We start from the raw sequence: 576,716 nt of genomic DNA, 5'->3' as shown, positions 1-576,716 counted from the left end.
GACAATATGACCTGTATAGTTACACAGGGTTCCACATTTAGAAGGGCCCCATGCTTGGTTTCATTCTCTGATGTCACTCCCTTGAAACTCTTCATAATTTTTGAACAAGCAGCCATGCATTTTTATTTTACACTGGACCCTACAAGCTATATAACCAACCAGCCCTAGATAAGATTTATTGAGCTGAACATGGAATGTGGATGAGGAAGCATTATACCAAGCAGACTGTACCTTGTCATCTCTGCAGGAATTGTGTACCCCAGAGGTGTGGTAGTCATTAGAGCTGTTCACCAAATATTTTGGGTTCCCCTTCCAGATACAGATAAGTTTGAACTAAAACTTGTTTTATTCTCTGAAATGAAGAAGAAATGATTATGTCACCTCTAAGCAAAAAGTTTCAAAGCCAGTGCTCCATTTGCCACATTCTCTTTCTCCTGCCTTGGCAGTCAAAAGACAGAGCCCCTGGACAACCTGTAATCAAAATGTTCTGTGAGCAAGAAATGGACCCTGGTGATTTTAAGCCACTGAGATTGTAGGGCTCTTTTGTCCTCTAACTTAGCCCATCCTGATGGGTACACAGGGTTATCAACTCAGATTCCAGAGCATTCTTTGAGATGCTTAGACACTCATGCAGGAAGCTGTGAAGAAGCAGCAAAGCAAATGGCAATATCAGCTCTGGGAATGGGGAAGAAGGCTTCTACACAAAGATACAAGGGCGTTAGAAGAAGCCTAGTGACTATTGTATAACTTGTTTAGTCTAATTATTCACCACTGAACCACAGAAAATATGGCATTAGCAAGGTGCACTTGCAGTGGTCTTAACAGCAAATAAATCTGTATCAGGGAAAAAACATTGATTAAGTTTGTATATCCTTCCATCCCTGCCATTTTGTTTCTCAAATACTCAGCAAGCATAAATTGCTTCTTGTTAGAGATAAAAAGGGGGGCAAGATAAAAATGATAGTAAAGACCCCAAGAAACATTATCAGTTCTCCGGAGGTTGACTAGTGAAGTTCAGCAGACATGCAATATTTTAATAAAATATTTGGTAAGCTTGGGAGATGTAACAGCTTAAAATAAAAATTCAACCTATCTTATAATTGTCTCTCTCATAAGCAAGAAATCAAGGTCAATGTGAATTTACAGTAGCCCCTGGAACAGCTCTGTTAAGAAGGATCTCATCCTGCCTGCAAGTTGGAACAGCTGCTGTGTTCTTTTATTCATGACCAAATGTTTCCAGAATGATTAAACTGGCATTGTAAATGTGCAGTCTATATCAGCTGAGTGACAAGGATTAAGTGAGATTCAGATTAAAATGCTAAGTGAGTTTATACCAAGATCAAGCCAGATATATAGTTAACACTAAGAAAATACATGCCAAAGAAGAAGTATAAAACAACCACCTAGAGGAAACCTCAGAATAACAAATTGTACCAGACAATGTCTTGAATGGCAAGTAAGTTAGTAGGGGCTGAATTATACTTTTGAAAGCACAATCGCTGGGCAATATTTTGAAAAAAAGCACAAAGCCAAACAAACAGCTTGGCCATCATATATATGCAGAGGAGGTTTTGTTCGAAAAGAAGGTTGCAATTAGAATGTCCATTTTATTGATACAATAAATGTTGATAGAGAAATTTCAGGACAAAATATAAGTTGGAAACCAAAAATTACCATAAGAACTGCTAGATTTATGACTGAAAAAAAATACGAAAATGCTTTGAGTCATGTAGAGCTTCCCCCCTCCCCCAAAAAAATCCACAATTGAAAGCCAAAATGAATGAAAATGTATTATTTATGAAACAGTAGTTTAGACAAATAGTTACATTTGTTGCAACAAGTAGAATTTTTAAAAGCACCATTAGAAAAGAAATCTGAGCCAGGCTCGGTAGCTCATGCCTGTAATCCCAGCACTTTGGGAGGCCAAGGCAGGTGGATCACCTGAGGTCAGGAGTTTGAGACCAGCCTGGCCAACATGGTAAAACCCTGTTTTTACTAAAAATACAAAAATTAGCCAGGCATGGTGGAGGGCACCTGTAATCCCAGCTACTTGGGAGGCTGAGGCAGGAGAATCACTTGAACCTGGGAGGCGGAGGTTGCAGTGAGCCGAGATAGTGCCACTGCACTCCAGCCTGGGCAACAGAGTGAGACTCCCTCTCAAAAAAGAAAAGAAAAGAAATCTGTAATCACTATATGAGTAATGTATTAAAATCTTGTGGTGTAATTAAATAGAAATAAAATCACATAGCCTTTGATGATGACAGTGATCTGAGACACTGATTAATAAATACAATATTTGAATTGACACCCTCAAGCCTCACTGTCGATGGTCTTCCAATCTTCTATAAATCAGCTCACATTCCACAGGACTTAACCCCATTGATCTGCCGTTCTTTGCTGAAACTTGTGTTTTTGGATTTGCAAAGGGAACAGAAAGGGAACAATAGCTTTACATCCTTAGAATTCCCAGTAGTGGCCTTTTGCCTGGTAAATTTCCCAGTTGGCTTCATGGAAACACTCCTTTCCAGACCCATTAGACACTCCAAGTTTGTCCTCCTATAGGGAAGACTTAATACCTTCACTCCTAAAGCTCTGATTGAGGTCAATAGAATGATGATAACATTTTTATTTTCAGTGCCAAATAAGTATGAGGAAGAATCCAGGCTAAAGTGAGTGAGAGGCCATAGTACAGCACAGTGATTAAGAACACAGGCTCAAAGACCAGGCACAGTGGCTCACGCCTGTAAGCCCAGAACTTTGGGAGGCCAAGGCGGACAGATCACCTGAGGTTGGGAGTTTGGGACCAGCCTGACCAACATCAAGAAACAGCACCTCTTTAGTATTTAGTATTTAGTATTTAGTATTTAGTAAATACAAAATTAGCCAGGCGTGGTGGTGCATGCCTGCATTCCCAGCCACTCAGGAGGTTGAGGCAGGAGAATCGCTTGAACCTGGGAGGTGGAGGTTGTGGTGAGCCGAGATGGTGCCATTGCACTCCAGCTTGGGCAACAAGAGCAAAACTCCATCTCAAACAAACAAACAAACAAACATGGGCTCTGAATCCATCCAGCCGGCAATCTCAAATCTGCCTACAGCTCTCATTTTCACATCTGTAGCTTGTGGATGGTAATACTACATGACACATCATGAACCAAATAATCCTTGTTCACCACTTACAAAGTATCTTGCACATAGAAAGTTAGCAATATATGATTGCCATTATGATTATAGTAAATTCTCTCTCTTCTGGGAAAAATTTAGAGACACCCTTAACCTCTTGACTCTGTTCACCCTCTTATAAGAGTCACAGATTTCTGCTTGTGTGCTACAGATACTGATGCTATCAAGGAGGTGAACAGATGTGGTGTCCCAAAATTGGACAGGAAAATAAAATACAGACTGTTGAAGAAAGGTCAGGAAGAGGCAGCTGCCCAGGAAGAGTAAGTAGAAAACAACATTCAAGGTCCAACCCCTGATGAGGTGCTAAGTGACGGGTGGGAGCAATTCCTGCTGTAATCCAGTTAACACTTAGCACCTAATTATCACTTCTCAGTGGAGTCCAGACTAGATAATTGTGAACTGCAACCTCCGAGCTGCACGGGAAATGCATGATGCTACTAAACCATGGATTCAATCATTTAGCAGGTGCTGCTATCTAGAAGTAAGTAGAAAGACATGTAGACTATTACTCTGGTTAACCAGTGAAGGGTCATCTTTTTTTCTGGATCTGGCCTGCAGTTCAGTGGATTTTAGCCCAACAAGATGTGAATGACTTAATCCAAGATTTCCTTCTATATTCCCTCTTGTACTAGCAGTCATGGACTCTAGAAAATTCAATGTGAGATTCCAAACCTCAAGTTCCCTTCATATAGGGTGCAAAGCAATGCTAGCGATTCATCACTTTTGTTTTTGCTTTTGTTTTTCAGGAGAGATGACAAATTTCCTCATCTTTCCAGTCTTCCAAAATACATTTTCTTAATATCTAAATGGGGTGACTGTCTGGGATAGAATAATAACTATAACATAGGTCCCAGGCCTGAGAAGCTCATAGTCTAATATAAGAGACTAATGGAGAAGCTAGAGATTTTCAATAGAAAATCTCTATTTATGTAACAAAGTCGTGGGGGGAGGTGGAAGGTTGTAGTAGCACACAAAACAGGGCAACTAAATCTGCCTAAAAACGGCTTGGAAGGCTTTTCACAGAAGGAATGACATGTATGTTACATCTCAAAGATAAATAAAAGAAAAAAAGAGGAAAGGCATTCTGGGCAGATAGAATAATAGAAAAAGGCTTAGCATATTTGAGCAAAATAAGAAGTTTGTCATCATGTATGCTGTGGAGTAGGGGACATGGTATTGGAAAGACAGGCAGAGAATATAGTGTAAAACATAACACGAGGAATATTATAAAATAAACCTAGGAGTTTGGATTTAATCTTATAGGTAATGGGAACCAGTAGTGTTTTGTTTTGTTGCATTTTTAAGACAGGATAGTGATACAGATTTTCATTTTTGAATGATCATTTCAAAAATTAAAGATGTAGAGAAATGTATCAAGATGAAAGAGAATAGAGATAAGAAAAAGTGGGTGTAAGTAATGTGATGGAAGGGAAGAGAGTAGAGATGATAAAGACCAGACAGAACATTGTCACAATGGTCTGGGAGGAAAGTGCTGGGATTGTGGATCAGGACAAAGACAGTGGAGATAGAAGACAGGTCAATTTTAAAAGACTTTTTGGGGCTGGGCGCGGTGGCTCATGCCTGTAATCCCACCACTTTGGGAGGCCTAAGTAAGTGGATTATCTGAGCTCAGAAGTTTGAGACCAGCCTGGGCAATATGACAAACCCCCTACTAAAAAATACAAAATATTAGCCGGGCAATGGTGGCGCGTGCCTGTAATCCCAGCCACTGGGGAGGCTGAGGCATGAGAATCCCTTGAGCCAGGGAGGCAGAGGCTGCAGTGAGCTGAGATGGCACCACTGCATTGCAGCCTGGGAGACAGAGCAAGACTCTGTCTCCAAAAATAAAATAAAATAAAATAAAAAAGACTTTTCAGAGATATAAACGAAAGATGCTTGGGAGGAGAACAAGAGTGGAATTAAGAACACGTTTGCAATAAAGAGTGGGGTAAAAGTCATGTTGTGGAGTAGGAAAGAGGTGGAAATAGAAGCCTCTCTCAAGCAGTAGTGAATGAAGGCTCTTTCCTCATCCCTGGTATAGAGATGATACCAATCTTCAGCACTACTGCATGGAAATCCAGTCATGGAATAAAATGAAGCTAACTGGATTACCTCGGGTCTGCATTCACTAGCTTGGCCTCGTTTGAACCACTTCAGTCAACCAGCCCCAGACCAAAAGCTTTAAACTCAAACTCATTTTCCAGGAGCACACTATTCTCAAGCAAAACCAAAAAAGCTGTTCCTTCAAATAGCCCTGATTTAACCTCAATTCCCCAGAAAGCCGAGCCAAGGACAAAGACATATGTGCAAGAAATTGATAGAGTGGAATTCCAGGAGCAAGAGAGTAAAGCAGGGAAGAGTCAACACAAATACACATCAGCTACTGCCACCGACAGCTGGTTGCTCAGTCATCCAAGCATTGTGCCTAAATACTACACTGATTAAGAGCTTTTTTGTCTCTCTGGTTCACACCCTCGCCATTATTTCTTTTGACCTGTTACAATAGCTTAGTAACTAACAGTATACAAAATACATTAGGAATATGCAAAGTACTATAAAAAATTACCTGTTACTTATACTCAGATTATCACACCTTAGAGCAGGTCTTATTCTCCAGATTCAATAGAGTTGTTCTAGTTGTAGGTGGCTGTCCCTTCCTTCTTATATAGACCTCTTTTACTTTTGCATTGTACTGAGTTGAACAACGTCACACCCCAAAATTTTTGTCCCCTACACTCAACTCCTCCTGCAGAACATCAGAATGTGGCCTTATTTAGAAATAGGGTCTTTACAGATGCAATTAGTTAAGATGAGGTCATAGTGGATTAGGCTGGTGTCTTCATAAATCCAATGACTGGTGTCTTCATAAGAGAAAGGAGAAGGAGATTCAGAACACAGAGGAGGGAAGAAGGTGATGTAAAAATAGAGGCAGAGATTTCAGTGATATATCCACAAGCCAAGGAACACTAAGGATTGCCAGCAACCACCAGAAGCTGGGAGAGAAGCATAAGATGGTTTCTCCCTCAGAGCCTCCAGAAGGATCAATCCTGCCAACATTTTGATTCAGACTTCTGGTCTCCAGAACTGTGAGAGAGTAAGTTTCTGTTATAAGCCACTGAGTTTGTGATACCTGCTTATGGCAGCCCTAGAAAGTGAACACAAGCATTGCCCTCACTGACAATTCCTTGATCAGGATATTTGAATACCTGGGTTCCTCTGCTGGATCTGCCAAATGACACCTCAAATTCCACATACTCAACCAGCTACACTGACCAAACACCACATCTGCATCCTCCAAAATAGATTAACCTGTAAAACTGAACTGAATGTTTTTACGATATAATTACTCTAACCTTCAGAAAAGTTGAGGATGGATTCACAGACAATGTATAACATATACACATAAAATAATTTAGTTTGTAGGTATTTTAGAAAAAGAAAGGTTGGGAAGCCAAAGCGGGCAGATCCCTTGAGGGCAGGGGTTTTTGAGACCAGTCTGGCCAACATGGCAAAACCCCATCTCTACCAAAAATACAAAAATTAGCCGGGCACGGTGGCACATGCCTGTAATCCTAGATACTCAGGAGGCTGAGGCAAGAGAATCACTTGAACCCAGGAGGCAGGGGTTGCAGTGAGCTGAGGTCGTGCCACTGCACTCCAGCCTGGGTGGCAAGAGAGCAAGACTCTGTCAAAAAAAAAAAAAAAAGCCATTCATCTTCAGTGCTCCCAAACTAAGGGCAAGGAATTTAGCTCTATATTGTAAAAGTTCTCAATTCACACTAGTGTCCCAGAAAAGAGAGGAGAAATTAGGGTAGTGTATGAGAAAAATGAAAAGGAAGAAAAGAAGAAAAAGAGAGGAATAAAGAAACACTCTACTTCATTATTACCAAGACATATATTCTTTCACAAATTACTCTCTAGAATTGGGATGAATCGTAAGGTCTTGTGATCATGAGGTGGATGTTATGCCACACTTTTATAAAACCTTCTTTTGACAATTTCTGGAAAGTTCAAGAAAACAACAGCATCAGAGCACACTGGAATTGATGAAATATGAGTAACAAAAATTAAGGGAGACAGTTTGAAGTGGTTCCATATGCTTTAGAAAAGTACTTTCATAAAAGATGAGTTGCTGTTCGCACATTGAGTTCCCTGGGGTTTAAGGGATAGTAAGTAACACCCTAGTCGCCTGCTTAATGTAGAAACTGTCTTTTACACCCTAGAATATGCATTCTATTGTCAACCATTGCAAGATTTTTTATAAGAAGCACTTTTAAAAAATTTTTTACAGTTTTGCAAAGTATGAAGAAATGACTTAGAATGATAAATTTGAAAAAAGAAGGGTCTTTAAATGTTAAATTCTTGATTTTACAGGCTCATAAAATTGAAAGACAAAGAGATAGGTGACCTGTGCAAAGTTGTAGTTAGAAGTATACCGAGAACTCAGTATTCCAGACAGCATGTAGCATTTTCTTTTTTTTATCATTTCAATTTTTATTTTAGATTCAGGGGGTACATGTGCAAGTTTGGGGTATGAATGATCCCATCACCCAGATACTAAGCACAGTACACAATAGGTACTTTTTCAGTCCTTAAATGCCTCCCTCTCTCCTGCCTCTAATGGTTGCCAGTGTCTATTGTTTCCATATTTATGTGCACGTGTAGCCAATGCTGAGCTCCCACTTATAAGTGAGAGCATGTGAGGGCTGGGTGCGGTGGCTCACACCTGTAATCCCAACATTCTAGGAGTGTGGGGGGATCACTTGAGGTCAGGAGTTCGAGACCAGCCTGGCCAACATAGTGAAACCCCGTCTGAGCATGGCGGCACATGCCTGTAGTCCCGGCTACTTGGGAGGCTAAGGTGAGAGTATCACTTGAACCCTGGAGGCAGAGGTTGCAGTGAGCCGAGATCACACCACCGCACTACCAGCCTGGGTGTCACAGCAAGGCTATGTCTCAAAAATAATAATAAGTGAGAACATGTGGTATTTGGTTTTCTGTTCCTGCATTAATTCAATTAGGATAATGGCCTCCAGCTGCATCTATGTTGCTGCAAAAGACATGATTTTGTTCTTTTTTGTGGCTGCATTGTATTCCATGGTATATATGTACTACATTTTCTTAAATACAATCCACCAGTGATAAGCACCTGGGTTGATTCTATGTCTTTGCTGTTGAGAATAGTGCTGTGATACACACATGAGTGCAAATGTCATTTTGGTAGAATAATTTATTTTCTTTTGAGTATATACCCAGTAATAGGACTGCTGGACCAAATGATAGATCTGTTTTAAGTTCCTTGAGAAACCTCCAAACTGCTTTCCACAGTGGCTGAACTAATTTCCATTTCCACCAACAGTGTATAAGCATTCCCTTTTCTCCACAGCCTTGCCAGCATCTGTTATTTTTTAACTTTTTAGTAATAGCCATTCTGATTAGTGTGAGATGGTGTCTCATGATTTTGACTTGCATTTCTCTGATAATTAGGGATGTTGAGCATTTTGTCACATATTTGTTGGCTTCTTCTATGTCTTTTTTCTTTTTTTTTTTTTTGAGACAGAGTCTTGCTCTGTCACCCAGGCTGGAATGCAATGGCATGATCTTGGCTCACTGCAACCTCCGCCTCCCAGGTTCAAGCGATTCTCATGCCTCAGCCTCCCAAGTAGCTGGGATTACAGGCACCTGCCACCATGCCCAGCTAATTTTTTGTATTTTTAGTAGAGATGGGGTTTTTCCATGTTAGCCAGGCTGGTCTCGAACTCCTGACCTCAGGTGATCCACCCACCTCGGCCTCCCGAAGTGCTGGGATTACAGATATGAGCCACCGTGCCTGGCCTGCCTTCTTTTGATAAATGTCTGTTCATGTCTTTGCCTACATTTTAATGGGATTGTTTGTTTTTTCCTTTTTCAACTGTTTAAGTTCCTTATAGATTTTGGATATTAAATCTTTGTCAGATGCATAGTTGGTGAATATTTTCTCTCATTCTGTAGGCTGTTTACTCTGATGATAGTTTCTTTTGCTGTGCAGAAGCTCTTTAATTTAATTAGGTCCCACTTGTCAATTTTTGTTTTTGTTTCAATTGTTTTGAGAACTTAGTCATGAATTGTTTGCCAAGGCCAGTGTCCAGAATAGTGTTTTCTAGAGTTTCTTCTAGGATTCTTATAGTTTGAGGTCTTACATTTAAATCTCTTATCCATCTCCAGTTAATTTTTGTATATGGTGAAAGGTAGGGGTCCAGTTTCATTCTTTTGCGTATAGCTAACCAGCTATCCCAGCACTATTTATTGAATAGGAAGTCCTTCCCCTATTACTTATTTTTGTTGACTTTGTCAAAAATCAGATGGCTGCAGGTATGCAGCTTTATTTCTGGGTTCTCTACTCTGTTCCATAGGTCTATGTGTCTGTTTTTGTACCAGTACCATGCTGTTTTGGTTACTATAGCCCTGTAGTATAGTTTGAAGTCAGCTAATGTGATACCTCTGACTTTATTCTTTTTGCTTAGGATTGCTTTGGTTATTCTGGCTCTATTTTGATTCTACATGAATTTTAGAATAGTTTTTTCTAATTCTATGAAAAATGACACTGGTAGTTTGATAGAATCATGCTCAATATATAGGTTGCTTTGGGCAGTATGGCCATTTTAACAATACTGATTCTTCTAATTCATGAGTATGGAATGTTTTTCTATTCGTTTGTACCATCTATGATTTCTTTTAGCATGTTTTGTAGTTCTCTTTGTAGAGATCTTCCACCTCCTCAGGTAGATGTATTCCTAGGTATTTTATTTCTTTGTGGCCCTTTCTCAAAAACAAACAAACAAACAAAAAGCTGTGTGGCCCTGTCTGTGGCCCTGTCTCAAAGCTTTGTGGCCCTGTCTCAAAAACAAATAAGCAAACAAAAAGCTACCTTAAGAGTTATGGAAAGTCTTTCTGAAGAATGTTCCCAAATTATTCCTGTTTTAGACACAAGCATTGATGATCTATATTAATGCAAGTGTAATATAGAATGGAGAATTTTTACAAATGGTGTCATTACCAGCCATTAATGCCATAGCTTTAATTTGTTCATTAAATTTAGTAGCCAGTTACCTAACAGGTCATCAAACAAGGGACACAGAAGAGGCAAGTATTGATAATGAAAGGCCTATAACACAGGTGTGCTCAGAAAAGGCAAGCACGGGTAGGCAAGCTCAAGGAACGCTGTCAGGAAAACATGAGAAGCAAAAAGAAAAACATTGCTAGAAGAGCTCAAGGAAGAATTTTTCCTTATTTAGCAACTTGGGCTGAGACCTGACCTCTGAAATAATAAGTCTTCATTTATCTCTCCTCTACACACACACACACACACACACACACACACACGCACAGAGCACTCCTATAATTTTAGCTCCACATTCAGGAAAGAAGTAATATTCCATTCCATGATGACCATTATAGCTATTGCTATGTGGTTAATGAGTTAATAAATTCAAAGCACATAGATGTGGGCCAGACACATGGTAAGTACTATGTAAATGTTAGCAATTACTATCATTATGTCCATCCATTTTTTTTCCCACAAAACATTACTGGGACTCTCTTAAATGCCTAGCACTGAGAAATCTAATACGATTCCTAATTTTGAGGATTTTGGTTAAAAACAGGTGGCGATGTTCAAATCTATTAACCTTATGAATTAAGTGTTTTTATTCCCATTATATTCATGAAGAATTCAAGATTCAAAGAAGTGACTTGCAAATACACCACTGATAATTAATGAAGTTTGGACTTCAAACCAGGCTGTCTAAATGGAAATCGGAGCTAAAGCTTGGAATGTAGGAGGCACGATTGCCATAGCTGTAGCAGACCAATGATTCCATGATTTGGAAAAGGAGGCAAAAGAGCAAGATATAACTAATTCTGCCTGAGAAAACTGGTAAAAGCTTAGAGAGAAGGTGACACTTAAGCAGAGAAGATTCCAAAAAAAAAGAGAGGGCAGGGAGGTAAGAGGGTATGTCAGCCTAAGGCTCAATGCCTTGTTTTGCTATGGGGTCAAATGAACTCTGATAGCTATTTAAACCCAGTAGCTTTCCTCTCCTTATTTGGGATAGTTGGTCTATTCATTCAACGAGTATTTATTAAGCAACTGCTTTTTATAAGACCATATTAAGCACTGATATAGATAAAAAGAAAATCCCAAAATAGATTCCACCCCCAAGGATCTTCCTGAAGGAAGGAGCTGACTAGGTTAGCTCCTTTCTTAGTCCTCAGTTCTTGCAATTTGTATGTAGTTCTCCTTTCACCCTGGCATGGAGAGCAGGTATAAAATAGAGCGTTGCAATGGGCTGAATGTTTATGTACTTCTAAACTGCGTACGTTTCAATCCCAACACCCAGAGACTTGTATTAGAAGGTGAGACCTTTGGGAGGTAATTAGATTGTAAAGGTAGAGCCTTCATGAATGGGATTAGTGCTCTTATAAGAAGACTTATAAGCTCTTATAAGAGAACTTGCTTCCTTTTTCTCTCTTTCCACCATATGAGGAAACAAGGGCAAATCTACAACTTAGAAGAAGTTCTTCACCAGAACCCAACCATGCCAGCACCCTGATCTCTGACTTCCAGACTCCAAAACTGTAAGAAATAAATGTTTGTTGTTTTAAGTCACCCAGTCTATGGTAATTTGTTATAGCAGCTAGGACACACTAAAACAAGCATAGTGCCTGTTACCCTAGGAATGACTATCTGATATTCCATAATACAGGTGACAAAAGATAGTATTATTTCCAGAAGAAGCAAAAATGTATTCAGTGCCCAAAAATGACAAATTTCAAAAAGAATTAGGACTCTAGTTTAATCTAGACAAGAAATATGAAATGTGGTCCAAAAATGAGTTGGAAGACAGCAGGATATTTCCATAGATAGCATTTATCTTGAGAAAATTCTGAGCTGGAAATATGAAGAGGTAAGCTCATGGCATATGCAGGGTAGCAGAGTCAGAACTTGAATCCAGTTGAATTCAGTAAGGCAAATGTCAGTAAGCCCTCTCCTTTGAACTTGGCAAACATGGTGAGAACCTCTCTTTGGTTCTGTGGAGAGAAGGAAAGTGACTGAAAAATCTAAGTTGTTATTAATGCTTCTTAAAACCTATTACATTTTTTATGATTTTGTGGAACAGTGTAATTAAACCACATGCAGCATGCTTTACTTGCCTCAGGGAAAGCTCACTGGAGAAACAAGATACGGTTCCTCCCTTGCAGCTTCCACTGTCAAGGTTAACAGAAAAAAAATCTAAATAAGTATTACTGTTCCTAGCAACAGCAATAATAATAACAGTGGCAAACAATTAAGAACCACCTTTTATGTGCCAGGTGCTTTATCTTTGTTTTCCCTGATCCTTTCACACATTATCTGAAGTAGACATTATCCCCATTTTGCACGTAAGTTGGCCAATACTCAGGGAAATTTAGAAACTTTCCCAAAACGACACAGCCAGGAAGTGGCACAGCTAGGACTCAAATCTAGATTAACTCCAAGGTCTACAGTAAAATAATGCTCAGTGTACACAAAAAAGAAGTAATATCAGACCTTGTAATGCTGCACAAAATAGCAATACAGGAGACCTGAATTCAAATCTTGGTTGTGCTACTTGCTAACTCTGTGAGCCTACAGCTAGTTGCCAAACACATGACCGTTAGGTACAAGATTACAGTTAATGAGAGAATTGTATAAGGTGCTGTAAATGTGCTAAAACCAATACCTAGCACATAACAGATTCTCATTTAAAGCTAGTCAAACCTAAATAACCAAGTATATTTCATTTTAAGGAATCCCAGAATAATATGCTGAAATCAGAATTTACCAAACATGCTTCTATTTCCATTTCCAAACGAAAGAATTCCCGTATTATACCATCAATAGAAAAGTATTCCCAATGTGTGTAAAAGATCATTTGATTTACAAACATTAACTTTATACAGGTTCTCAGGCACACTGATTTCATCAAGCAAGGTATACCTGAGGTCCAGTGACTAAGACACTACATTCCTCCTGCATCTTCGATTTTTAAAAACTGCTTCCAAATCATTAGAAACTACATACAATTTAGTCACTCTATTCTTTATTCTTCAAGTCAATGGCGACTTACAAATGGTGAAGGGAACTAAAATGTACTGTGTGCCCATCATGTGCCAGTTTTCTTACATAAATCCTACCAGGTAGGTTTACTTACAGGGTTCACAAACACTATACTCTTGATAATTTCAGACCCTGGAATGGAATTATCAAGATATCATCAGTCATTCTAACTCCTAGAGGAGTGATTAATCTATCTGCAAGGATTTCTCTCATCTGTAATTACAGTGTCCATATATCCTGGGCTTCTCAGTTCATTTCAAATATTCTCTCTTGTCGCCAGACCATGTCTCCCAATTTTGAGGACGGATGATAGACTCTTGGCATCTTTAATTTAGAGTGAATTTAAAGCATATATTTCTCAGAAAGAAGGAGAGAGGGCGGGAGGAAGGAAGAAAGGAATAGGAGGAAGGAAGGAAAGAAGGAAGGAAGGAAGGAAGGAAGGAAGGAAGGAAGGAAGGAAGGGAGGGAGGAAAGGGGTAAGTGGGGGCCAGAGAGAGAGAGACAAAGAGAGAAAGCAAGCCCTTCCTCCTCACCCACACATGGGCCACATGAAGCAGTGGCACATTTATCCAGGAAATTGATGCAGTAGCCATAACGGATTCATTTACAAGGGGAAACTATAGCCCTCAAAGAGGCAAAAAGTATGAATACATCAAGCTTAGCTGTAAAGCCTCATCCATTTGCAGGTCTATCTGCCTTACCCCCTGTCCTTTTATGTTATTCATGGTCATTTGTAGAACTAATCAACTGCCAGATGAGGTGTGAATTTGGTGGGCTTAAAAAAAAATTTTTTTTTTTTTGCTTGTATTTGGCAAGACTGCCTTTCCTCTCCTGACAAATTAATTACCTGTGAATACCTCCCAGCAGCCCCAGATTTTCTTAGATGAAAGAACAGTGGGTATATGTGCTCACTTTTTCAAAATGTGAGCATAATAAATGAAGTGATCAAAACACAGGGCTCTGACCTGGAGCCAAGGACAGAGAGCCTGCTGTACGTTCTTCACAATGTTGTTTTCAACAGCATCAAGTTCCACAGATCACAGTTTCCAGGGCTGCCAGCAGAATGGATTTAATATCCCCACGTGGGAAGAAGAAAAAGCCACAGGGGTGAAGGAGCTATTAGAAAGACAGAGGCCTTAAAAAGTTCTCCTGGAGAGCTTCTTAAAGGCAGGGGAGAAGGGACAGCATTGAAACACTGGGGTCCCACTGCCATGGGGAAGCTCCCCTACCTTTGGAGGCAACAGGACTGGAGGAAAATGGGTTGCTGGACCTGCACAGGGTGCTAGTGCTGGTTCTGGCTACAGCAACTTTCAGTGATCTATTAGCACTTAGGGCTACAGTTTTCCTTACATTTGCAGGAGTTTGCTTTCCAGGTTACCTTGCAATTTCTTCTTAATTGTTCCACCTGGATCTGAGCCTCCAGCTGGTTTTAAGTGTCTCAAGGGCAGGAACCAAGATTGCCATTTCATTTATAACTTTCTACAGTGCTTAGTAGCAAAATAACATTTGTATAATGCTCTACAGTTTGCAGATTGCTTCCTGGGCATTAGCTCGTTTGTTCTTCACCATAACCCTGAGAAGTGGGAACTATTATTATCTTTATTTTGCATAATCAGAATTCAGTGCACATGTGAAGGCTGCTTTATCTCTAGATGATTAGTCCATTTCATTAAAAGGCTAACATGGTTTTCTTAATGCCCTGGGCACTTACAACACATACAGAAGAAAGGAAAATATGCACAACTTTGTGAAAGGCGAACTCTATACAAGTTACTGGCTTGGAGAATTTTGAGTATAGGTTTTAGTTTAGAAAACCTCCCAGGAATATATAAAGATGTGACAAAAAATGGGACTCAATGAGCCAAGCCTTCGTCTTCAAGTCCGTCCATCTGAGAGGCTTGCAGAAAGCCCTGGGAGATGAGCTCCTTAACTGTTAGCACAAGTTTTCCAATCCTCGTAGACATCAAGTAGTGCTGGGCAGGGTGTGAGAGCCCCAGCATCAGAAAGTGGTTGGCTTGCAGGTCGTTGGGTAGTGAGAATTTACTGACAACAGTATAGGTTTGAAAAGGTAAGTTTTGTTAGATAGAAAGAATGCTACAGAAGAATGCAGCAGGTGCCTCAGCAAGACAGAACTGAGTGTGCCACCGTGGATTTTTCCTTATGGGTATTCATGGATCTTAACGTGGGAGCTGAAGGGTAATTTGGACCATATTAGCCATGTAGGTCATGATAAATGATTACATTTGTAGAAATTTTGGTGCGTTGATGTTAGCAAGGGTTGCACAATGAGTTTTGACATGCACGCCTTCCAGAGATGTGTAAAAAATATAGTTACTTATAAATTTGGGGGAAAGAAGCCTGGTATCAGATGCTGTCTTTAGGTAAGAGGGAAGTCTAATTACTTCTGAATTCCTCAGGTAAGGAGTTTTTCCTCTGGATGGCCTGCTTGATGGTCACCGGGTGATCTTTTCTCTCCTCAGTACTGTCTATAGCTGAATAAGTAACACATCTCATACATGTATGCTCATACTTTTGTGAATGATTAAATCTCATTTAATTTAAGCATGACTTTATTCACAGTAGACTTTTTCTTCATTATATGTGTTCTCAAACAACAAGTGCTGGAAGAATAACTGCTTTCACGTGAGAACCATTCCATTTGGAAGGGGTCCACATATGGTAAGGTAGGTGGTCTGGCTGCCTGAGAGCCATTGTGAGATCTGGAAAGGAAGCCTGGGTTCCCGAGCTGCAGATGATGCTCAGGAAGTGGTGAGTGGGTCAAATGTCATATTGAGCAGAGTAGGTACCACAGCATTGCCCTACTCCTAAGTGATGTTTAAACGCCTTACTCAAGTTTCTTCAGATCTCATCAATGCTGTGTTCTAAGGAGACTTAATCCAAGAAAAGGGGGTCACTTAAGGAGAGAAATAGTAAACAGGGAGGAGAGCTCATCACCATCACTATCATCTTCACTTGTCTCAACAGATCCAGTTTGGAACTCCAGAAAATACTCTGGCAGAAATAAAACATCTATTCTTGTCGTCCTTATCAACAGCATCTTTATCATCATCGCTTCTCCCATAATAAATCTATGCAGTCAATACAATTTCAATCAAAGTCTGATGAGTTTCTTCATGGAATATCCAAACTGATTCTAGAATTTATTTGGGAGAGCAAATGGGCAAGAATAGCTAAGAAAATTTTATGAAAGAACAGAATTGGGACCAGCCCTCCTAGGCGTTAAGATATAGTAAAAGCTATAGCAATTATATGGCATCAGTGTAGGAGTAAATAGGTTATTTAAAAATAATCAAAAACTGAAACAGATCCATGTTTGTGTGGGAACTTAATATTCAATAAAGTTAACACTTTATGAAGAAAGAACAGATTAGTAAGTAAGTGATACTGGGAATAATAGACTTCCTTTTGAAACAAAAGAAAATTTGTTAATATAAAGATTCCATAGATTAAACACAAAGCGTTAAAAGAAAATATTGGAGAATGTATCTATGACTTTGAGGGTAGGAAAAGTTCTCCTTAAACAAGATGTAAAAACACACAAAAAAGTCCTTAAAAGAATAATAAATTTAGCTACCTCACCATTTAAAATTTCTGTTTGTCAAAAGATACCACAAGCAGAGTTAAAACACAGGCAAAAATAGAAAATATTTGCATCATATAGAACAAATAATTAGTATCCGATATCAATAAGAAAACATCAAACTGGTGGAAAAACAGGCAACATGTATTTCCAGGCAATTCACAATAAAGGAAATATAAACAGCAAATAAACATGTAAACGTTTACTCAACCTCACTGATCATGAGCATGTTAAAACCATAAATAATACACCTTTTCTTTTTTCACACACAAGATTATTAGACATTTAAAAAGGGCCGACAAATTTGACAAGAGTATAAAGAAAATATTACTCTCAACTGCTGTTGGTTGAAATGCAAACTGGAATTGCCACTTTGGTGGTCATAGTGCAGAAGAAGTTGAAGCTAAAAATGTGTACCCCTTTTGATCCTGTGCATTTACTTCTTGATGGCTTCCCTCGAGAAATTCTTGCACAAGTGAGCTGTAAAGAGTTTGTTGCAGCATTGTTTGTGCAAGGAAAAAACTAGGATTAACCAAAATGTCCATCGTTAGAGAAATGGTTTTTAAAAATATAATGAACACACCCTAGGGGACTCTGCAGTAGTTAAAGATAATAAGTTTTCTATACCTATTAGCCTGGGTTGATCTCAAAAACATACCAATTGAAGAAAAAAAGCTGTAGAACACTATATATTACCTCTAGGGAGAAAAAAATACATGTCTATGCCTAGCAAGATCAGGAAATGTATGCCAAAACATAGCAAGAGTAATAGAGGGGTAGGGGACTAAGAATGAAATTGAGGAGAATAAGTGGCTGAGGGGCACTTTGGCCTCATCTATCTGTAATGTTTCCATTTTTAACAGGGATATTGTATTTTTGTTTAATTAAAATTTAATTTTAGCCAGGCATGGTACCTCACGTCTGTAATCCCAGCACTTTGGGAGGCCAAGGCAGGTGGATCACCTGAGGCTGTGAGTTCGAGACCAGCCTTACCAACATGGAGAAACCCTATCTGTACTAAAAATACAAAAAATTAGCTGGGTGTAGTGGCACATGCATGTAATCCCGGCTACTCAGGAGGCTGAGGAAGGAGAATCTCTTGAACCCGGGAGGCGGAGGTTGTGGTGAGCTGAGATCGTGCCATTGCACTCCAACCTGGGCAACAAGAGCAAAACTCCATCTCAAAAAAAAAAAGAAAAGAAAAAAATTAATTAATTTTAAACCAAAACTGTTACTTGCTATTTATTGAAAATGTATGTATTAGACACTATGCAGAGTGCTTTATAGGCATTTATTTCATCTGAAACTGAAAACAAGTCTCCATGTATTTTTACTTTTCCCATTTTATAGATAAGAAAGCTGAGCCTAAGAGATGATAAGTTACGAGTCTGCCTGGTTTCACCGTCTACAGTTTGCTGCCTTGCTTAGAGATGGCCTGTCTCCTTGACCATGTATGAATCTTTCTCTAGTGCAGATATCAGGAATCTGAATTTCTGGGGCATAACGTATGCACAGATGCAGCTTCAACAGTTTCATCATATCATCCCCTTCAGAGCTGCTGTGACAGTTTACACCAGATTAACTCTCGGTTTCCAGAAAAAGAGGAAACTCTGGCCTAGAAACTGGAAGCACCAGAACCAGTCCCAGTTTCCCAGTTCACAGTCTCACCCACTTCCCTCCACATATTCTCCATAACAAGACTACATTCCAGTCCTACACTAAGGTTTCACAAATGCTGGAGTCGATGGGGCAATGGTTAACATTCATTAAGTGAGAGTCAAAGGCCAAGCAGTGTTAATCTTCCATTGAATGGGCCCCGCAGCTACTGGCAGTGGGTTTTAATTGGGTTTTCTATTAAAGCAATTTTCTCCTCAGTGATTTATCATAAAGAAATGACACAATTAAGTCTCATTTGGAAACATTAATGAATTATTTAGCATGGACCAAGCAAAAAGAAAACATGACCTCCATTAGCCTCATCTGAGGTGAAGGAAGACAATCCTGAAGAAACAGACTAATAAGAATGTAGGAAATGGGAGCATGAAGAGTTACATATCAAAACAGCTTTCTACATCATCTCCCTCATTCTACTCGACCTCCCATCCCAATTTATTAAATAACAATTCACAAGACAAATCTTTGTAAAATTGTATCTTGATCTATTTTGTGCCTGTTTTTCACTAACCCAGCTAATAAGGATGGTCCCTTAGTCTGTTATTCAACTCTCATCTTCTCTGGTTCCTCCCTTTCTGGCTTTTATCTTTATTCTCCCACAGAAACAGGATGTGGCTAAATCCCTAAGCTCACAAATGTCTTCTTAAGGATCCTCTCCTCATTCATCCTAAGCATCCTATTATCTCTGCACAGATGGAGACTTAGAAGGAAAACTAGGCTTGGTTTGTCCTCACACCAACAACAGCCGAGATAATGTCCAGATCTAAAATCGCAGCACATTCCTGATAGATTTTAGCTAAGCTCAGCAGTAGCTTCCATCATAAACATATTTTACTTCTGCCTGTGTGATGAAGATAAAAATGTCACAATTCACAGCAGCCATTTCTGACTCCAACAGTATGAAGGGATGTTTCTCCATACACTCAGCTTTCTAAAGTCTGCTGCTAAACTGGCTCTCCAGATAATGTGTGTGTGTGCGTGTGCACATGTGTATCTGCACAAACACACACACACATAAACTAATTTGCAGCATTTGCCAATTTCTGTGGTGTAAATATTCCCACTGTGGCTAACCTCAAGCTCCAGTGGGCCCCAGATTCCTGAATATCTAACAACCAATTCTTCAGAGCCAGCACCAGCAGATTACAGTCTTACAGAAGATTCCAGAGTCTTACTGAAGACCCTGATTGGATTCTTTGCATATGGATTGCATATGGAAAGTAAGCCCCAAAGGCAGAAAAACAAACAGCAACAGAACTGCCTACCTGTTAACTGAAATTGGCTGTGAGCTCGAGGAACTAAAGCAGCCAATAGAAGAGTTTGGGGAGGGGAGAACAGCAATGAGAAATTGCTATAACAGTCCCCTCTAAGGACTTTAAAAATCAGCATATTTTAATTTGATTTAAATGATTTGCAATGTTGTAATACAAATTGCCCCTGTAAATTGGAGCCTTCGGGGAAAGTCAGGCCCCTCTCAACCCTGTGCAGATAAGTATTCTTGAGAGTAAGAACATATCAGGCGGTTTCTAGCATGGAATAATGTAATAAGGAAAAGAACAACACACACCCAGTGCTGAGGCTGAGATAATCCCACTAAACTGAACTTAGTAGAAGCAGAGAAACAGCTAATGAAGGAAAACAGCACATCTCACCACCACATTTACCTAAAAGTGCTGCACAGAGACTTTTAGGTAAATGTCCCTCACTGCCAGAGGATTAAAGGTTCCAGCGAATTCCATTTGACTCTCATAAGCCAGGGTGATCTCAGCAGAATCTGCATTACAGAGTCAAAGTATATTACTTTCTCCCATGTTCTATCTTTATTGCGACATGTCTTAGACACCAAAAATAATGAGGCAGACTGGAAGAGTCAAAACTCCCATTGTCAGCCAGACATAAAGCTAGCAGAAAATAAACTTGGATGTGAGCAAAGCATTTAGTCAACAGGTCAGTGGGCATAGTCACGCTAGATCTGGAGTCTAGGAGGCAGGCACTAGTGAGCGAGGAATAGGGGAGAAACACTTTCCAAATGGCCAAGTTAAGGTGCTTTGTCCAGAGAGTCATTACAGTCAAGTTGGACAAAAGTTCAGTGAGCCAAAGACAGATAAGCTCCACTTCCATAACCAGGGGTTCAGCAGAAGCAGGAGAGAGGCAGTAATCCCAACAGATAATCCAAGAGCCAGAAGGGCAGCTTTCTCCAGATGGCACTTGGGGACCTTGATTGCTGATCATAAAGACACCAGTGGAATGGTCTCTGCCCTGGTGTGGAGCCCCCAGCCATGTGGGTGAGCAAATGTCAGCCTGTGGCTGCCGGCTGCTAGGAAGAGGGAGACCCACTGCCCATGGCTGCAGCTGACAGCCTCCTCAGGTGATGTTAATGGTCTCTCAGCTCTGCACTCAGGTAGGTTTCAACACTGTAGGCTGCCAACTTTCTTAATTAAACTACAGGTGGACAACAAGTAGTCATCTTTTGTCATTTTTTTCCATTCTGTGGGACACCAGCTCTCCAGGAGAAGCCCTTGCCTGTTGAATGGGTTGAATTCATCCCCATGTAATGAGTTCTAACTGTGTGACTACCTTTCAGCTTTGGAAACCATAGAGGAAAACACAGTACAACAGCTCTGATTGAAGCCACAGTAATATTTTAATAGACAATTTGATGATCAGCAAAAGAAAAATTAGGCAGCATTAGCAAACACAAATGTCCAAGGGCCCCAGTAACAGCAGCCATACTATAGACCAGCAATATCGAAGAATATCACCTATGACTCTATAGAGTCTTATTTGCCCCCTTTGCACAGAGAAGAATGAACTCATGGGCGAAAGACTTATGAGAGAACTGATGATCTTTAAACATTTGCACATTTTTTCATAGGAATAAATCCTTTTGGTTTTAAGCATCACGCCGCTCAGAAAAGGAGGAGCTTGGCAATTAGCATGCTGCCTGCACACTAAGAAAATCTCACACAGTCAGATACACCCTGGAATTCATCCTAGTGATTTTATTAAGTCTCACTCAGCTCTAAATTACTGATTCAGAGCTCAGAAATGGCACCACAGGAGGCTGAAAGAAGTCATTTAGATTCCCAACGTTTCTGCGTCCTTCTGAGTCGTCTGGCCAACACGCCATTGCCGAGGAAGTTAGGCAAGAATCTAAAGTACCTCACCATCTCTCAAAGCCACCACTTTTCTCCATCCGGCTGGTGGTCCCTAGCTCTGGGCCCCCATCCCTTTCAGGGGGTCTTTCTAAATCCAGTCTCACCCCTTCCCAAGTTCTACATAGCATCCCAGAGTGATCTTTCTAAAGAACAGGTCTGATTATGTTGTTGCTCTATTTAAAACCATACAATAGTTTCCCATTGCTCTTAAAACGAAGGACAAACTCGGTAATATAATTTAGAAGACCCAGCATAGTTTGCCCCTCCCTTCCTCGTTGGCTTCCTCCCTCCCCACTGTCCTCACCACAACGCCTCACGCCCTCCTGCTCCAGAAATACTGAACTCCAGAGTCTGGAGCAACGAACTCTCTCCCATTCCTGGACCTTCACATCTGCTGGTCCCTCTGGCTAGAACAGTGATCCCCTTGTGCCTTTGACTAATTAAGTCTGATTCACTCCTCCAGGTTGGATGAAGTTTATTCTGGAAAGTTTGTCTTGACTCCAAGCCCTGAGTGTAGGACTCAAAGCTCTGGCCAACATCTGCCACCACCCTTATCACAACCTCATCTGTCGCCACTACTGGCTCATCCAGCAGCCACGCCACACTGCTCTGTGAGTTCTGTGAGGTCAGGCACTGTGCTTGTCTGGTTCACAGATCTATCTCCAGCCCCTCGCATAAAGCCTGCTAGACAGAAAAAGCACTAAGGGTTCATGCAAACATTATTGTCTGTCTTTACCATACTTGGGATAAAGCACCATGAAGCATGTTCTACTTTCTCAATGACTCTTGCTTTGTTTTATACGTTTAGCAATATTGATTGCATATTTTCTGACAACTCAGTGAAGAAAAATATTAACAATCCATAGATAAATGGCTGAAAGAGATAGGAAACAGTAATTTACAAAAGAAATTAAGAAGCCAAAAAAAGCACTCAGTCTTACCAACAATTAAAAAAATACAAATTAAACACAAAATATGAACTTTTTCCATAAGTTTGTCAAATGCTTTTAAAGATTATTAATAGCTGTGTTGGCAAGAATGTATGGTACTCACATAGTAAAGTAGTATAAACTGGAACAATTTTTTAGAAGACAGTTTGACAGCATCTATCAACATATAAAACATAAATGCTCTTCGTATTAGTCAGGGTTCCCTAGAGGTACAGAACTAATAGGATAGGTGTATATAAATGAAAGGGAGTTTATTCAGGAGAATTGACTCACAGGATCACAAGGTGAAGAATCCGATGATAGGCCATCTACAAGCTGAGGAGCAAGGAAGCCAGTGGTGGACCAGTCCAAGTCTCAAAACCTCAAAAGTAGGGAAGCCAACAGTGCAGCCTCCAATCTGTGGCCAAAGGCCCGAGAGCCCCTGGCAAACCACTGATGTAAGTCCAACAGTCCAAAAGCTGAAGAACTAAGAGTCTGATGTTCGAGGGCAGGAATCACCCAGCACGGGAGAAAGATGAAGGCCAGAAGACTCAGCAAGCCTAGTCTTTCCACATTTTTCTGCCTGCTTTATCCTAGCCATGCTGGCAGCTGATTAGATGGTGCCCACCCAGATTGAGGGTGGGTCGGCCTCTTCCAGTCCACTGACTCAAATGTTAATCCCCTTTGGCAACACCCTCACAGACACACGCAGGAATAATACTTTGCGTCCTTGAATCCTATCAAATTGACACTCAATACTAACCATGATACCCTTCAACCTACAACCCCACTTTTAAGAGTCTCATGCTCTACCAACTGAACTAGCCGGGCACCTACAACCCCACTTTTATACCATGGAAAAACTAACACAAACTGACATGGATACATATGCAAGAATTTCCGTTAAAGCACTGTTTACAGTAGTGAACAATTAGAAGGAATATAAATGCCCATGAATAGGAGACTGATTAAATATATAATGCTAAATCATATAATAATATACAATGCAATTGTTAAAAAGAACAATGTGGTCTTAAAGTGGCAAAGAAAGGGCTATATGTGGAAAGTTGTCCATGATTAGTAACTAAATGAAAAAAAAAAAAGACAGAAAGAATATATATTAAATATTGCCATTTTTAGTTTAGAGCAAAGCAAGCAGGAGCGAATCCGTGCCCTGAGTAACAGTCCCTGATTCACTAGACTTTCAGAGAGTAAACAGATGATGCATTTGAGCACAGTAGGAACTCCAATGCTGTTTGAATGTTAATTTCAGAAGGGCTAATGTAAACACCCAGCAAGGAGGACAAATTCTTAGCAGGAATCCTGGGTATTGAGGCAAGGCCGTATGCCAGTAACCCATTAAGATATAAATGACAGCAATAGTTATTTGCTTAGCACTTCAGAGTTTATGAAGTACTTTCATAGATATTCTCTCATTTAATTTAATACTCTCAACAATTTCTTGAGATTAGTATCCTTATATTGTGATCAGGAAATCTTCAGATAATTTAAAGGAATAAACTCTGCCACCTCTACAAAGGCAGAGATCAAGTCTGATCAATTTCCCCACAATATTCCAGGCTCCAGTGCACTATCAAAAAAAAAAAAAAGTGCTCAAAATGTATTTGGTGAGTGAGTGAATGTAAGCAAATTTGCCCCAGCTCTTCCATTTCTAGAGGGGGCCTGTTTCCATTCAACACGACCACTGCCAGGAGATAGGCAGGCAGCAAGTGACCATATGAAACAAGATGTCGAGAATAAAAACCAATATGTGCAGTGGCCTCAGCCCCATCTCCCAGAATAGTGAAAGCCAAACTCTCCAGGGCAGAAACAATGGCAGCTCTAACAGGTGCCTCTGCAGTGCAGACTAACCAGGGGCGACAGATGCCAGCAGTGCAGTCCAGGAGAGTACCTGGGGCACTGGCATTTCTGTGAGTTCCAGCTCCCCCACACTCCTGAGATGTCTCTTGCATCAGAATGTGGTGGAATGGTACACAGACCTGACCTAACGTCTTTTTTCTGCCCCTTACTACTTTCGTGGACTAGGGCGAATCATATAACTTCTCTGAGCCTCCAGTTCCTTTCCTATAAAGTAGAGATGATCATAGTTGCTACCTAGCAGGGATATAAAGGATTAAATAAGATAATGTAGGTAAAGGACTTAGCAGAGCATCTGATACCTGGTGAGCACTCAATAGTTTGCTATTCATTTCTAATTATGACATGGTAGGCTAATAATAAAAAGTATGGCTACAGAAAATCTTCAGAGAACATATTAAGCAAAGATGTATGTTTGTAAATGCATGCATATTCATATGTGCATGTCTGCACGTGTATTTAAGAGCAAGGAGTCTGGGTCCTGAGCGGGTGTGATTTAACATTTTCATAATAGAAAAGAGGTTGTTTTGGGAAGCTCTCTGGAGAGTGGGATTCTCCAACTATGTTACTGTCCATTTGGAAAATCATTAACACAATTAATTCTCAGGCCCAAACTAAAGGCTGAAGTCTCCCTAGATATTTCTCCCCTGTCTGGGCAGCCTTTGTAATATCACTTCACACACCTGGGCACAATTGAGATCCTGTAAGAAGAAGGCATTCGAATTGGAAGCATGCTGTTTCATCATTCGGCCCCCCAAGTAGTGATGTTTTGCTGCTTGATTATTGTTAAAACTGAAAGTGATGCCACAACTTGCTGTGCATTTGTGTCCCAATCATATTTATGTATCAAGAGTCTCTATTCCAACATGGTACCAAGGTGTTATTCCTGCAAATTGAAGATGCCTCCTTTAGCAATTTTGCTCAGTCTATAAACATTGAAGAAATAAAAAGAAATCACTTTTCTATTAGCACTGATCTCCTACCTGAAATTGTTCACATCCCTGCTGTTAATAGAGCAGCACCAATCACTAGAACTCATCACTAGAACTCAGCTGTGCTTTTCCCACTGACAATGTTGCCAAAATCCTCTGAACAGGCTATGCAGAGGGTCAGAGCCTGGGCTGGGCTATCTTTCTCACTGGAACCACCTGACACAGATCTTAAGAAATGTGATTGAGGGGCCCAGGAGACAAAGAGGAAGGCCCAATTCCACACCAAAACCCACCCAAAAGAATAGGAAAATCGAGTATTTCCCCAAGCAAAATTGCCTGTGTACTTTGTGTCTTTACAGAAGAGAGAAAAGAGCAGTGTGGTATACTCCTCACCCACGTGCCAAAATCCTGGTGAGCTGGCATAGGGGTGGCCTGCACTGCTCAGTGGAGGCTTATTCTCCCTTTCCAGGGATAGCACAGCTTGGATGTGGGGTCAGGTGCTCATTGGCCTATTTTAAGGACACCAGAGACCCAGAGTCAGAATGCACAGCAGGAATACAGAAAGCCTGATAGGTAGGATGCAAGAAGGGAGGGAAAATTGGTTTTGAGTGTTACCTAGGTAAAAGGAAACCTGGGTAGCCCATTCCAGTGGTCCCTAAATGAACTGTCTACTAAACAGGAGTGTCCCAGCAAAATTTCTGAAGGCTCAACATGAATGTTTCTGTTCAGTTCCACCAATATATGTAGATCGTGGTCCTAAATGCTGAGTATATGAACATGACTATGAAAATGAATACAGCACAGTTCTGGCCCGTGAGGAGCTCACAAGCTAACATCAGAAGTAGAAAAATTAACACCTCCTCTTAATATGCTGTAGTAAATTCAAGATCAGTCAAGGCTCAAGTGTCATGAAAGCTCAGAAGGGCTCTTTAACCCATGCTGCGGTCCAGGGAGGCCATAAAGAAAGATAGCCCTGCAGTTTCTTGCCCATCATTCCCAAAAGTTTAAACTCTGTGAAGGTCCACCTGCATACCTGCTGCTCACCTGATTCAGGCTGGGCTCCAGAAGCCAAGCTGTGTAAAAAACAGCTGCCGATCTGGACTCTTAGGAACATGGAATGGGAGAGAAGTGGGCACACAAAAGACTCTCCAGCAGCCCAGGGTGGCCAGTACCTACAAGAGGGATCCTGTTCTCAAGCCTGGGTTCTCTGAGGCTGGAGATGGAATGGACAGAGGAGAAGTTTACTCTGCTTATTACCTGGATGCCTTTAACTCTATTTTCTGTCCCAAAGACTGTAAAACTCCTATATAGATGTCAGAAGCCCAGAGCTTGAGTGGTTTGCAAAATGAACTTTCACTCACCCCTATGGAGAGGACATCAGCTTCCAGCCTAGTTCTTAAGCTACATCGCTTACTGGAAGTAAGAGAATTGAATCAATTAATGTGCACAGCAACAGTATAAAAAAAGGGTACATTTCTGCAAACCATCATCAGAACAGCATAAGCATTTAGTTTTTTCATTTTGATGGATACTTTAATTATGCTGCATCCATAAAATGGAATCATATATAGCCATCAAAAATCAGATTTTCAAAAAATGATGACAAACTATGATGTTTGCTCTTATGACTTGAATGGTGTCCCCCAAAAAAGATATGTTGACATCCTAACCACCAAAAAGTATGAATGTGACCTTCTTTGGAAATAGGGTCATGGCTGATGTGATTGAGTGAAAATGACATCAATTAGGGTAGGCCCTGGTCCAATATGACAAACATCCTTATAAGAAAAACCTGTGAAAACAGAGACACACACAGGGAGGCGCCATGTGACAACAGAGGCAGAGACTGGGGGAAGGCAGTTGCACGCCTACTGTTAAGGGGGAAGAAAGGAGGACATAAAATTCTTTTTTGCTGACAAGGGAATTAATGTTTTCACTGTATGTTTACTGGCCCTCTTAATTTCTTTCGTGTGAATTATTTGTTCACCTACTTGCAGGAAAGATTATTCTTGAGGCTGAGGATTACTCCGCACTCCAGTTCGGGGATCTGGATGCTCCAAGATGACTCTTGGCCACACTGAGTCTCTTCTGCTCTTCTGAGAATAGAAGCCCAGTGCTCTGAGACTTAAATTTTGAGCCCATTTATTGTCCCTTACTTCCTTTTCAAAGTTTTGTCTAGCCTCTCACCTGAGCTTTCTTTTTCACTTAGAATAGATATAATGCAAAATTATTTTTGCTGAAATTATTTCCAATGTTTAGGACACATTTCCTGTTCCAAGAGTGTAGAATTAGTAGAAGTACAATAGCTTAGCAACATCAAACATTGCATACATTTCCTGATTTGGCTGTTACTGTGATCAAGTTCTTGGCAGAGCATCTTCCGAACTGAAAATGGGCCCAGCTCACCCAAGCCCTCCACCCTCAAAACCCCAACCCTGTGAAGTGAGAATACACAGGTATGAGAATCCCAGCCACACTGGCTTCCCCTTCTCTCCTCCTGCAGCCCTCACCTCCATCTGCAGCAAGCCGCAGTCTCTTCCTTCCTTCACAGGGAACTGGTCACAGGGCTGTTGATGACAGAGTAGGGTAGAACACTCAGACGTCAGTTGCTTACTGAGTAACTTCAAACTATAGACCTTTCTGATATGTAGGGATTCTTAAATATAATCTTCACTCACTTTAATTTTTCACAAGTATCCTATTATCTGCTTTAATTTCAAACTAATTATTCTCACATTGGGAATACTCAAATTACTTATCAAGCATACACTCTGATTCTATTTTAACCCTTCTCACTTTGAGCTGTTTATGTACTTGCATGAATTTCCACACTAGATAATGAGCTCTTAAAATCATGGTCATGACTTACTTATTTTTGTATTATCACAGCTTGTATATTACATAGCATATGCTCAATATAGTCAATTTTTTTAAAAAAATAGATTATTGGAAGTTTAATCTGAACCTTCCTACCCAAGAGTGATACAGGATAGAGGAACGTATGGAGAGGGATACGGGAATTATCAGCATACCCTGTAGGGTTTGGTAGTTGGGGCAGTTTAGGGACTATCTGCCAAATGAGATGACCTTTGAATTGGGACTTGGAAGATGACTATAATTTCACCAAACAGACAAGAAGAAATAACATAGAAACCAGCCTCAGATCGTGTGGCTGGAACATACAGACGGGAGAGGACCCAGTGGAAACATGCAAAAAGTTGTAAAAAGTTTTTCCAGCTTGTCCCTTTACCAACAATGATCACAATCATTTTATTGTGAGTTGACCTTTACTTCATATTCAATAAGTCTTTCTGTCATTCAGCAAACATATATTGAGGATCTACATAATTTAAGCCACCTTGTTAGAATTCAGCGTCTGCCTCAGTCACATCCCTACAATGGGATGTGCTTTGGAAATGTTATTTAGATGTTTTATGTCATTTGTCTTAGTTCTAATCTCATAGGACAAACTAGAAATTGCACCTTTAATTCCTTAATGTCTTCCCACAAAATCTGCATAAATGTTTTCTAGATACTGTTGTTTAATAAATGCTTTTGGAATTAAACTAATATAAAGTGGAAGGATAGTGGAAGAAAGAAAGCTAAAAGGGAAAAAGGGGTAAAAGAAGGAAAGCTAGAGTTTCCTTTTCTTGCACTGATGTGCAAGAAAATAAATAATTAGAATTAAGAAGAAAGGGGCCGGGCGCGGTGGCTCACGCCTGTAATCCCAGCATTTTGGGAGGCCGAGGCAGGCAGATCACCTGAAGTCAGGAGCTCAAGACCAGCCTGGCCAACGTGGTGAAACCCTGTCTCTACTAAAAATACAAAAATTAGCTGGGCATGGTGGCAGGTGCCTGTAATCCCAGCTCCTAGGGGGAGGCTGAGGCATGAGAATTGCTTGAACCCAGGAGGTGGACGTTACAGTGAGCCAAGATTGCACCACGGCACTCCAGCCTGAGTGACAGAGCTAAATTCTGTCTCCAAAAAAAAAAAAAAAAAGAAAAGAAAAAGAAAAAAAGGGGGGGGGTGGGGAATTGATTTGATGATGTTAAATAAAAGAATCTTAGGGCTAGAAGAAATGAATCTTAAGTTTAGATGGATCTCTAGAGGCCACCACTAAGGGACATCCGAATTAGGAAGAAGGATAGGCAGGATGTTAATATTTCCTCCAATGCTAAGATTCCAGGTTACATACAGCAATATACTTTGACTCATATTTGATGTTAGAACTATTTAAATACTCCCAGAGATGCGGCCCTTATGCCCGTGTTCTGAGCCATCTGGCAAAAGGTGTGATAGTAGCTATAGCAGCTGAACTAACTCTACAGTATTGGGCATATGGATACTTGATGAACTTTTAGTGAATTAGACTGATAAATTTCAACACATAAAAAATCACGACACTCTTTTCTCTTATTTCTAGAATGCAGTATCTTGGATATATGAAATCAGAGGACCCTGCCTAGTTAGCATTTTTTTTTTTTTTGAGACAAAGTCACGCTCTGTCACCCAGTCTGGAGTGCAATGGTGCAATCTCGGCTCACTGCAACCTCCGCTTCCCAGGTTCAAGTGATTTTTCTGCCTGAGCCTCCCGAGTAGCTGGGACTATAGGTATGTGCCACCACACCTGGCTAACTTTTTTTTATTTTTATTTTTAGTAAAGTTGAGGGTTTCATCATATTGGCCAGGCTGGTCTAGAACTCCTGACGTCGTGATCCACCCACCTTGGCCTCCGAAAGTGCTGGGATTATAGGCATGAGCCACTGCGCCCAGCCCCAGCTAGCATTATCTAGCCACGTTCATTATACCTGATGAGCCAAATTAACAGCACTGCTCCTAACTTGTGTCAATCAAACTGCTCTTCAAATTTCTTCTGGTAGAAGAAACATTCATTCAAAGTTCCACTTCTCCACTGTGGTCTTGGTGGTCATATGGGCATCATAACAGTGACACATTCCTCTCCTGTACTGTTTTAATTACATCAAGCTTGAGTGGACTTTGGGCAAAAGATGACTAATGACACCCCGTTTTCTCTCAGCGTGGCACAAATGAATCAGACACCACACCAGGAAGCAGTGAAAATAGAATTAGACTATGAATCAGGAGACGTGGGTCTTAGTTAAGTTTTGTCTGTAACTGGTGATGGAATCTTGCAAAGGTCTCTCTAGGCACCAATGATTACCTCCTCTTCAAAATATGTCCCCATTAAACTTTAACATTCTCTGACTCTTGACTATTCCCCCAGAATCTACTTGAATTGCTACTTACTATAAAATAAGTTTTATATTTTCATTATCTAAATATTTTGAGGAACAAGCATTTGGATGCTTGGTTTAAAAGAAAGAAAGAAAGTTACCCAGCTTGTGCATAAGATTTGTCTCCACGGCAGCAGTTTAGAATAGGGGAAGCCTTTGGCATTGATTCCTCTAGAAATTAGAGAAGTTACTTTATACAAGGTCTACCATTTAGTTCGCTGGACTTTTTTAGGGCTTCTATATGCAATTGACAAAATTGGAGCCAAAAGAAGCTGAAAAAAAGACAAGCTGAGAAAAGCACATTAAGTTGTTTTAAGTTGTAAAAATATTTCTTCTCCAAGAGCTCAAAGAATTCATTCATTAAACTATCAGGTTTTACTACAAGATAGAACTCAAAATGAAAGAAATCCATAGTCACTTGCCCCCCAAGATGTAGGGACGTGATCAAACTTTTAGAGCTACCCGTTAATCTTGTAAAGTAGAATAATTGTGCTAATATTTGTACTGGTGGTATTTATATTTGCCACAAATAAATAAAGAGAGAGTGAGAAGTTGGCTATCTTTAACCCAGAAGTTCTTCTCCGGTCCTGTCACCTCTGTTGTCATTCTTCTCAATTTTTCTCAATGCTCTTAGGCACTTTATTCACAAACAAATATGAAGAATCATTGGGGTGGGCACAATGGCTCACGCCTGTAATCCCAGCACTTTGGGAGGCTGAGGCGGGTGGATCATCTGAGGTCAGGAGTTCAAGACCAGCCTGGCCAACATGGCAAAACCCCGTCTCTACTAAAAATACAAAAAAAATTAGCTGGGTGTGGTGGTGGGCACCTGTAGTCCCAGCTACTTGGGAGACTGAGGCAGGAGAATGGCGTGAACACAGGAGGCGGAGCTTGCAGTGAGCCGAGATCACGCCACTGCACTCCAGACTGGGCGAGAGAGCGAGACTCTTGTCTCCAAAAAAAAAAAAAGAATTAACCCCCTCATGAAGAGTTCAACAGGGCTAAAAGCTACCCACTTGAGTGAGGATACTCTGGAGTATTTCAGAAATTAAGCAGAAGCTAGGGAAGGGTTTTCTTGAGCAATGGGCTTCCCTAGACCTCCTGAAATCACAGTATTCCAGCGAGTCAGCCAGTTTTGTGTCCTGCCACACAAAATCCCATCCAATGGGTGTGATACCAACCAGACATTATTTGATGGCTCACCAGGAACTTTTGACATGAACAAAATTCTCTATAACTAAGTTCAGGCCCTGCCAACCTTTCTTATAGTTCAAAATTGAACACCTAAGTCTGCAATAGTTTTAGGAGCTACATAAGTCTGTAAAAGTGAGCTGGAGAACTACGTGCCTTGCCCAGGTTATCCTTCATGATAAATCAAAAAATTACCTGATGAGCAAAAGATTAGAACAAAGGGAATCAACACTTACCCACCATTCTACCAAGCAATGGTGTTGAATAAAATCACAAGAGCACCTCTTCTAAGAGTGGAACTGGAGATAATCTAACACATTCTAAATCTTTGATTCTGTCTACATTTCTACTACTCACCCCGATACAATCCCAGAGCTGGGACTTCAGTAATGGTGGAAGTGAGTTAGGCCAGTGATCGAAGGCTAATCCAGGTTCAAGAATGAGCAAAGGATGCAGAATCAGTTCAGCTGTCGCAACTTCATTTAACCTTCAATCAGTGAATGGACCATGCAGCAGATGTGCATGAGATCAAACACAGTGGTAATGTACATGTTGATTTTCACCCTTATTGCTCCAGAGGCCTACCCAAAGTCTGATGGCCTCAGCAGCCAGTGGAAAGCAAGGAATTCACCAAGGCAGAGGAGCTGAAAACTGCAGGCATGCTGCCATGTATACCATGGTGAGCTTGGCAAGGGTAGAGAGGCCAGGTCAGCATTCAAGCCCTTATCATCATAAGATGAAGTCCTTGCCTCATCACGGTGACATTCTTCTACTTTTTACCTATTCCTCCATCATCGAGACTTCAGTGCAACAGGCCTAGCTACAACCTAGCCCAGAAGGCAAATGAATGGGTTTTAGCTTTTTGAGAAACAACCAAAAATTCTTGACTCTATTTGAGAGATATTCTGGCCCTGCTTTTATTGAATAATATCCACATACTTCTATGCCTAATCAACATATGTGTATATTTTTTGCCTTAAACAATAATATTATTCTGATACTTAAGCCATATTATGATGAATTCTCTGTTGGGACCACAAAGCGCACCTGAAGCCAAGGCCTGTGTTTAATACCCACAATCTTAGTGTTCAATAAGATCACACACACACACATACACATACACAAACACACACTCCAGTCCATTCTCACATGATTCTAACTGGTTATAAAAGATTCACCCTCCAGACACTAGCCATGATCCAAGATGATAATCTTGACACACCATGTCTCCATTTTCATGAAGAACACAAAGCTTTAAAAGGCAGTTGTCATTGTAATCATCAAGCATTTACTGAGCATGTGCCAGGAACAAAAACTAGAGACATTTGAGAAGCTTCAAACCTGATTGACATACATAGGACACACAGAGAAAGGAAAAAACAAAGCCCGGAAGTAAAGATGCACAGGATTCTAGAGCTATGGGGGTCCACAGTGTGCATTCCTTTGGTCCTTTCAGACTTTCCTTTCTATAGTCATGAGTTTTAAAATATCACTTATATTTCAAAATCCAGTTTATTTATTCAAAATCCTTTTCTCAAGGCTTTCCCAGATCAATGTCATTTCCACCAAAACTGAGAGTAATTTCTCAGTTCTTTCAACCCCATCAGCAGCTTACCTGCTTCTTTCTCAGGATACTTTCTACCTCATATCAATCATTTATGTATGTCTTATTTACAAGGCTAGATTTGATTAGAAACCTCTGGTGGACAGAATCTATGTATCTGTGAATCTCAACATTACCTAGCACAGAGTCTTGACCATCACAGGTAATCAATAGTTGAGGGTTTGATTTCTTATTATAACCTACTCATTTGACGGTTGAAGGAACTAAGAACTGGAGACACCATTGAGAATCTTGTCAGTAAGTCAAACCAATAAGGCTGACATTCAACCAGGATGCTACAGTGTGACCTTCCAGGGTGCCAGACTACACATCCATGTCAGTTGGTAAGTAGCTGCTGATCTCAAATGTCGCCCTGCTGTCTGAGCTGTGCCAGGCCTTCCCTTGGAACCCCCTAGGTCCCCATCTAGCAACTATGAAAGTGATAACCAACACAGCAGGGGACTTCTAAGACCCTGCATCAGTTCTGCAGCGAACATCAATTTTGATTGTTCTACGCTCCTGCTGAACCAGGTATCCAGTATTTTGAATATCAACCCCCATCCCCACCTTCACCCCTGCTGCATACAATAGTTAATTGCAAGGTTCTGACAGAAAAAAGTTGTCTCATTACTCTTCCCAATATAGTGATGCTAATTTATCATGTGATAAAGTGAATTCTATAAAAAAGAGTTCATCATAATGAGTTATCAGTGACCAAACTTCTTAAGAGAAATGGAACTAGAACTCAGCATTAAAGAGTAAGCAGGAGTTGAATACACAGAATTACGGGAGTGGATTCCAAGCAGGAAAATATAGTCACATAAATGCTTGGAAGCAGATATTCATTTGATACATTAAGGGTTGGCGGCAGAATTTACAGAGCCTGGTGCAAAAGAAATGTGCAGAGCCACTTGCCTGAAAAGAAGGAAAAAGTCATTGTCCTTTCCTCTGTAATCTCTCTCCCAGCCCAACAAAGTGGGTTTTTTTGTTTATTTGTTTGTTTTTTTCTATTTAATGTTGTGCTCCCATTTCAAAGGCAGCAGCAGGTGGACCACATGTAAACTGAGGCTCCAATCCCCAGCACATGGATCTATTTCCATCAGACTTCATTTACAAAATGCAAATTCAAGGAGAAAATTATTAAGAATTTCAAGACAGCAACCACACAACATTAAGCCCCAAGTGTGGGCCAGCTTCTCAGCACAGAGCCCCGTACAACTGGGCTAATTGCATGTCTCTGAAGCTGATGTATCTGGAAGGCAAAAAGCAACAGAATTAGATGAAAGTCGGGGAGGGGGGTAATGTAGGGAGGTAAGATGAGGTCAGAGAAAAGAGGTGTAATCTGTGTAGACAGCCACAAGCCATACCATGCAGCACCCAGAATAATTTCTATGTTTCACAAATTAGTTATTTGGGGACTCCAAACAGAAATAAGCAATAGATGAAGTTTATCTACCTCTTCAGGATCCTCCCCTCAACTTGATTCTCAAAAACATTATGGAAATGGACCATTCTGAGATGCTAGGCAGCTTTTCAGACTCTGGACCTGTTTTTCCTCTCTAGCCCAATCCTGTTTCCTCTGTCATCCTCAGAATCACTCTGTTGCAAGAAAGAATCTTGTTGACTAATTCACTAATAACAAGTACAACCAATACATTTTACCTTTCAAAGAGAAACTTGTAAAGAGGAACTATTTCACATGCCAGATATTTTCTTGTAGCAGTGTATTTACAAGATCAGCAAAAGGTCCCATTGATAGTAGTGGAGAAGGGAATACAGAAGAGCATGTACATTTGCGTGGAGACCGTGCCCGGTACTCCCTCCAATCAGCTACTCCACCTTGACAAGTCTAAGAGCTGCCACCACTCCAGCCTGCTGCACCCTCTGTACATACTAATCTGCAGAGCAAATATTCCCTGCAAAGGGGAAGTCTGGGCCTCAGAACTGGCCAAACAGAATTTCTCAGCCACGGTATTTCAAAAAATTTGAAATTGGATCTTGATCACTGAGAACCTGTCATCATAATTAAGCAGAAAAAAGCAGACAGACATCTGTTCTGTCCGGGAACACAGAAAGCATACTAATTACAAGCTTCTGCCTGATGTGGAACACTGCGGTCTCGGCTTAGACAGGCTGCACGGCCAGATGGGCAGAGGCTGACCAGGCTGCAGTCATCAGAGGAGCAATAAAGGTCACTACGATATGGCTGGAGGCTCTGCCTTTCATCAGCTGAATGAAGGAACTGAATGGAGTTCCTTCTTGACCACTGTCCCATCTTCCTCTTATACACCCTGGATTCTAGGAATGAACCTGGGAGCTGAGCTTCCAAGCTGAATCTTGTACTTTTCATGCCCTAAAGTTGTCATAATATGCTTTTCCCGCCTCCTTCTATCCAAATCTTACCCACCTATCACGGACTGTCTCTAGATCCACATTATTCATTTGCTAATTTATTCATTTACCAAAAATAAGTACTTAATTTGTACAAAGCAATGTGCTAGTCACTGCATGGAATACTAGGTAAATTGTGGGCAAATCTTTTCTTTGTGACGCTTATAAGCCTAACAGCGGAGAGTAAATAGATACAAAAATAATTCCAATATAAAGTAAAAGAAAAAGAATACCTGTTAGTACCCTAACACAGGTAAAACTAGATGCTTAGGAGTACAAAACCAAGAACAATGAATTGTACTGAAGCACATCAAAGGCTTTATTGAAAAGGTGACAGTTGTGCTAGGACTTGAAGAACAGGTAGCACATGAGGACACAGATATGCAGGAAGAAACAAAAAGAACCACTGAAGTAAATAGAAGGGTTAAAAAGCTGCAAAGTGTGTGTGAAGAACACCAAATACTTTCAGTGTGATGAGATACAAGGTTAGAAAAGCAGCCTGACAGCCAGGCGTGGTGGCTCACGTCTGTAATCCCAGCACTTTGGGAGGCCGAGGCAGGCAGATCACCTGAGGTCGGGAGTTTGAGACCAGCCTGAACAACATGGAGAAGCCTCATCTCTACTAAAAATACAAAATTAGCAGGGCATGGTGGCACATGCCTGTAATCCCAGCTATTTGGGAGGCTGAGGCAGGAGAATCACTTGAACCCGGGAGGAGGAGGTTGCAGTGAGCTGAGATCACACCATTGCACTCCAGCCTGGGCAACAAGAGCACAAGAGCGAGACTCTGTCACAAAAGAAAGAATGAAAGAAAGAAAGAAAGAAAGAAAGAAAGAAAGAAAGAAAGAAAGAGAAAAAGAAAGAAAGAAAGAAAGAAAGAAAGAAAGAAAGAAAGAAAGAAAGAAAGAAAGAAAGAAAGAAAGAGGGGGAATGAAGGAAGGAAGGAAGGAGGGAGGGAGGGAGGAAAGGAGGGAGGGAGGGAGGGAGGGAAGGAAGGAAGGAAGGAAGGAAGAAAGAAAAAAGAAAGAAAGAAAAGCAGTCTGACTAATCACAGCATCCCTTCTGGAAAACAACCCAGGAGGAAACTACAGCCTCTCCTGACCCCTCTTCTCTGTGACTTTCATATGCTTCTGTTTGTCCCTCGCCATTTGTGCTCTAAATGGCAGACATTCAACAAATGTGTGTTGAATAATAAATTAATAAGCTATTCACTGCTAAGTGTTTCCATATACTATAACCCAGGGAAATTGTATGGTGTGTTCTAAGTCAACACAGTTGCTTCAAAGTAATCATCTTTGCTCCTTGATATTTGCAAAACTGATAAATAGAAACTATGATTTGTGAAAAGCAAAATAATGGTGATAATTCACATGTTAAAGGCATCCTGAGGTGTGTGAACCATGTTTTATTTTATCTCACCAGTTACTTCGTTGAAAGTGAGCCAAAAGCAGATGTACTGGTGGAATTTAGAAGACCTGTGCTACTCCCAGTTTCCTTGACAGGCATTTCCACATTATTGGAAACTTCAGCAGAGGGGCCAGAGATGGCACAAGTTGGAACCGAATCTGGCAAAAGAAGAGATAGAGCAAATGATAAGTGCCTGGGAAACTTAGAATTCTTGAGACTCCAAGCTGAAAATACTCAGCGGCTTTTGAAAGGTTTAGCTAAATCATAGTAAAATTAAAATAGCAATAATAATATAATAATAATATCTAGAATTTATTGAGTATTTACTATGTACCAGATATTGTGATAAATGCCTTATCAATATAATTTCATTTAATTCTTTTAACTACCCTATGAAGTAAGTATTATTATAAATGCTTAATAGATGAGGAAAGTGGGGCATAGAGTGGTGAGGCAACTCCAACCGTAAGTCTTAATTAGACTACCCTCTGAATGAACGGATGCATTACCAGTAGAGACCAGGACACTTAGCAGACACCAACGAGGCAGACATTTCCCTTCCCGGAGCCTAATCTCTGATAGAAGAGCAGCTCAGAGCCCCTGGAGTTTTACATATGTGCTGATTCTTACAGACTTTCAAGGATGCAAAAACATACATGGCCACATTTAAGTGTTCAGTGGATCCACACACTGCAAGCTAACAAGCAATATGTTAAAATTCACAAAAGGTGTAGTTTTATGCAGACTGGGAAGGGAGAAAGAAACAAGTGGCACCTGTAGATTTAAGCTGTGTTGAAGAGGGCTGGGCTAGAGTTGTGGACGCAAGGAAGAAACAAGACAAAGCCTTCCCTCTCCTTGGTGGCCCCCTAAGCATTTGCTCAACAATTTGCTTTGGTCTGCCCACTGTTTAACAAGACAGAGGTGTTTCTTAGTGTTTTTTAGGCTTTTTCCTGAAACCTATGTGGAAGTGAGGAAATAATGGGCAAAATATCACTTATATCCTTAACCCTTTCCAGGAGATCTTGCAGATTGCAGATTTAGTAGCTATATGACCTTCGACAAGTAACTGTGAGTCTGTATCACCGTGGGTGCCTGTCACTTTTCTGTACCTCAGCTTCTTCATCTGTAAAATCTGGATCAGAGAATGCCCACCACATAGGGTTGCTGTGAGGATTAAATGATATAATATACATATAATTAATATATATGTAATGTACTTAACATAATGCCTGGCATATAGTCAGCACTATGTAAATGTTAGGTATTATTATTATGTGTAGTATAGCCATGCAAATGTTAACTATTTTAGTAATTATTCTTATTAAATGCCATTTACGAGAGATCTGCAGAAAGTCTCCTGAAGCAGAGGTTATTGTATTCATACACTAACTTGCCCACACCTGTGCACATTTTCTAAGCTATTGCATTTATGCATTTGTGCTTTTTTCTTGAATGTCATAATTTAATTTATTTTCTTCATCTTTCTTTCATCAAACCCATTTGGACTTCCTGACGGTAGAGTAAGGGAAAGAGTGAGGATTGAAACTACCCAATACTCAAAGAGGTGAGAAGGTTCTTCATCTGGGCAGTGCTCTGCCAGCAAAGAGAAGCTCCTCACCTTGTGTCTCATCAGGGACAGAAAACATCTCTAATAGGGTGGCAGTGGAAGAAACACACATCACGACCATCTGCCTCTTCACTCATTTTAAAAATGTCTACAGTCATGCGCTGCCCAGTGATGTTGGAGTCAACGACAGATTCTATGTATGACGGTGGTTCCATAAGGTATTTTCACTGTACCTTTTCTAAGTTTAGTCACACAAATTCTTACTATTGTGTTCCAATTGCCAACAGTATTCAGTAGGGTAACATGCTGTACAGGTCTGTAGCCTGGAAGCAATAGGCTCTACTGTATAGCTAGGTGTGTAGTAGGCTGAACCGCCTTGGTTTGGGAAAGTACATGCTATGATGTTAGCAGGACGAAATCGCCTAACCACATATTTCTCAGAGTATCACATCCCCATCATAATGCGACGCATAATTGTATATTGAACCGGCCTTCTACGACCAAAATATGGTCTGGGCAGAAAAAAGCTTTGAAGAAGCACAAACGCAGAAAAGGTGCCGGTCCTGGGGAGCCTCAGCAGGGCCCGGTGACCAGCCTTCCAGAGGCCCTGACAGCTGCCCTAGCAGAAGCACCAGCCTCGCGGTGCAGGCAGGAACAGGCCTGCGCGCCAGACCGCTCGGCCCCGCCCACTCGTCGCTCTCGGAAAGCTGGAACCCCGCCCCTTTGGAGGGGGAGGCGGTGGCGGCGACGACGGCGGCGGCGGCGGCGGCGGCTGCGCGGGCCTCGGGTGCGCGGGCACGCGGGACTCCCAGCTGTCAATCAGGCGCGGGTTGAGCTCTACCAGGCGGAGCGGCGGCGGCGGCGGCGATGGGACCCCAGCGAGAGATCTGCAGCTAGGCTGGCTGCATTTGCTCCACGGGTCAGGGGATCGGAGGGGGTAGGTAAAGCCACGCGGAGTCCAGGGGTGGCGGCTTTCTATTTTCCAAATGTCTTTCTCCAGTTCTCCTTCTCCTCCCTTTCTTTCCTTCCTCCTTCTTCATGCATAAATGTTCTCTCCCTCCCTCCTTTATTCACGTTTATTATATGTGCACCAATCTCCACAAAAAACATGCTTATTAAAATCAGTGAAAACATACAAATTAGGAAGAGCTAGCTCCATGCTTTGGTGGTTTGTGTTATGTAAGAATTTGGGGGGGGGGGGGGTGGCCACGAGGGGCGTACAGCTAAAAACTTAAAGAGTTTCCTTTCCATAAGAAAAGTTGTGTATTAGGAAAGAGTCAAATATATGTATTTAGAGTTTGCAAAGTTGGTTTGATTTATTTTTCAGGCTGAATTGAGCCCCCACTGGCCCTCCCCACTCCTGTGCCACGTCTGAAGATGTTTCAGTGTTTTGGTGTGATCTCAGGACCTACTTCTTTGTGTTGTTAAACAGGAACATTAGGGTGGGGGTCAGAGTCTGGAGGCCACAAAGAAAACAGAGCTGAAATTTAACAGCTAATGTTTGCTTGATTGGTTCCTGGCGCTGTAACAGAAATGTTTTCAGGACCTTGGAGAGCTCCTTGGGCTCCACATCAGGCCAGCCTTTGGTGAAGGGCATGTGGGGAATCTTCAGAGAAAATGGAGAAGGTGACAGATAAAAAGAAGAGAAATGTAATTCAGAGAGGCAGAGAGAGACAGGAAAGAAAGAGATACAGATGGGGGTGGAGGGCAGGTGTTGGGGGAGGGAGGAAGAGGAGAATGTAGTGAATTTAGTGACCTATGATTGGCTTGTTTTCGTTTGCTTATCCAGATCCAGGAGGCTAATATAATTTGCTTCTTTCCCCCAAATCTGCCCACACACCACTCACAAAATTTGGGGGAAAGTAAATGGGTCTTGACAATTTGGCTTTGGTCCATATAGGCTGACCCTAGAAATGCTGAAAACAGTTTATCAGGCCTCAGCTAGGCTTACTCACCTCAAGTCTTCAGGTTCTCCTGCAAACAAATGGGGACCTGTTCATCAGAAAGAACTCTTAATGATCCCTTAAAAAATATGGTCCCAGTTATTATCTTATTTCACATAACTAGAGTAATGTAGGAAACCAACAGCCTTATAGTTGGCAATGGCTTTTTAATCAAATTTTGCATGGGCACCTGCTTTTCTTAGGCAGCTGGAAAGCAAAATGATCATGATAGGAAGAAAACAGATATAGAAGTAAAACTCAGCCTAATAAGTAAATCATCCAAAGAATCTTACAAAGTGTAAAATGCATGTAAACATACCAGAAAATATAGTGATTATAGGACTCATATATTTTACATTATAAGACCAAGCACCAGAAAAGATCAATTCTGAAGTATCTAGGAAGCAAGGAACTTTTTTAAATTTAGAATTTGTAAAATAGAAATGGATCAGTCTATTTGGTATTATTAACAACATAGAATATAGTTATATAAAAATGAGAATAGCACATGTATAGTGTGTTATAATTTACAAAGCCCTTTTATGTCATCTCATTCCCTTTATAAATTATTACGAGAACCCATTGAAAAGTTCTAAAATATAGTTTAGACTTTTGTTTTTTAGAAAGCTATCTCAATTCTTAAACACGAAGTTCCTTGTCAATGCTTTTGTCAACATTAAAATGATTCTTTATAAGTTATATGAATGACTTATGAAATTTAGATTTTGATCTGGATTACATTCTGCAGAGACTTTTTTTTTAAATAGGATCGAAGAATGCACCATTAAAAGGAAAGATCAAGGAGTAAATCAGAAGAAGAAGAAAAAGAGGACTTCAAAGGTAGGACTCAAACCGTATCACATGTAGATTCATAAGCACCCTGTGTATGCAGGTAGATAAAGAAGAGATTAAAAGAGAATATGGGTTCTTTTCTCATTTTAGCTTTGGATTTTATGTATCTTTCTAAAAAATAAATCTTGAAGAATTAAAGTAAATGATAACAAGATAATCTTACATTGTTACTCCTTTTTAAAAATTATAAAAGTGGTTACATGTCCACTGACTTTGAAGGTATTTTAATAACTCAATATAGAGCCACAATCTCTACCACTGTTTCAGAAAAATAAAATATCTCTGAAATAATCCATTAGTAGGAACATGGTTCAGGTTTTAAGACCATGCTTATATAATTTCAGAATGCCTGATTTAAAAGTGAAAAAGCTGCTAGCAGGCTTTCATGCCTTCCTGTATCCCCTATGAGTCTGACTGAATCTTTTAAGGAACTGGCCTTTTGGCTTGGTGTTGTATAAGTGGTCTAAATTGTCTATGTGCCTATACTTTGTCTTTTGCAGCACTGGCCCTGTGGAAAAGTGGCTATAATGGGAACCTCAGTCTCATTATCTCAGAATCATTTTATGGGAGAGAAAAGCAGCATGAAAAATTGAATGATATTTCAAAGAAAATAAATAGAACAGGGCCTGTGCCTGGCCTCACAACTGACTCACACATAGTGTCACAGGAAAACACTCATATTTGTTGCCTCTCTTCTCTCAAGGAGACCATGAAGACAAAGAACATAATGTCTGTAATGTTCTTAGAGTTTCATGAGGCATAAAGATTTATTTCTGCTTCAAGGCTATGAACATTTATAAAGGAAAATAAAAAGCAACTGCATATATTAGACTGGAATTTAAATTTCCAACACATTGATACTACAGTCTATTGGCGCACATAGTGATATCACAATAGCACATGCATGAGCTTGTTTCCCTAATATGGGAATTATTCAAGGAATTCTCAGCATTTGTACTCCCTTTACCTCTTGATGATGCCCATTTTGTTATGTTTATTGCTTCATGAGTGTGTCTCCTTGTAACCCAAGGGTCCATTGAGGGCAGACCTGGCCCCACTCATCTTCATAACTATTATCTGTCTCACAGGTGCCTCGCACGTAGTGCTTTAAAAACACTGAAGGAAGGGGAGGATGAAAAATGGAGGACTACTCAGGCCTTCATCCACACCAACCCATGTAGAACTCTGCAGGAAGTTTCAAAGTACTGGAGATTAAAGTGGTCAACAGTACAGAAAATGTCCCTGCCCACATGTAGCTTACACTCTATCATGTATATGGTTTATCAGACCATAAGTAAATAAACCACACATAGAATATAAGATAGTAACAAGTGCTAGGAAGAGAAACAAACCTAGACAAGGGGATAGAAAGTAATGGAACGCTGATATTTAGATATATTGATTATAGAAAGCCTCTCAGAAGAATTTGGTAGGGAGTGGCAGCATAATTTTTTCCCTCCTCTGGTCTCTGGGTTATGATAGATGTGCTGAGTTGGTAAGAGCTGAATATTCATTTAATGTATAACAGTGCATGCAACTGAGACAGTTGCTATGGACAGATTATAAAAAGAAGAAATCCATGGATGGATCCTCATTTATCAGCAAGTAGAGCATCCTTCAGAGAGAATAAAAACAACTCTCTCTTCATAGATAACCAAACAATCACACACAAAAGTTGCTTGTGCCCCATCATCATGGCCATGCTGGCAGGGAGGATGCAACAGGCTCCATCAGAGTGTTTACAGAATGAAGACTAATGTGGATTGAATTAAATATAATACTAAAGAGTGTGTTTACTCATCCCCTCTATCCATGTACCTCCTGTGATATTAAAGCTTTCTGTGAATAAAAAAGGCTCCCTAAAATATGTTCATTAACAACAGTCACAGATTTAACCTTTTTATTGTTGCTACTACAGCTCTTGAAATATAGACATCAGAATTCTTATGAAACCTTGATCTTTAAGTAAATAATAACCCAAAGTAAAAAGCCCTTGCATGTAGCTTCTGTTTCTGTCTCAATTCTAGTTTGTTGTATATAGTTTAACAACTGCCCAGTCTTTAAAGTGACTTCATGAAGTGACCTCACATGTCTTTTTTATGATACCAGAAGTGTCCATCAATCAAATAAGATTCCAAATAACTATAACATGGGGACAAAAAGTTACTGACTTCCCTAGGAGATGTGTAACTCTCTGTTGAGATTTTGTAGGTCCAAATCCATCACTCTAACATGTTATATTTTAAAATTCATGTTCTTCCTAGTCATTCTCCTCTAGGAGTGAATTCCACATAGTTATATGTTTGGGAAGATGTGTGATACCTGCTAGACCCTTGGGGATCCTATTTTAGGCAACGTACGTGATACTGAAGTAACTTGTTAAACAACATACAAACATTTAGTCTACCTAGTAGCAAGTAACTAACCTAACTAGTTATATGCCCTTTTTAAAGGGAAGCTGCATACATACTAATATAAAGTAAAAATTTGAGCTGTCAATGAGGATATGGAAGGATATAGGAAATCAGTAAACCTAGTTGTTCGTTCAATAAAAAAAGATAGAGTCATCCTGTACAGACAAACAAAAAATCCTGAACAGCTACAACTGGAAGGAATTAGAGATTAATCTGGTCCAACCCTCTTACTTTAAGGATGATGAAACCATAGCCCAGAGAGGCTAATGAGCTTGTCTGGAATCTCCTGACCAGTAAGTTGCAAATCAAAAAATGGCAGTAGAGTCCATTCTCTGCCCTGTGTAGGTAGCACAAAACAGACCATGTTCTTGTTCATGTTTTATGCCCCTGGAGGAGAAAGTATGGCGCTTTGGAATTCCTTTTCTGGAATGTAGCTAACATAGCTAAAATTCCATGGCTTCAAGTAGAGCCTTCAATCACTCAGGCTCAAAAACATTTGTTTTATGACACTTTCTATCTCTTTTATGATTTTACCCATATTGTTTTTAACAAAGTTGGACAACTGGGTCTCATAAAGCAGAAACATTTAACCTAGTGTGCTGGTAGCAAACTGTGCAGGGAATGGCTATAATATATCACACGGTCCTTCTCTGCATCAAAGCTCAATCCTGGGAAAGAACTTCAGCATCTAAGGAAACATAACTCTTACTGTTGCTATGAGGGATTTTTTTTTTAATCCTATCATATCTATTTTTGTCCCTTTTTCATGTTAAAGTCTCTGATGCTTGATTGAAAATCTGAAAATATATATTTAGAGGAGGTGGTTCTGACTATGCAAGTATATGATTCAGTCCATACTCCTGCTTCTTGTGTTAATTGTCATCTTTCATCTGTTCCCTGACTCATGGTGTAACCTTTAGCAGATGATTTTTCCATGCCTCAGTTTCCTAGTTGACAAAGCAGTTAGCAATACCAATCCCATCTCCCCTGGACTGAAATTTGCATTAGAATGCCTTAAAGGAAAATGCCTTTAAAATTATGCCACTTATATACCAATGGTAATAGGCTCTTGTTAATCATCTTCATTGTATAAGCATTAAATAGAAGGTACTGAAGAGATCATCCTAATGCTTAAAATATTAAAACTAGGTTAATATTCTTTTGATCTGCCAGATTTTGCTGCTCTAGTCAGGCAAAGAACATTCTAAAAATCTTGACTTTTTATCAAATCATATCTTTCTAAATGTTTTAAAGCAAATGTGTTCGTGTGTGGGGGGGTGCAGGTGTGGGTGTTTATGTGTAGACTCTTGCCTCCCTGCACTCTTTCCCTAGGTGATTTCTTTAGATGGTAGCTATACCTGAAACAGAAAAAAAGCACAGGAGCTAACAGTTGGTTTTAATTGACCAACAGCTAAAAAGATGAGGTTATTGGTCATCATTAATAGCACCATTTTTCTAAGACCAGGGCCATGTTTTCCTCAATTTGACTACATTCTTAACCGAAACTCATTTGTAGCTAAGGGCACATATTTAAGATGTTCTAATGGGTTTACTTTGTGCCCACGGCACAAGGAATTGCTGACTATCCCTGGTTCCAACTTTGATTTTAGCCCCGTAATTCTATCCAATCAAACTAAGTGGCCACATATAGGCACTTGATGGGACTGTAGATCGATATTTTTCTTTTGTAGATAAACATTACTAGCTGGTTGCTTGATAAGTAATTGGAAACATTTAATATGCCTCTGTTGGCCTGGATTACAGCACAAGCTCTGAGAAAACCTGGCTTAATAGAAAAATAACCTTCTATGTTGTCCCTCACTTTGTCACATATAGACTATGTCCACATAACTAAAACTATCTATGGGATAATTTTTTTGGAAGAAGTCTGATTTATTTGAAAACACAAAAATAACCACCTTCATTTATACTCAAACAATAGCGTGGCAGCTATATTGTTGACTAAAGAGTTCTTTCAGAATTTTATATTTATTATTTCCACTTTTTAATATCATACTTTAAGTTCTGGGATACATGTGCAGAATGTGCAGGCTTGTTACATAGGTAAACATGTGTCATGGTGATGTGTTGCATCACCCATCAACCCATCACCTAGGTTTTAAGGCCCACATGCATTAGGTATTTGTCCTAATGCTCTCCCTCCCCTTGCTCCCCACCCCCTGACAGGTGTGTGATGTTCCCCTCCCTGTGTCAATGTGTTCTCATCTATCTACAGGATAATTTAAAAATCCAAACATGTATTTCACATTTCCAGCTATACATTTATTTGCTTATGTGGAGATCAGAAATTAAGATGATAACTGACAATTCCCTTATTCAACAAAATTACTGTCATTCAGTAATTCTTTTTTTTAACCATGATTAGTAACAAAATCCATATAAATGCCTCTCTCTAAGGGTATCAATTAGGTCAAAAAAAGTAGAAATTTCCATCTTAAAAAGGCAGAGCCCCAAACAGCCTGCCCAGGACATAGTTTTATTTAACAGTTCTCTGAGTTCTTACGTACACTAGACACTTCATGGAAAATAATAAAAGGCTGTGTCCACTCTCCACATTATACTCTAGCCACCCACATGGACAGATGTATCCACAAATAATGGCTAAAATATATGGTGTTAGAGTTAGTGAGGTGTAAATTATTGGCCAAGCCATTTGTGATTAATAAAGCATGAGGCATAAGTTGCTCAGCAGCTTTTTAATAAAGCTTCATACAACTTGACAATTAGTTAAAATGTCAGAGGAAGATACATGAGATCAGAAGGCAAAATTTCGAACTAGTAAGAGTAATGCGGTGTAGAATCCACAAGGAAACATAGTTAAAAATCTGAGAGGACAGTTTAAGACAAACTCCATCTTCAGCAAATGAGAACGCCTGCCCAATACTTTAACATGTAAGTGCAAAGACAACTAGATTCTAAGAGATTAAAGATTTCTTGTCAAGGCAATAAAACTCTCCGCTTCTTTGTTGCCATTTCTTGTGTGCTTCATGCTTAAATGTGTACCTAATTTATGTGAGTTGTGCTGTTGTATCTCATTTCATTTATGGAGATGCAGTTCTAGTCATCGAGTGTTTAGGTAATCTTGCATTCAGCAAAAAAGAACAGCTTATAAGAAAGACGGGTTTGTTGTTGTTGTTGTTTAAGACGGAGTCTCGCTCTGTCACCCAGGCTGGAGTGCAGTGGTGCGATCTCAGCTCACTGCAAGCCCCGCCTCCCGCATTCACACCATTCTCCTGCCTCAGCCTCCCAAGTAGCTGGGACTACAGGCGCCCACCACCACATCCAGCTAATTGTGTGTGTGTGTGTGTGTGTGTGTGTGTGTTTAGTAGAGATGGGGTTTCACTGTGTTAGCCAGGATGGTCTCCATCTCCTCACCTCGTGATCCGCCCTCCTCGCCCTCCCAAAGTGCTGGGATTACAGGCGTGAACCACCGCGCCCCGCCAAGAAAGACGGGTCTTTAAAAGTACCTTTTCTGTAATGAAAAGAGCACTGTTCAACTAGGCATACATTACTCAGTCTGGTTCTTACCTTTCATATGTCTTTTGATCCTGTGGCCAAAGCCTGTGGCATTAATCCATGTGGATGTTGTCATTCCAGCTGGGAAGGATGAGTTCTTGCAGCAACGTCTGTGGGTCCAGGCAGGCACAGGCTGCAGCTGAGGGCGGGTACCAGCGCTATGGAGTCCGGTCCTACCTGCACCAGTTTTATGAGGACTGTACAGCCTCAATCTGGGAATATGAGGATGATTTCCAGATCCAAAGATCACCTAACAGGTGGAGCTCAGTATTCTGGAAGGTAAGGAAGGAGCATGTGTTTAACTTAGGGAATGGAAAAATTATTGGACATGGTTAATACTGCAGCTGTGGAGGATGGAGAGGTTTAGTACTCGCTGTGTGTGCATCACTCTTGGTGATACTAAATGCATTTTTCTTACCTTAGGAAAAAAGAATCTAAACCTTGGGCCAAAGAAAGCCTCTAAACACAGCACAATTATTGATGAGCAGGTTAAACATAAATAGGTGCAATTGCCACATGAATTATTATTATTGCTACTATTAATAATGTGCCATTAAATTCGCTAATTGAAGCCATCCATAGGCAAAACGTTATATTCTTTCAGCCTTCCTTACAGGCATGGTAAGTATCATTTTGACAAGTTGCAACAATTATTAAAAAGAAATCGTTAGGTATTTAGAGAGAGTTAATGATGAAATGTAGTACAGTGGTCAGTATACCAGCTCCATCTCTACCAAGTGTGTGATCATGAGGCTTTCTGACCCCAGCTTCCTCAAATGAAGGAATCTCATTAGACAATGTATTTAGTCCCTCAACAGATAATTAGTGAGCATCTACTCTGTGCCAGAGGGTTCAAAGTGCTGGAGGTTAAAGTGGTAAACAGGAAAAGAAAAAGTGACTTCCCTCATGGAGCTTACAATCTATCATGGGAAACAGGCTGTAAACAAAGAAACCACATGATAGAATGTTAGGTAGTGATAGTGCTATGGATGACAGGGGGTGATGGAGACTGGTATATGGATATGCTGATGGTAGAAGGCTTTCAGAGGAGATGCCATCTCAAGGAATACCAGGATGAGTTGAGGGAACAGACCTGACTGAAGGTCATCCTAGACTGGGAAAATAGTAAGTCCCAAAATCTCTGAAATGGGAACAAGTTTGGTGTGTTCGAAAATGATCCAGAGGTCTCCAATCTGGTTGGAGTGGGGTGAGAAAAGGGACAGGCAATGAATTAAGAAAAATAACAAGGCACAGATGATTTATGTAGAGCCTTGTACACCATAGTGAGGTCTTGGGTTTTTACCTCGAGAGACATGGGAAGCCACTGGAAGAGGTTGATTAATTTAGAGGGTGTTAAAGTACCCAGGCAAAAGATGCTGGTGGCGTTAGTGGAGATAGTGAAAAGTAGTCAGATTTAGGTAAAGGTTATGCCTATTAGACAAACGAGTAGTGATCTCTAGTGACAATTTAAATATATCAATCTACAGCTCATAGATTGGGAGTCATTGACACATAGAATCTATACAAGGCACTGGACTTCTGAGATTATCCAGGAAAAGAGTGTGGACATAGAAGAGAAGAGGGCATTGGGACATTCCAACATGTAGAAACTAAGAAGAAGAAGAGGCTTCAGGGATACTGAGAAGATGAACCTTAGATAATGCCTAAGGTCTTCCTTAATCTTTGTTGCTGCATTGTCCATGCAGCAAAAGATCCCAGAATTTTTTGACGTGGACATTGACATAAACTTGCAATTTATTGGCCATGTAGTGTAACAGGAGGCGGTATAGCATAATAATTATAAACATAGATTCTAACCTCAGACTACATGAACTCAAATCCCAGCTCTTTTGTTTAATCATTCTGTAACCCTGGGCAAATTAATTGGCCTTATGGGGCCTCTAATGGTGATACTTATAGCACCTACCACATAAAAGATATGAGAATTAAATGAGATAATATTTACAAAGAGCTTAACACTGTCTTGGTATGTACTTAATAAGCATTAGCTATATTAGCTACTATTACTGGTTGCTGTATGAAGCACTGAGTTCTTAGATGAAAAAAAGTTGAAATATAGTTAATAAATAAAGTATTAGGTAACACAGTTGTTAACATGGATAACCCAAGACCTGTGTTAATTCAACATCATATTGTTGTCACATACTTTGCATCAGAACTGGTCAAGTCAGCATCCTTGCCCTGTAGAAATCTCACCTCTGATGAATCCTTACTGGCTTTAGCCAATGAAATGCACAGCCAAGCTTGGCACATCTTGTATTTACCCAGATATGTGGGTGGTTGTTTCCCTATTTGTCAAAAAAAAAAAAAAAAAGCATTTGCCTGACAGATCTGTTGTGCCAAGAGCCTAAAATGCCACTGACACACAGAATATTGTAAGTGTTCATGGAACTCCAAAGCACTGGTCATGTGATTTGGAAGCTGTAAACCCATCAAATAAAACATGGTTATGGGTTTAAAACAAAGAACTCACAGTGAATTACCAACCCCAGAATTCATATTTCATTTTTTTTCTCCCTTCTATTTTGCACAAACAAGATCCAAAAATATTTATTTACTATTGTGCTGGAGTCCTAGATGTATATCTTAACCACAGAACACAAGAAGCCTAGTGTCAACCTGACTGACCTAGGAATTCACTGTCTTAGAGACCTCATCTCCGTCAAGGGATAAACCAACTGTTCCTGGGTTTCCTCCTAGGGAATATGAGTGAATTCATGCCAGCAGATTTATGAAGTGCTTTGTACCAACACAGGAAAAGGCACTAGCTATGCTCATGTTTCTGTTATGATTCTTTTTCATGTTTTTTTCTTTCATTCAAATTGCATCTGTAGGTGGTTCAAATTGCTGGCTTCTCCTTTCCCTGCTTCCACTGTAGTGTTGCAAGAGTCATGTTGGCCTCTCACTGGGGGCTGTGCTCACAGTGCTTTGATAGGACTCTGCTCTTGAGGCAGCTTTACAGCAGTGGGGAACGTGGCAAGACTTAATGAGAAAAGAGATTGGAATCAAATGGGTCTGAGTTAGATTCTTTAGTGCATGCATCTGCATAACATCTATTTCACAGTATCATTCTTCCTCTCTTTCTTCAAATGTGTAGCTGTCCAACATGCACCAGGCTCTGGGATTCTGATGTGAATAAGATCTTTTTCAGAGGTGAGCAAATATTCTTCAAATAAGAAGATCTTTTCTTCGCCTCTGAATAAGATATAGCCCTTGACCTGAAGGAGTTCACAGTCAAACAGGGGACGTGGCTACGTACACAAATTGTTATAATGCAATATGCTAAGTGCTCCCCTTAAAGCAGGCACAATACTTACTGGGAACACAGAGGGGCAGGGTGGAGTGGGTATCTGATGCAGCCTAGGGGAGAAATGGCTCCAAGAGGAGGTCACGTGAGCAAGCAGGAACAGGGCATCCCAGTAGAGAGAAAAGTATTGCAAAAGCTAAGAGTCGGATCACGAGGTCAGGAGATCGAGACCACGATGAAACCCCGTCTCTACTAAAAATACAAAAAAAAAAAAATTAGCCGGGCGTGGTGGCGGGCGCCTGTAGTCCCAGCTACTTGGAGAGGCTGAGGCAGGAGAATGGCGTGAACCCGGGAGGCAGAGCTTGCAGTGAGCCAAGATGCGCCACTGCACTCCAGCCTGGGCGACAGAGCGAGACTCCGTCTCAAAAAAAAAAAAAAAAAAAAAAAAAGCTAAGAGTCATGGGAGAGTACAGCATGTTCAGGAGACTGCAAAGAGTTCCCTGTGGCTGGGGCAAATATTCAAAAGTTGAAGAAGAAGAGTCAGGAGTTGAACCTGGGAATGCATACAAGAGCCAGCTCACAGAAGATTCTGAAAGGCCATGTAATAGAAATTTCTCCATAACATTTCGGCTTGAATACAGTGAGGGGGCAAGATATTGAATCTAGGCTTTCCTAGTTGGGATGTCATAATCAGGTATAAACACACACACACACGCACGTACACACACATACACAGAGTGCCACACACTTTCTCTGTGATTCAGAGGTCCTAGGTTGCTGCATGACTGCCTCAGCCACTTCTAATCTATCCCAATGCCTGCAGCTGATGCCATCTATAAAAATTGATGTAACATAGTCCCATCACCCATTGCTGCTGCCCCAAAATCAATCAGGCTATGGTGGAATTTTTTTTGGTATCTTTGCCTTTGACCTTGACTAAGGCTGTTGCCACTTGATTGTCCATGCAGCAAGCAGCGTCATACGCAGGTGTCAAACCAATGGGAGCAATCTTCTCACCCCCAGTCATTCCCTCCTCACCTCAGGGTTACCTTCTTGCCTTCTCCTCGACCTCTCTCAGAAACCTGTATCAGCCTATGTCAGAGGTTAATATGTCATGGAGGCATTTGATGGTGATGTGCAGGTGCGAGGCCTGACCGCCTCCTCCACAGCCTTCCTAACTGTGAAAGTGACTCCGGTCCCTCTCTTTCCTCTCAAGACCCAGGTTAAGTTCCTCCTATCTGTCCTGACCTCTCCAGTCCCCCCTCTTAAGCTAAGTCAGAGTTTAAATTTAAGTCCTTGTTTTTTCCTTCAAAGTTCTGCTAGATTTTGGGAAGTTAGTTTTATCCTAGAGATGAGAGGAGCTGTGGAAGACTCTGCTTTTTAAATCGCAAATAAATATTTTATATATTCATCATGTACAACATGTTGTTTTGAAATACACATATATTGTGGCACGACTACATCAAACTAACATGTGCATTACCTCACATCCTTTTTTGTGGTAAGAACACTTGAAATCTATTCTTTCAGCAATTTTCAAGAACACAATACAGTGTTATGGACTATAGTCACTATGTTATACAATAGGTCTCTTGAATATATTCCTCTTAGCTGAAATTTTGTATCTTTTAAGCAAAATCTTCCCAATCCCCTCTCCCACTCCCTCCCAGTTCCTCTCTACTTCTATGATTTCAACTCTATTAGATTCCACATATAAGGGAGATCATGTGATATTTGTCTTTCTGTGCCTGGCTTATTTCACTTGACATAATGTCCTGTGGAAGACTACTAAGAAGAGAAGCCATGTGGTATAATTTCTGTTTATAGAAGATTTCTCAGATTGCTTTTGAAGGATGGAGCAATGGAGATCATCAGGACACTGTTGCAATGATCCAGGCAAGATATAATAATGGCCTGCACCATTAGAGTGGCTGCAGTGGACGAGACAGAAAAGATTCAAGAGATTTTTATGAGATAGAGTGACTAAGATTTAATATCCACCACTATGACTGTGAGGAACAATTTCACGAATGGGTGGATGGGGAGAACACAAATAGAGAAATGGGGAAGGAAGTTGCAGAGCACCATTTTTACTCTTTTGGGTTTGAGGAGTGTTTGGGACATTTTTCTGTAGATTTTCCTGTTGGTTGTCAGAAATACGGTCTAGAGCTCAAGACAGAGATCCAGGCTGGAGTTGGAGGTTTGGAAGTCATTGGTAACAGGTGGGAGTTGAAACTGTAGCTTCCGATTAAATGCTAAAGAGAACATAGTGAATAAGAATAGATGGAGGTCAAGGACAGACTCCTGAACCAGACGTGGTGGTGTGTGCCTGTAATCCCAGAGGACTCAGGAGCCTGAGGAGGGAGGATTGCTTCAGGCCAAGAGTTCAAGGCTGCAATGAGCCATGATTGCACCATTGCACTCCAGCCTGAATGACAGAGAATGACCCTGTCTCTAAGAAAGGTGGGGAAGGGTGGAATCCTGTGGAACACCAATAATTTACGAAGAACATCCAGCAAAGCAGGTTGAGAGTGAGTTGTTTGGAGCAGAGATACACAGAGGAGACAGTGTGCCAGAGATAACTACGGGAAAGGGTTTCAAGAAAGTATAAGTGTTTAATATCAATGAATGTAGAACATTTAAGTGAGCTAAAAAAAGAAATTAGATTTGACATTAGATTTGACAATTAAGAGGTCCTTTGTAACCTCGGAGAAGCAGGTTTAAGGAAATCATGGAGGAATAAGCGTGGCTGTCAAAGGTAGAAAGGACATCAAGGAGTAGGAAGAGAGGGACGCAGAGCTGGAGAATTGCATTCGAAGATGGAGGCAGTTGAATGTGTTTATGCGCTGGAGGAAGTTAGGTGGAAGAGCTGATGTGATTTCACTGCCCAGGTGAAAGGGTCTAAGAAGATTGTGAGGTCAGCCTGTGGAAGGACCTCGATCATCGCCAGGCGTTGGTTCTTGCTTCATAAAGCTCAGTGTCAAGCTGAAGCAAGCAGGGGCAGATGAGCTAGTCTGCCCCCGCTGCTGGCAGACATCACGGCTCAGAGCTCATGTCCTGCTCTGGAGAGGTCAGCACAGCCCTGAGGGCGGATGCAGAAGAAAAAACCCATCTTCGCTCTTGATGTGCTTCCCCTAAATAACCTCTAACCCAGATGGTGCCTTGCACATGCAGCTCCATCCAGCATTCCCCGCACGCCAGGCCGTTCTTCCCAGCCATGCAGGTTCGCGCTTCCAACAGTCATTCCTGCCTCCTCTCTGCCAGAACAGCTGCGCTGCGACTGCTGCCAGCTCTGTCTATTGGAGTAAACTGCATTTTCAGGCCTCATCAGCTCACTGGGAAACAATGAAAGGACGTTGGTCAAAATAACAGCAGTCTCTGGCCTGTAGCCCCCACCAGCAGAATTTCTGGCATACAAGTAAGTTCTCCTTCCTCTCCAATTTTCCTTTCCAGCAGCAGGAACTGGGTTTTCACACATCCTCCCACAGCCAAGAGTGGAATCGGAAGTCACAGCACAAAAACTGTCCTCGCTGCTGTTTCGGGAGTTTGTCACCACCTGGAGAGGCCCTTCTCTGTCACCACTGGGATTGGCCTTACCACCCCAAGGCCCCAGGCTGCTCTGCTGAGCCTGGGGACCCTCCCAACGCATTCCAACTCTTCTGTGTGACCCTAAACAAGGCTGCTTTGCTTCCTCAGAATCTTAAACAACCTCTGCATTGCAATTTTTTGACCCTTTCCATTTGGGAGCCCTCTTTCTGTTAGACCTGGGACCAATTTGACTTGGAACTGTGTCCAGAGACAATTTTTATGATACTGTATGGAATCGCTCCCTCAATTTTTATCCTTTCCAGTACTCTGCATGGTACCAAGACTAAGCTGATGAGTCCCAACTGCTCTCCTCACCTCCCATATCCTACTCATGACAGACTCCTTCATACCTATCATCCCACGCTGTCCCTCCCATGCTTTAACATGTCTGGAATTCCCCAGTGGGTGCATCTCTCCGAGATTTTCATTAAAGACTGGCATTGATAACACCTTCAGAAGCCTTGAAGTCAGTTGTTCACTGTGCTGTCTTCCCCACTACAGAGGGCAAGCCTCTCTCTGATTCTCTGATGTCCATAGAAAAGGGGAGAAGGCTCAGAAAGGCCAGCCATGTTCCAGTTCTTCAACTGAACATGAATTCCGCCATCTGAAAGCCATGGTTTGCCTTTTAGCTTCTGAGTGATAGTCCAGGAGTGGATTTTCATGGAAAACACTGCTCAGCTGAGGAGCAGACTACTCTGAGAATCAATCACGTGGCTCTGCATTCAGCAGTCTGATGGTTTAAGTTAGGCAGGCAGGACGGTTTATTGAGTGTCAAGCTGGAATAAGAGCTGTGGGGAGGCAAGACACACACTGGTCTCACTTGCTCTTCAGAATCTCAGAAACTAAGACAACTTTTGGCTACTCTCAATTTTTGAGAATTAATGCCAATTCTTCAGCAGGGAGGTAGTTTAGTGACATAGGAAGCATGTCACCATGGATAGTTAAATCAATTTTGCTTCTACATTCAGAATTTTCTGATATGAGTCATCTTCTAAAAGTTATAAATAATGGTTAGTTTTGGAAGGTAAATGTACATGCCACCATTTTTAGAAAAATGTAGAAAGCAATCCAAAATGTTATATTTTACAGCCCAGTTTTTCCTGTAGTACTTATGTCTTATATAAAACAGCTTTTTTTTTCCAGAAGACATCCTATTGACTCTGTTTTTCAGTTTCCTTACACTATGAGATACTGGAAATTTGTTCATATATGGTGGCTAAAACTCCTTTGAGGTTCAAATAAAAATAATAGAAATATACAAAATAGTAATGGTGAAGTATTATGGGGCAGAAGAAAAGTCATGGGTAGCAGGAATCACACAGATCTGGGTTAGAACTAGTCACACCACCTGCTATTTTTGGGACCATCAGTTATGCTTTTTTTCCTTCTCTTTTTCTCCTGAGACAGAGTCTCACTCTTGTTGCCCAGGCTGGAGTATAACGGCACGATCTCGGTTCACTGCAACCTCCATCCCCCTAGGTTCAAGTGATTCTCCTGCCTCAGACTCCCAAGTAGCTGGGATTACAGGCATGTGCCACCATGCCCGGCTAATTTTGTATTTTTAGTAGAGACGGGGTTTGAACATGTTGGTCAGGCTGGTCTTGTGTCCAGAATTGGCTCCTTCTGGTGGATTCTTGGTCTCTCTGACTTCAGGAATGAGGCCACAGACCCTGGCAGTGAGTGTTACAGCTCATAAAAGTAGTGCGGACCCAAAGAGTGAGCAGCAGCAAAACATACTGTGAAGAGCGAAAGAACAAAGCTTTCACAAGGTGGAAAGGGACCAAAGCAGACTGCAGCTACTGGTGCAGGGTGGCCAGCTTTTATATCCTTATTTGGCCCTGCCCACATCCTGCTGATTGGTCCATTTTACAGAGTGCTGATTCGTCCATTTTTACAGACTGCGATTGGTGCATTTACAAATCTTAGCTAGATACAGAGCGCTGATTGGTGTGCTTTTTACAGAGTGCTGATTGGTGAGTTTACAAACCTTTAGCTAAACACAGAGCACTGATTGGTGCATTTTTACAGAGTGCTGATTGGTGAGTTTACAAACCTTTAGCTAGACACAGAGCACTGATTGGTGTGTTTACAATCTTTTGGCTAGACAGAAACGTTCTCCAAGTCCCCACCTGACCCAGAAGCCCAGCCGGCTTCACCTCTCAGTCTCAAACTCCTGACCTCAGATGATCCGCCCACCTTGGCCTCCCAAAGTGCTAAGATTACAGGCATGAGCCACCATGCCCGGCTAAACTATGCTTCTTTAACCTTATAATCCTCAGTTTCTTATAGGTGAAATGGGAATTAAAATACCTACTTCTCATAAGATGCTTGTGAGAATTAAAAGAAAAACACATCTAGCATTAGCCCAGGCCATAATAGATGTTCAATAATACCAGTTATCCTTTTCCCCTTTTTGTTAGGGTGACAGATTTGTGGATACGTTTTCCTTCTATTAGCCAAGCCTCCTTTATTAGTGTATTATCTCAAAAATTTAAATATTAAAGATTAAATTATATTTTGTATCCGGTTATTTTCCTAACCTTGTTATTCTAACTAAAAGCAATTAAGAACAGGAGGAAAGGAAAAATTACTTTAAAAAGTAATAGTGTTAGCTATTCCTTATTCCAAGTGCTGAGCAACTGTAATACTGTTACCAGTGTAACATAACAATTTTTCAAGGGGTGTCTTTCCAAATAAGAAGAATAGCTACTTATTACAATTTATAATTTTGCCAGATGCAATGTATAACTTTGCCAGATACAAGGCTAACTGCTTTTATGCATAGTCTCATTTAGTCCTCACAAGTCCTCTGTGAGGTAGGCATTATGAGCATTTGTCATTTTATAGATGGGGAAATTAATGACAAGAGCTTTTAAGTAACTTTCCTTCTATGATTCAAGTGCTAGGTGGTGATGGTAGAATCCAAGCATGAGTCTATTTATTCCAAACCTGTGAGCGTCGACCACCAAATGGTACATCATTTCCATCTTTAGTATGTTACTTTTCATTAGAACTTGAGCTAATGCAGTTTAACCTCCATCTGCTATTCTGAACACTTCCTAGCACCTGCACAAGTACACCCCAAATAGCTACATGTGAAAGGAGAAAGAACATTGGCCTGGGGATCAGCTCTGTGGCTTCTAACCCTGCCTCTGCAGCTTGATAGCTGTCCATCTTTGGTCCATGACTTACCCTCTCTGAGGCTACATTTCTTTACCTGTAAACTGGCAATTAAGTTTCCTTCTCTGCTTATTTGGAAAAGAGGTGAGTAGTTACAAAGACTGTCCATGTCCTCCAGCCAAAACCACCAAGAACACACCTATATGTTGAACAAGTTGGATGTATTACTCATTACAGTGAGAAAGAATGTCACCATAGGGGACTGTGGGGCATTGCAGTATGAGAGTGTGAAAAGTATAATATTATAGGATGTGGGCTCTGGTTGAGTGATTTTGGGGAGGGTCTAATGAAGCAAGAGTTCACTCTGGATTGTTAGGGACAATTGTATGATTGGATATCTTAATATATCTTATGTATAGAGAGGACAGACTAGAGTGAGACGAAAGCCATCATGAGTAAAGAAGTAGCCGTCATTCATATTAGCCAGGAGCGGGGGTCATGTGGTATTTTGTGGTTTTTACAAGGACCTTGTTTTTGTCTGTGCTTAGACAAAGTTATGAAGGCGCACTGTTTTGTCTCACTTCATCATGGTCACAGAATGAGCATGTGTTAATGTTCTGTGAGATGGTGCCTGGCAGAACAGCATGGCCTTGCTGTGAGCTCCTAGTCAGCTTCTAACAATATCGAGGCCTAGGGGACAGAGTAAGGCCAGCTCCTGGATATCAGGGCTACTTTTCTGTTCCTCAAGACCACATGAGACAATGTAAGCAAAAGAAGGTTTTGTCAACTGCAAAGCATTGTGCAAATTAAAGATATTTATATATATATATTACATATCTACTTTTAGATCTATGATATATATTATATATATCTTTAGGTATATAATATATATTATATATTATATATATCTTTAGGTATATAATATATATTATATATTATATATATCTTTAGGTATATAATATATATTATATACTATATATCTTTAGATATGTTATAATATATATTATATACTATATATATCTTTAAATATATTATAATATATATTATATACTATATATCTTTAGATATATTATAATATATATATCTTTAGACATATATAAAATATATATCTTCGGACATATATATTATGTATATCTTTAGGTATATTGTATATTATATATATTTTTAGATATATTATATATATGATATATACACATATCTCAAGGCTGAGTGCTGGAGTTTTTGGTTGGCATTAAAATTAGAAACATCATCTTTCACCTTTTTCAACAGAAAATTAAGTAAGTGCTTCCTGCAAATTTGGGGTAACTGGGAATATTCACTTCTCTCAAGAAACAAGACAAGTGCTGCCCTTGAGGACTCAGGGGAGAGCCGAAGCACCTTCCTCACTCTATCTTGCTTCTGTCGTTATCTACCTGTAGGTCGGACTCATCTCAGGTACAGTCTTTGTGATCCTCGGATTGACTGTTCTGGCAGTGGGCTTTCTTGTACCCCCCAAAATCGAAGCATTTGGCGAAGCCGATTTTGTGGTGGTCGACACGCATGCTGTCCAGTTTAACAGTGCTCTGGACATGTACAAGCTGGCAGGAGCTGTTCTCTTCTGCATTGGAGGCACATCCATGGCAGGGTGCCTGCTGATGTCGGTGTTCGTAAAGAGCTACTCCAAAGAAGAAAAATTCCTCCAGCAGAAGTTTAAAGAACGAATTGCAGACATCAAAGCCCACACCCAGCCAGTTACAAAAGCTCCAGGGCCAGGGGAAACAAAGATTCCAGTCACTTTGTCCAGGGTTCAAAATGTCCAGCCTCTCTTGGCAACCTGAAACCTTTCCCACCCCAGTTCTTCTTGTCTGATTTATGCCCATGGTTAAAAGGAGCAGGCCGGTTTTCGAGATAAAGAAGATTTGGCATTGACTGCCCCAGGGCTGTGTTCAGCTGTGGGCAGCATAGTGGGTGGACTCACACTTGCTCAGTTCAGGCAGCTCTGCTGGAGGTCGGTGCCATGCCTAAGCCTGTGCACACGCATCCAGCTGCTTAAGACGGGTGCTTCCTTGTACCCGGCCACCAGAAGCCCCCTGGAACTCCTCTTTCATAGTTCGTGACTGTGTGTTATTTTCCGTGTTATTTGAAAGTGCCGAACAGTTTAGACCAGCTCACCAGTGGCTAGTGGTCCATTTTATTTTCTAATATTGGTTTATCTAATCTTTTCTGCGTGGTGCTGTCTTCCATTCCTGTCTCACTATGTGTAAGATTTTGTCATATGTGTTCACAGAAACATGGAATTCTCTGATTTTGATCTGAACCTGAGTTTTAACTATATCTTGACATGACGTTCCTGACATTGGATGCAAAGTTATCAGCATTCACAAATCTTTTTGTTTTCTCCATTTTTTTTCCCTTTGAGATGAAGTGCTGTTCTTTTGCCTAGGTTGGAGTACAGTGATGAAATCATAGCGCACTGCAGCCTTGAACTCCTGGGCTCAAGCGATCCTCCCACCTCAGCCTCCCAAGTAGCTGGGACTACAGGCACCTGCCACCACCCTCAGCTTTTTTTTTAAATTTTTTAGAGGCAGGATCTTGCTATCCATTTTTTTTAAAAAAGCTAAAATTGCCAACTTTAGAATCTTGACAAAAAATTAATTTTAGGAGAGTCTACGCAGTGTTCAAAAGTACTGAATTAGAAACCAGGAAATTTTAGTTCCTTCTACTACCTGTGTGATCTTGGGGAAATTACATAACCTCTCAGTCCTAATTTTCCCCTTCTGTATAATGGGAGTCCTGGATCACAAAATTTCTGGGCTCTCATTACCCAAACATCCGAGATTCCATTTTTGCCATGTGTCATCGAGTCTGTCCCCAACAGATGCTTGTGATGTTTTTGTGGCTCTCACCATGGTGGGATTCTTTCAGAATTAGACTCCTGGAAAGTCACTGAGTCAGCAGCCTTCACACTACCTACCCTTAAATATCCAGCCCTAGCAATTTATACAATTCTGTCATATTTTTATAAAAACAAAAGTAATCCATCCTCAAATAAGGAACCCCTTGGTAGATATTAACCTTAAAAAGGGTTTTCATTCTCAAACAAGATGCTTCGTTCTCCAACAAGATGTTCATCTCGTCACTTGCACTTTTGTTTTAATGTATGGATACAGATTAGACTGAGAAAAATGGAAAACGTGACCTTGGTATTTTCTTAAAATTGTGCCACCTTAGAGCCCCCCAATTTTTTTTTTCCTTCACTGGATAAATAAAATATGTGAACAAGCGGAACCTGAATTGCATTGTCATTCCTTCAGTGTGGTTATTTTCTCTCCAACATATAATTTTCCATTCTGAGACTGAATAAGCTCTGATGTTACCCCGGCTAAATGGAAGAATAAATGAAGCAATTAGTACTCTTTGTGCACAGTGTTTATTTTGCACAGTCCAGCATAAAACACAGGGCAAATCAGTATCCTCAGCAAGGATCATTGGCCAGATTTTGGAGAAATCGTTCCAGTTTCCTCAGGTTCTCTATCTTCCTGTGGAAATACCATTTTAACTGTATTCTTTAAAGACTTATGCAAGCCCCCAAGCGTCTGTTCAAGGCAACATTGTTTGAAGCTTTCCATGCTTGCTTCTGTCTTGCGTACCAATGAATCTCTGGGGACAAGACTTGACTTGTAAAAGCCTCCAGAATGAAAAATGATGCCTGGTGGGAACTTCTAGGTACAGACATAATAGTGACTATTTAAAAAGCAGCTCTATTCCTCAGATGAAGGCCTAAAAGAAGCTGAGGTGGATAAAGTAGGAGCTGGGTTTGAAAACAATTCAGCATGCCCTGTCTTTCCTGTTCAGCCCAGGTTTCATGGAAGTGGGTACTTGTAAGGACCCTCCCATCCCACGAGGCAAGGATTGGGAGTTATTGTGGTAGAGCAGAGAAAGGTGGCTGGATTGGATTAGGAAAGACAGTTTGACCTTTGGAAAGAACGCAGGCTATAGATAATCAGAGGCTGGGAAGCAGTGGACTATGCATTTTTTAAAGATATTTTCTGGCCTGGGTTGTGCAGACATCTCAATTGTATAGCAAACAAGAATGACCTTAGAGCCTTGATCCCAGCCTCATTGCTTGCACTAAACCAGACCTTCCCTTCAGTATTGAAACTTCTAAAACAAAGAGAAACTACATACCTAGAGCACTGAGATGGCAACTGGAGAAACTTAGAAATGGTTTCTGGCCCAGAGGTCAGGTACACACAGGCACTTGGATAGAAACCTTAGATAATATGGGCCCACCCCAGGCAGATGTTTCCCCTCCCCTTTGTCAACACTCGTCGGCATTTGCTTAGGCACTTCCAGTGATCCCATGCCTACTGTCCCACAGGTGAGCTGCTATATCTGATAATGGCTCTGTATGGTTAGAAAACCCATCCTCATGTCTTCCCAAACTCTGCGTTGCTAAACCTTCCACACATTGGATAAGATTTCATAATTCAAAGTTACCTTGAAGTCTAACCCTCTTACATATGACCAATGAGCTCTTGCTTTCAATCTTATCACCTCCCTGTTTGTCTTCTTCAGAGAGTTATTTCTATAAGTTCTTAATGTTCCCAACTTAGTTCATGCCACCTATTAAAAGGGGTCCCCGGTGGTTTTAGAAATTATATATGTTAGAGATTCCCTAACTCCATTAATAGTGTTACTATGTGAACAGGACCTCAAGCCAGAATACAATAACAGAGGGCTGTGTAAGCAACTCCTTTGTGGGCTCTCAAGGCCTCCTGGGATCTGTTAGCTCCTTTCTGGTTTTATTATGGTTTTATTCCACTCATATGCAACCACTCTCCCCTCTCTAAATGTGCCTGCACTTTCATGCCCCTATCCATTCACTCACAATGCTTATTTTCCCAAGAATAACCACCTGCCTATTCTCTGGTTATGAACTCATAATTCAAGGCCACATCAAGAAATAGCAGCAATAATAATAACAACTAACATGTATTCCATGGGAGGGATCATTGAAGCCTTTTATATGTATCAATTCATTTAATTTTCAAAAACCCTATGAGGTCAGGACTAATATCATATACCCATTTTACAGGAAATGAAATAGGCAAAGAGCATAACTCATCCAAGAATAATCAGTAACTGACATACACAAGATTTAAATTCAAACAGCCTGGCTCCAGAGGCTGTATGTTCCACCAATATGCCAATATGTTCTTCTGCCTCTAGAAATGCCACCTTTTCTCTGCAGCTTCTCCTTGATCCCTCTCTCTCTCTCTCTCTCTCTCACACACACACACACACACACTCAGACTTAATGTCTCTTCCTCAATAAATTCAGCACTTTGTACAAACACATTCTATCCCACTTATCCCTCTTTATTATAGTGATTTGTTTACACATCTATTCCTTCCATTAGAAGCTATTAGCTGCTTGGGTACAGAGAGCATATCTTAATAAGTGGTGAACCCTCAGAATCAAATACATAAAATCTACGTGTTACTATTATATGGTTATTTAAAACAATTATTGCATTTTTATTCAGAGCCAAGCAATGTGCTGGTACTATAAAGGGATGATGAACAGGGGCACTAATGTTTTTGCATACCATGTGTGTGTGTGTGTGTGTGTGTAAGAAAAAAGAAAGGATTTTCTAGGGAGGACTAAGCTTAGAGTATGAATATGGGTTCCCCAAAGCAAAGCTTCCTTCAATGTAACATTTGAGTGGGAGAAGCCCAGTGGATGACTAGCTCACCATTTCTATATCTAAAAGCAAAATCTTCCAGCCAACAAGTCTTGCCCGCTGATGCAGAGCTACAAGTCATACTTCTCATTCCAGCAGGAGACCAATGGAACAGCTAAACCCAGCTAGTCAAGAGCAGAATGAATTGTTTCCAGCAGTCCTGAATAAACAACTTGTCTTTCATCCTTACATATGAAAGTACAACCTGAGTCATCAGACATCTGTGGAAAACCAGCACCTTGAAGGAGGTGGTACATACATAGGGAATAATAGACTCAGTGGGAAACATAAGGACTTCAGAAATCACAGAACTCTAAAAAGAATCTAATCAGTCTTCAAGAATAAATTAAAGCCATAAGATAAAAATACTATGAAAAAGAACATAAAGTAGTTCAAAATAACAAATACCTAAAAGAATAAGTTGAAAGCATTTCCTGAAAAGCAAAATTATCCCTCATTTTAAAAATGAAAAATATGAGACAATTGGTAAAGACATACAAATTCAATTAAGGAGAAAAAGATAACAAAACAATAATAGACAATAAATTATCAGTAAAATAATAGAAAAAAAAATTTCCAAAGCTATAGGATACAAAAATCTTCAGACTGAAAATGCCTGCTGAAGACTGGGTGCAATGACTCACACCTGTAATCCCAGCACTTTGGGAGGCTGAGGTGGGCAGATTACTTGAGGTCAGGAGTTCGAGACTAGCCTAGCCAACACGGTGAAACCATCTCTACAAAAAATACAAAAATTAGCCAGGCATGGTGGCATGAGTCTGTAATCCCAGCTGCCCGGGAGGCTGAGGCAGTAGAATCGCTTGGACCCAGGAGTGGAGATTGCAGCGAGCAGAGTTTGCCCCACTACACTACAGCCTGATTGACAGAGTAAGACTCTGTCAAAAAAAAAAAAAAAAAGAAAAAGAAAGAGAAAAAGAAAAAGAGAGAGAGAGAGAAAGGAAGAAAGAAAAAACAGAAAGAAAGAGAAAGAATGAATGAAAGAGAGAGAAAGAAAGAAAAAGAAGCATGCTGCATATTCAGCAATATGCATGGTTAAAAAGAAAAGTCAGGCATGTTTTTGTGAAATTTTTGGACACAAAAGATAAAAGGATCCAAGAAGCATCCCAGAGAACAGCAGCCCACCTACAAAATGATAAAAGTCAGACTGGGGAAAGTGCAGGTATGATCTCTGCAAAAGATAGTAAGCGAGGTAACTGAGTCTACAGAAAATAGATGTTCTTCATATCGACAAGAAAGGAGCAAAGCAATAGAAACCCTAGGAAGAAAATTTTTTAATAAACTGCACAAAGAAATGATGGTTGTGACATGATAGGGAAGAATTGATAGAGCATAAGAAAAGTGAAGCCACTGGAAACTTGACCTTCCCACTAGACACAGATTCTATTTCTGTAGAACAAAAGCTGGGACTATTGAACCCACAGAGAAAAAAACAGAATCTTGTCACCTCAATTGTTTTGCAGTGATGATCATTACAAAGTCAAAGTAATGCAAGCTCTTGTTTTCAACTTTCAGAATCAAACTATAGCCAAAAGTCTAAATTATGATTGTAAAATGAACTGTATGTGTGATAAATCTGATGATATGAAAATGAAGGTAGGGATAGCAAAATTCAGAAAGCAAAATAAAACAGAAATAAGAGGAGATAAAAGTAGGGAACTAATAGCCTCATCTGGTTTAGTGAAGAGTCAAGAGTAACTGTCTTAGTCTATTTGGGCTGCAATAACAAAATACCATAGATTGGGTGGCTTATGAACAACAGACATTTGTTTCTCACAGTTCTGGAGGCTGGGAAGTCCAAGATACGTCAAGAGCAGATTCAGTGTCTGGTGAGAGCTGCTCTCTGCCACATCCATGGTGCTTTCTGGCTGTGTCCTCACTTGGTGGAAGGGGGAACATCTGGTTTCTTTAGCCTCCTATAAGGGCACAAATCTCATTCATAAGGGCTCCATCCTCATGCCCCAGTCACCTCTCAAAGGCCTCACCTCCTAATACTGTCACAGTAGGGGTTAGGTCTCAACGTGTGAATTTTGTGGGTATACAAACTGTATACCAATCTGTAGCAGTAGCTGGCTAAAGCTTATAGAAATAAATAACGACTTAAGTTTATAATTTACAACTGTAAAGATAACTCAATGAAAGAATTAAAACATAACAAATAATGGAAAGAGGAAAGAGAATCAAATGAGAGGTATGGAAAGTAAATTTAACCCCCATCTTTAATTGTAAGAAATTAGGCTGGGTGCAGTGGCTTACGCCTATAATCTCAGCACTTTGGAAGGTCAAGGCAGGTTTATCACTTGAGCTCAAGGGTTTGGGGACAGCCTGGGCAACATGGAAAAATCCTGTCTCTACTTAAAAAAAAAAAATACAAAAATTAGCTGGATGTGGTGGTACATGCCTGTGGTTCCAGCTACTCGGGAGGCTGAGGCAGGAGGATCACTTGAGCCAGGTTGAGGCTGCAGTGAGCCGAGGTCACACCACTGCACTCCAGCCTGGGCGATAGAGCCAGACCCTGTCTCAAGAAAAGATAAATTATTATCTCCATTAATAAATCAAGAAATAGTAAATATAGTATTTGAAGTTATGGAAGAAGCCACTAGAAGAATTTCAAACAGTAAATGTTAAAAGAGGTTGCCTCTGAGGGGCTGGGGGAAGCCAGGGATAAGCAAGATGATTTTTACTCGTAGTGAAGACTTAAGACAGTCCTGGTCACAGCCCCGGTCCCTGTAGTTCTTATATAGACTTTAAACTAATTTCTATTGTGTTAGATGCTACAAAAAAGAGGACACAAGCATTAACAGATCCTTAAAACAAAATGATTGATTCTAGTTTAAGGTTCTGGGAAAGCCTCAAAGGAAGTGATATTTAATTTTTGTCTTGAAATATAAGTAGAAGTTAACCAGAGTGATCTTGCCTTCACGAGGGATTTGTTCTTTTTTCTGGGAGGTTGCAAATCAGAGGGAGTGGATGATGAGAAGAAAGAGAGAAGAGCTTTCCAGGCAGAGACAACAGCATGTGCAAACACACAGAACAAAGACTGAGTGAGGCACGTTGAAAAATTGTAAGAAGCCCATCCTAGCTGAAGCAGCCCATGAGCCCTGGGGTGAGCGTCTAGAGATGGCAAGGCCAACAAGCCCGGTCACCAAGCTGCACACCTCCAGGAGGCACCATTTACAGTGACTGCAATGTAAACAACACCTCCTAGAGCTCTGTAGCAGGACTGTACTGGGGGAGCAGTCTGAGCAGTCGCAGAGGGTTAGGTTTGCTACAGAAGGCCAAGATCGGACCAGAGGTGATGGGAGACTTGAGGATCGAAGACAAGAGCTGAGAGCAGCCAGCATGGGGAGAGCAGCAGAGACTGAATCAGAAATGAATGCAAACAGGGCAGAGGAGGGTCCCTGTTCTGTGCCCCAACCCTTAAGGCGTGTTAGCTTTCTCTCCAAGTCCCTGTCTCTACAACATCACCAACTTCAGAATCAGAGGAATCGTTTCCTTTGCCTTCTGAGAAATGGAAAATGTCAACAAGAAATGTTGGGCTTTTGTCACAATGGGACCTTTAACAAATGTTACCCTGTATCTTGCCCCTATGCCAGTTTTCTATCTGCTCTAGGAAAAAAGGTGAAGTGGGAGAGCCTACCGTCTGTATGTTGCTAGTCAGCCTCTTCAGAGTACTGAATGATGAAACAGAACTCAGAAGTGGAACAATGCAGAGAAAATAACTGAAATAGCTAAGATGTGTTGAGAGCTTCCTCTTTGCCAAGTAATGTGACAAATATTATGCATTTTTGCATTTAATATCATTTATCCTTGAAAGGATTGTAAGGATGACTACAGTTACTTTCTCCATTTTACAGATAAGGAAATCTGGGCTCAGAGAGATGAAGTGAGTCACCCAAGGTGGTCATTGCAGCCAGAAAGTAATTCAACTAGTGTTTAAACCCAGGTAGCCTGACTCAAAGCCTTCCCTCCCTGTGAACAGATTCTGTCAGAAAGAATGAGAAAGTAGCTGCAACTCATCTCTGTTTAATATGTCCCAGATTTAACATATCTTTTAGCACAAGGCTCTGCATGGGCAAGAAATATTATATATATTTTATAGATATAATAATATGTATTTATTTAATATATATTTATTATATATGCAATAAAACCACTACATGGGAATTCGGTCCAAACCATTGCAGGCAAATAAAGATTCCACTGAACTGGAGCGCTGAGCTAATAAAAGATTGGTCCAGAATGCTATTTTTGTCTTCCCAGAAATTTTATAACAACAAATCTGTAATCTGTAAGCTCCTTGAAGGTTGGTACCATGTCTTACTCATATTTCTCCCCAACACATAGCACAGTATCTAATTCACAGGAGAAGCTCAATGAATGTTTGCTGAATTGAGGTGTTTGAGTTGAAGAAACTGCAATAATTGTTCTTAGTAAACAGACCTCCTTGTGACCTGCACCAATCCATATGATACTGGTAAGAATCATATTTCTCATGCAGCATGTGAGTGTCTTGCATGCTTTGACCTGTCTTAGAATGCATTCACTGAAATTCCTAGAAGGTGTATGGTGTTAATCTCCCACAAGAGATGTGTGCATTTTTATTTATTTTTTGAGATAGAATCTTGCTCTGTTCCCCAGGCTGCAATGCAGTGGCATGATCTTGGCTCACTGCAACCTCCACCTCCCGGGCTCAAGCAATTCTCCTGTCTCAGCCTCCTGAGTAACTGAGACTACAGGCATTCACCACCAAGCCCGGCTAATTTTCGTATTTTTAGTAGAGACAGAGTTTCACCATATTGGTAATGCTGGTCTCAAACTCCTGACCTCAGGCGATCCACCCACCTTGGCCTCCCAAAGTGCTGGGATTATAGGCGTGAGACACCGCGCCCAGCCGATGTGTGCATTTTTAACTATGTGAGTACAGCTCAACTCTGATTGAGGGAGGCAGGATAGCCTAGTGGTTAAGCATGCAAGCTCCAGAGTCAGACTACGCATTCAAGTTTTGGCTCTATCATTTTGCAGACTTGCAAAGGTAAGGCATTGGCCAAATCACTACAACTCTCTGGGCCTCAGTTTCCTCATCTATCAAGAAGTACCTACTGTGGTTGCTGTTGAGGATTAAATGAGTTAACACAGCTAAAGCAATCAGAGCAGTGACTTACACAGAGCTAGCACTTAATAAATGCTAATTGTCACTATTTGGGGCAAGGCCCATTTAAATCACACCTGTTTAAGTCTCCAATAGAAGCATAAGTCTCCCAATTTGCCTGTGAACACATTTGCTTTCACCTCTACAGTCACCCCTACTGTCGGATCTGAAGTGATTTGGAACTCACCAGACAGGGCACTGACCTTTTCAACATCAAGTTTAATTAAGCCTAGTGAATAGCTAAAGTGTGATGTTTCATGTCTTTCCATGTAGTTCAGTGAGAAAGATTTATTAACTCATTAAAATGTCGTGCTAGTTATTTTCAGCCTTTCAGAATGACTGTGACTTCCAGCCAGCTATTTATCCCAGAAAAGACCCAGAATAGAATCTGACTTTATGAACTTCCTAGACCTGAATCTATGTCACCGGATCATGTTGCTCCAACATTAGGGATCAAAAGCTTCAACGAATATGGTGGCTGATTTAGACTCACCTGCCTCGGGTGACATTCAAAAGGCTGCTGATGTGTCACGGTGAGGCTGCGCCAGGCTGGCACCAGAGCTTGCTTCTTCCTTCCATGGAGTGGAGCTGGCTGGAGAGGCTGGGCAATCCAGGTCCGAGGAGCTGAGTCTCTGCCGTGTATTGACTGTCTTGTTTCCTGTCCCCCACCTGCCTCACCCTAACTCTTCATTCAAGTTGCAAATGTATATTCTCCTCCGAGGAGGCTTGCTTTTGAGGAAGACAGTACAAATTCCAGAAATTCCCTTCTCACTCCCATCCTAGAAAATATGCCTACCCTAGAGTGTAATAATCTGCACTTTTATTTTTGCTTACTCTTTCTAGTGTTTTCTGGTTAAATTAGAAGCAGTAGAACATAGTGACATAGTGGCTAATAACATGAGCTGAGAAAGGGTGAGTCCAGACTTTTCAATTTACTAGTTGTGTCACTTTAAACAAATTATTTACTCCATGCCTTACACACTTCATCAATAAAATGGAAGTAATGGTACCTTCCTCATACGGCTCTAGTGAATTTTTTTTCTTAATCCATGTGAGGGCTTTAGAAGTATATCTATCAAGTAAAGAATCACATTCATACTGATATTTTTGTTCTTGCAACTATTTATTGTTCTTGCAGCTAGCTGTTGTCCTCATCGTTTTTGTTACAGCCTTCCTAGTGGGCAGGGACTCAGTCACTCACTCCTAGTGCCAAGCAGAGATTCATACTTAATAATGTTCCTTTGATAATGGCTAATAATGGGAATAAGAATGAGGGAAGAAGATGCCAAATAAGATCTAGGTTTTTAATAAATTAAGGGAGGCAAAAATGATTTCCCTAGCAGCCAGATTTCTAAATGCATTTCCCCCATCATCTCCAGCTTCCTATTCGTTAATACAATTTCCTGCTTTCGAATATTGAGCACCAAACAGGAAATTAGTTTGAGGATGATGGTCTCCAGCCAAAGAAAGGAAAGTAATTTCCATGGCAAGTAACCAGACACTTTTTCTAGGATATCCTCGGAAACTGGATGTAACCAGCATGGACCTCAAAGTAATCTCAGTGGACCTTAAAGTTTCACTCCTAGAAATGGAGGGCAAAATTGCACTTCCTCATCTGAATAACCCAAATGATCATCCAAATTTTATTTTCTACCCAGAGACTGCTTGTCAGAAATTCAAATGCAGAAGGACGTGACACTGCAGCTGGTGGAAAATGGGTGGCTTTCTGGTGGTGACCCCCTCTTTGTGTCAGGGTCACTTGTGCACAGGAACAGCAAAGCCAGGATATGGAGACTGCATTAAGCCTGGTTTACTGTCTGGCAGCTGGAGGCATGATGCTCTACATGGCAGAGGGCCCAATAAACCTTTTATTGATGATGAAGATAATGTATAGATCCTCACACTAACATGATGCCCGAACAGGTATCTGGTTGCCCACTAGTATTTTACCAGAAGCCTAACACCTTGAGCACTTCATGGATGACGACAATCACAGATAGAAACTTTCCAATATACCATTCACATCATCTGTGGCTATTCTATGTGGGCTGCATGGGATGGAATAAGCCATAGTTAAAGCTCTAGGGTAGCCACGAAGACAAATTCCCCCAAAATTTTACATGTAAGCAGTTTTTATGTTCAGTGCTGTGAAGCTTACCAAAGCTAATGTCAAGATGATTACACAGCACGTAGAATGGGCTTGCTCCATCCTACTCTCATACACACGCATACGCCATCATCAATGCCAATACCATCTCCCCTTTCTTTCTAAGGGACATCCTAAAAATTAATTAGCAGATTTAGTTTAAAAAAAGTTATAAACCTAGCAGGTCAAGGTAATATAAGTACAGCAAGACTGAAAACAGAGCTCTGGGTGGTATTTTTGTTAATAACAAAAAAGAACCAAGAAAGAAAGTGTTCTGGCTCTAAAGTGGGTAGTAGAGAAACAGAAAGAAGCCAGGGAAGGTTGCCAGGAGTTTCAAAAGAAGATGCCAAAAAATCAAGCAAGAAAAAAAACAAGCTAATAATTATAATATCTCACAGCTGCTGAATGCTTACTTTGTGCTGAGTGCTGTACATACATTCTGCCTTAAATCCTCACAGGTTGACAAAGTAGCATATTATTATTACTTCTCTTTTATGTAAGGAAGAAAACTGCAGCTCAGAGAGGTTGGAAAAATTGCCTAAGTCACACAACAAGTGTCAAAGCCAAAACTAAAACCAAGTATCCCTGATGCTGCCTGTGTACTTAAGTACTAGAGACAAGGGAAGTGACCCGAGATTGAAGAGGAAGAGAGTCAAGGAGGCAGCAGGAGCTGGCAAAGCCAGAGTGGTCTGTGAATGAGGGATTCTGACTCAGGGAAGCTCATAAAGTCAAGCTTGGCCGGGCATGGTGGCTCACGCCTGTAATCTCAGCACTTTGGGAGGCCAAGGCGGGTGGATCACGAGGTCAGGAGTTTGAGACCAGCCTGGCCAACATAATGAAACCTCGTCTCCATTAAAAATACAAAAATTAGCCAGGCATGGTGGTGGGCACCTGTAATCCCAGCTACACAGGAGACTGAGGCAGGAGAATTGCTTGAACCTGGGAGGTGGAGGTTGCAGTGAGCCGAGATTGCACCACTGCACTCCAGCCTGGGCGACAGAGCGAGACTCGTCTCAAAAAAAAAAAAAAAAAAAAAAGTCAACCTCACCCTTGTCTGCTCATGGCATGTATACTAGTTGAGTGTTCTTAGAAAGGAGGTGCCTAATACTTAATCAGAGATGGCATGTCCAAATCCTACCCACACACCTAGTCTCAGTTCAAATGCTACTTCTTCCACAACGTCTTTGCTGATTTCTCAAATGGAGATGGAAATGATCCCTCTCCTTCTACTGAACGTCTTCATCTTTATTTCTCTAATGCCCTTTAGCACTTTCTATCTTATAAGATAGTTATTTAAATCCATGTCATCCATTTCAACAAATATTGGTCACCCACCATTAGATAGGAAAATGAACTTGTTAATATCCAATGGATATGAAATTATAGTGATAGATGGCTCACTCTCCTCTAAAGATGTGAGCTCCTCTTTCATTAAGATTTGGGGGCTGGGTGCAGCGGCTCACACCTGTAATCCCAACACTTTGAGAGGCCGAAGCAGGCAGATCACATGAGGCCAGGAGTTCAAGACTGGCCTGGCCAATACAGAGAAGCTCCGTCTCTATTAAAAATACAAAAATTAACTGGGTTTGGTGATGGATGATGTCTATAATCTCAGCTACTCAGGCGGCTGAGGCAGGAGAATCACTTGAACCCGGGAGGTGGAGGTTGCAGTGAGCCAAGATCACGCCGCTACAGTCCAGCCTGGTGACAGAGAAAGACTCTCTCCAAAAAAAAAAAAAAAAAAAAAAAAAAGGAGACTTGGGAAGGTGTCTGCCAAGCTCAGGTCTGCATTTTTCAGTCTCTCTTTCATCTAGCTGGAGCCAGGTGGCTGAGGTCTGGCCAACCTTATGTAGGCAGAAATAATTATACACCTCACCCACGCCTGGCCTTTAGGAAGCTCCCGTGATTCTGGTCTCCCTCTTTTGCCATCTTCCGGCTGGATGTCAACAGGCTGGGCAACCGGGGAGCCATGAGTAAAGTGCCATTGCCCCTGTCAGCCTGGTTCCCTAAATAATTGTGTGGCAATACAGTTCCCCATCCCTTGCCTCACACTTTAACTTTATGTGAACACTTGTTTATATTTATATAAATTATATTTTGTTAAACCACTGAAATGTTACAGTCATCTGTTAAAATAAACAAGAGGTGTAAGATTCGGCCACTACTGTGGTAAATTCAGGAGGTATCAGGTCTGTACAGAAGCCCTGAGGCCTAGGGCTTTGATAGTTAACACACACAGGAGGGATGGAGCTCCAGCCTTATGCCCATGCAAGGCAGAGGGGTGGAAAAAAAAAAAAACAAAAGACATGACCGCACAATGGAGATGGACCTTATAAGAATATACATGTGACTGGTTGTGGTGGTTCATGCCTGTAATTCCAGCACTTTGGGAGGGTGGATCACTTGAGGCCAGGGGTTCGAGACCAGCCTGGCCAGCATGGTGAAACCCCATCTCTACTAAAAATATAAAAATTAAATTGATATGGTGGCACAAGCCTGTAATCCCAGATACTCAGGAGGCTGAGGCAGGAGAATCGCTTGAACCTGGGAGGCAAAAGTTGTAGTGAGCCAAGATCATGCCACTGCACTCCAGCCTGGGCAACAGAGTAAGACTCTGTCTCAAAAAAAAAAAAAAAAAAAAAAAAAAAAAAAATGCATGCCTAATTGAAACCCTGGCAGTATGGAAAATACAGGAAAGTTCACAATGTTAACAACTATTTTAAAATTATATGAAAACTACTGGGATGAAGTTCTATAAATATAAGTAATATGGAAAACCTGATGCCAATTAATTTTTGTAGAATACTTGAGAAAATTCAAAACATGAACAAAATGCTATATGATTCATAAATGTACTGTGTTTATCAATGGCTCATTATTAAAGAGGGTCTCTGGACTATGGACTTTCACTGCTTTTGCAAGAGAACACTGAGGTGGGAATTCTGTACATGAGCAATAGTACAGGAGTTTAACAGGTAGTGTTGTTGTGTTGAATCACTGTGTGAATTTAAATGTACTTCGAGATGAATTTTTGGTCTTGTCGCCTAGGCTGGAGTGCAATGGCATGATCTCAGCTCACTGCAACCTCTGCCTCCCAGGTTCAAGTGATTATCCTGCCTCAGCCTCCCGAGTAGCTGGGATTACAGGCGCTCACCAGCACGCCCGGCTAATTTTTTGTATTTTTAGTAGAGATGCAGTTTCACCATGTTCGTCAGGCTGTTCTCGAACTCCTGAGCTCAGGTGATCCACCCATCTCGGCCTCACAAAGTGCTGAGATTACAGACACGAGCCACTGTGCCTGGCCTTAAATGTACTTCTTATATATAGGTAGGCTTAATTTTTACATAGTTAATTTTTCTGTGATTAATAGACCACTGAAAAAAATGAGTCTTTGTTAATTGTTGGGATTTTTTTTACTCACCTTTGTGACAGGTTCCAGATATCCTCACCCATTTTATATATTCCATCTGTTATTATAACAAAAACTTCTCAATTTGGGTGTATAAAACTTTCTTTGCTAATAAAGAGTTGGTGTCAGCCGGGCGCGGTGGCTCACACCTATAATCCCAGCACTTTGGGAGGTCGAGGTGGGTGGATCACCTGAGGTCAGGAGTTCAAGACCAACATGGTGAAACCCTGTCTCTACTAAAAATAAAAATAAATAAAAAATTTAAAAAACTAGCCGAGCGTGGTGGTGAGCGCCTGTTATCCCAGCTCCTCAGGAGGCTGAGGCAGAAGAATTACTTGAACTCAGGAGACAGAGGTTGCAGTAAGCCACTGCAACTCCAGCCTCAGCAACAGAGTGAGATTAGGCAGGAGAAGGAAATAAAGGGTATTCAATTAGGAAAAGAGGAAGTCAAATTGTCCCTGTTTGCAGATGACATGATTGTATATCTAGAAAACCCCATTGTCTCAGCCCAAAATCTCCTTAAGCTGATAAGCAACTTCAGCAAAGTCTCAGGATACAAAATCAACATACAAAAATCACAAGCATTCTTATACACCAATAACAGACAAACAGAGAGCCAAATCATGAGTGAACTCCCATTCACAATTGCTTCAAAGGGAATAAAATACCTAGGAATCCAACTTACAAGGGATGTGAAGGACCTCTTCAAGGACAACTACAAACCACTGCTCAATGAAATAAAAGAGGATACAAACAAATGGAAGAACATTCCATGCTCATGGGTAGGAAGAATCAATATCGTGAAAATGGCCATACTGCCCAAGGTAATTTATAGATTCAATGCCATCCCCATCAAGCTACCAATGACTTTCTTCACAGAATTGGAAAAATCTACTTTAAAGTTCATATGGAACCAAAAAAGAGCCTGCATCGCCAAGTCAATCCTAAGCCAAAAGAACAAAGCTGGAGGCATCATGCTACCTGACTTCAAACTATACTACAAGGCTACAGTAACCAAAACAGCATGGTACTGATACCAAAACAGAGATATAGACCAATGGAACAGAACAGAGCCCTCAGAAATAATGCCACATACCTACAACTATCTGATCTTTGACAAACCTGACAAAAACAAGCAATGGGGAAAGGATTCCCTATTTATAAATGGTGCTGGCAAAACTGGCTAGCCATATATAGAAAGCTGAAACTGGATGCCTTCCTTACACCTTATACAAAAATTAATTCAAGATGGATTAAAGACTTAAATGTCAGACCTAAAACCATAAAATCCCTAGAAGAAAACCTAGGCAATACCATTCAGGACATAGGCATGGGCAAGGACTTCATGTCTAAAACACCAAAAGCAATGGCAACAAAAGCCAAAATTGACAAATGGGATCTAATTAAACTAAAGAGCTTCTGCACAGCAAAAGAAACTACCATCACAGTGAACAGGGAACCTACAGAATAGGATAAAATTTTTGCAACCTACTCATCTGACAAAGGGCTAATATCCAGAATCTACAATGAACTCAAACAAATTTACAAGAAAAAAACAAACAACCCCATCAAAAAGTGGGCGAAGGATATGAACAGACACTTCTCAAAAGAAGACATTTATGCAGCCAAAAGACACATGAAAAAATGCTCATCATCACTGGCCATCAGAGAAATGCAAATCAAAACCACAATGAGATATCATCTCACACCAGTTAGAATGGCGATCATTAAAAAGTCAGGAAACAACAGGTGCTGGAGAGGATGTGGAGAAATAGGAACACTTTTACACTGTTGATGGGATTGTAAACTAGTTCAACCATTGTGGAAGTCAGTGTGGCGATTCCTCAGGGATCTAGACCTAGAAATATCATTTGACCCAGCCATCCCATTACTGGGTATATATCCAAAGGATTATAAATCACGCTTCTATAAAGACACATGCACACGTTTATTGTGGCACTATTCACAATAGTAAAGACTTGGAACCAACTGAAATGTCCAACAATGATAGACTGGATTAAGAAAATGTGGCACATATACACCATGGAATACTATGCAGCCATAAAAAATGATGAGTTCATGTCCTTCGTAGGGACATGGATGAAACTGGAAACCATCATTCTCAGCAAACTATCGCAAGGACAAAAAACCAAACACCACATGTTCTCACTCGTAGGTGGGAATTGAACAATGAGAACACATGGACACAGGAAGGGGAACATCACACATCAGGGACTGTTGTGGGGTGGGGGGTGAGGGGAGGGGGGAGGGATAGCATTAGCAGATATACCTAATGTAAATGACGAGTTAATGGGTGCAGCACACCAACATGGCACATGTATACATGTGTAACAAACTTGCAAGTTGTTCACATGTACCCTAAAACTTAAAGTATAATAATAATAAAATAAAATAAAATAAAATAAAAAGAGTTGGTATCAATTTTTTTTTTTTTTTTTTTTTGAGATGGAGTTTCACTCTGTTGCCCAGGCTGGAGTGCAGTGGCGCAATCTCGGCTCACTGCAAGCTCCGTCTCCTAGGTTCTCGCCATTCTCCTTCCTCAGCCTCCTGAGTAGCTGGGACTACAGGCGCCCGCCACCACGCCCGGCTAATTTTTTGTATTTTTAGTAGAGACAGGGTTTCACCGTGTTAGCCAGGATGGTCTCAATCTCCTGACCTCGTGATCCGCCCACCTTGGCCTCTCAAAGTGCTGGGATTACAGGCGTCAGCCACTGCGCCCCGCCTGGTGTCAATTTTTAAGTACGTAAAGTTTCTCATGAAGTATAGTTTCATGTGAATTATTACTTTCATGTGTTGCCCTTTACTCTGTCATTATTTCTGGCTGTTATTTGATATTTTACTTTGAATTAAGGACTGAGAGCTGTGATAGGAGAATATGTTGTGTCTAATCTGAGGAAGAAAGCATACACTCTCGCCATCAAATGTAATGCTAGTTGTGCATTTTTAATAAATACCTTAACATAGGTTTTTTAAAGTGAGAAAAAAAAGAATATGAGACCCCCCTCCCTAACATAGGTTCCCTCATGCAACAGTTTATGAATGGGGAATTAGAAACAGCCTACTCTCCTAGGCTCCTAGAAATAGCATGGAAACAAGACTTCTTGCTATCCACCCTAGCCTCTTGCTAGTTACCAAAAAAAACTATATAAAGTCAAATCCAATTCTATAACATGCAGGTCTCAAATATATACTACCCAAGTAGTTTGGGACTCCAAAATCAAAAGAATAGACATAATATTGTTCTAAGAACCATGAAAGCTCTAGGACATTGGCAAAAGGAAATGTGAAACCTCTCCAGAAAGACTTCTACAACCCAGAGTATAAACGTGTCATGCAAGCAAAGAATCCAAAGATAAGCTCACAATAAAAATGTGCAGGCCATACAAAGAAAGGAACCCTGATGAGAGAAGCTCAGCAGACACAACAGATGGGAAAATAGGCACCCAAGGAAACAAAAATAATTTGTAAAATTGTGGGTATCCATAACTGAATATTTATATTTAAATATGTTCACAATTATTAAAATTGTAAAAGAAGGAATAGAAAATGTAATAAAAGAAAAAGATCTCTGAACAGGCAAAAAGAAGACCAAATTTGAGAGAACCAAATAGAGCTTCTGAAAATGAAAACCATAGCCATTAATCTTAAAAACAAAATGAAAGGAAAAAAATAGCAGATTGGATGCAGCTAAAGATTGATTTACGGAACTGAAGAAAGTTCTGAAATAATTACCCATAACCCAGAATAAAGATATAAATAAAAATATAAAAGAAAGACTGAGACCTGGAAAAAGAATCAAATATGCTCTATGTATCTAGAAAGAGTTGAAGGAGAGAAAAATTGAAATAAGGTTGAGGTAATACTTCAAATGATAATATCTGAGAATTTTCCAAAATTAGGAGAGAGAATAAAACTATGAAAAATAGCAAAATAAAATAGGATGAAGTTGAAATATATGTAAATTGAATTAACTTCCTATATAAAAGACAATGATTCATAGATTCGATTTTTTAAATCCAGTTATTTGCCATTTACAAGAGATATTCTTATAATGGCACAGAAAGGTTGAAAGAGAATAAAAAAAGTGATGGCTATTCTCACTAACCAAAAAGCGCCGTCACAGTAGTAGTGACATCCAAAGAAAAAACATAGCCCTTTAGCAAGACCATGAATTTGTCTAGCCCATTGAAATGCAAACTGCTTCTGATTCTCCTTCCTAACACGAATTGAGAACGCCTATGCCAGATCAATAGCTGTATAAAACGAACAGAGGCTGTGTTCATCTTTTCTAATAAAGATACTGCATCTGACACAAGCTTTTGTAATTGAGGCTACTACTTTTTAAGTGATGGTAGTACATTATCATCACCATGGTCCATTCAGTTTTTGCTGCAGCTTGACTAGTAAATTAAAAGGGATGTAAGAGGGACTACTACCTTTGCATCCTTTAAATATTTGAAGATAGCACTAATACCTCCCATTCCCTCAATATGTGATATTTTATTTTACTGGCCTGGGAGGGGGCATTTCAGGAGCTTCTACTCAGCCTTTTCTGCTGTAATACCTCTTATTCTATGATTCATAGGTCTTTCCAGTAGAAGACAGCTTAAAATTATAAAACAGAAGAAAACCTATAGTTCATAGGGACTAGTGTGTGAATCTGTCAACAGCTAAAAATGGTGATTCTGATTATACATTTGGGACTGAAGAAATATGACCACTTGTTGGGTCTGTGAATGCAGAGGACCCACTGCACTATGGCCTTTGGTAAGGACTCTATTATCTCTCATATGTCCTACTGTAATAGAGGAGACCAGGTGTTACTTTGGGTCTCCAATAATCAATGTCAACTTGGAATCCAACAGTGCTCAAAAAAACTGTGCATTTCCCTTTTGTCAATGTATAGATTATCCAAGGAATTGGCTTGTAGGTCACTTTGGGGAAGGACTTGGGGAATTACTAAACTGCTCATGCCAGGGTGTTTCTGAGTCCTCTTCATGAGGACCCAGCTTCTTCAGCTGATGGGTTCTGACTAAAAAATAGCTCACGATGAAACCCAGCCAAAGGACTTTCACTGTTTATTGGAACAGCTGACCTCAGCCTTCTGCTCAACCATTCTTTACTCCACTTGATAAAATACATTAAGCACACCCTTGATAGCTGCCCATACATCTTTGCCTTTAGAAACACCATATCCTGTTGACCATCTTTACAGATCCTGAAAGTCAAAGCCTTCTGGCTGTCATTCCAATATTGCTGTCCATAATAATAATGCCCACCTTGCTTCTGATGCTTAAGTGCTATTCTGGGAGCCCCGTTATCTTTATTGCTGCTAGGGAACCCAGTTTTCCAATGGCATCTCCTACTTTCCACCCTTGCCTACAAAGTATAGCCACTACTGAGCTTCTCTAAAATGCTGGTGTTCACCAGCACACTGATCACCTTGACAAATGTGCCTGCAAGCTCTCCTAACATTCTGTTTTATATAGGAGACTCGTTCTGGCATGCTCATATCAATGTGCCTTTTGATCTGTTCCTCCATAGTCTGCCATCACAGTCTGGAATCTCTACTTCATTGAATTGGAACCTGTGCTTTTTGCAATCCTCCAAGAGTCATGCCAGCAGCACATGAGGTGTCTTTCAGGACGCTTGCTGGGGGGGTTAAATCTTGTGTCACCAGGGCATGGCTCCAAATTTACAAACTCTTCCTCATCCAGTTATATATTCTTCCCCTAGTTGATCCAACTGCCTAAGAATTAACTCTAGGCATGCCACCCTGCCTCTTGCAGGAGAGTAAGCATTGTCTAGCAAGTGGGGCCTGCTCACATTTGAGGCCTCTGCATATACTTCAGGTAGTGAGGGACCTCTACCTTCCAACAAAGGAGAACAGGTCATTTCTGCATATGCAAAAGGTTCAGAGGAAACTGGAGGAGGTTCAAAGTTTTCAAGTGCATGTACCCTGATTGTCCCACACCAAGTCCTGGAGTTCTAATCCTTCCCCATTAAGGCTTGACATTGGGGGAACTTGCATAGGCTGAGAATTCAGTATCTCTTATTAAGTCCTAGTTCTGATCTTCAGCTCTATCTGCTTTTGAATGTGAGAGAAAGGTATTCTTTTAAGTGTTACCAGTGAAGTCCTCTGAATTTCACACTTGGCTTTGAATTGTTGATTAATAGATTTGAGTCTGTCATTTCTTTTTCAATTCTTAAAGTGTGCTTAGTGAAAGCAACCTAATTCCATAATCTGCCTTAGAGTTACTATTTCTCCACATACCTCCTGTGAAAGAAAAATAAAATCTCAGGACCCCAAACTCACTATGCCAAAGAGAAAGTTAGGCTTGGGAACTGAGTCTCACCAAAACAAAACAAAACAAAAAAAACTTTCCTTTTGTTCCCAGATAGCTGTAATTTCACATGCTTACTTTATCTTATGTAAAATATAGATTTCCTGAGTGAGACAAATGCCTAATTGACTTTTTCCCCTCCTCTCTTTTTAATCGCAAGCAAAATGTAGATTCACTGAGTGCTACTCAAAGGCTCACAAGACTGTAATCACTTGCCTTATGCTTACCCTCCCTCCCTTTTTTCTTCCCCTCCTGCTTGCTCTTTCCTCTTAAATACTGAAATTTGCAAAATCCTTTATAGAAAAAGCACCAGTCACAGTAACTTTTGTTTCTATTCCCAGGCACGTCCCCAACCTTAGCAAAATAAACCTCTAATCGACTGAGATCTGTCTCAGTCCCTTTTCAGTTTACACTCCAAACTCCACAGGCATTGCACTAGCTAGTGCATCCCTTTCAACCTATATACTGTCCCAGTTTGCCACAGATGAAAATCTTCGCAATCACACTGCTACAACCTGCCACAGACTATCAAAACTCGATTTACCTCCAGTAATGAGATATCCATTGCTGTCAGGCCAGCAAGTTATCCATTCCCAGAATTCCATCCTGAAAATCTATTTCCAAAGCCTAAGCTATTCTGATACCCTGTCTTAGGTTGGGCCCCCTAGATGCAGAATCTGAGATGGGGATTCTTCTATGATTTATTGAAGGATGGTTCATAAGAGGAGTGGGAGAAGCAGGACAGGGTGGAGGGAAAAGTACAGCAACACGTGGCCCAAGATGCAGATCAAAAGTATTGCAAGATATAGTCAAAAAGTACCTGCAGCCTGATCCCACCTTGAGGCAAACGAATGCAGAATGTGCAACTCTGATGCACACACTGCATCAGAGTTAGTCCCACCTTGAGGCAAAAGGGTGACATCTTTCCTTTTAGGTCTGTTGTTGACTGCAAGCTATTAATGCAAGAAGGGAACCTCGTGGCCAAGGCAGCTTCTGTTCAACTGCGGGCAATTCTCTGAAGCAAGTAAACAGTCACTCAAGGGCGATGAAAAAGCATCCCTAGGTGGTTGTGACCATCTTGGTCAGCTATGTGCCACTTGCCAGTGCAAGGACTTGTCATAGTTACAGTGACTGTGCTAAAGTTAAAGAACACCCATAGCATTTGACAGGTGGGTGCACCAGCTGAGTGAAATGGGATCTGGGTAGAGCACTCACAGCACACATTTACCCATGAATGAACGAACAAACAGAAAATTACAAAACTTATTTAAAGCCAAATGACCATAAAAAATAATTTACATCAAAATCTGAGGTTATAGCTAATATGACACACACTAGTAAATTTATAGCCTCAAAAGCACGTTAGAAATGAATAAAGCCAAAATGTAATTAGAAAGGCATTCAACTTAAGGAATTATAGAAAACTCACAGAAAGCAGAAGAAAGGAAATATTTGTGATAAGAGCAATAAGGAAATAGAAAAAAATAAACAGTACAGAGGATCAAAAATGTGTTGCTTTAAAAAACATTAATAAAAACAAACATCTGGCAATATTGAACAAGAAATAGAAAAGCAGATGTAAACAATATTGGAAATGGAAAAAGAGAACATTATTACATTTAGGCAAGAGTTTTTAAAAGTTCTAAAAATACTATAAATAACTTGGCAAATAAATTTGAAAATATGAAAGAAATTAACAATTTTTTAAAGAAATATAGATTGCCAATTCAATAAACAGAAAACCTGAATATACAGGTAACCAGAAAAGAAATTCAATTTTAAAAAAGAAAAACTTTAATCATACACACACACACACACAATACCAAGCTGTGGCAGTTTTATAAGTAATGAAACACTCAAGAAAGAGATGATCCAAACCTACAAACGTTTTAGTGAGTAGGAAAGAAGGGAAAGCCCTCTTCCTTATTTTATGAAGCTAACACAACCTTACTACTATAACCAGAAAAGAGGATGTATGAAAACAATCAAAATAGATCAATTCTACTTACAAACAGGTATGAAAATTCTAATTAGCAAACCAAATCCAGAAACGTAAAAATTGTATATATAACCAACTATTGTCTTAAGAATGTGAGAACAGTTTAACATTACAGAAAAAAGTAATGTAATTTACAATATTTAAAAAACTAAAGGAGAAACATAAGAATCTTAATGGATGCAGAGATTTATAAAATTCATAGTTCATAAACTCAGAGTTTTCAAATAAAATAACTCTTAGAAAACTAGGAGTAAACTGATATAAGGCATCTACCAGAAACATAAGCAAACATCACACTTAATATTAAATACTAGAAGCATTCCCTTAATGTTAAGACAAAAATATCTGCCATTGCTGCTTCCATCCAATATGTGCTAGTGGTTATAGCTTGTTCAATAAGAAAAAAAGTAGTAATTTTAAGGATTGAAACAGGAAAAAACAAATGTTACTTTTGCAGATAATATTACAGTCTTCATTAAAGTCCTACAGAAACTACAAACCACTTCTAAGAAGTAGTTCAGGGCTGGGCGCAGTGGCTCACGCCTGTAATCCCAGCACTTTGGGAGGCCGAGACAGGCGGATCACAAGGTCAAGAGATAGAAACCATCCTGGCCAACATGGCGAAACCCCGTCTCTACTAAAAATACAAAAATCAGCCGGGCGTGGTGGCGGGCGCCTGTAGTTCCAGCAACTCAGGAGGCTGAGGCAGGAGAATTGCTTGAACCTGGGAGGCAGAGGTGGCAGTGGGCCGAGATCGCACCACTGCACTCCAGCCTGGTGACAAAGGAAGACACCATCTCAAAAAAAAAAAAAAAAAAAAAAGTTCAGTAAGGTACTGAATACAAGATTCACTTATAGAAATCAACATGTTGAACAGATATTTTCAAGAGACAAGAATATTTGAGTTGGAAGTAACTATGGGATATCCAATTGAATGTTGTATACATGTATCTGTAGCTCCCAGGGAGAAGCCTGAACTGGAGTTACAGATTTGGAAGTCGAAAGCACATAGGTAGCTGTTAAGATCATGACTGTGAATGAGATTGCTCAGGGAGATCTTAGGGATTGAAAGAATTAAGAGAAGCCACTAAATTAGCAGCCAGAAATTAAAAGAGAACCAAGACAATCCTAATAGTTATCCGTAGCCAAAAAGAACAAATATACTGTAACCGATGGGAGTTGCCTCACTAGCTTTGAACTTAATGTGTATTTGTCTTTGCATTTTTAAAATGATTTCTGTTACTACTAAAGCAATGAATTTGTTAAATCAACCAAAAGTCAAGTAAGTGTAGGACATCCTATATCATTTCTCTTTTTAATGAAGGATTGAATTTGATCATGAGGGCATTTGAGAATCCTATACAAGGATTTAATAGACTAGAGTCCCACTAGGGGGAGAAAACACACTTGGAGAGCTGCAGGAAAGCTATTTTCATAAATAAGTATTTTACAACAAATGCATGCTAGCAATTTTGCAATACCGTGTAGAAATTACATTGTTGGTGGTAGAAAGTTTCTAATGTCAATTAACCATGTAGTCTAAAGAGATTTGACTCTGGCAATTTAGATGCCTCATTTGTTGCGGAGGCTTTTTTTTTTTTTTTGCTTGTATGGAATAACAAAGATAAACTGATCATGTACACAAGAAATATATTAATGTATTCAGTCATGGGATTCAAGCACACATTTGTTATTATATATCAATAAAGCAAAATGCTTGTGCTTAACTGCTTTGGTTTCCCAAACAGACATAGAGAAAACAGCAAAACTATTTAATTCAAAAATAGAATGAAAGCAGTGAATATCCACAAACTAAAGCAGAATGTTTTTGGAAAATTGTAAATTGATTCCTATAGATATATGTACACAAAATGCATGTAATATGTGTAATCTATTCTGTTTTAAAATACACCTTTATAATAAAAATTCTGGACCTATATTTCTGTAAAACTATTTCATAAAAGAAATAATGGTGACTTTTGAATATACCTAAAATTTTTATCAAATAAACATCATGTATGTGAAATTGTAAAATTTCTTTACATAATGAAGCTGAATATCCATGCCAAACAGAAACAGACATATCTTTTAATGTGCTGAATTTCTACATGATTTTAAGTCAAAAATGTTTCTAGTGTTTGTGAAAAAAATGCCATAAAAAGGATTAATACATGAAATATTAGCAACACAACATCCTAAACAAGCAATAAACCATCTAAACACATTTTGATTATACAAAACGTAGGTCTACCTGCTCAAAAGATAAACTTCAGCATTTTAGAGCGTGCACTGATACAGAAAAACCTAAATGCTCATAATTTGATCAAAATACAAATAATTTTCCTTAAAGAGACATTCTAAACATAATAAATTATATAAAAACAATGAGCTCAATTTTTTTTTTTTTTTTTTTTTTTGAGTCTTGATCAGTCACCCAGGATGGAGTGCAGTGGCGTGATCTCGGCTCACTGCAAGCTCCCCTTCCCAGGTTCACGCCATTTTCCTGCCTCAGCCTCCTGAGTAGCCGGGACTATAGGTACGTGCCACCACGCCTGGCTAATTTTTTTGTATTTGTAGTAGAGACGGGGTTTCACCATGTTAGCCAGGATGGTCTCGATCTCCTGACCTCATGATCCACCCGCCTCAGCCTCCCAAAGTGCTGGGATTACAGGTGTGAACCACCGTGCCCGGCCTTCAATTTAATCTTTACTTACATCAACAATCACTCATTATCATTGTACCCATTAAAGATTTAAGACACAAGAAAAAACACTGAAGCAAAAGACAAAACAGGCTTTCTCGAAAATTCTAAGAATGACTACAATCCTTCCCTCTTTCCAAAAGTCATTGCATTAGTGACAATAAACGAAACACAAACTATATGGTTCAAGCTGATGAAACTACAGAGAATTCATTTGGTCCCATTCTTAGAGTAAAGCTGAAGTCGTTGTTGGTGTTAAGTCAATGGAGCTCCATTGGTTACCTCCTGGTTTTATAAATGTCTTATGCTAATCCAGACATTTTTAAAAAATTTCCTAACTCCCCATCTCCTACAGGATGTTATGCCTCTTCAAAAAACAGTATCTTTTTCCTTATCAACATAAGGGAACACTCTTGTATTCCCCATTCATGTCATTCTAACTTCATGGGAGGAAATATACAAATTTCACGTAGGGAGAAGAAAAATCAGTCCCATCTAAATGCCCCGATATGTTTTAAAAAGGAAAAATCTTATGGTATTTACAAAAATGGTATTTAATGACAAAGAACTGTATGTGTTCATCATCTTAGAGTAACAGACTAAACTTTTAAAAATGGTTTCATTCCTGAAGGATAAGAATGCCAAAATGCTTCTGCACTGAACCTGAACATTATATAAACTAATGGACCAACAAGTCGGTCTTTCATTCTATTTGTGATACACCTGGCTAACTGGTATGAAAGAGAGCCCTGACACATCTATGTGAATCACACATGCACACACACGGTCACAAACAGTAATAACAGTCTGTATTGGTATAAAAGAATCTACACCTGAAATGTATTGTGCTTAAGGTTAATGGAAAAGAACCATGCTCTGTAGTTACTTCAGGAAAACAAGATATATATGTCTTGGTTTATGTAATATATCACATTTTAAAAACTGGATTTGTTTCAAAACCTCCCTAGAATACATTTTTCATTGACATGCTGGTTTCTTTCTTATTTGGAGAAGAACTTTAAATCTCTTCAAGTCTTAGGAAATCAAGATTTAAAGCACCATAATATATATCATTTCTTACCATTTCCTCTCACGTTTTAACTCATCACTTCTCTCAACTTCACCCAAAAGAGCCTTGTTTTATTAATAACGCTGTGCCCCAGGAGGCCTGTTTAATGTTTTAAAGTGTGTGAGTGCATCTGTATAAGTATTTGATACATATCTATGTCCACATGCTATATTTCTGTTCAGATTGGCCACAGTTTCCATGTGATGCTTTCTGTCCATCAATTAATCTACTTTTTAAACTTTGCTTTTGCTGTTTGTTGAACAAAAAATGAAAGAAAGCTTCCTGTTTTCTTGCGGCCACTAATTTAAATGCACAGATTTTTTCTAGGTGAATGAACTTTATCCTTTGTGTATAAGGTAGGTCATTCAATGACAATGTTGAAGGTGTTAGTTTATGAGCTATAAATTAGAAGAGTTAGCGTGAATAATACCACATTAATATGGGTTCACAACTGTGAGCCTAGAGATATCTGACTCTGAACCACATATGTATGGGACGGTTCTGTCTTCACACACCACATAGCAAGAAGTCACACCTTTACAATAAAACAGGAGGCATGATAGCATCACACTTTTCCTAGGAGTGTGGCATCCTAACATTCCCCAAAAAACATATAGAAAAAAAAGTCTTAAAAAATAAAGTCATCCTAAGGTCATAGAGAAGAATAACAAGTAAAAAGTTATTTTATGGTCATAGTATCATATTTTATAACTATAAGTCAGTGGGCACTCAGTAGCTATTTTAACAGAAGCTAACCCAAGTAAAACATCCTTAGCCTCAAAACGACTCGTCAAAATCTTATTTGCTCTGTAAAACTCTTAATGCCACAATTTTACTAACAAACCCTTTGTTTACAAGTGTCTTAAAATCCAGATCAGTTTAACAAAGTAGTTTCATAAAATTAAAACTATAAAAACTATGTATATAGCATCACAAAGAATTAACATCTTAGAGCATTATATTGGTTATCACATAAAAGCGTCATAAGTTTTTCGTAGCACCCTCTCTAGAAAACAGTACATGAAGCCTAACCAAGATCTTGTCTGTCCACTCACATAAATGGTCCCAGGTCTGTCAATGAGTCTCATTTAATTTGGGGAGCTAGTCTGCCACAGAGAGCACCATTCCCCACAGAGAAAATTGCCACATTTGTGAGGTGAATTAACTTTTAGCATTTATGTTAAAGTCATCTCTGAAGTGACATCTACAATTTTAATTCCCAGTGAATGACTTTTTCCTTGGCTAGGCACCTTTTTTTGGTAACATGTTTGCAAAGTGTCTTAAAGTGATAAGTTGTTATTCATTCCCTCAAAGTAGGTCACAATTGTACCTTGTCAACAGGTGGTAAAATATGCACACACAAGGGATGAATATGTCCCCATTTTTAAGTTTTCTTGGTACAGTTATTGTGGCCTATTACCTCCTTGAAGTATATTTAAAATACCAAATGTTATTATTCGTGTGAAATATCAATGTTGTGCTTCATTAAAATGATGCTTAATGTGTTTCCTAAAACCTAAGCTTCATAATATAATGAATAAAAGGACAGGAAAAAAAGAGAAATATTTTTATTAGAGGAGGAAAAGAGAAAGAGAGAAACTCTCCATTGAAGAAAGAGAATCACCTAGGATAATTAGTTGTAATTTCTTACATTTAATCAGTTATTTTTATAAACTATTTGAAATCATTAACTGCAGACCCAGTAATAATGCACAAATTTAATATTAAAAGACCAACTGGGGCAGGGTGCAGTGGCTTGTGCCTGTAATCCCAGCATTTTGGGATGCCAAGGCGGGCAGATCACCTGAGGTCAGGAGTTTGAGACCAGCCTGGCCAACATGGTGAAACACCCGTCTCTACTAAAAATTCGAAAATTAGCCAGGCATGGTGGCAGATGCCTGTAATCCCAGCTGCTCGGGAGGCTCAGGCGCTTGAACCCAGGAGGCAGAGGTTGCAGTAAATCAAGATCACGCCACTGCACCCAGCCTGGGCGACAAGAGCGAGACTTCATCTCAAAAAATAAATAAATAATAAATAATAATAAAAAAGATCAATTTGTCTATTTGCCCAGCAACCCAAGATTGTTGTTTATAGCCCACAGTGCTTTCTATCATCCCATTTGCAAGAGTAAGTCTAGTAGAAAGCACAATTTAGATTTTACACCAGAAACCTAGTACCCTGTTTATAATTCATGCTCCCAGATCACTATATCCTTGTGTCATTATCTTTTCCAAATACTGTTACATTATCATCTCTGTTTACACTTCCGATCTGTGGAAAATACCAAAATCGTATTAAGAAAAAACACATCTATTTTCTATAGCATTATTGAGTGCTTTATATAACTGCCAACTCTTTATTCCAAACGAAACCTGGAAGAGAAAAAATTTTTTAAACTTATAATTGTGATTTTTAGAGAAGCACTAGAAGTTAAAATTTCAAGCTTACAACTTCCACATAGTTAAAAATATATCCTTTAAGAAAAATATTATTTCTATATTTATGGAAGAATATCTCTTAAGAATTCAAAAAAAGGATGAAATTATGTTTTTATGTTTTTCCCATATATACCTCACAAGGCAACTATAAATCAATTTGATCAGTCCACGAAGTTGTGATTCAGGAATTGGTTTCATTATAATAACTTCTGAAGTTTTCTTCAACAATTTCTGTCAGATGCCTTCTAATTATAAAGAAATCTGCTTGAAATTCTAAATATATCATGCTAGGAAAAATAAATATTTGCTGATATCCCCAGGGCAAAAATATAATAAAGCAGTCCTAATAGAAATAAGGCAAAAAACAGGTTAAATTGAACAGTCACAAACTCTTCATATAGTCTACTTTTTTCTTCCTAATACACTGTTTCATTTTTGTTAAAAACTATTTGAAAATAATTTAATCTTTGGAATCGCCAGTATCAGGTTCTCTAATTTAATAACATAAGGGAGAAGTGAGAGATATTAATGGTAAAGATAGACTGGATCAGTGAAAATCCATAGGATTTCCATTCTCTGCAAACCACAGGTGCTCTTTTACAATTCCTTCCTGTGCGCGCGCCATTGCCGCCACAAGCATGCAAGCCTGAAAGCATTTAAGGGAGGGCGTGGCGATACTAGTCACTAACACTGAACCAATGCTTCCTCCCACCGAAATGAACACCTCGCACTATCTTTGTAGTTCATTTAAGGTGGATTTTGGCTAAGGGGAAGAAAGAAAGGCATGTTAACAAGTCATGGACACATTTTGATCTACTGCCATCTCCAAATTATGTCTGAAAGTAAATCGCAATTTGTTCATTCAGCAGTTTATTGCTTTAAGAAAATAGTACATGCTTTCCTATTACCAGTTCTTTAAAATTCTATGTCTTCCTAGAGAAAAATTCTTTAGAATAAACTGCCTTCTAAACTTATAACAAAGCGTACAATAAGAGTGATCCTATTTTTCATCCTTTACAAATACAAGTGGCAAATTGTCTTCCAGTGCAAATTCTCCTCTGTCGCTCTTATTTAATATTTCTATACGACTTTCTAAAACACATGCAATAAAAATAATTATCCTTTAGTAGCCATTTAGAGTTATCCGGTCTTTCCACTAGGCTTCTAATGTTAAAATTCAGTAGGTAATATTCGACCATAGTGTCACATTATATTCAGCAATAACTATGTGCTTATCTTTCAAGTATTATAACCCTTCATTTTTCTTGTGATCCATATACTCTCTTTTTAAAAATCTTCTAAGCCACGGCAGCATAGTCCTTGTTTTGTTGGTTGTTTTCATTTTCTTCCGGACTAGTAATTTTTACTTCTGGCCTTGGTGGTCTTTGAGGGTTTACATCAGCCTAGAAGAAAATAGATCAAGACAAAGATATTTGGCTGTTTCGTTCACAAAGGTAATGACATTTATAAAGAAAAAATTACTCAAGATTCTATTTAATTATGTAAATATTTAAGTAAAAAGAGTTCCTGGGGTTCCCTTTGTCTTTTTGTCTATCATTACCCAGTGAACATACTGTTTTCTCAACACTTGTACAAAAGTCCTTTTGGGGTTCATAATCTACTAGTGCTTTAAAGGCACTGACTCATTTTGTATGCTGCAGGCTTTTTCTCGTTTTTTATTTATTTCTCTTTGAGCTTTTCTTCAATATCGTTATACTTTTCAGTTTAGCATTTTCAGAGACAAAAGAAGAAAAACTTCAGGAACATTCTCCTAATTTTAGTTTCCTCCTAGAATTCACAAATTCATTGTGAATATGGATTGTGAATATGGTACCAAGTACCATCAAGTAGCAAGTAGATAAGAACAAGACAGAAAATCAAAATGTGGAGGTGGCATTTCTCCAAAAGCAACTATTGCTCCTGCCACTTGGGTTTCTCCTGTTAATAATGACATTGTCTCATGTACAACTCACCTTTCCCCGACTACCCTGAAAACTGAGTGGGTGAGATTAGAACTAGCTGGTTTGCAAATTCTGCTCTATGAAATCCTAGAGGCTCCACAGCCCCCATGAGGGCACCCAGTCTGGGGGAGAGAGTAGCTCCAGGTTCCCCAAGCCACACAGGCCATGACTGATGCTTTGAAAAGGAAATTATATATATATATATATATATATAAATATATATATGTATTTTATTTTTATATATTTATATATATAAATATATATATATCTGGTGCTGTGTCTTATTTCACGTTGTTCCTTTGTGAAATGTCTCAAATGGTATCTTGAATATAGTACAAGTTCAATCTCAATAAATGTCAATTGTTTCTTGTAAATTCTCTGTATTTCCTGGTGTTTTCCTACAATCATATCTCGCTTTGTACAAGAATTGTTACATGGAACAAAATGTTACACAGTGAACAGAATTTCTAGTCATTTTATTAGTAGATGGTCCTTCTGTAAAAGTTAATTATTCATTTTTAACTTATAATTCACATAAATTTGGTTTTTCATATATTTTGGTATGCTTAAAATATACCTATACCAATATGTTAGGGAGAACAAGATAAAATATATCACTGTTACAAGAAAGAGATGAGTCAAATAAGATTAAATCTTTGTGAGTGACTGCTCTGTTACTAATCCCTAATTAGGCTGGGCATGATGGCACATGTCTGTAATCTCATCACTTTGAGAGGTCAAGAGGATCGCTTGAGCCCAGGAGTTCAAAACCAGCCTGTGCAACATAGGGAGGGAGACTTCCTCCATATTAAAAATATATATATATATAGCCTGGCATGGTGGCAACCTGTGGTCCCAGCTATCACAGGAGGATGAAGTGGGAGGATCACTTGAGCCCGGGAGGTCAAAGCTGCAGTGAGCTGTGATCACGCCACTGAACTCTAGCCTAGGTAACAGAGTGAGGCCTTGTCTTAAAAAAAAAAAAAAAAAAAAAGTTCCTAATTAGATGTTGTCTCAAAAAAATCACAAACTAGGCACTTCCTTATTTGAATTCCCAAGAATTTAGATTTACCCTCATTTCATATCACAGGCCATTGCCAAATTATGTAACCTTGATCTTGATGGATGCCCAATTCCTATCAAAAGCCTATTTTTCCCCTTTAAAAAAGTATTCATTTGTCATAATTGGCAAATTAAAAATTGTATGTTTATGGTGTACAAAATGATGTTTTGAAATATCTATCCATTGTGGAATGGCTTGAGTTAATTAACGTACACCTTACCTCACATACTTATCTTTTGTTGTGAGAACACTTCAAATCTACTCTCTTAGTGATTTTCAAGTGTACAATATACAGTTATTATACTTTAGACACCTTATTGTACAATAGATCTCTTGAACTGATTCCTCCTTTCTAACAGAAATTTTGTATCATTTGACCAACATCTCTCCAACCCTGTACTCAGTCCCTGGTAACCACCATTCTACCTTCTACTTCTATGAGTTTAACTTTTTTTAGATTACACATGTAAGTGAGATCATACGGTATTTGTCTTTCTTTGGTTGGCTAATTTCACTTAATGTAATATCCTCCAGGTTTATCCACGTCATTGCAAATCACAGGATTATTTTTTAAAGTTATATTTATGGAAGACAGAAGGACAGGCAATCCATTCATTTCCATAAAATCTATTTATGTCATATGTTGAATTAAGCTAGACCACTGGAAAAAATCATTATTGGATCTTACTATCTAGTCCCACATAGAATTACACTTTGATTTCATTTTGTAAGCTTTCATCAAAAGCTACTACAACAAAGAGTTGTATGAAACTTACTATTACAGTTACCATATAAATGACACTGAGGACTATGTAGAACTACATATGGGGAATTTCTTATAGAATGGCACTGTGATTATATCACCTTGAGAAAAGATAAAATGAGAGACATGCTGAGCATTTTCATTTAGATGTTAAGAACATTTTGAATAAGTCATATAGTGGATTGCAGATAACTTTGTACTGTTATTGAAACCTGGCCACCAGAACATTTTGCATTTTGCCACTGCTAAACTTGCTTTCTCTAAGCAAGATAAATCAGATGGATCAATAATAATCAAGTAGACCTCATTCATCATAGTGGGTATTAGGAACGAGTAGTCCAAGGCCCACTTCAGCAGTTACAGCCTTGAGGGAGGTGGACCTTGATCTGATGGATAGACAGGAAGGGATGGGATAAGCAGATGGTGAGAATGTTACAGAGAACATCCTGCCTCTTATGCTGTGAGACTCAACTTGAGCCTGGCAGCAACGGGATCATATTGTCCTGTGGAAGAATGCCAGGACTGATGAGTATCCAGCTCCAGAGTCAGACGTGGAAGAACAGGCTAGGAAATGAGAGGTTTCACCACATATTACTTTTTCTTTTCTTTTCTTTTCTTTTCACCACATATTTCTTTATCCTTTCTGTATAATAAATAGAACTGTATACTACCAAGTACCTAATGTGTTGAATGCTTAATTTGATTAATCTATTTAAAGTAGAAAAAAGCAAACTAACTTCAGTACTTCTAGAGATCAAAGAAGTCACTCATAATAGAGAAAGTATTCCTTATTTCATGACTAGGTCTCACTGGTCTTGATATTTTTTTATGGTTTCTACCGTCTCTGGTCTTAACTTATTCTTACTTTTTTATATTTCTTTCTTTGATTATGTATGTTCTTAGAAGGCTCTGTACATTTTCTTGTAAAATGAGGCAGGAGGTAGATAGATGGATGGATGAATGGCTAAATGTATGAATGGCGGAAGGGCAGACACAAACTGTCAGATAGGTCAATGGCAGTAGTTGTTAAATGGTTGAAATAACTAGTAAATAAAGGGATTAAATGGTATTGGATCTTTCCTACTCAACCATAAGTGGTTTCAGTACAAGTCCTAAACACTTGATTAATTCTCTGAATGCACGCATGTACACACACACGTATTCATGCATTCACATAAGCAAGCAAAAGCAATAGAAATACCTCATCTTGTCCACTGCCAGCTTCTTGAGACTTTCTTTCCTTGTCTAGGACCAGTTGAAGCTCATTATTAACCTGGTCCAGCTCCTCACCATTCTCCTCATCGGTGCCTCCATGTACACGAGCAGGGCCTGCCTGCTCCTCACTGTGATCCAGAATCTCCTCGACTTGCTCAGGGGCATCTGTAGCCTCCCTACCTCCTTCCTCTTCAAGGTCACCATTCTTTCCTGAAAAGTCTTCTTTCTGTTCTGCATCCTTGTTTGCCTTCTCTCCATCTTCTTCCTCGTCTACTATTTCTGCTGGCCTCTGATGGACCAAAAGGAATAATCGATAAAAGTAAGAAGCATAACAGAAAATTTCCACTGCACATCATAGTAATGTAATACTTATATTACAGTCAAGTAAAACATTCTTACATTTGCATAGTACTTTACAGTATAGAATGTGTTTATGTTTACTGAGTACCTACCACATGCCACATGTTACAAGTATTCCCTCATTTAATCCTCACAACAATCCTTTGAGATTAGTATCATTCCCATTTTGCAGATGAGAAAACTAAACAGGAGAGTCCAAGATCCCACAGAAAGAGCCAGAGTTTGAACTAAGCCTGTGACTCCAGAACCAGTGATCGTAACCCCCATGACAGATAGAAAGCCAAACCGCAAGGTCCTTGGCCAGTGTCTAGTGAAGTACCTGGCCCAGAGGAGGAGGTTTAAAAAAAAAAAGAAGTCTTTGTGGAAAGATTATCATCCTCAGGGCTAAGGATGAGGGCAATGGCACCAGGCTGTGAATTCATGTTTTCTGACGTGGAATGTAGATAGCTTTCTCCACAACGTCTAAGGAAGCTGACAGCTTATCTCTAAATACAATAACTGATTTTCCCGCAGATCTAAGGTCAAGAAACCATATGTCCTCTCTATAAGAATAATAAATGCTGAGGGCCGGGCACGGTGGCTCACGCCTGTAATCCCGGCACTTTGGGAGGCTGAGGCGGGTGAATCAGGAGGTCAGGAGATCGAGACCATCCTGGCTAACACTGTAAAACCCCGTCTCTACTAAAAATACAAAAAATTAGCCGGGTGTGTTGGTGGGCGCCTGTAGTCCCAGCCACTTGGGAGGCTGAGGCGGGAGAATGGCGTGAACCCGGGAGGCGGAGCTTGCAGTGAGCCCAGATAGCACTACTGCACTCCAGCCTGGGCGACAGAGCGAGACTCCATCTCAGAAAAAAAAAAAAAAGGTAGTTGGAGAAGGGAACAGGAGGCCAGCTTTCAGGGCCAAGACTCTGGAGAAAAACCCAGGTTCCAGTCCTGAACAGGCACTTACTGGCTGTTACCTAACTTTGGTGAATTTCAGATTTGCCATTTGTAAAATGAGAATGTAACAAAACTTCCATGAAGATTAGAGAAAAGTTACATAAAGTGTCATAGTTTCTGGCACATCGCAGACCCTAAAAAACATGGAAATCCCTTCCCATCTGTTACAATACATTCTCTCCTGGAGCCACCGTATTTCTTCAATGCTATCAATAAAATAACAGGGTTTTTTTTTAATGGTAGGGTAGAAGGATTTATTTGGTGTTAAGATCTCATTATTGCCTTTTTGTAGCTACCTGACATTGGACAGGTCACTTAATTCTCCTTCCCTGTGAAATGAGAGTTTGGAACCCAATTAGCCCTGACCCCCCCTTCCAACTCTAGAAGCCCATCTCTTCTAACTGACCAAACAATTGACCACTTTTGTGTCATTATAAAAGTTAACATAACGCTTTCAGTTTTGGAAGTAAGGAAGGAAATGAAGGGGAGTAGACTAAAAGTTCAGAATAAAATTCCACATATTATTTTGAAGAAGAGTTGGGACTAGTAGTAATTCTTATCTTCTGTCAAAAATAAAACCTCAGATTTAATTATATGATACCGAATATGTATTTTTTAAATGAAGGAAAAAGCTAGCTGTTCTTAGATATTAAAAAAACCACAATGTTTGTCATTATGCAGATTAAACGACACCGTGAGCCTAGGCTGTTTAAATTTTATTCGGATGCTTAAGGTCAAACAGTGGAGAGTCTTAACTATCCTTTAGCATGTCGTCAGGGTAGGTCCCTCACAAAGGCAGAATGATGCACAGAAACTCAGGTCCAGGGGGGTATGGATCTGCCACCTGGTGCTAAAAGGCAAAAGATTTATGAACATAACTCACAATGCTTGGTAAGAAGTTTGTGGTGTTTAATGTATGTGACCTAAATGACTGAAAGTGAGAAAAGTCTCCAATCTCTAACAAAGAGAATAACATTTCCAATCTGCCCACCAGACCCGTCTCACCCTCTCCCCAAAGAGAACAAGCTAAGCAAGGCACTGAGACACACACACTTGAAGTGATAAGGAGAGAAGGGTTTGGCAAGGGAAAGATGTGCGTTGTCATTATAAAAACAGAACGGAGGAGAATACATCACACATGAAAATGACTTCCATTTCTATACACTAACGATGAACAATCTGGAAAGAGATTACAGAGACAATTTCATTTACAATAGCATCAAAAGGAATACTTAGGAATTAGCCAGTGAGGTGAAAAACTTGTGCAATGAAAAATACAAAACATTGCCAAAAGAAAATTTAAAAGACATAAATAAATGGAAACATGTCACACGTTAATGTATTAGAATACTTAATATTGTTAAGAGGTCAATATTATCCAAAGTGATCTACAGATTCAATGCAATCCCTGTCGTTTTTTGCAGAAATAGAAAAACCCATCCTATAAGTCATATGGAATCTCAAGGGACCCTGAGTAGCCAAAACAATTTTGAAAGAGGACAAAGTTGGAGAATTCCCACTTCTTTATTTTTTTTTTTATTAGCCTACAGTATCAGTTTTCTTTTTTTTTTTTTTTTTTTAATTATTATTATACTTTAGGTTTTAGGGTACATGTGCACAATGTGCAGGTTTGTTACATATGTATCCATGTGCCATGTTGATTTCCTGCACTTCTTTATTTCAAAGCTTACTGCAAAGCTACAATAACCAAAACCAGAGTGGTCCTGGAATTAAGACAGACGTATAGACCAATGGAACAGAACAGAGAGTCCAGAAATAAACCTTCACATATACGGTCAAATGGTTCCGACAAGGGTGCCAAGACCATTCAGTAGGGAAAGGACAGTCTTTCAACAAATTGTGCTGGGAAAACTGGATATCTACATGCAAAAGAATGAAGTTGTATCCTTACCTAACATATGTACAAAAAATAACTCCAAACGAATGAAAGACCTAAATGTAAAACTGAAAACTATAAAACTCTTAGAGGAAAACATAGGGCAAAAACTTTTTGGCATTGGAGTTGGTGGTGATTTCTTATACATGACACCAAAGACACAGGCAACAACAACAACAAAAATACATAAATAGGACTTCATAAAAATTTTAAAATTTTGTACATCAAAAGACAATACAAACAGAGTAAAAAGGCAACCCATAGAATGGGAGGAAATATTTGCAAATCATTTATCTGATAAAGGCTTGATATCCAGAATATATAGAGAACACCTAAAACTCAACAACAAAAAGTCTCATTCGAAAATGTGCAACGTACTTGAATAGACATTTCTGCAAAGAAGATATACAAATGGCCAATAATCACATGAAAAGATCCTCAACATTACTAATAATTAGGGAAATACAAATTAAAACTGCAATAAGATACTACCTAACACCCATTATGATGACAAAAAAAAAAAAAAAAAAAAAAAAGAAAAGAAGAAAACAAGCATTGACAAGGATGTGGAGCAACTGGAACTCCCGAGCATTTTTGGTGAGGATGCAAAATGCTACAGCCACCTGAAAAACAGTATGGTGGTTCCTCAAAAAGTTCAAAATAGAATTACCATATGATCTAGCAACTCCACATCTGGGTAAATACCCAAAAGAACTGAAAGCAGGGACTTGAAGAGATATTTGTACACCCAAGTTTATAGGAGAATTATTCACAATAGCTTAAAATGTGGAAGCAACCCAAATGTTCATCAAAAGATGAGTGGATAATCAAAATGTAGTAGATCCATACAATGGAATATTATTCAGCCTTACAAAGAAAGAAAATTCTGATACAAAGTGGGTGAAATTATGCTAAGTGAAATAAGCCAGTCACACAAAAAGACAAATACTGTGTGATTCTACCTACGTGAGGTACATAGAGTAGTCAGAATCATAGAGACAGAGAGTAGAATGGTGGTTGCCAGGTTGACAGAGGGAGAAATGGGGAGTTCTTGTTTAATGGGTATGGAGTTTCAGTTTTGCAAGATGAAAAGAGGTTTGGAGCTGGTTGGTGGTGGTAGTTACACAACATTATGAATGTGTTTCATACCACTGAACTATATGTACACTTAAAACTGGTGAAGATGGTAAATATTGTGTCTACACAATACACAGTCTACTACAACTCTGTGTCTACAGTGTTTGCAGGTAGTGACAGGTGAGAAAGGAGGGGCAAATGGAAGTGCAAAGGCTGAGCACCGCTCTGTGCCAAGCATCACACACAGCATTTCATGCAACTCTCACAATAGCCCTATGAGTTGTTTCTTATACCCGTTAGACAAAGAGAGTAAATGAGAAATCGCATCACACTTCCCACATCACAGGGCAAGTGACCAAGTAGGGCTAGGGTGTAAACCAAAGGCAGTCTTGCCCCAAGGTCCTAGTATCTTTCCTTAAATTAATAACCAAACAAGTCGCTACTATAAGAACACTCACGTGTACTTTCAATGGCCAGAACATATGAGGTCTGCAGTAGGCAACATTACTTTTACTGTTTAAAGAATTACTGACCTGAGGCTGGGCATGGTGGCTCACGCTTGTAATCCTAGCACATTGGAGGCTGAGGCGGGAGGATTGCCTGAGCTCGGGAGTTCAAGACCACCCTGGGGACAACATGATGAAACCCCGTCTCTACTAAAATACAAAAAATTAGCCGGGCTTGGTGGTGCATGTCTGTAATCCTAGCTACTCAGGAGGCTGAGGCAGAATTGCTTGAACCCAGGAAGTGGAGGTTGCAGTGAGCCGAGATTGCACCACTGAACTCCAGCCTGGGCCACAGAGAGAGACTCTGTCTCAAAAAAAAAAAAAAAAAAAAAAAGAATTACTGACCTGAAAACAAAATATTTTGGGAATTTCTATCATTGACTTTTGGTGTGATCTAGGAAGGAAACATTATTACAAGAATTATCTAGCAGAGTACCTGAAGCAGTAGATAACAAAACTCCCAAAATACTACAGTACTAATGGCCAAAAGGAACAGATTTCTTTTTAAATTACCTCTGAAAACTGGATAATTATAAATCACTCTCCTAGAAATGGTTTTCATCCTCACTGTGCCTAAACTTGCCCTATTATTCGGAACAACTTTTTTTTTAGTTTTAAAGAGAAGTTGTGTAGCATTTAATAAAATAACAGAAAACTCATAATTTACTATAACTGTTTAGGAATCTGGATATTGTCCTCACCTCTCTGCAAACATATTACCAATGCTTGCTGAAGTATGTTAAGGCAATCACACCTAAGTAAGAAAATGTCTATTTTCCTCTCCTGACATCTGGATTTATACCTAAAAATTGCAAAATAATAACATATTAGTCTTTAGTTTTATATTTTTCAGCCTTACCTGTTTCTTTATCTAGAATTCCCAAACATACATATATTTTTTTTCTCCTTTTAATGCAAAGGGCTGGTATATACCCTAATTTCTTTTTAGGGAAGAAGACAACTGGCCCTAAACTCAGGCCCTGTCTCATAGTCATTATTACCACCAGTACTAACAAGCAGTATTACACTTTCATCCCATTATTCCTATTAGACTTTCCCAGCACAGCTATTTTAGTAGTCATCAAATGAAGCCACATCTGGTTAGCTCAACTTTAAGAAATGCAAGATTATGGTGTTGAAATACCAATTTGATCAATTTAAATAAGATGGTAACATTAGTTAAAAGGCTTATAAACCTTTAAAATATCCTGAGTCTGGAACAAAATTTATTATTACAACGACACTACAATTCAGGGCAAAAAAAAAAAATGCTGCTATGACAGATCTGTAATGAATAAATGAAAAGCAATGTGCTTTTTGGTGTAATCTCCTTTGAAGCAGACATTAAATTATTAAAGATGTTTCCAGCGTATACATCAATCAAATCATCCCCAGAAGGAACACTGGGTTTTACACCCATCCATACACACACACACACACACACACACACACATACACACAGATAAAATCTATACCATGGTGAGAGTCTGCAAAGAAGGAAAAGGGCACTCCCTCTACATAACTATTCTTTAGGATAAAAAAGAAATACGAGAGGCAAAGGAGGAACAAGTTGCACCCTTCCTCCATCCCCTTCACTCCTCTCTCACTGTGCTGTAGCAAAACTACTGAAGAGGGATCTGGTACCCTTCACACAAACTCTGAGCTATCACCAGCCCTGGGAACTTTAAGTCCATTAAGACTGTTGGGTCTGATTCACATGGACTAATCATCCTCACTCTCAGTTATGTTTATTCTTTGCTTCCAAGTTCCTTGGCATCCGTTTTTCACAACAAATTTACCATCCAATAGCTTTTTGTTGTTTCCAAACTGCTATCTATTAATACTTGCGAAAGTAATACGAATGTACAAACAAGAGATACTAAACAAGGATAATTTCCATAAATTAGTATACGCACTTAAGCAACAAATGACTGTATCTTCCATTGGAATGACAGGTTGGCAGTAGCCAGTTATGGATGTAATAAGTAATGCCAAACATTTAGGTAGCATATTGTGCTTCTTAGAGCACTTTCACATGCAGTTTCTCATTTTATCTTCCCAATCTGTGGGCAGATGTGATTATTTCCATTGTATAGAATGGGAAATTGAGCCAGAGACATAAAGCAAGTTGCCAAGGGTTACATGGCCAGTAGATGAAAATATCTTTCATCAGCATCACAAACACACATACCTGCACGCACATGCGTGCATGTGTGCACACACACACAACTTCTTATTGAAGAACAGTGGTCCTCAGTAGCTGAACAACTGGTCACCATGGTAACGAGGCACCTGGCTAAGGCCAACCTCTAATCTATAACCAATGGATAATGAGGCAGAGGGGCTGCTGGGCTGAGCTGGGAGCCATGTCTCTGCTTTTCTCCCCACTCTGCTCATCACTGATCATGTTTCTTACAGACAAAAACTTCAAAAGCTGACTCTGCTCCCTGAATATTATCCTTTCCATCTGTTAAGCAGCATCAAATCAGAGAAAAACTCCATCTTCTCACTTTTTGGGGCTGAATTGTGCCCTCCCTCACAATTATTATGTTGAAGTCTTAACCCCAGTACCTCATAAAGTGACTGTATTTGGATGCGATTTAAGTTAAAATTAGGTCATGAGGGTGGCCCTAATCCAGTCTGACTCATGTCAAGCCAAGAGAGGCCTGAGAACAAACCAACCCTGCCAACATCTTGATCTCAGACTTTGGGCCTCCAGAGCTGTGAGAAAATAAATGTCTGCTGTTTAAGTCCCCTAGTCTGCAGTGTTTTGTTACGACAGCCCTAGTAAACTAATACACTAATACCTTCCCTCCCCAGCCCCACACATGCTCATATTAATATTCTTTCACCTCCCTTCCCAACACCCTCACTCTCCCATCCCTCCTCTCCTTTCTTAAAAAAATAGGGAAGTTAGGTTCCTCAACAATGGAAAGAGGGCTGGCTGGATGTGGCAGGGAAAGAAGGCCAAACCCAGACCTTCCCAGACAGAAGTTTGGAGTGGGGAAGAGTCCTCTGTGGAAGAAACTGAAAAAAGCCCTGGGCCACTGGCTGTGCCATCCTATTACTCATGCTGTTCCTTACACCTTCATCCAGGATGCCCTTCCTTCCCCATGGGTAGAACCACCTTCTCCAGAAAGCCTTCCTGCTCCCTCAGGTGGCCGTCACTCCTCACCTGTGCCCTCCTACTACTTTGCTAAGATACCTCTAGCACATTCTAACCACAGTGTGCAGTTATTCTCTATTTGTGTGCAAAAAAATAGTGAACATAAATTGCTATTGAGTAGATACCCCCAAAATATTTGGAATGATTATAGAATAACGGGGAAATATCAGCCCTGGCACTATGAAGGTCTTCTGGAAGTTTCCTGAAGTAAGGACTTTTTGTTATTCATCTTTGTTCCTATCACCACTGACTTTGGATATTCGTCTTGAATAAGACACAAATGTGCCTCCCACAGATAAAAGCCTCATATGTGCCTTCAGGAAGGCACTGATGACAAGGCTCACATTTATCCAGAGCTTGCCAGGTACCTGGTGCTATGGCCTAAGCACGTCATATGCATAATCATATTTACACTAACCTCAAAACAATTATTTAAGAAAAACACGATGACGATCCTAATTTGCAGATAAGGAAACTGAAGCATAGGGAATTAGGTAAACTTGTCCAAAATTCTCCAAGTAGTGACAAAAGGACTTGAATTCTTTGACCATTGAATTGTAATAACTATTTTCCTAAGATAAAGTACAGAGCAAAGACATACTAATGTTAAATTCAATGTATGTTCAAGAGTTACTTCCAGCCTAGTGGCTCCAAGACCAGTGCCTCACTGTCACCTGGGGATCTTGTCAAATGCAAAGTGTGAGTCACAAGTTCGGAGCCTCTGCCTCTCTCTCAGCTCCCGTGATGCTGACAATGCTGGTCCCCAGTAGGGCTGTAAATCACATATAACACAATATGCTCGTGAATATGCCACTTAAAAAATCATTTTTGGTTAACAGTTCTCACTGTAATAGTGCCCTGAAATCATGCCTCTTTAAATGAAGGTGGCATATTTATCTTAAAAGTTACCAATTTACTGAAAGTTGGAAGACAATGGAAGGACTGTTGACAGAATGATTTCTGGCCATAAAGACAGTTCTACAAGATTTATTCTAATTACATCACCATGCCACTGTTTATTAAGAGTCAATGTTATGAAAAGAAACCCATCACCGCAAAAGCAATAAATCAGAAAGTCTTCTTATATTTTTATGCTCTACGCTCGGTCTTCATCCCCCTGACATTTACATCAATTTTCAGTCAATTTTGTGATGAAAATTTTTAAGAGAACCTGTTTTCAGATAGAAATTGTTTCTCTAAGGAGTACATACACCTTGAAATTTCAGGACTAGCTCATGCCTATGAGTAATTGTGTAATGCTGTACTCTTTATAAAGCACAATTCTTCTGTTTCGCTGGAGTCAAAAAAGGGTATTCATTATACTCTATCTTAAATCCCCATTAAACTGATGTACATAATGGTATAAACAATGATCACAGAAGTCATTTAAACCTAGATGATTCCAGCCTCACAGCCTCTCTGGCATGCATCCAGAATGCAACTAGATTAATGGGCATGTTACACATATTAAAAATACATGTACAATTACAGACAATATGTACCCTTAAACAGAGAGGTTTTTATAAGACAGGACTTCTACCATTAAAAAACACATTATTTATTATAAGTAATTGCTCTTAATATTTCTTATTAGAAAAGCAGTATCAGCTTTTCTCCTTGATACCAGCGTTGGCATTTTGAGTGTATTTTGCCTGAGTTTGCCTCCATGTGTATCTTGCTATTTATTTTGTAACTGACATTCTGAGAAAATGGTTGATTTGTATGGGAAGACAGAAAAGGTCTGGTAGTTATTACCTCTGGCTACATCCTAGCAGGGACGGGGCTCAGGGGAAATCGTTAAGTATTCAGGTTTTCCAGAGAATATGCATGCAGTTACTAAGGTTAACTCAGGATTCCTGAGTGGTAAGGGGAAAGAAGATGGAATATTAAAATTATATGGAAATAAGCCACAAAATATTGAAAGCATCAATTACCTGGAAGGTATTTCCACAGGCGGATGGGGCTGCCCAAATGACTTACACTTTAAACTCATATCACACCTCTGACAGTAACAGCAGCAACAAAAATTAAAAACGGGGAAAGCCATCTACAGAGAGACCATAGCTCATGTCCAGCCCACTTTAGCAGTAAATGTGATATTTCTTATATTTACATCAGAATTCCTGAGGAATATTATTTTAATGTTTAAGGCCTATACTATTATAAACAACAGCACAAGTTAGAATTTTTTAGTCAAGATATCCTATCTCACCACCCAACCCTCCTCCTCATTGCCAAACATTAGTTCTCTCTCCCTAAAATAACCTAGACCTAGAAATTGGAGATCAATAAAAATGAAAAGACTACCTTAGATGTCCATTTTTTCCATGTAACATTTATGAAGTTTCAAATTTGGGAAAGTGTGTGGATTTGTTATAGGTTTTGGGGTAGAAGATATTTCTGTGGATTTTATGGCAGCATTCAGACATAGATGTTGAAAATACAGAAGTTACCGTACTTGTTTTTATTATTTCTGTTCCCATGGAAACTAAAATCATCTCCTATCCAAGTTGAATGAGGTGTTTTGAAATAATCAGTTTCAATTTTTTATGATAGCAAAGTACCACTTCTTGCTTTCAGCTTTCAGAGGCTTACTTTCACAGAAAAAAAAAAAAAAAAAGGTTTAGATGTGATTTGAAGTCACAAAGACCTACAAAAAGGGTGGTTATATTCAGAGATGTGACCCTGTAAGTACAGAAGAAGAGTGAAGCTGTGGCCAGTCACCTGGAAGCTGTCTCACCCGGGTCCCTTTAAGCCCCACCAGTTCCTGTGACACCCATATGAGAATATGTGATAAACTGAAAACATACTTAGATGGCATGAACATATTTAATCATCATTAGAAAAAAATTCTCATTGTTCAATTCCCACCTATGAGTGAGAACATACGATGTTTGGTTTTTTATCCTTGTGGGGTGGGGGGAGAGCGGAGGGATAGCATTAGGAGATATACCTAATGTAAATGATAAGTTAATGGGTGCAGCACACCAACATGGCACATGTATACATATGTAACAAACCTTCATGTTGTGCACATGTACTGTAGAACTTAAAGTATAATAAAAATATATAAAAAAAAATTCCCCGTTAAATTTTCTCAAGTTAGAAGTAAATGTTGATTTTCTTTCATTTATATCAGAAATCCCTGAGGGCTACATTTTAATGTTTAACACCATTTCTATCATTTAAATACAAATCCTCAAACATGATGCCACAAAAAGCCTTACTGACGATGCATAGATAAATTAGGAAATCTGATCATTCTCATTCTAACCCTTCCAGCCGTGAGCAATGCTTATTAATGCCTAATGTAAATATGGTTCAGTAAGAGTATATGACTTGAAAATAATGATAAATATACCATTTACACATAATCCCTTTTAGTTCAAAGACAGCAGTGAAGGTTGAGTGGCCCTCAGAATATGTTGCCATTTATGGGCTAATTAGAAGCCCCAAATCTTCTCACTTCTCTTCCTTAAGATGTACAGAGAGAGGACCAAACTGGAAGACAGGACCCCGGTGCTAATTCTACTACCAACGGATCATGTCTCTGAGGGAAAATGGCTTTCTCCACTGTGGGGTTTTGTTTCTTCAATGGCAAAATAAGAAGCTTAGGTCGGGTTCCCTTCTGGTTCTAAATATTTTATAATTGTTTAGTAAATGCATTTCATTGAAGTCGATTTGGGGAACCAGTCACAGAAAACAGCCTCCTTTATCTTTCTGTATATTTTATCGTATATGGAAAAGCAAGACAAAAAGCTCTTCATCTTACTTAACTTTCACAAGAGGAGCTGCAGGTAGCTGCTGATTCTCCATTAGTTGCAGGTAGAGTCAATGATGAAACCAAGTCAGAACATGGAGAATAAAACTAGTGCAATGGGCATATTTGGTTTTTAAACCTATTTCTGGTTACAGCCTCTAAGCTGCGAATTCTTTAAAATGGCATTATATTATGTATGTGTAGACCAATAGTCACAAGCTCAAATGATCCCAGGGGCAGGTCAAAAAATATAAATTTATAATTGAAAACAGATGATAGGCATAGGGAGTGCTGCAGCCTGTGGAAGTCTGAAGAACACATGGCCTACTAAAGAGATGTAGATGTTGTTAGCCCTGTGCCAGCCAAAGAAGATTCCCTCATAGAAAATCTGCTCACAGGCTACCATCCCTATTGTGGATTCTAGGAAAACAGCTCTGATGGATCATTATGAAAGTGGTTTCTGGTTAAACACAGCAGATTGAACAAATGTGAGTTTTTTCTTAGCTCCCTTCTGACGCCCCTCTGAAGCATCAGTTAAGACAACTTTAAAAGGATGAACCCACAAGGACACAGAAGACTGGAAAGGGAATATCAACCACAAAATTTGGGAAAGAGTAAAGCAAATGGATGTGGGGCAAATGGATGGATGACAGCAGACCTGAGGAAGCTAAAATGTGAGACTGCAGGAAGGGAAGCCAAGAAGCAAGCCTTTGCGTGCTTAAAAACCTAAAGAAGGCTTGGGGATGGAGGCACCATCTGCCTCTGAAATAAGGGGCATAGATAACTGTGGCTAAAAACAGGTGGATTGTCTCAGAGTCTTTAAAAGAAGCAAATAGATTCCCTGAGATCACCTCCCTTGAGAAATATGGGAGGTTTATTATTTGGAGATGTTGAACCTTAGGGAAACTGGACTCAAAGTACAGCCCGGAACAAGGGGACTATACTGAAACTGAGAATAAATCTCTTGATCCATGCCTCTTTCTCACAGTCAGATCCCAAAATGTTGACAGCTAGGTTCTTATCAACAAGGCAAAAGATTGAAAGATTCCTCTCAAAGGATACAGACCCCAAAAGAGCAATACTTAGAGATACCAAAACTTGGAGGAGGCCTGCCAATGAAATGGCCAAAACCAATCACCCTACAGGACACTCCCCTACCTATGCACACAGTGTGTCCTTAATACCTCACTCTCAAATCTAACCAGACAGCCAAGAAAAGACTCTGACGTGGATATAGAGATCAAAACATAGAGACAAAGAAACCAAAAAAGAAACTCGGAAGAAAAAAACATAGTGCAGGAAAGGAAAGTGTAGAATAATAGAACATCAATCCTCAGAGAGAAAAGGGACGATATCACATTTATAAAACAAGAATAGGATGCTAAAAAAAGGAACATTCAGAGAATGTGAAAGAGCTCTTAGATGTTAAAAATAAAATGACTAGGAAATAATCAAAGGAAGATAAAAGTTGAGGCTTTTATTTTTTTTAAGTGAGAAAGTTAAAAATCCACAAAGATGAAAAGTAGGAGAGACAATTAGATAATCACTCAGGGACGTCCTATATTCAAATACCTGGACTTCTGGAAAGAGTAGGGAAATGAAGAGAAGAAAATTATCAAAGAAACTTTTTTTTTCCAAAACTGAAAACACATATTTTAAGAATTAAAAAGCCCCTTGTGTACCCAGTCCAATAAGCAAAAAGGCCCATACCAAGACACATAATTGGAAATTTCCAGAACACCAGGAACAAAGAAAATAGTCTAAAAGCCTTCAGAGAAAGGAAAAAGGGTTATGTTTAAAGAAACAGAATGCCATCAAACTTCTCAACTACCATTCTGAACGGAAAGGAAAACTGAAGAATCCCCTCACAATTCTGAGAGAAATTATATCAAACCTAGAATTGTATACCTCGCCATACTTACAGTCAAGTTTGATTAGAGAAAAAAAAAAAAGATACTTTCAGACATGCAAAGTCTCAGAAAAATGTGTGCCCCATGAAGCTTTTCTCTGGAGGCAACTAGACGTAAGTTCCACAAAAAATGAAGGTGTAACCAAGATAGAGGAAGACATAGAATCCAAAAAAAAAATAAGAGAACCATCCACCAAGGAAGCCAAGGAAATTCTCAAAATAATGGTGAAGAAAAATACCAGGATAACTCTGAAAAGCAGATCTAAAGAACAACTTACCAGCTTGAGGCAGCTGACTGGAGGGATTGAGAAAAAAATAAAATGAAGATTTCAGTATCATGTAATATATATGAATATATCAAGAGGACAGTAAGTTCTTGCAGAGTTTGGAGTTGGCTTAGTAACAGGTACATAGAAAACAAAGCAAGTGAAAAAATAGGCAATTATTAACCTAGGCAAGAGGGAAAAAAGGTTACCCAAGAAAGGAAATGTAACTAGAGTACACTAAATGGTTCAACTAAGAATAATACTTACATAGTAGAAATAATGTACAGATATTAACTTAACCAAAAGTATTACAAAATTATAGTGGAAAGAAAAAAGAAAGGGAAAGGTATCTATATGTGTTTGTATGTATGTGGCCCTATTTTTGATAGGGGGAACGAGTTTGGGAAAAAATCTAAATAATCATCTTCCATAGTAATTACATAAAAAGTTAATAAATCAAGATAAACACAAAGCAAGATAAATCCAGAAAGTTAATAAAGCAAAACAAATAAAATCAAGGTTTATCAAATTTGAGATGCCACCCAATTAAAGGGATCTCCATTCTTTTATGTCATCTAAAAATAAAAGAATTTTTTTAATTAAAAAGTTTAATTAAAATAATTTTTTAAATAATTTTAAATTAAACTATGAGATGCCATCACTGGTAAGAACCAAGCACCTCAGAGGTATTAAAATGGGGGAGGGGATAAGGAATATAGCAGTACTCCATGAGAAATAGCTAAACTAGTTCAAATCAGGTAACTGTATGAAACAGGAATTGTGGTGAGGAGGTGTGTGGCAAATGGCTGTTATTTTGTTATAATCTTTATTGAACTGACTTTTAAAAACATGTATAATTCTGATTAAAAATAAATTTTAAATAAATAAGAAAATAGTATATATCACAACCTCCAATTTAAAAAAATTATTTTACTATTTTAATGTTCATGATGTTGGGTTAAATGCTATTTAATGAAACTACTTAGCATAAAAACGTTTTTCAATTCTCATTATTTTATTAGTCAAAATCAACTACAAATGGGAAAAGCAATAAAACAAACCAAAATCACTCCAAAGTTACTATCTCCATCTTCCACTCGGTTCTGTCAAATTAAACAAACTCCAAAAATGCAATTGTGTATTTGGTTATTTCATAGTTATTGGTCTGTGTTTCTGAGATGGTGAATTCTCTTGCCTGATCCTTAATTACTAGGGGCTGTTTACTTAACTAAAATGGAGCAGACTCATTTCTTACTTCCTTAGCTTGGAAAAGCACCATCATATAAATGGGGCGTATTGACACAGTGTCATCAGTGCCACAGCAATCACAGGCATCTGCTAATCAGGCACTTGTTCCACTGCTGATGGCCAACCCCAGATTGACTTGGAACATGCATACACAAAACAGGTTAGTTTTGAAAGAGTATCTTAGGCATATTAGACCTAAACTCACCTCTGAGAAAAGACGTTTGTTCTGGCCTCCCTAAATGCATGCATGAATGTGAACACTCTTCTGTTTTTCCATGGGTTTGGAAGTACTACCAGGTCCATCATCATTAATTTGTCTCTAACTAATGAAAAGAGTCTGGACCTTGGGGCAGAGCTCAGACTCTTTCTTAGCTGGAATTAGTCCACAATGCGTAACATACACATGCAAATACACCTGTATGTGCACACACAAACACGCATGCTAGATGGTACCAGGAGAGGCTATCAAGGACTATGAAAGGTCTGAAGTTGTACCCTGCTAGCAAGAGACAAGTTAGCATGCCACAGTTTCATGGGTGCTGGCAGGAAACATGAGACTACTGAGTCAGTGACAAAGGACTTTATTGCTCACACAATAGCAGTAGCCAAAATAGCATTTGCACCCAAGTCCCAATTCCCATAATGAGAAGGGGGCTAGGTATGCACACATTAGTTTGCATTTTAGGAGAAGAACCTCAAGCTTAGGGAACCCAAACTTTTTTTTCAAATATTGTTATTATAGTAAAATATACATTACATAAAATTTACCATTTTAACCACTCTTAAGTGTACAAGTCAATTGAATTAAGTCTTTTACAATGGGCAGTAAACTTGCCTGACCTATGCACCATAGGGAGACATTGTCTTTATTATACTGGACAATAAAGAAACCTGGCCTTTGCCCCAGAACAGAGTTTCCCAGTCTCAGCTCTATTGACATTCTGGGCTGCAGAATTTTTTGTTGTGAAGACTGTCATGTGCATTACAAGATAATTAGGAGCAGCCCTGGCCACCACCCTCTAGATGCCCATAGCACTCCCCCAGTTATTACACCAAAAGTGGTCCCAGAAATCGCCATATATCCCTTTGGAGGCAAAATCACAAGTTGAGAATGATTGTTCCGGAAGAAATGACTCTGTCTTCCAAGGCCATTCACTATACAAACATCCCTGAAGAGATGATCCAGAACAAAGGCCAGCAGTGCCTCTGCTCACAAGATGGGCAGAATCACAACAGACCCATGGAGAATTGCCTCCCAATGAAAGCTTTGACACTGACTTCTAAAACTTAATCAGCTTCTCAGGAATGGATAAATAACTTGGCCAATTTGCACATGATACTTACATATAGACATACACACACACACAGGCACATACAACTTCCTTCTTCATGGCCCTCTGACTAAAATTATAACACAGATCATTTAGATGACAGGAAAACAGTCCAAAGACATTAACTAGCTAATGGCCTTAGACAGAGTGTATTTAAGTATCTTTTCTAGCTAAGACAAGTAGTATACCATGACTGTATTTCCTTTCTTAATTAGTATTTTTTTTTCCTTTCTGGGTTAATAATTGGCTTGCTTTTTTTTTTTTATGCAATACTCTCTCCTCAGATCACTCGTCTACCTTTAAGTTGGATAGACTGAATTTAAGTCCCAGTTCCTCTAATTAACGTGGTACAGCCTTGAGCAAGTAATTTCACCTCATGAGCTCACTTCCTTTGTGTATTTATAGATAGGCAGATAGGTAAGTAGGTAGATAGAATAAGACTGATTAAGACTTATCCGGTTTCTTTTTTGAGACGGAGTCTCACTGTGTCACCCAGGCTAGAGTGAGGTGGCACGATCTCTGCTCACTGCAACCTCCGCATCCCAGATTCAAGCAGTTCTCATGCCTCAGCCTCCTGATTACCTAGAATTACAGGTGCCCATCACCACACCTGGTTAATTTTTTGTATTTTCAGTAGAGACCAGGTTTCACCGTGTTGGCCAGGCTGGTCTTGAACACTCCTGACTTTAGGTTATCCAGACCACCTCAGCCTCCCAGAATGCTGGGATTACAGGCATGAGCTACCACACCCAGCTCCAATAAGACCTATCTTACAGGGTTGTTTTCACAATTAAATGAGAGAAATAAAAATCCCTAGTCCAGTGCCTGGCACTCAGTAGGTACTTAATCAATGGTAGCTACTGTTTAATGCAGATCACCATCGTGGGCTGTTGCAGAGTTGGTCTTACTATAATGAAACTAATGGGCTTTCAACAAATTTCTCCACACTTTTAGTTTTCCATATTTATAGTATAGCTGCTTAGGATGTAAACGTCAGCAGACCATAGAGAATGGCTGTAACCTGACTTCATAAGCACCTCGTATCGAACAAATAAACTAGACAATCCCGATGTTATGACCAAGAGAGTTCAAGAAGAAAGTAATTCTAATCTTTGGTTACCTGGCTTTAGCTTCTTCAAGCACATACCAATTTGTTGATATCGTCCAGCTTTTACCAATCTGTTTCTCAGTATCTCCTGCATACCTGCATTTTGATAAGCTAGCACTTACAAGTTAAATAAGAAATCAAGCCTTGCAGACATGCATCTAAGGCTATTCGAGCTTATAAGATAACAATTTTCCCTCCCAACTCCCCTTCCTGAAGATCATCAAACGTCAAAGTAAAGAAATATCTCTCACAGATTTGCAAGTTGTTAAATAAGTGATTAACAGAGAGATTTCTCTTTTGCTAATAAGGCTATGATTTTCTCTTAATATTTGACATTTTGACTTTGGAATATAAATTAGTCTTGGTTTCTGCAGCTATCAGGTGTTGTATATACATGATGATCACTATTCTTTGTCTTAAAATATACTATTTAATTATGGCTTCACAGAAGACTTAAAGTTTCACTTTCCCTCAGGAAGAAATACCTATAACTGGAGTTTATGAAAAATTATTAGTTATAGCTAATCCTGGATAATAAATTGGATTTTTGAAATCTGCGTGATTTTTACCACGTTAGGCTTTTCATCAGGAAGGCAACACTTGCAGAAAATGCCTGTGGAATCATCAAGCAGCAATTTCACTGCTGCACTGTTAAGGCAAATACAATTGAGAAGATCATCTGTGGAATTTGTCAGATGGTGAAATCTGCTTTTAGAAAAAAAATATCATACAGTAGTTGGAGGACAAGTGGCAGTTCCTAGTGACTTCTCCCCTTTCCCGAGTCTGGGATCATCATTTCCCCCTCCTCACCTAAACTCCAATCCTCCACTTAGAATTGTAAGGAAGCTTGATGTATTATATTAAAAAGCATAGATGACTTTTATTTCTTCCATCATTTAGAGAAAATTAACACTACTTAGCCCCTTCTATTAGCACATGTGAGTATGTATATACTCACATACACAACCAAATCCTAGAAGTACAGTGTTCTACTGGCCTAAGAAAGAAAATCAATACACACATAGCAAATATTTGACTTACATTTATACAGGCAATTCCTTTATGAAAAACAAATTCCAACCAAAACAATTTCAAGGACCCTAAAGGCAAGAATATAATGGCATTTAAAAAAAAAATGCTTTTCTGAAGATGGCCAAATAGGAACAGCTCCGGTTTGCAGCTCCCAGTGAGATCAACACAGAAAGCCAGTGATTTCTGCATTCCCAACTGAGGTACCCTGCTCATCTCATTGGGACTGGTTAGACAGTGGGCACAGCCCACAGAAGGTGAGCTGAAGCAAGGTGGGGCGCTGCCTCACTCGGGAAGCACAAGGGGTTGGGGAACTCCCTCCCCTAGCCAAGGGAAGCCCTGAGGGACTGTGCCATGAGGAATGGTGCATTCCAGTCCAGATGCTACATTTTTCCCACAGTCTTTGCAACCCGCAGACCAGGAGATTCCCTCTGGTGCCTACAACACCAAGGCCCTGGGTTTCAAGCACAAAACTGGGCAGCCATTTGGGCAGACACCAAGCTAGCTGCAGTTTTTTTTAATACCCCAGTGGTGCCTGGAACGCCAGCGAGTATGAACTGTCCACTCGCCTGGAAATGGGGCTAAAGCCAGGGAGCCAAGTGGTCTAGCTCAGTGGATCCCACCCCCATGGAGCCCAGCAAGATAAGATCTACTGGCTTGAAATTCTCACTGCCAGCACAGCAGTCTGAAGTCAACCTGGGACACTCAAGCTTGGTGGGGGGAGGGACGTCCGCCATTACTAAGGCTCGAGTAGGTGGTTTTTCCCTCACAGTGTAAACAAAGCCACGGGGAAGTTCGAACTGGGTGGAGCCCACTGCAGCTCCTCAAAGCCACTGTAGCCAGACTGTCTCTCTAGATTCCTCCTCTCTGGGCAGGGCATCTCGGAAAGAGAGGCAGCAGCCCCAGTCAGGGACTTATAGAAAAAACTAGCATCTCCCTGGGACAGAGCACCTGGGGAAAGCAGTGGATGTGGGCACAACTTCAGCAGACTTAAACATTCCTGCTTGCTGGCTCTGAAGAGAGCAGTGGATCTCCCAGAACAGTGCTCAAGCTCTGCTAAGGGACAGACTGCCTCCTGAAGTGGGTCCCTGACCCCCATGCCTCCTGACTGGGAGACAACTCACAGCAGGGGTTGACAGACACCTCACACGGGAGAGCTCTGGCTGGCATCTGGCGGTTGCCCCTCTGGGACAAAGCTTCCAGAGGAAGGAACAGGCAGCAATCTTTGCTATTCTGCAGCCTCTGCTGGTGATACCCAGGCAAACAGAGTCTGGGGTGGACCTCCAGCAATCTCCAGCACACCTGCAGCAGAGAGGCCTGCTAGAAGGAAAACTAACAAACAGAAAGTAATAAGGTCAACATCAACAAAAAGGACATCCACACAAAAACCCCATCAGAAGGTCAGCAACACCAAAGACCAAAGGTAGATAAATCCACAAAGTTGACAATAAACCAGCAAAAAAGGCTGAAAATTCCAAAAGCCAGAAAGCCTTTTCTCCTCCAAAGGATCACAACTCCTCACCAGCAAGGGAACAAAACTGGACAGAGAATGAGTTTGATGAACTGACAGAAGTAGGCTTCAGAAGGTGGGTAATAACAAACTTCCCCGAGCTAAAGGAGCGCGTTCTAACCCAATGCAAGGAAGCTAAGAACCTTGAAAAAAGGTTAGAGGAATTGCTAACTAGAATAACCAGTTTAGAGAAGAACATAAATGACCTGACGGAGCTGAAAAATGCAGCAAAAGAACTTCGTGAAACATACACAAGTATCAATAGCTGAATTGATCGAGTGGAAGAAAAGGATATCAGAGATTGAAGATCAACTTATTGAAATAAAGTGTGAAGACAAGATTAGAGAAAAAATAATGAAAAGGAACAAAGCCTCCAGAAATATGGGACTATGTGGAAAAGACCAAACCTACAATTGATTGGGGTCCCTAAAAGTGACAGGGAGAATGAAACCAAGTTAGAAAACAGTCTTCAGGATATTGTCCAGGAAAACCTCCCCAACCTAGCAAGACAGGCCAACATTCAAATTCAGGAAATACAGAGAACGCCACAAAGCTACTCCTCGAGAAGAGCAAACCCAAGACACATAAATCGTCAGATTCACCAAGGTTGAAATGAAGGAAAAAATGTTAACGGCAGCCAGAGAGAAAGGTGGAGTGATCCACAATGGGAAGCCCATCAGACCAGCAGTGGATCTCTCTGCAGAAACCCTACAAGCCAAAAGAGAGTGGGGGCCAATATTCAACATTCTTAAAGAATTTTCAACCCAGATTTTCATATCCAGCCAAACTAAGATTCATAAGCGAAGGAGAAATAAAATCCTTTACAGGCAAGTAAATGCTGAGAGGTTTTGTCACCACCAGGCCTGCCTTACAAGAGCTCCTGAAGGAAGCACTAAATATGGGAAAGAAAAACCAGTACCAGCCACTGAAAAACATATCAAATTGTAAAGACCATCGACACTAAGAAGAAACTGCATCAACTAATGGGCAAAATAACCAGCTAGCATCATAATGACAGGATCAAATTCACACATAACAATATTAACCTTAAATGCAAATGGGCTAAATGCCCCAATTAAAAGACACAGACTGCCAATCGGATAAAGAGTCAAGACCCATCAATGTGCTGTATTCAGGAGACTCATGTGCAAAGACATACATAGGCTCAAAACAAAGGGATGGAGGAATACTTACCAAGCAAGCAGAAAGCAAAAAAAAAAAAAAAAAAAGCAGGGGTTGCAATCCTAGTCTCTGCTAAAATAGACTTTAAGCCAACAAAGAAGAGAAAAGACAAAGAAGGCCATTACATAATGGCAAAGGGATCAATTCAACAAGAAGAGCTAACTATCCTAAATACATATGCACCTAATACAGGAGCACTAAGATTCATAAAGCAAGTTCTTAGAGACCTACAAAAGGACTTAGACTCCCACACAAAAATAGTGGGAGACTTTAACACCCCACTATCAATATAAGACAGATCAATGAGACAGAAAATTAACAAGGATATTCAGGACTTGAACTCAGCTCTGAACCAACTGGACCTAATAGACATCAACAGAACCCACCACCCCAAATCAACAGAATATCCATTCTTCTCAGCACCACATCACACTTATTCTAAAATTGACCACTTAATTGGAAGTAAAACACTCCTCAGCAAATGCAAAAGAACGGAAATCTTAATAAACAGTCTCTCACCCACAGTACAATCAAATTAGAACTCAGAATTAAGAAATTCATGACAAACCACACAACTACATGGAAACTGAACAACCTGCTCCTGAATGACTACTGGGTACATAACGAAATGAAGGCAGAAATAAATAAGCAATTTGAAACCAATGAGAACAAAGACACAATGTACCAGAATCTCTGAGACACTTCTAAAGCAGTGTTTAGAGGGAAATTTATAGCACTAAATGCCCACAAGAGAAAGCAGGAAAGATCTAAAATCGACATCCTAACATCACAAAAGAACTAGAGAAGCAAGAGCAAACAAATTCAAAAGCTAGTAGAAGAAATAACTAAGATCAGAGCAGAACTGAAGGAGATAGAGACACAAAAACCCTTCAAAAAATCAATGCATCCAGGAGCTGGTTTTTTGAAAAGATTAACAAAATAGACCACTAGCCAGACTAATAAAGAAGAGAGAAGAATCAAATAGACGCAATAAAAATTGATAATAGGGAGATAACCACTGATCCCACAGAAATACAAACTACCATCGAGAATACTATAAACACCTCTATGCAAATAAACTAGAAAATCTAGAAGAAATGGATAAATTCCTGGACACATACACCCTCCCAAGACTAAACCAGGAAGAAGTCGAATCCCTGAACAGACTGATAACCAATTCTGAAATTGAGGCAGTAATAGCCTACCAACCAAAAAAAGCCCAGAACCAGACAGATTCACAGCTGAATTCTACCAGACGTACAAAGAGGAGCTGGTACCATTCCTTCTGAAACTATTCCAAACAATAGAAAAAAAGGGACTCTTCCCTAATTCACTTTATGAGGCCAGCATCATCCTGATACCAAAACCTGGCAGAGACACAACAGAAAAAGAACATTTCAGGCCAATGTGCTTGATGAACATTGATGCCAAAATCCTCAATAAAATACTGGCAAACTGAATCCAGCAGCACATCAAAAAGCTTATCAGCCACGATCAAGTTGGCTTCATCCCTGGGATGCAAGCCTGGTTCAACATACACAAACCAATAAATGTAATCCATCACGTAAACAGAACCAATGACAAAAACCACATGATTATCTCAATAGATGCAGAAAAGGCCTTCGATAAAATTCAGCAACCCTTCATGCTAAAAAATTCTCAATAAACGAGGTATTGATGGAATATATCTCAAAATAATAAGAGCTATTTATGACAAACCCACAGCCAATATCACACTGAATGGGCAAAAGCTGGAAGCATTCCCTTTGAAAACCGGCACAAGTCAAGGATGCCCTCTCTCATCACTCCTATTTAACATACTATTAGAAGTTCTGGCCAGGGCAATCAGGCAAGAGAAAGAAAGGGTATTCAAATAGAAATAGGAAGAGACGAAGTCAAATTGTCTCTCTTTGTGGATGACATGATTGTACATTTAGAAAACCCCATGATCTCAGCCCAAAATCTCCTTAAGCTGATAAGTAACTTGAACAAGGTCTCAGGATACAAAATTAGTGTGCAAAAATCAGAAGCATTCCTGTACACCAGTAATAGACAAACAGAGAGCCAAATCATGAGTGAACTCCCATTCACAATTGCTACAAAGAGAATAAAATACCTAGGAATACAACTTACACGGGATGTGAAGGACCTCTTCAAGGGGAAGGACAAACCACTGCCCAAGGAAATAAGAGAGGACACAAACAAATGCAAAAACATTCCATTCTTGTGGATAGAAGAATCGATATTGTGAAAATGGCCATACTGCCCAAAGTAAGGTATAGATTCAATGCTATCCCCATCAAGCTACCATTGACTTTCTTCACAGAATTGGAAAAAACTACTTTAAAGCTCATATGGGACCAAAAAAGAGCCCATAAAGCCAAGACAATTCCAAGCAAAAAGAACAAAGCTGGAGGCATCATGCTACCTAACTTCAAACTATACTACAAGGCTACAGTAACCAAAACAGCATGATACTGGCACCAAAACAGATATATAGACCAATTGACCAGAACAGAGTCCTCAGAAATAACATCACACATCTACAACCATCTGATCTTTGACAAACCTGACAAAAAAAGCAATGGGGAAAGGATTCCCTATGTAATAACTGATGCTGGGAAAACTGGCTAGCCACATGCAGAAAACTGGAACTGGACCCCTTTCTTACATCTTATACAAAAATTAACTCAAGATGGATTAAAGACCTAAACGTAAGACCTAAAACCATAAAAACCCTAGAAGAAAACCTAGACAATACTATTCAGCACATAGGCATGGGGAAAGACTTCATATGAATAAAACACCAAAAGCAATGGCAACAAAAGCCAAAATCGACAAATGGGATCTAATTAAACTAAAGAGCTTCTGCACAGCAAAAGAAACTAACATCAGAGTCAACAGGCGACCTACAGAATGGGAGAAGATTTTTGCAATCTATTCATCTGACAGGGCTAATAATCCAGAATCTACAAGGAACTTAAAAAAATTTACAAGAAAAAAACAAACCCCATCAAAAAGTGGGCAAAGGATATGAGCAGAAACTACTCAAAAGAAGACATTTATGCTGCCAACAAACATATGAAAAAAAGCTCATCATCACTGGTCATTAGAGAAATGTAAATCAAAACTACAATGAGATACCAACTCATGCCACTTAGAATGGCGATCATTAATAAGTCAGGAAACAACAGATGTTGGAGAGGATGTGGAGAAATAGGAACACTTTTACACTGTTGGTGGGAGTGTAAATTAGTTCAACATTGTGGAAGACAGTGTGGCGATACCTCAAGGATATAGAACCAGAAATACCATTTGACCCAGCAATCTCATTACTGGGTATATACCCGAAGGATAGTAAATCAATCTACTATAAAGACACATGCACACTTATGTGTACTGCAGCACTATTCACAATAGCAAAGACTTGGAACCAACCCAAATGCCCATCAATGATAGACTGGATAAAGAAAATATGGAACTTATATACACCATGGAATCCTATGCAGCCATAAAAAAGGATGAGTTCATGTCTTTTGCAGGGACATGAATGAAGCTGGAAACCATCATTCTCAGCAAACTAACACAGGAACAGAAAACCAAACACTGCACATTCTCACTCATAAGTGGGAGTTGAACAATGAAAACACATGGACACAGGGAGGCCAACATCATACACTGGGGCCTGTTGGGGGCTGGGGGGCTCGGGGAGGGACAGCATTAGGAGAAATGCCTAATGTAAATGACAGGTTAATGGGTGCAGCAAACCACCATGGCACACGTATACCTATGTAACAAACCTGCACGTTCTGCACATGTATGCCAGAACTTAAACTATAATTTTAAAAAATGCTTTTCTAAGTGGGCAAGGACTTTTTTTCCAGATGAAAATCCCAAACCAAAACTCTTTTTTGTATCAAACTTTATCACTCTTTATCTCATACCTAATCCCATCCCATCTTGCTCTTTAATGCTCTTTATTAGGGATATACCATTTTCTGTATTTAAAGAGACTTGGTCTAAACGGCTATTCTTCACAGGAATACTAGGAGAAAGAATGGGTGTTTTGTTATGTTTTTAAAGTTGATTAGCCACATAGTACCTTAGAGGGTTTAATTCATACAGGTATGAGAACAATATGTAGGAGACAACACAAAACTTGAAAAAAAAAAAAACAGTATAATTGGCTTATACATATTTTTTAAGGCATGGAGATTACCTGATCCACTGGAACCTCAACCTGAGTATCTTCATCTTCTTGGACTTCTGCTGCCCCCCGTGTTTCAGACCTCTCTGCTCCAGCTTTGAAAATGCCTTCATCTATTGAGACAAACACACAGTGAAAATCAAAATCCAATTGTGACATCATGTGGCTGAATGCTGAAATTACAATCAAATGTTTATTTTTAACAGACATTTGGGTTCCCTTTTTAGTTGATAGTATTTTTGTGCACCCCCCGCCCCCGACCACCATGCCACCCCCAGTTGTTCCACATTTTCATTGAGAAAACAATCAGTGGTCAAAACAAGGCTGACCCAGCAGGGTAAAGCTCTGTCGAAGCTCCTGTTCACCCTTTGGCTACTGATGTACTAATGTAGCCCTTTGAACAGGCATTGAGATGAGAAGAAATTCACAACTATCATCCCAGTTCTCCCTCCTATCCACAAAACAGTGAAAATGCTTGGTGCTTCAGCAAAAGAAACTATCATCAGAGTGAACAGGCAACCTACACAATGGGAGAAAATTTTTGCAACCTACTCATCTGACAAAGGGCTAATATCCAGAATCTACAATGAACTCAAACAAATTTACAAGAAAAAAACAAACAACCCCATCAAAAAGTGGGCAGAGGACATGAACAGACACTTCTCAAAAGAAGACATTTATGCAGCCAAAAAACACATGAAGAAATGCTCCTCATCACTGGCCATCAGAGAAATGCAAATCAAAACCACAGTGAGATACCATCTCACACCAGTTAGAATGGCCATCATTAAAAAATCAGGAAACAACAGGTGCTGGAGAGGATGTGGAGAAATAGGAACACTTTTACACTGTTGGTGGGACTGTAAACTAGTTCAACCGTTGTGGAAGTCAGTGTGGCGATTCCTCAGGGATCTAGAACTAGAAATACCATTTGACCCAGCCATCCCATTACTGGGTATATACCCAAAGGACTATAAATCATGCTGCTATAAAGACACATGCACATGTATGTTTATTGCGGCACTATTCACAATAGCAAAGAGTTGGAACCAACCCAAATGTCCAACAACGATAGACTGGATTAAGAAAATGTGGCACATATACACCATGGAATACTATGCAGCCATAAAAAATGATGAGTTCGTGTCCTTTGTAGGGACATGGATGAAACTGGAAAACATCATTCTCAGTAAACTATTGCAAGGACAAAAAACCAAACACCGCATGTTCTCACTCATAGGTGGGAATTGAACAATGAGAACTCATGGACACAGGAAGGGGAACATCACACTCCGGGGACTGTTGTGGGGTGGGGGGAGGGGGGAGGGACAGCATTAGGAGATACACCTAATGCTAAATGACGAGTTAATGGGTGCAGGAAATCAACATGGCACATGGATACATATGTAACAAACCTGCACATTGTGCACATGTACCCTAAAACCCTAAAGTATAATAAATATATTAAAAAAAAAAAAAAAGAAAATGCTTGGTGCTTTAAAATACTACTTTTAGAAATTTACCTTTCCCAAGAGGATGCTATGCATTCAATATAACGTATTGGAATAATTCTCTCTATTCAGAGCATTGTAAAAAATGTTTTTACTGCAGCCGAATCATAGAGTTGACTTTCCATATCTCACCAAAAAATCAATATCATTTATTTTGCAGATCTCCACAAGATTTTCACAACCTATGACTTTAAATCCTTAACTATAAAATGTAAACTCAATCTCTGACTTTAGGTTAAGCTCCTTCAACTTGCTTTCCTCTGGAAAGCAATAATAGCTGTTTTTCATATTTGAAGTAGTTTTAATGTCTCCCTTCAGCCTTCTCTTCTTCAGGCCAAGTAATCAAAGAATCGCAGAACCATTTGTCATTCTGTCTATCTACTTGCCTCAAGACAGGTTTAGTGCTTTGGCCATTCTCACAGATGTTTTCTCTGCCCAATTTTTAAGTCTCTCCAGGGATGGAGATTTTACCTCCTTCTCTGGTAATCTATTACAATATTTGATTACCCCTACAGTCTAGAAAATATATTTTTATCTTTTGTCTTAAAACCCCCTTTATTTCTCTAATGGAAGCTTGTTTCCCAGAGCATATTTAACCTATTTTATATAATAATCTTTCGTATTGCTAAAGCTATGAAGTCACTCTTAATTAAATGTAAAATGTATTTTTACACTTGTTGAGGACCAATTATATGCAAGGCATGATGTGAACCCAGGAGACAGCCTAAGATATGAATGAGATGTGGACTGTTCTCTCGAGTTGCTTCCAGTCCAATGAGGAGACAGAGATAAACATACCTCCAATAAGGTGAATGATGAGGAAGGGCGATGACAGAGTATTATGGAAGCTGAAAATATACAGCCCAGTGAGGAAGGAATGAAGGAAAGAAGGAAGGAAGGAAAGACGAAGGGAGGGAAAGAGTGAAGAAAAATAGGTATGTTTGACATTCATTTCTACCTTCTGAAATTACCTTGAAAAACAACCATCATAGTCAGATGCTAAACTCAGTAGACTACAGTTATGACCTATGAACATGACTTTTTGGATGACATTTTGTGTCCAAATGTTGCACTTGTTTATGAAGAGACTACAAAGGGAGGCCTATAGATACCAAAGGAATACAGTCTTAATACTCACATTCAATGAAATGTTTAACTGTATCCAAGCGGAGCTATGAATGGTTTGCGGATGTGTTTTAGAATAAGCATTTTACCAGAAAAGAAGAATACAATCGATAACAACAAATAAAATAAAATTGAAAAGGCACTGGAATGGAAAATGACAACCATAAGGATATAAACAGCAAAGAGACAAATCAGCAAAGCTCAACGCTGTGCACAGTGACACAAAGAGAGAATACAAATACTTTTTTTAAATGGTTGCCTCAGGTGTGGGGGGGAGGATGCGTTTTTCAGTGAACCAAAATGTTTAAGCCATTGCCATTAACAGCACAGAGCAAGAAATGAAGATCAGAAAGGAATTCGTAAGAATAAACAGTGATCAAAAAAAGGCAGAACAGCTAGAAAGGCCTTTGTGATAGGCCTACTAGAATTTTCATTTTTACCATAAATGTTATATAAAATTAAAGGCAGAATATTAATTTTTAGAGAAAAAATATTTTAAATAGCATTTTTGATTATAAATTGTTTATATGCATTTTAGAAAACTTGGAAGATGAAAATATAAATATGTTTAATCTCATGACCCAGAGACAGCCATCACTAATATTTTCACAACTCTTTCCTTCCCTCCCTCACTCCATCTCTCTTTCTCTGTCTCTCTCTCACACACACACACACATACACACACGCACACACACGCACACTCATAAAACTGGGATCTTATTGTACATATAATTTTAAAAATCATTTCTTACTTTAAAACCGTATCATGAGCACTTCTCATGCCACCAAATGTTACTTGAAAACATAATAAATAGCTGCATGTTGTGGTACCATGCTTTAATTAATGGACAATAATGAAGAATGCAAAATAGAAATTTTTAATGAATAGATACTATTCATCAGATTGATGGGTAAATAGCCACTAAGATCTACTGCATAATAGTCACTCTGGAAAATGTGAAAGGGCTACTGGTGAGGGTTTACTATCCCATGGAGAAAGACCATCGCAGAGACATGCGCTGCTTACTCTTCCACATTCATACCCTGTAGCTCCTTTCCTATCTTAGCAGTTTGTTTTCCAAGAATAAGCATGGTACACTGCACACAATAAGTCCTCAGTTAATATTTATTCGATGTAAGACAAAAGACAAGTCCCGGTTTAATCTCTTCCTCACACGTTGATTCCCCTCCTGCTGTATGCACCCCTTACACCCATGTGTCCTCACCCACCCTGCTCAGTATTAAACTCTCTCTTCCAAAAGTATCTCATGGGCATCCTGATTTTGATACAATTAATTCAAAAGAATCCCCAGCCTCTTCTTTGAATGCTTCTTCTACTTCATTTTAAAGGAAATCTCACCAACCCTGTATGTCACCATCTGAGTAACTTCAACACCATGTAATGAGCCACTCTGCACCCTTGAATACCCTGACTCTTCAACTCCATTGACATCCACTCAATTTCACCTTGATTTAGATCATTTTCATCAAATGGAGTGATTTCAGTCACAGCCTATGTGCAATTAGGACCAAAGAACCTGCAGGTCACGGACCTGCTATGCTTTTTCATGTCTCACCCTATGCCCTCCATGTCTAGTTTGCCACTTCTACCCTGTCCCTAGGTGGTGGCCCATCAGGAGACTTACTCATGGCTCAAATCTTACTCAGCTGTCAATGTCTTCATGAAAATCTCCTCCGATCTTATCCTGTAACCCCACAACAAAACAGAATCAACAGCTCCCTCCTCTGTGCTACCTTTTTTTTTTTTTTTTTTTTTCGCTCTGTTGCCCAGGCTGGAGTGCAGTGGTGCAATCTCGGCTCACTGCAAGCTCCACCTCCCAGGTTCACACCATTCTCCTGCCTCAGCCTTCCAAGTAGCTGGGATTACAGGCATATGCCACCACACCTGGTTAATTTTGTATTTTTAGTAGAGACAAGGGTTTCTCCATGGTGGTTAGGCTGGTCTCGAACTCCAGCTTCAGGTGATCCACCTGCCTCAGCCTCCCAAACTGCTGGGATTACAGGCATGAGCCACCATGCTCAGCCCCTCTGCACTACTTTTTCCTCCCACATACTGCGTTCATTCATGATCACACTTTAATCAATTTCTTTTACCAATTCTGCCCCCTTCCCTGCTAGACCACAAGCTCCTTTAGGCATAGACCACAATTTTTGTCCTGTGCCTAGCACAATGTCAGCCTCACAACAGGTTTTGACATGTTCTCTAAACTGAACTAACAATACAAAGCATTATATAAACACCAAATTTTTGGCATTGTCTGCAAGTATTATTTGTAATAGAATCTGTATGTATATACACTTCATCCAGGGCCAAGATCCGTGGGCCAATGTGAATGTTTAAAAGTAAATTAGGCCTTAAATCAGAAAATTAAAATCATTTGATGCCAAAGAATTGCCAACAAGGCCAAAATGCAATGGAAAAGAATCCGAATGATATAAGAATATGTTTCCCTTCTGTCAATGACATCGTAAAAAGCAACTGAAGACACATTTCATGGACGAAGTCAAAGATAAAACATTGAAAATTTAAAACACCTGCTTGCAAGTATGGCTTCCATGAGAAATTTGCAAAAGTATTACCTTTTTTATCAAGGGCAACATTATTTGAGCACTTCAAAACCTTACCATATTCCCTTTATTACTACTAATTTAAACTTGCACAGTAAATTTGTGGCTTTAGACAATGACAGCGTTATTATGTGCCATGGTTGTCTAGTTATTGCTACAGCAACATCAGCTATTCTAACCACGACTCATGAAGGGTGAGTGGCACCTAGGGCTGAGGTGTTTTGTCCCCAATGAGACACAGAAGCAGTTTTAGTGTCACGTAAGATTTTCATAAAAACAGGAACTTAGTGTTACTACATACTAATGTCAACAGGTAAGTGATCCTTTTTGCCACACACTGCCCACCTGTGAACTTTTTAGTGTGCCAATAATAGTTCTGCACACATTCAAGAGTTCTGAGTCCCCTTTTACTGAGCATTAGTATAATGTTCAACTGCTCATGAAATGTCTTGAGTTTTAGCAATTTTGCTTCCTCTAAAACTAATTGGACACAGCAAGTATAGTAACAGAATGCCTGTGTATCATATAAAAGTAACTTTTCTCTAGGTAGAAAAAGGGGGCTCTTGGGAAAAGTAATAATGGGATGGCGCATCATCTTGGAATGCAGAGCACCTGGTGCTTAGCTGTCTAGAGTCACGGTCTCATCCTCACCCCCACACTTTCCCCAGCTCTTTCTAATCTATCTTCTATAACAGCATCCCAAAGAGATTATTCTTGTCAAAATTATCAATGACCATCATTACGACAATATTTATTATCTCATTTACTTGATCTTTTAGCAGCTTTTAATGCAGCGATATCAGGGTGTGTGTGTGTGTGTGTGCGTGTGTGTGTGTGTCTGTCTGTCTGTCTTCACTCTCCTGGTTTTATCAGAAGCTTCTCCTCAGTCTCCTTGGCCAATCCATCCTCCTCTGTTCAACTTCTAAGTATTGGCCCATCTCAGAGCTGCATTGTGGATCAGCTTCTCTATCTACACACTTTCTAGATTAATCTCATTTGAGTACCATCAATGTGCCAATGATTCTCTAATACGTATCTTCAGCCTCAACCTCTTTATAGATCCCAAAACATATATATCTATCTAACTGCCTAACTTGACACTTCACCTTGGATGTCCAATAGGCACCTCAACCTTAACATGGTCAAAACAGAACTCTGGTTGGTTCCCCACCCTAAACTGCTCATCCCCCAGATTCCCCAACCCAGGAAATGGCACCACTTCTCAATCCCAAAATCTGGGAATTATCTTTATTTCCTTCCTGGCCTCAGTTTCTGTATCCATTCCATTGTCAATCTTCTCAATTCAATCTCCTTTTAAAATGTATCTCAAATATATTCATTTATTTCTATCTCCACTCCCAACTTGGTCTCATCACCATTATCTGTTGGATGGGCTGTTAAAACAGCTACAAACTAGTGTCCCTCTTCTTCCACTCTTGCTATCTCATAATCATCCTCCATACAATAGCCAAGTGCTCTTAATAGATTATTTAAAAAGTGTTTAATTCCACAGCTTAGAAACTCTCCAACATTGTTCCATTACATATACAATCCAAGTTCCTTACCAGGACTCACAGAGATGTGATCTGGCACTTAACTCCTCCCTCAAACTGCATTTTGTATCTTTTTCCTTGCACATTAAACTCAAGCTCCACTGACCTTCATTCTGTTCCTCACTAGAAAACTCTTTCCTACCTCATGGCTTTGTTCTTCACAGACTTTCTGCCTAAAAAGTTCTTTCCCCATTTTCACACTGTCAGTCAGATCTCAGGAAACCCTCCTTGTTCCAATTCCAGTAGCCACTCATTCATTCATAGTGCCCTGGTTTAATTCTCTGCCTTGCACTAACTGTGTTTGTCAGTTTCCACCAAAGTGTAAGCTCCAAGATATCAGGCAGTTTGTCCATATTTTTCACTTTTCCATCCCCGGCACTAAAACATATTTGCTGTATTAAAGTAGAATGTAAAGAGCCAACAACTTAGCCACTAGTCCAGTGCATTAATTCTTCATGTTCTTACAGGGTTTTGCCCCAATCTGGCCACACTTGGCAGTATAGCATTTGGATGGAGAGTAGAGAGGAGAACAAAGGAAACTGAAGAGAAAGAAGACAGACTGAGGTACAACCTACACAGGGATCAACAAATTACGTTACTGGTGGTAGGTAGAATAATGCCCCCACCCCGCCACCAAGATGTCCACATCCTGATTGTAAAAACTGTGAGCATGTTACATAACATGGCAAAGAGGCATTACGGTTGCAGAGGGAATTAAGGTTGCCAAGCAGCTGACCTTGAGATGGGAAGAGAATCCTGGGTTATTCATATGAACTCAATATAATCACAAGGGTCCTTGTGAGTGAAAAAGAGGAAGGAGGCCCAGAGTGGGACTGATACAGTGGAAATAAGACTTGAGCCGCCCTTGCTGGCTTTGAAGATGGAAAGGCCACAAGCCAAAGAATGCAGGCAGCCTGTAGAAACTGGAAAAACCATGGATATGAATTCTTGCCTAAGAGCCTCCGGAAGGAACACAGCCCTGATGACAGCTTGGTTTTAACCCAGTAAGGCCCATTTTGGAATTCTGACATCCAGAACTGTAAGATAATAAATCTGTGTTGTTTTAAGGCACTATGTTTGTGGTCATTTGTCACAACAGCCATAGGAAAATGATATAACATGTGTCTAGAAATTATGTACTAGAGCAGGGGTCCCCCAACTCCCAGGGGCACGGACTGGAAGTGGTCTGTGGCCTGTTAGGAACTGGGCTGTACAGCAGGAGGTGAGTGGCTGGTGAGCGAGAATTGCCACCTGAGCTCCACCCTCCCATCAGATCAGCAGCAGCATTAGATTCTCATAGGAGCACAAACCCTATTGTGAACTGCACATGCAAGGGATCTAGGTTGCACACTCCTTACGAGAGTCTAATACCTCATTATCTGAGGTGGAACAGTTTCATCCTGGAACCATCCCCCCAACACCCCTGAATAAACTGTCTTCCACAAAACTGGTCCCTGGTGCCAGAAATGTTGGGAACCGCTGTTCTGGAGAGAGCATCTGCAGTGGCCACCACAGATCCACTTTCTGAGTCCTGTAGATACCTGCTGGGCAAAAACAGGCCTTTCAGATACCCTCTGCTCCTCCTGCCAAAAAGACAATGGTCAGAAAACCCTCCCTTGAGCCTCCTGCCTTTGGTTTTCTTTCCCTAACTGTAAATACTTCTCTTTCTCATTCTCCTACAAGGTGCAAAACACCACCACCAATCCCAGACACCCACACACCTTCCAGAGAAAAGGGATTCTACTTTTTTTAAGTCTTATCCTGCCCTAAAAACGTTTGTAGTAAAAGCCATTTGCTAACAAACTAAAAAGCAAGGATAAATTTGATACACAATACAACTCTCATTCAATTACTATGTGAAGGATCAAATTCAATGCTTGAATGTACACTACACCCAAATTCAGCTCTCATCTTTTTTTCGTTGAACGTGAACAGACATTTTAGTGTACATTACATGGTAAAGCCATAACAAACAATCCAGTAAAAATAAAAATGCTCGTCAATTATTTTTCACTTATCCCTTATGAATTTTATTGCTTACAAAATGAAAGCAGAGCTGCTGAGGTAGGGAAGTCATATCATCACTGTATTGTTCATAATAAATAGGAATCTGCTTCCCCTACTGAAACATGAAATAAATGCTTGTGTGTTTTTAGCTTTTCTGCAACTAGGACAGCTGAAATGAAAGCATTTCCTTGTTTCAATTTATCAGTACTTCAGTTTAAGAATATTACAATTGTTTAATATTCTCAAATTTTAAAAGTTACCCAATAATTAATGATACTTTCAAGTGGTTAAAGATAACCAGAATTTAAGCCTACCATTCTTGCTTTCTCACCAAAATTACTAAAGATTCTTAAATGGTATTGTAATCCATATTTTAATATGTTTAGTGTTTGAAACTGATTGAGATTTATGAGGATGAATAAGAAGAAAACTAATATCAAAATGCCCGGTTCTAAATACTTTATAAAAATCTTAGTTATCTATTAACTAGAAGCTCTTTTACTACGATTTATCACTAAGACTGCCTATAATAACAAAAATGTTGAATGAACTTTAAAACAAAGTGTTAATTTTTAAAAGTAGCTCATTAAAACCAGCATGGTACTGGCCAAAAATGCTGGGAACAAGGAGTTTATGACATTCAATATATAAAATAATATCCTAAGAAGAAAAAAAAGTCGATCTGTTTATAAGGCAATACTCTTTATGTGTCACCTCAGTCACCAGAGGCAGAATTAAAATTAAAATTGGTAAGAAGGTGATATAAAAATAATTTTCATTAGCTTAGTGTTAATGTGAACTACATTCACATGTGAAATACACTGAATTTTTATACAACTTTTTACAGATATAGATTGTCATCACAGCATCTTGTTAAAAATTAAAGAAAGCATTTCCAGAAAAGTGACCCAGTAGGATAGTGTCTTTATGAAGCTTAGCAAGTAATGAGGTAGAGAGGAAGGGCAGGTTCACCTGTAATAACACTTCCTTATGAAAGAGTATTAGCCAACTCTCCTGGGATCCCTGTCACAACTTATATAATAGCCCTCTTTGCAGCCCTCTTTGCACCACCTTTCTGAATTAAATATAAAAAATATCATCATAAGGAAGACTGAAAAACTAATCAAATGAGAGCTAATGTTCTGAGTGCCTCTAATTGAATACAATGATACAACCCAAATGTCCAAATTTTTTTAATCACTAATCTCCTCCACATGTCTTATTATGTCCCACCAACTCAAATGGAAACTCCCTACAGAAACAAGAATATCACAAGTCATATCTTTCTTAGGCAATTTTTAATATTATATAAAAATAATTTTATCCACACATTTATCTGGGCTAAGTTTTCTTAACTGCAGTTTGAAATATCTGGCTTCTTTCTATTCTCCAACTGCCATTTCAGGGTATTAAATCTCATCTGTTATGCAATTGATGTATACATTTGACTATTAACTATTCGCATAGAATTGATTTTAATCACCACAGTTATTTAACCTTAACTTTAAATAGGTGTAGCAAAATATTCTAAGTATAGACAGAAAACAAAAATAGGATTATTATCATTGATTTCCCAGATCACAGGTAATTTTGTTCTTATTCCTACACTTCTATTATTTTTAGATACAGATATTTCAGATTTTCATGAAAATCAGAAATATTCAGAGTACAAAGAATAAAGCACATTATTTACAATATGTATAATTAATGCTTATTTCCTAACCTATATAAATTTTGATACGATTTCTAAAGTCTATATCCGATACGTGGGACTGAAAATAATTAAGTACCTCTGAGTAGGTTTACCTAAACCAACAAGTATATATAGCTTTAATTCTGCATTTCTAATTTTGCATCCTTATAAAAATTACACTGCAAATTAGTTTTAGTTCGTCAGAATAATTGAATTGTTCCTTTTTCCACCCCAGTGACTTGGAGTTACTTATTTGGCCTAAAATTCACAATTTCTGTTCTTAATTCTGGTTGGTCCAACTTCCTCCAAATGACCTTGTATCAGAAGAGTTAGCCATACTTCCATACTCTAGATTTATCATCATAACAAATGAAGTATCTGCCTGTAACAAAAACACATAGTACTGTTTTAAATTCCTTTAAAATTCTGTGTTCACTACTTTCTTATTATGCAACATTTACTGAGCTTCCTCATGCTCACACATGTGCTGGACACCAGCCACAGAAAGATGAACAAGGCACTGACCTCAGGATACATATTATCTACTGGGGGAGTTACATGGAAAAATCAGCTGCACAGAATAAGCATAGCATGCAAGTCTACGTAAGCTGTTAAGACAGTGCATAAAGTAGGAAAGAAAAAAATGGGGAGAGGAGAATAGTCAAAGGCGGCTGTGAGAGACAGAAGCTGCAAATCAAAAGACAAGACAAATTAGTCATTAAGGAGCAGAGGAAGGCATTCTGGACAGAAAAATCAGCATATGCAAAGGCTTGGAGGCATTGCAGGTTGTATTCCAAGAACTGCAGGCAGATCCCTGTGGCTGCAGCAAGGCTGTAGGGCTAAGGAGTGGCTGGGTATAAGGCTATCTGATGTGACCGAGAATTTGAATTTGACCATGAAGATAATGAAGAGCAACTGAGGGACTTTAAGCATGGAGTGGGGTGCACAGGGCTAAGGGAGCATCCTGGAAATAGAGTTGCCTGGACAGAAGCAGGTGAGGATTCATGACAGGCTGTGTGGAGGGGGAGATCATGGAAAGTATTATCACCCACGGCCACCTAGGACTGATATTGCTGAGGTGGAGATATCACGGCAGAGTGAGACCAGACAAGACTGTAGAAAAGAATGCCTGAAACTGGGTCAGACTGAAGCCACCAAAGGCAATACATATTAAAATTGGAGATCAGTGAGGCTGGTAGCCAGGAGATTTCAAAGCAATGAAATGGGAAACAAAGCATGCCATGATGGGTCCGGACGTTCCGAAGCACAGGAGTCTGCATCAGCACCAGTCCCAGCTGAGGGGGCGGCACTGCTTGGTGCAATCCCAGCACTGCTCTGCACACCACAGGTCCTGGATGAAGGCAATGCCAGAAGGATTAACAGAATGCAACAAGAGACACTGAGTACTCGTATTGGCAGGACTGCATGACTGCCAGGATGTGGGAGTTGAGGGAAATAGAAGAGCTGAAGAAGGACTCTCAGGTTTATGGCTTGGTTGTCTATATGGTTAACAGTGTTATTCATCAAGACTGCCCAGACGAAAGAGGAAAGGGGATGGGGATGGTTAGAAAGGAGGTGATGGGGTCTGATTTTGATAAATTGGTTTGAGCCCCGTTAAGCATACTGATAGAAATGTCCAGCAAGTGACTAGAAATACAAGTCTGTTAATTAGAATAAAGTTCCAAGATAAAGATGGAGACTTGGGAACAGTCAGAATACCATTGATAAAGTCATGGGTTTCAGAACTTGGGATGAAAGTAGAAAATGGTTAGGGACAGAGTTCTAGGAAACAACATACAAGGGATGGGCAGAAGAGAAACTCACAAAGATCGAAAAGAAATAGTAAAAGGTAACGGGAAAAAAAAGAGTAGGCTGTGAAGGAAGATGCGAGAAAGTGGAACTCAACACCAAAGGAATAATCAGTATTAAAGTGTCCTACCATTTGGGGATCCCCTTGATCTGGCCACCTAAGTAATAGTAATTATAGTACAGTATGAAAATCAGATTACACTGGGGTGTGGTATAAAAAAAGAGGTGAAGTAGTGAAGACAAGCAGTACAGACAACTCTTTCAAGATGATTGGCTGTGAAGTAACGAGAGACCACAGTCCTGTCAACCTAACTCAGAGGCCTGAGGCCATCAAGACAGTCAGGGATGAAAGGGGATTAAATCCCATCTCTTCTGACTCCTGCCTTTATCACAGATGTCAGCACCATAAAGCTTTTGCTAAACCTCTGTCTCTAATGCACAAGCATGTCTCGTGAAATGCAAACATTTTTACAGAAACTTAAACAATTCCCATTCACTCATGGCCAAGTTAAACCGATAGAGATCATCTTCATTTGACAATATCAATGTAACTAGAATTGTACTTCATGAATATACCATTCTTGCTATGCAGATACTATAGAGTTGGAACCTTAGCTAAAATACCAAAACAAATTACAACATAGGAATCCATTGCAGGAGGTCAGGGGCTGCGAGGAAGCAGAAGAAAGTGAGAAACCTGCAGAGCAGCACACATCCAAGCAACAAGATACCTTCTACTTGCACACCTGAATGAAAGCATTCCATTTACTATAATCACTAACAATCATTTCAGACAGAGACATAAAAAACTCCTTAGCTTCAGAAGGCTTCCTAAAACTTCATACAAAGAATCTTAAAAAAAAAATAGCAAAAGAGAAATCAGGATTGTCAATTTTCTAAATCTATCTTCAGTTGATAAACCTAAGATAGAAGACTGAAATCATTCTCTATTTATTTCCAAATTATATATAAATATATACTTAAAGGATTAAATACCTAGCTCAAATATGAAAATCAAAATGGACTGGATATGTGTTTTCAAAAGTTATTGATCCCAATTATTACTGAGTAACATCTTTAATAATCCAAGGCTCCAACATTCACTTTCAACTACTAGCAATATGTTTCTACTGTAAGTATAAAGCAAGTATCAACCACTTTCAAAGCCAATCAAACTCTCAGACAAGTGCGAGTGATTCTGTAAACTGTGGTTCTCACTCAAGGTAAAGTGGTTTATGGTGTAAATGTGCAAATCAGTGCAAAGCAGTCATCCTGAATAAAGGGATTGGATTATTTTTCACCTAATCTAATTGGCACAGGTAATAGGCCTGAATTGCTCATTAAATCTGAGTGAGGGTGTTTTCAATTTAACTGTTCTAGAATTTTACAGATTAGTACGCTTTGACTTGCTTTAAACAGTCAAAGTGAGATCTCTTGAATCTTAGCATTTAAGGTGTTTATATCTGCTCCATAGTAATGTTTGAAGAGGATGATAAATTTTTATCAGAGTCGATACCTTGCTCAAGATATAATAACTTTAACTGGTGGTTAATCTTCCATCTTAACATAAAATAGAAGTTATAATGTACTCAGTTTAGCATATCTGTTTTGACTATGCATAAAGTCTGCAATTCAAGGAACTGCTGCCAATAAAAGGCAGATAAAAACAAATTTTCCGTAAGATACATTTCCCTGCAATATCTATCATGTTCCAAATTTTATTTAAACAGCATAAGATAAGCCCATTTAAGCAATTCTACTGGACTCCATTTTAAGATGATGACCTAACACAAGTATGCCCATATATCAGCAACTGACACAAACACAACTTTTGTACTAGATACAAAAAGACTATATGTTAATTTAGCGCCCAATTTGAGAGAATCAAACATGAAATATCAAATCAATGGGAAAAGAGATCTCAGTAGCCTCAAATGATAGGAGATATTCAAATGAGCCATAAAATAGTACTATTTATTATAAACTTATCAAGGAAGAAGATTCAAAATAGATCAAAACAAACCAGCCAGCATTTTTTTCACTTGGATTAAGGTTGCTCCAACAACAGATATTGACTGAGCATCCACCAGATTCTGTGTTCTTTTCTTTTCATGTCATGACTTGTAGATTTGTTCTCTGTTTATAATAAAAATGTATGTATGCTGTATTTTAGAGAAGATAAAATACATACCATTTTATCTGTCAGTTTTTTTTGTTTTTTTTTTTCTGATACAGGGTCTCACTCTGTCACCAGGGCTTGAGTGCAGTGGCACAATCATAGCTCACTGCAGTCTTGACCTCCTGCCTCCATCCTCCCACCTCAGCCTCCTGAACAGCTGGGACTACAGGTATGCATCATCACACCTGACTAATTTCTTTTGCTTTTTGTAGAGATGAGGTCTCCCTACATTGCCCAGGCTGGTCTTGAACTCCTGGGCTCAAGTAATCCACCTACCTCAACCTCCCAAAGTGCCAGGATTACAGGCCTGAGCTACTACATCTGGCCTATTTTAAAAATAAACCTTTCGGGAAAAAAAAAGATAGAAAATATTCCTCTCAAGCATTTTAACCTATGATTGGGGTTCATCAAATAATTTCATTTGAAAAGGAATAACTCTGGCTTCTTAAGTTCAACAGATGGTATCTTCCACATAGCCTTGCTTCTTTCTTAACTGATAATTATGAAATACTAATTATCTACTTGTTTTAATCTGGGAGGAGGAACAGAAATAAAAGTAGTCTTTTATTGGATTTCTTATTGAACTATAATTTTTAAAATATTTCCATTGTATTAAGTGCAGTTGAATTAACTTTCATTTTGTTATTATATTTTATATACTTCCAGACACAAGAAAACACAGATGTTGGTAAACTTAAGAAAATATCTGTTTTAGGATAAGTGGGAATGCTGATATCGTCAAGAAACATTTTTTTCTTCAACATTTACCTACAGCAAGATATAAATAATAATGATGATGATGATTAATACTCACAGGATATTTATTGTATAATAAACACCGCTCTAAGCGTATTACATGTATTTGATAATTTAGTTCCCATAACAACTTTATGAAGTAATTACTAGAACCTGCATTTTACATGAGAAACGGAGATATTCTCAAGTTCACAGGCAGCCAGTGGTGGAAGCAGGACTCTAATACAGCAGCCTGACACAGAGTCCATGCATTTCATGAATTTACCAGTGTTTTCTAGTCTGCCAACCATGACCCAGTAGTAGATGGTAACATCAATTTAATGGGGCGCAACTAGTGGGGTTATTTTTAATAAAATAGAAGACAACAGAAAATCAAATGCAGTACCGGGGTTGGCTGTGTGGGTATGCGACCCGTGCAGTCACACAGGGCCCTGCTCTAAAGGGCCCTACCCATTGATTTAATGCTCCACACTATCGCCAACCGCATTAAAAATTCTTAATCATTTTATCCTTGAACTTGTGCTTTGTAAGTGAATTTCAATGAAAAACTGGAGCAGGCTCATGAGAAGACAGGGGTGCAATATGTGTGTGTTTGTGGTTACCAAGCGTGTTAGGTCAGCATCTGAACAAGGGGTGAAGGAGTACACAGGGTGCTCACAGCCCCTAGAGGCCACACTTTGTATCAAAACCAGAACTTGCTTCCGAGGAGGAAAGGAGGCAATGGCATTCTAAGAAATAAAAATGACCAAGGATAATTCTGTCCTGTTCTTTCTTAATTATATCAGCCAACCTCTTACACTGAAAATGACAAAATAGAAGAAAAGTGAAATCTAAGGCAACACATCATTCCTTTTCTTCAGTCCTTGCTCAACAGTAAGCTAAGGTAAAGAGGGTTGGTAGAATGTATACATATCAAGAAGTAAAATAAAAACAGTTGAGTTAGATTTGTACAGTATTTCCATTCTTCTAATAAGAAAAAGATGCATATGCAGGTACAAAGTAAGAAATACCAATCGTGTAATTTCATTAATTTCATGCTCTTATGTTTTGCACTTAAAATTGGCATTGCACAATGAAAATAGTAAAATTAGTATTAATAATGGACATTTTTAATTTTTATTTACTCAGAGTGACAGTAAGTAGCAAACAAATTAACAACAACAACAACAAAACAAAACCATGACAGGTCAAGAAGGGGAGAAGAAATGGAAAAAGACATATTTAAGTACTTTTAGCAGCATTCTTCCCTACTTTTTGAACACGAGGTCCTGCATCTTCATTTTGCTCTGGACCCCACAAATTATGTAGTCAGCCCTGGAAGGGTAACTATCATTTCACAAAATTTTTATTTCATGAAACAAATACAGTATATGTGAGTATCCTGGATCAAGATGTAAATTTTTATCATATTATGAGTCACAGTCAGAAAGCTGAAAAACCACTTCACTACTACATTAGTCTGTTTTCATACTGCTGTAAAGAACTACCTGAGACTAGGTAATTTATAAAGAAGAAAAAAGGTTTAAAATTTACTCAGAGGTCTGCACAGCCGGGGAAGCCTCAGAAAACTTACAATCATGGCAGAAAGCGAAGGGAAGCAAGTCACATCTTATATGGCGGCAGGAGAGAGACAGCGAAAGAGCGAGACAGTGAGCAAGCATGCGAGAGCGCATGCAGGGAAAACGGTCACTTTTTTTTTTTTTGAGACGGAGTCTCGCTCTGTCACCCAGGCTGGAGTGCAGTGGCGCAATCTCTGCTCACTGCAAGCTCCGTCTCTCGGGTTCACGCCATTCTCCTGCCTCAGCCTCCCGAGTAGCTGGGACTACAGGCGCCCGCCACCACGCCCGGCTGATTTTTTTGTATTTTTTAGTAGAGACGGGGTTTCACTGCGTTAGCCAGGATGGTCTCGATCTCCTGACCTTGTGATCCGCCCGCCTCAGCCTCCCAAAGTGCTGGGATTACAGGCGTGAGCCACCGCACCCGGCCGAAATGGTCACTTTTAAATGATAAGATCGCATTAGAACTCCCTCACTAACTGCCCCCATTATCCTGTCACCTCGTGGGGATGACAATTTGAGAAGAGATTTGGGTGGGGACACAGAGCCAAGCCATATCAGCTACACTGGAGAAAACAAAAGGGGTACAGACCTTCTCTCTTCATCATCCTAAAGGATAATTCACTTAAGATGGCACCTTGATTACCTGAGTTTTAGCTCCTTGTTACATTCTGTGTCATATCTAAACTCCTCTGCCCAACTTCTAAGACGGTCAGAATTTGGCCTCACTTCAGGCTTAACAACACGTCCCATGGCTCTGCAACTAGACCCCTCAACCCCCAAGGGACTCGTGATGTCTGCTCACTTAACTGTCCTCCTCTTCTCTGTCCCCAGAGCTCCTTCTCACCTCTGCACTCCTACAATCTCCTCACAGCCACGTTTTTCCCTTCAAGACACAACGTGATGGCCACCTCCCTAGAAGTCTTCCACATCTCTGAAGTTTTTACACTTACTCTCTGTACCCTAACAGTACCACATGACAGACAATTTAGATGTTGCTACAGAGAGGAGATGACACTGTTTCATATCCGCTTCCCCCAAAGCTCATCACACACAACATGGTCAGGTTACATACAGCACTCCATATGGAGCTAGGACAGGGAAAGCAACCTAGTTTTTTGTTTTTAGGATGTCTGCTATGTGCTAAGTCCTTGCCTCACAATTACCCTGTGAAATAGATATTTTTAGCCTACTTTATGGATAAGGAACTTGAAGTTTAAATAACATGTCTGGCCGGGCGCGGTGGCTCACGCTTGTAATCCCAGCACTTTGGGAGGCCGAGGCGGGCGGATCACGAGGTCAGGAGATCCAGACCACGGTGAAACCCTGTCTCTACTAAAAATACAAAAAAATTATCCAGGCGTGGTGGCGGACGCCTGTAGTCCCAGCTACTCGGAGAGGCTGAGGCAGGAGAATGGCGTGAACCCGGGAGGCGGAGCTTGCAGTGAGCCAAGATCGTGCCACTGCACTCCAGCCTGGGCAACAGAGCGAGACTCCGTCTCAAAAAAAATAAATAAATAAAATAACATGCCTAAAGTGGCATAGGCAGGAAGTGTTTGAGCCAGGACCAAGGCCCAAGTTTCTCCCTCCATGATGCCTTTTATTACGCCCATCATTATCTACAGAACCTTGGAGGAAGCATTACCACTATTAAGGCACTCAACTGCTAAGTACACCGATTAGACCAAATCTGAACAAATGTTTAAAGAGCCATAGGGGAAAGCTATGTTACTTTGAATTTTTAGGCTGCTTCTGAAGTCATGGATGAGAACAAGCAAATTCAAAAGTTAAAAATGGAAATAGTAGGTCTGGGTGGGGAGGTGGCAGGGGCAAATGAGGGTGAGTAACTTTGAGCTCATCTGGGGAAAAGGTGAGAAAAAGACGAGAATATTCTTTACAATAAATCACAATTGTAGGGCAGTGTACAAATTAAACTTTGGAGGAACAAGAGAGAAGAAAGCCATCAATTTACAAAGGGCAACTCAGGCACAGAATATAAGGTGTGATGAGTTTGAGTCTAGTGTGTGCCTTGAAGAGACTTTGGAGAAAGAAAAAAGCTTCATGTTTTTTGCTTAATGAATGAATGAACAGTCAAGAACTTTACCTGTGAGCTTTTCTTTAAAAACTGCAAACTATTATTGAATGTTCTAACAATCTTTTAGGATAATTTTTTTCCAGATGAAATCAAATTATATTCTTTCTTCCTAACTTAGGGTTTAGCTGTTGGAATCCTTCCGTAAAAGGCATAATTGACAAAATAACCACAGGTTTAATAACTGATTATATCAGAAATCTCAGTGGAAATAAAAATACTCATGTGGGATATGGGTATAACATGCACTAATACACAGTATGAGAACATCTGTAACTTTTTTTTTTATTCTTACCTCAAAAGTTAAAAGCAAGAGGTTTAATTTCAGGGTAAAGAAAGTCTGAAAAACCATCTGTTTTCCTTAGATGTTCCTAAAGCTTATGTATATTATTTTTCATTAAAATGAAAGTTAAAAATGAGAACACACTAAAAAGTTCAGCTACAGATATAACAATAGCGTATCCATAAGGCAATAGAATATGCTACAATACAAAATAAAAACAAGAATTGAATAACTGTTTAAACAGCGAAGTTACAAAGTTCTATTATTAAAGCCATTATTATTTTCAATCATATTTGCTTATTTGAATATGTTTTCCTTTTTTAAGCAGTATATTTCCTTTTTCAGCAAATAGCTGAACTTTTAAGAAAAAAGGACTGATTAAAACATATACTCTTGTATGGGTATGTGTGTATAAAAAACCTGATTTTCTCCTTTCCAAAAAGTCAGTGGCCAAATGAATTTAGCACACAATAATGAATTCCACAGCTGGGTTTAAATGGAACATGGCAAACCTCTATCAGAAAACTTTTGGAAAAAGCTATTAACATGAAGCTCATAATATCATCAAAACTGTGCCTACCTGAATTGACTTCATTATGAATACAATTCTAAGAATATTCACACAGTCCAATTTTACATTTAAATGTATGACACATTGTTCTTAAGTACATTTTAAGCTGCACGTTTTAGAACTAGATGATGAAACCACATGCAATTTTATGGTGTGGTCACAAAGGACACCTAGGAGAGGCTGACATTTCTGTACATGAGCGAGTGAGGCTAACTCTATGCAAACACAAAGAGCACTTTGTGGTTCCTGCTTGAAACGGCATCCAGAAAGTCATATTTTGTGTATCGAGCACACTCTCTCACTTTCCCAGTTTATTTATTTTGTGAGACTCATACAGGTTGCAACAATTTAACTGTGGAAAGGCCTTTGAATTGTTGGAGGTGGTACACACTAGCAAATGAATAACTGAATGAATGCATAAATGATAGATAATCCCCAAAAGAAAATTCTACATTAAGTAAACAATCCATGTAAATTTTTTTGCACATCCGACTTACCTCTTTGAATTTCTTAGCTTATCAAAATAAGCCATAAATGGCATTGAATAAGGATCATGCCAACCAGTCTCTTTATAAATTATCACGCGTCTGAGGATCTGCAGCTAACAACAGTTGCCACACTTGCCAGTGTAACCACCAAAATAGTACTTACAAAGAAAAGTACAATTGATGTAGAGAGCAGATGGCTATGGCCACTACATATTTGAAAGGGCTTAAGAGTTCAAACTGTTCTTAAACTTCATTGTGCTGAGCTTTCCCATCAATGGAAAATAAAAGTGAGAGTTGCTATTTCTAATGACCTTGACCTCATCCTTGGTCTTTCTCTTAACACTGAGGATTGTGACAATCTGGATCAACTGCAGATGCCCACCAGGCACACAGATTCCCACCAACCCTCTCAACACAGAAAAAAAAAAAAAGGAAGATTCAGGAAAGTTTTCTCCCTGACAGTCAGAGGTGGTGTAAAACTGGCATCACCAGAGTTCACTGGGAATGAGCTCTCTATCCAGCTTTGCAGTTTATAAACACTTTCATCAGTTCATTTGTTCACTCATCCATTCATTCATTCATCCATTCACCTGTTCATTCTCTGAGCACCAACTCTGTACCAACCACTGCCACTGTTCCTTAGACTCTAAAGATACAAAGGACCAGAGCCCTGTGCTTCAAAAGGAAATGGCTATGTTTGCGACGGGGCACACTATGTGTTCTCATGGTCTAATAGACATCTGCCTGGGGTACAATGGTGCACAGAGGACAGAGCTGTTAAACACCTAAGGTGAAGAGCTTACTAATATGATCTGCTCAGTGCTCTTTAACTGAAGCACTTGGTGAGCGTGTGTGTGAATGTGAGTGTGTACATGCATGTATATGTACACACACATACGTGGTGTACACTGGTGCTCAAAACTGGGGTGGCAGAAGCCAGAAGGTAAAAGGCTTTGTAAGCCCCCTCTCAGAAATGTTGCCCAAGGATGAGAGGGCACCACTAGAGAAGATGAGCTCACAATGACCTTCAAGTATTTCTTTCTCCAGGAAGCCCACCCTGGCCTCCCAGTCTGGTCTCAGCTACCAGTTCCCTCTTCTGTGATCCCACAGCATGCTGGATCTGCCTCTATCATAGGTAGCACTTACCACCCAGACTGTACAGACTGATTAACTCCTCTGTGAATGCCCTGACTCACTTGAATTCTAAATATTACTTTAAAAGAGCTTTAAAGAGGAAGTTTTCAGGGAAGGGACCATGTCTTATTCATCTTTATATCCTTAGCATCTAACAGAGTTAGGCAATCAATTTAAAAAATAATAAATGTGTGGGTGCGTGTTTCCATTAGATTGGTGCTTTAGAAATACTCCTCTTGGAGCCACGTAAGAGCTGGCACCAAGAGCAATGAGAATGAAGACGTTTAAGTCTACTCCCAAGTCCCCTCCTCCAATTTGGGGGTCCCTCCCGTACCCAGATTTTTATAAATGGTTGTTAGGTCTAAGTCCCAGAAAAAAACGTGAAAATGCATAACTGCTGTGGGACTCTGGGTGCTTTTTATAAATTTCAAGAATGGAACTAAAGGTACCATTTCAATTAGATATACGATGATAATGAAGCTGTCAGTAAGTAACTCCTGAGCACCTGCAACATATTCAACAATTTGTTAGGTGCAACCAATCCAGGAGAAACAGTAGACACAAATAAACACATCTTCTCCTGACCAGAAAAACATGCAGTTAAACTTGATACACACACACACACACACACACACACAAATATGTGTGCATATCTACATATACATACTGAATATAGATACGAAGATAGATAGAAAGCTCACAAAAGAACACTAAAAACTGAATATTAGCCTGTGACTACAAATCAGTCAACTATGCTCAATATACTAACCAGCTCCCCTTCCTAAGCAGTCCTCAACACCAGGCAGTCAGATTGGTTTAACTCTTCACTTAAATGGTACGAAATTTCTTTTTTTTTTTAATTGTACTTTAAGCTTTAAGGTACATGTGCACAACGTGCAGGTTAGTTACATATGTACACATGTGCCATGTTGGTGTGCTGCACCCATTAACTCGTCATTTAACATTAGGTATATCTCCTAATGCTATCCCTCCCCCCTCCCCCTACCCCATAATAGGCCCCAGTGTGTGATGTTCCTCTTCCCGTGTCCATGTGTTCTCATTGTTCAATTCCCACCTATGAGTGAGAACATGAAGTGTTTGGTTTTTTGTCCTTGTGATAGTTTGCTGAGAATGATGGTTTCCAGCTTCATCCATGTCCCTACAAAGAACCTGAACTCATCATTTTTTATGGCTGCATAGTATTCCATGGTGTATATGTGCCACATTTTCTTAATCCAGTCTAACATCATTGGACATTTGGCTTGGTTCCAAGTCTTTGCTATTGTGAATAGTGCTGCAATAAACATACGTGTGCATGTGTCTTTATAGCAGCATGATTTATAATCTTTTGGGTATATACCCAGTAATGGGATGGCTGGGTCAAATGGTATTTCTAGTTCTAGATCCCTGAGGAATCACCACACTGACTTCCACAATGGTTGAACTAATTGACAGTCCCACCAACAGTGTAAAAGTGTTCCTATTTCTCCACATCCTCTCCAGCACCTGTTGTTTCCTGACTTTTTAATGATCACCATTCTAACTGGTGTGAGATGGTATCTCATTGTGGTTTTGATTTGCATTTCTCTGATGGCCAGCGATGATGGTACAAAATTTCTAATGTTAGCAAGCCTATGATTAACTTATATTTTATATATTACATTAAAAAAACTCTTAGAAAGTTTTCACACACACACACAGACAAACACAAATATAATGTCCTGAGACTATAGCTCTTTCATAGGTCTGAAACTATTTTTTGTTTTTTTAACTTGACTACCTAATTCAGCCTAAATGAATTATTCCCAAAAAAATCATAGCAATTAATTTCTTATTTTAAAAATCATTTGCTTCCATTAATATCAGAACAGTAAAAACAGTCAGCATATTATAACAGAATCTAATACAGCAATTATTCACTACTATACACCATTGTGAAACATTTACATCTAATATTTTAGCCTACAAGCCTGTCTCCTACCACTTTCTCTTGCTTATGTCCTTATCAAAAATCAGTCAACAAATATTTATTCCTTACTATATGTGTGATCAGCATTATGTAAGGATAAAAGAAGTTGAAAACATAATACTTGCCCACAGTGGATATATATTTTAATTGGAAATAAACATCCATTGATTAATTGGAAATAAACATCCATTGATTCATAAACCTATGAATTCAGAAACCTATGCCTCAAATCTCTAAGATTCGGGTATTGTGGTAACATTTTAGATACAAAGATTAACAAAAGACAGTCCCTGGCCTCAAATAGATCATCTTCACAATACATAATAATTTACATAATAGATGCCATAATAAAGGTGTGTACAAAGTGCTAATAGTACCAGAAGAAAAGAATGATTATTTCTGACTAAGGGCTCAATGAAGATTTCCCAGAGAAGCTGAAATCTGACCAGGCTCCTACAAGGCTTTCACAAGCTGCGTGATCACTACTATGGCTGGACCATCCCCTATGTGAGCATGAGGGGTGAAAACTAGAGCAGACTATGGCAAGACTTGCATGCAGAAGAGACAGGCTCCACTCTTGTGAACAAGAAGCCACCAAAGTTTCTAAGAATGATAGGACTGTGATCCTGTGTTTCAGAACAATAATTTGTGACAGTGTCAAGAACAAATTAAAGGAGAACAAAAGTGGAGGCAGACAACCCCTTAAGCAGGAATGCTCGTGGGCGGAGAGAATATGATCTAGGGTAATGGCAGCGGAGTCAAGAGGTAGGAACTGATTCCACAGCTATGTTGGAAATAGACCGAACAGTATCCTGTGGGAGGTAGCAAGGAAGAAACACAAGCCAAAAGGAGACTCCGAGGTTTCTCACTTAGGCATCTGAGTAGAATATACAGGGAGGATATAATTAACAATGATCCACAAAGAATGAATTTGATTTAAAATCTCTTAAGTTTGAAAATCCTGTGACATCAGTTCACATACTCGGGAGGCAGCCAGGATGTCAGACTGGTGTTCTGGGAGATAAGGAGTGTAGAGATACCAAAGAGAAAGTGCTTGCGATACAAGTCTTAGAACACGACACAAAGATACGCAGAGAAGGGGATTGATCTTTCTTCTCAGACGAAGAACAAAAAGATGGAAAAGCAGCAGACAGGAGTATGACAAAAACTAAAGGAAGGGCATTTGAGAAGATGGCAGTGTACCCACAAAATATCAGCATCATGTGCTGAGTTAATTAGGCATTAAATAACAGAGGTGCCTTTCTGAGAACTTCTGGATGAGATGCCAGTTTTGTGACTCAGTAAGTAAATGTGAAAGGTTAAGATCAGAGAGGGTGAAAATTACAAAGTCTTCCCAGGGAATTTGTACTCCCGCTGGGCTTTTCTACGTGGTCTGTAGAAAAGAGAGATGGGAGAACAGGACATTCCAGGTAGGAATTAGAAATAAGAACAAAGCACTGAAGAAGCAGACATTATCAAGAAATCTAACTAAAGAGACCCATCTTCTGAGATGAATGTCGAGGAGCGAGAGACGAAGCCAGACCAGTCAAGAGAGTTATACTGTGGAGCATCTTGAGGGTTAATCAGAGACCCTGGACATATCTAAGCCAGGCCACAGCCATGCCACAGCCATGCCCACAGGTCCTATCTGCCAGGCGTTCCCTGCTCTTAGAAATAACCGACCACAACAGCCCCAAATTCTTCTTGGCAACTCTTTCCACACTAGCCCCTGACCTGCTAACTGGCTGAGAATGACAGAATCCACCTGCTGGTTCTGCTAGCAGCACATGATGCAAATAACAACCATCTGCCCGTTTATCAGCTGACCCTGCCTGACCAATGTTCACAACTGACTGTCCCCCGATTAATCTGGTAAACGGAAGCGGGCAGGTCAAAGATGTCCAGGGGCTTACCTCTCAGAACATTCCGATTAACCTATCAGGACAGGAAGGAAGAGATTAAAGACCTGAACTTTCCCACTGATTTCAAGTTGCTCGAAGATGGTGATTCTCCTACTTGCTGGTTCTATCTTAAAAGCCTGCCACTTCCTTCCTTCTCTTCTGTGGTTTGTGCAAAATTACTCTTATTTTAATTCATAGGTGGAATGTTGGCAAGCTTCAATAATCTTCTTTCACAATTTCTACCAAACACACATAGCAGCAGATGAGGTGTGAATTATCAGTATCTTAAATAACTGAAGCTAATGAACAAAAAGAGTTTAGCTCTTAAACAATTAGGTATAAATCAGCTCTGGCTTCTTTTCGGAATCTGGAAGGTTCTTCTTACTGCAGACAAGAGCAAAAGGTTACAGCAAATTTGTAGAAATGTCTCCACCCAGCTTGGAGAAATTTACTCATTGGCTTTTTAAATGAAGGCATTTTTTACAGCATTAATTGGAGATTTTAAGCAGCAGGTGTTCGGATTTCATTTTATTTTGTAAAGTTAAGTCTAAGAGTTGTCAAATGGCCTGGGTAGAAGTGAATTATTTTGAGTTTTTTCTCAAGCTCTCTGAAATGAAGCTTTTACTGCCTGCCGAGTAATGGCCTTCTTTTGCCATGTAAATGTGGGATCAATCTAGTTTTAAACAGAAAGATTTTTCTAATGCATTTTTGGTATTTTTCAAGCTGTGATACAGCTGATAGGAGTTCTGATAAAATGTGAATTACAGGAAATTCATATTTATAAGCGTTTCCAAGTCATTTTAGAGCAGTGACTTTTCAACATCTGCTAATGAAGAATCCTGAAAGCAGCACTGTGTACTAACTTCGAATATTTCCTACCTCTGTTTCTTTCCTTAACCCAGGCTCTGATGGAATAATCACGTCTTGGTTCTTGGAATCCTGAGTCTCGTTTCGCGAGCTCGTGGACACTGTCCACGAAGAGGATGTGACTCAGAGTGGAGACGGTGGCAGCGGAGGAGAGGTGGGAGTCATAGGTCATAGGGGGCTGGTTGCCTAGTAGTTCTAGTTCTGTTGTGGCTACTACTAGATTTCACAGTCATACACTTCTAAAGTGCTTTGTGATTCTGTTTTTGGCTTTTAATTTTCCCCCAGAGAATACCAGAAATCATAGCACTGCTAAGTAGATGCGCTGTGAAAACACATAGACAGGTCTCCCCTTGCTCTTTCTATATTGGTTTCCCACAGCTACTGTTATAAGTTACCACAGACTTGGTGGCTGAAAACAACACACATTTATTGTCTTACAGTTCTAGAGGCCAGAGTCTGAGGCACATCTCACTGGGCTAAAATCAAGGTGTTGGCAGGACTATGTTCCTTCTGGAGGCTCTAGGGCAGAATCTGTGTCCTTGTCTTTTCATGTAGTAGAAGCCGCCTTCACTCCTTGGCTCATGGCCCCCATCCATCCTTAAAGCCGGCCATGGCTCATGGTCGAGTCTTTTTTACATGATCTCTCTGCTTCTAACTTTTCTACCTCCCTGTCTCACATTTAAAGGACCTTATGATTACATTGGACCCACCACAGTAATTCAGGATCATCTCCCTATTCCAAGGTCAGCTGATTAGCAACCTTAATTCCCCCTTGCCATGTAACATTTATCCACAGATCCTGGTTTGAGTGAGAATCTTTGGGAGCCGTTATTTTGCTTGGCAAATTCCCATGAAAACTTTCAGGAAAAAAAAAAGTGCAAAAGATTTTCATGGTAGTAGATATTATCAAAGTAAACTAGCCAGTCAAAAAAAAAGCAGGTTTCATCTGAGGGAGCTGCCCCTTCAGAATGCTCAAATTCTAATATGACTTTTTAAAAATCCTCAACACTTATGATCCTGTCTTCGCTGAGCCCATAAGTGGAGATACACTGTAAATGTTTCATGCTTACATTACTTTATACTCACTTCCTTCAGCACCAAACAGGAAGGATGAGTTCCATGTCCACACTTAGATCGGACTGATGTCAGGAGCGTAGAAGTCAGAGGGTGCCTATCCCAAACTCCCACCACTGGCCCCACCACTTCCCCTTTGAGACACCCATGGTTTGGCCACTGGCTTCCCTCTGACCCACCCAGCCTGCTCTTGGCCACACAGTCCTTCCCAGGACCACAACATGTTCAGAAATCCTCTCCCAACCTCTAAGTCCCAAACATAAACAGCTCTTGCCAGAGTTTTCTAAGGGATTTTACCATTAGGAAAACTTAAAAAATAAAGTTTTTAAAAATCTTATGTTAATTCAACAACGTTTACTGAGCATCATGTTAGAGACACTTTTCTAAGCACTGGGAATTCAGAAGTGAACAAAACAAGCCAAAATTACTGGTTTCATATGACTTACATTTGTGAAGGAGGAGGCCAATGGAGAGAGACAAGAAACAGGAATATTATTATCACGTAAGTGCCAATGAAGTGCTAGAAAGAGGGTCTAATTCTCAATAAATAGTAATTGAAAAAAACAACCCTTAAATAAAGACTCGAGGGCCAGGTGTGGTGGCTCAAGCCTATAATCCCAGCATTTTGGGAGGTTGAGGTGGGTGAATCACTTGAGCACAGGAGTTCAAGACCAGCCTGGGCAACATAGTGAGATCCTGCCGCTACAAAAAATAATTAGCTGGGTGTGGTGGCGCATACCTCTGGTCCCAGCTACTTGATAGACTGAGGTGCAAGGATTGCTTGAGCCCGGGAGTTCAAGTCTGCAGTGAGCTAGGATTGTGCCACTGTACTCTAGCCTGGGCAATAAAGCAATACCCTGTCTCAAAACAAAACAAAACAAAAACTCGAAAAGCTTGAGGATTGGGTATCAGAGGGGAGACTGTTCCAGACAGAGGGAATGCCAGTGCAAAGGCCATGAGGTAGAAGAAAACACAGAAAAATTACCAAGTATTAGGAATTTACAGCTTTTTCACTAAAAGAACTAGCCCTGGAATTCATTTAAATGCAAAAGTACTAGCTCCTGACCCTTTTAAAAATTCTCTTCTACCACTATCTTCATTTTCTATCTTAAGGCTCTACCTAGCCCATTTAAATCACCAAAGAGTCTGCAAAGGCCATGCTCCACTCAGTAACAATAAGGGACAAAGCAGAGTCCTAAGAGAAACTGGAAGAAGTCATCACTGAAGGTCAAAAATGCACAGAAAAGGGGGCTCATGAAAGGCCCACGTTGTCTGCCCCGTGACCTGCCTTCCATCCAGGCAGAATTCCAAACGCAGAAATGGGAGCGATGAGAAGAGACATGCTGGGTGCCAGGTCCCTTTCCTCCAATATTCCCTTCTCAGCATGGCTGTTGTCAGACCTTTCCTTATTTCTACATCTATTTCCAGGTTTGCTGTGTGTCTCCCTCAAGAGAATGTTCACTCCCTGAGAGCAAAGATCTTGCCTGCCCTACTCACCCCCATCACTAAGAGGACTCTGGCCCCATCTAGGCCCTGGGTACCATTATATGCAGGATGTGCTTTCTGAGACCCAGGCCAGGAGCTCTGGTTGCAGGAGACCCATGAAGAAGGAAAAGGTATCAGGCCAGAAGCTGACTCTTTCTCTGGAAAAATTACTGCAATTTCTACATATAAAAAGTTTGCTTTTAAAAGGACATACACCTGTTTCTGGACACGGTCCTTTCCAGCCAGCTCAGACCTGGTCGTGTTGGGACAAAGAACAACCCTCCCCTCCCCGATCCTCCACCACTATCACCACGTGCCTGCCTTTTGTCAATACTTGGGAAACCTTTATCTGAAGGGAGTGCTATCCTCCTCACTCAAAGGGAAAATGGTGAAGAGGGGGAGGGAAGGAATGGCAGGAGGCATTAGAAAAACAGAACTGTAACTATTTATGTGATGAAAAGGTTGTTCTCAGGATGCTGTGCAGAGACACGATGTGATGGAACTATTCCCATCACATTAATAATAATAATAAAAAGGCCTTCACCTCCCATGACAAGAAGCTGCAAATCTAAATAATTTTATCTTCTCCTCTGAATATTTCCCAGGATACAACAGTAGCTCTCAGGCAGAGAGGAATTATTCACTGAGCACATTAAAATACTCCCTTTCAAAAATGACTTCAAGATAATATTTGTTGCATGACTTTAGTAATTGCATACACACACACACACACACACACAACGAAAATGCTCAATTTTGTTGATGGAGTAGTTTAAACTTTATACAGCAATTTAATTGAATATAACAGATATAAAAAGATATATGGTTATGCCATGTCTGAAATATCAGTAACATCCATGCACTCAAGCAGTGTGTTTAAAGATTTATTCACATAAAGTGCCATAAAATCGAAGTACCACATTTCAATTAACCAGGCACGGAAATATTTTAACTATAGCATAATAAATACTAGTTCACTAAGTTTTCAAACACCTAAGGAATGAAAGTTTATACATCCCCTACAAACAGAAGGACATTCTCTCGTTTAAATGAGCACACTGCTGTCACTGTGTTTCAGAACTTTGTCTTACTTGCAAGTTCGCAAAGTCAACTCAATCAGCATGTTCAGGCACTAAACAAACTCACCAATACTAAAGTGTAAGCCAGGAGGCCATCAAAATTAATTAGATCATTATATTTTAGAGCCTCAGAGGACTTGAGAAAGTAAATGGTTCAACCCTTTCATTTTACAATTGAGAACAGAATTGTTGAACAATTTGCCCAAGGCATGACTAGACCCGTATTTCTCACTTACATCTGCCATGCTCTTTAATTTACAATAGGCTATATCTGGTTGATAGACAAAATATTATTTCGATGGGTTGAACAAGGGAAATCAAATTTATAACATTGCTTTAGTGAACATGGAACTCTCTATAGCTTGATACAGCACCTTACAGAAGGTCAGTGCTCAATAAATAATGGATAAAGGTGAGTGAATGAATTAATGAACGAATGGGGTTCTTGAAAAAAAAAAATACTTGCTTCATGTTGTACTTCCTTCTGGCCATAGGAAAAGCTAGCCAACTTTCCTTTCCTTATCTTCCTAGGAACAACCTGGCAAAAAAAACAACTTGGGTAAAAACATCTTTCCTTTTCTGAAGCATGATAGACAATGGCCATTTAGGGCAGCACTCAATGGTTTTCCCAGTGCTGAGTTCTTTGTTTTCTATGTTTAATATGTTTTCAAGGGGACACAAACTCTGTAAGTGAGGTGTCCTATCTGATGACAATGGTGATCAGACTTAATCACAAAGTTCTAATAAAATAGTCTGCCCTCTTCCAAACAATATGTAATTTTTAAGTTTAGGTATACTGTTATGTTCATTTCCAGAATAGTCCTACTGGCTTCACAAGTAGCTCAACACAAAATCAAAGGAGGCTCTGTTTCTTGGACGTTTGTCTGATTATAAATAAATAATCTATACTTCTTACCTGTGGCCTCTGTCCATTCATATTATGTGGTGTGGTTACTTTTTATTGCTTGAATCACTACTGTTTCATCAAAATGCCAAACACTTATCATCTGTACTATTCTTGTTGATACTTTACCCCTTGATGTATTTTAATGTTACCTATTTTGTATACATTATCTTCATCCCCCAATGAGATTATAAATTGCTTAGTGTCAGAAGCAATTTCTTAAAATATCACAGTGAATAGTCAATAAATCCATGTTATTTTAACCCAGGTTTAATTGTTTGACGCTACTGGGAAAAAATAGCCATGTAAAAGTGTTCTCCAGTGAGGCAGTTTAATTAGAAATTCGCTCCTTTTAAAATTGTCTGTATGCATTTAGGAAAGAACACAGTAATGGAAAGGAGCCAACAAGAAGTTCAGTTAGAAACTCTTAATGATAAAATAATTTATTTATATAATTGCTAGTTTGATAGATGAAGAAAACATCAAACATATAGAATATTTGCATTTTAATATAATGGCTAGCAGACTCACTAGTCTGCATATCTTTGTATATAGGATGGTGAAATTTAGTTAGGGAGATGTGATGATTATGTGCATTTAAGTAAGTTCATTCAATCATTATTTTACTCAACAAACATTTACTGAGTATCTGCTAAATGCCAGCTTAAATGCAAATTATACCAAAATGAGTGAGCTGTGGACCCTCCCTTTAACTAGCTCATCATCTTGTCAGAGATGCATGTAAAATGCAGATAGAGTTATGCACAATGGCATAAAGATAAACACTAATAAGCCAGACTTGTAAGGAAGCAGGAGGCCAACTATAGAAGACGTTTCAAAGAATATCCTAGGGAAAGGTCGAACCTAAGCTGACTCTTAAAAACAAGTAAGCTTTGACAAAAAGAAGTTGGTTGGCCAAATGAGGAAGGAGAATTTTAAAGGAGACCATAAAAAAAAAAAATCACATGGGGTACAGAGGAAATTATAAGCCATTGAATGTCGTGAGTGATCAAGCCCAGCTTTGGAAGTGTTGGAATATGATACAAAAGAGTCAGAACATAAACTTGAGTGCAAAGTTGAAGATACTGGGTTTTGTCCCGTGGGCAACAGGAAGCCAATGGCGGGTTTGCAGCATGTGAACCACACAGTCAGATTTTGTTTAGACAGATAACATTGGGAACAAGTGCGGAACAAAACTCAGAAGGAAAAGACCAGAAGAAAGGACACCTGTTAGGAGGTTATTGCTGCCTGTGGAGAAAAAAAGAAGAACCTAAACGAGGGCAGTGGTAGAGAGGTGGAAATCAGAGAAGTTTCCAAATATTTAGTAAGTAAAATCACAGGACTTGGTGAAAAATTGCAAGTATGTACTAAAAGGAAGGGGAACATTAAGATTGTGCCTAGATTTCAGGCATAAGTAGATAGTGATATCAAGCAATACAGACAGTTTTAGAGTAGAAGACAGTTTAGTTTTAGGGATGTTGGGTGCAAGGTCTTTGGACCCCAAAACATGTACACCACTGTCTAAGTGTCAATTTTAAGAAGGGCCTCTCTCACGGACCCCTATTTATTTCAATAAGCTTATAAAAATAATTAGATACCACATAGATAGCACACTTGCCAAACACCCAGATTATGGGAGGATAGAAATGATAACAAATAAATACTTAATAACAAAATCAAGGCCCAAAATGATCCTGACAAACTGAAATATGGATCAACAAAATTAAATTTAATAGGAAAATATTAAAAATTCTGCATTATGGGATAAAACAATATGATTTGATAGTGGTCATGTAGAAATAAATGAGAATTTTAGTAGCACTTAATTTAGCTATATTACATCTGAAAACTTGAATTTTATTCATAAAAATGTGTAATACATTTTTAGCAATACATCTTTCAGATTGAGGGGGGCCACAGAATGCTGAATTCTCTCAAAATGTTTCAGCAGTCATCACAGTGAATGGGGGAGATAAGACATGGACAGACGGGCCTTATTCCTTGTCCTGCAAACTCCCTGCAAGCAGGAAAGATCCTCTTTTACTTATTATACAAAGTGGACTTTGCATAAAATTTCCTTCAAGGAAAGGGTTCCATAGATGTAAAAGTTCTCAACAAAATACTAGCAAACCAAATCCAGCAGCACATCAAAAGGTTAATTCACCATGATCAAGTAGGCTTTATTCCTGGGCTGCAAATTTGATTCAACATACACAAATCAATAAATATGATGTACCACATAAACAGAATTAAGAACAAAAAACCATATGATCATCTCAGATAAAATAAAAGCTTTTGATCAAAATCCAACATCCCTTCATAATAAAGTCTCAAAAAACTAGGCATCAAAGAAACATACCTCAAAATAACTAGCAGCATTTATGACAATCCCACAAGCCAACATCATACTGAACAGGCAAAAGCTGGAAGCATTCCCCTTGAGAAATGGAACAAGACAAGCCTACCTACTCTCACCACTACAAAAGCACTGTACAAAAATCAGTAGCATTTCTACACACCAATAATGTACAAGCTGAGAGCCAAATCAAGAACATAATCCCATTTACAACAGCCATATGCAAAAATAAAACACCTAAGAATACATATAACCAAGAAGGTGAAAGATTTCTACAAGGAGAACTACACTGCTGAAAGAAATCATAGATGACACAAATGGAAAAACATTCCATGCTCATGAATTGGAAGAGCCAATATCATTAAAATGGTCACACTGCCCAAAGCAATTTACAGACTCAATGCTATTTCTGTCTGACATCATTTTTCATAGAATTAGGAAAAAAAATTCTAAAATTCATATGAACCAAAATGGAACCCAAATAGCCAAAGCAATCCTAAGAAAAAGAATGAATCTGAAGGGGTCGCACTACCTGACTTTAAACTATACTACAAGGCTAAAGTAACCCAAACAGCATGGCACTGATACAAAAACAGACCAATCGAACAGATAACCTAAAAATAAAGCTGCACACCTATAGCCATCTGATCTTTGACAAAATCAGCAAAAATAAGCAATGGGGAAAGAACTCCCTATTCAATACATGGTGCTGGGAAAGCTGGCTTTTACCATATACAAGAATTAACCCAAAATGATTAAAGATTTAAATGTAAAATCTCAAACTGCAAGAATCCTAGAAGATGACCTAGGAAACAGTATTCTGTATGTTGGCCTTGGCAAAGAATTTGTGGCTAAATCCTCAAAAGCAATTGAAACATAAACAAAACTTGACAAGTGGGACCTAATTAAACTAAAGAGCTTCTGCACACCAAAAGAAACTATCAACAGAGTAAACAGACCAGCTACAGAATAGAAGAAAATATCTGCAAACTATGCATCCAAATGAAAGCGTAACATCTAGAATTATAAGGAACTTAAATCAACAAGAAAGAAACAAACAACCCCATTAAGAAGTGGACAAAAGGCCAAGTGCAGTGGTTCACGCCTGTAATCCCAGCACTTTGGGAGGCCGAGGCGGGGGGATCATCTGAGGTCAGGAGCTCGAGACCAGCCTGCCCAATATGGTAAAACCCCATCTCTACTAAAAATATAAAAATTAGCTGGGCATGGTGGCAGGCACCTGTAATCTGGCTACTTGGGAGGCTGAGGCATGAGAATCGCTTGAACCCGGGAGGCAGAAGTTGCAATGAGCCAAGATTGCACAATTGCACTCCAGCCTGGGCTACAAGAGCAAAACTCTGACTCAAAAAAAAAAAAAAAAAGGTGGACAATGGACATGAATAGACACTCACCAAAAGAAACTATATAAGCAGCCAATATGCATATGAAAAATACCCATCATCACTAATCATTAGAGAAATGCCATCAAAACCACAATGAGATAACTGTCTCACTCTAGTCAGAATGGCTATTATGAAAAGGTAAAAAAAATCAGGCACTAATTGACAGCAGAGGGTGGAAGGAGGGACAGAATCAGAAAATAATACCTGTTGGGTACTATGCTTATTACCTAGGTGATGAAATAATCTGTACACCAAACCCCCGTGACACTTGGTTTACCGACATAACAAACGTGCATATGTACCCTTGAACCTAAAAATTATAACTTAAAAAATGCAAAATAAATTGCAAAAACAAGTCAAAAAATAACACATGTTGTGAGGCTGTGGAAAAAAAGGGAATGTTTATATGCTGTTGGTGGGAATGTAAATTAGTTCAGCAACTTTGGAAAGTAGTTGGGAGATTTCTCAAAGGACTAAAAATAGAACTATAATTCAAGCCAGTAATCCCATTACTGGGTATATATCCAAAGGAAAATAAATCCTTCTATCAAAAAGCCATATGTACTTGTATGTTCATCGCAGGACTATTCACAGTAGCAAAGACACGGAATCAACCTAGGTGTCTATCAATGGGTGGATTGGGTAAAGAAAATGTAGTACATATAACCCCTGGAATACAATGCAGCCATAAAAAAAAAAATGAAATCATGTCCTCTGCAGTAACATGGATGCAGCTGGAAGCCATTATCCTAAGCAAACTGATACCGAAACAGAAAACCATAAACCACTTATTCTCATATATAAGTGGCAGCTGAACATTGAGTATGCATAACCATAAAGATGGGAACAACAGACACTGAGGACTGTAAGAGAAGAGAAGGAGGGAGGAGAGCAAGGGTTGAAAAACTACCTATTGGGTATATACTTACTACCCGCATGATGATTCAGATATACCCCAAACCATAGCATCAACACAATATACCCCTGTAATAAAACTGCACATGTGCCCCTGAATCTAAAATAAAAGGTTTTTTTTTTTTTTTTTAAAGAAAGAAAGGAAGGGGAAGGGGAAAGGGAGGGGAAGGGGAAGGGGGGGAAGGAAGGAAGGAAGGAAGGAAGGAAGGAAGGAAGGAAGGAAGGAAGGAAGGAAGGAAGGGAGGGAGGGAGGGAGGGAGGGAGGGAAGGAGTTCCACTTCTAAAACCACTGATTGTGATCCTGGGGTGTAATCATCCCTGCACAAGTCAAACCACATCTTGGACACTTGTGTTTGGTTCCAGACATCTCACATCATTATTATTTTTTGAGATGGAGTCCTGCTCTGTCACCCAGGCTAGAGTGCAGTGGCATGATCTTGGCTCACTGCAACCTCCGCCTCCAGGGTTCAAGCGATTATCATGCCTCGGCCTCCCAAGTAGCTAGAATTACAGGTGTGCGCCACCATGCCCAGCTAATTTTTGTATTTTTAGTAGAGATGGGGTTTCACCATGTTGGCCAGGCTGGTCTCGAACTCCTGACCTCAGATGATCCACCCGCTTCAGCCTCCCAAAGTGCTGGAATCACAGGCGCGAGCCACCGCACCAGGCCCGAACACCCGAAAGTTTATACTTAGGCTATAACCAGGAGTGCGGGATCCAGAAATCCTTCTCGCAGAGCAATGGCTGAAAGAATCAGGATGCTTTCACTGGAGAAGGACCAAAATGAGCATCAATCTCTGTCTTCAAATATCTAAAGGGTTATCAGATGGAAGAGACATGTCCTCCACGCAGTTCTGCAGATAGCCCCATCAGGAGTAAAGGGTGAAGATTACATGGAATAGATTATAGGGCAACACAAGAAGGGGCTGGTTCATTTTCAGAGCAATAGAAAGGGCTCTCCTGTGAGAACATGAGCTGCCTGAAGGTGTGCAAGCAACTCTGCCTGCTATAGGAGAGAGTATTAGCTTTAAAAGCTTTGTTGTGCAATTCTAGAATATATGACATGCATAATCTAACAATATTGTCACTCAGTGCCTTATCTGTGGTAGGTCGCCATACTTCCCAAAATTTATTCATTCAACAAGTGTCAAGCATTCATATCATAAGAGTATTTTCAAACATGAATAAGGCATAGTCCTAGTCCTCAAGCACCTCACAGTCCAGTCAGGGAGGCGCATTTGTAACACATTATTAGAGTATGTGTGATAAGTACAATGGAGGCAAGGGCAAACTTCGGTATGAACCCAGAGGAAGAACACCAGGAGTGGCATTCCCTTTGGACCAAAAGGAAGAAGGACAGGATACCATCCTCCTCCTGCTGGACCCAAGGTCCTCATAGAAACACACTTCTTTCTGGCATCATTATCTTTTTTTCCATCAAAGGTGGACCACCTAGATCAGAGCCTCTTCTCATTTTACTTTATATGTCTGATTCACTCTGTGACAGGCACAAACTGGGATAGCTGACTGGCTCAAAGCCAGTTCTCTTTCTTCTAGTAACAAGCACTGCCCCTGTAACACTGAGGCAGGCATGTGACCCAGCTAATCAGGAATGATTTCCCTGCCACATTAAGTCCAGGGGTGGGCACATGATACTAAGCTGGATCAGTCAGAATCCTTTCCTGTGATTTTTTTCAATCTAAAGCTAAAAGGGAAAAGTTATCTTCACTCTCATGTTCCCAGGCTAAAAGGGAATAATCCAGGAGCTGCCTACAGCTATGTTCCTCTCAAACGAGGGAAGTTTATGTAAATAAAGGAGAATGAAGCCAAGGGTCTAGAAGAATTAGAGCTGGACAACGCAAAAAGAATTTTGTGGGTGTCTGTCCCTCATTCCAGTTTTTGAAGACTCTGGCTTTGATCTGGTTTTTGACACTCTTTCTTCAATTCTGTAAATTATCTTTTTCAATATTGAAAATCAGTTGGAAGAAAACATACATATAATAATATCATTCTGTAAAACAAAACTTGGAAAATATCACACCAATCCAAGCTGGTGTGAGATGTACAAAGATAAAAGAAATTATATGTTTCCATTTGCTCAACTAAGAGCCAGCAAGGAGGCAGGCAATGTAATATAGTTAAAATACACATAAAACTCACATCTAGCATTATCTGTAAGGTTAAAAGTAAATATATTTTGGAACCAATGAACACTGAGATTAACCAATTAGAATATCATAAACAAGTAGTGTAGCTATTGACTCTACAATAGGTACCAGCTGAAAATCAGCCCTGATTATTTATTAGATTAGTTTAATTTACCCTAAAAATTAATCATCCTTGAATCCTCGGTGGCTTTAAAGAGGTACATCAGAAAGGAGGAAGAGGCTGGAGTAGTAATTGAACACTGAGTTTATTCCAGTTTTTCTGATTACAAGCATCATGCAATTTATCTCCTGCTAATTGAACTGCAGAGTTTTTAAACTAAAATTGAAATTGGTAGACTATTACAAAACTATTTGGTCAACAAGGTAAGAATAGGTCTATTCAGCCATACTGCTTTTTAAAGCTGTTTCCACCAGTTAATTTACTTTATGGGCCTAGGTGGTAGAAAATCATTAATGTTATTATTTTGATTACTAGGCATTTTAGAATACATGATTTATAGACTAGTGGACTAGTCAATTTCAAAATCAAAGTAATACAAAAGGGTTAATCAGTGCTCTGTCATCACAGACTGGATTGATAGTACACATTTAATAGCATCACACTGTGGTCAGAAACAAGAGGTAGCACACACAGAGAAGTAACAGATAAAGCTGGGTAAGACAGCAAATCAATCCCTTAGATGGCTGAGAGTTTAGGCTATCATAACACTCTGCTGCCCAAAAGCAGTGGGGGCAACTGCGTTTCAATTAAAAGAATGGGAAGAAAATTGAATATTATAACAAGATAATGGGCTCCTGGCTTGTGCACAACTATTTGTGTAAAGTCAGAATGTCTGTTCACAAAGGGTCTGATACTGATATTAAGGCAACCAGGAACAATGGAAGTAATTTTGTGCAGGCTTCCTCGGGTAAAGTCATTTTTTGCTGGTTGTAGGATTCAAGAATTTGTCATTCCCTGCAGTAGAGTACAGGCGGAAGTTTTACCTTTGTCTTATAAAGCCCATGACCTTCAGCCATCTGGGGTTAGATATAGAGCTTCATTACAGCTACGCACAATGTACTATTAACCTAGATAAACATGTAAAGGAAAAACAATGGCCTTCGTGTTTTACTCTGTAGTTCTCTACAGGCATTTTCAAAACTGTGACCAAAAAGGCTAGAAAGAATGGTGAGTTTTATACATTTACGTTGCTGCATTTTCTACGTGGAGCCTCCAGGAGCAGAGGACATTTTACACAAATATATTTCACATAATCACACACTCCTAAAACATGACTGTGTTTCAAGATTAGGTCTCTTTTGCATGCCACAGTAAAAGGTCCAATCACTCATTTTCCTAGTATTGTTACAGGAAGGTTTTAACAAAGAACTAAAAATTAAAATATGTGAAGAAAAAATAAGCAGTGACTCATTTTTTAAATATATATATCCTCTAGAATTTTAAGATCATTTCTAAAATATTCTCCAACTACACCAAAAACTCTAAGGTGAAAAAAAGCACTATTTTTCCATATTCATGAAAAGTTCACTAGAGAGAATATTCTAATGGCTTTTGGCAGTGTTTTTAAAGACTGACAAAGCATTTAGAAAGTAATCTCAAAAGATCTTATTTAGACAAGCCATCTTCCCCAAAGTCCTTCAAACCTGTGATGGTTTACTTTATGTCTTTCCATATTTTAATTGTTTATCCCTAAAGATAGTAGAATATATGAATAGAATATGTGAGTGTACTTCATATTTTGCTGGCTTTTCAAATGGAAAATACAATTTTCTCAAAAAGGAATCAGGCCAGGTGTTGTGGCTCATGCCTGTAATTCCAGCACTTTGGGAGGCTGAGGTGGAAGGATCACTTGAGCCCAGGAGTTTGAGACCAGCCTGGGCAACATAGCAAGACCCCATCTCTACAGATTTTTTTAAAACATTAGCCTGGTGTGGTGGTGCATGCCTGCAGTCCCAGCTACCTGGGAGGCAGAGGCAGAAGAATCACTTGAGCCACGAAGTTGAGACTGCCGTGAGCTATGATTTCACCACCGCACTCCAGCCTAGGTGACAGAGTAAGACCCTCTCTCAAAAAGTAGTCATAATAAATCATCGAAATAGTAAATTAATTGTTTATTACTTAGTGGCACCTGCATTATCTAAGAAATAAAATCCAATCTCCCTAGACAGGTCATCAGGGCCCTTTGAGCTCTACGTTTGGCCCCCTTTGACAGCCTCATGTCATTTCAGCCCATCACCTGCACTGACTGGCCAGCCCTCCACTCACTACACCCGCTCATGCCTCCAGCCTAGGTGCATGCAGGTTCCCTGCCTGAAACATCTTCCCTCTGTCTACCTGGAAAAGGTTTATTTCAGCATTCACTCCACTGTCACCTTCTCTGTGAAGTCTTCCCCCCACCTCTCCGTGTCCTCCCACCCCACCCGCCTCCAGCCTCTGTGAGAGTATTTACCACAGCACAGATGCCCATATCTAATTCTTCACAGGAGACTGTGAGCTTCCCGAGGACAGACTGTCACAGAGCACGGTATAGGTAGGTAGTCAATAAATGCTGAATGAAGACAGGAAGAAAGATGGTTGGGCATGGTGGCTCATGCCTGTAATTCCAGCACCTTGGGAGGCCAAAGAGGGCGGATCACTTCAGGCCAGGAGTTCGAGAACAGCCTGGCCAACATAGCAAAACCCCGTCTCTACTAGAAATACAAAAACTAGCCAGGTGTGGTGGCACGCACCTGTAATCCCAGCTACTCAGGATGCTGAGGCAAGAGAATTGCTTGAAACCAAGAGGCAAAAGTTGCAGTGAGCCGAGATTGTGCCGAAAGAAAAGAAGACATGAACAAAGGAAAAAAGGAAGGAATATATTCCCCTGAGAAGGCACTGGAGACTGCCAGTCAAGACAGCTTGGGAGTCCACCCTCTGAGGTATCTCCTCTGTCCAAACGCAGCAGTGAGACACAAAACAGAAGAGAAAAATTTAAAGGACATTGCCAGACTCTAACAAGCTAAACCTGTCAGTAATCAAAAGCAGAACAGAGAAACAAAATGGTGATCAGAGCTGAAACCCTGGGCTTACAAGCATGTTGTCTGGAAAAGGCAAAGATGCAGGAAACCCCTGACCTGCAGGTAACAGGATCTTACCACCACATGGGATGGATGCCAAAGCCAGGCTGGACATAAGGCTGCACACCTCTGGACAGTCACAGCACATTTAATCTGGGCTCTGCCACCTGCTAGCCATGTGATTCTGGGTAAAGTACCACATCTGCCTGTGCCTCATTTGGAAGATGAGGCTCAAAAGAGTCTTACCTCATGGGGTCATTAGGACTCAGTGATTTAATGTGTTTAAAATGCTCGGAATAACACCTGCCATCTTATGAGTGTTGGCTATTGTTGTTATCATTATGGTTATCATTTGTAATAGAATAACAAAACCCCTCTTACCTATTGCTTCAGGATGGCAGCTTATACGGAGCTGAGGGGCTAGTTTGGAAGGAAGGCCCAGACATGACCTGTGCTCACAAGTTGAATTAAATTGTCCCTGGCTACACGGCTGATTGTGCCAAGCTTTGGAAATTCTATGGGGCAGGATCCCCATACTCTAAGTGTGGTTCTAGCCTTCAGGATCAGATAAGCAGACAGAGGCAACCCCAAACCACAGGAATGGGAATGGGGGTTGAGTGAACTGGGAAGAGAGATAGGGAGAGAGATGTACAAACATGAGGGTCTACAGATAAAACTCATTATGTCTCTTTACCATCTGATCTGCTTCATGATTTTGGTTAATATTTCCTGCTAGGCCCAATGCCTGTTTTTCATTTCAGAACTTAAATCTTCAATGCACATTAATAAGGTTTATTAAGCAGCATCCAGGTAAAGACTACTCACCTCCTAACCAACATACACACTATCACCCAAAAGATCTCTAAACAGACAAGCAGTTTCTGTGTTAGAAGCAAACAGTTGCCATAAACAGAAAATTCGCAATCTAGAAGGTAAAATCCAGAAGACTTCAAAATAAATAGACCATGTGGCGACTAATACTTAAAAATCTACTTCTGCTCCTAACATTTCTAAAGGAAAGTTAAGAAATAGTGACCTTCCAGATTTGCTTCTAACAGTTCAAATGAAAATATGACTATAAAATGATGTGGAACCAAGACGCCTAATCAAAAGGTTTTTCTTCAAAAAAGTTTGTGATTCATTTCAAAACAAATCAGGGATGGTGGGAAAAGGACAGAAAACGTACCTACTGCAAAATTACCTGAGATGGGTAGAAACCACCCTGACCTTTCAACCACAAGGGAAGCTCACACAGCTGCCTCTGGGGCCTAAGACTCTCCTTCGTTTGATCTGGCTGGGTAAATGTCACCATGTTCAGTGAAAAAAACAAATTCTGCATCTGGAGGGCAAGGGCAGAATCGCCCTTGGGCAAGAACATGCAGTTGGTCTCCGCCACCTCCCAGACCTGCTCTCTGCTTTCTCCTACTTTTCCTCTCCATTCCCCATCTTAAAGGCCACTGCCCTTTGTCTGCCTCCCCTGGGGCCTGTCAGCTCCCCCGGGGTGCCCAAGCCTGACTTTCCCTGGCAGTGGTCTGTGTTCCACAACATTCTTTCCTCCACATGAAAACTCTGACAAAATCCCTCAATGCAAATCTTATGTAGCTGAAATGTAAAGTAGCATAATGGACTGAGGTGACACAGACCCTCTCCTGCTACAAATACCCAGAAATGCAAACAAAATGTGAACTCAAGAGTTTTATGCGGCTGGACATGGTGGCTCACATCTGTAATCCCAGCACACTGGGAGGCCGAGGTGGGCAGATCACTCAAGGCCAGGAGTTCGAGACCAGCCTGACCAACATGGTGAAACCCTGACTCTACTAAAAATACAAAAATTAGCTGGGTATGGTGGTTGCTCCTGTAATCCCAGCTACTCAGGTGGCTGAGGCATGAGAATCACTTGAACCCGGGAGATGGAGGTTGCAGTGAGCTGAGTTCATGCCACTGCACTCCAGCCTCGGTGACAGAGGGAGACTCCATCTCAAAAAGTTTTATTCATAGCTGAGCTCAATAGAAAGGGCAATCTCAGTGCTTCAAGGGGAAATGGACAGAAATTTAGGTTCGAGGGGCTGGGAGCTAGGATTTTAAGGTCCACAATTGGAGTGTTGGAACCCAGATCCCAGCATAAAACCGGGACCATTCCAGGGATTCCAGATGCCTGAAAAATGCCAGCTGTCCACTAGACCAGAAAGTAGCAAGAAAGCTTGGCATCTCTCTGGAGTCTCTGAGAAATCAAAACTTCAACCACGTACCGTGAGAAAGGCTGTAAGATCTGTTTATACTAGTCAAGTGGTCAAGAAAACTCCCGCCAAGACATTAACCATAAAACTGGTCCCAAGCCAGGAAAGTTCCCATGGCCTCACCTGAAGCAAATGAAAAATACTCTGAAGGGATGTTACCTTATCCTAGACACACAAGACTGTCTTAGCAAAACAAACAAGACTTTCAGTTGAAGATTAGATTTACATATGATGTGTAGACACAACAAAGAGAATTAGCATTTAGAGAACAGTAGAAAGAACGATTTTAAAAGAGATTACTAAAAAGTGCATTAAAATGATTAGAGAGATCAAAGAGAACAGAAACAATACTGAAAGAAAACAACAGTATAAACAAAAACTGGCAAATTTGAAAAAGGGTCAACTAGAACTACTAGAAATGAAAAATATTGTCATTGAAATTAAAAATTCAATGGAAGGACTAAATACTAAATGGACAGATTAAATAGCTAATCCCAGCTGAAGAGAATATTTATTAGTGATCTGAGAGGATAGATTTTTTTTTTTTTTTTTTTTTTTTTTTTTTTGGGACAGAGCCTCGCTCTGTCGCCCAGGCTGGAGTGCAGTGGCACACTGCAACCTACACCTCCTGGGTTCAAGGGATTACAGGTATAAGCCACCGTGCCCGGCCTGGAGGATAGATTTAAGGAAATCACCAAAAAGCGACAGACAAAAGAGGTAAAAACAAACAAACAAACGTGAGAGATCAAATCCCAACAAGCCAAATTCTAAGAAAGCAAGCTGAATATTTTTCCATAAGATAGGTATAAATCATGAAATGATATACTATGTTTACTCTTCGAGGGTTATTTTTATTTTTAAAAAATGTCTATTATTCCAGATGACTAGATCTTTACTGGTAAAATTTTAGAGAAAATAAAATAAATTCCCCAATCCATTTAAATTGTACGCCATCTTAGACGGTATTCACTTAATGAACCTCATTGTAAGATCTGTTTCAGATAATGACAAGTCTTTTTTTTTTTTTTTTTGAGATGGAGTCTCACTCTGGCGAGTTCAGTGGCATGATCTCAGCTCACTACAACCACTGCCTCCCAGGTTCAAGCGATTCTCCTGCCTCAGCCTCCCAAGTAGTTAGGATTACAGGCGTCAGCCACTACGTCCAGCTAATTTTTGTATTTTTAGTAGAGACAGGGTTTCACCATGTTGGCCAGGTTGGTCTCGAACTCCTGACCTCAGGTGATCTGCCCGCCTCAACCTCCCAAAGTGCTAGGATTACAGGCGTGAGCCACCGCGCCTGGCCCTGATAAGGACATGTCTTAACTTGGTAAATGGGAAAGACAGAGGGTTGTTTTAATTAACTCTTGTGTTTCTAATATCCACATACGAGCTTCCTCTTGTTTTGCTTCATGAAGCATATATAACTAAGTAACGAAGAATTGTTGTGAAATGAGTCCCATTTTCTCACTAATTTTCATTGTAAAATCCGAAGTGTATACCCACAGAAAAAGGTAACCCCAAAAGAGATGAAAACATCCTGTAGAGCAGTTTGCTAAGACTCAGGCTGGTCTTAACGTATGTAAAGGAGTCATCTACAGCTATGTTTTGAGGAATCCCCAAAGACCACATGAAAAATCTCCAGCCAGTACCCACCACTTGGAATTCCACTAAAGTTATCCAACCAAAGGATTGCTTGAGCCCAGGAGTTTGAGGCTGCAGTGTAGCGGTTAAGGTAGTTTGATTTAAGCATCTTGGGGACTGAGCTGTGATCATGCTACTGCACTTCAGCCTCAGTGACAGAGCAAGACCTTGTTTTCTTGGATGTATATACATATTTATCTATAATACATACATATACATGTATGTATGTATTATAGATATGTATATATAATATACAGCAAATACCCATAACTTGGGGGAAGAATTAAAAGACATTATTATTTGGAACTTAGTGCAACTGAACTTACTGTAGGCTTTTCAACATGTAATTGTATTGGGAGGGTAAGGAACAAGAAATGGTTTGAGGGCCCTAGTCGTCTAGAGATGGAATACACTGAAGATGGGGTAGGCTAAGAAGGGAAGAACATATTAAGAATAAGAAATACTCCAAACAAACTTTCTGAATAAAACACCATTCAGTCACTCACAGATATATGCCGAGCTCCTTTCAATTCAAATAAGGATTTGGTTATATATCTTTATCACGCACATGAAGAAATGTTGAAAGGGGAGCAGTTTGGAATGTAGATACAGCAACAGACCATGGAGGCAGAGCACTCTATTTTAAAACTATGTTTCTTCATAGCTGTGTACTCTTAAAAATGTTCTTGGCCCGGTGTGGTGGCTCACGCCTGTAATTCCAGCACTTTGGGAGGCTGAGGCGGGTGGATCACCTGAGGTCAGGAGTTCAAGATCAGCCTGGCCAACATGGTGAAACCCTGTCTCTACTAAAAATACAAAAAATTAGCTGGGCGTGGTGGCGGGTGCCTGTAATCCCAGCTTCTCAGGAGGCTGAGGCAGGAGAATCACTTGAACCCAGGAGGCAGAAGTTGCAGTGAGCCGAAATTGCACCATTGCACTCCAGCCTAGGCAACAAGAGCAAAACTCCGTCTCAAAAATATTAAAAAACAAAAACAAGAAAAGAATGTTCTAACGTTCTTTCACTGCTCTTCAGCTCAGTTTCTGCATCTGTAGATTGGAATAAAATACCTAAAATTGTTGTGGGCATTAAATGAAAATATGCTGTGAAGTTCTTAGTAGACAACCACCACCAAGCAGCTGCTCAACAAATGTAGCCACCATTGTTACCACAGGACACCATACGGTGCAGTGCGGGGGAGCAGTTGTTTCAAACACTAACTTCTTCACCTACCAGATCTAGACCTTCACATACAAGGTACATGGTCTGAACCTCTTCAAGCCCCAATTCCTTATCCATAAAACTGAGATAGTAGCTGCTTCATGGCACTGTTATGAAAATTAAATTATACAACATGCACAAAGAACTCAATATACTGCCTGGCACACAGGATGCTCTTAGTCAATGGTAGTATTAGTGTTAGTATCATTAGTATCATTTATGGGGCACAATTTCCTGAAAACCAGTTTTGCTGGCAGGATATATGTGGTTAAGCAAAGGTAAGACCTTTGGAATAGTAAGATACTAAGAGGTGAATTTAATTTGTAATTCCCTCGAGGGCAGAAACATCTGTTTACTACATGCCAGGTACTCCACCTATTAATTGATGACTTACCCAGATGAAAAAATGCACTAACCTACCTCACATAAAACACACAACAAATAAAAATGACTATAAACATTTTCAAAAGATTAACTCCTGCATAAATATTAAATTAAAAAGGGAGCTCAATAGGGAATCACTAATAAGATGTTTGAAAATATAAAGCATCTGTTTTCACATTATGCCAATTAACCTAATGCCCTTATTCCTTTAAAACCATAACTACCAATTACCAGTGCCCCATCCATCCAGTGAGCAGCTTTAGTTTCTTTTTTGCATTTAATAATTTTAGGTATTTGTTTTCTAAATGAAATACAAAGTGTCAAGTGAGGTGACCATAATTTCCAAGGTTCTTTCTACTTTGATTTCTGTTATTCTTATTTAATATATTAAAACTCTTAAAAATAAGCCGCTCATTCCAAAGTGACTCACTTAATACCTGATGACTCCCTAAACAAAGGAATTAGCAGAGTGAAAGGCTCTGCTTTATAATTCTAGTTTAAAAGTTAATGTGAGCTGATTGTTTTCAATACTTCCATAATTAAAAATATACTACAATCATAGCTCTGTGGAGATGGTTTTGACTTGCTGAAACCCATTTAACTAGTATTAATTGCTAAAATTCTATTTGGGGATCTGATAGTTTGAGTCCCATGTAAGAAGACAAGTCTCTATTCACTGATCCCTTTTTTAAATTCAATTGAAAAATTCAATGCACTTTCTCTTCTAACATTTTGAAATAGCAAAGCCCCAGCTTTGCTCACAGCTGTGCTGCTATGATATACAGTAATGTAGCCTTTGATAATTTCAGAAGTTTCAAGATAAGGCAGAGATGCATTGGTTGCACAAAATTCCTATATTTAGGTTTCTGTCTCCTTATACTCTTATGTGTATTTTATCTAAGCCTAATCCAACCGAAAGTGTTAAATTAAAAAATAAAAACACTAAGAAAAGGGGAGTAAAGACAGATTTAGTTGTAATCATTGTGAATTATTTTGAAAACCACATCTCCTAACTGCATTTCTCAGGAATATCATACCCTCAGCACTGTGTTTGGGGGTAGTAGATATTCTACAAAGACTTGTCGAGTGAGTGTGGTCCCTCCCTGACTCCATTCCTCTTTATAATAGCCATATTGAAGTAGCAATATTATTTGAGTTGTAAATTTAAAGTTAAAGCTTTTCTTCACTGTTTCAGAAAGGAATCACTGATTGTGGTCTAATAGAATGAAATATATTGCTCACTTTAAGAATGGCTGCCAGGTAGCAATGACTGAACATAGTAATGGACTCATCAATTAGGCACTGATGAGAGCAGTATGCGCTTTAAGCACAATTGCAATTTGAGAGGTTTAATTAGTAGGCTCAAGTCCTTTTTGATTTTTTACCCCAGTCCTGGCAGCCTCCCTCCCCCATCCTCTGACCCTTCTCATCACCTCTCACTGGACTGAGTCAGAGGTAGGCAGTGAGTGGTAGAAGACAATCGGCAAGAGCCTCCAGGCAAGCTGGAATCTATTAAGCCAGAGGTGAGTACAAATCGGTAGCCTAAAAGCACCAGGCTAAAATCAAATGTCAACACCAGGTTCCAGGGCCAAAGGAGAAGAGAATGGGGCCAAAAATAAGCAGAAGGTGGCCTGGGTGCTCTGCCTGTCATAGGCCCTCATCTGTGGCCAGTAATCACGGCTGGCTAAAACAGAGCACTAGGGTGGGCTTGCTGTGCTTAAACGACAAGGATCCTACAGAGATAAAAATTTTGCCAATATTATACACTTCTTCCTTATGGCAATGAAAAATATGTTCTGAACATACATATATTCTATGCATTCAATTTCTAAAAGCATGTTGTCCCTTCTAGTGCTATAAGGCAAAAGTTACTGACGGTAACATTATAATATACACAATCTGCATACACAAATATATTTATAAAATATGTGAACAATTCTAAAAGACAGACTGCTTTAGAAGAACAGAAATAATACAAATTATTCTGCAAAGTGTCATTTTCCAACTTATATCCTAATCCTTACACCTACCTTATTAATTCACGAAAAAAAAAAAAAAAAACAGAAAATATAAATCATACCCCTAAAGCACTCCTACACCAGCCACCAAAATTACATAGCATGATGATGCATAATTATGGCACTTTCAAACAGCATTTGAGAGTGTGTCACAAGCGATGAAAAATGTAATTTATTTCTACTGACAGATATTAATTGCTCTGTGTTACAAAATTTTTGAACCATTACTGATAAGCAAAAATGGTAACATAAATGCCTTGAAAACAACTGCAAGGAAAGAGGTATAGTCTAATCATAAAACCTCCCATAGCATAAGGAAAGGCAATTTCTCAAATAGGACATCTATTATTAAAATTTGTAAATTGTTGCTATGACACAGTAGGAAGAAGCTTAGATGTGAAGTCACTTCCCGCAGGTCTAAAGTGTTATTAATCTCCAATAGCACTGGCTAATTGGAGTTTAGAATTCTCTCCTGTTTCCTAGCAAATCGCCTTGGTTGAGGCAAAACTGGACAGTTTCAGGGAAACCTTCAAAACAGGAGGATACATGAAGAATAGCTTACTCCTTTAAAAGTGAACCCCAAACGGCGCAAATGAATTTCACTTGCGGTTTGAGAGCTTGCTGTGCTTTTCCTTGTTAGTGCCATTATTATTGTTAATCAATTTTGGTTTGTTACTTTAGAGATCGTAAGTTTGGACAGCAATGTTAGGTTACATTGGCTTCCACAGCTGGTATGGTTAGCCCTAATTCCTCACAAACCTCCTGAAATTCTGCTATCTCGGAGAGAACTCTGGGGGAGCCCTTCCATCCACCATCTTGACACCTCCTGACACCTGTGCTCTTTTCAGTCGCAGAGTCTGCCTAAGCTAAATCTCACCTCTGCAGCGTGGCTTCAGCTCTCTGGTCTTGGGCACATTCTAACACCTGGGTCTGAATTCTGCTCTGCCTCCCTATGTCTCTATTTCTATCCACAGCACTGCTGGTCTCTTAAAAACCTAGGCTGGATTCCTTAAGCATTATAAGTAAATCAACTCCCTTCTCCTAAGATTCTGTATGCATCTGTTATCTTTCTATGCACATTATAATCTCAAATCACATAATTTTTCTAGGATTTTACTGGACTCTTTCCAATTATATTCTGTATACAACCATCAGATAATTTTCCCAAAAATGTTACATTCACCACATCAAATCCCTGTGCACATATTCATCATCTCCAATGCCTTGCCTCTGTAGCTGCAGAACGATGTCTAAATGTAATAGCTTGGCATTTAAGGCTCTTTATGACCTAGTCCCAGCCTACCTCTATGGACCAGGCCACTGCAACTTTGCACACTAATATCGTCCTCTCCAGCCAAAGTAATTTATGAAATACAAACACAAAGTAGTTAAGCTTTCGTGCCTCTGGATTTTTATTCTGGCAAATTCCCTATTTCCCATCTTTTGATTTCAGACCAAATACCAAGTTCCCTACGAAGCCATTCCAGCCCCTAGTGACTGTCCCTTCTTCTACCCTACAACACACATAGTTCATATTATATACTTCCTTGTACTACTGTTAAATCTGTATATTTAACTATACTATAATTTCCAGCCAGATCACAAGCCCCTTGAGTGAACAATGTCAGGTATTTCTAAAATCCCACAACATGCGCTAAGGAATGCCTGCTGATGGAGCTATCTGATTGGCTCCTTTAATAAATAAGGTCTAAAGGACACAAAGAAGACCATGCTGACCTGCTGAGCAAAGCCACAGAACAAAAGGGAAAAAGGGCAATGACTGAAACCAGAATTTTAAGGGGAAGACAGCCTAATGAAATCATGTGAAAACATGTATGGATCAAAAAGAAGCTAGATCAAAAGAAGCAGCTCTGGCAAAAGCAAGCAAGAGGGCAAAGAGATTTAATGAGCAAGAAAGTAGAAAGAGGATGGTGTGGGGAGGATGAGCCTAGAGCCATCTCAAAGCCAAAGTACAAAATCAAAGAAATCTGACCTAATTGACAAATACACTGACACAGCACTCAGCAGTGATAACACAAAAACATTCTTCAAGTACCTCTGGAATTGTTACCAAATTTCACCCTATGCTGAGCCATAATGCAAGTCTCAACAATACAAAGAGATTAAAATTATTTATGTTCTCTCACCACAGTGGAATTAAGCTAGAAATCAACAACAAAAGGAACACCAGAAAATGTCAAACTGTTTTGAAATTAAGTAAGGCCATTCTAACTAACCCGGGATCAAAGAAAAAAAATGGCATGGGAAATTTCAAAACATTTTACATAAGTAATGAAAATAAGACAAATCAAAACATGTTGGATACAGCTAAAGCTGTGATAAGAGGGAAATTCATGGGCTTAAATATAATATTAGGAAAAAAACAAGGGCTAAAGATTGATGCTCTATCCATTTCCAGAAGATACAAAAAGAGTAAGTTAAACTCAAAGAAAGCTGAAGAAAGGAAATAAATATAAGGGTAGAGATTAAATGAAAAATAAAACAAATGTACAATAGAGAAAAATCTAAGTCAAAAACTAAACTGATTATAAAAAAAGAAAGCATAAAATACTAATGTGAGAATAAAAATAGTATATTATTATAGATCCTACAGGCATTTTCTTTTAAAAGAAGATATAAGGAATACCTTTACATAAATAAATTTTAAAATTTAAGTGAAATGAACTTTACAAACATAATGTATCAAAACTGATGCTGGAAAAAATGTAAATACAGTCATGGATCACTTAACAGGGATCTGATCTGAGAAATGCATTGTTAGGCAATTTCATTGTTGTGTCATTATCAGAGTGCACTTACACAAACCTAGAAGGAATAGCCTATTACACACCTAGGGAATCTGGTATAGCCTATTGCTCCTACACTACAAACCTATACAGCATGCTACTATACTGAGTACTGTAGGCAACTCTAACACAATGGTAACTACTTGTGCTTCTAAACATAGAAAAAATACAATAAAAAAACATGGTATAAAAGATTTAAAATGGTTATCTATATAGAGCATTTACCATGAATGGAGCTTGCAGAACTGGAAGTTGCTCTGGGTGAGTCAGTGAGTCGGTGATGAGTGAAGGTGAAGTCCTAGGACATTACTGTACACTATGGTAGACTTTATAAATGCTGTATACTTAGGCTACACTAAATTTATTAAAATCACTTGTTTCTTCAATCATAAATTAACCTTAGCTTACTGTAACTTTATATTAAAACTTTTTAATTTTTTAACTTCACTGTTTCGTAACAAAGCACAAACACATTGTACAGCTGTATCTTTTCATTATATTCTTATTATATAAGCTTTTTCTACTTAAGTTTTGTTTAATTTTTAAACCTTTTTGTTAAAAACTAAGACACAAACACACACATTAGCCAAGGCCTACACAAGGGCTGGATCATCAACATCACTGTCCCAGTAGAAGGTCTTCAGGGGCAATAATGCAACTGGAGCCATCATCTCCTATGATAATAATGCCCTTTTTTGGATACCTCCTGAAACACCTACCTGAGACTGTTCTACCTATAACTTTCATAAGTAGGAATACAGTCTAAAATAACAATAAAAATATAGCATAGTAAATAAACAAGTAATAGAGTTATCTATTTAATTATCAAGTATTATGTACTATTCTTAATTATTTGTGCTTTTATATGACTGGCAGCACAATAAATTTGCTTATTGTTTATACAAGCGTCACCACAAACACATGGCTAATGATTAATGCATTGTGCTATGACATTATGATGGCTACAACATCACTAGGCCATAGAAAGTTTTCATCTCCATTGTAATCTTATTGGGCCACTGTCATATATGTGATCATTAACCAAAAGATTGTTATGTAGCACATGGCTGCATAGTACATCCTGAACTTAACAATGATTTATAATTTTTTTACAATGATGTGAAAGTGATAGGCATTCAGTGCACTCCTCAGCTTAAGATAGGCTAAGTCAGACCTGAAATTAAAACCATCACATAACAAAAACTCCAGGTCTAAATGGCTACATCAGTCAGATATCAAAAAAATAAAACATCACAGCAAATTTATTCCAGAAATGCAAGGTTAGTTTGATATCCCAAAAATCAATGTAATTCACATTATAAAAAAATAATTTTGATGGATACAGAAAGGGAATTAATGCTCAATGTTTTAAAGATTGATCTATAGATTTAATTCAGTCCCAATCATAATCCCAGCAAGTGTTTTGGGGGAAATTGGGAAATTAGGAAGTTGATTCTAAAATGTATATGAAATAAAAAGGACCTAGAATAAAGAAAGAAATCTTAAAGAAGAACCGAATATGCTGAAGGATTTGTATCACCTGGTATCAAGACATAAGGATGATAAAGCTAAAATAATTAAGGCAGTGCAGCACAAAGATAGACAACAGACCAAGGGAACAGTATAAAGAGAACAGAAACAGATTCACATATACATAAATATCTAAGTTAAGACGAAGGTGACACCACAATGCAGAGGGAGAATTGTGGCATTTTCAACAAATTGTACATCAACTAGATATTCACATGGAGAAAAACTAATCTTGACCCCTACTTCACACCATGCATAAAAACCAATTCCAGACAGATTGTAGCTTTAAAAGTAGAAGGTAAAATAAGTTTAATCCGAGTCATAGCACTGAAAAAAAGGAAAACAAGCTTCCAGAAGAAAACATATGGAAAACACTAATCCTGAAGGAAAAGTTAATAAATTATACTTTGTTAAGTTTAAAGACTTCCGTCCTACACAAAAAAGTCATTCAGAAAGTGATAAGACAAGCCACAGAATGGGAAGAGATATTTTTGATACATGTATTCAATAAAGGAATCACAAATAAAGAACTCTTACAAATCAACATGAAAAAGGCAGACAATACAACAACAGAAAAATGCACATGAGACTTGAATAGGAGCTTTACTAAAAAGCATCTCAGAATGGCCAAAAGACATATGAAAAAGTATTCAAATTCTCATTGTTCATCAGGAAATGGAAATTAAAACCACAGTGAGATGCCACTACTCACCTGCTAGAATGAGTGTTGGTGAGGCTGTGCAGAAACTTGAATTTTCATACATGGCTTTCAGGAGTGTGAACTAGTATGACCTCTTTGGAACAGTGTTTGTCAGTATCTACTAAAGATGAAATATGCAAATCATGTGGCCCAGCAATTCAACAGAAATACACATGCTGACTAAAGGAAAATAGAAAAAACGTTTATAGTGGCACTGCTCAATCAAGCGCCAAACTGGAAACAACACAAAACTCCATCAACTTGGGACTGCACAAAGTAGGGTACAGTCACACACGGAATCCCATGCTGCTATAAGAATAACAAACTATTGTTATGGTCAACAAAGTAGAAGAATAACTTTCAGTAAAAGAAACCAAGCATAAAAGGTTACAACATATTATGTGGTTTTATTTTTAAAAGTTTAAAACAAGAAAAACTAGTTTATGAAGATAGAAGTCAGAATCAAGGTTTTCTTCCTGGGGTGATACCTAGACTAAAGATGCAGAGGGAGGGGCTTCTCCGATGCTGGACATGTTGTATTTTTTATCTGACTGTTGATTACATTAGGCCTATTTCACCTGTGGACATTCATAAAAATACTTATGATTTAAGCACTCTTTTGTATGTACATTATATATCAATAAAAAGCTTATTTTTATGTTATTTTCTTAAAAATTTTAATTTTCTTTTTCTAATTTTATTCTTTACAGAAGTAGTCAAGTTAAAAAGCTTATTTTTTAAATGTGCCCCTGTTACATGTGTGTGTGTCTGTGTAAACAGCTGGATGCTCAGATGAGAAGACTCTCCAAATGCTGGGTATTTCTGCTAGTTGGAGCCAAAGAGAATACAGCACATGAAAAAAAATAAACATGTAAAAGAAGAAAGATTCATCAGAAAGCTAACAACTGTCCCTTTATAAAAACGTGTTTGGGAGGCCACTATTTAAAGTTATGCCCCATCATATAATGTGAGAAATTACAAATGTAAATAACCTTTAGTCCAAAGTGGCTTTTAAATCCTCTAATAATGGAAAATCCGATATCATGTAGACAGCACTACACAAAGAATAATTTTACATTATAAACTGAGGAAAATTCATCAACTCAGTTTGCTTTTAACAGCTTCCATTTTTTACTGGTATCTTCCTAAGGCTGTTATCTTGGCAGCACAGTGCACCAGTTCTGGGGCCACTCAACCACGTTGACTTTTTAATAAAATTATAACAAGATTAATTTTTCAGTTTTCTCTACACAGAGCCATATATTGCACCTAAGCGCTAATATTGATTTCTTAAGTCAAACAAATGGTCTTTTCTCTAACCTATTACTTCTCCTTGCATTTAAATAAAATACCTCTGCTTACATAGATATATATCTACTTTGCCTCAACATTGTGGCGGAGGCCCTGTTAATCTCTGTGCCACTGGAAAATATTTGATTAGCAAATCTGATTTAATCAAGTTAACCTTGATTAAGAAGTATCATAAATAACTGCAATGCCTAACCTTCAAATAAAAACATGGCAAAAAGTATACTATTTGTGAAAAAATTGTCATTCTCTCATCAAGCTCTTCAGAGAGCTTTGTGTTATAAATCAAGCCAGATGATGGGCTCACAAAGATGAAAAAGACAGTAAGCAGGAGTCTTGGCTCTCAAGGAGTTCACGGACCAGTGGAGAGAAAGGGCATGAAAACAACCTGTTCAATTACAACGTGATACACCTGCTGTAAAGTTGTGTCCCACTAGGAGGTAGAGCAAAGAAAAAGCTCAACTCTGGGAGTCTCAGAACAGATCTTATAGAAGCGATGATGCCACCATTAGTCTTTTTTTTTTTTTTTTTTTTTTTTTTTTTTTTTTGAGACAGAGTCTGGCTCTGTCGCCCAGGCTGGAGTGCAGCGGCGCGATCTTGGCTCACTGCAAGCTCCGCCTCCCGGGTTCACGCCATTCTCCTGCCTCAGCCTCTCCGAGTAGCTGGGACTACAGGCGCCCGCCACTGCGCCCGGCTAATTTTTTGTATTTTTAGTAGAGACGGGGTTTCACCATGGTCTCGATCTCCTGACCTTGTGATCCACCCGCCTCGGCCTCCCAAAGTGCTGGGATTACAAGCGTGAGCCACCGCGCCCAGCCCACCATTAGTCTTAAAGAGAATAAAGTTATGGGTATTCTAGACAGTTACAAAGAGACATACAAAAGACACGTGATTAAGAAACACTAAAATGTTTTGTATGCCAGATGTTCACGTAGGGAGGCTTGTGGAAGAAGCCTGAAGTTGGGGGGGAAAAAAAAGGCCATGAAAGTGACAAGCTTCTAAAGAAATTTCATCAGAAAAGTTTTGTGTTTTTAGAGCACTCTGGCAGAACTGTGATGTACAGATAGGGAGGGAGCTTGGAGGCCATCTGGAAAAAAGGCTGCAGTAGTCTGCATTAAAAATAAGGAGCTTAAATCAGGGATGGTCAGGAAGGACCAGATTCAAGAGACTGAGAAAGCAGAATCAATGAAAATTAGCTCTGAGTGTGAAGAATAAGGCATGGAAAAATTTAGGATGACTCTAAAGTTAACTGGATTAAAATGGTATAAGAGGAGACACGGAGGGGATTAGAAAGGAATAAGGCAGGGACTGCTAACGTCCTGAAGTAGTGTGTCCAGAGTGGGTTCGTGGTCTCGCTGACATCAAGAATGAAGCCACGGACCTTCACGGTCAGTGTTACAGCTCATAAAGGTGGTGCGGACCCAAAGAGGGAGCAGCAGCAAGATTTATTGTGAAGAGCAAAAGAAGAACCCTTCCACAGCATGGAAGTGGACCCAAGAGGGTTGCTGCTGCTGGCTAGGGGAGGGTGGCCAGCTTTTATTCCCTTATTTGTCCCTGCCCACATCCTGCTGATTGGTCCATTTTACAGAGCACTGATTGGTCCATTTTACAAACCTGATTGGTCTATTTTACAAACCCTAGCTAGCCACAGAGAGCTGATTGGTGCATTTTTACAGAGTGCTGATTGGCACGTTTTACAAACCTCTGGCTAGCCACAGAGCACTGATTGGTGCATTTTACAATCCTAGCTACAGAGTGCTGATTGGTGCATTTTACAATCCTCTTGTAAGACAGAAAAGTTCTCCAAGTCCCCACCGGACCCAGAAGTCCAGCTGGCTTCACCTCTCAGTAGCACCACAATATGGAAACCACTGTCAACAAATACGAACCTCAGAGAGCCAATCTTTCAAGTTGAATCCTGAGTCACTCACTGGGTCTAAATTTAAAATAGAGCCAAGTAGCCATTTGTTGACTAGATGTCACACACATAACTCTGAGCCCTCAGCAAATCCACATTTCTGTTCAACTTTGGGACTCTCAGAGTCACCTGAACCAACCAATCAGAGCTCACCTGCCTCAACCAATCAGGGCTCAGCTGTACCAATCAATGGGAGCTAAGCAAGTTTGAATCCTTCATTTGCATAAATGAACCTGGGCAGGAACTTGCGCTATAAAACCTGAACCCTCCCTTTGTTCCCTAGAACACATCTTCATTGTGCACTAAAGGCTGCATCTCCTTGGTTTGCAGACTGTTCACAGAAAGAGTCTTTCCTTGAAATTCCTTTTCAGAGAACTTTTGTTCATACTATGAACTATCCTCTTCCCCCTTTCCACTAACATGAGTCACACTCAGATTTCTAGCTGGGTGATATCCTAAGATACGGGATATGTGGGAAAAAAAAAAAAAAAAAAAAAACAGCATGTAGGGGGAATCCAAAGCTCAGAGAATTTTTTAATTTGTGCATGTAGGATGTACATGACAAATCAAGGTAAAAATTTCAAGTAGTCAGAAATATGGGCCTTAATGTAAGAAGAAATTTGTTTCCAGGCTCAGATCTATAAAGAGGCTGTTGAGAATGTGTCACGGGCCTTTTAGTGAGGGATACATAATAACGAAAAATGAAAGCTTTGTTGTTTAGTAAGTGATGATCTTTAAACAGTGATATTCACAGTCACCATTATGATTTTTAGAAGAGTGCATGGCCACTTTTAAGCTAATGTGAAAAAGTATATGAAAATAACATTATAAAGTTAAACTAGCAAGGAAAACCCTTCCCAACATCAAAAAGAAAACAAAAACAGCAATTCTCTATTGTCCAAAAAGCGAATTTCTGAACAATCTCTCCCCTTCCCTGTTCATATTAAATTAAATTGCTTTTCCAATTTGAAGGGTTAATTAACATTTAACTACTCTTGGTTTAAAATGCGTTAGAGATTTAAATGCTGAAACTGGTCTTGGTGTTATTTTCTTCTCTTTTTCAAAATTCTATGCCTAGAACTTTCTCTCTCAAATAAATATGAATTCCCAGTCTCAGCAGTCAGATTTAACCTCTCTCCCCTGTGCTCTCAAAGCCTTGCTTGGTTACTCTATTCTGCTACTTTTAATATCCTACACCTTGACTTAGAAACACTTCTGAGTCTCCAACTCAGTAAGTTTCATGAGAAGAAAACAAACCACAGTGTTTTCCCATTTTTATGCCTCTCCTCTCAGTACTCACCATGTTGACAATAAAATTCAGTGGAGCTTAGGAGTAAAGAGAGTAACCTAGAGGCTAACTGGTGTTAAAGAGAATTGACGCTTAAGATTATTTTCAGTTTTTTAAATTTTTAGTAGAATAAGAAATGATTCTGTCTGCCCAACTAATTTTTTTCTTCCCTCTCTCCTTCTACTCCTTTCTAATCCTACTGATCTTCTTTTACCTTTTTCATCATCTTCCAAGAAACTTCAGCTTTGGCTTCAGACCAGAGTGGCAGCTGAGTCTTGGGAGGGGGAGGACACAAAGCTATAAGGCGCAGCTAACTAGGAAAGCATGAATTATTAATGGATTGCCGGTTCCCACCTCTCATCTCTAGGCTCTCTCATTTCTGGTACTAAAGTTCCTCATCTCTGACTTGGAGACCAGTCCAAACTAATTCATATCTCCTTACACAGATACTGCCTCTTTTGGCACTTCCTATTTTACAAAAGTGTTTTCTCAGTCATATTCATTAATGTTCCATTATTATAAAAAGGCTAAATAACCATCATCATGCTTCTAAATTATAACCTCGGGGTGAATGTAGGAATAAAGTCTAAAGAGAATTTGATTATTCTCCCAACTAATTTCTAAAAATTAAACGGGCAGCTTGCCTCACAGTTGAACAGCTGCCTTATATCCATCTAGCTACTAAAGCAGCTTTATTTCTCTGTCCCTTCTGTCTGAGGCTTGCTCAGAAAATAAAAATTTCTAAGAGGTGAACTCATCCATCTAAAAGTTATAGAGTGCTATACTAATTAGGTCTGGAACTCTGTTTTAGTTAGCAAACCTTACCGAATTGAAAATATAGGCTGGGCGCGGTGGCTCACGCTTGTAATCCCAGCACTTTGGGAGGCCGAGGCGGGTGGATCACGAGGTCAGGAGATCGAGACCACGGTGAAACCCCGTCTCTACTAAAAATACAAAAAATTAGCCGGGCGTGGTGGCGGGCACCTGTAGTCCCAGCTACTCAGAGAGGCTGAGGCAGGAGAATGGCGTGAACCTGGGAGGCGGAGCTTGCAGTGAGCCGAGATTGGGCCACTGTACTCCAGCCTGGGCGACAGAGCAAGACTCTGCCTCAAAAAAAAAAAAAAAAAAAAAAAGAAAATATAATAAATCTCAACCATGTTGGGACAAAAAGTGCCAGAGAAAACATGGAGACCATTTGTCAATGATGGTGCTCATTGGTTCAGGTTTTTGTCCTGGGAGGCTACTCTTCTTGACTCCCAGAACAATGACAGCCCACACTGCTTATTCTAAAATTGGACTGAATTATTGAGAACTCTGGTACCAATGTGGGGTAAATGACAGAATTCTTTTATTTAAGAGAAACAGTCATTGTTCCCTTTTGCTCCTAATACATTCTTTGTCTAGTCTGACATGGGAACTGTCTATGCTTTTAATTGGATCTTTTAAACAATTCTGCAGTTACAGAAGAATAGTAATTCATTTTAAAATTGCAAAATTTTCACCTCATACAAAAAGAACAATTTCAGAATTCTCAGCTAACATCTTCTCCCTATCCTTCATTAAATACATTTTAAATCAATTTTCTTGCTTTTTTTTTTTTTTGGTGTTCAACTACTCTGCAGAATGTCTCTACCTTTGTTTTTGATCTGAGATGTCAGTGCTTTTTTTATTGCTATTAATGTTATGCACACAAGGTTTGTAACCTCTTAGCCCAAGCCAAAGTTCTATGGCAGCTTTGGTGGACAGTTCTCATATGGTTTGAGGTCTTTCTACCTCAAGTTCCTGAGTTTCTCTGCCTGAATCTCTTCTCTGGCCAGAGAAGCATGTTCAGCCTGAGTATGGGATGGGCTGGAGTGCCAGCGAGGTAATTCTCCAAGTAAAACCCTCAAGCAACAAAGGGCGGTAATTGGCAGACAGACATCCCAGTTTCCTTGATCCTGCATGGGACAATTCTAAGGTGTGTTTCATGAGTTTTGAGAGGGTCCCAGCAGGACTGAGTGCAGTTGCCCACAGGAGTAACTTTTTCAATAATACCCCTCCTTATTGACTTTTCTCATCCTTATGTCTTACCTGCCCCTGCTTTCCGAGGTCAATTCCCAAATGAATTACTTGCACCCAAGTCCTTTTCTCAGCTCATCATCTACTAAGCATAGCTTTTGGTGAAACCCAAATTAAGATAAACAGGCATCCGATATCTTAACAGCTGCAATGAATATAAATAATCAATGAAGTAGCCCATTCAAAATTCCAGTTGAAAAGTATCTCCAACCAAAAATTCTATGTCAGGAAACGAGGCGGAGCAAGATAGCCAAATAAAACCCTCCAGCAATCATTGTCCACCCCCCAACAGGAACGCCAAATTGAACAGCTATCCACACGAGAAAGCCCCTTCATAAAAAACAAATATCAGGTAAGCAATCACAGTGCCTGGTTTTAACAGCATATCAAGGAGAAAGGCACTGAAGATGGTAGGAAAGACAGTCTTGAATTGCCTACACCATCCCATCCCCATCCCCCAGCAGCAGCCTCGTGACACCGAGAGAGAATCTGTGTGCCTGGGGGAGGGAGAGCACAGTAATTGTGAGACTTTGCATTGTAACTCACTGCTGCCCTGTCACAGCAGAAAGCAACATGGGAAAGAATTCAGCCAGTGCCCATGGAGGGAAGATTTAGACCAGCCCCAGCCAGAGGGGAACTGTCCCATCCTAGCAGTCAGAGCCTGAGTTCAAACTAGCCCCATCACTGAGGGCTAAAGTGCTAGAGCGCTTAAATAAACTTGATAAACTCAAATAAACTTGAAAGGCAGTCTAGGCCACAAAGACTGCAACTCCTGGGAAAGACCTGGTGCTGTGCTGGCCTTGGAGCCAGTGGACTTGGGGTGCACACAAACTAGTGAGACATCAGCCAGGGTTGCTAAGGGAGTGCTTGTGCCACCCCTCCCCCAACCCCAAGCAGTATAGCTTACAGCTTTGGGAGAGATTCCTTCTTTCTGCTAGAGGAGAGGAGGGGGAGGAGTAAAGAAGACTGTCTTGCAACTTGTACACCAGCTCAGCCACGATAGGATAGGGTGCCAGGCAGAGCCCTGATGCACTCATCCTGGCCCTAGCTCCCAGATGACATTTCCAGACACACCCAGGGCCAGAAGGGAACCCACCTTGAGCCAGCAGGGAGAAAAGCTTATTGCCTTGAAGGGAAGGACATGGGTCTGGCTGGGTTCACCATCTGCTGACTGAAGAGCCCCTGGGCCTTGGGTGAACATCAGCAGTAGCCAGGCAGTGGTTACTGTGGGCCTTAGGAAAGACCCAGTGTTGTCCTGGCTTTAGGTCTGATCCAGTGCAGTCCCAGTGGTGGTGGCGACATGGGCTCTTGTGTCACCCCTCCCCCAGGATCCAGGCAGCTCAGTATGCAGAGAGAGACTCCATTTGTTTGCAGGAAGGTAAGAGAAGGGAAAAAGAGTCTCTGCCTGGTAATCCAGGGAATTCTCTTGGATCTTACCCCAGATCACCAAGACAGTGCTTCCACGCATCTGCAAGAGTCACAGCATTACTGGGCTTGAGGTGCCCCCTAATGCAGATACAGCCCCAGTAACCAAAGACTTAGATTACAACACGCAATACACTTGGAATACCTAGAAAGCCTTCTCAAGAAAGATGGGTACAAACAAGCCAAGACTGTGAAGACTACAACAAATATCTAACAGTTCAAGGCCCAGACATCAACAAACATCCAAAGCACCAAGACCATCCCGAGATACATGACCTCACCAAATAAACTAAATAAGGCACCAGGGACAATCCCAGAGTGATACAGATACTTGACCTTTCAGAGAATTCAAAATAGCTGTTTTGAGCAAGCCCAATGAAATTCAAGATAACAGAGGAGGAAGTCAGAATCCTATGAGATAAATTTAACAAGATTGAATTTTTTTTTAAATCAAGCATAAATTCTAGAGTTGAAAAATTCATTTGACATACTGAAGAATGCATCAAAGTCGCTCAATAGCAGAACTGATCAAGCAGAAAAAAATAATTAGCTTGAAGACAAGTTACTTGAAAATATACCCTCAGAGGAGACAAAACAAAGAATTTAAAAAGAATGAAGCAAATTTACAAGAACTAGACAATAGCTGCTAAAGGGCAAATCTAAGAGTTATTGGCCTTAAAGAAAAGGGAGAGAGAGAAACAGGAGTAGAAAGTTTACTCAAAGACTAATAACAGAGAAATTCCCAAACTTAGAGAAAGATATCAATATTCACGTACAAGAGGGTTATAGAACACCAAGCAGATTTAACCCAAATAAGACAACCTCAAGACATTTAATAATCAAATTCCCAAAGGTCAAGGATAAAGAAAATGTCCTAAAAGCAGCAAGAGAAAAGAAACAGCATACAAAGCAGCTCAAATACATCTGGTAGCAGATTTCTCACTGCCAACCTGACAGACCAAGAGAGAGTGGCATGACATATTTAAAGTGAAGAAAAAAAAACTTTTATCCTAGAAAAGTATGTCCAGCAAAAGTATATTTCAAATATGGAGAAATGCTTTCCCAGACAAACAAAAGCTGAGGGATGTTATCAATACCAGACCTATCTTACAAGAAATGCTAAACGTAGTTCTTTAATCAGAAAGAAAAGGACATTAATAAGCATTAAGAAATCACCTGAAGGTACAAAATTCGCTGGTAATAGTAAGTAGGCAAACACAGAATATTATACCACTGTAATTGTGATGTATAAACTAGTAATATCTTCAGTTGAAATACTAAAACGTGAACCTATCAAAAGTAACTACAAAAACTTTCCAAGACAGACAGTATAACAAACTATAAATAGAAATAACATGTTTAAAAGTGGGATGAGGTTAAACTGTAGAGTTTTTATTAATTTTCTCTTTCCTCATTTGTTAGTTTTTGCAATTAGTGCTAAGCTGTCATTTGTTTAAAATAATTGGTTTTATAAGATAGTATTTGCAAGCCTTATGGTAACCTCAAGTCAAAAAAACCTACAAGAGATATACAAAAAACAAAAAGCAATAAATTAAAACATACCACCAGAGAAAATTGTCTTCACTAAAAGGAAGACAGAAAAGAAGATCCAAAACAACCAGAAAACAACAAAATGGCAAGAGTAAGCCCTTATGTATCAATAATAAGATTAAATGTAAACAGACTAAACTCTACTATCAATAGACAAAGAGTGGCCGAATGATTAAAAAAAAAAAAAGAGACCTGACAATCTGTTACCTACAAGAAACACACTTCACCTATAAAGACACACACAAACTGAAAATAAAGGGATACAAAAAGATATTCCATGCAGATGGAAACCATAAAAGAGCAAAAACAGCTATGCTTATATCAGACAAAATAGAATTCAAGACAAAAACTCTAAAGAGAGGCCAAGTGTGATGGCTCACACCTGTAATCCCAGCACTTTGGGGGACCAAGGTGGGCAGATCACTTGAGCCCAGGAGTTCAAGACCAGCCTGGGCAACATAGTGAAACCTCATCTCTACAAAAAAGAAAAAATAAAACTATAAAGGGAGACAGAGAAGGTCATTATATAATGATAAAGGGGTTAATTCAGCAAGAGGATGTAAGAATTGAAAATACATACTCATCCAATATTGAAGCACCCAGATATAAAAAGCAAATATTATTAAAGAGAGCAATAGACCCCAATACAGTAAAAGCTGAAGACTTCAACACCCCCACTTTCATTATTGGACATATCCAGGCAGAAAATCAACAAAGAAACAGTGGACTCATTATGCACAATAGACTAAATGGACCTAATAGACATATACAGCTTTATCCAACAGCTGCAGAACACACATTCTTCTCACCACATGGATCATTCTCAAGGATAGATCATACGTTAGGTCACAAAACAAGTTTTAAAAAACGTCAAAAAAAATTGAACACATATCAAGTATCTTCTCTGACACAATGAAATAAAACTAGAAATCAGTAACAAGAACTCTGGAAACGGTACAAGTATATGGAAACTAAATAATATGCTCCTAAATGACCAATGGGCCAATGGGTAAATTAAAAAGAAAATTAAGGAATTTCTGGAAACAAATGAAAATGGAAACACAACGTAAAATGTATGGGATATAGCAAAGGCAGTACTAAGAGGAAAGTTGATAGATGTAAGTGCCTACATCAAAAAAGTAAAAAAAAAAAAAAAAAAAAAAAAAAAATTCATATACCACAATGATGTATCTTAACTAGAAAAGCAAGAGCAAACCCAATCCAAAATTAAAAGAAATAACAGAGCAGAAATAAATGAAATTGAAACAAAAAATACAAAAGATCAAAGAAATAAATAGTTTAAAAAAGAAATAAAATTGACAAATTTTTAGCCAGACTAATAAAAAAAGACCAATGCAACAGAACAGAGAGCCCAGAAATAAATCCATACACCTACAATAAATTCATTTTTGACAAAGGTGACAAGAACATACACTGGGGAAAGGACAGTCTCTTCAATAAATGGTGCTGGGAAAACTGGATATCCATATGCAAAAGAATGAAGTTGGACCCCGATATCTCACCATATACAAAAATCAAATAAAAATGGATTAAGGATTTAAATTTAAAACCTCAAACTATGAAGCTACTACAAGAAAACATTGGGGAAACTCCCCAGGACATTGGTCTGGGCAAAGATTTCTTGAGTAATACCCCATAAGCACAGGCTTATGGGATCACATAAAGTTAAAAAGCTTCTACACAGCAAAGGAAACAATCAAAGTGAAGAGACTACCCACAGAATAGAAGAAAATATTTGCGAACTACCCATCTGACAAGGAATTAATAATCAGAATATATAAGGAGCTCAAACAACTCAATAGGGAAAAAAATCTAATACTCCAATTTAAAAATGGGCAAAACATCTGAATAGACATCTCTCAAAAGACCACATACAACTAGCAAACAAGTACATAAAAAGATGCTCAACATTATTGATCATTAGAGAAATGCAAATGAACACAACAATTGAGACATCATCTCAGCCCAGTTATTTTATTCAAAAGACAGACAATAAGAGATGCTGGCAAAGATGTAGAGAAAAGGGAATACCTGTATACTGTTGATGGGAATGTAAATTAGCATAGCAGAACAGTATGGAGGTTCCTCAAAAAACTAAAAATAGAACTACCATATGATCCAGTAATCCCACTGCTACGGATATACCCAAAAGGAAAGAAATCAGTGTATCAAAGAGATATCTGCACTCCCATGTTTATTGCAGCACTATTCACAATAGCCATGATTTGGGAGAAACCTACGTGCTCATCAACAGATGAATAAATAAAGAAAATGTGGTATAGACACACATGGAGTATTATCAACCCATTAAAAAAAAGAATGAGATACTATCATTTCCATCAACATGAATGGAACTGGAGGTCATTATGTTAAGTGAAATAATCCAGGCACAAAAACAAACTTTGCATGTTCTCATTCATTTGTGGAAGCTAAAAAGTGAAACAAACTCATGAAGATACAGAGTAGAATGGTGGTTACCAGAGGCTGGGAAGGGTAGTGAGGGTGAGGAGTGGAGATGGTTAATGGGTACAAAAATACAGTTAGATACAATGAATAAGAGCTTGTGTTTGTCAACACAACAGGTGATTATGGCAAACAATAATTGTACATTATTAAATAACTAAAAGGGTGTAATTGGAGTGTTTGTAACAAAAAGAAATGATAAATGCTTGAGGTCATGGATACCCCATTTACTCTAATGTGATTATTATGAATTATATGCCTGTATCAAATATCTCATGTATCCCATAAATATATATACCTACTATGTGCCCATAAAAATTAAAAATAAAGCAAAACAAAAATTCTATGTCCATCCAAACTGAAAGTTAAATGTGAAAGTATGAAAATATTTTCAGACTCGCTGGGTCTCAAAAAATAATGACCATTTCTCTAGCCATTCTCCAGAAATTACTGGTGGATGTGTCCTGCCAAAATGGAGCCAACCAAGAAATAAGTATACAAAAGCCCCTGGAAATGGGATCTCCACAGAAAAGACACAAAAGCAATTTTCATAATGACAGTAAAGGAAAATGCAAGATAGCATCTGTGCCACAAGCCAAGAGAACAACCTTTGCAGGCTGGAACCAAAGGTCTGAGGGCTCCACAAGGGAACCCTTGCACTGCACACTTAAACTGCTCAGTCTGGTCCCTGGCACAGAGTAAGCACCCAGAAAATGTCCACTGTCCATGCTAGCTACTGATCTGATCAGAATCACACAAATAGATGTCTCAGTTAATTTTCATCAGAAACTCCCCAAGCCCTACAATGATCAGGTAATGTGTGGAAGCTGTTTGCGTATTTGAGTACCCCAATGCTTCTCGAGTTGTGCTCTAAAGAACAATAATCCCACCAGATGCTCCTCAATAATAGGGATCCAAAGCAAGGAAAAGCATGGAAGACGTCCATACTAAAGGCTCTGAGAAATCCTATAGCAGAGAAAATGACTTAACTTTGTATCATCCAACATTTCCCAAATTTGTAGTTGAACATGAAACTCATTACCAGAAGCATATATTAAAAGTACATGAAATTGGCCAGGCGCAGTGACTCACGCCTGTAATTTCGGCACTTTGGGAGGCTGAGGCCGGTGGATCAGCCGAGATCAGAAGTTCAAGACCAGCCTGGCCAACATGGTGAAGTCCCGTCTCTACTAAAAATACAAAAATTAGCTGGATGTAGTGGCTCATGCCTGTAATCCCAGCTACTCAGGAAGCTGAGGCACGAGAATTGCTTGAACCTGGGAGGCAGAGGTTGCAGTAAGCTGAGATCATGCCATTGCACTATAGCCTGGGTGACAGAGTCAGACTCTGTCTCAAAAGAAACAAACAAACATACAAAAAGTGCATGAAACTGCTGCTCCATGGAACCCAATTTAGGAAATGACAGTAAACGCCCTGGGTAAGAGCCTTCAGCTTAACACTATCCAGAAGCTCTTGTCGCCCAGGCCGGAGTACAGTGGTACAATCTCAGCTCACTGCAACCCCTGCCTCCTGGATTCAAGCAATTCTCATGCCTTAGCCTCCCAAGTCACTGAGACTACAGGCATGCAACACTATGCCCGGCTAATTTTTGTATTTTTAGTAGAGACAGGGTTTCACCATGTTGGGTGGCTGGTCTTGAACTCCCGACCTCAGGCGATCCACCCACCTCGGCCTCCCAAAGTGCTGGGATTACAGGCATGAGCCACTGCACCAGGCCACTTTATTATGTAATTTTAAAGGAAATAAAATCTTGCCCAGATTCCAAGAAACAATTTGGTATTATCATCCAATTGTATCAAATAAGAATAAATGGGTAGCTTGAAACCTACAAAGCTCAAAGGTATTTTACAGATATTTTATCTTTATCTTTATCTCCACTGTGATAGCACACTGCATGGTGATTTGCAATAAAGGTTATATCTTATTTTGAGAACAACTAGGGCAATAGAGAAGAATAAAAATAGAGTTCATATACAAAATAGGCCACAGTCTACAAAGGAGTCCCAGGGTATCACATAAGTGAGGAAATACTCCTTCCCTGTCTTGTAATGCCAAGCAGTATTTAGTAATTGTCCCAGACACTGGACTAAATATATTTAAGTAGAAATGGCCTATGTTCTTTAGTAGTGTGCTGGTACTTTCTATAAGGACAAAATTAATACAGAGGTCTAAGAAATGACTCGATACCCAGAAGGAAAAAATGTCAATGCTTACAACATAATTTGGCATTTAGGGATAGTGAATAAAGTCTGGTCATCGAAAGGGAAAAGGTAAATTGCATCTATTTAACCAAGGAAAATTTATTGATAAAGATATAATTATGACTATTGGAATAAAATGTGTAATTACTGAGCAATTAGAACAAAGAAGAGAAAATGAAATACTCTGGTGACTAGCAAGGGGTGGGGTACATGGTAGGGACTCAATAAATGTTCACTGAAAAATGAAAGTAGTGACCTAGGAAAGGGGATGGGGCTCCTAAGTCTAGAAAGTCATGAAACATGGAGAAGGAAATTCAGACACAGAGAAAGGCTTGGGTTGCAGAGCTTAAGTCCTAGAATGTTTAAGTAACTGTTTTAAAAAATGGGATTTGATCACTTGATACATAAACTAGAGGTCAGCCCCCAAAATATCTACCTTCTTCAAGGTCCCCAAACCCTAGAAAAGGGGTCTAAATGCTGAAGGCAGTCCCCAGCTAAGATGTGTGAAAGTAGAGAAGACCCATTATTACATCAGACTGCTAAAGAGAAAAACTGCTTGTTAGTAATGACTAACTCCGACCACCTAGAAAATAGAAGGGATGAAAATCAATCATCCCCATTTAAAAAGTTAATATGAAATACTGGACAGTAGAAGAAGAGACAAACAGGAACTCCCTAAAATCTCCCAGCTAAGCTTCAGGGTCTGCTGTGATACATCAACATTCTTATCACTGAAGGAAGACAGGTCAAAACACACACACGAGAGGTTCCCTCACTTGTCCCTCCACCTCCCCTTTCAAACAGTCACACAGGCACATCCACCTCTGGTAACCAGCAGCTATGTGTCAGTCTGGCAATTTCCAGAAATCACTAACCACTGATAGATCTTTGACTCTGGGTAAACTGGTTTCTCCTCTTTTCCCCCTCACTCACTAAACTAGGAAAATGCTGTTTATCCATTCTAAGTATTTGTAAATGAAGCTTATAAAATATCAGATTAAAATGCACCATCAAGATGTTCTAAAGCTTGGTTATCAGGAGTGTACCATTACTCAATGCTTACAGTTTACAGCCCTTAATTTCAATTGTCACCACAATATAGGTGTAATTGACCTACATGCACACACACACACACACACACACATATCAACAAACACTGACCCCGTGCTGACTACCCTGTGCAGAATGCTCTGAACGTTTATCTGTGTCCTTTACCTGTGACCTATGGTCCATGATCTGCTGATACTCTAAAGGACCACGCCCTTTCCAGGTTTTATATCACCCCAGGCCTGACAAGGAAAACAAGGAGTTGAAGAGGGAGAAAGGGTAATAAACTCCATGGCTATGTCTTCCTCCTCCCTCCACCCTGTCACCCTCTATGATAGGCATCTCACCAACATTCATGACATCAGACACCTCCCTAACCAAGCCTCCATGTGGGCCCTTCCTCAGATTCCAGGATGAAATGCTCAGAGTGACCCAATTTCAGCTTCTTTCAGAAAAGCAGATAAATCATGCTTCAGTCTTTGGTATGCCAGAAACTCCCCACTGGGGCGGATGCATATTTTATCTGTAGTAAGCTACAGAAAGGTTCAGACCTGGCAGGGAGCAGTAGATTACACCTGTAATCCCAGCACATTGGGAGGCCAAGACGGGCGGATCACTTGAGCTTAGGAGTTTGAGACCAGCCTGAGCAACATGGTGAAACCCCGTCTCTACAAAAATATAAAAATTAGCCTTATGTGGTGGCACCTGCCTGTAGACCCAGCTGCCTGGGAGGCTGAGGTGGGAGGATCACTTGAGCCCAGGAGGTCAAGGCTGCAGTGAGCCAAGATGGTGCCACTGCACTCCAGCCTGGGTGACGGAGTGAGACCCTCCCTCAAAAAAAAAAAAAGAGAAAGAAAGAAAAAACAAAAAAAAGAAAAAGAAAAAAAGAAAGGTTCAACATGACTTTGGAGGCAGCAGAAGTAAGGAAAGGCCGTGAAACTTGTCAGAGCCCCTGGTATGGCAAGAAGGAAAAGAGGCCCTTACAAGTAAGGCAAAAAGGGAGGCAGGCAAGCCAAACTCTGGAGCTGGGGAAGAAATAAAGATGTGACAATCCTAAACTAATCCTCCTGCAGAGGATCACCCTAATAGAAGAACCTCTGCCGACACCTCAGTGTCCCCACCCTAGTAACTCCAGGTCTGGCTCCTCCAGCTCTGCATTCCTCTCAAACCCAGATGGATCCCTGGCCTCAAGGCTCTGGCCTACACCAGATGCAGGGCAGTTCTGCATCCTACGACAGCAGGGTAACATGAGTTCTTGGCATTCTAAAATGGAACTCCTCATTTGTTTTCCCACTGGAAACACCATTGCACACAGTGGGCAACCTACACAGCATCAGCAGCACAATGCAATAATTAAGATGAAGTATGGCTCACGTAGAATTTTATGGGGTGCTTGTATGGAAAATGTGATCTGAGTATCAAAATACCTACTTAAAATGAATTTCTGGAATGAAATCTTCTAAAGGTTTGAAAATACTTCTGTAATTCAACACCTCACAAACTTTTCCTTTTGAAAACAAAAAGCATCTTCACACTCAACTCTGGGCTACATGAAAAAATACCCCCCAAAAGAATTTACTGCAGAAGTCTCAAGCCTATATCAGCTATAAAAGAATGCTTCCCTCATGGCACCTCTCTATATAGTGAACAAAGTGTTTAAGAGGGCAGGATATGAAAAGAATCCTTTTCTAAAAAGGCTAGTATTTTACTCCACTCAAATTGAGCCATACATCTTACTAGTATTCAGTCGGCTTTTAATTTTTCAGTCTTTCAGTACTAAAGTAGATAGCAAAGTACACATTTTGAAACTTTTATTAATAGAGTTTGAATTCACAATAAACCTCAAGAAAATTACTAAGACCTCTCGCTGTACTAGAAATTTGTGGCACAATATATCATTCCAATAAGTGGATCATGAAGGTGTGAAAAAAATGCTGATCTTAAGAATTTTTAACATACTAGTACTTGATGTAATAAAATCTGACCCATATATCCCACAGTACACATTGCCATTGAGATGGGAAGTTGTGATCCACCAAGGGATGGAAAACCTGTATTTCCCTATCATTGATTCCAGAATTTACAAGGAACTCAAAGAATTCAACAACAAAAAATAATGAGAGCCCCATTAAAAAGTGGGCAAAGGAGATAAATAGACATTTTTCTAAAGAAGACATACAAATGGCCAGCAAGCATTTGAAAAAATGCTCAACGTCACTAATCATCACAGAAATTCAAATTAAAACCACAGTGAGACATCACCCTACACCAGTCAGAATGGCTATTCTGAAAAAGTCAAAAAACAACACATGTTAGCAAGGATGCAGAGAAAGGGGAACACCGATGCACCATGGGTGGGAATGTACATTAGTACAGTCTCTATGGAAAACAGCATGGAGATTCCTCAAAGAACTGAAAATAGAAATTTCATTCTATCCAACAATTTCATTACTGGATATCAAAAGAAAACAAATCATTATACCAAAAAGACACCTGTACTTAGGCTGGGCACGGTGGCTCACGCTTGTAATCTCAGCACTTTGGGAGGCCGAGGCGGGCGGATCACAAGGTCAGGAGATCGAGACCACGGTGAAACCCCGTCTCTACTAAAAAATACAAAAAAAATTAGCCGAGCGTGGTGGCGGGTGCCTGTAGTCCCAGCTACTCGGGAGGCTGAGGCAGGAGAATGGCGTAAACCCGGGAGGCGGAGCTTGCAGTGAGCCGAGATGGCACCACTGCACTCCAGCCTGGGCGACAGAGCGAGACTCTGTCACAAAAAAAAAAAAAAAAAAGACACCTGCACTTGTATTTTTATCACAGCACTATTCACAATAGCAAAGATATGGAATCAACCTAAGTGTCCATCAATGGATAATTGGAAAAAGAAAATGTGTGTATACAGACATACACACACACAGTTTTGTGGGTATGTGTATATAGATGTAGATATACACATACATATAAACACACACAGTAAAATACTATTCAGTCAGAAAAATGAAACCATGTCTTTTGCAGCAATCTGGATGGGACTAGAGGCCATTATCCTAACAAATAACTCAGAAATGTAAAGTCAAATGGCACATGTTCTCACATATTAGTGAGAGCTGAATAATGCATACACATGACAGAGAGTAGAATGATAGACACTGGAGACTCAGAAAGGTGGAAGAGTGGGAGCAGGAAGAGGGATGAGAAATTACTTCATGGGGACAATTTACATTATTCAAGTTATGGTTACATTAAAAGCCCAGATTTCACCATGACACAATACATCCATGTAACAAAATTACACTTGTGTCCCTTAAATTTACACGAATTACGAAAAAAAGAAAACCTGTATTCCCGGTATAGGGTGAATGTGGTGGCAACAGACACCAATGAATCATAAATCTTCCCTTAGCTTATTAAATAAAACTAGTGTGCCACTTGGTGATGTCACCTTGGTGCCTTCTTACATACTTGCTTCCCAGATTTGATACCTCTTAGGAGGTAACACGTGAGAGAGCACATTTTCCTCATGTGCTTCCGGTTTTGTGTTCAGAGTCTCTTGTCACTGGGAACCATGCAAGTGTCTGGGTTGATTCATGGCTGAACCAAAGAAGCTCAAGTTTCAATGCCTCATAACTCTGAGGATGAATTGCAGTAACGCTTCATGCTTGGGGCGATGCAGGCAAACCATGTGCAGGTTGTAGCTATTAAGAAATTCAAGAGCATGACTGCTCAAGGGCACTCACCCAACAAGGTCATAATATTCAGACATCCTTCTGCTGGCACCACACCTGCTCCCAATCAGTCATCAGGAGTCTAAAAATCACAAGTTTCACGGAAACTATCACAGAACCACACTGGGAACAAACCAGGATTTGCATCAAGAAGAATACTGGCCCATGTGTGGGCACACAGGCGTGCCCACTCACCCAAAGTGGAAAGACAGCCATATCCATCAAAAGAATACAAGTCTTATTTTTGCCTTTTTAATACTTTGCCTTGAAAACGTACTTACAATTATCAAAACAATGTAAGTCAAAGAGACCAGGCTATTTTCTCTGCAGCCTTTTCAGTATTCCTACAGAGACCTAAATTCACTATACTTCTTGTGTTCACAAGGGTTCTAAAAGCACTATATTTTTTCATGTACCAAATATTAATAATACCAATTGATATGATCAGTCATCCAAAATGCTATTTCAAAACAATCATCATTACTGTTTTGGTCATAGTGGAGACTGTAGCTAGTTGCCAGCCTCTAAAGCATATCTCAAGGCACTGCAACTCAAGTGGAAAGTGTAACAAAAACATGTGCTGGCCAGTTAAGCTGGTATTTAAATGCAACACTAAAAATGCATTTCACACCCAACTTCATCAATCACCAACCAATCCTACTTTGCATCTTGGCTACCAAAAGAAAATGGGATTTGTTTCCCTAAAGAAATATGTCACTGCTCTGCTTGAATTATTAAGCTTTACTATTACAGACAGAAACAGAGTCAAAAAAAAAAAAGAAAAAAGGAAACAAAATTAGACCCAGGTTGCCATCTACAGACTGACAGAAGCATTGCACATTCATATAGCATTTGGTAACTGAATCAGTAAATATCAGCAATTTTTAAAAAAATGAAAAAATATGTGACTACAATTTTAATTATTAAAAAATCAAGATAACCTATGAAGTCTCTTTTTTCTAATTCAAATGAAAATACTACATAGGTAAAGAACACTAGATCAAACATTTGCACAAGTTAACATATGCTAGAAAATAATCATAGCTATTCACCCTAACCCTAAAATTTATCACTTTGAAATAAAACTAAACAGTTTATTTAATATCAAATTTAAAATGCATTGTAAGTAGAAAAAGCCATGTGAATTTTATCTCTAAACCCAAATTTTTGCATTTTTTTACATTATTATGAGTTCTTACACCCTTCACTTTCATTTTGCTTCAAATTCTTATTGCTTTTACCTTTCTAAAGAATAAGAGCCCTCTTGAAACATGAGTATTCAAAAGCACATACTTGGTTCTAATTACTAAAATAGATGACATTAAAGTAAAAAGCAACTTTAATAATAAATGAATATGAAGGCTGAATTAAAGAAAGAGAAAGGGAGAGGGACTTTTGATATTATAATCTGGAAGATTTCTATAGTCAAAGACATCTGCAGGGAGATCCATTAAGAACCAAATTGCTCAATTTTCAGTAGTGTGGACTTAAGCTAATATGCTTAGTTATCAAGTGACGGTTTAATCTAGTGAACTGCACAAAATCCTTTTTCATTTTTCCTGGAAAAAATTGTCTTTGGAAGCCAAGATTCATTTTCCAGGTTATATGTTCTTTCTATCCAAATGAAAAGATACAAAATGCTTGTAGATCAGTGGTACAAGCCTGTTAGTGGAGGAAAAAAAAAAATCATTCCCTAAAACCTTCCTTTAAAAGACACCAGCAGCATTTCCTGTAACAATGAGATCCAGCAATTTAAACACCTGTAATCTACACATTATCAAACCACATTGGAAAATACAGACTTAAAATGGGCTATTATCTAAAATAACTGCAAAATTCTCTAAAGAAAAAAATAAAAGAACAGGAAGGCTTACACCTTTTCTTTTTAAAATACTATTTGCTTCAATAATAAACACTTTTTTTTATCTTCATGCCCACCAACACAAATGTTGTTAAAAACTACTGTGAATTTCTACAAAAGCAAAAATGTCAATAATTCAATTTTTTTTTTTTCAGGCAGGGTCTCATTTTGTCACCCAGGCTGGAGTGCAGTGGCACGATCATGGCTCACTGCAGCCTCAGCCGCCTGGGCTCAAGTGTTCCTCTCACTTTAGCCTCTCAAGTAGCTAGGACTACAGGTGCAAGCCACTACGCACCACTAATTTTTTTATTTGTTTTGCAGAAACAGGTTTTGGCTATGTTGCCCAGGCTGGTCTCAAACTCAAGCAATCCAACTACCCGCCTTGGCCTCTCAAAGTGCTGGGATTACAAGCATGAGCCACGGCACCGGCCAATAATTCAACTTTTTAATGAAGGTTACTTTCCCATGAACAAGGGATATGTTAATACAGCCTCTTGAGTTCTCAAGTTTTTACAAATGAGATAACCTGAAAAGATGATCATTCTCTTTCTTCCAGGCGACAACTACTTAAAGACGTTTTAAAAATACACTGGAAGTAAGGGTTGGGATTTCCATAGGCTAACAAGAACCTCACAGAAAAGAAACAAATAACATAAAGGCCTTTTAACAAAAAAAAAAAAAAAAAAAAAAAAAAAATGAAAAGTTTAAGGAGGGTCTTGTTTCATAATGGGTATTAAAGTATTACAGAATTAACTATTTTTAAACTTCCATCATTCACTCACTCAACATAATTATTAAGTGTCTCAGACCTGTGCCAGTTATTGGAAATAAGAAAAAACTAGTAGGACGTAGTCCAAGGCTTTGGGGGCTTCACAATCTAATATCTATTAATTTTTTAAAGCCTCTCTTATTCTTAGTGCTCAAGGTAGGGTATGTTCTTCAGGGCTAATTTCTTTTCTTTGATTCTTGTCACATAATAGGCACTTGGTAAATATTTGCTGACTGTATTTCACCCTAGCATCCTTGTTTTCTACTCACGGGAAAGGACCGTACAAATTTCAAGGTAATCAAAACTTTAAAAAGAAATCTTAATAAGAACCCACATTTTTCAGATAGATAATGGAGCTAAAGAAAAAAAAAAATAGTTAAATGAGTTGCCCAAGGTCAAAGGCAGAGCTGGGACGAGAATCTAGGACTCATAACTTCCAGCTAGTCTCGATCATTTAGGTCTTTGATGATTTAGACCCCTCCACTTCTCTGTGGAACTGGTTCACCCATTTCGCCTGTTCTTTTAACCTAGCCTCACGCATCTTTGTTCTGACTCTTTAACCATTTGTGCAGCTTCCTCTAAACCCTCACAGGAGTTCAAACTGTCTCCTCAGCTGTGAAGCTCATATTAGCTCTAATTCTAATGTAACTCTTCATATCGACTTTGAAATAAGCTGGAGCTCCCAGGTGGAAGGTAAGGCTTTGCCCATTAATCTGAAACCTGATCCCATCAGTACTCTTCCTGGCACCCCTCACCGTCCCACGGGTGGGGTGGGGTGGGGAGGGGTGTGTGAGGGGATCTCAGGGCAAGAGAAGCAGGAGTCATTCCACTGGTCTGCTTCCCAGCCAGCTATTCCAAACCCCAGTGTCACTCCACTCTGAGAACACACTGGGAATAAAACCAAAACTCGCCCCTCTTACAAAAACCTAACATCAAAGTTAACAATTTTCATTGCATACTTCCTTAGTCTACCACACTTTTATCTCATACCAATGAAATCTTGGACTAATGCAATTTTTTAGTTTATTTTATACCATCTCTCACCTGCTAGTGCAAGATGAAACTACATCTAGTTTTGCTGAATAGGTTATTGTTTACTGATAAAATGTTATGTCTATTTAGTATTCTCTTGGTTATCGGTATAATTAACAAAATGACTTTTCAGGAAAGATGATCTTTGACTAATAAATCATAATGAACGTGGGCAAGGGTTATAGACACACAAATAAGAGACCAATATCATAGTAGTTGTAGGCAAAAATAGTAATCAAGCAATATCAGTGGGAGCAGAGGATGAAAAAAATGTACTTTTAAAATAAGACTACCACAAGATATATTTGATCTCAAAACAAGTGTCCTCATGGCACAACATCTAATTAAAAATAAAAACCGAGCATAAAAATAGCAGCATCTCTCATATACAAATACAATGTTCTTTGAAAACTCTCATATATGAAAATAAGGAATATCTTCTGTGGGCCCAGAGAAACAATGGATCTATTTAAGAATTAAAATTATATCACAGGCTTAAGATAATAATAACACACTTACCACTGTTTGAAATGGTTCCTTGTGAATTCTTTAATTTTACATTTTGTTTCACTTTCATCAGTTTTTCTGAATTCACGTCTCCTTTTTTCCCTTTCCTCTTCGGGGGCTGAGGAGATGAGTTGTCACTGGGTCCAACTGTTGACTTAGATTGGCGATCATTTCCCTAAATGGCAAAGTATTAGACCCTTATTATTAGCTAATGAACTCTCAAAAAGATTCCCAGTAAATACATGTCATTAACTACTGGTAAGCAGGGCAGGGGCAGGGAGGTGTATTGTCCTGGTTCTGCAATTGTCCATCTTTATACAGTAACTCCAAATGTATCTTCCTGGAGGCAAAAGGGTCTAGGAGAGGAAGGAGGACAAAAATAATAGCTAACAATCATTGGGTTCTTAATATGTACCAGGTATTCTATAAAATTGTATTCACTCAATCCTCATGCTAGCCCTAGTTACTAGCTCACTAGCCTCATGCTGGTGAGATAGACACTACTGTTACCACATCACTGTATAGATGAGCAAGTGGAGTTTAGAGGATAAATCTTGTGTAAGGTCCTGTAGCCAGTCAGGGGCAGAGCAGCTGCCTCCAAAACCACTGTAAATCCACTGCCTTCACAGTCCTTTCACTCCTGCACCTTTCTGCAGAATCAGCCAGTGTCTATTGGATGAGAAATGGTGACTTCCCCCAGAGTGATCAATTAATCTACAAATACTTTCTTAACAAGTTGTCGCTATGGGTGTATAGATGCCATCCTACAAGCAGCCATACACTGTGCTTGTAGAAATTCTCCAATATTAACGAGTCTGTTGGTGACCACCATGGTGTCTAAGAATCGCAAATCCAGAGCAACACACAGACTCAAGAGGCTCAGGACCACATGTCCCCACTTGTTCCCGAGGGAGCTGCGCAGCTGCTTGCCCCTACTCCCAACAAGGCAGCCAGGGTGATCACACCTTCCATGGTCATCTCTGGTCCCCATGTGTCTCTCACAATGAAGACCCTGTGGCTGCCAAAAGTGGGCTCCTCCACACAAGAGGGAGGTTGAGTTTCGGTGGCTCTTATCACTGGCCCAATACAACTCCTGGGGAGCAACATAGCAGCCACTGCAGTGGGGGCTACTGCAACGAACAGCTGTGCTGATACTGAGCCACTGCTTGGCCACTGCTACAGCAAGAAACTCCCTCTTGCCAGGAATGGTAGCTCCAGCCTGTAGTCCCAGCTACCTAGGAGGCAGAGGTGGGAGGATCGCTTGAGGTCAGGAGTTTGAGGCCAGCCTAAGCATCGTAGCAGAACCCTCCATCTCTAAAATTAAAAATTAAAAAAATCAGCCTGGCGTGCCGGTGCATGCCTGTAGCCCCAGCTACTCAAGAGGCTGACACAGGAGGATCACTTGAACCCGTGAGTTCGAGATTGCAGTGTGCTGTGATCACGCCACTGTACTCCAGCCTGGGCAACAGAGTGAGACCCCATCTCTAACAAAAAGAAAAGAAAAGAAAAGAACAAGAAACTCCCTTACTAAGGCAGCCTTGGCTCTCAGATGCTCAGGTGCTAAACTTACCTGAGAGTATATGGTGAGAGGCTGTAGGTAGCGGAAAGAATGCAAGTTTTAGAAACCCCAAATACATGGCTGAGAGCTGCTGCTCTGCCACTGAACACGGGGACCATGGGCTAACTAACGCTTAACTTCTCTAAGCCTCAGTTTCCTCATTGTTTGAGTGGAGTGAATGTACTTGCGTTTAGGTCTAGCACGAGGATGCAATGATAAGGCTTATGCAGTGACTAGTACAGTGCGTGATGTATGGTGTTTGTTTAATAAGTATCAGAATGCTTTCTTCAAGAGCAGAGAGTTAATCTTTTTCTTAAAAATCATTTCAAACCCATACCATATTGAGTGTAATCTTTATGCAACATCTGTACTATGCTTGTGTCTGAAAGTAAATGTAGTAGTATTAAATAAACAAATCTGCCTAGAAAACTACTATAACTGTTCATTTTAAACATTTATATATTCAGTCATCCAGAAGCACTTAAATGGATTTAGCCATCATCCAATTAGGAATAGAAAAATTCACAGCCTTACAAATGAATTTATTTATGCTATTTTGTCATAGCCTACAAGTAAATGAATTATGCATAGGTTTATTAACAGTATGAAAACTTGTCCAAATCTATAACACTTTTTGTGTAATTTAATTTCCTATTCCAACTGCAATTTAAACATACAGTTTCCATTTAATAATTATGGTAACTGCAACCAGAGGTTTCTTTTTTCTTTTCTTTTCTTTGAGGATTCTTTCTTGAGAATCTTAAGCTCTGCTATAAACTGTCTGGCAGAAGAAATAGATATACGATTATAGTAGAGGTTCCAAAACCATCAGCCAAGTCCAATAGTCCCTTTTATTCTCAATGGAGTCTTTCATCCCAAGATTTTAAAATTTTATTTTTTTTAGATGGAGTCTCACTGTGTCACCCAGGCTGGAGTGAAGTGGTGCGATCTCGGCTCACTGCAACCTCTGCCTCCTAGGTTCAAGAGATTCTCCTACCTCAGCCTCCCAAGCAGCTGGGATTATAGGTGCACACCACCATGCCCAGCTAAATTTTTTTTGTATTTTTAGTAGAGACAGGGTTTCACCATGTTGACCAGGCTGGTCTTGAACTCCTGACCTCAGGTGATCCGCCCGCCTCAGCCTCCCATAGTGCTGGGATTTACATGTGTGAGCCACTGCACCTGGTCGGTTTTAAAAATTTAAAATCTTTAGATGAGAAGATCAAACTTTCACACGCCGTTAGCAAGCTTGCTAGAATGTTCTGAGATGCTGTTGAACTTGCAAGGACTGGAATGGAACCCAATGAATGAGAAACCCTGTAGCTCAGTGGAATCCTTTCTGCAGTTCTCTGGGGAAAGCATTACTCACAAAGGGGCACGACAAGGGAGATGCAGAAGCCCCACTCTGGAGTGCGTGTCTTTCTAAGTCACCTCTCTTGTTTATGAATAGACAGGAAAGTTCTGATTTATCAAATTTCTGATAAAGACACTCGAAAAAGGCTAATGTTGGAGCATTAAGACTAATTGATTCAAATCACTACATAATGCATAGATTTGGCAGCTGACACTCATGCATTCAATTATTGAGTAATAACTAATTTCCAGGAACTTTGTGAGTAAAAAGTAAACTAAACTAAGACAGGAAAGAATTGCTTTGTAATTAGAAAATTTAAAATAATTGAAATGCTTTTCTTTTCTTTTTAAGATGGGCTCTTGCTATGTTCCCCAGGCTGGCCTCAAACTCCTGGACTCAAGCAATCCTCCTACCTCAGCCTCCTCAATAGCTGGGTTTACAAGCGTGTGTCACTGCACCCAGCTAAATGCTTTTTAAAAAAAAAAAAAAAAAAAGGAGGGTGGTGGGGGAGAAGAGAAAAAAGTTGATTCATCTGAAGCGTTATGTGAAAATACATAATACACTATATAATGTATAAATTATATACACATATAATTCATATATTTCTTTTACACAATTACAAAAATTATACACAGTTAGAGAGGGGAAAGGACAAAGGGAGAGAGGGAGCTTTTTCTTTCTGTAAGGCTTCCACATGTGACTTGTAACTCAAATACATAGACAGTCATTGCTATTTGCAGAGCATAAGAGATAGGGGAGGTTTGCTATCTCACACAGCTATCCCAGTAATAAAACGATATCACTGGGTGTCCCTTATGTGCTACATACACATTAACACAAACACCAAATTTATAGTTAAGGATTATTATCACCATTTTATAGATAAATTAACTTTCTAAGGGTCTGATTTTTCTACTACATTGAAACTTTCTAATGTCCAAAACACTAAAAACTCCTTAGTATATAGTATGGTTCCCTAAAGCAGCCATCCCAGAAGTAACAAATTATGGCTTTATCTCAAAGTAGAAGAAATCAACAAGCAGCCTAATTTGACTGGGTGTCCTATGCAAAAACTAGACCCCCTGAGATACTCCAACCACTGTCCTGCCCTTTTTCTCACATGCATATCGGTATGTCCAAAAGGAATACCAAACCTCTGGCTCAAACAAAAAGCCTAAAACAGACTCCAATCATCCCTCACTCTACCAAGATTGGGACATTTTTTGTTTTTGTTTTTTGAGACTGTCACTCTATCACCCAGGCTAGAGTGCAGTGGTGCTATCTCGGCTCACTGCAACCTCTGCCTCCCTCATTCAAGCGATTCTCGTGCCTCAGCCTCCCGAGTAGCTGGGATTACAGGCGCCCGCCACCACGCCTGGCTAATTTTTGTATTTTTAGTAGAGACGGGGTTTCACCATGTTGGCCAGGCTGCTCTCAAACTCCTGACCTCAAATGATCCTCCCCACTTGGCATCCTAAAGTGCTGGGATTACAGGCATGAGCCACCACACCTGGCCAAGATTGGGATATTTCTTAAACAGTTCCCTAGGCTCTTTCCAACTAGATCCAATCAACTCAGGTTTTTTTCATTAGCATAAAAACTCATTTCCAGTCCCCAGGAAAATGTGCCAAAAACATACAGACCAAAAAACATCAAATTTAAAATAATTTTGTGAGAGGTTTGCCTCAGTGAGCAGCCTTCCCGATGTGTGTATTTCATGGGTGCACCCAGAGACATTATAAGCTGGGGGGGGTGGTGGGTGGGGACTACATGGTGACTCCACCTGACATTCCACTCATCTGCATATCTGGTAATGACAAGAGTAAGAAGCCCTTTTACCTGTACCAGCCTCAGTTTCCCCCATGGCAAAATGGAGTTTTGGAGTATGAGGAATTTATCTTAATATGTTTATAACTTGCTTCACAGTGACATTGTGATACTTGAATAATGAAATTTTTTTATCAAAACCATAGAAATCATAATATTTGATCCCGTAAACTACTGACCATAAGATGTATAAGCCAAATGGTAATAAGGACAACAAAAGATCATTTAGTCGTTGGCTCTCACTTTCAAACACTTTCCTGATTTTTTCATCTTTTCCAGTAGAGGGTGCTGTGATTCCACACGGTGTCACCTTGCCACTAGAAAACAGCCTTCTGCAGATGGGTTTATTCTTCAAGCTCAGGGAATTTAAGATAATTTATTTACATCTTCCTTTTGTTTTTAAGGCTAGAATCACAACTTAAAATTTTTCTCAACATGCTAATTTCTGTGACTCCCGCAGCACGGAGGCTGTAGAAGGAATGACTTCTGGTCTGTCTTGCTTTGCACAAGGCATTCCCCTGGCTCCCTGACCAACTCAGTTACGCACCAGCAGGGGTCCCTGTGTAGACTATGGCAGCTGCTTTCTCTCTTTCTCTCTCATGTTCTACCAGTCCCTCATCCACACTCCCTTCTATATGCAAAAGAGCAATTCCTAGAAAGCCATGTAGGGAAAAATAAACTTCTAAAACTTAGTTCTGTGTCCCCTCTGATTTGCATCATGACTTTAGGGTGCTTTGCCCATGGATTTTGCAGTGGTTCCTAAAGCCAGAAACTAAGCTATCCACACACAGTCCCCTTCACTCACACCCCTCCTCTCAGTGCCAGGCAGCTAATGATCTATAAAATGCACGCATTCTCCAGGGAACCAATTCATTAAAGGAAAGGAGTAAATTGATCCTGTTAAAAATCAAGCTTGTGACTTTGGATTTACTGGCATAGGAAGTTCTGTGTGGCTCAGTGCCAAACATTCACACTGCCTAAGCCGAGTTAGTGAGAACCTACCAGGCACCGGGTACTGTGCCAGGGGTTATTCTCCTCTACTCAAATGTAACCTCCTGAAAGAGGTCTTTCCAACCACCCAGCTGAAACAGCACCCTCTCTCACTTCCTCTTCCCATGTCTTCGTGTATTTTTATTCATGTTTATCCCTGGTGTATATCACATGTATTTGGCATTTGTTTCTGGAATGTAACCTCCATGCATTTAGTACTTTAGAATCTCTGGGCCCTGAAGTACCAGAACAGTCCCAGGACATCATATGAACTCAATAAATAGTTGTTGGATCAACGAATCAATCAATGACAATATACTCAAAGAAGAGTTATGATAGATGTCCGCCCCCACTGCAGCCACCTAGCGGACTCACCTATATCACATACCTGTAAGTGTCCCACTGCCTCCTGCTTCTATTCTTGCCCCAAACCATTTCTCTATAGATACCACAGCCAGAATGAGCACTTAAAAATGTAAAGCAGGCCAGGCGTGGTGGCTCATGCCTGTCATCCCAACACTTTGAGAGGCCGAGGCAGGTGGATCATGAGGTCAGGAGTTCAAGACCAGCCTTGCCAACATGATGAGACCCCGTCTCTACTAAAAAAAAAAATACAAAAATTAGCCAGGCATGGTGGCACATGCCTGTAATCCCAGCTACTCAGGAGGCTGAGGCAGGGAATTGCTTGAACCCAGGAGGCAGAGGTTGCAGTGAGCCAAGATCATGCCACTGCACTCCAGCCTGGGCAACAGAGTGAGACTCCGTCTCAAAAAAAAATAAATAAGGATTTAAAGCAAATTATATCATTCCCTCCCTATAACCCTCAAATGGCACCCCATCAAGAAATAAAATCCAAACTCTTTGCATGCCTGCATGATTGAGCCCTGCCTGCCTCTCCAATTTCATTCTCAGCCTTCTTTCTGCCCTCCTCACATGCCAGGCTCTTTAGCCAGGGCCTGTGTGACTTTGTTTCCTCTGCCTTGGATGCTTTTCTTCCCCTGCCTCATCCCTGGCACAACTGGCTCCGTTACATATCATTAAGGTCTTGGTTTCAGACAATTTTCTATAAATCAATGCCCTGCCACATTTTATTTTCCCCATAGCACTTATCACCATCTGAAACTATTTGTACATTTGTTTACTAGTTGATCGTCTGTCTACTCCCATTCATCCCATCCATAAACCGCCCCCCCCCCCGCCCCGACACACACACACACACACTAGAATGAAAGCACCATAAGTCCAGGTCCTCATCTATCTACCACTATATGCTCAGTGCCTGCAGTAGTTCCTGGCACTTTGTAGGAGCTCAGTGAATATGTTTGGAATGGATGACGGATGGAGTGGATGAATACAGGGTGCTATGGGAACACTGTGGAAAGAGAGACAAACTCTGCTATCATTTTATTTTTCTAAGTCATAGCATGGAACTACGTTTGACAACTTTGCTTTCTATGGGATGCAAATATACCTTATAACTCTGAGTCTTTGCTTAACGTCACTTCCTCCATGAGGCCTCTCCTGACACACCTATCTAAATGTGTTTTTCTTTTATTGTCTCTCATATTACTCTGCACTTTTCTTTCATTTTTATCATACTTCATAAGTATCCATTGATTAATGGAATTGTGTTTCACCTTTGTCTCAAGTAGACCATGAGTATCAGAGACAGCATCAGATCTTTGTGCTTATTGCTGTATCCCTGGGGCTTACTACTGTGCCGTACACCTGGAAAATTCAATCATCAGATGAATTGATTTGATGACCTTGATGTATCACAGTATTCACAGCACAGTCTAAAAAACTTACAAATGAGCAAGAAATAAAAATTGCATGTGTGTATCTGCACATGCATTTTAAAGCAGGAAATATTCTACACATTTTTAATGAAAATTTTAGTTTTTCAAATTTCGGAATACTAAACATATCATTCCAAAGTTCAGTCACTGTGAATACAAAGAGTTGGGTCATGATTTTGGTCCTGACATCAACTTTCCCTGTGACTTGGGATCAATTTATTCAATTACAATGGGTCTCTGTTAAACCATCATTCCTCTAGCTGCAGTGTGAGAATTAATAAGCTACTATCTATACAGTACACAGAAGGGATTCTGCTACAAAGTCCTAAAGAAAAACAAAAAAAGCAAAGTACGATTTCCAATCCCTAAATTCATGAGTTGTATTAGCTTTATAGTTGCTCTGATATCGTTTTCACCTACTGAAATATTCTTCTCACTCCTCTTTTACCCCACACCTGTGAAGTTAGGTTGCCTCAAGCCTGGGCCCTCTGTAGTTCTCACTGCACCATCTTCCTGTAGGATCCCCTCATCCATTCTCTCACTTGGCAGCAGCAGTGAGACCTGCTCTGCGCAAGCTGTGCTGGGTGATGAAGTACCACAGTGACGCTATGTCCACTATTCAACTAGGATCATCACATGGCTGGTCAAATCTACAACTCAGGCCAGGTGCGGTGGCTAACACTTTGGGAGGCCAAGACAGGCTGATGGCTTGAGCCCAGGACTTTGAGAACAGCCTGGGCAACAAGGTGAAACTCTGTCTCTGCAAAAAAACACAAAAATTAGCCAGGCATGGTGGCACATGCCTCGAGTCCCAGCTACTCAGGAGACTGAGGTGAGAGGATCGCTTGAGCCTGGGAGGTCAAGGCTACAGTAAACCATGATCATGCCACTGTACACCATGCTGGGTGACAGAGTGAGACCCTATCTCCAAAAAAAAAAAAAAAAAAAAAACACCACAACCTGCAACTTCAGTCCTGATGTCCTTGGCAGCCCTCAGCTCTGCCATTTACAACTGCTTGTAGCACACTTTCAACTAAGTTTCCAGATGATACTTCCAACTCAACGTGTTTGAAATTACGTAGGTCATTCTTTGCTCTGGCTGCCCTCTTCTTGGCCATAGAGCTACCATTTTCTCAAATTCCAAGCTTAAAAACCTCAGTTATCTTTGGCCCCAAACTCTCCATTAACCCCTTGTATCCAATCATCACACAAATCCTTTGTTCCTTGGTTTCTTCCAGAACAATCATCACTTCCTGCTGCCTCTACCACCTCCCCAGTCTAGGCTCCTTTCCCCTCACACGAAGAGAGTTGCAACTGCCTCATAACCATCGACTTACCTATGGCTTCTCACCACATGAACTCTTCCTCCGTGTAAAAGATCTGATGCTCCCAAAATGGACTCAGATTAATATTCTCACCTCTCAGAAGCCCTTGTGGGCTGCCCTCTATTCAAGGACAAAGACTAGACTTTTCATTCTGCTATTCAAGGTCATGTAATAACTGCCACCACCTACCATGTCAGGCACATCAGCCCCCACACCAAAAAGGACCGTCTGTTCCAGTCAGCCTAAGGGACTCATTGTCCAGGGACTCGGGAGCAGGAGCTCTGAGGTGGCTGTGTGGATGCAATTCCTCCCCTGCCATTTGCTCAGTAGGAGCCTTTGTTTGTATTGTATTGTATGTTATTTTGTTTCATTTTTTTTGAGACAGGGTCTCACTCTGTTGCCCAGACTGAAGTGCAGTGGGGCGATCTCTGCTCACTGCAACCTCCGCCTTCAATGGGAGCCTTTGAACCTGTCACTTCTACTCTGTGTACTTCCTTTTTCCATTCATTTTTAAGTGTAGATGACAAAGATGCCTCTCTTGTGGGGTGAGGTTAAATAACTCACTACTGTAAAGAGCTTGGCATAGTGTTGAGCCCTCAAGTGCCCGGTAAATGTCAGCCAGCGTGACTGCTTCTTCGCATGCCCACATCTGCCCCGTTCCTCTCACCCTCCCTTGGATCTGAAGGTCCTCTCCCCTCATCTACCTTTTTCCGAATTTTAAACAGTTTCAAAGGCAGAGCTCAAATTCAACTTCCTCTGTGGACTACTGCCATTGTACATTCATTCCTTCCCTCCCTCTCATGGTCACCAATCTCTAGATATTTGATATTTAGCATTAGCTTCTTTGTTGCCTTTTTGAGCTATCTTCTTTATTTCAAGTAGATTGTAAGTTGCTTGAGGGCAAGAGCTCTATTGATTTTTATTTTATTTTTGTCATAAATAGTACAAGAGTATCAGCTATTGAGTTTTTAATATCTGTGATGCTGAGTTTGGCACTACTTATGTACACAAAATTATTTTTCTTTCTTTCAAGAATTCCACACGATATAACCAAACAAAAGGGGGATCTAAATCATTAGGAGACAATATCATTGCCTAGAAATCATTTACACTACAAAATACCAAAATAAGAATGTTGCTTAATTAATTCAGGGTGTGGGTGGAAGATGTCAAATCAGTTCTGATCACAACTTGTCGGGCAATTCAACCAAAAGGGAAGAAAGAACCTTCAGCCAGGAAGAACTGCCAAGGCAATGCTCTGGCGTGACATGGAGCTCACCCCATCAGGGAGCGCAGACTGAAAATACAAGGTTAGGAAATTACCTACTAAATGCTGTCATTGCTCCCACAGAGTAGGTATTTAATACATGTTTGCTGAATTAACAAACAATGAATAAACAATAAATGGAAAAGATTCAGATGGCAAACTAAATACCTGGAACAATTCTCAATCTTTTCAAGGAATATTAATGAGGATTACCACTTTTCTCACCAAAACTTCCCTTTTAGTCTTCGTTAAAGACAGAAACCAAGACTGGATGATCACTGATGTGACCTACAATGGTTCTTATAGTTTTATGTATTATTGCAAAGATTTTAAGTGCAATATAAATTATGTCAGGTATATATACAAGGAAAAAATTTTAAAATACATATTCTAAGAAATGTTAGCTCTGTTAAGTTACCATAAGTGTAACATTAAAGTTCTAGTGCTGTTTCACATAATTGGTTATACACCACGAAGCGGCTAAGTTTTATCTCTTGGAACTTAATTGAAACCCAAAGGACAGTCTCTTTGTATCATATAAAAAATACAGAACATTAACGAGGAAAGCATCTGATACTTACACTCCCTTTAGACTTTCCGGATCTTACAATAGGAGGTAGTGAAGAAGCTTTCTGACTGTGGAAACAAGTTGCAATTTAGAAATCTGAATGTTGTTTACAAATAATGTACAATGCAAGATAATTATCATCCCCACCTGGAAGTCAACTGTTTACTGCTGTGTTTCACAAAAGGTAAGTAACATACACTTTAACATATACTTTCCCAATTTCACAAAGATCATAAAATTTCCAAATTCCATCCCAAAAGATTTGTAATGTTTTCCTGTATACTATTTTAATCAATGCTTACAAATAAACTTTTAGTATTACCTGAAATTTGTATAGCATTTTTATACAGATCCCAAAGTGTTCTATTTGCATTTCAAAAAATCATTTCCAAATGTGAATAATGATTTTTCTAGACTGAGTTAAAAACAAATTTCCTTTGTTTCTATGATGTGTCCTATGTCTACCTCTGATAGAAGAGCAGAGGTAAAACACTGGCATTTGCATTCAGGTAGTTTTTAAACAAGTTGTCCTCACCAAAAAATTAAAAATTCTTTTAGGCTGTAAGAATAAGTCGTTTTGTTGATATCTGTATTATTAGGAAAAGACCCATCTTGAAACCCAACTGAATCTCTCCAAAAATAGAAGGACACATATATAAAAAAAATTCTTATTAATTGTCTGAGAAAGGCCAACGTGAGTTACAGTTTTCTTATTACCATCAAGTACACACTGTTGTTCACAGCAGGTTAACCTAGGGTTGCTTAGCAAAGATGGCTAAAGGATTTGATTTCATGGATGGGTAAGGTTGGTTAGCAGTAAGTCAGCTGGTAAATAATTCAAAAGTGCTAGAAAACCGTATGCTCTTGCATAGTTCAAAAACCACCCCTGAAATTCCATTTCATCTATTACTTATTTAGAAGCTCTTGGCCAGCCTCTCCATTAAGTTACACAAATTGTGAATTAATTGCAAACACACTGGTGATATTCTGCTTTACTTCTGCAGATGACAACCACAAAAAAAATTGGTTTGCAATGACAAGGTGGCCACAGAATCTCTGGGAAAAGCAACAGAGATGGATCCCCGGGCACCATGAGCAAGCCGAGAGGTCCTGCAGCAGGGGCCAGAGCTCTTCTTGAGTGACTCCCCAGTGTATCTCCTCGGCTGAAATAAAGCATCTTTCACAAATATATGACATTTCATGGAGAAAAACTGTTTACGGTATATTGTAATTAAAAGTATAATCCTTAAAATCTTACATGCATTAACTGTATACCCATCCTCTCTTTTTGCATAAGTGGGATTATGTTGATTTTATATTTTACAGTTATTATTAAAACAAGTATAAAATATTATGGATTTTTTAACACTCTTGGATGTTGCTATCCAAACCAACTGAAAAGTTATTTGGTCTAGCAACTATTAAGACACAAAAACTTCTAATAATGTTTGCTGTAGAGAAGCTCATTGCCCTGTATCTTCTTCACGATAATAAATTTTTGTTACTATAAATTTTTGTTACTATAAATTTCATGCACACTAAAAAAAAACTATGTAGTCTTTCATAACTTCCCAGAAATTATATTTTTGTGCAATAGCTCTCAGTCTCCCATCATGGCAATAAAAACAAGGATCAATGTATACCATATATGCTTTCCATTCTAAGTGATAAATAAGATTATCGATTACATAAAATATAATGGTGGTCAGCAAAAGACCCAGTGCTATTTCAAGTGATAACTAAAGCATGAGGAGTGGTAAGGATTAAGACTTACCCAAAAGGCCTTCTTACTGTTGACTTGTCAAAAAGTAACTCACTGTAAGGCAGTTTCTTAAACTTATCTCTGCCAACAGCCACATAAAACTGCCCATTCTCCAATTCTGCTCCACTCTCAACAAGTTTTCCTTCTAAAGTATAAAGCCTGTCAAAAATACGAACACCAACAATTAGAATTTTAACCAACATTTAAAGAACTGCTTAATATTACAAAGTATTCTGGACGTCAAAAAAATTAAAATTACATAGTAAATAAAAACATTCTGTGCTTAATTTAGTTCATTTGTTACTATTCTCATTGCATTACAGATGCCTCAAAGTCATTAGACTCCACTAAATGTTAATGTTATAATGCAGATACAATGACTATCTTGCTGTACACGGTTTCATCCCAGTGAGCCTGATGATCTGGCATAAGCATCCCTATTGCTGCCATATTAAAATTTTAGAGGAGGAAAAATTAACTTGTACAGATCACAGTGCTTTAAATAAAGCTCTGTTTCCATTGAAGATTGATTACTCTATTTATATTTTGTTAATACTTTTAAATTTTATTTTCTTAGCATATTCATCAGGCTGGTAAGCTTCTGACCACATTCTGTGTAAGAACAGCCCACAACCAAAGTATTACATACAAACACACAGAGAACCGGGTCAGGAACAATGGGGTGACAGGGCAGGAGGTAAAAGAACCCATTGCCAGTGTTAATGATGCAGAACTGCATAGCATTCGTGCTTCTTTTTTTGCCATCCCTACTAAGCAAAAAAAGACTGAGCATTATATCTGCCCAGAATCGAGCAGTTTCACAATAACCTTCCTTTACTTTAAAACTGCTGCTATGAACTACAATTAATATGTTACTTATTAAAAGAACAGTCATAATTTTACCAGATGATTTTAAATGTCCACAGAATTTTTTTTTAAAGAACAGGAAAATAAGTATTAGAAAACTAAACCAGAAAGACAGTGCATATTTTTTAAGGTTATAAGCAAGAGCTATTAATAAATGGAAGGATTTCAGTATCATCAAAAAGCTTTGTCTTCCTATACTACATAATAAGATTAAATGTCATTTACAGACGCAAAAAAAAAAAAAAAAAAAAAAAAAAAAAAAACCCATTGACCTGTCAGCTTGTTTCCTGATCACATAAATGGCCATATCTTACAGAACCATGAAATACAATGAAAATAGCCACCAACATTCCTGAAATGTATTTGTGTTTTTAGTTAGTATACAGCTGGTAAAGTCTCTTTCTTTATAACATTGTACCTCTACTCCTAACAAGTCTAAATATCAACACTTAACCCAGAATTCTATGTTTTCTGCCTTAACTTAGGCTGGACATGGTGGCCCATGCCTATAGTTCCAGCTACTTGGAAGGCTGAGGCAAGAGGATCGCTTGAGCCCAGGAGTTCAAGACCAGCCTGGGCAACATAGTAAGACGCTATCTCAAAAAACCTTGACCAGGGTTTCTGAATACTGGCATTATTGACATTTTGGACCAGATAATTCTTTGTTGGAAAGGTAAGTAGGCTGCCCTGTACATTGTAAGATGTTCATTAGCAGCACCTTTGGCCTCCACCCACTGAATAGTAGCAGTAGCCACCCCATCCCCAGTTGGGACTACCAAAAATGGTTTCAGGGACTGCCAAATGTCCCCAAGGGGCAAAATCATACCTGCTTGAGAGCCAATGGCCTAGAGCCAAGCAATATTTTTCTACTTTTCTTCAAAATAGTTATATCTCAATCAGTAGTAATTTCATAGCTAGAAATTAAAAGCCAGCATAGCTGTGGACTCTGGAAACAGCCAAGATTTGACTTGTTTCCTCTGCAGGTAGATAAAACATAGTGAATAAATTATTTTTGTTAATAGAGACAAGGTTTTGCTATGTTGCCCAGGCTGGTCTCAAACTCCTGAACTCAAGTGATCCTCCCGCCTCGGCCTCCCAAAGTGCTGGGATTACAGGCATAAGCCACCACACCTGGCCCAGCACCGAATAAATTCTAATTCATGATTTTAGCCTTCTTTTATATAACTGTTGTTGATCTACTTTCTTCTTTTGCTACAAACACAAGAAACATAAAAAGCAAGTTCAACAAATTTTTATGGGATGATTTTTATATATGAATATACTAATGCATAGGGAAGGGTCAATCATAAGATTTATTAATGTTAAAGGAAAATGGTCATGTGCCAAGAGAGCAGCAACCAAATCTCTCATACCTGCCATTACATTAAGAATTACATTTCACCCGTCCTAAATATATATGCACCCAACACAGGAGCACCCAGATTCATAAAGCAAGTTCTTAGAAATCCACAAAGAGACTTAGACTCCCACACAACTGTAGTGGGAAACTTCAACACTCCACTGACAGTATTAGATCACAAAGGCAGAAAATTAGCAAAGATATTCAGGACCTGAAATAAACCTTGGACCAAATGGATGTGATAAACCTCTATAGAACTCTCCATCCCAAAACAGAATATACATTTTTCTTATTGCCACATGGCACATGCCCTAAAATTAACCACAAAACCAAACATAAAACGATCCTCAGAAAATGCAAAAGAATAGAAATCATACCAAACACCCTCTCAGATCGCAGCACAATAAAAATAGAAATCAAGACTTTAAAAATTGCTCAAAACCATGCAATTATATGGAAATTAAACAACTTGCTCCTGAATGACTTTGGGGTAAATAATAAAATTAAGGCAGAAATCAAGTTCTTTGAAACTGAGAGCAAAAATACAACATACCAGAATCTCTGAGACACAGCTAAGTCTGTATTAGGAGGAAAATTTATAGCACTAAATGCCCACATCGAAAAGTTGGCTGGGCATGGTGGCTCATGCCTGTAATCCCAGCACTTGGGAGGCTGAGCCAGGCAGATTGCCTGAGCTCAGGAGTTTGAGACTAGCCTGGGCAACATAGTGAAACCCTGTCTCCATAAAAAATACAAAAAAATTAGCTGGGTATGATGGCACACTCCTGTAGTTCCAGCTGCTTGGCTTTGGTGGGAGAATAGCTTGAGCCCAGGAGGTTGAGGCTGCAGTGAACAGAGATCATGCCACTGCACTTTAGCCTGGGCAATAGAGTGAGACCCTGTCTCCAAAAAAAAAAAAAAAAAGTTAAAAAGATCTCAAATGAACAACCTAACAACACAACTAAAAGAACTAAAGAAGCAAGAACAAACCAACTCCAGAGCTGGTGGAAGACAAGAAATAACCAAAATCAGATGTGAACTGAAGGAGACTGAGATGGAAAAAAACTATGCAAAAGGATCCAGGAGTTGATTTTTTTTAAAAAAATTAATAAGATACATAGGCCACTGGCTGAATTAATAAAGGAGAAAAGAGAGAAGATCCAAACAAACACAATTAAGAACGACAAATGGGATGTTACCACTGACCTTACAGAAATAAAAATAACCATCAGAAACTACTATGAACACCTCTATGCACACAGTAGAAAACATGAAAGGGATGGATAAATTCCTGGACACATACACCCTCCCAAGACTGAACCAGGAAGAAATTTATTCCCTGAATAGCCCAATAATGAACTCTAAAATTGAATCCGTAATGAATAGCCTACCAATCAAAAAAAGCCTAGGACCAGACTCACAGCCGAATTCTACCAGACGTACAAAGTGGTACCATTTCTAGTGAAACTATTACAAAAAATTGAGGAGGAGGAACTCCTCCCCAGCTTGTTCTATGAGGCCAGCATCATCCTGATACCCAAACCTGGCAGAGACACAACAAAAAAGAAAGCTTCAGGCCAAGTTTGTTGTCCTTGATGAACATCAATACAAAAGTCCTCAACAAAATACTTGCAAACTGAAACCAGCAGTACATCAAAAAGCTAATCCACCATGATCAAATAGGCTTTATCCCTGGGATGCAAGGTTGGTTCAACATATGCAAATCAGTAAATGTGATTCACCACATAAACAGAACTTAAGAAAAAACCATACGATTATCTCAATAGATGCAGAAAAGGCTTTCAATAAAATTCAACATCCCTTCAAGTTAAAAACTCTCAATAAACTAAGTATCAAAGGAACATAAGATAATAAGAGCCATCTATGAGAAATCGACAGCCAACATCACACTGAATGGGCAAAAACTGGAAGCATTCCCCTTGAAAACCAGTAGAAGAAAGGGATGCCCTCTCTTGCCACTCCTATTCAACATAGTATATTGGAAGCCCTTCCTAGGGCAGTCAGGCAAGACAAAAAATAAAGGGCATCCAAATAGGAAGAGAAGAAGTCCAAACTATCCCTATTTGGAGATGACATGATTCTCTATCTAGAAAACCTCACAGTCTCAGCCCAAAAGCCCCTTCAGCTGAGAAATAACTTCAGAAAAGTTTCAGGACACAAAATCAATGTACAAAAATCAGTAGCATTCCTATATTCCAACAACATCCAAGCTGAATGCCAAATCAGGAGCACATTCTCATTCATAATTGGCACAAAAAAATAAAATATCTAGGACTATAGCTAACCAGGCAGGTAAAAGATCTCTACAATGAGAACGACAAAACACTGCCTAAAGAAATCAGAGATGACACAAACAAACGGAAAAACAGCCCATGCTCATGGATAGGAAGAATCAGCATCATGAAAATGGCCATACTGCCCAAAGCAATTTACAGATTCAATATTACTCCTATCAAACGACCAATAATGTTCTTCACAGAACTAGAAAAAACTATTTTAAAATTTAAATGGAACCAAAAAAGAACCCAAATAGCCAACACAATCCTAAGCAAAAAGAACAAAGCTGGAGCCATCCTGTTACCCAACTTCAAACTATATTACATGGATTCAGTAACCAAAACAGCAGGGTACTGGGACCAAAACAGACATGTAGACCAATGGAACCGAAGAGAAATCCCAGAAAAAAAATGGTACACCTACTTCCATCTGTTCTTCGACAAAACTAACAAAAACAAGCAATGGGGAAAAGACTCCCCATTCAATAAATGGTGCTGGGATAACTGGCTAGCCAGATACAGATGATTGAAATTGAACTCCTTCCTTACACCATATATGAAAATCAACTCAAGATGGATTAAAGACTTAAATGTAAAACCCAAAACTATAAAAGCCCTGGAAGACAACCTAGGCAATACCATTTTGGATAAAGGAACTGGTAAAGATTTCATGACAAAGACACCAAAAGCAATCAAAACAAAAGCAAAAATTTACAATTGGGAAACTTAAGAGCTTCTGCACATCAAAAGAAACTATCAACAGAGTAAACAGATAAACTAGAGAATGGGAGAAATTTTTGCAAACTATGCATCTGACAAAGGTCTAATATCCAGCATCTATAAGGAATCGAAACGAACTTACAAGAAAAAAAAAACAACCCCATTAAAAAGTGGGCAAAGGACATGAACATTTTTCAAAAGAAAACATACTTGCAGCCAACAAGCATATGAGAAAGAGCTCAATATCACTTATCACTAGAGAAATGCAAACCAAAATCACAATGATACACCATCTCATGCCAGTCAAAATGGTTATTATTAAAAAGTCAAAAAATAATAGATGCTGGCAAAGCTGCAGAGAAAAGAGAATGCTTATACACTACTGGCAGAGTGTAAACTAGTTCAATCATTGTGGAAAGCAGTGTGGCAATTCCTCAGAGAGCTAAAAACAGAACTACCATTTGACCCAGCAATCCCATTACTGGGTATATACCCAAAAGAATATAAATCATTCTACCATAAAGACCCATGCACACATATGTACATTGCAGCACTATTCACAATAGCAAAGAAAAGGAGTCAGACTAAATGTCCATCAATGGTAGACTGGATAAAGAAAAAGTGGTATATATACACCATGGAATACTATGCAGCCATAAAAAGGAGTGAATCATGTCCTTTGCAGGAACATGGAAAGAGCTGGAGGCCATCATCCTTTACAAACTAACACAGGAACAGAAAACCTACCACCACGTCCTCACTTACAAGGGGGAGATAAATGATGAGGACACATGCGCACAAAGAAAGGAAGAACAGGCACTGGGGCCTACTTGAGGGTAGAGGGTGGGAGGAGAGAGAGGAACAGTAAAAGTAACTATTGGGTACTAGGCTTAGTACCTGGGTGACAAAATAATCTGTACAACAAACCACCGTGACACAAGTTTACCTATGTAACAAACCTGCACATGTATCCGTGAACCTAAAATACAAGTTTAAAAAAAAAAGAAGTTTCTCTAAGTATTCAAGTGTTTGAGCAACATAACTATATTTTCATTTCTATATTTTTACTTGAATATATTTTATTTCTGTGTAAATTTTTTCATATTAATATATGTATGAATACATATATCTAGCTATGAAATTACCTGTATATATCTTTGTGTCCTTTATATTACTTATTGGGTAGGTTTGCATTTATGTATATGTCAAATGTCAAAACTATATATGTAAAAAAAATTATAATTATTGAGACCTGCCTTTACTTCTGACACCAAAATAAAATCCAACAAAATCAAAGGTTTAAATAAAATTTTAAAATGCAAGGAGAAAACATAAGAGAATATTCTTATAATCTTGGAGTAAGGACGATCTAAGCAGGTCATAAAACATAGTGATTACAAAGATTGAAAATTAGACTGCATTAAAATTTAAGATATTTGTATGAAAAAAGAAATGTAAAGAAAATGCAAACTGAAAGTGTACTTAAAACTCACATCAGAAAAGGCCAATTTCCCCAACATGTCTAGAGCAGTGGTCCCCAACCTTTTTAGCACCAGGAACTGGTTTTGTGGAAGATAATTTCTCCACAGACAGAGTGAGGGACGGGACGGTTATGAGATGACATTGTTCCACGTCAGATCATCAGGAATTAGATTCTCATAAGGAACACACAACCTAGATACCTCGCATGCACAGTTCACAATAGGCTTCATGCTCCTATGAGAATCTAATGCTGCTGCTGATCTGACAGGGGGTGGAGCACGGGCAGTGATGCTCACCTGCCACTCACCTCCTGCTGTGCAGTCGGGTTCCTAACAGGCCATGGAACGGTACCAGTCCATGGCCTGGGGGTTGGGGACCCCTGGAGAGTGCCTATAAACCAGTAAGATAAATGTGCAAGGGCCATGACAGACAGTTCAGATACAATGGATAGAAATATGTGGCATTTACTTACGGAGTACCTTGGTCATTTAGAACACAGGCTCTGGAGCCAGAATGCCTACTAGGCTTGAATCCCAGCCCTGCTACTCAGTATCTCCAGAACCCTGGGCAAATAATTTTCCTGCTCTATGTCTCACATCTCATGTCTATGAAAAGAGAATAGAAACACTACCTACCTCATAGGGTCACTGAGTTAATAAAGTACTGAGAATAATGCCTGACACATAAGAAATAGTCAATAGATGATGTTGTATATTAAATAAATAAAAATCCAAAAACAGTGAAATACTATTTTCACTCAACATGAGTGAAAAGACTGTTAGTTTTATTAGACAGGTAACAGCATGACAAACAGGCCCGCTCATAGACTTCCGGTGAAAATACAAATTAGGATAAACTCTTTGGAAGGCAATTGGCAGTATCTATCAAAATGTTAAAGGCATTTGAAACTTAATACAACAATTCAACTTCTAGACTTTTATATCCTGATAAACTTTGCTTATACAAAAAGACATATACCTGTAATAGCAAAAGATTAGAAATGATCTAAATATCCATCAAACCCAAAGGAAAATAAATCATTCTACTAACAAGAAGCATGCACTGGTATGTTCATTGCCGTGCTATTCACAATAGCAAAGATGTGGAATCAATCTAGGTGCCCATCAATGGTGGGCTGGATAAAGAAAATATGGTGTATATACACCATGGAATGCTACGCAGCCATAAAAGTACTGAAATCCTGTCCTTTGCAGCAACATGGATGCAGCTGGAGACCATAATACTAAGCAAATTAATGCGGGAACAGAAAACCAAATACTACATATTCTCACTATTAAGTGGGAGCTTAAATATTGGGTACAGATGGACAAAAAGATAGGAACAATAGACACTGTTGACTACTAGAGAGGGAAGGGAAATACAGTGAAAAACTACTTATTGGGTACTATGCTCACTTCCTGGGTGATGAGATCTGTACCCGAAATGTCAGCATCATGCAATATACCCATGTAACAAATCTGCACGTGTATTCCCTGAATCTAAAATAAAAAATGAAATGATAAAAAAGAAGTAACTGGTCTAATAAATTAAGTTGGGAACACTCATTCTATTTTATAAAATGAGATGTTGCCCAACTAAAAATTTTTTAATAAAAAAATTAGGATTTGGAATACTTTGTGTTAAAATAGAATACTTTGGGCCAGGTGCAGTGGCTCACACCTGTAATCCCAGCACTTTGGGAGGCTGAGGCGGGTGGATTGCTTGAGGTCAGGAGTTCGAAACCAGCCTGGCCAACGTGGTGAAACCCAGTCTCTATGAAAAAAAAAATGTTTTAATTAGATGGGCATGGTGGCAGGTGCCTCTAATCCCAGCTATTTGAGAGGCTGAGGCAGGAGAATCACTTGAACCCAGGAGGTGGAGTTTGCAGTGAGCCAAGATCCCACCATTGCACTCCAGCCTGGGCAACAAGAGTGAAACTCCATCTCAAAAAATAAAAATAAATAAAATGCTTTGTAGTCATTAAAAATAATAAAATAGAGGTATCTGTGCTGATAAGAATAATCTCTAAGATTATAGGAAAAAATCAAGGGGGTGTTTGTATACATGTATTTATTTATACTTATGTATGTATTTCCATTTATGTTTTTAAAAAGTGGTCCAGGTACAGTGGCTCACACCTGTAATCCCAGCACTTTGGGAGGCCAAGGCGGGTGGATTGCTTGACCCCAGGAGTTCAAGACCAGCTTGGGCAACATGACGAAATCTAATCTCTACAAAAAAGAAAAAAAAAAACAAAAGCTAAATGTGGTGGTGCATGCTACTTGGGAGGTTGAGGTAAGAGTATCACTTGAGTCTGGGCAATTGAGGCTGCAGTGAGCTGAGATCACACCATTGCACTCCAGCCTGGGTGACATAGTGAGACCCTGTCTCAAAAAAATAAAATTAAAAATGTATGTGCTTGCATATGCATAGAATATTTCCGAGATGATGCTGAAAAGTACTAGGGAGAAGGACTGGGCGTGCCTAGGGTAGGAGAAATGCTCTTTACTTATATCGTATTTGAATTTTTTGCCACATGTAAAGTATTCCTTTCAATTAAAACACCTAATTATATTTAAAATCTCAATAACTATGAGACTGTAGATATTAATATATGTAAATATACAAACATTAATCTGCATACACATTTACCTGAAAGACACAATATGCAATCATTTGAGAACTATTTTATCGTGTGTGCATGAAAACACAAAAACTTCAAAGAGTGTACTCTACTAAAGCAGTATATACACATACATACTTTTAATATGTTGTGTACATGTATATGTTATTTGTAACCCTCCCATCTGAGGGAAAATAAATGTCAGCCTCCATCAGGGGATAATTTCATAGGCTTCACAATTTAAATCTATGATGTTAATCTCCACTTAAATTTCGGAACCTGATAAAAATGCTTTTGATTTCTTAGATTTAGACAACCGCACTAAATTATTCTTTCTATGCCTCCTCTTCAAATGCACTAATACTTCCTGATATCTGATTTTTACCCTAGGCAAATAGTTTAAACTATCAAATAATCATAAATGCCTCCTTTAAAAAAAAAAAGGACAATTAAGAGTTAAGAGGCTGGCTCTTTCAAAAAATCCTTCTCAACTAAAGTTATGCTTGCCTAGTCACTCTAAATCAAAGAATAAAAATTGTTAATATTTGTAGATGTGCTACTATGTGCCAGTGACTGTTTTAAGCTCTGTATGTGGATAACCTCATTTTAAACAACCCTATGAGGTATATCTCCATTCTACAGATAAAGAAACTGAGGCATACGGGGCCTGACTGGGGAGTCAAAATTCAAATCTACAGACCAGTGACTCCGGAGCCTCGTGAGAATATCTTCAACAATTCAGAAACTCCTCCATCTACAAGATTGTTTTGACACACCTGTGAACAGCCCCGCTCCTCAGAGTGATTTTTTCCGTGACCATTTGTAGTACGTGATCCCACTGATTCAAGGCTTTTCTGGGGATAAGGAGGCGAGAAGCTGGGTTTATGTGGTCTCCATTTGCAATCAAGCTGGAAAACAGAGGCAAACCTGAAACAGTTATGCCTTGAAAACTACAACACAAATTCCAAACCAAAAGGAAACCACCAAGCCGATTTTAACTTGAAGTATAAAGGGTTTCAACTTACAAGATAGCGCAGGGATCCTGAAGTGGTTTTCTAAAGCGAGCTGACACATTGATCCTGCTATGGATTACTGGTTTTACCTTTTAAAGCAAAGAAAAAAATATATAAATCACTAAGCTTAGATTAGCTTTTTTTTTTTCTATGAGGAAAATCTACAGGTTTCTAGGGAATTGCCTGAGACTTGCTGTGCCTTTGTTAAAACCTTGCTTTTCTCAGCATTTCTATAAACTCTGAGCTCACCCTTTAACAATATTATAAGCCCTTAACAAAGCTCTCAAGAAAAGAAAAATTTCCCTTAAGCCCTGGGCACACTGCTCTGTGAAAAACAAAAACCCAGAAATCATGGACTATTAAGACAATTTTTAAACAATGCATTCTGAAAAACAACAATAAAATAATCCTATAAAATCTTGACCTCTGAAGTGCTGTGCCTGCAGCCCAACATACTGTATTCCATTATCTTTCCTTTCCCATTCCCATGCAACTGCTTTCTGATCCTTGGCCCCCACCAAGTACCTGACCCCACCCTTTTCTCTTAAGACTGACACAAGCAATTTTTCCGAGGTTTCACTTTCTCCCCATTCCCCATTGAATCAGGTACACTCACGCCAGTACCCTCAATTCCCGCAGCCCTTGCAACTGGGTAGATCTTATCACCTTTGCCTCTCTTTTTGCTTCCAGGGTCCCAGCTGCTATTAGAGAGAACCACGGGGCCCCACGAGCAGCCCTCACCTGAGACCAGCTTTCGGCATCAAGCCATCACCTGGACCTCAGTATAGCTTGCTCAGCCAGCCCTCCACTCCTCCCACAGTTCTTTTTTCCATTTCCCATAGTGGATAGTCCAAATCCTCACCTCACCCCTCACCTAACCCCTAAAATCCCACTCCAGGCACACACACTCTCAGCAGGTCATTTCATTCCAAATGTCAAGAAACAGAAGCCAGTAGACACGAAGCCTCTCAACCTTCCTTTCCTCCGCAACTCACCTCATCTATATCCTCACCATTTTTCTCCTTTTCTGCCTGTCTCAGAAGAAGGAACTGTATGCCTTTACGAAGCTAACCCCACAGCTTGATTTTGTCCCCAGCTGTCTCTGCTTGTTCATTCATTTAAGACCTGTATCTCCACCTGGTGTCTTTAATTTCACCCCGCCGACCTTATGGCCCCTCTCAAGTACAGCTGCCATCTCTCTCTTCATTATTCCTATTCCAACTTTCTCCCACCCTATCCTCTCCTCAGGCTTCTGCCATCTGGTGTCCACCTTTAACACTGGAAGATAAATCCCAACTTTCAAGTATGGCCTGCAAGAATTCCCAGGACCAAGTGCCACTTACTTGGTGCCCTCATCTCCTACCAACACTCCTTCCACACAGACTCCTCGTCACGCACTGTAGTCGAACCTGCTCCCTTCCATTCCCAAAACATCCCCTGCATCCACGCCTTACCTTTGCCCCTCTGGCTAAAACGCCCTCCTCATTTCCCCACCTGCTGGAATTCCATCTGCTCTTCAAGGCCCAGCTCAGTTATCACCAATCATTCCCTGTTCATTCTTCTCGTGCTTTCTGTCTCAAACTGCTACAGCAACTATAGTATTGATTCTTGCACTTTGAGTTTTAGGTGATTTTACCCCATGATTTGAAAGGAAAACTTACAAACAATACTAATTTATAAAAATAGGTAACAGTTGTGCTATATTTCATGGCAAGCACTGTACTAATTTATATGCATTATATCTTTTAATCATCAAAACAATGTCATGAAGTAGTATTACTATAGTCCCAATTTACTAAAGAAACTGGAGCTTGATTAATTAATTGGCCTAAAATCACACATAATAAGTGGTAGAGTTTTAGTGAGCCTATATCTATGAACCCCTACTATTTGCTACGCACTTTGCTAGTTATCTTAAAAATCAAATAGTAGCCCTAGATCATTTATGGGGTTCCATTCTTGGTAGAATTATGCCATCTCTGAGAGAAACAAGAATGAATATTTTTTCTGTGACTCTCCAGTGCCTAAAACAGTGCTTGGCAATGCCTATGAGTTGCACAATAAATGTTTGTTAAAATGTCATACTCTAGAGTACAATTTTTAAAATTTAATCATAGTAACTTTTTTTCATTTTAAGCACACAGGTTCTTAGCCCTACACTAACACTAGCATCATACTAAGTGATGCTGACTTTTTAAAAAACGTTTAACAGAGCTGGGTGTGTTGGCTCACACCTGTAATCCCAACACTTTGGGAGGCTGAGGCAGGCGGATCTCCTAAGGTCAGGGGTTGGAAACCAGCCTGGCCAACATGGTGAAACCCTGTCTCTACTGAAAATACAAAAATTAGCTGAGTGTGGTGGTGTGCACCTATAGTCCCAGCTACTCAGGAGGCTGAAGCATGAGAATTGCTTGAAACAGGGAGGCAGAGGTTGCAGTGATCTGAGATGACACCGTTGCACTCCAGCCTGGGCAACAAAGCGAGACTGTGTCTCAAAAGAAAAAATAAAATAAAATGTTTAGCAGGCAATGCATGCACCTGAACAAAACTCAAGTGGTTAAAGGGGGTGTATAGTAAAAAGGAAGTGTCCTTCCCACTCCTATGCCCTAATCACCAAGCTGCAACCAGAGTTAGAAATATTCCTTCAAAGATAGTCTGTACATACACATGCATATTATCTTATGTAGATAGCATATACATACAATTTTTAAACGCAGTGATGGCCTGCTTTACCCATTCTTCAGCACCTTGCTTTTTTAATTTAATAATTTATCATGGAGATTGTTTCAAATTGGTACTTACGAGTGAGGGTTATATCATTTTTTTCCCCTTTTAGAGACAGGGTGTTGCTCTGTCACCCAGGCTAGAGTACAGTGGTGCAATCAGAGCTCACCGTAACCTCAAACTCCTGGGCTTAAGCATTCCTCCTTAGTGCCTTACCTAGCAATGCACTAAGCACATGTAGAGGATGCTCTGCTGTTATCTCTTCAATGTGTGATTCTCTAACCATACCCATTCTTGATGGTTTAAAATCTTGTTGGGTTATTGAATTAAAGGCAAAAGTTAATATGTTATATAAATAAATAACTTTAAAAATCTTGTTGCATTGTCTAAAACGTGCTATTTTGCTTTAGAGCACAGATAGCTATAAACAATATATTGAAATTCATAAAAATACATGATTGTTGAAATAATTATGTAATTTGATTCTGAGTATGTAAATTATTACTTGAATTCAATCAAACCATCTGTTTTAAATAATAATTTTCCTCATTCAGCGTGGCAAAAATATTCCCCAAATGTTCATGATTAACCAGTTGAATTGAAAACTAATCTTAAAGTTATATTTCCTTGAGTTACTATAATTAAAATAACTAAATTATTGTTTTCAGATACACTAAAAATCTGAAAAACTACTCAAAGTAGTATACCTGAATTGTAAAAGAAACAAAAAGATAATTATAAAAAATGATTCATACTTTTTAAAAACAACACCAGTTTTTACATAAAATGCACTTTTAGCAGGCATTTTAAGTAATAAACCACACATAAAAAAATTAAACCAAATCAATTGGGTATAAGAGGAACTTCTCCAGAGCCCTAATCGGGGATAAAGGGTTGGTCAATTGGTGGTACTCCAGGGACATGATGGCTTTAGATGATGGGGAACATAATGATAAATTAGAATTTTTAAATCAATTTTCTTATTAGCCCATACACTTCCCTTTGCACTTTAAAAATAAACGCTACTTCAGGCCAGACGCGGTGGCTTACACCTATAATCCCAGCACTTTGGGAGGCCAAGGCAGGTGGATCACCTGAGGTCAGGAATTCGAGACCAGCCATGGCCAACATGGTGAAAACCCATCTCTACTAAAAATACAAAAATTAGTTGGGCGTGGTGGTGTGCACCTGTAATTCCAGCTACTTGGAAGCTGAGGGATGAGAATCGCTTGAACCCAGAAGGCAGTGGTTGCAGTGAGCCAATATTGTGCCACTGCACTTCAGCCTGGGCAACAAGAGCAAAACTCTGTCTCAAAAAAAAAGAAAGGAAAGAAAAGAAATGTTACTTGAAATATGAGGGTAATATTAAGTATCAACACTCCTAGTTACGAATAGATGGACACCTAGAGATGGAGTATGAGGTATTCTCACTCGGACCCCCGTGTACCCAGGGTTGGGGTTCACTGGTGAGCAGGCTGACCAGCGTGTAATCTGTGACTATGAAACCAATCAAATGATAAGTTATCACTGCAAAATTCAAACTTTCACTTTGTACTTTGACTTTGTCATTTGGTGAGGGAATCAACACCAAGCAAAAGCAGGACACACTGATGACTGACCTCTTGCCTTGATTCTGCACTGGGCTCAACATTGTCTTGAAAAACTAAATTTATCTGGATATTGAGAAGTAGGTTAGCCAAGTGAATTAGAGAAAGGAGTCATTCTGGAGCACGCTGAAGAGGCTGACAAAACCCCATTTATAACCCCTGAGTGGGGATTAGATAGATAGATAGATAGATAGATAGATAGATAGATAGATAGATAGATAGACAGACAGACAGACAAAATATTTCTTGGAAATATTTCCAAAGTCAAAGGTGGCAAAAGTAACTTAACCATTCTTACCCTGCTGGAATGGGATGAGCTAGGAGTCTAGTGCAGAATTTGGATACAAATCACATGCTGTTTCCAATATATCACTCTGTCTCTGACATCTTATTTAGATTAGATTGTGTTTATGTCACAGATGACCATAAAAAATAAAATGCTTCATGTGATCCCAGTAAGTTTACGTACGTAATTTAAGTCAAGTTCACAAATTCCGTAACAGTAGGTCAATATCACAGCTGGGTCAACATTCAAGTTAAAAGCTGGACGAATCTGTTTGCTATGAAAAATAAAATCAATAAAATCAAAATTGTTCCTTTAAAAACATATATTTGGAATAATAAGATCAAGGTTGATAAAAGGAGTAACTGACTAAAGGTCTGGAATTCTGAATTTTGACACTGATTGCCTAAACCTTTCTACATGAACCAATTCAACACTTCGCACCTCAATTTCTAGACCTATAAAAGTAAGAATAATCCTGCTAAACTAGCCCAAAGGGATGCTCCATGAACTAATTAATTAAGTGGCAATATCACTCCCTGGGGCTGTAAACTGAATGTTTCTGAGAATCCCTCTGCCTCAAATCTCAGCACTCACCACATCTTGAAAACCTGGTCCAAAATAAAACAAACTCTGTCTAAGGAGGTGAGGAAAGGATGCTGTTAAATGATACTATCACAGAATTGTAATGACCACAAACCTCTTGGAAGAACTGATTATAGAATTTAAAAGCTCAATTTTGAATAACTTTAAAAAATACATATCAGATTTTTGTGACTGTCCATGACATAGACTTAGGCATTTTTAAAGTTTTAAATATTTTTTATGTAGTGAAATTTCTTATTTGCAAAATATAAGCCAACCTACACAAAGAAGCTTCAACTCTATTTTCTTTATCGTATGGATTTAAGGAAAAGTAAGTTCTCAAAATGGTAATTTTAGAGGAAACTGTTACTTAACAAACAGCACACAGCATCAAAGAGAACAAAATCCTTTACAAAATAATGAATCAGTTTTCACCACTTTTTGATAAATGAGAAGAGCCAAGGGCTAGTAAAAGACACCAGACTAGAAAACAATTTATCTAGGAGTCAATATACCAGCTACGTCCAAATTATAGATTGTTCTGAAAAAGATTTTTTAAAGAATCATTCTTTTTTCTTTTCAGTATCACTATTTTTTAAATGGGAGAAAGACTGGCTAAGATGTCTGATGAGATCTACTAGACTGAACGGGCCCTATTTTTGAGGGGATGTGTCATAACTGATATTGGGAAGTGCCAATGTCACTTTGTTAGGATGCAAAGAAGTCTAGATGAACTAAATTCCAGAGAGTGATGAACCCTTTCTAAGGGAGAAGAAATCTTCAGCTGCTTTCATCCCCAGGGACACAAAAGGCAGAGGAATAAACCTCCATAGACAGTCAGCCTGTGTTCGTCAGCATGACCAAGGAAACCCAGACGTAGAGCAAGTCCACACCACCCACGAATTCTTCCCCACGGGGCCTTCTTCAAGTGCACAAAAGTGTAACAAAAGCCAAGAGCAGGGCAAAAGAGCAGAGAAAGAAATCCCATAGTGTGGAAAGCTGTGTAACAGACAGAATCTCCAGTGGTGTAAATAGCTAATCGCTGGACTAACTGTAGAGACAGATTTCTAAATCTCAACAATATTAACTCCCAAGTCCTGTTGCACAGAGAGCAAGCCCTGACTTCACCCTCAGAGTGTTTGAAGCCACTACTAAACTAAATCTACCTAAAACTGCAGCCCAGCCTTTTCCCAGCTCAACTATGGATTATACTATAAGATCAGCTCCTTTCCCTAGCAGCCCAATAGAAGAAGGGGACATGCTTTTTCCTGGGGATAATTATCACTTACTTTAAATTTCTGTACGTTTTATACAGAATTTCATACAAAATGACTAGTACACAACAAAAACTACAAAACATGTAAATAAAGTAGGAAACATGACGACCCATTATCAAGAGACATAAAGTCAAACCCAGAGATGATCATGATATTGAAATTAGCAAATAAGGATTTTAATATAAATGTTACAAATATGTTAAAAATTTCAGTAGAAAAGGTGGAAAAATGATAAAATAAGAGGAATTTTAGCCCAGAAATTGAAACTCTAAAGCAACAAATGAAAATTCTAGAACTAAAAAACAGAATATCTGTAATGAAGAATTCATTCCATGCGCTTTAGCAGATTAGACACAATAGAGCGTGCCGAGAAAACATCTTCCAAAAAGGAAGTTCAAACAAAGACCTTTTTTAGACAGACAAAAGCCAAGATAATTGACTGTTGCCAGACCACGCTACCAAAAAATCGCAAAGGAAGTTCTTCAGACAAGGAAAATAATACAAGATACAAACCTAGATCTGCACAGAAGAATAAAAGGACATTGAATGGAAATATGTAATTTTTAAAACTTAAAAAATTAATCCACGCTTGTAATCCCAGCACTTGGAGAGGCCAAGGTGGGTAGATCACAAGGTCAGGAGTTCAAGACCAGCCTGGCCAACATGGTGAAACCCTGTCTGTATTAAAAATACAAAAAATTAGCCAGATGTTGTGGTGGGCACCTGTAATCCCAGCTACTTGGGAGGCTGAGGCAGGAGAATCACTTGAACTCAGAGGGCAGAGGTTGCAGTGAGACAATATCGCACCATTGCACTCCAGCCCAGGCAACAGTGCAAGACTCCATCTCAAAAAGAAAAAAAAAAATTAGTCCTAAAGACTAGTTTAAAACAAAAATAATAATGATGATTCATGAGATTGGTAACATATATAAAAGTAAAATATTTAATAGGAACACAAAGGTATCATTAAAGATGAATGGAATTATACTGCTGTACAGAACTGGCATAATATTGTTTGAAGGCAGACTAAAATAAGTTAAGGATGTATACTGTGAGCACTAGAGTACCTACGGAAAACAAAATCCCAAAGAGGCATAGCTAAAAAGCCAACAGAGAGATAAAATGAAATAATTGTTTAAATGTTTGATGAATCTATTAATAAAAAAGACAAGAAAAAACAAAAACAAATATTAGATGGAACAAACAAACAAATAACATGATAAACTCGATTCTAATCATGCCAGTAATTCAGTAAATTCAAATGAACTAAAAACTCCAACTAAAGGACAGAGACAGGCAGCCTGGAAAAAGGAACAAGATCTCACTATATACTGTTTATAAGAGACACACTTTAAATATAAAGACGTGAGTAGCCCAGGCATGGTGGCCCATGCCCATAATCCCAGCACTTTGGCAGGCTGAAATGGGAGGATTGCTTGAGCCCAGGAGTTCAGGACCAGCTTGGGCAACATAGAGAGACCCTGTCTATTAAAAAAAATAATAATTTAAAAAAAGACAAGAACAAGATATGGGTAGGTTAAAACTATGGAAAAAGATATAACAGATAAATATTAATCAAGTAAATTCAGATGTTTTTGGTCAATGCAAAATTACAAAAGAAACATAATATCCATTTTCTTGATTAATTTTCATAGTGGATTTATATTAAAGTGTTTTTTAAAGAAATATACTTTTTATACTTGGCTATATCTTAAAGAACATTATATCCCATATAATATCTGACATGCTAAAATATCTTTTTCTAGTATTGTGCTCTTTTGGATGTAAGAAAATTGAGCTCCAAAAAATTAAGCTCCAGAAAATTAAATAAGTATTGTTAATCTGAAATAGTACAGCTCTCAGGTATTTTGGGTATATAATCTTCTATGGTATCAAAGGAAAATACTAACAGGGAATGCGTAACTGGGTACTCCATCACAGTTCAGCAATATGTTGTCTCTGAAGCCCATCCTTTTGTGACCATTCTCAGTTTCCTATACCAACAACTCCTCCTCCTTGGCTCACATTAAATGTTGGTATTTTCCCCCCAGAATTCCATCTCTACCTTCCTGGCTTTTAACCCAAACACTCTCTTGGTCAAATTTATCACATGCCATGTTGTTTATGACCAACATCATTTTGCCAGTGACAACCAAATCCCTACCTCTAGTCCAGATTTTTCTCCTGACACCAAATCTGTATACCCAGCTGGATATGTCTAATGCTTTTCATTAAAACTAAGATTTGTAAAAGTCTGTCTATACCTAAACAGTCATCAATTCAGCAGAGTCACTAAAACATAAGAAATTTGTTTTGCATTATTCAATTTTCATAAATCACCTGCATTTTTTTTCAAAGCAGTTGCAAGAAAATGTTACCACAGGACACACCATTACCACTGATGAAATCCCAGAGCTCTCCCCACTCAAAATTATTTTATCTGTCCCCTTCTTACCTGCCCCCACAGCCCAAGGCCAGGTCCTCACAAATCCTCTAAGAGCTACACCTAGCATGGTCTAACCAGGATTCCTGCCTCTAGCATCTTTCCTCTCTCATCCAACTCTGTGTGAATTCATCTTCCTGAAGCACAGACCCAAACATGTGATGTCTCTATGCAAACACCTATAAAAGCTGCCACTGGCTTCAGATGATGTCCTTGTGTCTTGGACTGGACTTGATTATTTGGATCATATTTGAGCTGAACCCATCCTACCACACTGTAACCTTATTTCTCCTATTACCACACTTACCATTCACTTGGCTGGATAATTTCTCTCTTCCAAAATGCAAATCATTTTGTCTGAACTTTTCATGCAATACTTTTCATACAATACTTTTTATAAATTTAACATATTCCCCAATGGCATCAATATTTATGTAGACTGTATATTTATTTGTTTTCTTAGTAAACAGCCTTATCTATAACCAAAAAACCTATTCTTGGTGCTTTGAATACAGAATTTGCTCAGTACATACTTTAATTAAACAACAATTAGGACACCAATTTTTGAGCATATATTATGCCCAGAACTGCATCAAATACTTTCCATATGTTACTTTGACTTTTCACAATATCATTCTAAGGTAGTTATTTTCTAATAAGTTTACAGTTGTAAAACACATCAGAATTTATAAAAGGTTTTCATTTATACTCACATTTGTTCCTCAAAATAACCTTATGAGGTTACTATTACTCTAATTGTATAGATGGGAAAAGATGAGCCTCCCCATCTCTCAAGGTCATGCAGTAAGCAAAGAAGCAGTCACATGAATCCACTTCTGACTTCCAAACCAGAGTTCTTCCTACTGTGCCTTGCAGCACATATGTTCTCAAGTTCACCCAAGTCTGTCTCCCCTTGACTACTATCAAATATTCTTCACATTACGCTAACAGTAAAATTTATGTACAACCTTATGTCAGGCCTCTGAGCCCAAGCTAAGCCATCATATCCCCTGTGACCTGCACGTATGCATTCAGATGGCCTGAAGCAACTGAAGAACCACAAAAGAAGTGAAAATAGCCAGTTCCTGCCTTAACTGATGACATTCCACCATTGTGATTTGTTCCTGCCCCACCCTAGCTGATCAATTGACCCTGTGACATTCCTTCTCCTGGACAATGAATCTCAGGACCTCCCCACCAAGCACCTTGTGACCCCCACCCCTGCCTGCAAGAGAACAACCCCCCTTAACTGCAATCTTCCACTACCTACCTAAATCCTATAAAACTGTCCCACCCCATCTCCCTTTGCTGACTCCTTTTTCGGACTCAGTCTGCCTGCACCAGGTGATTAAAAAGCTTTATTGCTCACACAAACCCTGTTTGGTGGTCTCTTCACATGGACGCGCATAACACCTCAGTGGAATGAAAGTTAAAATCTGTTAATCCCAGTAACTTCTAGAAATTCCAGAATCCAGGGATGGTGGCGAAATCAGGCCAGCCACAGAAATATTTTGGAAAGAATCTCTTTACCAGCATTGTTATATAATAATAATTTTTTTTAATTCCAATTGCACTAACCAGTGAGAACTTAGTTAGAGAAGGTGTCTTTAATTATAATGAACAAGCTGTCTGGAACATTCCCAGAAGGGTCCAATTAGTTTCTATGAGCTGATGAAACCACTCATCTCTACCTGGGTCCTATTGGTCCCCATGTTGCTGTACCCAGTACACAGGCTGATTTCCAAAGGAAAGGTTAGGGCTCATCTGTCAAGTGTGGATTATCATTCCTTATTCAGATGGCTATTTTCCTCCCAATAATGGATACCATAGCGTCGGTTTGCATACTTTGCCTTTTGTACTGTGATCTAAATGAATACGCCCATTCACTGAGACAGGAAAACAATTCAAACCAAATTAAAAAACAAACAGATGATACGCTATTCCAAACAAAGCAAAGTAAAATATTTCTTTTTTACCTAAAAATGACCCAGAAGATAAGATACCCATCATAAGTAATACCTTCTTTGGAAAACTCTTCAATGTAAGTATATATTAAATAAATGTTTATATTCCTAAGTCTTCTCAGCAAATTTTGATGCTTCAAATCAGTTTTCATACCACAAATTTTTAAGCTATTGAAATTCTGGTTTGATTTTTCTCTTTATTGTTTTCTGTGGAATATATCACCACAGAAATATTTCCACAGATGATCTTAAGCATTCTGAATATATAATGTTAAGCCTCAAGTGTACTAACTTATTCTAAGAAATAATTATTTGCAATGGGCACTTAACTTATAAGAAAATAAATGTTACTTGAATACTTGTTAAGGTATTCACAAGTAAATGCTCATGGGCTTCCCTAATGCTATGCTTAAGAGAATAATATGGCCCCCATAAAGTTAAAAAATAACCAATTAACTCAAGAGAATTCTCAGAAGTTACAGGAACTGCCACTAAGCAAGCACTGGGGAAAAAAAAATAAAAGTATTTGGGAATTGTTTGTCTTTTCTTTTGTATTCTTTCTTAACTCACTACACCATACTTAGATTTCATCATTGCCATTTTTTGTTTTTGTTTTATTTTCCCAAATGGGATTTCAGTTATCAAACATATCTAGGCAGTGGAATGTAAATTTTCCACTAGGAATGCAGAGCAGCTGACAGTGTGTACATAATAATGCAAGATAAAAGTGAGCAATGCTGAGTATGCAGCGGGCAGCCCATGTGGGCGGGTGCAGCTTCCACCTGCAAGTAAATAATTTAGACCCCCAGGATTCCCACTGGAGAATGTGCCAACTGTACATGATCTACATTCAGTCCTTCAGAAATGCTATGAAAGCTGTGAACCCACCAACAGATGGCAAGAAAAGGGAAGCTAACATTTTTAGCAAATATTAGTTTTTCACCCACAATGTGCTGGCTTTGTGATCTCTTCAGAGGATTCAGCAGAGGAGGACAGACGGGGTCCCCACTCTCACTGAGCTTACAGAGATGACAGACAGTAAAGGGGTAAAGGGAAGAATAAGGTGGTGCAGTTTATTCAGGAGCACTGGACTGGGAGTCAGCTCCTAGCCCTAGAAGCGCAGCTCCTCACTGAGTTTCCGGAGGCAGTCACTTCACCAATCTGGGCGACTTGCATAGTCAGCGACAGGATGAGGGCATTGCATTTCAGCAATCTCTCCAAGTTCTCACATTCTCCAAAATACTAAAGTGTTATTAAAATACAAGTTATTTCGAACAAAAATAGAGCTTTTAAAATTCAACTATTATAAATATGAGCCAGGCATGGTGGCTCATGCCTGTAATCCCAGCACCTTGGGAGGCCAAGGCAAGAGAATCACTTGAAGCTCAGAGTTCAAGACCAGTCTGGGCAACATAGTGAGACCTTGTTTCTACAAAAAGGCTTAAAATTAGCTCGATGCAGTGGCTCATTCCTATAATCCCAGCTACTCAGGAGGCTGAGGTGGGAGGATTACCTTAGCCTAGACGTTCAGGGTTGAAATGAGCTGTGATCATGCTACTCTACACATTCCAGTCTCGGCAACAGAGCAAGACCTTGTCTCAAAAAAAACAAAAACAAAAACAAAAAACACTAAAATTAAAACTAAAAACATGACCCTACTAACCCTAAATGTCAAACAATTGCTAAGGCAATAGGAACCTCTAGAATGGAACAAATCATCATTATGAATATCAATGGAATCCAATATAGGAATCTTCTCATAACTGTTAAAAAAAATGAACATTTACTAGATCAGCTAGGTTTTTAATATAATCATCTATAAACTTCAGTTTCAATTGCTTACTAGATGCTACATTTCACAAGGCAAATGTGATAGTAATTAAATTTGAATAAGTGTCAGTGTTAGAAAAAAGTCCGGAAGATCAGAAACCCTTCCTAACTGGTCACAACTATTCAGCAACAGACCAATGATGCTGCTAACTCTCATTGTTCTAGGTGGTTTCAAGGTAGAGAAATGTGTCCTGTCCTTAACCAAAACTGATATATTAGTGCTAAGCGCTTGAGACCTTTCAAAAGAAATATGTTTTTCTTGGAATAGGACTAAAAGCTAAATTTAAGAATCTGAGCATGTTTCCCACTCAAATTAATCCCACCTCAGCAGTTCATGTCCGTTTTTCCCATTGCTATAATAGCTATACCTCTCTGATAGATATACAAATGGAATATACTTTGATTTAAAGAAACACACTTTAAGGGCAAGGTTCCAGGATGGAAAATGATATCAATCTTTGCTTTTTTTTTTTTTTTTTTTTTTTTCAAATAACCAGCCCCATAAATAGTCCCAGATAACGCATGTTTCTGTAGCTCCTTAGCGAAGCATTGCGCCTTAAGGAACCTCCTAGAATCAAGTTGTCCACACCAGGCACCAGCCTTTACTGCAGTGGTTGAGGACAGCTGAAGAACCCCAATGCAGAGAAGAAAGCCTTCCATACATGGTACTCCCCTTCCAAAGGAAGAGACAGGCCCTAAGAGGAACCTCACATTCTGAAATCAGAAGCTGTCTACAGTAAATCCTCTATGTACCTCCTAATTTATTTACTATCCGCAGAGAGGGCTCATTCATTCAATGACATCTATCGGTCATCTACTGTGTGACAGGCACTGGACTAAGTGTTGAGTATTTGTTGGTAAATAAAATAGTCAAGACCCCTGCCTTCATGAAGCCCACAAAATAACAGAGAGGGTTAGTGATACACAAAAAATAAGAAATCAAACCAAAAAATACGTAATCACAAATTATGAAAAGTGCCCTGAAGAAAATTAGCTAGTCATGAGATAAGACAGAGATGTCCAAAACCTCTAAAGAGAGAAAACTGGGCATGCCTTGGGAGCAAAAAGGAGGCTGGAGTAGTGGAGTGCAGTAGGGAGGAGGAGAGAAGGACAGGCTGGCGGGCACAATGCAGGACCTCCTACACCAAAGAAAGAAGGCTGAGTTTCAGCCTAGGCATAATTAGACTCCACTGCAGATTTTTATAAACATCACCGCAGCTGCCACATGGAGAAGAGACTGCAGAAAGCAAGACTGGAAGCAAGGAGACCAAAAAGGAGGCTGGTGAGTTATCCAAGTCAGAGATGGTGGTAGCTTTTCCTAGGGGATGACTGAGGAAAAAAGGAAAAGTGGGTGAAGACTAGATACATGTTTGCAGTAGCAGCTGGAACTTGCTGAAAGAAGTTTGTGGCTAGTAAGCGAAGGAGACCTGGAGCAGTCAGGTGGACAGTGATGCTGTCTACTGCGACAGAGAACATTTGCACTTGCTGTGGATCCAGAGTTCAGCCTCGGACATTACATCCAAGATGCCTATGCGACCTCTAAATAGAGGTGACATTCATGCAGGCAGGCTGGGGCTCCATGAAGTCAGGGCTAGAGACACAAATGTGGGAGTAATCAGCATACTGATCATATTTAAAGCCATGAAAATGAAAGTGCTCTGCAAGGAAGAGAGTAGAAAGCAAAGAAAACGGTTCAGGACCAAGCTTAGGGGTTGGATAATGGAGGAGAAAAAAATTCCAGGGGACTCAGGAGAAAAGTGGACAGGGAGGTAGGAGAGTGCAATGGTAAGGGGTAAACCAAGAGAGCAAAACATTTCAGAAGCTAAGAGAGGAGGATCAGCCGTATGGACTGCCACTAATGGAAATATGAAGATAAACGAGTAAGAAACAAATGCCTAAATATTGCCAAATTCAGAGTGCCTTATGAAAACCTAAAGTTTTACATATTCTTCAGGTTATTCAAAAATCATTTGTCCAATGCTAAGAAATTTGAGGCAAAACTACCTTACTGATAACATTTTAAATTAATATATTTTTTCAAAACTCTGTAGAATTAGGTATTCAGAGGCACAAAATGTGTTATATCCTTTGACAGTAAATGTCTGCCTGATTTATCCTGAAAAATAATTAAGATGTGGAAAAAAGCTATATACCTAAAGATGATGATTCAAACAATGGAAATTTTCGAAATACAATTGTATTAAGTAACTTACGACATCAGCTCAATAAAACAGTATATATTGCCATCAAAAATGATGACAAAGACGATGCAAGTATGAAAAATATAAGGAAAACAATGTAAGAGAAAAATAATGAAAAAAGCTTTGTATAAAATATTCCATGATTACAACTCTGTATATACGTGTGTATATATATATATATATAGAGAGAGAGAGAGAGAGAGAGAGAGAGAGAGAGAGAGAGACAAATTTGACTTCGTAAAAATAAAAACTTATTTTTCCATGGCAAAAACACTACATATATGCACACATACATGCATCCATCTGTATTTACAGATGTATGTATGGAGAAAAAATGGAAGATAATTTTAAAATATGAAACCCAATTGTTTGAATGTTAGGGACAATATATTTTTCATTTTTTAAAAACTATACTTATTCTAAACTACAATTTTGATAATTTTTAAACCATAATTTTAAAAATTAATTTCAGCAGGGTGGTACTTGTGCATAGACAAATAGACCAGAGGAATAGACTAGAAAGCCCAGAAATAGACCAGAGGAAGTACATATGGAAATTTAGTATATGATGAAGTTGGCATTTCAAATCACTGGAGCAAAGATAAACTTTCAATAAATGGCTTTGGGACAGCGGGGTAGCCTAGGCATCTCTGGAAAAAGATAAAATTTGATCCATATCTTATACTATAGACAAGAATGAACTCCAAATGGAACAGTAATATAAAAGTACAAAATGAAATCATACAAGTACTAAAAGAAAACATGGGTGAGTTCCTCTTTAGCCTTGGTATAGGCGAAGGCTTTCTAATTATGACTCCAAATCCAGAGGCAATAAGCTGGATAAATTTGACTAACACAAAAACAAAAAATCATTTTTCCATGACAAAAAAAGCACCATAAGCAAAGTCATAAGACAATTGACAAACTCCTTCCTTCCTTCCTTCCTTCCTTCCTTCCTTCCTTCCTTTCTTCTTTTCCCTCTCTGGCCCAGGCTGCAATCTACTCGGCTTGCTGCTGCCCACGCCGCGGACTGCCTGGGACTGCCGGCGCGCGCCACCGCCTGCCTTTTCTCCTTTCGCTGCAGGCACGCGTTCGCCATCTTGGCCACGCTGGTCGCCAGCTCCTGACGCCGAGTGCTCTGCCCACCTCAGCCTCCCGAGGTACTGGGACTGCAGACGGAGTCTCGCTCACCCAGTGCTCGGTGTTGCCCGGGCTGGAGTGCGGTGGCGTGGTCTGGCCTCGCGGCAGCCCCCACCCCCCAACTGCCTACCTTGGCCTACCAGGGTGCTGGGATTGCAGCCCCTGCCCGGCCGCCGCCCCATCTGGGAGGTGGGAAGCGCCTCTGCCCGGCCGCCCCGTCTGGGAAGTGAGGAGCGCCTCTGCCCGGCCACCCACCGTCTGGGAAGTGAGGAGCGCCTCTGCCCGGCCACCCACCGCCTGGGAAGTGAGGAGCGCCTCTGCCCGGCCACCCACCGTCTGGGAAGTGAGGAGAGCCTCTGCCCGGCCACCCACCGTCTGGGAACTGAGGAGCGCCTCTGCCCGGCCACCCCGTCTGGGAAGTGAGGAGCGCCTCTGCCCGGCCGCCCCGTCTGGGAAGTGAGGAGTGCCTCTGCCCGGCCACCCATCGTCTGGGAGGTGAGGAGCGCCTCTGCCCGGCCGCCCCGTCCGGGAAGAAGTGAGGAGCGCCTCTGCCCGGCCTCCCATCATCTGGGAGGTGAGGAGCGCCACTGCCCGGCCACCCCGTCCGGGAAGAAGTGAGGAGCGCCTCTGCCCGGGCGCCCCGTCCGGGAAGAAGTGAGGAGCGCCTCTGCCCCGCCGCCCCATCCGGGAAGAAGTGAGGAGCGCCTCTGCCCGGCCGCCCCATCTGGGAGGTGAGGAGCGCCTCTGCCCGGCCACCCATCGTCTGGGAAGTGAGGAGCGCCTCTGCCCGGCTGCCCCGTCTGGGAAGTGAGGAGTGCCTCTGCCCGGCCACCCATCGTCTGGGAAGTGAGCAGCGCCTCTGCCCGGCCACCCATCGTCTGGGAGGTGAGGAGCGCCTCTGCCCGGCCACCCCGTCCGGGAAGAAGTGAGGAGCGCCTCTGCCCGGCCGCCCCATCCGGGAAGAAGTGAGGAGCGCCTCTGCCCGGGCGCCCCATCTGGGAAGAAGTGAGGAGCGCCTCTGCCCGGCCGCCCCGTCCGGGAAGAAGTGAGGAGCGCCTCTGCCCGGCCGCCTCGTCTGGGAGGTGAGGAGCGCCTCTGCCCGGCCACCCATCGTCTGGGAGGTGAGGAGCGCCTCTGCCCGGCCACCCATCGTCTGGGAGGTGAGGAGCGCCTCTGCCCGGCCACCCATCGTCTGGGAGGTGAAGAGCGCCTCTGCCCGGCCACCCATCGTCTGGGAAGTGAGGAGCGCCTCTGCCCGGCCACCCACCGTCTGGGAACTGAGGAGCGCCTCTGCCCGGCCACCCCGTCTGGGAAGTGAGGAGCGCCTCTGCCCGGCCGTCCCGTCTGGGAAGTGAGGAGCGCCTCTGCCCGGCCACCCATCGTCTGGGAGGTGAAGAGCGCCTCTGCCCGGCCGCCCCGTCCGGGAAGAAGTGAGGAGCGCCTCTGCCCGGCCGCCCCGTCCGGGAAGAAGTGAGGAGCGCCTCTGCCCGGCCGCCCCGTCCGGGAAGAAGTGAGGAGCGACTCTGCCCGGGCGCCCCGTCCGGGAAGAAGTGAGGAGCGCCTCTGCCCGGCCACCTATCGTCTGGGAAGAAGTGAGGAGCGTCTCTGCCTGGCCGCCCCGTCTGGAAAGTGAGGAGCTCCTCTGCCCGGCCGCCCCGTGTCTGGGTAGAAGTGAGGAGCTCCTCTGCCTGGCCGCTCCGTCTGGGAGGTCTACCACGGAGGCCAAAAGCAATGTGGGGGCTGGACGTGGTGGCTCACGCCTGTGGTCCCGGCACTCTGGGGGGTGAGGCGGGTTGATCACTTCGGGCTAGGAGTTCAAGACCAGTCTGGCCAACTTGGCGAAACATGAAGAATACAACAGACAAACCAACCAACCAACTCAGTGACGACAATTGACAAACTAGGAGAAAATATTAACAACCTATATCAGAGATAAAGCATAAATATCCTTAACGTAAAAAGAACTCTTTACACAAATAAAAAAAAAACTCTTTAAACTCTGATAGAAAAAATGAAAGGACAAGAACAGGCAATTCATGTTTTTTAAAAAAAAATCTAAAAATTGATCTTTACACATATAAAAAATGTTCGAACTTATAACTAGAGAAATGCAAATTAGAACAACACCAAGATACCATTTCTCACCTACTAGAAGGCAAACGATGAAAAAGTAAGGCAACATATTTGTTTTTTAAGAAAGTAGAAACAGACACTCCCATATACTGATGACGGGAACACGAACTGGCACAAAGCTTCCAGAGGGGAATTTAGCAATGTCTAACAAAACTACATATTCCCCCATCTTTTGGCCCAGCAATGCCACTCCTATAAATCTACTCTAAATATATACCTCCAACAAATAAGACAAAAATACATATTCACAGTTTTATTCATTGTAGTATTATTTATAATTCCAAAATATTAGAAACAACCTAAATGCCCATACATAGGAGAGTGCTTAAATATAGCACATCCATGCGCTGGAGGGCTCTGAAGTTGCAGTAAGGAGTGAGAAAGATCTTTACGTACCAATATGGAGAGGTTTCCAAGACATACTGGGTTTTTTGTTGTTGTTGTTAGTTTTTTTAGTTGTTTTTTGCATAAATTTAAGTGGTACAAGTGCATTTTTGTTACATGGATATATTGCATAGTGGTGAAGTTTGGACTTTTAGTGTATCCATAACTGGAATAATGTACATTGTATCCACTAAGTAATTTCTCATCACTCATCCCCTTCTGCTGTAGCATCCTTCTGAGTCTCTAATGTCTATCATTCCACATTCTATGTCCATTTGTACACATTATTTAGCTCCCATTTATAAGTGGGAATATGTACTTCCTACGTCTTCCTGTGTCTGAGTAGTTCTACACTTAAGATAATGGCCTCCAGTTCCATCCATGTTGCTGCAAAACACATAATTTCATTATTTTTAACAGCTGAATAATATTCCATTGTGTGTGTGTGTGTGTGTGTGTGTGTGTGTGTGTGTGTGTATTATATCACATTTTCTGTATCCAGTTATCTGTTGCTGGACACTTAGGTTGAGTCCATATCTCTGCTATTGTGAATAGTGCTGAGATAAACATATGAGTGCAGGTATCTTGTTTGATGTAATGATTTATTTTCCTCTGGGTAGATACCCAGTAGTGGGATTGCCAGACTGAATGGTAGTTCAACTTTTAGTTCTTTGAGAAATCTCCATTATTTTCCACAGCAGTTGTACTCATTTACATTCCCACCAACAGTGTATAAGTATTTCTTTTTCTCTGCATCCTTGCCAACATTCGTTGTTTTTTGACTTTTTAATAACAGCCATTCTGACTGGTATAAGATGATATCTCACTGTATTTTAAATTTGCATTTCTCTGATGATTAATGATGTTGGGCAGTTTTTCATATGCTTTTTGGCCATTTGTATGTCTTCTTTTGAAAAAGGACTATTCATGAATTTTTCCACATTTTAATGATATTATTTGTGGGTTTTTTTTTCTTTTTTGAGTTGTTTGAGTCCTTTTAAATTTGGATATCAGTCGCCTGTGGGACGCATAGTTTGCAAATATTTTCTCCCATTCTGCAGGGTGTCTGTTTACTCTGTTGATTATTTCTTTTGCTGTGTAGAAGCTTTTTAATTTAATTAAGTCCCATTTGTCTACTTTTGTTTTGTTTCGTTTGTCTTTTTCTCTGGTGCTTGATTCAGAATATTTTTGTTTTTCTTGCTTGTGCTTTTGAGGTCTTAGTCACGAATTCTTCGCCTAGACCAATGTCCAGGAGAGATTTTCCCAGGACATTTTGTTAAGTGAAATACAGTAAAGTGCCAAAGACTATCTACAGTATGCTACCCTTCATATAGGTAAGAAGGGTATTTTGAAAATGTATACATGTATCTGCTCATTTGTGCAAAAGGATAGGATAAGGACAGGAAGGATAAACTAGAATCTAAGGAGAATGGTTTCCTACAGAGAATGGACAGGAAATAAGTAGAAGTAAAGGGTAGTGTGTGGGTAGGAACTGAATAGCAGAAATGGAGGGAGAGGAGCAACCCTTCTCTCAGTATATATTTTGTATAGCTTATGACTTTTAGGACCATGGCAAATAATTAAAACCAACCAAAATATAGGAGGAACACAAAATAGAAAGATACAGTAACAAATGAATCTGACCATGTTACAAATCAGTAAATGGACGGAGAAGGAAGAAACTAACCCAAAGAGCTTGGGAAAATAGTATTCTTACTGTATACTGAAGTCTAAGGACAAAAAGAGCTGTACACACATACTGTACTTTAGTCAATCAAATACTTCTCATAAGAGAATAGGTTAGCAATCCTAAAACTATTTTGAATCTGCATTAAAAGTAAACCAATACATAAATGTAATGTGGATAATGAGAGTAGGATTTCCCACTATTACAGAAAGAAGTTACTTATAAGGAACTGAGGCAGACTAGAATAAACCCCGTGGTGCTGGAGTAGAACTGGAGGTATCAGTACAAACTCAATTGTTTGGTTTTTGTTTGTTTGTTTTGGGGGGCGGGTGGGGTTTGAGACAGAGTCTCACTGTCGCCCAGGCTGGAATGCAGTGGTGCAATCTTGGCTCACTGCAACCTCTGCCTCCCAGGTTCAAGCAATTCTCCTGCCTCAGCTTCCCAAGTAGCTGGGATTACAGGCACCTGCCACCACAACTGGCTAATTTTTGTATTTTTAGTAGAGACGGGGTTCCACCATGTTGGCCAGGCTGGCCTCAAAATTCTGACTTCAAGTGATCCGCCCACCTCGGCATCCCAAAGTGCTGGCATTACAGGCATGAGCCACCCCACTTGGCTACAAACAGTGTTTAAAATATCTATTTGCATATAGACATGCATAATAGGTACAGAATAGATACAGAAATAACTATATTTGTATGTATGTATAATTATAGATATACATTTATTTTCTAGTTCTGTCTACTGAGAGGGCCTAAAAGCATTGAAACCTCAGTAGCAAGGAGCACCCCAATGCCCAGATGCTGGTTTCTAAATACCATTCTCTAGTAAAAGGGACTAGAGATCCTTGGAGAAACAATTTATTCCAGGGCCAGAGAAGGAAAAATATAAGACAAGCCTGGAACATCTTGTGGTGCTGGAAAGTAATTAAATGCAAAAAAAAAAAAAAAAAAAAAAGCAGGGCCATACTGGAAAGACACAAAAGCCAACTTGAAAGAGTCCTCAGTGGCCAAATCAAGAATAATTTAAGCAACAAAACGAATGATATTATTAGATTTTAACACCTAAAATAAATATCTAAGAATCCATACTGATGCAAATAAATGATTGAATAAATACATTAAAAAATAAATGAGAACAATTCTTCTGTATAGTAGAATTCCAATTAATATGTAGAAGGAATAATGAAAATAGAAAATCACCTTTTGGTAAACACCATAGTAAGAGTTAGTACCGAAAAGAACCATCAACGGATGCTAAAATTTGTGGGTGAAACTCTGAATATTAAGAAACAGTATATTTGCATGGTCTCAAACTATCTCCCCCACAAAATGGTAACTAATTACAAAGGAAAAAATAATAGTAACTTTACAGTGGGGAAACCTGGCAGACATCACCGTAACCAACTGATCAAAGTCAATCTCACCAGTAATATGACATGTCAGCATCATGTACTGCAAGGACAAATACAAATTAAAAATAAGAGGTTTAATTCTAAAAATAAGAGATCTCCCTCCCCTCCTTTTTATCAGAGCATTTGCTTTAGAATACTAGAGTCTAAGTACTTTGTCCTCTCTGTGAAATCTGTATAATTATTTTAAACACTACTTAGGCCTTTTATCGACTTTATGACCCAGAAATGTCCCACTCAAGAACCTAGCAGTCACCTCTTTGAAATGCAAAAAGCAAAAGAGATATCACTGCTATTTCCCAGTCTCTGTGGGAGGATCCTAACTTTGCTGGGTAGGAGCCAAACTTCCTGCCATAAAGACATGAGATGTTTGTTTTTCCTTTGGATAAAAACAAATTAGCTAATACAAATGGTTACCCCAAATACCGGGTAAAATTAGGATGAATTAATTACGTGTGACAAATGATGCTGTCAAGTCCTCTTACTTGAAGACTAGTTTTGTTCATCTTGAAAACGTGTATGTAATAGGTACTTGGCTATCTAAAAGGGTGAGATTTCTTTTTGTCTTTGCAATTGTTTCATGGATTGCCTGTGATGGGTGTCATATTCTGATTTAACGCTTGTGTAATGATAACACTTTTCTTTCTCTACTACCTTTTGTGGAGAGAATTTCTGCATTGGGAAAAGACTTTTTTTCAATTATGTTTCTTCAACAGTGTCTTCTAATACAATGCACTGAACAGGGAACATCATTTCCTGGTATTCTTGCTCCCTGAAGATTAAGCTCTGATTTTTTATCTTGCCCAAATTCCTATTTAAGGGGTCTGGGGAGTCATGCCCTACAAATCATAAATTCTTATCAGATGGGTTTTATTCGACCCTGCATATCGTGACTTACTTTCCAATCTGATTCTGGCATAACAAGGAAGAAAATAAAAATGTTTTACCCTAAAATATATTTCCTTGCTGTACCTTGAAATTGCCCTGCAAAGTCTCTTGTGGGAAAAATCCACATTCTGTAGGAATCTCCTTTCCCCTTTGTTTTCCTTCCTTTTTTCTTTTTCCAGATCCAGGAGATAATCAACTAAGTGCCAGGTACCCTTTTAAGTCCATTAAGAAATAATTTACAACCCGCTCTCTCTGAAGTCTGCTATCTGAGAGCTCCCTCTGCACATAAAACTTGGTCCCCACAATCCTTTGTCTTTAACCTGAACATTCCTTTCTATCGATCCCAGGTCTTTGGACAAACTCAACCAATTGTCAACCAGGAAATGTTTAAATTTATCTATAGCCTGGAAGCCCCCACTTTGAGTTGTTCTGCCTTTCTGAACCAAACAAATGTATTTCTTTAAAGGTATTTGATTGATGTCTCATGCCTTCCTAAAATATATAAAACCAAGCTATACCCCGACCACCTTGGGCACAAGTTCTCAAGATCTCCTGAGGGCTGTGTCACAGGCCATGGTCACTCATATTTGGATCAGAATTAACCTCTTAAAATATTTTGCAGAGTTTGACTCTTTTTGTTGACATCTCCGAAAATGAATCATTTCAACCTGAATACGGGAAAACACCAGATATGTCCTAAATTAAAGGACCTTCTACAAAATAACTGACTTGCCAGATATGGTAGCTCACACCTATAATCCTAACACTTTGGGAGGCCGAGGGAGGAGGATCACTGGAGCCCAGGACACCAAGGCTGTAGAGGGCCAAGATGATGCCACTGCACTCCAGCCTCCAGAGCAAGACTCTGCCTCAATTTAAAAATAAAAATAACTGACTTTCAAAATTGTCAAGGTCATGAAAGACTGAGGAACAGTCACAGGGTAGTTGGTAGTTTGGTAGTTTTCTACCAAAACAACCGAGTTTTGGCAGAAACTAAGGAGATAGGAACACCAAACAAAATGTGGGATTTTAGATTGGATCCTGGACAAGGAAAAAAATATCAGTGGGAAAACTGACAAAATTCTAGTAAGATCTGTAGATTAGGTAATTGTATCAATTTTAATGTTCTAGTGTTGATAACTATGCTGTGGCTATGTAGGACATTAACAAAGGAACTGGGTGAAGTAAGGTATACAAAGAATTCTTCTGCAAGTTTGGCAACTTTTTTCTAAAATCATTTCAAAATAAAAAGTTAAATGAATATAATGCTTAATACACCTTAATGTAAATAAAAGATCTAGTACATAAGAGGCCTCTGTCTTCATCTCTCTCCTTGTCTTCTCCCAATAATCAAGCACAACTATGTACTTACAGTGTGATAAAAACTACCACCTGAGGCAACCAGCAACAGTCTCCATCTGTAACTAGACTACATTTAAGCACTTAAGCATAAACTTCTGCATTTGATTACATTGGGTTTTGTTTTAGTTTCAAAGAAATTTGATCCTCTATTGCTTTGTGAAGCAAGTTGAAAAGAACAACAACAAAAGTACTCAAACTAAATTTAACACCAAAGTGATTATTTATCATACCACTAAAACAGAAGAGAAAGTACAGTTAGCCCCTGAAATCAGTCATGGGTTTTGTCACTAATATTCAGAGGGGGGTCTTTTTTCACATACCAAGCTTATTAGCTCAGAACAGTGAGAAACAACGGCTTGTAGTTAACCAGTGAACCAAGCTTAATTGGAAAAATATTTGCATTCCCTAAGGGTAGAGCTAGGTCAAAAGAACCTCACTTCTACATCAAAACTGCACCATCCAGGAGGTCAAAGCACCTGATGTAGACACAGAAGAATGCTCAAGGCTCAGTGAGTTTTTTCCTCAAAAAGTGTAAGAAGCTCTCAAAAAGTAACAGTTTAAAACTGTCAATGGCCCCAGTGGCCACCCCCTTACCTAATCAGCCCACCGTAAGCTAATCTCTATCCTACTGGAATGAAACACATTCACCTAAGAAAGGAAAACGAATGAGAGTGAAACTGTTTTAAGAAAAACACATAAAGAAATAAAATCTGTATTTGGTCCATCAAGATTTGCAGAAGCAAAAGCAAAAGTTGTTTACGATACTGTGTGTGTCTCACTTGTTAATATTTGTTAGCAAGAAAATCAAAGTCTGTCCCATCAAAGTTTGTCCCATCTTTTTCATATTTTGCCTCGTCTACCTGGATTGTTTGGGTGAAGGTAGCTCATCAAAGAGCTATGACACTTTGGGGCCAGGCACAGTGGCTCACACCTGTAATCCCAACACTTTGGGAGGCCAAAGCTGTTGGCTGGCTTGAGGATAAGAGTTCAAAAACAGCCTGAGTAATATAGTAGACCCTATCTCTACAAAAAAGTTAAAAATGTAAGCAGGCATGGTGGCTCATGCCTATAGTTCTAGCTACTTGGGAGGGTGAGGTGGGAGGAAAACTTGAACCCAGCTGTTAAAGGCCACAGTAAGCTATGATTGTGCCACTGTACTCCAGCATGGATGACAGAGCAAGAGCTTGTTTAAAAAAAAAAGGAGAAGAAAGAAAGAAAAGAGAGAGAGAGAGAGAGCTATGACACTTTGGCATCTCAAATAGTTCAACTACATCAAAGACAACACAAGAAGTAGAAGAAAGGATTTCACATTAAATGCAATGAAGAGTAAGGTCATGTTCGTCTTACTATCAGCCTGCCTATCACAGAGAATGCCTTGGAATCAGAGGTTCCCTGAAGAGGCCGTCTCCTCTTAGAATAATTCAAAACCAGAATCTCCAGAGCCCTGTGGTCAAAACTCAAACGTCCCATCCAGGAGTGAGAGAGCACGATATCTACTTCCTCACACTTCTCCTCGGTTCTCAAATAAAAGCACTCACTTACATTTGCCATCTTTATTCTGTGAACCGTTTTTGTTACCGCAAATAAGCAAATCATGAGGTCCTCTGGGTGAAAGGAAAATCAGCATGGAATATAAGTTACTGTGCCATCTAGAGAAAATGCGAGAGGCTTGAAGCCTCAATCAACTGTCTTCCTTAAAGAATAACCTAGATCTTGGCTCCCACTGGCAAAGACAAGTGGGGGTTATTGTCTTCTCTAAGAAACTAAACATCCCTCACATGCTTGAAGCTGTCACAAGGGAGACCTGATAGCCCCATTTCTGTGAGGTTGTTCCTCAAAGAAGAATCAAAGATTTCAGTCACATTAGCATCATCATGTTCTCTTAGTCCAGAATTTTTCAGCAAACATATTCCACAAAATTTTCTGCAAGTTCAAGGTACATATAGCAGGTGCAGTGGATTTTTGTTATGTTTTAATATAACATACTAGAGAAAATCCAGAACATTCTTCTCACTCTTCTTCATCACATTCACATCTCAGCCTATGGAGCAGAGTTTATTCCTTAGTACAATATCAAGGCCTGTTTTAAAAATATATATATTATACATGTGAATGAGAAATGAGTCACATTTATTTTACCATGTCTCTGGTTTTTAAATAAAATTAAAAGGTTGGGAAACCGTTTTTCAATGTCACAGCCTCTCTATTCTTACTACCATATTTACTTGCTATTATTTCAGTTCTTCCTTCCCCACACCCATGTTGAATCCCAGACCACAAACTACTGTAATTTTTCTTTACTATCAACATATGTAGGAATACAGAATTAAAATTATTGATCAAGTTTCATGCAAAGTTCCAAAACCAAAGAAAGAGAGGAAGAAAGAAAACAGAGGAAGAGAGGAAAAAAGAGAGAAAGAAAGGGAGAAAAATAAAAAGAAGGAAAGAAAGAGAGGAAGGAAAGAAAGGGAGGAAGCAAGGAAGGAAGAAAGGAAGGAAGGGAGGGAGGGAGGGAGGAAATCAGACCTTTTCATTTTGTTGGGATACTTACCACCTCTGTTTTTGACTCAAGTTAATGTTAAATGTTAAAAAGAGCCTCAATTTTTAGAATACACCAACCAATAGAAGGACCCCCCCACCCCCCAGAGCTCCCTGGATAGTAGAAAATTAGTCAAAAATTTTAAATTTACTATAGATGATCCATAAAATTAAAAATCACACAAAGCATGTTAAGAGCTGGGTGACATATATATTAACTATAAAGAGAGCAGGTATAGAAAGGAAATCAACATTTATCTAAGCAGAAGAAAAAAACACCATCATTTGTATCAATAAAAAGCACGTATGATGACCGGGCATGGAGGCTCACGCCTATAATCCCAGCACTTTGGGAGGCCGAGGCATGTGGATTGCTTAAGTCTAAGAGTTCAAGACCAGCCTGGGCAACAATGGCAAAAACCCGTCTCTACTAAAAATGCAAAAAATTGGCCATCTACTAGGGTGGCTGAAGCAGAAGGATTCCTTGAGCCCAGGAGATCGAGGCTGAAGTGAGCCTTGATCATGCTACTGCACTCCAGCCTGGGTGACAGAGCAAGACCCTGTCTCAAAAAAAAAAAAAAATGCATAAAAATTTTCATTTACATCCTCATTTAACCCATACCATACTGTATTCTACTTGCAGTATTTGCTAACTACTCCCCAGATAGATGGGCTCACTTTGAGCCCAAGGATTGTGTTCTATCATAATCACATTCCTTCAGCACAGCTCAGCACCTGGCAAATTGGAGGCAACAAATGTCTATGGATCCCTCTGTAACCATGAACAAGTCAGTCAGGGTACCTGCACTGTCAAAACTTACAATTAACTGGGTAGTATGTATTTGATGAGGGGAACTGAATTACAGGGAAACCTAGGTTAGGCCAAGTGTTGCTTTCGCCACCAATTCACAGTTTAAAAAAACTGAGGCCACGGGCCACTCAGCTTAGGACTTTTGACTATAAACCCTGAGATCTTTCTCCTTTACATAAGCATTCTATTTTCATTGCTGTTGACACTTTGTTAATCCTGCTTACTTAAAACTAATTTCTGCTAATAGCTTCAGGGTCTTTAGCAACTGTCAGCATGTAATGTGTCTGCATTTCATATATATAATTAGTTTTCATGGCAACAGTCCACTTTTAGTCAATCAACATTGTACACTTATTTATTTATTTATTTATTTATTGACTGATACGGAGTTTTGCTCTTGTTGCCCAAGCTGGAGTACAATGACCCGATCTTGGCTCACTGCAACCTCCGCCTCCCGGGTTCAAGCAATTCTCCTGCCTCAGCCTCCAGAGTAGCTGGGATTATAGTTGCCCGCCACCACACCCAGCTAATTTTTGTATTTTCAGTAGAGACGGGGTTTCACCATGTCGGCCAGGCTGGTCTCGAACTCCTCACCTCAGGTGATCCACTCGCCTCAGCCTCCCAAAGTGCTGGGATTACAAGTGTGAGCCACCGCGCCGGCAATATTATAAACTTATAATGAATTTATGGAGTGTTACTAGTAAACAAAATGAATATTCTTTAAATAAAAAAAAATTTCTAAAAGCCTCTCAAATGTGCTTGTCTTTCTCCTTGCATTTGTTAGTCTGCTTAATATATATTTAGCTTGATGCACTCTTTGATGCCCAACGTGTGTTACTCTTTGACAGATGGCAGAGACGGTAATCACAAAGAAATGAGATTCACGCTATTCCATTTGCATGGATGAAAATACAGACACTTTCTACGTGAAGTAGAAATCCTCTGACAATTAACAAGAAGAGTTTCTGTGTCAGAAGATATCTAATAAATGTTATTTGCTCAAGAACCAAAGAGAAAGACTTTCTTCAAGGGCATACATCTCCTCTGTATATACAGAAACTTGGTAAGCCCTATTGCTCAGGTCACAGAGTAATTCTAAATCCCTTGCCTACTGGCACTGAGTTGTTCACAACTGAGGATTTTAAAGTGGATTCCCTTGTGTAGATTTACATTTGTGATTATTAGATCTCTGGGTAATAAGGAGTTTAGATTTCTGTAAAGTACTCTATAAGGAATATCAAACTGGCTGTGCTTTGGACATCTGAATATGCAAGGCTTATAAGTTCAACTAATTGAGGCTGTAACTTGTAACTGAATATCTTCGGGCACAGGGGGAGTTTGTATAGTTTGAATGTCCCAAGAGTTGAGAATCCCTGCTTTTGGGACTTGTTATAGCCAGATCCCCCTTCTGTCAAGTTTGAGGGCCAAACCCAGGCCCATGGCCAATCATGCCGCAGAGGTATATTGATCAAACTAGTAGCCAACACAGCTTCTAAATTTTATGCTTCTATGTCCCTACTCCTGGCCTTTTAACCCACCCTTAATGTCCACTGAACTACTGATTTTTCAAAAACCAGCTCCTCTTCTGAAGTGTCCTCTCCTTGATTCCCTTATCATGCAATACTAATTGCATGCCCCTTGAAATGCTTATCAACATTGGGCTTAGACACTGTAGAGCAATTACTACAGGTTACTACAGTTATTTGTACGCATATCTACGCTTGCTGGACAACAAGCTCTTCCCTGGAAAGCAGGAGCCACATAGTTCTCATTTTTCATCAACATCATGTATCCGATACATGATAGATGTTTACTTAATATTTCTTGATAACCACAGCTCTAAGATAAACATTAGTTTTTTCCAGTCTCCACAGAGGAAATTGTATTGTAGGTCCCAGCATTAGGATTTAAACTTAAGGCTATTTGTTTCCAAAATTCACGTCTTTTCCACCATGCCATGCCATCTCTCAGTGATAAACAACGCAAAACAGAAGGATTTAGGTAAAAAATGATGAACCCTCCCTACTGATGGAAGCACATAAATGAAAGTTTGGGAGATGATTCAGGCTAAAGAAGCTTAATCACCCAAAATGTAGGCGGTAAATGTAATCAAAGAGGTATGCACAAAAAAATAACACAACTGAAGGAGAATATTAACCCTCATTCCCTTTGCACAGAAGACAGACTTCCTGGAAAGACTTTATCATTTGTTTTCCTGAGTATATAAGTATCAATATTAAGAAGAAAAACAAGCTGAATTAAATCTCTCTTTTCAACTTAGGTTTATTGAAAGAGTAGTTGAAAAATATACCATTGCTATCCTATTTCATTTCAACTCCTCATTTTCACCCTGCAATCCCAAAATTATAACGGTATGGTAAGAAACAATGGTAATAACTTGGAACTTAAGATATAATGCAGACAGGCAACTTGGCAACAACTTAACATTAGCCATCCAATGTTCCAAACAGAATGGGGAATTGGAGTTAGAACCAAGCTACCCATTTCCATGATTCATCTAAGTTTTGCAACAAGAGGCCTAGCTTGCTTTGTGCCTTAGTTACATTCAATACAAATAATTCAAGGAATCCATGAGATGACACAAAATCCATCCCAAGTGAAACATTCTTTCCTGCACTATCTTCTATTCTATCAGCATTTATTTTTATAATACCAAAATGAAGACATGAATGAATTAAAAAGGGGGGCAGGCAGGGAGAGGCTTGTGTTCAAATGTCCATACTGTGTTTCCTTTTAATTGTAATACTTGCGTAATATGAAATACTGGAGGAAAAACACATTTATTTAAGAAAGCAAGTCTCTTACACTTTCTTAGATACAAAGAAAAAATTAGCTACTTTACCCCTCAAATGAAAAAAGAATGATACTCCATCCAGTGTTAGTCCCAACTGAAGTCTTCAGTGAACCCATTATCAGGGACTACTGTGGAATTATTATTATTTTTTAAATTCCACTAAATGTGTGTCAGAATTACTGTACCCCAATTAGCAATAACCAAAATGTAGCAGTCAGTTTTGTTTGCAAGGGCTGTCTAGTCAATTCCTGGCTGATCCCTCCTGGTATTGCCTTCATTATGAGCACTCAGAAGAATAACTATTTGGAAGGCTTGTTGTGGCAATTACATTTCCAAGTTACCAACTAACAAACAACCCCAGGCTGAATGTAACTTCTACACGTACTGTTCCAAAGACTCTGAAACCTACCATATGTATCAAAAGATAAATTTCAATCTTCACACCCAGGGGAGTACAATAATAAACGAAAGTAAAGGGTCAGGTCACATTGTACAAACATATTGGTTGGGCAACTTTGCTCTAAAAAGTCATTTTGTCTAGCTTCAAAAAGGAAGGAATTTGGCCTCTACAACTATCAGAAAACCTTTTAAAATGGACCACCACAAAGAACACTTGAAAGAATTTTTCTCTTGTAAATTTGCTTTGCTAGTGTGCAAGGCAGGCTATCTTTGCCATTCAATACTCTTTCATCTCTTTCGAGATTAGTGTGTTCAGACAGGATCCCACAGCTCAAGTGGGACAGAGAGAACTTGCAAAGGAAAGAGTGGGCAGCCATAGCAACTGAGGGATGGAGAAACAGGATCCACGGGGAATGATGTTTGAAACTGAAATTATTCTATCTGAATAAGAGAAGGCTAGGTAGGCTGTGGTTTAATCATATTTTTCAATACTGCGATGAACCGTTACCCAGCAGAGTAGTGCCAAAAAGGCTTAAATTGCAGTTTTAGAAACTAGGCATTTTTATCGTTTATAGATGAATTATAATAAAAAGCAACTGGGATATTTACTTTAAAACTACAATATTTGAGGAGAAAAAGAATACTGAAATACAAAGAAGGCAAAAAAATGAAGCCTCCTTCCCTGTTCCTTCCAGGATGATAAAGATACATATTTGCTTTCTTTTGTTTCCAGCTCTTCCTGATATCTTCCTTCTTTTACTCAAACAGCTAATGAAATATCGCCCCTTCTATAAAATCTTTCTTATCTAACTGGAAGACGGGAAGAGAATTCCCTCTGGTAACAGCATATAATTCCCATAGCTCTCTCCACTCGACCCTTTAAAGTGCATTGAGCCATTGCTTACACAGTGTTAATAAATCAAAGTTAATTCCTCATTTGAAGTTTTTTAAGTTGTCTATATATACCTTTTTTTTTTTTTTTTTTAATTCAAAGACAGAGTCTTGCTCTGTCACCCAAGCTAGAGTTCAGTGGCACAATCACAACTCACTGCAACCTCGATCTCTTGGCCTTAAGCGATCTTCATGCCTTCGCCTCCTGAGTAGCTAGGACAGGAATAGATGATATGGACTAGAATGGATGGTATATTATATATAAAATGGTAATATTTTAAATCTAATGCTTTGCTTGATATGATTACTAAAGCACAAAAGTTATTGAATAATTATATTTAGAATTAACCTTTATTATATCTAAATATATATTTGAATCTCAGCAGAAATATTTGGATATACTCAGAAATATCTAAATGCTTTTAAGTATTTTTTATAATTATATAAAGTAACTTCTTTTAGATTATCTGCACGTGAGTATACAGATTTATCAGACTAAATTGTACATGTAATAATATATTTCTACTCAATTCCGATGACAGATTATATTTCAGGAGATCAAACTAAGTAGCTTCTTCATATTCTTTTTCCAATATTGGTAATCCTCCACAGGAAAAAATTTCCAAAAGAAAGTGTTGCTTCCTCAGCAACCAGAAAACCAAGAAGGAGAAATTATTTATAGATTGGAAAAAACATGTTGCACAACTATTTTTTAAGTGTATTTAATTCTGAAAGCAATTAGGTGAAAAATCAGTTCTTCATTTCAGGAGGCTAAAAAAATAAGAGATTTGGAAAGGAAGAGATCCTGTGTGAAATTCACAAAGTAACCATCAAATACAGTGACATCTAAAGGCATGCAGTAGCTACATATCTAAATGAATTGTAATTGAAATACATTCCCAGTGTGGGAGCCTGTATTTTCCAAAAATGGCCACAGCAATATTTCTGGCTCACATTCTTTTTTATAATCTTGCCACTTCCCATCAAGAGATGGAATCTAATTCCCCTCCCCGAAAACCTGGATAGGACTTCGGACTGCCTGAAAGAAGAGAATGCAATAGGAGTGATGCTGCATGATGTCCAAGTATCTTTTCCTCGCTGTCTCCGTCTTTTTTCCTGCTCCCAGCTTAGAACTCCACCACCATTCTGTAAGGAAGGAAAATCTAGCCCACAAGAAGAGACCACATGGAAAAGGCAGGTGAAGAGGAGGAACCAGGGCCCAATGACAGCCAACATTAGTCACCACTCATGCATGTGTAACAGCCCTCAGATGGTTCCAGCCTACAGATTTGAGATCTCCAGCTAAGGCTCCAGACATCGTGAAGCAAAGAAAAGGCATCTCTGCTGCACCCTCCCTGAATTCCTGACACACGGGAATCCAGGCGCAGAAAAAGTCATAATTTTAGGCCACTAAGTTTTGGGGTGATTTATTATGTAGTCTTAATAACTGGAACAGTTTGTGGTTTTTTTTAAAAAAAACTAAGCAACTTAAAACATAAAAGAACAGTAGTATTTAAAGCAAAAACTCATTACAACCATTTTCATATACCAGGAAAACAGCATGATTACTATGCATTAAATACACAAACACACGCACACATATTTCTGTGCACAAGACACTGCGTTTGATGCTGGGCTGGTACAAAAATGAGTATAAACAGGCATGATATCTAACCTCTTGGAGTTTATAATCTAGGAGGAGAGTTAGACTTCAGCTACACAACCCCACAAAGGTAAAATTCAGCTGTAACAAGTGCTGCAAAGGAGAAAGGCCTGATGTATATCAATAATGGGGAACTGACCTAGTTAGGAAAATCAGACAAGACTTCCCTGGGGAAATGACACTGGTGCTAGGATAAATATGAGCAAAAAAGGCAAAAAGAAGAATGAGGGAGAATGTTCCAAATTCAAGAGAACAGCCATGTGCAAAGGCCCTGAGATAAGAGGTAGCACAGGTATGCTGTGGACGGAAGAAAGGCCAGAAGTCATGCCGTGTCCCTTCCATTGCATTTTATTCTTCCAAGTAGTCCCAAGTCCCATCCAGGTTCCTAGAGAGAAAAAACAGACTCCACTTCTTGAAAGACGGTGGCACGTTCAGAGAAAAGAGAGCAAAAGGCAGTGTTAGATGTGTGGATCCTGAAAGGCATGAAGACCCCAGAACACACATAGTATCTTTCAGACTTTTGTTGACCAGAACTCAAAGTAAGAAATACGTCTTAATGTTGTAATCCAATTCACACACACACACATGCAACCAAAATCACAGTTTCACAAAACAGTACTTATCTTTGCTATCTCTAGTGCAGTCTGATATCTTCTATTTTATGTTTGCATACATTTGTCGCAACTACCTAAATTGATTTTCAACGTACTGAAGGTTCATGACCTGAAGTCCAAAAATCATTGATGTAAAGTCTTGCAGGCTAAGTTTAAGGCATTTTTCTTTATGCTAAGAGTAATGCGAAGTCACTGATGAGTTTTAAACTCAGTGGTAACAGGATCAGATTAGTGTTTCCATATTCTGGATGAAATAAAATATAAAACAGAATGCAAAAGCAGAATGGGTGCAAGGAGACAGAGTAGAAGACTATTGAGGCAAATCAGGCAAGGTGTGCAGTAGCTTGGGTTATAGGGTAGAGGTGGTAGAAGTGGAGAGAAGTGGGTGAATTTCAGAAGCAGGAGTTATAACTGATGGGCATGATTAATTAAGCAGTGAGAATAAGGAAGGTTTATGACTCTCAAAACTGGAATGGATAGTGGGAAGTGAAGAGAGGAGAAGGAACATAGGAGGAAAGTCAAGGATAGAGCAGGGAAGATAGCCCTTGCAAACCAAACCGGCTTCTAGTTTGTAGTTATTGCTCATTGGAGTACAGTAATTCTGAAGCATGATTAGTGGAATTTGTTTTTAAATAATTCCGTAGTCCCTGTAATGTCTTCACTGGAAACTAGCTGGAACTAACATTGGACAAAGTCTCATTCTCTGCTGAAGGTTGTACATAGAGAGTCCAATGAAAAAACCAAAGGTATTGTTCTTTTATCATGGGTATACTTACTGGAAATGCTGGACACAATATTTTATCCTGGATAGCTCTGAATTTTTGCTTAGCTAGTTGACGAAAACCAGGATTTGTGGCGGCCCTCATTAAATAAGATTAAGATGCCAAATTTTCTTCAAGGTAACTCAGAGCAGAGGTTGGCAAACTATGACCTATGGGCCAAATTCTGTCTATCTTCTGATTTCCAATAAAGTTTTATTAGAACACAGCCACACCCATTCAGTGACAAATCATCAATAGCTGCTTTCATGTTACCACAGCAGAGTTGAGTAGTTACCACAGTGACCATATGGCCTGCAAAGACTAAGTTATTTAGTATCTGTTTACAGTAAACATGTAACTTAGAGAAAGGGATCCAAAGACTAAAGGAAACAGAAATTGTGGAGTAGCTTTGTTGTGAGCACTCCACCCACTAATCTTCTATCTATGTAACTCAAGTGAGGATCCCAAACACGCTCCCTTCAACAAGCCCTTGAGAAACACACTGCTGAAGAAGGTCGCTCCAGCAACTCTAATAAGCGCTCTAGTTGTTGCTCTCCCTAGACCAGACACGCTGGTGGAAGATGCTGCATTTGAAATGGGCTTTCTGGTTTCAGTGACATATCAGGATCCTGGGTGGCAAAAGAAGAAAAGCAGCACTTACTCCCCAGAGACAAGGCAGGCAGAGCAGTCACAAGAGGGCGGCAGAGCAAACACGGTAACCACAATCAATGGGTTTTATGATGGTGACTAAACGATCATGAGATTCCCAAGATTAAAAGACTTGTACAACCCTCCACTTGATTTGTGTAACAAAAAATAGCTAGATCATGTAAATAGTGGCCTGATGTAAACTATCAGTCATCTCAACCCCACAGTCAATTACCAGACCTGACAGCCCCCAAAACTGAAGGGAAGGCCTGGCACTTGGCCGAAGGGTCCTACAATAATATCACAAGTAACTGCTTTGAGTCTTCCTCAGAGTCTTTTCAAAGTGCACAAAGCCATTCACCAGGCAAATGTGCCCTGTGAGAAGTGAGATAGGATGCGGTAACTAATGAGACTTCAGGTTGCCTCCTCCTGAAGAGGAGGAGTATATTTTCAACAACATTAGAATCAGCAGCATTAATTTTGGCAGAAACAAAAGATGTGTGGTTATTGGACCATCAAAGGATGCATAGTAAGCATTTGTCATATTTCAGCTTTCCAGCATCTGAATGTATTTTCTATTAGAATACAATTCCTACCATATGAGTGTGGCAGGGAAGCAGATCTCACCACCACCCACAGAAGGCAAAAAGGCCAGATGTTCACTTTGTCAGCCTATTGCAGCCAAGCCCACTATATTTGTCTGTTTTCATACTGCCATAAAGATACTACCCAAAATTAGGTAATTTGTAAACAAAGGAGGTTTAATTAACTCACAGTTCTGCATGGCTGGGAGGACTCAGGAAACTTACAATCATGGCAGAAGGGGAAGCAGGCAATGACCTTCCTCACATGGTGGCAGGAGAGAGTTAGCAAGAGCAAGGAAAACTGCCTTATAAAACCATTAGATCTCGTGAGAACGTATTCACTATGAGTAGAACAGCATGGGGGAAACTGCCCCCATGATCCAATCACCGCCCAGCTGGTCCCACCCTCCACATGTGAGGATTATGGGGATTACAACGAGATTTGGGTGCGGACACAGAGCCAAACCATATCACCCAGCTGGGCCCAGTGGTCCCACCCAGGCTTTTATGCCAGTACTGATGGCCCAACAAAGCAAAGAAGGTATAACCATGCCATCAACAGCAACCAAATCCAGGTTCTAGAAGAAGTATTTACAATACCCACTGTCAAAAGTTGGGGGCAGTAGTCTAAAAATCTGAATGTCTCCACTGTTCAATGGTGGTGGCAGGACTGTCTTTACTGGCTTGGTCCTGGTGACTTAGTGTTACCTGGGTTCTGGCTGTCTTGATTTCTTGGCTGCTCATTCTCTCAATTTAGTTCTCCAGCCCTCTCAGAGATTTTGAAGGATATTTAACATATTTTCAAAAATTCTTTTTCTGCTAAAATGAAGCAGAGACTTCTTTTTTTTTCCACTTATTGCAAGGAAAAGTCTTGGCTAATTCACATGTGTATTTTACTCTCTCTGTATCTCTGTCTTTGTGAAATTATGCAAACCCTAAATATTTGAAGAACAATTCCAAGATCCAGTCACACATAGAAGTATATTATGTGCTATTTTATTTGCTGAAATATTTTCCTTTTCATATATTTATGTAATAATGATCTCAACTATTTATCAAACATCCACTCTATGATTACTTCTTTCAGAAGTAATGATAAGTATCACATAACATCTGTAGAGGGATTTGTAGCTGACCAAGCATTTACATTTACATTTAATGTGCATTTGCATTTTCTCCTTTTAGTCACAGCCTGATAAAGCAGCCAATATAATATCAGTGATCCCTGCCTTCTTTTTTTTTTAATTTTTTTTTCCAAATACTCAGTCTTCAAGAAGTAAACCCTGTCTTATTTCACTTATGAGCTATTCAATTAATGTGGCCCTTTGTAACATCAGCAACAACATGGCATAATTTCCATTTACTGAATTCTAAATATGTATTAGGTACAGTGCTAGGAGCTAAACACATACCTATATGTTTCTAATCCTCGCAATAATTTTTAAAAGATAGTAGTATTATTTTCACATTTTAGATAAGGAACATGAGGCTCATAGAGATCAAAGAACTGACACCTTGAGATCTTGGGGAGAAAAGTAGCTTGTCTCCAACACATGATGCTCTTCCCTATTATCTTCCTCCAATCCTTCAAGTTGCATTTTTTGCTTAGTAACTTGGTAAATGATTTTTGCTTAGTAACTTGGTAAATGTTACTCGAAACATCTGGAAGAAAATAGCTAAAGAAACCAAATGGCTCTTTGACAGCAGCACAGTAAAAACTTTTTAAAAATACATTCAGAACTTAAAGTATAATAAAAATAAATAAATAATGCATTCAGTGATTCTCAGCTCTATATATCTGTCTCTAATCTCTTCACACTCTGTAGTAAATTTTCATGTAAAAATATTTCTGGTTTCCTATGGGAGCCTTTTTATAAGCAGATATGCCAAAGCCTTTTCAAGCACTGTATTGGAAACATTCAACATAAATATCCTGTCCTATAGGGAATATTCGCAAAGGCAAAAAAAAATGTCAATTGAGAATACAACTAAAATAATTCCAGGCAATATTTTGTGACTAATAATGACTTGTTAAAGAAGAGTATTAACAGTCGGGCATGGTGGCTCACACCTGTAATCCCAGCACTTTGGGAGGCCGAGGTGGGCGGATCACTTGAGGTCAGGCATTCAAAACCAACGTGGCCAACGTGGTAAAACCCCATCTCTACCAAAAAAATATAAAAAAATTAGCTGGGTGTGGTGATGCGTGCCTGTAATCCCAGCTACTTGGGAGGCTGAGGCAGGAGAATCACTTGAACCTGAGAGATGGAGGTTGCAGTGAGCTGAGATCACGCCACTGTACTCCAGCCTGGGCCATAGAGCAAGACTCTGTCTCAAAAAAAAAAAAAAAAGACTATTAAGGAAATTGAAAGAATATTTTATCCCTTTTCTGGATTTAATTATTTAGTCTTTCTTATATATTTTATCCTTCCTATCATCATTAAATCAAGGTATGAAAAAATTTTAAAACCCTTCACTCCCACAAACATCCTTTCAAGCGCAAAAAGAGACTGAATGATCATCTTTTAATTAAATTGCATTAATTCTTAGGAAATGCTTCCTTCTGCATTAACACACAATATATGAACACACAGTCCCTCATCTGTGAGCTCTTGAGAAACATGTCTTAATTATCAATTTCCTCCCATGTAAAATCAAAATAATAACAATCCCTACTTCATAAGGTTGTTGTGAGGATTAAATTAGATCATCTTTGTAAAGTACTTAGAACAACACTAAACACGTATCGAAGAAATACATGTACACAGGCACGCGCATGCACACACACAGTGAGTTCCAGTTTTGTGCATCTTCTAACATTTAGGCTGGCTCAATATTCAAAAGTTAATACTTCAAATATCTCTGCCTGTCACCGCCATTAAAAAAAAAAAAAAAAACAACTGTATCCCCTGTCTTCATGAAAGGGAATGCCATCTATCCAGTAGCCCAGGCCAGAAACTCAAAAATCATCCAGCTAATCTTTCTTCATTACCCCACATCCACTCAACTGCTAAGCTCTGTTTCTCAAATCTAATCCTTCCACCATCTCCACAGCCTCTCCCATCATGAGTGGCACATTTACCTCCAACACATGGTCGCCTGGCCCCCAACCTTGCTGTAGCAATAAGAGTCATTGCGTCAATTCCCTGATGAAATCCCTTCAATAGCTTTTGGTTGGTTTTATTTATTTATTTTGAGACAGAATTTGACTCCTGTCACCCAGGCTGGAGTGCAATGGTGTGATCCCAGCTCACTGCAAACCTCTGCTTCCCGCGTGCAAATGATTCTCCTGACTCAGCCTCCCAAGTAGCTGGGATTACAGGCACACACCACCACGCCCAGCTAATTTTTGTATTTTTAATAGAGGGGGTTTCACCATGTTGGCCAGGCTGGTCTCAAACTCTTGACCTCAGGCGATCCACCCACCTCAGCCTCCCAAAGTGCTGGGATTACAGGCATGAGCCACCACGCCCAGCAGCTTTCGGTTGGTTTTAGGAGAAAGATAAATTCCTTTTTAAAACCCTTGATGTTGGTACCTCTCTACCTCCCATGCCTTGTCTCTCACATAGTTCCATCCCCAACCTTCTATCCCAACCTCTTCCCGTGAGTCAGCCAAACAGCATGTGTATGTTTCTCAAATGTGCTCTGTGCTCTCTCATCTGCAGACGTTCACACATGCCATCTCCTTTCCTGCGATGCACTTCCTCCTTCTGTTTGCCTGGTGAACATACTCATTCCCTTTAGGTCACAACGTATATATCATTTCTTCCAGGAAGCTTCTGAGGATTCTCCTGGCTTATGGTAGCCGTCCCTCCAGCAGCCTGTGCCACCTGTATCCTCCCACACAGCACACTTAGGATGGCTTGTGTATGGCCCCATCTTCTCCACTACACAGCCAGCTTCAGGAAAGCTTGCCTTGTCTGATCTATTCACCATTGCAAATCCAGCTAACATAATGCCTGGCACATAAACTGGTGCTCAAGTCATTTTTTTGATGAAAGAATTTGTGATGTTAATTTTTTTACCACCAAAACGTAAGAGCCATAAATTTGTGACTAGTGTCATTCCCTCGGGCTCCAAACCTTCCCACATGAAAGAAGGCTTAAAATAATAGCAGAGACCATAGATCAATTCATCTGCAGACTTCTGTTCTCCAACTGCTGCCAACAAAACCATCTTTGTAATCCTCTAGGATCACTTAGATGGAGTACTAGGAGAGTGCCATTATGATTTTATAATTCTGTCTGTGTACTCAGAGTAATTACATGGTGCCTGGGACACAGTAGCTAAACTAACATTGCTACAGGTTAAAATGTGGACATCTAACCAAGACTGTTGATGAATGAATATATTTATAATAAGCGTTGGACGGGTCTTTTGACACCAAATTTGATGCACACAACTCCACTAACTTGATGCTATAAGATAGAGAGAGCAAAGGGAATTCCTAAAGAGATGGAGAATTATCATTTGAATATGATTATACATAAGGAAATGAATTGGTGAAGCGGCAGAGAGGAATAGAGTTTTGGAATAAATAGGAGTCAGTCACTAAGTAAAAATGCTGAAAATTCCCAGTAGACAATCACATTGCTGGGACTGCATTATATACATGCTCATGTAGAGATGAACATGTAGACAAACGTGCCCTGTGCTCTCTCATCTGCAGACGTTCACACATGCCATCTCCTTTCCCGCGATGCACTTCCTCCTTCTGTTTGCCTGGTGAACATACTCATTCCCTTTAGGTCACAATGTATGTATCATTCCTTCCAGGAAGCTTCTGAGGATTCCCCTGGCTTATGGTAGCCTAATAGGTGAGGAAAGTCAAAGTTAATCAATATTATTGATAAAATTTAATTAAAATAGAAATAACACAAGGGAATAGCAATCTGATTAGAAGAAGTACCAGCTAGCGGAAGGGCAATTTAATTCAATTTTCATATACTGTTTGACTAAATTAAATATTAGTCAATTGAGCCTTCATGCAAAACAAGCTATGCATTTGCAAAAGCCATACTAAAAAATGTATTTGCTATAGTAAAAATATTTTTAGTTGACACTTCTTTTTTTAATCCAGCTTTTAAAAACTAGCATGGAAGATCTAAAACTAGCTAATGCAAAATTTGTAATACTGGAAATCTAGTTATCCACTCATTTCTAGGAAAACAAGCCATGAATATGGAGTTTGATCACTTAGAATATAATTAACAAAATGCAACTTGAATGATATTAGATGACTTATTTTCTAAAAAAAAATTTTTTTTTTGAGACAATGTCTCACTCTGTCACCCAGACTGGAGTGCAGTGGCAGGATCTCGGCTCACCGCAACCTCCACCTCCCCAGCTCAAGCGATTCTCCTACCTCAGCCTCCCGAGTAGCTGGGATTACAGGCACATACCATTATGCCTGGCTAATTTTTGCATTTTTAGTAGAGATAGGGTTTCACCATGTTGGCCAGGCTTGTCTCAAACTCCTGACCTCAAACGATCCACCTGCCTTGGCCTCCCAAAGTGCTGGGATTACAGGCGTGAGCCACGGAACCTGGCCATTATCTAAAAATTTCTAAAAGTTGGCAGCCCAGTTACATATAGCTATATAATTTGAAATAGCAAAGATGGCCATAGAGGTTCACAGATCTTTGAAACACAAAAATACTTACTGCTAGAAAGGGGGAAAAAAATACAAAGCAGCAGAGATTGCCATTTGAAATTTCCTAGAGAGAACAGTTCCAGGTTAAACATTAGACACTGCAAATATAACAAGTCAATTTATTTGTCTCTCTCCCACAGTCCTTCACCACTTAAAGTTCTACCCCCAGCTAACAGGTGGGCTGAAATCGACTTTATTTCAACAAACCAAACATCCAAACTATGTAATCATGGGATGACATCTGAGTTTGATCTGGCTGGCTGCTTATAAAGGAGTCTTTCACAATGATACACGGGAATTTTCATTGTTGACCAAGCTAGACACTAGGGCATACTGCCTGCATACTTCCTGCTGAAATCAGCCAAGTGCAAATACAGACCTACCTTTTTTTTAAAAAAAAAAAAAAGCCTCCATCCATCTGTTTTGAACTATACTGAAACTTATTTTATTTTACACATAAAGATAGGACTATTAGCCTCCTACTTTTGAGACATGGACTTTTTAGTTGTTTTCTGAGTTCGGTGATAGATGTAGGCAGAATTACATATATACTTTCCCACAAACCTTAACCAGTACCACATTTGAGAGGGCAGCTGGTTCTTTAAGGAACAGTCTGGGGCCAGGGACCTAGTAGATCTAAGAGTGGGATTCAAGCCCAAGTCCTTGGCCTCATTAGCACAGTGTTCTCACCAAACTACCCCTCCAGGAAAAGTCCAAAGATTTATCTCTGCTCTGGGCTACTCTAGATCTTTGAAACAAAGTTTCCCAGAATCCAAAAATACTTCCCTAAGAATCAGACATGTAAGAGGGCGCACACATGCGTGCACACGTACACACACACACACAAACACACAGAGAATTTGTTCTACATTAAAGAGAAATAAAATTTAAAGTGTTTAACCCAACAAGTTTCTATATCCTAATCAAATGTGAAAGCATCCTCACAGATGACTTCATATACTGGTTTCTTATTACTAACTCCTTTGGGCCTTACTTCCCTTATTCCTTTAATGCATTTTTGCTGGACATACAATTAGTGGGGGAAAACCGAAACATCTCTTTAGATGGTTGCTATGTCTGTCCAGGGTGCTATGCTACCTTCAGTTCTAAATATGAAAACCATACGGCAAAACAGGAATATTCCTCAAACCCTTTACTTTCACAGTGTTGCTTCAAATTATGTTACTTTTTTTAAAAACAATTCTGACTGTAAGTCAGAAAATCACAGCATCCCATGTTTATTTGCATGGAAGAACTCTCTGAAACAAGAAATCATGACAGTATGTGTCAAAACGGACTGCTGCCAGTCACTCCGGCAGTCTTCTCACACCACCCACTTCTCCATGGAGTGTGGCAGCTGGGCAGTGCTCCTTCTGGGCTTCCACAGGAAGGCTCTGACCCCGAAAACCTTAGATTAGAGCGCATTTTGAAATTTAAATAAACCTCAGTTCACCTCTGCCATCTTGGCATACAACTGAAATGTGCAAGTCAGAAGAATGCATTTCTATTTAAAATAGATAGAAAAAAGGTATCACTCTTTCTCTTTCAGTAAGTTTTTAGTAGTCTCCAATTAAAAAAAGGGGGGGGTTTCTTTCAAACCAACTCAAATTCACCAATCTTCACATAATACCTTAATTTTTTTTACCCCCATTTTTTTACCCAGCTATGATGTAGAGGGCTGATTACCATATTCTTTGTAAGTATTGAAGCCAATTATTAATTAGATCTAAATAAATACTTTTCTTCCCTTGGATTAATAATCTCTGATATTACTTTCCAATATTTTTACTCTTTTTCATGTATCTTACCTTTCAAAACTCTTTACAGAGTCCTCCTACAATTACCTTGTTGTCACTTGTTGTCATTTCTGATTGGCATGTGAGTCTTTTTATAGTCCTAGAATGTAGTCCACTGCCTGGCTCTTAGTAAATATTCTTTTTTTTTTTTTTTTTTTTTTTTTGAGACAGTCTTGCTCTGTCGCCCAGGCTGCAGTGGTGCGATCTCGGTTCACTGCAAGCTCCACCTCCCGGGTTCACGCCATTCTCCTGCCTCAGCCTCCCGAGTAGCAGAGACTACAGGCATCTGCCACCACACCTGGCTAATTTTTTGTATTTTTTTTAGTAGAGACGGGTTTCACCGTGTTAGCCAGGATGGTCTTGATCTCCTGACTTTGTGATCCACCCACCTCAGCCTCATAAAATGCTGGGATTACAAGCATGAGCCACCGTGCCCGTCCTAAATATTCTTGAGGAAATGTAAAATCATGCATAAGCAGCATTCAATAAAAAGTTGAATAGAATTTATTTGTCTTCCCTGGCTAGACATTGCTATTGATTTAGACACATTTTTCTATTATTTATACCATATGGAAATATACTTTATACCATATGGAAATCAGAGGAAAGAAGAGTTCCTCTGATTTCACCAGAAAACTCAATAAGCTCATTCTAATAATTATCCTGAAATATAAATCTAAACATTGATTTTCTCACAAGTGCACAAGTATCTAAACTGCCATCAACCAAAAGCTTGATATACCTTGGCAGAACTTCAGATCATGCACTGTACTACACAGTCCTAAAATTTCGCCTTCTATATTTCTCAATCCCATGCAATATAAGAACAACAAGCTCCTCTCAGTTCAATAGGTGTTGCTGTTCAATTGCCAAAATGATCTTATTTTGGTCAGAATTTAAAAGAAAATCTGTATTGAGAATAGTTTGATATTTCAACTAAGTGATATTTTTATTTATTTTTAATTGACAAAAATTGTATGTAGTTATGGAGTACAACATAATTTTTTGATATATGGGCACAGTGTGGGATGATTAAATCAAGCTAGTTAACATATCGATCACCTCACATATTTATCACTTTTTGTAGTAGGAACATTTAAAAACTCATTTAGCAATTTTCAAATACACATTATTATTAATTACAATCAACATGCTATGCAATAGATCTCCAGAACATATCCCTCCTGTCAAACTGAAGCTTTGTACCGTTTCACAAACATCTCCCCATTCCTCACCCTGTCCTCATCCCAAGCCCCAGTAACCACCATTCTTTTTTCTTCTATGAATTTGACTTTTTAGATTCCACATGTGAGCTTCATTGCTATTCAGCCATAAAAACAAAAGAAATTCTGTCATTTTCAAAAACATGGATGACCCTGGAGAACATTATGCTAAGTGAAATAAGTCAGGCAGAGAAAAAACAAGTGGTATTTTACACATATTTAGTAATTTAACATTTTATTACTTTTCCTATTTTTTTCTGAGGTTATTTTCTAAACATTTATTAACTTTATCTTTGCTTAGAACAGCTTATCACTATAAATAAAAAACTATACATGCTCTATTATGCATATCTGCTAATTTCACAGTTATTAAGCTTCCTAACACCATGCCTAAATGCCAAAGAGAGGATGCAAGATATTTGGAACAAATGCCATGATACATGTTAAAGGCTAAAGTAAAACCACCAATCTTTTAGCTTTTGATCAGAGCTGATTGAGAGTTACTGATGAATATTTTTCATTAGACTGATGTTTCACTGGTTGACAGATACACTTCTGTCTTTCTTACTCTTGTTCAAACACACATACACGCATCCATACACATTCATACAGACAGCTCAATGCTAACAAAAGGGTAAAACAAGAAAGTGTGAAAGAAAAATGAAATATAGCAGTTGTTCTTTAGCAGAAAACCTTGGTAAGGTCATGAATGCTTTGGAATCACCATGGTCACTGATGTGAACAGGCTTTCCTTAAAGGAATGCTTCTTACACAGCAGTTATATCAGAGTGGTGGGGGAAAGATATAAAATAAAAGTTTGGGAGGGGCTTCAATATTGTTGGACGGATTTGCAAAAGTGTGTTTTATTTTCTTTGATTCTTTAATAAATTAGTAAACCTGACTAACATAATCTGGAAAGTTTTCCTCAAGTTAACATAATCTGGAAAGTTTTCCTCAAGTTAAAGAAAGAAATATTTAGATTACCTCTTTAGCAGTTCGCTCTTTGAAGCCTCTTGGGTCTCAGAATTCCCAAGCTAAAGGTTAGTGAGTTAAACCACATAATCACCAAGCCTTCCTGCAATAAGGTTAATAATTAATGCCTGGAATCCCAATTCATATCTAGAATCAATTTAATGTCTAGAATCCCATTCCCAACCAAAGCCTTTAAGTAGGAAATCCTATAGTATGTTTCATTAGAGATTATGCCTAATGATTAAACTGAAATGTGAAGTTTTAATAATGATATTCAAAATCTTAAGGACATTCACCTGAGTAACTGACCTGAAGTACAACCAGGGTTCCCACAAACTTTTCAGCAAGGCAAAGTTTTGCAGTTTCAAACACTCTCTTCCTTTCTCTCTTCCTCTCCTGGTACTCCTAAAATTCTCCATCCCACTAAGAAGAAACAAGTTTGATCCACATTCTCCCTGAGAGAATATACCTATCTCAATGTATTCAAGAGAATTCAGAAGGATGGCTTATCCAAGAAGAAGGCTGCCACTCTCTGGGAATATTTTCACTGTGGTCTTACTTTTGAGGCAGCATTTCTCTGAAGTACAGATAGCACACTTATTCACCAACAGATCCCTTTGAATCAGGTGAGCTTGACCTTCTGCTCTCCCTTCTTGCTTATATTTCTCTTGTGACCGGTTATTGAGGGTTATTGATGGATATCAATAGCAGATGAGGAAAAACTGGTAAAAGAAGAGGAAACCCAAAACAGACTACCAATTTTTTTCAATATAAATGTGGAGAAGAGAGTAAAAATTATCTTTACTGCAATACCGGGCATGGTGGCTCACGCCTGTAATCCCAGCACTTTGGGAGGCCGAGCAGGGGGATCACTTGAGGTCAGGAGTTTGAGACCAGCCTGGCCAACATGGTGAAACCCCCATCTCAGCTAATAATACAAAAATTAGCCAGGCATGGTGGCACACAGTTGTAGTCCCAGCTCCTCAGGAGGCTGAGGCATAAGAATTGCTTGAACTTGGGAGTGGGGGCTGCAGTGAACAGAGATCACTCGAGAGAGACTCTGCCTCAAAAAAAAAAAAAATTCTTTACTGCTGACCCTAAGAACATGGATTTACAGAAACAAAAGTGAACTTCCAACTTGTTCTGTATTAGAAATTAATGAGAATGTGGAGTAGGGGTAGTATAGAAAAGAGACAGGAGGAGGGAAAAAAGAAAGAAGTCACCAAGAAGCATGGCCACAGGCTGGAGCCTGAATCGGCACATAAGGCCAAGGCATTTTTAAGAAAGCGGAAGTATAACATAATGTAGAGTTGTTGACACTTCTACATGACTTAGAATATCCACTCCAGTTCTACAAACCATTGATAAATTTCACCACACACAGGCTGGGCGTGGTGGCTCACGCCTGTACTCCCAGCACTTTGGGAGGCTAAGGTGGGTGGATCACCTGAGGTCAGGAGTTTGAGACCAGCCTAGCCAACATGACAAACCTCCATCTCTACTAAATGTACAAATTTAGCTGGGTGTGGTGGCAGGTGCCTGTAGTCCCAGCTACTGGCGGCTAAGGCATGGAGAATTGCTTGAACCCGGGAGGTAGAGGTTGCAGTGACCCAAGATCACACCATTGCACTCCAGCTTGGGTGACAGAGTGAGACTCCATCTCAAAAAAAAAAAAAAAAAAAATCACCGCACACAAACTTGTATGGGTGAGGTATTCTTGTGGACATCAATGAAAGAATTTCATCTCTGGGTTGAAGAGGTCTTAAATAGACACAAACTGTAAGAGAAGAAGAGAATCCATAACTCAACCAATACTTCAGAAGCAGAAACTCAGAAGAAGATGTGGGCATGAGATAATAATACCTGTGGAGGCCAGGCGCGGTGGCTCACGCCTGTAATCCCAGGACTTTGGGAGGCCGAGGCGGGTGGATCACGAGGTCAGGAGATCGAGACCAAGGTGAAACCCCGTCTCTACTAAAAATACAAAAAAATTAGCCTGGCGCGGTGGCGGACACCTATAGTCCCAGCTACTCCGGAGGCTGAGGCAGGAGAATGGCGTGAACCCGGGAGGCGGAGCTTGCAGTGAGCCGAGATTGCGCCACTGCACTCCAGCCTGGGTGACAGAGCAAGACTCCATCTCAAAAAAGTAATAATAATAATACCTGTGGAATTCACATATATCTTGGGAAGAAAAAGGCTAAGCAATGGAGATTCAAGCCTACTTATCCTGATCATAAGAGAGGGACAACCCCAGCTATTATTCAGGTTACAATGAGTAGATTAGGTGTTTATAACTTTAGGAAAATAGAAAAATACTTTCCAGGAATTAGGTGTTTATTACTCTTCAAAAATTAATCCCATTATCCTCTGACTCATTATCAATAATAAAGTTCAAAAGCTGTTTAGCCCCCTAAATACAGCTCTTGAATCAAAGAAATCTGCCTTACACCAGGTTCTGCAACAAAGACCAACACTGGTAGTGTTAAAATCAAGAGATACCACACCAGGAAGGCTCAAGATTAGTAAGCTCCGTGGACGGAAACCAGAAGCTTAGTTCCCAGCTAATGACCACAATGCCTAGCACATAACAGGCACACAATAATTATAGTCAGCCCTCCATATGGATGAGTTCTGCACCCACAGATTCAACCAACCACAGGTCAAGAAAGAAAGAAAAAGAAAAAAACTCAACATTTAAAAATGACATACAAAATACAGTATAACAACTATTTACATAGCATTTACATTACACTAGATATTACTAGTAATCTAGAGATGATTTAAAGTATACGGGGGGATGTGCATAGGCTATATGCAAATATGATGACATTTTATATAAAGACTTGAGCATCCTTGGATTTTGCTATCCTCAGAGGGTACTGGAAACAATCCCTGGGACTGAGTATACTGAAGGATAACTCTACTTGTTGCATGAATAGCATTCATTCAGTATAGCTGCAAATTATCCTACAGGGGCAATAAATGTATCAAACAAAGATTTAACTACAACTAATTTTACCCCTGAAACAAAATCTAAATAGGTGGTGGAAAAAAAGGCTTTTAAATTACTTGAGACATCCTATCCATTATGTGAAAATCAGAATAACCAGGCATGTGCAAGGCAAATGGACATCTACTTAAATTGTCCCAAAAGGAAGATCAAAACCATGGCAAATTTAAACAATTCCCAGGCTTCAGTGTGGTGGGTACGATACAGGATTAGCAGACCTCCTAGAGACTACAATCTAACAGACAACTCTGATGTATATGTTAAAGCCTAATCAGAAGTCTAACAGGAACAAGCCTGCAGTCTGACAAAATCAGATGTGTGGACTTGCTGTAGCAAGTGCCAGCACTTAAAGAATCCATAAAATGACAGTGACAAAGAGGCAGGAGGGTTTGTAGGTTTGTAGAGTTTGGAATCTCACTGAAGGATCCTGAGGAGCTAAGGGAAACAGAGATCAGTTCTAGATTGGTTTCTGTTTATAAATTGAAATTAAAAGAATCAGGGATTAACCAGGGGTTGTATGAGGTAAGAGAAGTTTAGCTAATAAAGATCTCCGTAAAAGATGGGAATAGCAAAGCAAGTCTGAGAGCATCAGCAGTAAGAAAGCAGTCATCACTCAAAAGGGGACCCTTGTGGCATTTTACAGCCCTGTGCCACCATGGGAGAAACAATGTTTCCTGTTAATTTTATAGTTGGCTTTAAATGTGTCTATCCTCTAAGCCTGGTTAATAGCAAGGCGACCTTTTCCTCTTTTCCATGCAAGCTGATTTTCACTCTTTCTGCTAGAGACTGATTTTGACTCTTTTACAGATATAATTATTAAATAATGCCCCCTTAATCAAGTTGTAGAAGGAGATCAAAACTTTGGTCTAAGAGAATCAGGCTAAAAAACAAAAGGGTCTATTATATTTTAAACGATTTCAAACTGGTTGACCCACAACCCTAATCCAATCTGCACTTCCTCAGTCCTCTGAGCACACCTCTAGCACAGCCACCTGCCACTAGATAATCATAGCTGGTTTACTTCTCTGTCTCTTCTCCTACACGCTGAACTCCCAAAGAGCAAAAGCAGTGAAGTATCCATTTTATGCCTAGTGCCTAGCACAATTCCCAGCCCATCGTAAGTGCTCTGAATTCAAGCTGCCTGCTCTTCCCCTCTGTATATAATGTGTACCAAAGCCCCTTACACAGTAAAACAGATTTGTACTCTAAATATCTATTTAAGAATATCATTAATTCCACCTTGAATGGTTATGGAAAAAAAAGAATGTCGTTATTTGAAGGACGCACTACACGGATGAGACATGAGGTACAGGAACGAGCAGTGAGATCTACCATGCCAGGTCAAAGCAGAAGGACGCTTCCATTTGAAGCATCCACAAATGGCTTTGCTGCAACATGATAAAGCCAGAAGCACTTGAACTAAATGGCTCAATGCAAACTATATCTACTAAATCGAATCACTTATGATGTAGTACTAGAGATGCTCATCTGTCTTTTCAGCAAGACTGTAAATTCCTGGAGGTGAGAGGTCATGCATGTCTTGTTCATTTTGCTCACTCTGCCCACTGCATTGTATAGGCATTCAGTAACATGGAAGCAAAGAGGACAAGGTAGGGAAACAAGAAGAGAGGAAGCAGAAATCACATTCAGTAAAGCAGAAGGGTACGGGCAAGAGTAAGTGCTGGTAAAGGCATCACACATGCAGAATCAGAGGTCTCCACTGCATGAGGACAGAGGACTCCCACAGGCTGCTTAAGGTAAAGAGGAAAGAAAGGAGCTGGTAAATCAACTTAAGACTTAGAAGATATAATGAGATGTGAAACTGGACTGAGAGGTGGGAGAGGAGGAAGCAAAGAGAGGCCTGGGAAGTCATAAATACAAGGAGATGAGTTACCAAGGTCAGAAGCTAAGAAAACAGTCTTCATTAAACCACCACTGACACAGGGAAAGTGGGAAGAAAAGTGAAAATATAGCTATGCAAAATGACTCAGAAGCAGAAAAAAAGAGTACAAGGGCAGTCTAGGAGATCTGTTTATTTACATATTAGTAAAAGCAGGACCTGGGTGTAGAGAGTCAGGGATAGGCTGCTCTGAGCCCATATGGTGCCCTGACTCCAAGGTGGGTGCAAACAACCACAGAATCACCTTATTCCTCTTTCTTTTATTCTTCTGTCTCTTTATTCCCCCCCCTCCACCCCATAACTTTCTGCTGTGCAAAGTGTTCACCAAATAGGAACCTATGCTTCTTTTGGGTTAGGTCCATTACAGTTCTGCCTTTCCCCAAACCCATGATGAGGCCATAAAGAGGAAGAGGAATAGCATTGGCTGTCCTTTAAGTGTCTCTTCAAAGATGAGCCTCATGGAACAAGCAAGCAGTGACACAAACCACAAAAGAATTTCCAATGTCAAGGTGACACGCACATTCTAGTTAGCATGACCTGCAGTCAATAAGCAGGTGCCATCTTGTCTAAATTATTAACTACGTAAGAGCAACAGATAGTACCCATGGTCTTGGGTGAGCTACTCTGGAAAAAGAGAAGGAATAACTCCCAGCACTCACTGAAAGGGTGTCCCAGCCACAGTGGGTAGGACCCAGTGCCACACACTCTGCATGACCCCATTGAAATATAAAGGTCTTTCCATGTAAAATGTACTCGGAATAATTAGAATTAGTATGTTTTAGGCAACCAGAAAAACTGAATTGTGTATACTGGGGTGGTGGATTTTATTATGCAGGCCCACCACTGAAAACCCAAAATTACCTTAGATTTGAAGGAAATGCCCCCCATTTTGGTGAATAAGTTATTTTACTCATCCCTCATAATAACACATTTTTGAATTTTTTTGTGCTACTACGGCACTGAAACTCCTCCTTGAAACAACTCAACCCTCCAATTTCATGAAGTATTCATGTTCTAAATCCACTTCAGAAATAATTCTCTATTGATCTCCCTTTATATATCATCATATTCCAAAGAATGCTCATCCTCAATAGCGCTTAACAAGATGTGCAATCTTTTCTCAACACATTAATGTTGAAAGGAAATACCCACCTAAGATTTTTAAAGATCTATAATTTTTGTGAAATGTCAGTGTTCTACCAAGTCTGTTCTCAAATTTTGAGCATAGATCATCCTCCAACTTATCAACTTGTTGAACTCTAAAAGTTTGACTATAAATCAGTTGTGGGAAAGAGAAAGATAGTTTCCCATACTAAAAATCACACAGTATAATTAGGTTCTCACTGCAGCTTGCAAAACTCTTTTCCACTTGTGCTCTACCTAAAACAGCCGTAAAAATACTGTAAAATCCAGAGTCAAAGTGATATTTCCAGAAGAAAAATGCTTTCACTGTTCCCTTTTGAGATGCCAAGAACCCAAAAAACTTCCTTTCTGGCAATGAAAGTAGGGGCTGCCTTTGCTCAAAGCAGACTTCGGAGGGTGAAGGTCATGGTGCGAACTTTGGGGAGGAAAGTATCTCCAGACTGGACATGTGAAGTGAGGGAAGTGAATACACTGCTTGTCCAGACCTGGAGGAAATTTCAGGACAGAAGCGCACAGTGGGAGAGAGGACTCTAGCGAACAAGTGGGAAAGCTGGGCATGAGTGTGTGGAAGACGCGGGAAAGAGCATGGACAAGCAGTTTCTCATCACCTTTTCCCATCTCCTTTGTATTTCACAATTTCTTCTACTTCTCTCTTTTCATCTCCTTTAGAAGGGTTTATGGGTAAGGACTGAGAGGAAGTAAAAGGCCACAGCAGGGCAGCAAGAGGAAAGGAGCAAATGGGAGGAAGTCACCAGTAGGAAGCAGGATGAAAGAGATGCAGTATTTTATTTGGAGACAAGGGGTAGGTTTTTGACACGTAAGGTGTGCATCCATAAATAAGGATCTTGTATGTTGGCTCATGTGTAAGTGCAAAGTAAAGAGAAACAATGGCTACCGTCCCCAAAGTGGAAGAACAATAAGCAAATTAAATGAACTGGAGTTTCTATGAATGCTTCTGTTATTAAAAATACTATTTTAAGGCTGGGCGCGGTGGCTCATGCCTGTAATTCCAGCACTTTGGGAGGCCAAGGCAGGCGGATCATGAGGTCAGGAGTTCGAGACCAGCCTGACCAACATGCTGAAACCCCGTCTCTACTAAAAACAAAAAAATTAGCCAGGTGTGGTGGCACGCACCTGTAATCCCAGCTACTCACGAGGCTGAGGCAGGAGAATCACTTGAATCCAGGAGGGGGAGGTTGCAGTGAGCAGAGATCAAGCCACTGCACTCCAGCCTGGGTGACAGAGGGAGACCCTTTCTCAAAAAAAAAAAAAAATTTTAAGAAAAAAGTATATTCGATACATCTATTGCACACCTGTTGTCTTTTACTAGGGATAATGTCTTCAGCAAAGAAACTGGAATCCGGAGTAAATATACTGTGCTCACATTTTTTGGGAATTCACACATCTCAAATTCTATTGCAGAAGTCCAGGTTTCATCACCAATTTCATGCAAGGTAGCATACTTTAAACAGGTGTGTATCACTTCATCAGAATCACATCCAGAACAAATTCACAAAACTGTCCTTTATTACTACTCTACTTGAGACAGATATCAACTGGTGATCATTCTTTAGCTATATTGTAAGCACAACCTGAAAATTGTATACCTTTGTCGACTTTAAGCTACAAAGCCTATCACTCTCATGACTAATCAATTTGATGCACTGAAAATTAAAAATACAAACCAAAATATTAATTATGTTAAATGATGTCTAGGAAGGGTACCTCTTTCTACAGATTATTTGAATAATGAATTTAACCTCATATTCTTCAAATACTGTACAATTAGAGTTTTTTTCTTATGCAATATTTTTTCTAGAGGGGCCTATTCGGTCCTATTAGGCACAAACATGTTGTGAGAGGAAATGGTGAGTGTTGAGGAGAGTCCCTCTGGGGCTCTGGACTACAAGTAAGAAAAACTACTTGCCTGTTGGCCATTTCTTCATCGGCAGAACTTACCCACTGGAAGCACTTGTTTATTTGGGGTCTGAATGGGAAGAGTAGCTGTCTGGGCTGGTGAACAGAGGCCTGTTCTGGATCTAACTATAATTTTCCCTGTCTCAGGCTGTGGCCCCAACTTTGTTTTTAATCTATTTTTTCATTCACAAACTAAAGAATACATCCTACAGAATACCTAAAACTCCACCAGGGTTTCAGAAGCTATGTGGAATGCAGTATTCTGAATATTTCACAAGCTCTTTTTCCAACCTTCACATAAGCTTCCACGAACTATGCTTAACTTGTACTTTGATAGAAGCTAAAACACAGGTGTTTTCCTGACGTCACAAAGTGTCCAACATGACATCTACTCATCTCCTTTGAAAGCCTCAGGGGCAGTCAGGGTGACCCTGGCTGTATCAAACACTGAGTTATCAGAGGGACATTAGGATGAGGATGTAGCTTTGGTAAAGATTTATTTAACAATGCTCAGAATCTTCTCACTTGACAGGGAAACTTCCCATGGATTTGAATCAGAGAACATGTAGCTAGAAAAGAGAAAAACATGTTTTGTCTAATCTTGACATATCCTGCACATCTTAGAACACCTACTATGTCTTTTCATTTCTGACAATGATTCAAAGAAAGAATTATCTTTGCCTTAAAACATACAATGTTCCATTTCTTTACAGTAGAGAACTCATCAACGTAGAATGCCATACAAATCTCTAAGACACACCATAAGAAACAAATGGCACCATTATTTATTTGAATCTTCAAAATAATATTTGCATTACCTCTGTATTAACAACTTTCATTGGTCTTTTCTTGATTTCTCCTATGTCCAAGTAACTGAGGAAAAAACAAACAAACAATAAGAGTTGCTTTTACAGACTTTTAAGTCAGTAATTTGTTTTTAATGGATGAAACTGGAAAACATCATTCTCAGTAAACTATCGCAAGGACAAAAAACCAAACAGCGCATGTTCTCACTCATAGGTGGGAATTGAACAATGAGAACTCATGGACACAGGAAGGGGAACATCATGCTCTGGGAACTGTTGTGGGGTGGGGGGAGGGGGGAGGGACAGCATTAGGAGATACACCTAATGCTAAATGACGAGTTAATGGGTGCAGGAAATCAACATGGCACATGGATACATATGTAACAAACCTGCACATTGTGCACATGTACCCTAAAACCCTAAAGTATAAAAAAAAAAAAAAAAAATCATAAAAAAAAGCAACTCATAGGAAATTCTCAACCTTAAAGCAAAAACAAATAGCTACTAATTAAAAGCAATTACAATAGTAAAAACTGTTTGCAGTGTCACCAACCAGAGCTGTCACATGTCTACCCTAAACTTCAAGAGAAGGAAAGTCTTAGAAATACATACGTCTATTAGGGAACATTTTTCCCTCTTAATAGTTAGCTGCTTACTATATACACTATATTCTTACAGAATTGATTTTTTTAAAAGAGTGGTTTATGTGCAAAGCTGCTTAACTGTTCCATTAAATACAGGCTTTAGGTCAAAGGAAGTACTGATAGCATGCATTAGGGTAACAACTGGGAAAGGCTGAGAAATTATTTTCTTTCTGAGAGCACCTTAATTATACAAAAACACTCAGTCATGTGGGATGACTTTGGTAATTGGTTCAGCTAAGAAACAGATAGGTGAACTAGTTAACCTCTGGAGACCCCTATTATTCCATTACTATTTGCTCTAGATATTAACAGTGATCATTCTTTAGCTGTTACATAAGCACAACCTGGAAAGTGTATACCTTTGTCAACTTCACGTATAATATCACTGCGATGTGGTTCCAGTTTTAAATGGTCCCTAAACTGTGCTTCATATATAAAATGTGCTAAACATTTTAATATTAAAAAGCATAAATCTAACATATAATTTATAATGATAGATCGATCCTTTATCCCAACTACTATAATTGCCAACTTGTCCCAAAAAAGCTTATGTTAGAATTAATTTTGGCTATTGAAGTGTTTTTATTGTTGCTGTTTGCCTTTTTGGATAAAATACTTTAGTTAATTGATATCTCTGGAAATTGTCATACAATACCCCTATATAAAAGTAGTCATATTTTTAAAACAGTGCAAACACTCCGTCTTAGCAATAAAATGGGTCTTTTGTGGACCTGCAGGGGCTGAGTTTTGAAATAATACCAAAATATTCTGTCATGTGCAGGAAAGTGGTTTCAAATCTACAAGATTAATGCTGTAGAGTCAACTTCCAACAATGCACAGGGAAAGTTTTGGGGAAAATAATCTCTAGAATTCTCTACTGTAAAATAAAGGTTGTGAATGTATAGTCTCACATTTGAAATAAATAAGGGTTTAATAGCTACCTGATGTTTAGTTATCGTTTCAAAAATATTAGAAAAATCTAAGTGAAAGCAATTCAAGCAGCGATTCAATCAGTTCCATTTGAAAAAGATGTTGCATCACACTCCGGGGACTGTTGTGGGGTGGGGGGAGGGGGGAGGGACAGCATTAGGAGATATACCTAATGCTAAATGACGAGTTAATGGGTGCAGCAAAACAACATGGCACATGGATACATATGTAACAAACCTGCACATTGTGCACATGTACCCTAAAACCTAAAGTATAATAATTAAAAAAAAAAAAAGATGTTGCTGTCTTTCCCAACATTTAGGGTCTAAATGAAAGCCCACGAATTGTCCTCAATATCATTAGGGCTTTCTTTTGTTCTGACAGTTTCTCCATTCTTTACATAAACTTACAAGTGCTAAGTTTCAAATATATTGAACATTCAAGTATTCTTGGCTTCTATCATTATAACCATAGATACTACTTCTTTAACACAAATAAAATAGTCATCTGTCAGCATGGAAACCTAACCGTGGACACTGTTATAACAAATTCAGTTTTTTGTGTATGAACTGAAAGCAAAAGTAACGTGCAAATCTCTTGGAGAGATTTGAGTACACTTTCTACTTGGTGTGGAACTGTATCTTTTTTTTTAATCTTGTGAGTTGGTAGGATCAAATAAACAAAAGAACATGAATTATAAAAGTGAGTCTACAATTTTCAGCCGTTCAGAGATTCTGAACCAGACTTTCATTTCCATGAAATTGCTTTATATGGAAATATTTAATAAAAAATAAAGTATGTAACAAAAGGAACTGGTCCTAGAGGTGTTCTACATTTATGCAACACTTTGGTGTTTACAAAACACACTCACATCTATAGCATTTCCTTTTTATCACAGCCCTGTGTGGTACAAATGGTTATGTACCTTTTCTGTATTAAAAACTGACTAGCTGAGTCAAGTGACTTGTCCAAGGACACAGAGCTGATCAGCAACGCAGTCTTCGGTCTCCTGATTTTAAGTTTCTTTTAAGCATGCAGTTTCATTTAGCCCTTTTTTACGAAGTTTAACAAAGCATGCTTAAGAAGCTTCAGGGGAGGGAAAAATAAATCCAAATATATCCCTCACTTTCCATGAAAAGAATGTCTGACATAACAAAAAGTATAATAGAATACCTAGAACTCAATTTAAACAAATATAGGAGAAGAAGGATTACATTCAAGAATTTTAGTGATATTTTGAAAAATATGTCTATGTAGTTAAAAACTTTATTTGAATTTTAATTATTAAGAATCCAATAATGCTTATGAATTCATAAGCTTAGATTTATGGTCAAGGCTTTTTGCTATCCTGGGGCCCAAGATGAATTTCAATTAAAATGTTCTATTAAACTATGGAATACAGGGTTACCATATGATCCAGCAATTTCACTCTTAGGTATACACCAAAGAGAAATGAAAACTTGCACACAAATGTTCATAGATGCATTATTCATAATAGCTAAAATGTGAAATAACCCAAATATACATCAACTGATTAATGGATAAGCATGGATATAAAAGGTAGTATACCCAAATCATGGAATGTTATTCAACAATAAAAAGAATGAAGTACTGATGCATGCTACAACATGGATGAACCTTGAAAATATTACAGTAAGTGAAATAAGCCAGACATAAAGACCATATGTCGTATGATTCCATTTATATGATATGTCCAGAATAGACAAATCCATAGATTCAGAAAATAGATTAGTGGCTTCCAGATGACAGGGGAAAGAGGAAACTGGGAGGTACAAATGTTTTGGCGGGAGGGGTGGAAATGAACTACAATTAGTTGGTGGTGATGGTTGCACAACTCTGAATACACTGAAAGCCAATGAAATGGTTGGACTTTATGCTATGAGAAATCTATCTCAATAAAGCTGTAAAAAAAAATGGAATGTAAAATTCTACCTGCCCTATAATGCCCACCCAACCAACTCTCAACTCACAATTCCCACATAACTTTATTTTTCTAATTGCACATATCCCTTTGTACCTTGCATTAAAATTGTTAGTGTGCAGGTAGTCCAGTTAGACTGAAAGCTCCTAAAGACAAGGAATCATGCCGTGCTCATCTTTGTTCCCTGAATTGACGGTTTCTTAATTCACTGAACACTCACTATGAGTGAGCTCAAGAGCTGGGAATAAGGACCCCTGCCCTTGAAGGTCTAATCACGTTGCTGGAGACAGACAGTGGACAAACACAGTCAGCCAGTAAACTCTTCCTGCATTATGCTAAAAGCATAAACATGCAGGGGGTGGGAGCAGGGTCACAAAAGTGAGTGCAGTCAATTCTACTTGGAATGAAAGGTTGAAATAATTTAAACAGTATGGGAAATGCAGAGCAGTTTTCTCCTCTGGTGACAAGACAGTGTCCAACACTTGGAAGTGATTTTTAAGAATGTTTATTTAAATTAAAAGGATAGAGTTCCAAGGAAAAAAAATAAGGAAAAGGAAGAAAAACTGAACAAAAAATGCAGAAGTATCAGTTTGGTCACTAATCTTTGCAAGGATACTTTTTTTTTCTTTAAGATTCCTGTTGTTTATACACAGATTTTAAGTTTACTCCTACTGCTACCCAAGTGAAATTCCTTCTCCAGTCACAGTGTCAACCTCTGCCCCCCAACTGCAACGAGAGTTTTGAGGGGCATCAATCACATCAATTGAGAAGTCACAGCCCCTCAACCACTGAGGTGTGGTGGGGTAGGGAATCTGCATTTCCTCATATCAGCCCCACACTATAGGGCACCTGAAATGGGTGGGCGGTGGGGGACACCGACTCACTTGAGTTTCTTGAAGGCTTCCTGGCCTCCAGCCACGTAGTTGCCCCCGCTCTGGATCTGGTCGAGCTTCCGGATGCGGTGGCCAGTCCGCGGGGTGTAGATGTTCCTGACGGCCCCAAAGGGTGCCTGAATGCCGCCGGTCACCTCCTGCAGGAAGACATCGAAGCTGGACACCTTCTTCTCATGGATGATGACGCGGCGCCCCGCGTAGAAGGGGTCCCCGTTGCGGTACACAAGCACGCTCTTCACGACGGGCTGAGACAGGTGGCTGGACCTGGCGCTGCTGCCGCTCATCTTCCCCGCTGGCCGCCGCCTCAGCTCGCTGCTTCGCGTCGGGAGGCACCTCCGCTGTCCCAGCGGCCTCACCGCACCCAGGGCGCGGGATCGCCTCCTGAAACGAACGAGAAACTGACGAATCCACAGGTGAAAGAGAAGTAACGGCCGTGCGCCTGGCGTCCACCCCGAGGAGACACTAGGAGCTGCAGGACTCAGAGTAGACGTTCAAGTTTTTCACCGTGGCTTGCACAGCCAATCAGGGCCCGCAGTGCGCACACCACACCTGGTTCACCTGCTACGGGCAGAATCAAGGTGGACCGCTTCGGAGCAGGAGCAGGAACCGCGCCGGGCCTTCGAAGAGGCACGCCGCCGAGTGAGGTCAGGAGAAAGGAGGACACACACACGCACACACACACACAAATATGGTGAAACCCAATTTCTTACGTCATATCTGTGCTACCCTTTCCAAACAGCCTAATTTTTCTTTTCTCTCTTCTTGCACCCTTACCCCTCAATCTCCTGCTTGCTCCCAAATTAAAGCAATTAAGTTCCTGGCTGTAGTTGCCCAGGTTTTTCTTTGCTGGAAGATAAATGTGCAAAGCCAGGCGCGGTGGCTTACGCCTGCAAATTCCAGTACTTTGAGGGGCCCAGGCGGGAGGATTGCCTAAGACCAGGAGTTCTAGACCAGCCTGGGAAACACAGGGAAACCCCCGTCTCTATAACGCGCCTGTGATCGCCTGAGGCAAGGAGTTTGAGACCAGCCTGATCCGATCTCTATAATTAAAAAAAAAAAAAAAAAAGTAGGTGGGCAGGGTATTCGCCTGTGGACCCAGCTATCTCGGAGGCTGAGGCGGGAGGGTCGCTTGAGCCCAGGAGGTCGAGGCTACAGTAACCTATGATTTTGCCACTGCACTCCAGCCTGGGCGACACAGCAAGACCGTGTCTTAGAAAATAAAATATATATATATTATATATATTATAGATATGCTTTATATATATATATATCGAGAGAGAAAAAGAGAGTCCGGGTACCGTGACTCATGCCTGTAACCCCAGCACTTTGGGAAACTGAGGCAGGAGGCTCACTTGAGCCCGGGAGTTTGAGACCAACCTGAGCAACACAGCAAGACCCCATCCCGGAAGGACGGAAGGAAGGAAGGAAGGGAAAAATAAATTTAAGTGAATGAATGAATGAATGAGAAACAGCGAACACTCGCGTGTCTAGGACCCCTAACTCCCTCCCCGATGATCAGCGCCGCCTGGCGGCGAAGCTCGGGTGAGCATCACGTGAAGACAGCAGTCAGCGCGCAAGCGGGGCCCTGGTTGGAGAGGCGGGCCCAGGAGGTGCCCTCCGCAGTAGTACCTACCGACACTCGCGTGCTGGAGAGGGGAGGGGAGCTCGGGCGCCGGCCGTGCGGGGGCGGGGCGATGCGGCTCGGGTGGCACAGCGGTGAACTCTGCGGCGGCCGCGCGCCGCTCACGCTGTTACTACAGGTGCTGTTACCTCTGCGGGCCTCTCTCACCCAGGGGGAACGGAGTTGTTATTTCCCGCAGTTGCCGTAGCAACCGCAGCCTCGCGCGGGGAGCGAGTCAGTGAACCAAGCCTGGCTTGCGCCTGGCTCCCTGGGATATGCTGGCTGCGTAGGGCAGAGGCGGAAGAACAGGGGTTTGGAGGAAGACAGAGAGAAAAACAGGTGACATTATCATGCGCTCATTCAATAAATGGACGCCTGCTGTGTGCAAGGCCCTGTGCTAGTTGGGGCCACGGCGGTGAAAAGGAAAACCTACAAAATTTTGAGTGCCTACCCTGTGACAACCTTTACGCCAGGGAAAGGCATTTTCACTGCCGCAAGAAGGCTAAACGTCTGACTGGCTGTCCAAGAGCCCACATCTGTGCTATTTGTGTAGATTGTTAGCTCTGTCTGAGGAATAACAGGGAGAGGAGTTGTGAGAATAGTAACAGCCCCAGTAAAGAGTCGCTTTGTCCAGTCCAGTCTGGGACATACATATTGTGGCACCAGGAAAATGTTTAAAGAGTTGAAATCTTGCAGCTCATCTCTGCCAGTGTTCCCTTCATTCCTCCTAAGACTTTCTACCATGTGTCATGTCCAAATTACTGGGTGTTCCTAACTCATCATGTATGAATAAAAAGGATAACTGCCATTAATTGAACACTATAACCATGGACCAGGCATTATGTAAGGCACTTTATGTAGATTATCTAATTTAATATTCACAATAACCTTCAGAGGTAAATATTATTCTCTCCTCAGATGAGGAAACTGAAGGGTAGAGAAATCAAAGAAATCTACTTCAGGTCACACACACAGGAGTTCAAACCCATTCACAGCTTCTAAGGATTAGAAAACGAAAGAGAGAGAGAGAGAGTCCAAACCCAGTTCTGTCTTATTCCACAAGCTCCATAACCACTGTCATACCACTGTGAAAGATGAATATGTGGGACATTGCAGTCTGGAGAGAAACATTTTTTTTCCTTCGAGATTTCTGTTCTGAAGAAATATTTTTATTAAAGCCATGTAATACATTAATGCTTTGAAAGTTAACAGTTTTCAAATGCAGGAACAAAAAACTAAATACCCACACGTTGTCATGTATAAGTAGGAGCTACATGAGGAGAACTCACGGACACAAAAAAGGGAACAACAGACACTGGGGTCTACTTGAGGGTGGAGCATGGGAGGAGGGAGAGGAGCAGAAAAAATAACTATTGAGTATTGGGCTTAGTACCTGGGCGATGAAATAATCTGTACAACAAATCCCCATGACACGGTTTACCTATGTAATAAACCTGCACATGTACTCCTGAACCTAAAATAAAAGTTAAAAAAAAAAAGTTAACAAGTTTCAAAAGAAGGCCAAAGAGAACAATACAGGGAGGAAATAGACAAGGGAAATTTTGTGAACTGGTTGTGGAGAATGCACAGGTTGAGGGACGGATGGGGAAAATATCTGTGAAATATGCTATCACATAGGTGAGTAAGACAGAATACTTGTTATGTGGAATGGAAGGCAATCAATTAAGTAGCCCCCCTCCCCAAACAACCTAAAATTCCCTATCATCTATATTAGCCCAGTGTAAAATGAAAACGTGTGGCCTCTTATTCAAAAATTAAGAATTTTATGATAGCAACAGCAGAGCATTAAACCAATCATGGGGTCCTTCTTGATGTAGGAACCTGTCGCCAGCCCATGAAGCTGCCTGCATCAAGTCTATGCCTCCCACTGTGGTCTCTTCAGCCCGGATTTGTCTCCTGAGCTTAGATTCATTTATCCAGATGTCTCTTGGATATGATGTGGTGATAAGTGTTTGACTGCTGGCTTTTAGGAGGGAAGAGAAGGCCTTGATTCATAGCTTTTGCCAATCTCTGTAGTTTACTCCAAATATGGCCAATTTCCAGATACCAATCTAACATCACTGAAGCCAAGAAATGTGCAGTAGCAAGTCATTGTATGGTATTTCCACCATGCAGGCACAGCAGACTTAAGTAACTTTAAGAGCATAGATAGTAGTAAAATGTAGATGGAGACGAGTTTTGAGTATTTATTATCTTTGTTTTCAATGTAATTTATGTAATTGATATTTATACAATTATTTTTATTTTATCGTATATTTATAAAATTACTTTTTAACAATGCCCATGTTTACAACTCCTGAGAATTTAACAATTGCCTCACACGCCAGAACAAGGCAGTTCCGAGCACACAATTCTCCGGACAGCTTCTCTAGACCATCTAAAAGGCAGCCTAGACTCAAAATGTTCACGTGATCTCAAGTTTTCCTCAAAATCACTTTTCCTATGTTTCCTGTCTCCACAAATGGACCCTCATCTACTCATTTGCTCAAAGCTAGAACATAGACATTTCTCTTCTTCATAGAACACATTTAACTGTGGCAGAGGAACAACAACAAAAGCAGTCAGATATTTGCAATCTCTCTCCCTGCTCCTGTTGCTTGCTGAATTGGTTTCGGAGCTCTTCTCTCTTGTGCAAAGTCTGAGCACTGAGCAAAGTGAGATGGCTTTAAGAAGCCAGAAAGGTTAGATAAACCCTGATCACGAAGAGCTGAAGTAGAATGAGGAGCGGAATGCTGAGGAATGAGGAGCTTCAGATGGATGCAAGGGAATGTTTGAGAACACACATAGGAAAGGAGGGGAGAGTTTTGTATTGTAGCTTCTTCCTAAGTATGTGAAAGGCATTGAGAATGAGATGGCCAAAGATTGTTAAAGAAGTTTTGCTGTGCATTAAAAATAATACCACCAGCAGGGTCCAGTGGCTCAAGCCTGTAATCCCAGCACTTTGAGAGGCTGAGGCAGGTGGATCACTTGAGCCCAGCAGTTCAAGACCAGCCTGGCCAACATGGCAAAACCCCAACTCTAAAAAAATAAAAAACAAAAAAAAATTATCTGGGCATAGTGGCATGCACCTGTAGTCCCAGCTACTCAGGAGACTGAGGTGGGAGAATCACAAGAGCCTGGGAAGTTGAGGCTGCAGTCAGCCATGATCATGCCGTTACGCTCCAGCCTGGGTAACAGAATGAGACCTTGTCTCAAAAAATCAGAAAGAAAAATAATAATGCCAACAAGGCATTTGCTGTTTCCTCAAGAGCCTAAATCTCTGAAATGCTTTCAATTATATATTTCTGCTTAAACAATATTTATTTTGATGTAATACTGTGCTAAAACCAGACCACATTTCACCCTAGGTTTATAAGGGCTCTTCAACTAATCACCGAGTTCTATCAATTCTATCTCTCAAATATTTCTTAAATCCATCCACCTATCTCCAAACCCATTTCCACATTTTGAATATTTTGAATTCAAGGCATCATCATCCCCTAAGAGGTAACCCTGTCTCCAGTTTGCTTCCCTATTATCCATTCTCTACAGAACAGTCATCCTGAAAGGTTGCTGAAAACACAGATCCAGGCCGGGCGCGGTGGCTCACGCTTGTAATCCCAGCACTTTGGGAGGCCGAGGCGGGCGGATCACGAGGTCAGGAGATCGAGACCACGGTGAAACCCCGTCTCTACTAAAAATACAAAAAATTAGCCAGGCGTGGTGGCGGGCGCCTGTAGTCCCAGCTACTCGGAGAGGCTGAGGCAGGCGAATGGCATGAACCCAGGAGGCGGAGTTTGCAGTGAGCCGAGATTGTGCCACTGCACTCCAGCCTGGGTGACAGAGCAAGACTCCGTCTCAAAAAAAAAAAAAAAAAAACACAGATCCATTTCACTTTCCAGCTTAAAGTTCTTCAAATCCTTATCATTTCTCTTACAGTGAAATCCAATATCATGAACTTTGATTACAAAGCCATAAATATACTACTCTTTTGCTTTAGTTTCCATCTCTTCTCACACAAATCTTCCTATGGCTCTCCAAAGTGAAGACTTGTACCATCGCTTCCTTGAAAATCCCTTTGAATGTACTTTATGGCCCCTTATCCCCCCATTCCTATTTATTTGGCTCCCTCCAACTCCCTCTATAGATCAAGTCCCAACTTAAGTGTCAGTTCCCCAGGAAATCTTCTCTACCCCACTCCCCAGATCAGGATAAACCCCCAACATATTATATATTTTTTCTCTATAGGTTTTATCAATTATAAGTATAAATTTTTAAATGTTTATTTATTTATTTTTAAAAGATGGGATCTATGTTGCCCAGGCTGGAGAGCAGTGGTTACTCATAGGCATGAGCATAACATACTGCAGCCTTGACCTCATAGGCTCAGGTGATCCTCCCACCTCAGCCTCCCAGGTAGGTAGGACTACCGGTACAAGTCACCATGCCTGGCTACGTAATTACAAATCTTCATATAATTATATGTTTAATTGTAAAGCTTTATATAATTACATGTTTAATCTTTGTAGAGTTAAATGTTTATATGTATAAATTCCCTAAGGAAAAGGATTGTGTTCATTTTATTCATCAATGTCTTACTAGTACCTAGCACAGAGGCTGGAACATAGTAATTACTAAATAATTATTTCATGAATGAATAAATAAAATGAAAATATATTAAGTTTAAGAATTAACTTAAAACTTCAAAAAATTGGAAAATGCTCCTGTAGAAGGAAACATATTTTCAGATCAGCAAAAAAAAAAAAAGTACAGTCCTTGACAACTGAAGAAATTCTAAGACTAATTGCTTAGCTTCCATGGAAAATGCACAGCCACATGCAGAGGTGTGCACCTACACAGGAAATCAAGCTCTCTTACCCAGTATTGAGTTTTAATATCCTTTCAAGGCAATAGAGATATGTATGAAATGTGGGACATATTCTGCTAGTTTTTCCTTAAAAAGTGTCACCTTTACAACTGGTTTTCACATCTTAGCCTCAAAAGAACAGGAACTTGAGGGCCTTGAGACTGTTTCTGGGACCTACACATGGATAATAGTGACTCTCGGATAAGCCTCTTGTCAGGTGAATTCAATTAGTTCTGGTAATGGCTAACGTCTCCTTCAAATCCATGTGCTAGGTGGCCTACCCCAGTTGGCTATATTAACTGGCTAACTCATTGGCCAATATTGACTATAAGGGGTATCATCCTTAACTCCTATCCAGAACCAAATCCTGTAGCTTCCATTTGCCTAACACCCCTTAATCCTTCCTCTACTGCTCATCCTCATTGCCTCACCTAGGTTTAGAGCTTTGTTTGTTTGTTTTGGAACAGAGATTTGCTCTTGTCACCCAGGTTGGAGTGCAATGACATGATCTCGGCTTACTGCAACCTCTGCCTCTCGGGTTCAAGCAGTTCTCCTGCCTCAGCTTCCTGAGTAGCTGGGATTACAGGTGCCTGGCACCATGTCAATCTAATTTTTGTATTTTTAGTAGAGACAGGTTTTCACCATGTTGGCCAAGCTGGTCTCAAACTCCTGACCTCAGGTGATCCACTTGCCTCAGCCTCCCAAAATGCTGGGATTACAGGATGAGCCACCGCATCCAGCCTAAAAATGCTTGTTCTATACATTGCCATATAACTAAGGAGTTAAGAATAATAAAAAGGCTTGCTTCAACAGCATATATACTAAAACTGGAATGACACAGATAAGATTAGCGTAAGTTCCTGTGTAAGGATGACATGCAAATAAATGAAGCATTCCATATTTTTTTCCAAAAGAAAAAAAAGAAAAGAATAAGAAAAAGTAATAGATCGTTGTTGTTGTTGTTTTGAGACAGAGAGTCTCACTCTGTCACCCAGGCTGGAGTGCAGTGGTGCGATCTCGGCTCACTGCAACCTCCACCTCCTGGGTTCAAGCGATTCTTCCACCTCAGCCTCCCAAGTAGCTGGGATGACAGGTTCACGCCACTATGCCAGGCTAATTTTTGTATTTTTAGTAGAGACGGGCTTTCACCATGTTGGCCAGGCTGGTCTCAAACTCCTGACCTCAGGTGATCCTCCCACTTCAGCCTCCCAAAGTGCTTGGATTATAGGTGTAAGCCACTTCTCCCAGCCAGAAGTAATCATTTACTACTCTCTTTATTTCCACTTAGAATGTGAGATGAGTAGAAACAATCTCCTAAAACCAGAAACATTAAACCCTTTTTATATAAAATCATAAGTGGATCCTGAAGAAAACTATAAAGTGAATTCTGAAGAAAACCATAGTTGTTTATCTTCAAATTCTACATAAACCAAATACCGTATTTCTCCAAGTTACAATTTTATTTGTCTGAAAAACATATACGATTTTATGTTGACAGATTTGATAGCAGTGAGAAAACTTGCAGTTTACTAGAATGAGACCTGCAAACCCACCATAAAGTAGCAAGTTTAGAGGCCGAGGTGAAGGAAAGTTGGGAAAACTCAAACCGAGAGCTTCTATTTTCTCTGTGCTATAGAAGAAAGTATCTTCCATGGATCTTCTAGCAGTTAGAATCATGGTAAGCATAAGTGTTTAACAAATGTTTGTTAAATGAATTAATCTGAGCATGAAGGGCTGTGCGGACATGAAGGAAGAAGGGATGCACCTTGAGGAGTGTTGAACAGCTGCTGTGATGTGCCCAGTGTTATATTAGAAACCATTATGGAGTATATATGCTCATATGTGGTTTCTGCCCTTAGTGCTTTTTAAAGAGAATATTGGTAGACTTTCATTCCTAACAACATGGTGAGCTAAATATCTTGGATCATTCTCCTTCTAAAGCAATCCAAAATGCTGGATCTTTTTTTATAATATCTAAATCTTTTTTTTTCTTTAGAAACAGGGCCTCCCTCTGTCACCCAGGTTGTGGCATGATCATAGCTCACTGCAACTTCTAGGCTCAAGCAATCCTCCTGCTCCAGCCTCCTTAGTAGCCAGGATTACAGGTGTGCACCACTACAACTAGCTAATTTTTTTAAATGTTGTAGAGGGACGGGGTCTCTCTGTGTTGCCCAGGCTGGTCTTGAACTCCTGGTTTCAAGTAATCCTCCCATCTTGGCCTCTCAAAGTGCTGGAATTACAGCCATGAGACACCATGCCTGGCTAAATGTCTGAACCTTTTTAAATGCATTGCCAGTTCGGCAAGAATGAAAAGAATTCAGAAAAGCCAAAACTTGAGTGATAACAGAAACCCTGCGAAGTAAGCAAGCACTAAAATCAGCTTTAAGTATACCTGCCCATGCCCTGGTGACCTGGAACTGTTATTTTGATGGCTACACAGGGACAGAGACACAAGAGATAGGCCTAGGGCCTCCCAAGGTGAAGATTCAGAGAGAAGTTCCCCATGCAAATATGGAACCTCAAAGAGTTAGACCATAAATGTAATGGTGAATAAGAAATTAGCCCTCTTTGCAGAGCAATTACAGCAAGAAGATATGCTTATTCTCCCATTTGTGCTAAAGGCCGAGGTGGGAGGAAGGGATGACAGAATTTCATCCTGATGCTTCATAATTACATCAGTTGACCCTAGATAGCTATGGAACCTAATTAACTCTGTCTTTGTGATCTACAAAATGTGAGGCAAAGAATTAAATGTAAAGTGATCCTGGATTGGAATTGTTCTCAGATGGCTGACAGAAACCAACACAAATTCTCTCTGGAGGAACAGCTTCTACTCAATTTACAGATAATCCCCGTATATAATGTTCCAAGAAACATGAATATACAGTCAAAAAACCTAAAACTTATAAGAAAACAAAAGATAAATGGGAATCTGAAGGAACAACAGACAGAAGAATCAGACCTACAAAAATTTCAGATACGGGAATTATCACAGGCAGAATGTAAAATAATTATGTTTACTATATTTAAAGAAAAAAATGATTGAAAGTATAAGAACAAAAGACTTTTAACATGACCAAAGGTTTTTTTAAAAAATTGTGAAGCAGAATCTCTAGAATTGAAAAACATAATTAAAATTTAAAACTCAATGAAGAGTTTAAATAGCAGATTAGTCACATCCAAAGAGAGAATTATGAAACTAAAACAGTATATTCAAATAAGTTATCCTTGCATCTAATTTCTGGACTTCAGTTTAAAAAAAAGAAAAAAATAACAAATAAGTTATCCAGAAGACAGGACAGAGAGAGAATAGATGAAAAATATGAAAGAAGGGTTAGAAGCTAAAGTAAGACTATTTACTATATCTTTAATCAAAATTCCAAAAGGAGACACAAAGAGAATGAAGCAGAGGCATTAAGTGAAGTTTTCTATAATTGTTGAAAGGTTCAAATATTCATATTCAGGGAGTCAAATGAATCTTAAGAAGAAAAAAAACAAATAATAACCACCTTAGGATATCGCAGTGATTCTGCGATACAAAATATGCACATAACAAAAAATCAAAAGAAGTTAATGGGAAAACACGTATTACCTACAGAGAAAAGACAATTCAATTAATGACTGATTTCTCAAAAGGAACATTACAAACCAGAAAACAGTGGAATAAGGTCTTCAATGTGTTTTGAAAATAGTTGTCAGTATGGAATTTGTGCCTGGCAAAATTATCTTTCTCAAGAATGAGTACAAAATGAGATCATTTACCACCAACAGAAGTTCATTAAAGGAAATTTTAAGAACTTGGCTCAGATAGAAAAAAAAAAAAGACCTTGAATGATAGTCTGAGAGGCAAGAAGGAATAGTGAATGAAGACACTGGTAACTATGTGATAAATATTTTAAATGACTGCAGGAAACAATAACGACACTGTCTGATTGTGGAATGTATGATTCATATAGAACTAGAATACTAGAAAATAATAGAATATAAGCCAGGAGTGGCTGTAATCCCAAGACTTTGGGAGGCTGAGGCAGGAGGATCACTTGAAGTCAGGAGTTCAAGACAAGCTTGGCCAACATGGTGAAACTCTGTCTCTACTAAAAATACAAAAAATAGCTGGGTGCAGTGGCACGTGCCTGTAATCTCAGCTACTCAGTAGGCTGAGGCAGGAGAATTGCTTGAACCCGGGAGGTGGAGGTTGCAGTGAGCCAAGATCATGCCACTGCACTCCAGCCTGGGCAAAAGGGTAAGACTCTGTCTCAAAAAAAAAAAAAAAGAGAATAACAGAAATAAATGGGGAAAAGAGTAATCAAAATGTAAGCATTATAAGGCCCTTTTGTTTGTTTTTATGGAGTAAGATAAATATAATAACTTGTGATATTGTTACGTATGCATGTTAAAATGTATAGGGTAACCATTGTTTTAAAAATAGACATTCTGAGCCCGGGCTCAGTAGCTTATGCCTGTAATCCCAGCACTTTGGGAGGCTGAGGTGGGTGGATCACCTGAGGTCAGGAGTTCAAGATGAGCCTGGCCAACATGGTGAAACCCCGTCTTTACTAAAAGTACAAAAAATTAGTGATGCATGGTGGTGCACACCTATAATCCCAGCTACTCAGGAGGCCGAGGCAAGAGAATCGCTTGAACCCGGGAGGCGGAGGTTGCAGTGAGCCGAGATCACGCCACTGCACTCAGCCTGGGTGACAGGGCGGGACTCTGTCTCAAAAAAAAAAAAAACAGACATACTGAGTGTAACTGCCAAACTGATAGATCAGGGAAAATGAAATAAAGAAAAAGAGTATTCATCTAAAAGAAAGAGTTTTTAAACAGCATGACACAAAGAAAGCACAAAATTATGTGATAAAAATCTAATTAGGGCTAGGAGCAGTGGCTCATGCCTATAATTCCAGCACTTTGGGAGGCTGAGGCGGGAAGATCACTTATGCTTAGGAGTTTGAGACTAGCCTGGGCAACGTGGCAAGACTATGTCTCTACCAAAATTACAAAAAAAATAGCCGGGCATGGTGGTGCATGCCTGTGGTCCCAGCTACTCAGGAGGCTGAGGTGGGAGGATCTCTTGAGCGGGGGACTGGGGGAGGCTGCAGTGAGCTGAGATCACACCACTGCCCTGCAGCCTGAGTGACAGAGCAAGACCCTTTCTCAAAAAGAAAAAAAAAATCTAATTAGGTCATTAATCACAATAAATAAATGGGTTAAATGCATCAAGTGAAAGAAAAAGGTTGTCATACATGGAAGGAAAACCCCAGCTCTGTGCTGTTTACAAGGGACACACCAAATACTAATGGATATAGAGGCTACTGTATCACATCCACTAGCATGGCTATAATAGTTTAAAAGAAGAAAAAAATAAGTCTTGGTGGGAATGTGGAGAAATTTGAACCCTCATACATTACTGGTGGGAATGTAAAATGGCGCAGCCTCTTTGGAAACAGTTGGCAACTCCTCAAAAAGAGATAGGATATCATATAACCAGCTATTCCATTCCTAAGCATACACCCAAGAGAATTAAAAACATATGTTCACATACAGGCCAGGCACAGTGGCACATGCCTGTAATCCCAGCATTTTGGGAGGCCAAGGCAGGAGGATCACTTGAGGTCAGGAGTCCAAGACCAGCCTGGCCAACATCGTGAAACCCCATCTCTACAAAAAATACAAAAAAATTAGCCAGGCGTGGTGGCACACACCTGTAGTTCCAGCTACTTGAGGGGCTGAGGCAAGAGGATTGCTCGGGCCTGGAAGATCAAGGCTGTAGCAAGCCATTTTTATGCCACTGCACTCTAGCCCCTGTGACAAAGAGAGACCCTGTCTCAAAAAAATAAAAATAAAAACATATGTTCACATACAAAAAAATTGTGTATAACATGTTAAAAAACATGTTGACATATGTTATACATGAATGTTCACAGAAGCATTATTCATAATAGCCAAAAAGTAGAAACAACTCATGTGTCCATCAATTGATGAATTGAGCACAAAATGTGGTAGAGCACAAAATGTGGTAAATCCATGCCATGGAATATTATTGAGCCATAAAGAATGACATACTGATACATCATGGATGAACCTTGAAAACATTAAGCTAAATGAAAGAAACCAGAAATGAAAGGTCGCATATTGAATGATTTCATTTCTATGAAATGTCCAGACTAAGTACATCTACAGAGACAGCAAGTAGATTCATGGTTACCAGACGGTGAGGGACGGGGAAATTAGAAGGTACAGAATTTCTTTTTGGTACAATGGAAATATTCTGGAATTAGATAATAATGATGATCTTAATATTGTGACCATATGAAAAACTACTGAATTGTACATTTACAATTAAAGTGGTGAATCAAAAAATAAAGGTACACCAAAGCAAAGGGATGGAAAAGTATATATCATGTATGCCACATAAATGTTAACCAAGAGAAAAACTGAGATTGCTTTATTAACAGCACACAGAGACTTTAAGGCAAAAGAGACCATTGACAGTAAAAAAGAACTTAGCTGGGCATGGCGGCTCACACCTGTAATCTCAACTACCTAAAACTTCAATTCACCAGGAAGATACAACAATTTAACATGTATAGTCATTGAAGACCCATAGATCCCAAATAAAGTAAATTTGACAGAACTACAAGGACAAATTGATGAATCTGCCATCAGATGGTAATTTATAACACACATCTTTCAAAGATTGACAGAAGCTGCAGGAGAAGAAAAGTAAGGAAAATGAGTATTTGAACAGTACATTTAACAACATTGATCTAATGCAGGGGTCAGCAAACTTTTTCAGTAAGAGGCCGGACTGTAAATATTTTAGATTTTGTGAGCCATTTTGCTGCCATTGTAGCAAAAAAAAATGCCATAAACTACACATAAATTGCCATGGTTGTGTGTTAATAAAACTTTACTGAGAAACACAGGCAGTGGGCCACATTTGGCCTGCCAGCCAAAGTTTGCCAACTTCTGATAATATATAGATCTAGAAAGGCTAAAAAACAAGCAAACAAAAACTTCCACCTTAAGAAGTTAGAAAAACAACAGCAAAATAAACTTAAGGAAATTGAAGGAAAGATTTTTTTTAAAGAAGCAACAATTAATGACATAGGAAAAAATTATACCACAGAGATGATCAACAAGCCAAAAGTTGGATCTTCAATAAGACATAAAATTAACAAAATTCTGTTGAGATTAATCGAATGACAGCATAAAGGAACAATGGCAAAAATGGAAAAGATGAAACATATGACAGATGCTTTAGACTTCCAAAAGACGCTGTCTCTGGCCAGGCGCGGTGGCTCACACCTATAATCCCAGAAATTTGGGAGGCCAAGGTGGGTGGATCACTTGAGATCAGCAGTTCCAGTCAAGCCTGGCCAAAATGGCGAAACCCCGTCTCTACTAAAAATACAAAAATTATCCAGACCTGGTGGTACATGCCTGTAATCCCAGCTACTTGGGAGGCTGAGGTGGGGGAATCGCTTGAACCCAGGAGGCGGAGTTTGCAGTGAGCCAAGATCACACCGCTGCACTCCAGCCTGGGTGACAGAGCAAGACTCCATCTCAAAAAATAAATAAATAAATAAATAAATAAATAAATAAATAAATAAATAAAAGACCCTGGGTCTAAAAACAAACAAACAAACAAAAAACAATTAACAGCACCCAATAGCTTCACTGGTGAGTTCTGCCAAACATTTAAGGAACCGTAATTTCAATCTAACACTAACTCTTTCAGAAGCTATCATAATTTGTATACAAAGATCTGGCAAGAACAATAGAAGAAAATTACATAAATGCAAAAAATTTAAACTAAAATTTAGCAAATGAAATTCAAGATGATATATCATAACTAAGTCAGATTATACCAGGAATGCAAAGTTTGTCCAAAATTTTAAAAATGAATTAATTTAATTCCCCAAGTTGTAGATTAAGGAAGAAAAATAAAATGATCATTTCAAAAGTTGTAGATCAAATTCAGCATCCATTTAGGATAAAATCTCTTAGCAAACTAGGAATCGAATAGAAATATCTTGACATAACAAAGGACATCCATCCCCCAAAAAAGGAGTTCCCACAAATGACAAAACATTGAAGGCATTCTTTTTGAGACAGAGAATAGGTGAAGTTGCCTGCTAGGCCGCTTCTCTTCAAAATTCTTCTATAGTTCCTAGCCGTTGCAGTAAGGCAAAGACAAGAAATAAAATGCATATGGGTTGGAAAGAAGAAATAAAATCACCCCGTTCCCAAATAGTCTGAATATATACATAGAAAATCCAAAAGAATCTATGGATGAATTATTAGAATTAATAAGAATTTATAAAATTTCCGGACATTAAATGAATACAATGATCTATTGCACTTGTATACATTATTAGCAAGAAACAGAAAATAAACTTCTGAAAAAATATCACTTCCTGAGTCATATTAGTAAATTACATATTTGGAGAAGTTCTAATTGTATTGGTTTTTAAAAGTAATTGGTATAATGTGTAAAACATCCTCTTAGTTTCTTTTGAATACCTGCAGCATCTTCAGTTACCTCCCCCTTTCCAAGTTCTGATTTAATTCCATTTCTCCTTTTTGTGATGGGACAGCCAAAGACCAACAATAGCCAAGAAATCCCTGAAAAGAAGAAAAACATGGTAGGATATTTCTCACAAGATATAAGAACTGATTATAAGACCATAATACTTAAAATAGCATACTTTTGTTGTAGGCCTAGACAATTGGACCAATGGAACAGAATAGAAAGCAAAGAGACCTCAAAACAGAACTTTTAAGAGGTTTGGCTTACATTTGGACATTTGATCTATGACAGAGGTAATAATCCATTACTGGGGACTATACAGTAAATGATCCTGAGACAACTGGCTGTTCATATGGACAAAATGAAATTTGATCTCATACAAGACTCACAAAAATCAATTCATGGTAGATTAAACCTAAATGCAGGAGGCAAAACTTTAGAGCTTTTGGAAGGCGATATACGACAGTATGGCATCATGACCTCAAGGTTGAAAGACTTTCTTAAATAATGCACAAGAAAGCACAAAACATAAAGGAAAAGGTTTACATCTCTTGCTTAACTAAAATTAGGAACTTCTGTTCAAAGAAGGAAGCCATACATAGAGAAGGAAAAAAAAAAACCCTACAAACTGGGAGGTGATATTAGCAAATTGTACAACCAATTAAGGACTATTACTGAGAATATATAAAGAACTAGGCTGGGGCTGGGCGTGATGGCTCGCGCCTGTAATCCCAGCACTATGGGAGGCCGAGGTGGGTGGATCACCTGAGGTTAGGAGTTCAAGACCAGTCTAGCCAACATAGTGAAACCCTGTCTCTACTAAAAATACAAAAAATTAGCCGAGTGTGGTGGTGTGTGCCTGCAATCCCACCTACTCAGGAGGCTGAGGCAGGAGAATCGTGTGAACCCAGGAGGTGGAGGTTGCAGTGAGCCGAGATCGCACCATTGCACTCCAGCCCAGGCGATGGTGTAACACTCCATCTCAAAAAAAAGAACTAGGCTGGATGCAGTGGCTCACGCCTGTAATCCCAGCACTTTGGGAAGCCAAGGCAGGTGGATCATTTGAGCTCAGGAGTTCAACAGCAGTCTGGGCAACAAGGTGAAACTCTGTCTCTACAAAAAAAATTAGGCGGGTGTGGTGGCACATGCCTGTAGTCCAGGCTACTTGGGAGGCTGAGGTGGGAGGCTCACTTGAGACTGGAAGGCAGAGGTTGCAGTGAGCCGAGACTGCCACTGCACTCCAGCCTGAGTGACAGAGTGAGACCTCATCTGAAAAAAAAAAAAAAGAAAAGAAAAGAAAAAAACATTTGAATAGGGTTTCAACAAAAGAAGTAAACTAACCAATAAACATATAAAAAGATGTTCACTTCATTAGAAATCAGAGAAATTCAAACTGAAACCTCCAATATTTGCCACAGGATTGACAAAAATTAAGAAATAACAAACCAAGTTCATCAAGAATGCAGAAAAACAGGAACTCTCATCTACCACTGGTGAGACTATAAATAGGGACAACCACATTGGAAATTATTTGGCATATCCTACAAAGCTGAGTATGTGTGCACCTTCAATCCCAACAATTCTTCTACTTTGTACCTATCCTAGGGAAACTCCTGCACATGTGCATCAGGAGACATCTACAATAATGTTTGTAGAAGCATTCACATAATGGAAAAAAACAATCCTGATGTGGCACCACCATAGAATGGATTAATAAATAATGATACACTAATGCAATGGAATACCATGCAGCAGTGAAAATGAACTCAGCAGCGTGCATCAACATGGAAGACTCTTACAAACACAATGTTGAGCCAATTAAGCAAGACACAGAAGAGTTCACATACTATAATCCCACTAGTATAAAATTCAAATGCACACAGAACTAAATAAGTCACTGTTTATGGATCCAAAGTGGTGAGTAAGGGACAGTGATAGATACGCATTCAGGATAGTGGTGACCCATCAGGATGGAGAATGGGGAATAAAGGGGGTGGGACCTACCGGGAGCACACTGGGATGTTGTAGGAAAATGGTAATCGCTCATTCTTGAGCCAGGGGGAGTGGTATGTCTTTGTATTATTGTCAATGCTTTATGCTGTTCACATACGTTTACAAATATTCCTGTTACGTATTATTTAGTAACAATTTTTTTCTTGAAAAAGAAGATGAATAAGCTAATTCTCATTTAGAAGGAAGAAAGGGGGAGGGAGGAAAAAGGGAAGGACCGAGGAAGAAAGGGAGAAGAGTGCATAAATTGGAATCTAGATGCTTGTTGGTATCCAGCAAAGAAGAGATTAATGGGAACAATAACAACAATTGGAAAGGCAGCCAGGAGAGGTGGCTCGCACCTGTAATCCCAGCACTTTGGGAGGCTGAAGCAGGTGGATCAATCACTTGAGGTCAGGAGTTCAAGACCAGCCTGGCCAATATGGCAAAACCCCATCTCTACTAAAAGCAAAAATACAAAAACATTAGCCGGGCGTGGTGGCTCACATCTGTAATCCCAGCTTCTTGGGATGCTGAGGCATGAGAATTGCTTGAAGCTGGGAGGTGGAGGTTGCAGTGAACCGAGATCAGGCCACTGCACTCCAGCCTGGGTGACACAGCAAGACTCCATCTCAAAAAAAAAAAAAAAAAATGGAAGGGCCCCTCAGAGGAGGTGGGGTCTGGAGCTGGGCCTTAAGAGTTGACTGGATGTGAGACAGTGATGAGAGGAAGAGGAAATAAAAGGAGTCCTAGTGAGAGAAAGATGAGCAAAGACAATACAGAGGGATAAGCATGGGAAAATCCAGCAGGCAAATAGCGGGTCTCTGACCAAGATGCAGCTCAGGGACAGTGAGGAGGCCTGTGGCTGCAGTGGGGAGCCCAGGGTGAAGGACAGCAACACACATATGGCTCAGCCCCGTCAGGAGGATGCTGAAAGCCAGAATCCTCAGTGAGGCTGCCTGTGAGGAGCCCCAGCTTGTGGTGACCAGTGTCCCCTCTGAGGAATGAGAGGGAGACCGTGACCCCACAGGGGTGCTGGAGCCACCTGAGTTCCTTAGCTGTCTTGGGAATCCAAGTCTTACCCTCCTACTCTATCAGAAACGCCCTGTGGTGAAAAGAGAAGTCCCTACTCTTCATCTGCTGTTGCTTAATTCTGTGGAATCTAGACTTCCTTGTGAATAAAGAGAATGCAGGCTTCCTACCGCCCTCTCCCCGGCTGTGATTCTGCACCTGCCCTGAGATTTCCCTGGAGCTCCCCTCCCTGTGGAATGAGGTGAAAAACCCTGAAAACCATATGCCCAGAGGGCCCCTTAGAGTGTGCAGTGGCTTGGGGATGCAGCTGTGTCCCGAGAGGGATCTGTTGCTGAGAGCCTATGAGGCCGGGTCACTCATATGGGGTGCTGCTCAGGATGGGCCCCAATGTCACATCTGGGTAAGTGGAACAAGCCAATCATGGTGGGTTCTGTGTAACCCCCCCTTACACACTTAGGGGCAAGGAAAGCTTTCAGTGGTTAGATTAGGAGATAGATAGATAGATGATAGATTAGATAGATAGATAGATAGATAGATAGATAGATAGATAGATGATAGATAAATAGATAGATAGTCATAAATATTGTTATTCTCTCTGCATAGAAGGCTGAAATGCCAGGTTTTTATATAATTGGACCCGTCTTGTTATTCAGATCTCAGCTGAATATTTACCTCATGAGAAAGACCTTCCCTCACCACTCCATAGAAATTAGCCCCTGGTCACTGTCTGTCACAGCTCTCTGTTGTAGGTGCTGGTTATAGCACTCACCACTCTACAATGTTCAAGACAGTAGGAGGTTGTCTATTTTGTCACTGTTCTATCTGAAGGGATTAGAACAGTGCCTGGCATATAAGTGGTACTTGATGAATACATTAATATTGTTTATGAGTGTAAAAGGAGAGAGATGAAAAGGGAGAGTAAGACAGAGGAAGAAGGAAGGGAGGGAGAGGAGGGAGGGAGGGAGAGAAGGAGGGAGGGAGGCATCCTAGCTGGAGTCTCAGCTGTATCTCTCACCAGGATTCACAGATCTATGAGCATGCCTGACAGACCGTTAGGTGGACCCATCAGAAATGTATTTTTATGAGAAACTAAGGCATCTCCTGAAAAAAAAAAAAAAAAAAAAAAACAGATCCTGAGGTAAAAGGAAGTAGAGAAGTAAGTAAAATTGGTCCCAGTCGCAAAGCCTAGGTCATGGGAGACGGGCTTAAATGTGATGTAAGCCCAGTTTCGGTCTCCTTGAACTCACGGAGAATGGATGTGGCTACAAGTAAAACCTGAAATATGTATTCAATATAAATTCCATGAAGCGCTGAACACAAACAGCTCTTCTTTTGTACTGTATGTAAAATATAACATGGAAGAGGGAGGGGGAGGTGAGAGTCATTCTGGTGCAGGGAGCAGAGTCATCTTGGCAGGGCTCCCTGAGCCCCTGAGGACTCTAGCATAACCAAGGCAGTGGTGCTGGCAGGAGACAGCGTCGTCCCATAGCGGTAACAGTGCCCAGGGGCCAGCACTCGGCTGCACGAGCAGTAGAGGCAGAAGCAGGAAATAGCACCAAAGAGTGCTAGAGTGCAGAATGAGGAACATGGAGAAGCAGTACAGACTTAAGAGCTCCTTCCCTGGGACATCCTAGAAATAACTGGGGAAATTTGGACGGAGAAGTCTATGGGATGCACATGTACTTTTCATATGGAAGCAAGAACCTGGCAAGCTATGCTTATTAATTTTCACCCATTTTACCTCCAGTATGAAAATATAGGGGTTTGAGACATGAAAGTGAGGAAGACAGGTATATGCAAAAAAAAAAAAAAAAAAAAGATTCTAATAATGCTAGAAAAAAAACAGGAAACGATTTTAAATATCAATGTTTTTTTTTAATTAAAAAAAAAACAAACTCTGCATTAGAGAGTTTTACCCAGAAATGCTGAGATGCAACCACATACCTACTTTACAATTTCCTTCCTAAACACGCCACCTTGGAGATCCCATTCTGAGGGATCTGAATAATGAGATTCTTCAACCAAAAGCCACTTGTAAACTACAAAAATCCTCGGAGAGATTCACCAATGCCCCAGGCCTTCTGGAGGCATTTAACTAGCCATCTGGAGGATTCTCCTGTCTCTAGACAATTATTTCACAGCAAGGAAGAAAAAATTGCCTGAGGTCTTCAACCACAGCCAAATTCATGGGAGTCAACAAGTGTGTCAGATGGACTATGCAGCTGCCACAGTCGGCTGGGAACAAAACTTTCCTCTTGAAAGGACTGCTCTTTTCCTATGCCAGGTAGCATGTAGATGTGACCAAAAATATATATTCCAGAGCCAGAGTTCTTTTTTCAGGCCTTTTTTCAGTGTCACCTCTGAAACTGACTTGCTCAATATTTATTGGTAATATTAGACTTTTACTATGAGAGAGAAATTAAGAGAAAAAGCTGACTAGAGATTCATTACATTTCAAAACAAATACACATTCCAACCCATTCATCAAACTATTTAAGCCTTTTAACTAAGTAAACATTTGTATCTATTTCATAAAGATGGTCTCAAAATTGATTTTAGATTACTTCACCAAAAATGTCATTATACTTCAAAAAAGATTGGTTGTGTTCTTTTATTTTTACATGATACTCAAAACCTGATTTTGAATCTTGGCTTCGTCACTTAAGCTGTATCACCAATAGAAAAGTTACTTAATTTTTGTAAGCCTTAGTGTCCTTATCTATAAAACTGGCATATAGGATTAAAAGAATGTATAGTACATAGGCCGGGCACAATGACTTACACCTGTAATCCCAGCACTTTGGGAGGCCAAGGCGGGGAGGTGGATCACCTGAGGTCAGGAGTTCGAGACCAGCATGGCCAGTATGGTGAAACCCTGTCTCTCCTAAAAATACAAAAAATCGGCTAGGCATGGTGGCAGGTGCCTGTAATCCCAGCTACTCAGGAGGCTGAGGCAGGAGAATTGCTTGAACCCGGGAGGCAGAGGTTACAGTGAGCCGAGATCGCACCACAGCACTCCGGCCTGGGTAAAAAGAGCAAAACTCCATCTCAAAAAAAAGGTATAGTGCTTAGAGAAGTGCCCAGCACATTGTATGCACCAAAAAGTGTTATCTCTTACTTTTTAAGGTAAATCTTTCTTCTTTCTTGTCCAAATGGTATGGTAAATTCTAAATATTATGTATACAGAAATTGAGCAGACCCAGTAAAAATACAGCAGAGCAGGAAGAAAAAAGACCCTGCTCGGAGTTTAGTCAGTGCCTTACTACCTGAAACGGGCACTGTGGGTGCTCTGTCCAGATCCACTGGCTTCCCTTCGGCACTTGTGTGTGTTTCCCCTCCGGCTTCTGTGTGCCATGCCTGTGACTCTTCTTTGCATACTGTCTTCAGACTACTGGAGCAGCATCATCCAAACTGGCAGAGAGCAGAGAGTGTCTGATGATTTCTGTCCCTCCCCACCACTCTCCCTACCACCACCCCACTCCTACCTCTGTCCCTTCTGCTGGGACCGACCATTGTGAGAGTATGAAAGCCCAGCACCCTTGTTTTAGGTCAGATTAATTCGGAGGCATGATACATACTTCAGAGCTCCCATGTGGAAAAAAGTTGAAGCTGCACTCAGTGGGATGTTGCCTTACCTGATGTCTTACCAATTACTCAGGACACACTTGCAGAATAAATTACTGTGTACAAATCCTTGCCTCAGGATCTGCTTCTGGGAAACTCAACCCAAGACCTACAAGTGAAATTACTCAAAGAAAAGTTTCAATATTACATCTACTTTCAGCTGTCCTGCAGGCATATAAAGTCAGCCTAGCAGCTTTTAATTCCTTCCACTGAGGCAGAAATCATTTTAAAAACCAACCTTGCTACAGGGCACAGTGGTGCATTCCTGTAGTCTCAGCTACCTGAGGCTGAGGTGGGAGGATTGCTTGAGCCCAGGAGTTCAAGGCTGCAGTGAACTATGAGTGTGCCACCACACTCCAGCCTGGGCAACAAAGGAGACCCTGTCTCATTTGGAAAAAAAAAAAAAAGAAAAAGCCAATCTAGCCATATGTAGAAAGCTGAAACTGGATCACTTCCTTACACCTTACACAAAAATTAACTCAAGATGGATTAAAGACTTAAATGTAAGACCTAAAACCATAAAAACCCTAGAAGAAAACCTAGACAATACCATTCAGGACATAGGCATGGGCAAAGACTTCATGACTAAAAAACCAAAAGCAATGGCAACAAAAGCCAAAATAGAAATCTAATTAAAGAGCTTCTGCACAGCAAAAGAAGCTATCAAAAGAGTGAACCAGGCAACCTACAGAATGGGAGAAAATTTTTGCAATCTATCCATCTGACAAAGGGCTAATATCCAGAATCTACAAAAAACTTAAACAAATTTACAAGAAAAAAACAAACAACCCCATCAAAAAGCGGGCAAAGATATGAACAGACACTTCTCAAAAAAAGACATGTATGCAGCCAACAGACATATGAAAAAATGCTCACCATCACTGGTCATCAGAGAAACGCAAATCAAAACCACAGTGAGATACCATCTCACACCAGCTAGAATGGCAATCATTAAAAAGTCAGGAACAACAGATGCTGGAGAGGATGTGGAGAAATAGGAAGGCTTTTACACTGTTGGTGGGAATGTAAATTAGTTCAACCATTGTGGAAGACAGTGTGGTGATTCCTCAAAGATCTAGAACTAGAAATACCATTTGACCCAGCGATCCCATTACTGGGTATATACCCAAAGGACTATAAATCATGTTACTATAAAGACACATGCACATGTATGTTTATTGGGCCACTATTCACAATAGCAAAGACTTGGAACCAGCCCAAATGTCCATCAGTGATAGACTGGATAAAGAAAACGTGGCACATACACACCATGGAATACTATGTAGCCATAAAAAAGGATGAGTTCATGTCCTTTACAGGGACATGGATGAAGCTGGAAACCATCATTTTCATCAAAATATCGCAAGGACAAAAAACCAAACACCACATGTTCTCACTCATAAGTAGGAGCTGAACAACGAGAACACATGGACACAGGGAAGGGAACATTACACACTGGGGCCTGTTGGGGGGTGGGGGGCTGGGGGAGGGATAGCATTAGGAGAAATACCTAATAGAAATGACGGGTTGACGGGTGCAGCAAACCAACATGGCACATGTATACCTATGTAACAAACCTGCACACTGTGCAAATGTATACTAGAACTTAAAGCATAATAATAATAATGAAAGTCAATCAAGGTTAGGATGTCAACATATGAATGTTGTCGGGAGACACAAATTAGCCTATAATATCCATTATTTGTAATGCCAGAAGTGCCATTTCTAACCAATCACCACCCCCCTTTATTTTGCATATTGTTTGTTCTAAAAAGTGCCTCGCGCCGGGCACGGTGGCTCACGCCTGTAATCCCAGCACTTTGGGAGGCCGAGGCGGGTGGATCACGAGGTCAGGAGATCAAGACCATCCTGGCTAACACGGTGAAACCCCGTCTCTACTAAAAATACAAAAAATTAGCCGGGTGAGGTGGCGGGCACCTGTAGTCCCCAGCTACGCGGGAGGCTGAGGCAGGAGAATGGCGTGAACCCTGGGGGGCGGAGCCTTCAGTGAGCCGTGATCGCGCCACTGCACTCCAGCCTGGGTGAAAGAGCGAGACTCCGTCTCAAAAAAAAAAAAAAAAAAAAAAAAAAAAAAAAAAAAAAAAAAAGTGCCTCGTTTACATATATTAGTTATGCCCATTTACTTCCTTTGTTTGAAAGTGGATAGACCAATAGGTCTTAAAGTGGACTGAAGATGAGTTGAAAGCCAGTGGCGAATGAAGAAATGTCTAACCATCAAAGTATCAAGGAAGGAGCCTTTACGCGAGAGTTCCATCGCATGAGCTACCAGAGGAGGATGTGGCAGAAGTTGGCACTACAATGATCATCAACTCATTCACCCTTTGATGTGTTTCAGTGTATCTATTGGCAATATACATAATTTTTATCATAGATTTGTTCTTATACACGCTAGTTTCTGGAAGCTGAAGAATAAAGTAATGCACTACAGTTACAGAAAATCAGAACCCCCGGGAGAACTGATCAATTATGAGGAGTGAGGATCAAACCAAAGAGATGGGCTTTGGCTTATTTTTGCCTCAGCTTTATTAAGGTATAATTGACAAATAAAAATTGTAGTCAGGATGCAGTAGCTCACACCTGTAATCCCAGAACTTTGAGAGGCCCAGGGCTTGAGCCCAGGAATTCAAGGCCAGCTTGGACAACACAGTGTGACCCCATCTCTACAAAAATTAAAAAGTTAACCAGGTGTGGTGGTGCATGCCTCTAGTCCCAAGCTGCTTGGGAGGCTGAGGTGGGAGGATCACTTGAGTCCAAGGCTGAGGCTGCAGCGAGCTGTGATCACACCACTGCACTGCAGCCTGGGTGACAGAGTGAAGTCTTGTCTCAAAAAAAAAGAAAAAAAGAATTAGAAAAACACGTTAAAAAATTGTATGCATTTAAGGTATACAACATGATGATATGATATACATATACATTATGAAATAAGCACAATCAAGTTAATTAGCACATCTCTCATCTCACATAATTAACATTTGTATGTGTGGTGAGAACACTTAATATCTATTGTCTTCACAAATTTCAAGTAGTATATCAGATAATATTATTAACCATAGTCACCACAATGTACCTTAGATCCCCAGAACTCACTCATCTGTTAACTGAAAAAGCCAGACACAGTGAGATCAATACTGTAAGATCTCCCTCATATGTAGAATCTTTAAAAAGAGAGAGGAGAGAGAGAGAGACAGAGACAGAGACAGAGATTGGCTTTTTAAATGGTTTCTGCCTCGTTGGGAGGCTTAAGATGCTGCTAAGCTGGCCTGGCTGCAGAACAGCAGAAGTAGACGCACTATTGAAACTTTTCTTTGAATAATTCTAATTGTGGCAAAATTTACTCTCTCACCAGGAGTTTGTTGTGATTCTTTACACAGATTCTTAGAGTCTTTACACAGAAAAGATAGTTAAAAGCTGGGTGCCATGGCTCATGCCTGTAATCCCAGCACTTTGGGAGGCTGAGGCAGGAGCAACACTTCAACCCAGGAGTTACAGACCAGCCTGGGCAAGACGATAAGATGTCATCACTATTGCAAAAGAAAAGGAATGGGAGGGGAGGGGATGGGAGGGGAGGGGGGGGAAAGGAGGGGAGGGGAGGGGAGGGGAGGGGAGGGGAGGAGAGGGGAGGGGAGGGAAGGGAAGGGAAGGGAAGGGAAGGGAAGGGAAAAAGGAAAAGAAAGGCTATTTAAATAAAGCAATTTCTCCTCCATGGTGATTTCACAGTCCAGCCATGGGGAGAAAAAAACTTTCATAAAACTGGGCAACCTAAGCTCAAAATCCTTTCAATACTCCAGACAATTCTCCATGTCCTTCACTTACAATTAAATTATTTTTGTCACTCAACGGGAGGAAGACCCTCTTAGATTAGGAGTTAATCAAATTGTTGCTCATTTTCTTCTGCTTGACTCTACAAACTCCAGCAAATACCTCAGGAATGATATCAAGTGCTAGTTACTGCATCAAAGTAAGTTTTGTTTTTCTGTTTCTCAGCTCTCAATTATTTATATGCGTAATCATTAAGTAAACAGGTATAAAAATCTCCTGTACATTAGTCAGAAGCAATGTTTAAAAAAATCAATAAAGCCAAAATATATTAGGCAGTCAATGCCTTTTTTCCCCCTAAAGAATTCAAGTCTATGATTTGGCTTGCTGCCCATACAAATTATTGTCAGATTTCATTAAAGCAAAAATTTTAGTAGTGTACATCTGAGGTTGCGGGTTTTTTGTTGTTACTCTTGCTAAATTGTGCTAATCCTTCTGTAATTTAAGGTTTGAGCAATAGAACAATGAAATGAAACTGGATTCACCCTGCTTCAAATTTTCCAGGGGCTTCTTTCATATTTTCACACTACCGACAGGCTAAATTTCTCCACTGACCTTAATTCTACACAACCTCAGAACAAAATGTTCTTTTCTTTTTTTTTTTCACTTCAAAAGACTCTCACTATCCTTTAATACCAACAATTGTGTTTAGATGGCCAAGTGTCTGACTCCATCTCATCAAAAGGCTGCTGCTGGTATAGTCCAGTTTGGACTATCAGTTTTTTAGTCAGTAACTTTCATAGATTTTTTTTTAGTTCATGGACAGTTACTGAGGTCAAACAGTAGTATCTCTTAGTACTCAGAGGTTTTTGTTTTATTATAGGGTAAAATGTCTTAAGTCACCGTTAATTATAATAAATAGCAGACTCATGAAAGAAAACTACCCCCTAGGCTGGCCGTGGTGGGTCATGCCTGTAATCCCAGTACTTTGGGAGGCCAAGGCGGTGGCATCACCTGAGGTCGGGAGTTCAAGACCAACCTGACCAACATGGAGAAACCCCGTCTCTACTAAAAATACAAAATTACCTGGGCGTGGTGGCACATGCCTGTAATCCCAGCTACTCAGGAGGCTGAGGCAGGAGAATTGCTTGAACCTGGGAGGCGGAGGTTGTGGTGAGCCAAGATCGCACCATTGCACTCCAGCCTGGGCAACAAGAGTGAAACTCTGTCTCAAAAAAAAAAAGAAAGAAAGAAAGAAAACTACCCCCTGCTGCAAAAAACTAAGAGAGAAGTTAACCATTACAAAGTAACAATTGTGCAGGAAATTCTGTCACTGATACAGAAGTTATTGGTTAACTGGAGTCCAGTTTCTGGAATTAATGGAAAGGGCTACTTTAATGAACTATGATGTTCTGATGTCAAAGGTTGAAAATTTTAATTAAAAAATTTTTAGGCCGGGCGCGGTGGCTCAAGCCTGTAATCCCAGCACTTTGGGAGGCCGAGGCGGGCGGATCACGAGGTCAGGAGATCGAGACCATCCTGGCTAACACGGTGAAACCCCGTCTCTACTAAAAATACAAAAAAAAAATTAGCCGGGTGTGTTGGCGGGCGCCTGTAGTCCCAGCTACTCGGGAGGCTGAGGCAGGAGAATGGCGTGAACCCGGGAGCCGGAGCTTGCAGTGAGCCGAGATCGCGCCACTGCACTCCAGCCTGGGCAACAGAGCGAGACTCCGTCTCAAAAAAAAAAAAAAAAAAAAAAAAAAAAAAAAAATTTTTATCAGTTGATAAGACTGTGAGCAGCAGAGGAGGTAGTATTATTAAAGATAGACATCCTAATATTTTCTACTCACATATATTGGGTTCCACCTTACTCAAAAACTACAGAAGATTCAGTAATTGCCCAATATACCATTTTTCAACCCCTCAGTTTTGGAATCTTTTTGATCATTACCCAGTGACATTTTCAGACAATACAATGAAACCATACTGCATGTAGATTTTAAAAGCACATTTTGAAGCATCTTTATGAATGAATAAAAGTTTTAAGAACATTTAACTTAAAAATGCAGTAAAATGTTACTCAGCACACCCTGAACCCTGCCTAAATGTAATTTTCCAACCATGAGCAACTCAATTTTAATCTGAGGGAGACAAATGGCAAAACTAATATCAGGAAGTTATTCAAACCAGAGGAGGAGAAGAGAAAGGAAGAAAACAAATCACACTTCATTTATTCCAAGATGCACTTTTTAAATTATTATTATACTTTAAGTTCTGGGGTACATGTGCAGAACATGCAGTTTTGTTACATAGGTATGTGCATCCCATGGTGGTTTGCTGCACCCATTAACCCGTCACTTACATTAGGTATTTCTCCTAATGCCATCCCTCCTCTACACTCCCACCCCCTGACAGGCCCCAGTGTGTGATGTTCCCCTCCCTGTGTCCATGTGTTCTCGTTGTTCAACTCCCACTTATAAGTGAGAACATGCGGTGTTTGGTTTTCTGTTCTTGTGATAGTTTGCTGAGAACGATGGTTTCCAGCTTCATCCATGTCCCTGCAAAGGACATGAACTCATCTTTTTTATGGCTGCATAGTATTCCACGGTGTATATGTGCCACATTTTCTTTATCCAGTCTATCAATGATGGACGTTTGGGTTGGTTCCAAGTCTTTGCTATTGTAAATAGTGCCACAGTAAACATACGTGCGCATGTGTCTTTATAGTAGAATGATTTATAATCCTGTGGATATATATCTAGTAATGAGATTGCTGGGTCAAATGTATTTCTAGTTCTAGATCCTTGAGGAAATGCCACACCGTCTTCCACAATGGTTGAACTAATTTACACGCCCACCAGCAGTGTAAAAACATTGCTATTTTTCCACATCCTTTCTAGCACCAAGATGCACATTTTTTTCCACATCTTTAAATCTCTGAAACAAGGATGCGCCTTACAGTCAATGAACTCTTACAATTAATTGTCCTGGCCAGGTGGTGGACACGGCATAGGCGCATTGCATGAGCAAATCAGAACTTGATCATACTGTTCACATTGTCATCACTTTAGCTGAGATGTGTGCATGGTTATTATCTCAGATGTTAAGTTTAACTGACTTTTACAATGATTTTTGTTGTTGTTGTTGTTTTGTTTTTTTTTTTTTTTTTGCTTTTTTTTTTTTTAGCAGTAGCAAAGTTTACTGTGAAGAGCGAAAAGACAAAGCTTCCCCATGGCGCAGAAGGGGACCCAAGCAGGTTACCTGATATTTTTTAAGATTACAACATGATTTAGCATTGAAATGAAGTTTTAGAAATGCCTTAACTAAAATTTTGCTTGCATTTCTCTGTTAATGTAAGAGAATGTTATATTATAAAAATATACATCCAAAAAAGAGAAATAAGAAAAAAAATCTATGTATAAGTAAGTCTAAAAGAATACTTGGCCAGGTGCAGTGGTTCATGCCTATAAATCCAACACTTTGGGGAGGCTGATGTGAGAAGCTTGCTTGAGGCCAAGAGTTTGTGGCCAGCCGGAGTAACACATTGAGACCCATCTCTACAAAAAATTTAAAAATTAGCCAAGCGTGATGCTGTGTACCTGCAGCCCTAGCTACTTGAGAGGCTGAGGTGAAAGATCAATTGAGCCCAGGAGTTCAAAGTTACAGTGAACTATGATTGCACAACTGCACTCCAGCCAGGCTGACAAAGTAAAACCCTGTCTCTTTAAAAAAAAAGAATACTATCAGTAAGTATAAAATTTTTGAAAATCTATGTCATAAGAAGGCACTGTGTCATTTAATCAGAAAATTTTTTCTTTGTTAAGGGTACATTAAAAAATGGCACATCTTGTAATCACAGTTACCTTAGACTATAGGGAGTCATCCCAGCCTGTAGATCATAAATCTCTCCTACAGAATTACATATACAACTGGATTCTGCCACCACTTGGCCTTTCCTAAAAAGTCTATGCTCAGCCAGGTTAGTGCTCATGCCTGTAATCCCAGCCCTTTAAGAGGTCGAGGCAGGCAGATCATTTGAGGGCAGGAGTTCGAGACCAGCCTAGCTAACATGGTGAGACCCCATCTCTGCTAAAATAAAAAATTTGCTGGGCAGGGTGGTGCGCGCCTATTATCCCAGCTACTTGGGAGGCTGGGGCAGGAGAATTGCTTGAACCTGGGAGGTGGAGGTTGCAGTGAGCTGAGATTGTGCCACTGCACTCCAGCCTGGGCAACAGAGCAAGACTCCATCTCAAAAAAAAAAAAGAGTCTAGTTGCCATCAACATTTCTTCACCTTCAAAATCAGAAAGTTTCCCAGTAGAGGAAGAAACAAAGCTGGTAGCTGTCTTCTTAGGATCTAGCGATCTTCCTTTACAGATGCTTTTCAATTTACAATGGGGTTATGTCCTGATAAACTTATTGTAAATGCAAAATATTCTAAGTGAAAATGCACTTAATACACCTAACCTAGCAAACATCACAGCTTAGCCTAGCTTGAACATGTTCGGAAGATTTACATTAGTCTACAATTGGGCAAAATCATCTCACACAAAGTTTATTTATAATAAAGTGTCGAATACCTCATGTAATTTATTGAATACTGTACTGAAAGAGAAAAACAGAATGGTCGTATAGGTACTCTTTTTCTTTTCTTTTCTTGTTTTGAGATGGAGTCTTGCTCTGAAGCCCAGGCTGGAGTGCAGTGGCGCAATCTCAGCTCACTGCAACTTCTTCCTCCCGGGTTCAAGCGATTCTCCTGCCTCAGCCTCCCATGTAGCTGGGATTACAGGTGTCCACCATCATGCCCAGCTAATTTTTTTTATTTCGTAGAGACGGTGTTTCACCATGTATGCCAGGCTAGTCTTGAACACCTGACCTCAGGTGATCCACCCACCTTGCCCTCCCAAAGTGCTGGGATTGCAGGCATGAGCCACCTTGCCTGGCCGTCCTATGGGTACCCGAAGTATGGTATCTACTGAATGCGTGTTGCTTTCACAGCATCATATGTCGAATTGCTGTAAGCTGGGGACCATCTGCACTCTCATCAACCACTTCGATTGTAAGATATTATGGAAACTAAAACTGAGTTTATCTGACATGAGAACTAATTCTAGGGTATTCACCAATAAGAAATTACATTTATAAACATAGCCCGGATCACCAAAGAATCACTATTTACTGTTGCAAAAAAGAATAATACAGTTTAGAAACATTCCCAATCAGAAGGGTTGAAAGAAACATGGGCTTCAGGTTAGCCGATGAACAGTTAGCTAGACTATTCATCAACTAAACCTGAAACCCATGCCCTGCACTTGCTGGCTCCCTGAAGTTCTGCCATCTCGTATCAAAATTTGGATACTTCGAGACCCTCCCTTAGACATAGCTTTATATTAAAATGTACATTTAGCAACACCATTTAAAAGAAATTTTTAAAAATTAAAAGGTGCAGATACCTCTCTATCAGTTTTAGAACTTCACTGCCGGCCAGGCACAGTGTCTTACGCCTGTAATCCCAGCACTTTAGGAGGCTGAGGCAGTCAGATCACCTGACTTCAAGAGTTCAAGACCAGCCTGGCTAACATAGTGAAACCTCGTCTCTTCTAAAAATACAAAAATTAGCTGGGCATGGTGGCAGGCGCTTGTAATCCCAGCTACTCAGGAGGCTGAGGCAGGAGAATTGCTTGAACCCGGGAGGCAGAGGTTGCAGTGAGCCGGGATCATGCCATTGCACTCCAGCCTGAGTGACAGAGCAAGACTCCATCTCAAAACAAAAACAAAAAACAAATACACATACACACACACACACACACACACACTTCACTGCCATGTCTGGTAAACTACATAAAGTCAGAATCTTTTCCAACCTTCCCAGAAAAGTGAAATCAAATTCTTCTCAAATCATTCTAGATGAGACATGTCTGGGCCTGGCTTCACATTGACCATGTAGGCAGAAGGCAGCAGAAAGTACAGAGGCATATCCTGTAGTGAACCAGGTTTCTAAATAGATAAAATGGTGAAATTTAATAAATTGTACACCATGTCTTACAAAGTTTTACTCTACTTAATTCTAGCTCCCCCAACTAAATTATGTTAAAGTCATTTCTCATGAAATTTGCTCTATCATTCTTGGCTGTTATCCAGAGCCAATTCAAGCATATTACAATATGAAGTGTGTGTACATTTATTTTTTAACACAGACAAATGTACACTTGCTAAGATCCACTATCTTTACAAGCCAGAATCTCAAACATTTTGACAGAAGTTAAATGCTTATAAAAAGAAAAATATTGGCTGGATGTGGTGGCTCATGCCTGTAATCCCGGCACTTTGTGAGGCTGAGGTGGGTGTATCACCTGAAGTCAGGAGCTAAAGGCCAGCCTGGCCAACATGGTGAAACCCCGTCTCTACTAAAAATACAAAAAATTAACCGGGCATGGTGGTGGGCACCTGTAATCCCAGCTACTCTGCAGGCTGAGGCAGGAGAATTGCTTGAACCTGGGAGGCAGAGGTTGCAGTGAGCCGAGATTGCACCACTGCACTCCAGCCTGGGTGACCAGAGAGAAACTCCGTCTCAAAAAGAAAAGAAAAAAGAAAAAGAAAAAAATCCTACCTTACATTCAACACCTTCTCAATATACCCATCAATCTCATATAAAGGTAGAGGCTGCACCAATTAATCTCATATAAAGGTAGAGGCTGCACCAATTATCAATTGTCACCATATGCCACGCATTTTCTTAAAAGTAGAGAATGTTAGTTTTAATACTTTTATTCTGAGAAATTATTTTAAAATAGCTATGTGATGCAGCAATCTTTCACCTTGAGGTACTATCTTACACTACTGATTTCAAAAATGATAACTAAAAAAAAGAAATTCAGTGTCAGGCAGCATGAGCTTAGATGATAAGAAAGGAGATGTGTTCAGAGTACTGATGTATAATCTAGTTATATTTCCGATTTCTAGATAGGAATTAACTCTCTCTGACAATTGTATATTAAAATACAAGCACGTATTAAAAGAGTTAAGAATAGCCGGGCGCGGTGGCTCACACCTGTAATCCCAGCACTTTGGGAGGCCGAAGCGGACGGATCACAAGGTCAGGAGATCGAGACCATCCTGGCTAACACGGTGAAACCCCGTCTCTACTAAAAATACAAAAATTAGCCGGGCCTGGCGGCGTGCGCCTGCAGTCCCAGCTACTCAGTAGGCTGAGGCAGGAGAATGGCGTGAACCTGGGAGGCGGAGCTTGCGGTGAGCTGAGATCACGCCACTGCACTCCAGCCTGGGTGACAGGGCGAGACTCCGTCTCAAAAAAAAAAAAACAAAAGTTAAGCATAAACAAGCAAGCTTAGGAATAGTGCTCCCTCCTGTGGCCAAACTCCTTGAAAATCGTGGGAAAAGGCATCTCCTGGAATCCTCAGATGGGTCATGGACACAGACCTCAGAGAAGCCCACCTGCCATTGTAGGAGCTGTTTTTAAAAAGGAAAATGGGCCAGGGGGCTCATGCCTGTAGTCCCAGCACTTTGAGAGGCCTAGGTGAGCGGATCACAAGGTCAGGAGTTCGAGACCAGCCTAGCCGACATGGTGAAACGCCATCTCTACTAATAATACAAAAATTAGCCAGGCATGGTGGCGGGTGCCTGTAATCCCAGCTGCTCAGGAAGCTGAGGCAGGAGAATCACTTGAGCGCGGGAGGTGGAGGTTGCAGTAAGCCGAGATCACACCATTGCACTCAAGCCTGGGCGACAGAGCAAGACTCCACCTCAAAAAAAAAAAAAAAAAAAAAAAAAAGGCTCACAAGGCTGTGATTTCATTTTGTGGTGTGGTAATGGACACAATAAAACAGAACACATTTTAAGTCATAAAAGCATAAAGAAAAATAAATTTAACTTAGTGCTGGAGTCTACTAACCGTTTTGGAAATTTTAATATCTACCATACGTGAAGAAGATGTCTATGAACATTTAAAGGGATATATCTTCTAAAAGAAAAGAAACGGTTTTGGGGAGGCCAGGTGCTGTGGTTCACACCTGTAATCCTGGCACTCTGGGAGGCTGAGGTGGGCAGAATATTTGAGGTTAGGGGTTGGAGACCAGCCTGACCAACATGGTGAAACCCATCTCTACTAAAAATACAAAAAATTAGGCAGGTGTGGTGGCACACACCTGTAATCTCAGCTACTCAGGAGGCTGAGGCATGAGAATCGCTTGAACCCAGGAGGCAGAGGTTGCAGTGAGATGAGATTGCACCACTTCACTCTAGCCTGAGTGGCAGAGTGAGACTCCATCTAAAAATTAAAAAAAGAAAAAGAAAAAAAGGAAATGGAATGGTCTTGGGGTTTGTGGATCCTACTCTTTATTATAAAACACAGTGGTTCTCAACCAGAACCACTCCGAAGATAATAGCAATGTCTAGAGACATTTCTGGTTGTCACAACTCGGGAGGGGTGCTACTGGGACCTAGTGAGTAAAGGTCAGAAATATTGTTAAACATCCTGCAATGCACAGATCACCTCTCGCCCCCACAAAGAATTATCTCGACCAAAATGTCAATAGAACTGAGGTTGAGAAATCCTGATATAAGAATATTCTACAATCATTTTCATGTGCAATCTATAAGCCATAAACTTTATAAATAATATTTATTAAATTCAAAGCCAAATACATTTTCACAAAAACTCCAGCAATAAAATCAGAAATTCAGGAAGTATGATTCTCATGAACTCAGTCTCATGTCTGATTACATTCTTTTAGGCTATTTTGTCTGATAATATGATATACTCACAATGTTTAGCCATTGTCTTTCAAAGTAGAAAATACAGTCCACATGAGGTGGCTCACGCCTATAATCCCAGCACTTTGGGAGGCCGAGGTGGGTGGATCACCTGAAGTCAGGAGTTCGAGACCAGCCTGGCCAATATGGCAAAACCCTGTCTCTACTAAAAACCCAAAAATTAGCCAGATGTGGTGGTGCACAACTGTAATTCCAGTACTCAGGAGGCTGAGCCAGGAGAATCACTTGAACCTGGGAGGCGTAGGTTGCAGTGAGTGGAGATTGCACCATTGCACTCCAGCCTGGGCAACAAGAGTAAAACTCCATCTCAAAAAAAAAAAAAAAAAATAGAAAATACATTTGAGTGTTTTGGTCAATAGGAAGCATGAGATATAAATTCATATATGTATTATTGTCCCGTGGAGAAATGCTAAGAGAGTAAAATTGTTTAAATTAACTCCAGGTGGGTCTAAATGTTTTCATTAGAAAACATGCCTGCTAGCAAAAGGTGCTTTGAGAGCAGGAGAAAAGAGAGAACAGATTAACAGAGGCATTGTCATCCCTCCAGCAACCAAGGAAAAGCAATTATTTTAGGACTGAGATCCCCAGCCTGGGATCCTTGTATCCTTAGGCTCTGTGAAAATAAGAAGAGTCTGAAAGCTATTTTCACCATGTCAAAAATCATCTAATAACAATGGAACACTTATCTACAATAAAATAGATTAAGCTTACTAAAATGAAAAACTCAATGTGTAGACACTTACTACATGGAAGTTCATTTCACCTAATGTAACGTGGCTGAAATTTCTATACCCTCTACAAAACAATAATACAAACAGTTCTTTAGGTTTAAACAAAAAGTTGCAAACTATTGGCCTGAAGAAACCAAGCCATTAAGGTGAATAAGTGTGGAAAAGTAAAACCATAACACAATATTGCATCGGCTTTGTTTCTCCAGTTTGCTACTTGCAATCTTCATACAGTGCTTGGTATATGATTACAAATGCAAATATTCTGGCTTAAGCCAGAACTTTAAAAAGGACTAGAACCTCCTCCAAGTTCAGAATGGTGGTGATGGCAGTCAGAAAGCCCCAAGGGAAACAGTAGAGGGACCGTGAGACCAGACTTCTAAAACCTTGACAGAGAACCATCCTTCCACATCAAAGCTGAGGATCTGCATTGGTTTTTGTGAAGGAGGCCCATGGATTGTTCCATTATGGAACTTAATGAAAATTAGAGTGATAGTAACTTCTAACCCCTTTATTACAACCAACCTAACCATCACTACTCCACCAACAGAGCCAAAAGCAGTGTGGTCTCGGGGTAACTTTACTATTTTATTTGCGCTTACCACCAATTAGGTAGTACAGATGGTCTCTGACTTATGGTGGTTTGACTGATGATTTTGCAACTTTATGATGCCGCCAAAGTGATACACAACCAGTAGAAATCATCCTTTGCATTTTGAATGTTGGTCTTTTCCTGGGCTTGTGATATGCTGTACAATATTCTCTCGTGATGGTGGGCAGCAGAAATGAGTAGATCTCCCAGTCAGCCAGGTGATCACCAGGATAAGCGCCCAATACTCTACAGTGTACTGTGTTGTCCAGTGATTGTGTCCAACCCTGGGCTAATGCATGGGTTCTGAGAATGTTTAAGGTAGGCTAGGCTAAGCTATGATGTTTGGTAGATTAGATATATTAAACGCATTTTTGACTTATTATGTATATAGATATATCTACAGTGGCCAGGCGCAGTGGCTCATGCATGTAATCCCAACACTTTGGGAGGCTGAGGCAGGTGGATCACCTGAGCTCAGGAATTTGAGACCAGTCTGGGCAACAGGATGAAACCTTGTCTCTACTAAAAATACAAAATATTAGCTGGGTGTGGTGGCACACGCCTGTAATCCCAGCTACTTGGGAGGCTGAGGCACAAGAATCACTTGAACCTGGGAGGTGGAGGTTGCAGTGAGCTGAGATCATGCTACTGTACTCCAGCCAGGGTGACATAGTGAGACTTTGTCTCAAAAAAAAACAAAACAAAAGATATATCTATAGATAGATATAGATATGTAGATATAGCTATAGATAGACATATAGAGATAGAGATAGAGATCGATAGACATATCTAAATGTGTGTATATGTATCTATCTATCTATCTATCTATATATGCACTTTTTGGGGTTTTTTTGAGATAGGACCTCGCTCTGTCACCCAGGCTGGAGTGCTGTGGTGCAATCTTGGCTCACTGCATCCTCGGCTTCCTGGCCTCAGGGGATCCTCCCTCCTTAACCTCTTAAGTAGCTGAGACTACAGGCATGCCACCACGCTCAGTAAATTTTATTTTTTTATTTTTTGAGAAAGGGTCTCACTATGTTGCCCAGGCTGCTCTCAGACTCCTGGTCTCAAGTAATCCTCCCACCTCAGCCTTCCAAAGTGCTGGAATTACAGGCATAAGCCACCATGCCGGGCCAGATATTTTCAATTTACTATGGGTTTATCTGGATGTAACTCCATCACAAATTGAGGAGCACCTGGACATACTAAGAGGTAACAAAGGGCCTGCGCTCCTCAATCTCCTTTGATGGCTCCTCCTCCACCTCCGTGGTGTTGTTTGGTGTGCCTTGGGGACTGTCCTGGGCCCTTTTCTCCTCTCTCTCCCTAGGGAATCTCCTGCATTCCCATGGCCTCCCTTATTATCTACATGCCAAAACTCCTATATTTCTATATCTAGCCTAGACTTACTTTCTTCCCAGGTCTAGACCAATGTACCCAACTGTTGTTTTTTTGTTTTGTTTTGTTTTTGTTTTTGTTTTTAATTTGCTTGTTTGTTTGAGATGGAGTCTTTGTTGCCCAGGCTGGAGTGTAGTGGCATTATCTCAGCTCACTGCAACCTCTGCCTTCCGGGTTCAAGCAATTCTCCTGCCTCAGCCTCCCAAGTAGCTGGGATTGCAGGTGCCTGCCACCATGCCCAGATAATTTTTGCATTTTTTGTAGAGACAGGGTTTCCCCATGTTGGCCACACTGGTCTCAAACTGCTGACCTCAACTGATCCACCCGCCTCGGCCTCTCAAAGTGCTAGGATTACAGATGTGAGCCACCATGCCCAGCCCAGCTGTTTGTTCTGTTGGATATTTATGTGGCAATGTTGAACTCACCATGCTCAAAATGGAACTCCCAATCTAAACCATCACTTCCTCCAGGGTTCCCTGATTCAGCACACAGCATCATAATTCAGCATCTTGCTCCTGCTACAATGATATGATAGGTTTCATCTTTATTTTCTCTAATGAACTGAATTGTGTTCTCCTAAAATCCATATGGTGAAACCCTAACCCCCAGTATCTCAGAATGTAACTGAATTTGGAGATAAGGCCTTTAAAGAGGTAAAGGCCTTATCTCCAAATGGGGTTAACTTTATTAGGGTGGGCAAAATGACTCTATTAGGGTGAGCCCTAATCCAATCTAACCGGTGTCCTTAAAAGAAGAGGAGATTAGGACATGAAGAGATACCAGGGATGTATGCACAGAGAAAAACATGTGAGGACACAGAGAGAATATTGACATCTACAAGCTAAGGAGAGGTGTCTCAAAAGAAACCAACCCTTGATTTGGTAACCTTGATCTTGGATTACTAACTCCCAGAGCTGTGAGAAAATTAATTTATGTTTTTTATACCACCCAGTCTGTGATATTTTGTTATGGCAGCCCTAGCAACCTAATACATCTTCCTCTTATTAATCACAAAGTCCTACCCACTCTACTTCCTAAATATCTCTTTAGTCTAACTTCACCATATCCATTGCACCTGCCCTATCCCAAGTGCCTGTCAAATATTTTATGGATGCCTGATATATGCAGCCTTTCAAAGATCTCTCTGCTTTCACTCTCACCTCTCTACAATCCAGCCTCCAAAAGGAGGCCAGAGCAATCATTTAAAAATGAATGTAGAATCTTTGTCCCTGGTTTAAAACCCTTCAAGAGTTTCCCATGTGTCAAAGAATGAAATCAAATCTCCTTGCCATGGCTGACAAAGCATGAGATCAGCATGACCTAGTCCCTGCCTACCCCTCTGGCCTTATCTAGAATCACTCCAGCTCCTCACCCACCTTGCTCCAGGCACAACTACCTCCAAAAGCACTAGTCTGCCCACACATTTTTCCCCCTGGCTGGAAATTTTTCTTAGTTCCTCCTCTTCATCTGGCTCAGTGTGCCTCACACTATGGATTAGGTTCCTCTCCAGAACTGTTTCATCTCAGAAATGTTACAGTATGAATATCCTACTCTGACCATAGCCTCGTTAAGGCTTTACACCCACGATGATTATATTCTCCCAGCAGACTCCTCCTGGCTGCTCTTCCTTCTCTATGCAATCAAGATTGTGTAACTGATCATCTGAAACCACTATGACTAGGACTTGGAACACACAGGACTCATGGGGTGTAATCATAGAAGCCACTTTATTTTTGTCACTTGCAGTCCCTTTAATCTTGCTGAGTGGGGCTAGTCTTCCTGCTTCTTGATAACTTGGGCAGGTTCCATGACTTTTCTGGTCCTTCAGTCCTGTGTTCTACTCTAGTAACTAAGTTACTCAACTCACTAACTTAAAACGTCCAGTCCATACGGTAATTTCAATTCAGTAATTTACAGTGTAAGACCTAATATACTAATCAACACTTCAATCCTCATTCAAAGAAAGACTTGGCCCCTCTTTCCTTGTTGGGCTTGGAGAAATTTTGGTGTAGATAGATATCCTGTGCCACCTCCCCCATCCCTTGCTGCCACCTTTCTTACTCCATGGCTGCTGTTTCGGACTCTGCTGGGGTAGTAAGGCAAAGTAAGATGAACCAGAAGCTTTCATTGGAAGAAGGCATCATGCCCTCCAGGCGGGGCAGACATATTTTATTTTATTCTATTTTGTTTTTGAGACAGTTTCCCTCTTGTCACCCAGGCTGGAGTGCAATGGCAGGATCTTGGCTCACTGCAACCTCCACCTCCCGGGTTCAAGCAATTTCCCTGCCTCAGCCTCCCAAGTAGCTGGGATTACAGGCATGCACCACCACACCCAGCTAATTTTGTATTTTTAGTAGAGAGGGGATTTCACCATGTTGCCCAGGCTGGTCTCGAACTCTTGACCTCAGGTGATACACCCAACTCGGCCTCCCAAAGTGCTGGGATTACAGACGTGAGCCACCGCGCCCAGCTGGGGCAGGTTTTAAAGTGGACTCTCCTTGTGCACAGGTTCACATTGTAAGGGGTTCTCCAGAGGACTTCTCTTCCGTCCCCACCCCAGGCCCATCTGGTTGCCATTCCCTTGATAAGGGCAGTGCCCCTTCGGATCACTTTGAGTTCTGCCCCTTCTTGCCTCTAAGGCCAGATTCCTCTCTCCCTGATGTGCTGCTCTTTGGGGAAGGATTCTTTTTAAAACAATCCCAGGCTGATATTCTTGTCACATCTGCACTTCAGGTTTTATGCACCTTTAGAGAAAATACAGTTACTTTCCTGATGCAAAGCATCTATTGCTTGCTCAGGTGTGAGTCTATAAACTCTTCAAGCTACTAGAGTGGGTCTTAAGAAGCTCCTGTCACTGGGCTTGAAGTTAGCGGGCAAGCACCTCCTTCTACACCTTTTCCTGACAGTGGAGAATGGGGAAGTGGGGATCAAGAAACATAGCTTTTTAGCTCAATGTGCAATGAAGCCAAGAAGGTAAGGAAGGAGATTAAGAAATGTTGAGGCTAGATTGTTATTATACAGATGCAGGCATCTTCTGGGATTCTGTTACGGCTTTGGATAAAAGGGAAGACAGTGATCCAGGTGTGATAGCCTGATGGGTTCTTCCTGCCTGCTGCAGAGCCATAATCAATTCACTGAGACTGAGGCATTGCAGTAAAACAAGAGTTTAATTGATGCAAGGTCAGCCACACCAGAGATGAGGTTATTACTTGAACCAGTCTCCCTGAAGTCTCAGAGGCTAGGGTTTTTATGGACAATTTGGTGGGCAGGGGGCTAAGGAACAGGTGCTGCTTATTGGTTGGGGATGAAATCACAGGGGCTGGAAAAGGCTGGAAAATGGTCCTCATGCACTGAGCTCTCCTCTAGGTGGGACCACAGGACAGGCTGAGTCATAAGTCATGAATTTGGTTAGGGTCAGTCTGATAAACATCTCAAAGGACCAATCTTAGGTTCTACAATGATGATGTTATCTATATAGGAGCGATTGAGAAGGCACAAACGTTGTGATCTCTGGCCACGTGACTCCTGAACAGTAAGGGATTATAGAAAATATGCCCACATTTTAGCAGAACTCAGACTCCTTCCATAATCCTAATCTTGGGCCTTTCACTAGTCTCATGAAGGTGGTTTCAGCGCCGAAACAAGCAGGAAGGGGGTAGTTTTAGGGTGGGACTATTATCCTTGCTTCAAAGTTAAGCTATAAACCAAATTCCTCCATGGTTAGTTTGGCCTATACCTAAGAACAACCAAAGACAGCTTGGAGGTCAGAAGCAAGATGGAGTCAACTATGTCAGATATCTCTTACTGTGATAATCTTTGCAAAGTGGTTTCACAGGTCCCTTTTCCTGCCACTCTATTAAAAGCTGTTCCTATGATAAGATCACCAATAAGTTCCACAGTGTCATGTCCAATATAGACAATTCTCATTTCTTATCTTACCCATCAGAAGATTTTGACATAACTTATCACTTCTTCATTCACGAAACAGTAGGGACCAAAAGAAACTTCCCCTTCAACCACTGAAAGTTTGCTAAAAAAATCAACCCACAAAAGGCAGATTGATTGGAGACAAGGCAAATTGTATAAATGTGTACACAGGGAGAATCACAGGGTGATTACACAACCTCCAACAGAGTTAAGAAGCTTATATACCACCCTGGCAAAACAGGCTAGGGGAGGGAGTAGAAGAGGAATTCTATTGAGGGGATTACTAGGGAGAATGAATGCATCAGGGAACAGATATGAACATGAACATGTCACAGGGAGTGTTCAAGCATGGTTACATTCTTGGTTTTTCAGGGAGGAGAAGAGGCAGTCATTCCTTTTAATGGGTCTGGATCTTAGGTTAAAAAAAACGTGAACTTCATCTTTGGAAGACTCAGTTGGCAGAGGGTGGTGTCAGAGAGACCTTGAGGCTTCTTCAGTTTAACATGTCAAAACATATTCTGGGGTAGCAGTTTCTGAACCCCAACTAAATAACTTTCTTTACTTGGCTTCTAGGATTCCACCCTCTGATTCTATTTCTCTTTCTTTGTCACTCCTCATACTCTTCTGCTGGATCTATCTCATCTTCTTAACAATTCAATATGAGAGGATCTAGAGCTCAATTTTCTTTTTTTTTTTTTTTTTTGAGACGGAGTCTCGCTCTGTCGCCCAGGCTGGAGTGCAGTGGCGCAATCTCGGCTCACTGCAAGCTCCACCTCCCAGGTTCACGCCATTCTCCTGCCTCAGACTCTCCGAGTAGCTGGGACTACAGGCGCCCGCCACCATGCCCGGCTAATTTTTTGTATTTTTTTTTAGTAGAGACGGGGTTTCACCGTGGTCTCCATCTCCTGACCTCGTGATCCGCCCGCCTCAGCCTCCCAAAGTGCTGGGATTACAAGCGTGAGCCACCGCGCCCGGCCTAGAGCTCAATTTTATGATGACTTTTCCTCTCACTTCTTGGGAGAATTTTTTTTTTTTTTTTTGAGATGGAGTTTTGCTTTCCCCCAGGCTAGAGTGAAGTGGGGCAATCTTGGCCCACTGCAACCTCTGCCCCCCGGGTTCAAGCGATTCTCCTGCCTCAGCCTCCCGAGTAGCCAGGATTATAGGCGCCTGCCACCATACCCCACTAATTTTTGTATTTTTAGTAGAGACAGGGTTTCGCCATGTTAGCCAGGCTGGTTTCAAACTCCAGACCTCAGGTGATCCACCAGCCTTGGCCTCCTAAAGTGCTGGAATTACAGGGGTGAATCACTGTGCTCGGCCTTCTTGGGAGATCTCATCCAATCTTGTGGCTTTAAATATTCTATACAGTCTCAAATGTAACTATCTACCTCCAACACCTTCCCTGAATTCCAGACTGCTTACTTGACATCTACACTCAGATATCTGCCTAGGAAATCTCTCGAATTTAACTTTCAAAACTAAATGCCATGCCATAGTTTTTTATTGTTCTTGTTGTTGTTGTTGAGGTGGAGTTTCACTCTTGTTGCCCAGGCTGGAGTGCAATAGTGCGATCTTGGCTCACCGCACCCTCCACCTCTGGGTTCAAGTGATTCTCCTGCCTCAGCCTCCTCAGTAGCTGGGATTACAGCATGCGCCACCATAGCCAGCTAATTTCGTATTTTTAGTAGAGACAGGGTTTCTCCATGTTAGTCAGGCTGGTCTCGAACTCCTGACCTCAGGTGATCCGTACGCCTTGGCTTCCCAAAGTGCTGGGATTACAGGTGTGAGCCACAGTTTTCAATTAAAAACTGCTCCTTTCCGGCCAGGCATGGTGGCCCACGCCTGTAATCCCAGCATTTTGGGAGGCCAAGGCAAGTGGATCACAAGGTCAGGAGATCGAGACCATCCTGGCTAACACGGTGAAACCCTGTCTCTACTAAAAATACAAAAAATTAGCTGGGCGTGGTGGCAGGCGCCTGTAGTCCCAGCTACTCGGGAGGCTGAGGCAGGAGAATGGCGTGAACCCGGGAGGCGGAGCTTGCAGTGAGCAGAGATCGCGCCACTTCACTCCAGCCTGGGTGACAGAGCGAGACTCTGTCACAAAAAACAAAAAACAAAACAAACAAACAAAAAAAACTGCTCCTTTCCAAAATTCCCTATCTCAGTAAATAGCACCACCATGGCCCTACTGTTCGGGCTACACATTTTGGAGCAACATCTATGCCTCTCTTTCTCTTATATCCCATCTGCAAATGTTGTCAACTCAGCCTTCAATATATGGTACCAAGCCCAACCCACCTTCCCCTCTCCACCATCCCCACCTTAGCCCAAACCATCATCACCATCTCTCTGCTTTCAATTGCCTCTCTGTAGTCTCTTTCCCACACAGCCAGAGTGACCCATTTAAACATAAATCAGATTGTTACCTCTGCTCATTACCGCTCTGCTCGATGATGCTCCAATGGTTCCCACCCTTCTCAGACAAATCCTTGCCACGAACTACAAGGTCGTACGTCTGGACAGCTTCCAGAGTTTTCCTTAGACTTTGCAAAAGTTATCTTAGAGCTGTCTCATTGTGCTGGGTGCAAATTTTTTGTTTTAAAGAGACAGTTACCACATATTTTCTCAAAGAAGCATCTCTGAAGGCATGTAATATGTTTGAAATATTTATCTCATCATTAAAGCTTTAGTAAAATGAAAAATCTACCAGCCAAGTTCTCTATACTCAGGGATTTTCCAGACTTCAACTCCCTGGAAGCAATGATTAAAGTCTTTCTTTGCCTTCAATTATCTGAAGGGGTGGGTTGCCCCTCCACACCTGTGGGCGTTTCTCGTCAGGTGGAACGAGAGACTTGGAAAAGAAAGAGACACAGAGACAAAGTATAGAGAAAGAAAAATGGGCCCAGGGAACAGGCACTCAGCATACGGAGGACCCGCGCCGGCACTGGCCTCTGAGTTCCCTTAGTATTTATTGATCATTATCGGGCGTTTCCCAGGGAGGGGGATGTAGCAGGACAACACGATATAATAGTGGAGAGAAGGTCAGGCAGGTAAACACGTGAACAAATGTCTCTGCATCATAAACAAGGTAAAGAAAAAAGTGCTGTACTTTTGATGTGCACATACATAAACATCTCAATGCCTTAAAGAGCAGTATTGCTGCCAGCATGTCCCACCTCCAGCCCTAAGGCGGTTTTCCCCTATCTCAGTAGATGGAATATACAATCGGGCTTTACGCCCAGGGACGAGCAGGAGACCGATGGCTTCTTCTTATCTCAACTGCAAAGAGGCGTTCCTTCCTCTTTTACTAATCCTCCTCAGCACAGACCCTTTACAGGTGTCAGGCTGGGGGATGGTCAGGTCTTTCCCTTCCCACGACGCCATATTTCAGACTGTCACATGGGGAGAAACCTTGGACAATACCTGGCTTTCCTAGGCAGAGGTCCCTGCGGCCTTCCACAGTGTTTTGTGTCCCTGGGTACTTGAGATTAGGGAGTGGTGATGACTCTTAACAAGCGTGCTGCCTTCAAGCATTTGTTTAACAAAGCACATCGTGCAAAGCCCTTAATCCATTTAACCTTGAGTTGACACAGCACATGTTTCAGGGAGCACAGGGTTGGGGGTAGGGTTACAGATTAACAGCATCTCAAGGCAGAAGAATTTTTCTTAGTACAGAACAAAATGGAGTCTCTTATGTCTACTTCTTTCTACACAGACACAGTAACAATCTGATCTCTCTTTTCCCCACATTATCAAGTCAAACATCCTCTCTTCTGTGAAGGCTTCTCTTTGTGCACTGCCCTCCTACTCCATCCCCAGTCCCAGTACCCTGCAGAATAAAATGTTTCTATCCGTGTCTCCTTAGCTTTGTGTCCATACATAGATATTGAAAGGAAATCTGTGGAACTTGTGTCTGCCTTGTATTACTACTGTGGAAGGGACAATAAATTTATTAACTCATATTTTTAAAATATGCATACATTTGTATTTAACATAAGACTAACTTTTTTCATATTTTAAAGACTGAAATTGAGATATGTCTTTCAATCTATACGTTTAGAAAGCATAGCTTATCTGATTTTTTTTCTTGCTGGTACATAAAATAACGGTACCTTAAAATTGATGCTATCTTACATTTTATTAAATATGGAATATAAATCTTATGTGTCTGTGCTCCTCATTCTTTATAGCAAAAGTTTAATACATGACATCATTCCATATGACGGTTATTTTTGCCACTATTGGGGCTCAAAGAGTAATACCCCAAAACATGATGTTTTGGCATGCTGAGTCTTTGGGGTTTGTTTGTTTGTTTGTTTGTTTTAAGATGGAGTCTCATGCCGGGCGCGGTGGCTCACGCTTGTAATCCCAGCACTTTGGGAGGCCGAGGCGGGCGGATCACGAGGTCAGGAGATCGAGACCACAGTGAAACCCCGTCTCTACCAAAAATACAAAAAATTAGCCGGGCGTGGTGGCGGGCGCCTGTAGTCCCAGCTACTCGGAGAGGCTGAGGCAGGAGAATGGCGTGAACCTGGGAGGTGGAGCTTGCAGTGAGCCGAGATTGCGCCACTGCACTCCAGCCTGGGCGACAGAGCAAGACTCCATCTCAAAAAAAAAAAAAAAAAAGATGGAGTCTCACTCTGTCATACAGGCTGGAATGCAATGGCATGATCTGGACTCGCTGCAACCTCCACCTCCCGGATTCCAGCATTTCTTATGCCTCAGCCTTACAAGTAGCTGGGATTACAGGCACCTGCAACCACACCCGGCTAATTTTTGTATTTTTAGTAGAGACGGGTTTCGCCATGTTGACCAGGCTGGTTCTTAACTCCTAACCTCAAGTGGTCCACAACCTTGGCCTCCCAAAGTGCTGGGATTACAGGCATGAGGCACCACGCTGGGTGGCATGTTGAGTCTTTGAATGAAAGGAAATTAAAAGGGTCTCAGAAAGAAGCCTAAAATCAAGGCCTCTCTCTCTCACCTTCCCCCTGCCTTTTGTATCTCTGATACTCTTACTTTTTCCAAGCACCTGAAGGGGATCTCTTTTCCTGCACAGCTAGATAAGGAATTTCCTTATCTGACAGAGAAAACTTCTTTTCCAAAGAAATGCAATTGTCTTAAAATCCCTTCCTTAGGAATCGCATTAAATAATCAGAAGAGATTAATCACCTAGAGAAGAGAAAAAAACTGAAAGTCATAGCCACACTCGGACTTTTCAGATACTTCTGAGGGTAGCTGCAAGAGATTACCTGGGAGACTTTACCCGTATAACAGGACAATTTTTGTTCAGAGTGAAGTTTCACAACTTGTCTACAAGCTATTGTTTGTACTTCTGTCCCACTGAATGTCCAGGGAGAATCATTTGCAAAACTTTCAGGCCCATTCATACCTATCTCCCTCTACTCAACAAAGAAGGGTATACAAGCATCTGGACCTCATTGAGTTATTGAGTAATCACTCTTCTGTGATTTTTCCCTATGCACGTTAAGCAAATTTTGTATGCCTTTTTCTCCTACTAATCTGTCTACTCTTAGTTCATTCCAGCAACCTTCAGAGGGCAAAAGTAGGAGCTTTCCCTCTTGCTCCCTACACCACGTTAAATTTAAATATAAATTAAATGATTTGGGAATGGGTAACCTGCTCATTTCCAAACTGCAATTTTCATAGGTATGAAAATTATCCACAAACTGCAAAACCATGACACTCCAAGGGCCCAAGAACCTAGGTTGGACAGCTCACTTAGCGCAGGTAAACGTGCTCCACCCATCTCCCAGCCCGCCTGCCCCTTCACTTAGGTACAGGTACAGGTATAGATACAAGTACAGGTACAGGTACAGGTAGGCACGCAAATGTCTATTGGCTACGGACTTAAGAGGCACGCCCACAGGTACCTTCCGAGCATGCGTGGGGAAGTAGCACGCAGGCGCGCCACGCCCCGCGCATGCCTGGTGCAAAGAGTCCGCAGGTCGGGCGGTAGCGTCGGGCCGGTGCTGCGGCCTGAGCAGCCAGCGTCCGGCATGAAGGTCTGGGATCTGTCTGCTGCCTGCTCCTCGCTCCAGCACCATGGAATGCCTGCGCAGTTTGCCCTGCCTCCTGCCCCGCGCGATGAGACTTCCCCGGCGGACGCTGTGTGCCCTGGCCTTGGACTTGACCTCTGCGACTCGTCCCGTTGCTGCCTGCGGCCGCCGAGGCAACCTGGTTGGAAGGAGCCGGGCGGCGCAGCTCTGCGGGCCCGGCCGGCTCCGCGTGGCAGGTACTGCCCATCCCCGGCAACAGCTTTGGGACGCTGGTCTTGCAATAATAACCTTAGGCTGCTGCCCCAGCCGTCCGGCGCGGCGCGCCTGTTGCTCCGCGTCCTCCGCAGGCCTCGGCCTCCCGCGTGTCCTGTGAGCTTGCACAGGCCCGCAGGCCGAGCTGCGTCCCACACTCTCAGAATGCGACCTTGCTATGTGCACTGTGCCCTGCTGGGGTCTCAGCGGCCAACCCTCTGCCTTCTCCCCCACCGCCCTTGCTGCAGATTATGTAACCATAGGAACAACCTAGGAATCGTTTACAGACGCTGATCACGTTAGTTAACATCCGCTTAAGTGCTCTTGTAAGAGGTTTTTTTTGTGTTGTTTTTGAGACGGGGTCTTACTGTGTTGCCCAGGCTGGGCTCAAACTCCTTACCTCAAGCCATCCTAACGCATTAGCCTCGCAAAGCGCTGGGATTACAGGCGTGAGCCACAACACCTGGCCGAGAGGTGTTTTTAAACAAGGATTTCATCTGTTCCTTAGTCATAAGTATAAATTAATACTTCCCTGTTTTCTGTTTCTTCGTTATGGACACATTTATACAGTTGTCCAGTTGCACAGAGATTGGGGACGCACCTAGAAGTGAGGCTAAAGACTGAGTTGCTTCTGAGAACGACTTACTTTCAACTACAGTATTCTATAAGTAAACCGCCAGGGAGATCGGATTGAGAAAAAAAAAATCTTATTTGCTGTTTATTTTTTCACCAAATGTTGAAGCATGGTGAAAAGTTAAGATTTTCACAAATGTGAGTGCAAATATTTGAGGAGTAAAAGGTATTGAATGACTTTATCAAGAATATAGCAGTGTCCTCAAATATGTTTTCTCAATTGTGCTCTCATAAAGCCTCCCAAAGTAACTCCTCGTCACCACCTCGTTCTCCACTTATTGGAGAGGCTTTCTAAGTTGGGTTACATGCTCTGCACCCTCCATTGATAATGGCTTGGGAATCCAGTTTGAGCAAGTTGGAGGTAACTTTTAGGACAAGCATTGACGTTCACATTCTCAATCCCGGTTACGCTCTAATTTGTGGCATTAAAACATTGAAAGGCATTTGTAATCAGCAAATGCCTTTTACCTTTATTCATCTTACCCTTATAGTGATAATTTGTATTTTGTAAAAGGGAAATTAAACTTCAGATATTAACAAATTACAAGAATCGTTACGTGTATGTAGTGGAAAAAAGATCAGAAATAGGATTTTTTACTACAGTCTCTGGAATCAGTGTAATTACTTTGGAAGCATAAAACAGTGTCCTCTGTCAGTCATTAAATGTACTTGATTATACTTCACCGCTCACTTCGACTCAGTCTAATCACATGTTTTAAACAGACAATTTTCAAATAAAGATTTGTCCTCATTTCAGCTCAGTGGGGCTATTTCATAAGTATTCACTATAAAGAATATCTGTAGAAAAGAAGTAAAATCCATAGGTTTCATAATTTATGAGCCAGTCAAATAATTCTGATACTGGAATGCTTGAAAGATCAGGTGGTACTTAGGACCTATGTTTTCTAAAATGTATCTACTACCAAATGTGCATGAAGAGTCTTTTAAATTATGCGAAAAGGAAGACCAGACATTTTCTTAAATCTCAGAACACCATCCAACTCTGAGATATCAGTAATAATTAGAAAGGTAAAAGGGTGATTGGAATCCATCAGTTATTTTAATGCCTCACCTAAGCCATTACTTTTAAAAACCATTCCCTGCCAAACCTAAGATAATCACTAACAAATGTTAAAATTAAGAAGAGTATTTCTTCTTTTCTTATAGGAAAAAGACTTAAAAGTAATAAAATACTCTGAAGGCCTCCACATACTTTGAGATTTGTATTTTAGCACTATGTGAAAACCAATCATATGACCACAGGAATTCTCTTATTCTTCAGGTGAAGTGCACCGGTTTAGAACTTCTGATGTCTCTCAAGCCACTTTAGCCAGTGTAGCCCCAGTATTTACTGTGGTGAGTATGTACAGTACATTGGAAACCGTACAGAAAGTGCTTCCCATACTTAACTCATTGGACTGTTAGCCAAGATACTACTTATTTTGAGCTTTATAATCATTATAGCTACATGTCGTGGCTGTTGTGCCTGGCCAGTGACCTGAGTGCCTGCTAGATTTGCTTAACAATGATCTTGAACCTTTCCTAACGACTGCAGCTCCCCTTTTAATAATACCAGAACAGGTCAATCACAATTCGGAGCCATAAAGAGGCTTGAACCTGTGTTCTGCAAGATGATGCGCAGGCAGAAGCATCTTGAAGGCAGCGGAGTGTAGTATTTAAAAGTGCACGCTTTGATGGCCGGGCGCGGTGGCTCACGCTTGTAATCCCAGCACTTTGGGAGGCCGAGGCGGGCGGATCACGAGGTCAGGAGATCGAGACCACGGTGAAACCCCGTCTCTACTAAAAAATACAAAAAATTAGCCGGGCGCGGTGGCGGGCGCCTGTAGTCCCAGCTACTCGGAGGCTGAGGCAGGAGAATGGCGTGAACCCGGGAGGCGGAGCTTGCAGTGAGCCGAGATTGCGCCACTGCACTCCAGCCCGGGCGACAGAGCGAGACTCTGTCTCAAAAAAAAAAAAAAAAAAAAAAAAAAAAAAAAGTGCACGCTTTGAAAGGTCATGATCTCTAACTTTTCTCTGAAATGGTTCGGGGGTGGGGGTGAGGGGGGAAATGAATGAATAAGATAATGTATCACACACACGTATTTTTAGAGAAAGAGAAAGAAGGCCGTTGGGGCAAAATGTTAACAACGGTGACTCTAGGTGAAAGCTCTATGGGAATTGGTTGTAATATTCTTGCAACTTCTTTGTAGGCTTTTATTTTTTTCAAAAAAAAAAAAAAAAGGCTTGATAAAAAGGTGTCCCGGCTGGGCGCGGTGGTTCATGCCTATAATCCTAACTAACACTTTGGGAGGCCAAGGTGGGCGGATCACGGGGTCAGGAGATTGAGACCATCCTGGCTAACACGGTGAAACCCCGTCTCTACTAAAAATGCAAAAAATTAGCAGGGCCTGGTGGCGGGCGCCTGTAGTCCCAGCTACTTGGGAGGCTGAGGCAGGAGAATGGCGTGAACCCAGGAGGCAGAGCTTGCAGTGAGCCTAGATCATGCCACTGCACTCCAGCCTGGGGGACAGAGTGAGACTCCATCTCAAAAAAAAAAAGTTGTGCCTATTCTGAGCCAGACTTCCTAAATTCCAATCTCACTCTGCCTCTTATTGACTAGGTGGCCTTGGACAAGTTACGATAACATCTTTGTGCCTTAGTTTTCTCATCTGAAAACTGAGCATAACCTACTGTATAGAATTGTTATGAGGATTAAATTAACCCATATATAGAAAGCCCTTAAACTAGTGCCTCACATACAGTAAGCCTCAAATATATTTCATTAGGATTATTTAGGCTTGTTAACATAAGAGCTTTTCTTTATAAACTATACAAAACTAAACCCTCAGACTTGCATTTAAAAGTTACCACTGTTATTCATTGTTCTGGAAGAGTTGGTCAATTTAGTTAAGAATACAAAATCAGGGCCAGGCACGGTGGCTCACGCCTGTAATCCCAGCACTTTGGGAGGCTGAGGCGGGCGGATCATTTGAGGTCAGGAGTTTGAGACCAGCCTGACCAACATGGTGAAACCCCGTCTCTACTAAAAAACAAAAAAATTAGCCGGGTGTGGTGGTGCACCCCTATAGTCCCAGCTACTCAGGAGGCTGAGGCAGGACAATTGCTTGAACCTGGGAGGTGGAGGTTGCAGTGAGCCAAGATCGCACCACTGCACTCCAGCCTGGGCAGCAGAGCAAGACTCTGTCTTAAAAAAATAATACAAAGTCAAACGTCAAATATTGGAAGTTAGTTCTTTGCAGGTGAAATAATTGCAAAGAACACTTAAGAAATTCATAAAGCTATGGAATCTGAGAAAAAAAAAGAAATTTAATTTATGCTGTTTGAAATAGTTTAGAAAGTGAGCTGGTTACAAAGTAAATATTTTTTTCTTTATAATTTGTATGATTAAAAAATTTTTTTTAAGTTCCATTAAAGAAAAAAAGGGTACATATAAATATTGAGATGCAGAAATATTCAGCATATGTCGCTAATTTGGAAGGAAGGAGACTCCAAAGCAGTATGTGTAACATTAGTATGTTTTATTAGGAAAATGTTTGGAAGAATATTCAGTGAAATATTGACATGGTTTTCTCTAAAATTTGTCATTTCAGGTGATTAATATAGTTTTATTTTACATATATTTATTTTCAAATTTTCTGCAGTGGGTTTATGTATTTTTGAAATATAAGGATGAAAGCTAGACTATTACACAAATATAAAGCTCTCTTTGATAGAAATTTTCCTTTAGTGTTCTATGGAACTTATATATTCATATTAATTTTATTTTTGCTGATGAGAAGCAAGATAAAATATATATGTTGTGTTTTTATTGTGTGATTAACACAGCATGGTAATAACCCAAGACCTATATTGTACTTACAACTATATGTTAGAGTGTCTTTCTGAAATGTGTCTGTCATAGTAAGTAGTACAGCTCAGCACACAGTGATTCATTAAATGTTTCACAGCTTCAAACTTGACTATGGATAAACATCACTGAAAAATACTCCCCTACTTTACAGGAAATAGGTGCATTTTCTGTATCAGATCCTCTCTTCAAACTATCAGAAGAGGTTCTGTAAATCTTTACTGATTCTGCAACACCCACCAAAGAGACTTTAGCCTCATGTAGACATTTAGATTCACAAGGCAGGCCATACTTGGTCCCAGTCTACTCAGAAGGATAAGGGACAGGAGAAACAACAGGGTAGTGTTAGGTGCTTCCTCTTCAAAAGAAGTCTTTGCAGCCATCCAGAGGCTTCTCTGGTCCTCTGAGTGATCGCTCAGTGACAAGGAGATAAGATTCTCAAAGGTGGATGTGAGATTCATCTTGGCTCGAATCCCCATGCCCCGTAGTGACAGTATCCCTTATTCTGGCGGGGAACATGGCCACAAGAGCCACCACAATCAGGAAAGGGCAAACAGAGCTATTGCTTTTCACCTGATAACTGTAATTTGTTCGTCTTCCCAGTCCAGTGCAGTCTACCAGTCAATGGTCATTTTTACCATAAGGATTGTTACCTAGTAACAACACAACTGATACTCCTTTATCAACTTTCTAGAGGAACCAAGATAGAAAGTTAAACCCAGGTCTGATTTTTCCTAGCAAAGGAAAAAAGGATTTTTTAAAAACCCTTAACTCATAACTGGATTTAATCTAAAGAAGGTCAGTAATGGTTTATATTTGCATTTCAACATTTTGGGGATATTACTCACAATACCATAAATTCTTAACTAAATTAGCAATACCATAAGTAGCATTCTAATTTGAAAGAAAATAATAATTTGTTTTATTCTCTATTTTCAGACAAAATTTGACAAACAGGGAAACGTTACTTCTTTTGGTGAGTGATTAGCATTCTAAATCATTTTTTTAAACATTTAATGAGTGAATCTGATAGAAATCAAGAAATTGTAGTATTTTGAGTAGAATATTCTTTGCATATACAGGTGTGTTGAAAGAGATCTTTCTTCAGCATTTGTCCATCAGTTTTTTTTTTTTTTTTGAGCTAGAGTCTCGCTCTGTCACCCAGTCTGGAGTGCAGTGGCATGATCTCAGCTCACTGCAACCTCCGCCTCCCGGGTTCAAGCAATTCTCTGCCTCAGCCTCCCGAGTAGCTGGGATTACAAGCACCTACCACCACACCCAGCTAATTTTTGTATTTTTAGTAGAGACGGAGTTTCACCATCTTGGCCAGGCTGGTCTTGAACTCCTGACCTCGTGATCCACCCGCCTCGGCCTCCCAAAGTGCTGGGATTACAGGTGTGAGCCACCGCGCCCAGCTTGTCCATCAGTCTTAATTGGAGCTGGCAATACTAGACTGTGTGTATTCTCCCAGAATTGTTTTCTTCTAGCAGAAGCCACTTTTCGCTCTAACAGGCTATTGAAGGAATATTTGGGAGAGCAGAGGCTGGTGTAGAACTGGAGCCCAGAGACACACTCTTTTTCTCTTTTGTCTCTCTTGTTGGCGTCCCTTTCACTGCCCTCATTCATTCTCCTGAAGCATGTTTAAGGCAGAGTCACATAATACCACTGACATTGCAGTGGGTGACAAAAGATGAACAGGGACATGTCACTGCATGGCAGCCACATGGAACTCTGCTGCTGATGGCTCTCTGTGGACAGCTACTTTAAAAAGTGAGGCTAGGCATTACTTTACAGTGTGACTTCAGATGTGAGTTTCAGATCTCCCCTGAGAACGAATCGGTCTCAGGTAATAAATTCAGTTTTTCTCATTTTTGTATTAGTCCAAGAACAAAGAAAATCAAGCTTATCTGTTCACATATATAAAATACTGAATACTGAAGATGATGTTGTAGTAAAAATAGAAAATGTAGTTGTGTACAGTTTAAGAGAGATAACCTGTCTCTAGAGCTGGACATTTATAGGTTCTAATGATGCATAGTTGTGGTTTCTATATTAGTCTCAAGGGTCTTCTAAGTAGTGAGAAATTTATGAGGTATAGGTAGGAAAATCATTAGTTTGTATTTAGCCCAAGTATGTTTTCTAGGTAAAAATGGATATTAAAAAGACTTATTTTAGTTTTCGTTTCTGGTAGTAACCAGAAATTGTCTTGATGGTGGTGGGAGGACTGCTCTGATGGAAAAATCTAAGCCATTTAATGTATTTGGTTTAGCTCTCTCTGTTTATTTCTTTTATAGAAAGGAAGAAAACTGAATTATACCAAGAGTTAGGTCTTCAAGCCAGAGATTTGAGATTTCAGCATGTAATGAGTATCACAGTCAGAAACAATAGGATTATCATGAGAATGGAGGTAAAATATTTTATTTTCATCTATGTTTCTCCAATACAATCTTATAAAAGTTACCTTCTATCTTGATTAGTATCTAGGTTAAAAGTAATTTTGGAATAAAAATAGCTACATGAAACATAGGATGTTTTATAGCTTAATATGCTATTATGAGTAGAACTCATTTTACATGGATTATATGCACATGTTCAATAGGCATAACACTGCTGTGTTTTAAGTTGGAAAAGCTCTGACTGTGGTGTTCATTCTAACTGTTGGGATTTACTCTCTAGTTCTGGAAACTATAAGACAATCCTGATTTATAATAGATACATTTCCAATTGTGTACAGTTACTTGTAATTATAGTATAACCCGAGCTACCAAAAATGTATTCTGGCTTTCTAAATAGCACAGGAATAGACATTAAATTTTATAGCCTTAATTTTTTTTGAGATGGAGTTTTGCTCTTGTTGCCCAGGCTGGCACGATCATGGCTCACTGCAGCCTCCACCTCCCGGGTTCAAGCAATTCTCCTGCCTCAGCCTTCTGAGTAGCTGGGATTACAGGCATGAGCCACCACACCCGGCTAATTTTGTATTTTTAGTAGACACAGGGTTTCTCCATGTTGGTCAGGCTGGTCTCAAACTCCCGACCTCAGGTGATCCACCTGCCTCTGCCTCCCAAAGTGCTGGGATTACAGGCATGAGCCACCGCGCCTGGCCAGTTTAAATTTTTTTAATGGAAAACTTTCTGAAATATATTGTATTTTCCCTTACCTATTCAGAGCACGCCAAATATAATTTGACTTTCTTTAGTGATTGAGAGTTAATGTGGATATCAGTTATTTTGGTGGGCTGATGTTTAGGTTCAAAAATAGATGAATGGTATTGGCCCTGTAGTGGGTATGAGACTTTCTTTCTTCAGAGTCTTCGATGGCACATTTTTGTTCATTTTTCTAGAATTAATCAAAATAATAAAAAATGGGCCAGGAGTGGTAGCATGTGCCTTTAGTCCCAGCTACTCAGGAGGCTGAAGTGGGAGGGTCACCGGAGACCAGGAGTTTGTGACCAGCCTGAGCAATATAGCAAGATCCCATCTCTAAAAATAAATAAGTAAATAAAAAATACTTTATCAAAAATGGAGCAGTCTTCTCCCATGTGATTTTCTCCAGAAATATTCTTTACTCTTGGAATCAGTAGCTAGCATTCTTCAAAACAGTGTCTCTTTCATGGAGAGACAGACAGGTATGTGAAAAAGCAAATTCAGCAGAATGATAATCGTGTAATCTAACTGGTGGGTATATGGTGTTCACTGCAATCTTTCAACTTTTCTGTATAAAAATTTTCATGAGGCTGGGTGTGGTGGCTCACATCTGTAATCCCAGCACTTTGGGAGGCCGAGAGGGGTGGATCACCTGAGGTCGGGAGTTCGAGACCAGCCTGAACAACATGGTGAAACCCCGTCTCTACTAAAAAATACAAAAATTAGCCAGACATGGTGGTGGACACCTGTAATGCCAGCTACTCAGGAGGCTGAGGTAGGAGAATAGCTTGAACCCTGAAGGTGGAGGTTGCAGTGAGCCAAGATTGCACCATTGCACTCCAGCCTGGGTGACAGAGCAAGACTTCCATCTCAAAAAAAAAAAAAAAAAAAATTCATGATAGAATGTTGGAAAAATGTAAAAACAGAAAATTATCTCTAATTTCTGTATCACTGATAAAGTGGCTACCTTTATCTACTTTTAACATACAAGATACCAGTCTTTTTAGAAAAAATTCTAATTTCATACTGTTCTAAATTAGAGTAGTAAGGCTATGTTTCATCTTAATTTCAGATTTTGTTTATATGCTTTAGTGCTGTTTTAAAAAGGAAAATTCCATTTGTGCCAAACTAATTATGATTAAACTAAATCTTTTCTAAAAGTCTACTCAATACCTGACTTTTAGGAAGACTTTATCTTGTTCCCTTTATTTTCTTCTTTTTCAAAAAAGAAAGACAGAGTCTCGCTCTGTTGCCAGGCTGGAGTGCAGTGGCGCGATCTTGGCTCACTGCAACCTCCGCCTCCCAGGTTCAAGCAATTCTCCTGCCTCAGCCTCTGAAGTAGCTGGGACTGCAGGTGTGGGCCACCACACCCAGCCAATTTTTGTATTTTTAGTAGAGACGGGATTTCACCATGTTGGCCAGGATGGTCTCGATCTCTTGACCTCAAGATCCACCTTCCTCAGCCTCCAAAAGTACTGGGATTACAGGCGTGAGCCACCATGCCCGGCTTTCTGGGTTTTTTGGGTTTTTTTTTCCATGATTACCCCGGAAGTCTTAGTAAATATATAATTTATGTGAATAATTCCAATTTTATTGAGAGTGAGTTAGCAGTATCAAGACATATATTTTTTAAGTTTCCTTTCTTTTGAAAAAAAAATACCTTGATTTTTTTGAAAAACAAAATGAACACTGATTTGGTTTAGTCTTAATCCAAAATTGGTAAAGTATTAAACCAAAGTTTATGAATGTTCTTTTTTCCTACAGCTCTACAATTTGCATATATATGTATATACATGCATGTGTGTATATACGACCACATATTTATGTGTTTTGGGTTTTTTTTTTTTTTTTAACAGTATTTGAAAGCTGTGATAACTCCAGAGTGTCTTCTGATACTAGATTATCGTAATTTAAACTTAGAGCAATGGCTGTTCCGGGAACTCCCTTCACAGTTGTCTGGAGAGGGTCAACTCGTTACATACCCTTTACCTTTTGAGTTTAGAGCTATAGAAGCACTCCTGCAATATTGGGTAAGTCTGTTTTTATTTAGCTTCTTGGGCTTATTCTGATTTTGAAATGTCATTGAGTGGGAAGACAAGTTGGGGTATTGTTTCAATGGCATGTCCCCTGACCACATGCTGCCCCGAAACAAGTCATCTCTAAGGATCCTACATGGAGATATCACTTAATTCTTAAATTTTATGACCCAGTCAAATAGAACTAAAGACTCTATGTATATTATAAAAATGCTTTACATGTGATAAATATTTTATTAAATCATTTCATCAAGTCATTTTTGATTTGTTTGTACAGTCCTTTGTTTGAGCCAGGTAAATGATGCATCTTTTTGAGACCTAGATTGACATAGGAATCACACACAGTTCTTCCAGTGACTCCTCCTTTAAATTAAAGAGTCCTTAGATGTCTGAGACTCCTGTCAGGCTCTGAACAAGGGTGGTTCTCTGCTTTCCTGACCCCACAAATCTTTCATTATCTTTTCTTCCTCCTGTTAAGTCAGGATGGTACTGTTCAGGAACTGGCTACATGCAAGAGTTGGTGCTGGGAGCATAGTAACCAGAGTGGGAGGAGGAGAGGAGGGTAGAGAGTTCATGAGGTGCATTGGGTTGGGTGAACCTGGCACACTTCTCTTTTGTCTGCCTTGCTCTGAAAGAATAGATGGCTACACTTCCTGCTCGGGGTAATTAATGAGCACCAGCCAGTGAGATGATACGTAGTGGGAGCCCAGTTACCGAGCAGGGGGAAAGCAGAAGAGAGAAAGAAGATGTAAACAGTGGTAAGTCATGGGCTCCACAGGCTGGGTAAGCTCTCAGGAGCTCATGCTGTTAGGAGAAAGGCAGGGATCTTAAAGGGGGCAGAAGGGAAGGAGAGGGGCTAGGCTGGCATGGGTCTCCTGCCTAGAGATTGGCTGTGGGGAGAATAGAGAGGCAGTTCAGGATGTCTGCTGGGATACACATTCTTCTTCCTTTAAATGAGGTCCCAGAAAGATTTCCTTATGAAACAACACTACATAGAAGCAAGACCAGCCACCTCTCAAAAGGGGTAAGTTTTCGAACAAGGGAAAGCTTCCCAAACCCATCTAAGGGACCAAGACATACCATGAGTAGATATGCCTCACAAATACCCTATCTGTGACCCTCAGCAGCCTCCCCAACCACTACCAAAGTCCACACCTTGCTGAGCAGAGGGTTTGATATCTCTTAGATTAAAAAATGTGGTCTGCCTGTTTGGCTGTCCAGTCTTCCCTCCCACCCAAGGACTTTTTAACCCGGAAGCAGTTCCTCTGGAGATGAAATAAACAACATGTCTGCAGAGGCACTGTGACTCTGGACTTGTTTCCAAATAAAAAAGTCTTAGTTTCACAGTAATTGTGCTTCTGAGATAAAGACCATACGCTGTAATTTACGTCATCAGTTTTACCTTTGATTTAGTTAGTATATGCTATTTGCCAACTGGTTTGGAAGTGTTTCAGTATTTTAACAACTATATAGCAGGATTAGTGCATACCTGCTGAATATCAAATATCAAACCATACTTGTGTTAACCTAAATAGTATATTTTTGACTTTACTCTGATATGTTTATGTTTTAAAGCTCAAGTTTTTATTTTCAAAGAGCTTTGTAGGAATTTTGAACCATATTCTGTTTACAGAGAACATAGGTATTACTGAAAGCTTGTGTTTTAATAATAGAATAGCAGATTTTATTTTACTTGATCCCTCATTACTTCATAATGAATGTCTATAGGAGAAAGACTCTTATGAGAGTTAGCTCCTTGTCAACCAAATCTGTGCCTAAATATAACATCATACATGGTTCTTTGAACCCAGAAGATCTAGTTTTTGAATCATCTAGAATTGACTATGTTCTGAAATGTTACCAGCATTTCAAGCTACTACAGATTTCTGTATTTAATCAGAGGATTCACTGATCCTGAATATTCTAAAAAGATTGTTTTAATTCTTATGAAAGGTCATGTTGTTATCTAGATCAACACTCTTCAGGGGAAACTTAGCATTTTGCAGCCACTGATCCTTGAGACCTTGGATGCTTTGGTGGACCCCAAACATTCTTCTGTAGACAGAAGCAAACTACACATTTTACTACAGAATGGCAAAAGGTAAATATGGATGATGTATCACATTGGGAGTTGAAGACAAATATCTTAAAGTCAGTTATTAACATAAAGTATGAAAGTAGCCTAGGTGGGAAGTTGAGCTAAAAGGGGCACACAATCTACTGTTTGTTGAAAAGATACTTTGCATGAAATGTCATGTAAGGCTGTTTTCTGTGTGTGATCTCATCTCATCACCGATTCAATAGTTGATATTGTCTTCATTTTGAAGATGAGAAAACTGAGGTTTGAGTAACTTGCCTAAATTAATATGGCTAGTAAATGGCAGATCTAAATCCAAATTCAAAGTCCATATTGTTCTTTTTCTTTAAAATCATAATGCATTCCAGAATTTAATAACAATATTATATATGTATCATAAATAGAATAAACATGCTCTCAGGAGTTATACTCCCAAAATCCCTTCAAGAATTAACATTTAAAATTCCTGAATCGGTAGTTTCTCGTCCAAAAATGTTGGAGTGTTTTTATCAGTTAAGAGTAACTAGTCTGTTCTATATTATCACTGCCATGTTAAGAATAAAACTAATTGCCAAACCAAAAATCTTAAATTCACAAGCGGTTTATGTTTCTGAGATAAATAATATATGATGAAATTTATGTCACTGATAATCTTACCAATTAATTTAGATATGGTTTGGGTTTTTTGTGGGTTTTTTTGAGACAGGGTTTCACTCCGTTGCCCAGGCTGGAGTGCAGTGGTGCAGTCTCAGCTCACTGCAGCCTTAACTTTCAGCCATCCTCCCACCTCCACCACCCAAGTAGCTGGGACTGCAGGCACATGCCACCATGCCCAGCTAATTTTCTAAATTTTTTTGTAGAGACAAGATCTCACTATGTTGTCCAGGAGGGTCTCAAACTCCTGAGCTCAAGCAGTCCTCCTGCCTTGGCCTCCTAAAGTGCTAGGATTACAGGCGTGACACCACGCCTGGCCAAACTGATTCTTAATTTGCCTGGTAATACTTAACCTTTTTTTTTTTAATAAGTCATTGTTTAGCATGAATGTGTAAGATAATATATTTGATAAGATACTCTAAAGACACTTATCATGAAATGTTCTTATAAGTTTATTGATCATTTTTGTGTATCTATTATAGTCTATCAGAGTTAGAAACAGATATTAAAATTTTCAAAGAGTCAATTTTGGAGATCTTGGATGAGGAAGAGTTGCTAGAAGAGCTCTGTGTATCAAAATGGAGTGACCCGCAAGTCTTGTAAGTATATAATTATACTTTGTTATTTATTTCCTTAGAGTAAATCTTTTGCCTGTTCCACTTCAAGGTGATTTTTCATACAGTATGTAACATTTTTCTGGACTACAGAATATAGAGATTTTTCATCCCCAGTTTCCCTTTTTTCCTGTGCAGTATCGTATCTAATTCAATGTAATTATATGAGTATGCATACCGCATACCCAACACTGCTGACATGTGGTGAATATAAACACACAGTTACCTTTATATTCAAGGGACTGACCACCAGATTGGCATATACATCTACCAAAATAACTTACCTAGGAAGCAGAGTGGGAGAGAAATTTACATGGAGGAGGGAAAAGATGGGGTAAATACACGAGTAACGCATTAACATGAATTATGTAAGTTCAGTCTAATGAAAATGTTTATCTTATAAACCTTTTATCTTCTATTAGTTTAGAAATTGTTTATGCTTCTGGTGCACACTCCAGCTAAATGTTTACTTTTAAATACCCAAATATTTTGTTATTGTCTTTCTAGAGCAGTATCAGAAATTAATACACCTTTATAATGAGTTTAGTTTCCACAGTCTGTACAGATTTTCTTACAGCACTTTGAAAAACTGGTTATTTATATCCTGATAAGGAAATAATAAGATAAAGGGGGCTATATAACATTTGGTAGATAGCTGATAGGTATGGTAGCAGAAACTTTTGTTTGCTTTGCTTAGGCCAATCTGTCAATCTGTCTCTAATATGCTTTATGATACAAGTACCTCTTCAGAGTACTTCATTCCCCCTTACCCTTCTTGGTAGGGTAGGGGAGCAAAGTTATTATTGATATCATTCAAAAACATTTTCTTTATATGAAATCACATTATGTACACACCTCAAAAGGAAATGGTCTTGACATTTTTAGTTGTGGATTTTGTTTTACCTGATAGTGGTATTGGCTTTGCACTAATTCATCTGCATTCACATATCTGGATTTTCCTGTAACTGGCAGCATGTATCTGCATAAAAATCTCTTGGACTGGGGCCATGTAATACAGTGACACCAACTAGTCTACATAAGGATGGAACCTCTGTCCTCAACTTATCTGTAAAGTGTTTAGGATCAGTTGACATAGCTACTCACAGATTGGCCACAACAATAGAAAAAGACAAAAGCAGCCGGGCGCTGTAGCTCATGCCTGTAATCCCAGCACTTTGGGAGGCCGAGGCGGGCAGATCACAAGGTCAGGAGTTCGAGACCAGCCTGTCCAATATGGTGAAACCCCGTCTGCACTAAAAATACAAAAATTAGCTGGGCGTGGTGGCAGACGCCTGTAGTCCCAGCTACTGGGGAGGCTGAGGCAGGAGAATCACTTGAACCCGGGAGGCGGAGGTTGCAGTGAGCCGAGATCGCGCCACTACACTCCAGCCTGGGAGCAGAGCAAAACTCCATCTCAAAAAAAAAAAAAAAAGAAAAGAAAAGAAAAGACAAAGGCTAGCTTTTCCACTGGTAGCTGAATGCTATATACTAATTTAGGAAGTTTTTGTGACTAAGTGTATGATACACATGTTGGGGGTATGTTAATTATTTTCTCTTCTAATTGAAGTGAAAAGAGCAGTGCTGGGATTGACCATGCAGAAGAGATGGAGTTGCTGTTGGAAAACTACTACCGATTGGCTGACGATCTCTCCAATGCAGCTCGTGAGCTTAGGGTGCTGATTGATGATTCACAAAGTATTATTTTCATCAATCTGGACAGGTAAGAAAGCATTATATAAAACTAAGTTTTTTAAATAAAATAATTATAAGATAAAGTTTTTAAGGAAATACCATTTTGTGAGGAATTATGCCATCATTATCATCTGTACTACATTAAAGTTTTTTTGTTTTTTTTTTTTTTTGATGTGTAGGTTTCATCCATGTGGTCTGTATAGATTTGATGAATGTGCTGTATATAGTTAGTGGGCCCTTCTAATCTGAATAGGTGTTCTCCTCTCCAGCCACCGTAACGTGATGATGAGGTTGAATCTACAGCTGACCATGGGAACCTTCTCTCTTTCGCTCTTTGGACTAATGGGAGTTGCTTTTGGAATGAATTTGGAATCTTCCCTTGAAGAGGTGAGAATATATTATTATCTCTAAAACTTGGGGGGTTTTGGCTGGGCGTGGTGGCTCATGCCTGTAATCCCAGCACTTTGGGAGGCTGAGGCGGGTGGATCACCTGAGGTCAGGAGTTTGAGACCAACCTGGCCAACATGGCGAAACCCTGTCTCTACTAAAATACAAAAATTAGCCAGGCGCAGTGGCAGGCACCTGTAGTCCCAGCTACTTGGGAGGCTGAGGCAGGAGAATTGCTTGAACCCAGGAGGCGGAGGTTGCAGTGAGCTGAGATCGCGCCGTTGCACTCCAGCCTGGGAGACAGAGTGAGACTCTTGTCTCAAAAAAAAAAAAAAAAATTGGGTTTTGAAGATCGATTTGTTTAATGGATTTAAAAAATAAAGGCCGGGAACCATGGCTCACGCCTGTAATCCCAGCACTTCGGGAGGCTGAGGCAGGTGGATCACGAGGTCAGGAGATCGAGGCCATCCTGGCTAACACGGTGAAACCCCGTCTCTACTAAAAATACAAAAAATTAGCCAGGCTTGGTGGCAGGTGCATGTACTCGGGAGGCTGAAGCAGGAGAATGGCGTCAACCTGGGAGGCGGAGCTTGCAGTGAGCCAAGATTGCACCACTGTACTCCAGCCTGGGCGACAGGACAGGGTGAGGCTGTGTCTCAAAAAACAATAAATAAAAAGTCTAACCTGTATACTACCATGGTGAAATAAAATATATAATGTAACTCGCAATTCAGGCAGTACTGGTGGACCATGTTATAACCTAGATAAATATAGCCTAGGTTACTTTGTTTCCCAAAACATATAATTACAAATGGGAAAGGTCTGATAAAAGTGTCTCTGTGAAGCAGTGTTAATGAAGAGTTTTTATTTTTTAATTCTTACATGTCTGGCAATGTACCAGGCAGTTTGCATACTTTATTTGGCTCAATCACTGCAACTCTGAAAATAGGAGGAGACTGAGGAGAAGACTGAGGCTCGGAACATTTAACTTGCCCACAGGCTTAGGGCTGGAAAGTAACAGAATTAGGACTTGAACCCAAAGACTTGCACTTTCTACTGCTCTACTGCCTTTCCATATTAAGATAACACTTAACAAGTGGTCTTTATAAGATGTATTACGACACCCTTCTGCATACAACTATTCAATGGCTTTTGATTAGCCTTAGGATAAAAATCCTGTCCTGTGGGGCTTTTCCTGGCCTGCTGCACCGACTTGTCCATCTTGTGGGTAGCCACTCGTCACTACCTCTCTCAGTGTCCTTCCCAGACATGCTGCTTCCACTCCTCTCCCCTCAGATCCCTGCTTTTTTGCTTAGTTAATTCCTCCTTAACTTTCAAGTTTCAAAGTAATTGTCCCTTCACTGAATGCACCGACAACCTGGCCCAGTAGTTACACCCTTTGTCGTCTGCACCCAAATACTCCTACAGTTCCATCTGCTACATTCCTTAAATCTGCAATCCCTTGTTCAAAGCCTGCAAAAGAGCATGAGCTCCTTGAAGCAAAGACAGTATTAGTCATTTTTAATGTAAAAGAAAAAGAAATACATGTGTTCATTCATCTCACAAATATGTTTTTTATTGCCTATTACATACCAAGCACTGCTTTAGGCCCATTTAGCAGTGAGTCTGCCCTTGCGTAGGTTATATTGTAGTGGAGGAGAGAGTTCATAAACAAACAAAGTATGTTAAGTGCCAAGTGCCTCAGAGAAAAATAAAGCCAGAAAAGTGGATAGAGAATGTTAGGCAGTAGGATGGGTGGCATTTTAGAGATGGGGTGGTCAAGGAAGATGTAAGGCGGTAACATCCTGGTGGAGGCAGGAAGATCTAGGGGAGAGAGTTCTAAGTAGAGGGAACCACAGATGTAAAGACTGAGGCAGGAACGATCTGAGCTTGTTCATGAAACAGCAAGAAGGTTGGAATGGTTAGAAGGGTATGAGTCAGGTGGAGTGGTGGAAAATGAGGTCCCAGATACAGATAAGTATGATCATGTCAGTTACATAGAGCATTGTAGGGGTTTGGATTTTTAAGTGGGATAGGAACCCACTGGAGGTTTGAACTCAAATCTAGATCATTGGAAAGTTCGGAAGCAAGCAGAGTATCTTGTGCAACATAATCCAACCATTGACATTCTCAAAAGATACATCCAAAGGCCTTTATGGATTCCCTAAGTGTGACTACAGGACTTTCTGTACAAGTCCCTGCCTTTTCTCCAAATACAGAACCATGTTTATGTACATACACTCAATCTACAGGCTAACTCCATTTTATACATGGATATTTTTCTCTCACTTAATTGCCAACTTTTCAAAACAATGGAAGATTTTTCAAATTCCTTTCTTACAGTTTTAGTATGTGCAGTCCTAGGTACAGCAGAGCCCATTTGTAATGAGATGTGAGTGGTGGGTGGTAGTGAGCTATGCTTGCTCAGCAGTAGGCTGAACAAGATTCAAATTAATGCCTTATCAGAATTACAAATTACACATCTTTGTAGGTGTCCTGAAGAATAGTTGAAACATTAAATCCATGGATGCCAAATGTCTTTATTTCGATATAGTTAAAATTAATATTTACTATGGTGAATCTGAGATAGGAAAAATATTTTAAGATAATTTCAGACTTCTGGAAAAGTTCCAATAGTCAAAGAATTTCCATATATTCTTAAACCAGATTCCAAATATCAACATTTTATCACATTTGCTTTATCATTTCTTTGCTAGACATACTTTATTTTCTAAATTATTTGAGACTAAGAACAAATGTGATGTTCCTTTACTCCTAAATGTCTTAATATGTATTTCCTAAAACATGGACATTCTCTTACACAACCACAGTGCACCTATCAAAATCAGGAAGTTAATACTGAAATTATTTTCCAATCTACAGACCCTACTCAGATTTTGCCATTTGTCTCAGTAGTGCTTTTTATCACAAAGAAAAATCTTAGAGCACATATTGCATATAGGGCTGGGGGTTGTGGTTCACGAAGCCTGTAATCCCAGCACTTTGGGAGGCCAAGGTGAGCAGATCACTTTAGGTCAGGAGTTCGAGACCAGCCTGACCAACATGGTAAAACCCCATCTCTACTAAAAATATAAAAATTAGCTGGGCATGGTGCCACACACCTGTAATCCCAGCTACTTGGGAGGCCGAGGCACAAGAATTGCTTGAATCAGGTGGACGGAGGTTGCAGTGAGCCAAGATTGTGCCACTGGACTCCATCCTGGGTGAAGAGCAAGACTCCATCATCTCAACAACAACAAAAAAAGGAGGCGGATTTCTGCTCAATAAGTGACATGCATTTCCATCAGTGATAGCTGATCAGTTGTGTAACAGGTTTATCTTTGAGGAAGTGAGCTCTCAGTCATTGCAGCCAATGATAACCAACTAACAGCATAGCTATAAATGGGATTCCTTCCTTGTGAGAGATGAAATTCTGTGATTCTGTACATTAACTAAAAACAGTGTGCTGCAAAATATTACCAATCTGAAAATGACAGTGAGGAAGAATGTTTTTCTAAGTCTGAGGTTCCCAAACTTTCTTGGGTCACAATGCCCTTAGTGTCTTAGTATTTTTTCACAGTATCCATAGACAAAAAATTTCTTTTATTATGTTACAGATTCTTTTATGTTATTTCCCTTGCAACTTTAAAATATTCTGAGGTGCTATGGTGCCCAGGGCACGTCAGCTCACAGTGTGAGAACTGTGGATATAAGCAAAGACCTTAAATTGCATGTCCTCTAGCATCATGACTAATAAGATTTGTATGCATGTGGCCGGGCGCGGTGGCTCACGCCTGTAATCCCAGCACTTTGGGAGGCCAAGGCGGGCGGATCACGAGGTCAGGAGATCGAGACCATCCTGGCTAACACGGTGAAACCCCGTCTCTACTAAAAATACAAAAAAAAAATTAGCCGGGCAAGGTGGCAGGCGCCTGTAGTCCCAGCTACTCGGGAGGCTGAGGCAGGAGAATGGCGTGAACCCCCGGAGGGCGCAGCCTGCGGTGAGCCGAGATCGCACCACTGCACTCCAGCCTGGGCGACAGCAAGACTCTGTCTCCAAAAAACAGGAAAAAAAAAGATTTGTATGCATGTAAACAAAGGCTGGAAAGAAACACAAAGTAAAAGCAGTACATTTGGCATATAGAGGATTTTAAAATATTTAAAACCTTTTAAATTATGTTCTTCTCTTGATTTATTCTGTGGGTGCTGTCAAGGCACTTGTTTTTCTTAGTTCCTTTCTACAGTATAGAGCTGTACAAATAACATAAGGCTTTCAAACTCTGGGGCAGTAACAGTTCCAGGAATCTTCTCTCTAAGGAACCTGGTGTTTTGTGATTGAAATGAACTGTGTGTTCTCTTTTAGGACCATAGAATTTTTTGGCTGATTACAGGAATTATGTTCATGGGAAGTGGCCTCATCTGGAGGCGTCTGCTTTCATTCCTTGGACGACAGCTAGAAGCTCCATTGCCTCCTATGGTATGAGGGATATGGTTCACGGCGGTATTGCGGAAGGGTTACGGTCATGGGCCCTAAAGCCAGACAGAGCGCCTGGGATTAAGTTGTCACAGGCACTATGGCCCTTGCGAGTTGCTTTCTCAAACCTCCCTCAGTTTCCCTGTCAATTAATTCGGTATTACCTGCTTCATAGGGTTATGGGAAGAATTAAATGAGATAATATGTGTAAAGCACTTACTAGCACACTACCTAACACAATAAGTTGGAAATATAATTTGTGTAGACTCTGACAACATACATTTAAACAGATGTTAGTAATTCTGTTATAAGGTTTTGTCATAACCAAATGGAAATGTAGGAAACATTTATAATGTTCTCATAAAAAAAGATAGAAAATTCACCTCCATTTTCTTTGTACTTGAAGATGACACCATTGGAATAAATATTTAAGACACTGATATTGCTTATAGTCCTTTCTTCATTGAGTAGTTACATAATATATCATTTTACTAGTGGCTTTTCTTTTAAAAAAGATACTAAAATTAACACTTCTGCTTTATTTAGATGGCCTCTTCACCTAAAAAGACTCTTCTGGCAGATAGAAGCATGGAATTGAAAAACAGCCTCAGACTGGACGGACTTGGATCAGGAAGGAGCATCCTAACAAACCGTTAGGAACAGCCCCGTGGATACTGAAGTTTTTCTTACGGTAGTCACAGAAACTTCTGATACTTTTTATTATTTTCTTGTATAGAGTCAGACACTTGAAAAAAATTAATGTTTGAAGACAAAAATATTTTGGCAGTCATAATACCAGAACTGGATTGCATTTCCAGAATTCTGAGTTAAAGAAACAAAGTATTTGCTTTGTAAAAGGCCAAAATTCTATTTCCTACAGACTTTAAATGCTGTTTTTATAGATGTGATATGAGGCAACACAAGCACAGACAGTTGTATAGATTTTAATTTATACATATCAATCAAGAAAAGTGCAATTTCATGCTGAATGAAGCGTAGGAACTTGACAAGCCCATAGGTAGCTATAGTTCTTTGCCAGTGTAGGGAATTATGTTCATGTGAATTTCCTGATTCTCAGGTGACTAAAAAGCTAGCATTCTATGTATTAACCTTACAACAGACTCTGGAAGTTTGAGCTTTAAAAACCAAACTTTGACATAACCTTATTTTCTTGTATTTGTCCCCTTTTTTTATAAAAGGTGAATAAAAAGAAATAATTTAATATCACCATTGTATGGATTCCTAATCAAGATTTCACGTGCTCCACCCCTGAGACTAGTTTTCTTTGCTCTCTGTAATTAGAGCCTTTGGAAGTAAAGTTGAAAGGAAGTATTTCCATTCTGTTACTGTTTTGTAGCACTTTGTCCATTTCTTGATTTTTAAAGTAGATTTTTAGATACCACCCCTGCCCTGCCCCAAAAAGAAAAATGTTTATTGTCCTGCTAATCTGTATGCCTACACCTCAGAAGCTGACAGATGAGCTTCGTAAAACATGAGGGTGAATAAATGTTAGAACTGTGATATCTTCTCATTTCCACAGATATTTGGGTTTAAAACAAATGGCTAATATTTGTAAGCCTGAAAGCTGCCATCCTCTTTAATATCCTACCTACCTTTTAAAATATTTTCTGGAGGTTAAGTACAGTTATGCACTAGAACATTAGTTAAGCCTCCCAAAGTAGTGTGCATGGAAGATTCTAGAGCGTCCAGCTCTTGCACTACAAATGTAATAACAGAATAAATACACTTACCCTGATGATATTGAGGGTACATGATTAGCCTAACGTGATGTCATATGAGGAAGTTTAAGAGTCCATTTTTCAGGTGGTTTGGTGATAGGAATAAAAATGTTACTCCCGTTGCCGATTTGGAAGAAAACAGATGAAGTTTAAGTAAGGTTTCGCCACTCCTGTGTGTGGTCCTGGGAAGCCATTAGAGGGAAGCTGGAGAACAGAATGGCAAAGAACAGGCTGGGCTAGACTCGAGCACGCAGCGGCCCCTGTGCACCACACTGTGGGTCAGGAGCACGCGTCCTGGTGTGCTTGTCGGAATGTGAACATACAGCACCCTCTAGCGTTATGAATCTCTTAGGATTTTTAAGATTATATTTGATAATACTTAGATTTCACAGGGCACACTTTTGGCACACCTCAGAGCACACTGCTGCTATTGTGGGTCGTATCACTGTAAAATACATAATAAGTACTACTTAACTGTGACATGAAGAATTGGAATCCCAGAGGGCAACATTTGATTTGACTAAGATCAGGCATAAGATAGAATTTTGGTCATTTTTCCTTGCAGTTTTATTGACTTGGGTAAAATAATTTTTTGGTGAATCATGTCAATAAAAGGAAAAATAATGTAACTACCTCATAAGTCTGATAAAGGGAAGTTGCTAGTGTTTTATAGAATTCCTGAAGGTGGTTAAATCAAGTATGATTTCAAAGTATCAACTAGTTCCACTTTTGTGATTGCAGGATGCTTCTTAAAGTTCTCATAAATAATAAATCAGCTTATGCCAAAAATATATGAAGTTCCTTGGTTTTGAATTTTGAACTAAAATGGACTGAGCACATTAATTACTGTTTGAAAATAGGTACCAAACACTGGGTTATGTGAGTGAGCAAGCAATCATATCACCTGTTGAACACGTCAAGTGTCGAACACGTCAAGGTGTGATACTGTCTTTGGAAGGCTCCTAAACAAATGTGAGCACAATTATTAACACCTTATTCTTCATGAACACAGACTGTTAAGCAGCACTAACCAATTTTATATTAAAAAGCTATTTATTTTGGTGAGTTATTCCAAGAGTTGTATACAGCTTTATGTTTTGGAATTGCAATATGAAAGTTGCACTTTGGATTTGACTCTCATGACTTTACTAATATCCACAGAGGTGAGCTAATGGATGGTACATGGAGTAGGGACTGCAGAGACCCCAGTTTTGTCCCCACTCCATCTTCAAATAACTTTGGTCTCTTAGGTCTGTGATACAAAGGCATAAAACAATTCCTATCTTGAAGCCTTGAGAAGAGCTGTTACATATACGCAGATAGTAGCAAGACAGAAAATGCAAAGATGTAAATGTCTTCTGATATCTTGAAATAAAGATAAATTTGAGTTAAACTTGTATAAACAGATTTCTGTTAATGAGAAATTACAACCCTACAAGGTTAAGGTCTTTACATTTTAGTTATTAAGCAGAATCAATGCTTAAAGCTATAGTTTATACTTAGTGGAATGAAAATTTAATCCACATATCAGGATACTATATTAGACTGTCATGCATTAATTTTTTCCTGTATGCCAGGTTTTTTACATATTTGCCATATCAGTTGACCTTTTACAATAGGAGTATAATTTACATTGTTTTTGACAGTGGGGTTAGTATGGTTAAATGTCCTATAAACTTGAAGCTTCCATTTTTGTGGGTCTTAACCTCCACCTGTTGCTTGCTATTGGGTGTATTCAGGCATTGAGAAAAATATAAATCGTGAGGTAAATAATGGTCATGTTTAAACACAGGCCTTAACATTTAGTGAAGCATAAAATCACTGACACTTTACATAAATGCATCCGTCTAATGAAAAGACCCAGTACTGAGAAAAACATCCCTTTACTGAAGTGTCAGATGTCAGAGTCTGCTCTACCAAACTGCTCAACTCATAAGTGAATACAACTAAGTAATTTCTGGTCCCCTAAAAATAACCACCCTTTTAATTAAAAGTAATTCTTCAGATAGGTTGGGCTACCAATAATTGTACCTAAACGAAACCGAATGGCGCTTCCTTGTGCTTTTGCTGTGCCATAGGTTACTATGCAGCTAGCAGATGTACCTCTTCCAGAAAAATGAGGTCATCCGGGGAGTGACCCAGAGATGCTCTCTAGGGATGTGCCTGTTGATGTTCTTGTTAACTTTCTACTCTTCAGCTGGATTCCTCTTCCTGTCCCCTTTTCACCAATCTCTACTCTGCCTTGAGAGAAGCTGAGAAGAGAAGGGCTCTTCTCATTTATTTTCTCCTGCTTTTAGTATCATCTCACCCGTGGCAGAAGAAAGAGGTTCTTCCCAATTTAACACAAAATAAACTAGTTACTGTTTACAGATAATGCCCGCTAATGTTTACTGAAACTGAAACCCTATGATACATTCCTTTCCCTTAAATGTGCCACACAGCAGGACTGACAAATGAAATCCATCCTACGAAAAACAGCCCAGGAACAAGCGAGGCTAAGGCCTGCTTTCCTCTCCGGCCCTTACAGTAGCCTGTGGCTGAGGCCGCATCTTTTCCTTCTAGTTCTTTTGGCACGAGTTGTAACCTAATGCGACAAAGGTCTCTCATGAGATGGCTTAAAACTAGCAGTGTAGCTAGGCTCTTTAGGTGTTAGAACAGCCAACTCTACAAAAGCACTGGAAGGCACAGAAGGGTGATAGCCTTACTTTTTATATTTGTGCTTCACTATATAAACATTGAAAAGGTATTAATCCTCATTAAGAAAGGATTATCGGCCAGGTCCTGTGGCTCACGCATCTAATCCCAGCACTTTGGGAGGTCAAGGTGGACGGATCACCTGAATTCAGGAGTTCGAGACCAGCCTGGCCAACGTGGTGAAACCCCGTCTCTACTAAAAATAAAAAAATTAGCCAGGCCTAGTATTGTGCACCTGTAGTCCCAGCTGCTTGGGAGGCTGAGACAGGAAAATCACTTGAACCTGGGAGGCGGAGGCTGCAGTGAGCTGATATCGTATCACTACAGTCCAGCCTGGGCAACAGAGCAAGACTCCGTCTCAAAAAAAAAAAAAAAAAAGACTATCAATCCTTAGCAAACTAACACATGACACAGGAACAGAAAACCAAATACAGCATGTTCTCACTTACAAGTGGGTGCTAAGTTATAAGAACTTATGAACACAAAGAAAACAACAGACACTGGGGTCTACTTGAGGGGGGAAGGTGGGGGGAGTGGGAGGAGCAGAAAAGATAAACCTTCACATGTACCCCTGAACCTAACATAAAAGTTAAAAAGGACTAAGTCACAAGTGATTTGGAATGTGAGGTTATCCCTCACCCCCATGCTTTTCTCTGTACTATTTTCCCTCCCTCAGTTTTTTTTTTTTTCTGTATACTATGCTTTCTATTATACTTTGATTGGCATGGGCCACCAATCTGTTACTTTTAAGTTCAATTTTTTTAAGTTCAGGGGTACACGCGCAGGAAGTGCAGGTTTGTTACATACATAAAGGTGTGTCATGGGGGTTTGTTACACAGATTATTTCATCACCCTAAGTATCCATTAGTTATTTTTCCTGATCTCTCCCTCCTCCCACCTTCTGCCCTCATAGGCCCCACTGTGTTGCTTCCCTCTATGTGTCCACGTGTTCTCATTTAGCTCCCACTAACAAGGGAGAACATGCAGTATTTGGTTTTCTGTTCCTGCATTAGTTTATGAAGGATAATGGCCTCCAGCTCCATCCATGTCCCTGCAAAGGGCATGATCTTGTTCTTTCTTTATGGCTGCACAATTCTTTTTTTTAAAAAGGATGTTTTTAGGAGGAATTGTGTACAGAGACTGTTCTAACAGATAACCACAGAGGGATCTTTCCAGCCACTGGAAAGACATTCAAGAGGAAGAGGAATTAGGTTGTACAGCAGGTCTGACTACAGGCAGTAAGTTAGGAAAGAAGAAAGGTTTAGATGCAAAGGGAGCGAGGAAGTAAACTGGAGAAGGAGACATGAAGTAGCAGAGTGTCTGCTATTTCACATATTCCTGGTGCAGTCATATATTTACTGTATCAGATTTCCAGAGGGTGTGGCTGTTAGTGTGTGTCTCTACTCCCAGGAGCCCCATGTCTATTAGGATCTACCACAGCTCCACTGGATGTGCCACTTTGTCCATCAAAATGCTCACCATGGATGTGATTCCGCATGAGAGAGGTGGGCAGAGTGGGGAAATGCAGTGAAATCTTCAATCTGAGCCAAGGCTATAGACGTGAAGTGCCCCGGAGAGTCGGGCTCCCAAAGAACTTCTTCCAGCAGCAATGACGACCTGGTTCTGTAAGGGACACAAGACAGACAGAATTCATGGCTCATTCATAACATCTGTTGAGTTCCTACTGTAGTCCAGGCATTGTGCTATGCTCTAGAAATATAAAGATGAATAAGACACTGGCCAGATCCCCTGGCTTGAACTCAAATGCCACTTTCCCTTTGTTTACAGACCGCTTTCTCGCATCTGTAGGTTCTGAAAACCGCAGCTAAGGACGCTCACCCCAATCCCTATTCTGGCACATAAATCATAAAGGAAAAGTATGGCAGTGCGTGCTTAGTTCTGGTACAATGTGGAAAACGTATTTTGAATAATAAGGACTTCCCCCAGAAGCTGGCTTTGTCAATGTGTTTAGTGCACCTCCCACCCACCCTGCTGCTTAAAACATTTTAGGACCCATCTTTCAGAATTGCCTTCAAAACCTGCTACAAGTTTTTAAAACATTTTCTTTTTTGAAACAGGGTCTTGCCCTGTCACCCAGGCTGGAGTGCAGTGACGCGATCTCGGCTCACTGCAACTTCTGCTTCCTAGGTTCAAGCGATTCTCATGCCTCAGCCTTCCGAGTAGCGGGGATTACAGGCATGTGCCACCATGTCTGGCTAATTTTTGTATTTTTAGTAGAGACCAGGTCTTGCCATGTTGGCCAGGCTGGTCTCAAACTCCCGACCTCAAGTGATCCACTGCCTCGGCTTCCCAAAGTGCTGAAATTACAGACGTGAGCCACCATGCCTGGTCTTTAAACATTTTCAGTGGTGGCAAATCTTCATACTCCGAGGTTGGATTTGATTTGTGGAAACTGACAAAAGTTATTCTGAACCAAAGCTGGCACATGAGGTACGGGTGATCAAACTGGCTGACAGTATTTTGGTCAGAGCAGGGTATGATTTTGAAAACTACTGATGAAATCTAGAAATAACAATAGTTAAAATTTGTTCAGGTTTTATCACGGGTCAGACACTATGCTTAGCCCTGTGCTTATCTTATCCCTTAATACCCAGTGTCAATTAATAGGGAAAATCTACACTTAAGAAAACAGAATCAAATGGTAATTTATTCTCTCTCTCTTTCGCAATTTATGGAATTACTCATTTAATAAATTTGCCTGGCCTCTGGCTTCTCTCTGTTTTGTCAGAGTCTAGTCATCTTTCCAGATGCAGCTCCGGGCCCATGATCTCGGCAGGCCCTTCCCTGACTCCACCAGCAGAGACTTCCCCTGCAGTTGCTGTCTGACCTCGTTTGGCTCTTGGTCATCATATACCAACCTGGATGGTCTTGTGGGCCTGCTGTATTTTCCCACCTAGACTACAAGCACCTGGGGCTGGGACCATGTCTCAGGTTTGTCTATCTCACAGGTGCTTGACACAACACTGCTCACTACACACTCAGTTACTGCTCTGCTGAGGCTCCTGAGCTGATGGAAGGCAACCCCATGAGAAGTTTCAGAAATATACAGACAGTGAGAGCACTACTTAAGTAGATGCTGGATCCTAATTCTAGTTTGTTATGACTAATTTTATTACTGAATGCTCTTATGCCACAGAAAGGAAGGAATCTTCAGAACATAACTTGTACCCAAATCTCAGAAAAAGGCCACACTGATCATCCTCTGATTGTCTGATTGTCTGATTGTCCATTTTTGAAACATAACATCTGATTTATCTTTACACCCAGAGCGTTCAATGCCCCCAAGCTCAGGTATGTGCTGGAAAAGTGAAGTAATTTTAAGACTAACAGGTGAACAATAATTAGGAAGGTACATTTGCAGTGTTTTACAAAAGGAATAAAATATAAGTTACTTTTAGATAATCTACATATACCACTACTCTCAATTGATGGAAGTTATAGTTGATATATGTATAGTTTTATATAATACATGAGTTCTTCTAATGCCTAATTTTTGAAACGAATAAAATTTTAGATATAAGCCAAGCTTGTGATATAAAGGATCCCTGTGATCAGACCTTCCGAGAATCTTCCTATAAAGTTAATAACCATATTTTTGTTGTGTGGTTAATCCTACATTTTTAGACCTGCCTGTAAATGAGTCACTTAAATTATTGGCCACTAAAGGGCAGTTTCACCGCAATTTTTCCTAATCCTCTTCCTCCTCCCACCTTCCGCCCTGGTCCACAGGAACCTGGTCCACAGCACTTAACAAGTCTTACAGACCTGGATATATATATATATAAAAATATATATAAATATATATAAAATATATAAATATATATATAAAAATATATAAAATATATATATATATATATAAAAATCTATGAAGGCTTCTGCAGCCCTTCAACCCACTGTTAAGACTTATTCTTGACTACTCATTAGCATTTAATCCTATACTAATTTGCATTGTATTTGACTTTCCATGGAAAATAGGAACTTTCCATGTTCTTATTTTCAAGAACAGGGACTTTGCCTTCTCTTTGTTTTTATTTCTTAAAGCCTATACAGTATCATAACCTAAAACAAATGGATGAATGCAATCAGTGGTTTACGGGTATATTTTAAGGTTAAACTTTTTTTTTTTTTTTTTTTTTTTTTTTGAGACAGAATCTTGCTCCATTGCCCAGGCTGGAGTGCAGTGGCACCATCTAGGCTCACTGCAACCTCTGCCTCCCAGGTTCAAGTGATTCTCCTGCCTCAGTCTCCCGAATAGCTGAGACTATAGGCATGCGCCACCACGCCCGGCTATTTTTTGTATTTTTAGTAGAGCCGGGGTTTCACCACATTGGCCAGGCTGGTCTCGAACTCCCGACCTCAAACGATCCACCCACTCAGCTTCCCAAAGTGCTGGGATTACAGGTGTGAGCCATCACGCCCAGCCAAGGTTAAACTTTTTAATCTGCCATATCGAAATTTAAAATGTGTACACTTTTAGATCTAGCAATCCTACTTTTAAGATTCTCACCTGTGGGGATATTTGCTCAATTACAAAAAGCTACAGATAGGTACAAGAATGCTCACTATGGCATTGTCTGTAATAGCCAAAAAAATGGGGGGCCAAGATGGGTGGATCTCTTGAGCCCAGGAGTTCTAGATCAGCCTGGGCAACATGGTGAACCTCTTGTCTCCTAAAAATACAAAAAACTAGTGTGGAATGGTGTCACACACCTGTGGTCTCAGCTACTCAGGAGGCTGAGGTTGGAAGATCACTTGAGTCCGGGAGACAAAGGTTGCAGTGAGCCGAGACCATGCCATTGCACTCCAGCCTAGGTGACAAGAGCCAGACTCTGTCTTAAAAAATATATATATACATATGTGTGTGTGTGTGTGTGTGTGTGTGTGTGTGTGTGTGTGCGCGCGCATGCGTGTGTGTGTGTCTCTCTAAAGTCATAGAAAAACTCTGGGCCAGGTGCAGTGGTGCATGCTTATAATCCCAGCACTTTGGAAGGCAGAGGCAGGCAGATCATTTGAGGCCAAGAGTTTGAGACCAGCCTTGACAACATGGCAAAACCCCATCTCTACAAAAAATTTTTAAAAATTAGCTGGGCCTGGTGGTGGGCACCTGTAATCCCAGCTACTTGGGAGGCTGAGGCAGGAAAATCACTTGAACCTGGGAGGTGGAGGTTGCAGTGAGCTGAATTTGCACCACTGCACTCCAGCATAGGAGACAGCAAGGTTCTGTATAAAAATAATACATAAGTAAAGAAAAAACTCTGAAAGTCTGGAAGAAAATAGCAAAATATTAATAATGGTTATTTTCTAGGGCAAGGGCCAGCAAACGATTTTGGGGAACAGGCCAGATAATAATACTTTAGGCTTTGTGGGGCATCAGTCTCCAAGGCAACCAGTCAGTTCTGCCATTGCAGCGCGACAGCAGCCACGGGCAGTCCACAGCAGACAAGCCCAGCTATGTTCCACTACAACTGTGTGGGCGCTGAAACTGCACCATTGTTTAAACTTCATATGTTACAAAACATTCTGTTTTGATTTCTTTTCAGCCATCTCAACATGAGCTGACATGTTTAGTTCATGGCTTTATGGCTTTACAAAATTAGGTGGCAGACAACTTGGCCCCAACCCCTGCTGTAGAGGATAAAATAGGAAGAGTAAAAAGGGAAACTTTCCACCAAGGAAGTGATGGGATTATATGTGAATGTTACTTTCTTCTTGTGTGTTCTTCTCCTTTTCAAATAAAAATAAAATCTGAAATAAACCTAAAAGTGAGACCACCAAATCCCACCCTTAGTACTAACATAAACATCAATGAAGTGCAGTCCTTGGGCTCACCTTTGCCTTGGACCTCACGGTGATCAGGGAGCTCCCAAACCTTGAGCTGGCCTGTAAAACATGCCGTCTGTTAATGGGCTTTGGAGAACACAGTGTAATACTTTATCCATTTAAAATAAGCCAAGGAGCATTGTTTTGGTAATTTTTCTTTCTTCATTCTTTCAAGGGATACTTACTTCAGGAGAAATCAATACATATTGGGCCTGAAGAAAAAAATTGAGGAGAGAGACAATGTTATTACTGTTTGTGTGGCTTTTTAAAATCAATTTTAATTATACCTTTATACCCTCATTTCTACATTTTTTTTTTTTTTTGAGAAGGAGACTTGCTCTGTCACCCAGGCTGGAGTGCAGTGGTGTGATCTCAGCTCACTGCAACTTCTGCCTCCCAGGTTCAAGCAAGTCTCCCGCCTCAGCCTCACGAGTTGATGGAATTACAGGCGCCCACCACACCCGGCTAATTTTTTTGTATTTTTAGTAGAGAGGGGGTTTCGCCATGTTGGCCAGGCTGGTCTCGAACTCCTCACCTCAGGTGATCCGCCCACCTCGGCCTCCCGAAGTGCTGGGATTACAGGCATGAGCCACCACACCCAGCCTCATTTCTACATTTCTTGATTAGCCTTACAAATGTGCATGCCCTTTGACCCCAGAAATTCTACTTATAGAAATACAGGTCAGAAAAATAACCAGATGTACAAAAACGTTTATGTGACTATTTACCATATTATTTAAAACAATGAAAATTGGAAATGGCATAATTGACTAACAATAGTTACTTAAATAATGGGTAAATAAAACTATGGTTTATCTGTAGATAAAATACTCATCAGCCGGTAAATATCATATTATATAAGAATATCAGAATAGCATAAGAAAATGTTCTCGGTATATTGTTAGATAGAAAGAAAAATCAAGTTATGGCCCGGCACAGTGGCTTATACCTATAATCCCAGCACTTTGGGAGACCGAGGCAGGCGGATCACTGGAGGTCAGGGGTTGGCCAACGTAGTGAAACCCCGTCTCTACTAAAAATACAAAAATTAGCTGGGTATGGTGGTGTGCACCTGTAGTCCCAGCTACTTAGGAAGCTGAGGCAGAAGAATCGCTTGAACCTGGGAGGCGGAGGTTGTACTGAGCCGAGATCATGCCACTGCACTCCAGCCTGAATAACAGAGTGAGACTTCGTTTAAAAAAAAAAATAAGTTACAAAATTATGCACAAATTATGCACAATAGGATCACAATTGTTAGCCAAAATATGCACACACACACAGTGTAATACTTAAGGGTAGGCTTTAGAATCAGATCTTGGTTCAAATCCCTGTTGTGCCATGTCCTTCCTGGCAGTGTAACCTTGAATAAACTTCCTCTCTGATCTTTAATTTTTTTATTTTAAGACAGGGTCTTGGGCGGATCACAAGGTCAGGAGATCGAGACCATCCTGGCTAACACAGTGAAACCCCATCTCTACTAAAAATACAAAAAAATTAGCCAGGTGTGGTGGCGGGTGCCTGTAGTCCCAGCTACTTGGGAGGCTGAGGCAGGAGAATGGCGTGATCCGAGATTGCGCCACTGCACTCCAGCCTGGGCGACAGAGTGAGACTCCATCTCAAAAACAAAAATAAAAAGAAAAGACAGGGTCTCCCTATGTTGCCCAAGCTGGTCCTGAACTCCTGGGCTCAAGGGATCCTCCTGCCTCAGCCTCCCAAAGTGCTGGGATTACAGGTGTAAGCCACCACACTCAGCTGAGATCTTTAATTTTTTAAATCTGTAAATGGGCATAATATTAATTTCATTTTTTTTTTTGAGACAGAGTCTTGCTCTGTTGCCCAGGTTGGAGTGCAGTGGCGCGATCTCGACTCACTGCAAGCTCCGCCTCCCGGGTTCATGCCATTCTCCTGCCTCAGCCTCCCAAGTAGCTGAGACTACAGGCGCCCGCCACCAAGCCCTGCTAATTTTTTGTATTTTTAGTAGAGACAGGGTTTCACCGTGTTAGCTAGGATGGTCTCAATCTCCTGACCTCGTGATCTGCCCGCCTCAGCCTCCCAAAGTGCTGGGATTACAGGCGTGAGCCACCGGGCCTGGCCAATTTCATAGCTTTTATGGGGATTAAATGATACATAGTTCTTAGCATATGCATACTAAATGCACAATAAATGGTAGTAATTAAATTCATAGGAAAAATAGCAGCAGGATCCGCTCTAAAGGTAAATAGGTATTAGCTCTGCAGAGTGGAATTTTAGGTAGATAATTTTTAATTCTCTTTGTACATTTTTGTATTTTCTAAAATTTTCATAGTAAACTTTCACTAATTTTGCAATTTAAAAAATAATTTTAAATTTTTTAAAATAGGTGGGGTACAGTGGCTCATGCCTGTAATCCCAGCACTTTGGGCTGTAATCCCAGCCTGGCCAACATGGTGAAACCCTGTCTCTACTAAAAATACAAAAAATTAGCCGGGCATAGTGGCGCATGCCTGTAGTCCCAGCTATTCGGGAGGCTGAAGCAGGAAAACGGCTTGAACCTGGGAGGAGGAGGTTGCAGTGAGCCGAGACCGTGCCACTGCACTCCAGCCTGGGCAACAGAGCCAGACTCTGTCTCAAAAAAAAAAAGAAAAGTTAAATAATGGCCAAATGTTTTAGGCCCAGGAAATGTAACTTAAAGATACTCACCCAAAAAAGGGATAAAGAACGAAATGAAACAAAAAGCAACAGAGAGGACGTTTTAATGAAACTCCAGTGGCTGGCCGGGCATGGTGGCTCATGCCTGTAATCCCAGCACTTTGGGAGGCCTGGTGGAAGGACTGCTTGAGCCCAAGAGTTCAATACCAGCCTGGGCAACATAGTGAGGCCCCATCTCTACAAAAAATAAAAAGATTAGCCAGGTGTGGTGGCACATGCCTGTAGTCCTAGCTACTCGGGAGGCTGAGACAAGAGAATCACCTGAGCCCAGGAGTTTGATGCTGCAGTGGGCCATGATCATACCACTGCACTCCAGCCTGGGCAATGGAACAGGAACCCGTCTCTATTTTAAAAAGAGAAACTCCAATGGCCATGGCCTGTTTTCTTTCTTCTGTGCTGTGGGTGCCTAACCAAGCAGTGGCAGGCTGTGTGACCAGGGACCTACATAACACCAAGTCCAGTGGGACTTTAGCTCTGGGCACAAATGTTGCAGAACTGTAAGAACAGCAGGCAGCTGCGGCCCACAAAACATGGGCAGATGATGGTGTCCTGACCCCAGGATGTATGAATTCAGGTAAGCATTTTATTGTGGATAACAAGGAATCAGCAATTAGTGATCCTTTCCCAATAAGGTACAGAATTTTGTAGAACACTTTACCTTTTCTTCTGGACATGGAGTTATCCATGATTTGCATTTGCCAGTCATGTCACCAAAGGTGGTCTCTTTGCCATTATATACATAAACTCGGCCATCTTCTCCCCCAATCAGTCCAGAGGTTACATCTGCTATCCTCAGGGGGGCTGCCATGATGATTTCATCTGAAAACAATAAAAACCGACAGAAGGAAGTATTTGACTCCTCACTGTCATCTTTTCCTTCTTCCACTACTGGATCCTAACCCAACCTCCTGCAAATATCAGTGTCTCCTTTAGTCTGCCGTGATTTCATCCTGGCAAAGGCAAAGGCTTTTGTTTCCTACTTCATTCTACAACAGCAATTACTACAGGTGATTCTCGTATTACCACCTTCAAGAAGTGCAACTCCCTCTCTGGTCTTGCCTGATTCAAGATCTGTCTAAAGGTCCTTGGGCCACTGGGCTGTCAATTATAAGGGCAGAGCCCAGATAATCCAATTAGGGGACCCACCCACTGGGCAAAGGGACTCAATTCTTGTCAAAGGGTCCTGTTCCTTTCTTACCTAAGCCATCATCATCCAGGTCACTCAAATGCAGAACGCCACCAAATCGGGAGAAGCGGCGATCTCCGCTGAAGGTGCTGAGCAGCAGAGGCTGCACGTCAGATGTGAGCGCGTACATCCGAGTGGCTCCGCCTTGGTGCAGGGTCACGGTCAGGAATGCCATCTTAGACACGTCATCTGAAATGAACCACAGTTCCTGCTGGCCTCACAAAAATGAAGGCATTACAGAACACGGAATAGCATCCCATCCTCAAGTGACACTGATCACTCGGGATCCTACAGGATGGTTGGTTTCGATGCTGGTCATCTCCAGCAGTCAGGAGGTACAACCAGCTTGGGCACTAAGGCACAAACACCAGACAGCTTCAGTGATTTCCCTTCAGGCAGGTATTCTTTTTTCCAGTCTTATCCCCATAATACAGTCTCCACACAACCACCTTTTTATTTTCTCATATCACAAACTGCCTAGGTCACCCCCATGACTGACACATCCAAATGCAAGTGGACTCTAGATGGAGTCCAAACTCTTCACAAGGCCTTACAGAATCTGACTCCCACTTGGGGATCTAGCGCCATTAACCCTTTCACCCACACTTCACCATAATGTACCTAAACCACAGCCCAATCTATGTCTTAAATTTGGGCTTTTGGACATGATGTGCTCTCTGCCTGGAATAGAGGCATATGCTCCTCGTGCTCCCCTGTCCACATCCCTCTACTGGCTACTCCTGCTCACCCTGCAGAATTTGGCTCAGGTGTCCCCTCCTCTGGGAAGCCTTTCCTAATCTCCCTGGTCTACAGCAGAGGCCACTTCCATGTGCTCCCATACATAATAACACTGAGTCCAGTGGGACTTTAGCTCTGGGCACAACTACAACAAGTGCAGACAGCTGGGGCCCACAAAACATGGGCAAGCGATTATGTACTGACCCCAGGACCTCTGAGTTCAGGTAAGCATTTTACAGTGGACATGAGCTGTGCCCAGTGCCTTCTGAATACCCATGGCAGGGCAGCATCGCTCTGCATTCACTTCTGTGTCTCCTGCATCAGGCGTCTATTCCACAAGCAATGGGGTCACGTCTCTGTCTCTCTATCCACTGTACCTAGCATGGTGCTTGGTTCTGTACAAGTATTTAATAAAGTGTTTTTTGAATTAATGAATTTTGAACAAACTCAAAGCTAGTTGTTGGAATTTCGCTGTAAACTTTATTATTTGGAACACAGCTTTGACTTCAGAAATATAAACGGCACCTGTGGGTTGGTTGGTGGGGCTGGTGGCCCTCTGAGAAGTTTGCCGTACACTGGCAAAGTGTCAGTGCGTGGATACAATCTTACGTCAGCGTCCACTGAGTTTTGTGTGTAAAACTGAGCTGACTAATTTGACCTGTTTTTTCGGACAAACTTATGCCTTGTTTAAGGGAAACTGTCCACTAGAAGCCACTGAGGGCCCAAAGTAGAGTCAGCAACAATAGTCAGATATAACAGCTAGAAAAGAGTAGGAATAAGAAACAGTATTTTAAAAGCTCAGCAATCTGGAGTTTTCTGATACAGGGTAAACAGCCTGACCTAACACAATGTCTCCTAAGAGAACAATGTGCCAGTACAATAGTTAATATTCAGAGCGAAAGCCCAAAATATCAAGAAAAGTGGAAATGAGAGAAAATCCTTTTTTTTTTTTTTAAATTGAGATGGAGTCTCGCTCTGTCGCCCAGGCTGGAGTGCAGTGGCACGATCTTGGCTCACTGCAACCTCCGCCTCTGGGGTTCCAGCAATTCTCCTGCCTCAGCCTCCCAAGTAGCTGGGACTACAGGCGTGTGCCACCACGCCCGGCTAATTTTTTGTATTTTTAGTAGAGACGGGGTTTCACTGTGTTAGCCAGGATGGTCTTGATCTCCTGACCTCATGATCCGCCTGCCTCAGTCTCCCAAAAGTGCTGGGATTACAGGTGCAAGCCATCACGCCCGGCTACATTCCCTTTCTTTTCGTGCCTCCTAAAGGAACCATGAGCTCCCTGGAGTGCCCAGAAATATGGTAACACTTCCAGCTCTCTGTCTACTCCCTGCTTCAGTCCTTCCATGGCAAGAGGGTACCTGAGGCTTCTCCCTCTGGCTCTGCCACCCACAGGATGAACACTAGCCCCACTGCATGTGGAAGAATCTCAGAGAAGTCACCCCAAGGTCTAGCTTTTGGAGCAAGAATTAGAAAGCCTGAATAGGGCTGCCCATTGAGACTGTGTTCTCTAATCCAACTATGTCAGCTCTTCAAAAGTACATATTTTGATATCCCTCTGAATGATTCATGAATCTATTTCAGAAATGATTTGAAATGCACAAGGATGAGGAAGAATTATAATTAATCAATACTCCCAAATCTCTAACATGCATCACAGTCTGTTAAAGAAGAGAAGTATATAATTTAAAATAATTTCATCGAAGTGTTTTTTTAGTTCTTCAGAATTAAAACAGAAGAATCTAGACACTTGGAAATTTCAGTCATTCAAAACACCTCATCTTCTCAATCATGCAAATTAAACAATGGATTATCATACACATTTAGACAAGGAGAAAAAACTCACGGTAATGTTGTAGGCATTTCTGTATTATTTCAGTACTGAAAATAATTTTGAAGAACTTTGGCTTTTAAAAGGGCTACATGCAGAGGCCTTTATGAATTCTCAAATTCAAGAATGCTACTATAACATAGAATTCCTTCTGTAATGCTTATACCTTCTAGTTAACATAGAATTCCTTCTGTAATGCTTAAACCCTCTAATTAAGTACCATTATCTTTTAGACCTCCACATTACCTTCATTTCTGCCACCAGCACTAGTCCCTAGCGTTGTGTTTGGGATGCGGGGGTGGTGGGTATTTTTTAAACACGCACACATGTTTTACTTCTCATGTGGAACTTTTCATCCAGTGGAGGGAGCAGAAAACAAAAGAGCTATTGTGAAACACAGGTGCATCGCACCAACTCTACTCTCTTGAAAACCACAGGAAAGAGGATATCGTCTTGTAATGTGGTTCATATTTGTGTCTCAGAAAAACTATAAACCTGCCAGGCATGGTGGCTCATGCCTATAATCCCAGCACTTTGGGAGGCTGAGGCAGGAGGATCACTTGAGCTCATGAGTTCAAGACCAGCCTGGGTAATGCAGTCAGACCCCATCACTACAAAAAGTAGGGTGTGGTGGCATGTGCCTGTAGTCTGAGCTACTCAAGAGGCTGAGGTGGGAGGATCGCTTGACCTCAGGAGTTCAAGGTTACAGTGAGCTGTGATCACACCATTGAACTCCAGCCTGGGCAATAGAGCAAGACCCTATGGCTTAAAAAGAAAAAGAAAAATTATCAATTATAAGTTACTTAATGTCACCAGCTTTCAGGATTACTGCAAAATAGTTAAAACTATGAAGATGTCAAGAAGTTCTTTTCTATTTAATCATTATCAAATGTGTGAAAAATACTCAAAAAAAAAATAAGAAGCATAATCCAGGTGTGGTGGCAAATGCCTGTGGTCCCAGCTACTTGTGAACCTGAGACTGGAGGATCACTTGAGCCCAGAAGTTCATAGCCAGCCTGGACAACATAGCAAGACTCCATCTATTAAAAAAAAGCATAAAGAAGAAAATGTATATGCTATATATATTTCTTTCTGGAAAGTGAGATAGGTAGGTAGGTAGGCAGACATTTATAAACACACATTTTAAACAAAACGGAGATTTTGTGGATTATAAAATTTTAAATCTGATTCTTTTCACACTTAGGCTATTTCTAGCTTTTTACTACTATAAATAACACAGCCATCCCTCAGTATCCACGAGGAATTGGTTCCAGGGCCTCTCACAGATACCAAAATCCACGGATGTTCAAGTCCCTGATATAAAATGGTGTAGTGACTGGGTGCAGTGGCTCATGCCTGTAATCCCAGCACTTTGGGAGGCCAAGGCAGGCGGATCACCTGAGATCAGGAGTTTGAGACCAGCCTGGCCAACATGGTGAAACCCCATCTGTACTAAAAATACAAAAAAAAATAGCTGGTCATGGTGGTGCGTGCCTATAGTCCCAGCTACTCAGGAGACTGAGGCAGGAGAACTGCTTGAACCTGGGAGGCAGAGGCTGCAGTGAGCTTGAGATCACACCACTACACTCCAGCCTGGGCAAGAGAGCTCTGTCTCAAAAAAAAAAAAAAAAAAAAAAAGTATATCAAAAATCTCAAATTTAGATTAATCTGTGCCTTACAGCTGTGATTCCCAAACTGCACACTGAAGTGCTTCAGTGAACTCGCAAAGATGCTGTAGATATTTTGACATTTCAAAGATAACAGTGACATCTGATGCCACATGAACTACTAGGTGGAGGCCGGTCACAGTTACGACATGAGAGCCCTGCATTCCTTTCAGTGATGCCACATCTTTGCAAAGCTGTGTATTCAGGGATGGTTGTGATAAAATGCAGGTACTATGCAAAAATTGCTGTGGATTAGGAAATGAGGGAAGTTGTGTCTAACCTGATTCCAAGACTTGAAAAGCTGTACAGTGCCGAGAGAAGCTAAGTGGTTAGGACATAAATGCAGGGCATGTGCCCATGTGGTCACACAGGCACTGCATTTCAAAAGGACCTATGCCTGTCTTCATGTTGTCCTGTCTCTGACTTGAAATTGTCAACAATGTTTTAACAAGGGACCCTGCATTTTTATTTGGAACTGGGCCCCACAAACTGTGTGGGTGAAATACAAGTAAAACACGAGTAAAAATGGGAAAATCTGAACAATGTGGGTGAAATATATCAATAACAATAACCTCATTGTGACATTAATTTATATTTATATATAATATATAGTTATATATACATTCATATATTATATATACATATAGACACATACATTATATATAATATATACATATTATATACATTTATATATTAGTATACTTTATATACCTGTTATAAATTAGCATATTATATACATACATAAAAGTTATAATTAAACTTATTTTCTATTTATTTATTTTTTTAAAAATGGGGTCTCACTCTGTTGCCCAGGCTACAGTGCAGTGGTACGATCATAGCTCACTGCAGCCTTGAACTCCTGGGCTCAAGTGATCTTCCCACCTCAGCCTCCTGAGTAGATGGAACTACATGTGCCCATCACCATGCCTAGCTTTTTTTTTTCTGTAGAGATGGGGTCTCCCTATATTGTCCAGGCTAGCCTCAAATTCTTGGGCTCAAGCAATCTTCCCACCTTAGTCTCCTGAGTAGCTAGGACCAGAGGTGCATGCCACCACATCCAGCTAATTTTTTTTTTTGAGATGGAGTCTCACTCTGTCACCCAGGCTGGAGTGCAGTGGTGCAATCTCAGCTCACTGCAAGCTCTGGCTCCGGGGTTCAAGCCATTCTCCTGCCTCAGCCTCCTAAGTAGCTGGGACTACAGGTACCCACCACCACGCCCAGCTAATTTTTTGTGTTTTTAGTAGAGATGGGGTTTCACCATGTTAGCCAGGATGGTCTCGATCACCTAACCTCATGATCCACCTGCCTCAGCCTCCCAAAGTGCTAGGATTACAGGCATAAGCTACCGTGCCTGGCCCAATTTTTAAAATTTTTTGTAGAGACAGGGTCTCACTGTGTTGCCCAGGCTGGTCTTGAACTCTTGGGCTCCAGTGATCCTCCTGCCTTAGCCTCCCAAAGTGCTGCGATTGCAGGCATGACCCACCATGCCTGACCTTCTATTTTATATTGTACTTTATCATAGGAAAAAAAATTATCAAGAGAGTAAGGGCACCAAAACCAAGAAAGTTTGAGAAACTCTAATTCACAACACTTGGGCAGAAAGAGTGGTGAAGAAAATAAAGTTAATAATGTGTGTTGCAAGAGCTTAGAAATCATTCCCTAGACTCTGAAAAGCAAAAAAGATTCTGTGGCTGACCGCTATGGTTACTACTTGAGACTGTCATTACAGCAATTGCTCCTGTTACTGCTTGAGACCGTCATTACAAGACTGAACGAAGGAGGATGAACATAGAAATGAAAACTTAAAGCAAAAGAAACTGTTTTAAAGGAAGGGGAACTGAGGAAGAAGAGAGCTCCCTGCTTCTAGTGAGCAAAGGCAGCTAGCTCCCGAGCTCCCACAGCCCTTCCCATTTATTGGTTAGCAAGAGCAGGGAGGAGGAGGTAACGATTGGTCAGCTGCTTAATTGATCACAGGTTCATATTATTATTAACAGGCTTCAGATGTGCCTAATCGCAAGAACCACTGCATTTGTGGCGTGACTGCCCTCAGCTTTCCTTCTGGGTGGCAGACGCAGTTTGTCAGTTTGCCAACATTCTGCATTTATGAGAAACAGTTTTGCTGCTTACTCAAATAGCCTCCAGTGGTATACTGAGTTATCATGACCCTCATTCTTTTGGCCTCCAACATGATTCCAAAGCCAAGTCAGCACTTTTTTTTTGTTATAATGCTGTGTCTTCAATTTAATGAAAAATTTAGCCATTCCTTTGCCTAATCCACTTTTTTTTTTTTTTTTTTTGAGACTGAGTCTCACTCTGTCACCCAGGCTGGAGTGCTGTGGCGTCATCTTGGCTCACTGCAACCTCTGCCTCCAGGGTTCAAGCAATTGTGGCTCAGGCTCCGGAGCAGCTGGGATTACGGGCGCATGCCACTATGCCTGGCTAATTTTTGTATTTTCAGTAGAGACGGGGTTTCACCATGTTGGCCAGGCTGGTCTCTAACTCCTGACCTCAACTGATCCACCCACCTCTGCCTCCCAAAGTGCTAGGATTACAGGCGTGAGCCACTGCACCCCGCCTGCCTGACCCACTTCTGCTTATTATTCAAATCTTTCCCATATTGCATGAAACAACAATCTTTCTGAAAAACAGTTTGATGATATATAACAAGAGCTTTTATAAAGATTAGAACCACTACTCCAGGAATTCCATCTCCAGGAATCTATCCAAAAAACGAATCAGAAAGCCAGTCAAAGATTAGGTACATGAGGGTTCAATAATTCCTTATTCACAATCGTGTAAAACTGGAAACAAGCCTACAATTCCAGCAACAGGATGATGCTAGTAAATGTTGGCATTAAAAAAATGCAATGCAGATATCAAAAATCATGTTTTAGAAGAATATTTACTATCATGAGAATGTGCTTAAGATATAAAATAAGTCAAAAAATTAGGCATGACAATATCATATATAGTATAAGCTTCAGTTTTTAAATATCTGGGTAAGGGGTGATTTTTTTTTTCTTCTACATATTTCCTTGTATTTTCACAAGTTTCCACAATAAGCATAATTCACCTTTATAATCTGGGAGGAAACAGTTCTTGTTGTTGTTTTTTTTTAAAGACTATCTTTCCCATAAAGTAAACAAAATAATGGTTTAGTAAAATATATCTTTAGGGCTGGGCGCAGTAGCTCATGCCTGTAATCCCAGCACTTTGGGAGACCGAGGTGGGAGGATTACTTGAGCCCAGGAGTTAGAGACCAGCCTGGCCAACATGTTGAGACCCTGTCTCTACAAAACATAAAAAATTAGATAATGTGGTGGCTGACTGCCTGTAGTCGCAGCTACTCAGGAGGCTGAGGTGCAAAGATCACTTTGCTCAGGAGGTCAAGGCTGCCATAAACCATCATCACACCGCTGCACTCCAGCCTGGGTGACACAGCAAGGCTGTCTCAAAAAAGAAAAATAAAAGATAGGTCCTCATAGTGGACCTATTCCTAGTGAACTGACTTATACAATTTTTCTCTAGCTCCAAGTTCCATGGGATAGGGGCTTTAAAAATACACTAAGTTACTTTCATATGTCATTTTCAACAAACCTTTGAAACGGAGATTTTATTTTATCTTATTTTATTTTTGAGATGAAGTCTTGCTCTGTTGCCCAGGCTGGAGTGCAGTGGTGTGATCTTGGCTTACTGCAACTTCTGCCTCCCAGATTCAAGCGATTCTCCTGCCTCAGCCTCTCAAGTAGCTGGGATTACAGGTGTGCACCACCACACCTGGCTAATGTTTGTATTTTTAGTAGAGGCAAAGTTTCACCATGTTGGCCAGGCTGGTCTCCAACTCCTGACCTCAAGTGATCCTCTCACCTTGGCCTCCCAAAGTGCTGGGATTACAGGTGTGAGCCACCGCACCCGGCCTGAAATAGATATTTATAATTTCAGTTTTGTAGATGGTGATACAAAAGTTCTGAGAGGTTAAGTAACTTCCCCAAAGTTACATAGAATGCTATTAATGAAAAAAGGAAATATTGAAACCTAGATCTGTTCAGCTCCAGATCTCATCACTTTCCTCCAATACGACGTGTACAAGGAGCCACATGACTGAAAGGAAGCAAAGTTTCACGGTGCGTGACCTACCATGCGTCGGGGCTCCAACCAGCAGCACTTGTGTCAGAGTCCCACTCATCAGTACATGGCCACTGGACAGGGAAGTACCCAGTTTCCCCATTGCCTGTGATATACAATAAATCAATATTGCATAGGTGAGAAAGCTTCCTTGGAGTGTCCATTCTCCCGTGGGGGGAGGGCTTGTCATACCTTGTCTCCAGAAATGGTAAACCAGCTTTGGCCGTTTGGTGGGAAGTAGCCATACACCCTCCCAAGGCTCTTTTTCTCATCTCGGATGTGTAACAAATGGCCCAGCCTAGAATGAAGCACACTGGGCTTAGCTGCCAGGGCACAAGACTGACAGCTGGTCAGGTACTCAGGTGCAAGGAAAGGAAATGCACCTCCCCCCATCCAGGCCTCCCAGCAGGCTGTCTCTGTGACCCTAGGCCTGGAAGTGTGGGGACTATTGGAGTTAATCGCAACATCCAGGCTCTCCAGGTGCCACACCCACCATCCTGCCTCCCAACTGAAAGGCCTCCCAGCAGGCTCTCTGGGATAGAGATACAGGGGTACCTACTATTATGGGCTCAGTGGTGGTCCCCCCATCCCTACACTGAAGTCCTAACCCCCAGCATCTTTGAATGTGACTATCTGAAGACAGTCTTTAGAGAGGTGATTAAGTTAAGATGAGGTCATTTGAGTGGATCCTGATCCAATACTACTGGTGTCTTTCAAAGAAGAGGAGAGGCAGGAGGATCACTTGAGGGCCAGTTTGAGACGAGCCTGGGCAACACTGCAAAAACCCATCCCTACAAACGTGTTTAAATTAAAAAATATATATATTAGCTAGGCATGGGCACACACGACTTGTAGTCCCAGCTATTCAGGAGGCTGAGGCAGGAGGATCCCTTGAGCCTATGAGTTCAAGGCTGCAGTGAGTTACCACTGCCCTCTGCTCTTTGCAACAGAGTGAACCCTCACCCCCTCCTCCCAAAAGAAAAAGCAGAAGTGAGGAATGGGGCACAGACACACACACAGGGAAGACAGCCATCTGCAAGCCAGGGAGAGAGGCCTCAGGAGAAACCAACCTTCTGACCTCAAACTTCATCTTGAACTTCTAGCTTCCAGAACTGTGAGAAAATAATACACTTGTCTATTGCATTTTTAAATTTCTAAGGAGGAGAATTTGCAACCTTGCCCAGAGCCTTGACTTTTCCTTCAAAAGTCAAGCATTTCCTAGCCCTTTTCCCTAAGCCTCACGCTCAGTGCACTCCACAGCAGCAGGTACCTGCCCCTATGTTCATGGTTCCCAGGCCCCAGCATCAGCCTCACCTGCTGGCATTCTTCCAGGTCGGGCTCCCAACCAACAGCAAGGTTCTGTTGTCCACAGTGACACCGTGAAGGGAATATCCAAACCAGGAGAAGTCTTCCTCGCCTCTCACCGTCCAGTTGGCTGCCTCCACGTTCAGTTTTTCTGAAGAAGACAACTCGTCCTTTTTACTAATACTTTAAGTGAGAGGACAACTGGGATGAAAAGAAAGGGTCCTTTTCGTAGCCTAATAGAAGTGGGTTCATTTTGCTGAGTTTTTGCCAGAGGTCTTATATGTCCCCATGCTGATCCCAGGACCCCAATGTCATTGAATCTCACAATTCATACGAGAAATACATTTCTAGAGCTCACTTCTGTGGAGCAGAGGATGCTATTTAAAAACGCTCTGGGCCAGGTGCGGTGGCTCACACCTGTAATCCCAGCACTTTGGGACGCCGACGTGGGTGGATCACCGGAAGTCAGGAGTTCAAGACCAGCCTGACCAATATGATGAAACCCTGTCTCTACTAAAAATACAAAAATTAGCCAGGCATGGTGGCATGCGCCTGTAGTCCCCACCTGTGGTCCCAGCTACTCAGGAGGCTGAGACAGAATTGCTTGAACCTGGGAGGTGGAGGTTGCAGTGAGCCAAGATTATGCTACTGCACTCCAGCCTGGGTGACACAGGGAGACTCTGCCTCAAAAACAACAACAACAACAACAACAACAGCAACAACAACAACGGCTATGGACAGTCGAGAGCACCACTGAGATGCCTTTCGTGCAAAGCCTCCTCAGTGTTTCTATTTTACATGGAGACACTATGGGAATAGTCTATTTGCCCTGTCTGGCTCTTTACCTAGAAATTGAGGGTCACCTTTTGTATTTTCAGTGAATCTATGCACATCACTTGCCAGAACATCTTTAAGAGTAAAGACTGTTAGAAAATGTTGGTGAAATGATATGGAATAAGGAAAAGGGACATAAACCCCTATGCAGGATAAGTTATCGTAGACACACAGAGCAGCCATGGCCTCCACCCATTCCCCCTCAGGCACTACCTTTGTCGCTCAGGCTGGGGCCAGAATAAAACGCAGCCACAATTCCCTTCTGCTTCCCTCCACCTGGTGCAAAAGGGGAGCCAATGACCAGATCGGGCTCACTGTCTCCATTCACATCTGCAGCCAAGAGACTCCAGCCCAAGTTACAGTAGATGTCCTTAAGAAGAAACCAGGAAAGCACATTTTACCCAGCCCTGGTGGCAGTTAGGATACAGCGAGTTCTAGGTTTCTGCACCTGGCTAAAGTGGTAAACATACCTGGCAAGAGATGGTGATGTTAGGGGAAGAAGACACTCTTCCTTGTTTGGAACCAAAGTAGACATACACGGCACCCTAGATAAGGACAAACAGCAGACAGACATGAGCCTCTGGTGGTGACCCAAGAACCTTAAATAACAGCAAGACAAAAAGGACTGACTCTGGGTCCAGGTAGGGTGGCTGATGCCTATAATCCTAGTGATTCGGGAGGCCCAAGTGGGAACATTGCTTGAGGCCAGGAGTTCAAGACCAGCCTGGACAACATAGTGAGATCCTGTGTCCACGAAAAAAATCTTTTTAATTAAAGTGAGACTTTGTCGAATTATCACCACTCCCAATGATTGGGAGCTTAATGACAGACAGAAATCCATCCTATGCATTGCTGCTGGGCTGAAAGGAATTTTTTTAAAGTCTGTCACTTCCATCAGACCATGAGTCCGCAATGCAGAAATGATGTCATTTATATCTTTGCCTCCTTGATGTTTTACTCAAGATCCTCCACACACAATTGTGCAGTGTGCTTGCAGAATGACTTACTCAACTCCTTGCCCACTTCAAGGATCAGCACAGTTTCAGGCTCTTCCATGAAGCCCCCGGGCCACAGCCTGTTGTACCCATGGCACATCTGAATGCCGACATACCACATCGGTACCACTCGTCTGCCTGAGGATACACGCTGTGCTATTTTATTCTGTTACCAATCAGTTCCTCTTATAACTTGCCTGTCTCCATCCCCATTCATTCTACAAGCACTTCTTTTCCATCATAAGCCAGGTACTAGGTACACAATGACAAATAAGACCAATCTCTTTCCTCCTGAAAGGCTGGCACGCAGGTCATTATGACACCTAGGGAAGAGGGGGATATAACAGGTACAAGCACAGGATGCTATGTGGGGACAAAGAAGTATCAGCCTCGCCCAGGAGTTACGTAATAGTTTCTGCAAGAAGTGACACATCACTCCTAAAGAAAGACAGGGGAGAAAAAGCTTTTCAAGCAGAGGAAACTGTATGAGCAAAGGTTGCAAAGTGAGACAGCCTGGTGAGTTTAGGACGTGACAGATCGCTGGCGTGTCTATAAATGGAATGTGAGGAGGAAGGGGCAAGAGGTGAGCCTGCGGAGGGCAGCCGGCAAGGGAGGGCCCTCGACCTCCACCAGTCACACATGGCACCCGGATGCATGGTCCCTGCTATGGTAAGAAGCATCTGTGGGAAGCAAGCCCTGTGGGCCAGGGTCCAGGATCTCTGCCTCAGTAAGAAAGGAGGCAACAGGCAGGGATCCAGGATTTGAGGAGAGGTCCAGGGAAGTCACCTCGCTGTTGTGATAACCAGAAACTACAGATGAGCTGGGATTTCTGTCTCCCTTCACTGGCATTCAGGATGGTGGGGGACGAAAAAAAAGGCAAAGTATCTGGTGGAATTGGGAAACCATAAGGCCAAAATAAGGCCAGGGAGGCAGCAGCAGGTGCTACAAGGTAACTGAAGGTCACGGCAAGAATCCCATAGGGGCCTGAGATTATCTGCTCACAAATGCTCTGTCTCACACACTGGCTGTCTGCTTTGCTCCAGGGGCTCACCCCAGTGTTGGCCTCCCTCAGAGTCCCCTCCCTGCCACCCCGTTCTCCTCCAACCCTACCCCAGCAGCAGCCTTACTTTGTAGGTGAGCTGCTCGGAGCCCACCGAGGGAGCTCCCACGGCCAGGTCAGGCACACCGTCCATGTTAAAGTCCAACACAGCCAAGGCCGAGCCAAACCGACCTGAGGGCTGAAGAGGCACAAGTTTACTTTCCCTGGGCTGAGCCACGGCCTCGGAAGGAGCACTCCTGACTCCCAGGGAGTAGAGAGGCCTGGGACCACCCCCGCCCCCCGCCACCCAAAAGCCGAAGGTGCAGCAAGCTGTAACATATCTGCAACACATCAGTTAGGGAGCTCTGCCCTAAGTATATTTTCAGCATATCTGTCTGCCTTGAGGGGAAGCAGAGATGCCAGAAAGTAGAGGGTCGGTTCTTATGAGTTCTAGATTTGTAGAAAATAGCCTCGTGTATGTTCTGACCCACATTAAGCACAAAACTTATCTTCGAAAGTATCTAAAATAGGCCGGGCACGGTGGCTCATGCTTGTAATCCCAGCACTTTGGGAAGCCAAGGCAGGTGGATCACCTGAGGTCAGGAGTTCGAGACTAGCCTGGCCAACATAGTGAAACCCCATCTGTACTAAAAATACAAAAATTAGCCTGGTATGGTGGCACATGCCTGTAATCCCAGCTACTCTGGAGGCTGAGGCAGGAGAATCACTTGAACCCGGGAGGCAGAGGTCGCAGTGAGCCAAGATCGTGCCACTGCACTCCAGCCTGGGCAACAGAGCAAGACTCCATCTCAAAAAAACAAAACAACAACAACAAAAAGAAAGTTTCTAAAATAATAATCATATAACATCAGCACCAATAGCTAACATTTGTTGAATACTCAGGATGTTCTAGAGCCATGCTGACCAAGGTGGTAGCCCCTAGCCAAATAGGGCTGTTAAATTTAAATTTAAAGTAATTAACATTAAATAGAATCAAAAATTCAGTTTCTGCCCTGGCGCAGTGGCTTATGCCTATAATCCCAGCACTTTGGGAGGCCGAGGCCAGCAGATCACCTGAGGAGTTTGAGACCAGCCTGGCCAACATGGCGAAACCACATGTCTACTAAAAATACAAAAATTAGCCAGGTGTGGTGGCACATGCCTGTAATACCAGCTACTCGGGAGGCTGAGGCAGGAGAATCGCCTGGGAGGTGGAGGTTGCAGTGAGCCGAGATCATGCCACTGCACTGCAGCCTGGGCAACAAAAGCAAAACTCCATCTCAAAACAAACAAACAGAATAAATAAATAAAATTCAGTTTCTCAGTTGCAGTAGCCACATTTCAAATGTTCAAAGCCTGTGTTTTATGTCTCCCGCACTGGACAGCACAGCTGCAGAACATTCCTATCAGTGCAGAAAGTCCTGCAGGATGATGCTGCTGTAGACATTGTTCTAAGCACTTTAAATGGATTAAGGTAGGAACTGTTAGCATCCTCACGTTAACAGTTCACAGATGGAAAACTCAGTCTCTTCAGAGACTTTTTTTTTCCAAAGTGGACTTTCTAGATCTTTCTTATCCTACTGTCTGGAATCAGCCTAGACGTGAAAGTAATTCATTGGGTTTTCCAATTCCTTTTTTTGTTTGTTTGTTTTTGAGATGGAGTTTCGCTCTTGTTGCCCAGGCTAGAGTGCAATGGCGTGATCTTGGCTCACCGCAACCTCCGCCTCCTGGGTTCAAGCGATTCTCCTGCCTCAGCCTCCGGAGTAGCTGGGATTACAGGCATATGCCACCACGTCTGGCTAATTTTGTATTTTTAGTAGAGACGGGGTTTCACCACGTTGGTCAGGCTGGTCTCAATCTCTTGACCTCAGGATCTGCCCACCTTGGCCTCCCAAGGTGCTGGGATCACAGGCATGAGCCAGCACGCCCGGCCAGGTTCTCCAATTCTTTCACAACTTACGAAACAATGAATGGCCTTTCACACAGTGGTGCTTGCCACATAACACACATGCGGAAGGACCCACGTCCATTATTTATTAGGTAATCTCTCCACACCCGTGTGCAGTGGCCTCTATATGCACTGCCCCTTTCTATAAGGCAGAAACTTGATAAACAAGATAAGGTTGCCTGGGGACACAAAACACTCTAGGGCAGGGTGGGAACCAATAACTCAGGGCTCTGCCAGCTGAGGACTCGTTCATTTTATCACTATCAGCTGCACCATCCAGCCCTCCTACGGGCCAGCCAGTCATTCCGAGAGGAGCACAGAATTTTAGAGCAGGCCAGGCCTTGAGTTACCTATCATAAACCTTCATTGTATCAATGAGGACACGGAGATGCTCATTGCAGTCAGGGCCTGAGGGCAGGATTCCCATCCTTCATCCATGCCTTTATCTTGCCATCTTTGAAATTATCAAAGGTCACTAGGGGAGGAGGGCAAGGAGCCACTTCCTTTCTCACCCAAGTGGTCTTTGAGAGAGTTTAGCAGCCACAGGAAGCAGCTGCCTCTCTTATTCCCTATCTATATGTGCCCAAAGGTTTACACTTTACACAACAGGGAAAGGCTTTGTAGAGAAGTAAGAAGCAACAGGATTAGATAGATTTATTTTGGAAATTTTTCATGTGGTGTCAGAAGGCTCTGAAAAATGCTGTCCAAATGTGACCTTACACACTGGCCAGTCACCTTATTTGTACATGTTGGATTCAGAGCTCCTTTCATCAGAGCCTCAACTAGATCATAAATCATTGTACTTCTTATTTTTGAAAGCGTGTTCATGTCTGGGCGTGGTGGCTCACACCTATAATCCCAGCACTTTGGGAGGCTGAGGCAGATGGATCACCTGAGGTCAAGTTCGAGACCAGCCTTACCAATATGGTGAAACCCCGTCTCTACTAAAAATACAAAAATTAGCTGGGCATGGCAGTGCATGCCTGTAGTCCTAGTTACTTGTGACGCTGAGATGGCAGAATAACTTAAACCCAGAAGGCAGAGGTTGCAGTGAGCCAAGATCATGCCACTGCACTCCAGTCTGGGCAACAGAGTGACAGTCTATCTCAAAAAAAAAAAAAAAAAAAAAAAAAAAAAAAAAAGCAAGCATGTTCAGGTGTGCCATCTTATTTTCTCTTCACAGGATTAACTTCACAGCGAAAGGGTAAGTGGCTTGCCCGGAACAAGAACCACGACGATCTGACCGGAAGTCTAGGGTTCCTCCCACTAGCACTTGACAGAGAATGCAGTGCCAGGCCAGTGTCACCAAAAGCCCCACACTCGTTGGTGACTAGTAGCAGGGCTCTGTCTACCCCGCCCCCCCGCCCCCCCATTGCTGTTACAAAAACTAAAGCCTCTGATGTTAGAAAAACTTTCCAGGACCCTAGTGCTCTCAGGAGGAATTAATGCTTGGACTCCAAGAGGAATGTTTGTAGTCACTGCGGGTTTTTTCAGGTGATGAATAACCACTTAGGACAAAAGAAGGAAATCTAAAGAAAGTCTGGCGTTTAGTTAAGTGATGTACCAGTGTTGTTTTTATTCTTAATTTTTGACAAGTATGCCATAATTATGTAAGATGTTAACGTAGGGGAAAATGAGTAAACAGTACACGGGAACTCTTTGTACTGTCTTTATACCTTTTCTGTGAATCTAAAATTCTGGACGGGTGCAGTGGCTCACGCCTGTAATCCCAGCACTTTGGGAGGCCAAGGCAGGTAGATTACCTGAGGTCAGGAGTTTGAGACCAGCCTGGCCAACATGGCAAAACTGCGTCTCTACTAAAAATAAAAAAATTAGCCGGGCGTGGTGGTGTGCACCTGTAGTATCAGCTACTCGGGAGGCTGAGGCAGGAGAATTACTTGAACCCGGGAGGCAGAGGTTGCAGTGAGCAGAGATTGCGCCACTGCACGCCAGCCTGGGTGACAGAGCAAGAGACTCCATCTCAAATAAATAAATTAATTAAAATAAAATACAAAGTTTTATAAATACATACATTTCATATGGGGGTGTGTGTATAAAGAGGTTTTATATTATCAATTATATTATCTAGAAATCACATCCCAACTGGCTACTCAAAGCAGTTCTTAATAGCATGTGTGTTTTTGGAAGGTATTAGACTAATGATAGAATCAAATAAATGATGTAAACATGCTTTTAAAAATAAAAAGTGCTTCACAAATGTACACCCACCAGCTGTTTGTTAATTATTCTTGTTATTAGTTACTCATCCTGGAGAATCTGCCACAAAATGCAAGCAGTAGCTACTGGCCACTAGAAGAGAAAGGATGACATGGTGTCTCACCTGGAAGCCTTCAAGGATCCTGTGCGCCTCTTTGTCCAGGTCCAGGTCAACGGGCGGCAGGCCCAGGTCATTGCCGTAGATGAGGTACACGCGCCCAATGTGGATGTGGCCGGGACGGCTATAGCCTGGTGCGCCCACCACGAGGTCACCATGCCCATCCTGGTTGAGGTCAGCTGAGGTCATTGCCCTTAGGGAAGTGAAGGGACCCACCTTAGGGAAGTGAAGGGGCCCACCATGGTATGCACTGAGCACTAGGGTTAAAGCTGTCGTCTGCTTCTTTCCTTTCTAGAGCCCAGTCCATTAACTTTCTCTCACTGACTTTTCCACCCTGCGTGACTGTTGTGAATATTCTCTTCTCAGGTTGTATTGTTACTGTGATTCAGTCTCATTCTTCAAGGGGAAAAATAAAATAAAAATGGACAAATCAAGGCCTCTAAGCATTTCTGGACTACATAACCTGAAAGGATGAAAAGTATACTCATGAAGCTTCTTGTCTTATACACAAAACCCAGGCTTGCCTGAGAGTAGAGACGAAATTCATGTCCAGCCAAGCCCCTCCAGCCAATGGCACAGGCCACTTTCTGATCTGCTCAACTCATTTCAATGTGTTACCTGATCAAAGACAAGCTTGTGTGAAATAGACTATGTTTCTACCATAGCCACACAGGCACCTGGTAGTGGGCCAAATCAAGTGTCCAACATATTTAGTAGACGCTCCTAGATGAGATGCCAAGAGCCACCAGTTATAGAGCTGGATAAACCGAGTCAAAGGTTCAAGTGTCACTACTGGGGCTGGAAAGACCAAAAGTCATTTGTTTATTCTAGTTCTTATTGCCACATAAAGAACAAATGGCAGGCCGGGCATGGTGGCTCACGCCTGTAATCCCAGCACTTTGGGAGGCCAAGGCGGGTGGATCACCTGAGGTCAGGAGTTCGAGACCAGCCTGGCCAAGATGGTGAAACCCTGTCTCTACTAAAAATACAAAAATTAGCTGGGTATGGTGGCAGACGCCTATAATCCAGCTACTCTGGAGGCTGAGGCAGGAGAAACGCTTGAACCCAGGAGGCAGAGGTTGCAGTGAGCCGAAATCAGAACAAACGGCAGAACAAAGCAAAAAGGCCAAGAGCAGTTGTTTAAGGCTGTGATACCTGGTGGGAGGGACAGACACTCCAGTGGATCTGCTGCTGTTCTCTGCACTTTGGAGGCTCAATGCTGGCCAGTAATGGCCCTAGGGATGCCCCTGTGGCTGGCTGTGCTTGTGTAGCTACAAGCCCAGCAGGAGGCCTTTTGGATCTTTCAGTGAGGTGGCCAAGAAGAGCCATTACACACAAGTGAACGATCAGTAAAGACAGAATTCACCTCCCCATCTCCTGCACTAGAGCTGAATGCACACAGGCCTTGAAAGGAAGGACTGTCAGGAAACTGTGCCAAGGAAATGCAATGCCCTTTGGAATTAAGGAGTATGATTTTTTTAAAAAGCCTTCATCCAAACTTCCAGAAAATAGTCACTTTGATATACTTGGGCTTAGTTTTGTATGTTGTTGTTGTTTTGTTTTGTTTTTATTTATTTTGGGGGCTTAGTTTTGGTTGAATTTTAAAATCAGAGGAATTCCTAACATTCTCTTTATAAAATTGTCATGGTATACCAGCTTTTACCATGTGAAGTTACAATATTTAAATCACTATAACAGCTATCTGCTTATATCCTTCTGATGTTACTAGATTACAAAAGAAATCTGTAAGAATATATCTCCAAGAACATCAGAGCATTACAAAAATTCCATGAAATAATCCTTTATTGTTGTGATTATTTAGTAAACTGAAAGTTCCTTGTATGTAAACATATTTGACCAAGTGTAAGGAGATCATTTCATTGTTACAATAACTTAATCACTAAATTAATGCTTTTGGCCAGGTGCAGTGGCTCATGCTTGTAATCCCAGCACTTTGGGGGGCTGAGGCAGGTGGATCGCTTGAGCCCAGGAGTTTGAGACCAGCCTGGGCAACACAGCAAGACCCCATCTGTGGTACAGAAAAAAAGTTTTTAAATCAAATAAATTAATGCTTTTGTTGATGATGAATTGATTGACAAACAAGGTGCTAACAAGTACCATTTAAAACAGTTGCAGAGGGCTGGGCACAGTGGCTCATGCCTGTAATCACAGGACTTTTGGAGGCCGAGGCGGGAAGATCACTTGAGTCCAGAAGTTTGAGATCAGCCTGGTCAACATGGTGAAACCTTGTCTCTACTAAAAATATAAAAATTAGCCAGGCATGGTGGCGCACACCTGTAACCCCAGCTACTGGGAAGCTGAGGCAGAGAATTACTTGAACCTGGGAGGCAGAGGTTGCAGTGAGCCAAGATCAAGCCACTGCACTCCAGATTAGGTGACAAATTGAGACTCTGTCTCAAAAATAAAATAAAATGAAATAAAAAACAGTTGCAGAATGACTGAATAAAATTATACTGAAGAAAACATTCACAAGTTAGATAAACTTATACATACCAGCCAAGCCTCGCATAAGGAAATGACAAGAAGTAAGATGCTAAGGGGCTGGAGATGTGCTTTTGTGACAACTGAGAGCCACCTATGAACATTGTCCTTATGTTCCTTTCCAAAGCCTTGTAGATAAAAGACATGGAATCCTGAAATAAAAGAATCATTATAGATGGTAAAGACACATAGCATAATCAACAAAGCTACTGTTTCCTGTCCAAAGTATTGGACTTCTGTAAAGGAAATGAGGTTTTAGAAGTGCTAAACAATAAAATAAAACATTAGTTCCTATCAGCAAGTAAGATCACTTAGGACAGGCAATTAGGATAGTGAAATCATACCCCCAACTTATGCTGAGGGATGGTAGAGTTACAGCCCGAGAGGCTGGGACCAGCATGGGTAGAAAGAGTTATCGCTCTGTCGCCAGGCTGGAGTGCAGTGGCATGATCTCAACTCACTGCAACCTCCGCCTCCTGGGTTCAAGCAATTCTCCTGCCTCAGCCTTCCTAGTAGCTGGGATTACAGGTGCTCGCCACCACACCCAGCTAATTTTTGTATTTTAGTAGAGATGGGGTCTCACCATGTTGGCCAGGCTGGTCTCGAATTCCTGACCTTAAGCAATCCACCTGCCTCGGCTCCCCCAAAGTGCTGGGATTACAGGCTTGAGCCACCATGCCCCGTGGACTAAAATTTTTTAAAAGACAAGTCTATCCAGGTGCAGTGGCTCACACCTGTAATCCCAGCACTTTAGGAGCCTGAGACAGGAGGATCGCTTGAGCCCAGGAGTCTGAGACCAGCCTGGACAACATGGAGAAACCCCATCTCAACAAAAAATACAAAAAATTAGCTGAGTGTGGTGGAGTGTGCCTGTAATCCCTGCTACTTGGGAGGCTGAAATGGGAGGATCGCCTGCACCCAGGAGGTTGAGTATGCAGTGAGCTGAGATCTCACCACTGCACTCCAGCCTGAGCAACACAATGAGACCCTGTCTCAACAACAACAACAACAAAAAGAAAAAGTCCTTTCAATCTAGAACTTTAATTGTATTTGTATATGTGTGTATATATACATATATTTTAACAAACAAACAAACTGGAACAAGACCAGGATGCCAAAGATATCCTCCAGACCGGCCAGGCACAGTGGCTCACACCTATAATCCTAGCACTTTGGGAGGTTGAGGCGGGCGGATCACAAGGTCAGGAGTTCGAGACCAGCCTGGCCAATATAGTGAAACCCCGTCTCTCCTAAAAATACAAAAATTAGCTGGGAGTGGTGGTGGGTACCTGCAGTCCCAGCTACTCAGGAGGCTGAGGCAGGAAAATCGCTTGAACCTGGGAGATGGAGGTTGCAGTGAGCTGAGATTGTGCCGCTGCACACTAGCCTGGGTGACAGAGCAAGACTCCGTCTCAAAAAAAAAAAAAAAAAAAAAAGAGACATCCTCCAAACCACACCCAAGTTGAGATGTGGCTGTATTTGCTGCCAAGCAGGCATGAGAGGTCACATGCAGAGTGCTAGGAGCCGTATGCCAGAGAATTTGGGGGACAACAAGCTCCTCAGCTTGGGATGCTGAATCGTTCTTAATGTGGTTACTGCAGAGACAAAAAACACAAACTAGAGTGGCCCTGAACAAGCTGGCCAGATACTAGATCCATCCAAGTTAAGGGACACAACTCTAAATCTGCCCAAGGGTGACATGAGACCAAATAAGACTTCCTAGGTCTGCTCCAAAGCAGAGAACAATTGGCTCAGAGAATGAAGGCAGCCCAGATGGCTCAGGCTCTGGGAAAGCACAGGGTCTGAGGATCTTTCAGGCCTTCTGCTTTGCCCATTCTAATCTCACTGGCAGGCCATAGATTGCTTCATCCTAAAGCCTAGCTCTGACTTGCTCATTCATCCAGGAAGCAATTAATCAGCTCCTACCATATGCCAGGCACCACGACCGACACTGGGAACATAAAGTCCCTCCTTAGACAATTCATTATTTTGCAAAGGAGAAAATCCAAATATGGCAAGACAAAATGACATGTGCTTTGATAGAGGTTCCCCTCCCCAGGCAGGACCGGCTACATAATTCAAGGAGGCTAAGGCAAAATTAAAACATGCAGCCTTTTGTTAAAAAATTGTTAAAGCCAGGTGCGGTGGCTCACACCTGTAATCCCAGCACTTTGGGAGGCCCAGGTGGGTGGATTACCTAAGGTCAGGAGTTCAAGACCAGCCTGGCCAACACGGCGAAACCCCATCTCTACTAAAAATACAAAAAGTAGCCGGGCATGGTGGCGGGTGCCTGTAATCCCAGATACTCAGGAGGCTGAGGCAGGGAATTGCTTGAACCCAGGAGGCAGAGGTTACAGTGAGCTGAGATGGTACCACTGCACTCTAGCTCAGGCGACAGAACAAGACTCCATCTCACAAAAAAAAAAAATTGTTAAGAATTTTAAGGCAGTGACAGCAGAGCACTAAACCTAAACCAGGTCCTTCCACAATTCCCAGAGACCCCATTCACAAAGTTGTCTAAACCCTTCTGACATTAAGAGCCCACTACAATCCAATGCCTACTTAGCTTCCTAAGCCTCTCAGAGTAACTCATATTCCTTGTCCTGTGTTCCAGGCAAATACGACTACTCAGATTTCCCAACACCTGAAACTTTCCCAACCCACTAACAAAAATGTACTCTCACTGATGAAATACTATCTACTGTCCAATGCCTAGCTTGAATGTCCCCTCCTCCAAGAAGCCTTCTCTGTCTGATAGCCTCCAAGGTGAAGCTTTTCTCCCTGCTATTTTTTTTTTTTTTTTTTTTTTGAGACAGGGTGTCACTCTAGCACCCAGGCTGGAGTGCAGTGGTGCACCCTCAGCTCACTGCAACCTCTGCCTTCCAGGATCAAGCAATCCTCCCACCTCAGCCTCCCGAATAGCTGGGACTACAAGTGCACACCACCATGCCCAGCTAATTTTTTGTTATTTTTTTGTAGAGACAGGGTCTCATTATGTTACCCAGGCTAGTCTCAAACTCCTGAGCTCAAGCAATCCACCTGCCTCAGCCACTTAAAGTGCTGGGATTACAGGCGTGAGCCACAACACCCATTCTCCCTGCTATCTAATGATGCCCTTACCTCACCATGGTATGTGTTGCAGTCTACTCACATAATGGTTATTTTTGTATTTGTCACTCCTTTCAGACTGAAATTTTTTAAGGGTCAGAGTTCATTTGTCTTTCATTTTATATCCCCCAGTAGAGTGTCTTCACTTAATAGATAACTTCACTGGGGCTATGCACAGTGAGCCTTCAACATTGTGAACGCCTTTGGGACTAAGTCCAAAGAAGGACTGGCCTGGGTGCCCAGGGTCATCTTGACTTGACAGAGACCACTGAGGTGCAGACTCAGGGCATCTCCAGAACAAACCACATATGGATGCCAAGAGTATTTGCTGGCCTGGCACATGCTTAGGCCCAGGCTGGAGTGCACTGGCATGATCATAGCTCACTGTAGCCTCGAATTCCTGGGCTCGAGCAATCCTCCTGCCTTAGCCTCCCAAGTAGCTGTGACAACAGGCACAGCCATCACACCCAGTTAATTTATTTATTTTTTATAGAGACAAGGTCTTGCTATGTTGCCCAGACAGGTCTCAAACTCCTGGACTCAAGGGATCCTCTCAACTCAGCCTCCCAGTCACCACATCCCACCACAGGTAAATTTCAATGGACAAATAAGTACCCAGGGACTCAGCGAAACAAGATATCTCAAGAAGCAGCATTCCTCTTTCTCAACTTACAGCAGAAAACTCTTACCGGGGTCCAGGAATTTACACTAAAGAACACTCCTCTTTCAGTATAGTTTATATTCCTGTCAACACTTTCAGTTAGGGATGTAGTCAAATTTCTGTGAAAATCGTTTTTCTGCATTTTCGAGCTGTTGAAGAGAAAGAGGAATAAACTGGTTACGACTGAGAAAACAACCCCCTGTAAAACTGAGTTGAAGAATATAGTCATGTTTATCACAGGTTAAAAGACTACAAAATTTTAACGTCAGAAGGCTGAAGGAGCAACACAGAAAACAAAGTTTTAGAAAAATCTTCATTTCACAAAAATCTTTTAGTAAACACATTTCTAAGGCTTAAAAGCCTATCCTTATAAAACATATTTCCTATAATATCAGAGCTCTATGGTAGGAGTAAAAGGCTTCAATTCTTTCCAGATTATGAAAAAATTTAGAAACAGGTATCAGCTGGTGGGGAAACTGGTATGCAGGCATACTTTTTTTTTTTTTGAGATAGAGTCTTGCTCTGTCACCCAGGCTGGACTGCAGTGGCACGATCTCGGCTCATTGCAACCTTCGCCTCCTGGGTTCAAGCAATTCTCTTGTCTCAGCCTCCTGAGTAGCCTGGAACTACAGGCATGCACCACCACACTCAGCTAATTTTTTTGTATTTTTAGTAGAGATGGGGTTTCACTATGTTGGCCAGGCTGGGCTCGAACTCCTGAGCTCAGGTGATCCACCTGCCTCGGCCTCCTAAAGTGCTGGAATTACAGGCATAAGCCATCGCGCCCAGCCAGCATACTGATTTATCTTCAAAGACATGCTAGAATTAATTATATGATAAAAATACATTTTCACTTTCAAATATGTCAACCAGCCACAAAGCAGATGACTCAGGGAGCTAGAGAGGCTTCAGAAATGACTGAAGTAGGGAGTGGACAACAGCTGTAAGTGACGGGGCCCTGGGCACGACAACAACTAGTGTCAGGGTTCTGGCAACCCCAAGAAAGATTGCAAGCCTAATCTGTTGCAGGAAGTCAGGGACCCCAAACAGAGGGACCTGCTGAAGCCATGGCAGAAGAATGTGGATTGTGACGATTTCATGGACATTTATTAGTTCCCCAAATTAATACTTTTATAATTTCTTATGCCTGTCTTTACTGCAATCTCTAAACATAAATTGTGAAGATTTCATGGACACTTATCACTTCCCCAATCAATACCCTTGTGATTTCCTATGCCTGTCTTTACTTTAATCTCTTAATCCTGTCAGCTGAGGAAGATGTATGTCACCTCAGGACTATGTGATAATTGCATTAACTGCACAAATTGTACAGCATGTGTGTTTGAGCACTATGAAATCTGGGCACCTTGAAAAAAAGAACAGGATAACAGCAATTGTTCAGGGAATAAGAGAGATAACCTTAAACTCTGACCGCAGGTGAGCCGGGTGGAACAGAGCCATATTTCTCTTCTTTCAAAAGCAAATGGGAGAAATATCACTGAATTCTTTTTCTCAGCAAGGAACATCCCTGGGAAAGAGAATATGCACCTGGGGGTGGGTCTCTGAACTGGCCCCCCTGGGCATGCCTGTCTCTTACGGTCAAGACTGTAGGGGTGAAATAGACCCCAGTCTCCCATAGCGCTCCCAGGCTTATTAGGAAGAGGAAATTCCTGTCTAATAATTTTGGTCAGACCGGTTGCTCTCAAAACCCTGTCTCCTGATAAGATGTTATCAATGACAATGGTGCCTGAAACTTCATTAGCAATTTTAATTTAGCCCGGGTCCTGTGGTCCTGTGATCTTGCCCTGCCTCCATTTGCCTTGTGATATTCTATTACCTTGTAAAGTACTTGATGTCTGTGACCCACACCTATTCACACACTCCCTCCCCCTTTGAAAATCCCTAATAAAAACTTGCTGGTTTTTGCAGCTTGTGGGGCATCACGGAACATACTGACACGTGATGTCTCCCCTGGATGCCCAGCTTTAACATTTCTCTCTTTTGTACTCTGTCCCTTTATTTCTCAAGCTGGCCGACGCTTAAGGAAAATAGAAAAGAACCTACGTCAATATTGGGGCAGATTCCCCAATACTAATCAAAAGGTGCTCAATGTGATTAAAAAACAACAAAAGTATGTTGAAGGGATGGTTTGCTAGGAAGAAAAAAAAAAAGTTACCCAATTCAAATACAACAAACAATGAGGACTTCACTGAACCCTTGTTGTGTAATTTTCATTCTTCCAAAGTGCTAAGATCATTCCTCTCAGCACCTTTCATGGCAATACTCTATGTTTGAGTATCTCACTCTAGATCATCCTTAAACATCTCAGTTAAGGCATCACTTCTTCAAGGAGAGCTCTTTTGTGCCCAGGGCCAGGACGCGGTGTTGCAAATCCCCAGAGCGCCCTGCATTTTTAATTCCTGACATTTAAATATCTGTTAAGCCATCACTTCTTCAAGGAGAACTCTCCTGTGCCTAGGCCAGGATGCTTGCAAATCCCCAAAGCACCTTGCATTTTTTCTTTCTAACACTTAATAATGTCCACGATTACTTGTTTAGTGCCCATCTACCTGCCAGGCCATATACCTGAGAGCTGGAACTGTTTCTGTCTTGTTCACAATGATATCTCTAGTGCCTGAACCAGTTCCTGGCACCTACTGATTAATAAATGATAATGTATTATTTGTGTTATTTTGTTATATTTTATTAATATACACATATTTGTAATATTAATAACCTATTAAATGAATGCATAAATGACTGTTGGTTGGTACCTGACTCCAGCAGAAAATGTCATTTCTTAAAATACAAACCAGGCCTCTGGCCCTGACCACTGAGGGCTTCTCCCGACACTGTCTCATCGATAAATAAATTTTCATTTTCTGGGTAAAGTTTATGAGTAAGACAATAATATTGATAGTTATAATAATACTAACTACATTTATTTTTTCTTTTTTTGAGACAGGATCTCACTCTGTTGCCTAGACTGGAGTGTACTGGCCTGATCTCAACTCACTGCAGCCTCGAACTCCTAGACTCAAGCAATCCTCCCGCCTCAGCCTCCCAAGTAGCTGGGACTACAGGCACACACCATCATACCCGGCTAATTTTGTTCATTTCTTGTAGATATAGGGGTCTCACTATGTTGCTGAGGCTGGTCCTGAACTCCTGGACTTAAGGGATCCTCCTGCCTCAGCCTCCCAGAGTGCTAGGATTACAGGTATGAGCCACTGTGCCCAGCCATTTAATGAGCAACTCAACATGTGCTAATTGCTTTGCATCCACCATTGCATGTCATCCACACCACAATTCTGGGAGTGTTCATGTGTTTTCCATTTTGCAAAAGGAGGAAGCTATAGCTCCAAAAATCAAGCAGCTTGTTTAAAAATCAGACAGCTGCAAGTGACAAATCTAGAATTTGAACCTACAGCTGTCTCTCAACAGATCCCATGTTCTCAACCTCTATAGGGCATCTCCTCCAGGTGAGATGTACTTTTCCTATGAACAATTTTGGAATCCACTTACCCCTGGGTGTGGTTTTGCTGGCCGCCACATGCAATGAACAGAGGATTCTCAGGTAGGTTGCAGTCACTGAGGAAACAGTCAAATGAGTTAGGCATTTGTCCACTTATTCACAAGCATGAATTTTACTGAGAATCGGTAGTGAGCTTCAATCATCTCCCAAAGGCTTAAAGTGTTCATTATCTAGCCATACAGGACCAATTAAGAGCCCATGTTCTCCCAGACAGGGTGGGTAGGCTGACGGCTGTCACTATCACGGTAATCCAGGCAGCCCCACGCTGCCAGTCACCCCAGACTCAGCCTTCCTCTTCCCTCCCCGCTCCACCTGCTGAGCTGTTCCATGCTAACATGAAATGTCTCAGAATTTGAGACTGTAATCAAAACTGGTTCCCAATTATGTCACCTTCTGCCCAATTATACACATTTATGCCTATATGTGTCTGAATTTCTCAATTTCATTTCTTTAAAAAAAATTCCATCATTTCAATAATTAAATAGCTAATGAAGGATCCCCTTTTACAAGTGAAAAAGCCTCTGAGAACGTAAGAGATAAACTCTTCCCATTAGAGGCTTTCCCCCAACACTGAACAGAAGCATTGAGGAAGCAGGTATTGATATAAGAAGAGTACTCTGGAATGAAGACTATCTTAAGATTTGTATGGAGGTCACTGAGGGAGGCTGGGGTAATACAAAAGTAATGTGGAGTGTAGGGGTGAAGAAAATTAGTTGCTGAAAAACGAATTCCAAAAAGGAGGTCGGAAAAAGCTAAAGGCAAACTCTTTCTACCAAAACATTTCTCTGGCCAGGTTTGAGCTGAGGAAAAGGTTCTCTCTTTGAACCTTTTCTTCTCCACCACAGGATGCAGAAGGCAGCCTTACAGCATTAGCACTATATTTTCAAATAGAGTTTGAGGTGAGTAGTTTCTCGGCAAGGTAACTACCACTACGTCATTGCTTTTTTAAGGAAAATATACCAAATAACATAAGTGAGCTTTGGAAGATAACCTGTCTTAGTAAGCTGGGAAATGCCTGTTACTATGAACATATTTATGTTTTCCTTTCTGTTATGAATTTTTTTGTGTTGTCTCTTTTTGGAGACTTCTCTGAATTTCCCATAAATTTTCATAAATTCTGATGAATCTTTCTTTGTATATGTATGCAAAGAAGCAATCAACTCATGGAATTTTATACCTTGGTAAATTGGGACAGGGATCAAGAGACAAGAAATATGTTCTTTCTCAATTATCTTTTCCTAATGAAAGAATAAGGTCCAGCTATACATCTTTCCTTAGCTATTTGGAGAACCAAACCCAAAATGAACACCAAAAAATGTTTTCCAGTTTGGATTATATAAAACAAATAAGTGCAGGTCAATCACTCAAACATGCCCATATGTTATGAGTCCTTCCAATACAAACTTTGCTTCCTTCTAATAATAATAATAGTAACCAATACTTAGTAAGTGCTTACTCTATGCTAAACTCTTTACATGACTGATCTAATTTACTCCTCACAAAAATCCTATAATAAAAATAGTATTGCTGTCCCAATTTTATAGGTGAGGAAATAAGATTTTGGAAGGTTTAACAACTTGTTCCAGATAACTCAGTAGTGAGTGGCACATCTCTTAAATTCTGTACGACCACGGCAGTATGCACCTAAAAACCCACGTCACAGGGGAGCTTGGGGATTTTAGTTGAGGTTTATTTCACTATTAAAAGTGGCATTCATATGAGATTTCTATCCCTGCCAAATTGTTACTCACTGAGTGTTAAAAACATGTTTATTATGCACCAAGCTAAGGTCGAATTTGTCATCAAAGGGAATTTTGTTTCAAATCAACACAATATATAATTATGGTTAACACTGTTTGGATACTAGCAAATGTTTATAAGGTAAAGCAACATCACCCAGTATAATATTCTACACCTACATTCTGTAGGCCATTCCAACTTATAAACAGCCAACTCTGCTATGATCCTGACCTGGAACAGTCTCCCAGGCACAGGTCCCACCCAGAGAACCCTCTTTCCCACTGCTAGTGGTACAGCCTAAGCTTCCCACTCTGCCCTTTCCCTGATTCAGGGGCTGCCCCATGCTTCCTAGCCACACCCACATCTCAACCCGGTTCAGGTCAGTAATGGGGAGAGGCTGCATGTCCAACAGTATGATCAGAAATGGGTTCTCTGGGCCAGGTGTGGTGGCTCACGCCTGTAACCTCAGCACTTTGGGAGACAGAGGTGGGGTGGATCACTTGAGGTCAGGAGATCGAGACCAGCCTGGCCAACCAACATGGCAAAACTCTGTCTCTACTAAAAATACAAAAATTAGCCGGGTGTGGTGGTGCGTGCCTGTAGTCACAACTACTCGGGAGGCTGAGGCAGGAGAATCGCTTGAACCCGGGAGGTGGAGGTTGCAGTGAGCTGAGATCGCACCATTGCACTCCAGCCTGGGTGACAAAGCAAGACTCTGTCTCAAAAAAAAAAAAAAAAAAAAAAGGAAAGAACAGAGAAAAAAGAAATGGGTTTTCCAGCCAGGCGTGGTGGCTCATGCCTGTAATCCCAGCACTTTGGGAGTCTGAGGCGGGTGGATCACTTGGATCTCAGGAGGTGGAGACCAGCCTGGGCAACATGGTAAAACCCCGTCTCTACCAAAAATACAAACAATTAGCCTGGCGCAGTGGTATGAGCCTGTGGTCCCAGGTACTCGAGGCTGAGGCACAAGAATCACTTGAGCCCAGGAGGTGGAGGTTGTAGTGAGCTGAGATGATGCCACTGCACTCCAGCCTGGATGACAGAACAAGACCCCATCTCAAAAACAAAAAAAACACATGTGCCCTTAAAAAAAAAAAGAAAAGAAAAAGAAAGAAACGGGTTATCAGAAGAGCCTTGGCTCCCTCTGATCTAGGGGTAGTGTAAGGCTCTGTGAGAGTCTAATGATCTACTACAGCTAGAAGTGGGGACAATCACAGTCTACCTTATCTATATTTGGGCTGAGTTTCTGATTAATACTTGTCCTGAGCATGCTTAGGAGAAGAAAAGGAACTGGAGGTTCAGCAGCTGTCCCATCTGGGCTAGATGTCAAATTTCAACAGAATGTTTTACAAATGCATTTATTTCTTATTTTATGTTGGAGTGTGTGTCGGGGCATGTAGCTATGGCTCTGCTTGCTTCTGTTTTTTTAGTATTAGGTGAGGTATCCTTTGACACCCTCAAACCCTGAGAGTGTAGTCAGGGTGGAGAGGTGTGTCACCACAGCAAGAACACAGCCACTCTGGGACCTGCGGAGACCTGGCACTCCAGCCCCCAGCATGGGTTTTCCCAGAAGAAACAGATGGAGGCTAGGTGCAGTGGCTCACGCCTGTAATCCCAGCACTTTGGGAGGCCCAGGTAGGTGGATCACTTGAGGTCAGGAGTTTGAGGCCAGCCTGGTCGATATGGCGAAACCCCATCTCTACTAAAAATACAAAAAAATTAGCCAGGGATGGTGGTGCACACCTGTAGTCCCAGCTGATTGGGAGGCTGAGGCATGAGACTCCCTTGAACCTGGGAGGCAGAGGTTGCAGTGAAGCCGAGATCGTGCCACTATACTTCCAGCCTGAGCAACACAGCAAGACTCTGCCTCAAAATAAAAAGAAAGAAACAAATGGAGCACCACCTGTGGAGGCTGATTCCTGCCTGGCTGAGCCATTTCTCACAGACCCCAAATATTGCAATAACTGTCTCTCTATTTCTAAAACACAAGCAGCATCAACCAAGCCAACTGGATGGGAACCAGTTGAGTTTATAAGATCACTGAGTTTCCATTCTTTCCCTCTTTGAACAGGTTAGGAAAGCACTTCATGAGATTGTTTTGTTTTGTTTTTATGTGATCAGTTGAAAAACCTGAGAGTTATGTTGGGGGATGGGGTAAAAAGGCAGGGAGTGATTGGTAATAGAAATGCAGTATGAGTTCACCTGGTCCCATTCTCCAACATGAAGCTTGTTAGATGGTAAATATTAGTGGACCAAAACGCCATATCATCCAGTCCTCCAAGAAAATACTCTTGGAATTGCTCCACCAAAAACGGGGACTTTGTAGAGTAAGTGGGATATAACTATGGCAGAGAGAAAGAAAAAATAAAATGAATATGGTGCTATTCCTGGTATCTTTATAATCCTTTAAGATTTGGAAGAATGAAGCCTTTACCTTGGAAACAGCTAGCATCTCACCATACCTGCAACATAAACGATAATTTTGGCTGTGAGTTGCAGTTTCTAACAGAGAAATGAAGCAAATAATGAAGAAAAAGTTTCATCCACCCTTTGCCACTGTCACACAACTGCCTTTGAATAAGCAGAATCCATAAATCTGAAATCCGGTCTCAGGAAACAAAAACATAAAAACTGTGCGAAGGAAGTCACAGCAAAATCAGTTGCAAATTGTCCTCTGAGTTACACTTACATTTCTAAGAACTGGATATGTGAACAATCAACAATTACATTTTCGGTGATGACTTTTCGACCATACAGTTTCTCATAAATTCCCAGTAGATCTTTGACTGGCACATACCTGAAAAATGCAGAAAGTAAGAGTTGTTTTGATTCTGAAGCTGAAAATAGTAACAGCAGCAGCAGCAGCTACCAGTTATTCTGTGATTATTTTGTGCCAGGCACCATGTAAAAGTCTTTACATGCACTAGTTATTTAATCCTAGCAATGACCTCAGGTGGTTAGTACTATCATATGCCCATTTTACATAAGAAGAAACGATTAAGGCACAGGAAAGTTAAATAATTGGCCCAATGATGCAGAGCAAACAACTGGTAACTTAATCAAACATTTATGTAGGTATACTCAGATTGGAAACTAACTATAATGTACAAAAGGAGTGGTTAATTTTGTGAATTCAGAGTTCAAGAAGTAATTTAAAGTATTTCCATTGTTTCAAGTTGAATTGAAAAGGATTATTTTAAAAACACTATTATAAAAATGTCTCCTCACCCTGACATCTTAATTTCAGAGTATATAAAGTACACAAAAAAGTATAACAAAGGGCCGGGCGCGGTGGCTCACACTTGTAATCCCAGTACTTTGGGAGGCCGAGGTGGGCAGATCACGAGTTCAGGAGATCGAGACCACGGTGAAACCCCGTCTCTACTAAAAATACAAAAAATTAGCCTGGCGTGGTGGCGGGCGCCTGTAGTCCCACCTACTTGGAGAGGCTGAGATAGGAGAATGGTGTGAACCTGGGAGGCGGAGCTTGCAGTGAGCCGAGATCACGCCACTGCACTCCAGCGTGGGTGACAGAGCGAGACTCATCTCCAAAAAAAAAAAAAAAAAAAAAAGTATAACGAAGTATAAAAGTATCGTGAAAGGAAAATACATCTCAGAACCCCAAAATCACTAAAGGGAAAAGTCAAGCTGGGAATTGTGTAGGGCAAACCTGCCTCCCAATCTATTTCTCTGTGTGTGGTTTTTTTTGTTTTTTTGTTTTGTTTTGTTTGTTTGTTTTTGGAGACGGAGCTTCGCACTTGTTGCCCAGGCTGGAGTGCAATGGTGGCATCTCCGTTCACTGCAACCTCCACCTCCCGGGTTCAAGCAATTCTCCTGCCTCAGCCTCCCGAGTAGCTGGGATTACAGGCATGTGCCACCATGCCCGGCTAATTTTGTATTTTTAGTAGACATGGGGGTTTCTCCATGTTAGTCAGGCTGGTCTCGAACTCTCAACCTCAGGTGATCCACCTGCCTCGGCCTCCCAAAGTGCTGGGATTACAGGCGTGAGCCACTGCACCCGGCCCACCCAATCTATTTCTAAGTGAGATTGCTACAAAGATTAAAAGCTACATACCTCCCTCACAATTTGCCCACAAGGAAATTCATGTGGGCAAAGGACAGATAGAACTCAAAATCAACCCTCTGCTCACCTGATACAAATGTATATCTGATTGTTTCCTTTGCCTAATTGTTTCACTAAACCAGACTACAGCATAAGTGACACTATTCCTGTAAATTGCATATTCAGTGAAAGGCTAATTGGAAATTTGGAAGAATGTCTCGTATTTACCTATGACCTGGAAGCCTCCTCCTCGCTTCGAGTTGTCCCATCTTTCTGGACTGAACCAATGGACATTTTACGTTTTTTCTTTTTTTTTTTTTTTTTTTTCAGATGGAGTCTCACTCGGTCACTCAGGCTGGGGTGCAGTGGTGCGATCTCGGTTCACTGCAACCTCCGCCTTCCAAGTTCAAGCAATTCTCCTGCCTCAGCCTCCCAAGCAGCTGAGACTATAGGCACGTGCCACCATGCCTGGCCAAAACAACTGGCCTGTAAGGGGACTGAACCCACGACCCTGGTGTCATTAGCACCACAACTGAGCTAACTGGCCAATAGCCATTTCACATATATTGACTGATGTCCCATGTCTCCCTAAAATGTACAGATAACCAAGATGTGCTCCAACAGCCTTGGACACATGTTGTCATCCGGACCTCCTGAGGCTGTGCCATGGGTGTGTCCTTAATCTTGGCAAAACAAACTTCCTAAGTTGATTGAGACTTGTCTCAGATACTTCTTGGTTTACAGTATAAAGCAATGAAAAGAATTCTAAATCAGGCTTTTGGTTCACAAATATTAGTTATTTCAGTTGCAAAGAGCAGCACTTAAAAATCAGATTTATACTCAATCATCTTTTAATTTAAAAATCCTCAGAATAAACAAGATAAAAATCACAACCAATAAAATCTAACTTTAGTAGGTTTCTTTTAGTAGGTAAAAGAAAGAAACAATGGACTCATTTTTTATAAGAGTGCTGGAATGGCATTCCCAATAAAAATAGCTTAAAAGGTCACACAAAATAACAAAAAATATTTTTTTAAATTAATCACCAAGCTAGCAGGACAGCAGAAATTTTTCAAAGGCCAAAAGCAACCAGAAAGAAAAAACCCTGGGAGGTAAGCAAATGGGACAACCAGCTTTTGCCCTGAGAACGTGTGCCACACCCTACACGTTAGGTTCGGAACCTGGACGGTTTTTTTTGTTGTTTTTTTGAGATGGAGCTGGAGTCTCTGTCGCCCAAGCTAGAGCGCAGTGGCATGATCTCGGCAGTTCTTAACTTGAGCCTACTTATTCTAGCACCATGGAATATCACCAAACATGACCAGTATAACTCCAGTCACATCTGATAAAGGAGACTTTAATGCAGCAACTATTATTAGAGATAAAGAGGGATACTGCCTCACGATAAAAAGCTCAATTCACAAGATATCCTTTTGAAATTGAACGTAACTAAAAACATATCTTCAAAATCTAGATAGCAAAGCAAACTTTGACAGAACTACAAGAAATTGAAAAATCTACCCTAACGCGGGAGATTTTTAAAACTAATTTCTCTCTTAATAATCAGTAGATAAACCTGATAAAAAGTAAAGAAATAAGTAGTGATGTTATCTTACTTATAACTTACAAATCTTTTTATTTGAATGGTAAATTTTTCCTTTTTTCTTTTTTGAGATGAAGTTTTGCTCTCATCTCTCAGGCTGGGGTGCAATGGCATGATCTCAGCTCACTGCAACCACCTCCCAGGTTCAAGTGATTCTCCTACCTCAGCCTCCCAAGTTGCTGGGATTACAGGCACGTGCCATCATACCAGGCTAACTTTTGTATTTTTAGTAGAGACAGGGTTTAACCATGTTGGCCAGGCTGATCTCGAACTCCTGACCTCAGGCAATTCACCTGCCTCGCCCTCCCAAAGTGCTGGGATTACAGGCATGAGCCACCGTGCCTGGCCTCAGTATTTCAAAATTGTTAATTTTCCAATTAATCTCTAGATTCAATAAACACTTAATCAAAATTCCTGCAAAGTTTTTCTTGGAACATGACAACTTGAGCCTAAATCTTATTTGAAAGAACAAAGGCAAAGAATAGGCAAGGTACTTTTGAAGAAAAAGAAGGACTAGTTATAAGATCCGCCCTAACAGATCCCAAGACTTATTACAAAGCTACAGCAATTAAAATAATCAGTATTGTTCAGGGACCAAAAGGACATATCAGAAAGCCCAGAAACTGACCCATACATATACATAACATTTTAATTTATAACCCAAAGGGGGTGCAGTGGCTCACACCTATAATCCCAACACTTGGGAGGCCAAGGTGGGCAGATCACTTGAGCCCAGGAGTTCGAGACCAGCCTGGGCAACATGGCAAGACCTCATCTCTTACAAAACATTAAAAAATTAGCCAGGTGGAGGCTGAGGTGGGAGGATCACTTGGGCCTGGAAGTTGGTGTTTGCAGTGACCCAAGATCACACACCACTGCACTCCAGCCTGAGCAACAGAGTTAGACTGTCTCAAAAAAAAAAAAAGAAAGACAGAAAGAAAAAGAAAACCAAAAACAGAGAAGGTATTGTAGATCAGTAAGGAAAGGGGAGACTATTGATAAATCATTCTGGGACAATCCATTACCTCCAGAGGAAAAAATAAAATCAGATTTACATCTCAGAACATACAGAAAATTAACTCCAGTTAAATCAAAGACATAAAGCTAAGATATAAAACTATAAAAGCTTTAGAAGTCTATGTAAGAGAATAACCATTTGCCCTCAGGGTAGAAAGGTTTTCTTTCTATTTAAGAGACAGGATCTCACTCTGTTGCCCAGGCTGGGGTGCAGAGGCACGATCCTAGCTCACTGAAGCCTCAAACTCCTGTGCTCAAGTGATTCTCCCACCTCAGCCTCCCAAGTAGCTGGGACTACAGATGCTGTGCCACCACACCTAGCTAAGAACGGATTTCTTAAATAAGACATCAGAAGTACAGATTACAAAGGAAAAACTGATATATTCAACTACAGGAATATTAACAAATCCTGTCTGTCAAGATACACAATAAAATAAGTGAAAAGACATAACACAAACTGTGAAAGACATTTGTAATAACTAAGTGACAAACTGACAGGAGAGTAGAAGCCAGAATATATAAATACTCACAAATAAATAAAAAGGATAAACAACCCAACAGAAAAATAGACTGAAAACTGAAAAAAGTTTTCACTTAAAATCAAACACAAATGATCCATAAAATAGAAGGAAAGTGTGACCTCATTAGTAATCTGGGAAATTCAAACTGCAACCTTAATGAGATACCATTACATGCAAACAGGCTGAAAAATTTTAACAGATGGACAATACCAAGTATTGGAGAATGCAGAAGAAGCAGAATGATTATACAAAGCTAATGGGAGCATAAGTTAAGATGATCATTTTGAAAAAGTAAACTATGACATGGCAACTCCACTCCATTCAAAATTGAGCAGAATTCAATTTTTCAAAGAATCTACTTAGACTATGCTAATATGCAATTTTACTTTTCAAAATTTACCAGTGCAGAAGACTTCTAATTATATTGTCAGTTATATTTTCTAAAAAAAAAAAAAAGTCAAGGCTCTAATTGCCACTTAGATACCACATATTTAAATGTACATTGCTCTTACCAGCGTCGTGCAAGGTAATTAAAATTAAATTCAAACTGGCTCAACACATCTCCTCCTAGGGTATGAGAAAAATATTGACATTTGGTGGATTAGTGATAAACATAGCATGCATCTTTCAACATGAGGTCTGACAAGTCAGATTATTAATTTTTCAACATTGTTACATGTTTTTGTTCATTGTTTTAGGTAAAGGCATGCCTTTTTTTTTTTTTTTTTTTTTAGACAGAGTTTTGCTCTTATTGCCCAGGCTGGAGTGCAATGGCGTGATCTCGGCTCACTGAAACCTCCACCTCCTGGGTTCAAGCAATTCTCCTGTCTCAGCCTCCCTAGTAGCTGGGATTACAGGCATGCGCCACCACGCCCAGCTAATTTTTGTATTTTTAGTACAGGTGGGGTTTCACCATGCTGGCCAGGCTGGTCTTGAACTCCTGACCTCAGGTGATCCACCCGCCTTGGCCTCCCAAAGTGCTGGGATTACAGGTGTGAGCCACCACGCCCGGCCGCCCTTTTTTTTTTTTTTTTTTTTTTTTTTAAAGAAAAAATTACCTTTTAAAAATCTTAGTGAAACATATAAATTAAGAAAAACTGGCCATATAACCAAAGGTGTTTTTTGTTTTACTTTAAGGAAATACTGACCATAAGGGTTTAATAAAAACCATTCACCACCTAGTTTAAATATTTAAAAGTAATTTACTACTACAGGCAAAAGGTGGAGTTTACTAGTTTAAAGCTAAAGTATGAGAGTAGGAGACACTAGCTAATGAATTTTAACCCAATGTATAAGTAAAGTTTTTCTAAAATTATGACATGTCAACAACAAAATATAGAATTTTTTAACAAAAAAATACATATAGACACAAGTTTTTAGAAATACATCTCTATGTTAAGTGAGGTACATCTCTAAATGAACTGCAACATTAAATAGAAAATACATGCAACCAGCAAAATATTAAAGACACACATATTTAAAGCACAGTAGTGATGTCATTATAAGTGAACTATACCACGAGAAAATTTAGCAAATGTAAATAAACAGTACCAAAATCACCAGCCGAATGAGCCTCTGAATAGGAGCCGTGAAAATCAATCTGAGAAAGAAAGAGAACCATCTGGTGTGTATTACAAATTGTAGCCCTAACTCTTACTTCCACAATCAAGCAAGTGGTGGGAGATGACAGCTAACTCAATGAACTGCTGAGGATGCATAATAAAGAGACTCAATTTTCACACTAACATTTTATTAGTAAAAAATAATAATAAAAAGGCAGGGCATGGTGGCTCACACCTGTAATCCCAGCACTTCGGGAGGTTGAGGCAGGTGGATCACCTGAGGTCAGGAGTTCGAGACCAGCCTGGCCAACATAGTGAAACCCCATCTCTACTAAAAATACAAAAAATTGGCCAGGCATGGTGGCGGGTTCTGGTAATCCCAGCTACTTGGCTGGAGGCAGGAGAATCACTTGCACCCAGGAGGCAGAGGTTGCAGTGAGCCAAGATTGCACCACTGCACTCCAACCTAGGCAACAAGGGTGAAACTCCATCTCAAAAAAAAAAAAAAAAAAAAAAACCACACACACACACACACACACACACACACACACACACACACACATATATATGCAGCTGAGTTGGATACATATGTCTGGTAATAAAGCTACTACAGACAACTCTGCCTTATAGGGTATATATAAAAATCTCTGAGTTGAAGTTGAAACTTCTAACAGAATGTAATTAACATAAAATTTAAGGAGCAGGGGGCCTTCCAGAGGCTAAGTCATCAGGTAAGATCACAATTTTCAGTTTGAGGACATGGCATTTTCATATAGAAAGTTAAAAAGAAAGAGAAAAAGTCCAATAAAGTATTACTTTTAAATAGAACCAAGTGGCAGGTATTCATATCCTTCTTAAGATATACAGCTTGAATAAAGCATAAGATTTATCAAATATTTTTGTGACTAAAACAAAACATCACATCTATTACTGTTTTCAGTAAACACTAGCCACTCTGCTCTTGTGGATGAATCTATCCAGTTGGCAAGAAGAATAAAAGGAATGAATTGGGCCGGGCGCGGTGGCTTATGCCTGTTATCCTAGCACTTTGGGAGACCAAGGCAGGCAGATCACGAGGTCAGGAGATCGAGACCATCCTGGTCAACATGGTGAGAGCCCGTCTCTACTAAAAACATAAAAATTAGCTGAGCATGGTGGCGCGTGCCTGTAATCCCAGCTACTCGGGAGGCTGAGGCAGGAGAATCACTTGAACCAGGGAGTCAGAGGTCACAGTGAGCCAAGATCGCGCGTTTGAGCCACTGCTTTCCAACCTGGCAACAGAGCGAGACTTCATCTCAAAAAAAAAGGAACAAATTGGAAAAGATGGGACTCTAACCAAACACTGCTTTGGGCAGAAGTCTGAATAACCTAACATTTTCCTTTCTTTTAAAACGGTCAGGTTTTGATCTTAGGTGTGACAGTATCACTCCCATAAAGTCATTCCCCATAAAGGGATGTACTCACAGCTCCCATGGTCCTAAGGAATCCTTGTTCAATGCCCAGACTATGCCAGCTGACATCTGCCACCATGTGAGAAGTAATTCCAAACAAGAAAGCTACCAGTTTCTCTGTGTCCTGCCAAACAAGCAAATTAGAGTCATGTGTGTTTGGGTGATTTTATAATAACAATCCTATTAAAAGTTTTAATAAATATAAATTCATTTATGTTACTGAGACTTAACAAAAAATTTCAGGCAAGTATATTGCAGTTTCTAGTTATTAGAAACCACACACAGGCCGGGTGCAGTGGCTCACGCCCGTAAGCCCAGCTACTCAGGAGGCTGAGACACAAGAATTGCTTGAACCCGGGAGGCGGAGGTTGCAGTGAGCTGAAATTGCGCCACTGCACTCCAGCCTGGGCGACAGAGCAAGACTTTGTCTCAAAAAAAAAAGAAAAAAGAAAAAACCACACACAGGCCGGGCGCAGTGGCTCACGCCTGTAATCCCAGCACTTTGGGAGGCCTATGCGGGTGGATCACCGGGTCAGGAGATCAAGACCATCCTGGCTAACATGGTGAAACCCCGTCTCTACAAAAAATACAAAAAAACAAAATTAGCCGGGCGTGGTGGTGGGCGCCTGTAGTCCCAGTTACTTGGGAGGCTGAGGCAGGAGAATGGCATGAACCCGGGAGGTGGAGCTTGCAGTGAGCTGAGATCGTGCCACTGCACTCCAGCCTGCGTGACAGAGCAAAACTCTGTCTGAAAAAACAAAAACAAACAAAAAAAACCACACACACACACAAAACCATAAGGACTTTTGGAAACGTTTTATGATGTGTTGGAAGTGCTTTCAGATTAATTACTATTGAAGCAAAATGATGAAGTGATATATCCCAAACTGTGTTTATATGTAATTCAAGTATTAGCTAGCCATCTACTATGTCCAAGCAATGTGCATGACACTGAAGGTGGAATGGTGGGCAGCCCTTAGAGTGGTACAAACGGGGTCAATGCGGGTACAAAAACAGTACATGGCAGGTTTGGTGCTAAATATTTTAAGGATTAGAGGACCATGCCTACCTTCTCCCAGGGAAGGGGATAGTTCTCTCGGATATAATGAACGCTTGCATTAAGAAACGGAGTCCAGTGAGTGCTCTCAGATACATCATGGAATTTTCCTGACAAAACAAAAGCAGGGCTCTGGATTGGAGAGTCTCAATCAAATCTTCCACCACCACCTGCTGCGCTGCTGTGTCCCTTCTCCTCTTTCCCTCCATGCCCCTCAGTTTCTTCTGTCGACATTCAAAAGAAGCCCCTAAAACAGAAGAGCCAGCTGAGATTTTGGAATAGGCATGGTACCATCTGCCTGATGACTAAAAAGAGCCCTACAGTAAGAGGGACGGAGCCTAAACTGGCTCACACTATCGCGAGCCTGCCTACCTGGTTAGAATAGAGGCTAGACGTGTTTCCATTTCTGTGCCCTAAAGCTAAGGAAACAAGTTGCACTTTGTTTTTATTTGTTGGGGTTTTAAAAAGTATCTTCCTTGTCCCTCACAGTCAGCCTCCTTAAGAGTAAAAGAAATAAAAGCAGATATTTCATATGCTTTCAAGCATTTGATTTTATAATAATTGTTGCAAAATGGCATGGGCCCCAGTGAGCATTTTATGCATGCATCGTTTGAGTGGGCCAGTGCGTGTCCCATGTTGCTCTTTATTCCCACAAGAGGGGTAGGAAAGACAGAACTGGCCTCTGTGCTAAACCTCCAAGAGCCACGAATGCCTCATGGAGTGCCAAATGTTACAAGGGTAAATAAAAGCAAAACTGCAGAGTTCAGATCCCTCAGTTCAATTTTTCTATGCCGTTCCTAAAGTAAAAATTGCTGAACCAGTTTTAAACCATTGGTTTTTTTCAAAATGATTTTCAAAGAAGTTAGAACCAAGACATTTGATTTTCTCCCACAGTTTTCCTAGAGATAAAGCTTTAAACAATTCTTGTTCTCCAGAATACAGTAAAACTCCAGAATTAAATATGGCAGTAGCTCTTTTGAACAACTTAAACAAATTGCCAGATTAACTGAAGCTTTCTGATCCCTCTAAATCCAACAGATTAGAAGCAAAAGAAAGTCCCCCAGGGCACGCTAGATGCTGACAGCTGGCAAGCCACTGCCCAGAGACTTGAACTTACCTGTCTATACCATAGCTCACAAAGGGTCAATCAGACCCACTTCTAATCCTGTTTAAATCAGATGTCCTTGTTATTGTAATTATAAAGGCTAATTCAATATTAGGTAAACTAATACAAATGAAGAGTTTTGCTGGGTGCTGTAGTGCATGCCTGTAATCCTAGCACTTTGGGAGGCTGAAGCAGGAGGACCCCCTGAGGCCAGGAGTTTGAGACTAGCCTGGGCAACATATCAAGACCCCATCTCTACAAAAATTTAAAAATAAAATAAAAAATTAGCCAGGTATGGTGGTACACACCTATGGTCTCAGTCATTCAGAAGGCTGAGGCAGGAGGGTCGCTTGAGGCCAGGAGTTTGAGGCTGTAATGGCTGTGATTGCACCACTGCACCCCAGCCTGGGAAACAGAGCAAGACCCTGTCTCTAAAAAATATAAAAATAACTTAAAAAAAAAAGTTGTTTTTTCTTTGGCAACTAAGTATCTAAGAAAGCTAAGTGCTTTGGAAAGATGCAACGAAAGTGAATCATCACCAAATAAGAAAAGGAAAACTATAGTTGAATTAGGTATGTATGAGACAAGGTAAGATGTGGAAAAATGCACAAAAACCTAAGTGGAATAAGTGGAATTTGTATGCAAATTCCCTGTAACTAGTCATATACCAGTCCCAATCTTTTCATCACACAAGAGTATTTATTGCTGCAGAAAAAAATGGAAAATGCTAGGTAAATACTTTACATTCCTTTTCCACTCTCCTCAGAACCTTGACTAGTGTGGGTTTTGTCTGTCTCTAAAAATGGCGTACGTTAAGCAATGTTTCTCAAATTGAATGGACAAAAATATCCTTTCTTCTTTCTTTTTTGTAGAAGCTATCAAGGGACAGTAGAGGTCCCATGAATACAGTTTGGGAAGTGCGAAATTAGAAATGATAGGTTAGAAAGGAGAACTATAACATGCAGGCAAAATAATAGGATTGAGAAATGATAGTTAACAGACTAAGAGGGAAACAGAACAAAACTCCTTATAAATATGAGAAATGCAAAAGCTAGCTGTCTTGGATTCTAACTGCAGGAGTGATTAGCCCCATATAGTTCATTTCAGTCCCAAAGACATCACTGAATTAAAGGAATGGGATAATAGCAGATGACCCAAGACCCCAGAAGCAGTTTATACAAGGACCCAGTGTGCTGGGGGCCTCCACTTGTCCTTCCAGACCCACTCCCCATCCTTCTCTACCTTGTAGGGTGACTCTGAGGTCACCTGCTTCAACTGGCTTCGTGGCCCTCTGGCTTTGGTTGGGTTGGATTTGGCCAATAAAGAGAACTGACAGATCAGAGAAAAAGAAGACACAGAAATTGGGGTATGTATTCTCCCAGCTCCCCTTCTGTGGGGTCAGAGTGGGCTGGCTGTGCCCCTTAGCTGAAGGTCCAGCTCTCATCAAGTGGTCCTCTTCATGCAGCTCTCTCTCTCCACAGTTCCAGTAATCTCCTCCTCCCCTGAACTATCTTTTGCAATTCCTCGCCTCCTGTCCATATCTTTGAAAATGGTGCCCTTACTAAGCTCCTCTCCAATTACTTAGTTTGAGTGTGACTTCTGGGTCCTGCTGGGGCTCTGACTGATACGACTCATGAGACTAGTTCACTGATAATGACAGAGCAGGAGCATTGCCATCTTGGACAAGAACTGCCATTTTAAGTTCACCTTGACCAAAAATTGCCTAAATCCAAAGGACATCGGCCTAATGGGTACAGTCAGCATAACCATAAATCACAGATAACATCTCCAATCAGAAACATTCCAAACCCCTCCCCAACCAGAGATGTGCGAGCCCCAAGATAACCTCCCCTCCAGCCGGAGAGATGTCAACCCCAAGATAACCTCCCCTCCAACTAGAGACATTCCAATCCCACCATAAACTTCTCCCCCACACAGAAACATTCCAAGCTCTCTCACCAATAAATACTCTTAGTCTGTAAGAGAGAGCATTCCTGACCGAAATCGGCCAGAAGCCTCTCTCAGGTTTACTTCTCCAAAATAAATCTGTTTTTGACTGTTAAGCTGCTTTTCATGTTTCTTTCCTCTTTCTTTGACTCTTACAGATAATAGTATCTGAGATTTGTGTAACGCTTGACAAAATACTGTGCATTAATGCCAAGGACAATCCAGTCTAGGCAGGGCAGGCATTATCTTTGCCAAGACATGAAAATTGAGATTCTGTGGATAAGTGACTTTTCTAACGTCACATGCTAATATAGAAGGAACACAAACCCAGACCTTTTGATCTCTTGCAAAATGTCTTCTATCATGTCACTTAGGTTTTCACCAAAAAAAATTTTCAGTATTTCTATGCTTAACCAGGTCAGTTATAGCTAAATGGAAAATGCAACTATGTAAACTAAGTCATTAACCAACAATATTGTTGGGAAACAAATTGTTCTCAACAATAATGGAAAATATACTGCGCAATTAAAAATATATAGTACACACACATATATATATTTTTAAAGTCATAGCTATCCCTATTAACCAAGTAAAAGTGACTTCATTCAGTCTGCAAACTTTCATCTTACCTCCTTTGCAGATGCTAGGGTAAAAACAATCAGGAAACACGGTTCCAGCCTGATATGCATCCTGGTGTTCTAGTAACAGCTGCAGAGCAGGAAAATACAGAGATTAAGGGGCAGGAGTCAACAGCCTGGGGAGTACAGGCCCCACCAATTTCCTGTGATGAGATGCTAGAACTATGGGGGTATAGATGGAATGAAAGGGAAAAAGGAAGGAAGGAAAGCAGGCATAAAGTAAATAAATGATTAAAATTCACACATCATCCAAGACAAAACACAACAACATATAACTTCAGATTCTTCCCTACCAAACACAGAGAGGCTAATTTAGAAATAGCAGAAAACACTTGTTTAAATTTCATCTTCTTTCATTTTCTCTGTCAACCCAGTAAAGCAGGATTTCTCTGAGGCCTTAAGGTTGTTTTACTAACCCTGAGCTGTTGTTTTTGTTGCTGTTGTTGTTTGTTTGTGTTTTGAGATGGAGTTTTGCTCTTGTCACCCAGGCTGGAGTGCAGTGGCGCAATCTCAGCTCACTGCAACCTCCCAGGTTCAAGCGATTCTCCTGCCTCAGCCTCCTGAGTAGCTGGGATTACAAGCATGCGCCACCATGCCCCGCTAATTTTTGTATTTTTAGTAGAGATGGGGTTTCGTCGTGTTGGCCAGGCTGGTCTCAAACTCCTGACCTCAGGTGATCCACCCATCTCAGCCTCCCAATGTGCTGGGATTACAGGCATGAGCCACCATACCTGGCCCAGAGCTGGTTTTTATAAAGTTTTCAGTGACTCACAGTGAAAAGAGAAAAACAGGCACACAAACGTACGCACACACACAAACGCGCATGCACATATGTGCATATCAGTTTATAGTTGCTACCTGTGCTTTAGTGTAAGATGACGTCCTTCGTGTTTTGGGAGGGCTAAAACAAAGTCCTTTCCCTTTTAAAATGATGTGAAAGTAGATGGTAGCGGTTTTCTTCTAAATGTTCTTGCTTGGTCAACTGGCTCACTTCCTTCCATTCCGAGTCCCTTATGGGATGTCTAGCTGCATGCTATAGGCTAGAAAACACAGACTACATTTCCCAGGCTGTCTCAGCTCACAGTCTGATATGGCCCAGCCTCCACCATGGAGCCCTCGGCTACCATGGAAGCATTTGGTTTTTCCACAGCAGAGGTAGCACAGCCCCTCGTGTTGCAGCTCTGGCTTCCCATGTGTTTATGGGCAGAGTACGGGACAACCATATTGTCAGCAAGGCAGGTGCCTGAGGTGGTGATGAGGTCCCAGAACCAATAGGTGAGGTGGTGGCTTCTTATTTTACAAACCGTGTGTGAGACAGTTGAATTTGTAGCTAGCAAATGGGGCAGTGACTGCCTGTCAATGGCACAAGTAGCAGGTCCTTGACAGGCCAGTTCCATGCATTATTTTGGAAGCCCTTTCTGGACACCTGGCCTAGGCCCTGCTCCTGCAGTTCCCACAGTTTGTAAGCAGTGAATTCTCTAATTCCTGATATTAATCCTTTCCTTGCCTAAACTAGCAGAGGGGTTTCCATTACCTGCAAATGAACTCTGATGGACACACTGGGCAAAGTAAAAGTTTGGCAATATCCCACCCTTTTTTTTTTTTTTTTAAATAAGAGCTTACTAATAATGTGGACCGTATATAGAGGCAACAAAGAAGTACTTCAAGAAATTAAAACACAACAAAGAAAGACAGTATCATCTAGTTTTAGGTTTTGTTTTTCTAACCAGTATCCCATTCTCCTCCTTCTAGAGGCAGAATCACCCTCTCCTGAGGAGAGTCCATTCCACACCCCTCAGGTGGGGCTGACCAGAATGCTGTGGCCAGCATGCCCACCCTCACCACAGAGTTTGGCTCAGAAATGGACCTTTGAGCAAAGCTAGTTCCGTTCACACCTTCCCTGAGACTTCTCTGCTAGAGCTCTGGGAAGATGCCCTCTTCCCCTTGTGGCTGCTGAATTCTGACGCTGAGTCCTAGGCTGTCAGCATCCTCCACGTGGAGAGATACAGAAACCATCTAGAGCTCTGGGCCCAGTTCCACACTGCAGATATCAGTTACATGAACCAATCAAGTCCACTTTTTTCCAAAAGATACCTTGAGTTGGACTTTTGTCACTTAAAAATAGTAATTAACTTTACTGGCTATTTACTTAACCAGTCACTGTTCTAAGCTCCTTATATGTATTAAGACTTGTTGAATCTGCATCTCCCAGTGAGATAGGTATGTTCTTTAATGTGATAAAATAATCTGAAGTAAATTTTGAAAATTATGCCAAAGAGCAAACTCCAGCACTTTGGGAGGCTGAGGCCAGCAGATCTCTTCAACCCAGGAGTTCAAGACCAGCCTGGGTGACATGGCAAGACCCTGTTTCTACAAAAAATTTAAAAATTAGCCAAACATGGTGGTGCAGCTACTTGGGAGGTTGAGGTGGGAGGATCACTTGAATCTAGGAGGTTGAGGATGCAGTGAGCCATGATCACACCAGTGCACTCCAGCCTGGGTGACAGAGTGAGACCCTATCTCAAAAAAATATATATTTTTAAGCTATAGAAACAAAAATAGTATGATACTGAAACCAAAAGGAACAGATCAATGAAACAGAAGAATACAGAAAGGGTGTGCGCAGCGGCTCACGCCTGTTATCCCAGCACTTTGGGAGGCGGAGGCGGGCGGATCACTCGAGGTCAGGAGTTTAAGACCAGCCTAGGAAACATAGTGAAACTTTGACTCTACTGAAAATACGAAAATCAGTGGGGCATGGTGGTGCCCGCCTGTAATCTCAGCTACTCAGGAGGCTGAGTCACAAGAATAGTTTGAGCCTGGGAGGTGGAGGTTGCAGTGAGCTGAGATCATGCCACTGCATTCCAGTCTTAAAATATACATATTTTAAGCTACAGAAACAAAAATAGTATGATACTGAAACCAAAAGAAACAGACGAGTGAAATAGAATAAAGAGTACAGAAAGGCCAGGTGCAGTGGCTCACCCCTATTATCCCAGCATGTTGGGAGGCTGAGGCGGGTGGATCACTTGAGGTCAGGAGTTTGAGACCAGCCTGGGAAACATGGTGAAATGGTGACCCTACTGAAAATATAAGAATTAGCCAGGCATGGTGGTGCATGCCTGTATTCCCAGCTACCAGGAGGCTGACGCAGGATAATCGCTTGAATCTGGGAGGTGGAGGTTGCAGTGAGCCGAGATCACACCACTGCACTCCAGCCTGGGTGACAGAGCAAGACTCCATCTCAAAAAAAAAAAAAAAAAAAAAAATACAGAAACAGAGTTAAGCATACATATAACTATTTGTTTTTTTGAGACGGAATCTCACTCTGTCGCCCAGGCTGGAGTGCAGTGGTGCGATCTCTGCTCACTGCAAGCTCCGCCTCCCAGGTTCACGCCATTCTCCTGCCTCAGCCTCCCAAGTAGCTGGGACTACAGGCGCCCACCACCACGCCCGGCTAATTTTTTGTATTTTTAGGAGAGATGGGGTTTCACCATGTTAGCCAGGATGGTCTCGATCTCCTGACCTCATGATCCGCCTGCCTCAGCCTCCCAAAGTGCTGGGATTACAGGAGTGAGCCACCGCGCCCGGCCAAGCATACATATAACTTAATGTCTAATAGATGAATAATGAATGGAGTAGTCAACAAATGGTGATGTCACAACCCCGTAACAATGAGTACACCATCACTGCATGGGCAAATCCATGTTTACCCTACATCAGGGGTCCCCAACCCCCAGGCCATGAACTGGTACCAGTCTGTGACCTGTTAGGAATGGGGCCACACAGTGGGAGGTGAGCAGTGGGTAAGCAAGCATTACCGCCCGAGCTCCACCTCCTGTCACAGCAGCAGTGGCATTAGATTCTCAGAGAAATGTGAATCGTATTGGGAACTGCACATGCTAGGGATCTAGGGTGCACGCTCCTTAGGAGAATCTAATGCCTGATGATCTGAGGTGAAGCAGTTTCATTCTGCAACCATTTACCCCCCACCCCCAACTCCATCCATAGGAAAATTGTCTTCCACGAAACGAGTCCCTGGCGTCAAAAAACTTGGGGACCACTGCCCTAGGTGACACTGACTTGAAATTAATATTACCAATGACAAGTCACTGGATCCCTGTCAAGCTTTATACCCAAACAAATACAAGATGAATTATAAGGTTAAATGTCAAAAATGAAGCCATAAAATTAACAGGATAAAATCTAAGTGAATAATTATATAACCATGAAGTTGGAATGATTTTTCTAAGTATAATTTATAAGTAGAAACCATAACAGAAAAATTGATGCATTTAACTACTCAAAAATTTAACATTTCTGCATGGTAAAAAAAAAAAAAAATCAAAAATAAATTTAAAAGAAAAATAACCAAGAGAATTATTTGCTACATTAAGGGTGAATATAAATAAGCCATTCTTACATGTCAAAATAAGGATAAATATTGTAATACTAAAATTAGCAAAAGACAGGCAGTTCACAGAGGGGATGATAGAAATGGCCAATATTGAAAATATATTTAAACTCATTAATAAGTTAATAATTAAAATGCCGGGTCAGGCATGGTGGCTCATGCCTGTAATCCTAGCACTTTGGGAGGCCAAGGTGGAAGGATTGCTTGAGTCCAGGAGTTTGAGGCTGGCCTGAGCAACATGGTGAAACACCGTCTCTACAAAAAATACAAAAATTGGCCTGGTGTGGTGGTGTGTGTCTGTAGTCCCAGCTACTTGCCAGGCTGAGTTGAAAGGATCACTTGAACCTGGGAGGTGGAAGTTACAGTGAGTCGAGATCATGCCACTGCACTCTAGCCTGGGTGACAGAGCCCGACCCTGTCTCAAAAATAAAAAATAAAAAAAAAATTAAGATGCCAATTAAAGCTAAAACAAAAGCCATTTTCCACCTACCAAATTGACAAAAATGAAAATGAATAAAGGCTGGGTACAGTGGCTCTGGCTCACATCTGTAATCCCAGCACTTTGGGAGGCTGAGACGGGCAGATCACTTGAGCTCAGGAGTTCGAGACAGCCTGAGCAACATGCTGAAACCTCGTCTCTATCAAAAATGCAAAAAAATTAGCTGGGTGTGGTGGCATGCACCTGTGGTCCCAGCTACTCAGGAGGCTGAGGTGGGAGGATCGCTTGAACCCAGGAGGTGGTGGTTGCAGTGAGCTGAGATCATGCCACTGCACTCCAGCCTGGGTAACAGGGCAAGACCACTCTCTGGGCAGGGCATCTCTGAAAAAAAGGCAGCAGCCCCAGCCAGGGACTTATAGATAAAACCCCCATATCCCTGGGGACAGAGCACCTGGGGGAAGGGGTGGCTGTGGGCACAGCCTCAGTGACTTAAACGTCCCTACCTGACTGCTCTGAAGAGAGCAGTGGACCTCCCAGCACAGCGTTCAAGCTCTGCTAAGGGTCAGACTGCCTCCTCTAGTGGGACCCTGACCCCTGTGTATCCTGACTGGAATACACCTCCCAGTAGGGGCCAACAGACACCTCATACAGGATAGCTCTGGCTGACATCTGGCAGGTGCCCCTGTAAGATGAAGCTTCCAGAGGAAAGAATAGGCAGCAATCTTTGCTGTTCTGCAGCCTCCATTGGTGATACCAAGGCAAACAGGGTCTGGAGTGGACCTCCAGCAGATCTGCAGCAGAGGGGCCTGACTGTTAGAGACAGACACCATCCAAGGTCACCAACATCAAAGACCAAAGGTAGATAAATCTACAAAGATGGGGAGAAACCAGCACAAAAAGCCTGAAAATTCCAAAAACCAGAACGCCTCTTCCCCAAAGGAACACAACTCCTTGCCAGCAAGGGAAGAAAACTGGACGGAGAATGAGTTTGACGAACAGACAGAAGTAGGCTTCAGAAAGTAGGTAATAACAAACTCCTCAGAGCTAAAGGAGCATGTTCTAACCCAATGCAAGGAAGCTGAGAACCTTGAAAAAAGGTTAGAGGAATTGCTAACTAGAATAAGCAGTTTAGAGAAGAATATAAATGACCTGATGGAGATGAAAAACACAGCAAAAGAACTTCGTGAAACATGCACAAGTATCAATAGCCAAATCCATCAAGCAGAAGAAAGGATATCAGAGATTGAAGATCAACTTAATGAAATACAGTGAGAAGACAGGATATCAGAGATTGAAGATCAACTTAATGAAATACAGCGAGAAGACAAGATTAGAGAAAAAAGAATGAAAAGGAACAAGCAAAGTCTCCAAGAAATATGGAAGTATGTGAAAAGACCAAATCATTGGTGTACCTGAAAGTGACGGGGAGAATGGAACCAAGTTGGAAAACACTCTTCAGGATATTATCCAGAACTTCCTCAACCTAGCAAGGCAGCCCAACATTCAAATTCAGGAAATACAGAGAACACCGCAAAGATACTCCTCGAGAAGAGAAACCCCAAGACACATAATCGTCAGATTCACCAAGGTTGAAATGAAGGAAAAAATGTTAAGGGCAGCCAGAGAGAAAGGTCAGGTTACCCACAAAGCGAAGCCCATCAGACTAACAGTGGATCTCTCTGCAGAAACCCTAAAGCCAGAAGAGAGTGGGGGCCAATATTCAACATTCTTCAAGAACTTTTTTTTTTTTTTGAGACGGAGTCTTGCTCTGTCACCCAGGCTGTAGTGCAGTGGCGCAATCTCGGCTCACTGCAAGCTCCGCCTCCCGGGTTCACGCCATTCTCCTGCCTCAGCCTCTCCGTGTAGCTGGGACTACAGGCGCCCGCCACCACGCCCGGCTAATTTTTTGTATTTTTAGTAGAGACGGGGTTTCACCGTGGTCTCGATCTCCTGACCTCGTGATCCGCCCGCCTTGGCCTCCCAAAGTGCTGGGATTACAGGCGTGAGCCACCGCGCCCGGCCTCTTCAAGAATTTTCAACCCAGAATTTCATATCCAGCCAAACTAAGTTTCATAAGCAAAGAATAAAGTCCTTTATAGACAAGCAAATGCTGAGAGATTTTGTCACCACCAGGCCTGTCTTACAAGAGCTCCTTAAGGCAGCACTAAACATAGAAAGGAAGAACCGGTACCAGCTACTGCAAAGACATACCAAATTGTAAAGACCATCGACACTATGAAGAAACTGCATCAACTAACGGGCAAAATAACCATCTAGCATAATGACAGGATCAAATTCACACATAACAATATTAACCTTAAATGTAAATGGGCTAAATGCCCCAATTAAAAGACACAGACCAGCAAATTGGATAAAGAATCAAGACCCATCCATGCGCTGTATTCAGGAGACCCATCTCACGTGCAGAGACACACATGGGCTCAAAATAAAGGGATGGAAGAATATTTACCAAGCAAGTAAAAAGCAAAAAAAAAGGGGGGGGGAGTTGCAATCCTGGTCTCGATAAAACAGACTTTAAACCAACAAAGATCAAAAGAGACAAAGAAGGGCATTACATAATGGTAAAGGGATCACTGCAACAAGGAGAGCTAACTATCCTAAATATATATGCACCCAATACAGGAGCACACAGATTCATAAATCAAGTTCTTAGAGACCTACAAAGAGACGTAGACTCCCACACAATAATAGTGGGAGACTTTAACACCTCACTGTCAATATCAGACAGATCAACGAAACAGAAAATTAACAAGGATATTCAGGACTTGTACTCAGCTCTGGACCAAGTGGACCTAATAGACTTCTACAGAACTCTCCACCCCAAATCAACAGAATATACATTCTTCTCAGCACCATATCACACTCACTCTAAAACCGACCACATAATTGGAAGTAAAACACTCCACAGCAAATGTGAAAGAACGGAAATCATAACAAACAGTCTCTCAGACCACAATGCAATCAAATTAGAACTCAGGATTAAGAAACTCACTCAAAACCACACAACTACATGGAAACTGAACAACCTGTTCCTGAATGACTACTGGGTAAATAACAAAATGAAGGCAGAAATAAAGATATTCTTTAAAACCAATGAGAACAAAGACACAACGTACCAGAATCTCTGGAACACATTGAAAGCAGTGTGTAGAGGGAAATTTATAGCACTAAGTGCCCACAAGAGAAAGCAGGAAAGATCTAAACTCGACACCCTAACATCACAATTAGAAGAACTAGAGAAGCAAGAGCAAACAAATTCAAAAGCTAGCAGAAGGCAAGAAATAACTAAGATCAGAGCAGGACTGAAGGAGATACAGACATGAAAAACCCTTCAAAAAATCAATGAATCCAGAAGCTTTTTTTTAAAAAAAAAAAAAAAAGATCAACAAAACAGATAGACTGCTAGCCAGACTAATAAACAAGGAAAGAGAGAAGAATCAAATAGATGCAATAAAAAACAATAAAGGGGATATCACCACTGATCCCACAGAAATACAAACTGCCATTAGAGAATACTATAAACACCTCTACACAGATAAACTAGAAAATTTAGAAGAAATGGGTAAATTCCTGGACACATACACCCTCCCAAGTCTAAATCAGGAAGAAGTCGAATCCCTGAATAGACCAATAACAAGTTCAGAAATTGAGGCAGTAATTAACAGCCTACCAACCAAAAAAAGTCCAGGACCAGATGGATCCGCAGCCGAATTCTACCAGAGGTACAAAGAGGAACTGGTACCATTCCTTCTGAAACTATCCCAAACAACAGAAAAAGAGGGAATCCTCCCTAACTTATTTTATGAGGCCAGCATCATCCTGATACCAAAACCTGGCAGAGACACAGCAAACAAATAAAATTTCAGGCCAATAATCCTGATGAATATCAATGTGAAAATCCTCAAAAAAGTAATGGCAAACTGAATCCAGCAGCAAATCAAATGCTTATCCACCCCGATCAAGTTGGCTTCATACCTGGGATGCAAGGCTGGTTCAACATATGCAAATTAATAAACGTAATCCATCACATAAACAGAACCAAAGACAAAAACCACGTGATTATCTCAACAGATGCAGAAAAAGGCCTTTGACAAAATTCAACACCCCTTCATGCTAAAAACTCTCAATAGACTAGGTATTGATGGAACATATCTCAAAATAATAAGAGCTATTTATGACAAACCCACAGCCAATATCATACTGAATGGGCAAAAGCTGTAAGTATTCCCTTTGAAAACTGGCAGAAGACAGGGATGCCCTCTCTCATCACTCCTATTCAACATAGTATTGGAAATTCTGGCTAGGGCAATTAGGCAAGAGAAAGAAATAAAGGGTATTCAAAAAGGAAAAGTGAAAGTCATATTGTCACCGTTTGCAGATTACATGATTGTATATTTAGAAAACCCCACTATCTCAGCCCAAAATCTCCTTAAGCTGGTAAGCAACTCCAGCAAAGTCTCAGGATACAAAACCAATGGTAAAAATCACAAGCATGCCTATACACCAATAATAGACAAGCAGAGAGCCAAATCATGAGTGAACTCCCATTCACAATTGCTACTAAGAGAATAAAATACCTAGGAATAAAACTTACAAGGGATGTGAAGGACCTCTTCAAGGAGAACTACAAACCACTGCTCAAGGAAATAAGAGAGGACACAAATAAATGGAAAAATATTCCAAGCTCATGGATAGGAAGAATCAATATCGTGAAAATGGCCACACAGCGCAATGTAATGTATAGATTCAATGCTAACCCTATCAAGTTACCATTGACTTTCTTCACAGAACTGGAAAAAACTACTTTAAAATTAATATGGAACCAAAAAACAGCCCGCATAGCCAAGACAATCCTAAGCAAAAAGAACAAAGCTGGAGGCATCATGCTACCTGACTTCAAACTTACTACAAGGCTACAGTAACCAAAACAGCATAGTACTGGTACCAAAGCAGATATATAGACCAATGGAACAGAACAGAGGCCTCAGAAATAACACTACACATCTACAACCATCTGATCTTTGACAAACCTGACAAAAACAGGCAATGGGGAAAGGATTCCCTATTTAATAAATGGTGTTGGGAAAACTGGCTAGCCATATGCAGAAAACTGAAAGTGGACCCCTTCCTTACACCTTATACAAAAATTAACTCAAGATGGATTAAAGACTTAAATGTAAGATCTAAAACCATAAAAATCCTAGAAGAAAACCTAGGCAATACCATTCAGGACATAGGCATGGGCAAAGACTTCATGTCTAAAACACCAAAAGCAATGGCAACAGAAGCCAAAGTAGACAAATGGGATCTAATTAAACTAAAAAGCTTCTGCACAGCAAAAGAAACTATCATCAGAGTGAACAGGCAACCTACAGAATGGGAGAAAATTTTGCAATCTATCCATCTGACATAGGGCTAATATCCAGAATCTACAAATAACTTAAACAAATTTACGAGAAAAAAAAAAACTCCATCAAAAAGTGGCTGAAGGATATAAACAGACACTTCTCAAAAGAAGACATTTATGCAGCCAACAAACATACAAAAAAAAGCTCATCACTGGTCATTAGAAAAATGCAAATCAAAACCACAATGAGACACCACCTCACACCAGTTAGAATGGTGATCATTAAAAAGTCAGGAAACAACAGATGCTGGAGAGGATGTGGAGAAATAAGAACGCTTTTACACTGTTGGTGGGAGTGTAAATTAGTTCAACCATTGTGGAAGACAGGGTGGCGATTCCTCAAGGATCTAGAATCAGAAATACCATTTGACCCAGCAATCCTTTTACTGGGTATATACCCAAAGGATCATAAATCATTCTACTATAAAGACACATGTACACTTATGTTTATTGTGGCACTATTCACAACAGCAAAGACTTGGAACCAACCCAAATGTCCATCAATGATAGACTAGATAAAGACAATGTGGCACATATATACCATGGAATACTATGCAGCCATAAAAAAGGATGAGTTCATGTCCTTTGCAGGGACATGGATGAAGCTGGAAACCATCATTCTCAGCAAACTAACACAAGAACAGAAAATCAAACACGGCAGGTTCTCACTCATAAGTGGGAGTTGAACAATGAGAACACATGGACACAGGGAGGGGAACATCACACACAGGGGCCTGTCGGGGTGGGGGGCTAGGGGAGGAATAGCATTAGGAGAAATACCTAATGTAGGCGATGGGTTGATGGGTGCAGCAAACCACCACGGCACATGTATACCTATGTAACAAAACTGCACATTCTGCACATGTACCCCAGAACTTAAAGTATAATAATTTAAAAAAAAAAAACAGAGCAAGACCCTGTCTCAGAAAAGAAAATGAATAAAAATTAAGCCCTAAAAGCAAAACTGTTTCCAAATCTGGAGTTCCTTCAAAAAGTTTTAATGAAATACATGAGCAATTAGGAATATTTCCCCTTCCCATGTGATTTACAGTATGTCTTCTTTATATATCTGTTATATATGTTTAGTTTTATTTTTTCATTTGTTTCTGGGCCAAGGGGATTCTTCTGGCCATGTCAGGCTAAGGGAATTTGCTAAGCATGGTCAAGAAATTGGTGGCGCATGCCTGTAATCCCAGCTACTCAGAAGGCTACGGCAGGAGGATCACTTGAGCTCAGGAGTTCAAGACCATCTTAGGCAACATAGCAATATCCCATCTCAAACAAAATAAAAAACAAAAGAAATTGATTACATACAAGGAGACTAAGCACATAAATAAAGATATTGAGAATAATGGGAGCCAGGTTTCTCAGCATTAGAGAAAGGTGTTAAAGATACAGACATGGTAAAGGCTAGAGTAAATCCTGCGGTGTCGGATTAGAATTGGTGGTATTTTCATGTGAACTTATGAAGAGTCTTGTTCTGTCACCCAGGCTGGAGTGCAGTGGTATGATCTCGGCTCACTGCAGCCTCTGCTTCCCAGGTTCAAGCGATTCTCCTGTCTCAGCCTTCCAAGTAGCTGGGATTAGAGGCATGCCCCACCATTGTGTTTTGTTCTGTTTTGTTTTGTTTTGTTTTTGAGATGAAGTCTCACTCTGTCCCCCAGGCTGGAGTGCAGCAGTGCGATCTCCACTCCCTGCAAGCTCCGCCTCCCGGGTTCATGCCATTCTCCTGCCTCAGCCTCCCAAGTAGCTGGGATTACAGGCACCCGCCACCATGCCTGGCTAATTTTTTGTATTTTTAGTACAGACGAGGTTTCACCATGTTAGCCAGGATGGTCTTGATCTTCTGACCTCGTGATCTGCCCACCTTGGCCTCCCAAAATGCTGACATTACAGGCATGACTCATCGTGCCTGGCCCACCATTTGTTTTTTGAGATGAGGCCTTGCTCTGTCACCTCGGCTAGAGTGCAGTGGTGTGATCTCAGCTCACTTCAGCCTCCACCTCCCGGGTTCAAACAATTCCCTGCCTCAGCCTCCCAAGTAGCTAGGACTAGAGTATAGGTGTCTGCCACCATGGCCAGCTAATTTTTGTATTTTTAGTGGAGACAGGGTTTCATCATGTTGGCCAGGTTGTTCTCAAACTCCTGACCTCAAGTGATCCACCCACGTTGGCCTCCCAAAGTGCTGGGATCACAGGCATGAGCCATCATGCCTGGCCTATTTCTGAGGATGACATTAGTATTTGGATTAGAATGCATCCTGAAAGGGAGCGTCTGTGTCCATTTAACATGTTTTAAATGAATAACACCTCTATTAGAATACCTTGTAGAATACCTCTACTAGAAATCACTCTGCACATACTCTGGATTGATTGTTCATGTGATGAATTAGGCAGATTCTCGTTTCCACTCCTCTTTCCTGCCTACTTGCCGTCAAGGTCAATGAAGATGACTATCAGATATAAATGCTGTTTTTCCTCATTCAGCCTGTTAGGTTGGCAAGTGAGGAAGCTGAATCTTACGACTAAAAATATTTTGAGGATACAATAAATTTCAGTTATCTTACCATCCTGCTTCCCAAATGGATTATCAAGATTTAATGTTATTAAATGACCCAATTCTGATGTCAGAAGGGAATGCTAACCACTTATCACATGTAGGTATGAAAGAATTGCACCTTCGTCACAAAGTATTATTTAGCCATAGAACAAATAGTGCATATGATCAGAATGTGTTCATTTGAAGATGGGTAAACGTGAGTCACGAGCTAGTCCTACTAGGATATAGAATATAGTAGGAGTTGGATGGAGAATCTCCGGAGAATCTCAGTGCATATTTCTTAATAAATACTTCCTTCTCCTCCTGGTGATGAAATTTGTGCACAACATACAGTAACAAGAAGTGGAAAATAAATGATCTCTCTCAAGTATGACTTTTTAAAATAAAAACAAAAAAGATGGGCCAGGCATAGTGGCTCATGCCTATAATCCCAGTGCTTTGGGAGGCCAAGGTGGAAGGATTGCTTGAGCCCAGGAGTTCAAGACCAGCTTGGGCAACATAGTGAGACCCCCAACTCTACAACAAAAACAAAAAGATGTGCTCTTCTCAGCAGCACATATACTAATATTGGAATGATACAGAGAAGATTAGCACATTTTTAAAAATGTACTATTTAAAAAATTTCTCAAGTATTTTTTCAAATTATGATTCATATCATTAAAATCTTTAAATTTTAAGTGTGATATATATAAGATACATATAAAATGTTCAAGTAGCACTTGGAAGAGACATATACCTTTTAACCATAATGTCTTATAACATTAATAACATAATATACAACATTATAACATAAAGAAATAAATAATGAGTCTTTTTTTTTTTTTTTTTGAGACGGAGTTTCACTCTTGTTGCCCAGGTTGAAGTGCAGTGGCACAATCTTAGCTCACCACAACCTCCACCTCCTGGGTTCAAGCCATTCTCCTGCCTCAGCCTCCTGAATAACTGGGATTACAGGCATGCACCACCACGCCCGGCTAATTTTGGATTTTTAGTAGAGATGGGGTTTCTCCATGTTGGTCAGGCTGGTCTCGAACTCCTGACCTCAGGTGATCCACCTGCCTCAGCCTCCCAAAGTGCTGGGATTACAGGTGTGAGCCACCACACCCAGCCAAAATGAGTCTTAAAATTACTGTTTAAATATCTGTTAGGATCTTTGTTTGGCACCTATAAAAGAAAACTAATGCACAAAGAAGAAAAGGAAAATCAAGATTTCTACCTCTCTGTAGTTAACACGCCCATTGTGAAGCTGAAGAAACTCCAGAGCTCTGTGTCCTGAGAGAAATAAATACATAAATCAATTAAGTTCAACTATTACTGAAAACATAACTTAGGCGAGATGATTTTAAAAGAAAAATACACAATTTATGGTTATAACTGTCAAGGACGCAGGAAATGAAATGAGTTTGCATTCACTGGCAATTTTCATTAGGTATAGATTTGTGCAGTATTTCTATTGTTATAGTACAAAGCAAGTTTAGATGGTGATTTAAAGTTTCTGCTTAACTATTAAATAGATCTATGAGCTTTAGTGCTATTCAACCTCTCTAGACCTCAGTTCCCTCCTATGGAAAATTGAGTTTAAAAAATACCCACCGTATAGGTTGGTTGAAAAAATAAATGCTAAGTGACAAGCCCAGTAGCTGACACTTGGTAGGAGCTCAAGAAAAAGAAACTGTCAGACCAGGCACGGTGGCTCACACCTATAATCCCAGCACTTTGGGAGGCCGAGGAGGGTGGATCACCGGAGGTCAGGAAGATCAGCCTGATCAACATGGAGAAACCCCGTCTCTACTAAAAATACAAAAAATTAGCCAGGCGTGGTGGCACGTGCCTGTAATCCCAGCTACTCGGGAGGATGAGGCAGGGGAATCACTTGAACCTGGGAGGCAGAGGTTGCAGTGACCCAAGACCACGCCACTGCACTCCAGCCTGGGCAACAGAGTGAGGCTTTGTCTAAAAAAAAAAAAAGAAACTGTCATCATCATATTTTGCTTCAGTACTGAGGCGGACAAACCTAAGTACAAAATACAACATAACACCTAACCTATGGACTAAACCAATGATCCTCAAAAGTTTTTCATCATTGGACCAGAAGGACAAAATCATCTCAGAAAGCTACCAACTCCACCCCACATCCACCCACAGCCTGAATCTCCCAAGAATCAATAAGAGGACTAACATTCCCTGGGAAGTGACATTCAAAGGTGATACCTTATTTCTGTTGTTAATCACCTCCAATTTTTAAAATTCATGTAACAAAAAACTATTGCCACTACTATAAGCATTAATATCATAAAAGTCACAACCCACAAATACAAATAACCTGTGTGCAGGATTCCAGTGATTTACGCTGAACGAAGCCATTTCTAATTAACTCACTCACATAATGCCAACCTTCCACTCAGGCCCTTTATAAGAAATGAAAAAGTGAACCAAAATATTTATAAAGTCATCTAATTTATTAGTAAATAAATGATGGAGTTTTGGTCATCTTCTATGTAAAAAAATTCTCAGAATCTGTGCAGATTCTATTTCAGGAGATGCCTTATGTTCACATAAAAATTATTCTTTAAATATCCATTAAGACCTTTGTTTGGTACTTATTGAAGAAAGGTAAGCAATTATCCGGTTTTATTAAAATTTCAGATGCAATCTGTCTTGTAAATTTTTAAACGCTAAGGATTAAAAATTGAGTATTTCCATTTATATTTGTTCGTCATCAGCTTACTCTGTAGTTTTGGCAATTTCAACTTCACAGAACATAGAACTGGATGACACTTTAGAATTCTTTAAGACGTTCAACCCCCTCATTTTATAGAATTGAGAGGCAGGTAAAGTGAATTGCTCAGAATCACACATCTACTTTACTGGATGGCTGGAACTAGAACCGAAGTCTGATTCTCTTTTCCATGTTTCCTGACTCCCTTCTAGCAATACATTTTTAATGGAAAGAATGCCAGACCAGCTGTCAGGACATGTAATTCTAGGCCAGGCCACTAAAAACTTAGCTGTAAAACTGTCTAGTATCAGTTTCTTCATCTGTAAAAGAAAAGAACTGGACTCGGTGACTTCTAGTGTCCTTTCAGATAGTCAAATTCTGTGATAACAGGTTCTTGCCCATAGTAGCTCAGTATATATGTCTATTTTGCACTGACAAATTTTCATTTTTTGCCTATAATCTTATTATTCTTTGAAACTTCTGGAGGTGGTATAACTATAAAATTCTGTTATAATTTTTATCTAAACTAAAGAAAACTCAGGCCGAGCACAATGGCTCACGCCTGTAATCCCAACACTTTGGGAGGCCGATGCGGGCGGATCACAAGGTCAGGAGATCGAGACCATCCTGGCTAACACGGTGAAACCCCATATCTACTAAAAATACAAAAAAAATTAGCTGGGCATGGTGGCGGGTGCCTGTAGTCCCAGCTACTCAGGAGGCTGAGGCAGGAAAATGGCGTGAACCCAGGAAGCAGAGATTGCAGTGAGCCGAGATTGCGCCACTGCACTCCAGCCTGGGGGACAGAGCGAGACTCCATCTCAAAAAAAAAAAAAAAAAAAAGAAAACTCAGAACATCAGGTATATCTGAAATTAATATGAAAATTGCTGTAGAATGTAATCATAGCTAATTCTAACAAATCGACTCACATTTTCCATGTGTTAAAACATGTTACAAATACACTTCATACAAGAACCAAATCCTTTTGCTAAGAAAGATCTCAAGTGTTCTCAGCCCATGCGCAAAAAAACATGGTAGCTATGTGGGGGGGCAGATGTGTTAATTAGCTTGATTGTGCTAATCATTTCACAAAGCATACGTATATCAACACATCACGTTGTATATCTTAAATTTATACAATTTTTGTCAATTATACATCAATAAAGCTAGAAAAATAAAAATTTTAAATAACTCTTTGTGGTACTATCTCCCTATACCCAGGATGACTCTGCCCTTGCCCCTAAGGTCGGTGGCACTGGCTTGCTGTGCCCTTCTCCTCCCCAACTCCTGCCATCTTCCTGGCACCGTGAGTGTGGATGACCAAACTCCCTTACTTTCTTGACCTTCCTGAAGCCAAGCACTTTTACAGCAATTTGACTCAGGGACCCACTCCCATGGCCATACGTGGCTCTTTACATATACTTGGAAATGCCTGTCCTTGGACATGTAAAACAACAAAAGTACACATTTCTTACTCCTGCCATATTCCACCCATCTTGTTCCTCTCCCATTCTGTCAGTTCTGCTGCCGCATTGCAAGCTCTCGTTTACTGAGCCTCTATTTCCCCACCCAGAGAAACACACAGGGGCCCCATGACCAACGGGGCATCAGCTCTCTTTCTTATTTGCCCCTTAACTGAACCCATGCTGCCAATCCCTATCCCTGGATGACTGCAATCACGGGCTTCTCCTCCCTGCTGTCAGGCCACTCAGCTCAGTGCCCAGGGGAAACTGCATCAGTCCACGAGCTGGATTTTCAATCTCTTCCTTAATGTCTTTGACAGATGTATTGTCCTCTCAATAACATTAACAAGACACCAGTACTTACCTATTTCTACGTGTGTTGAAAGGCCACACGATGAACCTCTACGGCAGAGAGAACCCAGCACGATCAGCAGGCCAGGCCACAACCTGAAAGCAGACATGCTCTCATTGCCCACCGGCTCCTCTGATGACGTGGGAATGCTCAGAGCTGCAGCAGCACTGTGACTCCGAAATCCAGGCGCAGACCCACCGCTTCTCCCTAAGCAGGTCACTGACCCGGGAAACCAAGCCTCATTTCAAAATAATATCGTTTTCCAATGAAGTCAACTGTTCAACTACTGTTTAGCTTCACCAGAACAGCAAACAAACTCTGTACTCCTGGGGGGTGGGGGTGGGAGGATAAACTGAAATCTGAAAAGTCTTAGGCCAGAGGCACTGCATCTTCTGACCGAGGTTTTTTCTGGATTTCATTTTAACATGAAATTTATGTAGAGATGCAAGCAAAGTTGTCTCCAGATATTTTTTGCTTTCTATAAAAAGGCTCACCTGTGCAGATAGTCAACATATTGGACCACCTCACCTTACAAGGGTGGACCTCTCATGCATCCTTTCTACACATTTATCAGGGTGTCCTGCTTCCTCCATCTCCAAAGCCACAAGTGCTGGGAAAGCTTTTATGGTGATCAGCTGGAACTGGCTTCTCTTTCAGTATTTGGCAACAGATACTGACACTTGTATGGGATTACACAAGAGCAGCCACTCCTGGTCTCTCTACCTCTGGCTGTTCTAATAGGGCTCATCCAGAGCCTGTTGCAAGGTCAGATTCCTGCAGCTGAAGCAAAGATGTCAATTCCACTTGGGAGGTGGAAGGAAGGGGGCAGATTTAGGGCCAAGAAACAGGGTTTGGAAAATGTTAAGCTAAGGATATATCATTAGGTAGCCAGTTACACTTCATCCACGGGAAAAATTAAGCTCTTCATGAAACTGATGGTAATCTTAAAACACAAATTATGCATATTTTACATTAAAAGCAAGAGATGGACTCCTAAAAGAGTGGGAGGAAATGGTATTCACTCTCAGGTTTGCCAAATGAAAGGATGAATAGAAAGTGGGATGATTTCGCTGGGCATGGTGGCTCACACCTGTAATCCCAGCACTTAGGGAGGCTGAGGCTGGTGGATCACCTGAGGTCAGGAGTTTGAGACTAGCGTGATCAACATAGCGAAGACCCTGTCTCTACTAAAAATACAAAAATTAGCCAGGTGTGGTGGCACGTGCCTGTAGTCCCAGCTACTGGGGAGGCTGAGGTGGGAGGAGCTCTCGAACCCAGGAGGTGGAGATCGCGGTGAGCCGAGATTGCACCACTGCACTCTAGCCTGGGCAACAGAGCGAGACCCTATCTCGAAAATAAAAAAAAAAAAAAAAAGAAAGTGGAATGATTTGAGACAGTTGTCGCCCCAACAGTTTCCCCTGTAAGCTTAACACAGCCACTTGCACAGCTCTAAGAAAAGGAATCCCGCAGCTCCCCACAAACCCTGAGGGGCAGTAGGCCCAGCTACTCCTGATTAGTCCAGAGGCCATATGCCTATGTGTTTTGTTTGGCTCACAGGATGTTTTATAAACTTAAATCAAGTTTATAAACTTTTTCTAAATGAGAAAATTCACGTAGAAATCTAGATTTCTGGCTCTCTTAAAAACAAAAGAACTGCCGGGCGCGGTGGCTCATGCTTGTAATCCTAGCACTTTGGGAGGCCGAGGCGGGCGGATCACGAGGTCAGGAGATCGAGACCACGGTGAAACCCCATCTCTACTAAAAATACAAAAAAATTAGCCAGGCGTGGTGGCGGGCACCTGTAGTCCCAGCTACTCGGAGAGGCTGAGGCGGGAGAATGGCGTGAACCCAGGAGGCGGAGCTTGCAGTGAGCCGAGACTGCGCCACTGCACTCCAGCCTGGGCCACAGAGTGAGACTCCGTCTCAAAAAAAAAAAAAAAAAAAAAAGAACTGGCGTCACGAACTGACACTTCCATGTGACACAACAACCAGCTGCAGCTGCAGCCGAAGAGCCAGCTGCCCCTTGATAGAGCATGTCCTGCTCCTCCAGTGCCCACCATCCATGCAATGTGTGCAGGTTTCCACACCCCTTCTGGACACCAAACGCCTTTGAGTTTGCCTCCCTCTCACTCTGGGCCTTCTACAGCCTGTGCGTGAGGTAGTCGCAATTATTAATTGGGACTTTGGATATTCTCTCTCAGAACATCCAAGAGCAGTCAATCAATGGTTACAGGGGAAAAAAATACTGCCTAGAAAAGATATCTAACCATATATAATACAACAAACCCATCCAAAAAGCACCAAAGAAATGGGTTCAGAACAGGTGTGGTGGCTCATGCCTATAATCCCAGCACTTTGGGAGGCCAAGGCGGGCAGATGGCTTGAGGCCAGGAGTTCAAAACCAGCCTGTGCAACATGGCAAAATCCCGTCTCTACCAAGAAGAAAACAAAAACAAAAATTATCCGGGCATGGTGGCATGCACTTGTGGTCCAAGCTACTCAGGAGGCTGAGGCGGGAACATCGCCTGTACCTGGGAAGTGGAAGTTGCAGTGAGCTGAGATCGCACCACTGCACTCCAGCCTGGGCAAGACTCCACCTCAAAAAAAGGAATAGGTTCAGTTACCAAACAATACTAATCCCAAATGTCTCAATTTCTCATTGTTTTTTTTTGTATATGAGATTCAGAATGACATAAATTTATGAATGCAATAAAATAAGAGGAAATTATTTGCTTAGTGTGATAGTTATGAATATGGTCTTTATATGACAACAATGCTTGCAGTTTTACGAAGTTTGTATTACTTTGGTAACAATAAAAACATCAAAGATATGACTTAAAGAAAGTTAAAACGTAGCTCACAATATTACTATCTGACAAATTAATAAGCATATGGAAATATTTTTCTTTCTGCCCCACACCCGCCTTTCCTAATATAGGTGACTTGGTTATAAACAAGACAGCATGATTCTGCCATTTAGAACTCTTCTGGAAATACAGACCCAAGGTGAAAAGTAAACATACAGTTACATTAAGGAGTGAGTAGGGAGAATACAGGTTTGAAAGCCGGAGGGTCTCAAGCTTTATGTGGGCCAGTCTAGAAAATGGGGGAGATGAGGCTGTGCACGGTGTCTCACGCCTGTAATCCCAGCACTTTGGGAGGCCGAGGTGGGCAGATCACCTGAGGTCAGGAGTTCAAGACCAGCCTGGCCAACATGGTGAAACCCCATCTCTACTAAAAAATACAAAAATTAGCCGGGCATGGTGGCGCACACCTGTACTCCCAGCTACTCCGGAGGCTGAGGCAGGAGAAATCACTTGAACCCAGGAGGCAGACGTTGCAGTGAGCTGAGATCGTGCCATTGCACTCCAGCCTGGGCGACAGAGTAAGACCCTGTCTCAAAAAAAAAAAAAAAAAAGAAAAAGAAAATGGGGGAGAGGATGAATAAGGGTGGGAACTGGGGAGTGGAGGTTCCCAGGACAAGGGCAGGCAAAGGAGAAAGGAGGGAAGAGGTCTCTTTCACCTGGATGGTCTTGTCCTTGTAGGCCCTGGTAAGGACAGACACCAGGCCAGGTGCTAGGGGGCATCAGGACAGGCTGATAGTAAGACAGGAGCCAGGAGGAAATTGTTTACACTCTGAATGGGGGCTTGAAGAGGGGCACAAAACTGAGGGAAAAGGGGAGGGCCACATTGTGAACTTTCTAAGCTCCAGGCACTTTTGCCCTTGTGAAGTACTTCCTGTCACAAAAATAAGTAAACAATAAATAGAAGTCACATTTTACATCTGCACTGGTGTAAGATTAACATCTTAATATGCCACCTAAAAGTTCATTTTTTTCTTCAGATTTTAGAATAAATTAAACATTTTTGAGTGCTCCTAAAAGTTTTATGGGCCCTTGGCATCGTACCTACTGCACCCAATGGATAAGTCATCTGGGAAAGGGAGTGGGTACCGTTTGAAATAGAACTTTAAAAAGATAAGTGGACTAGGGTAATTCTTGAACAAGAGAGGCAGCCACAATTAACTTGGCTTTTCTGGGCCTCAGTTGATTGAGGCCTCAATTGAATGATTTCCCCAGGCCAGTAGAAGTGAGCTCTGTAATCCCAGCACTTTGGGAGGCCAAGGAGGGTGGATCACTTGAGGTCAGGCACTCAAGACCAGCCTGGCCAAAACGGTGAAAACCTGTCTCTACTAAAAATACAAAAATTAGCTGGGCTTGGTGGCTCACACCTGTAGCCCCATCTACTCGGGAGGCTGAGGCAGGAGAATCGCTTGAACCCGGCAGGCGGAAGTTGCAGGGAGCTGAAATCGCACCACTGCACTCCACCCTGGGTGACAGAATGAGTCTGTCGGTCTCACAAGAACAAAACAAACAAACAAAAAACAAAAACCACCACCAAAAACAAAAACAAAACAAAACAAAAACAAAAACTCCCTCTGCAGGCAGGAGATGTAAACACGCCAGCTCCCCAGCCCCAACTGTGATACCTACTGGCCCACATCCCTATTAGGACTCCCTGGTTCTCCCCAGTTCCTGCAATAAAATACAGAACAAAATAGTGTGAAATTGATTAAACTCTACTGTTATCACTTCTGTCATATGTGACTGGCTCAAAACTCAATGGATCTGACTCAGCAAAAGACAGTCAAAATTTAAAGTTACTGCCTCAGCATTTTGCAAATGTCCTAGAAAAAAATTCAACGTCCTAGGAAAAGGTGAAAGCTAGCAAGATACTCTCAACGCTGTAGGAGCTGAGAAAGGGAGATATGTAACCTAAAATCAATGCATAGGGCTGGGCTTCATTTGTACCCACAAATTCCCAGCAAACGCCTACTATTTTTATTTTTATCCTCGTTAGGTTTTAAGCTTCCCTGCTGCTTTCAGAGTCTTAAGCCCAAGTCTAATTTTTTGAACGGATGAAGAATGCTGTTTAAAGGTGCTCAAATACCTTGGTTGGATAGTATGCTCAATCCTTGTACCTTGGTTGATTCAATTTTGACAAATGCTTCCATTTACTAGTTGGTGACCCAACTTTAATCTTACTAGTGGCTTTACTAGGGTAGCTAGTATGGCTTTGAACGCTATATTGAATTTAATGTAGCAACTGCAATGAGCATTTTACGTTATCTCACAACAAAATGGGGTAGATATGGTTCTATCTTATAAGTGACTGGGCTAAGGTTAACCTGTTGGTCACACAGCTTGTCGGCAACAGACTGAGTGTGGATCCTAGTCTGTTTATTTCCAAGGCGCTGTTATTTATCGGGACCACTCCTAGGAGAATGCCTAGACACACACCCAGAAAAGCAAGCAGGCAGCAGAACGCGGGGTCACACTTCGACCCCTCAGAGAACCATCGCTCTCAATAAATCCTACGTGCTCAGGAGCTACAACGATGAAGAAGCGTGATCACGGCCTTGGCATTTAGGGCAGGCACCAGCGCATCTATGGACCGCGCACAAATTCCGGGGATGCCGAATTTGGGGGATGCTAAGGGGAGTGGGTCTCTAGCAGCGGTTGGGGGCTCAGGAGCAGTTAGTGACAAATGAGCACCCGAAAAGTGACAAGGTGACAGCAGTCCGCAGGTGCATCTACCGGCGAGCCTTCTCCATCCCCGAACCCAATCCTCCCCCAGGAGAAGGTCGCGCCAGGAGAGAAGCCGCGCGGCGCTTAGGGCAAGGTGCAGAGGGCGGCGCGGCGGTGCAGCGAGAAAGACGCGGAGAGAGGGCGCTGCTCTGTGGCTCTGCAACCTTCCGCCAGCTCCCACGTTTTCCCCGCGCGTCCCCGGCGCCTCCTCGCTCCTCTTGCTTCCCCGCGACCCCTGCGTTCCTGTGCGCGCGCGCCCGCTTGCCTGTTTCCTGTCGCCGTCGCTGCCCGGGCCATGGCGACCTGCTTTTGGCTGCGGAGCTGCGGGGCCCGGCGCCTCGGGTCGACGTTTCCAGGCTGCCGCCTCCGCCCCCGCGCCGGAGGCCTGGTCCCTGCCTCCGGGCCTGCGCCCGGCCCGGCCCAGCTCCGCTGCTACGCTGGGGGCCTGGCGGGCCTCTCTGCGGCGTTGCTGCGCACCGACAGCTTCGTGGGCGGCCGCTGGCTCCCGGCCGCCGCCACCTTCCCGGTGCAAGACCCGGCCAGCGGCGCCGCTCTGGGCATGGTAGCCGACTGCGGGGTGCGAGAGGCCCGCGCCGCCGTGCGCACTGCCTACGAGGCTTTCTGCAGCTGGAGGGAGGTCTCGGCCAAGGTGAGAGAGCCCGGATGCAGGGGGCCGGAGCTGGCCGGGGACACAGCGAGGAGCAGAGGGGGCTTTGCCCCAAAGTGACACCAGCCGCGTCGCCTCCCTCCTGTGCTCAGTTCCCCGGGGTATACAAAGCGGAAAGTCAGAGCAGCAAGGCAGACGACCAACAAATAAGTTTAGAGTTTCCACTTTGGGCCAGGCGCTAGGGACACGGCCCCTGCGCTCAAGCCTCATGAAGTGTATGCACTGCCCAGTAGGGGAGGCAGAACGCGAGCGCCTAATACAAGCGAGCTGCGTGTTATGATCAACAAGCCTAACCGTGGAGGGGCGGGGAGAAGGGGGAGGGGTGTCAGGGAAGTGAGAGAGCACGTGTGGCCCTTCAGAGTATCTGAAATATCTCCGCAGCTGCAGGGAGCCCACGCAGGAGGCTGCTACAGCGGCCCATAAGAAGGCTGGTAGTGAGGGCCCTGGGCCGGAATCATGGAATCGGAAACGGAGAGAACTGTAGAAAGATTTGGGTTTTGTGCAGGGGAAGAGAGAAGTCCAGGACCGTTCTCCAGGTTTTCAGCCTAAATGGATAAATGCTGCTATTGGCCATTGCGTAGAGAACACTGGAGAATTGGGAGTAAGGGGTGGAGGGCCATTAAATGGGGAGAATAGAGTAAGTAGAAAACTAAGAAAGTTTCTTCTTCCTTCAGTTATTATATTATTAAACCTGGAGTCAACGCAGTGAAATTTTTTACCCTGTCCTTCAAAGCTCTCCCTCTGAAGGAATGCATCCAGCGATCCCTACGAGTACTACAGAGTCTTAGCACTCATTCATCCATCAGCTGTTTACTGAGCACCTGCTGTATGCCCTGCACTGTTAGAGGTGCTTGGGATACCTCAGTAAATGACAGAAAGAGGCCGGGCGCGGTGGCTCACGCTTGTAATCCCAGCACTTTGGGAGGCCGAGGCGGGCGGATCACGAGGTCAGGAGATCGAGACCATGGTGAAACCCCGTCTCTACTAAAAATACAAAAAATTAGCCGGGCGTGGTGGCGGGCGCCTGTAGTCCCAGCTACTCGGAGAGGCTGAGGCGGGAGAATGGCATGAACCCGGGAGGCGGGGCTTGCAGTGAGCCGAGACTGCACCACTGCACTCCAGCCTGGGCCACAGAGCAAGACTCTGTCTCAAAAAAAAAAAAAAAAAGAAAGATTCTGCCCTTTGGAGCTTACATGGGGTAGAAGGGAAGCAGAAGAGAGATCAGAACTCTAAACAACAAACATAATATCTAAGCAAATAAGTTTGTGAGAGGTGCTGAGTGCAATACGGGAAAAAAGGTAGAAGCAGGAGAGGATCCGGGCCAGAAGGAAGGGACAAGATGCAGCATCAACAGTGTGGCCAGGCATAGTCCTCTGCTAGGGCTGCCATAGCAAAGTACCACAGACTGGGTGGCCTGAACAACAGACATTTCTCATTTTACCGCTCTGGAGGGTAGAAATTCCACATCGAGGTGTTGTCAGGGTTGGTTTCTTCCAAGGCCTCTCTCATTGGCTTGCAGAGAGCTCAGTTTTGTCTTTGTATCTCATCAGAGCTCAATTTTAGACTCATTGAGTCTGAGATGTCTGTTCACGCCCAAGTGAGGATGTAAAGTAAGCAGTTGGTTATATGAATGAATCTTCCCTGTGTGTCTCCACATGGTCTTTCCTCTGTATGTGTATGTGTCCTAATCTCTTCTTCTTTTAAAAACAGGAGTCAGATTGGATTGGGGCCCACGAGAATAACCTCATCATAACTTAATTCCCTTTTTAAAGGCCCTATTTCTAAATGCACTTACATTCTGAGATACTGGGGGGTTAGGACTTCAACATGTCAATTTTGCCAGGAGCACCATTCAGCCCATAACATCAGGGTAGGTCTCATTGAGGACATGAGATACAAAGACCAAAGGAGGTAAGTGTGTCCCTAGTTGGTTCCTGCTGGTGGGTTTGTGGCCTCGTTAACTTCAAGAATGGAGCCACGGACCTTCGCCGTGAGTGTTACAGCTCTTAAAGATGGCATGGACCCAAAGAATGAGCAGTAGCAAGATTTACTGTGAAGAGCAAAAGAAGAAAGCTTCCACAGCGTGGAAGGGGACCCGAGTGGGTTGTTGCTGCTGGGGGGGCGGGGTGTGGTGGCCAGCTTTTTATTCCCTTATTTATCCCCTCTAGTGTTCCGTTTCTGTCCTATCAGAATACCTTTTTTTCAATCCTCCCTGCGATTGGCTACTTTTAGGATCCTGCTGATTGGCGCATTTTACAGAGCGCTGATTGGTGTGTTTTACAGCGCACTGATTGGTGTATTTTACAATCCTCTTGCTAGCTACAGAGCGCTGATTGGTGTGTTTTTACAGAGCACTGATTGGTGCATTTTACAATCCTCTCGCTAGCTCCAGAGTGCTGATTGGTGCATTTTACAGTCCTCTTCCTAGCTACAGGGTGCTGATTGGTGTGTTTTACAGAGCACTGATTGGTGCATTTTACAATCCTCTTGTAAGAAAAGTTCTCCAAGTCCCCACTCGACCCAGGAAGTCCAGCTGGCTTCACCTCTCATAAGGACATTCAGCTAGAGCCAAAGTCAGAAGCATGGCTGACACATTTGCGGAACAGCAAGGAGGCCCGTGTGGACTGAGCAAAGGGGAAGTGTTGTATCAGAGGAGGTCACAGGGAGAAGGGGAAGAGTGGGTGGAGCATGTAGGACCTGTGAGTTATTTTAAGGACTTGGTTTTTACTTTGAGTAAAGTGGGGGCCATGTCAGGGTTTTAAGCAGAGATATCTGCTTAAAGGCCACTCTAACCACAGTGCTGAGAATAGATGAAGAGTGGTGGAAGCAGAGAGACGGGTTAGGAGGTTGTTGCATGGATGTAGGTGGGAGGCCACGGTGGCTTGAACCAGGGTGGTAGCAGTGGACAAGGTGAAGAGTTATCCCATAAAGGATGTATTTTGAAGCTAGAGCCCACTGGATTTTCTGATGGATCATTATATAGGAAGTAGGTGAATGAGAGAGGTTAGTGGTGACTCCAGGGCTTTTGGCCTGAGCAATTGGAAGGATGAGGATAGCTGAATTGAACAGCATTAGGGTGAGATATCATGAGTTCAGTTTTAGACTTATTGAGTCTGAGATGTCGGTTCACACCCAAGAGAGGATGTAAAGTGAGCTGTTGGGTATATGAGTCTGAGGTTTGAGAGTGAGCCCTAGGCTAGAAATGTAAATGTGAAATTCATACCTGTGTGTACTGCATATATACTTACAGCTATGGGAATGGTGAGATCACAGGAAAGGAGTGGACCAGGGCCTGAGCCCTGGTTCCCCTGGCATCATTCTGGAGTCCCACAAGGCCCCACGAAGATCAAGACTGCCATACAATGGTGTTACACTGCAAGGGTCTGGAAAGCCTTCTAGTCTGTCACTGATTGTTTGGCAGCTGCAGGGCAGGTGTTGGGACCTCTTGCTGACACTAGCGGCATCATCCTGTGTTCAGATCACACCGCCCATCCTAATGTCTGTGCCCCTTGAACATTACACTGATGTCAGCTTCCATCTTACAAGGGCTTGGATCTTCTCAGGGAACCTTCCTTTTTGAAAGGAGGGGTTCAGGCTGGGCATGGTGGCTCACGCCTGTAATCCCAGTGATTTGCGAGGCCAAGGCGGGTGGATCACCTGAGGTCAGGAGTTCGAGACCAGCCTGTCCAACATGGTGATACACTGTCTCTACTAAGAATACAAAAATAGGCCAGACACGGTGGCTCACACTTGTAATCCCAGCACTTTGGAAGGCCAAGGCGGGTGGCTCACTTGAGGTCAGGAGTTCAAGTCCAGCCTGGCCAACATGGCAAAACACCATCTCTACTAAAAAATACAAAAATTAGCTGGGCGTGGTGGCGGGTGCCTGTAATCCCAGCTACTCAGGAGGCTGAGCCAGGGAGAATTGCTTGAACCTGGGAGGCGGAGGTTGCAGTGAGCTGAGATCATGCCCACTGCACTCCAGCCTGGGGGACAGAGCAAGACTGTCTCAAAAAAAAGAAAAAATACAAAAATTAGCCAGGCATTGTGGCATGCACCTGTATGTAATCCCAGCTACTCAAGAGGCTGAGGCATGAGAATTGCTTGAGCCCGGGAGGCAGAGGTTGGTTGCAGTGAGCCAAGATGGCGCCACTGTACTCCAGCCTGGGTGACAGAGCGAGACTGTCTCAAAAAACAAAAACGAAGGTTCTTCTTGGCTTTGGATACACCTGTGCAGATGTGGGAAGCTACAGCCTGAACAGCTCTCTCTTTAGAGTGCCCTGATGGCAGCCCAGGTGGCCTAGATTCTCTAGGCCTTCCTCGTTTTCTTTTTTTAAGTGGTTTTATGTGAATGAATTAATTTTTTTAAATAAACCATTTCTTCCTTTTTTCTTTTCTTTTTTTTTTTTTTTGAGACCAGGTCTTTCTCCATTGCCCAGGCTGGAGTACAGTGATGCTGTCATGCCTCACTGCAGCCTTGAACTCATAGGCCCAAGCGATTCCCCCACCTCAGCCTTCTGAGTAGCTGGGACCACAGGCATGCACCACCACACCCAGATAATTTCTTTTTTTTTTTTTTTTTTGAGACGGAGTCTCGCTCTGTCGCCCAGGCTGGAGTGCAGTGGCGCAGTCTTGGCTCACAGCAACTTCCAACTCCCGCCATTCTCCTGCCTCAGCCTCCCAAGTAGCTGGGACTACAGGCGCCTGCCACCATGCCTGGCTAATTTTTTCGTATTTTTAGTAGAGACGGGGTTTCACCATGTTAGCCAGAATGGTCTCGATCTCATGAACTCATGATCCGCCTGCCTCGGTCTCCCAAAGTGCTGGGATTACAGGCATGAGCCACTGCGCCCAGCCCCAGACCCAGATAATTTCTGTGTGTGTGTGTAGAGACAGATCTCACCGTATTGCCCAAGCTGGTGTCGGACTCCTGGCCGCAAGCAGTCCTCCCTCCTTGGCCTTCCAAAGTGTTGTGATTATGGGCATGAGCCACCACACCTGGTCCCATAATATTGTTAATAATCCAATGTATCCGTTTATCTGTTTTTTTGTTCACTGGAATTTTTTAAATTATGGCAAAATATGCATAACATAACATTTACCATTTTAACCATTTTTAAGTGTACATTTCAGTAGTATTAAGTGCATTCATGTTGTTTTGCCTGGGCCCTCTTCTTAAGTGTGTAAAACCCTTTCTTATGCCTCATGCATGCCCCAGTCCATATGTCAGTCTCTGGGACAAATCCAGGTTGCCAGCAAGCCACTATAATAGGGAACAATACTTGAAGACACTATGCTGAGTGAAATAAGCCAGTCACAAAAGGGCAAATGCTGTATGATTCTACTTATATGAGGTACCTAGAGTTGTCAAATTCATAGAGACAGAAAGTAGAATAGTCCAGGCATGGTGGCTCACAATTGTAATCTCAGCACTTTGGGAGGCCAAGGCAGGAGGATCACTTAAAGCCAGGAGTCTGAGGTTGCAGTGAGCTATGATTGCACCACTGCACTCCAGCCTGGGCATCAGATCAAGACCCTATTTAAAATAATAATGAAGTAGGGAACTATACCTTTGTATGGTAAAATTAAAGTTGTTCTTATTTACCATAAGCAATAATAGCTGTTTCCACAAAACTTATTTTCTCTTTTATAATTTACGACCCAGTATACCTCTTTAGACGCAACTTGAAATTGGATCTCTATTACTCATCAAAGAAGGGTCAGTTAGCATGAGCAATATAGTGAGACCTTGTCTGTACAAAAAAAAAAAAAAATTTTTTTTAATTAGCTGAGCATGATCATCCTGTAGATCCTGTTAGCATGAAAAGTCTGTATGGCATGACAACTACTTTAAGGGGAAGATAAGATTTCTCTCTACTTCTAAGTGATGCTATGATACCTTAAGCACTAAGGCAGAGCTAGTAATGCTTTTTTAGTTTCACAGATCAAGGTAATCTTATTTTAACAGATCAAGGTAAAATGCTTATTTTAACAGATCAAGGTAATCGTTGTAAAATGTATATACATGATGTTAACTTTATGGTCTAAGTGTTTAGCTATCAAGCCAGATTCCTTAGTAGACCAAATCTTGTTATCAAAGTATTCTTGAGCTATACCCTTGATGTTTAGAAAAAAAGTATTTGTTACATCTCGTAGGATCTACTTTTTGAACTTTTTGTCCCCTGTAGTTGCCAATTCTGCATGTACTAGTCCTCTAAAAATAGGTTAAACTGAAGCAACTTGATGGAAGGAACTCTCCACAGGGCTTGTTTTCCAAGGGAAAGTATTGTTTGGAGAAGCAAAGTTACAAGCCTACCTAAGTATATCATAAAGCTGTTCAAAAATAACTCAGCCAGTCTTGTGGATGGAAATGTAGTGCCTGAGTCACATTCTGCTTAAAGTTGTAACAGATACAGAGGAGTTAAAAAAATAGCTGAGCATGATGATGTGTGCCTGTGGTCCCAGCTACTCAGTACGCTGAGCTGGGAGGATCACTTGAACCAAGGAAGCAGAGGTTGCAGTGAGGTATTATCACACCACTGCACTTCAGCCTGGGTGACAGAACAAAACCCTCTTTTTTTAAATTTTTAATTTTTTTTATTTGTGCGCTTTTTATTGTCAAAACCCAGACCCTGTCTCAAAAACAAACAAACAAACAAAAAAACAGAAGGTCAATGTATGTTTCCCCGAGCATCTTACTCAGAGTTGTCCAGAAAAATAGAACCAACGTTCTGTGAGAACCAATGTTTTATACACACACACACACACACACACACACACACACACACACGGAATCATAGATCTATAGGAATATAGGAAGAGACATAAAGGACTGGCTCATGTGATTGTGGATGCTAAGAAGTCCCACCCTCTGCTGTCTGCAAGCTGGAGACCTAAGAAAGCTGATATGTCCAGTCTGAGTTCCAGACTGGGTCCAAAGGCCTGAGTACCAGGAATGACAATGTCTGGTGTCTCACAACAGGAGGAAATGGATGTCCTAGCTCATGCAGAGAGTGACTTTGCTCTTCCTCTGCCACTTTGTTCTTTTCAGGTCCTCAGCAGATTGGATGATGCCCACCTGAATTTGTGAAAGCAAATCTTCTTTATTCAGTCTACTGATTCAACTGCTAATCTCTTCCGAAAACACTCACAGACATACCCAGAAATAATGTTTTACCAGCTATGTGGGGATCCTTGAACCCAGTCAAATTTACATATAAAATTAACCATCATAGCTGAGGAGAATGAGACCATACAGCTAATATTTTAGGATATTGAATTTTATTTAGCATTCTATCTTATACTTGGCATTTTATTACTTTTCTGCCTTGTTATTTCTTTTGCAGGAGAGGAGTTCATTACTTCGGAAGTGGTACAATTTAATGATACAAAATAAGGATGACCTTGCCAGAATAATCACAGCTGAAAGTGTAAGTTCAGGATTCTGGCTTGCTGCACTGAGAAATTCTCCAGGAATTTTTACACTAAACTTGGGAAAGCCCCTGACTTCCCTTCACTGCTGGCTGTAGCTAAAGAATATGTGATTCCTTCTCTGCTGATCAAATACCAAATCATTATTGTGCCAGGGTACTTAGATTTGCTAAAATAAAATTTGTATGTTCTAGTTTATTCTTTAATAGTATCCAAAAATAGATTTTGTTTGCAACTATATGAATAACTGCTGTTTCACCATTCTGATTTTTTTCCATGTTTCTGTTTTGGTTGCTTTTTTTAAATATTGTTTGTACATTTTTTAATGTACCAATACTTCTTCCATAGACATAATAAATTATTTCATATCATGGTTACAATACTTAGAAGATATTGAAAGGAGGAAAAAATTAGATGTTTCCTAATTTGTAAACATATTGAGAATGCAAATGACTCTTGTGGTTTAGGGTGATACATTCGTCATTGTAATTCTGCTTTTTAAAACTCACACCAAAGTCAGAAATGCTCCCCACTCTATGGGTATCATTATAGGAGACTTTTCTAGTCTTCTTGCACCTTGAAGAATTTAGGAACACAGAGCCATGCTTTTATTATTAGAAGGTAATACGTGGGTTCTTTTCTGATTTAATTTAGGGAAAGCCACTGAAGGAGGCACATGGAGAAGTTCTCTATTCCGCCTTTTTCCTAGAGTGGTTCTCTGAGGAAGCCCGCCGTGTTTACGGAGACATTATCTACACCCCGGCAAAGGACAGGCGGGCCCTGGTCCTCAAGCAGCCCATAGGCGTGGCTGCAGTCATCACCCCGGTAGGTGACAGGATCAGCAAGATCCTAGGGTGGGAGGTTGGATAGGGAGTTGGGAAACAATTCATTCTTCCTCATGAGCAGGTGTGCTCATCCTGTTAGTTTTGTCACCTGTTCCTGGTTTCCTGATGCTTTTGCTGGATGTGGAAGTGTGTTTCCTGGTCCTCTGTGATGATGTTAGGTGTGGTGGCAGTGAGTGGAAGGATGCGTTTCTAATGCCTGCAAAAGTGAGATGAGCCGCAGGAGGACCCAGGGGCTCTTCTGACTTGGCATGGAGGCTTCTTCCTGGCCTTGCCTAGCACCTCTGAAAAGATCTTCCAGTATTTATAATTTTTAAAAAGACTTAAGATACATTTTTAAACTTGCCATAGTTTGGAAAAAAGTGTTATGCTTAATTGATGGTTATCATCAATAACAAAGCATTTGTGGACCCACCAGCAGGCACTGGGCAAGGTTCTAGAGGTAAAAAGGCTAAGAAATAAGGTATCACATCTGCCTGGATGGGGCTGCAGTATATTTGTGGAACGCCCAGCTTTCCCCCTGGGTCCTGCCTTCTACTAGGTCCCATATTAACTTCTCTCCTGTATCTGTCAGCTGGTCTCGAGACATCTGTGCTTTTCCTGCTCAGCATAGTTACAGACAGAATCCCACTGATTGCCTAGACTGACTAGGTTTGACTTGAAGGTCACTATTTACTAACTGTGCAACCTTGGCCAAATTACTTAACTGCACTGTCTCCATTTTCTCGAACTTGCAAATGAGGTTAATACGAACCTCATTGGGTTGTGATAAGGATTTAATTAATTTTAATTTTGAAGTACTTAGAAAAATACCTGATACAGAGTAAGTACTATATAATAGAGTTTTTCAAAATAAAATACTGTTATTATAGGTATATCTATAGGCATCTATAAATATGTATGTGGAAGGAAGTAATAAATCATCTGCCATTTTCAAAACCATTGCTAATATTTACTCCCATGGGCCTCAGGCCAAATCCAGCCCACTGCCTATGTTTGTAAATAAAGTTTTATTGGGACACAGCCACACCCATTCATACACCTACTATCTGTGGCTGTTTTCACAATACAGCCGCAGAGTTGAGTAACTGCCATAGAAACCATACATTCTACATAGCCTAAAAATTTTATGATCTGGCCCTTCACAGAAAAAGTTGGCTGACACTTGGTCTAACTCATTTTTTACTGTGTTAAATTCTAAAAATATTTCCTATCTTCATGAGCCTTTATCTCAGAGTCCCTCAAGTTGGCGGGGGGCCAGGTGTTCTGAGAGCTCACCTGTGCAGCCAAACGGGTTTGTCAATCAGTTGTGCAATGAAATTTGTTCACTGACTTCCTCACCTGCCTTCCTTTACACTAATGAGGTGGTCCTTCCTCTCACATACTTCCTCTGCTCTTCTAACCCCAGTGGAATTTCCCCAGTGCCATGATCACCCGGAAGGTGGGGGCCGCCCTGGCAGCCGGCTGTACCGTGGTGGTGAAGCCTGCCGAAGACACGCCCTTCTCTGCCCTAGCCCTGGCTGAGGTGAGCCTCTCTCCCTGTGTTTGTACAAAGTCCAGAGCAGACAAAGTCCAAAAATGGATGTTTATCTGGGACAGAAAGAAGTAATTTTGGAGGCTACTTCTTTGCTTATGTCTCCTGATGTATGGTGTTGTGTTTTAATCTATTGGCAATTACTTGAAGTCAGCTGTAGCTCTTTTGGGGAAAAAAAATGGATGAGGGATTTTCTGACATCTGCAGGCCATGTGTTTTCAGCCTACTGTAAAAATGGTATCTATCCATCATCTTCATGAAATAGTCACTTAAACGTGGGTGTTTCTCACATTTAGGAAACTTCTTATTTACTATTCCCATTCCCAGTTCAATCTGCCTTCCGTTAGATCTTATTCTTTTGTTTGAAAACCTCAAGTGGCCTCTTGTGTTACTCACTCAGTAAAGTCCAGATTCCTTACTGGCTTTTAAGGTCCTATAAGATGTCACTTCCCACCCCCCAGTATGCCTCTGACTTTGTCCATCACGCTGGAGCCCCTCACTCTTCATTCATCTGCTTGGACCACTCTGGCCCCTGCCGCTTTCCAGACCCCGCCAGCCTTGCCCTCCACTCAAACTTTATACTTTCCTTCTGTCTGGAGCACTCTCCCCCAGGTACCCCCATAACTAGCTTCTTCACGTCTTCACTCAAATGCCTCTCTCCCAGGAAGGCCTTCCATGGACACCTTGTCTAAAAATCACAATTTGGCTGCGTGTGGTGGCTCACACCTGTAATCCCAGAACTTTGGGAGGCCAAGGTGGGCAGATCACTTGAGGTCAGGAGTTCGAGACCAGCCTGACCAACATGCTGAAACCCTGTCTCTACTAAAAATACAAAATTAGCTGGGCGTGGTGGCACGTGCCTGTAATCCCAGCTACACAGGAGGCTGAGGCAGGAGAATCGTTTGAACCCTGGGGGTGGAGATTGCAGTGAGCCGAGATCATGTCACTGCACTCCAGCCTGGGCAACAGAGTGAGACTCTATCTCAAAAAAAAAAAAATCACAACCTCACACTCTGATGCTCCTGATCCCCTCCTCTGCTTTGCTTTTTTCCCCATAACACCTGAAACCACCTACCCTATCACTATTTGTAGGCCTTTTCAGTGGGCAGGGCTAGGAGATATACATATGTATGTACACACATGTACACACACAATAAAATGCTACAGAAATTCCTACAGAAACTTCCAATTCAAATTCAGTCCTATAGAGTTTTTACTTATTTTATATTATATCTGCATCTCCTTTCCTGGTTTCTTTTTTTTTTTTTTTTTTTTTTTTTTTGAGAGTCTTGCTCTGTCACCCAGGCTGGAATGCAGTGGCACGATCTCGGCTCACTGCAACCTCTGCCTCCCAGGTTCAAGAATTCTCTGCCTCAGCCTCCCGAGTAGCTGGGATTACAGATGCCCGCCACCACCCACAGCTAATTTTTGTATTTTTAGTAGAGACTGGGTTTCACCATCTTGGCCAGACTGGTCTTCAACTCCTGACCTTGTGATCCACCTGCCCTGGCCTCCCAAAGTGCTGGGATTACAGGCATGAGCCGCCACGCCCAGCCTCTTTCCTGGTTTCTAAAGACTCAGGAAATGACTGAATTAATATTCCATATGTACTCATTATACAGAACAACAGCTTCTGAATATTAATTTTATTTGTTTTAAATATTAATTTTAATATCACCAATGTGCCTATTGAAAATAGTTTACTTTTTTGGTATTTTCTCTTTCCATTCTCATTTTTAGTAATAAACTTTTAGAATAGTTTTACATTTACAGAAAAATTGCATAGATGGGCTATTTCCCACATACCCCACATTCAATTTCTCCTATTACTAGCAGCTTACATTAGTATAGTATATTTGTTACAATTAATGAATCAATAACGATACATTGTTATGAACTAAAGTCCATACTTTACAATCCATTCTAAGATTTTATTAGTCTGTACCTATTCCCCTTTTTCTGTTTCAGGATATCCCATTACATTTAGTTGTCTTGTCTCCTTAATCCCTCTTGGCTATGAACATTTCTCTGTATTTTAAAATAGTTATACTGTATCTGCATTGCCAAAACTACAACCATTACATGCTCTAGTCTCTCCAGTTTAACCCTCCTTTAGACTCAGTTCAACAAGCAGCTGTATGTTTATGCTCACCACCAGTGCTTATGTCAATGTCTTTCTAGACATTTGGTGATCTGAACCTCAGTCTGTATTAGATTCCTTAGGAAGGGCTCGTGGGAATAATATTTTCCCTTCTTAAATGTTGACAGTAGTCTGGGCCTATTGTGCTTATAAATCAGTTTTGCTAGGTATAAAATCCTCGGCTCACATTTTTTTTTACTTGATTATCTTAAATATATTCTCCATTTTCTTCTGATGTAAAGTGTTGCTCTTGAAAATTCAGATAGTAACCTAAGTTTCTTGCCCTTATAAGTCAACTTGTTTTTTTTTTTTTTTTTTTTACCTAGATACATGAAAGTGTTCGGTTTGTTTTTTTTTCCCCTTTAAAGACCAGTAATGTCACTAGAATATGTCTTTGTGATTATTGCTTTGAGTCCATACTCTAGGTATGCAGTGTGCTCTTTCAGTATGTAGTTTCCAGCCTTTTTGTTTTATATCTCTATAAAGTTGTCAGGATTTGTTCCTCAGCATTGGTTTGGTTTTACTCCTTTAGGAACTCCTATTATCCATGAATTGAATCTTTTTTGTCACTTTCTCTTGTATCTTTTTCACCTTTTCCCTAATTTTTAAAATTGTCTTTCTTTTTTATCTGGGTACAAAATGTCTGATTTTATTTTATTTTTTAATTTTTATTTCCATAGGTTATTGGGGAACAGGTGGTATTTGGTTACAGGATTAAGTTCTTTAGTGGTGATTTGTGAGATTTTGGTGCGCCCATCACCTGAGCAGTATACACTGCACACAATTTGTAGTCTTTTATCCCTTGCCCCCTTCCCACCCTTTCTCCCTGAGTCCCCAAAGTCCATTGTGTCATTCTTATGCCTTTGCTTCCTCACAGCTTAGCTCCCACTTATGAGTGAGAACATACGATGTTTAGTTTTCCATTCCTGAATTATTTAACTTAGAATAATGGTCTCCAGGCCAGGCGCAGTGGTTCACGCCTGTAATCCCAGCACATTGAGAGGCCAAGGCAGGCAGATCACAAGGTCAAGAAATCGAGACCATCCTGGCTAACATGGTGAAACCCCGTCTCTACTAAAAATACAAAAATTAGCTGGGCATGGTGGCACACGCCTGTAGTCCCTGCTACTCGGGAGACTGAGGCAGGAGAATCACTTGAACTGAGAGGCGGAGGTTGCAGCGAGCCAAGATCATGCCACTGCACTCCAGCCATGTGACAGAGCAAGACTCCATCTCAAAAAAGAAAAATAAAAGAATAATAGTCTCCAATCTCATCCAGCCTGCTATGAATGCCATTAATTCACTCCTTTTTATGGCAGAGTAGTATTCCATCCTATGTATAAACCACATAGGATACAGTTTATCCACTCATTGATTGATGGGCATTTGGGTTGGTTCCACATTTTTGCAATTGAATTATGCTGCTATAAACATGCATGTGCAAGTATCTTTTTTGTATAATGACTTCTTTTCCTCTGTGTGGGTGGCAAGCCACCCAGGTGCTGAGGCAAGAGACCGAGGACACAAGCTGTTCCAGTATAATAAAATATAAAATAAGAATAGTTGTACCAGATATAGATCTTAGATATGATTATATATGAATATCATTAATCATTAGTTGGTAGCAATTACTCTTTATTCCAATATTATAATAATCCTCACTCTATAATCATAACCTAGGAAAAACCAGGCCATACAGAGATAGGAGCTGAGGGGACATAGTGAGGAGTGACCAGAAGACAAGAGTGCAAGCCTTCTGTTATGCCCAGACAGGGCCACCAGAGGGCTCCTTGGTCTAGCGGTGACGCCAGCGTCTGGGAAGACGCCCGTTGCCAAGCGGACCATGGTCTAGCGGTAGCGTAAGTGTCAAGGAGAAACACCCACTACTTAGCAGACTGGGAAAGGGAGTCTCCCTTTCCCCAGGGGAGTTTGGAGAAGACTCTACTCCTCCACCTCTTGTGGAGGGCCTGACATTAGTCAGGCTCACCCGCAGTTATCCGGAGGCCTAACCGTCTCCCTGTGATGCTGTGCTTCAGTGGTCACACTCCTAGTCCGCCTTCATGTTCCATCCTGTACACCTGGCTCTGCCTTTTAGATAGCAGTAACAAAATTTGTGAAAGTACTAAAAGTCTCTAATAAGCAGAAATAATGGCATAAGCTGTCTCTCTCTCTGTCTCCTCTCTCTCTCTGCCTTGGCTGCCAGGCAGGGAAGGGCCCCCTGTCCAGTGGACACGTGACCCACGTGGCCTTACCTATCATTGGAGATGGCTCACTCTCCTTATCCTGCCCCTTTGTCTTGTATCCAATAAATATCACTGCAGCCTGGCATTCGGGGCCACTACCAGTCTCCAGGACTTGGTGGTAGTGGTCCCCCGGGCCCAGCTGCCTTTTCTTTTATCTCTTTGTCTTGTGTCTTTATTTCTACACTCTCTCGTCTCCACACATGGGGAGAGACCCACCGACCCTGTGGGGCTGGTCCCTACACCTCTGGGTAGATACCCAGTAGTGGGATTGCTGGATCAAATGGTAGTTCTACTTTTAGTTCTTTAAGGAATCTCCACACTGTTTTCCATAGTGGTTGTACTAGTTTACATTCCTGCCAGCAATGTAGAAATGTTCCCTGTTCACCACATCCATGCTAACATCTATTATTTTTTAATTTTTTGACTATGGCCAACCTTGCAGGAGTAAGGTGGTATTGCATTGTGGTTTTGATTTACATTTCCTTGATCATTAGTGATGTAGAGCATTTTTTCATATGTTTGTGGGTCATTTGTATATCTTCTTTTGAGAATTGTCTATTCATGGCCTTAGCCCACTTTTTGATGGGATTTTTTTTTTCTTTGTTGTTAATTTGTTTGAGTTTGTTGTAGATTCTGGATATTAGTCCTTTGTCAGATGTACAGATTGTGAAGACTTTCTCTTGCTCTGTGGGTTGTCTGTTTACTCTGCTGACTGTTCCTTTTGCCATGCAAAAGCTCTTTAGTTTATTTAAGTCCCAGCTATTTATCTTTGTTTTAGTTGCATTTGCTTTTGGGTTCTTGGTCATGAAATCCTTGCCTAGGCCAATGGCTAGAAGGGTTTTTCCAACGTTATCTTCTAGAATTTTTATAGTTTCAGGTCTTAGATTTAAGTTCTTGATTCATCTTGAGTTTATTTTGTATAAGGTGAGAGATGAGGATCCAGTTTTATTCTCCTACATGTGGCTTGCCAATTATCCTAGCACCATTTATTTAGGGAGGATTCCCTCTTTCTCTGTCTTGTGGAATAGTGTCAATAGGATTGATACCAATTCTTCTTTGAATGTCTGGTAGAATTCTGCTGTGAATCTGTCTGGTCCTGAACTTTTTTTGGTTGGTAATTATTTTACTACCATTTCAGTCTGTTTGGGGTATCTCGTTCTTCCTGATTTAGGCTAGGAGGGCTGTATAGTTACAGGAATTTATCCATCTCCTCTAGGTTTTCTAGCTTATGTGTGTAAAGGTGTTCATAGTAGCCTTGAATGATCTTTTGTACTTTTGTGGTATCAGTTGTAATATCTCCCATTTCATTTCTAATTGAGATTATTTGGATTTTCTCTCTTCTCTTCTAATGGTCTATCAATTTTATCTTTTCAAAGAACCAGCTTTTTGTATCATTTATATTTTGTATTTTTGTTTGTTTCTATTTCATTTAGTTCTGCTCTGATCTTGGTTATTTCCTTTTTTCTGCTGGGTTTGGGTTTGGTTTGTTCTTGTTTCTCTAGTTCTTTGAGGTGGGACCTTAGATTATCTATTTATGCTCTTTCAGACTTTTTGATGTAAGCATTTAGGGCCATGAACTTGGCTCTTGGCACCACCTTTGCTGTATCCCAGAGGTTTTTTTTTTTTTTTTTTTGAGACGGAGTCTCGCTCTGTCGCCCAGGCTGGAGTGCGGTGGCGCGATCTCGGCTCACTGCAAGCTCCGCCTCCCGGGTTCACGCCATTCTCCTGCCTCAGCCTCTCCGAGTAGCTGGGACTACAGGCGCCCGCCACCACGCCCGGCTAATTTTTTGTATTTTTAGTAGAGACGGGGTTTCACCATGGTCTCGATCTCCTGACCTCATGATCCACCCGCCTCGGCCTCCCAATCCCAGAGGTTTTGATATGTTGTGTCACTGTTGTCATTCAGTTCAAATAATTTTTTGATTTCCATCTTGATTCCATTTTTGACCTAATGATCATTCAGGAGCAAGTTATTTAATTTCCATGTATTTGCATGGTTTTGAAGGTTCCTTTTGGAGTTGATTTCCAGCTTTATTCCACTGTGGTCTGAGAGAGTGCTTGATATAATTTCAATTTTCTTAAATTTATTGAGGCTCGTTTTGTGGCCTATCATATGGTCTGTCTTGGAGAAAGTTCCATGCACTAATAAATAGAATGTATATTCTGCAGCTATTGGATAGTGTTCTGTAAATATCTGCTAAGTCAATTTGTTCCAGGGTATGGTTTAAATCTAGTGTTTCTTTGTTAACTTTCTGTCTTGATGACCTGTCTAGTGCTGTCAATGGAGTATTGAAATCCCCCATTATTATTGTGTTGCTGTCTATCTCATTTCTTAGGTCTAATAGTAATTGTTTTATAAATTTGGGAGCTCCAGTGTTACATGCATATATATTTAGGATTGTGATATTTTCCTGTTGAACAAGGCCTTTTATCAATACGTAATGTCCCTCTCTGTCTTTTTGAACTGCTGTTGCTTTAAAGTTTGTTTTGTCTAATATAAGAATAGCTACTCCTGCTCACTTTTGGTGTCCATTTGATTGGAATGCCTTTTTCCACCCCTTTACCTTAAGTTTCTGTGAGTCCTTGTGTGTTAGGTGGGTCTCTTGAAGGCAACAGAAAGTTGGTTGGTGAATTCTCATCCATTCTGCAATTCTGTATCTTTTAAGTGGAGTATTTAAGGCATTTACATTCAATGTTTGTATTGAGATGTGAGGTACCATTCCAGTCATCATGCTATTTGTTGCCTGAATACTTTTAGGTTTTGTTTTGTTCTGTTTTTTAATTGTATTTTTGTTTTATAGGTCCTGTGAGATTTATGCTTTAAAGAGGTTCTGTTTTGATGTGTTTCCAGGATTTGTTTCAAGATTTGGAGCTCCTTTTATCAGTTCTTGTAGTGTTGGTTTGGTAGTGGCGAATTCTCTCAGCATGGGTTTGTCTGAAAAAGACTGTATCTTTTCTTCATAAATGCAGCTTAGTTTCTCTGGATACAAAATTCTTGGCTGATAATTGCTTTGTTTGAAGAGGCTGAAGATAGGGCCCCAGTCCCTTCTAGTTTGTAGGGTTTCTGCTGAGAAATCTGCTGCTAATCTGATAGGTTTTCCTTTATAGGTTATCTGGTGCTTTTGCCTCACAGCTCTTAAGACTCTTTCCTTCGTCTTAACTTCAGGTAACCTGATGACAGTGTGCCTAGGGGATGATCTTTTTGTGATGAATTTCCCAGGTGTTCTTTGTGCTTCTTGTATTTGGATGTCTAGGTCTCTAGCAAGGCTGGAGAAGTTTTCCTCGATTATTCCCCCAAATATGTTTTCCAAACTTTTAGAATTCTCTTCTTCCTCAGGGACACCAATTATTCTTAGGTTTGGTTGTTTAACATAATCCCAGACTTCTTGGAAGCTTTGTTCATATTTTCTTATTCTTTTTTGTCTTTGTTGATTGGGTTAATTTGAAAACCGTGTCTTTGAGCTTTGATGTTCTTTCTTCTGTTTGTTCGATTCTGTTGCTGAGACTTTCCAGAACATTTTGCATTTCTATAAGTGCACCCATTGTTTCCTGAAGTTTTGATTGTTTTTTATTTATGCTATCTATTTCATTGAAAATTTCTCCCCTTATTTCTTGTTATCTTTTTTTTTTTTTTGACTTTCTTAAATTGGGCTTTGCCTTTCTTTGTTGCCTCCCTGATTAGCTTAATAAATAACTATCTGAATTCTTTTTTGGGTAAATCAGGGATTTCTTCTTGATTTGGATCCATTGTTGGTGAGCTAATGTGATTTTTGGGGGGTGTTAAAGAATCTTGTTTTTTCATATTACCAGAGTTGGCTTTCTGGTTTCTTCTTATTGGGTTAGGCTCTGTCAGAGGGAAGGTCTAGGGCTGAAGGCTGTTGTTCAGATTTTTTTGTCCCATGGGGTGTTCCCTTGATGTAGTAGTTCCCCCTTTTCCTAGGGATGTGGCTTCCTGAGAGCCGAGCTGTAGTGATTGTTATCTGTCTTCTGGATCTAGCCACCCAGCAAGTCTACCAGGCTCCAGGCTGCTACTGAGGGTTGTCTGCACAGAGTCCTGTGATGTGAACCATCTGTGGGTCTCTCAGCCGTAGATACCAGCACAGTATTTGGGGTGTCTCCCAGGTCCTGCAGGAGCAATCTGCTTCCTTCACAGGATCTGTGTGCTCTCTCAGTTTTCCTGATTTATTCCTGCAGTCGTTCTGGAGCAAGAGTTCACAATGCGAGCCTCCACATGCTGTTTTGTCCGTCTGAGTGGGAGCTGCGATCTAGTCCTGCTTCCCGTCCACATGATCTCTAAAATTATCTTCCTTTTCACCTTCGATTTTTCTTAAGGTTATGTGTTTGTGTTTGTTCATGCCTGTGTTCCTTCTAATTTGGTTTTCATTTCTTAAATGATTTACTTCCTTCTTCTGATTCTTTCCTATATTCCTTCACCTCATTTCCAAAGTTTTCTAGCCTCAGTTCATGTTGGTTGTTCTTTTGAGTCTTGGTGTAATTTTCTTGTCATCTTTTACCTTGTTTTGAAATTGTAAGTTGCAGTTTGGGTCTGGTTTTTAATGCTGTTTGTTTTGGTTTGTTTTGTTTTTGAGACAGAGTTTCACTCTTGTTGCCCAGGCTGGAGTGAAATGACACAGTCTTGGCTCACTGCAATCTCCACCTCCCAGGTTCAAGTGATTCTCCTGCCTCAGCCCTCCAAGTAGCTGGAATTACAGGCACATGCCATCATGCCCGTCTATTTTTTGCATTTTTAGTAGAGACGGGGTTTTGCCATGTTGGCCAGGCTTATCTGGAACTCCTGACCTCAAGTGATCCATCCACCTTGGCCTCCCAAAATGCTGGGATTATAGGTGTGAGCCACCACACCTGGCCCAGTTTGGGTCTGTTTTGTGGGCATGTCTTTCTGGTATGCTTTTGTCGTCTATAGGGATATTATTCTACTTATTATTTTTTCTATTTTTTTCTTTTTTTTCTTGAGACAAGGTCTCACTCTGTCACCCAGGCCGGAGTACAGTGTTGCTATCATGGCTCACTGCAGCCTCAACCTCCCAGGCTCAAGCATTTCTCCTGCCTCAGCCTCCCAAGTAGCTGGAACTACAGGTGTGCACCACCACACCCAGCTAATTTTGTTTTTTATTTTTTGTAGAGATAGGGTCTCACTATGTTGTGTAGGCTGGTATAGAATTTCTGGGCTCAAACGATCCTCCCACATCAGCCTCCCAAACTGCTGGGGTTACAAGCATGAGCCACCACACCCAGCCTCTTTTCTTTTAACAACTTTTTATGGGATTTGACCTCAGTGTTTTTGTCAGAATTTTATTTTTATGTGAAGTTTGTTTTCTGAACTTTTGGAAGAAGGCCCAGTTAGGAATATAGCTTCTTTTCCTTCACAGAGTACCTTTTGCTTCCTTGTGTATCGTGTTCAAAGATAAGACAGCTTGCTTTCTGAGACTCCCTGGCTCCATCCCCTTCCCCTGTTTTTATCAGGGCCTCCTCATCTTTCATCACATAGCTCCCAGGGGCTGGACTCTCCATGCCCTTCATTCCTTATTGCAGCATCCCATGTACTCACCTACTATTGATAGGGCAAGGCCTGCCCACTTACAGCTGCTGTTCTCAGATGGAACAGCTGTGGACTATTTGGGGTTCTCTGTTATGCGGTACACCACACGGCCCATTGCTGCCCCCTGCTTCCTGTCACACGGGTGCTGATATGACGCTCAGTTCTTGTCAACACAGGCAGTGTATTCTTACCCCCTTGTAATTTGTGGTTTGTGAAGATACCTTGTCATCTCATCTTGTTGTAAATGTTCATTATAATTGTCTTGTGAATGTCTCTGAGATTTTGGGTTTGCTGTCTAATTGCTGTTTTCATGAGGATATTGAGGGAGATTCACAAACTCATCTTCCCAGAATCTCCAGTTAGATTTATGTAATAAGCTAATTGTTAATGGAATCCAGAAATTAAAATAATTCAGGATATGTCTTATCCAAAGGGAATCTCTATGGAAAGAGCATGAGTGTCCAGATCAGGCAGCTGTGGGTTTGCATGCGGGTTCTGTTACTAGCTGTGGCCTTGGCTGGATTCTTCTCTGCTATGCCTCCCTTTCTTCATCATTCCCCTGGGAAATCACCTATGGAAAGGCTTTGCATGGCTGCCCTGCACCTAGTAGGTGTTCATTAAATGCCCCTTTTCACTTTCCCACCCTTGATTCTACAGGTGAATCAAGTAACTTTTTTCTTGGCATCTCCTTTGATTTTTCTCAGGACAGAAATTCAAGGTTTTTTATTTGTTTCTTTCTTTGTTTGAACAGACAGTGGCATTGAAATTTATACTCTGGCCAGGCACGGTGGCTCACAACTGTAATCCAAACACTTTGGGAGGCTGAGGTGGGCGGATCACTTGAGGTCAGGAGTTCAAGACCAGCCTGGCTAACATGGTGAAAACCGTCTCTACTAAAACTACAAAAATTAGCCAGGCACACATCTGTAATCCCAGCTACTCGGAAGGCTTAGGCAGGAGAAGCACTTGAATCCGGGAGGCAGAGGTTGCAATGAGTGGAGATTATGCCAGTGCACTCCAGCCTGGGTGACAGAGCAAGACTGTCTTAAAAAAAAGAAAGAAACTTATACTTTAAGAATTTTTTTTTTTTTTGAGACAGGGTCTTGTTCTGTTCCCCAGGCTGGAGTGCAGTGGCGCAACCTTGGCTCACTGCAACCTCAACCTCCTGGGCTCAAGTGATCCTCTCACCTCTGCCTCCCAAAGTGCTGAGATTACAGGCATGAGCCACCATGTCCGGTAGAAATTTTATTGTAATGATCTTTAACAACCCATGAATATTAATGTGACTTTAGCACTAATAAGAATTATATTTAAGTTTTAAATATATTCTTAGTCTGTCCCCAATGTCAGCTTAATTTTTCTTCCATTACGTTTTATTAAATATCTATTTATTTCTCTTTTCTTTTTTTTTTTTTTCAGTTTGGTAAATTGTTGCCACATGTTTGCTGTTTTTCTTTATAGCTTGCAAGCCAGGCTGGGATTCCTTCAGGCGTATACAATGTTATTCCCTGTTCTCGAAAGAATGCCAAGGAAGTAGGGGAGGCAATTTGTACTGATCCTCTGGTGTCCAAAATTTCCTTTACTGGTTCAACAACTACAGGAAAGGTATGTGACTCAAGTTTCAAAGAAAACAAATATCTTTCTAATATTTTATCTTGATAGATTATAAAAATACTATTTCATCCGGATCACCAATTTTGGAAAGATTTCCAGCAGAGTGTTAAAAGGTCTGTCGCAGGCCAAGCACGGTGGCTCACGCCTGTAATTCCAGCACTTTGGGGTGCTGAGGTGGGCAGATGACTTGAGGCCAGGAGTTCGAGACCAGCCTGGCCAACATGATGAGATCCCCTCACAGAAAATACAACAATTAACCAGGCATGGTGGTGCACACCTGTAATCCCAGGTACTCAGGTGACTGAGGCATGAGAATCACTTGAACCCAGGAGACGAAGGTTGCAGCGAGCCGAGATTGTGCCACTGTGCTCCAGACTGGGTGACAGAGCAAGATTCTGTTTCAAAAAAAAAGGTCTGTTGGTTGAATACAGTAATATCTGACCATCCTCTGGGGATATTTTGGACAGTTCTTTATGGTGTGACATAGGTTCCTGCTTGACAAAACCAAAGAAATTGGGGCAGCGAGGGTCCCATTATTTTTGCATTATTTGTTGTATGTGAAGTGGGTGAATGTTCTCCATTGTATTTTTTTCAATTCTGGAATGCATGCTTCTTTCAGTAATCTAGAGTTAGAGATTCCAGAAACACACAATGTTGAAATGGATGTTTTTGAATTGAACAAAAATTGTGTTTAGTCTAAAAGTACTTAGGGAAATGGAAAGGTCTTTTCCTTTGAGTTTTTTTCCCTTAAATGATGAAATGTTCTTTGCTAAAAACTTAATGTGTGTGCCTGTAAGTAGATGTTTATTTATCCTTCTAAATGTCCAAAAGAGGGCCGAGTGTGGTGGCTCACGCCTGTAATCCCAACACTTTGGGAGGCCGAGGTGGGTGGATTACGAGGTCAGGAGATCAAGACCATCCTGGCTAACACGGTGAAACCCCGTCTCTACTAAAGATACAAAAAATTAGCTGGGCGTGGTGGTGGGCACCTGTAGTCCCAGCTACCTGGGAGGCTGAGGCAGGAGAATGGTGTGGACCTGGGCGGCAGAGCTTGCAGTGAGATGAGCTAAGATCACACCACTGCACTCCAGCCTGGGCGACAGAGCGAGACTCTGTCTCAAAAAAAAAAAAAAAAATTTAAAAATTAAAAAAAATAAATAATAAAAAAAAATGTCCAAAAGAGAAAAAATCAAGGTCGAACAAAATTTTTGTTTATGGTGTTTCTCTTCAGATGGTGTGCTTTTTTCTACTAGTTTATATCTACATATACACATATATGTTTCTGTACTCATACTATTCATGTCCATAAACACATAACATAAAAAATAATATAAATCTGCCCAGGCGTGGTGGCTCACACCTGTAATCCTCACATTTTGAGAGGCCAAGGCAGGAGGATCACTTGAGCCCAACCTAGACAACATGGTGAAACCCTGTCTCTACAAAAAAAAAAAAATTAGCTGGGCTTGGTGGCACACACCTGTAGTCCCAGCTACCTGGGAGGGTGAGGTGAGAGGATCACCTGAGCCTGGGAGGTCGAGGCTGCAGTGAGTTGTGATGATGTCACTGCACTCCAGCCTGGGCAATAGGAGTGAGACCCTGTCTCAAAAAATAATAAAAATAAAAAAGTCTAATTTCAAAGATTTTGTGCATCTATGGTCATTTTAGAAACCATGAGAAGCAGGAGGGAATAATTTAATTTTTTTTTGAGATAGTTGCCCTGTCGCCCGGGCTGGAGTGCAGTGGCATGATCTCAGCTCACTGTAACCTCTGCTTCAAGTGATTCTTGTGCCTCAGACTCTTGAGTAGCTAGGATTACAGGTATGTGCCACTACTTCTGGCTAATTTTTGTTATTTTCTGTAGAGATTGGGTTTCGCCGTGTTGGCCAGGCTGATCTGGAACTCCTGGCCTCAAGTGATCCTCCCTCCTTGGCCTCCCAAGGTGCTGGGATTATAGGTGTGAGCCAGCGTGCCCAGCTGGAATAATGTAATTTTAATGCCTCCCAACCATAATCACTTTTGTCATGCTATAAACTCATACTCAGGGAGTAGTGCTTTGGAATCCTACCATTCATTCATAATAGAAATAGGAATTTTTAGATCCATAAACTGCTGTGCCCCTGATCAGTGGGTCTTACAATGCAAACTTACCCGCAGAAAGATTCAAATGTTACTACGAAGTAGTTGGAAAAAAAGAGGGAAGCCTGGGAGAAAGGGTTGTAAATACTTTGTTGTTCAAGCCAGAGAAATTCCCAGGATACTGGGCGAAGGGCAGCAACTCAGTTTTCTCAGCAAACTACCCTCATCTAACAGGGCTCCAGGAAAATACCAGCCATGACCCTGCCAAGTCTAGCTTTGCTCCTCTTGACCCAGGACAGTGATGCACCTCTAGTGACTGAATGGGAAATGTGACAAGTATAGCTGAAAGGATAACTGATGCATATAGCAAGCACCTCTGCTGAGCTGGTCTTCAGAGATTAGTGGCTGAGCTCCTGGTCCTAGGGTGGAGAACCTTGCCTCGTAACTGAGGCATACACAGCGAGCCTGTTCTAGGCATGCCTGCCCTACCCTTGCCTCTTTCTAGGGGGGCCACCTCTCCCAGGACCCCACTGAGAGGACAGCAGCCATGTTTTAAAGCATATGATACCTCGTCTCTTCCTCTGTTCAGAGAACTGAACCATGAGTGGTCACTGACTTGAGCAAAACAGAAATTGTGGGCTGGCCAGTGACCTAGGACAAGCAGCCTGGCATAGAAGGGTAAGCTGGGTCAGGGCCTTTTCCTCTAGGAAGTCCCCTCTCCTTCACTAGATAAGAGAGAGAGCTGTTTTTCTTTCTGTTTCTTTCTCTTTCTTTTGCCTATTAAACTTCTGCTCCTAAACTCAAAAAAAGAAAAAGAAAGAAAGGCAGGCCGGGCCAATCACATGCTGTCTTTGGAAGATGAGGCCCTGAGGAGATCAGCCCATGGGAACTGGAGCTGGGAAAAGATTCATTAAGACATAACAGGCGTTTACACCATACCCAGTGGCCAGGGCAGGCCGCCTTCCTGGAGAAGCAGAGACTGAGTTGGGAAAGGACACTGTCAGAGGACACAGAGCCAGTGCAGGTGGAGGGACAGACACCAGAGACAGGATCTGTGCTCAAGGCCAGGTGGAGGCAAAATGGAGTGACCCAACAGGGAGAATCATTTTGCACTGAAGCAAATCCAGGAAAAGTCAATGAGATTTCTTAAAAATTTTAAAATAAAAACATAAAAAAATTTTAAATAGTTAATGTTGCATCCAATAAATAAATATGTTTAGTCTTAAAACTTGCACTACTTTGTTGAACAGTAATGTTTCAGAGAAGATTGCTACTACCATTTGGTTGCTGGAATATTAACATACGGACACATACACAGTACACACACAGGCCCAGCTTTCCAGCCATTCTGTGTGTTTACCAAGAACCCTGTCACAAAACTCATGACCTCAGAATGTATAACACTTGGGGGGCAATCCTACAGCCACCTTGGGCTTGCGAACACTGTCTGTCTCACTCGAACTGTCTCAAGTGTGGTTCCATCTTTCCTGCAGCCATGACTAGACAAAGACCTACTATCCTTAATAAAGCATTTAAACATCCCTAAGCCGCTTCTTAGGCTATGAAATCTCTTACTGGATATTTGAACTATAATAGCTATAGGTACCAAAAGCCTTACGATTATACATTGAGCTAGCAATTCTACATGTTCATCCTGACAGAATCATCACAGCGTTTTTGTTTTTTGTTTTGTCTTGTTTTTGAGATGGAGTCTCGCTCTGTCGCCCAGGCTGGAGTGCAGTGGCGCGATCCACAGCATTTTTTTAATGGCAAGGATGGAAACAACCTAAATGTCCAACAGATGGGGCCTGAATAAATAAATTACAGAATAGCCATGCAGTGGAATACTATGCAAGCATTTAAAGGAATGTTCTAGGCCGGGCACAGTGGCTCACACCTGTAATCCCAGCACTTTGGGAGGCTGAGGCAGACAGATCACTTGAGGTCAGGAGTTCAAGACCAGCCCCAACATGGCAAAACCCCATCTCTACTAAAAATACAAAAATTAGCCAGGTGTGGCGGCACATGTCCGTAATCCCAGCTACTCAAGAGGCTGAGGCTGAAGAATCACTTCAACCCAGAAGGTGGAGATTGCAGTAACTGGGGGTTGTGCCACTGCACTACAGCCTGGGCAACAGAGCGAGACTCCATCTCAATAATAATAATAATAAATAAAATAAAGTTCTAGAAACATATGTGCTGACACAAGAGGATCTTCACATTAGAGTGTTACTTTAAAGGAGCAAGGTATAAAGTGTTATGAAAATTTTAAGATAGACGTCCCAAATATGTGATTCATTGGGAAGATAAAGCAGGTTACGAAACTGTATAATTATATAATCATACCATCTTGTTTTAAAAAAAAAAATGTACATGAACCTGCATGGCTACATTCTAAATGGATGTACTTTAAAATGTTATCTGTGTAAGCTGTGGGTTGTGGGATTCTAGGTGATTTTATATCCTTATCTCTATGATTTTTAAGCCCATCATATAATTGTTTTGAATAGATAATACACTTATATGGTTCAAAAATTAAGACAGTATTAATGTTCACCATGACAAGTCTCACCCTCACCCCAACCCTGACTCCCTCCTTCTTTCTATAAATAATGACTTTTAGTGTCTTGTCATCCCAGCGTTTATTTTACTAATTTATTTATTTATTTAATTTTTGAAATGGAGTCTCCCTATGTTGCCCAGGCTGGTCTGGAACCCCTGGCCTCAAATAATCCTCCCACTTCAGCCTCTTAAAGTGCTGGGATTACAGGTGCACACTACCACACCCAGCCTCTTCCCAATGTTTCTTTATCAAATACAAGCAAATGTAAATATATATTCTTATTTCTCTGTTTTCTTATGCAAAGAGTTATGCCATGTACACCACTGTGCAACTTGCTTTTTTCACCGTTTGGTAATTTTTTTAAACAAAGGCTTAACAATCCTGGTAATGGATTTCTGTGCTCACAGCATTCTCTCCTCTGCTCACAGATCCTGTTGCACCATGCAGCAAACTCTGTGAAAAGGGTCTCCATGGAGCTGGGCGGCCTTGCTCCATTTATAGTATTTGACAGTGCCAACGTGGACCAGGCTGTAGCAGGGGCCCTGGCATCTAAATTTAGGAACACTGGACAGGTGAGTCCTGGAGAGTATTTCAGGATGTGTTTGTGTGTGCATGTGTGTGTATGTGTGTGTATGTATGTGTGTGCATGTGAGAGTGTGTGTGTGTGCGTGTGTGTGTTACAAAGATCCCACCACCTCTACTGCCTTATATCCCAGAAGGAAACTTTTGGGTTCCTTCCATTATTCATTCTTTATTCATTGACTCTTTCAGCAAATATTTAGTATATGCCTTACTTTTTATTACCAGGGATTATACTAGGCTCAGAGGGGCCCCCCCCAAAATAAGGTACAGTCCCTGGCTTCAAAGAATTTTCTGAACAGCAGATGTCCTTTAGTCAAATTGTTCTCTGTTTTCTTCTTTCCCCTATCCTTTTAATCTGGTTATTTTTGTAGTTTTCTTTCATTGATCTTGTTTCTACTGAACGGATATAATCTCCTCAGACACAGAACAGCCTTGAACAATTGGGGTCTCTGAGGCCAAGGGAAAGAAAGTAAGAAAATGTTGAGGAGGGTGGTGGCTGGAAAAACTCAAAACCCTGCTGCCTGCTATGACCCAGTGGGGCCTCGCTGTCCCGAGACGGAGGGAGCCTCAGAGGTGCCCTCTACAGGCACAGGCCCATGCCAGCAGTGTTTTGGAGGAGTAACCCGGCTGTCCTGGGAGACCAGAGGCCTGAGCTCTTGTCTTCCTAGGAAATCCTGGAATATTTGATCTGTCAGGAACCTTCACAGTTATCAGCTCTACAAACGTTGCATTTTAGAGATGAGAGAGTGAAACTCTAGAAAGAAAAAGTGACTTGAGATCAGACGTCTTCGGGCCACAGTGTCAAATCTGCTGAGGAGCTGGGACTCTGAGCCAGGGGTCTTGTCTTCCAGTTCTATCCAAGCTGCTGCCAGGAGCCTGCCTTCTTAAATATTCTTAAGCATTTCATCTTAAAAGTACCATCAATATGTAATTTTAAATGCATTCCAGAAACAGAGTAAATATCCCTGAAAGGTTATGTTGTGAAAAAACTATGAAATGTGTGATATTCTCTATCAAATAATTTTCATCCTTGCCTTGGCCTTTGGTAATTAAGTTTTTCCCTTCCACATAACCTAAATAAGCTTGGTTTTGTCAGAAATAAGTATATTTTCCTTCATAAATACAAAATGTCAATATATGTTACTATCAGTTACACTGTAAGGCTACAACTTGGGGACAGGTATGGTGGCTCACAACTGTAATCCCAGCATTTTGGGAGGCCAAGGCAGGAGGATCACTTGAGCCCAGGAGTTGGAGACCAGCCTGGGCAACAGAGTGAGACTCTGTCTCTACAATTTTTTTTTTTTTTTTTTTTTTTGTGACAGAGTCTCACTCTGTTGGCCAGGCTGGAGTGTAGTGGCATGATGATGTCAGCTCACTGCAACCTCCACCTCCCGGATTCAAGAGATTCTCCTGCCTCAGCCTCCTGAGTAGCTGGGACTACAACTAATTTTTGTATTTTTAGTAGAGACGGGTTTCACTACATTGGCCAGGCTAGTCTCGAACTCCTGACCTTAGGTGATCCACCCACCTCGGCCTCCCAAAGTGCTGGGGTTACAGGCATGAGCCACCATGCCCAGCCAAAAAAAATTAAAAATTAGCTGGGCATGGTGGCGAGTGCCTATAGTCCCACCTACTTGGGAGGCTGAGGTGGAAGAATCACTTGAGCCCTGGAGGTCAAGGCTGCAGTGAACTCACTACTGCACTCCAGCCTGGGCGACAGAGCAAGACCCTGTCTCAGAAAAAGAAAAGACTGTAAGTTGGTGTTGGACCACATTCCTCTTAGCCTCTGCTGATGCTGCAGCATCACAGTCTTTCTTTCCCCACCCCCCCGGGGAAACAAAATAAACAAGCCATTTGAAAAAAACATGGATTGGGTGGCTTTTTTTTCTTTTCTTTCTTTCTTTTGTGTGTGTGTGTGTGTGTGTACAGGTACTTATTGCCAACTAATCACTGATGCATAGCAGCTGTGTAGCATAGCAGCTGTGGAGGGAATTGGAGGGGAACACGCACTGACTCAGTGCTTTTATCTTTGGGGCCAAGCCCACGTGAGGAGGAAAATGGCAGGTTGAACACATGACAACCACCGAGGGAAGTGTTTTCACAGAGAGGCAGTAGCAGCCACACATTCACTGGTCAGGTCTGCAGCGTCTGACAGACTGTGTGGGTCTGTTTTTGTCTCCTGTCCAGACTTGTGTTTGCTCAAACCGATTCTTGGTGCAAAGGGGCATCCACGATGCCTTTGTAAAAGCATTCGCCGAGGCCATGAAGAAGAACCTGCACGTAGGTAATGGATTTGAGGAAGGAACTACTCAGGGCCCCTTAATTAATGAAAAAGCGGTAGAAAAGGTAAGTATATTGTATTATTTGTGAAAGTAAATTTCATGGTTTCAATATCAAAAGCTTAATCAGCAAAAAACACTGACTGGAGGGGTGGGGATAGATAGAGAGGGGTTAGTTGACAGAATATTACAGCTAGACAGAAGGAATAAGCTCTGGTGTTCTATAGCACTGTAGAGTGACTGTAATTAGCAACAATGTATTGTATATTTTCAAATAGCTATTATTAGAAGAGTAGATTTTGAACCTTCCCAGTACAATGAAATGATCGATGTTTGAGGTGATAGATGTGCTAACTACCCTGATTAGAGTATAGAGTATGAGAGATCTTCATCTATACATGGAATCGAATGGAATTTTCAACTATGTTTTCATACAAAAACCACAAAGGTTAAAATAATTAAAAAATTAATAATAGCTAAAAAAAATGATGTTAAAAGGCAAAAAAAGAAAGTGAAAACAAAAAAGTCATTTTGGTAAAATGCCCAGCAAGCCTATTTTGTAAACAGTGGAGAAACCTGAGAAAAGTGAAGTCTGCCTACCAGTTATATGAATCGGGTTGTTGTCTGGTCATGAGCTGCTATAGCCCTGCCATTGCACCAAGTCCCCATGTGGTCTGTCACTGTAGCTCTTTACTGTCCTCCCTAAATTTTGTTATAGTGATGATAATTCTATCCCTCACTGCCTCAGCAATTAGGATCTTGAGACAAAGTTCATTCATCTTTTTGGAACACCTATGGAAGGGAAGACTGGCTTTGTTTTGAGATGGTTTGCATTTCAGCTGTAATCCTGATGTTGTCCTGTTCTTTCTTCTCTTGATGACAAAATCCCTGTCGAGAACAGTCCTTGATGAAAGTATCCCAGCTGGGGGTGCAGAATCACAGATGCCATGTTCAGGATTTAGAGATATTGAAGGGAAACTGCTTTTAGGAAAGATTTGTTTGTTTAAAAAAAAGTTATAATCCATACTACTAGCTTCTCTCCTTATTCTACTGTTTTAAAAAAATCCATTTTGGAGTCACAAGAAAGTTTCTTGTAATATCAAACATCTAGTTTTTTTTTTTTTTTTTTTTTTTTTTGAGACGGAGTCTTGCTCTGTTGCCCAGGCTGGAGTACAGTGGTGAGTCTTGACTCACTACAACCTCCACCGCACTGGATTCAATCGATTCTCCTGCGTCAGCCTCCCGAGTAGCTGGGATTACAGGCACCCACCACCACGCCTGGCCACTTTTTGTATTTTTAGTAGTGCTGGGGTTTCACATGTTGGCCAGACTGCTCTTGAACTCCTGACCTCAGGTGATCCACCTGCCTTGGCCTCCCAAAGTGCTGGGATTACAGGCGTGAGCCACCATGCCTGCCCAGAAATGGTTTTAATGGAATATTTTAAATCAGGAAGACAGTAGAAGCTGAAGACTGTGTGTGGGAAAGAAGGGAGGAGAGGTAGTCAGAGGGAGACACACAGTGGAGGCACAGCCAGCCGCTGGGTGCAACTGAAGAACAGGAAGCAAGTGAGAGCCAAGTCAGTACTCATCATGGGAAGCACAGCCCCACCGCTGTTCCTCAACCTCCTCAGAGCCTGAGAGCCAAGCCCTGACTCCATGGCTGCCTCCACCCCGTGGGCAGTCAACTCAGCTGAACCCACATCCATTGCCTTGGGAAACCCAGGGAAGCATCGAGGTTTGACAGAGCTCTGATAAATTTCTAGTTACTATCTTGGGATTACTGTAGATAAAGAAAATACATTAAAATTTACATTGGAACGACCTGCATTTTAGAGGTGACTTTGGACCTTGGGGACAAGCCAGGGGTATTCACTTGTCTAGTGAAGGCAATTTGGGTCTAGGCCAGCTGTGGTTCAAGTCCTAGAGTGGTGGTCCTTAACTCACACCGTGCCTTTATCGACTACAGTTGCCTGGGACCCATCCAAGAAGACTAGGTGTTAATTTATGTGTAGTTGGCCTAGGCATTGGCATTTTCTAAGTGCCCCAGGATGATGCTAGTTTGCAGCCAGGCTGGGAAACCACTCTTGTCTTGTTTTCCCCAAAGGGAAGACGCAGACATTGTCCTCCAGATGGTGCTGTATGCCAGGACTTCAAATAAGCAAACGGCGAGATTTCTTTTTTGCTGGAGAGAAATTTGGTGGAAACCACCTTGTTTAAAAACACTTCATTGTGTTGGCTCTAGTGTACATACTGTCATAGAGTGGCTTCTAGGAAAAAAACACTGCACCTCACATTAATATGACAAGAAAAGGGCAGAGCAGATTATATGTGGCGATCAAGGGGGTATTTTTGTTAAGTAGAATTATTTTTAAAATATAAAATTCATAGAAAGTAAGCCATCCTAGCCAACGGGGATTAGTTGCAGGTGATGCACTATGAGAGCACTGAGGGGGTAGGGGGGCGGGGGGCATGGATTTTAAAAGAGTGAGTCTCAAAGACAGAATGCATTCACACCTATGTTTACCTTCCTGAAACCCTATAGAAAATTCAGCTGAGGGCCGGGTGCGATGGCTCACACCTATAATCCCAGCATTCGGGAAGCTGAGGCAGGTGGGTCACTTGAGGTCAGGAGTTTGAGACCAGCCTGACCAACATAGTGAAACCCCATCTCTAAAAAAAAAAAAAGGAAGAAAGAAAATAGAAAAATTAGCCAGGTGTGGTGGCAAGCACCTGTAGTCCCAGCTACTCAGGAGGCAGAGGCCAGAGAATCTCTTGAGCCCACAAGGCAGAGGTTGCAGTGAGCTGAGATCACACCAGTGCACCCCAGCCTGAGTAACAAAGCAAGACTCCGTCTCAAAAACAAAAGCAAAACAAAATTCAGGTGAAAATGGAAGGGAAAACAACTCCAGTGAACCAAAGGTTGTAATGAACTTCTGGAACTCAGAAGGGATTGTGTTAATAGAGGTCAAAATAGATGGGTCTACCCAGGGGAACCCTGCAGAGGAAATTGGTGCCATTTTAAATGACAGACCCTTTCTAGAATTGGTAGCTATACAAAGTAGGAATAGGATGGGGGAGGAGATGAAGCTGGTTGATTCTACGTTTGCACAATTTTCTGGGTCGTTCCCACCATTCCTTCTCACCACTACCACCACCAAGACACAAAAGACAGCAGAGGCATTTGTTCTGGGCAGGACAGTTCTTCTGAAGAAATATAGTAGGTATCTAGGCAGACTACAGCTTCAAGAGCGAGGCTAGGTACATCAGGGTAGGGCTCTCCCAACTTTGCCTTTTGGGGAAGAGAGCTGCCCTTGTGTGACGCCTGCAAGTTAGAATAAACCCAAGCTTAAAACAGCAAAGACCACTCATGCCACACATCCCAAAATTGATCAACCCAGTCCTTGTGTGTGTGTGTTCCCCCAAACACATTGCTGGAGCTGAGAAGGAGCCAACCAGGTTAGTTTCGACAACTCAGTCCTTCATTCAGAAAGATGAACAACCAAGGATCATGATGGGAAAACCACCAGCACGTCAGAGGAAAGGTCAGGAAGAACAAACAGAACAGTCCCTGAAGGAAGCAGATAAATAAGGGAACTGGAAGGAAATTTTCTAAAAATCTCATAGTGTCCTGCAAGAGTTTTGGGAAGATAGTACATCTGTAAACTGTTAATAAGAAGTATGTTCTAGGCTTAAAGTATAATAATAAAAAAAAGAAGTATGTTCTAGGAAATGAAGCAATGAAAACAGTCTGTAGAAATTAGACACATGACTGTCACAAGATTCGGTAGCTGAAGTAGACGATAAAATTTAGGAGATCTTATGGAGTTTAAAGCAAACTATAGAGAGGCAAAAAACATAACAGAAATGCCAAGAAAAATCAGAACTAATCTGAACTCCTATTAATACCTGTCCAGCAGTAGGAGTTCTAGAGTGAAATAATTGGGAAAATGGAGGAAGTGACATTACCAAGTAAATAATAGATGGAAACTTCTCAGAGTTAGGGGAAAATAATTATTCTGCAGATTGAAAGATTTCACTGATTACCAAGTAGGATGAATGAAAAGGGAAAAAGTATATATATATATGTATATATATGTATATTTATATACGTATATACGTATATATATATGTATATATATGTATATTTATATACGTATATACGTATATATATATATATATGTATAGTATTGCTAAAATTTTAGAATATCAGAGCGTAGAAGATCCTAGGAGATTTCAGAGAGGAAAAAGCTGTCAAGAAGAAAAAGGGTGAGAACCATTTTTGGCTCAAACTTCCTCAACAACACTAGAAGTGGAGAAGTGCACTCAAAGTTCTGAAAGTTATTTTGTATCAGAATTCTGTACTCAAGCAAATTATCAATCAGGTGGAGTACAAAACACCAGAAACTTGGTGTATGAAAATTCAGAAACTAGACCACATCCAGTGCATCTTTTAAAAACAACTATTTGGCCAGGCCTCGTGGCTCGCTCCTATAATCCCAGCAGGATTACAGTCCTTGTGTGTGTGTGTGTGTCCCCCAAACACACTGCTGGAGCTGAGAAGGAGCCAACCAGTTTAGTTTTGACAACTCAGTCCTTCATTCAGAAAGATGAACAACCAAGGATCATGGGTTGATCATTGGGAGGCCAAGGCGGGTGAATCACGAGGTCAGGAGTTCGAGACCAGCCTGGCCAAGATGATGAAACCCTGTCTCTTCTAAAAATACAAAAATTAGCCAGGCCCAGTGGCAGGTGCCTATAATCCTAGCTGCTCGGGAGGCTGAGGCAGGAGAATCACTTGAACCTGGGAGACGGAGGTTGCAGTGAGCTGAGATCACACCACTGCACTCCAGCCTGGGCGACAGAGCGAGACTCCGTCTCAAAATAAATAAATAAATAAATAAATAAATAAATAAATAAATAACTAACTACTTGAGGAGAATGTGTGTGTCAGAAAGCAACAAAAACTCAGTTCAGGAAATAGGACAACATGGGATCCAAGAAGCTGGAAATAACCGCAGAACGCAATGAAAGCAAATCTCAGCAAACCGCTGAGCCTCAGGCCTAGAAAGAAGCAAATATATATTAGACCATTCAACAAATAGGAAGATCAAACAGCTAGAAGATATCAAAGACCATGGAAGAAGGTGGCACTCTTGCTTCTGAATCTCTGCAAATGTGGTTCGTTCTACAAAAGGAAACCAGCATGCTTTATTGTTAACCTACTTTTTTAAAAAAAGAAAAAAAAATGGAAGTAGTTATAGTTTTCTGCAGTTTAAACATTCTAAAAGACTGTATCATGTGGAAAGCTTTTTTTCTTCCTCATCACACAGGTGGAGAAACAGGTGAATGATGCCGTTTCTAAAGGTGCCACCATTGTGACAGGCGGAAAACGACACCAACTTGGAAAAAATTTCTTTGAGCCTACCCTGCTGTGCAATGTCACCCAGGACATGCTGTGCACTCATGAAGAGACTTTTGGGCCTCTGGCACCAGTTATCAAGTAAGATCCTCCAGCCAGCGGGGAGATGGGAGGAAGAATAGAAGAGAACATAGGAAACCCTGAAAGAGATTCCTGGGCTGCTCTGAGGTCTGGCCAGGAGGCAGACAGTTGTGTTGCGTCCATTGAAGAGCAGAGTGCAATTTATGGGTTTTTAAAAAAATCATAACTTATTTGGACCACAAAATTTATCAAATTCTATTTTTTTTTTCTTTTTGAGATGGAATTTCACTCGGTTGCCCAGGCTGCAGTGCAATGGTGCGATCTTGGCTCACTGCAACCTCTGCCTCCTTGGTTCAAGCAATTCTCCTGCCTCAGCCTCCAGAGTAGCTAGGACTACAGGCGCCCACCACCATACCAGGCTAATTTTTTGTATTTTTAGTAGAGACGGGGTTTCACCATGTTGGCCAGGCTGGTCTCGAACTCCTGACCTCAGGTAGTCTTCCTGCTTTGGCCTTCCAAAGTGCTGGGATTATGGGCGTGAGCCACCGTGCCTGGCCTCAAATTCTTTAATTTACTTTTTCTTACTTTCTGCTGAACTCTCTCTCTTTTTTTTGTTTTTTTTTTTTTTTTTTTGAGATGGAGTCTTGCTCTGTCACCCAGGCTAGAGTGCAATGGCATGATCTCAGCGATTCTCGTGCTTCAGCCTTCCGAGTAGCTGGGACTACAGGCATGTGCACCATGCCTGGCTAATTTTTTGTAATCTAGTAGAGATGTGGTTTCACCATGTTGGCCAGGCTGTTCTTGAACTCCTGACCTCAAGTGATCCACCCACCTCTGCCTCCCAGAGTGCTGGGATCACAGGCATGAACCACCGTGCTCAGACCTGAACTCATTTTCCTTCTTAATGTATTATACCCCAAAGGATTCTTTCATTGGCCCCCATAGGAAATGAACTTTCTGTGTCCTTTTGTGGTCTTTCATCTCCCATTCACAAGTAGATAATAATTTACCTGGATAAAATTTTAGGTTCAACCCTTTGGAGATATTACTCCTTTATCCACTTCCTTTTTCTTTTTCTTTTTCTTTTTTTGAGATGGAGTCTATGGAGTGTCACTCTGTCATCCAGGCTGGAGTGCAGTGGTGCGATCTCGGCTCACTGCAACCTCCACCTCCTGGGTTCAAGCGATTCTCTTGCCTCAGGCTCCCGAGTAGCTGGGACTACAGGCATGTGCCACCACACCTGGCTAATTTTTATACTTTTAGTAGAGACAGGGTTTCACCATGTTGGCCAGGCTGGCCTCAAACTCCTTACCTCGAGTGATCCAACTGCCTCAGCCTCCCAAAGTGCTGGGATTACAGATGTGAGTCACCATGCCCAGCCTCTTTATCTACTTTTATCCAGGGTTATTGCCAAGAAATCTGATTCTTGCTTCTTTGAAAGGGATCTATTTTTTCTCTTTGGAAACATTTAGAATTTCTCTTGATCTTTGACGTTCTTAAATTTTACTATCTGGTATGGCACACAGTGAGGTTTTTCAGTTGAGGTCCTAATATCTTTAATACGGTTTTTTTGTTTTGGTTTGGGTTTTTTTTTTTTTCTTTTTTTTCTTTTCTTTTCTTTCTTTTTTTTTTTTTTTGATGGAGTCTCGCTCTGTCACCCAAGCTGGAGTGCAGTGGTGCGATCTCAGCTCAGTGTAACCTCTGTCTCTTGGCTTCAAGCGATTCTCCTGACTCAGCCTCCTGAGTAGCTGGGATTACAGGAGCTGCTAATTTTTGTATTTTTAGTAGAGACAGGGTTTCGCCATGTTGACCAGGATGGTCTTGAACTCCTGACCTCAGGTGATCCACCCGCCTCAGCATCCCAAAGGGCTGAGATTACAGGCGTGAGCCACCATGCCCAGCTTATTAATATCTAACAGGTTTGTTTAGTCCTGGAAAATTTTTTGTCATTATTTCTCCAGATATTCTTCTTCCTTTCATTTATCCTTTTCTAGCCTTCCAAGTAGTCTATTATTGCGATACTTCTACTTCTGTGCCCTACTTCTCTTATCTCTTCATTCCATCTCTTCATTCCTGATTCATTCCTGATGCCTTCTGCGAGTCCCTCCCTTCATCTGCCAGCATATTAATGCATTCTTCAGATATACTCATCCCGGCTTCCATCCCACCCACCAAGATCTTTATCTCAACAATTGTTTTTTCCATCCCTGATATCTCCATGGGTTCTTCCCCATAACTGATTCTTCCTGCTTCATTATTCTCCCCTACTTTGCTGTGGCTATTTGTCCTTTTTAAAAAAAAACATTTTTATTCTCTTCCACCATTTCTGTCTCCCATGTTATAGGTTGTGCTGTTTTATCTTTCTTAGTCTTGGAGCTCCTCAGATGTCTTGTAATTTTCCTTGTGAGCTCATCTTTAACCCCTTGCACTGTTGGCAGCCTTGGCTTGTAATACCTCCTGTGGGCTGTGGTAAAAAGCTTAGGCCTTGGTTTGTGCTCCTTCTCATACATTTGGAGGGCAAAGGGTTGAGCCTCGCTGGGGGCGCCTCTAGTGTTAAAATCCAGTCTCAGCGCCACTCCCCTACCCCAAGTATCCTTTCCCCTGGGGTATTTTGCAATTCCCTCTATTGGAATACGTTGGGGAGAAGAGGCTGCTGGTGTTGCCGCTGCCTACACTTGTTTCCCACGGCCGGTGTACCTGCTGGGCACGAGCACTGGCTCACTGCCCCAAGCCAGCCCTGCTGCTTTTCTACCTGTAGTGATGTCGCATTGATCCAGGGACCCAGGTTTGTAGGCAGGATCACCTGGAACTCACAGGCGTGGTGGGAGACGTGCAGCCCTGCCCTTGCCCTGCCCACTCCTGCATGGGTGGTCTCGAGCTCACTCTCACTCGAGGCCATCATTCTCCCCCAGGATCCAGCCAATTTATTGGCCTCCAGAAATGTCTTGCGTTTTTGGTGCTAGTTGCCGATTGAGGTTTTGTTGCTGTTGTTGTTGTGTTGGTTTTGACTATGATTCTCTCTCTCCTCTGGCATGTCCAGCATTGGATTCACAGAGATAGCTGGCAGCTGGTGCTGTCTGTACCATCTTATGCAGGACCAGAAATCTTTCTTATTATGTACTTCACTGGCCTTGTTACATCTTGCTTATGAAGTTTATTTTTATTCCACTATTGGGGAAATGGACCCTTGAAGAACATTCATCTTCTTTGTTTTAATAAAAACTTCTTACATAAAATGTGAACTGGACATTTTCACAGGAAACCAAAGGAAGGCATTGGTTGAGAATGCAGGCTTTGCAGTTGACTATGATGTAGCTCTAGACTTTGCTACTTCATAACTGTGTACCCTTGGACAAATTGACTCTTCGGAGCTGGCTCTGCCCAGTCCCCCTTTGCAAGCCCTGCAGAGAGACAGCTGGTTCCAACTGCTGATAGATCTCTGAATTTAGAAATTGGGGTGCTTAGAATTTTTTGCCTCAGTTACAATTCTGGAACAACAGAAAAATACCACTGACATATTATTCCTGAAATAAAATTTTAAAGCTAGAAGAGATGGCCTGAGCTTTGGTGCGTTCCTTCATTTCAGAGAGGAGGAGACTCCAAGCATCATGCCATTGTTAAGCAGTGGCGGAGGACACGTTAGAACCTGGCCCCAACCCCTTCTGAACGTTTTCTTTCTGCTACATCAGGCTTGCTTCTAAAGTAGTTGTTATGATTGTTATATATTCCCAGTGGGTCCCAAGAATAGTAATCCTTTTTTTTTTTAAGGGATTTTGTTTGATGTTCTGGATATGCCACAGTTCCCTACATGTTGGTCTGCTTTTTTCTTGTTCTCTTAGGAGAGATGAAGCCAGTATTGATTTGAGCATGCTAGCCTTGATCGCTGAGTTATATCAGGGAATGGTGCTGCTTTCTTCTGCAATCTGCTCTTGGATCTCTTTGCAAAGCTCTGATTTACTCCTTGTGATTATTTGGGAAAAAAATCAGAAGAAAAGAAAACTGGTTTCCTTTCCTCTCCCCCTTACATTTTTTATGACCTATCTTAACTTTCTTAGGTTCGATACAGAGGAGGAGGCTATAGCAATCGCTAATGCAGCTGACGTTGGGTTAGCAGGTAGGTGTTTGTCCTTGTTCAATACCGGTCATAATCATTTTTCTCCAGCTCATGCCAGATTTACCTTTTAAACATCACCCTGGGTTTTGAGACAGAAACTTCAATGAGGTATGTGTTTTGTTGCTTTCCAAGTGGTGGAATGGATTTGGATTTGTGCAAGTATGTGTACTTTTGCCTTGTCCCCATGATACACATTTGGGAGCTCTCTAATTACAGCTGTGGGGAGAAGAGAAGGTGCACATTATTCTACTTTTCTAGGTGGAGAACTGCACACATCTCAAAGTCCCACGTTCTCAGAGGCTTAATCCCCAGAAATTCCAAATGCTTTTTCTTCCCTTTTGCATGGCTCCTGTAAGCCTGAACAGAAAAGGAAGGGCATCAGCAAGGAGCATCAGGGACAATGAAAGGAGTGAAGATGGTGTGTGCAGAGGTGCCTCTCTGATGGCTGCCATTCCTTTAGTTTGGAGATGGGCCAGGTGGCCACTGCATGTACTCTATAACCCTAAGAAAATTATGTAATAGCATCCACAGCAAATGAAGTACTGCAGAAGATACAAAGACATACAAGATACCACTATAGCTCTATAGAAGCTTCCCCTCTAGCTGTAAGAGAACTATTTATACCAAGAGGAATGATAAGCATGCTATGAGGTCCCTTAGAGTTATCATAAAGCTGGAGTAAGATGTGCGCACAAGGACTTTTATAACACTGAGTTCAACATTTGTCTCTTCCTTCTCGATGGGGTGATAGTAGAGGAAGACGTACCCTGAACTAGGTCATAAACGATGGGCAGAATTCTGGTTGTGCAGAAACTGGAGAAGAGAGATTCTGGGCAGAGGGCACCAAGAGAGTTCAGAAGCAAAGTAAGAAAGGGTGAGGAGAATTTGGCTGACAGGTTTGGAGAGGATGGTGGGTGATTGGAGTAATGGAAGGTGAAGCCAGAAATGTTGATTGAAACTACTTGGGGGGAAGAGGGCGTTGAATACCCACTAAGGAATTTAACCTTATTTTATAATCAGGAGTCATTGAAAGGCTTGGGCAAAAATGTCATGTGGAAATCTAACAGGTGTGCAGGGTGGATTGAATAGTAGAAAACAGGAAGAGGGTCTCAATAGGAGATAGTGAGAGTAGAATTGAAGCAAGAGGTGACTTTCAAAGGTTTTGAGATGAAAAAGTGGACAAGACCAACCTGGGACTTTATCTGGAAGCAGGGAAGACTCCAGGCCCAAGTGACTGGACAAAAAGTCATCAATGGTGCCCTCATCTTTAGACATGACGTGTTTAATGACTCTTCTAAATGCCATATATGTCCTGTTATCCCTATGACAGGTTATTTTTACTCTCAAGACCCAGCCCAGATCTGGAGAGTGGCAGAGCAGCTGGAAGTGGGCATGGTTGGCGTCAATGAAGGATTGATTTCCTCCGTGGAGTGCCCTTTTGGTGGAGTGAAACAGTCCGGCCTTGGGCGAGAGGGATCCAAGTATGGCATTGATGAGTATCTGGAACTCAAGTATGTGTGTTACGGGGGCTTGTAGGATTCCTTGGTTCTTTAAAAAAAATTGAAAAGGAGACTTACCTACATATACAGGTACATGCCATCCATTATTTTCAATAAACTAGTAGGTTTTCAGAATTATGAATTTTTCAGAACTCATCCAGTCCTTGTAATCGTAAACAGATGCAAATCCTACCCCTGCCCTTAATGTAACTAGGGACCAATATGTGCCACGTGCCTGTGGCTGCAGACTCCCAGAGAACCAGCATTGGGTTTACAGAATGAGGCCCTGGCTCCCCACCACAGCCCCAGCTGCCTCAGAGCAGGCACAGCACGAGGCAGGCCCAGCCCCTTGGGCTGTCACAAAGGCTTGATCACTGCCTGGGCAGTGGCACAACCATCCCCCATGTTGCTACAGAACGTGGGCCCAGAGCACCTTGAAGGAGACCCTTGACAGTGACTGGCGGGCAGGTGAGGGGCACAGCACCCCTCCCCGGCATCTGCCAGCTCAGCACAGAAGACACCGAATGTGCATCTGGAGGCGTTGCGGCAGAGGTTTGAGTGAACCCTCTTTCAAAGACAATAAATAGCACAGAATTGTCCGTGCTTCTGTGAGGCATGAAGGAGCACCTCTCCCTATTCCTGAACCATTTTTTAATTGATGCCTTTATTGTCCTAAATTTACCTCTTAAAGAATTCTATTTTCATTTCTGTCCTGTTTGCCACTTCATTTCGTTTCCTTGAGGAAATGAGCTGAAGTGTAAAGCAAAGAATAGCAGAAGCAGCTTGGTAGGATGGAAGGCACGCAGTGGCATGGCCTGGCTCCTTCCCCAAGTGGCCTTGTTGCCTTGTTGCCTTGGGCATGTGTTCAGCACCTCCCATCCTGCGCATACAGTGGAGATTCCATACAGGCCTTACTTAGCTCCTTGTGATACTGTGAGCCAGAGAGAAAGTAAAAGCACTTCACAAAAAAATGAAAATTATAAGGATGTACAAGAGCCATTGTTACGAGCAGCACCGGCCAGCCCTTCCTTGCCTACTGTCAATGGCTTTGCCAAGATGGGAGGAGGCCAGTGCCCACTTGCCCACCGACCTGAGCCTGAGTAAGTGGCTGTCACCTGCAGCCTGTTCTTTCTGTCCTGGTGTGGTGCTGCTCCCACACCTCCAAAAGAGCAAAAGTACTTTCACCACAGTCAACCCAAAAGGGAAAGAATTTCTGTAATTGCCAATCCACTTTGTAGAAGAGGCATGAGCCCTTGAATTTCAGGCACCTTTTATCTAATAAGAGTTTTTACAGTTCATCATTCAAATAACACACAAAAAACAAAAGCCCCTATGACTGGCGTTGCCTCTCACTTGGAAAGAAAGACTCCATAATCTTAAACAGATGCAAATCCAATTAGGCGGCCAAGTAGGTGGAGACCAAGCGCCTTCCTTTCCCCATCTCTCTCTGTGTAGACCCCACTTACATCTTGTAGTTATTCTGGGTTGTGGAAGGAAAATGTGAATGAAAGTAGTGCTAGATGCAATTACTCCTGAACCCCACCTAGGATTTAACATCCCTCACTGAGCCACTGGGAAGCTCTGGTTGAGTAACTAAAGATCTGGCAAGTCCCTGGGCACACAGGGAGCTGCCTAGCATCTGGCCTGGGGTGTACTAGCCACATTCCCAAGGTCCCAAGGAGAAGGAAGAGCTGAAATTCATCTCCCAGTGACACTGCCCTGGCCCTGTCAAGAATCACATACTCAGCATTTTGACAGTTAATGTCTGCTCTTTATTTGTATAGTTTTTAGGTGGTTTTATATAACATTTTAATTACTTATGATTTAGATGAATCCATCCTTTTTCTATTAAGAATACAAATGCTGGGCTGGGCACAGTGGCTCATGCCTGTAATCCCAACACTTTGGGAGGCCAAGGCAGGCAGATCACGACGTCAGGAGATCGAGACCATCCTAGCTAACAGGGTGAAACCCCGTCTCTACTAAAAATACAAAAAAAAATTAGCCAGATGTGGTGGCAGGCGCCTGTAGTCCCAGCTACTCTGGAGGCTGAGGCAGGAGAATGGCATGAACCTGGGAGGCAGAGCTTGCAGTGAGCAGAGATCACACCACTGCACTCCAGCCTGGATGACAGAGCGAGACTCCGTCTCAAAAAAAGAATACAAATGCTCCAACATTATTTTTTATAACTCTGGATTACCGATGCTGAGATGTGTGCAGGAATACTTCCAAATAAATTTTTAACATTGTAGGCCAGTAGATCTTTGGCTGGGTGGCAAATTTTGAGTCTTCTCGCATATTTGGCTCATGGGTTCATAAATTGAGGCCAGAGACTCATTGTATATCCTCAATCAATTTTCTAATTAAAGGAAATAGCTTATTGTTTAGTAAAATGGCCCTTGGTTGTGGGAAGAAAGAGGAGTATTTTTAACTGAACATTTTTGTTGTTTTTTAAATTAAGTAGCCATATGTAATGGGATTTTTAAAATATATACATTTTACAACATGGACTAGAAAGGGACCATTAGATCAGGGGTTGGCAAACTATGGCCCACGAACCAAACCTGACCTGCCACCTGTTTTTATACAACCCGTGAGCTAAGAATGGTTTATATGTTTTCAAATGATTGGGCAGAAAATCAAAAGAAGAACAATATTTCATGACACCTGAAAAGCCTATGAAATTCAGATTTCAGTGTCCATAAACAAAATGTTATTAGAGCATAGCCACACCCATTCATTTATGATATTGTCTGGGACTGCTTTCTTGGCAGAGTTGAATAGTTGGGATGGGGACAGTATAGCCTGCAAAGCCCCAAAGATTTACTGCTTGTCTCCTTAAAGAAAAAGTTTGCCAGCTCCTGATCGAGACCAAGAGGGAGATACTGACCTTACTTGCATTTATCCGGCATTATTTCAACACCTCCTGTGAAGAAAGTACTTTTCTGGCATAGCTACCATGAGTTCTCAGCAGGAACTTCCCAGTGCTGATAATGTAGATGAAATTAGCCATGTAACAAGAGTCTGTTGGCCTTGAAAAAACAGTTCTCCTTGAACTTCCTCCAGCTATGTAGGGATTGTCATTAAAGAGCTGATCTGCATCTGTTTATCCATTTTAGTAGCTTTTAAATACGATTTTATGTGAAGTGCCGTTTCTTTATTCTACTAAAGAAACACAGCAGAATAAAGATCAGAAGCACATGCAGGAAAATCTGTTTTATTGTTAACTTCAATTATGAACTTGAAATTGTGCCACATGACTTTTTCCTCTAAAAACTGGATCCTAGTGTTTTAATTACCTATGTGCAGCTATTTTAAATAGCATTTTACTTGAATAATATGTATGTTGTCATTATTTCATGCTATACTTTGTGGGATAAAACTTGGGAATGAGTGTGGTAAGAAATTTATAAAGTTTTGCTTTTAAAGCGTGGACATAACTCATTTTTCTAGTTTTTGACAATTATGTGTTTTAATGTCTAGTCTGCAGAGAGAGCTGTGTATGTGATTAATAAATGTGGAATTAACGAAATTTCCTCTCCCTGTATTAAGGTGTCTGGTTGTGCTTTTTTCCCCCTGCTCGGTGATCTTTTGAGTTTTTATTGGATGATATTAGACCAGTTTGAATTTGTGTAAATAGCATTCCCTCCCCAGAGAGCTGTATTCAGTGAGTGCCTTGGGGAAGAAGCCAGCATGTGAAATAATGTACCCTAAAACCCAGAGAAGGGCCTGTCCATGGTGTGCGCTCATAGAATGTTTGCTAAGCTGAACTGAGAATTTACCTGGTTTGCGGGGCGGGGGGTGGTCACAGAAAGGGGTATAGGCCAGCCATCACAGATGGGCCTATCTCTCTCTCCTACACACCCCACTGTTATGACTTCCTGGGCTCAAATAAGCCTCTCACCTCTGCCTCCTGTGTAGCTGGGACCACAGGCACCTGCCACCAAACCCAGTTAATTTTTCCTTCATTTTTTGAACAGTCAGTCAGGGTCTCACTATGTTGCTCAGACTGGTCTCAAACTCCTGGGTACAAGCCACCCTCCCGCCTCAGCCTCCCAACGTGCTGGGATTATGGGAGTGCACCATTGTAGCCAGCCCTCACCATAATTTAGAACACAGACAACACCCCTGCTCAGTGGTTTAGTGGACATTTTTGCAAATGTTGTCTCACATTATACAATCACGTATTGCTCAACAACAGAGATATATTCTGAGAAATGCGTCATTAGGTGATTTTGTCCTTGTACGAACATCGTAGAGTTCCACAAACCTGGATGGTACAGCCTCCTACACAGCTAGGCTATACGGTCTAGCCTATTGCTCCTAGGACTACAAACCTGCACAGCACGTTACTGTACTGAATACTGTAGGCAGTTCGAAGACAATGGCAAGTATTTATGTATATAAACATAGAAAAGGTACAGTAAAAATCAAGTATAAAAGATTTAAAAATTACACTTGTAAAAGGCACTTACCATGAATGGAGCCTGCAGAACTGGAAGTTGCTCTGGGTGAGTCAGTGAGAGTGAATGTGAAGGCCTAAGACACGACTGCACACTACTGTAGACTTTACAAACACTTCACACTTAGGCTACACTAAATTTATTAAATAGTATTTTTCTTTCTTCAATAATAAATTACCCTTAGCTTACTGTAACTTTTTACTTTATAAATTTTTTTAAATTTTTTAACTTTTTGACTTTTGTGATCACACTTAGCTTAAAGCACAAACTAATTGCACAACAGTATAAAAATATATTCTTCATATCCTTGTTCCATAAGCTTTTTTGTATTTTAAATTTTTTTTAAACTTTTTTGTTAAAAACTAAGACACAATTACACACATTAGCCTAGGCCTACAAAGGGTTAGATTCATGGATATTTCTGTCTCCTACCTCCTCATCTTGCCCTGCTGGAAGGTCTTCAGGGGCAATAACACGCAGGGACAGCTGGGCCCAGTGGCTCACGCCAGTTATCCTGGCACTTCAGGAGTCCGGGGCAGGCTGATCGCTTGAGCCCAGGAATTTAAGACCAGCCTGGGCAACATGGCGAAATCCCGTCTCTACAAAAAATACAAAAATTAGCCAGGTGTGGTGGCACGTGCCTGTCGTCCCAGCTACTCAGGAGGCTGAGGAGGGAGGATTGCTTGAGCCTGGGAAGTCAAGGCTGCAGTGAGCCATGACCGCACCACTGCACTCCAGCCTGGGTGACAAGGTGAGACCCTGACTCAAAAAAAAAAAGCAGGGAGCTAGGATAACAAGACCTACCTGAGGTTCTTAGGCAATGTCATGCATCAGAAATATGTCCATGGTAGTTTGCTTGCTTTCCTTTTTCATCATAGATTTGCTTGTAAGCAGACAGTGCACAAAGAACATTCCTCTCTTAATGAAACCCTTTCGGTGTTGAGGGGCCCATGTTTTCAAAATTTTTAAGGCGCTTACTGAGGTCTGCAAAAACTTCTCAACTCTTCACTGTGAATTTTCATGGGGATTCTTTTTCTTCTCCTGCAGTTTTTTCTTCCTTGCCTCTTCTTCAGGTATGTGTTCCTGTTCCAGTTCCAACAACTCCTCATTAGTCAGTTCCTCAGGAACCACCTGTAGGAGCTCCTCAATGTCGTCCTCTTCCACCCCCAGGTGAAAATTGTTTGCCGTCTCAACCACAGCCTTGTTGGTTTTTGCAACCTCCTTGTCCTTGGCAAATCCCTTGAAATCACGGATGAACCTCTTGAGTGTCTTCTTCCAGATGTCATTTATACATTCCTTGGTAACATCACCCCAAGCCCAAGCAAGGGTCCTGATGGAGTCATAGATGTAACCTTTCAGAATTGCATCGGCGTCTTCTCTGTGTCTTCCTTTGTTGCAGTAATAACCTGAGCAAAGCTGCTCCTCCTCAGGCAGTGGGCCTTAAAAGCTGCTGTAATTCCTTGACCCATTGGTGGTCCTTAATCTCTTGTTTCAAGATCAGTCACTTGATGTGGCCTCTTACTGGCAACAATAGCCATGGATTTTCTATGACAAAAGGACCGTGATGAACAAAGCAACACGAGATTAATTGAAGCACAAGAGAAAATAATGCAATCAAGAGGCACAGTAAACAAGACACATTTATACTGCTGGTATAACCCAGTAATTGTTTTGTTTTGTTTTGTTTTTGAGACAGGGTCTCACTCTGTCATCTAGGCTGGAGTGCACCGGCACCATAACGGCTCACTGCAGCCTTGACCTCCTGGGCTCAAGAGATCCTCCTACCCCAGCCTCCTGAGTAGCTGAGACTACAGGCATTCACCACCACACCCAGCTAACTTTTAAACATGTTTTTTTATAGAGATGGGGTCTCACCATGTTGTCCAGGCTGGTCTCAAACTCCTGGGCTCAAGCAATCCTCCAGCCTCAGCCTCCCAAAGTGCTGGGGTTATAGGAGTGGGCTACTGCACCCAGCCACATATTGTTTTACAATAAACTGTTTTTAATATGTAGAAGGAGTACACTGTAAAATAACAATGAAAAGTACAGTATGATAAACACGTAAACCAGTAGCATAGTCACTTATTAAGTATTATATACTGTACATAATTGTATGTGCTATACTCTTATACAACTGAGAATGCAGGTTTGTTTACGCCAGCATCACCACAAACATGACTAATGCATTGGGCTGCATTGGACTTTATGATGGCTGCGACATCACTAGGTAACAGGAACTTTTCAGCTCCATTATCTCATGGGTCCATAAATCATATATGCAGTCCATCATTGACAGAAATGTCACTATGCCAGGCATGACCGTATAAGCCTATGTGCTCTCTTCCTGCTGCAATAAAGTCTGAGTCCTGCAACTCTGGGTTCATGATCTTTAGGAGAATGGAGGTGATAATACTCTCCATGTAGCCTTCAAATAAAGGAAGCTTTGCTGCTCGCTAATCTCAACTCAAAAAGAGAGGCTCTAGGGACCAATTAGTTGGAGAAATGGTGACTTTCTTTTTTTTTTCCTTTCTTAACTTTGTTCCTGATTTTAATGGAAATGCTTATTTCACTGTTGATATGTGGATCTGGCCTTTCCTTCTCAACATCTTTTAACGTTTAATTTTGAAATAATTATAAATTCATAGGAAGTTGCAAAGATAATGCAGAGTCCCGTGTACCCTTCACCCAATGGTTTGCTTATTACCTATGTAATAAAATAACAAAACCAGGAAACTGATACCAGTGCAAAACTGTTAATCCAGGCCTTATTCCAATTTCACTCATTTTTATGTGCACTCATTTGTATGTGAGTGTTTGTATACCTCTACCTAATTTGATCACATCAATAGTTAGATTTGTGTAGGCACCACCTGAATCAAGATACAGAACTGTTTCATCTCTACCTAGGAAATCCCTGGCCGTACCTCTTCATAAATGACTTTGAAAATAACTTGGGAAGATTGGTAGCTTTTTTAAACTTTCATTTCACTATAATATACCTGCAAAAAAAAAAAAAGGATACATAATTGAATAAGTGAATCCCTCAGTGAATTCTCAGAAACAACACACTATGTAACCAGCACCCAGAGCAATGAAATACTACCAGCCCCTGCTTGTGGCCCCTTCTGGAATGACTGTTTTTCGGTGAAGTCACTGAGGCTACAGGTCTCTCTTGAGGACTTAATGTTGTGGAAACATGTCATTTTTCCTCTAAGATCAACAGGATAATACTTAACTTTGGGAACTTTAAAATAAGAGTTTTATGCTAAATCTTAGGCTGATTAAGTTACCTCTGCATATAGTTTGCTAGTGTTGCTGTAACAAAATACCAGACTGGGTGGCTTAAGCAACAGTAATTTATTTTCTCAGAGTTCTGGATGCTAGAAGACCGAGATCAAGGTGTCGGCAGGTTTGATTTCTCCTGAGGCCTCTCACCTTGGCTTGTAGATGGCCGCCTTCTTGCCATGTCCTCCCATGATCTTTCCTCTGTGCCTGTGTGCCCCAGATGCCTCTCTGTAGGTCCTAATCTCTTCTTCTAATAAGAAAACCAGTCGATTGGATTAGGACCCATCTTAATAGCCTCATTTTACTCATTTTAACTTAATTAATCACATCTCTTTAAAGGCTCTATCTCCAAATACATTTGAGGTACTGGGGGTTAGAGCTTCAACCTATGAATTTTGACGTAACACAATTTAGTCAGCTGGGCACAGTGGCTCACGCCTGTAATCCCAGCACTTTGGGAGGCTGAGGCTGGTGGATCATTTGAGGTCAGCAGTTCGAGACCAGCCTGACCAACATGGTGAAACTCCATCTCTACTAAAAATATAAAAATTAGCCCGTCATGGTGGTGGGCGCCTGTAATCCCAGCTACCTGGGAGGCTGAGGCAGGAGAATCGCTTGAACTGGGGAGGCAGAGGTTGCAATGAGCTGAGATCATGCCACTGCACTCCAGCCTGCGCAACGGAGTGAGACTCCATCTCAAAAATAATAATAATAATTTAGCCCACAACACTGAAGAAATATTTTTTTAAATTCCTTTATTTTCTGGCCAGTCATGGTGGCCCATGCCTGTAGTCCCAGCACTTTGGGAAGCTGAGGCGGGCGGGTCATTTGAGGCCAGGAGTTCGAGACTAACCTTGCCAACATGGCGAAACCCCGTCGCTACTAAAAATATAAAAAGTAGCTGAGTGTGGTAACACACATCTGTAATCCCAGCTACTCAGGAGGCTGAGGCACAAGAATCACTTGAACCCAGGAGGCAGAGGTTGTAGTAAGCAAGATTGCACCACTGCGCTCCAGCCTGGGCAACAGAGGGAGACTCTGTCTCAAAAAAATAAATAAATAAAAATTCCTTTAGTTTCAGTAATGGAAAGTCATCACTGTTGAAATTATAAAGATTTTGTTCCTTTACTTAGCCTAGTATTTGCTCTCTCAGTAAATACAGAACTCTTACAGGATTGAAGATGATCCAGGAGCCACTTAATTAGTTTAACTACAATACTCCTATTCCCATTCTTGTACTTCAACAAGCATTTATCTCAGTAAAATTATGTGAACAAATATGAACTTGAAAGAGCCAATCCTTTAAGATAAATCCCCAGTGGTTAACTGGGCCTAAATTTAAAATAGATCTAAGTGGGACCCGGCACTGTAGCTCACATCAGTAATCCCAGCACTTTAGGAGGCAGAGGGAGGTGGATCACTTGAGCCCAGGAGTTTGAGACCAGCCTGGACAGCACAGTGAGACTCCCCCATCTCTACAAAAAATCAGCACACACCTGAAGTCCCAACTACTCAGGGAGCTGAGAGGTGGGCAAAACACTTGAGCCTGGGAGGTCCACACTGCAGTGAGCCATGATGGTGCCACTGCACTCCAGCCTGAGTGACAGAGCAAGACCCTGTGTCAAACAAACAAAAAACACCTAAGTGAGCATTTGCTAAATAGATGTCACACACATGTTCTGAGTTCCCCCCAAAACCTGCACCTTTGTTCAGTTTGGGGACTCCAGAGTTCACCTAAACCAATCAATCAGAGTTCACCTGCCTTAACCAATCAGGGCTCAGATGTATCAACCAACCAGGCATCATCTGTATCAACCAACCCAAACTCAGCTACACTGACCAATCAGAACTAAGCAAGTTTCAATCCTTCATTTACATATGGACCTGATTGGAAACCTGGGTAGAATTTTGCTATAAATCCAGAACTCTTTCTTTGTTTTTTGAAACCCATCTTTGTTTTACACAGAAGACCACATCTCTGTGGTTTGGAAGCTGTTCACGGCAATAAAGTCTCTTTCCTTCAAATTCCTTTTCAGAGAACTTCTGTTCACAGTTGCTAATGGAGTGAGTTAAAACAGCCTGGAAAGGAAGGAACTACTACTTGTTTGAGGGGAAAGCTCCATACAGTACTACCATATATATGAAACTCCAGAAAATTCAAGCTAATCTCTAGTGATTGCCAGGGGAGAGGGGGATTACAAAGAGCCACAGGGAAACTTTTATGGGTGATTATGTTTGTTCAACAGCTTGACTGTGGTCATGGTTTCACAGATGTGCACACATATCAAAGCATCAAATTGTACTATGTGCAGTTTACTGTAAGTGAATTATACCTCAATCTGCATTTTTTTTTTTTTTTTCTGAGATGGCCTTGTTCTGTGACCTAGGCCGGAGTGGCCCAATCTCTGCTCACTGCAACCTCCACCCCCAGGGCTCAAGCAATCCTCCCACCTCAGCCTCCTGAGTAGCTGGGACTACAGGCATGCATCACAATGACCAGCTAAATTTTTGTGTGTGTGTTTTTTGAGACAGGATTTGGCCATGTTGCCTAGGCTGGTCTCGAATTCCTGGACTCAAGTGATCCACCTGCCTTGGCCTTCCAAAGTTCTGGGATTACAGGCATGAGCTACCATGCCCGGCCCTCATTTTAAAAATGGCTTTATTACTAATAAGAGCTAGATTAGAGGATGTAGTGTAAGTATACTCTCTCCAGAATCTAATCACCCCACCACACTGCGGGCCTTCTGGCACTAGGGACAGACTGCCTGTTAATAACAGAGAACCACCCACGCAGAGGAAGGCGAGCTCACTGAGCATGCTCAATTCTTCCGGAACACTTCTCTTCCCACACGGAAGGAGCAGGGGATGTTAGTCCAGCCTTCTGCAAATTTTTTTCTTTCTGTAAAAGGCCAGATAGTAAATAGTTTAGGCTTTGCAGACAGTCCCTGTTGAAACTACTCAACTTTGTTGTAACATAAGAACAGCCATAGATAATACATAAATCAGTGAATGTGGGTATGTTCCAATAAAACTTTATTTATGAACACAAATCTGAATTTCATATATTTCACGTTTCAAATTTTTTTATTTATTTTTAACCATTTGAAAACATAAGACCCACTTTTCGGCTCATGGGGCATGCACACACAGGCTGCAGGCCACAGTTTGCTGACCTATACTCAAGGGAAATCCCTCTACACTGAAGCATAAAGAAAACAAATTTCCCCCTAAAAATAAGCATTACAGAAAATACAGACACATTTAGATTACTGCATATATTTAATAGTGTGATATTAGAAATACCTTGTCAACACATAGGGAAAAATAATACATTTTAAGCAATAAAACCAAGATTAAAATAGTCCATGATAGCTTTGTCACACAAAAACAATGGCAGTCACTCTCCTCCCCGCGCACAAAGGGTGGCATCACTGGCTTGTTGAGTGGTACATTTTCTTACCTTGCTGCATGTTTTTCAGATAGTCCTTTAGACATACACATGCTTAGCCTTGTAATGCCATGGGTGTGAATCCTCCTTCATTGAATGTAAACCAGCAACTAAAGTGCTTGTTAGCCTGTGAGCCCTACAAACACCCACTCCCATATTCTAGGGCCTGTTTTTCTCTGTCCAAAGCTCTTAGCGTGCTTTATCTCCCAAAGATCCTCAATGATAAGCAGTCCACCATGAAGAATGCTGGTTGGTCATTCCACCTCGTGCTTTGTTCTGATGAGAAATGGGGTAACAAGACAGGACCCACTTTCCGATCACTACTGTGATGTTTGATTTCCCAGAGATTCAAGATCCTTCTGTGATGGAAGGATCAGAGAGGCCAGGCTGAGATGGCCAAGGACAGAAAAGGAGGACGGGCAGAAGAAGTCCATTGCAAACCTAGAGGGAGGGGTGGCCCGAGTGTGAGGCACAGGAGACTACACAGGCCATCTCTCCCTCTGTCCTTGGCTCTCTGGACCCATTAAAAGGAATTCCTCTTAGTCCTGGCCCAAAAGTTCCACCAGAATTTGCCCTCCATCCATCAAGGCAGGAGTTCTTTGTGTAGTGGAAAGCAGAACTCCACAGTTTAAAAAATTTGCATTCAGTTCTTGGAGCCACTACTTCTTGGCCGTGACCTCTGGGAAGTTACTTAACCTCTCTGGGCCTTCAGAGCGCTATCTGCAACATAAGAATAATAGTATCTCCTCTTCAAGGTTGATTATAAGGATCAATTGAGTATGTAAAATGCATATGTTATATACATAAAGCTGTAAATGTTCACTCTCTTCTTCCTCGTTACGCCCGATGACTTTACATTTGGGCTGCTGTCCCCTTTGCCAGAAATTCACATTTGCATGCAAAAAACCATAACCCTGGTCACTTGATAAGGCAGATTCTAGGCTTATGAAGCTCAATATTGGTAAAAAAAAAAAAAAAAAAAAAAAAAAAAAAAAAATCACATTTTCCTTCTAACACTATAGACAGTATTGAATTGGCTAGTTATACAGAAAGTGTAGGCATAAGCAAAGCAATTATTTTAAAAATAAAATGACACTCACACTTTTTAGCTCTGCCTTTCCCCAGTAAATTACAATAAGTAAAAATAAGATGGTCCCATGAGGACGAATACTCCGGGAGATGACAAAAGCACCTAAAAGCTGAATTTTTTTTAAGAGCCCATGGGGAAGCATTTTCTCTGGCACTCCTGCCCTGGTGGTTGAAATACCTTGCTTCTTAACCAGTAATGCAATCCTAGTTTTCCCATGTGTTACAAAAGCGTTGTGCAACAGGATATTGTTTAGGTGTGGTCACACTTGGTACCACAACACTGGTTCTATCTCTCATTCTAATCTTCCCACAAAGAATGCCAAGGGCGCCACCAAGGCCACCAGCCTCAGGACCAAGGGCAGATGGGGAACTACCCTGAACCAGTCAACGTAGCAGGCTACAATTAACTCCAGTTAATTGCTCTGGAGTACTGCTTTGTGGGTGGGAATGTTTTAATTGTCTCCCATGTTTGAAATAAGATTTATTTGGTAGAAAAACTTAAATGTATTTTTAAACATATGAAGTGAATACATCTATGTCAAGTTATTTTGGAAAGTACCTGTCAGGGACCAGAGTATCATAACCACGCCATCCAAGTTAAGACTGACTGTATTTCAGAGTTTTGGAATATATACATAATTGCTGAGTCGTTATCCCTATCTATGGCAGTCCAAATGCACAGCCTACAGAACATAATAAATGTTTAATGAATTAATCACTTCTATTGCATTTAATGTAAACTGGGGATCAGTTTGCATTAGAGAACTACACTGCTAAACAATACCGAGAGAAGTCAGTGTAGTTTTTCTTAGAGAAAGAAAAGATAATGTTACAATGCTACCTTCAGCCTACATGGCATTAAGCTCCTCCTCCCCTTTCTATTGCCTCGGTCCTTAGAATACAATTCTTCCTTAGCTCTTGAATGGCCAAGAGCTGCTTTCTTGAGAGAGATGAAAACTGCCCTTGACATAGCACAGAATTAAAAACCAGGAGGGCTTGGCACTGTGTGAGTATTGCCGTCAGCATAGAAAGCTTGCTACCCGTGCTCCACAGAAGACAACCCATGCCTCTTAGACAAGCTATTTGAACATACACAGCCATCTGACTGCAGGTCCTACAAGAGAAACCGTGTTTAGAATGCTGTTCCTTAGAGGCAATCACAGCGGCTAAGACAGAAATCATCCCTCTTTAAAACCTTGTTTAATTCACCTTCTCTAAGGTTCTACAGATAGAAATAGTTGTTCATCTTTAACATGAGATTGTGCCAGCTACAAAAACACAAAACTCTTTTAAGTATATACCTTAGAGTTTTACCCAGCCTTTATTTCTATTAACAAGCATCTCAGTTAAAAGAGCAACGTTTTTGTTTTGTGCCTTCAAAAACCGGTCTTTTAGTACGTGGGGATACACATCTAGCCCACTGGGGAAGGAGGTCAATGAACTATTCTAAAAGAGTGGGTTTTGTGCTGTAACTCCCACTGACTGGTCCTGGATTCAAGGATTCCCGTGGGGTCCTTCCACTTTACAACGGACTGCGCCATTATCTGTCCTTTGAGCAATAGCTGAAGGAAGCTCCATTTCTGATGCAGCCATTCATGGAAACCTTTGGATTCCCTCTCTCCATCTTTTCTCGGCTGAAGATTGTGTCCTGGTCACTGTCAAACTCAGACTCGGATACCATCAGGCTGGAGTTGTGCTCTGTGCTTCGGTGCTTGATACCTAGAGAGAAGCACAGAAGCATCTGAGGAGGAGCGCCGTGATTCACTTCCAGCTGTCAGTCGTTCTGGTTGCAGGTCCTGTGATGAGCACGGCGTGGTGCTTCCGCACCTTGAAAGCAATCACTCAAAACAGCAGGCGGTTTGGGTTTCCTAGCAAGTAATTAGCAGGGGCTTTGATGCCTCACCCGAGCTTCTGTCCCAGCTTTGACACTCGCCAGCTGCTTGACCCTGGGCAAGATACCGAACCTCTCTGAGCTTTCAGTCTCCTCCTCTATTCAACTGGAAGATAACAAAGCATCTACCCCATGAGTTTATGGTGAGGAGTAAGTGAAATCGTGCATGTAAAGCTCTCTTGGCCCAGCCTTTAGTACATTGTAAGCATCCAACAAATGAAAGCTTCTGTGATTTTACCATTTGGTTAAAATATTTTTGGTAGAATATTTGATTTCAGGGGGTCAACCTAAGAGACAGAACAGGTATAAGATTCAATTCCTACTCTCAAAGAACTTATGGTGTCTAGCTAGGGGTTTAAGACAGAGACTTGGCTGGGCATGGTGGCTCATGCCTATAATCCCAGCCCTTTGGGAGGCTGAGGTGGGAGGATCACTTGAGGCCAGGAGTTCGAGGGTACAGTGAACTATGATCGTGTTGCTATGCTCTAGCCCAGGTGACAGAGCAAGACCCTGTCTCGGGAAAAAAAAAAAAAAGACATAAAAGGCATAGACTTATGATAACAGGTAAGATATTTTTTAAGTTGTATGTGAATTAGGAGATAAGCACATATACTTTTGGCCAGGGTTGCTTCAGTAATGTTTCCCACAGGGTGATGTTGCAGAACTTTCTCCTTAGTTCACCTAAAACCAGGCTCTTGCCACACTACCAGGAAAGATTAGGCTCTCAGAAACAGAGAAGGGTGAGAAAAATGGAATTTATTGGTCAAAAAGCAAACAAAAACTCTCAGCAAATAGAGAGGGGGTCTTGCCAACAACCTCCTGCCTCACAGATTGAATCCCAGGTTACCACACAGAAACTGAAGAGGCCAGGCTCCTCCCCACTGCAAATGACGCGAACTTCCTGTGGCTCCATCCCCTTTCCCCAGTGCCGCAGGTGGACATTATTTAGAGAGAATCAGCTGGGAAAGGGCAGAGCCTTCACTGGGGACCGGCAGTCCGGTTTTTCAGCCTTCAGGCAGTTTTAGGCCTGGAGATGGGGTTTCGCCAGGGACTCTTGTCTATCTCCTGTCTCTATCAGTGAGATTTGAAGAAGAGAATTTAGACAGGAGGACAGGGGAAGGGCATGGAGTATGCAGAAGCATCCAGGAATATTTATAAAAAAACTGGTTTCTTTGGAGCAAATGATTCATGTAGGAAATAATGAAGGAGAGGCTGGAGAGAGAGAGGCAGGGACCCACAGGAAAGCACATGAATACAGAGTAAACCATGAAGTTTGGATTTTATCCTATAAGAGAAATGACACTATTAAAATGTTGTTCTGAGATATTAATAAAACCACAGTGTGCAGGATGGAAGACAGACAGTAGACATAGAGGCTGCTGTGGTCTGAATGTTTGCACCCCCACAAATTCATGTGTTGAAATCTAATGCCTAAATGGTGGTACTAAGAGGTGGGGCATTTGGGTGGTGATCGAATAGGATTAGTGCTCACATAAAAGAGGCACCAGAGGCCAGGCGCGGTGGCGCACACCTGTAATCTCAGCACTTTTAGAGGCCGAGGCGGGTGGATCACTTGAGGTCAGGAGTTCGAGACCAGCCTGGCAGACATGGAGAAACCCTGTCTCTACTAAAAATACAAAAAAGATTAGCTGGGCATGGTGGGCAGGTGCCTATAATCCCAACTACTTGGGAGGCTGAGGCATGAGAATTGCTTGAACCTGGGAGGCAGAGGTTGCAGTGAGCTGAGATTGCACCACTGCATTCCAGTCTAGGGGATAGAGCAAGACTCTGTCTCCAAAAAAAAAAAAAAAAAAAAGAGGCACCAGAGGCTGCCTTGCCCTTTGCACCATGATGTGAGGATGCAGTGAGGAGGCACCGCCTATGAGGAAGTGGCCCTGCCCAGATGCTGAATTCGCCTTTCCAGCCTCCAGAACTGTGGGTAATAAATATCTGTTGTTCATAAGCCTCCTCATCTGTGGCATTTTGTTAGAGCAGCCCAAACGGATGAAGACAGAGGTAGTGCAATGTAGAGGAAAAGCCCGGCCTCCATCCCACCTTCAGCACTCACCAGCTATGTTACTTGGGCAAGTTGCTAAACTTTCCTTTGCCTCAGTTTCCTCTTGTGTAAAATGGGGATAATCATTGCACATACTTCATAACGCTATGGGGAGGATTAGAATTCAATGGGTAAAGTACTTCAGATGTACCTAGTACATATTCCACATTAAATACCTGTTTATTATTACTATTAGTTCACGGGTGAAACTGTAAGGACCTGAACTGGGGTGGTGATAGCAATGATGAGGAAAGAGGGCAAGAGTCTAGCAAGTGCGGGTGTCTGGAGTCGGGGGTGGTGTGTGTGGAGCACCAGCGACTGAGGTTTCAAACTGGGGCAATGAGAATGGGGGTGCTATGAATAGAAACGGGAATGTCAGAAGGATGAGTGTATTTTAAGACAAAGATGGGTGAGATAATGCAACCTAAAGCACGTTGAGCTCTTAGGTAAAAGTCACTATAATCCTTCTGATATTATGCAATGCAAATGGTGGGCACTCAATGTATGCTACTATTTGTTCTTTCCGTGAGGCTCTTCCTGCCAAAGCCCTGTTAGCTACACTCTCTGTACACGATCAGTCATTCTGACCTGAGTGTTCCTAGCCGGCATCGTCCATGCATTGATAGAACTCCTTGCACTCCAGTATAATTACCCTCCCTCAGGCTGTGAGCTCCTGTAAAGGCAGGCTCTGTGCTTCCTCCTCTCCCAGTCTCCAGGGCCTAACCCAGTGCCTGTGCACCCGGTAGGCATTCAACACTCACTGTGAACAATGTTTTGCACCTCACAACTCTGAAAAAGATTATATCTTCCATAAAAATTAACTTAGTCATCAGCCCAGAATTATGGAAAATCTATAGAATCGGTGTTTAGCAGCCTCAGAGGGCCAGAGAAGTTTCATTAAGTATGCAAGAGTTAATAAACGAGAATGAAAAAGTTCACCGAGGTGGGCAAGAGGTGTTCCTAAGCATAGGGATCAATATACTTTGTGAAGAAAGTCAATTTTCTGTAAAGCCTTTGTGTCCATCTTTATCAATGGTTAATTAGATAACGCAGCTGCTGAAAAATGTTAGGCTTTAAAGTCCAAATGTCCTCTTGCTGCATTTCTGTCCTAGCAGACCTAAAGGGAACAGCATTCAGAGCTGAGCTGTGGGAGCGTCTTCAACTGCCCCCCACCCTCCACCCAGGAGTAGAAAAAAAAGCAGGTGCTGGGGACACCTCTGTTTAAAAAGCAGTCTTTGCCCTGTGGTCATTGGTACGTGCCCAGCTGATAACATTTCATATCCCTCATCCATTAATGCCTCAAAGTATTATGCCAAAATTTCATTAAATTTATAATGAACCCACTGCCTCCTGCCCCCACCCCCGCATTAGCATATCCTCAGGATTGATGAAGGTTATTTTTCTTTTTCTTTCTTGAGACAGAGTCTTAGTCTGTAGCCCAAGCTAGAGTGCAGAGGTGCGATCTCAGCTCACTGCAACCTCCACTTCCCAGTCTCAAGCTATTCTTCTGCCTCAGCTTCCCGAATAGCTGGGACTACAGGTGCACACCACCACGCCCAGCTAATTTTTTTTTTTTTGTATTTTTTAGTAGAGATGGTGTCACCATGTTGCCCAGGGTGTTCTCAAACTACTGAGCTCAGGCGACCCATCTGCCTTGGCCTCTCAAAGTGCTAGGATTACAGGCATGAGCCGCCATGCCCGGCCTGAAGGTTGTTTTTCATCACAGAATCCCAGCCTCACTCTTCCTTCCCAATTGAAGTGCTGACTCCAGCAAATCATTCTCCCTCTGTCCAAGTTAGCCCTCAGGCATAACTGGGTTAAATCATGTAAAGGTGCCAGGCAGTCATTCTGGAGACTGTCTTACCATATTTGGGCCTCAGTTCCATTCTTTCCTGTTCATCCATGTTATCCAGGATGGTGTACTTTGTTTTTTTCCTGATTTTAGTCCTTTTTTGTCTGAAAGGAACAATGAAAAGTTCAACTCAGATCTTTAGAAAGGTAACTGAGATCTAGGATTTAATGCACAGTAAAGACACTAAAGGAAACATTTTGCTTTTATGATGTGACAGTTGGCGTCTTTTATTAAAGAAACATACACAAGGCCAGGTCAGAGCTCAGAGGGGCATTATGCATCTTGGAGAAACACATTTTGGGGTATAAACAGCCACATCACTCTTGCCCACCTATCTACAGGTCTCGGCTAAGCCTCAGGCTGCGGTGTGTGTTGGCCCAGGTAGCTCTTCTTCATGAGTAATTCCTTATCTCAGAAAAGCCTGGATGAGCAAATGTTTCCCTGAACCTATATCACTCTCCTATGTCCAATGCTGCAGTAAGGAAAAGGTGTCATGAACTAGCAATCAGAAAAAAAATAGCAAAAATTATAATAAATTCCCATAATTAATTAGCAACAGCTGCTCCCCACCTTGTTCATATTTTTTTTCCTCAACACATGAAAATTAGGCTGGTCCCATGTGCCTCATCCTATGTACACAGACTATTTGAAAATACACATCCAAACCATGCCAAGGCATGTAGAGAACAAAATAGTAATTTCATAGTAAAAAAGCAATTTTCTGAGAGTGTGATGATCAGAAGCATAGGTCTCAATTTAGCACTTACTAGTTGGTGACTTAGAGAAAATTATTTGAGACTTTTGTGCTTCCATGTCCTCACCTGTAAAATGGGAGTAAGAATAGTCCCTTTCTCACATGGTTGATGAGAGGACTGAATAAGATAATACATACAAAGCACTTAGCCATTAATCACAATGGCAAATACTTCATAAATGTTCACAGTTATCACTACTAGCATCATCATCTTCTACTTGATAGACATGTCACAAAGCTGCAGATGTTTAATACCATGCACAGTAAGGTCACATATGGCTCTGGGAAAACTTAATGGGATTTAGGCCTCTAAGTGCCTGCACCTGGCTCCCTTTCACACAGTCTTACTTTGGGAACATAATCACAAATAAAACTAAAATAATCTAAAAGTGATTTCTGAAAAATAACTATTAAAATACATTCTTTTTTTTTTGAGATGGAGTTTTGCTTTTGTCGCCCAGGCTGGAGCGCAATGGTGCAATCTCAGCTCACTGCAACCTCTGCCTCCCAGGTTCAAGCGATTCTCCTGCCTCAGCCTCCCAAGTAGCTGGGATTACAGGCATGCACCACCACGCCCGGCTAATTTTGTATTTTTAGTAGAGATGGGGTTTCTCCATGTTGGCCAGGCTGGTCTCAAACTCCTGACCTCAAGTGATCCACCTACCCTGGCCTCCCAAAGTGCTGAGGTTACAGGCGTGAGCCACCTCGCCCAGATTAAAATATATGTTTTTTAAAAATCACGCCTTTGGAGAGCAGTTACAATGTTTCACATGAAAGAGTGGACCTGATGCTCTCTTCTAAGGACAGAAGAGAGCATGGGGTTCTGGAAGATTTGGCCAATTGAGGTAGCTTAAGGCTTCTCACAGGTCAGCTCCATGGAAAAAGGAAACACCTAAAGCAAAAGTTCTCTTTGGCGGTGTTACTGCCTCACTTACAGTTTCAAATTTATTAAAAATGATTCAGGTGGATTATTGCTTTACATAATGAAAATAATCAAAATCTACCATTTGTAACAGTATACTTCCAGAACTCCTTCCTCTATTGAGACATGTAAGGCCACCTTAGGTACTTGTGAGATAGATATATATATATATCTGTATGTATGTTTTCATCATGGTTCCTGGCTAATAACTCCCACGGCCCTTGTTATAATGCTGGGGCACTTTAGGCCTCAGAAAACAGAATCTCCCTCTCTCTCTCTGACCTTCTCCTGCCTTCTTTCACCTGCTCTTTATTCTCCCCAAAGCAAGAAGCTTCCCCTGCCTTTCTGTCTCGGAGCTGGCTATAAAGACATTCTCTAACCTACTTTGCTTGATTATAGGTCATAAAACCCTCATTTCAGAAAGAGCTCTGCCTCCTATGAGGAGGATGGAGTGCTTTACAGACAGGCTGAGAAGAATCTGGACAGGCCTTGCAGGGCTTCCCCACTCAGCCTGTTAGTATCACATCATACCCTTTTTGTCCAACTACTTTTCTATAAATATCCAATGAAGTCTTCATAAAAGGCCCAAGATGATAGGGTTCAGAGAGCTTCTGGACAGCCAAACACGTAGAGGTTTCCAGAGAGGGGCATGCCCAGACAGGGCAGGGAAGCTCTAGGCCCCTTCCCCATACCTCACCCTATGCATCTCTTCATCTGTGGCTGTGAAGGTTATTTTCTGCATTTCTGTCCTAGCAGACCTAAAGGGAACAGCATTCCCTTTAATATCCTTTGTAATATCCTTTGTAATAAATAACCAATGTGTTTCTTGAGTTCTTTGAGCCACCCTAGCAAAATAACTGAACCCAAAGAGGGAATTGAGGGACCCAATTTATAGTCAGTCAGAAGCCCAGGTAGAACAACCTGGGGTATGCAACTGGCATCTGAATGGGGTGGGGGGCAGTCTTGTGGACTGAGTCATTAACCTGTGGGATCTGACGCTATCTCCAGGTAGACAGCATCAAAAGTGAATTGGAGGACACCCAGCTGGTGTCCACTGCAAAGCTGTTGCTTGATTGGTGTGTGCGGAGAAACTCCCAAACATTGGTCACAGAAGTCTTCTGTATTGATTGTGGATGAGTGAGAAAACAGTACCGCTCTAGTGAATATAATGTAAGACCGATAGAGAATAACATTAGATATGATATAGAATCATTGACCCTCCTAGAAAACACAAGAGCTGCAATGAGAAAAAGCTGCCTCTAATATTCCATTTATTTAGGCACTTATGCTTTGTGGCAGAAAGTGCATTATTATAATAAACAGCTTAGCAGTTTAACAAGCCCAAGTAAACAATTCCTAAGCTGTCAAAACACACTTAGTGTAGGGTCTCTATTTCACATGAATAAGCACTCTAAGTACCTTTTGCAGCAGCAGATGCAAAGCCAAGTGAAACCTCCTGTTAGCACAATAAGAGTAAAAGCCAACACTGTCACATAGAATATACTCCACTCTGAAACACAAGAAAACCAAAGTGGACATAGTTATAGGCTATTTGTAGAACAACTTTATTTTGATGATTCATAACAAATATTTCTGAATCCCTACAAGGAAAGGCCACCTGTGGAGTTGATAACATCTCATCAGGCTGGTAGCAGAGCAGAGCAAGGTAAAATACAGATAAATCAAGAACAACCTAAAACTGCCCTGTTTTTATCTATTGGGTTTCAGGGCCTCACAGAGCACATATTTCATGCGAACTTGGGAACAGAATAATCTGAAATAACTAAAATTAGTCAATTACACAGTAATGCCTCTTATATAAACACACATGTATACCACATCAAAATATTCATTCCAGAATGCCAAAAATCACAACCCCCACCCCTGAAAGTTCTGGCTTGGTTTTAATAAAGCATCTATATGGCTGTTTATGGCATGAAGACATTTTTCACAGCCAGAGAGCAATTCAGAAACTACTTGACCCTCATTCCTTCCACATCCTTACAGAAATCTAATGTGAAAAGCTTTCAACAGTAATTCAGAGACAGAGAAGCCCAGTTTAAGTCTACTAGGGAACAAAGTTTAACTATTAGGCAGGGTGCGGTGGCTCACGCCTGTAATCCCAACACTTTGGGAGGCCGAGGGGGGCAGATGACTTGAGGTCAGGAGTTTGAGACCAGCCTGGCCAACATGGCAAAACCCCGTGTCTACTAAAAATACAAAAATTAGCTGGACATGATGGCATACACCTGTAATACCAGCTACTTGGGAGGCTGAGGCAGGAGAATTGATTGAATCCAGGTGGTAGAGGTTGGAGTGAGCTGAGATTTTGCTACTGCACTCCAGCCTGGGTGACAGAGCAAGATTCCATCTCAAAAAAAAAAAAGTTTAACTTTATTAAATGTTATATAATTTCATTGGAATAATGATCCAAGGACTGGCAATTTTCTGATTTTTATATAGCATTAAATGGGAATATGCTTTGGCAGTCAGCTCTTACTATCTTTGGTGCCAATTATGTCCATCTGGTTCCCCAAACAACGAATTTACTTAGTAGACTGCCGTTAAAATATAGTTTTCTCCCCAGAAGGGGCACCAGCTTGCCCTGCTGTGGCTCCAGTTTTTGGTGCCTGCCTGTGTGAACAGCTGGAAGAGTGGGCCAAATTCTCTTCTTTACCTGATTCTAGAAGATCCACACCAGGGGCCACTTCACCAGAAAATCACACTGAGCCTAAGCCAAGGCAGGTGTAACCTGGAAATGCAGCCAGTGGCCCAAGCAATTCTTTCTCAGAAAGGCCAGCAATAGTGAGCCAACTCTGCTCTGCCAAAGGGAATTTTCTCATTAGGAAGTTTTATGTAAAAGCCTAAACACACCCCACAAAGTAGATTGTAAGAAGGGTCTTAACTTACTACCAAGTGAGCTGGTTCACTTGGCTTCAGGTGAGAAAAGCACTGAATGTTTATAACTGCAAAGCTAGGCAGATAGTTCTCTTTTTCTATCTTTTCTTTTCTCTTTTCTTTCCTTCCCTTCCCTCCCCTCCCCTTCTCTCCCCTCCTTCCTTCCTTTCTTCAATTTTTTTTTTTGAGACAGGGTCTCACTCTGTCTGCTCACTGCAGGCTCAACTTCCTGGGCTGAAGCAATTGTCCCACCTCATCCTCCTGAGTAGCTGGGACTACAGGCACACGCAACCACACTCAGTTAATTTTTTAAGACAGGGTCATACTATGTTGTCCAAGCCAGTTTGGACCTCCTCCCAAGCAATCCTCCCACCTCAGCCTCCTGAGTAGCAGAGACTACAGGCGTGCATCACCATGCCTGGCTTATTTTGTTATTTTTTTGTAAAGGTGAAGTCTCACTATGTTGCCCAGGTTGGTCTCCAATATTAGGCAGATATTTCTGATACCTGAGAATGAGCTGCCTTAAAGCTCCTCACCCAAAGCCTCCTCTATACCAGAACTCACCACAGTTGCTCTCTCCATCCCAGATATAACGCTGTATAAGGTTCTCCATCCATAACTGAGAGCAAATGCAGCGCTTTGTGAGGGGGTCGCAGCGACCATGGCCAGAACACTTCAGAAGGCAACCTGCAAAGAGTTGTGTAGGGCTGAGGTCAGCATGCAGAAAAGGGAATCCCTGGATTCAGCTTCTTTTGTATCTTCAGTAGCATAAGTCCCAAATAAATGCATCTTGTTGAATTAAGAGCCTCTTACAGTGTGGACAGGGGTTCTGGGGATAGTCTCTCATCACTGACAATCTCATCAGAAAGCAAATGGCAGAAAAAGCCAGTCCACACCACGCAGCAAAAGCCTCAAAAATATTGTGGGCAGATCACAAGGTCAGGAGATCCAGACCATCCTGACCAACATGGTGAAACCCCATCTCTACTAAAAATACAAAAATTAGCTGGGCATGGTGGCACATGCCTGTAGTCCCAGCTACTCAGGAGGCTGAGGCAGGAGAATCACTTGAACCAGGGAGTTGGAGGTTGCAGTGAGCCGAGATCGTGCCACTGCACTCCAGCCTGGTGACAGAGCAAGACTTTGTCTTAAAAAAAAAAAAAAAAAGTTTACTGGCTGGGCGCGGTGGCTCACGCCTGTAATCCCAGCAATTTGGGAAGCCGAGGTGAGTGGATGACTTGAGGCCAGTAGTTTGAGACCAGCCTGGCCAACATAGCGAAACCCCACCTCTACTAAAAATACAATAAATTAGCTGGGCGTGATGGTGTGCGCCTGTAATGCCAGCTACTCGGGAGGCTGAGGCACGAGAATCACTTGAACCCAGGAGGCAGAGGTTGCAGTGAGGCGAGATCACACCACTGCACTGCAGCCGGGGCAACAGAGGGACAGAGCTAGACTCAAAAAAGTAGCAAAAACATAACATTGTCTGGCCTAAGAAAATAATTCTAAGTATTTATCTGGAGTGCAGTGGCAATCATTGAGGACATGCCCAAAGATTTATCTACATTATAGCATTATCTTCAAAACCAACCCTAAAATCCATGAATAAGAAACTGGTTGCATAATTATGGAGCATATCCAGGGTAGAATACTATGTGGCCATAGAAATATTAAAGGATTGGGGAACATAATCATAATATAATTTTTTTTTAAGAGACAAGGTCTTGCTGCTATGTTGCTGTGGCTGGTCTCAAACTCCTAGCCTCAAGACAGCCTCCCTCCTCAGCCTCTGGAGTAGCTGGGATTACAGGCATGTGCTACTGTTCCTGGCTCATCATAGGATTTGAAGTTAAAAATCAGATTAAAAATATATATCATGTCATCCTGATTGTAGAGATGGGGGAACTGGAAAAACATATATCAGAGTATTAACAAAAATTTTCTTTGGATGGTGAGAATTTTGGACCTAGAATTTAGAGAATTATTTTCTTCTTTGTGCCTCTCTGGATATTCTAAATTTTGTACAATAAATAAATATTATTTTTGTGGCTAGAAAAAAAGGAGTTATTGGCTGGGTGTGGTGGGCTCAGCACTTTGGGAAGCTGAGGTGGGTGGATCACTTGAGGCCAGGAGTTTGAGACCAGCCTGGCCAAAATGGCGAGACTCCATCTCTACTAAAAATACCAAAAAAAAAGAAAAGAAAAAAGGAATTATTAAAAATTAAGTTACTCCATATTATAATTGAGAAAGTCAATTGTAGATGGATATATATATATATATATATATATATATCTAGATAGATAGATAGATAGATAATCTGAAACAAATTAAATTTTACTGCACAAACATTATCATGTCCCTTGTAACTCTCACTTCCCTGGAGTCTACTGAAATAACCACTTCAACATAACAAGAGATTCATGTTACTCATGAAATGAAGACAGAAACAATGGGACTATGAATCATTTTAGTACCCTGGAAGGGGTGGTGAGCATGAAGCTAAGAAAAGAGGTACACCTGGAGAAGGCATTTGTGAGCTGTCTTAAATTTTCAAGGAGCTACATGACATTATCATCACAACCTAAGGCATGATGTCCAAGGGAAATAAATTATATAAACATGGCTTTGCAGCCAGTAACACTTATTTGTCTTCAACATTGTTCTTTCTGTCAATGGCCATTATCTTGTGAGTATAATCTTAATTTTAGACCCATAATTATTATTGTTTTCCATTTTTCTTCCAAGACCAAGAGTAGTTGGCAAATGTATGCTGCAGGAAACTCTATTGGAGAAATAAATGTAAAACAAGTCCCTGGATGCTAAAGTGAAAATGTTCACGTCACTCCTCTTCTGTGTTTGTCAAACTTATCCATGATTGGCAAGTCTGATTGTTTTAGAATATTCCATAGGGGACCTACCTGCTGTATCAACCCTCAAGACCTTGAAAAGCAAGAAGTCAGCCTTCTCCTTTGAGAGCCGCATGTGCAGATTTCGGGCCACTTCAGCAGCTTTGAGAACCTTGAAAGGCGGCCCGCTCTGTACATAAAACACAACCACGGTGCTGCAGAGGAGACAATGAGAGAGGACAGCCACATGGTCAGACGGTGACTGACATGACACGCCCACCACAGCATCTGACCTGTGAAACTGGGGAGGTAGACGGCCACAGCTCTGTGGCTTGCCAAGGACAGGGGCATATCTGTGAGCCAAGGAATTGATCTGTTTCTATTCACAAAGCCTCTTCAGTCTCAACGTACAGCTGATCAAAGACGGACAGATCTTCAGATAAAAGGAGCAATGTGTAAATTCTGTATCAGTTTTTGAAAATCCTAACCAAATGGGTCTGGAGAGCTATCAGGTTAGTGAACAAGAATGCATCTATGTGCTGGGATGTATGAAGTATTACATCCATGGGGATGGAAGCTCTCATGCACAGGACCCTTCTAGATCTTGCCCTATGTACCTTTTCATCTGGCTGTTCATTTGTATCCTTTAATATATTCTTTGCAATAAATCCGTAATAGTAAGTAAAAAAAAAAAAGGAGCAATGTATATATGTGCGCAAAAAGACAAATATACACAAAATAACTTGCAGACATGTCTTTCTTTTTACCTTTTTTGATTGAGATATAACTTACATATCATAAAATTCACCCTTCTAAAGTGTAAATGGAATGGCTTTTAGTATATTCACAAAGTTGCACAACCATCAGCACTATCAAATTTCAAAACACCTTCATCACCCCAGAAGGACAATCCACACTCATGAGCACCTCCTCCCCACAGTCCCTGGCAACCACTAATCTGCTTTTGGTCTCTACGGATTTGCCTCCTCTGGACACTTCAGGTAGATGGAATCATACCATATGAGACCTTCTGTGTCTGGCTTCCTTCACTTACCATCATGTTTTCAAAGTTCATCCATGTTGTAGCACACATCAGTACTTTATTCATTTTTACTGCCAAATGATATTCTGTTGTATGAATATACCACATTTTGTATACACTCGTCAGTTGGTGGACATTTGAGTTGCTTCCACATTTTGGCTATTATGAATTTGTGCTATGAACATTTATATACAAGTTTCTGTGTAGACATAAGTTTTTCATTTTTATTGAGTATATACCTAGGAGTGGAATTAATGGGTTATATGGTAGCTGTATGCTTAGCATATTGAGGAACTGCCAAGCTGTATTCCACAGTGGCTGTACCATTTTACATCCCCACCAGCAATGTATAAATGTTCCAGTTTCTTCACAGGCTCGCCAGCACTTGCTATGGTCTGTCTTGGATTCTAGCCATCCTAGCGGGTGTGAAGTGATATTTCAACATGGTTTTGGTTGGCATTTCTCTGGTGGCTAATGGCGAGCACCGTTCACATGCTTATTGGCCATCTGTATATCTTCTTTGGAGAAATAGCTACTCCAATCTGTATTCATCTCCTAGGGTTGCCGTAAAACACGTCCCACGAAGCGGCTTAAAACAACAGAAACCTCTTCTCACAGTTCTGGAGGCCAGAAGTCCAAAATCAAAGTGTTCTGTTAGTTCTGGTGCTGCCAGAATCCTTGGTATTCCTTGGCTTGTGGAGGAATCTCTCCGGTCCCTGCCTCGGTCATTACATGGTGTTCTTCCTGTGTGCCTCTCCCTGTGTCTCTTGTCCTCTTCTTAGAAGAACACCAGTCATATTGATTTAAAAGCCCACCCTACTCCAGTATAACTTCTTAACTAATTACATCTGTAATGACCCTATTTCTAAGTAAGGTGACATTCATAGGTACCAGAGGTTAGGGCTTGACTATATTTTGGTGGGGGGCAGGGGGCGGATATAATGCAACCCACAGCAAGTGTTTTATCATGAAAGGGTGTTGGATTTTGTCAAATGCTTTTTCTGTGCCTATTGAGATGATCCTGCAGTTTTGTCCTTTATCCTATTAATGTGGTTTATTACATTTATTGATTTTTATATGTTGAACCACACTTGCATTACTGGGATAAATCCCACTTGGTTATGGTCTATAAACCTTGTAATAAGTTGCTGGATTCAGTTGGATAGTATTTTGTTGTAGATTTTTGCTTCTATATTCACAAGGGATATTGGTCTGTAGTTCTCATTTCTTGTGATATCTTTGATTTTAGTGTCCAGGTAAAACTGGTCTCACTGAATGAGTTTGGAAATGTTCCCTCCTCTTCTATTTTTTGGAAGTTTGTAAAGGGCTGTTAATTCTTTAAACATTTTGCAGAATTAACCAGTGAAGCCATCTGGTCTTGAGTTTTGTGGAAAGTTTTAACATTACTAATTCAATCTCTTTATTTATTATAGGTCTATTTAGATTTTTAAGTTCTTTTCAAGTGAGTTTTTATAGTTTATGTCTGTTTAGGAATTTGTCCACTTAATCTAGGTTATCTAATGTGTTGACATATAATGATCCATAATATTCTCTTATAATCCTCCCCCACCCACTTTTTTTTGGAGACTGGGTCTCATTCTGTTGTCCAGGCTGGAATGCAGTGGTGTGAACATGGCTCACAGCAGCCTCAACCTCCCAAGTGATCCTCTCACCTCAGCCTCCTGGGTAGCTGGGACCACAGGCGTGTGCCACCATGCCTGGCTAATTTTTTTTTTTTAAGATGGAGTCTCGCTCTGTCACCCAGGCTGAAGTGCAGTGACGCGATAGCTCACTGCAACCTCCGCCTCCTAGGTTCAAGCAATTCCCCTGCCTCAGCCTCTTGAGTAGCTGGAATTACAGGTATCTGCCACCACACCCAGCTAATTTTTGTATTTTTAGTAGAGACGAGGTTTCGCCATGTCGGCCAGGCTGGTCTTGAACTCCTGACCTCAAGTGATCCGCCTACCTCAGCCTCCCAAAGTGCTGGGATTACAGGCATGAGCCACTGTGCCTGGCCGCCTGGCTAGTTTTTTGTGGAGATAGCATTTCGCCATTGCCCAGGTTGGTCTCGAACTCCTAGGTTCAAGCGATCTGCCTGCCTTGGCCTCCCAAAGTGTTGGGATTACAGGTGTGAGCCACTGCATCCAGCCCTTTTTATTTCTATAAAGTCAGTAGTAATGTGCCTTATTTCATTTCTAATTTTAGTAATATGAGTCTTCTCTGTTTTTTCTTAGTCAATCTAGCTAAGGATTTGTCAATTTTGCTGACCTGTCCAAGAAACAACTTTTGGTTTTGTTGATTTTCAGACATGTCTTTGATTCAGTATTTGATATTTTACAAGGGAAATATATGATCCATTTTAGAAAGAGTTTCTTAGAAAATAATTAGACCATGTTTAAATTTGGTGTTTTTCTAAGTGAACTTCAGTTCTCTGGAAAACTAACCAAAGTGGAAGAACTGACAATAACCGGAGAACTGGAGTTACTGTGAATAGTGGGTTTTCACTCCCATATTCTTTCTCTGCCTCTTCCCACTCCACCCTGAGCTAGGTAAGACTTTAAACATAAAACTCAGCCAGGCATGGTTGCTCACACCTGTAATCCCAGCACACTGGGAGGCCTAGGCGAGCAAATCACTTGAGGTCAGGAGTTTGAGACCAGCCTGGTCGACATGGTGAAACTCTGCCTCTACTAAAAATACAGAAATTAGCCAGGTGTAGTGGGGGGCACCAGTATTCCCAGCTATTCATGTGGCTGAGGCAGGAGAATCACTTGAATCTGAAAGGCAGAGGTTACAGTAAGCTGAGATTGTGCCACTGCACTTTAGCCTGGGCAACAGAGTGAGACCTTGTCTCAAAAAATAAAAATAAAATAAAATAATAAATAGATTAAATAAATAAAACTCAATTAAATACAAAGATGTCATGAAAAATAAAGGCCAGAGTTTCAGCCTCATATACTCCCAGGAGATGGTCAATGGTAATCAGTGATCCTTTCACACTGAGAGAAGCCTCAGTCCCCCATGAGCGTGGGGCAGGGATGCAGCCCAGCTATGAGACATCCTCTTCACATGCCCCAGACCCCTTGCCCAGCTCTGAAGACACCAGAGCTAACAACCGTCTCCCCTGCTGTTCCCCAGCTCCTCCTTCACTCAGAACATTCCCACTCAGCAAACATTTACTGAGAATTTTAGGAAGGACCTAGCATGATGTTGGCCATACTACTGCCCTTTGAGAAAAAAAGTATATGAATGGGATAAAAGTGTGTCAAAAATACAAAAGAAGCAGAGGAATGAACAGTTTTCTACTGGACTGGGATGAGGTTAAGAGCTGGAATTTTGTACGGCCAAGGCCCCGCCTTTTGTGCAGCTCCTACCTGAGATCCGAGTGGGCCCGAATCTTCTGGACCTTAATGTCCGAGTCCAGCACGTTCAGCAGCACAGCCAGCTGCCTCACAAGGGTGTCCTTCCGCTGCTCCGTCAGCTGCCCAACACCAACCTGCAGGGTCAGCTCCACCAGGCCACTCTTCTTAGGGTCTGGGGAAAGAGAAGATACAGGATTTGCACTTGGACATTTGCACGGGCTTCAGAGCATAAGGAGCGAAGTTTCTATAAGAGCTCAAAATTACTCATATGCCATTTCTGCATTTGAGTTATAGCACTCAGGTAAATTCTTCTAAACACCGCAGAGGCCACTATCTGGGAGTACTTTCCCTTGTTTTATCACAGTTTGTTGTTTATAATTTTTTTTTTTTTTCCAGAAGATAATCGGAATTATCCTAATTAGCCTCTGGGCTAACTGAAAATTTCAGCCTCTTCCACATTTTCCCAGGACCAGAAAGAATTTTGCTTCCAAGTGCCATGGGCACTTTCCAGTCGAGTTTATCCTGGGGTCGTTACAGCTGCTTCACTGGAGCTGCCTCCCTCTGTGCCCTGGTATGAGGCCCTTGGGTCCGCTTCACATTAAGTCTTTGTCTTCTGGCAGGAAAGCAAACGTGAAAAGAAAATCTAGTTGCCAGATAACATTCTCTTTTAAAGAGTGATGAGGCTGGATCTATCTGGGGATATACAACAACGTGTAAGAGACATCCTCAAAGTGGGTCCAGCCAAGAGCTGGAGCCAGCCACAGGAGGCCTCCCACACTGGTCACACCTGTCAGCGTAAAGACCCCAAAGGCTGACCAGCCAGAGCCTGCATGGCCAGCTACAGAGCCCAGGAACTCACCTGGCTGCACTTCCACAGTGGCAGTGTCTGTGTCCGAGGCCCCCTGACTGTCGGTGACTCGCAAGTGGAAAGTGTACACTCCCTCCACCAGATTTGTAAGCTGCAGAGCCGCACTGCGGTCAGAGCCATCGATGACATCCTGTGAAAGAACACGGATCACAGGGCAGCTGTCAATCCTCGGGTCCCAATTTCTGGGCTTCTGTTGATCCTAAACCTCAGTGTCCCATCTTTTTAACACAGGCGTGACTTTAAGAGGGAGGCTGCAGGGGAATGAGGCTGGCGGGATAGCTAAAGACTGGAGAAATCCTCAGCATCTCTTCCCCAAAAAGCACCAGGGGGCACATCTGCAGACAGTGTTTCCTGAACTGAGTTTACCAAGCACTTTCCAGGAATTACCAAATAATTAATTGTATCCAACAAAGGGAAAGACCATTTGAATTAGGGCAAGGACCCTGAGAACAAAGCACAGGTTTTCCGGGTCTTATTTTCAAACACAGCTTTACAAAACTCTCATCTTGAATTCCCTCATAATGTATCATGTTCATCTGAAATAACCCAAGACCCTGTGTAGCGTCCTCTGTTCTGTGTGCTTCTAAGCTCCAAAGAATGAGAGAAGAACCTCCCAGACTCCTGCTAATAGAAGGGGTGATAACGAATAAGTGCTCTGAACAGAGTCTCACTGTTACTACATTTAGAGGCTAATCCCCCATCTAGTTGAATAGTGTTAATTCTAGAAGTGCTTAGAAAGTATAAAGCATTTGGCCGGGCGCAGTGGCTCACGCCTGTAATCCCAGCACTTTGGGAGGCCGAGGAGGGCGGATCACGAGGTCAGGAGATCGAGACCATCCTGGCTAACAAGGTGAAACCCCGTCTCTACTAAAACTACAATACAAAAAAATTAGCCGGGCGTGGTGGCGGGCGCCTGTAGTCCCAGCTACTCGGGAGGCTGAGGCAGGAGAATGGCTTGAACCTGGGAGGCAGAGCTTGCAGTGAGCCGAGATCATGCCACTGAACTCCAGCCTGGGTGACAGAGCGAGACTCCAACTCAAAACAAAAAAAAAAAAGTGTAAAGCATTTTCAGTTCCTTCCCTGTGACCACTCCTTAGTACATCTCCAAGAGTAAATCTGTATCTCTACAGTCCTTAGAAATGGCAGGAATGAAGACGTATATACATTTATGTGCTAAGAGGCAGAGTGATCTAATGGGGGTAAAATGCCTGCCAGGAGCTAAAAACTTAGGTGTGTCTAGTTTGATTAGAAATGGATTAGTTAAGGCTGGGTGTGGTGGCTCACGCCTGTAATCCCAGCACTTTGGGAGGCCTAAGCAGGCAGATCACGAGGTCAAGCGATCAAGACCATCCTGGCCAACATGGTGAAACCCCGTCTCTACTAAAAATACAAAAATTAGCTGGATGTGGTGGCACGTGCCTGTAGTCCCAGCTACGTGGGAGGCTGAGGCAGAAGAATCGCTTGAACTCGGGCAGCGGAGGTTGCAGTGAGCCGAGATCGCGCCACTGCACTACAGCCTGGGCAATAGAGTGAGACTCCATCTCAAAAAAAAGAAAAAAAAGAAAAAAAGAAATGGATTAGTTCACCTTGGCCAAGTCACTTCTCATCTCTGCATTTCGCCTTCTGCATCTATAAAATGTAAATAGCAATCCCTGATCTATTGACTCATCTGGTACAATATGAGGAACAGAAAAGAATCCACTTGGACCAAAATAGGAAGGATGGAAAAGCATCCTGCTTTCAGCTGGAAGACTTGACCTCAAAGTCCTTCCAAGCTATGGTTTCCTGCCCCATCCAAAGTCTGTTCAGGAAAAAGTCGGAAAGGATTTCAGCTTTTGGTTAAATCTCAAAGCAGCCTACTGCCTCCAGCCTTCAGAACATTCAAATGTAGAAGCATAAGCACCTTACAGGGAACATGGAAAGAGAGATGAGGTCATTACAGAGACACTGCTGTGGACTGAAATGTGTCCTTCCCAAACTCCTGTGTTGAAGCCCTAACCCCATATGACTGTATCTAGAAATAGGACCTATAAGGAAGTAGTTACGGTTAATTGAGGTCATAAGGGTAGGCCCCTGATCCAATAGGATTTACTGTCCTTATAAGAAGAGACACCAGAGTGCTCTCTCTTCCCCTGCTATGGGAGGACATGGTAAGAAGGCAGCTGTCTGCAAGCCAGGAAGAAAGACCTCACTGGGAACTGAATTAGCCAGCAACTTGAGCCTGTCTTCCCAGCCTCCATAATGGAGACAAAATAAAGTTCTGTTGTTTAAGCCTCCTTATACTTATATCCTTAGAATATACTGTGATATACTGTTTGCAGCTCAAGCTGACTAATGCAGATGTAATGATAAGTGGTCTAGGAGTAATTCTCTCTCAGTACTCACTCCAGCTGCTGGACTCTGGCCATCCCGGATCCACAGATAGGACACAATTCCTTGGTCATCAGTAGACCTCGAACCATCCAAAGTAATGGAATTATTGGGAAGCACAAGAACATGTCTGCCACCAGCCCGGGCTCTGGGAGGACTATTATTTTCTAAGTCAAATATAGCAAAAATGAAAGCAAAGAGATTGATTTAAAACACTGGTGATAGAAGAAGTGTGTCATAAAACATCCACAACTCTTCCACCTTGCAGATACAGTATGTAGAATTCAAATATCCAAAAAGGCATTTTTTTCCCCCAGATACATATAAGATACAGACTTCCTTAAAGCTCCATTTGTACTTAGTTAGCTATAATTTGGGATGAAAAAGGTAAAGCAGGTGACAAGCTGTACATTGGGAATTTTTCTAATATTGTTATACTTTTTCTGTCCTTGAAAAATAGAAACAATGATTTTACCAACATTTAGGGTATTGAAAGTGGCAATATTTTCGTTTAAAATATACTGGGTCATTTTGTACTGGTCCACACTATCTGGCCAGAAATATTTCCACTTCAAGAACTGCCAAATCTTGACTCTCTAAGATAAAAAAAGAAAAAAAAAAATTGAGTAAAAAGTAGGCTGGGTGCAGTGGCTCACACCTGTAATCCCAGCACTTTAGGAGGCCAAAGCAGGAGAATCACTTGAGACCAGGAGTTTGAGACCAGCCGGGGCAACACAACAAGTCTCCACCTCTACGAAAAATTAAAAATTGAAATAATAACAATGATAATTAGGCCCTCACTTCTCTGACTAGGTGTTAAATATAAATGAGGCAATGGCCAGGCATGGTGGCTCATAACTGTAATCCTAACACTTGGGGAGGCTAAGGCAGGAAGCCAGAAGTTCAAGACCAGCCTGGGTAGCAAGACCCGTCTCCACACACACACAAAATTAAAAATCAGCTGGGCATGGTGACACACACCTGAAGACCCAGCTACTCAGGAAGCTGAGGTGAGAGAATCCCTTGAGATCAGGAGTTTGAGGCTGCGATGAGCTATGATCACAGCACTGTACTCCAGTCCGAGCAACAGAGTGAGACCCTGTGTCTATTTTAAAAATTAAAAAATGAGACAATGTAAAGGCCATTTCTGATGTAATAGTTTCAGAAAAGAGGGGCCAGGGAGCACTAACAAGACTGGGGTACAGTGGGGAGATCATAAGACACAGCCTCAATTTGGAGATGAGGCTGCTGTGAGGCAAATCCTGCTTGTCCAGATGGGGCTCTGGGACCCAGCCTGATCCCTCCCAATTTCCCCTTAGAAACAAGTCAAGATGCCTGTTCAGACTATTCTCTCTACTTTTATGCATGGTTGAAAATCTCTACAATAAAATCTTTTTAAAAATCCAAATCTATATCACTTTGCTGTTAAAGTTGCTTCAGCCTCTCCCGGCTGCCCAGAGGATAAAGTCCAAACCCCTAGGCATGGCCCGTGGCACATATAACCCTCCATGGCAGAGCCTGTGCCTCAGGCTGCAGCCACTCTCCCAGCGTCCCACACTCTTGCCATTCTACAATGCTTGAACCTTTCCATCCAGCCAGGCTCTTGTACTCCTCTGCACTTCAACACGTAGTAATCATCCATTCACTAATTCATTCAACACCTCTGATTTGCCTTGAGTCTGGCACTCTGCTACACTGAGGATACAGAGATGTCTGAAGCAAAGGCACTCAGGCAGTTCACAGTCAAATGGGAAGACAGACAAGGAGACAAGTACCTAAAGCAGTATTGCACTAGTCTAGACCACAGATTTCACATTAAGAAACTATATGGAATTTGAAAACATCTCTTTTCTTGAATTTCCAAGGAATAAAAAAAAAAAAAAAAGCATAATGGTGTCGTTTGGATGTGGGTCTTTCATTACTAGTAGTCACAGAAGAGTGAAGTCATTAGAAGATACGCTCCACAAACAAAAGGAAGTGTCTGCTTGCAGAGGCGACTGAGAAACAGCTAACGTGAAGAGAAGAAAGTTGGCTTTTTTTCCACCAGGCAGGGCTCGGCATCTGCTGCGAACAAATAAGCCAACACCAGCATCTCTGAATAGTCATGGCCTGGCTGAGGGTCCTGCAGACTCGAAAGAGGAGCAGGCCCAGCCCTGTCCACCTCAGACCCACTCACCCTTCTTCACAGCCACAGTGAGGGCGGACGTGCTGCTCAGTCCCTGCTGGTCTTTCACTGTCAAACGGAAGTGGTAGGTCCCCACCTGAAGACCAGTCACAGTGGCTATTGCTTTGTCAATATTTTCCATCTCCACTGCACTGGGGCCTCTATAAAACATGGAAGTGGTTAACATAAGGGAGGGGGCATGGGATTCTGAATATGACAGGCATGCGATTTGTGCTCTTATAAATGTTTTGTTCCAGCTATAATATGTGCCATTTAGAGAATTCTAAGAAAACTCCATTCATCTGTACTCTCTAGTTCAGTGTAAGAGTCACAAGCTAAAACCTATCTCAGGCAGAGTCTGCTGGATCACTGGGAAGAGAATATTTGTTCTTGATTTTTTAAAGTCAAGCTGCCAGTGAAATGATCTATCCTTGGAAAATGAGCCTTAGAAACGACTCCCATTTCTTCTTTGAATAAAATTAGGTGAAATCCTCATCTATCTTTAGGGAGAGCATGGAGGAGGAGGCAATAAGCCAGATAAGCCCTCTCCTAGGAGAGAAATCACAGTATAGTCATTAAGATCAGAGGCTTGTCAAAAATACCTCGGTTTGTGTCCAAGCTCTTTCTCTTACTATCTGGGCAACCTTAGTCTGTGTGGTCTCATTAGTGTCTACAAGCCTCAGTTTCTTCAACTTTAAATAGGAATAATATTCTTATTTATCTCTTACAAACTGATACAGGGTTCTGTGAGACAGAGCATGTAAAGCTCAGAAAATGTTAGATGATATGGGTCACCCCTTACACTGCACTTCTGGTGCCTACAGTCACTGCAGGATGAGTTGAGTGTAGACAGGATCACATGCAGGTTTCCCTGAATCTCTTCTGTCATGAGCTCGCCTCACACCAAGACAGCCCTGTTCAAGCTCTACCTCCCTCCACTGTCAATGATGTCCATCCACACTTAATGTACTCTTCAATCAATAATGCCCAGCCACTTCTAGACACGTGCTTAAATCCCGACTCCTCAAAACGCTCAAGCTGATTGTTTACTACAGATCCTCCAGAGAAGGGATAATATTAGCATTCAGCATGGGCATGAACCTGGCTCAGTGGCGAGACAGACTACCTGATGTGCTCCCAGTGATAGAATACAATGCCGTGGTCATCGCTGCTGCTACTCCCATCCAGGGTAGCACTTTCCACTGGGAAGATCAGCTCTTTATCAGGGCCGGCCACAGCCACTGGAGGGCTATTGTTTTCTGGAATTACAGAAACAGTGTGAAAAAGTATTATCTACGTGCATTAAGTCTGCAATCCTGTGATTTCTTGATTTAAGTACATTACTCATCTTCAGACCAGGCAGCCACTACAGTATGCAGCATGCTTTGGAATCCTGGAGTGAAGCACTTTAGCCTTCTAGCTGATCTAGGAGTTGAACCATCCAAGTTCAAGACTGCCATTACAGGCAGCCAAGAAACACTGTCTCTAATAGACACATCTTTGGTTTCTTTGGTTTAAAAGATCTTCAGTCGGCCAGGCACAGTGGCTCACACCTGTAATCCCAGCACTTTGGGAGGCCGAGGCGGGTGGATCACGAGGTCAGGAGATCGAGACCATCCTGGCTAACACGGTGAAACCCCATCTACTAAAAATAGAAAAAATTAGCCGGGCGTGGTGGCGGGAGCCTGTAGACCCAGGTACTCAGGAGGCTGAGGCAGGAGAATGGCGTGAACCCGGGAGATGGGGCTTGCAGTGAGCCAGCCTGGGCAACAGAGCGAGACTTCATTTCAAAAAAAAAAAAAAAAATCTTCAGTCATAGGGTGAAAGAGAAGGAAAGGAAAGAAGGGTAGAAGGAGAAAGGGAAGAAGGGTGGGGGGAGGAAGGAAAGGGAAAGGAAGGAAAGAAGGAAGGGAGGGAGGAAGAGAGACAGGGAGGGAGGGGACAAGGGGACATCACAGAGAGGGAGGGAGGGGACATCCATGTGAAGAGACCTGCTTTATCAGGTAGGGCTTACTTCCTTTTGTCTCTGTAGCCTCAGTGCTAACACAGTGCCTGGTAAACAGTAAACGTTCGAAACATTTTAAATTAAATGTTAAACGAAAGTAAAAGATATAAAGTATTGCTGATATTGGCAGGGCGTGGTAGCTCACGCCTGTAATCCCAGCACTTTGGGAGGCCGAGGCAGGCGGATCACTTGAGGCCAGGAGTTCGAGACCAGCCTGGCCAACATGGCGCAACTCTGTTTCTACTAAAAATCCAAAAATTAGCCAGGCATGGTGGCACACATCTGTAATCCCAGCTATTCAGGAGGCTGAGGCACTAGAATCATTTGAACCTGGGAGGCAGAGATTGCAGTGAGTTGTGATCATGCCACCGTACTCCAGCCTGGACGACAGAGTGAGACTCTGTCTCGAGGAAAAAATAAAAATAAGTATAGCTAATATTGATATAAATAGATAAAATATCTGTTAACAAAAAAAGGGCCAGGTGTAGTGGCTCACACCTGTAATCCCAGCACTTTGGGAGGCCAAGGGTGAGAGGATTGCTTGAGCCCAGGAGTTTGAGACCAGCCTGGGCAACAGAGTGAGACCCTGTCTCTCTCTCTCTCTCACACACACACACACACACACACACACACACACACAAGTCAGGTAGTCAAAAGCTGTGGCAGCCATTACCCAATGTTTGGACCACGCCACAGCCCCCATGATCCTACTCACTACAAAAGAGGGGTTTCCTTTGGCCGTAGGATAGAGTACTTGGGTGACCATACATTTACAAAGCCCTTTAGGATGGAGTCCCGGGCTCTCTTGGGGTCATCTATTGTGATTCCAATCCCTGCCCACCTTCCCCGCCACCTCCCATTCCCACATCCCTACCTCTTTTTCTCTCTCTCCAATCACAGTAATTCCTTTTATATCTTCAAATGTACCAGACTCTCTTCCTTGGCCCTCACGCCTACTGTTCCCTCTGCCTAAGAACTCTTCCTCCTCCCCTATGCTGCCCACCCCTCCCCTTCTTCACCGACTGTGACTTGTGCTTCAATCCTGAGCACATGCATGAGCTCTTTGCAGATGCGTCACACCCAGGCAAGTGCTCTTTCTCTGGGGTCCTCTAGCACCCTGCAGTTATTTTAGTAAAGTGCCAATCACAGAGTTTCATGTGAACTTCTCCATAAGCCCTGCAAGGGCAGAGATCAAGTCTATCTTGTTTAATTCCACATCCCAGGGTCTAACTAATAGCACTTTTTATGTATTAGCGGCATAAATAAATAAGTTGTCTATAGGTTGAGCATAATCTCATTGCCAGGAACTGGATAGAAGTTCTGGGACTAACAGGCCTCTTCTAGAAAAGTTCTAAGGCAGAGACCATTATCAAACAAAGGTATAGCTACCTTTAAGGTTATTTAACCCAGGAGGTAGGCAGAGCCCTGGGTTTTCATGAAACTATTAATGAACAGTAATGCTGAACTGGAACGTGTTCCCCAATGTCTGGTTACATCTGAGTGTCAAGCCACACATAAGAACCAGCCCCTTCAAGATCCCCTGGAGCTTTCTAGAGCAGAGTGGGGCATGTGTGGAAGCATCCACAAGGCAAATTGGAGCCCACAAGCAGTGCTGTGGATGGCTCTCATTTCATCCTTCATGCCATAGTTTACAGACAGTCAAGGCAAGATTTAGAACCTTGAAATGAAATTAGTTTTATATGGAGCTTTGGCACCCACAGGCTGGTACCACCAAGTGTGGCATCTCCAAACCCCAGAAGCCCAGCTATCATTTCTGCCTTAATCTCTGAGGCCAAATCTCTTTCTCCTCCACCTACCAGGCTGGACAATCACAGTCACCACAGCAGTAGACTGTTGCCTTGAAGAATCTGTCACCTTCAGCTGAAATGTATAATCTCCTTCCTGCATTGCAGATAAATGAAGGTATGGCGTCTGTACTCCCTAAGTAATAGCAAATACAAAAATAAAAATAAAACAAAACCAAAAAGTAAAGAAACACAAGTAAATAGTATGACAGAATGAAAAACTAACAATTTTACTTAATACAGAGAGCTTGCTCAAAAAAGAAATGTGTTTGGCCAGGCACGGTGGTTCACATCTGTAATCCCAGCACTTTAGGAGGCCAAGGCAGGCGGATCACTTGAGGTCAGAAGTTCGAGACCAGCCTGGCCAACATGGTGGAACCCCGTCTCTACTAAAAATATTTTAAAACAAATCAGCTGGGCATGATGGCGGGCACCTGTGATCCCAGCTGCTTAAGAGGCTGAGGCATGAGAATCGCTTGGAACATGGGAGAGGGAGGTTGCAGTGGGCTGAGATTGCACCACTGCACTGCAGCCTAAGTGACAGAAAAAAGAAAAAGATATGTTGTTCCCCAGTAAAATGCAACTGAAAGTCTACTGTGCAACCTCATACACTATTGAAGCAGTGTAAACTGGTATAGCCTTTTTGGAAGCCAATCTGAAAACAGCTATTAAAATATTAAATAAGCACATACTCCAACCCAGTAATATGACTTCTTAGTATCTACACCAGAGAAATGCACAAGGAGACTCGTCCATGGATGTTGACTGAAGCACAGTCTATCAGAGCAAAACATGGAAACAATCTACACATCCATCAACAGGAGGATGGTCAAACACACTACGATACACTGTGGAATGCTAGTTTAAAAGAAAGAAGTTTAAAATCATGAGGCAGGTTTATAAATACTAAAATGAAAAATGTCAAAGACATATTAAGCAAAAAAAAGAAAGTTGGGTCACATTCAAAAGCAAACAGTAAAAAATTTTTTAAAGAAATCCACACAAAAAAGAAACTTGTGGAACAATGCATACAATGTGAAAGGTATTGCTACATGTACGTACACACACTTATACAGACACATGGAAAAGATTCTGGAAGTATACACATTAAACTGATAAAAGTAATTATTTTCAATAAGGACACTTGAATGACAGTGGTGATCAATTTATTTGAACTTATTTTAGCAGAATTTATTTGAGCTTTTTTTTTTTTTTTTTTTTTTTTTTTTTTTTTTTTACCACAAGAGGCAATTCATGTATTACTTTTGTAATCAAAAATAATTTTTTGGCCAGGTGCAGTGGCTCATGCCTGTAATCCCAGCACTTTGGGAGGCCGCGGCGGGTGGATCATGAAGTCAGGAGTTCAAGACCAGCCTGGCCAAAATGGTGAAACGCCATCTCTACTAAAAATACAAAAATTATTCAGGCGTGGTGGCAGGCACCTGTAATCCCAGCTACTCAGGAGGCTGAGGCAGAAGAATTGCTTGAACTCAGGGGGTGGAGGTTGCAGTGAGCCAAATCGTGCCACTGCACTCTAGTCTGGACCACAGAGTGAGACTCCGTCTCAAAAAAGAAAAAATAAATAATAATAATAATAATTTTTTGCCGGGTGTGGTGGCTCATGTCTGTGATCCTAGCACTTAGGGAGGCCAAGGCGAGAGGATTGCTCGAGCCCAGGAGTTCGAGATCAGCCTGGGCAACATGGCGAAAGCCCATCTTCACAAAAAAATACAAAAATTAGCCAGGTGTGGTGGTGTGTGCCTGTGGTCCTAGCTACTCGGGAGGCTGAGATGGGAGGATCTTTTGAGCCCAGAGATCAAGCCTACGGTGAGCCACAGTCGCACCACTGCACTCCAACCTGATGACAGAGTGAGACCCTGTTTCAAAATAAATAAATAATATAATTTTGTAAAACTCGAAGTCAACCTAAGTTTTTACAAAGTCATTTTTTCAACTGAGTATGCAATAGCTACACTTGGTGACCCCAGGTTAATACCCTTTCTTTTTTGTCGTTGGTAATAGTTTCAATTATTGCTTATGTCTGAAGTTCATGGCATCATGAAAAGGATTTTTAAGTCTTATTACAATTTATTTACTTTTATAGATCCCAAGATTGTCTAAAGATAAATGTATCTATGTGTATTTTTTAAGGTTTTAATGGAAAATTTAAAACGAAAATTGATACAAGATCAATTGTGCTACCAGGGGAATTTCTGAAATTTGAAATGCAGCCGGGCGTGGTGGCTCACGCTTGTAATCCCAGCACTTTGGGAGGCCAAGGCGGGCGGATCACGAGGTCAGGAGATCGAGACCATGGTGAAACCCCGTCTCTACTAAAAAGACAAAAAAAAATTAGCCGGGCGTGGTGGTGGGCGCCTGTAGTCCCAGCTACTCGGAGAGGCTGAGGCAGGAGAATGGCGTGAACCCGGGAGGCGGAGCTTGCAGTGAGCCGAGATTGCGCCACTGCACTCCAGCCTGGGTGACAGAGCAAGACTCTGTCTCAAAAAAAAAAAAAAAAAGAGAAATTTGAAATGCATACTTTTAAGAACTTTTGAAAAAAAAATACCTTTCCCTACTTTGACTAAATAAGGCAAAGCACCTTTCTCTGAAAAGTTCAGCAGGGAAACTATAATTTCCCAGGAGTTGCCTCCAAATTGATCCGGTACAAGAATGCTTCTGCACACAATGGAAGGGAATGCTGTGGCAAATGGGAACTGAGCAGACTACTGTGTCTCACCGATGCCCCCAAGGCAGCCACATGTTTCAGGCAATTGCAAAGGTTTCACTTCCTTCCCCAGTAAGAACACAGCCTCAGCAGGCTGCTTGGTACAATTTTCAGACAAATATAAAAGGGTCTGATTCACAGACCTCATCTTTGTGATTGCCCCAGTTAATACCCCTTTGGACATCTTTATCAAGCTTAAGGCAATAAGGTTGTTACTATGGATATGCTTTGGGGAAAGAAGAGAGAGGGTGTCTGGCAACTGGGCTGGTGTGTAGAGGCAGGGCTCACAGTGTGGCCCAGCCCTCAGGAACTTTGGATACATGTCCAGTATGCATGGATGAATTTTGGAGTGTTAGCTTTGGATGCATAATTCCTAATAATTAAGTAAAAGAAAATTAGGAAGATTTTTTTAACAGTGAAAATACAAAATATCCCATCTTCCTGTTTTCTATCCAACCCACCTCTGAATCAGAATTCTTAACACAACAGAAGCAAACATGGCACGTGCTACAACCCCTAGGTAGAGATGGACACCACCAAGAGGGTTCTCCAAGGATATCCAGACAACTCATGGCTCTTTCAAGTCCCAAAAATCTACCCAGTCAGTTTTAACTCCTCATAATTGCAAGGCGTGTTCCAGGAACACCGGAAAGTAAAGCAGGTAAGTTTCCATGGAATGTCCGATTTTATCTTACATACTAATGAGAAACGTATCTTGGGCTGGTGAGGCGAAATTTGAAGGAGAAAAGGAAGATGGAAATGTAAGGTCCTATCTTTTTTTTTTTCATGAAACTCTCAAATAATAACATAACTTCAAAAACACCAAGCTGATTAGCAACAAAAACAAATAGCTTTGCCAATCGCAAAAAGAAGAATAAGCAAACAGCTCACACACACAACAGAAGTTTCAAGATTATTATGTTGTTAGACAAATATGCTTAAAAGATTTGAACAAATCAAAAGGTAGATACAAACAAGGCCCTAAAAAGCGAACAGTGGATGTAGACAAGATAACATGGAGTTTGTATAAACAGGATAAACAGAGTAACAAAAAAAATTCTGATAATGAGGTTTAGATTAGATTATTTCTAAGGTTTCTCCCAATACGAAAATACTTCTCTAACAGATGTGAGACTTTTCCCAAACTGATCTCAAGATCTAATTTTCAACACAGAGCCAATTTGTTGCTGTCCTGTGCTTATCTAAGTGGGCGAGGGGAAGGGCTGTAAACTTGGAAGATTTGTGAGCTTAGGTCCTTTTCTAATAGTTGTAATATATCAGATAACTTTACAAAATAAATTATCTAAATTTAACTGCCTACCCCAACCAACATCAGATAGATAGGTAGGTAAGCAGGTAGACAGATAGACAGACAGACAGACAGACAAAAGTCTGAAGGCAGGATGGAGAACTTGCCTGCATGGCCACATGTTTGCCCTCACTCCCAGGACCCAGGGACCACTCATAGAGGACAATCTGGTGATCGTCACTGCTCTGATTTCCATTCAAAGTGATGGAGTTTTGGGGCAAAGTTATGGTGTGATTTGGTCCTGCATTAGCAACCGGTGGGTAGTCCACAGCACTGTTGACTATTAGGGCTGCAGTTGTAGAGTTAGTGGCTCCGTCCGAGTCTGTAACAGTCAACCTACAAAAAGGAGAAGAAGCCATAGTTGGAAGAATATGCCAGGCTGGGCGCAGTGACTCACGCCTGTAATCCCAACACTGTGGGAAGCTGAGGTGGGAGGATCGCTTGAGCCCAGGAGTTCTGAGACCAGCTGGGCCATAGAATGAGACTCTGTCTCTATTTAATTAAAAAAAAAAATTAGCCGAGTGTGGTCATGCACAGCTGTAGTTCTGGCTACTTGGGAGGCTGAGGCGGGACGATCATTTGAGCCCGGGAAGTCAAGGCTGCAGTGAGCCGATTTTGCTCCACTGCGCTGCAGCTCAGGCAGCAGAGCAACAGACCGTCTCAAAAAACAACCAAAAAAAAAAAAAAGCAGACAAAAAAATAATATGCCAAATCTCAAGGTAAACTTAGGTCAATTTAGTCTGCTCATGGAACAGTTCTCAGAACAGGTAAAAATAGAAATCTAAGGATGAAGCAAAGATAAACACAGACTTGATATTTTTGTTTGATTTTGTTGCTGTTGACTTTTAGTTTTAGTTCATAACATATTGATGTCAGAGTTTCACCTTTATGGATTTCTGATTAGCTTTTGAGATGCTGGGTGAAGAAACCATCCTCACCCAACATAGATGCGACTCTCTTAACGGAGACTAAAAATGGATCAGGTTTAAGTTCTGCCTTCAGGTTGAGCATGCAGAGACAGCAAATCACTCCTGAATTTTCAGCCACAAAGCCTTTTACTCTTTAATCCTTTTCTAGAGGACTTATAATTATGTTTTCAGGATACTCCTTGCAAAGTGGTGTTAGGATTAAGCACTTTCAAATGCGAACCAATGCTCAACCTCTGCAAACAAAAAAGGGAAGTGCATCAACCTTCCTGTACTAAACGGATTCCTAATGTGGTCCTGAGGACAGTGAATTCACAAATGGGTCACTTCATCCTTCTACGTTAAAGATGGTGGTGGGAGCAGTGATGAGTGCTAAATAATATCAATAGGCATATGACAATGAAGCTGTGGCAAGAACACAGGCCTTCCTTGCAGGCAAAAACATGTAGGGGGCACCAGTGCATTCTGAGCTTCCTTCCACACTATGCCTCATACTCCACACAACCAAGATCCAACTTCTACTTCTGGTTCTGACAGCAAACCAAACATCTAAAGTCCTTCCTTCTCAACCAGGCTGAGTCAGGACACTTTCTGGGCCCGTTATGAAATTTCTTCCTGGGTTAGCAGCAGTAACCTGCTCCAATCAGATGGTAAAGCATAATTAAATACAAATGAATTAAATGAATCTCATAAAGTACCTTTCACTATATATAAATTTTACTCCAATAAATAAAGTTCATATTAATTGATGAGGATATCAGAGTCTCCAGTGGCATCCAACCAAAACCCCCATGAAAGCCAAATATCTTTTATCAAAATAAGAAGTGCAGTGTTTTATACACATTAATTTAAAGAAACAGTCAAAATATAAGTAGCAGCAGCACCATAAAGGCAGGGACCCACTTGCCTGAAACTATAGTTACCAGGATCAAGGTTAGACAAGCGTAAGATGGGAGAGTCAACTGAAGTCTTCTCTTCTATGAAGGGCCCGTTTATTTCTTCCCAATGATAACTCACTATTTCAGTATCATCTGTACTTTCTACAAGATTAAGAAATAAAGACAAGAATGAAATACAAGAAGAGGAAGACATAAGTTTTATACTTTAATTACTGCATATTTAAATTCATTTTTATATGAAATTATCTACTTGCCTAGCTCTCAATGATATATACTGTATTAGAAGGAGATTCTTTCCTACTCCTGAAATTATATCACTGTTTTTCTCCTGGATTTCCACCAGATTTGAATGAGGCTGCTCCCACTCAGTTGAATATTTAAGAAGCACAGTGACAGATGCTTTTGCTTTTAAAAAACAGGAGTCAACAAAATGCAGCACATGGAAATGCTACTTCTGCTCACCTCAGCTACAGCATGCAAGCTTCTACTGATCATTTTAAATAGGCACCTGAGCTGACAGGTTCAAAAAGACTTGAGTTGCCTTTCTACAACTTACAAAACATCTTTTACTACCTTAATTATTAAGGGGTAAATCCAGAGAAAGGTCACATCCTTACATGACAATTTTCCATTTCTACTTTAAAAGAGAACAAACATAATGTGCCATGCAGATTCATAGAAATTTAGACCTAGAAAGGGGCTAGTTTCATCTAATTCATTTAAGGAAAGAACAAGTTCATGTGACAGATTAATAAACCTGAACAGTTTCCTGTAAATAAGCCATACTGAATTAGAGGAATCAAAATGTGACCTATTTGCTCATGTAAATATTTCCATTTAACATATGCTTTATTTTCATGTTGCTAAGATGGAAATATAGACTATTTTTGAGTAGATGCAAATGGTCATGTCAAAGTGATCTCTGTAAATTTGCAGGCTTGCAAGATAGAGCAGCTTTAATGGCTAGCAAGTATTCTCCCAACAACCAAGGCAACCGTTCTTCATCTAAAGGATTTGGTATTAGCTTTGGGATTAAATGTACATAAAATGCAATTACCTGTTACACGATAAGGTTGAACCTAGTCAAACACAGGATGTTTTCAACCTATTCTTATTTACATGGATACCTGGAGTTACACAGGGGCCCCTTCCACATATACTCCCATAGAAGAAACGATCTCTGAACGAATTTTTAAAAACCACCACGCTCCCTCACTGAAGACATCCCTTCTAAGAGTTCTTAAAAGTGATTTTCCCATCTGGTGGGGGGCACCTCCCCTCTCAAGTCAGGTCATGGGAGCTCCTCTATATAAAGGTATATATATATATATATATATATATATATGAAGTGATTTTCCAACTGCTAACCATATATACCACACCAGAAGGAGATTCTTCAATAATTGCTCTAATTCCCTATCAAATGGCCAGGCCTTAAAGAACTTTCTAATAGAATAGACAAAAGGTGAAGGGAAAATAAGCATAGGATAGAGGAGCTAAAGGAACTAAAGAAGACATAAAATTAAAGAAGCAGGTGGTCGTTTATCAAAGTAACAGCCCATAAGTCCTCTCAGCTTTGATGCAGAGCACCCATTACATTTCGTAGCATGTAGAGAAAAAAAGAAATCCCTAAACTATCACACGATACACACGGCTGCCATCAATGAGGGCTGACGTCAAAGGCAAAGTGAGCTCTTGCAGTTGGGGAGAAACAACTGCTACAGGTGGCAGGTTGACTCTTCTGGCTGTAACAGAAAAAAAAAAGGACAGTGACTGAGCCCATGTTGTGTATGCATATGTCATTACCCACATGAAATCATCTACTTTAAAAAATTGATTATAAATGTCCTGTCAAGAAGGTGTTTATCCTACAGGCCTCAACAATGGAGAGCACTTTTTAAAGTCTGGAGTCTCTCTATGAATTTCAGGAGCTTGTCTGTACATTTACACTTTTTTTTTTTTTTTTTTTTTTTTTTTTTGAGACGGAGTCTCGCTCTTTCACCCAGGCTGGAGTGCAGTGGCGCGATCTCGGCTCACTGCAGGCTCCGCCCCCCGGGGTTCACGCCATTCTCCTGCCTCAGCCTCCCGCGTAGCTGGGACTACAGGCGCCTGCCACCTCGCCCGGCTAATTTTTGTATTTTTAGTAGAGACGGGGTTTCACCGTGTTAGCCAGGATGGTCTCGATCTCCTGACCTCGTGATCCGCCCGCCTCGGCCTCCCAAAGTGCTGGGATTACAGGCGTGAGCCACCGCGCCCGGCACATTTACACTTTTGTATGTAAGCCCAGGCTCAGTGAAGATGTACAATAATAACAAACGGGCTCGTCACAGAATGTGAGCAGTAATTACAGAGCAGGAGCAAGGGATTACAGTTCCAGCTCCTCGGATTGAGTGGATCTTATATCTCTGACTGAAGGCAACTCCCCCGCTCAACCATGCTTCAGCTGTGATAATAACCAGGCAGAATGTGCAAAAGATAGAGCTGTGAGACCCTCAGGGTGGGCTGAAGTGGGTGCAAGGGAGGTTCACCTTGATTAGGTAGGTTGTGCCCTCAGCACAGGTGAGGGGGTGGTGGAGGCTGAAAGCCAGCCCATGTTCTACTTACCAAGCCAGGGCTGTGCCCACCCAGCCCAAGAACCACGTGTTTCTAATTCACATGAATGCACTGACCGATGGGCACACATTTTCCCCTGACTTCTTGGTTGCTCAGTTGAATGTATTTAACATGCCCCTGCTACGAAGGTGAAGCTGAATCATGGAGAGTGGAGGTGGAAGTTAGAGTGGATGGCGTAAATGTCAGATAGAGAGGGCTAAGGTAGATTTGCCACCATTCAAGGGCAGCCAGCAAGAACCTTGTCAAGCAAGTACAAAGTGTTATGCGAAAGGTAGAAAAAAAACCAAACATAAAATCTTGGCATGTTTTCTCTACAATGGAGCCTAATACAAAATAGGTTTTCTCTCTAGGTAGATAGGTAGATAGATATATAGTCATCCAGGCACCAAAAATTGAGATAAATATGTACAATAGGAGGCCACTGTCTTACACAGGCTTACCAGGCTTAACAGTGACATTGACAAATCCTTCTCCAAAGGCATTTTCACTAGAAACAGCGACTTTGAAGACATAAAGTCCGACGGACAACTGTAACATAAACAAATGTTATGCAGTTCAACATGCAAGACGTGATGGGTCCACTACCTAGAAAAAGCTAAAATGTCCCAGAAGCCACACTCCTAAAGTCAGCATAGAGAAGGGGCTCAGGAAAGAGTCTCATCTGGATCTGTCAAGAGACTGCCACATGTTTGAAGCCTGAATTCTGGAACACTAAGGATCACCTAGACAGGCCTTTAGCTTCGCTACAGAGGGCTTCACAGAGGCCTGGGTGAGATGGACCAGCAGAGGGCAGCAGTTCTCAGATGTGTGTATGGAACCATGCATTTTTACACCTAGTTCTGGTGCGGTGGTTGCCGGTGGTCTGGATGCCACACTTTGAGAAACAGAGCTCCACGACATGAGGGTGATGCAAGTCTGTGTTGTACCATTAGCTGTATGGTCCCAGGAGAGGAAGTCAACACAATCATCTGGTAGGAAACTAGACCTCTTGTCGCTAAGTTGGTTTATATATCCTCCTAGGCCAGAAAGGGGGCATGTTTCTTGTGGGTGCTTGTATCATAGGGCAATATGTGATACGGCAATTTGTGACCTGGAATGGAATTATTGGCAGCTCTAGAGATATGCTGGATTGAGAACCAGAGATAAGTAGAATGTCCTTAACACTGCAAGGAGAGCAAGAGTTAGAACAGGTTTTTAACCTCTCTGCAATGCTTGTGGGACAACCAGGCTCTTTTCCCCAAACTGAGATATACCAAGTAACCCAAATAAAGAAAAGCCATCCAAAGCCGCTTAACCATCTGCCTGCCTACTTGCATGGCTGAAGCTTTATTTGTCCATATCCTTCTTTTGATCTTACCATGAGAAAGATGTTTGCAGCTGGGCGTGGTGGCTCACGCCTGTAATCCCAACATTTTGGGAGTCCATGGAGGGCACATCACTTGAGGTCAGGAATTCAAAACCAGCCTGGCCAACATGGCGAAACCCCACCTCTACTAAAAATACAAAAAAATTAGCTGGGCATGGTGACGTGCACCTGTAATCTCAGCTACTTGGGAGGCTGAGGCAGGAGAATCACTTGAACCCAGGAGGCAGAGGTTGCAGTGAGCTGTAATTGCGCTACTGCACTCTAGCCTAGGCAACAGAGCAAGACTCTGTCTCCAAAAAAAAAAGAAAGACATTTGGGTTCAGTAGCTAAGAAGGTATTAACTGAGCTCTATGCCGTTATGCTGTGCTGTTAGACACAACCAGTCTCCAGTTACTTACTTGAGAGAGGTTAAGAGTTTGCTTGTGTCCTTGTTTTATTTCACCTTGGTAGTCTATAGGGTGGCTTATTAAACTCCATTCATAGTTGTAGGTTGTTTCTGAGAGCAAAAAATAAATATGAGTAGTTATAAATTCTGAGAGGACACTAGATAACCTGGGCAGAGGGAAGATGACAGCCTTTAAACCACCAGTGCAGATTACCTTAGATATACTCAACTCAGCTTTCTTTTTTTTAACTTACATATTTTTTTTGTTTATTTGTTTTTATCCCTTCACTCTTGCTATCATCTTATGAACTTGACTTTCAACTATCAGCCAAGTAAAGAATAACATGTATCTTCTTAATGTAACATTTCTTTTTTTGTTATAAAAACATACATCTTACAGGAAATGTTTAAAATGTATAAAGTTAACAAAAATAAAACCTCCCTGATTTAACCATTAGTATTTGATGAGTTTTTTCCTAGGGGGTCACATCTGACTATCCATGTCAGTTTTAACATAGTATAATCCATTGTGCTTTTCTCTTTTTAACAAAAGGCAAGATTTCAATTCATTTGATCTGTTGTAGGGGTTTATTTAATGACACAAAAACAGAGTATAAACATGTCTATGTTAAGATGAAACTGTCTCCCAGCTTCAGATATTAGTAGTTAAAATATAAGGTACCTCATCTCAAAGGATTAAAATGCAAATGTCAAGTATTATCATCTCTGTGTACAAAATTTTGACCAATATGTGGTGGAGAAAAAAATGAATTAAGGAACTAACCTGAATGAGAAATAGTCAAACACCTTAAGAATGAGTCTACCTTAAAAACAATGCATTTGACAGGCCACAGGTCCCAGGTCAAATGCTCATTGAATGGTAGAGCACTGGACAAGTAGAAGAAAGAGCATTTTGAATAAATTTTTTTGAGCAGCTAGTGTGAGGCATCCTGAGAACCTGAGAGCCGTGACTGTCAACGCCACAGTATCTGCAAACAAACCTATGGGTGCATGCCACTTCCCTCTCATCCCAGTGGAATCCTCCCAGGTTCTATGGGTTATCACAGGTCAGGAACTGGTACATGGCAACCTCTCCTGATCTGTTTTGCATCATCAGAAATTTATGACTTTCCATCCTGACCAATTAAACGATATATACTGTATTTAATTTCCTAGATTCTTACTCCATTTGAAACTATTTCAACAAATGTTGATGCTTAAGGATAATCAAAGTCTTGGCTTCCACCTTTGTTTGTGACGTCGTGCAATGCTGTGAAAAAGAATCGGCGTTGTAAATAGCCTGTAAGGACCTGTTGAAGAAAAACACCCCACTTCCTAGTGGTCAGGGAGGAAGGTTAAACTCTCACCTGCAGGTGGCGCTGGCGCAACAAAGGCCTTCAGTTCAACTTCATTGTCGGGTAAAGTTATAATTAGGTTATCTCCAGCCGATACCGTAAGTTCTTTCACTAAAAGTCAATTAGAAATAATACATGCAATTATATAATATAATATGTTACATTACTGCTCTACACTAGATCTGTTTTTGGTATCCATAAATTAAAATAACATATGTTTTTGTAATAGTTCTTCATAAGATTTTAGCTAAGGCACGTTTTTGCTCTGGCTAGAAATTGAACTGTACACTATATTATAGTACAGGGTTTTAAACCACAAATATGAGTTGGCACTGTGACAAAAATAATGATTCAAATTGACTGAGCAATGTATTGAGTGACAAGAGTTGCTCAAACCTGTTTCACGCAACTGTGGATTGGGTCCATTTTCTCCCTTGCTACCAGCTTTTCTTGACGCCCTGGTGTGAGCTATTTTTAGTTATAAAAAGATTGACTGTAATGCTAAGTGTTTCTGTCTCATTAGTCACACTCTACTCAGTTCTGATAGTAGCCTCACGAATTACTGCTAATGGCCTTGTACTTGGAAACTTTCCAAGACAAAATCCAGTCACCCTCAATATAAAAAGCCTATTTTAACTTAAGCAGCAGGAACATTAACTCTTATCAAATGTGCTTAGCCACCAAGGAAGCATTCAGAACAATACTTGTTTACTTTCTCTATAACCAGATTACATTGATATATTCATAAATTCTATCGGTTTGACTCCATTGGACATTAGTTTCACTTGTAAAATATATTGTGATATGTCCAGATACTACACAGAGAAAAGCAAAGATTAAAAAAAAAAAAAAAGCTGAGTGCTCTCCAGAGGGATCAGCTGCAAGGAGATGTCAGACGGTTGTTCACTTAATCCACTCCCCTCCTCTCAGTCCTCAGTCCCTCGAGTGCCTCCAGATCAGCTGCAGAGGCTCTCAGTGGCTTTGCTGGCTCCTCTCTTGTCATTTTCACTAACTCTTTATCCTGAAAGTCACCAGCTGTAGACCTAGAAGGCACATTGACCCAAACGTATCATGTTATAGATGGGGAAATTAAATCCTAGAAAAGCAAAGTTGTCCAAGGCTGTATGGTAATTAGCAATAGGTCCACCAATATTTAATTAATTTAAATGTATTTATTTCAACAAACACTTATATACCAGATTAAACTGTGCCAGGCATTGCCCCAAGGGCTTTAAAATGATCAATTCATTTAATCCTCATTACAACTGTATGCAGTAGGTTCCCAAAGATCCTGGGCCAAACTCCCAGGCCAGTTTCTTTTTCCATATGCTATGCAGCTTCTCTTCCACTATTATCTTTCTGTCTATGGAAGCTCAGGATCAAAGTAAATACAAAAGTGACAGAGAGTAATCTCCAAAATACATCGCCCACAGAAAAGCTCAGGAAACATGATGCTTAGGTCTTGCATATTCTAATAACTTCCTTATTGGAAAATCTAATGGAAGCTTTGCAATCCTCACCACAGCCTCTGCAACACGTGGAGCTTTGATAGGTGTTCCCTTTTGGAACTACAGGAGACCAGAACGTGCCACCTCAAAATATGATTTGTCAAAGGGAAATAAATTCAGGACCCCCAAATCACTAAGCCAAAGGGAAAAGTCAAGCTGGGAACTGTGTCAGGCAAACCTGCATCTCATTTTATTCCTAAACAAGATACCTACAAAGATAAAAAAAAAAAAAAAAAAAAGCTACATGCCTCCCTTATAATTTGCCCACAAGAAATTCCTTGTGGGCCTCAAGATCTTTGCCCTAAAACAGTTTTGTTGATTTTCACCCTGGCAATGTAAATCAATAGCTTATCTTCACAGGTGCAGGGGTTGGGGGAAAGGACAGAGCTCGGTCATCCCTCTGCTCACCTGAGACAAATGCATATCTAATTGCTTCCTCTGCCCTATTGTTTACGAAAAAATACAGATTCACTGAGCCAGACAAGGCATAAGTGACTATTCCTTTACCCCCTCTCACAAGTAAATTGTGTATTCAGTGAAAGACTGATCAAAGACTCAAAAGAATGCAATATTTGTCTCTTATCTACCTATGACCTGAAAGGCCCCCTTCCAGTTGTCATGCCTTTCTGGACCCAACCAATGTACATCTCACACATACTGATTGATGTCTTATCTCTCCCTAAAATGTATAAAACCAAGGTGACCAGGCACAGTGGCTCACACCTACAATCCCAGTACTTTGGGAGGCCGAGGCAGGTGGATCACTTGAAGTCAGAAGTTCGAGACCAGGCTGGCCAACACAGAGAAACCCTGTCTCTACTAAAAATATAAAAATCAGCCAGGCATGGTGGTGGGTGCCTGTAATCCCAGCTACTCAGGAAGCTGAGGCAGGAGAATCGCTTGAACCTCGGAGGCAGAGGTTGCAGTGAACCAAGGTCACGCCACTGCACTCCAGCCTGACCACAAAGCAAGACTCTGTCTCAAAACAAACAAAAAAAAAACAAGCTGTACCCTGACCACCTTGGGTACATGTCCTCAGGACCTCCTGAGGCTGTGTCACTGGTGAGTCCTTAACCTTGGCAAAATAAACTTTCTAAATTGATTGAGACCTCTCTCAGATACTTTTGGTTCACAGACTGTAGGAAACTAGAATATGCCATTACAACTATAACTCTTTTATATAAGGATTATTTTGAGCTGTGTTTTTTAAAGAAACAGCAGACCAAGAGGAGCTCTGAAAACAGAGTAGAAGTTACTCCTTTGTAAGGGGAATTTATATCTATAAAGGAAATCTCCATTTGTAAGGGTGTCTCTCCTTCTAGACCAGTAAGAGAAGGGTGACTACATTCCAAGAGATCCACATCCATAGAGAAGGTCCTGACAAATCTGCATAATAAACCTCACTCTTGCTTACTTTGCTTATTCTGGGCACCTTTGGCCACTTGCCTTCCCCACAATCTTCTTTCCTTGTTTTTGTTCAAGATGCTATATAAGCCAGAGTTCCAGGCTTATATAATATAATAAACCTCTTTGAGATTTCCCTGGGTATCTCCCACGTATAGGTAAGATATACATGTTATAAACTTGGTTTTTTTTCTCTTGTTAATCTATCTTTTGTTACAGGGGCACTAGCCTAGAACTTAGAAGGGTAGATGGAAAATTATTCTGTCCTCCTCGATAGAACTCTCTCCCTCTAGCTTTCCTCTTTATCTCCCACCTCTCTGGCACAACGACCCGATCAGTTTTGTAGGCTCCTTCTGCACTTCCAGCTCCTTATACAATGATGTCCCCAAAGTTCCAGTCCTCAGGCCTCTCCTCAGCTCACCCTCCCTCTCTCCCTGGATGATCTCCTATGTCCCCCATGTCTCCAACTATCACCTCCACACTGATGACTCGTAATCCTTTATCTTCAGCCCAACTGCTCATCTAATTTTAGTTCTGTATTTTCATATGTCTTAGCATCGTCTTTCTTCACATCCTTACATTCAATCACTTATCAAATCTTTGTGCATCTGCTCCCTTCCTGTCTCCTAAATCTGGTTCCTTCCCTCCATGTCTGCAACCATTCACCATAGCCTTTTCATGGATCTTGCTGCCTCTAATCAACTTCACACTATTTTCTTTTTTTTGTTTGAGACGGAGTCTCGCTCTGTCTCCCAGGCTGGAGTGCGGTGGTGCAGTCTCGGCTCACTGCAAGCTCCGCCTCCCAGGTTCACGCCATTCTCCTGCCTCAGCCTCTCCGAGTAGCTGGGACTACAGGCTCCTGCCACCACGTCTGGCTAATTTTTTGTATTTTTAGTAGAGATGGGGTTTCACTGTGTTAGCCAGGATGGTCTCGATTTCCTGACCTCATGATCCACCCACCTCGGCCTCCCAAAGTGCTGGGATTACAGGAGTGAGCCACCGCCCCTGGTCCCTTTTTATTCATTTTTTACTTTTTTCAAGACAGTCTTGCTCTGTTGCCCAGGCTGGAGTGTAGTGGAGCGATCTCAGCTAACTGCAACCTCTCCCTCCCGGGTTCAAGCAATTCTCCTGCCTCAACCTCCCAAGTAGCTGGGATTACAGGTGTGTGCCACTACGCTCAGTGAATTTTTTTGTATTTTTAGTGGAGATGGGGTTTCACCATGTTGGCCAGGCTGGTCTCGAACTCCTGACCTCATGATCTGCTCGCCTGGGCTTCCCAAAGGGCTGGGATTACAGGCGGGAGCCACCGGGCTCATCCCACACTATTTCTTAACACAAATCTGATCATTTTGCTTTCCTGCTTAAAACCATTCAGGGATTCTCTATACCCATCCAGTAAAGTGCAGAATCTTTAGCACAAAATACATGATCTTTCCAGTTCTTGTCCTGCTTACCGCTCCAGTTCCAGCCATACTGAATCCCTTACAGTTCTTCCGCAATGTCCCATGAGCTCTTGTACTTCTGTTTTCTTGCACAGGCAATGAATGAGAGATGATGGATGGGAAGCACTGAGCATATTGCCTGGCACTCTGTAAGTGCTCAGTAAATACAATGATCACTATTGTTATGACACATGTTTCTCCCTCCACCTGAACAACAGACCAATGCCATTTTTGCTGGCTCACTCTATCCTAGCATCATCTCCTCTGGAAAGGCATCCCCGGACCCTCCTAGTGGATCAGGGTGCCCCTCTGCTCCCACAGCAGCTTCTCAAATCACTTACCATATTGTATCAGAACCACCTCTTTACCTGTCAGTCTCCTCTCCTGGACTATGGAGTCCCTGAGGGAAAAGACAATGTCCTATTCATCTTTTTATTCCCAGTATGCAGCACCGTTTCTGACACATGATAGATGCTCAAAAATGTGCCTGGAGGGAATGAGTAAACTTTAAAAGTTGTCACTACCAAATTCTACAGCCTGTCTTCAGTACATTTCTTGAAAATGTATTTTTTTTAAACGTTACCTGTCCTGGGAGCACTGGTAGGAGATATGGGTAGCTCAGACGGGGTGGACCCAGAGGGGGCTGCGCTAGTGGGAGGTGTTGGGATGCTGTGCTCTGTACTCCCCGGGGTGACTGTGAGCACTGGGCTTTTCTCCACGGTGGCTGAGCTGAGCTCCAGGCTTGCTGGAGGAAGACTATGGGAAGGCATTAGAACCTATGAGATCAATTACAAGGATAAATTGTTATAAAAAAAAAAACAATTCAACTCTTCAAGCAACTCAGTGTTACCAACCTTTTTCATGAATTAGCTTTGGTAATGTTTGAAAAACCGTGAATAATATTGCAAAACTCAGGAACTCTAGACCACCTCTCTCAAGTAATCTCTTTGCTGTCTATTAGAAATATAGGCAACTGTGGGTCGGGCAATTAATATAGGTGAACTCACACAAACACTCAAAGAATGAAAAAGTAATTGTAGTAGCCCCTAAACTGATCAGTTCAATGGACCGAATGTTTCTGCCCCACACCTCCTTCCACCCTCCAAAATTCATTTGTTGAAATCCTAACCCTCAATGTGATAGTATTTGGAGGCAGGGCCTTTGGGAAGTAATTAGATTATGAGGGTAACGCCTTTATAAATGGGATTGGTGTCCTTATAAGTAGAGGAGAAAGAGCTAACTAGTTCTCTTTCCTCCTTGTAAGGACACAGCAAAAAGATGACTACTACCTATAAATCAAGAAACCCTCACCAAGAACCCAACCCTGCTGGCATCCTGATCTCAGACCTCCAAACTTCAGTTCTGTGAGATATAAATGTCTGTTGTTTAAGCCACCCAGTTCATGGCTGATATGGCTAGGCTTTGTGCCCCCACCCAAATCTCATCTTGAATTATAATCCCCACGTGTCAAGGGAGAGACCAAATGGAGGTAACTGGATCATGGGGACGGTTTCCCTCCATGCTGTTCTCGTGATAGTGAGTGAGTTCTCACGAGATCTGGTGGTTTTATAAGCATCTGGCATTTCCCCCCTGCTTGCTCTCTCATCTGCTGCCATGACTGTAAATTCCCTGAGGCCTCCCTAGCCATGTGGAACTGTGAGTTAATTAAACCTCTTTCCTTTATAAATTAACCAGTCTTGGGTATGTCTTTATAGCAGTGTAAGAATGGACTACTACAATGGTGTTTTGTTACAGCAGCACAAGCTAAGACAATCACTAAAGCAACAATTGAAGACAATCAAATAATTCAATAGTAAACAGGCTTCTAGAGTAAGTCATCTTTATTCATTTTATCCATTATGTTTAATTGATAACTTAAAGTTACAGAGTTAGCCAAATTAAAGTTCTTAAACTAAACAGTGTGTGCTGGAGGGAAAAGTCTCATAATATGATAATAAAATGTCTTCTGAGACTTTTAGTCAGTAACTGTGTGGGGCCAGGTAAGTAAAACTCAGACTAAGAATATAGAAGGCCCACAGGGGCCATGTGCAGTGAGAAACTCACAGAAAAAAAAGCTATAATTCAAATGTAAATCAGAGAAGGGGCCAGTGGTGCTAATTGAAGAGACAATACTCTTTTCTACAGTTGAGAAAAGTCCATAAAGATATGGCATACATTTTGTGCTTGGAGGTATGATCACTTATATCATTACTAATAGTAACTGAGCCCCTACTGGGTTCCAGATATTTACTAGGCAACTGGTGAAACCTTCTGCAACTAAATTTCCGGAACCAAAGCAAAAAAAAAAAAAAAGAAAAAAAAAAGACGAAATAATTAAATTAAGCTGTATTGATCAAACTAAGGGAAACCAATTGACCAACATTTTAAAAATCAGGTAGTGGGTTTACTAAATAATTTTAAGATGTTTGATTTAATTGAATTTTCAGGCATCTGGGTTTGTGAAGTGAGTGCTATGGATTAAGCTGTTCATTGAATCTGTGCTAAGAATAGCATGAAATTCAGAATTACTGCAAACCAGGGCTGCGGAATAGGTGTCCATAACATTTTATACTGGGCCTCTGCAAATCCCATAGGATGAATTGAATTTTTTTTTTTAATCAAGTCCTGAAAAATTATTGCCAAGTTGAAATCAAGAATGAAGGTAGACAGCGGTCAGGGAAATTAAGGCACCTTGGGCCAAGGTTTCACTAAGCCAGAAATGGCTGAAGGGGAAGAAAACTCTCATCCTGCTCTTCTCTAAAACATTCACTTTTCCACCATGCTGCCTCTCCAGGCTGGAATCACATGCCAGTTCTTCCCTTCACTATTCAGTAATCCACCCACAACCTCCACCACGGAACTCCTCACTAAGTCATCAGGACACAAGGTCCTCTCTGACAAACCCCTCCAAAGAAAGATCAATCCTCTATGGAAGCCACTGAGCACCAGCATCACCCATTTCGGCCTTCAAGTTAACCTGGGCCTCGTCAGCAAAAGTTTCAAATGGCTCTTGTTTCTATGTTCTCTACTCATTTACTTTAAAACAACTTGTTTTAGGTGATTTCTCTGGTCTCGTCCACAGGAAAACACAGTAGCAAAAAATGTCCTTTATCCTCTACAAGTTTGATCTTGATTTATTTTTCCTAGATACCCTATTCAATGGCACTATTTTATGCATAGTACTGTTATGAACATTCATGTACAAGTTTCTATATGGACATGTTTTCTTTCTCTTGTGTAAATACCCAGAAGTGGAATTCCTGGGTCATATGGTAACTCTACCTTTAACATTTTGAGGAAATGCCAAGACTGTCTTCCAAAGCAGCTACACTGGGGCCAGGCATAATTGCTCATACCTATAATCCCAGCATTTTAGGAGGACAAAGCGGGGAGGATTCTTTAAGCCCAGGAGACTGAGACCAGGCTGGGCAACAGAGTGAGACTCTATCTCTACAAAAATAAAAATGAAAAAATTAGCTGGGCACTGTGGTCCCAGCTACTCAGGAGGCTGAGGTGAGAGAATCACTGGAGGCCAGGAGTTTAAGGCTGCAGTAAGCCATGCTGCACCGCGGCATTTTGACCTGGGTGCGGAAGAAGACCCTGTCTCTTAAAAAACAAAAATCAAAAACAAACCAAAGTGGCTGCAACATCTCACATTCCCACCAGCAGTGTATGAGAGTTCCAATTTCTCTGCATCCTTACTAACACTTATTACGTATTTTTAGTTTTTACTCTAGCCATCTAGTAGATGTGAAGTGGTATCTCATTGTGGTTTTGACTTGCACTTCCCTAAAGATTAATGGTGCTGAGCATCTTTTCATGTGTTTCTTGGCTATTCTTCTATGATCTTTGGAGAAATTCTATTCAGATCCTTCGCCCATGTTTGAGTTGGGTTATTTGCCTTTTTAAGTTATAAGAGTTATTTATATATTCAGTATACAATATTTATGGTATATTGATCCCATTGTATGGTATATTTATTCCATCAAGAAAGCTTTACTTTTTTGATGTTGTCATCTGAAATACCAAAGTTTCTACTTTCAATTAATTCAAATTTACCATTTTTCTATTTCATTGCTATGCTTTTGATGTACTAAGAAAGAATTGCCTAGCCCAAGTTTACAAAGATTTATGCTGAGATTTCTTCCATGTCTTTTATAGTTTTAACTCATATATTGAGATTGTTGGTCCATTTTGAGTTAATTTTTTTAAAATAAGGTATGGGATAGGGGTCTAAATTCCTTCTTTTCCATGTAAATATCCAGTTGTCCTAACACCATTTGTTGAAAATACTATTCTTTCCCCATTGAATTTTCTAGATACCTTTACCAAATACAATTGAACTATTTTACATAATTTTTTGGTGAGAGAAAAGATCTTAGTTTCTGTCATCAATTCCAAACTTTGCACTGCATCAGAATGAAATAATGTTTCTTTTCTTTCTTTTTGTTTTAAGAGATGGGGTCTCACTGTGTTGCCCAGGCTGGTCTCTCACCCGTAGGCTCAAGAAATTTTCCTACCTCTACCTCCCAAGTAGCTGGGATTACAGTTGTGCATCAGTGTATTGGACTTGAGTAAATGATTTCTTATTATGCTATGCATTAATTTTTATGAACACTTATTCAGAGATTGTCTACAAATCTAATGTACTTTAGAGGAAAATTTGTATTTCAATGGAAAGCAGCATGTTATCGGTGGGGCAAGGTGGCTCACATATGTAATCCTAGCATTTTGGGAGGCCAAGGCAGGCAGATCACTTGAGCTCAGGAATTTGAGACCAACCTGGGCAACACGGCGAAATCCCATCTCTACCAAAAACATAAAAATTAGCTGGGTGTGGCAGCACATGCCTGTAGTCCTAGCTACCTTGTGGGGCTGAGTTGGGAGGACTGCCTGAGCCCAGGAGGTCGAGGCTGCAGTGAGCTGAGATCACGCTGCTCCACTCCAGCCTGGGTGACAAAGTGAGACCCTGTCTCAAAAAATTAAAATAAGATAAAAATAAATAAAAAAAATTATCTACTGGATACCTCTCCAGGTTATCTGACTCTAGTCGTTCTTGTATTTGAGCTATTTTTACAACTCTGTAAGTTATAGGTCATAAAAATGATAAAAATGGAAAATAATTCTTGTCTATAGACATGTAAATTCTCCTGTCTGCTAGAGCTTCAACTGAACTCCCTCCTTTCCTCACTGGAAACCCAGTTTTGCCTCTGTTTGCACACTCATTTCAATATATTTTTTAACCTATGAATGTGCCTGTTCTTCAGGATTTCTTGTAGGATAATTATAATCTAGTTCCTTCAGTGATTAATGAGTAGAATAAAATCTCTAACACATATTCATTTTATATCTAAACAATTCACAATTTCACCTATTTGCATAATTATCTTTTTTTTTTTTTTTTTTTTTTTGAGACGGGGTCTCGCTGTGTCGCCCAGGCTGGAGTGCAGTGGTGCGATCTCGGCTCATTGCAAGCTGCACCTCCCGGGTTCACGCCATTCTCCTGCCTCAGCCTCTCGAGTAGCTGGGACTACAGGCACCTGCCGCCACGCCTGGCTAATTTTTTGTATTTTTTAGTAGAGATGGGGTTTCACCATGTTAGCCAGGATGGTCTCGATCTCCTGACCTCGTGATCCACCCGCTTCAGCCTCCCAAAGTGCTGGGATTACAGGCATGAGCCACCACGCCCGGCCCTGAATAATTATCTTTTAACAAAACCAACCTCAAAGAACTAATGAGCCAAAAGATTTTTGATAGAGCTTGATTTCAGAGAGTTCCATCTGTATAAACCAGGAAGTAAATGACTTGGCAACATGAGAGTAAATTATTTTAATATTTACTGATATGAATAAAGAACATGGTTAATCTCTAATACTTTCAGATTATTTTTAATTGAAAGTTTTTTCAGGCCAGGTGCAGTGGCTCACGCCTGTAATCCCAGCACTTTGGGAGGCTGAGGCGGGTGGATCATGAGGTCAGGAATTCAAAACCAGCCTGACCAATATGGTGAAACCCCATCTCTGCTAAAAATGCAAAAATTAGCCAGGCGTGGTGGCAGGTGCCTGTAATCTCAGCTACTCAGGAGGCTGAGGCATGAGAATCACGTGAACCTGGGCAGCAGAGGTTGCAGTAAGCCGAGACCACGCCACTGCACTCCAGCCTAGGTGACAGAGTGAGACTCTGTCTCAAAAAAAAAAAAAAAGAAAGTTTTTTCATTTTAATCCAATTATAAGTACGGAAAAATATAGACACTTCAAAATTCAGAAAAATATAAGCAGAAAAAAACCTTCTGATTAAATCTTGGCTGGGCATGGTGGCTCACGCCTGTAATCCCAACACTTTGGGAGGCCGAGGTGGGTGTATCATTTGAGGTCAGGAGTTCGAGGCCAGCCTGACCAACATAGTGAAAACTCATCTCTACTAAAAAATACAAAAATTAGCCGGGCATGGTGGTGCACACCTGTAGTCCCAGCTACTTGGAAGGCTGAGGCAGGAGAATCGCTTGAACCCAGGAGGCAGAGGTTGCAGTGAGCCGAGATCATGCCACTGTACTCCAGTCTGGGCAACAGAGCAAGACTCTGTCTCAAAAAAAAAAAAAAAAACCACTTAAAAATGACTTCTGGACCTTTTTAAACAATTTTTCATGGTTGAGATTATAATGTATAGTCAATTCAATCCGGCATTCCTCACTTATTCTAACATAAGTACTGGAATCTAAAAAAGGAAAACTTTTCCTTTAAAAAATTCTTAAAGTACTCCCAGCTTTTTTTTTTTTCTTTTTTACCTTATTTCCACCTATACTCAGCTTCCTCTGATCAACATGCTCACCACATTCTCAAGTCCTGACCAGTTTCCAAACAAGCAGCCTCTGAGCTCTCCAACTACCCTCTCCTCACCACACAGTTCTCATTGTGTGTCTCCCTGACCTCCTGCCATTAACACTTAGGCTTTCCATGTGCTTTTGAAATCGCTCCACTGCAGTGACCCTCATTCTTTTTTCACCTGAGCTTTTTCATGGAACGTTTTATGACGCTTAAGTTCTCTCCTTCATATCTCTCTCATCCTATCCAATTGTTCATGATGCCATGTTGAGTTTCTAGCAGCCAAAGCACCTGTTGGGTCTTGAAGAAACCTACTAGGGTGGATTTTCAAAGCCCCTGGGTGTATGTGCTGGCCCCAGGAACTTCTATACCATCTCCTTTTGCCTTAAATATCGCTAGAGTCTCTGGGCATGGTAGCTCACGCCTGTAATCCCAGCACTTTGGGAGGCCAAGGCGGGTGGATCACGAGGTCAGGAGATCTAGACCATCCTGGCTAATACGGTGAAACCCCGTCTCTACTAAAAATACAAAAACATTAGCCGGGCGTGGTGGTGGGCACCTGTAGTCCCAGCTACTCGGGAGGCTGAGGCAGGAGAATGGCGTGAACCCGGGAGGTGGAGCTTGCAGTGAGCTGAGATCAGGCCACTTGCACTCCAGCCTGGGCGACAGAGCGAGACTCTGTCTCAAAAAGAAAAAAAAAATCGCTAGAGGCATTTCTAAGGAGAAGTGTTAAGTCATCATGAGCTGGCTGACTCATGAAGGCAGAACTATTTGTTCTTTTTAACAGCCTGGCCATGGAGGCATAGCAAAGGAATGAGATGTTCCACTTCCTAGAAATCTCTGAGAGACAGAGACAGTGACAGAATCTTGCCACCACCTGAGACATGTGCCCTTAGGTTGAACCTCCTTAAGCTCATACAGCCTGAAGGAGTGCCCGGCTCCTGAAACTCAGCCCCTCCTACGGTCTGCCCCACTCAGCCCATCCCACCCCCAAGCACATCCTGAACACACCCACCTCTTTTCCAGAGCTGCTGCTGGATTGTTCCTGGAGCTGAGAAGCCTTTTCTTTCTCCAACACCTCTCCTGAAGATGAAGTAGTCGGCAAGGGAAGCAACACACTTCTCTCAGGGAGTTTTGGGGCAAGGGTTGAAGCCGACTCATTCAGGTAATGGAGCTCGGAGTCCTGCTGTGTCTCCGCTGGCACTGCAGGGCTGTCTCCAGCAGAGGAGTTGAAGCCCCCCTCGCTGCCCAGCAGTAGGCCCCAGTCCGTGTCATGGGCACTCCCTCTGGGCTCCTGCTTGCCACTGGGTTGCAAGAGGTCCTTCTCCAGCTCCCGGTAGTCATCTGAGTACTCTGACATCTCCTCTAGGCCCCAGTCTTTGCCTAGAAAGGGCAAGTCCTTTCTGATATCCTCAGGTGAGTCCCCCCAGATCCCCGAGGGGGAGCCCCTGTTCAGCATCATGTCCCCGTAGTCCAGCAGCTGTGCAGGCCTCTGAACAGGCCTGAGCACAAAAGTGAGATAAGACCTGATGGGGCCCATCTTCTTGGGCTCACAGTTCTCTTTGTGGGGGCAGCTCACCAGGTAGCAGCGGCCCTCGAACCACCAGGCCAGGTCACAGCTGGACAGGTCACAGCAAGCAGCCGTGCAGTCTACGACAGGGAAGGTGTGAGACACCCGCATGATTCTGGTGGTTTCCAAGTTAGGTGAAATGACTGCATTGGAATATGTCCTCCCTTCGCTGCACTGCTTACAGGCACAACCTTTAAACAAAGCAGTTTCTAATGAGGGAGAGAGGCATATCACAGGGAAGCACCTCCAGCTTAAGAAACCAGGAAAAGGGAGTCTTCTCAATCCCTGGCCAGTCTGGCAAGCAAATAAACAATCAGCATTTCCCACAGAAAGATCACAGCAATCCATCAAACCATCCATCCATACATTCATCCTCCTACCTTCCCACCCACTCATTCATCTTCCATCCACTCATCCTTCCATTCATCCACCCGTCTTTCCTCCTGTCTTTCCACCTTTCTACCCATCCATCTATCCATCCTTTCACCCACATACTCACCCATCTACCCTTCTACTTTTCCATCCATCCATCCATCCACCCATCCATCCATCCATCCTCCCATCCATCCATCCATCTTTCTATTCTTCTACCTTTTCACTCATCCATCCATCACTCCACCCCTCCACCCATCCACCCACTCATCCATCCAGAGATTCTTACACCTATCCATGCACCCTTCCCTCCATTTGTTATTTTTTCATACAGTTTCACTCCATTTACTTAACAGAAACATTCTTCTACATTATATTTATATTATTTAAAATACTTTGTTCCTCACATAAAATTCAATTATACAGGTTTACTTTACAAAATAGCATCATGTCTTTGTTTTATTGTTAATTGATTTTAAGTCTCACAGGCTATTTTAATGGTGGATAAATTGACAGGGAAGCAAACTGTCACAAGGAGGCAAGGAGACCTTTGTAAGGCAGAAGCCTCCAACTCAAAGCTTAGGGCAGTTTGCAGTGTGGCTGGAGGTGGTGGATTCCTTGGCACACCTCTGGAGTGCACCATTCCTTTGTTCTGCAAAAAATCACCTGAATGGGGGCTGTTTAGATATACATACCTTAAAAGCAAAGATCTTAATGCTAAATAAAGAAGTTTGAGAAGGTGGGGCTCCCAACAACTAAATCATTCTTCATTTGCTCCAAGTTGCCATAATTACTTCAGAATCTATTAGAGACACTCTAGAAAGCTATTCTATCAAACTGGAGACCAGGGAACCTGTCGCCTATGTTTGTACGCTCTATAAATCCTAGCCCAATCTGTGGGAATACTAGTTACTTGATGATTGTTGACAAATTACTAAAATCACTGGTTAGCCTTTATAAAGGTAAAAAAGATAGAGAAGGCTGAGTGTGATAGTTCACACCTGTAATCCCAGCACTTTGGGAGGCCAACATGGGAGGATTACTTAAGCCCAGGAGGTTGAGGCTGTAGTGAGCCATGATGGCACCACTGCACTCCAGCCCGGGTGACAGAGCAAGACCCTATCTCAAAAAAAAAAAAAAAAAAAGCACCTAGAAGCATCTGCACTGTCTTGAATCTCCACCTGGTTCAGCCCTCCTGCCTCCACCATGTCCATCAAGGTGACCCATAAGTCCTACAAGATGTCTACCTCTGGCCCCTGGGCCTTCAGCAGCCACTCCTACACAAGCGGGTCTGGTGCCAGCATCAGCTCCTTGAGCTTCTCTTGAGTGGGCAGCAGCAGCAGCTTCCAAGGTGGCCTGGGCACCAGTATGGGTCTGGGTGGAGGCTATGGCGGGACCAGTGGTATGGAGGGCATCACAGCCGTCACAGTCAACTAGAGCTTGCTGAGCCCCCTTAAGCTGGAGGTGGACCCCAACATCCAGGCCATGTGCACCCAGGAGAAGGAGCAGGTCAAGACCATCAACAACAAGTTTGCCTTCTTTATCAACAAGGTATGGTTCCTGGAGCAGCAGAACAAGGTACTGCAGACCAGCTGGAGCCTCCTGCAGCAGCAGAAGACAGTTTGGATGAATGTGGACTGCATGTTCAAGAGCTACATCAACCTTCGGCAGCAGCTGGACACGCTGGGCCAGGAAAAGCTGAAGCTGGAGGCCGAGTTTGGCAACACACCAGGGCTGGTGGAGGACTTCAAGAACAAGTACAAGGACAAGATCAATAATTTTACAGAAGGCTGGGCGCGGTGGCTCACACCTGTAATCCCAACACTTTGGGAGGCCAAGGCAGGTGGATCACCTGAGGACAGGAGTTCAAGACCAGCCTGACCAACACGGTGAAACCCTGTCTGTACTAAAACTACAAAAATTAGCTGAGCATAGTGGCGGGTGCCTGTAATTCCAGCTACTCGGGAGGCTGAGGCACGAGAATTGCTTGAACCCAGGAGGCTGAGGTTGCAGTGAGCCGAGATCATGCCATTGCACTCCAGCCTGGGTGGCAGAGTGAGACTCCATCTCAAAAAATAAATAAATAAATAATTTAAGCGACGGAGAATGAATTTGTCCTCATCAAGAAGGATGTGGATGAAGCTTACGTGAACAAGGTAAAGCTGGAGGAGTCTCGCCTGGAAGGGCTGAATAACAAGATCAACTTCCTCAGGCAGCTGTATTAGAGGGGATCTAGGAGCTGCAGTCCCAGATCTGGGACACATCTGTGGTGCTGTCCATGGACAACAGCTGGTCCCTGGACATGGACAGCATCATTGTTGAGGTCAAGGCCCAGTACAAGGAGATTACCAACCACAGCCAGGCCGGGGCTGAGAGCCTGCACCAGGTCAAGTATGAGGAACTGCAGGCGCTGGCTGGGAAGCACAGGGATGACCTGCATCATACAAAGACGGAGATCTCTGAGATGAATCAGAATATCAGCTGGCTCCAGATTGAGACTGAGGGCCTCAAAGGCCAGAGGGCTTCCCTAGAGGCCACCATTGTGGATGCCGAGCAGCATGGGGAGCTGGCCATTAAGGATGCCAATGCCAAGCTGTCCAAGCTGGAGGCCACCCTGCAGTGGGCCATGCAGGACATGGCATGGCAGCTGCATGAGTATTAGGAGCTGATGATCATCAAGCCAACCCTGGACATCAAGACTGTCACCTACAGGAAGGTGCTGGAGGGCGAGGAGAGCTGGCTGGAGTCTGGGATGCAGAACATGAATATACATACGAAGACCACCAGTGGCTACTCAGGTGAGCTGAGCTCAGCCTATGGAGGCCCCACAAACCCTGGCCTCAGCTACAGCCTGGGCTCCAGCTTTGGCTCTGGTGGGTGCTCCAGCTCCTTCAGCAGCACCAACTCCTTCAGGGCCATGGTTGTGAAGAAGATCGAGATTTGTGATAGGAAGCTGGTGTCTGAGTCCTCTGATGTTCTGCCCAAGTGAATGGCCACAGCAGCCCCTCCCAGCCTACCCCCTCCTGTGACTGCCCCAGAGCCTGGGGAGGCCACTGTGCAGGGGAGCATAGGGAACAGGAGACCCACCTGAGGCTCAGCCCTCACCCTCAGCCCACTCGCGGGGCATCCTGCCTGGGGTATCCCTCTTGCCCATGCCTCCAGCCACAAAACAATTCAATTGGTTTTTTTCCAAAATAAACCCTCAGCTAGTTCTGCCAACTGCCAAAAAAAAAAAAAAAAAGAAGATAAGCAAATTGCAAATAACATTTATTGGGATGCAGTAACTCGGGAATTGATATTTTGAATTAAGGGAGAACACCTCATAAGAAAAGGGCAAAAAGGAATGAAAAAGTAGAGATTTGCAAGGGAAAAATATGGGTCTCTAAACATTAATGACATCATCTAAAACATTAATGAAGGTATTTTCTAGAGTATATTAAAGATGGAATAAGGGGACATTTTTTCTTACACGCTAAGCAGCAATGAGTTTAATAAGATGGATGGATGGAGGGGAGTAAGTGATCTACAAGTCATGACAGGGCTTTTCCAATGGCAATACTTTCTGGAGTGGCCCTCACATCATATAGAATGGTGCTGCCCAAAATTTGGGTGCTTCTGAATCATCTCCAGGTGCTGCTGAAAACCCAGGTCCCAGAGCCACAACCCTAGGAGTTCTGATTCAGTAGGTCTGGAGTGTGGCATGAGAAACTGCATTTTAACAAGGGTCTCGCTAAGGTTATCTTCATTATGGCTTTGTTACATTTTGACAAACTGTACATAACAGTTTTTCTAGTCATATTACCACCCTCAATCCTTGGTATACTCAAATGGGCTCAGCCAGCCCAGCCTACTCATGGGTCTTCTTAAATGATGCTCACCAATGATTTTTTTGCCATGTGTATCCACCATAAGCAAACTGAGTATAATGAAAATAAAGATTTCTGATAAAAGGAGGTCTGGCCTTTCCAGCCAGATCTAGTATGCAATTCTTTTCCATATACAAAGTTTTCCTAGTATATATGAAATGTGATTTTATTTTCCCATGGAATAGTCATGATAAAAATAAACTTAAATTCCTGTTTACAGAAAACCACTCATGCATGAGGTCTGCCTTTCATGCTTTTACCTGTAAAATAATTACATTGAAAAGCAAACCAACAGCACCTTCACCTCAGGTTGATCTGAGTTGCTTACACTAGTCAAGAAACTCAAGCCCAACACGGGTATCTCCAGGGTAGTAGTTCCCTACCTGCAATTGTCACCAGCAGCAGCAATGAAGAGAGCACACCTGTCGGGGGCGCCATTCTGCACCACACAGTGGGTGATGGCAGGCTTCTGAGGCGGCCCTGAAGAGCGTTTGGTGCAAGCTTCCTTTGATGTCTTTTAGGAGCCAGATTTGGCCTCAAGAACTTCAAAGGAAAAAAACATAAAAGAGGAAGAAAGAAAAGAATAGGTAAATGTAGAAACATCCAAAATTATTTCTATCATTCATTCATGTCAGTAGGAAGCCTGTCCTGGTCACATCACAGAGCCACATCCCAGGCAAACATCCACCTAGAGCGTTTGTTCAAATAGCCAGTATAGTTCCTAAGAAGAGCCAAAGAATTTCACGCTTACTCTCCTTACAAGCTGTGGAAATAAACGAGGACCAATCAAATGAGAAAAGCAAAGGCTATTTATTCAGAGCTTGTTACAGAAAGGCAGTCAGCCACCATCACTTGTTTTTGGCAGAGACTCAGACAGGCAGAGGAGTGGGAAAACTATAGCAGAAAAAGAGAAAGCCTCAGGTGTGCTCTAATTGGAGGCTGTTGCAGGGGGAAGCTGCAGGCGGCTCACTAGAAGTGGGGCATCCTATGTAATTGGTTAGGAGGCATGTTTGGCTTTCTCTGACTGGTCCAAAGTTGGAAGAAGGGATAAAAATTAAGGAAGCCATTAGTTATTAATCAAGTCCTGGTCATTCGGGGCTGATTGTTACAGAAGTTACTGTTTAGCTTCCAGGATTGTTTTTAGAGATAGCAATCTGGCTTCCTACAAGTCTGACTTATAGCAGGCTGGCTTCCTAGGCTGCTTATTGTAGATAAGGGACTGGTTTCCTGGGCTGTGGATTGTCAAAGTTCTATTTTATATTTGATCTGGCCATTGTCTGCTTTTATATCCAGGCTCTCAAAGCTAAAACTATGAAATAATGATGGAATAAATCATACTACTGTATTACATAATTTTTTTTTTTTTGAGGCAGAGTCTTGCGCCGTCATCCAGGTTGCAGTCCAGTGGCACAATGTTGGCTCACTGCAACCTCCGCCTCCTGGGTTCAAGTGATTCTTGTGCCTCAGCCTCCAAGTAGGTGGGATTACAGGCACACACTACCACACCCGGCTAATTTTTGTATTTTTAGTAGAGACAGGGTTTCGCCATGTTGGCCAGGCTGGTCTCGAACTCCTGGCCTCAAGTGATCTGCCTGTCTTGGCCTCTCAACGATTACAGGTGTGAGCCATCGTGCCCAGCCTATATTTCATGAATTCTAACACACAAATATTTTCACATTTTACCATTTCTGATATCAGGATGTCCTACAGTTGCAGATGGCCACGTGCCAGGCAGGAAGTGGATGGCATTGTTTATGCATGCACATCAGCTGTGCAGAACTGGAGTCAGAGGCTTGGAACAACATCCCAAAGACAACATGAAGCACTCTCTTAAGAAGTGCTGCATCCCGGCTGGGCGCAGTGCCTCACGCCTGTAATCCCAGCACTTCGGGAGGCTGAGGTGGGCAGATCACGAGGTCAGGAGATCGAGACCATCCTGGCTAACGCGGTGAAACCCCGTCTCTACTAAAAATACAAAAAAAATTAGCTGGGTATGGTGGTTGGCGCCTGTAGTCCCAGCTACTCTGGAGGCTGAGGCAGGAGAATGGCGTGAACCCAGGAGGTGGAGCTTGCAGTGAGCCGAGATCACGCCAGTACACTCCAGCCTGGGCGACAGAGCGAGACTCCGTCTCAAAAAAAAAAAAAAGAGAAAAAGAAATGCTGCATCCCCCAAAGCTCATGATGGCACACAGGTAATATGTGGAAAACCAACAGGTATCAATAACTGCATTGGCAAGTTATTGGGCAGGAAGAAAATTTAGGAATACCTTCATGTGTCAGTTATATGTTCCTTTTTACATATGCACAAGAATGATATATGATAAAAATTTGTCTAAATAAGCACCCCCTCAATCTCTTTCAATTTGTTTAAACATTCTAAGTGAGAAGAAAGTGATAAATCTTGGCTTAATCGACAGCATTCTTTTCCTTAGTGGTATTTAAAATAATCATGTATTTTATTAAATACAATTATTAGCATCTTACATTTCATTGAATTTAGTTAATATAAGCACTTTTTTTTTGCCTGGTACTTTCTCAGTGTGATCTTCACAACAACCCAGACATATTATTATCTCTGCATTAGATGATAGAATTGAGGTTCAAAAAAGTGAACTGGTTTGCCCAAGGTAGAAGAACCAGTACAAGGCAGTCTGGACTTGGATCTGCACTCCAAGTGCTTATTTCAAATACATAACAAAGGCTCCCAGGAGGAAACACACAAGTTCATGTTCAAAAAACCTAGATAAGGTTTCCTAATGTGGTGTCAGAATCCCGCTGTGAGTTGCAAGATGGTATGTTGCAATAAACTAGATTTTAGTTCCAGTTCACACCAGTCTCTCCCACTCACCCCTTCATTCCTCCTCCCTCTACACAGAGGATGTGTGGATAAAACCTTATAGGAGGATAAGACTCTTCTTCACCCCTGTTTTCAGAAGTACTGCAGTACTTTTAGAAATGTATAAGTGTTGTAGGGATGAAAAAGAGAGGGAAACACCCCGACAGATGTCTCCAGTCAGTTATTTAAGAACTCTCTGGCAGCCTAGTGGGGGCAGGAAATAACCAGAAAGGACAGGAGCCTGCAAACAAAATCAAACACATAACATTCGCTTAAGATGGTGTCTGGAAGTTCTGGGCCTTGTTTTTGAGTTTAATCGAGAAACAACTCAAATCACGAGAGTGCCGCCCGTTGAACTGCACGTAGGGGACTGCCATCAACCACACCGAGCACAGGTGCTGCCTAGCCTAACACCATCACTGGCCATGCTCTGGGTAGGTGAAAAGGGCCTTTAAGGTCCAGAGATGGGCTGAGTTAGACCCAGGGACAGGAAGGAACCAGAGTAAAGGTGAGCTAAGGTAAGGTCAGGAGGTGGGTGTAACACCTCTGTGTCAGTACAACGGACCTGAGGCCATCAGAACACCTGCTTTGATAAGGTAAAATGGAGAAAGAAAACAGTAAGCATTTCATTCATGCCTAAAACTCTAGAGGCAGAATACCTGGTTCTGCAAGGTTTGCCACCAATAACTCCCTTTGCTTCCAGTGAGGAAAGTATGTTAGAGATGGGAGGTGGAAGGAAAGACTGGCCATCTTCCATCTGCAGCCACTGACTACTCCCTAACCAAAGGGCAAGAGAAGAGCAACTGGCTTCCCAGAAATGACATTTATTCAGCTGCCCAAGGTGCTGGGGCCCAGAATAGCATCACTGCTATCAGCCAGGGACCACTGGTCAAGAATCCCATGGATAAAGATTTGGGCCTCCACCGTACCATATGGTACCTTCAGGCAAATTAAGAAAAGGCAGCTCTAAGAGAAGATACTGCTCTGAAGGAACACAGTTTGGCAAATGAACTATAAGCCAAATTCCCAATCCCATGCCCCTTTGGTGAATGCCTTTGGTTGTGCAAGGTACAACTTTCACAACCATATTGTACCTGGAAAGCAATTTATTGTCATTATCTCAGTGCAAACATTACAGGTGCTCAGCATAAAAAGCATTTCCTCTTCTCAATACCATATTTAAGGTTCTTTTTTGGGGGGTACATTAATGTAAGAAGACAATGCGTCTCCATTTCCTCAACATTAAAAGGCATATGGACTAGATGTTATCAAAAATTCCTTCAGTTCTAATAGCTTTTAAGTGTTGCTTTTTTGTTTTTGTTTTCGTTTTTATTTTGGGACAGAGTTTCGCTCTTGTCACCCAGGCTGGAGTGCAATGGTATGATCTTGGCTCACAGAAACCTCTTCCTCCTGGGTTCAAGCGATTCTCCTGCTTCAGTCTCCCAAGTAGCTGGGATTACATGCGCCAACCACCAGGCACAGCTACTTTTTGTATTTTTAGTAGAGATAGGGTTTCACCCTGTTGGCCAGGCTGGTCTCGAACTCCTGACCTCAGATGATCCACCCGCCTTGGCCTCCCAAAGTGCTAGGATTATAGGCATGAGCCACTATGCCCAGCCAAGTGTTGCTGTTTAAATACATAGTTAGTACTTTATGGGTTAAATAATCCTTCACATATATTATCTTATTTGATCTACTTGTAGGAACTGTTTCTGAGTTAGGAGTTCTCATTCCCATTTTACAGGAAAGGATGCTGAGTTTCAGAGTCAGTCTTTATACTCAAGACCTCAAGCTTTCACTGTGGCATCCCCACCCACTTTGCCAGTTCTGTGAAGTTCGTCCATTCCACTCTGGATTGCTTAAGACTTTCCTTACTTATTATTCAGTCTCCGCATGACCCAGTTCTCTTGATGGACTCATGCTCTCTCCTGCTGCTTGCCTTTTGCCCACCTCACTGTAGTTTTCTGTCTTCGTTAAAAGGGAAGAAAATATTTAAAGAATTTACATAGAAAGCCTGTCAAGCTCTTTAACAATTTTGATCAAAGGTAAAGTTTAATCAAGTGACAAAATAGAACTTTTAAAATAAGGCTTCACAAGTTCAAAATGTTATAAATAGTACAAGCCCATATATCCTTCCATAAACTCTGCATGGATCAATTGTATACATGTAAAGATCTGAAAGGAAATGTCCCCCCATGGTGAAAACTGGTGAGAATAATACATGCTTTTTTTCTTTTCCTTTTTTGCTTCTTTTCTGCTCTGTATTTTCTATTTTTTTCTAAACTGAACACATCTTACCTTTGTATTAATAAAATACACTTATAGATTTCATTTTTATAGAAGATAGATATTTTAACATGGTCATTCTGACATAGGTTTTTTTTTTTTTTTTTTTTTTTTTTTTTTTTTTTTGAGACAGAGTCTCGCTCTGTCGCCCGGGCTGGAGTGCAGTGGCGCAATCTCGGCTCACTGCAAGCTCTGCCTCCCAGGTTCACGCCATTCTCCTGCCTCAGCCTCCGAGTAGCTGGGACTACAGGCGCCCGCCACCGCGCCCGGCTAATTTTTTGTATTTTTTAGTAGAGACGGGGTTTCACCGTGGTCTCGATCTCCTGACCTCGTGATCCGCCCGCCTCGGCCTCCCAAAGTGCTGAGATTACAAGCGTGAGCCACCGCGCCCGGCCCTGACATAGGTTTTTAAACAAAATTACTGAGAGATGTTGGAATGGATGTTTCTTTTTTTTTTGAGACAGAGTCTCACTCTATCACCAGGCTGGAGTGCAGTAGTGCGATCTTGGCTCACTGCAACCTCCGCCTCCTGGGTTCAAGTGATTCTCCTGCCTCAGCCTCCCGAGTAGCTGGGACTACAGATGCCCGCCACCATGCCTGACTAATTTTTGTACTTTTCAGTAGAGACAGAATTTCGCCATGTTGGCCAGGCTGGCCTCAAACTCCTGACCTCAAGTGATCTGCCCAACTTGGCCTCCCAAAGTGTTGGGATTACAGGCATGAGCCACTGCGCCTGGCCAGAATGGATATTTCTGACTCCTCATATTGCTGGCCGTATCCTGTTCCTCAATCTCATTCCTTCTCTAGGCTTCCAGTCATGCATGACCCCTAGGCCATCTGAGAAGCCTCACCCCAGCTGAATTCTTTCCCTTCTTTGGGTGACGGTGATGACATCACTGATTCAGAGATGGGGTAAGGCTCAGGACTGGTGTCAGAGAATGAATGAGATGTGGGAATGGGGTGAGCCCAGAGATGGGGCCAGAAATGGGCAAAGCACAGAAAGGTATTCAACAAGTACTGATGGAACACTTCCTGTGCCAGGACATGGACAAAGGAGGGATGAAGGTCAGGGATGCAGAGAATGAGGCTCAAGGATAAGATGAAGGTGACTGTGGCAAAGACTGCCTGTTCAGTGAACATTCTCCATTTATTCCTTAGTAATAAAACTCACATAATTATCTGGGGCCCCAGAATACCCAGCTAACAGACTACGTTTCCCAACCTCCCCTCACCCTTTGCAGCTTAGTGTGGTCATGTGATTATACACTGGTCAAAGAGACAGAAAAGGAACTGCTGAATAAAACTTCTGAGGGAAGCTCTTTTTGTCCTCCTCATCTTTTCTTCTTCCTGCTGCCTAGAACAGAAAACAAGGTCTGCTGCCACCACAGCCATCTAGGACTACACAGAGGCCTTGAGAAGGCAAGCCAGTGCTGGGAAGATGCAAGGAGCTGGGTCCTTGAAGACGTGGGACTGCCTACCAGCCCTGGACAGCCAACCCTTGAATTCTTGAGGAAAAAATAAACTTTTCTCTCATTTAAGCCACTGCTTATCTTGAACATTTGTTTCTAAGAAGCCAGGCCAGGTGCGGTGGCTCACGCCTGTAATCCCAGCACTTTGGGAGGCCGAGGCAGGTGGATCACCTGAGGTCAGGAATTTGAGAACAGCCTGACCAATATGGTGAAACCCAATCTCTACTAAAAATACAAAAATTAGCTGGGTGTGGTGGCGCATGCCTGTAATCCCAGCTACTTGAGAGGCTGAGATGGGAGAATCACTTGAACCTGGGAGGTAGAGGTTGCAGTGAGCCGAGATCACGCCATTGCACTTCAGCCTGGGCAACAAAAGCTAGACTCCAACTCAAAAAAAGAAAAGAAAGAAAGCCAGACCTAATTTTATCTGATAAGTGACACTATTTTTTTTTTCTTCCAGTTTATGGGTTATAAAATACTTTGGTTCAGGTAAGATCAAAGCAGACACCTACAGAGAGTAATGGCTGCTTTACGGACAATGCAAACTATAAAGCCAAATGACAATCTAATAATTTTTAAAGTGGCAGATATACCCCTGTATTCTGAAATCATTTATATGGTAACTAACATATGCTTCCTTATACAAGCAATTAATTTTTTAGGTGTATGTATATTTTCTCTTCAACTAAATTGTAAACTTCCTGAGGAAAGCAATGAATTTAAAACATAAGCTGATACATTTATACTTCTAGGTTTTACTTATTTCTCATCTACTAATATTAACAATTTTAGTTAAAAAAATGAATGCTTAAGTATGCATTTTAAATAAAAATATGTTCCTTTAGTTAAAAACATTTTTTAAAATGACATGATTTCAAAATTGCTGCTCTCCATGCCAAATAACTTTGCGGTCCCCAACTGTGAATGAAGTAATTGGCAGCATACTAGAAAAAAGATGCTTAAATGCCAATTTAAGTCTCAAGGAGAAAACAATTTAAAAAATAAACAGAATATGAAATTATATCCACATCTGTTCAAATTCTAACAATTAACAACAACTAGGTAGAAGATGTAACAGAAGACTATAGCAATAGAAAATACAGAAAACATAACAGAGGACTATAGCAACAGCAACAGACAACAAATAGAAGACCTAAGGCTTACTTTAAGAAGGTATTTGCGTATCTATTTTAAGACAACTTTAAAATGCTACTGAGGGAAAAATAAATAAATAAATAAATAAATAAATAAATAAATAAAATGCTACTGAGGAACACAAAAAAAACCTTAAATAGATGGAGAAAAATCTTAAATAAATGGAGGAAAACATGAATAAATGTTCTTGGACAAATAGACTCAATATCATAAATATATCAGTGTTTCCTAAATTAATTAAAATGATGCTGGCAGAATATTTTTTTTTTTTTTTTTTGAGATGGAGTCTCGCTCTGTCGGCCAGGCTGGAGTGCAGTGGCGCAATCTCGGCTCACTGCAAGCTCCGCCTCCCGGGTTCACGCCATTCTCCTGCCTCAGCCTCTCCGAGTAGCTGGGACTACAGGCGCCCGCCACCACGCCCGGCTAATTTTTTTTTGTATTTTTAGTAGAGACGGGGTTTCACCGTGGTCTCGATCTCCTGACCTCGTGATCTGCCCGCCTCGGCCTCCCAAAGTGCTGGGATTACAAGCGTGAGCCACCGCGCCCGGCGATGCTGGCAGAATTTTTATTTAGGTGAATGAAAAACTACAAAAAATGAATTTTAAAGTGCACATGGGAAAATTAAGAAAAAAGGCCAAAAGTTTTTGAAAAATAAGATAATTGAGGGAAAACTGGTCCTACCATATAATGAAATATATTTTTTTTAAAAAAATCATTAAAAGAGGATGGTACAGGTGCAAAAATGGATAACTGAATGGTACAGATATCCAATAAATGGATCCAAATACTTCCAAGACCAAAGGACATGATTAAAAATGGCATGTCAAATCAGTGGAGAAGGGCAGGTGCAGTGGCTCACGCCTGTGAGCCAACCGCTTACACTTTGGGAGGCTGAGGCGGGTGGATTGCTTGAGCTCAGGAGTTAGAAACCAGCTTGGGCAATATTGCAAAACCCCATCTCTACTAAAACTACAAAAATTAGCTGGGTGTGGTGACAGCCACCAGTAATCCCAGCTACTCAGGAGGCTGAGGCACAAGAATTGCTTGAACTTGGGAGGTAGAGGGTGCAGTGAGCTGAGATTATGCCACTGCACTCCAGCCTGGGTGACAGAGCTGGATGACAGAGCCAGACTGTGTCTCAAAAAAAAAAAAAAAAAAAAAAGAAAGGCTGGGCGCGGTGGCTCACACCTGTAATCCTAGCACTTTGGGAGCCCGAGGCAGGCAGATCACGAGGTCAGGAGATCGAGACCATCCTGGCCAACATGATGAAACCCCGTCTGTACTAAAAATACAAAAATTAGCCGGGCATGGTGGCACATGCCTGTAATCCCAGCTAATTGGGAGGCTGAGGCAGAAGAATTGCTTGAACCCGGGAGAGGAGGTTGCAGTGACCCAAGATCATGCCACTGCACTCCAGCCTGGGCAACCAGAGTGAGATTCTGTCTCAAAAAACAAAACAAAACAAAAAATCAGTGGAGAAAAGGTAGGTTATTAAATAAAATGTATTGGAGAAACAGGTAGCAATTGAAAAAAATGCTAAGCTGTATCCCTGCACCAAGATAAATTTCTTCATCTTTTTTTTTTTTTAGCTTTTACAGGTGTTGAAATAAATTTCTAATGAAAAGCACAAGCCCATAAAAGCACTGTAAGAAACTATGAGACTGACTTTTGACAAGGGTTCCAGGACAATTCAATGGGGAAAGAATAGTCTTTTCAACAAAGGATGCCACAACAAACAGATATCAACATGCAAAAGAATAAAATTTGACCCCTACCACACAACATATACAAAAATCAACTCAAAATGGATCAAGACCCAAATATCAGAGCCAAAACTACAAAACTATTAGAAGAAAACATGGGTGTAAATCTTCATGAACTTTGATTATGCAATGGTTTCTTAAATATGACACCAAAAGGACAAACGATAAAAGAAAAAATAGATAAAATAGACATCACCAAAATGAAAAACTTTTGTGCTTCTAAGGACACCATCAAGAAAGTGAAAAGACAGCCCACAGAATGGGATGAAATTTTTGCAAATCAAAAATCTAATAAGGGATTTGTATCTAAAATATACAAAAAAGTATTATAATTCAATAATAAAGACAAATCCTTTTAAATATGAACAAGAACCTGAACAGATAGTTCTCCAAAAAAGATACATAAATTGCTAATAAGCTCATGAAAATATGCTGAATATCATTAGCAATCAGGGAAATCCAAGTCAGAGAGACAATGAGATACCACCTCATACCCACTAGCATGGCTATAATAAAAAAGACAATTAAAAACATTGTCAAGCATGTGAGAAACTGGACTTCTCATACACTATTGGTGAGAATGTAAAATAGTGCAGCCACTTAGAAAATAATTTGGTAGCTCTTCAAACAGTTAAACAGAGTTACTATATAACCCAGCAATTCTACTCCTATGTATATACCCAAGAGAAATGAAAACATATAGCCACAAAACAATGTGTACATGATACGGGAGTTAGGCCTGGCAGGGTGGCTCGCTCATGTAATCCCAGCACTTTGGGAGGCTGAACGGGGAGGATCGCTTGAGCCCAAGAGTTTGTGACGAGCCCAGGCAACATAGGCTGAGCCTATGGTTTTTTTAAGCCAACCCTGCCTCAAAAAAAAAAAAATTGTACATGAATGTTCATAATAGCCAAAAAGTAGAAACAACCCAAACATTCATCAACTGAAAAATGGATAAAAATAATGTGGTATATCCATGTAAAGGCATATTAATAGGCAATATAAAGGAATGAAGTACTAATACATGCTAGAGCATGATAAACCTTGAAAATATACTAAAAAAACAAAACCCAAAACATTATGCTAAGTGAAAGAAGCCAGCCAGGAAGAACCACATATTATATGACTCCATTTATATGAAATATGCAGGATGGTCAACTCCACACAGACAAAAGTAGTTGTTCAGGGTTGGGAGATTGGAAGAAAATGGGGAGTAAATTCTAAGATGTACAGAGTTTTTGCTTTTTTTTTTTTTTTTAAGTAATGAAAACATTCCAGGCCAGGGGCAGTGGCTCACACCTGTAATCCCAGCACTTTGGGAGGCCGAGGTGGGCAGATCACCGGAGGTCAGGAGTTCGAGACCAGCCTGGCCAACATGCTAAAACCCTGTCTGTACTAAAAATACAAAAATTAGCCAGGCATGGTGGTGGGCACCTGTAGTCCCAGCTACTCAGGAGGCTGAGGCATGAGAATTGCCTGAATCTGGGCGGTGGAGGTTGCAGTAAGCTGAGATCGTGCCACTGCACTCTAGCCCGGGCGACAGAGAAAGACTCTGTCTCAAAAAAAAAAAAAAAAAAAGAAAAAAAGAAAAGAAAAATATGGATAAATTGTATCCATTAATAAAATATATGGAGTTTTTAAATGTTTATGGAAAATCACCATAAGCACAGTAAAAGTGTCCACAACAAACTGGGAAAATATTTGCAACTCACATTGCAGACAAACGATAATTTCCCTAATACATAAGAGTACTTTCAAATTAATAAAAATTCAATAGAAAAAGTCTACCAACAGACACAACACAGAAAAGAAAATATAAGCACATTTGAAATACATTAAAAGATGTTCAGGCCCAGGGGCACAGTTGCTCACCCCTGTAATCCCAACACTTTGGGAGGCTGAGGCAGGTGGATCACTTGAGCCTAGGATTTCAAGACCAGCCTGGACAACACAGGGAGACCCTATCCCTTAAAAAAAATAATTAGTGTGGCATAGTGATACGCACCTGTAGTCCCAGCTACTCAGAAGGCTGAGGCAAGAGGATCACTTGAGCCCAAGAAGCAGAGGTTGCAGAAAGCTGAGATCACACTGCACTCCAGCCTGGGTGATAGAGTGAGACTCTGTTTCAAAAAAAAAAAGAAAAGAAAAGAAAAAAAGATGCTCAAATTTACTCACAAAAAGAAAAATGCAAATTAAAACAGTGAGATGCCATTTTTTACCTAAGAGATTGTCACATATGGAAAAAGTCTGGGCCAGGCATGGTGGCTCACACCTGTCATCCCAATACTTTCAGAGGCCCAGGCGGGAGGATCAACTGAGTCCAGGAGTTCGAGGCAGGCCTGGGCAACACAGCGAGACCTCATCTCCACAAAAAATAAAAGAATTAGCCAAGCATAGTGGCACCACCTGTAATGCCAGCTACTCGGGAGGCTGAGGTAAGAGAATCACTTGAGCCTGGGAGGTCAAAGCTGCAATGTGCCCAGATTGTGCCACTGCACTCCAGCCTGGGTGACAGAGTGAAACCCTGTCTACAAAATAAAGAAAAAGAAAAGATGGAAAAAAGAAAGAAAAACTAGAAACAACCAAATGTTTGTCAGCAGAAAATCAATTAAATAAACTACGGTCTGGTCATAAAATGAAATACTTTGCATTAGTAAAGAAGCTCTTCGTGTACTTTTATATACCAACACCTTTTGTTAAGTGAAGAAAGAAAGTGCAGAATGGTATATACAGTACTCGCCTCTTGTGGGAAAGGGAATGGGGTGGGAAAAATATAAACATAAATTTGCTAGAAAATGTATAAAATATCTCTGGAAGAATTCACAAAAAATTGTTAACATCTGTGCTGATGAGGGGAGAGAGGGCTCATGGAGAATTTTTTTTTTTTTTTTTTTTTTTTTTTTTTTTTTTTGAGACGGAGTCTCGCTCTGTCGCCCAGGCTGGAGTGCAGTGGCACAATCTCGGCTCACTGCAAGCTCCGCCTCCCGGGTTCACGCCATTCTCCTGCCTCAGCCTCTCCGAGTAGCTGGGACTACAGGCGCCCGCCACCACGCCCGGCTAATTTTTTGTATTTTTAGTAGAGACGGGGTTTCACCATGGTCTCGATCTCCTGACCTCGTGATCCGCCCGTCTCGGCCTCCCAAAGTGCTGGGATTACAAGCGTGAGCCACTGCGCCCGGCCGAGAATTTTTTTTTTTGAGACGGAGTCTCGCTCTGTCGTCCAGGCTGGAGTGCAGTGGCACGATCTCTGCTCACTGCAAGCTCCGCCTTCCCGGGTTCACGCCATTCTCCTGCCTCAGCCTCCAGAGTAGCTGGGACTACAGGCGCCCGCCACCACGCCTGGCTAATTTTTTTTTTGTATCTTTAGTAGAGACGGGGTTTCACCGTGTTAGCCAGGATAGTCTCGATCTCCTGACCTCGTGATCCGCCCGCCTCGGCTGAGAATTTTTTAAAAAAACAAATCGCCTTTTGTACTTTGTGAATTATGTGAATGTTTTTAATATTTAAAAAAATAAATTTAACATTCCTGCCTTTACTTTTGGTCACTGAGAGCTTACATCTACTCGGCATTAAGAGCTTCGAGTGAGTAACGCCAGAGAGCAGTAAGAAAAGACCTAGGTTAAATGCAGGAAGGGAATCTGTGCATAACACAGAGAGGGATGGAGGATGAGCAGGGTGGGCAGACTTAGCAAATGAAAATACAGTGCAGGATTCCCAGGTAATAAGTGAATTTCAGGTGAATAATTTTTTTTATTCTCCAATATTTGGGACATTATTATAGTGTTTTGTCTGGCAACTCTAACTATGAGAAAATGCCCATGTGCCCTGGGCAGCCCATTTAGAACTACAGCTCATGTATTTCTCTCCCCAGAAGATCTACAAACACTATAAAGAGAAAGAGCTGACATTTACACTTCACTCCTAGAAGCAACAGCTCAACCCAGATTTCAGTCCATATCCTGAATCCCCACTGATTTCTGAAATCACTTAATGTAAGCACAAACAACTGGTTAACAAGAGACAGAACACAAGGAGGAACAGATAGATCATTTGAGGGAAAGAAAGAAACAAAATGAGGGAAAGACCTAGAAAACAAACCACTGAACAAAAGGAATGGATTTTAATTTTAATTTTCAATTTTTTTGCATTGAGTAACCTTTATTTCAAAGAGATGGAATTACCATGCTGCTCTGAGACAAATTATTTTTCAGAACCGGCTAACAGCTTTCATCTCAGCTGGGGCTGAGTGTATGAAAAAAAAATCCTGTATGTGACAGCCAGGATTCAACATAGCCAGAATCTGATATTTATTTCTTAACTGCCTTGTTTTTTTGGTAAGGCTTGCCCAGAACTATCCTGTGGATAATAGGAGGAAATATATTATTCATAAATTTCTCTTTCCATTTCACTGCAGTTGAGTTTGCTTTTGATTTCAGAAAAGTAGCTGTGACCAATAAATGCAGGTCAACTAAGAACAACCCCAAGATACCCCGTGGCAGGTTTGCTAAGACTGTGATGAATTGCGAGCATGTTTCACAGATTGATTCAAATGTTGAAAGGAGCCAGCCTTAGCAATTCCTGACATATGCCAGGACAGACGCCTTGGGAGAGGAAGCAAATGCTCCCAACTGTGTCTCCATGCCCTTCTCTTCTCCTCCTGGTCTTCTTTCTATCACCTCCCAGTCGCCCAGTGCTCTCTCCCATACCCTGGAAATATCCAGCTCAAAAGCCAGTTATCTATGCAGCCTTCCTCAGCTTCTCAAACACAGCCTCCAAGTTGAGGTCATTGCTCCCTCCTCTAGACAAGTCCCAAGGCTAGATTATCACCACAAGTGCAACTATGTATAAAAATTGTAATTCACATTTGTAGAAACTACCATTCATTCTGTAATGTTCCTGGCATTTTACATCCATTAGTTTTAATCCTTTGGAGGAAAAAAAACAATTACACGTTACTGTCCCCATTTTATAGATGATGAAACTGAAGCTCAGAAAGGCTAAGGTATCCAAGAATTAGACCCAATCTGGGTATGTCTGACATCACAGAATATGTTTTTTCCCTATGCTATGCTGCATATGTGTCTCTCTCCTTCACTAAAAAAAAAAAAAAAAAAAAAAAAATCAATTGGGTTTTCTTCTAATTTACAAAAGCAATAAATATTTATTATAGAGAATCCAAGCAGTTAGGTGTAGCAGAGTGAATGACATTGTTTTACCAGCCAGTCCCTCGCTGTCATTCTCCTCTCTGCCAAGTGACCTCACTATGTCATCATCACTCAGCATCTTGTCTCCTGGTTCCCATACATCCCATTGTAAGCCACAGGGCAAGGGGCTCTGTCTGGTTGCAACTATATCCCCAGGAACTATAGGAAGGGTTAGTACATAGTAAGAGCTCAAATTTATTCAATGAATGTATGAATGAATAAATGATTGATAAATCCCCTGAATAATTAAAAGTGAACTATAATATATAGTATTCAAAGTTAATTGTAATGAATTTTTAAACAATTACATTAATTTACATTATACAGCCTTTTTACTTTGGTCTTTACTTATTTGCATCCATGTGAAATGACAAATGTACATTACAGCATTATGAATAATAATAAAAAACTGGAAACAACCTAAATGTCAATTGACAGGAGACTGGTTTAACAAATTATGATATAGCCAGGTAATGAAATTCTATGCAGCTTTATATACACATTGGTATTATTGAAATCTCTAGATATTAAATAAAAAACATAAGCAAAGTCAGTGACTATAGTAAGCTACCTTTATGAAGAAGAAAGGAGGATATTTATTTCTGTATATCCTATTTGCTTCTATTTGCAAAAAAAATACAGAAGAATATAAAACAAAGAGAAGTGATTATGTGTGGAGGGGAAGAAAAGGGAAATTAGGTGAGACACAAGGGTGGGAAAGAGACCTCCCACAGAGTATGTTTTTATATGTTTTTACTCTAGATAATGTGATATGCCCTATAAATATTTTAAGTTAATCACTTTTAAAGGCAAGCAGTGTTACAAAACAGCAGTTCCATGCCTATTCTCCCCAGCCCCAAGACCTACTCTGAAGATATACCACCTTCAACACTTTCAGCTCTTCTTTCTGTTACTTGCCTCCACCTTTTAAAAGATAATTTATATCACTATTTCTTGAGCTTTCCATTTCAAACATTCTCTTTTGCATCTTACTATGAAAGATGAAGACTTAGTCACCTCCTACCATGCTGCACACAGACACATACACACATCATCCCTTCTCTACTTCTCTCTCACGGTTCTATTATTGTTCAATTCCATCTGTAGTCAGTATATCAGAGGGAGTCCCTCTTAAGAAAAAATAATCAGAAATATGAGTTTCTCTGGTAAGCAAGATGAACATCTATCTTTTAAGAAGGTAGTGCTTTCTAGAACTGAAAGTCCAATAAGACAGTCGTCAAAGTGAATTTTTCCAGACCCTTCCACAGAAGACATTGTTTGCAGGTATTAAAGACTCTGTTGTATGTTGTTTTAATACTCCTTGGAAATATTGCTTAAATATAAGGCTTTACAAAAATTACTGGTATGAAAATTGAGGATTTTTTTTTTTTTTTTTTTTTTTTGGAGACGGAGTCTCGCTTTGTCGCCCAGGCTGGAGGGCAGTGGCGCGATCTCGGCTCACTGCAAGCTCCGCCTCCCGGGTTCACGCCATTCTCCTGCCTCAGCCTCCAGAGTAGCTGGGACTACAGGCGCCCACCACCATGCCTGGCTAATTTTTTGTATTTTTAGTAGAGACGGGGTTTCACCGTGTTAGCCAGGATGGTCTCGATCTCCTGACCTCGTGATCCGCCCGCCTCAGCCTCCCAAAGTGCTGGGATTACAGGCGTGAGCCACTGCGCCCGGCCTGGTTATTTTTGACAGCTTATTTTCTAAAAACCCATAAGAATGCAGTATAGACTTTTAAAACAACTTTTATTTTCTACAGGGTTTACTTTATTATAACTCTGAATATTCTCACTAATGAACCACATATCTATCTTTCTCTTAAAAACTTTTGTCTTACCTCTAGTTAATAAATTTCTCATTTGGTTGCCTTCTTAGTTTTCTATATATCTATCACTATTTGTTTCCAAATATAACAATAAAACTATAAAATGTTTCTCAGTAAGTCAAACTCATCACTCATATTATAAAGAAATAATGATGTTGAATTAAATTAATAATAAAATGCTGAATTCAAAAAGGACTTTAAAAATTGGGGGATGTTAAAGGGATGGTCAAGTAAAGATATTTAAGCAAATTTAAAAACCTTATTACCAATATTTCATTTAAAAGTTGATATTTAATATCACAAAAGTAGGAAGGATATAATCTCATAATAAGGAACACCCATTTACATTTAATAAATGCAGTCGTAATAACTAAAAATATATACTACTAATAATAAAGTGGAACCTCAAATGTCCAATATTAGGATATGATTAAATATTATTGGCTATCCCTACAATGAATTACAATGAAGGCATTTAAATGATCTAGGAGCAGAGCACTTAATGGTATGATACAATGTCTATGATACAGTATTATATGAAAAATACAGCTTATAAACAGAAAACACAGTATTATCCATGAGTGGAAAAAGTCTGGATTTCTGTATCTAGTAAAACAGCAATGTGGCAAAATCTTGAGATTGATGGGAAAAATGTAATAAATATGCTTTTAAATACCTAGCTGTACTCACACGAGAATAAAGGATATCCCCAAAGGCCCAAAACAAAGAGGGAGCTAGAAAGCAGACCAGAAAGCTGATAGCGAAGCTGCAACTGCCAGACACAGCATTGATTTATACAACAGAGAGATGTGAGTTTCATGGATAAACAGAGGACGGAAGTCAGAGCCTTGAGCTCACTCAAGGTGGGGAGTAGGAGCAAAAGTGCCTCATAAAGCCAGGAACCCTAAAGAAGTAGAACCTTGGCGGGGCATAGTGGCTCATGCCTGTAATCCCAGCACTTTGGGAGGCTGAGGTGGGTGGATCACCTGAGGTCAGGAGATCGAGACCAGCCTGGCCAACATGCTGAAATCCTGTCTCTACTAAAAATACAAAAATTAGCCAGATGTGGTGGCGCACACCTATAATCTCAGCTACTTGGGTGGCTGAGGCAGGAGAATTGCTTGAAACTGGGAGGCAGAGGTTGCAGTGAGCCGAGATTACACCATTGCACTCCAGCCTGGGTGACAGAGTGAGACTCTGTCTCAAAGGAAAATAAAAATAAAAATAATAAAAATAAATAAAAGAAGTAGAACCTCGTTCGTGAAAGGTAGACCAGAAAAAAAATTTGGCCACTGGGCTCTGTATACAGATAAACTTCTCCTTCAAGAATTGGCAACTATAGGTTTGCTTCACATAAGTTTGGTCTTGGCTTTTCATTACTAGTTTGGCTTAATAAACCCCAGGGGAAGAAATTAACTTAAAGTTGTCCTGAGTTGTCAGTGCCACAGGTACTTAGCAGAGGCAATTATAAATTCCTTCTGGAAGAACTTTTCTCAACCCCAGAGAGAACCTAGACAAACCAGAACTTACTATTTAAAATTACAGGCCAAGTGGAAAAGCTCACAGCTATAATCCCAACACTTTGGGAGGCCAAGAGAAGAGGATTGCTTGATCCCAGGAGTTTGAGACCAGCCTAGGCAACATAGTGAGATGTCATCTCTACTAAAACTTAAAAAAAAAATTAGCCAGGCATGGTGGTGTGCGCCTGTAGTCCCTGCTACTCAGGAGGCTGAGGTGGGAGAGTTGCCTGAGTTGAGGCTGCAGTGAGCCATGATCACACCACTGCACTCCAGGCTGGGCAACAGAGCAAGACCCTGTCTCAAAAGAACAAAACACCTCCAAACAACAACAACAACAAAAACACACAAAAAGTACAAAACACACAGGCAACACAAAGAAAAGCAACAGAAAAGAAAGACAAGAGTATTAGGTCCCAAAGATTTCAGATAGTGGAATTCTGGCATATACATATAAAACGAGATGCTTAAAATGTTAAAAAAAAAAAAAAAAAAAAAAAAAAAGAAGTAGTAGTAGCAAGGTACAAGACTTAAAAAAAAAAGGATCCTGGCAGATTTGAAAAATAACCAAGCACAACTTCTAAGAACAAAAAGATTTTTGCTATTAAAAGCTCAATGGATGGGCTAAATAGCAGATTAGACACTGCTGAAGAGAGAATTTGTGAACTTAGAAGGTCACATTTGAACAAAGACTTAGAACTGAGATGAGGGAGTGAATCATGTGGACAGCTGAGAGGAAAGAGTTCCCAGGCAGAGGGAAAAAGAAATGCAAAGGCTTGAGTGGGGGAATGTGCCCGTGTATTGCAGGAACAGCAAGAAGGTCAGCATCGCTAGAAAAGGGAAAGCACTAGAAGGTCAGGGACGGGGACAATGGGAGGCCGTATTATAGGTTAGTATGAAGGATCTTTGGCTTTCACCATGAGACTGGAAATGTTTCAGGATTAGCTCCCTTGAGCTTCTGCGTTGAAAAGAGAGCGTAGCAGTCAAAGGCAGAAATGGAGAGAAAAGTTAGCAGCTTCAGCAATAATCCAGGTGAGAGGAAGGTGTCTTGCACCAAGGTGGTAGCAGTGAAGGCCCTGAGGAGTCAGAGCCTTGATTTATTTTAAAGTAGAGCATATAGGATTTGCTGATGGATAAGATGTAAGGTGTGACACAAAAACAAGAGTCCTAGATGACTCCGAGCAACTGGAAGAATGGAGTTGCCGTTCTCCAAATGCAAGAGGTATCTAAGTGGAGCTGCTGAATAGGCCATAGGATAAACACGTCCAGGGTTCATAGGAGAGAGGGCTGGAGACATAAACTGGGAGGCATCATTGCGTAGCTGGTATTCAAAGCCACAAGACTGGTTAATACCACCAAGAGAGTGAGTGGCAACGGAAAAGGAATGTTCATGCTTGAGGGATGAACTTGAGTAGAAAGAGTGAAAATGTACGAGGGGGGAAACGGCCTACTTTCAAAATATTCCATGAATATGTCTCACCTAGTCACATACATCTGCAGAGAGGCCTTAAGGTGCAAGGGGGAGAAACTTAAAATAAAATAGTGTCTTCTGATCTTGAGAGTGCCATATTTTGCCGCAGCAGGGGTGCAAATCACACTATAGCAATTCCCTGGCTGCTTCAGCCAGAGCAAACCAAATATAGCTCCAGCCTGACTAAAAAGTGCCGACCATCTGAAATGACAATCACATGGCTCCCATTCACTGTTCATTCTAACACTGCTGGATTAATTGGCCTAAAATCCTGTTTTGTGTTTCCTTGGTCAATAATATACTACTGAAAATAAGTTAGCAATTTATTTTCAATATATTTTGCCAATATTTGTCGGGAGTTGTGGAGTCAAGCTTCCTGAACTTGATATTCAGACATGAAAAAAGTATGCAAAACTGCTTCACGAATTTTTTAAAAAATCATTTTTGTCGCCCGGACTGTGGCACTCCAGAGTTTGGTTTTAATCTTAGCTAAGAAGATCCCAAACATGAGGCCCCTTCAATTTTTATTTTTTAAAAGGAAATGCTAACAATTAATAATTGTGTTTTTTGTTTAAAAACACAAAAAACAAATTGTTTTCATAATTTGTTTTTTGAGATGGAGTCTCGATCAGTCACCCACGCTGAAGTACAGTGGCGTGATCTCAGCTCACTGCAACCTCCACCTCCTGGATTCATGAGATTCTCCTGCCTCAGCCTCTCAAGTAGCTGAGATTACAGGCATACACCATCACGCCTGGCTAATTTTTGTATTTTTAGTAGAGACGGGGTTTCACCATGTTGGTCAGGCTGGTCTTGAACTCCTGACCTCAGGTGATTTGCCTGCCCCGGCCTCCCAAAGTGCTGGGATTACAGGCATGAGCCACTGCTCCTGGCCCCATACTTGTGTTTTTGCTTTTTTTCTATCTTCAATCTTTCCCTAAAGACAACTGTATTAGTCTGCTCAAGCTTCCACACACAAAAAAAAAAAGTACTATAGAGTCAGCGGGTTAAACAACAGAATTTATTTTCTCAAAGCTCTGGAGGCTGGAAGTCCCAGATCAAGGTCCGACAAGGTCAGTTCTGGTGAGGGCAGCCACAGAGGGGGAGACTCTGGCATTTCTTCTAAGAAGTACGCTAACTCTATTGGATCAAGGCCCCACCCTTATGACCTCATTTAAATTTAATTACCTCCAATAAAGGCTTTACCTCCAAATATAGTTACAGGGGTTAGAGCTTCAACATACGAATTTTGGGGGACACAAACATTCATTCTATAATAGCACCCATCCGTATGCCTAGGAATGCAGCTGACTGCCTACTGCCAATTCAAAATGAGAAACAGAAACTATGTGTTATCAGCCAGGGTGGGCACAGAAGAAAACTGAGAAGCATACAGTTACACCTACTTCCCTTTTTAGGGAGTCCCTGTCACATCCTCCTCATCCTCCCATCATCTCCCTTCCATTGTGTTTCCACAAACCCAGGCTTCCAAATGAAGGTGTTGGCTGATATTACTTATTTAAGCCTTAAGGTCTTATTCTTTCTTAGGATGTTAGCATTTTCATATGGAGATTGCTGAAGACAAAAAGGTACTTCAGGTGCCTTTGACAGATGATGGTATGGGAGATATTTGGGAGATGGGCAACTATCTTATGGTTCTCTACTCATAGTTCCTTAACACACTCACTTTATTATTGAAGCTTGAGAGAAGCAGGGTGTTGTAGCAACAGACCAAGCCCCCAAGTGTTCATTAAAGAGAGAATTGAGCTCTCTAAAGAGGCAGATCATGGAAACAAGAACCACCATAATTCCAGGGGACATCCAGAGACACAGCCCACACAAAAAATACATTCATATTAATCTATCTGGGAGGAAATTGGCATCATTAAGAAAATCTTGGAAAACTCAGAATAAAAAAGAAAACTTAGTTCAATATGGCAGATAGATGCACATCCAGCTCTCCTCTTTCCTGTGCATAGTCTCACTGGGGGGAAAAGCAGTGAGGGGAGGCAAACAGGACATAAGAACAGACAAAAGAAAATAAACCATAGCAACACTAGAAAATAAGAATGGACATCGTTAATAGACCAATCATGTCAAAGAATTCCTGGAAGATAGAAAGCAGATGGCATGGCACTGACTGGAAAGGAAGAGAGGAAACTCATTTCCTAGAAAAAGGAAGAATGGCACTTTTGGTGACAGCACTGGAGAAGCTCCAAGCCCTGAGCCAATGGATGCAAAGAGACAGAACTGGCCAAGGCACAATCGTTGGGGTGATCACCAAACGAAAAACAAATCTCAAGCTAAAGCCAGAGAACTGCTCTCTCAAGAGACGGAGATCTACCTCCACGGAGCCCTGGTGGCAGAACTGGGCCTGAGAGAAAAGGAGAGTCAACAGAGTCTGCGGACGCACAGCTCTGCCCTGGAATGAAATCTACTTTATTCCAAAGCACCACACCTCTAGGGCAGAGCTCTCCTTCCAGTGGCTGCCTGGGGAGCGCTCACCCATACAAACTAGAGGGAAACCTGACCAGACACCTCCCCGCCATGCACTCAAATGCCACAGCAAGCCTCACATGAATCAATGAGTGGACAGCTACGCGAGAAAGCAGCCAAGTATCCTGATCAGTGGAGCCCCTCACAGATCAAAAGGAATAGGCAACCAAGGACTGCTAGACATTTGAGAAATTAAAAAAAAAAAAAGAACATGAAAGAGAAAGGCTATGATAAACAAAGAGAAGATTAAAGGAACAAAGAAAACCTTAAACCACAATTAATATCAATAATTAAAATAGTAATTAATATCTTTGGAAAAATTTGAAAGGATATTGCCTCCATAAAACAAAAATAGGCTGCTACAAATGAGGGGGAAAAATCAGAGAATAAGAAAAATTATTGGAAATTCAAAATAGGATTGTTAAAATTAAAACCTCAATGAACAAGTAGAATAATTGTGGATAATGCTAGCAGCTAATATACATTAAGTACCTCCTACGTGTTAGGCCCAGGCTCTGTTCTTCACATTTTAAACATCCTAACATACCTAATAATCAAAGTAACCCAGGGAGGCAGGTACTATTATTTCCCCATCTCACAGGTGAGGAAACAGAGTTAAAGAGATTAATGGCTGGGTGTGGTGGTTCACACCTGTAATTTTAGCACTCTGGGAGGCCGAGGCGAGAGGATCACTTGAGATCAGGAGTTCGATCAGCCTGGCCAACGAAACCCTGTCTCTACTAAAAATACAAAAATTAGCCGGACATGGTGGCAGGTGCCTGTAATCCCAGCTACTCGGGAGGCTGAGGCAGAAAAATTGCTTGAACCTGGGAGGTGGAGGTTGCAGTGAACAGAAATTGTGCCACTGCACTCTAGCCTGGGCAACAGAGTGAGGCTCCGTCTCATTTAAAAAAAAAAAAAAAGAGAGAGAGAGAGAGATTAAGTCACTTGCTCAGACAGCTAAAAATTAGCTGAGTCAGAATTCGAAGTCAAGCTATCTGGCTCCAGAACACCTGTTCTACATGGCGGAAGGCAAGTTACAGATCTGAAAGGTAGATGTGAGGACATTCCCCTAGTGTGCACATGAACACAAACACACACATACACGCGCACACACACAAAGACAAAGGAAAAGAAAATATGGGGCAATGTTAGGAGGCATAGGGGAGAGTCCAGAATTTTCACCATCTAGCTAAGAGGCATTCTAGGAAGAAAGAATAGAGACAATAGAGGGGAAGAAGTGAAGAAATAATAGAACAAAATTTCCCTTAAATGAAGAAAACCAGTCTTCAAATTAAAAGGGCCTACCTAGTACAAGCAGGCAAGCAGGATATGTGGCCTAGACATCTTGATAAAAGTTAAGAACTCCAAAAGTTCTTAAGGACATACCCTAAAATCTTCCAAAGAGAAAAAAAAATAGGTTACCTTCAAAAGAACCAGAATCACAGAGCAATATCATATTTCTCATAGGCAATAGTGGAACAATGAGGGCAATGGAGGAATTCAAAATTCTAAGGGGGATGAAGAGGATTGGTGAATGGATACAAAATACAGTTAGAAGGAATAAGTTCTAGTGTTTGATAGCAAAGTAGGGTGACTATAGTTAACAATAATTTATTGTGTATTTCAAAATAGCTAAAAGAAAAGATCTGGAATGTTCCCAACATAAAGAAATTATAAATATTTGAGGTGAGAGGTGATGGATATCCCAGTTATCCAAATTGATCATTATACATTGTATGCTTGTATCAAAACATCACATGTACCCCATAAATATATACAATGATTATGTATCCACAAAATAGCCATAAAAATTAAAAATAAAAACTTTAATATATAAAATATAATACATCTTTAAATTCTAAAGAAAAATAATTTTCAATTTCTTTGTTTTCTTTTTTTTTTTTAGACAAGGTCTCACTCTATTACCCAGGCTGGAGTGCAGTGGTGCAATCTTGGCTCACTGCATCCTCTGCCTCCTGGGTTCAAGCAATCCTTCCACCTCAGCCTCCTGAGTAACTAGGACAACAGGTGTACACCACCACACCTAGCTAATTTTTTTTTTTTTTTTTGTAGAGACAGGGTTTCATCATGTTGCCCAGGCTGGTCTAGAACTTCTGGGCCCCAATGACCATCTACCTTGGCCTCCCAAAGTTTGGGATTACAATTGTGAGCCGCCATGCCAGGCCTTGAATTTCTTTATTGCACAAACTATCTATCAAACATGTAAACAAAATCAACATATTTTTGAACATTTGAAAACTCAGAATATTATCACCTGCATACAAATAAAAATTTTTTTGGAGGAGGTATTCCAGCAAAATGAAAAGTGAATCCAAGAAAGAATGATGAAATACATGATATATAAGAAACAATAGCAGCTAAGTGTAATGCAGAAGAAGGAAAACATTGAGGAAAAAATAGAAAATTATCTATTAGAAGATAATTGGAAGAACCTTGTGCTAGGACCTTGACACTCAGAATTCATCTGCACAGCTTCATATAGCCCCTACCCTCATCCCCTCTAGGGCAGGGGATGGAAAGGTGAAAGTTACATTTCTCAACGTCCATGTACCTAAGGATCTGAATGTTATTTAGGTTCTGCCAATGAAATGCATTCAAGTGAGATTTGGAAGTTGGACGTGAAGCCCTGACTCCCATATTTCCTTCTACATGCAATGTGATGTGGGCTGAACAATGGAACCTGGAGTGGGGTGCCACATGAACCTGTCCTATTCAAAATTTCTGCCCAGCCTTAAGAATTGTACAATATGGTTAGGCTCTTCAGCCTGTAATCCCACCTACTCAGGAGGCTGAGGGAGGAGGATGGCTTGAGTCCAGGAGTTCAAGGCTACAGTGAGCTATAATTGCACCACTGCATGCTAGCCTGGGCAACAGAATGAGCTCCCCTCTCTAAAACACAGAAATAATAAGTAAAAAATTGTACAATACAGTACCCCATAACTTCTGTTTTATTTTTCATTTCTATAAAATTGTCTACCAAATAGAATAAGAATGAAAATGGTGTTAGGAAAATTGCTTTTCAGATAAATGACAAAATTAGAATCCCAACTTCATACCATATACAGTATAAATTTACATGAATTAAAGGCCTAAATGTGAAATGCAAAGCTTTAAAACTATTAAAAGAAAATGTAGCAGAAATATCTTTCTAACCACTGATTAGGGATGGATTTATTAACAAGACCCAAAAATCAAACATTATAAAGAATATGTTTAAATATATATATGTATTCATTCTCAAATATTTATTGATACAACTTGATAAACAGGGTCTATGGAAATCCATAACTAACATCATATATAATGGTGAAAGCCTGAAAGCTTTGCCCCTAAGATCAGGAAGAAGACAAGGATTTTGCTCTCACCACTTCTATCCAACATTGTACTGGAGGTTCTAGCCAGGCCAATTAGGAAAGAAAGCAAATAAAAGCATCCAGATTGGAAAGGAATGTGTAAAACTATGTCTATTCACAGATAACATGATCTTGTATATAGAAAATCCTAAGGAGTCCACAAAAATATGATTAGATTTCAGCAAGGATAATATAAAAACAATATACTAAAGTCAATTGTATTTCTACACACTAGGGATGAATGAGCTGAAAATAAAATTAAGAATTCTATGTACTAACACACTAACAGCATCACAAAGAATAAATACTTAGGAAAAAATTTAACAAAAGAAGTATAAATCGGCTGGGCGCAGTGGCTCATGCCTGTAATCCCAGCACTTTGGGAGGCCGAGGTGGGTGGATCACCTGAGGCTAGAAGTTCAAGACCAGCCTGACCAACATGGAGAAACCCCATCTCTACTAAAAATACAAAATTAGCCGGGCGTGGTGGCTCATGCCTGTAATCCCAGCTACTCAGGAGGCTGAGGCAGGAGAATTGCTTGAACCTGGGAGGCGGAGGTTGTAGTGAGCTGGGATTGCTCCATTGCACTCCAGCCTGGGCAACAAGAACGAAACTCCATCTTAAAAAAAAAAAAAAGAAGTATAAGTCTTGTACAGTGGAGACTGTAAAACATTATTGAAAGAAGTAAAGACAACCTAAATGAATGGAAATAACCCAAATGCCCATCAGCTTAAAATGGATAAATATATCATGGTATTATATATCTATCTGGTGGAATATTATTTGGCAATAAAAAAGGAATGGCATATCTACTACATCATGGATAAACCTTGACACCATTATGCTAAGTGAAAGAAATCAGACACAAGGACCACATTTTGTATCATTCCATTTACATGAAATGTCCAGAATACACAAATCCATAGAGATAGAGGGCAAATCAGTGGCTGCCAGTGGTGGGAAGGAATGACATGTGACAGACTGTTTAAGCATCCGAGGATTTTTTTAGAAGTGGTGAAAATGGGGCCGGGCTTGGTGGCCTCGTGCCTGTCATCTCACAACTTTGGGAGGTCGAGATGAGAGAATTACTTGAGAGCAGGATTTTGAGACCAGCCTGGTCAACATAGCAAAATCCTGTCTCTACTAAAAATACAAAAATTAGCCGAGCGTGGTGGCACACACCCATAATCCCAGCTACTCAGGAGGCTGACGCATGAGAATTGCTTGAACCTGGAAGGTGAAGGTTGCATTGAGCAGAGATCGTGCCACTGCACTCCAGCCTGGGCAACAGAGCAAGATGCTCTCTCAAAAAAAAAAAAAAAAAAAGTGGTGAAACTGTTTTGAAATTGATGGTTGGATAACTGTGAATATACTAAGAGCTACTGAATTTTATACTTTGCCTGAATAGGTAAATTTTCTGATATGGGAAATATATCTCAAGCTAATATTTTTTAAAGGAATCGTATTGAACACCTACATTTGCAGGGCACTATTCGTTTCTGAGGATATAGCAGTGAATAAAAAGGCTCCCTTTGGGAGTTTCCATTCCAGTGGAAGATCCACATAAATTGTCCCAAGATACCCAAGGAATTTTGAGGTTTTATTGTGCAATTAGTTTTGGTAAACTGTGCAGAATAATGATGAAAAAGAATTTCCAGAAGCTAGGTGGCTTCTGGAACAAAAGTTCCAATTTGCAGGAAGGTAATAAGGTTATTTACGGAAATGGCAAATTGAGACCTAGGTGCCAAACTCCAGCAATATTCTAGAGTGAGTTATTGAACAGATAATTCATGAGCACTTCACAAAGGCAGTAGCGACCAATTCATAAGTGTAGTCTTACAAAAAGCAGGGCAGGCCAGCAGAACTCAATTGTTTTTCTTTCTACTTTTCTATATTTTCCATAATGATAACACGTAATATATCTTAGTAACAAAAGGGGACTTCATGTACTTTTTAGATGGCTATTGTTCCCATGTTGTTAGATCAACAGAATGCTGTTAAGAATTACGGGCTGCGGCCGGGCGCGGTGGCTCACGCTTGTAATCCCAGCACTTTGGGAGGCCGAGGCGGGCGAATCACGAGGTCAGGAGATCGAGACCACGGGGAAACCCCGTCTCTACTAAAAAATACAAAAAAATTAGCTGGGCGTGGTGGCGGGCGCCTGTAGTCAGTCCCAGCTACTCGGAGAGGCTGAGGAAGGAGAATGGCGTGAACCCGGGAGGCGGAGCTTGCAGTGAGCCAAGATCGCGCCACTGCACTCCAGTCTGGGCGACAGAGCGAGACTCCGTCTCAAAAAAAAAAAAAAAAAAAAAAAAATTATGGGCTGGCAGGCTCTCCCAAGACATCCTTACGTGTACAGTGGAGAAATGTGCTGGGGATGATGTTACGATTAGAGATCACTGTCAACAGGTGGTAATGTGCTACCTGGTGACCTCCTGGTCAAAATTTCTGCTGGGGACTTAGTGCTCAGTCATAGCCATGGAAAGAATGAATTGGGAGGGAAGGCGGTTAGGTTTTAGTGAGCATTTTCCCTCCCTCCCTTCCTCCTTTCCTTCTTTTTTCCCTCCCTCCCTTCCTTCTTTCCTTCTTTTTTCCCTCCCTCCCTTCCTTCTTTCCTTCTTTTTTCCCTCCCTCCCTTCCTCCTTTCCTTCTTTTTTCCCTCCCTCCTTCCCTCCTTTCCTCCTTCCCTGTCTCCCTTCCTTCCTTGTTTTCTTCTGAAAGACATGATTATGGTCTGATAAACAGAGGTCAGAATTAGGGAACAAATGATATAGTGAGGAATTCACAGCAAGGGCCTACCTAAGTCATGAGCTGTGGCCCTAGCAGAATGAAGAAATGATCAAGATGTGTAGCCTGAAAACTGGAATTTACCTCAAGTACCAAAGTAACTTTCCCTACTCCGTAAATGGAAAAAGAGGCCAGGACTTCCAGCAATCTTCTTGCTGGTTTCAGTTCAAGGGCTAACATTATGGTCTTAAAAGTACAGATAATTATCTAATGAACTGTTAACACACAGAAGACAATCTAGAAGAGGAATATTTGTGTGCATCATTTATATTCACTATTCAAAAATTATTAAATTACACAAATAACAGCATAAATGTTCACCAGAAGAATGTTGAAGACATGTCCTGAATGTAGGAGCCTCCTTCCAAATACTGCTTATTCTAGGGCAAAATGAACTGAGTAACAGTGCTAACGAAAAGTTAAACATTATTCATCATTGCTTCCAGGTTATATATTATTTCAAGCACACGTAGTGCTGGAAAGCATGTCCTAATGATTAGAGAACATGGGCAATAAAAACACCCTATAATGGCATTTAGCTTCCTAAATCACCATATTTTTAAAAATCTAAACTTCCTAAATAAGTAAATTTGTGGGCTGTTGCTTTTATAGACCTTGTTTTAGAATAAATACTGGTTAGAAATGCCAGGTAATACAATTTTCCCACCTTTTTAAAAATTTTTTTGCTTTCAGTTCAATAATTTTTCTAAGGAACCTTACGTTTTTCTGTTTTCTAGCCTGTAAGTACTCTTTAAAGTGTTATTTTAATATGTCACATTTGATTCTGTAAGAATTCTTGAGACACACTTCTAAGTTTTAAAGTGCAACTGCCCTGTGGGTTTTTAAAAGATCTGACCAGGTCTAGAACACCTGTCCATTTCCATTCCCCCATCAGGTTCTCACTGCAGTGCTTTTTTCTTTTCTTTTCTTTTTAATACAACCCTTGCATTTACCATCTGAATTAGTTTCCTACGGCTACTGTAACAAAGTACAACAAACTAAGCACCCGAAAACAACAGAAATGTATTGTAGTCTCCCACAGTTCTGGAAGCTGGAAGTTGGAAATCAACACATCAGCTCGGCAATATCCTTCTGAGAGTCTGATCAGAATCCTTATTTGTCCCTTCCTAGCTTCTAATGGTGGCCATCAATCCTTGGCATTCCTTTGCTTGCAGCTGCATCACTCCAATCTGTCCCTCTGTTGTCACATGGAACTCTCCTTGTGTGCCTCTGGGTCAAAATTTTCCTCTTATAAGGGCACCAGTTGCAGTGGATAAAGGGCCCTCTCATAACCTCTTCTTGATAACATCTGCAAAAACCTTATTTTTACCTAAGGTCACATTCACAGGTATTGGGGGTTAGGACTGAACGCATCTTTTTGGGGGACACCATGCAACCCATAACACCATTGTTTGTACTTTTCAAAAGAAAAGCTTCCTGAAATTTGCCTGTCTTGTCCCATTAGCGACTGCATGAAGTACCTAGAGCAGAGAGCATTTTCTAAGTTTAAGGTGAAAAATGCCATCTACCTTATAGTGAGACAAAATAACAACTCCAGCCTTTAGACACTAGGGGTTTTCTTTCATCTCTGCCCAAAGGAAGTCAGCCAATGAGAGAATCAATGACAGTTGGGCACGGTGGCTCATGCCTGTAATCCCAGCACTTTGGGAGGCCGAGGGGGGTGGATCATGAGGTCAGGAGATCGAGACCATCTTGGCTAACACGGTGAAACCCCATCTCTACTAAAAACACAAAAAGTTAGCCGGGTGTGGTGGCGGGCGCCTGTAGTCCCAGCTACTCAGGAGGCTGAGGCAGAAGAATGGTGTGAACCTGGGAGGCTGAGCTTGCAGTGAGCTGAGATCGCACCACTGCATCCCAGCCTGGGCGACAGAGCCAGACTCCCTCTCAAAAAAAGAAAGAAAGAAAGAAAGAAAGAAAGAAAGAAAGAAAGAAAGAAAGAAAGAAAACTCAGAATACATGAAACACCCATCCCGGCATAAGGAACTGTGCAGCCAAAAGTGATGGGTGTGGAATAGTGAGGCTTTCTCATGGCTGCTACTTTTTTTTTTAAATAAAAAGACAAAATGTGCTATGAAACAAACCTTGTGACTGAAATGTTGCTGTCCCCATGGCTGCTGCTTTATATCTGAGATAAAATTTTTAATGAAGGAGATTAGTGTGATTTTCAAAATTGTATGTTACAGAACCTTGGAGAGGTGCACCCCAGGAGAAATGTTCTTTTATTGGCTGCATCTGTCTGCCTGGGCTCTAGCACACTGCCTGAATGGAGGCTGAGTGAATGAAATAAATTCTTCTTTAAATAGCATGACAAGGCTGGGTGCGGTGGCTCACACCTATAATCCCAGTACTTTAGGAGGCTGAGGTGGGAGGATCACCTGAGGTCAAGACCAGTCTGGCCAACATGCCAAAACCCCATCTCTACTAAAAATACAAAAATTAGCCAGGCATGGTGGCGCATGCCTGTGATCCCAGCTACTCGGGAGGCTGAGGCAAGAGAATTGCTTGAACCTGGGAGGTGGAGGTTGCCGTGAGAAGAGATTGCACCACCGCACTGTAGCCTGGGTAACAGAGTGAGACTCTGTCTAAAAAAAATAAAAATAAAAATTGTGTGACAAAAACTTACATTAAAAAAATTGCTGGGTGCGGTGGCTCACACCTGTAATCCCAGCACTTTGGGAGGCTGAGGCGGGCAGATCACTTAAGGTCAGGAGTTCGAGGCCAGTCTGGCCAACATGGTAAAACCCTTTCTCTTTTAAAAATACAAAAATTAGCCGGGCATGGTGGCATACGCCTGTAATCCCGGGTACTTAGGAGGCTGAAACAGGAGAATTGCTTGAACCCGGGAGGCAGAGGTTGCAGTGAGCTGAGATCACACCACTGCACTCCAGCCTGGGTGACAGAGCAAGACTCTGTCTCAAAAAAAAGAAAAAAAAAAAAGAAAGAAAGAAAAAAGAAAAAAATTACATTAAAAAATTAGTCATTATACATTGTACATTCCTAGAAAAGAATTATAAACAAATCATGCCAACAAATGGCTGCTTTTCTTCTTTTAGGTTCTCATTCCATTTATTCAATTGTACACATATATATATTTTAGCACAGCTATCATCTTAGAGTTGTATAATTGTTACTTTCATTCAATATTTTATCACAAAATTATCCTTCATTGTTATATTTTTTATAATTTGTTTGCAACACTCCATTCAGTTGATCATTACAATTTACTTCATCATTTCTTTGTCTCCAAGTTGGGATGTTTATAAATAATGCTGGAGTGAAATGCTTCCACAGGCTCAGAAAAGGGCAAGTTGCAGCTTTTGTATCTGAAGGGAATGGAAACAGCCCAAAGAGGGCCTCTTTCAGAGATCCAAATGGATTGTCTGCATAGCATTGTCCTACAAGCTGTTAAGAACGAGCTGTATTTATAGGTTGTCTCATTTATGGTTTACTGAGTGAGGAAACTAAGTTGGCAAAGCCCTGCTTTTTAGAGCCAGTGAACTCACAAAAGACGCAGCTATAACATATTCCTAGTTCAATTTAGCCGGTGGGGCAGCTAGGGAAGTTCTCTTCTTTTATGATTCCTCTTTCCTTGCCGTATCAGCCACTACTTCAACAAAACCTGTCTTTGCTAAGGCAGCCTTCAGCTTCAGTGGTGAATGCAGGCCATGGGTCTCCTCCTGAGCACCTCTCCAGGAGTCACAGAAACAGCGCTGGAAAGGAATGAGGGGATTTCCCACTCATTGGGAGGGCCAACTTGATAAAACAGATAAGAGAACAATTCAAAGGACCAATAGGTGGCATGTAGTGAAGGAGTATACGTTGGGAGAAAGAAATGGTAAGAAACAAATATGCACCAATTGCATATTTACCAAAGATGGTAAATTTTACCATCTTTTCCACAGTCTTAGATTAATGCACTGTCTTATAGCCCTTGTATTAAAACATAACACCACAGTTTTCTACTCCTGGAAACACTGTCCCTACATTAGGAAAAACAATTTTAGAAGGTGAAACCTTGAGTGTACACCACGTGGCTTTAAATAGTCCCCCTAATTATGGAAACAACTTAGCTTTCAAATGGCTCAGCACTTTTATTTCTCCCTAAATTCAGTTCTTATCTAATGGGGTCACCACTGCTATCTAAGTAGGTGCTTTGCCTTGTGCTATAGTAAGTAAATTATCACCTTTAGAAAACATGCCCCAAGGAAGGCTAGGGAAAGTGCAGACACCCCTGCCAATGACTGTGCAGCCCACCCAGCCAGGGCTCTGCCCTCTCCAGGCCCACAGCCTAGATACATTGTGTGTCAGTGAAAGTAAATCTGCTTTGCGCCAAATTCTGAAGACAGCTGGTGATTATTAACCTTTAGTAGAAGGCAACTGTTCATAAACCTGAGATTGTCCAATCTTTCAATTCTTACCAGCAGACCTATGATGAGCTAGTAAAAAAGTTTTCCTTTAGAATTTAACTTTCAGGCATTAAGTAAATAATTGTTTGCTTTTTCCCTATGAAGGAAGAGGAGCAAGATGGAAAGAAGGTAGAATATTGTCAATTAACAATCCATCCTATTAATAACCAGGAAATAAGTGGTTTATAATATTCATCATCACCATTATCAAAATAATAGTCATTTATAACAGTTCTTTGTATCACGAGGCAATTTTACATATATCGTATTAGTTGAGCATCCCAATACCACCAGAGGTAAGACAAATATTGTTATCTCCAACAGGTATATAGAATATTCTAGTTGAAATGGTTAAAGCTCTGTCGCTCACCATTCAGAAGTTAAGTTTCCAGTTCCTCCAAAACAATCTTCTAAGTATCAATGAGTAAGGAATATAAAAGATGAAAGTGAGTCTGGTCTTTCTTAATTTCAGCACTTTCTCTCGCCAAAGCAGTTGATAAATCATTCATCAGGCACACTTCTCCACTCCTTACTGCCTGGGCCTGGGGAGTGGTACAGAAAAGAAAGCAGTTCTAAAAGTAACCTGCAGAGGTGACTTGCCTAGCTGCTCCTGCACCTACAAAACGCTCTCAAGCTGCAAAATCCTCATCAACAAAAGAAGGAGATAGAGTGAAGGAAATAAGACAGCACATGCAACTAGATGCCAAGTCAACAAAGTAAAACTCTGGCCGTTTTTCGTACTATTAGTCTATGCTCTGACTTTCTCCACTGAAAGTGGATAAACCTGTGCCAATCAACACAGAGGATTACTGATAAATTTACTGGCAACAGAGATAATGCCTTACAATTGCGGGATAAAATGACTCCCTATTAGGAGATCAAGTAGAATTAAGGGAAACATAATCCAGCATTGGTTTTTAAACACAAGAAGGGCATTCTTGAGGAATGGGGAGGAAGCAGATTCTGTGGGGCTCTAAAGGGAGGGCCAGGGACCAGCTGGGAGAAAATACAGGCAAGGAAGATATTCCAAACACTCCTTTTTCAACTTCCTAGGAATCAGATTATTGGGGAGCTGCTGGAAAGATAATACAGGATTTTTTTCATACTCAAACTCATCAAACTAATAAAAAAAAAATCAGCATTGCAGTAACACTGCGAGGCTGGTGAAGGGTTAGCAAAGTTCTCAGAAGCAACAGTATCTCTGTATATGCAGACAAATATACAGGTAGAAGGTGCACTAATCAGGGAGATCCCATTCCCAGGCAGAACCAAAAGCATTCCCAATATGCAAGAGGACTTATGGCATGACAGAGAAGCTCTTTTTAAACATAATCATAAAACTGTATTGGGAAAGATAATTAAACATATGAATAAAGGGAACGTGAAACCTCATTCAACTTGGGAGGACAATACATATCAAAGATAACAATATGTTAGGTTAACATAGAAACAAAGAGTGAATTAAGGGCCAGGCTCAGGGGCTCATGCCTGTAATCCCAGCACTTTGAGAGGCCAAGGCATGAGGATCACTTGAGGGCAGGAGTTTGGGACCAGCCTGGCCAACATAATGAGATGCTATCTCTATATTAAAAAAAAAATAGAAGAATGAATTAAAATTCAACAGAATGGCCGGGCGCGGTGGCTCACGCTTGTAATCCCAGCACTTTGGGAGGCTGAGGCGGGCGGATCACGAGGTCAGGAGATCGAGACCACGGTGAAACCCCGTCTCTACTAAAAATACAAAAAATTAGCCGGGCGTGGTGGCGGGCGCCTGTAGTCCCAGCTACTCGGAGAGGCTGAGGCAGGAGAATGGCGTGAACCCGGGAGGCGGAGCTTGCAGTGAGCCGAGATTGCGCCACTGCACTCCAGCCTGGGTGACAGAGCGAGACTCCGTCTCAAGGAAAAAAAAAAATTCAACAGAATGCTTTAAAATACTTAATGAAATTTATTTGAAAACATAAACCGGCAAAAATATGAAAGGATATTTGGGAAATGAGAAGAAAAGGTAATGATTGATTTAATACTTATTAGAACAAAAAATTATTAGATCAAAAAAATCTTCCAAAATGTAAAACCCCAAATGACTTTTTATTCGGACTTATTCTACAACAAACTAGGAATAACAAAACTACAGGATGAGAATTACTACTTAACAAATGCTGTCATGACAACTGTATACTACCACTAGAAAGAAAATTTACTTGGATGTTCAAAAGACAAAATAATTAATGTGAATAGTAAAGAAAAAAGAGGGAGAAGAAGGGAAATACAATATTAGTTTCAAACACAGGAACAAAATTATTTTGGATCAATTAAGGAATTAGATATTATCAAAGGCAAGATAAATAAACACACAAAAAAGTCAAGTTCCACAGAGTAAAAAGTAGCATTCCCCAAAAAGCACTTATTTAACACCTGTCATGAAGGAATGAAAGCGCTAAATGTTAGGAATACAGAGATGAGGCCGGGCACGGTGGCTCACGCCTGTAATCCCAGCACTTTGGGAGGCCGAGGCGGGCGGATCACGAGGTCAGGAGATCGAGACCATCCTGGCTAACATGGTGAAACCCCGTCTCTACTAAAAATACAAAAAAAATTAGCCGGGTGTGGTGGCGGGCGCCTGTAGTCAGTCCCAGCTACTCCGAGAGGCTGAGGCAGGAGAATGGCGTGAACCCGAGAGGCGGAGCTTGCAGTGAGCCGAGATCGCGCCACTGCACTCAAGGCTGGGTGACAGAGCGAGACTCTGTCTCAAAAAAAAAAAAAAAAAAGGAATACAGAGATGAATAAAGCAGGTTTGACAGAACTTCCACCAGCCTGGCAGACTAACACATGGAGCCTCCTTTCAACAAACACATGGCCAGGCAGTATAAAATACAAGCACATCCTGAAACACACACTACCTTGATTCAAGTGAGTTCTACAACATGTCTTATTTAATCTACTGTAGTCTCTTTTTCTGTCATGTATTCTATGTACTAGAGAAAAGTTTGACCCATAACGGGTGACAAAAGATGTACAAGTAGCATGATATTTCCAGACCTATCAAAACCAGAGAAAAAGCATCATAATGAATATTAAAATAGAAGTTCTAATGTGGCTCAAAGTGCGTATTTTCATGGGAAATAGTCAAGAAGCAAACAGTAAATATCAGCTGATATAATAGGCAGAATTCCAAAATGGCCCCACGATTCTGACACCGTGTTAGTCCCGTGATTACATTATAGTAGATAGCAAAAGGGATTTTGCAGATATAATTAAGGTTACTAAACAGTTGGCTTAAAGATAGGGAGATTGTCCAAATAGTCCTAACCAGTCATATGAGCTGTAAACCAAAAGGTATCTAATACAGGTCTCAATTTAAAAGTTTATTTTGCCAAGGTTAAGGACATGCCTGGAAGAAAAAAGCACAAAATCACAGAAATAGTCTGTGGTCTGTTCCTTTCTCCGAAGATGATTTTGAGAGCTTCAATATTTAAAGGGGAAAAGCTGGCTAGAGGGGAAAGAGGGAGGATATGGTAATCCACATGTTCCAAGGGAAAAGAAACATGTAGGGGAACAGTCAATTATGTATTTCTCTCAAGCTTTGCAAATCAGCACTTTACATAAGATAAGGTGAGCTCAGAGCAGCTGCCTGTGGAGGTATTTAACTTTTTATCTGTAGCTATCTGCTTAGGAACAAAGGAAGGGCAGTTTCTTTTCTTTCGTTCTTTTTTTTTTTTCTGAAATGGAGTTTCGCTATTGTTGCCCAGGCTAGAGTGCAATGGTGTGATTTCACCTCACTGCAACCTCCACCTCCTGGGTTCAAGCAAAGGGTCTCCCGCCTCAGCCTGCTGAGTAGCTGGGATTACAGGCGCGTGCCACGATACCCGAGTAATTTTTGTATTTTTAGTAGAGATGGGGTTTCACCATGTTGGCCAGGCTGGTCTCGAGCTCCTGACCTCAGGTGATCCACCCGCCTTGGCCTCCCAAAGTGCTGGGATTACAGACATGAGCCACCGTGCTCAGCCAGGAAAGGCAGTTTCTTGCAGGACTCAGCTTTTGGCTTAATTTTTTTTTTTTAATTTCAGCACAGTGAATTTCTGTCCTGAGTTTTTGTTTTCCTTTCACAGAACCCTTTAAAAGCAAAGTGTTTTCTCCAGCTGATAATAGAAGGAGAGGTCAGAAAGAAGATATCCAATATGAGAGAAATCTTCCATTCCTGGCTTTGAAGATGGAGGGGGCCATGTGGAAAGAACCCAAAAGCAGCTTACAGGCACTGAGAGTAACCCCCAGCAGATATTCAGCAATAAATGGGGACATCAGTCCTACAGCCCCAAGGAACTGGATTCTGCCAACAACCAAAATGAGCCTGGACACAGATTCCTCCCCAGAGCCTCCAGAGGAGACTGCATTCAACTGACAACTTGATTTGGCTCTAGTGAGACCCAAATAAATGCTAATAAATGGGTGTTTTGAGCGACTAAGTTTATGGCAAGTTGTTCCACAGCAATAGCAAACTAATGCAACAGGCAAGTGGGTAGGCATCTTCTGACATTATGAAATACTATGAAAGACTAACAAACACCACTGCAGCCTAGAATGACTAATGAATCATGTAAATAAGGGCTAAAAGAAACCAGAGGCATGTCAATGAGAGACTGAAAACAAATGGAAGAAAGATTGCCAAGATATGCTTCTTTATGGGGACTTTGCTTTAACAACCTGTGGAGTATTAACTTACAGCTTCCATTTCCAGGATAAATGGAACATATATACATGCAACCACAAAACATTTTGAATACATACCTAAACCCCAAAGAAAGGGAATCTCTAGGTGTCAGAGATCCAAGAAAAACCAAAGCCAAAACAGATATCAACAGATGACATTGTTGGCTTCCCACAGGATTTTAGGATCTGAACATAGGCCATAGCAGCAAGTGCTGGGCTTTCAATGGCCACTTTGGAACAGGATATACAAGGGGTCTTCAAAAAGTTCATGGAAAATGCAAATTATGAAAAAACTATGAAGAGATTTCAATTTTTTTGAACCAAATAAACTTGTACTAGCTTGTTATAACTTGTCTGAACAGGATCTAGTTTGAGGCACTAAGAAGAATATGACATCAGTTTTAAAACAGCCCCTATTACAGCAACATGAATTCTGTGAAAATTGAAGCAGAACAAACATCAAATTTACGATGAAGCTTGAGTAGAAGAATAGTAAAATCACTGATACTTTACAAAAAACTGTATGAGGACAATGACCCAAAGAAATCAACAGTTTACAAATGAATAACTCGTTTTAAAAATGGATGAGATGATGTTGAAGAAGCAGCCCACAGCCGCAGATCATCCACATCAATCTGCAAGGGAAAAGTTCATCTTGTTTATGCTCTTATTTATTTTCCTTTTTAAAATTTTTTTTCTTCTTTTTTCCTCAGAGATTATTGTTCTGATCATGCCCTAGTTGAAGAGAACAGATAATAAACAGCAGAAACAATAGCTGATACCATAGACATTTCAACTGGTTCAGCTTACACAATTCTAACAGAAAAATTAAAGTTGAGCAAACTGTCTACTCCATGGGTATCAAAACCAGACTGCCCAGATAAGCTGCAGACAAAAGCAGAGCTTTCAATGGAAATTTTAAACAAGTAGGATCAACTTCCTGAAGCATTTCTTCAAAGCTTTGTAACAGAAGATGAAACATGGTTTTACCAGTATGGTCCTGAAGATGAAGCACAATCAAAGCAATGGCTACCAAGAGGTGGCAGTGGTCCAGTCAAAGCAAAAGCAGAGTGGTCAAAAGCAAAGGTCATGGCAATAGTTTTTTGAGATGCTCAAGGCACTTTTCCTGTTGACCTTCTGGAAGACCAAAGATAACATCTGCTTATTATGAGGGTGTTTTGAGAAAGTTAGCCAAAGCTTTAGCAGAAAAATGCCTGGAAAAGCTTCACCCGAGAGCTCTGCTCCTTCCTCTCATAAAACAAGGGCAATTTTTCAAGAGTTTCAATGGTAAGTCATTAGGCATCCACCTTACAGTCCTGATGTGGTTCCCTCTGTCTTCTTTTTGTTTCTTAGTCTTAAGTAATCTTTAAAGGGCACTCATTTTTCTTTAGTAATGTAAAAACAACTGCACTGGTGTGGTAAATTTCTAGGAGCCTCAGTTCTTTGGAGATGGACTAAGTGGCTGTCATCATCAGTTACAAAAGTGTCTTGAACTTGATGGAGCTTATGCTGAGAAATAAAGTTTATATTCATAATCTTTTTTATTTCCATTTTCTATGAATTTTCTGAAGTGCCCTCATATGGCCTTAGGACCCAGGGGCAGAAGAGTGGGACTGAGTTCAACTGATGAAGGTAAGAGCCTTGAAGAATTGGTCCAAGAAGGATCCCGCCTATCAGCTGAGAAAGGAAGGATGCTTGCCATTTATGCAGATCCTTGAGTTAAAAAAAAAAAAAAATCTCTCAAGGGAAATCAGAACCCCAGGTCTGCTTGGTAGAATCCAAAGTCTACCTTCATAATGTGGGAGCACAGCTGAAGAAACTAATGAAAAAACTGGCTGAGCCCTAGGTAGAAGCATTGCAAAATCTGTCTAGAGGTATACTTCCCAACACAGCACACATAGAACTCCACCAGAAAAGCAACTCCCACTGAAGACAAGTCACCTTTAAAATATACATACTAGGGAGCAAACCAATACAAAGGAGAGGTGGCAGATGAAACAAACAGAAGCAAGAACTCAAAGTAAAAGAGTATCAAAGAGACAGTAAAAAATAAGTATGTTTGAAGTGGTAAAAGAGACTAAAGTAGGGAGAGGAGACAAAAATCATAATAAAATAACAAGATAGTAAGATTTTTTAAGGGTATAGTTTAAAATATCTGTATCAAAAGTTGTGTGATTAGAAATAAAGCTATTGAATTTTAAAATCCAGTGATCTGAAATGGGAGCTATATCTGTGCAAATAACCCAAAATGCAATTCAAGGAAATAAAAAATTGGAAAATGCAAACAAATAAGAGTTGTAAAGTAATAAATGGTCCAACAGACATCTCCTGATGGCTTCAAAAGGAAATATTAAAAAGAATTAGAAAGAGGCAGCTGGGCGCGGTGGCTCACGCCTATAATCCCAACACTTTGGGAAGCCAAAGTGGGCAGATCACAAGGTCAGGAGATCGAGACCATCCTGGCTAACATGGTGAAAACCCGTGTCTACTAAAAATACAAAACATTAACTGGGCATGGTAGCGGGTACCTGTAGTCCCAGGTACTCGGGAGGCTGAGGCAGGAGAATGGCGTGAACCTGGGAGGTAGAGCTTGCAGTGAGCCGAGATTGTGCCACTGCACTCCAGCCTGGGCGACAGTGCCAGACTCCATCTCAAAAAAAAAAAAAAAAAAAAAAAAAGAATTAGAAAGAGGCAAGATGTGAAGGGATCAGTTGTAAGATGAATACATACTAGGGATCTAATGTACAGCATGGTAATTATAGTTAACAATCCTGTACTGTATACTTGAAATTTGTTGAGAGTAGATCTTAAATATTCCTATCAAACACAAACAAACAAAGAAACAGTCAATAAATAAATAAATGAGGTGATGGATAGGTTCATTACCTGGTTTGTGGTAGTCATTTCACAATGTACACAAATATCAAAACATCACATCCTTCCTGATAAATACAGCCAATTTTTATTTGTCAATTATACCTTCATAAAGCTAGAGGGAAAAAATATGTAAAGAGGCAATGGCAAACAATTTTCTAGAATTGATGAAAGAAAAAAAAATCCTTATATCCAGAGAGTACAAGAAGTTCTGAGCTGGATTAAAGTAAATCTATTCCTATATTCACTGAAATCAAACTGCAGAACAACAAAGACAAACAGTAGGTCCTATAAGGAGCCAGAGACAAAAGACAGATGATCTTAAAAGGAACAATCATCAGACTGACAGCAATATTTTCATTGGTAAGAATAGATGCTAGGAAATAATGGAAATAAAATCTAGAAAGTATAGAGGAACAAAAACTGCCAACCTGGAACTTTATACTCACTGTTAGTACTCAAGAGTAATAATAAAATAAAGGTTCTTTTAAGATAAAGACTGAGTTTACTATGCATATATTCTCACTAAAAGAGTTACTATATGACATTTGGGGCTGGATGAAACTTTAAAAAAAAGAGTTATTATAAGAAAAGCTGGCTGGACGCGGTGGCTCATGCCTGTAATCCTAACACTTTGGGAGGCCAAGGTGGGCAGATTACGAGGTCAGGAGTTTCAAACCAGCCTGGCCGACATAGGGAAACCCCATTTCTACTAAAATTACAAAAATTAGCCAGGTGTGGTGGCACGTGCCTATAGTCCCAGCTACTCGGGAGGCTGAGGCAGGAGAATCGCTTAAACCTGGAAGGCGGAGTTGCAGTGAGCCGAGACCACACCACTTCACTCCAGTCTGGGTGACAGAGTGAGACTCCATCTTAAAAAAAAAAAAAAATGCTGAACAGCAAGGATGAAAGAAGCATTTGTAAGCAAGAAACTGGCTAGCATGTTGGTAAATAATAATAAAATATTATTCAAACCAAAATGTCAAATAATAATAAAGTGAAAGATAACAGAGAGGGAAACTGAAGTTAAAGTATAATAAGGTCATATACTTTTAGAGAACAAAAACATTTATTAACTTTAGATTTTTGTGGGGAGAAAGGCTGCAATTTTTTTATTGATACATAATAGTTGTATATATTTTGAGGGTATTTTGGTACATGCATACAATGTGTAATATTACTAACTTTCAATTTTTTAAAGTAAATATGCATGTTAAAAATAAAACAGTCCCTTCTCTATAGAAGCTTCTACTATCCAGGAACAGGATAAGTGATGTTAAAAGGCATGCCCAGTAAGCAAGAATGCCATCAGGGAAAGAGGGATGAGATGAAGGCATTAGGGAAGACTTCAAAAACATGATGTTTAAGCTCTATCCTTAGAAATTAGCCACTTGCTGAAAACAGAATGCAATCTAGTAGTCTGTGGGGACTGACTGTACATAAAAAGCATGGACTCTTGGAAGAGTTGGCATATTTTGAGTGGTTCCATCTGGGTGTAATGTAGAATAGGTGTGGGTTATGATGAGATAAGAAGATGAAAAGGTAGACCAAGAAGAAATGTTAAAGAACTATATAGGTGACATTAAGAGATCTACACTTTATTTAGTAGGTGGTGGGGGCTATTGAAGATATATTTTTTAAATTTTTTCATTGTGGTAAAATATATATAACATAAAATTTACCATTTTAACCTTTTTTTTTTTTTTTTTGAGACAGGGTCTTGTTCTGTTGCCCAGGCTGGAGTGCAGTGGTGCAATCATGGTTCACTGCAGCCTCAACCTCCTGGGCTCAAATGATCCTCCCACCTCAGCCTCCCAAATAGCTGGGATGACAGGCATGTACCACCAAGCCTGGCTAATTTTTGTATTTTTTTGTAGAGACAAGGTTTCACCATGTTGCCCAGGCTGATCTCAACCTCCTGGGCTCAAGTCATCTGCCCACCTCAGCCTCCCAAACTGCCGGAATTACAGGCATGAGCCACTGCGCCCGGCCCATTTTAACCATTTTTAAATATACAATTCAGCAGCAACCATCATCACTATCTGTCTCCACAACTTTTTCATCATCTCAAACTCAAACTCTGTACCCATTAAACAATAACACCCCATTCCCACCTACTCTCAGTTCCTGGTAACTCCTATTCTTGTTTCTACTAATTTGACTATACTGAATATTTCATGTAAGTAGGATCATGCAATGTTGTTTGTGTCCAGCTTATTTCACTTAGCGTAATGTCTTCAAGGTTCATCCATGTTGCAGCATGTATCAAAATTTCCTTCCTTTTTAAGGCTGAGTAACATTCTATTGTGTATATTTAACACATTTTGTTTGTCCACATATCCATCAATGGACATAACATTTAAAATTTATAACCAGGAGAGTAATGTGTTCATGTAACTGCTTTAGAAAGGTAACCCTAGAAGGAGATTAAAGGATACCACTTGCGAACCAAAAGATGAACCTGTTTCCAGAAAGTGAAAATGGTCAAACAGGTGGAAGAAGTCTAGTAAAATGAAGTCAGAAATGTCTCTAGGTTTGGGAAAAGCAGTTGTAGTATAGCAGGGGATAGGAAACACTGAAGACTAGTTAACCTAGTTAGCATGCTCAGAAACACATATCTGCATGGGAAGACCTTTCCCATACTACAATAAATTTTGAACATTTGGCACCTATGTTTAAGACAAAGAGGTTGAAGACACCAAATTAACAAAATAGTTCAGCCTCTTAAGAAATACAAATATACTGAGAGAGATGGTAAAAACAGTTTTCTTGAAAATGAGACATCTTAGGCCTTATATGGTGGCTCATGACTGTAATCCCAGCACTTTGGGAGGCGGAGGTGAGCAGATCACTTGCGCCCAGGAGTTCAAAACCAGTCGGGGCAACATGGCAAGATCCTGTCTCTATAAAAACTATAAAAATTAGTTGGGCTTGGTGGTATGTGCCTGTAGTCTCAGTTACTCAGGAGGCTGAGGTGGGAGGAGGCAGAGCCTGCAACGAGCCAAGATCGTGGCACTGTACTTCAGCCTGGGTGACAGAGCAAGACCGTGTCAGAAAGAGAAGGGGAGGGGAGGGGAGGGGAGGGGAGAGAGAAAGAAGAAAAGAAGGGAAGGGAAGGGAAGGGAAGGGAAGGGAAGGGAAGGGAAGGGAAGGGAAGGGAAGGGAAGGGAAGGGAAGGGAAGGGAAGGGAAGGAAGGAAGGAAGGAAGGAAGGAAGGAAGGAAGGAAGGAGAAGGGAGGGGAAGGGGAAGGGGACAGAAGGAGGGAGGGAGGGGGGAAGGGGAGGGAAGGAGGGAGGGAGGGAAGGAAGGAAAAGAAAGAAAGAGAAAGAGAGAGAATGAAGGAAAAGAAGGAAAGGAAGGAAGGAAAGAAAGAGAAAGAAAGAAGAAAGCGAAGGAAGGAAAGAAGGAAGGAGAGAGAGAGAAAGAAAAAAAGAAAGAAAGAAAGAAGAAAAGAAAGACATTTTAAAGAGTTATTTTGAAAAAATTTTGAACATAACTCTGTTATATTGATTACAAGACAGTGCAGCTACACATCATGTACTTCATCTTAATGATGGAAACAAAAGATGGTAAGGTATGCTGACATAATCACAACTTAGAATAACAGGATTGTGATCTTGGGAAGGGACAGCCCATACTTCCCCATCATCACATGAATAAACATCCTATCAACTGTAATGCTTAAAATGTACAGGTGTTATGGGTGGCAACACTGGAGTTAATTTACCCTCCATGCTTATATTCTGATGCTTAATAGCATGGAATGACCCCAACTTCGAAAATTCATTTTTAGGCCTGAATTATCCTCTTATTCAAGCTACATTGCTTAAATTAAATGGATGCTTACTATAATCCTTTGCTTTTTTTTTTTTTTTTTTTTGAAATAGAGTCTCACTCTGTAGCCCAGGCTGGAGTACAGTGGGGCAATCTGGGCTCACCGCAACCTCTGCCTCTCAGAGTTCAAGTGATTCTCCTGCCTCAACTGGGATTACAGGCACCTGCCACCATGCCTGGCTAATTTTTGTATTTTTAGTAGAGATGGGGTTTCACCATTTTGGCCAGGCTGGTCTCGAACTCCTGACCTCAGGTGATCCATCTCGGACTCCCAAAGTGCTGGGATTATAGGCGTGAGCCACCGCATGCCCAGCCTCCTTTCCTTTTTTGAACTTAAGGAAAAGAATGACCAGCAAGTCGGCAGGCAGGATAATTCTACAATATTATTTAGAAGGAAAAATAACTAAAACTTGAACACTATTATCTTTACCTACTGGTGTCATTTAAGAAGCTCTACTTTAAAACGTACACACCTACTGTTAAAAGATCCTGCAAAATGATGATGCAGATGTTATTCTGGCTCAACCATTTTTATTGTTTAATACAAATAAATGAGAAAATATTTTCTCATTATTGAA

General features: G+C 41.0%; 6 protein-coding genes, 1 long non-coding RNA gene, 2 other non-coding genes and 2 pseudogenes across 18 annotated transcripts; 7 read left to right on the top strand and 4 right to left on the bottom strand.

Moving 5' to 3' along the window:
- Window positions 1-39,634: 39,634 nt before the first annotated feature.
- NRSN1 (neurensin 1) lies at window positions 39,635-60,875 on the top strand. Of its 2 annotated transcripts, none has more exons than XM_055263593.1 (4): window positions 39,635-39,817; window positions 41,591-41,663; window positions 47,708-47,905; window positions 54,348-56,160. In XM_055263593.1, the coding sequence occupies exons 3-4, from the start codon at window positions 47,717-47,719 to the stop codon at window positions 54,654-54,656; spliced, it is 498 nt and encodes a 165-aa protein (XP_055119568.1). In that variant the 5' UTR covers window positions 39,635-39,817; window positions 41,591-41,663; window positions 47,708-47,716; the 3' UTR covers window positions 54,657-56,160. The 2 variants fall into 2 exon arrangements, with proteins under 2 accessions (XP_055119568.1, XP_055119567.1); XM_055263592.2 differs by lacking the exon at window positions 54,348-56,160 and adding an exon at window positions 59,021-60,875 and having other exon boundaries at window positions 39,637-39,817.
- Window positions 60,876-81,453: 20,578 nt separating this feature from the next.
- LOC129473866 (small nucleolar RNA SNORD46) lies at window positions 81,454-81,555 on the top strand. Its single transcript, XR_008654394.1, has one exon. It is a non-coding gene; the product is annotated as a small nucleolar RNA SNORD46 (small nucleolar RNA).
- A 6,184-nt stretch (window positions 81,556-87,739) lies between these two features.
- DCDC2 (doublecortin domain containing 2) lies at window positions 87,740-278,406 on the bottom strand. Its single transcript, XM_055264063.2, has 11 exons — window positions 278,298-278,406; window positions 276,656-277,045; window positions 272,268-272,322; window positions 218,205-218,281; window positions 217,956-218,087; window positions 207,843-207,989; window positions 206,082-206,136; window positions 195,393-195,555; window positions 119,135-119,235; window positions 93,614-93,916; window positions 87,740-90,028 (listed from the first exon to the last, which is right to left on the bottom strand). Exons 2-11 carry the CDS (start codon window positions 276,946-276,948, stop codon window positions 89,924-89,926), a joined length of 1,431 nt encoding a protein of 476 aa, XP_055120038.1. The 5' UTR covers window positions 276,949-277,045; window positions 278,298-278,406; the 3' UTR covers window positions 87,740-89,923.
- A 5,547-nt stretch (window positions 278,407-283,953) lies between these two features.
- Window positions 283,954-284,057, top strand: LOC129473924 (U6 spliceosomal RNA). The gene has a single exon (XR_008654434.1). It is a non-coding gene; the product is annotated as a U6 spliceosomal RNA (small nuclear RNA).
- Window positions 284,058-323,443: 39,386 nt separating this feature from the next.
- Window positions 323,444-345,921, top strand: MRS2 (magnesium transporter MRS2). 3 transcript variants are annotated; one of them, XM_055262769.2, is made up of 12 exons: window positions 323,463-323,796; window positions 325,728-325,801; window positions 329,253-329,289; window positions 330,608-330,720; window positions 331,869-331,941; window positions 333,380-333,489; window positions 335,466-335,596; window positions 336,709-336,825; window positions 338,408-338,560; window positions 338,802-338,919; window positions 343,283-343,396; window positions 343,940-344,620. In XM_055262769.2, the coding sequence occupies exons 1-12, from the start codon at window positions 323,607-323,609 to the stop codon at window positions 344,048-344,050; spliced, it is 1,341 nt and encodes a 446-aa protein (XP_055118744.2). In that variant the 5' UTR covers window positions 323,463-323,606; the 3' UTR covers window positions 344,051-344,620. The 3 variants fall into 3 exon arrangements, with proteins under 3 accessions (XP_055118745.2, XP_055118744.2, XP_055118746.2); XM_055262770.2 differs by lacking the exon at window positions 331,869-331,941 and having other exon boundaries at window positions 323,444-323,796; window positions 333,316-333,489; window positions 343,940-345,921; XM_055262771.2 differs by lacking the exons at window positions 329,253-329,289; window positions 330,608-330,720; window positions 331,869-331,941 and having other exon boundaries at window positions 323,485-323,796; window positions 333,316-333,489; window positions 343,940-345,921.
- Window positions 345,922-346,166: 245 nt separating this feature from the next.
- Window positions 346,167-424,160, bottom strand: GPLD1 (glycosylphosphatidylinositol specific phospholipase D1). 4 transcript variants are annotated; one of them, XM_063632710.1, is made up of 27 exons: window positions 420,775-423,947; window positions 418,442-418,462; window positions 418,256-418,338; window positions 414,925-414,980; window positions 400,860-400,938; window positions 397,191-397,288; window positions 396,135-396,245; window positions 394,660-394,708; window positions 393,621-393,675; window positions 388,597-388,704; window positions 388,342-388,369; window positions 388,110-388,249; window positions 384,158-384,223; window positions 380,661-380,781; window positions 376,876-377,015; window positions 374,368-374,554; window positions 370,167-370,277; window positions 368,515-368,589; window positions 368,258-368,414; window positions 367,220-367,361; window positions 366,098-366,203; window positions 365,918-366,011; window positions 357,554-357,730; window positions 357,014-357,174; window positions 353,853-353,879; window positions 353,677-353,727; window positions 346,167-349,449 (listed from the first exon to the last, which is right to left on the bottom strand). In XM_063632710.1, the coding sequence occupies exons 7-27, from the start codon at window positions 396,198-396,200 to the stop codon at window positions 349,363-349,365; spliced, it is 2,148 nt and encodes a 715-aa protein (XP_063488780.1). In that variant the 5' UTR covers window positions 396,201-396,245; window positions 397,191-397,288; window positions 400,860-400,938; window positions 414,925-414,980; window positions 418,256-418,338; window positions 418,442-418,462; window positions 420,775-423,947; the 3' UTR covers window positions 346,167-349,362. The 4 variants fall into 4 exon arrangements, with proteins under 4 accessions (XP_063488780.1, XP_063488781.1, XP_055118738.2 ...); XM_063632711.1 differs by lacking the exon at window positions 420,775-423,947 and adding an exon at window positions 424,097-424,160 and having other exon boundaries at window positions 418,256-418,462; XM_055262763.2 differs by having other exon boundaries at window positions 418,256-418,462.
- Window positions 414,246-414,343, top strand: LOC129473858 (uncharacterized; annotated as a pseudogene).
- Window positions 424,049-467,968, top strand: ALDH5A1 (aldehyde dehydrogenase 5 family member A1). Of its 3 annotated transcripts, XM_055262766.2 has the most exons (11): window positions 424,127-424,480; window positions 431,845-431,928; window positions 432,584-432,754; window positions 434,180-434,295; window positions 442,402-442,441; window positions 445,710-445,853; window positions 450,933-451,076; window positions 453,277-453,435; window positions 458,699-458,868; window positions 462,864-462,922; window positions 464,253-467,968. In XM_055262766.2, exons 1-11 carry the CDS (start codon window positions 424,127-424,129, stop codon window positions 464,456-464,458), a joined length of 1,647 nt encoding a protein of 548 aa, XP_055118741.2. In that variant the 3' UTR covers window positions 464,459-467,968. The 3 variants fall into 3 exon arrangements, with proteins under 3 accessions (XP_055118740.2, XP_055118741.2, XP_055118742.2); XM_055262765.2 differs by lacking the exon at window positions 442,402-442,441 and having other exon boundaries at window positions 424,049-424,480; window positions 434,180-434,296; XM_055262767.2 differs by lacking the exons at window positions 442,402-442,441; window positions 445,710-445,853 and having other exon boundaries at window positions 434,180-434,296.
- A 1,317-nt stretch (window positions 467,969-469,285) lies between these two features.
- Window positions 469,286-475,063, bottom strand: LOC134735727 (uncharacterized). The gene is made up of 4 exons (XR_010119151.1): window positions 474,960-475,063; window positions 472,320-472,419; window positions 471,809-471,883; window positions 469,286-470,907 (listed from the first exon to the last, which is right to left on the bottom strand). It is a non-coding gene; the product is annotated as an uncharacterized lncRNA (long non-coding RNA).
- A 122-nt stretch (window positions 475,064-475,185) lies between these two features.
- On the bottom strand, window positions 475,186-564,935 carry KIAA0319 (KIAA0319 ortholog). Of its 2 annotated transcripts, XM_055263635.2 has the most exons (21): window positions 564,678-564,935; window positions 532,486-532,645; window positions 527,310-528,055; window positions 520,057-520,249; window positions 515,132-515,230; window positions 513,778-513,875; window positions 512,454-512,541; window positions 511,053-511,145; window positions 509,409-509,541; window positions 507,683-507,911; window positions 503,554-503,677; window positions 500,858-500,990; window positions 499,744-499,892; window positions 497,583-497,734; window positions 495,189-495,327; window positions 494,342-494,501; window positions 489,998-490,140; window positions 487,644-487,766; window positions 485,601-485,691; window positions 482,518-482,609; window positions 475,186-478,425 (listed from the first exon to the last, which is right to left on the bottom strand). In XM_055263635.2, exons 1-21 carry the CDS (start codon window positions 564,699-564,701, stop codon window positions 478,247-478,249), a joined length of 3,348 nt encoding a protein of 1,115 aa, XP_055119610.2. In that variant the 5' UTR covers window positions 564,702-564,935; the 3' UTR covers window positions 475,186-478,246. The 2 variants fall into 2 exon arrangements, with proteins under 2 accessions (XP_055119610.2, XP_055119611.2); XM_055263636.2 differs by lacking the exons at window positions 532,486-532,645; window positions 564,678-564,935 and adding an exon at window positions 532,064-532,091.
- On the top strand, window positions 529,437-531,272 carry LOC129473292 (keratin, type II cytoskeletal 8-like; annotated as a pseudogene).
- Window positions 564,936-576,716: the final 11,781 nt, after the last annotated feature.

The sequence above is a fragment of the Symphalangus syndactylus genome, chromosome 23, assembly GCF_028878055.3.
Source record: "Symphalangus syndactylus isolate Jambi chromosome 23, NHGRI_mSymSyn1-v2.1_pri, whole genome shotgun sequence".
Taxonomy (NCBI): domain Eukaryota; kingdom Metazoa; phylum Chordata; class Mammalia; order Primates; family Hylobatidae; genus Symphalangus; species Symphalangus syndactylus.
This window is presented reverse-complemented; position numbering and strand designations above follow the sequence as displayed.

Bases quoted from the DNA above. Each gene is read 5' to 3' on its own strand.
- MRS2 (XM_055262769.2), top strand. From the start codon at position 323,607: ATGGAATGCCTGCGCAGTTTGCCCTGCCTCCTGCCCCGCGCGATGAGA. The intron at 325,802-329,252 runs GTGAGTATGTAC...CTCTATTTTCAG, and splicing joins TAGCCCCAGTATTTACTGTG to ACAAAATTTGACAAACAGGG. The intron at 338,561-338,801 runs GTAAGAAAGCAT...TCTCCTCTCCAG, and splicing joins ATTTTCATCAATCTGGACAG to CCACCGTAACGTGATGATGA.
- NRSN1 (XM_055263592.2), top strand. From the start codon at position 47,717: ATGAGTTCTTGCAGCAACGTCTGTGGGTCCAGGCAGGCACAGGCTGCA. The intron at 47,906-59,020 runs GTAAGGAAGGAG...ATCTACCTGTAG, and splicing joins GGAGCTCAGTATTCTGGAAG to GTCGGACTCATCTCAGGTAC.
- KIAA0319 (XM_055263635.2), bottom strand. From the start codon at position 564,701: ATGAACAGTTGCCTTCTACTAAAG. The intron at 509,542-511,052 runs GTGTGTATCGTG...TTAATCTTGTAG, and splicing joins AGCCCTCATTGATGGCAGCC to AAAGTACAGATGATACTGAA. The intron at 495,328-497,582 runs GTGAGTACTGAG...GTTCTTTCACAG, and splicing joins GCCAGAGTCCAGCAGCTGGA to GATGTCATCGATGGCTCTGA.
- ALDH5A1 (XM_055262766.2), top strand. From the start codon at position 424,127: ATGGCGACCTGCTTTTGGCTGCGGAGCTGCGGGGCCCGGCGCCTCGGG. The intron at 424,481-431,844 runs GTGAGAGAGCCC...TTTCTTTTGCAG, and splicing joins GGAGGGAGGTCTCGGCCAAG to GAGAGGAGTTCATTACTTCG. The intron at 462,923-464,252 runs GTAGGTGTTTGT...TCCCTATGACAG, and splicing joins AGCTGACGTTGGGTTAGCAG to GTTATTTTTACTCTCAAGAC.
- GPLD1 (XM_063632711.1), bottom strand. From the start codon at position 418,352: ATGTCTGCTTTCAGGTTGTGGCCTGGCCTGCTGATCGTGCTGGGTTCT. The intron at 388,250-388,341 runs GTAAAGGCTTCA...TCTCTGCCATAG, and splicing joins AGATGCTAGCTGTTTCCAAG to TTATATCCCACTTACTCTAC. The intron at 380,782-384,157 runs GTAAGTGGATTC...TCTCTTCAACAG, and splicing joins CAGCAAAACCACACCCAGGG to CTCGAAAATGCAGAAAAACG.
- DCDC2 (XM_055264063.2), bottom strand. From the start codon at position 276,948: ATGAGCGGCAGCAGCGCCAGGTCCAGCCACCTGTCTCAGCCCGTCGTG. The intron at 272,323-276,655 runs GTGAGTCGGTGT...TTTTTTCCTCAG, and splicing joins GAAGCCTTCAAGAAACTCAA to TTACTTGGACATAGGAGAAA. The intron at 195,556-206,081 runs GTAAGTATCAGA...TTTGCCATTTAG, and splicing joins CCGGAAAGTCTAAAGGGAGT to GGAAATGATCGCCAATCTAA.